Source organism: Oryza brachyantha, chromosome 4 (assembly GCF_000231095.2).
Source record: "Oryza brachyantha chromosome 4, ObraRS2, whole genome shotgun sequence".
Taxonomy (NCBI): Eukaryota; Viridiplantae; Streptophyta; class Magnoliopsida; order Poales; family Poaceae; genus Oryza; species Oryza brachyantha.
The window spans coordinates 17,943,593-18,423,130 of record NC_023166.2 but is presented as its reverse complement, the minus strand read 5'-3'; the positions used below and the strand labels follow the sequence as shown (position 1 = coordinate 18,423,130).

Below are 479,538 nucleotides of genomic sequence, written 5' to 3'. Positions count from 1 at the left end.
TGCTCTTGGTGTGTCGTGGTTTCCACTGAAAAATGAATGAAATCCGGTATAAGATAGATGGACAACAGATAACAGATTATATGTTTTATGTTTGGAAATTAATATAGTTTTATGCATTCAAATACGAGAAGTCTAGGCCCTCATTGTTTGGTTTGTATATATTTACGAATGAAAAATAATTTATGGATAAAAATTTATATACATGTTGTTGGTGATCTAAAAGCAAATGCTAAAAATAAACTGCAATGAAAAATTTAAAATCAACTCTAAATTTAAAATTTAAAATTTAAATTTTAACTTTTAAACATAAGAGAAAGGACTAGCGTGCTAGTGTCGTATTTGCATAAACAGAAACAACCTAAATCGTCTAGTCCCTTTCACGACTTTCTATTGTACTAACCTCGAAGAATGAATGCAAGGTTCCGAGATATAATTTGCTAGGCTAGGCATTCGCCACGACGGTTTAGATATATAATTTGGTTAAAATAATTACAAACAATGGGGAAAAAAAAAATCAAATTTGAACAAATTTTTTTGTTACATGATTCTAGAACTTTCCTAGGTCCATGTAAACCATGACACCCTCATTTGAAGGTGTTACTTTCATCTACAAATATGGGATTGCAGTCACTGTTGATTAGATATAGACAGCAACTTATCAATGAATAACAATAAGTTGCTTTTGGATAAGTTTCTTGTTTTGAGATTTTTGTGGTCCGCGAGTAACATAATATTTATATGTTGATTGAGATAGAAAGCAAACTGGAACATGTACTGCTCTTTCCATTCTTTCCTATTTTTTTTAATGATTATACGCGTGTGACGCCCTCTTAACCCAATTTTAAGAGATAAAGGGCAAAAAGATGAACAGTATATTTGTAAATAAAAATCAATTTATAAGTAATTTTGTGTGTGTGTATATATATATATATATATATATATATATATATATATATATGCATTCTTGGTGATCAAAAACAAAGGTGGATAAATAAACTGTAATTAAAAACTCTAAAGTCAACTCCAAATAATAAATTGAAAGTTAATGTTAACTTATAAGTATGAATGGAAGAAAAAAAAAGAGGTGGAATATTAAGGGGGGACGGTATGGCTTCTTTTGGTCTCCAATAGTTATCTAAATTTGTCTTACTTTGCCTATAAATTAGTTGTAGAATTCCATATTTTCATGTAAAGTTATACAATTATATATATGACGTTATATACATTTATATAATATAGCATATTTTAATGTATTTATAAACTTTTCTGCAAACAATACAAAGCCGCTGAAACTTAAAATTGACCGGCGCTAGTGTCAATTATTCGAGAACAGATTAAGTGCATCGTTTCTTTGTAGTTACCGCCAAAAGTTTAACAACCACGTATTTTTGCTTTATGATGTTTGCTTTTTTTCCTTACTAAGCCAAACAATCGCCCCCTCAAGTCCTTGATGCCACAGCAAGCTGTCCCATACTTCCCATACTAAACCTCTGCTTCCTGTCGATAGGTATTATAAATTTAGCTTATTTATAGTACCTATTTAATTATTACTAATTATTTCTACTAATATGTTTAAAAACATTTTATCTCAATTGGTTTAATCTGTACATGTTCCCTTAGCGATGCCATCCCCTTTTCTTTTCTTAAGAAAAAAAAGACACTCCAGGTCCCTCGATTTTTTTCGTTATTTTAGAAGAAAGTAATGCCTCCGTCCATAATAATTTTTTTTCCACGTCCAACGTTTAATTATTCGTCTTATTTAAAAATTTAAATAAGACTAATAATCAAAACATGATATAAAGAAACGGGAAAGACGGATATAGTAACTACAAAAAAGAGGTCAACCTGCTGCTAGAACAGCAAACACCATAACTAGCTAGTCCAAAATATGGCACAATACAAGGTAAGAAAAGTTGATGGCAGTATGGCTGTGATTCATTATTGGTGCCGTAGAACTGGTCTCGCTGAATGCTGATCTGATTCACCCTAATAAGTGGTCCTAATCCCCCGGCCAGCCGTGTACGTACTCACCGCTTGGCCAGTGAGAACGACACATATCAGCTGCCAAATTTAACTGCAGCCGACAATAGCACTGAATTAATCAGGCCATACACCATGGTACACATTTGGCAGAGTCTCAGACTTTTCTACCCCCCAACCCCACTGCAATGTATTCCTGAAAATCTTTAGGACCATCTGGTGAAAGTTCAGAGCAAATTCGTACGGGTGTTTCCTCTCTCGATGTTTTAGTTTTTGACTCACCAGCCAGCTGCTCCGTAGTTGGATCAAAAACATATCAAATCATATTTAAATTTTGATTTATATGGCTCAATAGATTCTTTATATTAAAATCTTGTAGCACGTAAAAATTTTCTATTTTTGAATATTTTTAAGTATTTGTTTGAGATTTTTAAAAATGATACATAACACTGTGGTTATTTTATTAATATTGCATAGTCACTTTTAAAAATCTCAAAGAAATACTTAAAAATCTTCAAAAATGATTTTTTTGCGTAATATAAGATTTTGATATGAAGTATTTATTGAGCTATATAAATTAAAATTCGAAGGTGATTTGATATGTTTTTGGACCCCGATTCCCCGTGAGTCACGACTAATTTTAGCAAAATTATATATATATATATATATATATATATGAATATAAGAACAACCAGAACATGATGGAACATGGTATTACTTCAAACGGAGGTAATATTAAAATTGTTAATGGTAGATCAAGGTGGTCTTCTCAGGTTTTTCGTCCAAACCAAACTCCAAAGGCCATGGATTCCGGTAGACAGCAACGGCCGGGTTGCTGTCGTCGGCGTGGCCCAGCGGGGTTGCGGCCACTATAAGGCCACGCGACGCCCTTTAGCATCAAGAATTACTACCAACAATCACCAAAAAGACCCAATGGACTACTTTGAATATCTCATGCTTCATTTAGAAAAAAAAATCAAGGGACATGGAGCTGTTTTTAGATGAATCTATACGTTTTTTTCCCCAAAAAGTTGAATCAAAATATTCGAACCTAAATTAATAATACTAGTTTAAATTGAACCATAATCTTAACCAAAGTTTCATAATAAATCAGGGCTAAGCCAACATTTCATCTTAGCACCACGTAACTTTGCACTCGGTTGGCAGCTTGGACTAAGGTTGGGTAAAAAAGAGCACGTGTGAGAGAAAAGCTAGTTCTAACCACCATCTTAAGTGTGTCTTTGTATTACTATAAATATGTTTTGAAGATCACGTGAAACATGTTTTCAGCTATAATCTCAGAACCATTCTTTCAGCAAATCACATAAATGTGAATATGTTCATAAAAAGGGTATAAGTTGATCTGCATCAAAGGGGAAAATAAGTGAAAGGAGAATACAAATAAAATTAGTTGGCTAGATAACTTTCACACTACAAAAGAATAAAGTAATCATACAGCTTTTACCTTTCTAAAATGCATCATTCTCAACCGAATTTCTTTCATATATTTCCTAGGTGTGTTGACCCCCTTGTCCAAATTGCAAACTTTTACAAAGACACGTGGTGTTAATTGAAAATAGTGGTTTATAGACCATGTCCATTGTAAAAGCTCTGGTTAAAATACGTGAATCAATATGAAATTTACTCAAATTTAAATACATGTTTCTACGAGGAAAAGTTTAAATATATCGATGATTGCACATATACTACAGCATCACTTATCTAGAGTGAGCACAGCAAGTAATGTGAGCGGTATATAAAAAATGTCACGCCATATTTATGTTTACATGAAGAAGAGAAAGAAATAAGAGAAGAAAAACATACTATAAATTTGCAGTCAGCTCCATCACAAGCTCTAAGATATTGACTACGTATTAGATGTATATCATATATTAATGATATAATATATGTTTACATACAATTATTGTATAAGTTGGCTCTATATTAACTTATATTAATATGGAAAGATTTTAGAGCAAATAGTTAGCTCTTTTACAATACTATAGAGATTAGGTACTCCTTCCGTCTTAAAATAAGTTTATTTTTTAGTTTTTTGATACAGTCCTTAACTCTTCGTTTTATTTGATTTTTTTGCAATTAATATTTTATTGTTATTATATCATAGAACTTGAATGGTATTTTCTACGTGATTAATTTTTAATTCGTTTAAATAAAATAAATGATCACATACTGCACATAGAAATAAAAAATAAAGTCTTTTGAGAACAGAGACATACGTATGATCAGATGGAAATAAAGATGGTGGGCTAGCCAGCATTGTCATATTGTCACCTGCAGCGTACCTTGGTGCTCCTCACATGGAGAGATCTCTGTAAAGAGGAGAGATTCAGGGCTTTCCGTCAGTGGTGGTACTGCTGCGGCTGCATTGGCATTGCTCGGCCGGTTGGCCCTTGCAGAGGCCGAGGGGAATCGCTTTGCCTTGAGACGAGCACGGACGGAGAGTGATATGGCAGAATTAATGGAATTTCTCTTCACCACTCTAGGTTATTTTTCAAGTCATTTTAACCTGTTTCGTTCTATTTCTATGCAAAGCCAAATTGTTCAATTTAAAATTTAGTTTTAAAAAACATAATACAGCTAAGGTCGTACCAAACAGGACGAGACAAAAAGAGGAGGAGGATGGATAGATTGGGGTGAGTACTGGTACAGTAGAGGTGGTCCGGGTAATGGCAGGTACGGCGCAGGGTAGAGACCACGCCTCTGCGTACGCATGGTGCAGTGCTACCTCTTCGTCTTCCTTTGACCGCATTGATGTCACGGCACGGCATGGCATTTGGCAGCAAGCTCAGGCCACAGCACCGTTGGCGCCATGCGCTGAGGGAGAGCATCATCTACAGTGCACGTGTGCCTCCCTCGCGTCTGTTTCGGGAGCTTGTTTGGTATCTGCAGCAGAAAGATTAGTAAAAAAATAGAATAATAGAATAATCAAAAATTTTAAAATATCTTGTATATATAACTTTTATAAAAATATATCATTTAGCAGTCTGAAATTTAGCAGTTTGATAAGTATGTGTATGAAAAAAAGAGAATATGAGTTAAGTCGTGTTCAGTTATCCAACGGAAAACGTAGTACTGAACGATTAATTAATTAGTAGTTATAAAGCAAAAAAATACAACATTACCTGGAGGGGGAGATATACGCGACCTTACGCTAAGTTCGGCAGGCCATTGCTTATCCGACATAGGAAACAGATATAATTAATTAATTATTAAGTATAAAAAATAGAAAATAGATTAATCTAAATTTTCTAAAATAACTTTTATATATACTATTTTTATAAAATATATACCATTTATCAGTTTAGGGAGCGTGGATAGAAAAACAAGAAATATGAGTTACTTATATGGTTTTCCGACCGTGGTCTCAGTAGTCTAGTGGTTGCTGAACACAGCCTGTGTATATCCTCGTCTTTTGGTTTTTTAATGAAGACGGTATATTTATAAAAAAATAATTTATGAATAAAACTTTTATACATAGTATTAATTATTTTTAAAAAGATTAAAAAATAAAGTCCGATTAAAAACTCTAAAATTAACTTTAAATTTAATTTAAGGTTAAAAATTTAAATTTTATCTAACAGAAGCGATAACACGAGACTAATAGAGTCTATCTGGCCTTTTGAAAGAAAATCAACATAATTTACTTATAAACTAAAGATAATTTATGTGTAATTTTTATATAGATGTTAACAATGATCTGAAAACAAACGATGTAAAATAAAACATAGCGGAAAAATTCTACTTTAAAATTAAGTTCTAAAATTTAAATTTTGGATTATAAGTGGTTGAAATAAATAAAGTTCCTCAGCTTTTGTGTTATTGGAGGAATAAACGAAACGACTTCTTTGCAAACGAAAAATAATTTATGGATAAAATTTTTATATATGTATTTATATAGATCTAAAGCCAATGCTATAAAATAAACTACAATTAGAAAAAAAATCTCAAAACCAACTTTAAATTTAATGTTAAAAATTTAAATTTTGATTTACGATCATAAATATAAGGAATAAATATAAGTGAAAAGATGTATCCCAGATCAGTATCGCTTGTGTTTGCCTTCGCTGCCTCGGCGATCGAGCCGCCGCCGCCGGACGTGGCTGTCTCCGGCGAGGAACTGTACTTTGGTATACGGCTCGCTGTAGCTGGCGTAGCGTAGGGGCCCGGCCTCGCGGCTAGTAATCTGTTGTTCTGTACGTATGTTGTACGTCGGCATCTCTTTTACTGTGTAACATACCACTAGAGTACAGGTAATAGCAGGTACGATAGCTTGAGCTAGATATAAACATATTTTAAGAAGATAAGAGAAGATAAAAGAACAATAGCTATAGTCAGCTATAACACGGACTTTAAGATACAATAACAATATCTATATGATAGGTGGAATAGTGTCGTTCTATAAATAACTAAGGTATAAATTGACTATTAGATTGATTACAAATAAATTAAAGTCAGTAATTAACTGTACTATTGAACTTGCTCTAATTAATGTTGGTAGTCTCTATAAGCCAAGTTTATCACCATCCTACGAAAATACGGTATTTCTGAATAATGTTAGACCCTACTAAATCAAACCATCACGCACAACTTTTGACTCTTTGATCTGTATGGGAAAAAAAAAAAAGAAAACCAGGTGATATTCTGTGCTTTAATTTGCCGTGCAGACGAATGCAGGTTGAATACTGTAGGAAAAAAAATTGCTTTGTGCATATTGAACGGTACACTGCACTTTCTCCGTTTTTTTTCAAAAAGTTTATTTTTAGTCTATATTACAAATACCTATACAAACCTTACGCAGCCTAGAATGCTCTTTATTTTTTTTAACCCAATCCCCCCCCCCCAGTTTACCCAATTTTAATATAATAATTGCTTAAAAATTAAAATCCTTGTGGAGACAAACAAGAGAATACAAATACGAAGTTAATAAATAAAGATAATATGACATGATTCCATGACCTTGTAATAATTGCTAGTAACATACATGTTGCGGCATATGCTTCTATGAGCCTATAATAATCGCTAATGGATCATGATGTACATATTTACATGTTGAGCTTTAGGAGGTCATGATTGGTAGTGAGTTATAACTATACAGAAAAGTATATATTTGGAAGATTCCAATCACATTGGAAAAAATAGCTATTTTTCCTTTGGAAAAAAGGGCTGAATTTTATCATTTATTTTGAAACTTATATAGAGTGGACAATATTTCAACTGCACATTAAAATATATGAATATTCTATTAGTTTGAGTACCCTAGCACAATATGCATGGTCTGAGTATTATTTTCCTACTATTAATTAGAAGAGATCTGTAGGGTATCACAACTCTGTCATGTGTATGCTAAAATACATTTTTCACTCATCAATGGTCAATCATCAGAATAATGGCCCCTTCTAATTTCCACTCACAGCATTTTCTTCATCACATCCTCAATCATCTGATCCTGAATGCAAGCTAGGTGTTTTGGAGGCTTCTGCCTTTCTTTAATTTTTTTATTTTGGAGGTTTCTTCTCTATACTATGCCATTTGCCAGTCTAATTCACATAGGGTGGCATGCCATGGCTTTATTACCTCATTGGTAGGCTTTAACATGGCATCTATCCTTGCCATTGCAATCTTTTCACCTTTCCCTTTTTTTCCTCTCCTAAAAAGCTCACTTTGGGATCTTGTGAAGGAGCATCATGCATGTAGGTGATGGTCTAGTGGAATATAAGAGTACTTTATTTAGTAGAAAATTCTTAGTTTTCTACCCGAGGGGTGTTTAGTTGGTGAAATGAAAATTTTTGGATGTTACATTCGACGTTTGACCGGATGTTGGAAGGGTTTTTGGACATGAATAAAAAAACGAATTTCATGGCTGGCCTGTAAACCGCGAGACGAATCTTTTGAGGCTAATTAATCTGTTATTAGTGTATGTGGGTTACTGTAGCACTTATGGCTAATCATGTACTAACTAGGCTTAAAAGATTCGTCTCACGATTTCTCACATAACCGTGCAATTAGTTTTTCATATTATCTATGTTTAATACTCTATTTAGATATCAAAAAATTCGATGTGATGTTTTTGGGTGAAAATTTGTATGAACTAAACAGCCCCAGAAAGTTGTAGTTTAATATGCTCCTTGAGGCCATCTACTGGGGTCAATTCATTCCCCTACCCAAATCGGGTGGATTTGTTTGGACTTATAGTGTCCATGAACAAAAGGAATGGTGATTAGTATACCTTCTAAATGATGGATGTCACTAGCATAGCCATTCATTTGATCCCTGGAAGGATGCCAGGTCTATGCGTTGCAATGCAAAGGCTGAAATCTCAGACAAAACACTGCTTGCAAATCAGAGCAAATTAATAATTTAACATGTGGTTTTGACCCCCATAATGTTCCCATCAGGATAAGGAAGAAAAAGTTAATGATCTTTATTAAGGCACCAGTAACCATGTCACATGGGCTGTGACCCGAGTCTCTGAAGATTTTTCTTTCAGACATGGGGATTTGTAGCCTGATGCTGTGGATGCCATTCCTTAATTAACAGTATCCTTGCAGTGTAGGGTCTTTAACTATCATCATAAACCTCAGCAACACTGGAAGTCTGGAATCCTATTGAGAGGCACTAGTCTGCCAGCAATAACAGGAAAAGTAGATTTAGGTGGTGTTTAGATTGAGAAAATTTTTAGAAGAAGTGTCACGTTAAATATTTGACCGGATGTTGGAAGGGGTTATCGGACACGAATGAAAAAACAAATTTCACGGCTAGTCTATAAACTGCGAGATGAATCTTTTGAGCCTAATTAATCCGTCATTAGCACATGTTGGTTACTGTAGCACTTATGGCTAATCATAGGTTAATTAGGCTCAAAAGATTCGTCTTAAGATTTCTTCCATAACTGTGTAATTAGTTTTTTGATTCATCTATATTTAATGCTTTATTTAGGTGTCCAAAAATTCGATGTGATGTTTTTGAAAAAATTTTGGGAACTAAACCTGGCCTCAGCAAATAATTCTACTACTAGCTACTAGAAAGAGAAGAACAAAAAAGCCAACTGAAAGATCAAGAATTGATCGATGGGACGCTTTGATAAACTGTGTGGTGCATTGTTGGCCGTCTGATCTAGTTCTGGCAATTGCAAAGAACTTTCCAGATTTGATACTAGCCGTCCGATGAACATCCAACCCACCTGCCATGGAGACTATTTCCCCTTTCTTATCATATTATCTGAACCAAAATATCCTAAATTATGCTATCATGACATCAGGTGGCATCATTCTTTTTTGTTAGCACATAGACTGTACCAAAAAAAAAAAAAGGTTCTCACGCATCATCCTGGTTGTGCTATCTTGGCATTCAGAGTTTCAGACTGTTCATCCCCCGATCTGCCAGAGGTGACACTGTTAGGTAAAGGGGGAGATGTGTTGAAAATTGAAGCTTCTGATCTCATTCAGAATTATGGTTCCCTTACCTATAAATCTATAATGCTACTGCATGAAACTCACGCATGATGCATGCACCTGCAAAGTGCATCACATGACCACCTAAAGAAAGTAGCACTGCCAGGTGAAAGTGGATGAAATCCAGAAGTATATCAGTTGATCATTGTGTGCAAGAATTATAGCTGAAAAAAGATCCATTGCCTCATGGTGCAGTACACTTATTTCCTAGTGCTGAATACTTTCTGATGATGGATAAGGGCTCTTCTTTCTGACCAGCAATTCAGACTATATTTTATAAGACAATGGAAGTAACTTTAGGCCTACCGACTGGAGATGCAAATGGAAAAACACTGGAGTTTGTACAGGACAATGCAACTTACACTAACTGGAAATATGAACAAATTTTCATAGACATATTTCTTGTCCCTGAACTGACGTTTTCTTTACAGAGAGATGTAAATACAAACTGACAACAAAACCAATTGCATGCAGCAGATGGCCTTCTGCATGCAAAAGGGTAGGAATGAACCAAAAATCATATTCCTAGCCCCCTAAACCAGAAAGAAAACTAAAGCAAATACTCAACAAGAGAAAAAGCTTCGAAGATTTCTGACTTCTCCCTGGAAGTCATTAAATCTGTTCCAGTGAAGCCCACCAAAATATTTCAAACTTTTGCAGAATATGCACAGTTCAACTAAGGCAACTGGGGTTCACCGAAAGCAGCATTGACAATGGGGTTTCCCATGGGCACTAGTATACATTCAGTCATTCACAAAAACAGCACTAGTATCTCTTTCCAAGAAATACACCGATGAGCACGGACAACAGGGCGACTCCCAGGATGAACTTGAAGGCCATGATGCCAGAAGGTTCTCGCAGTTCTTGCTGCGTAGTGTTTGGATGTGTCGTTTCAGGTGTCAGAGATCTGTCACGCTGTTTGTTTGGGAGTGTCGATGAGTCAAAGCTGAAGTCGCGGGATGTTGATTCCACAGAATCTTTTGCCTGCAAAACGAAGGTATGATTGATTACTTTACAGTAATATTCAGGGAATGTTGGTTCAGGCATTCCATAACATTTTGTTTTAATTCTTGCCTGTTCCTCAGATTTGGCATAAGCTAGCTGCAATTTCTGCTCAAGGTCTTCTATCTTCTTCTCCATTTCAGCACTCTTGCTAAGCTTTTGTGTCAACTTGTTGACTTCTGTGTTAACGACAGCAAGTTTCTCCCTCTCTTCTATAACCTGGAAATCCAAGAGAATTCAATAAGTAGGAAAAAAGTTGCAACTGCAAGATCACACCATGCATCGAATGAGTTTGTCTTCAGCTTTTGTACCAGTGATAATCTATGGAGACTATTACAGGGTAGTCCCTTGTGCTAGCCCAACAAGGATAAAGTTTACCTTTTGCTTATACTGTGTTTCCACTAATTGTAACTGTTGCGTGAGAGCTCCGATTTGTTTCTCTAGTTCTGCAGCATATTTACGCTGAGCTTTTAGCTCATTCACTGAATGTTCTTGATCTGCTTCCCATTGAACTTCCCTTAGAGAAACCTGTTCTTCCTGTAAAAGGAACGACTACTTATTATACGGCTACCATAAATATCGAAACATTGAACTAAAAGTTGATGTGAAAGACTGTAGATTAAAGAGGCAACTACTTCTGCTACTATAGTTCTTTCAGAATTGGGCAAACAATTTTTTGGTCATGACAGATGCATTTGAATGCGAAATAGAGCAATAGACTCAGAATATCACAATAAATCCTTGATAGGAACAGCCGATAAGCGTTACATGCAAAACCTGAACTAGTATATATATAGCACTCAGATAATAAACCCACCTTGTGCTTGTAATGAATCTCAGCTTCTTGCAGCTGTTGTTTAAGAGCTGATACTTGGACTTCCAGCTCTGCAACATGCTGCTGCTCAGCTTCAAGTTGATCCTCTGAATACTTCCTATATGCATCCCACTTTATCTCCCTCACTGAAACTTGCTCTTCCTGCAAAAACAAAGGCTTTTCATGTCAAGACAAGCTCAGATAAATGCCAGAATGTTCAAGTAATCCCTTTTACATGTAGCAGAGTGGCTTAGCAATAAGGAAAAAAAACATTGGTTTTTTAAAATATATTTAGAAAAGTGAGATCACCTGATTTGCTATGGTACGGTAAGCATCATTTAGTTCCTTCTTAACTTCCTGCAGTTTTTGCTCCAACACATCTTTTTCTTGAAGTAAGTTTGCATGCTCCTGCATCTTGGCTGTCAATGCATCACCTTTTTCGGTTGTTTCCACTTGCATGGTTTGGATCTGCAAAGATTGAATTCATTATACAGATAAAACATTCAAAGTTCAAATCCAAGTAATCTAGAGGGAAATGAATGAATATACCTCCTCCATGTATTTGAGTTCAGACAATGTAATCTGTCTCTCCAATTTTGAGATGTGCAATTCTTTTTCTGACTTGTCAACATTCATTTGCTCCTCTAATCTGGCTACTGCTTCACCAAGTTCTTTCTTTGCAGAATCATACCTCTCACTCAACAACTGCTTTTCCTCCAGTGCAACATTGTACTTACTCTTCAGTTCTTCATGCTCTTCGACAGTAGAAGATACCTGAAAGAGAGATAACTTTATTAAAGCTACAAATTATGCAATGGCAATAGAACTGCTGTTTGATGATATGGAAAAAGATAAAGCTACAGGAGATAAGTAGCAATACAAAAAGAAAAGAATAACTTGCTCACCTGGCTTTCCAGTTCCTCTTTACGTTGTATCATGCCATCTAGTGTTTTTCGCAATGAATGAATCTCTTCAGACAACCCCTCCTTTTCTGCTACCACTGCAGCAAGGGCTACTTGTAATTCATTCAGCTTGTTCTGATGTACTTCCAGCTCCTCATTCAATCTACTGTTTGCAATAACCAAATTTTCTTTCTCGGTATGGAAAAGATCAACCTTATTTTCTGTTAGTGCGAGTTGTTCTTCTAGGCTTTTTATTTTTTGCACAGCTTCATCAAATTTAACCTTATGCATCTCTTCAGTGGCAGCAGCTTCAGTTGCCTGCTCCTCATAATATCCCAACTCAATTTCAAGAGCATCCAGCTTCTTGCTTAGGTCTTTAACTTCAGCTTCTTTCTGTGCTACAATCTCAAGGGCTTCATTGAGTTTACCTTCAATTTCTTCGTTCTTTGATTCAGCTGCAGAGTGAAGTTCTAAGCTTCTCGTGTGCACTTCTGTCAGGTGACTAATTGTTCTCTCATGGACAGCAAGCTTCTCTGCAGTTTCTTCCTTCTCAGCATGCATAGAGCTGAACCGTTCCTGTAGCTCATCGAACATGGTCACCTTAGTATCTATTTCCCTTTTTAAGGCCTTATTTGTATCAACCAGATTTTCATTCTCAGTTTCAAGTGAAACTAGCTTTTCCTTCAAGTCTGTGACTTCAGCTTCTTTCTGCGCTACTGTTTCAAGAACTTCACGCAGTTCACTCTCAATTTCTGCAGTTCTTGATTCAGCAGAAGACTGGAGCTCCAAGCCCCTAGAGTTCTCTTCTTTCAAATGTTCTATTGTTTTTTCATGAACAGCCACTTTCTCAGCAACTTCTTCTTTCTCAGAACTTATGGAACTCAATTTCTCCTGTAGCTCATCAACCGTGACAAGCTTAGAATTGATTTCCTGTTTCATGGCTTCATTTACGTGCGTTAAACTTTCAATCTCAGACTCAAGAGCTGCCAGCCTCTCATTCAAGTCTTTCACTTCCGAGTCTTTCTTTTCTATTGTCTCAAGAGCTTCATGCATTTGAGCTTCAAGTTCTGAATTCCTTGATTCAGCTGTAGCGTGGAGTTCTAGGCCTCTACTATGCACCTCAGTCAAATGTTCTATTGTTCTTTCATGCGCAGATAGCTTCGTGACAACTTCTTCCTTTTCAGCATGAGTAGAATCAAACTGTTCCTGCAGTTCACGAAGCATGGCCAACTTAGCACCAAGGTCCTCTTTTAGGGCCTGGTTTGTCTCACTCATCATTGCACTCTCAGCTAAAGCCTGTTGAGCCCTTGACTCGGCATTGGAGGCCTTGGTCTTAAGTTCTTCAATGGTGGTCTCAAGAGTAGAGATCTCATTTTCAAAGGCTTCAAGCTCCACCTTCATGGATTCCACCTCTTCTGCAGCTGCAGTTGCTTTTGCTTGATAAGATGCTGCTTGTTCCTCGGCTGCCTTCAAATTTTCAGACAACTGCTGGCACTCTGTCTCCTTCTGGGTCAAGTTCTCCCCTGCTTGCTGAAGCTTCATCTCTGTATCTTCAAGCAAGGACTTATACAATGCTTCCAGATCAATTTTCTTGGAAGTGGCATGCTCTAGTGCCTTTCCTTTGTGCTCAAGCTGCTCCTCGGCAGATTTAAGCTTGTCAAGTACTGAGCTTTCTCTAACACCCAGGGCCTCAAGATCAGACTCCACCTCTTCCAATTTATGGCGGGCAGATTGTAGTTCACCTTGCAAGGTCTGGACCTGATTCTCTGCTTCCAAATGTTTTATGGTAGCTTTCTTGGACAGCTCTTCAATTTTCTCCTTTTCTTCATTAGCTTGATCCAACTTATCTGACAACTCAGCCTCCTTTTGTTTTGCTTCGAGCAATGAAGCCTCGAGATCAGTTCTTTTCTCTTTGTAATCTTCAAGCTCCCCAGAAAGTTCATCAACTTTCAAACGGGAACGGTTGCATTCCTCTGTAGCATCTTTAAGCTCTTGCTCAAGATCCATGCTCTTCTTCTCAGCAGATGCCAATTTTGACTCAAATTCAGTAAGTTGCGACTTCAAATTTTCTTCCGCAGCACTTAATTCCTGAACATGAGCTTCAAGCTCTGCAATTCTCTGTAATGCAGACTCTGCAGCTGTTTTGGATTCAGCGTGCAGGTCATTAAGAGACTTCAAATTTAACTCCAGTTCCTCTTTGTGCATGTGTGCTTCAGATAGAAGTGATCTTGTTTTGCTATGATCATCCCCAGCCTGACTTAACTGGGACTCCAATTGGATGTACATGTCATTCTTATTGGATAGTTGCAGGTTAAGATCAGCAATGGTGTTCTCGTGACTTTCCTTTTCTTCTCCCAATTTCACCAAGGATTCTTCTAAATCCAGCACCTTCGATTCTTGGCTCTGCAACCTCTCTTCCAAAGACTGTTTTTCCTTTAAGTGTTCTTCTGTTTTTTCTTCATACTCCACTATTAGTAGTTCAAGTTTCTTCTTTTCTTCAGTAATTTGACCCAAAGATTCCATAAGCTCTTTCTCCTTTCCACTTGCAGTTTCCATAACAGCTTCAAGACTAGCTGCTTTTGTCTGGTATGCTTCTAGTTCATCGGAAAGCTGAGAAACCTTGCTTCTGTAATGTTCTAGCTCTGCTTCAACCTCCTTGAACTTTGCATTTGTAGTGTTCAGCTCATTTTCAAGATCCTGTGTTCGGGAGTGTGCAACTTCAGCATCAGACTTAGATGTATGAAGCAAACTCTCCAGTTCAAGACTTCTTTGGTGAACTGAATGGACTTGTTCTTGATGCTCTGAAAACTTGTTGGACAGGTCCTTGACTTCTTGTTCAAGCAAATGATTTTTAGATAGCGTGGAATCCAGAGATGATTGCAACTCATTGATCTTTTCTTTGTATGCCTCCGCACCATTCGCTGCTTCTTCAAGTTGCTTTTCTTTTTCTGCTGATGAAGCAGCCTCTTGTTGAAGGCGCTCTTCCATCAACTTCAATTCTCCATTGGAAGCAACTAATTTATTCTCGGACTCACTGAGCAGTTGCTCAAGACCTGAACTCTTTTTCTCAGCAGCTTCAACCCTGGCCTCAGACTCTTCTAGCTGTAACTTCAAAGCCTCTTCACCAGCATGAAGTGTCTGTAGTTGTGCTTCAAGCTCGAGAATCTTCTGGTTTGCATTTTCTGCAGAAGCTTTGGACTCGTCATGCTGCTCATTGATAGATTTCAGATTTACCTCCAGTTCATCTTTATGTGACAAGGCTTCTGAGAGGAGCAGCTGTGCTTTAGAATGCTCATCTTCAGCTTGACGCAGAAGAGAGTCTGTCTCTGCAAGTTTTGAATTAAGATCAGCTATAGTCCCTTGGAGAGTTTCATTTCCACCCTTCGATTCATCAAGCTCAGCCTGCAGGTTGAGTATCTGTTCCTGTTGCTTCTCCAGTGTAGTTTCCCTTGTCTGTTTTTCCTTCGCCTGCTCTTCGAGTTTGACCTCCATTTCCTGCAAATTCAGAATCTTTGCTTGCAGCTCTTCCTGTGCAGAAGAAAGTTCATTCTCTAATTTAAGAGTTTTTTCCTTCAGAGATTCTTCAGATGAAAGATGGAGACTCAACTCTTCAGTGAGACTACTGATGTTAGCATCCTGAGAGGCAAGCTTCTGCTCCAAATCAGACACTTGTGATTTTGACAACTCCAGTGCCTCTTGTACCATCTTGAGTTCTGAGATTGTGCTTCTCAGTGATTCCTCTACTTGCTGATGATCAATGGCCTTATCTTGATGCCCCTTTATCTCTTCTTGAAGAGAACTGATCTGAGTTTCCATCTCTTTGATGTTCAACTGTGCCATTTCAAGCGTCTTATCAAGCTCCGAGGCCCTCTTCGCCTCCTGCGCGGCATGCAAGCTTCTTTCATCCTTCAGCTCTTCAAGTTTGTGGAGCTTGTCAGCGGACGCAGCTAATTCAGTTTCAATTTCTTGAATCCTCTTTTTGGAGCTCTCAAGCTCAGATCCCATCTCCTTCAGTGACTGAGTTGCATCAGCCAGCTCCTTATCTTTATCAGCTAAAGACCTCTGTGCTTCTTGTAAAGAACTGTAATGCAGGTTCTGATTGTTTTCTGCTTCTTCCATGCCCTTTACCAATTTCCCCTTTTCAAATTCAAGCTCTTCAATGCGCCTCGTTAGTTCTTCCAATCGTTTAGCTTCTTGTTTCAGCATCGCAGATTCCCCTGCGAGCGTTTGTTCTTCAAGTGCTGTAGCATTTCCTTGCTCTATGGGACTAGCCCTTTCTTCTTCCACCACTTTTGCAGAATCAAAGTTCTCTTTCACATCTATCAGCTCAAAACCATCTGATCCTGTGCCATCATCATCATCATTGTGTGTTTCCTTCACTGGCAGATTTGAATTACCATTCACTAGATTTTCCTTGTCACCATCATGTACCTGTAACAGCGGTACTATGAGAATTCAATGATCTCTTTGGAATTTCAAACCTAATGATAAGCAAGTTTTCACTCAAAGAAAAATCACCAAATTTGGTTTTGGTTACTTTGTAATCTCTACTGTCCATCCATCTAGAACCTTGCCCAATGTAATGGATGGAAATTAAGACCTTAAACTGAAGTGATTAACCAGTTGCAGGAACTGCATTGCAATGTTCAACATATAATAATGAAGAGATTAATGTTACTTATAGCCCCAATCACAATCTTGCATTGCAACTCCAGGTTTTCACAGACCACAGGCCAGTTTAATGAACCGAAAAATGATCAAACAAAAACATTCTATTTAGTCACCCATAAAGAATTTCAGAAACTGTGCTTTACTGTACCTGAAGAGAATGCTACTGGTGTGATAGTGTTGGAACCAGGACAACTAAACTAAATACTCCATGATGAACAGGCTATTGCAAAGGACATAAAATTAAACATCCTAAGAAAATCATGTACAATTCACAAGTCACAACTATGCTTATTTCTCAAAGTATGCTTGTCACTTGGTATATGATCTTACCTGCGCCTTGTCGGTTGCCTTATCAGGCAACTTCGGAGCAATCGCCTCTCCTACTTCTGCAGCCTGTTCGACTTCCATCTTTATCTTTGGAGGCTACGCTCTCTGCAAACTAAAGCAAGAACTATAAGCGCATCATCAATACATGCACCAAGCTAATGTTCAACCTACAGATTGAATCCTATCAACCCAGGCAAGATTGATCAAAAAAGTTGAACAAGATTTAATAGAAAACAAATGAATGCGTGTACAGACTGGATGATGAAGGACCCGATAATAATAAAAAGCTAACAGCTGGAGTCCAATTCTCCTGATAAAGTAAAACAGAATGGTATTAAGAATTACTCCATGATCTCTTCCTCCACCAAAGCCTACCAACTACACAGTTCACACAAAGCGATCAGGGAAAAGATCGCATCTTTACACTCACAGGACATGAACTAGGACAAGATCTGATCAATCAGCAAATGATCGATCGAAATTGAGGACCTCTGATCCGAGCTCACTGACCTTTTCAAGAATAAGCCTGAAGCTAGTACCAAACCCAGCAACCAACCAAAATAAAAGCCAGAGACAAAAAACGACGGTACGAGCTCACCAACTTTTTCCACGATCGCTGCCCACCCCGAGCAGAGACATGCCAGCTGCAGCACTCAAAAAGCCATAAAAAAAAGAAAAGGAACGATCTGATCGAGTTCACAAGAACAAATCCATCAACGGCAAGGCCATAAGCTCATACCAGAAATCCAAGAGCCGATCGATAAGGCCGAACCAGCAGAAAACAAAACAACTGGAAAGAAGCAAAAGCAACAAAACAAACTCACAAACAAACAAAAAAAGCAACTTGAACAGTACAACAATCTCTCGAACTACCACCCCCGGTAGAACGATTCAGACCGACGAACTCGGCCACTATGCAGATCGAAATAGCAGCCAGAAACAGTAACCATCCCGTATCAAAAAATAACCACTACCCCGCTCGCTCATCGATGATGCTGACCATGGACGAAATCGAGCTCACAACAAGAACTGAAAAATCTTAAAAGATAAAAAAAAATGATACAAACAGATTACTCACCAGCCACCCAGCCTTGGAACGATCCTGCTCGCTTCTGCTTCTGTATCTCTCCTTCCTGAATCCCGATGGGCTCCAAGCCCTCGAAGCGACCAGCAACGATCAAGAACGGAAGCCAGAAGAGAACACCCCGAGAAATCGATCGAGGCAGAGAGGAGGGGGAGAGAGAGAGAGAAAGAGAGAATCTTTTCTATTTCGTCGGGGGGTTTTGACGAATTTTTTTTCTTTCGCGCGGGGGTTTATAGGTAGCGCTGCGTATACGTGCTGCTGAGTTGGCCGAGTCATGAGGGCGGGCCCACGTTGTAAGTCACTGCCGTGTGGGGTCCGCGGACGGTGGGGCCTACCTGTCAGTGGGTTAGAGTGGGTGAGGAAAATTACGCTATTGCCCCCTCCGCATGACAGCCTGCAGTATGTTGGGGGCGGGGTCTGAGGCGGTTTCGTAGGAAATTTAATTTATTTTACAAATATGAATGCATAACTATACTATTTACTTACAATAATTATTTTAGATTTCTTTGTTAATATATTACCATGTTATGTTTTTTTCAAATATGTAGAGTAATGGTAAAAATAACGTCTTAATTTTATTAGGTATTTAGTAACTGTTAAAAACTCGTCTTAAATGTGATGGTCAATTCTGTTGATCACTGTGAAGGGAAAGATAATATATTGGGTTCATCAACAATATGAGTACAAGCGAGAAATATATTGTTTTGCCCTGCATATTCGTCTATGGAGTTTACTCATGAGGTGCTCTTTCAAACTTGTGATAATAAATAATGGCATCGTCGTCTAGCCGCCTACGGTCGCGTTCAGTACTGTTCATAAGATATTTTTTTTCGTATGCACGCTTCCTGAAATATTAAACGGTGTATTTATTACAAAAATTTTCTATAGAAAAATTGTTTTAAAAAATTATATTAGTCTATTTTATATTTCTAATAATTAATAATTAATTAATTATATACTAATCTATTACTATATTTTCCATGGTGGATAACTAACCCCTCCCCCTCCTACTGAACAAGGCTTAGGTAGACAAGGTACCATTTGATCTTTTCTTTTTCATGTCTCCACATGGGTCAACAAAATAAATCTAAAAACGATTTTGAACATCAAAATGACAACCAATTTTGTTTTCTCATCAGGTCATTTTCATATCCCACTTGAAAACCATTTTTTTCCTTTTTGTAGGACGAATTCTGGTTGATGATGGACTTTAATTATCTATTTGATTAGCATCACTTCGCTTGGGAGAAAATGGTACATGAGAAAGTGCACTCCTAAAGGAACTTCCATCGTGCACGTCTGTTGGTTTTGGATTACCTTGCAAGAAAATCTCTCTGTTCATCCACAAACAATGAACTCTAATCATTTTCATGTGTGACCTGATAACTTATAATTGTCGCTTGTTGCTTCTCTCTTCCTAACATAGATAGATAGCATCATCTTTTCGCTTCTGTTTATTTTTATAAGCCAAAATTTAAAATTTTAATCTTAAATTTGAAATAGATTTTAGGGTTTTGCATCGTAGTTTATTTGTCATACTTTAATGTTAGATAGCTAAGAACACATATATAAAGATTTTATTCATAAATTATTTTCATTTACAAATATACCATAGCCAAACAATCACTCCTTGAATTAGAAGCAATCGTGTCATGTTATTTTTGGATAGATGCGATAATCGAATGATCATATGATTTTGTGTAATAGCTATTTGAGGGTTAAAGTATAAACAATTGAATTAACTACTAGGCGATAACCTTGTTTTAACAATATTAGATAAGTAACTTTTATATAGAACATTTTTATGAACTTAAAAAGCATCTCCGTGAATATTCAGAATCTATAATTGGATTAGAATGCTGCAGATTCATGCATGGAACTTTTACTAAAGAAAAATTTCAAAATATCGAATGCAAAAATGAAAAGGCTACAAATCACATAAGATCCTTCATGGCTTCATCCACCAAAGAGACTAATCCAATACACACACACAAAAAAAATGTCCTTCATAGCAAACAATTCGATGTCATATATAGTACCTAATGCATGCTGGCTAACAAAATTGCATTGGCGACAAACCGATAACCTTTGAGTCTACATCAATCATACAAGATATAAAAGTCATTGCCGAATTTACCAAATACTTTTTGCGATATTTTAGGTTGATAAGGCAACCCACCTTAAATTTAATGTAAAAAACTACTTTGGAAAAATGGCATCATAGCACAGACCAAAGCTGGTCCAGTTGAGCCCAACCACAAACTACATGAAAAACAAGATTGAAAAATCCAATGAGAAGAATGGAGGAAACTTTTGGCTTTTGCTCATCTTTGGTTGGGTCTTGTTATTCCCATAGGCCCCACATTGCAGTGGACGGCCACTAATGATCAGCCGTCCAAACCGACCACACCAAACTCATCTTCTTCCTCTTCAATTTTCTGAGACAAATGGCAGCAACTGCTTTGGCATGCTGATGCTGTCACTGACATTAATTTGGAAGAAAAAGAAGGAAGTCTGCAGGTTAGTTTGGTTCAGATTCTTGCTGCCTGGCCAGCTTCTTAACCTTTTTGTTTGCGTCTTATAATGTTCAGATCGGGCAGTATTTCCATGTGAAAACTTACAGTCGGATCCACACTTACAGTAGATCAGGCAGGCAGTTTAGCAAGGTAAGAATGATTAACCATGAAGTGTAATCAATGTTCAGTAGGAAATTTTGCGTGTCAATAACCTAATTAGGTTATATTTTTAGACGCACACAAACCGCAGATTGAATTCAGCATGTTAGAACTAACTACGACTGATGAAACCAATGTTCTTTTTCCAGAATTTCTTAATCTAATCGACAGCCTCTCACATGCTGATTGGTACTCGTAGGATCAATCATTCCAACTCTCCACTTCCTTTTTGCAACATCAGAATCTCTGCAAAACTGCTATCCCCTTGTAATCTTGCGCGAGATTCAGAGTTCAGATCCAGCATCACGTGTGCTGACGTTTTTAATATGGAGCAGGATGTGTTGCAGCTGTTGCATCTTCGGATCTTGCAGGCCAATTGGAAAAATAGAATTTAATTCAGGTTTGGTCAAATCTTGGAGGGCTTGCAAAAGCTGCATGACTGCAAGTGACTCCTGTCCTGTGGAGCATGGGCTGCAGCAAACGCTGATTACTGCACATAAGAACACTTTTCTTCTTCATTTCGATGACACAAGAAACACTTTCTGACCGGTCAAATTGGGTTGTTTTATTGAGATGAACCAGGGCCCAGGAGTGTCATAATATATATATTTCTCGAGTCTTCAGAGAAATTCAGAGACAAGATGCAGCTGACAGATTGGTCTGAAGCTCCGGTTTGCCACCATTTCGTCAGACTTTTTAGCAAGCCATGCACATCAAACCTGTAGAATTTGACTACCTACAAAACAAAGCAAGGCCGGTAGCTAGCTAGCCGGCTGCTCGTTCCACGGTCCATGGTGTCACCAAACCCTGAACATTTCAACCGTTATTAACCTCGTCAACGACTGGTCAAGGTTTAACCTTTTGAATGATGAAAAGAAGAAAAAAAGACCTGGAACATTCAGCAATTCATTCACACATGGTCCCTTGTTCCCATCTGACCATGTTTGTAATCTCACCACCCATCATCCATCATCCATCACCATATCTATATGCTTTATCAAAAAAAAAAAAGAACTGTTGTATCTATTCTTTGTTAGTGCATAGACTGAAAGTTATACTTTTGTTGCAAAAGAAAAATGATATTCCCTCCGTTGTACTACTTTTGTTGCAAAAGAAAATAACAATTTCTAGTATTTAAATTTTATCGCAAAATACAACAACTCTACATTTATACTCTTTTCAAACAATCACAAAACCGCAAAACATTTTACCTACTTCCATTTCTTAATCAACCACGTTATTTCACAATTTAGCTCTAACATAATTTCCCGTTTAATCATATATCAACAATTCATAACACCTATGTTTAACTTTAAAATTAGAGCAATTTTATCATTCTTAAGGAGATTCTTAAGGAGGTACTACTATTTTCTATGTAAAATTTGGTACTTTCTAGTATGTAAGATACCCAGAGATACTAAATTTTACGTAGAAAACGATAGTACCTCCTCGAGAATGAAAAAAATGCTCTTAAAACTATTTATATTCTGGGAGATATTACATCAGAAATACGAGTAGGCATCGAGCCAATCCTTGATCATCTATGGTCGAATAAATGAACTGAATTTCGCTTTTGCGATATCTCTAACCACAAACAAAGGACGTGTTGCGAGAGGTCTCTTGTAGTTTTCAGATTACAGGACGGCAGAACAGACGGCGCCGAAAGGCTACGAACGAAATCGATCAAATAAATAGTCAAATGGTCAGGGGCATTTCCGTCAAATGAACTGTCGTGCTCGTGCCGTATCCCAACCCAAGCTGACGTGGACGCCACTGCCTTTTCCGGTGGGCCCTACCCACCGCCCACTCGGCTTTCCAGCTGTGACACGGCCCGGGCCGTGGGCCCGCTGCGTCGTGCTACTTGGCTGGCCCAGCGAAAGCAACCACGTTTGCTGTCGCTGGCATGTGGGGCCATGCTTACCAGTGGAGTGAGGTCACAGCTCGAAACAGGAAAAAAGCCATTTCATCATCGGTTTAGTTGTAACATTTTTTTTCCTAAATAAAATATTAAATATATATATGTACATTAAAACTAATTACAGAAAATTGTGAGATGAATCTTTTGAACCTAATTAGGACATAATTAGACATAAGTGCTCTTTTGAACCTAATTAGGACATGATTAGAGATAAGTGCTACAGTAACTAATGTGTGTTAATAACAGATTAATTAGACTCAAAAAATTCATCTCACGGTTTTCAGACGGAATCTAAAATTTGTTTTACAATTAGACTATGTTTAATATTTCATATACGTAACCATATATATTATATATATGTGACCTCACCCCCAAATATTTTGCCAACTGAACGTTTAATACTTGTTTTTGGTGAATATGGCTGGCGCCGGAAGGAGACCATCCTTCGTGTGGGGTCCCACTGACAGTGGGGCCCACTAAAAATAACCCAAAAGCAAACCTGTTCCTGAAGACTTTGCCTGCCCACCATTTCAACCACAGTTTGCCAGTTCCAGCTCAGCTATGACCCAGGCTGTGTGCAAATGCTCCATCTTCTCTCTCTCTTTTTTTTTCACTTTTATTGTGCAGCTTTTTGTTGGTTCTGAGCAGTCAATGCATCGATGTGCTGCTGCTTTCTCAATAGAAGTGTATATAAAGTTTTGATATACTCGAAGAAAAAATTATGAAAACTTGATTTATTCCTACCTACTAGTAGTAATTGGGTATACAAGATGACAGTCAGCATGGCATCTAATCCCATGTGTAAGACTGTAATCTGGTACAGATGCACAATTGCTATTTTGCACGCCAAGAACAGCGTTCGCTGTGGTGCATTATTTCCATTCTCTGAATAGGTTTCTGACAGCGAGGGATTATTGCTCTGTACATCCTCCAAGAACATCATAATCGTCGTCGTCGATGCCCAAGCCAGCATCATCATCATCATCTCGTTCTGTCACCTCGACTAATTCGTCTTCTTGGATTTCAGCTCTGCCACCCTCTCCTCGGTGGCCTTGAGTGCAGCTCCGTAGATGCTCACCAGCTGAAAACAATGGAGGAGACAGTTCAGATGTTCAGTTACTGTTGCTTCAGAGTTTCAATTCGTTTGTGATCCAATCGGGGGTGGTGCTACTGTGGTTTTTTGGTATGACTTACCTCCTCCACTTCATCAGGGGTCATTATCAATGGCGGTGACATCATGATATTGTCTCCGGCAACCCTAACCAGCATGCCGCGCTTCTGGCACTCCGCTCCAAAGATTGCACCGACGCCTGAAAATGTCATTTGGTATCATGAGAAATATGCTTTGCTTTGGGAAACAGTTTATTAAGGATACTTCCTGGTCCTGAGATGATGATATGTACCTTGGATAGTATTGGAATTTGACTAGTTACCCTAACTCTTCTAAAGTTGTATTTCCAATTTAGAAAGAACTCTAGTACTAGTATTATGATATACAATGCTATACCATAAAATTTCAGCTTAAGTGGTTCATAATTGAGAACTGACATTGTGAAAGATGGTACTGGACAAACAAGATTTGCATTGTAGTTGCTACTTTTACTTACCCCATTCAGCAGGGAATGGATCATTCGGTGATTTGTTGTCGGCAAATTCAGTTCCAAGTATCAACCCTACACCGCGTATCTGCATGTAGGAGTGCATTGATCATGTTTTGCATAAGGAATGTCTCCACCATAAGAATGCCAGCAGAAATAAGAGATGGATACCTCTCCAATAATTGGACTTCCCGCAAAGGCCTTGACTCCCTCCTGGAACCTTGGAGAAATTTGCTTCACATGATCAGGAATATTCCTTTCCCTGATACCATGTTTGTGATACATATATCAGTAACAAGAAACTCAGGAGATTCAATGGCAACATATGATGCTACAGAAAGTGCAGCGTACTGATAAATTTTCAGGGCTTCTAAAGCGACAGCACAAGCAACTGGATGGCCAGAGTATGTAAAGCCATGAGCAAATGAACCTGCAAGAAAAGGCTCAGCACAAGTCAATCCACAATCCACAGACAAGAGGATGGAGCTTATTATATGATGGCACTAACTTACCGAGCTTATTGCTCTGAGAATGAATAACATCTGATATTTCCGGGCTAACCAGAGTTGCTCCAATGGGCACATAGGCAGATGAAAGCGCCTGTCGTGATGATATTTTTGTTACTTGTACATCAGATATGCCGATAGGAGGACCATAACTCGTTGAACATGCAAAAAACAAGCAAAGGCAACAGTGTTCCTGTATGATGGTACTGGAATACTTACCTTGGCCACGGATACTAGATCTGGCTTGACGTTAAACATATCGCATCCAAACATGGTTCCCAACCTTCCAAATGCGGTAATGACCTAGAATGGATTATCACTCAATAATAGTCACATAAATTTCTTTATTTCACACATTTTCTTATGCTGTAGTAGTATCTGTAAAGTACCTCATCTGCTATGAAAAGGATGTCATACTTCTTAACGATCGCTTGGACCTGTTGGTAGACAAAAGGATGACATGAGATAATTTGGAAAAAAAAGAAAGATTTTCAGGTCTTTGATGCGGAGCTGGCTAAAATATACTAACTCCAGCAGTTCATGAAGCAATGTTTCTTGTTGGGAACGCTGCAGTCTAGAATGAAAAAACTATACTTCAAAAAAAGGTCATTAATCATGTATCTAAGGCTATATTCTAACTGATGGTTCAAATGATACAGGGAAGGGTTTACATTTTCATATAGAAGCTATAAGAAGATAGTAACTCATGTTGGAATGTCAGCACCTCTTATGTTTGGCAGGCTGAAGTTAACCAATGATAGGTGAGGTCCCAAGTATTTTCATAATCTTGGGAAAAGAGAAATAATTTCAGCTACTGAATTCAAGTATTTTACAACATGAGGCATGTACTTAACTTAGAATTACCTTTTCAAAATAGGTCTTTGGAGGAGGTATGACACCACCAGCACCCATCACAGGCTCTGCAATGAATGCAGCAATCTGGAAGGATAAAATTACTCCGCATTAGTAGAGTGGTAAACCTTGGACCTCAGCATAATACAAGTTTGGTTAAAAGAAGACTACTGTTTCTGGTCCTTCTTTGAGGATAAGGTTCTCTAAATTATTGGCAAGTCTAGTTGCAAATTCCTCTTCTGTTTCACCTGTCTCCCACCAAAAACATTTCATCAGCATAATATGCTTGGATGATGATCAATTGGATATAGTAAATTTGCAGTTAAAAATACCAGGAAGATGGAACCGCCAATAGTGAGGACAGTCTGTGTGCAGAACAAAAGGCGCTGGTAGATCAAACTTCTGGTGCAATGCAGGAAGACTGAAGTTGCAGAGAGAAATTAGCAAATATTTCCGTACCAATAAGTGATGGGCTAATGAGTTCATCAGGTATGGGAAGGTGAATTGATTTTATTTTTCTGTAGGACACTTCTTACCCGGATAGACTAGCTGATATTAGCGTTGATCCATGGTATCTGAAATAAGTGTACCAGCAGTAAGAATGAAAATCAAAATTCCTCTGCTTTTCATCATGAAACTTAACAGTGAGATGATAATGATATAGAAATGATGAGGTGGATGGAAATTGATGCAAATGCAAATTGTTCATTGATGAAATAAAGCATTTTTTAAAAAAAATGCACTTCTTGATTTCAGGAACAGAAGTCGGTAATTTGTTTCATTTACTTACGATTTTGATCGTGCAATAAATTTCTTCTTGTCTGGTCTTCCCAATGCATTGTTATAATACCACACCAGTTTTACCTATAATAAGAAATGGTGGAAACATTGTCAATGTGGGAAACAGTGCCATGAGAAGATTAAGAAAAAGGAGCAGAACAAATTACAAGATTGGCATACAAAAACTCCAGTGTTTATCATTCACTGACTACAGTACTCAATATGCACATACAGATATATTCAATGAAACAAATTGTATGCGCAACAAATTGTTAACGCAATGGATCTCTCAAAAAAGAACAACTAGCAACAAAAGAGTAATAGATTAGCCAGATAACAAAGAAAGAGCAAATCTTTTTTGAAGGAGACGTGGAGATGGTCCTAATTTAGTTATGCCATTTTTTTATATTTTACTCTTTTGAGTGTCTTTTAATTTCCAAAGATATGTTTTCAATACTTTACGGTAAAAACTCTTTTGTGGATAATATGAATCAGCTTGAATGATTAACTGCAGACTAGAATAATAATAATTATAATAGTTATACCACTGATAGTATGAGGAGCGTAGGAGACTGTCAGTACTTCAAGAAACCATACCTGAGAATCATTTGCTTCTGAACCACTATTTGTAAAGAACACTTTTCCCATTTCCCTTGCAGTGAATATGCTAAGCATTTCCTTTGCAAGATCCTGAAAGTAGCAGGTCCAAAATCATCAGTATTTTCAAGCTTAGTAAATGCTTTTGACAAAATTAATATATCCATAGCTGTCCATCTTCCATTTAATATCTACCTATAAATGATGAGAATCAGATTATGTACCAGAGATGGTTTTGTCGTACGATTCCAAAATGAGTGATAGAACGGCAACTTGTGTAATTGCTCAGTTGCAGCTTTGACTAATCGAGGTTCACTGCCACCTGAAGACATTTCGTACAGTTCATGAGACTAAACCGAATTAACTTATCATCCTGAAGAATAACAGAAATAGTTTTGTCTTCTGTTGTTTATGATTAAAAAAACACTTTAAATGCTATTCATACCTAAAGCTGTACACCATAGTCCTGCAAGAGAATCTAGATACTTCTTCCCCTCAATATCATAAACATACGAACCCTGCATATATAAGGTAAGTTGAGCATCTAACAGTTTCAGTTCTGTCAGGTATGTATGTATGCATACAGTCCTATAGGGTAAGTTGCCTCTATCTCTTTTTTCTTGTATTTTAGGTACAGCAATCAACATGCCAAGCTTCCTTTCCCAAAATCCTAGTCCACATGTCAAGAGAACTAAGCCAATAATACAATGCCAGGCTTGAGAGTCAGAACCTCGGATCTTTCAATAACCAACGGATGAACATCGGTGCTCTGCCAACCAGCTGTGAATGGCGCCAACATGCCATGCCCCTTAAACCTGGAAAGATCACCATGCATTCATGATTTAAATCCAACACTGCAGACATGACGGAGCATAACAGGGCCAAATTATGTGAAAATTCTGCAAAAGGAAAACATCATGTACCCATTCTCTTCAGTTGAGTTGGACTGAGGAGATGGTACTGAACTGAAATGTCTGGATGCATCCCCTAAATTTTGTGCATGCCCTTGGAGGCTTCCATTGCTAGTCACATACTTCAATAAGTTGATTGCCTGTAAACAAGGGCAACAAAATTTAAATAAAAGTCACATATGGGCAATGCCAAATATTCTCATAGCAGTTCCTTAATCCTTATAACTTAGGCTGTCAGTTTCAGATGACGATATAGCATAATAATACGAGAAAGTTACACTGAACTCGTACAAGAGTTAAAAGGGAAATCTAAGAAAGATTGCACACTTCAGACTAAAAATAGATTAAAAAATATCGCAATTGTCAGCCAAGGGAACAGATAAATTTCTGAAAATAAGCGGACGACTCGACTGATTGCTCCGTACCGTGACAAAATCAAGATCCAACCATAAACGGTGTAAACTACTTATCAATCTACCAAACCTGAGGCCGAGAACAATAAAATATCGCTGGCTTGAGTACTACTACGAATCAAGAACAAGGAAAAAAGATTCCCCTTTGGAATCTCTACAGTCCGTGGTCCCAAATTTCCCTCACCAACCAGGCGTACTCGTCTTCGTCTCCAACTCTCACCGATCGAAAAGCTCCCACTCCCATCCATGATGCAAACAACAACAACAACCGCCGGCGCCGCCACGGCGATCCTACGCCACTCCACCCGCTATCCTAACAAACCCGGGACATGGGAGAAAGAGAGCAAAGAAAAGGAGCCGCCTTTCTGCATCGAGGACGGGATAGGAGGATCAGGCAAGAACCATCATAACCTGTGAGGAAGGGGAGGCGTTCGATCGGAGCAGGCCGCGCGCGATCATCTTTTCCGCCGCGCCACCGCCACCGGGTTCCCGGAGAAACAGAACAGAGCGAGAAGTGAGGAGGAGGAGAAGAGGAGAGCTCCGGAGGTGGAGGGGGACGTGGCCAAATTTATCCAAGGCAGGCGGCGAAGAGGCCGCAGGCGACGGCGAGAGATGTGGGGACGTGTGCACAGCGCAGACTCTTCTCTAGCTGAAGTGTCAACAAAAAAATTAGGGAAAATTAACAGCACTAAACTTGGGTGATTATAAAATATAAAGAGTGATTATAAAAAACAGTTATAGTTTGGATTGTTTTAAGCAACTTTTCAATATAAAAAATGATCTTAAACATATAGGTCGCAGTGCACCGGGGAAGTTCTCACATGTCTATATATTTTAGTGAAAGGAGAGGGGCTGGACATGTATTAAAAAAAGAAATTTGTAATCGTATTATTATAGTTTTGTAAAGTTAGAGATATGTTATTGTTATTTATATGTCAGGTCCGCATAAACCAATGACATGGGGTAAAGATGACGTATCTTTAATTTTACAAATTACAATGATATCCTTATAATTTTTTTCTTGAAAAAAAAGATTTGCATGGTCTAAATCATAAAAATTGTTAAATTAATTTAGTCTAAAATGAAATAACTAGGTTTAAGAATAGAATAAAATAAAAAAAATGCGGTTCAAAGCGGAGCTTACCCTAAAATAAATTAATTACACTTTGCAAGTTGTCAAGAATGCAGCGTTGCGTGAAGGCCTGGGAATTCAAGTTCAAGGAAGCTTGTCTTCTGGATACGCATTGAGCACATGTCTGACGTGTCACTGGTTCTATCGTCTTCCATCTCCTACGTTACGTAGATCTTCTCTCGTAGGCAGTAGGCACTCGTTGGAAAGGTGAGCTCCCCTCACCGGTCCCCTGCTTTTTTTTTTTTCGTTAGGTAGATTTTGGATTTTCAGTCCCATTGTTAGGTTTTTTTTTTTTGAAAAAAGTGAAATGATATATTTTAAATAAAAAACATTTTATAAATAAAACTTTATATACGTGTTTTCAGTAATATAAAAAGAAAGGGTCAAAACTAAACAATGATGAAAAAACCTTAAATTTATAATTAAAATTTTAAATTTTGACTTATAAGCAGAAGTAGACGCGAAAAGATGATGCCCTTTATGTATTAATGGTTTTATGTAAAAAAATATCTTTCCGTCTCACTTGTTAGAATAAATTTTCAAATTTATGATAGTAAATTTATTCATTCATTAATGTTATCTTAAATAGCTATAAAATTTAGATAATAATAGAACAAAATCTTTTCAGGCTTTAAACGGAGCATGAGTTGGTACCTACAATTCAAAAGTTCACGCTTTATTTGGAACGTAGCAATGCTTTTGAGAAACTTCTTTTTTCTTTTTCACAAGAAATAGTATATCTCGGGATGTCCAAACTTCTCATATATTACCTTCATTTTATAACGTAAGATGTTTATTTTTTTATTACAATGTTTTACCATTCGTCTTATTTAAAAATTTAGTACAAATATAAAAATTGACAAGTCATGCTTAAAGTTTTTTATAACAAAGTAAGTCGCAAGCAAAATAAATAATATTTTTATAATTTTTAAATAAGACAAATGATCAAATATTGCAAGCAAAAAAATCAAACATATTATATTACAAAATAGAGGGTTACCTCTTACTGTGAGGGCATATTAGAGGGTGATTGTTTGGTTTTTTATGCAAAAGACATACTTGCAAACGAAAAATAACCTATAAATAAAATCTTATGTATTATTAACTATCGAAAAAATCAATGCTGAAAATAACTTCGATGAAAACACCGCAAAATCAACTTCAAAATTAAGATTGAAAATTTGAATTACAAGTATAAGAGGAGAAAAAAATAGGGTGTTAATTTCAGTGATCAGCTTGATGGTGGGAATCAAAATTATGCTCGCTCAGTCAGGTGTGACCGATTACTAGAGATGAAATGTAACCTACTCGTGACCCAAGAGAGAAATTTGAGATTTCGCCACTGCTTAACGTTGGTTTCGGTATTATGTCATCACACAAATGGGCTTCGATAAAGAGCCATGCTTAACTGGGTGGGCTTCGATGTTTTGCCATTTTAGCTCATTTATGCATTTTAGATGTATTTTCCATAAAATTAATTACAAACAGTACTATTTTGTCCCTGTCTTCCTCATTGAACCGGACCAAAAAAATCATAAACGAGAGGAGAGAGATCCAGAGCAGCAACCGATGGTGCCGCCCCCCGCGTCGAGACCCTCCCGCTGCCGGCGCCCTCCTTTGTCGTCGCGCCTCCCGCTGTCGGCGCTTGGGCCAGCCCGACTCCCCGCCCCTCCGGTCCAGACGACGTTGCCCGACGACGCCGAGACCCTCCCGCTGTCGGCGCCCTCCTCCGCCGTCACGCCTTCCGCTGGGCACTCGGGCCAGCCCGACTCGCCGCCCCTCCGGCCCAGCCGATGCCGCCCGCCCGCGCCGAGACCCTCCCGCTGTCGGCGCCCTCCTCCACCACCGCGCCTCCCGCTGCCGACGCTCGGGCGCCGATGCCGCCCGCCCGTGCCGAGACCCTCCCGCTGCCGGCACCCTCCTCCGCTGCCGCGCCTTCCGCTGCCGGCGCTTGGACTCCTCACTTGCCACGTGCGCCGACGTCGGCTCCTCGCTTACCACTCGCGCCGACGTCGCCATAGCTCCAACAAAATAGAGACAGGGGTAAATCGGTCACATAATCAATTAATTTCACCAAAAATAAATCTAAAATGCGTAAATAAGCTAAAATGACAAAATATCGAAGCCCACCCAATTAAACGTGGCTCTTTATCAAAGCCCATTTGTGAGATGGCATAAGATCGAAGCCAGCATTAAGCAATGGCAAAATCTCAAATTTATCTGACCAACAATAATGCATCTGGCATTCGCCAATCAAGTTGGCAAGTTGCTGATGGATGGCAAGCAGATAACGTTTCACATCATCATGTGCACTAGCTACTTTATTTTCTGTCAGATTATTCTTGGGTTTTATGTATGGTTTTAGGATAAATTCGCTGAAATACGCTTAATCCCTTCTATAGGAAATTTATCGATCACTTATACGACTAAAATTTTAATTTAATCCCTTTCATGCCCATATCGTTACATTTTCTTTTATTTCATTGTGGCAAGTGCCTTTAATGCTCGTGATGATTTATGTTTGAATATAAACTTGAAAAACAAATGAAAATTTTATTTGCGTGCACAGTTTGTGCATTTTATGTAACTGAGAGTAAATAATCAGTGCGAAAAATTTTAACATGAATTTTAAAAATAAAACAAATAAAATAAATTAAGTGAGACCTCGAGCCCCGAGCCCCCGACCCGACTTCGACCTCTACCCCGACCCTCTTGTAGTCTTGTTTTATTCTTCTTCTTTTGAAATTTGAAGAGAGATGGAGAATTAGAGAGAGAGAGAGAGTATGCATGCTGGGAGGGCGGGAGGGAAGATCGATGGAGTTCGCGGACTCGGAGGCGGAGGACGCCGGCGGCAACCGCAGGCCGGCGCGCTCCGTCGACCACTACTGCGTCATGCGCCTCCGCTACCGGCGCCTCCTCGCCTTCCTCATCAAGAACGACTACACCGGAGGCCTTCAATGCGTAAGAAAAACCTCGATCTCCTCTCTCCCTCCCCTCCCCTCCCCTCCCCTCCCATGGCCTAAGAAAGAGTGGTAATTGGTGCGTGCGTCGACGGACGGGCGATCGATTTCAGGATCAACGACGACCAGGGGCAGGGCCACCTCTACCCCTGCTACTTCGCCCTCGTCGGCCACTGCCTCGCCGACCGCCGCCACGAGGCCGCGGCCATGCTGGACGGCTGGTCAGATCCAGGGCGGCCAAGATCGCCGAAGAGATGGCCGTACGAGGCGCCGGAGATCAAGCTTGCGCTACATTTGCCGCGCGGCCGGGCCAGGTCCAGCAACATTTCCCCCCTCCCTACTTCTAGGTAGGTCCCTTCGCCTGCCTTCTTGATTGCATCTAAGAGCATCCAAACAGCTCATCTATCCCATTTTCCATTCTAAAAATAGAGGATAAAGAGTAAAAGTTCAGCGCCAGCAGAACATCTATCTCATCATCTATTGTTGGATGTCATCCATATTAGGATTGAGAAACTCTATATTTAGATGTTATCTAATCCTCCAAATAGATATAGATGAAGCTATATATAGATGATCTGCTGGAGTACAAGGGGATATGAAGGATAAAAGTATTTTAGATGATCATCCAAATGAAGATATGAATGACCAAATTTAGATAAGCTGTTGGGAATGCTCTAAGAGCAAGGCTAATAACGTAGCCAATAAGCTGGCTATAAGATTTCTTATAATCTTCTCTTAGCCCACCCATATACTAGTTAGCTCTTCATCATTAATGCAGGACCCACATGTCACTCTCACAGAGTTTCTTGGTTCCTGTGTCCAAGCTGGCTACAAACTAACAGTCTGCTTACACTCTCTTTCATCCCCTCTCTCCCCCACATAAGCATATAACCAGTTTATAGCCTACTATTATACTTGCTCTAATTCAGTTTTAGCAAAAGTCTACTGGCTCATCTTTTCGTTTATGTTTATGCTTATAAGACCAATCTCAATGTGAGTTTTATAGGCAATAAATAGGATGTCATGTAGACTTTTTTGATGATGTGACAAAGTATTAATGAAGAGAAAGATGAAATGAGTTTCATTGAGATAAAACCTTCTATGCACTGTTATCTAGACAGCTTGTGTCTTGCATATAACCTAGGAAACAATAATAAATGAAACCATGCATTGAGAGATGGGTGTTTTATCCTAGTTTCAAACTTTTTAGATGACATGTTCCTCTAGATAATCTTGTCCATAAAACTTATATTGAGGATGGCCTAAGCTAAAATTTGAATTTCTACCTTTAAATTTGAAATTAATTATGAGGTTTTTTTCACCCAAGTTTATTTTTCAGCCTTATCTTTTAGATCGCTAAGAATACATTTTATTTATAAATTTTTTTTTACAAATATGCCGCCGAACAATCGCCCCTAGTTACGTCAATTTTCTTAATTGTTCAGTTGAAGTTAATTACTACTAATCCTAAACGTACTCTTGTCGATTTCCCTTAATTGTCTGTTAACGTCAAAGCTTGATTGCTCCCAGCTTTGAGTACTTGATGTGTGTCTGACTTGACTACTATATATATGTCTATATATAGTATGTGATATCAATTAATTATTGCTGCCAGTTTTCGTCGGAGACGTCATGTGAAAGTAGGCCAGGCAGAAAGAGATGAACTTTCAGTTAAAAAAAGATGTTTTTGTTGGATTATCTAGTATTAATGGATCTGTTAGAACTACAAGGATGTTTTTGTTGCTACCATGCTTCTTAAGCCCTAGTCAATCTAGGCCTGGAATTATCTGTCAAGACATTTTAAACTAGCTCTCAAGTTCATCACATCAATAGTAATGTATTTCCCAGCACTAGGTTTGGAGACCGATCAATAGTAAGTGGAATCAGAGTCACCGATCGAGTAGCAGTGAAAAAACCAAATTAGCAAATTGGTTTTGCAATGGCTTTTTTTATTGTATCTATCTCGCTATATTTCCGTTTTGATAGTAATGAATGATTTTATAAGACTGTATAACCTCTCTACAGTCAAATTAATTGTTGATGAAGTTCCTTACATGCCTCTTAGTTTTTATTTTAGAAGTTATTTGGTTGGTTGTCTATGGACTTATAAGCTTGCATTTTAGAAGTTATTTGGTTGGTTGTCTAAGGATGTCTAAGCTTGAAAATTAAAGCCACACTTTAGCCTCATTGTCACAACTTAGAACCAATTTAAGGAAAATGTTAGCATAACAAACTTATGGCAAGAACCAAAACTTCACTAACGTAGTTAAACCTACTTGCCAAACTTGTGGCTGGCAACTAAACAACCCCTTGATCCGCAATATCCTCCGCTAGTTAATCAACTGTTTTTTTTCTTCTAAAAATGACTATGCCAGCTTACTAAAAAAACACATATTCTCAACATGCAAAAATATTTATTCATAGAACACTGTAGAATTGTTTGACCATAAATTATTAGAATTTAAAGCAACACAGAATTATCATGTTCACCAGCTTAGATAATTGCTGGTAATATTGCCATCATTATGCTTACAACAGATGCCTCTACCTAGTTTTCTTGGATCTCAGCTCTGCTACTCTTTCCTCTGTGGCCTTTAAAGCTTCCCCATATATGCTCACGAGCTGAAAGCAGTTGAGTATGACATATTAATAATGTTATTTTCATCTATGGCCAGTAATTGAAGAAAAGGTAACAATGTGAAATTTGATCTTACTCCATCAACTTCTCCATGGGTCATTATAAGTGGTGGGGACATGCCAATCACATCTCCAGCAACCTTAACTAGCATGCCACGCTTCTTACACTCTTCTCCAAAGATTTGTCCAACTCCTGAAAAACCACACCATAAACCTTTGCTTATTCCAGGCAAGTCACATTTTGGATAAAGTGTGATATATATACTATGATAACATATCGTAATGGTCCAGATTAGGTAGTAGTTTGCAACTTCCAGTGAGTAGATAACAGATAATGTGCAATCTATATACTAAATTCTATTGACTTATAATAAGAACATGTAATCATTATTATTGCTTACCCCACTCAATAGGGAATGGATCATTTGGCGATTTGTTGTTAGCGAATTCAGTCGCTAGCAACAACCCTACACCACGTGTCTGCATACAAGGGCTCAATAGTTAAGCTTGAACAAAATAAAAGTAATCTTTCTGACATACTTGTACCAGGAGGAGCTAGCTTCATTTGAGTGTTTTGGGCAGAGATATGATACCTCTCCAATAATTGGACTTCCTGCAAAGGCCTTGATTCCCTCCTGGAACCTTGGAGAAATTTGCTTGACATGATCAGGGATATTCCTTTCCCTAACACAAATTTCATGAAAGATTTATCAGGAACTGGAAACTCAATAGCCAGTAAGCACAAGTGCACTGTGTAATGCTAAAAGGGTTTTCAATATACCGGTAAATTTTCAGAGCTTCTAGGGCAACAGCACAAGAAACTGGATGGCCAGAGTATGTAAAGCCATGAGCAAAACCGCCTGTAAGAGGTAGCAGTTCAGCACATGCCAATGTACTGACAAATACTGAGTTCAGACTTCAGAAAGTGGCACTGACTAACCAATCTTATTGCTCTCAGAATGAATCACATCAGATATTTCTGGGCTAATGAGAGTTGCTCCGATTGGGACATAGGCAGATGAGAGAGCCTAACATGGTATGAAATTGGCATAAATCATCCTGCTTCAACTTAATTAACAGTTTTTTCAATGGTTTGAAGAACTCACTCACTCTGTCACTCACCTTGGCCAAGGAGACAAGATCTGGTTTGATGTTGTACATATCAGACCCAAACATGGTTCCCAGCCGTCCAAATCCAGTAACGACCTGGAGTTGATGGTAAGTGAAAAAAGTTTTGCACGAAATTAATTGTTAAGTTGTTTCACCATTTTATGTTGGGATCAGTAGGAGATTAACACACCTCATCTGCTATGAAAAGGACATCGTACTTCTTAAGTACCGCTTGAATCTGTTGGCCGACAACACAGCAGCACATGATGAATAGGTAGGAACAAGTTTAACAGTACATGATACAAATTACTGAACTTATAAATGGTTTTGTACTTTTATTTTCTACCCAGAAGGTACAAAATAGTTACTACTAATCTCAGCCATTGATTAAAATGGGTGTTTTTGTACTTTGTTAATTAAATGATTAGTAATATTTTGTAATTTTGATTTTTGGCAATAAAGATCACAATAAAAGGACAATATTACTCCTTCAAATTTTTACTATATATAATATTGTTGATAGTGTCATTTAATCCCAGTCGTCTGATAAAAATAGATCAACAGTATCGATTAAACTATAATGAAAAATGCGTCAGAGACAGACTATATGTATACCCACCTTCTCAAAATATGTCTTCGGAGGAGGGATGATACCTCCAGCAGCCATTACAGGTTCAGCAATGAAAGCAGCAACCTGAGAGGTGAAGAAGAATTATATCAGTAAAATTTGGGTATGCAGATAAAATGTAAGTTTTGGCATGCAGAGGACTTTACTGTTTCTGGTCCTTCTTTGAGAATAAGATTCTCTAAATTATCGGCAAGTCTGGTTGCAAACTCTTCTTCTGCCTCACCTGTTTACCAAACAAAATCATTTCATTAGCATAATATGCTGGCATGCTTATGTAACACATTTTCTGAACTATAATAGTACCAGGAAGATGGCAGCGCCAGTAGTGAGGACAGTCTGAGTGCAGAACAAGAGGTGCTGGTAGATCAAACTTTTGATGCATAATAGGAAGGCTAAGTGTGCAAAAGATGTTAGTATATTATTTCAAGTATCAATAAACAATGGACCAGAGAACTCAATATTTAGTTGAGAAAATTCTAGAGAGCCCTAGATAAATTTCATGGATAATGAAGGCAAAATATTTTTTTTTTCTGTAAGACATAACACTCACCCAGACAGACTAGCTGATATTAATGTTGATCCATGGTACCTGCAAAAAGGCTTACAGTGAAAATTTTTATATTGAATGTCATATCGGATATTTGACCGAGTGTCGAAAGACTATTTCAAAACTAATTACATAAGGTGGTAGAAAACCACGAGACGAATTTTCAAGTCTAGTTAATCCGTCATTAGCACATGTGAGTTATTGTAGCAGTCATGGCTAATTATAGACTAATTATGCTTAAAAGGTTTATTTAGCAAATTCCTTCAAACTATGTAATTGGTTATTTTTTAACTATATTCAATGCTCTATATATATATCAAAAGATCCAATGTGACAGATGAAAACGAAATTTTGGTGAAGTAAACAGGGCGTAAGAGTTACATCCATTCCAATAATATTGAAAACAATAAGATGGGACAAGCATTGATGGTAACTAGGAGGTAATCAGGATGAATAAAGAGGAGTATGTTATCTGCTTACGCCTTTGATCGCGCGATGATTTTTTTCTTGTTTGGTCTCCCCAATGCATTGTTATAGTACCATACTAGTTTGACCTGCAAAAGACAAACATTTTTGTGCATATTAATACCATGGGAAGATCAGATGAATACACCAAAAGGCCGTTGTATGAGAATTTTGTGGTTGCTGTGAAAACAATTATAGTCGTCTACCATAATATATAACCACTAAATCAAGTAATAAGAAGTTACTAATGAAATGTTGAAAATTTTGAACAATGTGCACAGCATGGAAAATTTCACAATACCAGTAAAAGCTATACCACCTATAATACCGTGTATCTGTGTGTAAAGCGTAAGCTAGCTGTATAAACTACAGGAAACGTTTCTTATAATGCAATGATGCACAGGCAGCACAAGTCTGCTACATGTTCTTGGAGAAGGCAACTATGGATTTTTTTACATTCTTAAAAAATACTTTGAGATAATTAAAATTTTAGTGTAAAATTTTGTTATTTTCAGGTACACTGTATTTCAAGGTACTAAATTTTTACATAAAAAATATGATACCTCGAGTTATTTTTTAATAAAAATGGTAAAAAAAACTCGTTGTTACAACCACAATCCTACCTGAGAGTCATTTGCTTCTGAACCGCTGTTTGTAAAGAACACTTTTCCCATTTCCCTGGCAGTGAACATGCCGATAAGCTCCTTTGCAAGATCCTGGAAAAAAATTAATCATCAATGCTTGCAATTTTAATAGCTGTTAGAAATAAAACCAAGAAATCCAACACAATCGTTTCCTCTTCCATTCTTGCTTGAAAAAAAAAGGAAAGAAAAAAGAAAGAGAATACAAATGAACTAATCATTTACGAAAAATGCAAAATGTATACCAATGGTGGCTTGGTTGTACTGTTCCAAAAAGAGTGGTAGAATGGCAACTTGTTTAATTGGTCGGTTGCTGCTTTAACTAACCGAGGCTCACTGCCACCTGAAAACATGGCAAATGGTATGTGAAATTTCCCCTAAATTAAATTGTGGTGCAGACATCACCATAAAAATTCACCAATCTTCTGGTACATGAACACAAAATCACACTCAAGAGCTTGCATGCACATACCTAAGGCTGTACACCACAATCCTGCAAGTGCATCCAAGTACTTGTTCCCCTTGCTGTCATAAACATAAGAACCCTGCATATACACGCCAATTAATACGTTATAGCGATTTTTCGATCCTCTGTCATTATATCAATGCTATTACGATCATTGGTATGCAGGTCTCATCCTCTTATAGACCCACATGTCAATGACGATAATGACATTGACATAATGACAGGGGACGCCAATCACCACATTACCGAAGGTTAGCTTGAGAGACATGGTACAAATTTAGTTCCCAAGACAAGTGAAAAAAATAAAAAAAACAATGCAATGCCAGAGTTTATAGTACGCAACCTCCGATCTCTCAATAATGAAGGGGTGGTCTTTGGCCTGCCATCCGGCAGTGAATGGTGACAACATGGAGTGCCCCTTAAACCTAACAAAAATATAGTTTGTAAACAACAAAAAAACTCTACATTTATTCGTTACACATAAAAGAATGTTTAGTATAAAATTATATATGTAGCAATATGATGAATCATAATATTTGTTTCCAGTGTACCCAGCTTCTTCAGGTGAATCTGGCAGAGGAGCAAGTCCTGTGCTGAACTGCCTAGCTGATGCATGTGAGGTACAACCTGTTTGTCCCTGAAAGCTTCCAGCAAAAGCAGCATGCCTTATTAAGTTCATTGCCTGTGGATTTCAAATGAGAGGACACATCATGAATTGGTGAAGAAAATCCAATTCTGATTTCTGAACAGGCACATCAAAAGAAAAGCTCATATACAATAATCAAAGAACGCTACTCCCAAAGAAGAAAGTCTATAATGATATGTCTTCTAAATATATTTTTGCCCACGATTTTTTATTAAAATTATATAATAAATAAGTAAATTTTATTTCTATTAGAGTAAACTTTATGACTCGTTTATGAGATTTGCTTCAGTCCAACAAAAAGTACGTTGCGGTATCAAATTATTTCTGATCGTTGAATCTAATACTGTACATTCTACCCAACGATATCCAATGGAGTTGATTCAATGGTAGAAAACGATTTGGTGCCTTGAGGTATCGGTGCATCGAGGTATTTTTTGTTGGACTGGTGCAAATCTCCTCGCTTATACATGTTATTTTAGTGATTTCAAACTATATATTTTAAAAGTTTGGTCAAAATTTTAAAAGTTTGAATACATATTTACCCAAAACAACAAGAAACATGCAAAAAATGCTATTACCTATGTTCCACGTTATAAGATTTTTTGTCGTCCCTATATTTATATGAATGCGAATGAATATATGCTAATGAATATAAACACATATCTAAAACATATAAATTGATCTATGAATAGGTCTTTAGTTAGACAAAAAATATTATAATATGAAACAGGGAGAGTATATGTAAGGACACGTGGAAGGGAGAGAAAAATGAAAAATAAGAATTGTTGGCTCTTGTACAACATTTAGCTTGATACCTGCTTCAAGATAAATACAATATTAAATATATATGAAAGAGAGAGAAACATATGAGAAAAATAGTAGAGCAACCTTATAACTAATCTATATTTTACATGTAGCTCTAATATAAACCTATAGCTAGTAGTTAGTTCTAGTATCAAGTTCGCTATAATAAAGAGATTTGCTTCGGTCCAACAAACAGTACCTCGAGGTACCGGTACTTCGTGGTACCAAATTATTTCTTATCATTGTATCTAGCTGAGTAGGATGTGCACGGGTAGATTCAACGATCAAAAACGATTTGATACCGCGTGTATCAGTACCTCGAGATACTTTTTATTACTTTTTGTTAGACTGAAGCAAATCTCCTGAGTAAAAGCATCTACAAAGCTCCCTCCCAATGATAAATATTGCTGACTAGAGATATTCAATACTTAGAGATAATATATTTTTATACTAGAAAATATGATACCTCAAATTAACATTTTAAAGATGGTAAAAAGCTTAGCAAGAGCTTTTCGCCTAAAAAATATAGTATCTCTAGTTACCTCTAAAAATGATTTTAAAACTCCTTTATATTCTTAAATAGCCATAAAAAAATAAGATAATCCTTCGACATTTCATGACTCGCAATAATCGTAGTGGAAAAAGAGCTGTATGTATACGTGCGTAATGATAAATTTTACGGTGATTAAAAAAGTACCGATAGATATCATTTTTTTATTCTAAAATTTTGGTATCTTGGTAATACGAATACCTTAATATACCATCTCAAGAGCGATAATAAAACTGATACATGACACATCACCTGGGCAGTGGAGCCGCTCGATCTGAGCAGGCCACGAGCAGCCATCGTCTCCAATTTCTTTTCCTTTCGCCCAAGATGAACTACTCTTCACCCTCTCGCTCGATCGTTCTCTTGAGTCCCTAGAGAAATCAGCACTTCTCTCTCTTTATATATAGGTATAAATATATTATTTTCTGTAATTACATATGTAGATATGCAATATTAATTTATGCAAGTGTACGGGCAGATATATATCAGCGGCTCTCGCCGTACAGTTGTTGATCCCATGCTACGTACGCACAACAGTGTGGCAGATGCATACATTTATTGTTGCATGTCTGTTAATATTTTTTTCATATAACTTTCAGCTGATAATATATATATATATATATATATATATATATATATATATATATATATATATATGCACTATTTAGCCCTACACATTACCTGGTATATTGTCTACTACTAAAATAATAATTAATTATAAATACGATCACTCGTGTTCAAATCTAGAATTTGAACCTAGGCGGGCTAGTTTTATTTTTACCACAAGAAACTGCTAAAACAACTTCCCACAGAAGGTAGGAATTAAGTTGGTGATGGCGACATTGCTAGTACCACTCACCCCTACCATACCATCTTGTCGGATTCAATTATGATATGGTCATATCTTTTCGCTTATGTTTACGAACCAAAATTTATATTTTAAAACTTAAATTTAGAGCTGATTTTAATATTTTTTATCATAGTTTATTTTGTAGCTTTTGTTTCTAGATCACTAAGAACGTGTATATAAGAAATTTTACCTATAAATTATTTTTTAACCATTAATAAGAGATTTCGCTTATGCATCTGAACAACCTAAGGGATGGAGCTACAGTAAACATGACGCATTCAATATATTGTGGTAAGAGTTGTTAGGTTCTATTTAGGGATAAGCTTGAAGAATACTTCAGTATGCCTAGCTCAATTTTCTCAGGTAGTCGTTTGTGATCAAGACATGTGATTGACGGTTGGGGGGCATGCGCAAATCATCGTCAATGCATGGTTGTTGTTACAAATTATTTCCTCCACGTTTTTTAAAAATGTGTTTCTTGCAAAAATGTTTAGATCACTTGCTCGATCTAAGCTATTTCTTTAGTTTGTAATATAATATCTAAGGACAAATATCAATTGCAACTACTATGAGTTTTGGGTCACTTAGCATTTCTTTTTTGAAAATCATTAGTACGTAGGTCACAATCTTGTTAGTTGGCATAACTTTGTTGCTCAAATTATGCATATTTAAATATTTTATCGTTAGCTGATAGCCGCTAACCTGAGTACTTAGCCATCGTGGAAACTTCGTCAAAGTGGTCAGTTTTGGTCTGATCAATGTATTTAACTTTAATTAACCATGGGAATATAGAGTAATAAGATTTCGTGGAAGCTGAAGAGCCTATTAAGTAAAGATTTTTATGAGGTATATGTCTAAGAGATAATCTTAACCAAAGATAATTTAGCGAGAAGAAATTAGAATGGTAGCAAAAGATAGACTACTTTTGCATGCATGCTAAATTAAACTATCCAAGATCTACTCTTTCATGGTTATTTGCTAAATTAATTTGGGGAGTTGTGTATCTCTTTTGATATCAAATCCCCGAATAGTATCTCTCATATATTGAGAATTAACTCATTTGGTATTGACTGGAAAACTAAAAAAAACTTATCCTAGTAAGAATATATGTTTTATATTGGCATATTCTGGTAGAAGCATCTGATTTATGTTTATGTGGCTTAGCGAGAATAATATAGTTTTTCTTATAAATCTCCAACTAAATCTTATATGTATCAACTTTTGGGGGCAACATACTAGCACAGTTTTATGCTTACACAGGTGTGACGAGGATACAAAACTAATATATACTACTTTAGAATAAGGAGGCCGGCTAGAGTGAACTGAATGGGCATTTTTCTAAAAACTTTTGGCTAAACCAAGTTTCGTAAATCATAACGGTTTTACACGATTTAAAACCCAAATCATATAATATTAACTAAGTGCACCAAGAAGCTAGCATGTGTTAAGGTTTGCAAACCTAGAATGATATAGGCATAAATTATTTGTAGTATGTAAACTTATTAAAAATACAACAAATAAATGAGATAATTGATAAATGATATTTCTCCCTTCTTGAGGCGAAAACCCCTCGGTAAGACCCCCAGTAGAACCAGGGGGTTAGTTTTCAAAATAACCTATGGTCAATAAATTTAGGAACAATTGCATAACTAGTCTTACTTTAGATTTTAAATACGGATTTAGTTCTGTTTTTTTACTTTACAGATTTAGCCGCGCTTTTTAAAATTAAAGCTCTCGTTTGACCCTACTCCATTAAGCTAGGTTAACGGTGTTAAGTGAGAAAAAATGGACGTCTTTATCCTTGCACATTTGACCATATTTTGTTGGTGTTATTTGCATATTTAGCCATGTTCTTATATGTGTACTTTTAAGAAATATTTGTAATATTTAATATGTATTTAATAAATTTGAGTCGGTTTTGATTGATATTTGACTGAAGTTTGATAAATTTGACTAAGATTTAAAACACATTTGATTAAAATTTGAACAAACTTAAATTTTTTGTGGTAAACAAAATTGACATACTTTTGTCTTTTTTATAAAATTTTGATAGCATATTGCCTGCAAAGCAATATCCACAGGCAGAATATGATTTTGACGGGAAGCGCAACCGAAATACAGATCGCAGCAAACCGGGGCAGCCGTGCGCCTTCTTGGCTGCTGCCCCGCGCGCATGCCCGCCACGCTCCCGGCCGCCGCGCCCTGGCCGCAGCAGCGTGCCAACCCGCCACGTGCCCGGCCGCTGCCCGCCAAGCCGACGCCGCGCGCGCCTGCCCGCCGGACGCCACACGCGCTGGCCGACGCTGCGCGCCTGCCCGACGCTGCACGCCGAGCCGCCTCCACCCCAAGCCTGGCCGACGCCGCCGCACGTCTGCCCATCGCCCCGCGCCTGCCTGCCGGACGCCGCGCCCCTAGCCGCTGGGCGCCCCGAGCCTGGCCGACGCCGCCGCGCGCCTGGCCCGCTCTTGGCAGCCAGCCACCGGAGCGCCGGACTGCCGCCGCCCATCGGCTCAGTTCCAACCGAGGTGGGGTGGGGAAAGTGCATATAGGGTTAGACAGCGGAGAGGGGCATTATTGTCATTTTGCGTTTTTATTTTATTTTTTTATTTACACTGCTAACGGTACATTAACAGGGCTAAATCTATAAAGTGAAAAAAATAGGGCTAAATCCTTAATTGGACTTTAAAGTAGAACCACTGTGAAATCGCCCCATAAATTTATGATATATCCTTGGTACATCAAGGTAGTTCTAAGTTGAGCTAACAACACTACCGTAAGTAGTTGTTTTTATTGAAGTAACCTCGGATTATTCATCAGCTAAAAAACCGTAACTGAATTAGCTAAAGTTCTCTCTTCTTTTTGTTTCGCGGGGGGTTTAACTAATTTTTTTGAGGAATATAAGCTATCTTTCATTTATTGCTTATTCTTAAGCCAAAATTTAAACTTTATACGTTAAACTTGAAATTAATTTTAGATTTTTTATTATAATTTATTTTTCAACATTTGCTTTTAGATAATTAAGAATATGTATATAAAAGTTTTATACATAAATTAGTTTTTAATCGTGGGTCTACTTCGCTTATACTTATTTTAAGTAAAAAGACTACAACTATATATCACTTCACCACCCACGGGCTATTGCGGGGTTGGTTGGTGGTGGAATAATTTCTCCACTGTGTAATGTGTCCTAAGTAGGAACATGCGTGCTTAGTACCAGAGTATTTACATTATATTTCCTGTTGTTATATTTTTTCCTCTCTTGTATGGGCTATGAATTATAAAATCCGCATCATCCGCACAATATTACCATGTGAATTGAAAAGGCAGTGCTCCCTTTTAAAAATGTTACCGGGTATAAGTGTGATGAATATACCCAAAATTTCTGATTTTTTTGATACATATGTCTAATACTTCATTCTCGGACTTTTTTACATGCATAAACAAATCCACTCCTGATATTCTTTGTGGTGAATTTCATTGGCAATTGTCGAGTGAATATCCAGCCTTGAAATCCGGACTCCGCTACTAATTACGTGAATGAGATTGACTATACATCATTTGACGGATTTTTTTCACTAAAATCACATGAATATAATTACAAATATAATTATAATACAATTGATATCTAATTATAAATATAACTAGTATATTACTAGTGTGTAGTCTCATTTACCAAACTCCATTACAATAATTACTCAAAAAATAAAACTTTTGTGGAACCAATAAAAGAGGCTAAAGATAAGTCCTTTTAGGATTAAAGGAGTATAATTTTATAGTTGGTCACTTCTTTTTCTAAAATTTTATAATATTAAATAGGTATAACTAGTTTTGCAACAGTAAACATATTCTTCAAATAAAATGTATTTACATTTAGGCCCTACGAAATTAATTATATGTATTTGACACTATATTACTTTGTATGAAAAAGCGATCAATTATAGAGGGGTAGATGTCATTTTGGATAGAACTTTTATAGTGTGTCTTCGTCGGAGGTTATTTGAAATATAGATCTGAGATTTTGTGAATATATATGTATGAGATTTTCTAATAAATAGTAGGACATCTAAATAATGTTAAATGAAAAGGTTGTTAATTAAAGTTGTAGATGTCATCAAGCTCTATAATTTTGATATAATGTTTGACTTTATCCAATTTCATATGATCTATTTTAAAGATACCATAGGGTAAACTATAAAACAAATTTGTATTTAGACCCTCCACATTAAAAAAACACCATCTCACCCCTTGCAGGGAGCGTTGGGAGTGTGGCTTTGTAAATTTTGTAAACAAAAATATACATTTTGCAAATATTTAAAAGATAAAGTATATAAATAAAAAAAATCCTCAGTTATTCGGCTCATCCATTTGCTTTCCTTCTTCCGTTCTCCTTTCTCCCTCAGCAATCAACATGCATTTTTGTTTTTTGAGATGAAACCATTAGACACCTTAATTACAAACATGCAAGTAGTTCTTTTTTCAGATAATATAAGTAGTCTTTGAAAACACACAAGAAAGCCACCCATACCATTAATTTACATCTAACATGAGAAAACAGTTCAATAACACATATCATTAAGTTCAATAACACAGATAATGTGAATTCAGTTTATTTTCAGCTGGTTAGTATTAGAGTTCTGTAGCAGATTCAGGCAGAGACGAAGCTCATTATCCTCAACCAGCTGCTCAGTTCCATTCCGGGCTCCATGGCGTCCCAAGGGTTCTGCAGATGACGAACTCAACTTGTCAGTGTATAAGTTGCTTACATATCATCATTCAGTTTCATGACTGATAAAAAATTCAAAATGTTCCAGGTACCCACAGTTCTCGTTTACAGTACATTTGAGTTTACAAGAGTTTAATTCTGTCCTTTAGCAACTGTAAAAGTGACAAGTTGAAACTACTGATACCGGAGGGTTTGTCCATGGATCAAACGAGTAGCCATAGACGAGGCAGAGAACTCACCACAGCCGGAGAACGTAGCCATGGAGGTTGGCCTCCTGCAGGTTGGGCTGCAGTGGCTGAAGCTTGTACTCGTGAAGCTGAGGTGAAAGCTGCAGTGCTGTCATGGAGGATTCAGCATCCTGATTGTACATCTGGCTTCCCACATCCCACCACGGAAATGGTTTCGGATTGACCATTGCAGCTGCCTGGGTCTGATCACTGGCCAGGTTCTTTTGACAGGCACAGACAAGTTGAAATATAGAGAAAATTTACAACACAATACCACCTGAGCTGAGCTTGTACAGGGTTTACCATGTGGCACAGATAGTTGCTCTGGTCTCCTGGAATTTGCATCTCCTATCGGAACAGAAAGAGCGCGATCAAGGCATGATTGTTATTTCAAAACAGTGTGATAAGGTAGGGAAGAATAATGAGTCAATGCATCCTCTCCTTACGTACCCTGTTGCGTATATCAAGAAGCTGCTGGTCAAGTAGTTGTTGCTGCTACAAGTAGGATGTTAGCAATGAGCAGTGATGAATCCAGGGTTTTGTCAGATAAGAGAATTACAAGTAGTGCATCATGCTTTTAGTTGTTACCTTTCTTAGACGAACTTTGTAGAGAGAGAACTCAATCTGCTGCTCAAGATTACTCACATCTTGCAAAGTCAGTGAAGCCAAGTCATCACCCATATACTGTTTCATAATGATCCTAAGTCTGTTGCTCTCATCCTTCATTCTTGTCATCTCATGGATGATTTTCTGTAACGCAAAAGAACAAGTTTAGGTTTAGGTAGTAAAAAACTAATGGCAATGGTTTATAAGAACTGCTGAACTGGTGTACCTGCTGGACATCCATCTCCTCAAAACGGGTGCTGGGGGCTTTGAGGTATCTATCAAAGATATTTGTAATCCTTCCAAAAGAAAAGGATGCATGTATTTGATTATTATCAGTTTGTCTCATAATTTTCAAGTAGCCTAAGCTAAGTTAAAATGATCATAGGTGGCAGAAACTTGTACAAACATCAGTTGAGGACTCGCTTGAGTTCTTTACTGAAAAATCAGTTCAAACATGATGAAACATTGAGGATTATCAGCAATTTCCAGCACAAGTTCTGAAAGAAGCATAGAAAAGATGCAAAAAAGACAGACAACTGATTGAACAAACCAAAGAGATATAAGTCACAAAGAGTAACTTCGAGATATCTGAATTTCTATTTCCCCACGAAAATAACATAATGCAAACAACAGACGATACTTGAAACAAGAAACAGTATGCACACCTCCATGGGGCGCTGGAGTACTCGTACATCTTGCCAGTGCCAGAGAATATAATCACCCCAATTTGTGCATCACAAAGAATGGCCAACTCATTTGCTTTCTTGAGCAGCCCCATCCTCCTCTTGGAGAAGGTAACTTGGCGGTTTGTCAGATTTTCGATCTTTTTAAGCTCTACTTTCCCACGCCCCATTGATCTGGTTGGTTCTTCTTTTCTCCTATTCAGCCTGCAAGAGAGTGTTCTTCAAATTGTAATAGCCATGGAAACAAAAGCTCAAGTAAGATGAGAATCAAAGTAAAGGGTTTCAGATACTACATGATACGAAATTTATCAAATTGCTTCATATTGTAAGCGTGTGTGTGTGTGAGTGACAGAGAGAAAGAGATCAGCCTTCTGTACCTGCTGGCTGCTTCAGACAATACAGAAGAAACCAAAGGGTCAGGCCATCTTTATATGCCACGAAGTTCTTATCTTGAGTAATAAAAGACCGCTACAAGTGATGATCTATTGTCAGGCTATCCCACTATATATTACAGCAAGGAACATACCAAACCACAATCAGATTGAACAAGCAAATTAAGCCATGTTGCTAAATTAACTTTCTGCAAATTTATGCCATTTATCAAAATGTATTCGCCCACAGACTTTTAAATTAGCATGTACACTCCGGATATCTTTCATGCAAACCAGTGAAAACAACAATATGTTCTTAAATTAGCACCAGCTTGGATAAATACCCAAATAATATACAGGTAATGCATGATGATGGAGTTTATGTGTGGGTTTGTGTGTCTTTTGAGATGATACCAAAAGGCTGGAAAATATAGTGTTGGAAGCTTGAAAGAGCCTTGCTGTGGACAGCTAACTGCCCCTGAGCATAGCAAGTGATGAGCTTGCAGGCAGGTTTCTCCTATAAGAAAGCTCAGCTAGAATTGACCAAGACAGAGAATAACTAGAAGCAATAATGTTTTCAGTAAGGCAGCTTCTGGTCCACCCTACACCTAACCTGCTGCATGTCAAAATCAATATATGACATATCCAATCTTCACTTTGTACCAACGTAAGTTCCTGAGCTTAGCAGTTCTAGTCTCAAAAGATGAACAATCATACTTCTCTCTGGAAACGTGTTTCAGACTTTCAATGCTCATCCGTTGCAAATGCACTATCCTAAAAGATGGGAGTGCATACTAAACTTACATTCAGAATAATTTAATACTGATTATCTTCCGATTCACAAGAGAAAACGTGTCAAATGCAGTTGTTTCTTCAGGTTCTTTACTTGTGAACTTGTTCAGATGCTCATTTGTAAGTCATGATGAAGAACAAGCAAAACAAGATGACAAGAGAACTTTTCTTAAATGGAGTACTCCAAGAGAGTTCAGGCACCATCATACTGACTTATAAGGTAAAGAAATTATGCGCTCCTTATCAGGAGTCAGTTGAGGCACAGGAGGCCAAGGCTCATACAATTTTGCCTGGTCTGTCAGTATCTGTTTTTGTTTTTCTAGGAGATCTTGGCCCTGTTCACACCTAGTAAGGCATATAGTTGTTACTGTTTTAAACATGCATATTCTGTCAAAACCAAATTTTGATTTTTCCTGAATGTTATAGTAGCAGATTACAACCAATTTGCTTAGGTTCTTGACTCTATGAAACATGGAGAATATGTAAGTATTCAGATCTTCAACATAACACTTTATACCATATATCAAAGGTATGAAATGGTGTTCAACTTGTTTAAGTGTACATTTTTCACATATCATGGGAATTTCACTAATGAACACCTTTTTGGCTGGGATTCAAAGTCAATTCAATACAACTAGAGATATGATTTGAATGAGAACCACTTCAGTAAATGTTTAACTCGATCAGCGAACAAAGTAAATGTGTTGAACATGTTACAGGTGATAGGCAGTAAAGCTTAATGACAAGATATAGCAACCTCCAAGGATTCTAGTACTCTACAGGACTTCCCCCTCCGAAAGGATTCTACATGACAAATAGGGGTGATCTAAACCATAAAGGACATCACAATTTGCTTGATGGCACACCAACACCAGAGGTCCTAACCTTCTTCTCAACAACCTTCGAGAGCTCCTTTACTTCCTCCTTTTGAATATGGCGAGGGCGACTTAACCAAAGACCTCCATCAACCACCACTGTAGTCCCATTTACATATTTTCCTGCAAATTGAATCGTAGAAACATGAAATGGTTGCAAACACCATAATAGCAGATAATTTTAGGATTACAACTTTCTGGAAAGTGGCTGCTCAGATGTTATGGAATTTCAGTTGGCAAACAGAACTTTTGGTTATTTCATTGGAAAACATAGAACACAACTGACCTGCATCAGAAGTAAGATAAAGTGCGGCCATTGCTATGTCCCATTTTTCGCCTAACTTAAATAAGGGCATTATTTCTCGACTCCCCTTGCCCATTTCCTCAGGTGCAAGCTTCCTCATTCCAGGAGTGCCTTCAATTGGCCCTGGTGCAATTCCATTGACCCTGATGTCGTAATCTGTTCCCCATTCCAGAGCCAATGATCTTGTTATACTATCAACGCCTGCCTGTAGAAGCCAATCTATCAGGATAAGTCTACTTATTTCAATTCCTTTCTCATCGTAGACAAGAGAAGATTCAAGTACCTTAGCAGCAGAGACATGAATTTGGTACCAGGCTGCAGTGTAATGCAAAGTAGCGCTTATGTTAATGATGATGCCACCAGTAGAGGGGCCTTTCCCTGGGCCACCCTTTTTCAGATACTTGAGAGCTTCATAGCACATAGTGTATGTGCCCACTGTGTCAATGTCAAGAACTGCAGAGAGCAAACTCAGCCAATAAATGAAACATCAAACACTCAAGTAGACTGCAGTATACATTACACAGGCTAATAGCACGAATGTGGCTAAAGAGATAACAGATCAGCACGACTGCACAAACTAGAAAAATCACATGACATCTAACTATCTAAGTGAAACAAAAGAAGATCTTAAGAAATACTACCAACGTACGAGGAGTGATTGAATCAAAGTACCTGTCTTGAATCCCTTGGGCGTCAAATCCTCCGGGGAAGCAAGGAAGTTGCCAGCCGCCCCATTGACAAGAATGTCAAGCCTGCCAAAATGCTGCACCGTGGCGGCGACCACTCTCGCAGCATCTTCCTGCTTGCGCACATCTCCCTCATAACCAACAGCCTGTGCACATGACACCAAGCCCGTTTTATTACGGAGTACAGATTAGGACTAGCTCTGCCTCAAAGATATAATTTTAAAAAAAAATTCACTAGTCAGACCCATGATCTCAGCATGAGATATAAACCACATCTTTTATCTGTATATTTGAGTCATGAGGCCTTATAATAAAACTTATCAGTAGAGAAATCCGACTAGTATGTATACGGTTTCTCCTAAGAAAACTCGATCTGTTCATGAACATAGATAAGAAAGCATCAAACTTTCTATCCAGATTCGAGGTTTTGACTCACCAACAGCACCAACGAAACTGATAGGGCAGAAAGAAACCAATTTCGAGCGGGAGAGGCCGTGGCCGCATAAGGAACCCTAGATAGAACGGTGCTAGGTAGTGGAGGGGTTGGGGATTGGGGGGCTTACCCTGAGGCCGTGGGAGCGGAGGGCGGCGACGGCCTTGTCGAGGACCTCCCGGCGGCGCCCCATGATGGCCACGTGCGCGCCGTGGCGGGCGAGCTGGGTGACGACCTCGAACCCGATGCCGGAGCCGCCGCCGGTGACCAGCGCCGCCTTGCCCTTCAGTATATCCGGCCGGAACGGCGACTCCGCGGCCATCTTGCTCCTCTCCCCCCGCAGCACCAACCACCGGACACCAAGAATCCCGGAAGAGAGGAGGCGGCGGCGGCTACTGCTTCTTGCTTGCTGGCTGGCCGGCCTTGCTTTTGACGGTGGCGCGTGACGCTGACCGATACGGCAGAGAGGGCGCGAGACACGAGGCGAGGGCACGGAGACGGAGATCCCGAGCCGGGGATTCGTGGACACACGCGGGGCCGCGAGGGCTGCGTGTTTTTCTGGTCGCCGTCGTCGTCGTCGTCGTCGTGTAGTGCGAGGTCGTTGTCGCCGGCGACGCCGGCGGTGGTGCGTACGTGGAGCAGGTGTTCTCGACGAGAAAACTGTTTATTTTATGCGAGTCTAACTAAAATTGGTCTGTTATTTGACGATAATTTGACACTTTATTTGTTATCTAATTATTTATGTGGCGTTAACATATGAAATCTTTTGAGTCAGGGTAGTATGTCAAATAATTGCAGCTTAATTTTATCGGTGTTAAAAAATTAAATCCCTTAAACTATTGTTTTTTTTGAAATTCCTTAAACTATTGGATGAGTTTCAATCCCATCACTCAGGTTGCAAAGTGGGAAAAAAAGTGTCGTTCCGATAATACTAAGAAACGGTCTTTGGCTGATTTGGTGCTTACATAGCTTATTTGACTTGATTTTGTCACGTTTGATGTTAACATAGATTCATAGAAGATGGACGAACGGGACATGTCATTCTACATGTGGGGTGTTTTTTTTATTGAGTAAACCTCATTTTGATCCGTGTAAAACACGTCTGTATGGTTGTTTGGCTTTTTCAGCATATTGATAAAAGAGAAGTAATTTGTAAATAAAAAAATTTTATACATATTATTAGCAATCTAGAAGTTAAAATTAGAAAATAAACGTTGCCAAAAAATATCAAAATCAACTAGAGTTAAGGTTAAAATTTAAAATTTAAATTATAAGTATAAGTAGAAACGATAAAAATGGAAATGGGTGATCATGTTTCAATTTACGCTAGATATTGGATATACTATTTCCCTCAAAAAAAAAAGATTTTGGATATACTACACTTTCACTTTGCATCAGGCGTAGTGAAACAAGATTCACTTTAACACCAAGATAATCATCAAACCTATAAAAATTGAATGAAATTTTATCTGAAACGGAACTACGTAAAACTTGGTGTTACTTCAAGAAATTTAGTTAAGTTCTACATGTATCTTACAAGATTTTTCTTCAATTATATAATATTTATCTAGTGTAAAGTGAAACTTTTTTTTGATATAACCTAGTGTAGAATAAAGATTATGCCAAAACCGGTGCAAAGTAAAAGAAAGTACAATCTATCCAAAGAGATCATTTTTAATTTTATTTTTGACCGAGATTTTATTTTGAGTAAAGTACGTGGTCGGTCCTTAAACTTGTGACACGGTACCACTTATGTTCATAAACTTAGAAAATACATATTTAGATCCATGAACTCGTTTTAACGTCTAAAATCATGGACCTGATTGGTACATTAAAACGAGTTCATGGACCTAGATGATGCATTAAAACAAATTCTGAATAATACATTAAAACAATTGATGGATCTAAACGTACATTTTACCCAAGTAAATTTTTGATGGCGAGGACCACGTGAATGGCCCAGAAGCAGAAATAAAGTTCTTGGCCCGTTACCCGACGAAGGCCCAGTAATAGGCTCCGGGCCTTTTGGGCCAGCCTATTGGTGGGCCTATGAGTCCAGTAGTCGCCGTTCGCCGTCGCCAACACAGATGGCCATTGGAGAACTAAACCCGGCCGCCGTCGCTCGCCGCAGAAGGGATATTCCGGCGCGAGAATTCAGATGCCACCTCGCTGCCTCGAGATGCCGACTACTCTAACCAGCGCATTACAGCACAGTACTCTACTTCGAATATTATTTTACTTTTTTTAGCTTATGCTTATAACATAGGTCAAAATTTAAATTTTTTACTTTAAATTTAAGTTGATTTTAATTTTTTTCTGAACCAAAAATTTTTGGATCGCTAAGAATATGTAACTAAAATTTTTATTTATAAAATATTTTTCGTTGTAAATATATCGGTTGGTCTTTTTCATGAAAACCAAAATTTGATGCACGGACAGTACGTCGTGTTCAGGCTAGATGATTCACCACTCGTTTCGTTTACTGGAGGTCGCGAGTGATCCAGCTGAGCTGGCTCGACTGACCCTCCAGCGATCTTGCAAGCTGTAAGTCTTAGGTGTCGTCTTTTTTTTGCTTTTAGAGCAAAGAAAGATGTATTTACAGATAAAGAATAATTTATAAATAAAAATTTTATATATATTCTTTTTATAACCTAAAACCAAGGTTAAAAAAGGTTAAAAAATAGACTAGTATTAAAAAAACCCTAAAATCTAAGATTAAAATTTTAAAGTTTGACTTAAACAAGAGCGAAAAGATTAGGGTGTCAAATTTGAATTTTTAACTATAAATTTAGAATTAATTTTAAGGTTTTTCTATTATAGTTAATTTCCAATCCTTACTTTTATATCGCCAAGAGTACATATATATATATAAGAGTTTTATTATAAATTATTTCTTTCAAATATATTGTTTGTCTTCCTCTCAAACACCCAAAAGATAACACCCCAAATTATTTTAGTTTTATAACTGAAGCTAGCTTACAGGTGTGAGGGAAACTTAGGATGAGCAAAACTGAAACTTGGACAGAATTCCAGACGTTCCTGCTGAAAAATCAATAATGATATTCTAAGTTTTTTTGTTTCATTGAAATTTGTAAAGTTTTATTGCGCATTAATTTTCGATGGCGTCATGCTTTTTTGTCTAGACAGATCAGTACTGACTTTTAGTTTTTCCCTTTTTTCCCCCCTCCCCTTTGCCCAGCACTTTACAAGCTATTTTGTCAACAAAGAACAGTGAAAACGACGTAAGATTAGTCCGGAAAAACATTGTCCGTTAGTAAACGTGGCAAGCATTGCTTGGCTCTGACCATCGTTAGCAGTGTCTGCAGCAATACAATTTGGCCATGATATCATACTGAATAAAAATATCTTAGCGTGACAGCTTCAGATGTGCCTCTTAAGCTGACCAAAAGTGCGAGCCCACATGCATGTTTCTTCATGATTCCCTGAGCTGACCAACGAGCTAATCACCATCTTAATCACGCACAAGATAGTCCGTTTTTTTAATTTGATTGGTAACAATCGTCGTATTGAACTACTATTGATTAGTGCTAACCTTCGTACTGAACTATGTTTGGTGATGATTGCTAGGGAAAACAAAACTACTTTGGGGATAGAATTTAAAAAAAATACAGCCAAGATCTAACTTGTGATAGAAGTCAATAGCTGACATGCGTGAGGGAAATAATGGCAAATTTGGCAATTTCATCTATTTGACCTTTTGTTCAAATTCTCTTGCTTAGCTTTTAATTTTAATTTGTGCCATACTGAAAGTCAAAGATGTAGTAGTATATACGAGAGAGTACAAGTAGGAAGACTTTGTGTCTCCATGGATACATTAGCTATTACTAACTAATACAGTGTATATTAATAGATTAATGCTTCTCTCTAACCATGAATCAGGTCAAATATAATGGATGGCCAATGAATGAATGAATGAATGAATTGGACATTAGCTCACCTGATCACTCGATGGCTCTCCCTGCTTGGGTCAGTGTATGCATAATGCCTGAATTAAAAGGCCTAACCACATCCGAAGAGCCGTATGATATTATTTATTTCTTCAGATATGAACTCCCCTGGTTGCTGATTCCATCATTAGTGACAAATAATATTATTGATGGTGTACTAGCATTATGTGACTGCAAATAATGCAGATCCTTATAATAAAGATGCTCTTGTTGATATTCCAGCCCTTTCTGTTTGGTTCTGTATACATATGCCCTTAGATGCTGATGCGTTTGGCCATGGCAAATATATTTTTTTTCTCTTTCAGAGAATTTGTACTTAGGGGATAAGGTTAATTCTGATAAAATGTACAAGAAGTTAAATCATAACAAGACACATGTACTAATCATCGTACACTGAACATTGTGATTGGGTAAAAGTAACACTAGCTAGCTAGTTGGTAAATTAGGTCGCTTCGATCATAAGCACAATTCGCTATCATTGCAAAAAAAGGTCCCTCTCCATTATTTGTGTGACATTAATTTTACTACAGCATAGTGCACTTGCAGATTTAATTTCTTGGTCCCAATCTTGTATAGTAAAAGAAAAAAAAAATATTACAGTTCAGTGTGAGTTATACCTAACAGCTCCTCTACAAAAGACAAGCATTACTGTCCTTCAGTTTGTCTCTACAGAAGAAGTAACTTTGTTTGATTGAAACAGGGAAAGAAGCTTTAGTGTCTGCACTACGAACAGTTAGTTCATCATCCATCAATCTTGATACCTAGATAGCTTATAACCCAACATGAACAAACGCACACAGAGCAAAGCTGAAAAGGATAAGGATCAGTGATCAGAGAACAATATCAGCAGGCTAGTTGTGAGAAGAATAACAATACCCTACCTCCTATCAGCACACCATGGAACAAGCATATATGGTGGTGGAGCATCACAAACCTAAATTCAGATATCAGAGAATGACACCCACTCACTAGCAAAGTAGCACTACCATGTTTCGCATGTTCAGAGAAGCCATCAGATTGTTCATGACTTATTTTTCAGACTTTCAGGTTGCCTTCATTGTACTATCCATGCCTCCTTCAGGAAGGGGAATAATTAATTTTTTGTCATTTTTATATTTAGTCATAACAGATTTACCACTAAAGACACATGAGAGTCCATGTGTCATAGACAGCGAGTGACAAATCTGTTATTGTTTATTTTTAAGAGTAGCAAAAAGTTAAATGCCCCTCAGGAAGGAGGACAGAAGCGTCATTTCTTGAGAAGTCGATGTGGAATTGTGGATAAGTGCAAACAATACCTGGTGATGTGCATTATTCAGTCCAGTACTTCAGTTTGAGCTGTGACATAACGTAGCCGTATCCTGTATTTATGCAATGGCTGGTTGTCTGCATGTGTTTCAATGTTTTTCAGGGTTTTAGTTGAGCATCTGGAGATTTTGGTTTGATGCACATCCCTGGCTGCTGCTTCAGATCTTTAGCCTAAACAAAAGTCACCAAGAATAAGTTCACTAAGCATGATTCCCATGCATTATTGTGCAGTTATAGTGTTGCATTCCATTCCAATTCCCTTGCATAATTGCAGCACTTTTCCTCTGAAGAATAATATATGGCTCTACACAAACACAACAAGATTCCTGCAATCCGCTGAGATGGGTTCAGGGCCGTACACAAACCTTTCATAGTTTCTCTGAAGAAGGCAACAGATGTGACTCTTTTGTTGATAATTCCTTCTCCTTGAATGCTCTAGAGAGAAAAAAACATTTTTTTCCTGGGCTTTTATGTGCTGCCTGAAATACTAATTTGGAAATTGGATCCAATTCAGGAGACAAGTTGACATGGATGGAGACGTGTAAATATAGGATACTGTTCATGTTTTTATCATTTAGGAAAACTACGCTAATCACATCAAAAACAAGGAACTATAGTTGCATCATGAACAGTCTTTACTTCACTGGGAGTAGCAACATGTGTATATATTATGAAAACAATAGCACCCTCGTCTTTTCGCTTTTGCTTATAAACCAAAATTTAAATTCTTAATTTTAAACTTAAAGTAGACTTAGGGATTTTTTAAATCATAGTTTATTTTTTAGACTTGGTTTAGATAGCTAAGAATACATATATAAAAAGATTTTTTTATAAATTATTTTTCATTTGCAAGTATATCGTTTGTCATTTTCTCTAAATAAGCTAAACGATCACCTCCATATGATTAAAACAATTTATTCAGTAAGCGTGTCTGCTTAAGCAAGTGTAAATTAAATAGGGACGATTCTGGTCGTAGATCACCAAATTAAATATTAAATGAAATTCCACGCACTGACTATGGGCCGATGTGGACAGACCAGTACTAAGAAAAAAAAAACCCAACACATAAACAAAGTCAAACAACAAGACTTGAATAATACCAAGTTGGCAAGTTAGCAACAACTACCTGGACACTACTAGTAACAGACAGGAAGCAACTCAAATTACTAGTAATTTACACAAAAGAGAAGCCTTTGAAGCTCCAAACCAAAAGGATCAGTAACTAATTACCAACCAATTAGCACCAGAGTCACTGAGCAAAAAAAGTAACTTGCCAGGTCAGCATCAACAGCTCTTTTTTACAGTTCAAGAGGGAGAGAGGCTTATATCAACCACCAGCAGCAGCAGCCAGCAAGAAGCCAAGAACCACCAAAGGAGAAGGAGAAGAAGACTGCTTTGCTCTTTCTCTTCCTCCTCCTCCTCTTCCCTTGTCTGCAATTGCAGCAGCGCAATCCATATCCAAACGCAGCAGCTGAAGCGGTTCAATCCGTATCCGCAGGGTGCAAGCAGAGGCGTATGCTGCTCCTGGAATCATTTCCTTCCTACTTTCTCTCTGTTTGGCTGGGCGCCGCTCTCTCTCTCTCTCTCTCTCTCCCCTGTCGCGGCGGCTGTTGTGTTTTGCCGGTTAGAGACCGACTGCCTCGGCGGCCGTGGCGTGTCCTGTCGCCGGCGGTGCCAAAATTTGATCTTGGCGAGGATTGGAAAGATTGGGTTTGTTGGTTGCCTGGTTGGGATTTTCGTGTTTATAGGAATCTGTGCGACGTATCAGCACAGTGGTTTTGGTTCCTGTAGGAGATTTCGAGTTCTGGTTTGAAGTCCCTGTGATGTGATTCTTGGCGGTTCGGAGATCCCTTTTTTTGGGTTTGTTGCAAGGCTTCGAAAAATTTCGCTATCAAAGCTGTGGAAGCGATTTTTTTTTCCAGTACAGAAGAACTGTTAGTAGTTAACTGTGGAGATTTTGTTGGTGCTTGTCTGATTAGTTAAAGCTCCAACCTTTATGTTGATGCAAGAATTGAAGGTGGAGGTGTTCTTGTGGATATTAGAGACCAGCCAATCGTGCTTGAATTGAATTTGCTGGAGGCTGAATGATGATTGGTAGGATAAATCTACATTTTGGTTGATGCAAAGACTGAAGTGGACGTGCTTGCTCCCTGCCTTCCTGGAGTGTGCTTGGTACTAGGATTTGAGGAGCTGTAGTTGAGGTGAAAAGAGATCAATGGCGTCGCTGTCAGAGAGCGAGGGGACAAATAGGGGGCGCATGTGGGAGCTAGATCAGAACCTTGATCAGCCCATGGATGAGGAGGCAAGCAGACTGAAGAATATGTACAGAGAAAAGGTCTGAGATTTCTCTTCTTGTTGTTCATATATATGAAATTTGATTAGTTTTGCAGAATTGAGGGCTTTCAGAATAGCTGCAGTAGATGTAAGATTGATGCCTGCATGTGACTAATTCATCTCATTGCCAGATTCACTACTCAGATGGATGGTACTGCATGAATAATGAACATATAGTTTGCCATTTGTAGGGCATGAAGAAACTGAATGCTTGCTTTTTATTGAAATAACTGGGTTAGTAATCAGAAACTTGTATTGGCTTTTTTCCCTTTTATGCAGAAGTTCTCTTCAGTTTTGCTACTGCGGCTTGCGTTTCAGAGCCTTGGAGTGGTCTTTGGTGACCTGGGTACATCACCGTTGTATGTGTTCTATAATGCCTTTCCTCATGGAGTCGACGATGACGAGGATGTTATTGGAGCTCTTTCCTTGATCATTTACACCCTTACCCTCATTCCTCTTCTGAAGTATGTTTTTGTTGTCTTGCGGGCAAATGACAATGGTCAAGGTGAGAATTTTGATCTTCCTGCAATCTAATTTGCAAAGTAGTAACATTCTAACCTGAACCATTTGAGTGTGCTCGATGTTGCAAAGAACTGTTGCTTGTGCAATTCTGCTTCTTCTTCACTTGATGCCTTTGTTTACATATTTTCAGAGAAGACCACTTACTGCTTTTTATTTCCTCACAGGTGGCACATTTGCTCTTTATTCCCTACTATGCCGTCATGCAAAGATTAGTACTATACCCAACCAACACAAGACTGATGAGGATCTAACAACATATAGTCGGCAAACATACGAGGAGAATTCAGTAGCAGCAAAAATAAAGAGATGGCTAGAAGCGCATGCATACAAAAGAAACTGTCTTCTTATTCTTGTTCTTATTGGTACTTGTACAGCTATTGGAGATGGAATCCTTACCCCTGCTATATCAGGTGCTCATTTCATTGTCTTTTTAATCAGTACTCAGCATCATATTCTTCTGAAAAAAAAAATCCAATGGATCCTGGAATCTGATTTATGATTTTTTTTTTCCAGTTCTTTCTGCATCAGGTGGAATAAAAGTTCAAAATCCGAATACGAGTACTGGTAATACTGTGTGCATTCTTGGATACTGCAATTTATTTTTTTATGTTCTTCATTAAAGGAATGAATTTAGTGCCATTTGTATCTGTTTTTTATGCATTATTATTGTCTGAAATGTGTGATCCTGCATGATCTTAACAAGGACTCTGAAATCCCAATCGAACAATCATTTATTTTTTTTTTTGCATTAAGTGATTATGTAAACTCGTTTGATCTTTGTTCTTTTTTTATTGGCAGATGTTGTTGTAATTGTTGCGGTGATCATCTTAATTGGATTATTCAGCATGCAACATTATGGTACAGACAAAGTTGGATGGCTCTTTGCACCTATAGTTCTCCTCTGGTTCATTCTTATTGGAAGTGTCGGAGCACTGAACATACACAAATATAATAGCTCTGTGTTAAAAGCATACAATCCAGTCTATATATACCGGTATTTCCAGCGACGAAATTCTGACAGCTGGGCCTCTCTTGGAGGAATCATGCTCAGCATCACAGGTGAGACCCTCTTTTCAGTAATAGAGTTTATCTCCATCAACTTATACGAAGCTCATTGTTATGCTACATTATGTTTTCCTCAGGAACTGAAGCACTATTTGCTGATCTATGCCATTTTCCTGTATTGGCCATTCAGGTAACATATTCTCAGCTAGGCATTTTCAGATCTCTATGCAACAGTGGGTTCACTAAAGTAAACATGTCTATTTGCAGATTGCTTTCACTTTAATTGTATTCCCGTGTCTTCTACTGGCATACACTGGGCAGGCTGCTTATATCATTTCCCACAAGGACCATGTCGCTGATGCTTTTTATCGTTCCATTCCAGGTTCTCTCAGCTCAACAGTTTTTCATCTCCCTTTTTGTAGAAAATCTCATCCATGCTTTCCACTTGTCTAGGTTGTCTTATGACAGAGATGCCAATGTGCCACCACATCATGTCTGCTAGGTGCACATTGGGATAGTGCACAGCCCAATATTGATAGCTTCTATTGCTTACGGCCCTATTTGTAATATGGTGCTCATATTGAGATGCTTAATGATTGCAGATTCCATATACTGGCCAGCATTTGTCATAGCAACTGCTGCAGCTATTGTTGCAAGTCAAGCCACCATATCTGCAACCTACTCGATAATAAAGCAAGCTCTTGCACTAGGCTGTTTTCCCCGTGTAAAGATAGTGCACACCTCAAAGAAATTCCTTGGGCAGATCTACATCCCTGACATCAATTGGGTCCTTCTAATTCTTTGCATTGCTGTTACAGCTGGATTCAAGAACCAAAGTCAGATAGGAAATGCATATGGTAAGCCTTTACCTTTCATATACAAAATTTTGAATCATTTGGCATGCCATGGAACTTCCATTTTAGCATCCTAGTGCAAAATTGATATGCAAAAGCATTTTAATACACAATGTGTTAAACAATAGAACTTTCATAAAGCCCTTTATATTTCATTTTGAATCTGGCCATGATCGGTGGCTACCTGGTGATGTAATTTGAAAAATGAATTTCATATTTCCATGGTGGTAAATATTTTGTAAAATTTGGATAAATACATAGGCTGTTCAAACACCAATTTATTTTTCTGAAATGAAAGGCCAATACCGATAATTTTCATGATATAATCTGCATTACATCATTAGGCAACTCTCAGTTTCCATTTTATGATGCATGAACAGGAACTGCGGTGGTTATAGTTATGCTAGTCACAACATTTCTCATGGTACCAATAATGCTGCTGGTGTGGAAGAGTCACTGGATTCTAGTTGTCACCTTTTTTGTGCTTTCTTTGATGGTGGAAATTCCATACTTCTCGGCCTGCTTATTAAAGATCGACCAAGGTGGTTGGGTCCCACTTGTCATTGCCACGGTCTTCTTCATCATCATGTATGTGTGGCATTTCTGCACAGTGAAGCGGTATGAATTTGAGATGCACAGCAAGGTCTCCATGGCCTGGATTCTTGGCCTCGGCCCCAGCCTTGGCTTGGTCAGGGTTCCAGGTATAGGCTTTGTGTACACTGAGCTGGCAAGCGGCGTCCCACATATCTTCTCGCACTTCATCACCAACCTCCCCGCAATACACTCGGTGGTCGTCTTCGTCTGCGTGAAGTATCTCCCGGTGTACACCGTCCCGATCGATGAGCGGTTCCTTGTGAGGAGGATTGGGCCGAAGAACTTCCACATATTCCGCTGCGTCGCGAGGTACGGGTACAAGGACCTCCACAAGAAAGATGAAGACTTTGAGAAGATGCTCTTCAACTGCATCTTGTCCTTCCTGAGGCTTGAGAGCATGATGGAGGGCTACTCTGATTCTGATGAGTTCAGTGTGCCTGAGCAGAGGACAGAGGGGTCCATCAGCAATGCATTCCTGATTGAGAAAACCAACAACAACAACACGATGTGCTCCAATGGTGAGCTGAGCTACTCATCACAGGATTCCATTGTGCCAGTGCAGTCACCTCTGATCAGGGAGAGCAGCCTGCTGAGATACTCGAGCCAGGCCAGCCACACTGTCAGTGATGAACTGGAGTTCCTGAACCGGTGCAGGGACGCCGGCGTCGTCCACATCCTCGGGAACACCATCGTCCTCGCGAGGAGAGATTCAGGGATCATCAAGAAGGTGGCCGTGAACTACATGTATGCCTTCATGAGGAAGATCTGCAGGGAGAACAGCGTGATCTTCAATGTTCCCCATGAGAGCTTGCTCAATGTTGGCCAGATATATTACATATGAATCCAGTTCTCCATTTGATTTTGTGTAGGAGCCACGTTTCCAAATAGAGCAGCTCAGTCAGTTGTACTCTTCTCCATGGAAGAAGGGCGTGAGGTAGTTGTACATTGGTTTTTTTTTTGTTTGTTTGTTTTCAGATAGTGAGAGAGTAGCAACTGTAAATTATTATTAATAAACGGTTATTGTCGATGGGGGTAATTAGTGATAGCTTCTCATGTTTTTGTTTGGGAGTACGGATCAAAAAGTTCAGGTTATATTCTTTTTTTTCACACTGAGTTCAACTAGGCTTGGCCCAACAAGCAGCTGCAATGTGCAGCGTCACAGATGGCAAAGAAAACTTAACCAATTACATCAACATCAAACGCTGCTTTGGCCGTGGCCTGGGTTATATATATGTTTAGCCTCCCATCGTTTTGCCTTTTTGAATCATGTTTATGGATAAAATTTTTATATACATACCCCTAACGGTTTAAAAGCAAAAGCCGTAAAATAAACCATGACGAGAAAACTGCAAGCGGCAGGCAGAGTAGGCTGGGCCGCCATTTGCATGGGCCGTGGCCCACAGGCTTCTTCAACAAAGGCCTCGAGAAGAGAAAGGAAGGTAAGCAGCAGCACTGCCGCATCGGAAGTTCCAAAGAATGTGGATTGAATCAACTCATCAATGGGGAGCCGCCGTCGATCTTCCTTCCCAGTGCCTACCCATTCATATGATTACCAGGGAGTAGCTAAATAATTCACGTATAGTTAGATTTAGTATGCAACTTTTTTTAGTATATAATTAATTAAATACTAACTATGAAAACTTACAAAAACTAATTTATGTCTAAAGCAAATTATATATACATTAAAAAAAATAAGTGTGTCTATGAAAACAGGGATCTAAAATTAGAAAAAAAGAGAAGAAAAAATGACTCGCTTCCTTCTCGCTCTGCAAAATTGCAACTAGTTGGGGGTTTGGAGTTTGGCAGCAGCAAGTAGACTAGTAGAGTACCAACAAGCAACAACGTGCGGTCCATCGCTTTCCACGTCGAACACGTGGCACAGGAAGAAGAAGAACAGGGTCCAGCACTCATCACTCCAGTGCTCTACTCTATGTTGATGTTCACATCTGAAAAAAAAAAACTCACTGACGATGATCATCGAGTCATCAACCTTATCGCTGTGCACGGCTACACAGAACTGGATTCCCCTTGTTCATCTCAGTGTGATTGCTCTCCTTTTTGATTGTTAGGACTTGTTTAGTTACCAAATTTTTTTTTTCAAAAACATCATATCGAATTTTTGGACACCTAAATAAAGCATTAAACATAGATGAACTAAAAAAACTAATTGTACAGTTATGGAAGAAATCTTAAGATGAATTTTTTGAGCCTAATTAACTCATGATTAGCCATAAGTGCTTCAGTAACCAACATATGCTAATGATGAATTAATTAGGCTCAAAAGATTCGTCTCGCGGTTTTTCGGCTAGCCGTGAAATTCGTTTTTTCATTCGTGTCCGAAAACCACTTCCGACATTCGATCAAATATTTGAGGTGATACTTCTCCCAAAAATTTTCTCAATCTAAACATCACCTTATTCACGCCTTCTCAGTAATCAGATCAGAGCATCTCATTCGTCTGGATTAGAGCTGTGCTTTGTCGATGTTTGCTTTGATATGCCTGCTTGTTTATTCTGGTTGTCTGTGTCTCTGCTGCCCATGACCTGCCTGTGAAACCTGCTTTCTTGCTTGCTCATGAAAGAACGCAGCTGTGATCTTTGTGAGGATTCAGACACGCCAATAATTGATGCCAAGAAGAGGAGGAGGATTGTGGTCTGAATTTTCCTGCAGAATCAAAGGCTATCTCATCCCGTACGACAAAGATTGATTGCAGCTGACCTGGAATTGGCAGGAAATATGGCGCCGTTCAGGGCTGCCATCGTTTTGCTTCCTAGAGGAATAACCAAAAACACGTTTTTACAAATAAAAAATTATTTGCAGGTAAAACTTTTATATACGTATCGATAGCGACTGAAAAGCGAAATGCGTAAAACAAACCATAATGAAAAAATCATAAAATCAAGTCCAAAATTAAGTTCTAAAATTTATATTTTGGCTTATAAGCAGTTACATCTGCGAAACGATAGAGCCCTAGATAGCAAAATTTTTTTGGGAAGAGGTCACATCGACCCGTACGGTTATAAAACAAATTTTAGATTTCGTCTGGAAGTCGTGAGACGGATTTTTTGAGTCTAATTAATCCGTCATTAGCACATATTGGTTACTGTAGCACTTATGACTAATCATATACTGATTATGTTCAAAAGATTTGTCTCGTGATTTTCTCCATAATTACGTAATTAATTTCAATGTTTATATATATTTAATGCTTCATTTAAGATGGTGTTTAGATTGAGAAATTTTTTGGAAAAGAAACGCCAAATGTTTAACCGGATGTCGAAAGGGGTTTTCGGACACGAATGAAAAAATGAATTTCACGGCTAGCCTAGAAACCGCGAGACAATCTTTTGAGCCTAATTAATCCGTCATTAGCACATGTTGGTTACTGTAGCACTTATGGCTAATCATGCACTAATTATGCATAAAAGATTTGTCTCAAGATTTCTTCCATAACTGTACAATTAGTATTTTTTCATCTATTTTTAATGTTTTATTTAGGTGTCCAAAAATTATATGTAATGTTTTTTTTAAAAAAATTTTGAACTAAACAAGGCCTATCTATGAAAGATTGGACGTGATTTTTAAAAAAAGTTTTGGGAACTTAAACATGGCCATAAAAAGTGGAGTGTGAGAGTGAATGCTAGTCCTACTACAGTACCAGCAGTGATGCAACAAAGCTGCCACTAGCAGCAAGCACGTTGACTAAGGTGGTGTTTTGGCGAAAATATCACATCAAACGTTTGACCGAATGTCGGAAGGGGTTTTTGGACACAAATGAAAAAACAAATTTCACAGCTAGCCTGGAAACCGCGAGACGACTCTTTTGAGTCTAATTAATCCGTTATTAACACATGTTGGTTACTGTAGCACTTATGACTAATCATAGACTAATTAGGCTCAAAAGATTCGTCTCAAGATTTTTTCCATAACTGTGTAATTAGTTTTTTGGTTCATCTATGCTTAATGCTTTATTTAGATGGCTAAAATTTTGATACGATGTTTTTGGAAAAAAATTTTGGGACTAAACAAGGCCAAAAGAATCCCTTTGAAATCACCAAAAGAAAACAATAAAAGAGCCGCTTGATTTGACACTCAAAAAGACTTTTTATCTTGCACAAATATCGGATTATTTGCCGGGCAGTATTAAAAATTCACCACCAACTCAGCAACTCTGTACTAGTGTACTGTACTTAGGTGGTGTTTATATTGAAAAAAATTTTGGAAGAAATATCACGTCAAATGTTTTGTCGGATGTCGGAAGGGGTTTCGGACACGAACGAAAAAACGAATTTCACGGCTAGCCTAGAAACCGCGAGACGAATTTTTTGAGCCTAATTAATCCGTCATTAGCATATGTTGGTTACTGTAGCACTTATGACTAATCATGGGCTAATTAGGCTCAAAAGATTCGTTTCGAGATTTTTCCATAAATGTGTAATTAGTTTTTCGGTTCATCTATGTTTAATGTTTTATTTAGATATCCAAAAATTCGATGTGATGTTTTTAGAAAAATATTTTGGGAACTAAACAAGCCCTTACAAGTCTTGCAATCCGACGAGCTAAAAGCAAAAGGAGAAAGAAAAACAATCACAGATTCAGAGAGGGGGAGAGAGAAGCAGAATTGAGAGAAAAAAAAGCAGAAGGGGAGCCTCTGCAGTAGCTGCTGCGACTGTCGCGGCCATGGCGTCCACCATTCATCAAGGCTCTTGCCAATCGGAAGGGCGAGAGGAAAATTTATTACTCCTGCAAGGACACCGGTCACAGTCCACGCATGAGTAGAGAGGAGTGGCCGCATCACGTTCGCGGGAGGAGCAAACAGAGGAGGAGACGCAACGAGACAAGCAAAGAAAGAGATAGAGATGGGGAGAGAGAGAGAGAAAAGCTTTCTCTCTCTTTCCTTGCTCCCTCTCCCTAGTGCGTGGAGTAGTATAGTAGAGCAGTAGAGCCACTGAACCACCTCGCTGCCTTCTTGCTGCTGCTGCTGCTGCTGTTCTTCGCGAGCCTCCTCGATCTGCTTGTTCCTCCCTCCCGGTTCCATGGACGCAGCGGCCGGGCCTTAGCGCCGGCGGTGGTGAGTTCTTTGCCTCCTCCGATTCTTGATCCGGTTTTTACTTGCTCCTGAGCTGCAAGTCAGTTTGAGTTGATTAGTGGGAAGTAGTAGTTGTGTTAAGCTGAAAACTTCTACTGTTAGAAGGGAGGTTCTTTGGGTTTCGTGGAGGTTAGCGTCTGGGTTTGTTAGTAAGAGCATGGGATTGTTTGGGTGGTGAGGTTATATGGTGCTTGGCTGCTTGCTTTTGGATCTAGAGTGTGATGCTGTGCAAAGTTAGTATTTTTATGACTGCATATGCGGTTGGGTTTAGTGAAATTGAGCAAGTTATTAGCTGAGGAGTCAAGATTATAGTTTGCTTTGCTGCACGCACTCCACGCTTGATGCTTATGTGATGTTTCACTCTTAGAAGGTTGAACGGATGAGGAAATTACCAAAAAATTCCCTGTGAAAATTGAGGACTTAGATATTTCCAAAACAACTTTCTAGGTGGTGTTAAATGTGTTTTTTTTGAGCGATTAGCTCCTTCCATGATTTTTTTTTTCTAAAAAAGAACTGCTTCCATGAAACTCGCTAGCTCACCTCAACTCAAACATGGGATTTCCTTTTGTTTCCAGACTCAAAACATGGGAATAATTAATCAAGTCTAAGTTTTCGTTTGTTAAAAAACATTTTTTGCATCTTACTAGCTAAATTGAGGCTGGATAAGTTTCCCTGGATTATTTTGAGCCCACTTGTTTGTTTGAACCATGATGTAGATGTTCTTCTGTGATGATTTTTTTTAGGTAGTACACCAGCAACCTTGTGTCTCTGGGTTTCTTTGCAAAAGACTCGAGGTATTCCAATAAAAATATTACATAAAGATGCTTGGTTGCTTCCACTTTTCCTGCAATAAACTCCATCTTTTCTTATAGTGGAAGAAACTTCACAAAACCACATATTTATTGTCAGTTACAAACTCACAACAATATAAGTACTTTATACATAATACCTGCATGGCTAAGGAAGTTTCATGCAAACAGGATTTTGTGGATTTCATTATCAGAACGGGAAATAAACTATGGATTCCAACGAGGACTCCCATCGTGTAACACGAAGTGGGATTGTTAGGGCAACACCTGCTGTCTCGGTATGGAAGATTTTGACAATTTTGTTTAAATTTATTTGCTTTTAGTTCGTTTCTGTAATATTTATATTTGACAACTTCCTTTACTTCCTACTGCTTTCTTCTTAGATCGATGGTAAGGTTGAACCTGCTGGAGAGGGATTACCTCCTGGGTGGTTGAAAGCATACAGACCTCGGAAGAGCCAATCGGGGTCTAAAATCAAGGGTGATACAGTTAAGTGTAGTTCCTTTTGATTAAGTCATGCAAAATGCAAACTTGATACGTTTCCTCGACTTTATGTTTTCAAAATTAGTCGTGCACATTTATGGTGTCCTTCTGAACTCTGATGCCTCTTCCACAAACAGACCAAGGATGGTCCCTGAAAGAGCTAGTGGTTGCTAATGATTTGGTGCAAAGCAAACTCTTGGCTTCTCATTTTCATTAGAATTTGTGCAGTTCATTTAGTGGACTCTAGACCACCTACCTTCCTTTCCCCGAAAGAAATTTATCAAATATTCTTTCCAAGAAGCAATTTATCAAATAATCCAATGATATATAGATTACATTGCTGTTTGCCAGTTGTCAACATCGGCAATATGATGGAGCTTGGTTAAAGAACGGCTATTCTGCAATACAACTCTAATATCAGGACACGCTCTAGTGAATTCCTGTGAAACCAAAGACTTGTCTATAACCCTTTTCAGTGAATTAGACATAGCAGTATTTTCTGTGATTCCCCTTCTGCCTTATGTTTAGTTAACAACTGCCTTACAAAACAGTGTTATGGAGAAATTAATTGTTAATGCAAACGTTCTATAAACCAAAGATCATTTGCTAAATTTTTGCATAAACAAGGAGAAATTTTTGCATAAACGTTCCTCTTGTTTATGCAAAAATTTAGCAAACGCTCTAGTAGCATGGTGGTTAGGCATCCAGATCCTGTGTCACGCCAAAAAAAAAAGGTTGGCCTTGCTGAGTAAAAGTTTCAGAGAGTTACATGCGATTCCGTCCTGGGCAGAATTCGGCACCTTTCTCAACTTATGGTGGCAATGCTCTGGAGGTGTCTCTCCCCTTAGAGTCGATTTTTTAATGCCAATATTTAACGACCGGAACATGAAGAGTTTGTGCATGTTAATGGTCAATTTACAGTTTACCATGTTTCGTTGCAAAAAAAGAGCTCATTTTATCACGGGATGAATATGAACAATGAGGGCTACTAACTTCACACAGAAGTAGAATTGTTTTACATTGGTCTCTACTGTTACTCTGTTAGTAGAAATCAATCTAGACTGTTCATCTTTTCTAGTTCAATGCATATATATTTGTACTAGTACCACATCAACTACTGATAGTAGAATATTTTTTTTCTATAAAAGCTTTTATGTGTTCTTTTTTAAAAAATGAATTTTGTGTTTTAATTAGTTGTTAGTAAATGTATTCCGTTGACAAAAAAATATTATAGCTTTTGTTGACTTGTTTTCTTACTATATCTTTTAAGCTCTTGTTTTTTTTTTATCTCAATCATGAGATTTGGAGTGTATGCACTCATGTAACCTTTGGCTGTGTATATCCACAAGTGGATATAGATGCTGGATTTCTATCCATTATCTAAAAAAAAACTTTTAAGCTCTTGTTCTTATGCCATTACCTATATTTGCTTGACATCATTTTGTTTACTACTTTATTTTATGTTTAACTTTTTGTTCTGTAGTTTTAACTGATACATTCATCTGATCACTGCAGTTCTATATTGATCCAACAAATATGTATGAATTTCGTTCTTTAAAGGATGTTCACCGATATCTTGAATCTGGAGATGTTAGTAATTGTGTAATGATTCCAAATAAGAAGATCAAAGATCTGCACACTGCAAGAAACCAATCTCATCATGTATGCTCCTTTTCTATTCTATTGGTATTTCTAATCTGTGACATGCCTATATATTTCCACAAAATCTTGTGCTCTATACTTTTAAAGAGATACGGTTGGAAAGATGCAAAGTAGCAAGAAATTTCAGTAGTTCAAAGTTTCGTTTATGGATCTAAATACGAACAGTGCTGTTCTTCATAAATAATGTAAATAACTATATCTGACAAACTCTTCAGTCAAGTGCTCTTGAGTGAAAATTGATGTATCACATATACATAGAATAATGCTAAATCAATGCCCTCTGATCTCTGCCCTATTAGTGTATTTGTACATCAGTGAATTGGATGAGGGGTTTTCTTGTTACATTTGTTTTCCCCCTTTTTCCTTATTTGGCTGTCACTGTCCCATCTTATAACCATTGTTTCATTGAATTCAGACACAGAGACCATCTGATCAAAGCCAACTGGATGTTGGTAAGGGGTCTGCTCAATCTAATTTACCAATAACAGGAGATGAAAATACTCACAGTGATGCTCTGGTAAATGCAAATGGTTCAGATAATTCTGAAGATATGTCATCGTCAGAGCCCAGGGGTGTGTCCAAAGGGAAACTTACAGGGTTGAAGCTTCAGAAGGAAAGGGTTCCAAATCAACCCGTAGAGCATGAATCTTCTACGAGAGAAGAAGCAGATATGGAGCAGAAGCCCAAGGAAAAGAAACAAAAAACTAAACCTGTCAAACAGATTGCTACACCTCTTCGTGCGTCACCTCGTTTAGCTGCTTTGAAGATTAACCAAGAAGCAAATAATGTGCCCAAAGATGAACCTCCCAGCATGCATGCAGACACTGCTAATCAGCTACAACCAAAGTGCTCCGAAAGACAGAAAGCAAAGGCTAATTCCTCTGTACTTCCTGAGAAGAAAGATGCATCACATACTTCAAATGCTTCTGGAAATGTGAAAAACAAGTATCCTTCGGCTACCGAGCAAATACAAGGATCATCTGTTTATCCACAACAGGTTGGAACAGCTGATGCTATGCCTGGGTCTGCTATTTCATCATTGTTGAGGAGTATCTGGTCAGATCCATGCCTTAAGTTTGCATTCAAGACTCTTACAGGTGACATCCCTGTTCTAGACTTCATCCCATCACAGGACTTGAACAAAGGATCGACACCCAATTGTTCCTCGTCTGCTTATGATGTTAGTAGGAACCATGCGCAAGTCGATCATGTCGGCCGGCCAATGCCAAGGCCATCAGATAAGTTCTACAGCAGTGGCTGGTTTCCTCCCCAGTGAGTTCCTCAACTGCCAAAGCAAATCAGAAGAAAGGCAAAGACTCCAGTCACAGCCTCGTAGGCTTCTTAGCACTCCTCGTTAGGTACCTTGACAAGGATGCATTTTGCAGGAAAGACTGTATCTTGTTGCAACTGCTGTAGATGATTCGTCACTAATAAGTAATAACCTAATAACATACCCATCGTATGCTAAACTCGACAATATTTTCTGTCGTCTGAATTTGTGTAGTAACCTGACTAATAATTCCTTTGTATCATTAGTGCAGACTAGAGATGCTGACAGTACTCAGATAGCCGAGCCAATTGTCATGCCAGGTTTCTGCTCTGTCAACAAAAGCCCCTTTCTGCGTATTACTACCTGTAATAACTTAGACATTTGTTATGGCAATGTGCATTGGACTAAGTTCTACTACCTAAACTGTGTTTCTGGTTAACCTGCCCTGGATTTCTTGTTCTATGGAGTAGCAAATGCTGTTACCGGGCATCCACTGCATCGATTCTTGGGGCTCCTCTGCAACACATGAATTTTACAGTGTTTTCACATGAACTAGTTCAATTTCTGAAAAAATTCCATGTTTCAAGAAGGCCTTCAAGTGCTCAAAATGTGGCTGGCATATTTTTGTATGTTCTGTTTTTGGCTCTCCATGCTGTGGTTGGGCACTAATTGTTGATGCCAACACCAGTTGTTGGGAGATGCATTGGATGCCATGGAAGTACAGATCATTGGTCTTATCTATGCTTTCTGGAGTTGTGGTCCTTGACAACCATGCTCAGAACAATGATCAGACAGGAAAAGGATTTGCTGTTCTGAGAGGGTCCACTCCCTAAACTGTAAGACTGCAAGTCAAAATTTCCTTGCAAAAAAAAATGATGTACTTAGCACTTTGTTAGGCTTTATTAGTGGTTGAAACCTTTGGAGATCATCTTGTAATGACCCTTGTGGCCCTAGATTTTATCATATTTACAAGTAGTGCCTTTAACTACATGAAAGTTCATAGCTAATGCAAGCAGCTGACAAAGGCCTTACCTCCAAATGGAGCATATAGATAGAAATTACTCTATTATTGCTAGTCTACTCCCTGAAGTTGCAGCTTCCATAATAGGCTAAAGATTCTTCTTGATACTATATATGATCCCAATATCCCATACTATCTCATGATAAGATGCAACTTTTAACAGAATAATGCCCTAATCCACATCTTTAAGCTACCTAGTTCTCTTTCTTAAGCTCACCAGCAAGCATATTCTCTGGACAAGTCTAATATAAACTTTTTGCTACTAGCAACTAGGCATTATTTGTTACTCTCTAGTTCAGATGTCATTTTTTTTAATGGTACATTTCTTCTTTGTTCTCTTTGTACATAATGTAGTAGCTATACAGTGTTTCTACGGCTTTCTGGTACACCGACAACGAAGTTTTCTTGACTTCGTTAGAGTAGAAAATTTTCTTGCCTTGGGACACTGCTGTTCTACAGTGCAGAATAGGCCTCAATTCACAACAGGCAGCCAGACAAGACAATGTACTGATCAACAGTAGCAAAGATCCAAAAAAAGCGGATGTTGACTCCTGTGATCCTGTCCAAAGTGGCGAAAAAGTTGTGTAGCATTAAAATTAAACCTAAGATTTCAACAAAATTCTGCAAGTTTGACCAACATTTACCTGCAGCTTATTATCTTAAGGTTCAGACAAAAAAAATCGTTTTTCAAAATATAAAAGAGAGAGAGAGAGATAGAGAGAAAGTTCAGACAAAAATTCAGTCTTGAAAAGGCTCCAAACGATATTATTCATGCCCATCACTCCATCTGAACATTATTCTCCCAATTTGGTCCTAGAAATACCTAAGCTCCAAAGAATATTTGGTGCTAGTTAATTAAAAAATGTCATCTAGTTCAGAGGTCAGGTTTGTTGCAACCATATGTTTAGCTTGCATGACAGTGACTTCAGACCTATGAGTGCAGTGTGGATGAGTCACTACAGCACCACTAGCTTACACTACGATGCAAACCTAAGCCAAAAGCTGGCCATCCATCCATAACACCAAAAGAAAACAACACACCAATGCATTGCTCTTTAAATTAATTAGCTCTGATTATGCCGACTAATTCGGTGTTTTGTGGCTCATGATTAACGAGATGATAGAGGTTGGAGACCGACTGGAAAGCTTCTTTGGAATTGTTTTCTTTTTCTCAGAAAATAGTGATTTGGCGACAGACATGTGTTTAAACCTCACTAATGAAAAACAGTTGAGCTATATTAATGTACTTGAGAAGTTACCATTTTTTTATCAGAAAATAGTGATTTGGCGACAGACATGTGTTTAAACCTCACTAATGAAAAACAGTTGAGCTATATTAATGTACTTGAGAAGTTACCATTTTTTTATGTAAATTTTGATACCTCTCGATACCTTAGATACTAGAAGACACCAAATTTTACACTAAAATTTTAGTATATCTCAATATCTACTCAAGGACTTGACCGTAAAATTGCTCCAAACAGTTTAGTTTCCGCTAGCATAGAGAAAATTCCAGCGTTCCAAACAGGATATTTTTTTTCCCGCGTTGTCTCTTTTAAGATAATAATGAATAAACCGGTCACTGCATCTAAGATGCACAAAGCCAGAACCAATTATTACAATAGTTCCAAAGTGTTTTTAAAAAGATAAATCTAACGGCATTTATGATTTTGTAACTCATGGCCATTCGTCATGTGATCTCTGTAATGATTGGCTATAGCTTCTCCAAAGCAAATACCACATAAATTTCATCCACCTCCATCATTTCGTTTATACTTATAAGTCAAAAATTAAATTTTTAATCTTAAATTTAAAGTTAATTGTGAGGTTTTCACCTAAGTTTATTTCAGCCTTGGCTTTTATATCGCTAAGAATATGTTTATAAAAATTTTCTTCACATACTATTTTTCATTCGCAAATATCTCAATCACCATTGTCTTGGAGTGAAAAAAAAAGTATGATTGCAGAGTTGCAATGGATCAAGCTTTGCTTCCTTTTTTCTTCCAAGAGATTATTGTTCCAGAGACTTCTGTGCATGTATGCTTGCGTGCCTGCAGAGCAAACGTGTGAAAGCCCCAATTAGGAGTACAGCTTTTCCTTTTTCCAGCCTGACCAGTGTCGGCTGATCTGCCCCAATCTGCAGCTGCAAGAACTAGTTGCAGTAGTGTGTATAGCCAATTAGCCATGCAGATGCATGGATGGTTTGGTTGTTGGTGGTGGTGCCTTCTACTGCCGGTGTGAGGTTTGCATCTGCCATCCGGTGACAGAAAACTCCTTTCCATCAGCAAATTCAGCAATGTCCAGTCCAGTTTGATTCATCTTCTTCTGCTCAAGCGACATATCACCAAACTATTGGTTGATGATGGTGTGGTGGTTGGTGTGCACACCTGATCTTCACAAGCCTGTTTCTTGCAGCAATGCATCCAACTAACAACATAGACAGGCAGTGTGTCTGCATTCTTTATGTGCGTCTGTTCATGTTTTCACATCAAGAATTTCAGGATTGGTGGTTTTCGTCTTGAGTGAGAGGCAAGCAAGTCTGGATGGAATGCACAGCATTTGCAGTGACAAAAGCTGGAGGCTGTAAAAGCTTACTGCTTGGCTACTTGTATCAACCAGTAGGAAGAAAAAGATTAAAAGCAGCTTTCATTTGGGGGTAGAGGAAGAACCAGACTTGGAATGCAAGCCTTTCATCCAGCATATATGCAGTGTAGATTGGGTGTCGGTGATCGATCGGCTTGCTTCCTGCATGATCTGCCGACTGAGGCCTTGCTCAGGTCCTAATTTTTTTTCAAAAACATCACATCGAATTTTTGTACATCTAAATAAAGCATTAAATATGGATGAAATCTTAAGACGAGTCTTTTGAGCCTAATTAGTCCATGATTAGCAGTTCATGGGACCTGTGGTTAGATTTTAATTTCTCCGTTCCAAACTAAATTCATTTTCAGTTTTTGGATTGTCTTATTTAAAATTTTCTATGATTAATATTTTTATTATTATTAGATGATAAAACATGAATATTATTTTACAGATGATTCATTTTTAAAGTTTTTTTTAAAATATGACAGATGTACATACGAGTAACACAGAAACCAATAATAAAGTTTTTTAAGGATAAATATAGTACAGGAGATCATGAATGCCACATTGATTTGATCAGAAACTGGGAGAGGTAGGTCTAGCCATGAAGAGAGTGCACAGTACAGTGACATGCACACCTGTGATCGTACCATCCGTGCATTTGTGCTGCACTGCTGCTCGCTGCTCGCTTTCAAAGCTTGGACAATCTGTGTGTGTGTCACTGCCATGTGGGCCCGATGCCGGGTTCTGGTGGGCCCCACGTGTGAGCTCTGAGGCTATGTATTAATACATGTGTGCTTACGTGCCTAAACAAGGAGTGTTATTTAATAACGAAATGGATAAACAGATAATAATATGCTTTCCTCTTTGCCGTCGTTGCTGCAGGGGCTCACGAGGTGTGTGTTGTCACTGTTTCGATGCGTCGTGCCTCATGAACCCGTATGGCCGACACTGGTATTTAACCCCCTTTTGCTGTACTCCTGCCATCTGCATTAAGCCATTTTAATGAGCAGGCTACTGAATACTCCTCGCTCCGTCCCAAAATAAACCAATTTTTCACATTTTACCTATAATAATTAACTCAATGTTTTACTTAATTTTTTTTATGATTAATATTTTTGTTTTTATCAGATGATAAATTATGAATAGTATTTTACATGTGACTAATTTGTTTTAATTTCTTTTTTTTTCAAATAAGACAGATAATCAAACGCTAGACATGAAAACCAAAAATTTGCTTTTTCTGTTTCTGGTACAGAGGGAGTACCTTCCTATTTTAATAGGTGACATCATTAATTTTATAATATAATGTTTGACCATTTGTTTTACGTAGAAATCATACGTAATTATTATTTATTTTATTGTAATCGAATTTATTATCAAATGTATGTTAATTACTTAAATTTTAATATATCTGTACATATTTTATAAATAATATGAATAGTCAAATATATGATAAAAGCCAGTAATGTCATCTAATAAAATACAACGAGAGTAGCTAGATGCACACGACTACAACTCTACAAAAAATTAGACACATTGTTAATAAATGTCATAGGTCAATGTATATGAGAGAGAAGTATGATTAAAAATATATTAATACGATCTTTTACTTGTTTACTGTGTAAACCGTCAACTGCTTTCTGCTCATCTACGTAATTAGTTTTAGATAATGTGACATATAGTAATTGGTTATACTATTAAATTTGCTCTTAAAAAACCCATGCTTTGATGTCTTTCACGATGACCCTGCTTTCTTCCGATCATGAATTTTGGATTTTCGTGCACACTTTTAATTTCTAGCTTCTAAACAAGAGTGTTTTATAAAAAAAAATCGTGTTTGTCATTTTCCAAGCAAAACCTTAGGCTCCCTCCGTTACATAACAAGTGTATTTTTACACTGGTTATGTTTAACATGTCTTTTTTTAAAAAAAATATGATTAATATTTTTATCGTTATTAGATGATAAAATATAAACAATTAACTATTTTTATTTTTTTATAAAATTTTTAAATAAGACGGATGATCAAATATTGGATATGAAAATTCTATAAGTACGGTAGCAGTGAACAATTTATTCGTTTACATTCTTGCATAACTACCAATCCACGACGAAATCAGATAAGATAATCTAGAAAATCTCGTACGAAAACACCACCCCAACTGATAAAGAGACAGGAGCCAAAAGCCATTAGCTGGGGGCATTTGCACGCAAGAGAGAGCAATCAGGCGGCCGTGGTTATATAAAGCGCGCGCACACGCACACGCCGGCGGCGATCCAACGAGGGAAGAAGAAACAATCAATCCGCCCCGTCCGTGCCATTGGCGCAATCACAGATCTCTCCTGCTGCTGCTGCTGCGGCATCGTCTCGAAGAGCAGCCATTTTCTTGGGGATGAAGGAGATAGTGGTTGGGTCGGTGGCGCCGGCGCCGGCGGGCAGGTGGGGGTCGGCGCCGCCGCAGGCGTTGCTGGAGAGGATGAAGGACTACGGGCAGGAGGGCGCCTTCGCGCTCTGGGACGAGCTCTCGCCCGAGGACCGGGAGCTGCTCGTCCGTGACATCGAGGTGAGCCCCCCTCCCCAGTGCAATGCGCTGCGCCATCCGCAGGAAGAGATGCTTGAAATTTAGCGTCAAAAATGTTTGCTTTGTTGCGTTTGGAATTGTTTTTCGAGTAGTTGGAAGTTTCGCGTTGTGTTTTTGTTTGCCAAGGACGAACTCTGCATAAAGGTTTGTTCTTTTTTGTTTTTGTTTTTTGCTGTTGTCCTGACTGAATTCTTCGTGTGGTTTGGTCCAAGTTAAGATTCTGCAAAAGGAGTTTGTTTATCACCTGAGAAGTTTTGCTAAGATTTGTGGGGGAAAAGAATTTAACAGTTTACATCAGAGTTCTGTGGCCAGTGTTCAGTGTACACCAATGATTTGTCTGTTCTCCATGGCTCTTAATCTCTACTGTTTAGTGTTCACCATGTATTTTTGTCGTTGTTGTTTGAGCTTACCATTTCGAGAGTGACTCATGGAGCTTACATATCCTTCATTTTCTTCAGAGCCTGGATCTTTCAAGGATTGATCGGATCATCCGGCGCTCCCTGGGATCACAAGGTGAGAAAGAGGTCTCTTGTGTGAAGGAAAAGAACATTTATACTTCCAATGCAGAACATTACGCTATCTGTATTTTGTATCATCACACTTTGTTTTATGGTGTGATTGTGCTCCTTCACAAGTGCAGGCTTCACTCTGCCCGCCGTTGAGCCGGTGCCGGAGTCCAGTGTGTCCAAGGTGGAGGAGAGGTCTCAGGAGGACAAAGAACGGTGGTGGAAGAAGGGGCTGAAGGCCATCTCGGAGGGGAAGCTAGCCGTTGTTCTTTTAGCTGGTGGTCAGGTGCTCTGATCTGATTGGAAAGATTACCCTCAGTTTGCTGTCTGAATTTGTCATTTCTGTAGTGTGTGCTGCCTTCGGGAAGCAGCCTACTTATGGTTTGCTTTCATGTGTGTTCAGGGAACTCGTCTTGGTAGCTCTGATCCTAAAGGGTGCTTCAGTAAGTTGATTCGCCTAAATCATTGCATATCATTTTGACTGCTTATGTGTAGCTGTTGTTTTGTTATTTTTTTCAGCCAAATAAAAAAGTAAGGTGTCTTGAATTGTTTCTGTTTTACATAATCTTTATTATTCATAGTGCTATATAACAGATTATCTACTGTAAAGGGCCGTGCTAATAATTATAATGAAAAATCTATTTACATCATTTTTTATGTTACCCCATTTAATCAAAGTATAAAAGGTGTATTGTAGTTCTATATCTTTGTGCATCCATATTAGTGTGGACTTGCTCAGTTGTTCTTTTCGAATAATGCCTGGTCCATTTCAGTCTATATAGACATCATAGCTGTTTTTCACCCTCATTTCTTCCGTTCAGGTATTGGGCTTCCATCTGGAAAGTCGCTTTTCCAACTCCAAGCTGAACGGATTTTATGTGTTCAAAAACTTGCTGCTCAGTCCAGTGATAGTAATGTCCTTTAATCACAAGTATCACCTTTTTTTAGTTCTTTGATTCACATATTCACCCTGAAATTTGAAATAACTTGTAGGTCCAAATAACATTGTACCCATCCATTGGTATATAATGACTAGTCCCTTCACTGATGGCATCACTCGCAAATTCTTCGAAAGCCGTAAATATTTTGGCTTAGAGGCGGACCAAGTAAGATCAAGTACTTTTTCTTCATTTGTGTTAATTATTGGATGGAATTTCAACAAAATATCCAGGATCCACCCCCCAACCCCCCCAACAAAAAAAAATCTCTAGTAAGAGTTCTCTTTAATAGGTAGGCTTAAATGGTTGAACATTTTCTTTGTAGGTGACATTTTTCCAACAAGGCACCCTTCCATGTGTTTCTGCTGATGGCAGATTTATTATGGACACACCATACAAGGTACCATATTCTATTACTTTTATAATATAGTACTGTCATTTGTTAAAATTTGTTTTCGTTCTACGGTGTGAAATCTCATGGTTCCAGTGCAGATGTTATACCTACAAATATTGTTTTAATGCTGTGTGTCTTCAAACGTTGAATGATGGCATTCTTTTCTTACATGTTCTATTCAAAACCAGGTAGCGAAGGCTCCTGATGGCAATGGTGGAGTCTATGCTGGTAATCCCCATGAAGATGTAACTAATATTTGTATTTCTCATTCTAATGCTGCATAATCATTTCTGATGTCTAGTTTTTACTGCAACATCCCACAGCTCTGAAGTCCAAAAGGTTGCTGGAAGACATGTCTGCACGGGGTGTAAAGTATGTAGATTGCTATGGAGTTGACAATGCATTGGTGAGGCCATGCGTTTTCCCGTAGGATAATCCATGCAACATTCTGCATTTCTCCCCTCCTCGTCTGCTCATCAATGCCATGTATTCAGGTCCGCGTTGCGGATCCAACATTCGTAGGGTACTTCATAGACAAAGCTGTATATTCTGCTGCAAAGGTTGTCAGGAAGGTACAGTCAAATATTTCTCATGCTTCATTGATCGGTGATTTTACCATTAACCCAAACTCTACACCTATTGATTGTCAAATTATATGCTGAACAGGCTTACCCTCAAGAGAATGTTGGAGTATTTGTTCGACGAGGACGTGGTGGACCTCTCTCTGTGGTTGAGTACAGTGAAATGGATGCGGCTATGACAACTGAAATTAATCAGTCAACAGGACGCCTTCGTTATTGTTGGAGCAATGTATGTCCTATCCTTTTGTTTCTCAACCCCTCCTGGTTGCACTTTCTCTTGAAGCGGATAGCAACCGCATGTTCTTCTCTCACTGCAGATTTGCTTGCATATGTTCACTTTGGATTTTCTGAATCAAGTAGCAAACAGCCTTGAGAAGGACAGCATGTGAGTGTTTCTGTAACTGCTTTTAAGTCTGAAGTAGTACAAATTCATTATGTTTACCTTCTTTGCAAATTACCGTAGTTATCTCTATTCTGAGTATGTCCCTCTTACTCTTCCTAAGAAAATGAGAGCTATGTTTAAAACTACAAGCTCCATCATTCATTCTATTGTATTGTAGCACCTGAAATTTACAAAACTCTGTGCCCAGTTATCATCTTGCTGAGAAGAAGATCCCTTCCATCCATGGGTACACAATGGGCCTGAAGCTAGAACAGTTTATATTCGATGCATTCACTTACTCCCCATCCACAGCACTTTTTGAGGTTCAACTTCTCAGTCACTTGTGCCCTTATAACATTTTAGATATCATATTATGTCTTTCTATTACGATCCGGAGAAACTCATTGGTACATATCTGCACATTCAGGTTTTGCGGGAAGAGGAATTTGCACCCGTAAAGAATGCGAATGGTGCAAATTATGATACCCCTGATAGCGCAAAACTGATGCTGCTTCGTCTCCATAGTAGATGGGTAGTCGCTGCTGGTGGCTTCTTAACCCATTCTGTGCCCTTGTATATGACTGGTAATTTTCTCCTGCCCAAAACATTCAGAAACTTGTCAAGAACATAACATAATATGAAAAATGGACTATCTCTTATGCTAACTGTCCAAATTCCAATATTAATGTCCTCATTGTGGTTGTGCTTGTAGGTGTGGAAGTTTCTCCACTCAGCTCCTATGCTGGAGAAAACTTGGAAGCCATCTGCCGTGGGAGGACATTCCATGCACCAAGTGAGATTTCCTTCTAGCTGCAGTAAACTGTGGAACAAACAGCTTCAGCCTTCAGATGGATGGAGAAGTGCCAGACAAGGATGACAGGATTTCATCTCAAACGCACACACACACACACATAAAAAGGAAGAAGGATTGCAGGATTTTGATTTTCCCTATGGCATGAGATGAATGATGTACAGTTCAGTGAGCTCTTCAGATATCTCATCGGAGTTTCAGATATTGGCCAGATTGTTTTGTGCTCTGTAAGTACTGTAATGTAGCACCAAAATTCTAAAGCCATCTTGATTTTTCACCCCCCATCTGTGTGGCATTGCCATTTTGATTTCTCCTGTGTTGCTCCCCTGTAACTTAGATGCTTAAAATGTTTTTACAAAACAATAGATCTTTGGGAATGCACATGGCTTCAGAGAACATGCATCTGCAAAGCATTATGCTATTCTCTGATATTCTGAATTTTGCCAGTACCGTGACGCATCTCTGAAATTGTAAAACCATTGATCATGCCGTTCGTCGAGGAGATCTCCTTCCCCGGCCTTGGCATTTTTGAGACTTGTTCTTTTCCAAAAAATATATATATATATATTTGGAACGCTCGTCAGCGCGTTCGCAACCGCTAATATGAGCTGATTTTTTTTCTTTAAACGGTGTGTTTTTTTGTAAAAATAATATATCAAACTTGTTTTAAAAAATAGATTAATCTATTTTTAAAATTTAATAGTTTTTCTCATTTTGCATGCGCTAATTTGTCTAATGCTCTTGTGAACGTTCCCCATGACTTAAGAGAGCATGTACGTTTTACTTATTAGCTAAAATTAAAATTTTACCTTAAAATTAGAGTTAATTTGTGTTTTTTTATTATAGTTTATTTTTAGTCTTGGCTTTTAGATCACCCAGAAAACATATATAAAAATTTTATTTATAAATTATTTTTATATGTAAATATGTTATTTGACTTTTTTTTTCTAATCAACCTCCCTAATCTTTTGAGAACCAGCGGGCTACCATTGTGGACTTGTGGTGAAGCCTTTGATCAGGGCAGGCTTGGCATGTTTACGATGTGGTGAAGCCTTTAGTCAGGCCAGGCTTGGCATGTTTACAAAACTGGCAAATAATGGAGCTAGCCGTGTTTGTCAGGTCAGACGACCTGACAACATTCCTAAAATCTCTACTAAAATGCTATTTCTCTATGTTTCTCTATGCTACAAAATGAAGATCTCTACTAATGATTTTTTCTAAAGCTATCTACAATCTTCATAAATTTTCTATTAACTTTTTATAACTTAGTAGATGTACAACCTTTTTCAGAGTTTCAGTTTCAACGGATCCATCGCAAATTTTTTATTCACGAATTCATCGCGAAAACCATGATTTCGCTCGATAACCACGACGCACTGGGGCACGGTAACGATCGGCCCCAAGGCAAGGGGAATCAGTGATATAAATTTTGGCATGAGCCAGGAACACATCACCAGGATGCAAGCATTCAACAGGGACCAGCAACAGGGCATACTACAGCGTCAATCTGAAGATCATGGAATGGATGGGTCGTATCTGTTGATACATGGTAGCATGGGCATGGTACGTCAGGCAAAGCAGGCACCGTAAGAAAATTTTGCACGAGTAGATTCCATAAAAACATGTTCAGATGACTGAGACTTCATTTTGCTGGAAATAATTATCCAAATCGAAAGGGTCAAAACACCAGCCCTGCCGGGAGTTCAAGCAAAAAGGCACCTGTCTATATAACTACCCATAGAATGAGAGTACAAGCTCAGGCTGCAGTGAAGGCCTTCTTCCCACCGCTGCCGCCAGTAGATCCAGCCGGGATGACTTTCAGGACGTTGAACCTCACGGTTTTCGACAACGGCCTGTTTGAAAAGAATGAAAGAAATGTACTTCAGCAACCAGGTTTTTTACGTAATAACAAAGTGAACTAAAACCAGCGTACAACAAAAGAATAAAAGCACATCTTGTTAGTAAACATCCCAAGGCTAATGCCTGCTTATTTATTTTGATCCAAGGAATTCAATAAAGATGATTCTCACGAATCAAAACACAGCTATGGAAGTAAAGCTTTACCTGCACTGGCCAATGATGACGTGGTCGCCTTCCTTGACACGGAAGCATGGGGAAATGTGAGCAGGAATGTTGGAATGCCTCTTCTCATACCTGCAAGGTAGGCAGTTTGTCTTCCAGGTTAGAAATGCAGAAGGCAAGAGCAAATATGAGCTTATAATTCCTCACAGCATACTACTACTTGCCTCTGGTATTTCTTGACAAAGTGGAGGTAGTTCCTGCGAACAATGATAGTCCGGTTCATCTTGGCACTGTGGCATGTTCCAGCAATGATTCTGCCTCTGATAGAAACAGTTCCAGTGAATGGGCACTTCTTGTCAATGTATGTCCCTGGAATGAATAGTATCAATCAACTGCTCAGCAATTCCAATACATTGTATCAATCTCATGCATGCGTTATTCAGCCAAATTACATTATTAGTCAAACATAATGATGGAAGCAGTGTGCTAGTAAAACCCTAGACAGGACTATCAATTCACAACACACAACAATTGTTTCAGTAACAATTTAGTGTGATACAGAACAAGTTCCTCAGTGGCAACAGTACAGTTTAAACACACAATTGAGTATAACAATCAACTGTTCTCAAAGCAAGGGTTACTGATGCTATGTTTTAGTCACCCTACCACTATCAAGATTAAATATAAAAACCTGGAATTCTGAACCTCAAAAACAAGCAAGAAACTATTGTACCTTCAATCGCTTCCCTGGGGGTCTTGAAGCCAAGGCCAATGCTCTTCCAGAAGCGGTTGCCACCCTTGCCTGGCTTCTTACCCTTGCCAGACTTCTTTGAGCTAAAATTAAGCATATAAGAGTCAGTTGAGATATGCACATTGCTAATAGAATGAATAAAACAAAGGAGATATGTGCATTGCTAATAGAATGAAGAAAACAAATTAGGGAGAAGCAGAATCCTCACCTTAGGAAAACCTTGGGCTGCTTCAGGAAAGCCTTCTCGGTCTGCACGGTGGAGATGGACGTAAGACACTTGTATGCAAGAACAAACGGGAAACGAGACAAGTCCTAATCCCAATGGGTCATCTCTAAGCTCCACATTAACAATAGGGCTGCCAAAACATTATGAACACTTTACTGCATCTGAATTTAAGCAGACGCATCATATGTTACCATGAACATAACATGCTAAGGATCCTAAATATCAGTATCAAAAGTATCGCCATAACATCTTATCACACGGTGGACTTAAAAACAGATCAGATAAATGTTAGGTGTGCCACTAATACAAACCACACCTCAACTAGTCCGCATCTAACAAGAAAAAACTTGCTAAAATCTTGAGACAAGAACTAGCGACATAGATGCGGGAAGCTAAACCAAAAGTTTGCCCACGATCCAGCCCAAATCACGCATACACATACGACTAGAGGTAGCCTCTCCACCAACAAAAAGGATCGAGCCTCACATGGATTATAGAGCTACCCTCTCCACCAACAAAAAGGATCGAGCCTCACATGGATTATAGAGCTACCCCTAGATTCTAGAACCGGCGCTAGCAAGCGACGACGGAGCTCTACGGTTTACCGGGAGGAGCCTTACCTGCTCAGCCATGGCTGCGCGGCGGTGTGTCAACCGGCGAGAAGAGGCGGCGGCGGCGGCGCGCGGGGTTCCGGAGAGGAGCGGCTAAGGGAGGTGGCGGCGCTGGAGCGAACCCTAAGAGAGGGAGCGTTCTTATAGGCCAGCGACCTGGGCCTAAAGCATTCGGGCCCATGAAAGGCCAAAGTCTGGGCCGTCTAAATGGGCCTAGGCCCATACACGCAGTTCCGTTTCGTCGCGACGGCGTGCCGCGGGGCCGTCCGATCGCCGCGGTCGGTCGATCCTGTCCGTCCGCGTGGAGCCATAGGGCGGAGAGTGGGGGAGCTCGCCGTCGCGCGTGGCGTCCCCACCCCACTTCCTCCCCCCCGTCGCGGTGAGCCCGTGCCCCGGCGGTCGGCGCGGCGGCCGCTCGCTCGCTGCTGCGCCGCCGGAGTTGCGGCGGAGCGGTGGGTGAGTGAGTGACGAGCCCGCCCGGAGCTCGGGTGGTTTCCCGCTTTGTTGGTGAGGTGGTTCAAGCTTGGTCGGTTTAACCTCCTCCCATTTGCCCTAATTCGCCCACCGTGCTGTGAGGGAATCGAGCCCGTCTGCTAGGTTTCGTGGAGCTGTGTTCGTCGTTTGCCCGGATTGATCGATCTCTTTATGGATTTTTGGGGAGAAATGGTGATGGTGATGATGTTTCGTTGCTCTTGTGTAGTTGCTGCGGGATATGGCGAATCTGCAGCCTTCGATTGCAATACCCCCCTCCTACGCCGGGGCATCGCCGCCTTCGCCTTCTCCGATCGGCGGCGGCGGCGGCGGCGTGGGTGCCGGTGTGGGACAGCCATCCAAGGACAGGAAGATGGCGTCGGCGGAACAGCTTGTGCTCGACCTCTGCGACCCCGAGCTTCGCGAGAACGCCCTCCTCGAGCTCTCGAAGGTCCAGCGCGTGTTCTTCTAGGGCTCTACATCCTACTCTATCTGGGAACCTGGTGGTAATTTGTGGAATTCTCTCTGTTCCTGTGGGGGAGGTTTCGCCTTACACATGCGATGATTCGGTGTTTTAGGGTTAGTGATCTGGTGTTAGGGTTAGCGTATGGTGTGCCTTCGTCATGCGATGATGATGGTATCATCTTTTCGACATTATTGTGGTCGTAGATACTTCCTGCTTCCTGCCAGGTTGTCATTATTATTGGGTAGCATAGTAGTATTGAATTAGACTCAGTTAATTATGCATAGTATTTGAGAGTTCCATTAACTCTTTAAGGCGTTTTTCTTTGCAAAGTATTTATTTATTGTAGATTGAGGTTCCAGGATATTTATCAATACTCCAGAATATATGTCTTCATTGTCAGCTGCATTGTTTTGCTAGAGAGAATTTTATAATTCTGTAACTAAATAATTTGAGACTACATGTTCCAGTCATTAACATGGTTGGGTAGTTTGTTAGGATGAAAAAAAATTATAATTCAATCCACCCTTTTTGTCAGAAAAGAGATATATTTCAAGATCTGGCCCCGCTTCTTTGGCACTCTTTTGGAACAGTTGGCGCACTTCTTCAGGTTTGCATGATTCCCCTGTCTCTCGATATTTATAATTTCCATGCTTGAAGATTAGACTCGCAAAGAACTTACAGTTTTGAGCCTACTATCAAGTCATCAATCTGCTTTTGTGGACTTGCGGTCAAACTTGTTTACTGTTTGAATTATCAGTTGTTGCTTAGAATGCAAACTTGCTCAAATTTCAGCAATCTTATTCACTTGATGTATCGATATTTGGTAACACATACAGGAGATTGTGTCAATTTACCCTGCACTTTCACCCCCAACATTGTCACCAGTTGCGTCGAACCGAATCTGCAATGCACTTGCGCTTCTGCAGGTACAGACTCTAACGAGATAGGGGGTAATGATGAAAGAATTGGCTTTGGGTTGCTTACATTTCATCATGTATTTTACAGTAGAAATTTCCTTATAAGTTACCCGGGTTGGATTTATGTCATAGCTTTGCTGATTAACTCTTTCTTTTTTGCCTTTCAGTGTGTCGCATCTCACCCTGAGACGAGGATCCTTTTCTTAAATGGTAATGAGCATGGCCATTTGCATCTATCTCTCATGTCCACATACAATCTTGCTTTTGTAATCTATATTTGACATATCCTAATTCCTAAATGTGCAGTAGACTAATAGTATTAAAGAACCTTTTAGCTTATATTTCTGTCAGCAACTCCATTTTCCTTTGTCATTTTCTTTTGTTCTTTTCAGCTCACATTCCACTGTACCTGTACCCATTCTTGAATACTACCAGCAAGACAAGACCTTTTGAATACCTGCGACTCACTAGCTTGGGTGTCATCGGTGCACTTGTTAAGGTAATTCATCTATGAAGTTACATGAGTTAATCCTTTAGACAGTGATAGGAATGTGATATATATTACACATGACACGTTTCATTGATTCCATACTGCCATCTCGGTGAAGAATCATGTTTTAATTATTCCTCTAGTATTTAGGAGTGTCATTCTTGTATTTGGTGGAACAGAAAACATAAAATGTAAGCAAAACACTTCAAAGATCCTCGTGGTAACCAGTCAGTCATTTCCATTTAGTGGTTTTCCTGGTACCAGTAGAACTGTAATTACCAAGATACTTATGTTCATTATTATATGCTATTTGGAATAAAGAATTAAGTTTGGATGCAAACCACTTTTATGTACAAACAGCTACATAGCTGAGTTATTGGAAACTGAACTTCCGAGGGATTCTGAGGAAAAAGCACAAAATAGTTTTTGTAACCTTGGTAATCTGTTGTATTACTTTCAAACAGGCAGATATGCTCTCTTATGTTTTCTACCTTCTTTTTTGTGTTGAACACTTGAACTAGTTTTAATATTTTCATGCAAATAGAATCAGAGCTTCTTTGACGTGTAATACATGCAGGTTGATGATACTGAAGTTATCAGTTTTCTGTTGCAAACTGAAATAATTCCTCTGTGCTTGCGTACTATGGAGATGGGAAGCGAGCTGTCAAAAACTGTATGTAGCTAACCATGTGCCCATGTCATGTTTATCTAAATATCATCATGTTTTTGTTGATGTCTGAAGTTTGTGTGTAACACTTATTTTTCCGTTACCATGAATTGATTGCCTGGCCAGGGTAAAATATAAAAGTATGCCACCTGTCATCTTTAGAATCTTTTTACAGGCACTGCTCATGTTTAGAATTTTCAATACCACCTTTCGGTCTATAAGCCTAAAAGGTGGACTATGCAGTCTTCAGAGGAGGTTGACAATTTGGCAACTATATGGTGCTACACTTTCAGTTCCAGATTTTTATGAACCAAACCTAACTGTTTAAACTTGGTAGGTTGTTGGAACAAAAGTATTAAGTATTACCAACTATTTTTGGAAACCTCTTCCGTATTAGCTCGTGAGGAGCTTAAGCTTTATCTGAAAATGGGAGTTCAAAGTCTGGAACTAATGAAGCAAGAAATGAATCTCATTTGCCAATTTCTAAGCTAGGCCTAACGAGCCATTATCCAGATAAATCTATAATTTTCAATTTGACTTCACTAATTTAGTTTTCACTTTGACTTCACTAATTTAGTCAAATATATATGCAGGTGGCCACCTTCATTGTTCAGAAGATTCTGCTTGATGATGTTGGACTGCGCTACATTTGTGCCACTGCTGAGCGTTTCTTTGCTGTAGGCAGTGTTTTAGCTAACATGGTGGTTTCACTTGCTGAGCAGCCTTCAACAAGGCTGCTGAAGCACATTATCCGATGTTACCTTAGGCTGTCAGACAATCCCAGGTCCGTGCTACTGCTGACATTTGTGTGCTATCAAATTATTTCGCATCAATCTTCCAAGTGGACTAATTTTTTTTCTACGCGGGCTTCTATGCAGGGCATGTGCTGCCCTACAAAGTTGCCTCCCTGACATGCTGAAGGATGGGACATTCAATAACTGTCTTAGGGTGAGTGATATTAACCCATCAGCTGCCACCAATTTATATTTTCTCCACTACATAAATTAATACTAAATTGAAGGTTTGAAATACCAACTTTGACAACCACAGGATGATCCTACAACAAGGCGCTGGCTCCAGCAATTGCTGCTTAACGTGACAGGCGGAAGCATGGGAGGAGCTCCTCAGCCAGGTCTGGATCACATGATGGGGATATAGATCAATCTGATTGCTGCAATTCACAACAATAATACATATCTACCTGTGAGTTGCAAGTAGGGAATATCTCCTAGGTGTGTACGTAGGGTAGAAAATTGTAGCACGGTTAGTCCAACCTCGAAAACAATAGGATCTGTTGTGTTTGACTGTCATTAGCTGTTAAGGTTCTGTGCTTATTCTGTAATGTTGTGGAAACAAGGACAGCAAGCAGCTCCTTTTATGTCCTTGCACCAGAACTGCTTTTGCTTTGACAGTTCAACATTTAAGAAAAGAAGATGAAGAGCCCCATTCTGTGCAAGCTTTCTAAAATACTTAATGTTTGATAGCATAAGGAGCATGCTCGAAAGAAGAGTATGTTGTATACTGCGTTTGTGTGATGATGTTGAAATTGAACTGTGGTATGCCAGTCATGTTGTAAAGCCTAGCCTATGTGTCTTGTATACAACTCGGGTGTACAGCACTATCCTAGTATTCTCTCAAAAAAGAAGTGCACATATACTTTCTGTACTATCGAATTAGATGTAGGGTCAGATTGGGGAGCTTCGTGAGCTTAAAATTCTGAGAAACAATAGATGAGAAGACAGCTTCTCATAATTTGGAAAAGTCAAGTTTTTTCAGTTTCTAGCTTCTAGTTTATTTTCTAGATTTTACAACTTTATATTCTTAAAATCTAAGTGTTGTTTGAGAGAGCTTCGAACTTTTACTTTTAGGATGGTGTTTTAGAAGTTGGTTCTGACATAATCTCCCAGATAGGCTGGTAGAGTATGGCATACTTATTCATCATGGAATATCCAGTGTTGTTAGAAGCTCCTCAAACAGTACTTACATTCTAAAAAATTGTAGTGGTAGAATATAGAAAATTAACTATGAGCTAAAAATTATTTTTTATATTATCACTGTCTACTTCTTAAAATCATTAATATCGTTTAAACATGGCTTTTGTTTGGTGAGCCAGAGATTCTGTGGAACAACTGGTGGGAATCTGAAAGGCTGGAAACCTCAGTTTCTTCCTGTTGCTACTGCTAACTTATTTCTGGACTCTATTGTTACTATCTTAATACTATATTCTAGATTGGATGGGATGCTATTGAGTAGATTATACATTGATTGATAGTGAATCTAGTTATAACAAAAATGTCATACAATATGAATCCAAGGGAGTAATTCGGTGATATTTACCCTAAAATTGTTATAACAAAAATCAAATCATTCAAAGATCCAACATTTTCATGACTTTCATAGGACCTAAGAAAAAGGGTCTTCCAAACATGGCCATAGTCAACACCTAAATGTGAGTAGAGTGTGCTCACAATGGATAGCCTAACAATAACCTGATATTATATTTTTTTCCACTACTACATTCATTTTAAAATATAAAAAATTTTGATTATTTATCAGAGATTAAAATTAAGAAGAAAAACTATAATATTCCTCAGTAAACGAGGAATGGATGAGATGGAATGGTACGTGAGAATAAAAATGATAAACATTTTAAATAGAAAGTAATTGTTGTAACAAATAATATTATTAATAGTGCTAAAAGCCCTTATATTATGATACAAAGTTTAAATCTTAGAAGTGTTTTTATTTTAAAGAGACTTTTATAAATTTGTCACTAGTTTTTTTCTATTCACTGAAAAATGACAGTTCTAATGGTATTTTTATAATTTTTTAGTGACGGTTACGAACTTACCTTTGTCTCTATTTTAAAAGGAAGTAATTGTCTAAAGAGAGTAGTAAATAATATACTCAAAAAATGTAGCAAAAAAGGGGGGCCTTTTTCCTCGCAAAGGACAAGGAAAACGAAGGATGAAAACCCAGATCACCTCCACGGCTGGCTCCACGTCGGACCACATCTCTCTCCCACACACACGCGCACGCTTGCATCTCGCTGCTGCCATTGGAGCCACTCAAAATCTCCCTCCCCCTTCCCCTTCCCCTTCTCGTCACACAAGCAGCTGCTCAGGAGCGCCCAATTGGAAGCTTCTACATGGAGCAGGAGCACCGCTGCTCGTAGGAGGAGGCCGGAGACGACGACGACGACGCTGAAGAAGGCGAAGGAGAATCAGCCCAAGAAAGATAGCCATGGCTTTCCTCCTCCCCAAGCTCACCACGCCGACCTGCAAGTCGCCGCCGAGCCCGCTCAAGTCGCAACTCGGCCTGCCGGGCGGCGGCGGCGGAGGCGGGAAGCTCCACGGCGTCGGCTCGGCGCAGGCCATGGCCCCGAGCCACCTCAACCTCCTTCTCCTCCTCGGCGCGTCGCAGCAAGAAACCGCCCGCGCGGCGGCCGCCGCCGCCTCCTCCTCCGTCCCGACGTCCAAGGCGACGGACACCAAGAGCCGGAGCAAGAACGGCGGCCGGAACGGCGGGGACCCGCAAAGGTCGGATTTTTACCTCAACCTTGGGACGGCGGTGCGCACGCTGCGCGACGATCTGCCGGCCGTGTTCGTCCGGGAACCCAACTATGATATCTACCGGTAAAGGATTAATCCAGGATTATTACTTTGCGTATTATCGTTTTCTCTACAGTAAGAATTTAAGTTAGCTAGTTCGTCAGTGAATAGATATGGCCATGGGGAACTGAAGTTGAAGCTTCCACTAAAACTGTGCAGAAATTCAGTGTTTGTGATGTTGGCTAATCATGGAAAATGATGTATCAGTCAACGATAGAATGTATTCTACAAAAGTAGAAATGAAGGATAGGATTGGTACCAGAATGATAATTTATCATAGTCAAGATTTTTGTTAAAAGAAAGTGTCATATTCAAGATTGATAATTGGATGATTAAATGATTTGATACACTTTGAGACTGAGAATTGAATTAATTGATAGGGTTACAGCTTTAGAGAGCAGTGAGCCAGTGGCAGGTAGTAGTCCATATATCAGAAGCAATTATGCCAGTTTATGTAACTAAGCAATTCTGATATGTCTGAAAAAACTCTAGTTCTGCACAAAATTGTACTTCTTTAGTTGTATACTTACATTATTTGTAGACGTATTCTACTGACGCTCTTGTAAAATGGGCACTGAGAATCTTCTTTACATCACACTGCAGTGAAGATATCACATTTGTCGATCCACTGAACACTTTCCATGGAATCGACAACTACAAGACAATCTTCTGGGCTCTCAGATTCCATGGACGTCTACTATTCCGTGAGATTGGGCTGGACATAACGCGAATTTGGCAACTGACAGAGAACTCGATAGTTGTCCGGTGGGAGCTGTGGGGAACCCCGCGTGTCCCGTGGGAATCGTATGGCTGCTTCAGTGGCACCTCAAGATACAAGGTTGACAGGAATGGGAAGATATACGAGCACAAAGTCGATAATTTGGCACTGGACTTTCCCCGGCCAGTAGCCAAAGTGGGCAGCATTGCTGACATAGTAGTTGCCACATACCCACCGAGCCCCAATCTGACATTCTGGGATATGGTTGGGAGTACTGGCGATGGGTGCTCATGGACAAAGCTCTACCAAGCAGTGGTGGAAACCGTGGAGTGGGAAGGCGACAATCCTGCTGGCATTGCCATTGAAGGTCTGCTTACTTGTTCATAGGATGGAATGAGCTCCAGGGCTAATTGCTTGGTAGTGAGTTTTCTTAGGGAAGATGTATAGAAGGTGGATACATAAATCATAATACTATTAATCTTCATAAACTGTAGCTCTAGAATAACAACTTTATACAATACATAGTACTAGATAACTATTTATCAGCATCTTTGCCACATTTTGGAATGTTCGTACCAGTTTCTTATGTCTCAAAGTTAATGGATGTCCTTAGCAGGTTTTGCCACATCCTAAATTATGAAAAATGAAGGTTGCCGATTTGCCGTTTGCCAAGAGCATTTGGTGATATCTTAGCCCTCCTTTTGGTTGGCAATTTATGAACTGCTTGCTGAGAGAAAGAGCAGATTCAGACAATCAGGTGTGAAATACTGTTGGCATTCATGAATTATCAAGGGAGAGCGATGTGAGATGCCTTTGATCTTAGCGAATATTCATCCACGTTTTGCTTCAGAGTGTATACAGTATTGGAACTTCGAATATAGCAGAATAATATTCTGGGACCATCTAAGGATATTCTACAGCACAAAAATCATGCTGGCTTGCTGTTTTGTTAGGGTTGGTGTGCGTTTTCAGCTACAGGAAAATAATCATATATGTGAACCGATAAGAACCTTAGCAGAAATACTACTTACTGCATCTTAATACTAATCTCTGCTAAATGCCATCATTTGAAAAATCTCGTGCCTTTGTATTTGGTTTGTGAAAAGTGAGCAATTTATTGTGGGGTTCTGAATGCCTGCATCTTCACAGTAATGCGTCCACTGAATTCTGCTACTGAAAAGCAACATATCACCTTTCATGGAAAAGAGAGAGAGAGCCTAAAATTCTTTTATCCTGGCTCTACCAGAGTTATAGGTTGAAAGCAAGTTAACTTTCATACGAAGAATTCATGAGTGGTAATCAAATTTACGGAGTGTGCTTTCTTTGATTAAAATACTGCTTACACAAAAGTGTACTTTTACCGTGTGCATCTTTGCTATGTAGACGCTGGAAAATTATATCAGTGAAATTAAATCACATTGGTGTAATTGCTTGAGTTTAATAGCAACTTCCATTATCTAAGAAAAAACTTTTATGTGAAGGATACATAATAAGACATCTTCCGGTATGCTACAGAGAAAATGAAAAAAATGTTGTTTCCCAAAGTTCAGAATTTTGCTGTTTGCAAACATTATTCTTTCAAGTACCGTACTATGCATTACTTCCCTTAACAAAAAAAAGGTTATTTCCATGACGATATGTTCGTACTTGTCGTATCATTTGTTGACCTCAAATTATCACTAGGTGCTTCACTTCGTCAGATTAGCTCGCCAACAACGATCAGCACGGTTCAGAGAGTCAAGTAGGTCCTTAACAAGGTTAGTTCTAACCACCCTATCAGACTAATCCTCACGCAATCACGGGTGCCAAGATAGGACGGCAATGCAATACATTTGATGGGCAATCACCAGTCGGATAATCTGGAATTCTGAACTGAATTCCACAGGTCAGATAAATGTTGTCAAAATCTCGGTTCCATAGTACGATTTCACGACTTTAAGTCTAATTAAGGCCGCGTTCGGCTTGAGACGAGTTATGTGGCTCGGAATACGTAATAATAAATTAGTATATGATTAATTAATTATAAAAATATAAAATAGATTTATGTGAGTTTTTAAAGTAAATTTTCTATAAAAAATTTTCAAAAAACACATCGTTTAGTAGTTTGGGAAACATGCGCACGAAAAAATAGGGAATCTGGTTTAGCAGTACTGACGGCTGAACACGGTCTAAGTGATTGTTTAGATGGGGCTAAACTTTTTAGCCCCATGTCACATCGGATATTTAGACACTAATTTAAAATATTAAACATAGACTAATAAAAAAACTAATTTCATAAATGAGTGCTAATCCGTTAGACGAATTTTTTCAGCCTAATTAATCCATAATTAGAGTATGTTTACTGTAGCATTACATAGGCTAATCATGGATTAATTAGGCTCATTAGATTTGTCTCGCAAATTAGTCCAAGATTATGCATGAGTTTTATTTATAGACTACGTTTACTATTTATAATAAGCGTCTAAACATTCGATGGGCCAAGTGACTAAAAATAAGTCCCTTGTCCCAAACACCACCTAAGTGTCCTGACTTTATGATTCATTATATGATTTTATACGATTCTATGGTTGTGATCCAACTTAGAATTTTCGATTGTGATTCAGGGTCGCGATTTTAACGACCTTGGGTCAGACCTTGACTTCAGTTGATTTGTCTAACTGATTCATGACCTTTTGCTTGAGCTGCTACCATGTTTCCTCTCTCCCTACTTATCTGTTTGACATTTTCTTAATGCTAAATGTTTGACTTGTTAAAAAAAGAGCAAACTAATTCCCCTTTTTGTCGTGTTTTGACAGCGATCAGTGAAATTTAAAAGGCAAATCATCACACGTACAGGATTACAGGATTGACGAATCCTCAAGTAAGCTCTTGGTGACAGTGAAATTGTGCAAGTCTAACTAACTCTCTTGAGAGACTCTTAAATAGCTATATAATATTGGATTAGTGGATTCTAGAAAAATAATAATGTTGGACCAGTGGCCCAAGAATCGTGCTGATATCAAGATTTCGATATTCTACGATTCGCATGGTTTGGGACCAAAGCATGATAGAGTTCCCTATCAGTGCTAGAAGGCAGAAGGACAGAAATCGGCACATGTATTGGTTTAGCTTTTTGTAGCATTTGGAAGAACATTTTAGTCAGAAAAATGCCCAATGACTAACTCAGAAAGAAGTGTAAAATTTGAGAACGTTATAACTCGGCAAGAAAAAAAAATGCCCAATGAACAACTCAGTAGAAGTGAAAACCTTGGCAAAATCAGCTTCCAGAATTATTTAGAGCTTCAGTTTTCAATGGCAGCTTAGCCTTGGTTGGTCTACAACTCAGAAGTTCTTGGTGTGTAAACGCACAAGATTCTGCAAGAGAAACAGTTGAGCTACTTTAGTACTAAAAAATCAACTTAAGTACTCCATTTGGAAGATTTCTGAACGCAAAGAGATCAAGAAACAAGAGGCATACTGACGTCTTACAAGAGAGAGCTGGTAAACTAACCCCATGAATAACTGCAAAAACAAGATATTTCCTTGACATTTCAGAAGAACTGGGAATGAAGGGAATAGTCCAATTTGGTACGGTGAAAGTGATTAGCTGCCTTTCACCTAAAAAATTCAGCAGCTGCTGATCGTTTTCCTTTTGGATGTTCTGAAACTACTTACTACTAATGTTGAAATGTCAACCAATTAAAGATGACAGACAACAAGGAGGAAACAGTATTTGTTGGTCATTTATGGCTTGTTTTTATGCCTTAATTACCGACGCTTAAATGAGAGAAGATTAGTGGCAAGTAGGAGAAACATGGATAGTAGGAGAAGAGATAAAGCTACCTACATCTTTGCAGTTGAATCATGCAAGAAGAAATCAAGAAATGGCCAGTGCCGACCGACAGATTGAATTAATAGCCAGGAAAAACAGGTGAGCTACTCGTTAAAAGTTGTTTTGCCATACAAAGTTTTGGGAAAAGCTTGCTACTTTTGGTCCCTGGAGCTTGGGCCCCTTCTGAATCAAAAAAAGATGTTAAATGATTAAGCGTGTACATGAATGAATTATAATTGCCTTTCGTTAGTACACTGAGACTGACAGGTGACCAAACGGGCCAAAGTACTTGTAGATACAGTACTCCTAAAACGTAGCAGTCGCAGGAAATAGTTTTTAGCACACGGGTATATATACACCAGTTGTTTGCATGTCATCTAAATAATTATAAAAAATATAAAAAAATTTAACAAGATAGTTTAATACGAGTTATATCACTCCACCCACATGTAAGTTTAAATTCATCTTCTTGTAGCAAAAATAACAAAAACAATTATAAATATGCGTACAGTTAGTTTTAGTTTTATTTGTTTATTTTGCTACAACTTGTATAAGTTGAATTTAAACTTGCATGTTTGTAGAGTGATATAACTTATATTAATCTATCTTATCAATTTTTTCATATTTTTGATGACTATTTAGATAGCATGCAAGCACACGGGTACACCCGTGTGCTAAAAAGTGTTTCCCAGCAGTTGCATCATTATTTTCAGTGGATTCAGTTAACTGAATGTCCAACTGTTTCTCTGTATCATAATTCTGATCTTGAGGCCATTATTGAAAGAAAATAAAAATACTTTTTTTTGAATGAAGAAAAATGAAATCTTGGCTGAATCTTGAGGCATTATGTAAACTGGAAGCAAGATGAACTGAACCGATGAAGCGATCCATTCTGAATCAACTTCTGAAGCAATCAATACAGCTATAGCTTTCTCAATCCGAGACTCTGACGAAGAGACGAATTTGCCGGACAAGTCGCAAGAACAAACGAATCAAACGACGCCTTGCTCGCGTGCAATCGCGGCAGGCAGCAGCAGCAGCGAAAACGCATTGCATTTTGATTTTTTGTTTTGGTTTTGATCAGTTGCTGTTCTGGTCGACGAGCACGTGGACGGTGGCGGACACGGCGGCGTCGGTGGCGATGACCACCTGGTTGCCGGAGATGTTGCGGAGCGCGTGCCCCGGGAAGGCGTCGCCGGCGACCAGCGAGTACTGCACGTGGCCGATCCGGTCCGGGAACAGCAGCACCGGCGAGAAGTCCACCGTCCACGAGCTGCCGTTGCCCTCCGCCGTGCCGCGCGCCGACGTCGAGCGCACCGTCATCCCCGTCGCCGCGTTCTGCTGCACGTAGACCTGCTCCACCGTCGCGAACTTGCCGTCGAGTTGCACGATGTCGACGCCCTTGTCCCTCCCGTTGAACAGGTTGCCGACGATCTGGACCCCCCTCGCCACGCCGTTGACGGCCTTGAGCACGACGTTGGCGTCGCCGAGGAAGAAGGAGCTCGAGACGTGGAGCAGCACGGGGTCCTCGGCGACGATGCCGGTGAAGTCCATGTAGCAGTTGGTGATCCACGTCTGCGTCAGCCCGGGCACCTTGAGGTAGATGCCCGTGCCGCCGAAGCCGGCGGCCTTGTTGTAGCAGTGCACGCCGGAGATGGCGTTGGCGCCGCCGGTGACCATGATCCCGGTCCCGGCCGAGAACACCACCACGTCGGACACCGAGTTGTCGTTGCCGTCGAGCCGGATGCCCGTCCCCGTGAACTCCCTCTCGCCGGAGTCGCCGCCGGCGGTCATGTGCTGGCCCAGGAACGTGTTCCGGACGAACGTCTCGTGGCCGCCGCTCACCGCGACGCCGTCCGTCGCGAAGTGGACGACGTAGCAGTTGTCCACGCCGACCCGCAGCGAGTCCACCACCGACACGCCGCCGCCGCGGTAGCTGCAGTCCAGCATCAGGTCGCGCAGCGTCACGTACTCGTAGTAGTAGCTCAGCGACGGCGAGCCGCCGCCGGCCGCCTTCGCCGACAGCTCGATCAGGTACCGGTCGGTCGGGAAGTCATCCGCCGCCCGCAGCGACCCGCTGTGAATCTGCCACGTGTACACGATCAAGGGGGGGCCACATCGGCACGGCGTGACGTGGGGCAGTGACGTGCTGTACTGACCTTGACGTTGCCGCCGCCGGAGGCGGGGAGGGTGAGGGGGCCCTTGAGGAGGTAGGAGCCGCCGTCGAGGTGGATCTCGGCGCCGCCGAGGTCGGGGATGCCGCCGGTCAGCGTGGCGTTGGACGGCCGCCGGAACGCGTCGGCGATGGCCCTGTTGATCGCCGCCGTCGCGTCCGCGCCGCCGGTCGGATCGGCGCCGTAGTCCGTCACGCGGTACACCCGCGAGCTCGCCGTGGACTGCACCAATGCACGAACACACAAACGCGCGCCATGTCAGACGTGACAGCACCGGTAAAAAGTTAAAAGCTTTTAAAATAATCTTTTATATTTATAATTCAAAATTTAAATTCTTATCGGAAGTTAAATTTAGGATCATTTTCCCATCGTTAAGAAGGTATCCTAAGGTACCACTGTTTTCTATATAAAATTACGTAGATATCAATTTTTACATAAAAACACAATGATACCTTCTCTAAATTTAGGGTTCCTTGCTCTAAATTCATAAATTCATTTTCAGCGATTGTTTTTATAGATCATTAAGATATATATATATAATTTTATTTATAAATTATTTTTTATTTATAAATATGTTATTTTGCAAAAAAAAGACAGACAGTCAGCCAACCGGTCACCATTCGAGCAGTAGTAACCGCGAAGCTTTTTGACATTTTTGCGTGCACCAGCTACTGCTGCTACTACCGAACATGGTGGAAAATGAGCATGATTTTCCGAGGCGAAAACTTTAGTTTCTTCGCTGCCGCGTAAGCATTTTTCCATGGTAACTATGGTACAATACCTAACGTTCTTGACGAAATTGAGTGAGAAATTTGGAAGTTTTTTTTTTTTGGTTTTCCAAAGTTGATGGCAAATGCAGTCAAAATCTGACGCTGTTGAAGTTCAGGAGATGAAATGACTCTTGGGTCCTGCGCATGCGGCATACCAGAAGAGTAAAAAAAACGTATCTTTTTTTTTTACTGATGCATGCACCTGCCTGTTGGGCGTGTTTATTCAGATTACGAAAGAAAGGCGTTTCTTTGAGAGAGACTAATCTCTTTGAGAGCGTGGAGACAGAGACTTTCGGCAGAGAAATGACGCAGACTGAGCATACGTATGCTTGGAAAAGCTCCTTTTTTTTGGCTAACAAAACTGAACATTTTATTGCAAAAAGCAAATGAAAACCTCCCGTTAGTGCAAAGCAAACCGACACAATAATCTCCCTCTCTCTCTCTCTGCATATTGTCCTTCGAAAATGATGGTTTTACTAGCCCTGCTCCCGTTTAATGCAGTAATTAATTGCAACAGTTACGCAGCACAACAAGCGCTTCCCAACAAAATGCTCATTAAAAAAGCTTCTTTTTTGCAGCAAAGAGCTGCAAGCCTGGAAGCAGCAGCGGCAGAGATGAAGAAGCTTGCAATTAACAACAACTGAAAACGACGTGTTAATTAACTTTACTGACCGTTGCTAAATCCCTCCTCGCGCCGAAGGAAGATCTGACGCTCTCCATCCTCCTCATCGCGAGATCCACGTACCGCCGCTCGCCGGCGCCGGCGCCGGGGACCAAGCCGGCACCCACGCCGCCGTGGCCGTGGCCGTGGCCATGAGCCCACGCGCTCGCGCCGCTCGCCAATGCAAGTAGCAGCAGAGCGGCAAGAGCCACCAGCACACCACCTCCTCTTCCTCTTGCAGCAGCCTCCATGCTCTCTCCCTTTCTTGGACCTTGGCCCCTCCTCTGCTACAGCATCAATGGCGTCCAACAACTCTCTCTCTCTCTCTCTCTCTCTCTCTAGGCTGAAATGGCAAAGGAGAGAGGAAGGTAGAGACTAGCTAGAGAGAGAGAGAGGGAGGTGTAGAGATGTGTATGTGTGGAAGAAATATATAGGTGTAAGTAAGCTTCGTATGGCGATGCCGCGAGCGATGGTTACAAGGCAAAAAGTTGGTGGCGGAAGGAAGACGAAGGAAGAGGTCTGGTCTCTCTCGGTGTCGCTGTGTGTGCGTCGCCTTTGCAACCGGAAGGATATCATCAGGAGAGGAGAGTGAGTAATGGCAAAAGTGCAAGCCTTTCGATCGTTGACGAGTCCATTCAATGAACGGGTCTTGCATCATCTGCAAAATTGCACGCCGGATTATTGCCAGTGAATAGGGAAACAAAATGTTTTTGTTTTCTGGTACTAGCTGGCACACATAAGAGATATGTTCGGTTGATATAATACGGAAGGATTATCTGATTTTTTATAGTAGATATTTAATGACATAAACAAATAAATTAACTTGTATAAAAGTTAAATTTTGATGACAAACTTTTATATGTGAAATTTTTACACGAAATATCATAATTTGACAAGCATGCCTATAATAATTGAAAGCTTATCAGAGCGGGCACTATGAGCCTCCATGCGCTTGCCCAAGATAAGATAGCATATAAGCCCAAGGTAGTATATAGGCTCAAATAATAAGGTTCGGAAGAGAAGAGAAGAGAAGAAAGAGGATGATCACCTCTTATGAAGGGTAACCTCCTTACAAAACCAAGATAGACAAATGGAAAAATAGATCTTTGAATTAATAGCAGACAATAAAGTAAAATTTCTATGGTGTATTAGGGGATGTATACTAGATGCAATTTGCTATATGTTACCTTCTAATCAATGAGTAAAAGATATGAACAAAATTTGACGTGATTGTTAAACTTTCTATTAAATTTGCTCTCATGACATTGGAATGGTGCCATAAGTACTGAAACAACACGTGCTTTGAAGCTGAAAAATTAGTGAAAAACTTTAGTAGAATACTAGTGCATAACTGATTAAGATCCTCTGCTTTTAAAGTTACGACATCTTTGAACCACATGTCAGTAACAAAAGACACGTAACTTTAAAGTCCCATGTAACTAAAGTATTTGCATTTGTTCAAGTAAAAATTGTTTGCATTTCAGGGATAAACTGGCCACTAAAACCATGTGCAAATTCAGATAGATCCGCTTGCCAGCGACAAACTGCTGGGCTGTAAGGGAGTGTCAGAGCTAATCGTACAATCGATCAGATCACCGGTCAATGGAGTACACCAAATTTCAGAGCGCTTCTTTTACCACGGGTAACTCCGGGATGATGGTCATTGGTCGGTTAATAAATTAGTCAAGGCAGAAGCTGATTTGATCATAGCAGGCTAGCTAGTGTGCTGCGTGCATCTAGAAGTGAAAGAAGAAATTCAGAATGCCATTGCTGAGATGGGTGGGCTGGGGTGGGTGCATCTTGGTGTGTGCAGGTTGCAGCGTTATTTAATCGAATCGAAGAGAGGTAGTAGCTGCAAAGTTGCTTTGGTGTGTGGGTATTCTTTTCTCACTCTTAATCCTCTCCTCTACTCATGCCTGCCCTTTTCTTGCATTCATGCATGCTGCTTTTGGTAACCTTTCTTCCTTTCCTTTCCCTGGGTGCTCTCCTTCTGATCTTTTCCCTGCCTCTGTTCTTGCATCCCTGCAAAAGATGCTCCAAGATTATTAGTTTTTTTTTGTTTATGCTAACTTGCTCTGTGTGTGTGGTCACTTGATGAGAGATATAATTAAGTACTACTCTATTGGTGCAACAGCGTTTTGATATATTCTGATACTCTCTACCTTTCCACAAAAGAAAAGGAGATGGAGAGAAAAAGAAGGGAAGCATTTACCCCTTTTTCTCTGAACTTTTCCCAACTAACCTGAATTACTTGATCTTTACACTTGGAAGGTGCTGTGTACAATGATATATCTAAGAAGAATATCATGAGAACAAGAAGTAAAGCTCGCTAGCTTGCAGGCACACACCGCGCATTGAATACACAACATATTTAAAAAATAATTTATAAATAAAAAAATTATATACGCGTTCTTAGCAATCTAAAAGCAAAAGCAATAAATAAACTATAATAAAAAACCTCTAAAATCAACTTTAAATTTAAAGTTTGAATTTCTAATTTTGGCTTATAAGCATAATTCTAAACGAAAAGATGAGGGGGTGGAGTGAGACCTGCAGATAAATTGGGATTTTTTGGGTAATCCTTCATGCCCACATGGAAATATTTGATGGAAGGCGCTCCTAAAAGTTCAGGAGAGAGAAATTTACATGAGAATGGCGAAGTCTTTACAAGAAGCTTCCTGCATCAAATTGCAATGTAGGAATAATGCTAAGCACGTGCAAACATTACCGTTCCAAAAAAGAAAGCACGTGCAAAGATAGATCAATGCGCACGCAAGAATTCCAGTAATTAAAAGAAAAACAGCAAGCAGCGCCATGCATGAGTAGACAGTAAAACTGGGTTAGTTGACCAGCCACAGGGCCAAGAGAGGTCCTTGAAACCAAACAAGAACACAAAAAGGGGACTATTATCGTAAATCTATATATTTAAGTTATTTAACCCAGAACCATATATTTTAGGCGACTATCGCAAAATTAAAATTTTAAATATTGAGTTATCGCAAAACTATATATTTTAGAGTTTAAATCTCTACCACTATTGTTTTTCTTAAGTTCTAAACATCATCGTAATTACGTAGTTTTGTAATAAATTAATTATAAAATCAGTAGTTTTATGATACTTAATCTTAAACATGTACTTTTTATAATAAAATTAATGTTAAATCTGTAGTTTTATAGTACAACACATTAAATTTATATTTATCATTTGTGACAATACAATCAGAATCAAAATATATGTAGTTTTATGAAATTTGCTTTTAGAAAAAGTTTTGAAATGAAGCTTAAATCTGTAGTTTTATAATATAAATTTATACTTTTACGATAGTTCAAAAATAGTTGTATGATAATACATCAAAATATACATAGTTTTATAAAATTTGCTTTAAAAAGTTTTGGAATCAAAGTAGAAGCTTAAATCTGTAGTTTTATAATATAAATTTATAGTTTTATGATTATAAAGCTAAAAAATATACGTAGTTTGTAAAAATTTACGTTTAAAAGTTTTGGAATCGGGGTAGAACTAGAAGGTTACAGACAAGTCACAAGCGTAGCTGTCCCCGAAGCCACTGCGATTTGTCCCCGAGGAAGCCCGTGGAGAGACCGGCTCCACGCTGAAGCCACCTGACACGGGCTCGGTCTTTAACGCCGGCGATGTACGAGCACTCTCCATCTTCTGTTGCCTCAGGTGATAACAATAGCCTGCTACTAGTATCTACACAGGTTAAAAGCGCAATTAGTCTCTTAATTATCCATTCAGAACTAATCGAAGCAAGTACAGCTACTACTTGTAACTAGAAAACAATATGCTGTCAGTCTGACTGAAAGGCAAGCAATCCCAGATTAATTAGGCGAGCAACCATGCAGGTAAGAAGTTTCCTGGTTTCAGGGGGAGTCCTTTTGGCAGGTGGCCTGACTGATTATTCTCATGTATGCAACACTGATAAATGAGACAGTACCATGTCAGTGTAATTCTTGCACGTCTGCTTGTTAACTGTCCCTCACCTTGTGAAAGCTAAGCAAAGCCAAATTTGACAGCGACTCAGATGCACGCTGAACTCTTTGAGGAATGGACAATCCCATCAATGGCCAATGCTAGCAACAGTACTCCCTCTATCGTTTAGCTGAAACTGGTGGCAGCTTCTGTCTGGGGAATTCAGCAGTATGGCCCCCATATGGTTTGTCGATATGCCTGATAGTACCAATGCGCTAGTTTCAGGCTGGCAACGAACAACTTTGAGCCCAGGAAAGCCGGGAGCATCCAGCAATGTAAGATGGCCCAGAGATGGATGGGCCGGATAACGCTTACTCAATTGAAGAGATGGAATTAGACGAAAGAAGAATAAAGAGCCGGAGAACACTGTGCAGAGCTGCAAATTGCAAACAAACCCTGTCTGGTTGCAAACAGAATCAAAGGAGAATATGGGCTACCCACTAGCCAGCTTAGGCTCCAGGAGCACATGGCCTCCGAGCGGCCATGATGCAAGTGTAGAAACGAGACGACCACCTCGGCCATTGGTGGCCAGTGGGCTTCATCGCAAGCACATCGCATTGTTGCCTGACTTGCAGCTGAGTGGAAAGTGCGCACTGTGCCACTGTCCTGAAAATGAGATGAGTGTGCCGTGAAGATCATTACACTGTGTCGATGTCCTGCAAATGAATTAAAGCGCAGATCCACCGGTCCCTCCAACTCAGCTCGCTCCTACAGCAAATGCCAGATGCAGCAGCAAACCCAGACGATGGCAACCTGAGCCAATGATTCACTTCAGATCGCTCTGAGCTTTTAGCTGTCTCATTGAATCATGATGAATGTAAGTATCCTCGGCAAGTCACACTCACACAGATTGGCTGATCTATTGCTGCAGGCCTGCAGCATCATGCAAAGCTGCACCAGCAAAATGGGGCATGAATTATGAACTGGGCAAAGCAAACTTGATTGACAAGATATTTTCTGAAGATATTCCACGAGGCAAAGCAAAATGTGAACTGTTATGGGGTCAAGTCAAAGTGCACAATCATATATATCGTTGTATCATTTAAATCTTGCGAACTAGCATTAGTGGCTCACCTCCACTCCGCCACGGTTGGCCAGTCGGCTCAGTGGTGCTTCTGCTGTTCTTGTACAAGAACATAGCTGCTTAGTCCACCCACTATGCTGTGTCGTGTAACTCGTGTTGCCTTCACCCTCTCTTTTCCTCTTCTCCCTTTCTCTTTTCCTTTCAACCAATCCAGAGTTTAGTGAAGAACAAGGAAACCTGCTAAAAATTTGAAAACTTGGATATAAATGAATTAATCCTTTATGAGATCGGATTAAAAAAAACAAGTGGAAAAAGGAAAACGGTAGTTTTGCATAGATTATTGTGAAGGAAAAATGCAGAATCCTGCATAGGTGAAGATAAGTGCAATAGTGCATACAGTAGGCTCTTTTCAACAGTAGAACCCATGAGTGTACATCTCAAGGCCCACCAGTATGGCAACATGTAGTTTTCAAGTATCTCCTTGCACGTACACATCAATTCTCAAGACACCATTGATGAAGTACAATTGCGCCAAAAGCTAATTAAAGGGATCAAACAGGATGTACATACCAGTCCAACATGTACAAGGTAAGTTCACCATGAGTGAGCCGTCTAATAAAAGCAGATTGCACATTCAGGACCCAGTGGCATGCTGGCAGCTGATTTGCTTGATTCAATGCGAATATGTTCAAACCGTCAGATTTAGACCTGAACATATTCCGATCTAATAATAATGTTAATTAGAAGCCTTAGCATGAAGCAGGATGAAAATAAAAGGCAAAAAATCGATCTGAACTAATTACAAATTAAAATATCAAGGACAGTTCAGTGGTAGGAGCAGGGGTGCCCATGCCTCTACCCACCATGGATTGAATCCCTGATACTATATATATGCATTTTGGACCACCAAATTTCTTAGTAGTGCGCATGATCAGCTGAACTCTAAAAAAAGAACGTTATTTCAAAGTAATTTGCATCGCTCTAATAGATAATACCCCATAATATCCTGCTAGAGCACCAAAGCTATGACAGTTGTATGTTCATAGCTTATAGCTCCCAGGTTCCTGTAAAGCCGTCCTTCTTAATAACCGAAATACTTGGACATGTACCTAAGTCATGTATTGGTTTTAGAATCTATGTGATTTCATTTCTTAGGAATATTGAGCAAGACACTAGCTAGCTCCCTTGCAAGGACGATAACATTGTCGAATATCCTTGTTCATGGGTCAATATGAACTATGGCAGCAACACCGACTAGCAAGCATATCCGAAGAACCTGGGAAAATTGATGAGGCAGAAGTGTCCATGTTGGGTGAGGATCCCTGGCACATCAACTTTCTTTGCCATTGGATTGGCTCATGTCATTTTATGTACAAATATTCCTCGAACTTCAGTCATGGCCCAAGGTTAGTGGAACTACGACTACCTCTAGAAAAGTATTAGTGGAACCATCTAACTGCATAATGATGTGATTCGGACTAGCCAATTGGCAGTTAAAGTACCAAATCACCATGCATTGCACTGGCTCATTGAGTCACTCCACTACTAAGGAAGGCTCCCCACATCAAGTTCCTCCTGGTCCAGGATTGATCAGCTGGAATTCATATGGTTTTGCTCGTTCAACTCAGGTTCAGCATTTGGAATAGGAAGGACATTATCCTGATCGTGTAGGACTTGTTTGGATAAGTGGTTACTGCCTAAGTACCTTTGGATGGGCACAGGTTTTAGTTCAATTTCCTTAAAACTTAAAAGAATTGTGCATGAGTGCATTGCATTCAAAGGCCAAACAAAGCCCTTGGCTAGTTTTCAAATGTAGCATCTGCCAAACTAGGTCCTCTTGTAAGGGTCATTCACTTTAGTAACTTATTTGAGTGCATATGTTGGAATTGCTATTTGATATTCCACTATGTGTCTTAAGATTATCATGAATGACAGGCCGAGCGACAGACATGAACTTCAACAGATGTTGACTGAAAAGCATTGTGATGCCTACCTAAGTCATTCAAATCACTAAATATACTAGTTGTGTTCAATATTATATGAACTGCAGGAACCTTATCTGTTTGTGTGACTCCTATTTGACGATAGAAATGTTATGTAAAATCCAGCAATAATCAGCTCAGGTTCATTGGGGTGTTCTGTGCTGTAACATGTACCATGGAGCATAAGCTATCATCGAATTTTTTTTCCTTATTCAGACTGATACTGTTTTAGGATAGAGAATAGAATGAGGAATAGATGTTGAACATGATTTTTATCTGTAGCTTTTCATGTCAACTTTAATACACAAGTCAAGAAGGAATATGATTCCAACAAGTTTTTTTTGTGTATTTTCACATGGTCTCTCTACAAACATATATGTTGCCACTAGATTACTGATATCCCACCTTACTATATCAGAATCCCAGGCAGATAACCAAAATGAAGCAAATCACCTTCTCTCAAATAAAAAAGAAGCAAATTACCTTGAACTGGTCCAGGGTGCCTTGGGACTCTTGTGACAAAGAACAATTAATCTGACTGATGACTAAAGACCGAGTTGCTCACCAGCCCACCCCCTAAGTTCATGACACACATGAACCACAATTAGAATCATTAGACACAACTCAAGATTGTCAGACCTTTCAGACTTCCACTGGCACTGGGTCAATCAACCGACTCCTGCAAAATCACCTATAAATTGCAAATCATCACTCACTTTTTTAAGTGCGGACCAGAAAAATAACACCCATCCTTCATTCTACATCCCCCAAGTTTTTTCAAAGTGAATATCATCAGATGATATCTGCTTCCGTCCATCCATATTCATGGCTAACCAGTAGATGAACCAACGTGCTGTGTGGACGCTAACACTAAACATGCAGATTCCTACTTCACACCACTAAGACTGGTGACCATGGATGAAAACAAGTTTCACGTAGGCCTAGGCTTGATCTACCTTTACCATGCTCCATGATAACCGGTGATTAAATAACATAATACAGTGATAACCTTTCACATTTATAGTGGGATTAGTCCTTCCACATCTTTGGGACAAGTGCAGCAAATCCATTGAACCCAATATTGCATCCATCTTCTGGCCAAAGGATGTCATCTCTTCCCATAAATGCTATCCCCTCCTATATTATTAAAAAACCCAACAGTATCTCCACTTCTAGCCAGAGGATGACATCAATGCCTACCATCTCATCCCCTCCTATATAAAGAACCCAACATTACTTCTCCAACTCATACTGCAAGATACATGCATCGTATCACATACAAAAACAATCACATAATCAGCAACAATGGGAGCCAAGAAGCATACCTTGCAAATGCTTCCATGGCTCCTGTTTTTTGCGCAGCAGGTTGCAGCCAGTGCCTGTGACTGTGCCAACACCACAGATGGAACTGACAGACAGGGCACAATGAAGTTGAAGCTGATTGCCATTGCGTCCATCCTCACAGCTGGGGCAGCTGGCGTCTTGGTGCCGGTGCTTGGCCGCTCCATGGCGGTGTTGCGCCCTGATGGTGGCATCTTCTTTGCGGTCAAGGCATTTGCAGCTGGTGTCATCCTTGCCACTGGCATGGTGCACATTCTTCCAGCAGCATTTGATGCGCTCGCATCCCCATGCCTCAACAAGAGTGTTGGGGATAGTAATCGTTTTCCCTTTGCAGGTTTTGTTTCAATGTCTGCAGCAGTGGCCACGATGGTGGTAGACTCATTGGCTGCTGGATACTATCACCAGTCTCAATTCAGCAAGGCACGGCCAGTTGACAACATCGACATACACAAGCATGCTGGAGACGAGAAGGCTGAGCATGCTCAGCACATAAATGCGCACACACACACACACACAACACATGCGCATTCACATGGTGATATAGTGGTCCATGGATCACCAGAGGAGGGTTCAGTAGCTGAATCAATCCGACATAGGGTTGTATCTCAGGTAACACCAGTCACTTAAGCTCATAGGCCTTCCTGTCAACAGTAACGAGAACAAGTTAGTTTATTGTAACCTTGAAACTACAGTACCACAGGATGATGTTGATTATCTAATATCTCTATTTTTACTTATTCCCATAATGCACACAAAAAAACAGAAATGGGTATGAGAAGATACCTATCCGATGGGTGTCCAATAATCTGCACTTCTGCACTCTGGGGCAAACTTTTCCTCACTAGACTCGGAATTATCTAATTTGCATCATTTGCAGACATCAATTGCCAACTAAAAGGACATCTCACAAAACCAGATAGGCCCTCTTGAAATAATCACATGAATTTTTGGCCATGCAGGTTCTTGAACTAGGAATCTTGGTGCATTCAGTTATCATTGGAGTATCCTTAGGTGCATCTGTGCGGCCATCCACAATTAGGCCACTGGTCGGTGCCCTTAGCTTTCACCAGTTCTTTGAAGGTGTAGGCTTGGGTGGTTGCATTGTTCAGGTAAATCCAACTACTGTAACCTAGATATTAAATATCTCATGATAAATATATAGTTTGTCATTTGCTTCGACTTTTGACAAATATTTGCTTTTAATTTTTAACAAAAGAGAGAAAAATGCTTGCTAGAAAAGGCATCAGCGTTAATATGCCAGAAGATGTAGACCAGTGGAACGGCCCTTCCGCAGAAGACGGAGAACATAAATAAGGCAGAGACAATAAAGCTGGAATTGAAAGAAAGTGCCCTGATAGCAATATGGCGCATATCAATCATGAAAAGTTATTAGTCATTTTTCCCAAGAACAAAGTAACAAAATGCAAAAGAAAAATAAAATTTAACTATTTCATATAGAGAACACAAGTTCACTAATTAGGTCATATGAAGGATTGTTTCATCATAAGTTAAAACAATAATAGATTTATCAAGAAATCAAATAACTGAACACAAAGAAGAAGAATAACTCTACATATAGCACATTAGGTTTTGCAGGAACAAAAAACTAACATGTTGCATTCATACTTCTTACTACAGGCTAATTTCAAGGTAAAGGCAACCGTCATTATGGCAATATTTTTCTCCCTGACTGCGCCTGTGGGCATCGTGCTAGGAATTGCAATTTCATCAAGCTACAACGAGCATAGCTCAACTGCCTTCATTGTCGAAGGAGTCTTCAACTCAGCCTCAGCAGGGATTTTGATCTACATGTCCCTAGTTGACCTTCTAGCAACGGATTTCAATAACCCTAAGTTACAGACTAATACAAAGCTTCAGCTGATGGCATATCTTGCACTATTCCTAGGTGCAGGACTGATGTCAATGCTTGCCATATGGGCATAGAACTTCAGAACAATAGAGGACCTTACTACCCAGACAAAGCTGAAGGCTTGATTTGTATGAACTAAGGAATTTTCCATTTCCCCAAAATAACATACTCTTTGGTGGAGTATTCATATTCGTCCTAGATTGTCTAAAACTGAAGCCAGTCTGGGGTGTGCTCTTTGTACTTTATGATATGGCAGTAATACATGATGAGTCAGCTTATTCTTAGCTGCTAAACCATATGAGCGACTAGGGTAAAGTTTCTCCCATTTAAGACCAACTATGTCCCCTTAAAAGATGTGCATTAACAAGTTTTTCGATTAACCAGAAGAACAAAAACAGGCCTCGTTTGGTCAGATCAGGAGCATTCTAGCACCGAGTATCCATAAGAGTGAGTGGCATAGGCACTGATAAATTATTATCCCTCTAAAGAATAATGGGCTTACTGCATGAAACCATCTATGCCTAAATAAAACTAAGTTCCAAACTAACTGCAAGTGCATATGCATGGGCAAACATTAGCCTCAGTTTGAGATGTAAATTTCTCCACTCCAAGTTTCTTCTCCTAACAAAGAAAAACAGGACCACACTGCAAACCCATAATTAAATAGATAGAGCATTAAATGTATGCTAAACACTATTTGACCACATTTGAGAAAAACGAGATGGACTAAAATACAGCCAAAGTAGCTCTCTGCAGCTGAACAAAAATAAATCAAACACCATATCTTGATAACGGTACAAAACATAAAACTCATGTTGGCTTCATAGTACCCAAGATTTACAGTAGATAATATTGAATTCAAATGCTAGGTATTGACGACATAAAACAAATGTTTCTGGATAACATGTGAAACATGTGCATGCTGCGATATGACCTACTCCACCTTTCCCTTTCCCTGGGAATCATCATTCAATTGAGAAGAAGTTGGTTGATTAATGCTTGCTTTAGCATTAGCCAAGAAGGTTGGATCAGGTTGTGGCTCTTGCTGGGGAGTCTCCTTCATCGCCATGCATATGTAAAACCCGATTACCAGATTAACAGATATAACAGCAAGGAATCCACTTGCCAGAGTTTGTGTTGAGGATGACAGTTGACTCACACCTGATCAAGGGGCAAGTGTAGGCTCTCTATGATTATTGTGTACATCACTTATAAAAGTGGAAACATAAATCATGTACATTAGATAGAATAGCCAAACCTGGAAACATCTGGTAGTAAAACCCATACACGATTGCAACTGGGACCATCCACATCACCATAGACGCAACAGCGAACTTTGTGATCACCCCTGACATTACTTCTCCTAAGTCCTAACGGGAATGCTGAAACAGAGGCAAGACAAAAGAAGCACCATCAATTAGACACATTCACACAACCGTCTGCAGGAACGTCGTATGCAATTGGAATTTGAAAATTACACAGAACAACACCCAATCCAAACAACCAGCAAAGTTGCAAAATCATAGCATATACTGTACATCTTACTTAAGCAGTTAATAGTACAAGGCTACAAGCACCCACTAGGGTTGCGTTCGACAACGCACTCTTCACACGCGCATATACCAGGGACCAATCGATCGATGGGGCAGAAGCTAAAGCTACTACGGTGTCAAACTACATCATCAAACCAAGCATTAAACACTGCGTTAGAGTGAATCAACAGGGACGCGCACACAGCAAAGTCAGTAGTAGCGGATACTACCATCGGAACATCTCGAACAACATGGGTGGCACTCAGGGGCTCACCGCTATTTAGTAACCAAATAATTAGGAAAATTCAGCAGGGTGGAGCGCTATCGCCCTTACCGGAGAGAGGAATTCAGCCGAATCGCGCGTACCCGTCGTCGCCGGCGCGAAGAGCTTGAAAAGGCGAATCAAAAGCGGGGATCGATAGGCGGGGCCGAGAGTAGATCGAGAGGACGAGACCCCGGAGTTGGGGAGGGGAGGACCGTAGCCCAAGGCGAGGGGGAGCTCGGGGGGTGCGCCGGCGCGCGAGGGAGGCGGGCGGCGGCGACGGCGAGGTGGAGACGTGAGGGCTTCGGCTTCGCGAGCAGGAGGAGAAGAGGAGAGAGGAAGACGACGACTCCGAAACGGCGTGCGATGGGCCATTGGGCCTTGCACGACGAGTGGAATGGGCCAGATTAAGGGCCCAAGAAAAGATGAGATGGGCCATTGGGCCTTGCACGATGAATATAATGGGCCAAATTACGGCCCAAGAGAAGATGAGCCACCCTAGTTGGGATACTTGCGGAGAGAGCCGCGTCGCAGCCACCGCGACGGCGAGAGATGCTCCTCCGCGGCGGCGTCGCGCGCCACCCGGTCCTCCGCCGCCGCCTCCAGGAGGCGGCGGCGCTGCCCATCTCGCTCGCGCGGCTGGGGCGTAGGCGCCTCACGACGGAGCCGCCGCCACCGGTGCACGGCACCGAGTGGACCGACACGGTGGACTACCTGGACGAGTCGGGGGAGGTCCTCTCGTCGGCTCCGGGGGCGCGGCCCGCGGTGCCGGGCGCCGACCCGACCATCCTCTCCGGCGCCTCGGCGCACCCGCTCCCGCGGCCCGCCGCGGCCGCGCGGCTGGCGGCGCTCGCGCTCCGCCTCCGCTCGGGGCCCACCCTCTCCGCGGCGCTCTCCGCGCTGCCCTCCCCGCCCGATCCGGCTCTCCTCCTCCTCGCCGCCTCATCCCTCCCCGCCTCCGACCCCACCCCGCTCCTCTCCCTCGTCTCCTGGGCACGCGTCCAGCCATGGTTCGTCCCCTCCGACGGCCTGTCCTCCCTCCTTGCCTCCCGCCTCGCCCCGGCCTCCCACTCCTCCGAGCTCCTCTCCATCTTCGACGATGCCCTCGCCCACCCCGTCCCCGCGGCATTTCCCAATACCCTCAACGCCGTCGTCTCCGCGCTTGCCACCCACGGCCTCCTCGAGCCTGCATTCTTCTGCTTCAAGCGCCTCCGCGACGCTGGCTTCAGGGTCCTGGAGACGCACAGCTACAACGCCCTCCTCTCGCTGCTGCTCACTCGGGGCCTCGCGTTCAAGGCCTTTGAAGTGCTCGACGAAATGGCCGCGTCGGAGTGCGCGCTCGACGAGGCAACCTACGAGCTCGCTGTGCCAGCCCTTGCTCGTGCTGGGAGGATCGATGCTGCACGCAAGATGTTCGATGAAATGAGGAAGAGGGAGGGGATTGGGCGGGCGTCGGCTGGGGTGTACGGCGTGCTGGTGGACGTGATGGCAAAGGCCGGGAGGCTCGACGCTGCTATGGGGATGTACAGAGAGATGGTGGCGGTGGGGCACCGTGCGAGCCCCGCGGTGAGCACGGCCTTGGTGGAGGGGCTGGTGAGGGCTGGGAAGCTGGATGCTGGGATGGAGCTTTGGGATGAGATGAGGAGGGGAGGACTCCGTCCGAGCTTTGGGCTGTACACCATGGTGGTTGAGGCAAATGCACGGTCCGGGAGGCTGGATGTCGCCACACAATTGTTTGGTGATATGGAGAAGTCTGGCTTCTTCCCTACACCGGCCACATACGCTTGCCTGGTGGAAATGCATGCTTCAGCAGGGCAGGTGGATGCTGCTATGCGGTTGTACCACTCAATGGCGAATGCCGGAACAAGGCCAGGGCTGAGCACATTTACAGCATTGCTGATGATGTTGGCGAACAAGAGGATGCTCGATTTGGCCGCGAAGGTATTGCTGGAGATGAAGGCATCAGGGTTCCCTATCGAGGTGACTGCAAGCGACCTCCTGATGATTTACATCAAGGATGGGTCGACGGAGCTTGCACTCCGGTGGCTACGGTTCATGGGCTCAGCTGGCATACGGACCAACAATTTCATTATAAGGCAGCTATTTGAGTCCTGTATGAAGACAGGGATGTATGACTCAGCACGGCCATTGCTTGAAACATATGTTGCTGGGTTAGCAAAGGTAGACTTGATACTCTATACTTCGATCCTCGCACATTTGGTGCGCTGCCAGGATGAAGGCAGTGAGCGGGCGATCATGGACATCCTGAGTGCAAGTAAGCACAAGGCACACGACTTCATGTGCGGGCTGTTCACCGGGCCTGAGCAGCGCAAGAAGCCAGTGCTCTCGTTTGTCCGAGAGTTCTTCCAGGGCATTGACTATGAGAATGAGGAGAGCGCGGCCAGGTACTTCGTGAATGTGCTCCTCAACTATCTGGTTCTCATGGGGCAGATGAACCGTGCCCGCTGTATCTGGAAGGTCGCCTACGAAAACAAGCTGTTTGCCAAGGCCATCGTCTTCGATCAGCACATCGCCTGGTCACTGGACGTCCGGAACCTGTCCGTGGGCGCGGCACTGGTGGCGACGGTGCACACGATGCACAGGTTCAGGAAGCGGATGCTCTACTACGGGGTGGTGCCACGGCGCATCAAGCTAGTGACTGGACCGACGCTCAAGATGGTGGTGGCGCAGGTGCTGGCGTCGCTGGAGTCGCCGTTCGAGGTGAGCAAGGTCGTGCTGCGGGCACCGGGCGACTCTGTGCTGGAGTGGTTCAAGAAACCAATCGTGCAGCAGTTCCTGCTCAATGAGATACCGTCCAAAGCTGATGTCCTGATGCACAGGCTCAACGTGATGTTCCCGAGCTCCGCCCCCGAGGTCCGGTCACTCTCTATCCCCAGGTCCCTTGGCATGTCAAGGTGATGCTGCTTATCTTTGTAGTAGTTTTCGCACAAGCTTCACCAAAAGCAGAATCCATATTGACATCTTTGTATACTAGTACAACTTTTTGTCAAAACCATCAGAGTGTACAAGTACAGTAGTGCTTTGCTGCAAAATGAAAATGGTTCATTATTGTCTTCGTTGCTTGGATAAGAGTCATTGATCCATTCCATTACACAATATACATGTGTGTCGCAACGCTATATTAAGGACAAATTAGTACAATAATATACCACTCTTGCTACAATATTTATTGGCACAAGTAGAGATGGGGTGTGTTGTAGCAAGATTTTTGCACCGTGGAGCTTTGCAGGATTTGCAGGTTCAGTGTGCTACAGGGCTGAGAGCAGCGACAGTGAGGCCCCTAGTCAGTCCGACCTGAGGGTGTTGCCGATGTCGATGACGAAGCGGTACCTGACGTCGCCCCTGGCGAGGCGCTCCATGGCCGTGTTCACCTCGTCGGCGCCGATCAGCTCGATGTCGGCAGCCACCCCGTGCTCGGCGGCGAAGTCGATCATCTCCTGCGTGTCACTGATGCTCCCCATGCAACTGCCGGCCAGTGTCTTCCCCCCTGTAAGTTTGATCAGATTGGCACAAACAAAACTGTCAAAATCTGCCATGAAATGGAAGGGATCAAACATGTGGAACTCTATATTATGCAGCGTCAGAAATGTGCAACTTACCGGCAACCAAAGCGAAGGGAGGGATCTGGAGAGGCTTCTCAGGCAGGCCAACCAAGATCATCTTGCCCTTGGGCTTCAGTAGCGCCAGGTAAGGGTTCATGGATGTGCTTGCGCAGGCCGTGTTTATGATGCCATGCATGGTGCCCATCACAGACTGCAAAAACACACAAGTCCAAAATGCAGATTCAGACACTCCAGCAAACAATCTTCAGACGCTCTCTAGGCAATGAATTGTGCTCAGAGATTAATTTCTGCTTGCATTGCCTTGCACTGTTGCACATCACCTTGCACTCAATGAACTGGTACTGTAGTAATAGTAACTGTATCAAGAGAACTTGTACTAGTATGTAATTAGTAATTTGTTAGTAACTGTATCAAGAGAACTTGTACTAGTATGTAATTAGTAATTTGTTCATTTAATCCATCTAATAAACAGAGGGGTGATTGTAGCCAAACGGTATATTTGTAAAGAGAGTTGCTATGCATACGATTTTCTTGTACGAAAATCGTACGACAATTAACGGCCTCAGCTTTGCGTCTGGCGAGCCCCTCTCACGCCGTCTGATTATCGAGCTGAAATCGACGTGAGGCGCCGTGTATCGTACGGCAATCATACGATACACCTCGTGCGCATAGCAGTTTTGTATTTATAAATAAAAAATAATTTATGAATAAAGAACTCTTATAGTGTTCTAAAAGCAAATGTTGGTAAATAAACTATGACAAAAAAATCAATTTTAAATTTTAAATTGAAATTTTAAATTTTGTCATATAAACAAAGCAGAGCAAAAAGGCGAGGGTGACGGCCTACTGCCTACGTGAGCTTGCCTCAAAAAAAATGCCTACGTGAGCTTGCTCATACCTTCATCTCACTAGCATTGGTGCTGACAACGAAGGCGTCGGCGCCGAGACCCTCCAGGGCCTCCTGCCTCTTCGCCGGCGACGTGCTGACCACCGTCACCTTCATCCCGAACGCCTTGGCGAACTTGACGGCGAGGTGGCCGAGGCCGCCGAGGCCAACCACGCCGACGTGCCTCCCGGGCTCGCACAGCCCGTGCTGCCGCATGGGCGCGTACACGGTCACGCCGGCGCACAGCAGCGGCGCGCCGCGGTCGGGCGGCAGCGCGGCGGGGAGCCGCACGACGAAGCGCTCGCCGACGACGACCATGCCGGAGTAGCCGCCGTGGGTGCGCGTGCCGTCCCGGTCGACGGAGTTGTAGGTGAAGACGACCCGGGAGCAGTAGTTCTCGCACCCGTCCCGGCAGCTCTCGCAGGAGCGGCAGGTGTTCACCATGCACCCGACGCCGACGCTGTCGCCGGCCTTGAACCTCTCCACGTTCTTGCCGACCTCGGTGACCACCCCGGCGATCTCGTGCCTGCATCGACCATACAGTTTCTTTTTCATGGAAGCTCAGGAGTGTTTCAGATGCTTTGTGTTTGTCAGATTTTACAGAGTTGTACGGACTCATCTTTTCACTTATATTCTTATACTTATAAGCTAAAATTTAAAATTTTAACCTTAAATTTGGAGTTAGTTTTTGAGGCGTTGGAGTTTATTTTTTAGACTTGGCTTTTAGATCGCCACATTTATAAAAGTTTTATTCGCAAACTTTTTTTTTCAATATGTTGTTTCACTTATTCATAGAGTAAGGTAAGAGATAGGCACCTTACAACGTGGCACGACAGTTCAGCTCTGGTAAGATAAATATTTTGACAAATTTTACAGTGGGCATTTCATCTTTTATCATAATTCGATGGACCATCTCCATTTATTCTGTCACTTCAACAATTGGAAGTATAAATAATTGGTGATGTTATAAGAAGAGGGATGTACCCTGCAACAACTGGGTAGACAGCGTTTCTCCACTCGTTCTTGATGGTGTGCAGGTCAGAGTGACATATCCCACAGTACAGTACCTTTATGGCGACGTCGTCGTCTCCAGTGTTCCTGAACAACGGCAAGATAGAAAATACAGGTCAGAAAAGAATATTAATATCTGTATACTGAAAACTGAACCCATTACCTTGGTGCAGGATTGCAATGGTTATCAATTCAGCATTGAGAGATCAGACTTCAGAACACAAGAAGAGATAGCTAAACAATGCAGGTCAGCACGTGGATTAAATTTAACTAGTCATTAATTGATATAGCTGATCAATTTTTTTTCTTTTCGCTTTTACTTTATCTGAAGCATTCGAGGGAATTAATTTGGTCTATCAAACCAACAACCTTGACATAAGCTTTTATGTGCTTATGGATTATGGCTATCGCAGCCGTACTTTTTAAGCTCCTAAATGATAGGATTCCTCTGAAAATTTTCTTCAATGCTGTTCCTTAAAAAATTTTAAAATCAACTATTCTGCTTTTCTAATATTTAATTCATTTGTTTGTGCTCTCAAATAATTGTCATTAACTTATTTTTGCCCATCAACACTTTCATGAAGTAACTAAATCTATTTATCATCACACAGATGGGCGTAAAACTTGTGAAAAATTACGAAGGCATGACAAAAACGGTAATAAAAACTGGCAATGTGCCAGCAAGCCGGCCGGGGCCTACTAATTGAAAGCCAAGACTGGCGGCTGGCGCTTGAATCGACAATTTTTACTGCTGACACTAGCCAGGAGGAGATCAGAGTCCAGAAGGATTAGTGGATTACGGATATAGGGGGTGATGATTGAATGATATATTTACAAAGTAGAAATAATTTATGAATATAATTTTTATACGCGTGTTCTTATGATCTAAAAGCCAACGCTGAAAATAAATAGCAATGAAAAAAAACGTTAAAATTAACTCCAAAATTAAGATTAAAAATTTAATTTTTGGCTTATAAATATAAATAAACACAAACGAGAAGATATGAGTGAAAGGTTAAAGTAAAAACTCCTCTTGCTACCTGTACAGCAACAACCAACCAGGCACATGAAGAGAAGATGGACGACGGGTAACAGCAAATGCAAGCTGGTGGCGAGCACAATAAATTCTTGCAGCAGAGGCATATGGCCAGCATGGCCACTGTTGTGTTAATTCACCACCAAAGCAATTTGAAGAAAGGTCGCCTTGCAGTTGAGATCTGACAGATCCCGTATTCTGGTACACAGAATACATGCTGCAAATGCTCATGGTTTTAAAGCTGGGAGTTGGCTGTAGGCCAGTGTCCCAGCGACACAAGGCTGGATTGTCAGGTTTTTTACTGTAGACGTCTGAGGAAATATTTTGCTCTCAATTGTTGATTTGGAACGGAAGGGCTGGATGCAAATTGGAGATACTCCATTGATCAAGATTCAAGAACAGTTTCAGATAGTAGCAGGTTTTTGGTCCATTTCCACATGGATTACCAAAAGTTCGATATGGAAACACTGAGCAGTGAGCACTGTTGCTCGCTGTCAAATGCAAAACTACAATTCCATGGCTGGAAGTGAAAATAAATAGGACTTCAAGTGAGGCTGATCAGAGCTTCAGATTCCGAGAACTATTGCTAGCAATCGAATTCAAATCCGCTCAGATTCCAGAGAGGAGGAGAAGACGACGACGCTAGCTGCGGTCGTTCATATATTTGTTTACCTTCGCGAGATGCGGATAGGCGTGAGGTGGCCGGAGGCGTCATGCGCCGCGAGCCCCAGCACCTTCCTCGTCGTATGCTGTTGCTGCTCCGCCGCCGCAGCCGCCGCCGCCGCCGTGGTCGTCGTCGGCGCCATTGCTGCTGCCGCTTCCGCCTTAATTCTGTGTCCCCCCGGAAGCTCACAGCTCGTGCTAATGGAGCGGTGGACCGCGCGCAGACGAGCCGGGTTTTTATAGGCGCGGCGCGCTTGCTGACCCGCGTGCGCGCGCCGCCCGTTTTTTATAAGCGCGACGCATATCTGCAAAGCGGCGGAAGCCGGCACGAGGATGGAGTGAGTAAGCGCTGACGGTGGCGGCGGAGGAGTGATTTGATTTTTTTTGACGCTCACTGAGGTTTCATTATTTGATATTCTGGTCTACTATCATCATTGATACATATGGTTTCATATATCTTACTTACGGGTTGGCATAAACAATCAGCTAACGAAAAAAGTATCAAATCATCAAATTCATCGGCGGAGGATGGAAAAAAAAGTTAAGGTGTGTGGCCGAGGCTCAATTTGAGAGTGAATGGTAATTGACAGTAAAGTAAAAACAAAGGGCTATTTGGGGAGCTTCTCTTAGTTGCAGCTTTTTCCAGAAGCTGTCTCAAACGGTCCATAGATTCTAAGAATCTGTAGTTACAGATTCTGAAAAATAAACTAAGAATCTAGAATTTAGAGAAGCTAGTTTTATGAGCTTTTCTAGATTTTCAGAAGCTGACTACCAAGCAGCTGCTTCTTAGAATCTAAAGCTCCCCAAACAAGCCCAAAGTTTATCTAACCACGGCAAGAACGAGGGGCCACTAAATAGACCACCAACTATGGTACATATGCAAACATGGAGTTAAAAGAAATTGCTCCATTCGAATTTTAAAGTTAAATATTAGTTTGAGCACTTATCTTATTTGAAAAAAATTAGTTTCTATCACTTAAAAGAAAGAAAGAGAGAAAAAAAAATATAACATATAGGCCCACTGCATGCCATGTCAATAAAACCGACTTCCCAGCAAAAAAAACAACAAAACCGGATAAAAAATGAGTCGATATTTATGAGGTTTTTTAATGGTTTATACGAGTTTAGAGGTATATATCCCTAATTTTAGTTTAAGGTATCTTAGACAAAATTGACATGAAATTAAGGGACTTGCGGTAAACTAATTCCTTCCATCACCAACATGGAAATGCAAATTTTCAATGGGCCCCATCGAAGCGGCCCACAAAATCTGGCCCAACTCGAGCCCAGTGATAAGTACGCCTCATTTCTCCACCCACTAAACTAAAGCTCCAAACCCATAGTAGAGCGACCTCTCCGCGAGATCTCTCTCCCACTCCTCGCCGCCGTCGAACCGCCGCCTCGCCGTCGCCGTCGCCGGCGCCGAGCACCACCACCCATATGGCGTCCCCCGACCTCCTCTTCAACTTGCGCAACCTCTTCTACCTCGGCGCCTACCAGGCCGCCATCAACAACAGCGACGTCCCGGGGCTCGACGCCGACGCGGCCGCCGAGCGCGACGCCATCGTCTTCCGCTCCTACGTCGCGCTCGGCTCCTACCAGGTGCGGCTCCCCCCCCCCTCCCACTTGTAGCTCCCGTCTTCTTCGTCGTCGGCGCGGCTCTGATCGGTGCGCGTCCCCCTTTTTGCTGCGCAGTTGGTGATCAGCGAGATCGACTCGTCCGCGGCGACGTCGCTGCAGGCAGTGAAGCTGCTCGCGCTGTACCTCTCCGGAGACAAGGTTAGCATGCTGGATCTGATCCCATCGCATCTGTAGCGTGATGTCTGAGTTTGGATCTGGGCTTGTCGAGGCGCCCTTTGATGCGCTAGATCTATAATGAGTCATGTGATCTGGAGTTAGATCCGGTGCACCGTTTGCATTGCCATAGGCTCAGGACTGATGAGTTCATTAGTATTTGACCATTGATTTCATTACAATTGGCTGAATATACTGTAATGGTGTTTAGATTAGAGGCTGAAGCTATCAGGTGCATCAGCTCAATTCAACATTGGTCAGTGGATGTTAGGACCTTCTGTTTGAAACTTTTAACTGTGCCCAGAGTTTAATTCACAGTCACTCTAAAGCGCAAAACATAGACTCACTTGCATATGTATAGAGAGAGATGCTATTAGCCCATTAGAGGTACTTTTTTTTAACTGCTGCTTCATAAAACTTAGCGGAAAACTTATATCCTGTCAACGATGCATCTAGGGGAGTAGGAGTACTGGCATTCAATGATATATTGGGTTGGTAGTCTGCTGGAGAATGTATTGTCAACATGGAAAACATAGACAATTCATTAGGACTACTATTGGGATGCATGTTTTTGCCAAATTCATCTGAGACCCCATGAAATAAACCTAATGGTATATACAGTTTCCCTTTCTTCATTTGGTTTTTAGTAGTGAGAAAGCTGTTACATGTGTTGGCATGATGTGTATGCATGTAATTGTCTTTGTTTTGCATATCAAAATGGGCCGAGATTTCAACTCTAATGCATATATTATGTTCCAATATACTATGGTTTGTTTTCCATATCAAAATAGGCCGTGATCTCACCTCTAATGCATGTATTAGGTTTCAATATATCATGGCTTGGTTTCTGGTGCATTTCAGATTCTATGTGCTTGTATTTTGGTACATGTTATGCATTATGTGAATACTTTACCAGTATAGCTAAGCCTTTTAAAAATGGCTGTTTCTTTGTTTTTCCAGAAGATTGTCTTGTTTTCTCTTCCCTCAGTTTTCTCCATTCACTGAAATGCTATGTCTTGTTCTTTCCTACAACTTTGAAGGAAGGTCCGATTTCCAGTCTGAAGGAATGGTTGAGTGATTCTGCAATTGCAAGCAATCCTGTTTTGCGATTGATTGCTGGAATTATATTTATGCATGAGCAAGACTACACTGAGGCTCTCAAGCACACACACTCTGGTGGAACCCTGGACCTGTGAGTTTCATTTTCTCCTCTTAACTTTAGATGGCTCATCCTTGCAGGAGTATATGTGTAGAACAACATTTTATTTGTGAATTTTGATCACCTTACAATAAAGTTCAAGCTTATTGGCATTCAAAGATAAGTTGCAACCTTGTTTCTAAAAAAAAGTTTCTGTACACATTGATTATCACTTGCATAACCTAATTAGACTCACTTTTCTTTCTTATGCTGCCAACCACATGCACTTAATGTTTATCCTGTTAAGAGTGTTGGAGAAAATGCATCATTATATCTTAAATATGTTTTCTGTTTTCAAGATCATTAGTGATGGTAATATTTTTAGTATGTTGTTCAACTCTGGTACAGATTGTTTCACTTCCTGTATTTGGATTTGACATTTTTGATCAATTAACTGCAAACCTTGGCGGTTGGAATCTTCTGCATTTGTTTGTCCTTCATTTATGGATTACTCATTGTTGATGATCCCGTCTACATGTGTTGCCTTTGGTTATAGGCATGCTTTGAATGTCCAGATCTTCATTAAGATGCACCGTTCAGACTATGCTGAGAAGCAACTGAAGATCATGCAACAAATTGATGAGGACCATACACTGACACAACTTGCAAACGCATGGCTGGACATTGCTGTTGTAAGTACTTTGATCCAACTTGGAGTACTGAAGATTCAACATTCCGGTGGTTATTGCTGGAAAAATGTGCTTATCAACTTTTAATCTATGTTGCTCATTAGCATTTCATCCATGATGCAGGGTGGTTCTAAGATCCGTGAAGCTTATCTTATATTCCAAGACTTTGCTGAAAAATACCCAATGACAGGAACGGTTCTAAATGGAAAGGCAGTTTGCTGTATGCACATGGGGAGCTTTGATGAGGCTGAGACTCTATTACTTGAAGCATTAAACAAGGTTAGCATTGATGCCACCTTGCTATTAAATTAAAGTTAGAAAAACTTGTGAAATTTTTTATTCTGTTTGACTTGCATAAAGATGCCATGTTCAACACAAGGTACTCATACCTTGTTTCTACTTATGTAGGATGCAAAAGATCCCGAAACTCTTGCCAATCTTATTGTATGTAATCTCCACCTTGGCAAACCATCATCACGGTACCTCAGGTATGAAGTGTAACATAATTTTACAGTTTCTACTTTCTGCTGCATTTAGCTGTTTAGTGTTCACATAGGAAGACAGCATGATCATGCTGGGCCAAGCAGGATTTCATTATATTATTCTAGCTTATTTCAAAGATGCATGCCAAAGTAAATAATACATGTTAATGAATCATGTGGTGTGCATATACATAATCTTAAATGTATGTGCAGAGGAACAACTGCCAAGCAAGCAATAAAAGCGAGACTCTTGAAATTTGTCTACACCTAATTGTTTTATGCTATAGAGGCCTTCAGGATCAGAAGTTAAACAGATAACATGAAAATGCAATAAGGTACCAGAAATTACCAGACTGGTGCAAATATCTTGTGCCTTTGTGCAAACTGTTACCTCAGAAATATTTATATTTGCTTCTCACCGTTCAGTCTACTTAAAACAGTAGCCACTCAATAATTCTAGTCAAGTCTCAGCAATTGTAGGACTGGGTCCCCACAGCTATTAAAGAAATATGGACTATAGCATTGGTTGATCTGGATGTTGAAGGATGTGTCACTAGTAGGACCACCAGCAAAATGTCATGGGATACTTTTCCTCTTTGAACTAGCGAATCATTCTCTTATTTCATTGAATGAATTTGTGTGTTCAAGCTTTGCGAAACACGTCCGTTTATTTTTAGCTATGATTTTGATTTTGTGTATCTGAGTTAACTTGTTATAGCCACTAGTTCCTGATCTGAAATATCATGACAAGGTCCCCAGCAACTTGAAGCTGACATATATTTGGCTGTGTTCAATATTCCAACTGTTCCACCCAGATTCCACAGAACTTCTCTACTTGTCTTAGATATTACTCGTCTAGTATGAAAAGAAGCAGCAGGGTATCGGCTTATCATACTATATGCATTTCTGTGTTCAAAAAAATGTTTGTGAGTTAGGACATTCAAAACTTTACTAACTGAGTTTATAAAACAAATGTAAATGGGGTGATATCTGAAGTATAGAGAGTGAAAATCAATGGCTTAACATATGAGCTTTTTAATTATTACTGGTAAAATGGACCAACAAAATTTATTCACAACTGAACTTTTTGATAATTACCTTTAGAATGGATCAATGGAATTTGCCATCTGTGTGTGTTGGGGGCGGTAGGGTTTCAACAATAAACCGTAGAACAATTTACGAGCTTTGCAAGTTCAGAAACTACTTGATTTATACAATGTTTGCTTTTAATGAGCAAAACAAATACTTAACTTATTTTTTTTCATCTGCAGCCAGCTGAAACTATCGCATCCCGATCATGTGCTAGTTAAGCGTGCCGCATCGGCGGAAGACACCTTCGAGAGAGCGCTCCAAGCCATTGCTTGAACTCGTCCGCGGAAACGCCCCTGCCAGATTGCAGATAACACATATTGATCCCTTGTTCCCTCCATTTTGAGTGTCTTAACAACGTGAAATTATGTTGCATTTGCTCAGTCCGTTTTACTCGAATGGTGATACCACCGGGGCCAATCTTGTACTCGGAACCCAAACCCTACTGTATAAACGAGTTATATATGTAGAATCTTGAATGGTGACATTGACATTTTGTTACATTCTGCTTGATGGATTGTTCCAATCGTCGATTCGTTGTATGCATTTGTGCATGTGCCTGTGACTGTGGTACACTGGAGCCCGACGTTTTTGCTGCGGCAGCTTTGCTTGTGCATGAGTGTACGCTCAAGCATGTCTGATGCACATGGGTGTGGCACGAAACACAAGGTGACTGTTTGATACTGACCATTTCTAGGTCCAAATAGTTACAAATAGGTTCTAGAAAAAATTGATAATATAGACGACAGTCGTGTTGCTCTACAAAATATGCAGGTTTAAATTTGACCACACTTGAAAACAATCGATTAAACCATGAGAAGTGCATACATATTGTTTTTTTTTCTTTGTCTGAGTATATATTTAATCTGGTCTCACATACTCCCTCCATCCCTAAATATTGCCCTCCATCCCTAAATATTTGACGCTGTTGACTTTTTTATACACGTTTGATGACTTGTCTTATTTAAAAAATTTACATAATTATTAATTATTTTTACATCATTTCATTTATTGTTAAATATACTTTAATGTATATATATAGTTTTACATATTTGATAAAAAAATTGAATAAGACGAATAGTCAAACGTATATAAAAAAGTCAACGACGTCAAACATTTAGGGACGAAGGTAGGATTAGTGAAGACATAAAACACAATAATATGTTCTTTCCCCCCCTAAATTTATTCATAACTAATTGAACATGCGTAAAGTCCAACAACCTTTGGCCATTTCGGAACATAAATATTTCTAATGAGCCTGCTGGCTGCTGCTACAACTCTTTCCAAGTGCTCCTTAGGCCATTTGGCAAGCAATGAGCAGAGTATCCCTGAAGATCAAGGCATGTGTTGCATGCAGTTCTTTGCTCTTAATACACTGTCTGAACTTCAAACATATTGCTATGTTAATTTCTGCTTTACAGTAATCCTCTCTCCCTCAAGGAAAAAAACTGTGCGCCAACAACCTGCCATCTTTTGACATGTTAATTGCTGATTTACAGTAACTTTTTCCTCAGGGAAAAAATTGCTTGCGCCAAAATTCAAAGCAACCCTTTTTCTACCAAGAGTGAAATTCTGAGTTTCTGACCAAAGGAACGAGTCAACGTAAGATGCCCTCTGACCAAGATTGAAATTTCCACTTGCACACAGAAATTGTAGCGCAGGAATTTACAGGAAAATCACATGAATCAGTTTAATTAGATCACATGGAATTCTGGCAAAATTTTCCATTCCAAAAGAGGCGTTGAAGAACTTGAAAGAAACCACAACTGCTTTTAATTATGCATGCATTTTGAACAATGGGTGAAACAAGAACATCAAAAATAGCAAAAAAAAACATTCATTTAAACACAGTAGAACACGCTTGATTCATATAGGAATTAAGAGTTGACAGGCTTCATCAACCTTACATGCATGGTACATACACATCAAACTTTGTAATTCCATAGTGTACATATTACACTCTTTATTTTATAAATACTCCAAATCAACTACGAAACAAAGACCACAACCCACATGTATGCATGGCACAATATATATATTCTACACAAATATTATTATACAACAATGCACAATCCAAGGGCTCATGTATATATATTTGTAAGGTGATATACTATAGTTATGCAGGTATATATACGATAGTTTGATAGTAGCTTAATTAATCGTTGCATGCAGAGACGCATTAGATGGTGTGATTAATTAGTTGGTTAATTAATTAAGAAGGGCACTGGAAGCTGGAGGGGACGTGCTTGCCGCACTCGTTGACGAGCACGGAAATGGCGACGGGCAGGACGAGGGAGACGCCGAGCGCCTTGGCCTTGATGGCGGTGCAGAGGCAGAGCGCGGCGTCGAGGTCGGCGACGCCGGACAGCAGCGGGCAGCAGGTGTCGCCGGCGTTGGCGCCGACCACCGCGTGTACCAGCCCGTTGAGCGCGTCCACGCACGCGAGCAGCTTCAGCGTGTTGATCGGGCACTTCCCCGTCGACGGCGAGGGCGTCGGCGGCGTCGGCGTCGGGGTGTAGGGCGGCGGCGGGCACGGCACGGACGACGGAGGGGGCTTCACCTTCGGCGGCGGCGGCGGCGGGGGCGGCTTGGGCGTCGGGCAGTAGGAGCACGCCGCGGCCGGCGCGAGCTGCGCCGACAGCGCCAGCGCGGCGAGCAGGAGGGCCACGGCAATGCGGCGGTTCCCGGCGACGGCCATGGCGTCCTACCTAGCTAGAGCTTTTCTTGGTGTCTTAGCTCTAGCTCTAGCCACGTAGCCAGCCGCTGGTGCGTGGGAAGAAGACGAGCTGGGGGAGCGTGGATTTATAGGCAGGCCGCGGCCATTGATGGAGTAGGCGAGGTAGCTAGCTAGAGGCCGTGACTGAAGCTTAGTGATGGTGTCACGTCTCGATGGCCAAGATTGTGGCTGCCGTCGACTCAGGTTTTGCTGCAGTTCAGTTCAATTCAACTCAATTCAATTCAACCAAGTGATGAAGTGATCTATCTCGCGCGTGTGAGCACGCGGGGCCTGCATGTCGCGGTTAAACAAAATCGATCGGCTACGGCTAGCTAGCCTGCCATGCCAACACCAAGCTTTTTTCATTTTTCTTTTTCTTTTTACCTGTCGTACGTAGTATCCGCGCTCTTACTGTCTTACTGATCCGTTGCTGTTTGTCAGCGACTCGCGTACCTTAAAACGGGCAGCGGTTAATTTACACCTCACTTTTCAATAGAGCATTTTCCCCGTCCCATGAGATATCACTATTTATTTTTTATGTAATATTTGGTACTCCCTTTATATTTTTTTATATGACGTCGTTGACTTTTAGGTCTACGTTTGACCATTAGTCTTATTCAAAAAAATTATATAATTATTAATTATTTTCTTATTATATGATTTATTATTATAGAAACTTTAATTATGCATTATAATTTTGCATATTTGGATATAAATTTTGAATAAGACGAATGGTCAAACATGATTATAAAAGTCGATGGTGTCACCTTCTAAATTTTATATAAAAATCAATGATATCCTGCTACCTTCTCAAGGATGGTAAAATTGCTCTATAAGGTACCAAATTTTATATAAAAAACAGTGATACCTCATGATACCTCAAAGATAGAAAAAAAATGCTCTTTTCAATATATAGTCTATCTGTATTTTAGCACTCATTCTTTTTTTTTTATTTGATATCGTTGTTTGACTATTCGTCTTATTCAAAAATCTACATAATTATTAATTATTTTATTATAATTTAAGTTATTTAAGATAGTCTAAGAACGGGCCTGACTTATATTAAGAACGGGTCTAAGCACCTTTTATTTTGTTGCGCTTAGTTTTATTACTAAAGATTTCAAGTCTGACTTACATGTTTTTACATGTTTTATGATTATCCTATGTTTTAAAATGGACGTGGTATATATATACCTGCAAAAGATATTCAGCATGGTCGGTCCGTATGCAAATAAGACCCTGTTTGGATCCAAAAAAAAGTCTCTGGGACTTTTTTCCCTTTCCTCACCCTACCCCTCTCTCTCTCCGTAGTAGCACGCCCGCCCGAAAAAAAATCCCCTCTCGGCGCTCGCCCGCCCGAAAAAAATCCCCTCTCGGTGCTCGCCCGCCCGCCGCTGAGCAGATCCGGCGCCGCTGGTCCCGCCGGCCCGCCGACGCCGGTCACCTCCTCCTCGCTCCAGCCTCTTCTCCCCACACTCGGCCTCCCCGTCGGCTGGTCCTCTTCGCTCGGCCGGCCAATCTGTCTGCTAGGCGGCCCGCCGGCGCCGCCCCCACTTTCTACCCGCCCGCCGGCGCCTCCCCCGCCCTTGTCATTCACCGCCCAGAGCACGCAGCAAGCAGCAGCAGCAAGCAGCGGCGGCAAGCCCAGGGTACCAACCCAGGGGTTAATTGTTACTTCTATCATTTGTTGACACCCTTTAAGTATCTCTTTTCAAACAAGAGGGACTTAAAAAAAAGTCCTAAGAACTATTACGGAAAAAGAAAAAAGTTCAGAGACTATTAAGATTCGCTAAATCCAAACAGACCCTAATTCACTACTATTATTGTTCGAATTAATCGAGAACTGTCTAGCTAGCTAGCTAATCAACGTGTCACAGAGTACTGACAGCATGCAGGTTAGCTGTTAAATCATTTTGCCATGCATGAAGGCAAATGAACCATCATTACTCGGTATGTACGCTGAATGCATGCATGGGCCCTCGCTCCCTTGGCACTGTCTCCAGATATTTAGAGGCCTAGGATAGGTGGCCAACGAGCTATCCTTCCTTTTAATTTCCTATTATACATTTCATTGTTTGAGCCATTTATATCTTGTTGTTTTGAAAAAAACATGAACACCAACAAATAACTTTGACTGCTCTTTCTATGGTAATATATATAGAAATATCAACAAATATGTGGTTTTATTGAAATATCTTTTAATTTTAATTTATACATATAGCCCACATGCTTCTAAGATAAATATTTCAAAAGTTAATTTAAGCCAAAGTTATAAGAAGTTTAACTTCAGAACTATCCAAAATAATAAATATTATTCTCACTTATTTTAGCTTTTGCACGGAGCTTTCCAAACTATTAAACAATCTAATTTTTTAAAAAAGTTTTTATATAAAATCTCATCATCTTACTTTTATAAAATAGATTTTAACTTTTACAAAATAGATTTTTAACTAGGTAGTAGCTAATTTTATCGTTTTGCATTATCCTAAAAATTAAATAATCTTTTATCTTTTATTTTCGGCTGGAAAAGAACACAGCTATATCTAATAGGAAATCTAGAGGCTGAGATCCAATCTTGTTCTTCCTCCTTCAGACGACAAAAAATGATCGAGAGAGAGACAGAGAGCGAGCTGTAGCGTGTGACCAGGGTTGAATTGTGCACATCTACACAACTGGATCCTAGCTAGCTAGCTGTTTGGACTTGCAATTCAGCTGCAAGTGGCCGGGCAGAGAGAGAGAGAGAGAGAGAGAGAGAGAGAGAGAGAGAGATGATCATCGGATCCATCGTGTTAATCCGAATCCGTACGAGCGAGCGAGCAGAAGATCGAACGCGTACGTAGACTTATTTTTCGCTGCTAATGACGATTACACTGACGGATCAGCTAGGAGACATTGAAGCGATGGCGAGACGAAGCTTTGGAAGCGCATGGCGCCCCCCCTCCCCCTCCCCTCCTCACAGCTTCACCTTTGGCGCCTTCCCGTGCCGACATCCAAGCCTCCATCCATCCATCCATATCCCAGCTCAATCTTCTTCCTCTCCATCTTCTTCTTCTTCTTCTTCTCTTCGATCGATCTACTTCTCTAGCTGCTCGCTCATACCGTTCACTGTCACCGTTGATCAAGATCTGTCTCTGTCTGTCGTCTCTCGGTTGTTTCTTACCTGGCCTAGCAGCTTGCAAACTTGGCCTGGTTTTCTTCTCCTTCCTCCGTGGCTGCGTTGGATGCCACAGGATCGGACCGGGCTACTCCTGTTTGCGTTTGATTCATCGCTGGCCTCATGCCACACATGCCATGGTTGGCTTTTTCGGCGAAAAAAATCAAACGGTATATTTATAAACGGAAGATAATTTGCAAATAAAACATTTATATATGTTCTCAGTGATCGAAAAGCCAAGAAAAAAAATAAATTAACATAAATACCCTAAAATCAACTTTAAATTTAAAGTTTACAATATTTAAACTTAGTTTATAAGAATAAGTAGAAATGAAAATAAGAGAATGCCTCTTTTTCCCTTTTTTTACTGTCACTTCTGTGGGTCGTTGCAGTTACGTTCTTTAGCTGTAGTTTGTTGCTTTCACAGCAGAAAGCAACGTTGGCCTATACATATGGTTGGTTTTTTACTGCTAGGAGAAATTAAACAGGTGTAGTGTGTGTCATGTCTGAATGGGATGGTCTTGCCCTAGCTAGCTAGTCCATCTAGAACTGCTAGAAGTTAATTTAGACTCACATTAATGAAAGAGGAAGGGGTCAAGAAAGCTCAGTTGTTTGGATCAATTAATAATATTGTTCTGTTACTATAAATTTTTGCAAAGATACACATATATACTTCAAAGAAACCACAAACTTATTAGTCATATAATAACATTTAGTATCGACTTAACTTCCAATTTAAGGATAATATCCTGAACTATTTGTCTCTAAATTAAAGTTGGCCTTATTGTCTCAATACGACATGTAGGTTTAGAATCCATGTGTAAGGAACTCGAGGGAAAAATAAAGGATTACACAATTTTTATAAAGGAAACCTATAGGAATCTTCCCAGTTTTTCTTTTACATCTAATACAAACCACATGTTTAGCTCATTATTTTTTTCAACACGGTTTATTTTTTGCTAGTGATAATGTCCGAGAGTTATCTCACCACACATATAATCACCACATGTATAAGATAGAGATGGCTACTATTAACTAATTACTACTTCCGTCCAAAAAAAAAATGTCTTCTATCCTACACATGCCAATATATATAACCAAAAGACTAAAAAATACCCTTCACATTTTCAATTTCCAATACATTTATTTCTATTTTCTCACTCTGATGGAATTCTTACTCTATAAATAAAATCTTTATGGGACAATTTTTTTAAGTAATGATGAAATATTTATAGGATGTGGAGGAAGTATTTTCTTGTGCTTCCATGATTGGTCAAACAAATCATGCAAACAACTGGTGAAACACCGAAATTGGCAGGGAACATGCGTGTTTTCAAAATCATAGATACGGTCGAATCTAGCTCTGTCCGAGTTAGTGGCTACAACAGTTTTGGAGCTCAGACACATGCGAGCCCCTTGGCTATCAACAGAGACTTTCGAACCGTAGGTTAACCACTTAGCCCACCCCTATCATTTTCGGTCTTTCAGACCTTGACCTGAAATTCTAGAAGATAAGCTTGCATCCATGGTCATGTCTAGTACCAATTGGTAACAGATCTAGCCAATAAAGTTAGAAGGGTCTGAATAAATTAGATAGAATTTTAGCTCCTATTTATATTGATCTTTGCCACAAAATTTTAGGAGATGTCTTTGTTGGGGCTCTAATAGTTTTAACGGGAGCTCCAGCCCCCATTATCCCCATGGTAGATCCGCCCTAGTACCAATTGTACATAGACAATGTTCTTTTTATTAATAAAAGATAAAAGATCATCTAATTTTTTGATAGTTATTTATTATAAATGATAAGATTAACTATTATAAAATTCAAAATTTACTTTATAAAGCTAAAATGACAAACTTCTATATAGAAACTTTTGTAAAAAGTACTCTGTTTAGTAGTTTGAAAGTATGTGTGCAACAACTGAGTAATAATATAGCCAAAAGAACACAGTCATAGTTGCGTGAAAGACATGCCCAGGATTGTACGTATGAAAAAAAAAACTATATACTTGGAAATGGTATGTAGCACGGTACACAACACATATCCGTGCAGTTATAAATGATATTTTGTATTTTAGATAAGGAAGATCAACATTCTTGGCCTTTTAATTTGTGCATAAGATGTACATAACCAGAGAGTTTGAGTTAAAAATAGGTCTCAATAGGGGGTGACCCCTAGAAGAAGAAATAAGCAAAGTAAAGCTCGATAAGGTTAACCTTATGAGATAAATAAGCAAAGCATATATCTTAGGAATGAAGCCTATTAATCAGTAACCCACCATCTAAAATAGGTAAAAAGAAGTTCTCCATGATCGACTCAAGAATTTGGTTCCCAAATGCATAATATCTTAATTAGGTCCTCCTGATAGTGCATAATTGTGATGCATCATACACCAGAAATGGAGCAATTAAAGTCAACTGATACACATAAACTATATATACATCATATTTTTATTATGTGCTAAGCTATTTTATACCATCCTTGTTTCACGATGTACGGCATTCTAATATTAGCTAGACTAGCATATTGCACTTGCGCTGTAACGATATTCTATTAAAAAATATTATAACATGATATTAAAGTAGAACTAATAAAACCGGTTTGATATTAGTATTAGTTATATTTCTTTTTAAAAAAATACGAGAGAGTTGGTGGTGACGTAGGTGTTAGATTCAACACCATTTACCACATCAGTGATTTTCTTTTTAAGAGTATAGGTTGATATATATATATATATAGACGAATCTATTAAATGTATTAAAGAATGAAGGGAGTAAGTTTTAATATATCGACACAAAAGTCTTTTACGTGTACGCGGAATAGAAAAAGAGCCACATTAGCCGTTCATTCCAGAATTAATGTGTGGACCCTTAATTAGCTGGGAGGGGTTACACTACTGTACGTATGTGCTAGCTGTGTTACTGTCCAATTGGCCATAAGTAGTACACGAGTACCCTACATGAAACGTTTCATGCATATATGCCCCTTTTTTTTTGTCAGACTTTGCCCTGCATCATTAGTTTCTGCTTATATTTATAAGCTAAATTTTAAAATATAATTTTTAAAATTGACTTTATGGTTTTTTAATTCATAGTTCATTTTATTATTCTATATCATCTGCTTTTGAATCATCATAGACATGCATATAAAACTTTCACCCATAAATTACTATTTTGGGGTTATAATAAGCCATATGGCGTATTATTTAACGATAGGAAACTACATCTTGTGGGAACATTTGATAATTTTTATTTTACTAAATCTATAAATTTGGCTAAAATTTGTTTTAAATTTGTTGCTAAATCTATAAAGTATATGCGGTTTCGTAAAATGTATGCTTACAAAAATATCATAACGTACCTCTGCATCTTTTTATTTCTGAAAGATCGATGATGACCTCTGGCGCCATCCCATCCGATCGACTTACTACATATCTATAATACTTTAAAAAAAGGCAATGGTGATGACAGTAAATCTGCCACCCCACCACTTATCTTGTTTTTTACTAACTATTTTATGTGTTAAAAAATAGTCTTTATACATCTTATTAATATCTCATTTCATCTATAAAATACAAGTTTACCCCTCTCAAAGAATCTAATATTTAATGTACAGTTGCAAGTACATATAATGAAAGCTCGATAACTTTGCGACCCTGCTGCCCTGGTTCGTTATTTAAACCACTAATTAATCAACTTGCATCCGATCGATCAGTACATGCACGATCACTATCAATGGAACTGCATGTATGATATGTACGCATCCCCTGGTAATCAGGGACTCTAACGTACGTACGTACGTACTTAGGCACGGATGAACGTAACCCCTATGGTCCAACATATCGCCTCCCATAATTTTGGGTTGCTGACAAAACCGGCCGATCGATCGAGACATATTACTGCCTTATTTTACCAGATTTTTCATGTATTTTTTATCGGTTTTTACATATACTTTGAACTATTAAATGGTATGTTTCTAAAAAATGTTTCTATGAATTCAATGCCTTACATTTCTATAGGGTGGTTGTTAAACTAAAAATAATTTATAAATAAAACTTTATATATATGTGCTTAGCGATCTAAAAAATAAGATTAGAAAAAAACTTTCATGAAGAAAAAATAACTTTAAATTTAAAGTTAAAATTTTATATTTTGGTTTATAAGTATAAACAGAAAGATTGACGTGCTAGTTATGTATAGGCCGCGTTCGGCGGAGCCAGTTAGATATCTTAGCCCCTTTATTTTCCACGCACACGTTTCCCGAACTACTAAATAGTGTATTTTTATAAAAAATTTATATGGAAAAATTATTTTAAAAAATCATATTAATTTATTTTATATTTTTTAACAATTAATTATTCATGTACTAATCTATTACTGCGTTTTCGCGCCGAATAACTATCCCACTCAACCTTCCAGCAGAACGCGGCCGTAGTATAGTGTGTACCGAGGTGTGGCCAGCTACCGCGTATATATAGTCAACAATTAAGCTAGACTAGCGAATGGATAGGACCAAACGTTAATCTCTCCGTTCCACCATAAGTATATTTATTAACCCAACACAAGTACATTTCCATCGCTCTAGAGGCAAATTAGTTGAAATAAACAAAATTAATTTAAATAACTCTATATTAAATAAGAAAATTATATAATGTGAGAGGTAAGTAACAGTAAATAGACCGAGATTTAAATATGAGATAATTGATAGACAAATAATACTCTATAATTAATACACTTTCCGTGGGATAAATTTGAATTCAGAAATGCAAGGATATGCATGATCCATGGATGTCGAACTGGTAGCTACATACAGCTCGTTTTTAGATGCACTGGTTGGTGGATTGCTGCAAAATGTCGCATGCGTGTTGACCGCTGATGTTGGCGTATGGCTACGATCGAACTTACGATAGATCGATGCGATATGATGGATTTGGACTGGCGATGCCCCCGTCCCAGGGGCATCTACAGTAGTCAGGCAAGCCAAGCCTCCCTCCCTCCGTGCACTGCATGCAGTTGCTCTTCCTCTTCACTTTTCGTTTCTCCGTTGATGTAACAGCGGCAGCAAAATTTACCGTAAAACAATCAAGCATGGGAAACACCGGTGCGAAGTTTTTTTTAAAAAAAAAAACGAAAGAAAACAAATCGGTTTATCTGTAAACGAAAAATAATTTATAAGTAAAACATATATATATATATATATACATAACGAAATAAAAGAAAATGCTATGAAATAGACTACGATGTAAAAAAACCTAAAAATTAACTGTAAAATTAAAATTTAATTTATAAACAGCTGCAACTGCGAAATGATAAGAGCCTATTACCCACATGCAATTGTGTTTTCGGCATAATCGTAGTGACAAAAAAGGAGACGCGGCACTAGTCTTGTCTATGTTAGCGTGTGTTAAAGCGATGTGCTTATGGTAAGTGTGTGTGGTTGCATTTGGTGCAGTGGTGTGTCATGTGCGTGTTATTAACCGCGCAAAAAGAAAAGCAGCCAAGCACGCTTTTTGCACGGGAGAACTGAAGCATACGGCCCATTTCACCGAAGCGGGACGCCGGCCAGCCCAGTTAACCCACCGGCCCATGTAGTTGGGAGTTGGACTTCGATGGGTCATGGGCTTCCCTACCTGGGCCAACGGCACGGCGAGTCTGCTGTGATTTCTAGGAGAGCCGCCTCTTTGTTCACGGCACCGTTTAAACGGACTTACCAGTCTTTGACTAATATTTATATGGATACTAGAAAATTCAGATAAATATGTAAACTATATATATTAATTATTGAATGAATCTAGCCAATATCACATGTGAGAGAAAAGAATGTGTCACATTAAAATGCACATATATCAAAGAAAAGACGTGGCCAAAGTGCCAAACCGTCCAACTTTGGTCAACCTAAGCTCAGGTGATCAAGGAACAATAAAAAGGATGAACCTACGTCTCTGATAAGCCAATCAGTAAACAAGAAAAACCACCCTGCCATGATCACGCACGTTGCCATCACTAGCTTTTCTTCCCAGTGTTCTAGCTTTCCACTGCCCTGCTAGCTAATACTCCATGGGTACCAAAATGTGAGGATTCCTAAGATTTAAATCTTTTATTAAAATATAAGTATTTAACTACTGTTTATGATACTATTTATACCATCAATTATTTTCTATTTAAATTTTTTTGTGTTTTACCCCATCTACCCTCTCATCCCATTCTTTTCTTATTTATTAAGAGTCAACATAATCATTTTTTCTTAACCATAATCCCTACTGAACAAATTTAAAATACTTATATCGTTTACACTTATATCATAATATACACGGATCATCTGCAGTACTGCCGATGCAGTCATAGGCACTAACATACGAATCCTTAGTTCCTTACCCGTATATCAGCACCTGCTGTTGCACTAGCAGTGACGCAGACAATCTTCTATCGATCGATCGATCAAGTTCAGTTCACTCCCAGACGATGCTACCAGCAGATGCTACGACAAAGCATCACTCAGCAGCGCTTTCCTTGAGCCGAAAGCAAGCTCATCAACTGAGGCCTTTCTAAAATTTTTTCTCAAAAACATTATATTGAATTTTTGAACATCTAAATAAAGCATTACATATATATAAACATTAAAACTAATTATACAGTTACGAAGGAAATAATTTAACGAATCTTTTGAGCCTAATTAGGACGTGATTAGCCATAAGTGCTACAGTAACCAACATATGTTAATGACGGGTTATTTAGACTCAAAAGATTCGTCCCGTGGTTTCTAGAAATTTGTTTTATAATTAGACTACGTTTAATACTTCAAATATGTGTTTAAAGTTTTGATGTGATGTTTTTGTAAATTTTTTTTTAACTAAACCAGGCCTAAATCCAAAGCCCAAACACGCCGTCGCCCACACATTCTCCTCCAGCCTCGATCGGTCTCTCGTTTTGCTCTAGTGGCAAGCAAGCATAGATACCAAGATTAAACAACAAGAAACTAAAGGCGATGTCCAAACCAACATCCCAAAAAAGAATCAAGAAAGAAAGAAAGAACAACACCGATAGCACAGCAGCACACTCAAGCTCGCTCTCCGAGTGAAGTGAAGTGGAGTGGAGTGAAGTAGTGAGATGAGAGTGATGGAGATAACCGAAAAGCTAGAAATTGCGCGACGTTTTTCTACGCAAAGCGATCGGTCGCCGAGAGGAACAAGATCATCATCACCTCCACTCCACTCCACTCCACTGCCACTTCGCCGATGCCGCGAGCTTCCCGCCTTTTTTCTCTTTCTGCTGCCGCCGACCTTTTCTCCTGGTATCTCCATTGCCTTTGAGATCATGGCCAATCCAGACACTTGTTTGTTCTTTCTTTCATGCCGTCGCGTCCTCTGCTATAACAACCTCCTCGTCCTGCCGCAGCTGGTGGTGGACAGAGTGGCAGTACAGGCGCAGCCGCCATGGCGACCAAGAACAGAGGTGATAGGGTGGTAGGGATGATGCTGCTCCTCCAGATGATGATGTTCTTGCTGCTTGCCTGCACATCTCAGTGTGGTAAGGTCTTAGCTATAGCACAATGTTAATTGGTTGCGCGAAATTTGGAGCTCAGAGTGTCAGTGATCAGTTTGCTTCTAATGTGCATTTTGATTGTATGGTTGGGGGATTGATGGATTGATTGATTGATGTGTTGTTCATGGAGCAGAGGCGAGAGCTCTGAGGCGGAGCAGGAAGAACTCGCTGCTGAACGCGCTGTACAAGCTCAATTTCATCAGGACGGTGGAGCCGATGCAGCTGCCGTCTGCTCCGCCTTCCAAGGCGCCGAGCAGAGACGGCGACGCGGCGAGCCTCGCCGCCGCCGATGGCTCGAGCTCGCCGTACTGCGTCAACCCTCCGAACGCGCCGTCAGCCTCCTCGACACCGCCCTTCACCTCGACGCCGTCCACGCCGCTCCTCCCCCCGGACGACCAGCCCCCGCCGCTGCCCCCGATCGGCGGCTCCGCGCCGCCGTCGTTCGAGCCGAGCCCACCGGCGGGGCCGTCCGCCCCCGGCTTCAGCCCGACCACGCCTGGGTCGGCCCCGCCGAGCCCGATCTTCGTCGTTCCCAGCCCGCCCGAGGCCGGACCGGGGGGAGGCGGCAGCGGCGGCGAGGGTGGTATCGGTGGCGGGAGCAGCGGCGGCGGCGGGGGCGGTGGAGGTGGCAGTGGTGGAGGCGGAGGTAGCACCGGTGGTGGTGGTGGCGGGAGCAGCAGTGGTGGCGCAGGTGGCATCGGCGGCGGCGGTGGCGGGAGCAGCGGAGGAGGCGGCGGCGGCGGAGGGGGTGGGTTCTTGCCGCCGATAGTGTACCCGCCGCCGCTGGCGCCGCCGACGGCGCCGGGGGCGGGGGCGGCGCTGTGGTGCGTGGCGAAGCCGACGGTGCCGGACCCGATCATCCAGGAGGCGATGGACTACGCGTGCGGCTCCGGCGCGGAGTGCGGGTCGATCCAGCCGAGCGGCGCGTGCTACCAGCCGGACACGGTGCTCGCCCACGCCTCCTTCGCCTTCAACAGCTACTGGCAGATGACCAAGGCCGCCGGCGGCACCTGCGACTTCGGCGGCACCGCCACCATCGTCACCCGAGACCCAAGTAAACCTTCTCCTCCTCCTCCTCCTCCTCCTCTTCTCATCATCTTCCCAATAATCAACTTTGGTAAAAAAAAAACTACAAAATCAATTCTAAATCTAAATTTGAAAATTTAAATTTTGATAAGCATGAACGTAAGCATAAGCAAAAAGAGGAGTGTCTCTTCCTGTTCTCACTTTTCATAATCTTCTCGTAATCACAAAAAAATCTTCTTTTTTTCTGATTAGAATTAGAAAACATCGTTTACAGGTCTGTTGTTTTAGTTAGTGCAATATGCTTTGCTAGAACTGAGTAGCTGAACATGAAAAAGACACTTGGCTTTGACAGGTTGCAGTGTTGCCCTGCATGTACCATGTGTTCTGAATTCGGATGAATTTTGGCCAACTTTGGATTTCTGAAAAATACTAGCTAGATGAATTCTTGTTGCAGCCATCTATAGCCAATGCTGAACCAAAATCCTTCTTGTTTGCAGAGATGAGTCACTGCACATCTGAAGTTTCTCCTAACTTCGTTTTTCTAATGAACTTTTTTTTTGAACTCTGCAGGTTATGAGAAGTGTCAATTTGACCTACTGTGAAGCGGTTGCAGAGATGCAGCAGAACAGGCTGCATGTGCAAGCTTCAGATCGATCGATGTGCAAAATTCTTTGCAAGTTTGTCGGGCAGTTATTCCAGTTGCCTCTACTAGGCCATAGCACTGCAGATTTTGTAACTAGCTGTTTAGCATGATTTTGATCATTATTTACAAGACTAATACTGTGCAAAAGGTGATTCCTTCGCATGTGTATTATACTAGCACTAGGATATGCCTTTTTTCCTCTTTAACTTTCTTCAGCTCTCTTTGCCCAATTATTTGAGACATAATATGCTAACTTGATATTCACGCCAACCCAAGGAATCTTTCTATTGTAGTAAGTTGCATGATAAGAACATAGTCAAACCAAAAGCATTTTACAGAAGATAAATAATGTGAATATGAGAAAAACAAACCTAGTTTGAGACTCCGTTCCATATTATAAGACTTTTCAGTTTTATCTAAATTTATTTCTGTGCTAATAAATCTACACATATATACGTTGGTATATAGATAAATTTAGACAAATTCAGAAAGTGTTATAGTATGTAACTGAAGGAGTAACATTTTACGTAAGACATATGATAGAAACAACATAAGCCCCATTTGAAACATATGAATTTTTACACGTTTTGCGATGAAATTAAACTGTTTCTTGAGAAATGAAATCTCCATGAAATTATTTTTTCTATACCAATATTACTTTTTTTCCGAATAACTGAAATGGATAATGGATTGCTCCCATTTCTGACCAACGAGCAAGACAAATTAATGGGGGCATCACACCACACTAGCACGTTGCTGCTTCGAGTCGCAGCGGCTCGTGGATCACGGCGTCCACCGCGCCGGCCTTCGCCGTCGGCGAGCTGAAGCCGTCGCCATGGGAGTAGAAGAAGTAGCAGACCTTGCACATCTTCCAGAACAGCTCCCTGCATGGCCTAGGAAGAGCGCCTCCTCTGCTGACAACCAGCCGCAGCAGCTCTCTCCTGCATCTCTCGATGGGTTTCTGAGTGTCCCTCGCAGCCTCTTCCAGGGAGACGGAGCCGCCGCTGTGAACGGCGAGCAGCGACACGCTGTTCATCTTGCCCTGGGCACCCTCTCTCTGCAACAAAAGAACATTCTGAAAATTCATCACTCAAACTTCAGAAAGACAGGTTTAGAAGTTCTAGTTCAGGCTTCAGAAACTGCAGAACTCTGAAACTTGACATAATAAACAGCTAAGGCCCTGTTTAGTTCCCAAAAAACTTTTTCTAAAAACATCAATCGAATTTTTGGACACCTAAATAAAACATTAAATATATATGAACATTAAAACTAATTACACAGTTATGGAGAAATCGCGAGACGAAGCTTTTGAGTCTAATTAATACATAATTAGTCATAAGTGCTACAGTAACCAATATATTTTAATAACGGATTAATTAGATTCAAAAGATTCGGCTCACGGTTTCCAAGCGAAAACTGAAATTTTTTCTGTAATTAAACTAAATTTAATACTTTAAATATATGTGAGCGTACACGTCGATGTGACATCTATCCCAAAAAATTTAAAGAATTTTAAGAACTGAACACAACCTAAGTAGCTCGTACTGTACCTCGTAGGATTGGACATCGTTCAGGAGACGACCACATTTGCTCATTAGCCTGAATAGCTCACTGCATTCTTGGCTTCTGACGACAGAGTCAGGGAGCTTTGGGCCAACAAGATACAATGCTGGGAGCACAATGGGCCCCAATGCAAATGTCACAACTGCATTCTCCATGTATTCCTCTGCTGTTGGCACATACTGGCTCTGCCTCCACTCTACCTCTGTCATCATGGACCTCAGCAGCTCTTGCCACTATATACAGAAACCATTATATTTAGCTTGTCAGTGCTCAATTCATACTGAAAAATCTCCAAAGAAAAAAAGATGTCAAGAATGGTGCTTACTATTTCTACAAGGTGTTTGGTGACGTCACGGCCTTGTACTGCAGAAGCCTTTGATCCAAGCTGGTTAGTTGAAGTATAAATTGCAGAGAACACAATCTCTACTTGTTCACAGTAGTACTCAGTTTTCTCATTCTTGTCCCACCTGGATATGAATATCACAAGCGTTAGCAGATCAAGCTGAAATTTTTGTTGGCTCAAAGCATTTGTGTGAATGATTTTTTTTTTACCTCTCAACTAATGCGACGAGGTTTTCCAATTCTTCCTTTGATCCCCCAACATCGAAGAAGTCATCGACGACAGTTGTGAGCACACCATTTTTGGCCCACAAAATGCGAACATCTGACAGTTCTGGAGGTAAAATGGTGGCAGCAGCAGAGAAATAGAAGTAGTCCAGCTTCTGCCGTGCAAATTGTAGTTGGTCCAACCTGTTTTCTTTCACCCAACTGCAGCAAATTTGTAGTTCACCGAAATTAGCTGAAAGTTTGTTCGTTTGCATAAGATAAAAAAAGAGAGAGAATGACTGTAAGATATACCTGTTGAGTTGCTGCAGCTCTTCTTGGTAAATAGATTGAGAGCAACTAAAATCTCTGACACCCAAGGCCATGATTTCTTCATTGGAATTACAAGGCCTGATTAAATTCAAAAGTACATTATGATACTTGCCATTAATTTCTAGTATTAACATATGTAAGATTTGATGGAATTGATCTATTTCATCAAAGAGAACTTACAAGTATGCTGATTCTAGCATCTGACAGCTTGTAATGTCAAAATGTTCGATATTTCTTTTATGATCTAGACGATCCAACATGGTATAGAAGGGAAAATCAAGAACATATTCAACCTGAAAATGCTAAATAATTATTAAAAAATATCACAAAAACAAACGATGGAGATGGCAATTTCATAATTAACAGCTTGCCTCTTCAAACAGTGGATTTCCTTTCGCCTCACTGGATAACAACTGTTCCTTCAGTAAGCAACCTGTCCAGGAGCCTATATTGTCCAGGGTTACCTCTTTTTCCAAGATAGTGACCTTTGAAGCCTTATGCAATTCTAGTAAAGATCTTGTATCATTCAGACATCCTTGAGGTGAATTGTGGAAACTTGAAGGTTCAGCAAAATGGGATAGCTCATCTACATCACATTTTTCAGGCAAACGGCATTAGCTTTGCTAAAATTCGAAATTAAAGATCATATATCTCTCTGTACCTTCTGAAGACCAATGAAATCTCTAGTAAACTAACATCTGCTTTTTACGGTTCTTCATAAGGTAGAGAAAGTACCAAGGTTTTTTTTATAGTTTTCAGTAGTATGAAATACCTGAAGAAACGTCATATCCGTTCAATCGCAGCATACGAAATGCCATCCCACATGTTTCCATGTCAAGCATAATTTCGTTGTCTCTCTGTAGCCAGCAACTGCAGCCAGAACTTCTGTCAGTTACATCAGCTTCTAACTTCAGACAACTGATCTTAAGGTTGGTTATTACCTGTAGGTCATGTCCAGTATGTTCCTTATCTCATCAACAAAATACCTAGATATTCCCATCTTTTCAAGCACATCCACCATGTGAAGCTGGCACTGAATATTTACAGGATAGGTTACTGGTACTGCAAAAATTTAACTGACACTAATTAGGCATTCAGCAAATGTTTGTATCTTTGATATTCTATCCAAGCCAGTGGCAAAGTGCAGTGTTACCTGCACTGCCAAATTTGTCCAGAAGCATGTCTAAGTACTGGAGAGCTTTAGCATCATAGTTGTGGATTAATGCAGCAGCAGTGGTGGAAGGGGAGTTGAACAATGATCCATTCTTCCTTTGGAATTTCATCACCTCATCCCAGTCAAGATTTCCTAGTCCTTCTGAGATATTTGCCGTATATGTTTTTCTTCCCCCGGAGCAAATCAGCCCAGCATCTCTTAATTAAATTGCACAGCAAGATTAGTCAAGTTGATATTTCTAGTTTACATTTGGCAATTGTTTTAACTTGATAGTAATAAACAATATAAATAGTACTCTCTCCTCCCCAAAATAACTTTAGAAAAGAAAATACAAACTATGAGCAGAGAAAAATTACCAAAATACTCATTACTACACGAGAGATTAATATGGGTGAGAGGGTGGTTGGGGTAAGTTAGGGTGAACTAAAAGTTATTTTACAACGCCCTTTACTGGCAATATATAGAATCAATTTAGATCATTCTTTTTAATTCAATGGATTATATCTATTTATATTATAATATCAACTATTGACATTGAATACATTTTTACGTTAGCTACAATACCATTAATACAAGTATACATTTTTATCTTAATGATCTAAAAGGCCATCTTCCGGAAGGATTAGACCGGAAACTCCTTTTGGCATTAGGGTGGATATCCATCCATTTGGTGCCTATTGTCTAAATAGTCACTAAAATTATAAAAAATTCAAGATAGATTATTATAAGGTATATCGCTCCATAAACATATAAGTTTAAATTTAACTTTATTAGTTATTAGAAATAATAAATATAACTGTGATTGTGCCTTACTAGTTTCAATTTAATGTGTTTTTATGCAACTTATGAAAATCGAATTTGAGTATATATATTTGTAAAGTGATAAATCTCATATTAATTTGTCTAGTTAGTTTTTACTGTATTTAATAACTATTTAAATTACATAAGAAACGGGCAGGTGTCACCCACGTGCTAAATATCCATCTCCAGGATTAGTAGACTCCATCTGTGGTAGTAGTAGGTAGCTAGCATTGTGTTTCTCCAGATCCGTACACCATCGTACCCAGAAAATATAAGAAACGGAACACGCTAATAAAATGTTCTCTCATCACGTCCAAATCTGTCGGTATCCTTGTCATGTAGCTGAAGGGAGATTAATAATAATAAAAAAAAGCAGCCTAATGCATCCTCTTGTGTTTCCAAACTAGAGGAACATGCAGGATCTATAGCAGTGAGAGTGTACTAGTCAACCACACTATTCTTCATAATTTTTCACGTGGAATTTAAAGGGTAAAACTTGCAAGAGGACATCCTCTCGAATAAAAGCATTAGAATATAGGTAACACTAGCTAATTAATTCCTTAATCAACTAAAGCTTGTGTTCCCGTTGTATCGATCGATCCCAAATTTTGTACCTCGTTGCCCATGCTTCCTGAGCTACAAGCATCTTCGTATTTTCGTTTATAAGTTAAGGTTTAAATTTTTAAACTTAAATTTAAAGTTGATTTTAAAGTTTTTTTTTCTGTAGTTTACTTTTAGCCTTTGCTTTTAGATAGTTTAGAACATGTATATAAAATTTTATTCATAAATTATTTCTTATTTGTAAATATGTTATTTGCTTTTTCATGGAAAAAGTCAAAAGATAAGGGCTCTGCTTTAAAAATTCATATTAATCTATTTTATTTTTTTATAGAAAATAATTAATTAATCACGCGCTAACATTTTTTGTGCACAGAGAACAAACACAGCCTAGCTAAGTTGTTTCTCGAGCTCAATCTGTACGTATTACGTACTCTCTTCGTCCCAAAATAATTATTATTAATTTTATGATTCATAATATACTAAAAACTCTTAAAGTAGTACTTAATTTTTTTTCTCCATCCGACCTCTAACTACCCTCGCACTCACTAATATTCAGCATTTAATATAGTACACGGATATTTTTTTTCCTTAAACATTAATCTCTGCTAAACAACCAATAACTAGTCTTTCATGTGCATGCAATGCAAACCTGGTGAGATCCTGCAGCCGAAGGATGGCGCGTAAGTCGGCTTGCCTGACCGGAACCTCCAAAGCCATGTCGATGGCCAGCCGGAGCATCGCCGGGAAACTAACGATGAAGCCTGCCGCCGCCGTCTGCTGCTCGTCCATGGCGACCCAGATGTTCCTCCCAATGAATTCCAGCCCTGCATACATTAATTCATCTTACCGCCATCATAATCGCATCGATCCATCGACTAATGCATGCATATGTATATACGATCCCAGCAGCTAGCAGCTCAGTCATTCACGACTGATCGATCATATGCAGCGCAATTTGTCATCTATATATCTGATCGAGAAGCTAGTACATACTCTAGTTGCGGCTGCTACCTCCGTTTCCGTTTTTATATTGTATCATTGTTGAATAAATATAATATATATATATATAGATTTATTAGTATTTATATGAATTTAGACAAGACTAGAAAGTCTTATATTCTGAAACGAAGAGTAGCTAGCTAGGGAGGAGGGTGATTGGAAAAGCCAAATGTCATATTTATAAATAAAAAATAATTTTAAAACAAAACTTGATCTAAAAGTAAAGATTGAAAATAAACTTTGATAAAAAAATCTAAAACTAATCAACTTTGAATTTATATAAATTTTAGCGTATAAGCAGAAAACTAAAAAGATATACCTCTCCGGACGTTCTCCCTGCCGGTGTCCCACCGTGCAAGCGCGATGACGCAGGCGAGCGTGGAGGAGAGGGCGGCGCGCGTGCTGCCGGTCGCCGGCGGGGAGCCGGGCTTGGCCGCCGCCGGCGCCGGCGGCGCTACCGAAGTGCGCCACGACCCGTCGCCGCGCTGGTTCTGCAGTATCCACGCGACGCACTGCGGGAAGCGAGGAGACGGCGGAGCGCCGCCGCCGTGCTGCTGCTGCTGCTGCTGGGGCACCATGGCCACCCACGCCGTGTCGTACGGCGACGCCGGCAGATCCACGGCCTCCTCTCGGGCTCGGAGGAGCTCCCGTAGCACCTCGCTGCTTCTCCCCCGCTGCATGGCGTGATCGATCGCCGTGTGTGCTAAATATTTTTGTGTAAATATGTAAAATTAAAAATCATATTTAGAGTGTCTCTCGAGTAATAAATCATATCATAACAAAATAGTTAATAATTATATAAAATTTTGAAATAAGATAAATTATTAAATATATACAAACTTAAAAGTTAATGGTGTCAAATACAGGAGAAGTGGAGAAAGTAGTATCTACGGTGCATGAAAACGTCCATACAAGTTTGAAGAAACACATAGTTTTCTCCTCGTCGCATATTCTAAGCTTTATTCTAAGTTATTTTTTAAAACTTTGATCAAGTTTATATATATACTAATATTAACATTTCACTACCAAATAAATAAACATGTTTCGTGGTCAAATTAACATTTTAGAAAAATCGTGGTAGATTTTACCGAAGCTACTGTGATGTTAGATATGCTAGTCCATTTTTAAAAAAAACTTGTCAAAGTAACAATGAAATTTGTTATAGACCAAGTTAGTTAAAAAATTTACAATATACAATATATAACATATGGATTATATATTTCATGATAAAAATTAAATATCCCAAGCTCTACCTAATTGCTCATTGCTCTTGTTTCTTGAAGATATTGCTCTGGAGAATGTTGTCGCATAATTCTTTTTAAGAGCAATATTACCATCATTGAGAAGATAGCAGGAGGTAACATTATTTTCTATGTAAAATTTGGTATCTAGACGGTATCCAATTTGACGTAGAAAGCAGTCGTACCTTATGGTACCTACTCAAGAATGGGAAAATGCTCTTCTTTTAAGGCTATGTTAGAGCAATATGTCGCAGGACGGGACGGTATATCCATGTCTGGTTCACGGCCACGGTTTTAATTGTCTGTTTTTTTTCCTCAATTTCTTTTGTTGGCTATGTAGTACGTGCATAGTTCAGATGTCGTACGGTTTGATTGATCAATAAATCCTACATTGTCTTAAAAAAAGGGATATATGCATGCATTTGTGTATAATTAACATAAAATGATGATCGAGAGAACCGACGTACCCAAGATGGCAGAATATATACAGACAACACAGTACATACCTTTACTGACCATAAGACGACGCCAGGTGATGCTGCTGGTTCGCATGGGCTGTGGCATCAACCTAAAACGAAGCCGATTAATCAGGGAAGAAGGTTTGCAGGCCACATTACCAGTGCCATATACTGTGAAGGAGCTTGAAAGCATTGTCACTCTGGACACTACTTAAATTTTTGATGAAATTAATCAAGGGGCTTTAGACGAAAAGGGTGATTAAACGAGTGATTGATGAGAGAAAAGTATAGTGTCAAACCGATAGGAATAGCTAGCTAGCTAGGACGGAATTGCATTGTGAAGGGGAGGATAGCATCATTAGAGAAATTTATAGTACTTCAAGAGTAGTATTCCTTAGCAATCAATATGCAGTGCTTAGTTGGTAGTACTATCTACTACTAATAATATATATAATGACGATGTGATTGGTACTTAAATATAATAATTGTTGGATCTAGATCCTATGGAATTTCTCTCCTTGTTGATGCCAAACCCTAGATGCCAGTCCATTGTGCTCATTTTGCTCGATTGCCACACCACCGTTACCTCATGTTGCCACCATTTGATAATAGTATATATGTGTTATAAGTTAAACAAGGGTACATTTGGAGTTTATAATAATATTAAAAATATTTTAATAATATAATGATTTAGCTTCAATCCAAAATTGGGAAATTGGTCCACAACAGTGTGACATCCAGCAGCATGATTACTCTGTGCCCTTGATGCTCTCGCCTCCTACCTAGACAGCCAATAATGCTAAAAGACTAATTTATCAGATTGCACCCACGAGATAAAATGAAAATATTAAGCTATTCATTTTATTTTATACGACGATATATTTCAGTGGATAAGCAAATAAATCTGCATTAGCCGATGATTTGTACTAGCTATACTATTGATTTATTGTGACATAAAAATTATCTAATATAAATTGCATTGTCAGTTGCTTCTCCTGGACCACACCATTGTCATCATAACACCATGGATGTTAGCTACTTTCTCCGATAATAAATACTCCCTTAGTTTCACAATATAAGATTTTCTAGCTTTGGCTAGATTCATATAGATGCTAATAAATCTAAACGTATATATGTATTATATACATTCATTAATTGATATATTTAGACAAGGTTAGAAAGTCTTACCATATGAAATATGAAACAGAGGTAGTATATGTTTGGTTTTCTTCGGACTTCTAAAATTAACTTTGAGCACCATCAATAAATCTCCAAATATTTATGGAAACATAAGAATGGTATGAGAAGATATTTTTCTTGCTTATTACTACCTCTATCTCATATTAAGTTTATTTTTCAGTTTTTAGATACGATGTTTTGACTCTTCGTCCTATTTGAAGTTTTTTTGTGATTAATATTTTTATTGTTACTGGATGGTAAAACATGAATAATACTTTATGCATGACTAATTTTTTAAAGTTTTTTTACAAATTTTTCAAATAAGACGAATGGTCAAACTTTGAACATAGAAATCGAAAAATGAAGTTATTATGAGACGGAAGTGGTATATTCTAACAAAAATTATGGTCATGGTCATACCCCAAAAGATTAAAAAATATGCAATTATTTCCACAAAAAAAGGTGTGTTTGGCTAATGGGATTGGGAAAAATACATCCCACCTTTCAAGGAATCTCATTTGACTCACATGATAGGGAGGTCACAGAAATAGAAAATTACAGACTAATTAAGTGATATGCTTTTGGGAATGGATTTTAATACATCAAGAAGATGTTGATCCCCTCGTATACATTTTTATCTTAAACTAAATGCAAATGGTAATGGGGAATCTTTTTTCTTTTTTGGCAACGTAGAATTACATTGACATCTGTCACTCCAGCAAAAAAGTCCACCAAAAAACACATTCAAAGCCAACCTATAAAGGGAGAAAGAGCAAATTCAATATCTTGTTTTATATCTTGACTCATGAGTTGTGTTTGGACTTGAAGATTATTTCCAGAGTGATGTATGTATGTCGCCAATTTTACTGAGAAAATTCCATAGTTGTTTGCACGATTGTTTGAACAAATGAGGCGTCCTCCCAAGGGATATTCTCTATATGGTTCTGTGATCCTAGGATATAAACATATAGAAAGAAAAGGGGCAACCAGAACGACGGTGCAATAGAGAAAACAAAGAAAGTTTACGATGAGGTCATAGTTTTTGATACTTTTTTTTTATGAAAATGAAGCATATTGGAATATAATTGTAGCCCTGACAATCTAACGCTGACCCCACTGCCGCTGTAGCAATACAGTATTTCTTTAATGTGGTATAATACCGTTTTCACACGCCCTAACTGTAAAATATTAAGAGCCGTCTAATATATTGTCTCTGTTCTCAAATATAAGGTAGTCTAATAAGTTGTTTTGGAGAAAATAAAGATAGAGTAAACGACTATAGTGTCATCATTAATACAAATAGCAGAGGGTGGTTCAGGTAGAATATAAAATAGATATAAATTTAAATGAGAGGTGTTTGTTGTGACAAGTAGGAGTGAATAATGATTCTTTATATTTAGAAACAAAATTCAAATATTTAATACAAGTATCGATGAAGTTTATATACGATACGTGCATATATGTATATGCAACATGTGTATTAGTATATACACACCCTCGGATCTAATTATCCATAATCTTTGTCATGGAGTACCAGCGTAGTAACCTAGTACGTACAGAGTACCAAACACATGCAAGCCCAATCGAATCTAGCATTATGACAAGTGATTAATCTACTTTCCACAGGTGTACTCTTTCGTGGTGCGTATTGGTCTACACATGTCGAACTCATGTTGCTTGGGTCTCGTTTGCTAGCTACTCCTGCCTCTCTCTTTGCTTGGGTCTCTGCATACTGTATGAGTATGCTGAGAGAATGCTATAAGAATTACCACATATATATATTAGTTAGCTGTTTATAATTAATATAAGATCTACTTGTCTCTTTTACAGACTTTCTTGCTTCTTATGTCAGCGCTGGCTATAAGTTTATAGCTCGCTTCTTCTCTTTCTTCTTCTACCTCTACTCCACATTAGCATTTAGCCGGTTTATAGCATACTATTATACTTGCTCAAATACCTCTCCTTAAACCTACTTGATAGTTTACTTCAGAATCTTTAGCTTATTGACCATTAATAATCAAGGTTCTTACCATGTTCTAAGAATTTATAGATCTAAATAAATTGATAAATAAACTAGAAGTTAGAATCTATAGATGTAAATAAATTCAAATAAATTAAAAACTAGAGACGGGGTTTTCCCCGGTTGCTCATCAAATCTTAAGAATATGAAATAGAACCTTTGTCAAATTCACACTATTTCTATAAATATTGGTTTTTAAAAAGGGTGATTGTTTAGTTTTTTCATAAAAAAAATCAAACCACATATTTGCAAATAAAAAATAATTTGTGAATAAAACTTTTATGTGCAATCTAAAAACTAAGACTGGAAAATAAAAGCTAAGGCTGGAAAATAAATTTCTGTGAAAAAGTCTCAAAATCATCTCTAAATTTAAGGTTAAAAATTCAAATTTTAGTTTATAAGCATAAACTGAAGTGAAAAGATGTATGAAAATAATTGCTACTTTCATGATTTCTGCTTCTGAGATCGATCATTTGCAAGTGTGCTCTTTTAGACTCTAGCACATGCTTAAGGCCGGAAGACAAGACTGGTAAATTTCAAAGTTCACTAAATTACCATGGAAAACATGTTAGAATAGGGTGTGCTTCTTTATGCGCACAATTAAAAACGAGGATAGTACCCGCTTGTGAAAAGCGATTTGCTTAGGCACATGGAAAGATGGAGCGAGGCGATTTTTACAGACACTTGGAGCGACGCGATTGGATTAGCCGATTGCAAAAATATGTTCTAGTCCTATGAAAAGATGGTTTGGGGAGCAGTGGTGGTAAATCTCTATTTTGAAAATTCTTATTGAAATTATGCCAATGATAAATTCTTGAATTTACTAAATTTCTATTAAAAATACACTTGCGCGTGCATAACTATAAATCGTTTTAGCTTTGTTTAAAGTCAAACTACTATAAATTGAACTAAGTTCATTAAAAAATATTTTCAACACAGGCAAATGTTCTATTAAAACTATATTCAATTATGAGTGTTATGGGACTAATTGGGTGTTATGGATGTTGATATATTTCTCTATAGATTTGGTTAAATTTAAATTAGTTTTATTTTGCAAACTCAAAATGACTTATGATCTGAATCTGACGGAGTATATTCCTAAACCGCTGCATCTATAATTGCTTCTACGCTAAATGGTTTTTTAGGTTAATTATTCCTTGTGTTTTGCTCGCATACTTCTCAAATTGTCCAGCGATGTATTTTTTGTAAAAAGTGTAGACATAGAATTTGATTATTATATATTTTTAAAGTAGATTTTTAACTTTTTAAAGTAGATTTTTAATTTTATACCAGGTAATTTTATTGTTTATACAAGTGGTAAAGCCAGCTAAGCCTTGAACGAAAGTCGGTATCATCGCTCGGGATGTTGGTGTGTGAGCACACTTCTATTAGCGGTTATAATAAAACCAATTAAGAAACATAGTACTCGCTAATCAAACCAAACCATATCTTATTCTACTAGTGTCTCAGTGTCAAGTCTTTTTCCTCTAGCAAGTAGTCTGACACATGACATGGGCTTGTTAATTTGATCGTCAGCCAGAGATAGTCATGCCGCCTCCAACAATGAGATAACATACTATCTTTAAGATAACTTTTCAATAATCTAACTCTTAGCAAATAACTCATAATACAAATGACCCTACAATTCATTCTCACTAGACATTAAAATATGTACAAGAGACTATCTTTTAATTAAGAGATAACTTTATCTCTTTTCTATTAAATTATATAGATATCTTATAGATAGCTTTTATATATATATATATATATATATATATATTCCATTGGAGGTGGCCTAGACTCATACTAAACGTTAGACGTGCTACAGATTATTACACTTGTTGCTGACCTATTGGTTCATACATCACACCTTTACTTTTAGCTAAATTTTGTTGCAGTTGTTAGCAACAATCTACTAGCCATGATTTATGTGGTTCGCCACAGCTTTGATAGAGATAAAATTATGTTAAAGCTAATCATGAACCAGCAGACGCTCATGTGTTAGGGCTGTTCAGGCCTTCAAGGCACTGTTCGGCTATGGCTGTATTATACACGGACCACCATTAATTAGTTTGAAACTTTGAACCGTGACCAGCATGTAGATCGGACAGACAGCTGCTGTCTTTATGCATGCATGCAAGCAGTCTATGCTGATGTGGATATAGTGTTTAACGAAGAGGGAGAAGAGAGCCTTCGTCTCGTGAGACGACAACGAAGGCCCATGCTCCGAGAAAAGTAGCAGATGGCCATCTCGTTGTACTTATCTTCTCCGGCTAACGAATACACATTTTATCCCCAACTATATGATAAATTGAATAGCTTACAGACAGTTAAATAGATGATTTATTGTACACATTGTCTTTTTACCTATCTACATCTAACATGTTATATCAAATAGACAGCAGTTGTCTAAAACTGTTGTATATGCCTGGTTTGAATCGTGATCACACTAAACTAGTATATTAAAAGAAACATCGTTGCAAAATAGCTACTATCTCCTACAAGACTTTAAATTCATCAATTAATGAATATATATAATTTATATATATATATATAGAATATGTCTAGATTCATTAGCATCCATATGAATCTATGTAAGTCTAAAAAGCCTTACATTCTGAGATGGAAGGAATACTAAAAATAGCATGTTCCTCATGCGACACATGACGTTGTGGTTCAGCAAATCACGCTGCCTGCCGTTTGTTTTAATATAAAACAAAAAAAAAACGTGGAGTGCGTTCGTTTTAACTGACAAGGACCTTTTGATTTTATTCGGTTACGATTTTCTTTTTGGTTTTTAAAAGTACAGAGGGTTTGTTCTGAACTTTGCATGTGCCAGCTAGTGCATGCATTAGAAAACATAATTTGTGATTAGAATGTTGAAACGACTACCCCCAAATTAATCAATCTCATTTTCAATCCTTTTTCTGAACAACTATAGTTGTTTAACCAACCATTATATATATATGCATCACATGCATGCTTATCTCATGTAGGGCTGGAATTAGGCTATAGAGGAAGGTATATTTAGCAAGCCAAAATCTTTCAAGCTTACTCAGACAACTTAGCAGGAAACTTGTCAAATGCTACCTACCTTACAAATATAAGAAATACCGAGTTTATCGTAAATCAAATTATCATAGGTCTAGTAAAGCACATTTTGTCATATTAAGCACACTATGTTAGGGGGTGTATTTGCGTGTGTGTGCTGAGTTTGTAGAGAAAAGCAATCCTACATCTGATTTTTTTTATATGGTTAACTGTACATTTTTGCCATATTTTATAACTTAAGTTATGGTTTGGACAAGGTAAATTTGCATTGTTACGGTTTTGACAAAGTATAATTCTTTAATACACATCAACGACTTCAAACCCATCGACGTACTCATATTTATATTTATATGTAATCCATATATTTGTTAAAAGAGAGTCCATATATTTGCTAAAAGAGAAACAAGATATGGCCACAAAAGGTATCAGGGGCGGTTTAAATCGTAGCAATGGAAAATTTGTCTAGTCCAAAGTGAAAGGATGGACTTAAGTGTAGTTAAAAGTTAAATTTGATAATAGAAGGTAGCCAAAGTAAAATTTACTCTTTTACATTTGATATCATTGCCATTTGGGTCCTTCCAGAATCACATTGATGCTGGCAATGCACGCCCGCAGGTGCCGATGCTGGTGTGGTGGCCTCTCGCTACTGGCTCGGTGGCGTTCCCATAGTGCTAGCAAGGAAAAAGTATGTCTTGACTCTCTCGACAATGGCTTGAGTTTGATTTGTATTTTCCAAGCACAAAAACTGGGTATAGTGTCTTCCTCAAATATTAATATCGGTGTAAATCAGACTCCCTAAACGGTTTCGATTGCTGTTTTGTCTACGTGGCGCATACGTGGACATTGAGTTGGTATTTATTCGACTCTTATGTTTACACGTCGATTACATGGCAGTATACTCAACCAAATAGATAAATTAAATAAATTTTAAAAGTGGGACCAACATGTGGCCCCTACCTGTCCCTCTAACTTCATGTCACCTCTTCCCTCGTATGCATGCTAGAGCAGGGTCTGCTTGGAGAAGTTTCTCCCGGCTATAGTTTTTTCCAAAAATTATTTCTGTCTAAAGCTGTCTCAAACGATCCACAGCTTAATTTCCCGTATAAAGCTCGTTTCTGATATCTCTGATACAACAACTGAACGGAGGTAGCACTTAATTTCCCGACAAAATAGATGCATATGGATCGGTAACTTTGATCTTAAGTGGCTCCTTGACGACTGCATTCACTGCGCTAACCATTTCCTTCGGCGAGCTGAATCCATCGGTCCGAAAGTAGAACATGTGAACAATTTTGCACATCTTCCAGAACAGCTGCTTGCATGGCCCAGGAACATCACCCTGTTCCCCAAGAACCAATCTTAACAAGCTCCTCCTAGAAGTGTCTATGGATTGCTGGGCTGTCCTTTTGGCCTCCTCTATGGACATAGAACCATCACTGTGATGAACAAGCAGTGAAATACTGTTCAGTTTTCCCTCCATGTCCTCCCTCTGTGCAGCAATAGAGCAATGATTTGTCAGAATATGTAGTCTATTACAAGCTTTGGATTCAACCATAGGTAGCCATGTTCGTTGTCACAATAATTAGTCCTCCAGATTTAGTATGATACCTCCTAGTTTCAATCTCACCAGTTTTTTTACATTTATATAGATTATTCAACAAATTGATGCGCAGAGATATGTTAAATCATAAAACATCCGACATACATGAAAATTTTGTTTATATTAAATCAGAATTTTATTTACGGCCAATTACCTCAAAGCCTTGACTGTCATTCAGGAGACGCCCGCATGTGCTCATCAGTCTAAATAATTCGTTGTACTCATGACTCTTGACAATATCCTCATGAAGCTTTGATCCTACAAAATACAGTGTGGGGAGCACAATAGGTCCCAGTGCAAATGAGACGACAGCATTTCCCATGTATTCTTCCATCGTTGGCACATATTTGATCCTCTGCCATTCAGCCTCGGTCATCATAGACCGCAACAGACAGAGCCACTGCAGATGATTTTAAAATTGTCAGGACTAAAGATTCTGCAACAGAGAATCAGATCACGCGTGCAATATGCACCACCAGAATCAGTAGGTCAGCCACGAGACTCACTATTTCTACTAGGTGTTTCGTGACATCACGGCCTTGTAATGCAGAAGCCTTTGCTCCAAGCTGGTTCACTGTAGTATAAAGAGCACAAAAGACTATTTTTACCTGTTCTGAGTAGAACTCCCCTTGATGATGTCCATCCCACCTAGGACAGTCATTTGCAAATCAGAGAGTATTAATTAGCTGTGCATAACCAGCTCCACTTAAAGAAGACTACCAGACAAATACCACATTTGATAAAAGGAATTAGGAGTGTACTTCTCAACTAAATCAACGAGGTTTTCTAATTCTTCTTTTGATCCCCCAAGATCAAAGAAGTCATCGACAACAGTTGTCAGTACACCATTTTTAGCCCATGCAATGCGAGCATCAGACAATTCAGGGGGGAATATGGTAGCAGCAGCAGAAAGATAGCAATATGTCAACTTCTGACGTGCAAATGGTAACTGATCAAGTTTTTCGTCTTTCACCCAACTGTAGCAAACAAAATTTAGCAATTAATCCAAAATAGTACAATAACGAAACATAACATGACAGATTGACAGCTGGCTGGATAACCTACCTATCAAGATAATTAAGTTCATCCTGGTATATAGATTGAGAGGTACTGAAATCTTTAATAGCGAAAGTTAGAATATCTTGATTGCCATGAGGAAGCCTGAGTAAGGAACATAGTGAAATTAGTGTCTAACATACATATTACTCAGATCAGCAGGCTTTTTTCAATGAAACCTTACAGGTATTCTGTCTTTAACATCTGGGAGTCCTTTGAATCAAAATGTTCAATGTTCCTCTTGTGATATAGACGGTCCAATATGGTGTAGAAGGGAAACTTAAGAGCGTACTCCATCTGAAATTAAAAAAGACATGTACTTAAACACAAAATGAGCTTCCAAACAGAACAGGAAATTCCAATTTTCAGGCAAGCACCTCTTCAAAGGTTGGAGTTTTTTGCACCCCATTAGAGCACAGCATTTCCTTCAATAAGCTACCTGACCAAGAGCCTATGCTATCTAAGATCAAATCATTTTCTGATAAACTGACTTTTGAAGCCTTGTATAATTCTAGTACTGATTTTCTATCATTTATATATCCTTGAAGTGATTCATGGAAACTGGAAGATTCAGCAATATGAAACAACTCGGCTGCACCACGTTTAAGTCAGCGTGTTAAATAAAAAGTAAATTGGCATGTTAAATAAAATTGAAAGCTAGATTATAGTTTAAAACCAACAAAAATGGATATTCCCTTCGAGCCTTAAAACATACCTGAGGAAACATGACACCCATTCATCCTTAAAATACGAAAAGACATTGCACATGTTGTTATGTCCAGCATTATTTCCTCATCTCTTTCTAACCATGAACTGCAAGGTAGTTAAATTAAGTTTGAGATATTAAATACAGATAAAATACTTACTGAGTCATTACCTGTATGTTGTGTCTAAGATGCTCTTTATCTCAGTGGCAAAATACTCTGAAATTCCCATCTTGTCAAGTGCATCCACCCATGAAAGTTGACAATATATATTTAGTGGATACACTGGTGGTACTGCAAAGGTCCAATGGTATTATGTATTTAGGACCCAGCCAAAAAAAAGTATTATGTATTTAGGAGCAGTCTACACCGTAGAGAAAAGAAAATGCATGAAGACTCACCTGCACTTCCAAATTTACTGACCAGCAAATTTAAGTATTCAAGGGCTTTATTGTCATAATGGTTGATTAATGTAGCAGCGGTTGTGGAAGGACAGTTGAAAAATGATCCATTCTTCCTCTGGAACATCATAATTTCATCCCAATCCAACAGGTTTCCTAATCCTTCTGAGACATAAGCCATATATGCCTTTCTTCCATAACATTGATCTCCAGACTCTCTGTATTAAATCAACTACAGGATTTTTAGTGTGTTATTCAGAGGCACTAGTTAAAATTGAGAATGATAATTTCTTCCAAATATAGGAACTTGGACTTTTTTTTTCTTGGAAAAGGTCATTTTATTCCGTCCTTCAAAAAGAATGCTGGGGGAACTGGGAATAAAATTAACGTGGCAGTAACTATTTTTTTCTTGGAAAAGGTCATTTTATTCCGTCCTTCAAAAAGAATGCTGGGGGAACTGGGAATAAAATTAACGTGGCAGTAACTATTAGATCGAATGGCAGTAAAAGTTCATTCACACAACAAACGCATGCATGCTAACTTTACAGACTAGCAGTCCTAGGCTGTGTTCGTTTTGAGGGAGGGTAAGTTAACTTACCCTGGCACGAAAAACATAGTAATGAATTAGTATATGATTAATTAATTAATAATTATTAAAAAAATAAAATGGATAAATATGATTTTTAAAACAACTTTTCTATAGAAATTTTTTTAAAAAAATATACCGTTTAGCAGTTTGGGAAGCGTGCGTGCGGAAAATGAGAAGATAAGTTATCTTATAGGGGAAAACGAACGCAGCCCTAGTAATACTAATACTACTGATATACAACATAGATGTTCGTGTAGGATTGACAAACCTTTTGAGTTCTGTCTCCCGGAGGCGAAGAAGTCTATCCATATCTGTCTGTCTGACAGGAATTTCCAAATCCATCTCCATGGCAAGGCTAAGCATACCAGGAAAAGTGATGTTGAAACCTACAGTAGCATCAAATTGCTCATCCATGGCAATCGAGAAATTCCTTCCAATGAAATTTAGTCCTGTCAATACCATTTTCATTGTTAAGACATTTCAGATCTTCAATGTGCAGATACAGAGAATTAAAACTAACATCGACAGGTAAATGTGAACTTGTTTTTATTTGTACCTCTCCTAATGTGATCCTCTCCAAGATTCCATCTCTTGAGTGCAAGAACACATGCCAATGTAGACGATAGAACATCTCTGGTGACCGCCGAGCCAAATCTGTTTGTACACCAAGATCCATTGTCCTGCTGGTTTTGTAATATCCACTCCACACATTGTGGGAAACACGGGTGCTGACGGGAACCCCGCAGTGGCACCATGGCCACCCATGCCGTGTCGTACGAAGACGTTGATAACTCTACTGTCTGGAGCTTTTCCCTTATCCTATCCTGGAGCTCCTTCCTGTGCTGCAATCCATCACAACAAGAATTAACTCAATCAAAGATTCAAAGACACTGTCTTGCAATATCACATTGTTGATGTTGGTTTTTTTTTCTTTTGAGAGGCACTGTTGATGCATCAACAATCACATTGGCTCATACTACCATGTCTTGCAGGATCGATGCATTGCCCCCTACTCCCAATCTCTTCTCAGCGTACACTGCTTAGGAAAGAAAAGGAAATTAGTGAGAGAGATCTGTTACATACAGATCAATCAATATGATAAGGAGACTAGAGAGACTGAATGTCTGAAATCTGAATAGCATTGACCATGACTGCAAGTCTGCAATTTGATGTCCCCTGATAACAAAAGACGACTGTACCTCTGGTGAGTAAAGGACGAGGCCCTCTCGTCGACCGATTTGCCGCCATCGCGCCGGATGAAGCTCCGTGGAACTGTCCGCCGCGGCAGCAGGAGGAGGAGGAGGAACTCGGCATCATTGTTGATGACGCGGCCCCAAGCGCGCGACGAGGAGGAGGGATTACACGGGACGATCTACGCACGATTGGCCGGCAGAATGGGGAAAAAAAGAAAAGAAAACCGCACCTTGACCTTGGGGGGCCGCCTGAGCAATCAAGCGCGGCGGCGACAGCGCCGAGGGAGTCAGAGTCACCCAATTGGCCGGCGGCAACGCCGACGCGAGATGCTCCCCCCCCCCCCCCCAATCTCGGCGCGCTTTAGACGGGCGGCGGTGATCGCCGGAGAGATGGCCCCCGCCGCGCCTCCCCTTTGGCCCTTCCCTGACGAGCGAGACCTCGCCACCGCGCTCGACGGACGGAGCGCGAGGCTGCCTCGCCGCCGTCCAAGGCCGCACGGTCCTCCGAACACGTGCCGCTGGAGCCTGGAGCAGAGACGTGCTCCCGGCGAGAGCCCGGGCGGGGCGGCGTGTCTCGCGCGCCGGGGACGGAGACGGAGACGAGGCAGTGCGTGCCGAGTGACGTGGTGTGAACGAGGAGGAAAGTGGCAGGCAGCGCGGCATGGCGAGGAGATGGCGGGCCCCGCGACCGGCGATGTGGATGGAACATTCGACGGGTGTCGGTTCGTTCAGAATCTTGAGATCCTTCGCGTCCGGCATTTGTCCTGCTCACAAGACGAACCAACCGGAAGACCTCCTCCCCTTGTCGCCATGAACCCCGGCGAGGAGGCGTCGCCGCCGGCGTCGTGAAGAACATACCGTGGTTGTTTGGTCCTTCGGTCATATTTTTACCACGGTGTGCCAATCAAAATCATTGAATTGAGATCAGGTGCATACACCACTGTGACGGTAACTGCACGCAGTTTTTGTCGTCTATTTTGATGATCATTGTTTCACGTATAACGTTACAGTGACACCATCAACAACAAAATACGCTAGTGCTTACTTCCCCTTTATTCCATTGTTATAAGATTTTCTATTCTTAACTAGATTCATATATGTGTTGATAAATCTTAACATGTATATTTATAAGATACAAGATAAATCTAAAAAAATCTAGAAAATCTTATAACATGTAATTGAGTAAGTATCTCTGTTTTGAGATGACGACAACAACTGTATATAACCTGTAATTACTATTGTGATTGCAGCTGATTTGGATTCAAAATTATCACATTTGACTAAGTTAAGATTAGTAAATCCTTAGTCTTTTAGAAAATGTTAGTCATATTTTTTAAGTCACTACCATGCGAGTCTTATTTCAATTTGTTATAGTTGTGACTGCAACTAGATAACTTTTAAAGTTATATAACCTTAAATGTGATAAAATATAGCTGATAACTAAAAGGTCTCTAAAAGATGTCTAAAATTGATCTCTAATATCAAATTTTAGAAATTGGACTAAAAAATATATTTTCAACAGGTTATCAAATATATTCCTAATATTTACTCATGCCTAAAATTACCTCAATTATATCCTAAATTTAGGACAAAAATATGGGTTCCTAATACAAATTATTTATTTTTATATTTATGTTGAAGGAGTGTGTAATTTTTATGCCCAATATTTTTTAGATAAACTCAATACAAGTTAGTAAAATATTAGCATTCTCTTGAAGATGCTCTAAATACCTCCATAAAAGAGGAGGTATTTGGTAAGGGTGTGACCGTGGTCTAACAAATAAACACTCTGTTCGTATTGGAATATAATTACTTTTAAATCTTGGTATGGTTTTTGATATTTTACTTTGATAAATCATATTTATAACAATAGATTATTTCTAATAAAACTATAAAAGTATGTTTAATGATAAATTTAGTAGTGGTATTCTTATCTCGTTTTTTTATGAACAAGTTGAAGTTATAAATGTTTGACTTAATAGTATTTTCAAATAGTAGTATTTCAAAAATAGTAGTATTTCGAATCGGAGATAGTAGTATCATTTTTTACTGGTGTACGTCGTGGTCACGCATCATTGGGGATAATCGTGTTTGTATAACAAGTTTTTATTCCAGTGTTCGTTTTTTTACGGGGGATTTAAGCATTCGTTATAAATCTCCTGACGTGAATAGTTAATCGGAAAATTCCTAATAAATCCTCGAATTACTGTATGTCAATTGAAGGATATGGCTACTTGTCGATCGATGGATTTCGTCACTGGAGATATGTACAACATCTCCGCTATCTTATTTCTTATTTTAACAAAATACTAGAGTTTCAAAAAAAATTCTGAATTTTTATTTATTTTATCTAAAATTTACGACCGTGACATTATAATTTTATAAAGTTAAAGGTATATAACAGAATGGCATATCTACCACAAAATTATAGTTACTGCTTTTTTTTTTTGCACCGCGGCCGGAGAGTCGTGGCGTCCGTCCTCCGATCAGCTGGCGAGGTCGAGCGGCTCGTGTACGACGGCGTTCACGGCCGCGACCTTCGACGTCGGCGAGCTGAACCCGTCGCCGCGGGAGTAGAAGAAGTAGCAGACCTTGCACATCTTCCAGAACAGCTCCCTGCATGGCGCGGCGATGGCGCTCCCTCTCCTGAGCACCATGCGCAGCAGCTCCCTCCTGCATCGCTCGATGGGCTTCCGGATCTCTCCTCGAGCCTCCTCGATGGACACAGAGCCGCCGCTCTCAAGTACGAGCAGCGAGACGCTGTTCACCTTGCCCTGGCCCTCCTCTCTCTGCAGCGACAACAGCAAAGAAGAGACAACTCACTGTCAATTAACCGAAATTTTACGCTAGAAAATATGTTATTGGACGGTATTGTAAAAGGTCTCATCAATTACACTCTAGCACTAGATCATCACATGCCATGTTCTTTGCTTATTATCGATCATGGATTATCATGTGTGTACTTTAGAAGCTCACGAACGATGTGTTTCTTGTAAAAGATTCTATATGAAAAATTCTCATATGATTTTTCTGAGACAATTTTCAAATTTATAATAGTTCAGTTAGTCGTTTATATAGGTATTATGAAATTACATAAAATCTAAAAATCTCGTGAGAAATAACAAGGGCTAATTATGTTGTTCATCTTCTTTCATTTGGAGCTAGCCAGATGGAAATATATGCTTACCTCGTATGTCTGAACATCATTCAGGAGACGACCACATGTGCTCATTAGTCTGAACAATTCGTTGTACTCTGAATCTCTGACAACAGATTCAGGGATCTTTGGTCCGACAAGATACAGTGCCGGGAGCACAATTGGACCAAGTGCAAATGTCACGGCCGCATTTGTCATGTACTCCTCTGATGTAGGGATGTAGTTGCTAATCCGCCATTCTACCTCGGTCATCATGGACCTGAGCAAATCTACCCACTGCAGAAGAAATTTGCATTGCTCCAATAGTCAAAAACTGAAAATTTGGTCAAAAACTGAATATTTGCGTAATACTTATTGTTTGTATCAAGTGTTTGGTGATCATTTAACTTGTCAATACTAGAAACTGGAAAATTGGCAAAAGAGATTGTAGGCAAAACTTACTATTTCCACTAGTGCTTGGTGAGCATTTACTTTGTCAAAAAATACTAGAATCTGAAATTTTAGCAAAAGAGATTGCAGGCAAAACTCACTGTTTCTATTAGGTGTCTGGTGATCGTTTTTGTTATCAATACAAGAAGTTGAAAATTTAGCTACAGAGATTGCAGGTAAAACTTACTATTTCTATTAGGTGTTTGGTCACTTCACGGCCTTGTACAGCAGAAGCTTTTGCTCCCAGCTGTTTAACTGAATTGTAGATTGCAAAAAATACAATCTCTACTTGTTCAGAGTAGAACTTCATTTTCTGATGCTCATCCCACCTGTGACAATCACTCGAAAAATGGGCAAAGTTAAATTAAGCCTTAGAAAATTGTATTTTTTTTAAAAAAAATAAAAAAACAGTAGGCTAAAATCATGGATGTGAAGGATTTTACATCTCTACTAATGATATGAGGTTTTCCAATTCTTCTCTTGATCCTCCAACATCGAAGAAGTCATCGACCACAGTTGTAAGCACACCGTTTATAGCCCACCAAATGCGAGGATCAGACATTTCTGGATCAAAAATTGTGCCAGCAGCAGAGAGGTAGAAATAAGCCGATTTCTGCCGTGCAAATTTCAGCTTATGAAGTCTGTTCTCTTTCACCCAACTGTTGCATCAAAATTTGAAATTTACTGAAATAAGCTGACTGTTATTGGCTTGTAAAATACAATCTTGATAAATCATAAATGTCAGAAATACCTGTCTATATGCTTGAGTTCGTCCTGGTAAATAGATTGAGTGGTACTGAAATTTCTGACACCCAAAGCTACAAGATCTCGAGCCGTTTGACAAGGCCTATTTCAGCAATATATTTTAGAATGATGTATAGAGTATCCTTTACCATTTTTTTTTGAAACAGGAAACTTACAGGTATGTTGTTTTGAGCATATGATAGCTCATCGTAACAAAATTTTCGATGTTCCTTTTGTGAACTAGACGATCCAATGTTGCGTAGAAAGGACAGTCAAGAGCATGTTCCACCTTGAAATTAAAAAAAAATCATAGTAGCAACATGTAAGAAGATGACCCTAGCAGAGACATTATCAGAGTATATTACAAAATGTTCATGAAACTACCTCTGCAAATATTGATTGAGTTCTTTCCAACGCACCAGAGCTAAGCTGTTCCTTCAGTAAGTGACCTGACCAAGCGCCTATTCTATCTAGGATAAACTCATTGTCTTCTACACTGATTTCTGAAGCCTTGTATAGTTCTAGTAATGTTCTTGTGTCACCCAAGTATCCTTGAGGTGAATTATGGAAATAAGAGGCTTCAGCAATATGACACAGATCATCTGCACCAAAATTTTCATATGGATCATTGTGTCGAAAGTGATCAAACATATACCAAGATTAGATAGGGATTACGGGATAAAATTTCTCAAAAAAAAATATCCAGGAAAAATACCAGAAGAAACATCATATCCATTCATCCGAAGAATACGAAATGCCATTGCACATGTTGTAATGTCCAGCATAATTTCCTCATCTCTCTGTAACCAACAACTGTAAACTGGCTGGCTGCTGTCAGTTGCATGATCCAAGCAAAACTGGCTGCTGTCAATTGCATCCTTACTCAAGTTTACATAGGTTGGTACCTGTATGTCATGTCCAGTATACTCTTAATCTCACCATCAAAATGCCGAGATATTCCAATATTTTCAAGCGCATCCACCATGGAAAGTTGGCAATGTATATTTTTCGGATACTCTGCTCTCATTTTCAGAAATATATAAGAAATTAAAAATTAGCATTAGCTTACTAATATATAGTATATATACTCTATGAAGAAATTATTAGAAAGTTGGAATGGAGAAGTGTTAAAACCTACCTGCCGTGCCGAATTTGTTCAGCAAATATAAGTATCGGTGAGCTTTAGCTTCGTAATTGTGGACTAATGCCGCAGCAGTTGTGGAAGGGGGGTTGAACAATGATCCATTTTTCCTCTGGAAATCCATAATCTCATTCCAGTCATGTGTATCCCCTAATCCTTCTGCCATATATGCCTTTCTCCCGCAAGAGTTCATCCCATATTCTCTTTAAATCAAATCAGGATTTTAAGTCAGTTACTCAGAGATGCTATTGAAAAATTTCAAAGTTTAATATTTTTAAACTAGTTTGGTGAAATAAGGTGGGCCACTCTACTGCTCACTCCATTATATATCCTAAGATTTTCTAGCATTGGATTCTTCCATTAATCAATGTGTATATTTGAACATATATGTCTAGATGCATTAACATATATGTGAATCTAAACAATGCTAGAAATTGTGAAACGGAGTGAGCAACAATTATGGTCTTGAAGAAAAAATGTCAATCTCCTCGCAAAAAATGTCAATCTCGTTTTAAATAAAGGAAAAATAAAACATAAATGCGTGTGGCCTTTATTTCCTGGTAATGCAGTATCATGTGGATGTCATTTTTGCCATATATTGGAACTTCCAAACCCATCACAATCACAAATAGAAAATCAAAGCAATTTAGCCCACTTTCCTGAATATTATGGCTCATGGGATATGACAACCTACGACAAGGAGACTACAAGAGCAATTTTATCATCCTTAAAAAATACCGGGAGATAATATATTTTCTAATGTAAAATTTTATATCTTTAGTTACTTTGTACCTCGAAGTACCAAATTAAATTTTAGTATCTATAGTTACTTTCTTAATAATGGTAAAATTGATCAAACTACAAACATTTGTACGCAAAAATCCAAAATGACAAAAACAAAGTATACTTTTCTGGACCTTTTCAATTCCATTTCCTGGAGATGAAGTATTCTTTCGACGTCGGTCTGTCTAATAGGAACCTCCAGGCCCATCTCAATTAGAGAGTTAAGCATATCAGGAGAAGTGATGTTGAAACCAACAGGAGCAGCCAGCTGTTCATCCATAAAAATGGAGAAATTCCTTCCAATAAAATGCAATCCTGTTATCATCACCAACTTTTGTCAAACATTTTCAGAAACTCATACAAAAACAAATTAAAATGCTAAACCAACACTGTCAACTTCCCTCTCTCACTCATTCACTCACTGAAACACACACACACACAGAATTTGTCGACAAATGCGTAAAAAATGCATCTAATTAAGTTTGTTACCTCTCCTGATGTGCTCCCAGACGATATTCCATCTTGGAAGCTGAGATGATCCTGGTTGAGATGGCCTCACTGCAGCCTCTCTTGCTTTCCTCTGATGCGTGCTGCTCACTAATTCCGGCTGAAACATTAGCTTGATCACATCAGCTTCAGAGTTTCAAACATTACCACCAAAAAAAAAAAGATCAACAGATAATTAACCAGGTAAGTTCATAGTTCCATACCATGTTGTCTGTCAAGCTTACTGCGTTTTCTCCTACCTCTAAACTCTTCTCGACATATGCTGTTGGAAGAAAGGAAACAAGAACAGAATTTAGAAAGAAGAAAAAGAACTGCAGATGGAACAAGAAGATGGCATTGTACGTACGAACTACGAACCTCCAGTGATGCTACGCTGGGGAGCTCTGGCCAACTGCGTCGCCGGTGCAATTCTGTGGGAGCGTTGCCCGGATGAGAAGAAGCGAGCATTTGGTGGGGGAGACGAGGCGAACACCTGCACTGCCCTGCCCATCGTGCCGGCATCCCACGCCATGAATGGTCTTGTTAGAGATTCAGCTGATCAGGCTGTGGTTTTGCAGTCTATTTGTAGAAGCAAGCAACTGAGGAGATAGGCCTAGCTGCCTAGGATTCGATAGTCTGTGTCTCTTGTTGGAACGTTGTTTGGGACACAACCACGAGATGGTTTTCGCCCTTATCTGCTTGCTTAGCCAAAATTTAATATTTTAAACTTAAATTTAGAATTAATTTTAGGTTTTTTTATCATAGTTTATTTTGTAGCCTTTACTTTTTTTCACTCGAGGCGATATCTCTTCATTACTTACGTGTTAATCAAATAGTTGTGAAAAATTAAAAATATAGATTAAAACTATATCTGTTCTAAGATATAAGTAAATCTATTATTTGCAGTTTGTAAGACAATATAATCATTTCTATGTTGATACCTATGACTCTTATGATTGAAAATTTGTGATTATTGCACAACCAGTCAACTGTTTGAAATGGAAATCTAAACAATCTAAAATTGACCATTCAACTGACTAGAAGTAATCATTTGCCTAAATCTTAGTATTTACTAAATAACCTAAAAATATTTATATTATGCAGAGATTTAAGTTATGTTAAAAGTATCTTTAATAATAAACTAAGTCACAATAAAACAAATAATAATCACGTACTACCTCCGGTCACTATTACATACTAATGTTCTGGCCAATCAAATAAGTTATGATTGCAATTTTTTATTGATTCATGTGACTCCAATGATTATCATTGTAAATCTTTGTTGACTCACGTGGCTCCTATGATTGCAAATTTGCTTTGAATTCAGCCAATCCGGTGTTTGAAACAGGAATGTAAACAATTTAAAAATTGTCTGTTTAAGTGATTAGCAGAAATCTTCTAACAAAATATTAGTATTTGCTAAACAACATAAAAATACTTATATTTTGCATAATTTTAAGTTACATTGAAAGCATCATTAATACTAAAATAAGTCATAACAAAACAAATAATAATCGAGTAGTTACATCCGGTCACTAATAAACAGTATTGTTTTGGACAATCAAGTGAGTCATCTTTTACATAAAATTGTTTGCCCTAACAACAAATATTAAAAACCAGAAGCAATAATTTTTAATAAAAAAACGAGTGGTCAGACGTATGTCAAAAAATCAACAACATTATAACACATAGGTGTGGCATACCGTTTGCAGTAGAAGAACGTGGCTCAAGCAGGATCGATGTACGTACCAGTCGTCAGCCATGGACCATCCATCAAGATCCAGCGTGGGTGGATCCTGTCTCTTCGACGACGACGACAACGCGTCTGGGTCTGGCATCGCAGAGCGAGATTCGGAGGCAGTCACCCTGTTCGTCTCCACGTTTCTCTCCTTTTTTTTTTCTGATCGCCTTCAGACGCAGGAGTTTGGCGTGCCGGCGGCGCGCGAGACGACGCCATGGCCACTTGTGTGGTCTTCAGCTAGCCGCCGGTCGTCGCCTCCCGCTGTGGCGCTGTCGCCGGGCGGTGCTGTCTGCTTGCCGGGCAGCGGCATTTTCGATCGGGGGCACCGGACGCACGCACCTCGCGTGCTCGCCGCCGGCCGCTGTCGGCGAGGGAGACGACCGGACGAGACAAAAACCGGAGGACGTGAATCGACGTTTTCTAGAACCATGGCATCTCGGTGAGCAGCAGCACATACATAGAAGATGACGGCCGCAGGACCAGAGGTCAGCCTTCATCGGCAAGCACCTCGAGACAAAATAGTCACGTAACATATAAAAATATGAGAAAACACTTTTAAAATACAAGAAATAGTAAAAATAGCAAACCGGCAGAGTGACGTCAATCGATGATAACACTGTGACAAAACACAAATCCAAAATGCCAAAACACCCAAAACCCATCGGAGAATATCAAATTTGTCTCTCGCACCGCGGCGTGCGTGCGTGCGTCCGTCCGTCTCTCCCTCCTCTCGCGGGCCGTGCGGGCCGCGGCGAGCAGTGAGGCCCAATGGTTCGGCCCATATAAGGCCCGGCCCATATATGCGCCGGAGCCCAGTATCCGCCGCCTCAACCCTTGCGGCGGATTTGGAAGCGGCTTCGGGCGCCGCCGCCATTGCGCTGAACTACTCCTCTCACCCGCCGCCGCCGCCGCCGCCGCCGCAGCCGCAGCCGGGGGGGACTTCGCCGGAGTCACCATGTAAGGGTTCCCCGCTGTGGAAGGAATCTTGATTGGCTTGCCAGTTGTTCCTCTCGGTGGCTGATTTTGGCGGTGGTGTGCAGGTCGTCGCGGCTGTGCGTGAAGAACCTGCCCAAGGGCGCCGACGAGAGGCGGCTGCGGGAGGTGTTCTCGCGGAAGGGGGAGGTCACCGACGCCAAGGTCATACGCACCAAGTAAGTAATCGAGAAGGAGCTGCTCGTTAGGGGTTGAGCCGTCGAGGTCGTTGCTGCCGCTTCCATGGCGGTTTGGCTGTGCGATGTGTTCGTGTAGATAACCGGCAAAAATACGTTCTTTTGTTCTTTTTTTTGCTTGATGCATATATTCGTACACAAAGATATCATGATCACTTGCTACAATAGGCTGTGTATTTGATGGGCAAGAGAATCAAGAGAGCTACACAAAGTTCCTGCATTGTTCAGCTGTGGTTTGGATGTTAAAATTGGACCTTGATCCTGAAAAGGGTTTACCCTTTAGTTCATGAGTCTTGGGTGTAATTCTCACCTCTGATTCTTAGGATTTTGAAGATAAGATGTGCCTGAATTACATCGTTCACACATGTAACATGTGCTATTGCTTGAATAAACTAGATGCAGTGCAAACGATGCATAAAATCCAATGGTTTTATTTTTGATAGGGATGGAAAGAGCAGGCAGTTTGCATTTGTAGGTTTCAGAACCAACGAGGAGGCAGAGGAAGCCCTCGAGTATTTCAACAACACATACATTGAAACTTGTAAGATCACCTGCGAGGTACTTTACTTCCTGTATTCATCAGATATTTTCAGCATTTTTCTCATCACGATGCTATCCATTTGATGAATATCCTATGGGAGAAAGGAGACTGAATATGACTATGGCGGGTTAAAGTATTCCAACTTACCATTCTTCTGGTGTGTGTTAGGTTGCTCGTAAGATTGGCGATCCTGATGCTCCTCGCCCTTGGAGCAGGCATTCTTTAAAGAAGCCTGAATATAATAGCAAAGACAAGACTAAGAGTGGAGATGTTATTGCACCGCTCAAAAGTTCCAAGGGACAAAAAATATCTGTTGATGTGGGAGGTTCTAAAGGCAGTGCATCTAGTGATCCCAAGTTCCAAGAGTTTCTTGAAGTTATGCAGCCCCGCTCAAAAGCGAAGATGTGGACAAATGATACAGTGGGTGCCCTTGATAATGCTGCCAAGGATAGCATGGTAGTTAGTGCCGAGTCTAAGAAATCTCAAAAGAATGTTGCAGTTTCTGATAATGATTCATCTTCTGGAGATTCTTCTGATGATGAAATGACAAATGATCCATCAGAATCTGATGATTCGTCCTCAGAAGATGCTCCGGAGGAGCTAAAAAAAGAAAGTAAACAAGGCGAGGATATGACAGATATGGACTTCTTTAAGAGTAAAATCAAGAAAAACTGGTCAGATTCAGAATCTGGTAGCGACGATTCTGGTGATCAATCAGACAACAGCACTAATGCTGAAGACTCATCTGATGAATCACATGATGCAGATGAAATAGCTCATCAGAAGGATAATGTGAGCTTGAAAAATAATATAGATAAGGAAACAACTCTGGAAGGTTCTACCATGCAAGAGGTGGGAAGCCCTGATAATGAAGAGGTTGAAGATCTTGACAGCCAACTGAAAGATGACAATCAAGAAAAGGAAGATGAAGTTGTTTTAATTACCGATGAGAAGAAGTTGGCACTGGAGACTGGTCGTTTATTTTTCTGCAATCTTCCATATGCAACTACGTATGTTATTGCTTGTCCTTGTTGAGATCATGATTTGTGTGTTATATGCAATAATCCAAGTTATGGCCATTTTTGTGTAAGATTTCAGTGAAGGTGATTTAGTGGAGCTCTGTAGCCAATATGGTGATGTTGATCAAGCACATATTGTTGTTGACAAAGTCACCAAGTTATCAACTGGAAGAGGCTATGTGCTCTTTAGCCTTCCAGACTCAGCTGTCAGGTAAATTTGGTCAGCGAGTTTATCATTTCAAATGTAGACGAACTTACTGGTGGAGGTTTAGCTTATTGCTGATGGTACCATCACTGTTGGCCACTCTTATACATCAGCCCATTAGCCCATATTGTTTGGTAGCACTTTGTTTCACAGTCTGTATTCTGCTACCCTCTATATACTTGTCTGTACAGAATTATTAGGAAGAAATCAAAATAGAATGAAAAAAAAAATGGGTAAACAATATCTCATATGTGTCGCCAACTGATGGCATTTATAATCCAATGCTTGATTGTGATGGACTAAATCTGGAACCTTGTGACACTGACTAGCTCACCAAAATTTACACTTCTGCAAGTTTCAGGAATCAGAACATAATTTAAATGATTGAATAGAAAAAAAAAACATCACAAACAATTGAGAATATCCTTGATCCTTATGTGTTTTGCCTGGTTAATACAATTTCTGTCTTGTAGGGCACTTGAATTGGATAACTCAAGTTTTCAGGGACGACTATTACGTGTTAAGGCTGCTAAACCAATAAATAATAAGAAGTTTGAGTAAGAAAAAGAAGTTCCCCTTGTGCCCTTTTCGTTCTTGAATTAATTATGCAATAATCAAATTTATTCGTACATTTTCCAGATCTAATCATGTTGAGGAGAAAATGAGTCTCAAGCAACAAAAATTGGATCAGAGGAAGGCTTCTGAAGTCAGTGGGGATACAAGAGCTTGGAACAGCTTTTATATGCGCCAAGATACTGTATGTTTATGTTTGAGCGTTCATGTGGATTTACTGCATGTTGTTTGTGTTGAACATTTATTCCACTGACATGATTATTAGTTAGGTACTAATTTTTCCCAATATTACTACCAAATATTTCCTTGGTGTCCTTAGATAGTTGTGCTGAATTTGGAAAAAATCATGTATCATTCTGACTGATTAAACTTATTGCTTACCTATTTAGGTTGTCGAAAACATTGCAAGGAAGAATGGAATTAGTAAGGGTGAATTACTTGATAGAGAAGCAGATGACCTTGCTGTTCGTATTGCTCTTGGTGAGACACATGTCATTGCGGAGACCAAGAAATATTTATCAAGGTCTGGAGTTAATGTTGCTGCATTGGAAGAACTTGCTTCCAAAAGAAATGAGAAGTTCAAAAGAAGCAATCATGTGATATTGGTGAAGAACTTGCCGTATAGTTCTTGTGAGGAAGATCTTGCCACAATGTTTCGCAAACATGGAAGTTTAGATAAAATCATTCTCCCTCCAACCAGAGTGTTTGCCTTGGTATGTAGCTATTATTCTACTTATTTGTTTGTTTCTTGGTCGTGCTAGTTATCATGACACTGTTGAGTTCTGTGTTAGGTGTCCTAGTAATCTGTTTGGAATGTTTCACTTTTGTACTTCGTTTGCTCTACAAATTACCAAATGAGATTTATTACCTGCATTGCGGATAATGTCACACCTTGAATTCATATCATACTTTTAATCTTTTTGGTATGTCAGGTGGTTTTTGTTGAAGCAACAGAAGCTCGGCACGCTTTCAAAAAGTTATTGTACACACGATACAAGTAAGTATCTGCAGTTGTGCTAGTCCATCCATCAATAGATATTACATGTAACAGATTTTTTGCTTTTGGAATCTTGATTCTTTAATCCTCTATGAAAGTGTACCACATCTCTCTTAGTGATTGTTTAAATAGAGTTAGTTATTTAATTGAGCTTTTAGGATAAATCGAGTTTAATTATAGGTAACTTCTCTGTTTGAGACAGAATAATGCATGGTAGTTAACATATTTTAGGCAGGCATCAATATTTACTTCTAAACTGGGTAGTTTTATTAATTTCTTTTATCCATTCTTAATCGGCCTTTCTTGTGTCTGTGCCTGGTAATTTTAGTTAAAGTTTGTCTAGATTTGGAAAAAATCCCTGATTCTGCCGGAAAACAGGGTCATCCATGTAGAATCAGAGATGCATATCTATACCTGATACTTGTATTTTAGTCCATTTGTTCTAAGGATGTTGTAGTGCTTTCTGGATATAAATCGACAAGCTCTACTGAATTATACCATCAATTTCTTTTTTTAACGTCTTCTTATCCTGGCACTCTTGTGTTTCATAAGTTGGTCTTACTATTTACTGCAGGGATACTCCACTGTATTTGGAGTGGGCACCTGAAGATATTTTATCTCCCACCTCAACACCTGTGGAAGATGATGAAAAGAATGTTGTTGGTGAGAGGATTGTTACTAAAGCAATTGTAGAGCAAACTGTGGAAGGAGTGAGTGCTGAGGAAATTGATCCTGACAGGGTGGAGGTTTGGAACTTAACTTATATCTGTTATACTGATGGCACTCTTTACTCTCCCATGTGGCCATGTCAAAGGTGGATTTTGGCTTCTGTGTTCATGTCCCGAATAACGCTTGATGTTTTCTTATGTACTTGGACCTTTCACCGTATTATGTTGGAGGCTATTTCGTGTTTTCTTGTGGTTGCACCTGCCTTTGAATTTGTGACTGCATGTGCAAACTCTTAAATATCATCTATTTGCTTTATGTTGGGAATGACTACAAATCTTAGTAATACATTGTTCATTGCAGTCACGATCTGTATTTGTGAAAAATTTGAATTTCAAGACATTGGATGAATCCTTGAAGCAGCATTTCAGAACAAAACTGAAAAGTGGAAGTCTTAAAAGTGCAATGGTATGGTTGTATCCTTATGGGCATTGAACAGACTCTTCCATATCTCGCTCTCATACATCTTCGTTGGATATCTCTATAGGTTAAGAAGCACATTAAGAATGGCAAGAATGTTTCGATGGGATTTGGCTTTGTTGAGTTTGACTCAGTTGAAACTGCAACCAATGTCTGCAAGGATCTGCAGGTATCCCTCCTGCCCTTCTTTTTCCTATATTCTCTTTTTCCCCACCTCGATCTTTATTGAAATTCAGCGTGCTGTATTGTTTCTGTTAATAGGGAACGGTTTTGGATGGACATGCTTTGATCTTGCAACTGTGTCATGGGAGAAAAGATGGTCAGGCTAAGAAGAAAAGTGAGAAGGATAAAAGTTCAACAAAACTCCTCGTGCGAAATGTAGCGTTTGAAGCAACTGAAAAGGACTTGCGTCAATTATTTAGTCCATTTGGTCAGGTGAGTGCCCTTCATTTTGTGTCAAGGACAGTATTCTATGGATTCAAATTCAATATCATGAAAATAGTAACGCTCTTATCATGTTCATATTCTCTGGTCTCTTCCAGAAAATACTGTTGCTTGATTTCAGGTTAGCTTGATGCTTATATTTTGTCATACTTACGTTATACATTGATGGAAAATAATTTCAGATCAAAAGCCTCAGATTGCCTATGAAGTTTGGGACTCACAGGGGTTTTGCCTTTGTTGAGTTTGTCACAAAGCAAGAGGCGCAAAACGCTCTGCAAGCACTTGCAAGCACACATCTTTATGGCCGACATTTGGTAATGGATCAACATTTCGCCCTTACACTAACACCAATATACTGCTGCACAATGCGATGAAGTTTGTATTGACTTTCCTGCTTTGTCTTCAGGTGATTGAGCGAGCCAAGGAGGGAGAGACTCTTGAAGAGTTGCGAGCAAGGACGGCCGCACAGTTTGTGGATGAACAGAGTGGTTTCCAGAGGCTATCCAAGAAAAGAAAGCAGGCCAGCCTTGTGGACGAAGGCTCTGTTAAATTTTCAAGGATTGTAGAATAGTGTTCTGTATGGAACGCGAAGTAACAAAATTTTGATCGTGTTTTATAATGATATCATTCGTTATAAGTCAATGCAAATGCGTCCATTCCACTTACAAGTTGAAATGGTTCATCTTATGACATGATGATGCCACAAATCGGGGATTGAAGATTCGAAGTTAGAAAGGTTGCTGATCTGTTATTCACATTATATATTCTAACAAATGTGTATTTACCAGCAGCTTATACTTGTCCAATCTGCACTTTGCAGTGCACAGCTTCACATGGACTTATCATGCTTCTAATCTGTATTTTCATGCTTGGTGTCAGAATTTCAGAACCCATATGGTTCGATTCTCTACAAAGCACCAAGCAGAAAATGCAAGAGCTCCTGTCAGGTATGATATCTGAACTTTCGCAATGTAGATCGTAGCAATTCGTCGCTGTCAAGTATTGGGGGTTTCAAAACGAGTCGACTGACAAAATGTTCAACCTCTCCAAGCATGGAAGATCACAAAAGAATCTGCAAGCATGGAACGTCACGAAAGAAGAATCACGCTTTGATTGTTTGGGTTTTTTATATAAAAAGTGAAACGATATATTTATAAATAAAAAATAATATATGAATAAAATTTTTATATATGTATTCTAGTGATCTAAAAACTAATGCTGAAAAATAAACTCCAGTAAAAAAATCTCAAAATAAACTCTAAATTTAAGTCTAAAAATTCAAATTTTGGTTTATAAGCATAGATATAAGTGAAAAGATGGGTGACTGACGAATGCAGTAAGAAAATCTATATAGTCAGTATAGATTATAATTTATAAACAATGAGACTAATAATATGATGCTGAATTAATTTGACTTCAGTAAAGAAGAATATTCAGAGTTTAGACAGTAAGGTGTTGGTACCTACCTAGCTATGGTTGCTCCTCCTGGGCCTCCTGCCTTAGTGGCATCCTCTCGCCGTTCTGGCCATCGAGAGGCATGTACTGCGACATGATCGCCATCACCTCCGAATCCATGTACCTCTGCAGATGGACGAACAAGTCAAGAACAACACTGAGCCATGTACATGTTTTGGAAGAAACACATTTTCTGACATAGTTGCAGATGAGACTGTCTGATCATCCATCCAGCATACCCTGAGCCTGTACTTGTAGAACACGTATCCCGCGACACCGGCGCCGACGAGGCACGACAGCACCAGCGTCGTCACCAGCCACCCAATAGCCGACATGTTCTTTGCTACAATTCAACCAAAAAAAAAATGCATTTTCAATCTCAATTTAGAGGCTGGATTGATCTCCGTTATCGGAAAAGGGAGGTCGAAAAATTATCAAAGCAATTGTCTAAAAGTCAACGACGTCATACGTTTAAAAACGTAGAAGGCTGGATTGATTTCTGTTATCGAAAATATTATTTTGTTGGAAAGAAGGAAAGAATTACCAATGCAGGTGTCTTCAGCCTTGATGTACATCAGGTTGCCACTGCAGCTGCAGTCGAACGCACCCCAAGTGTTCTTGCAGGAGCAGTGAGGGCAGGAGCACGCCAGCTTCTCGCTGCACTCGTCGACATCTGCAATGGCAAGAGCAGATCAAGAAGAAGATCGATGGCGACAATCCGATGCAAATCTCACCAAGAAAACTGCAGGAGAGTGAGTGATCAGTGATCAGTGATCACCTTCGCAGTGGATCCCGTCGCCCTTGAACCCAGGTGGGCACTTGCACCCACTCAAGTCTGAATCCTGCATAGCCAAGCAGCTCAAAACTTTCAGATGAATCTGCAGCTAGCAGGTGACAGGCATGGTCACACCCAATCTGGTGCAGGAGAAGCAGAGAAATGCCCATGTTTTGATCGAATTACCGAGCAGGCAGAGAATGTCTTGCCGTCTCTCGTCGCCGTCCAGCACCCGCCGTTGTTCATGGCGCACCGCCCGGGCCCGACGGCTGAAGATTGCAGTGGAGCAGAACAAAATCTTAAAATTCAGTCATGTTCAGGTAATCAGGTGCAACTGTGCAAGTTGGATTGAAATGATCATGGGGTGATTGTTTGATGACATATTTGCAAATAAAAAATAATTTGTTAATAAAACTGTTATATACGTATTTTTAGTGATTTAAAGCCAAGGCTGGAAAATAAACTTCGGTAAAAACCCCAAAAATTAACTTCAAATTTAGGGTTAAAAATTTAAATTTTAGTTTATAAGCATAAACATAAGCGAAAGATGAGATGCATCTACACAGCACTGACAGTAGTACGAGTACCTTTGCAGTGGGTGTAGCCATCTCCTTGGTACTGAACACCATCCACTACAGGGCATTGGCAAATTCTTCCCCTGTAAGTGTCCTGCCAATAATCAAGTGAATCAGTACAAGTGTCATGTGCTTAGATTGATTGGTATCACAGTAATTGTTGTGATCTTGAACGAGCTTTGGGAATAGGATACCTTGCAGGCAGTGATGTTCGTCTTCTCGTCTCGCCAGCAACCTCCATTGTTGTTCAGGCACTCGTCAGTCTCCATATCTGTCATAATTTGTGTGGATATATTGATCAGTGATTAGCAGTTAAACTCGGTTGATTGATCAGGTGTGACTTCAGCTGGTGAGGCTGCGAACCTGGTGTCAGGCACACATGAGGCTCAGTGGACTCCTTGAAGCCAGCACAGATCGCCTTAAGAACAGACTTCCTCTCCAATTTGCCTGTGAATCAGACAGAAAAACAATGTGTTTCAGAGAAAAAAAAAAACAACAGCAACTCTTTGATCGAACAGATGATCTCAGCCACAATGCAGAGTGGTTTTGATCTGAATTTGGATTTGTTCTTACCCCTGTACTGCACATTGTTGATCACCAGCGTCGGCAGGATCGTCACATCCCCTCGGGCGCCATGTCCAACCTGCAGCAAGAACAACAATGGCGAAGGTGTTCGATCGTCAGTCAGACACAAAAAAGAGCTTGCGATTTTGAAGTATCGATATGGTCATCGTCTTCAAAGAACCTGAACAATCTGCTCTGTCTTGAGCACGTCGTTCTCGGCGTTGGCGTCGGGATCCCCCATGCACTTGTCGATCAAATCCATCGGCAAACCTGACGCCACCATGAGCTCCACTATCGTCAGCGGCGGCGGCGGCGAGAAGACGGTGTTGGAATGGAAGGGGAGAAGGGTGAGCCGGCGACGGCGACGGCGGCGCACTCACCGAGCGAGTTGGCGACGTCCTCGGCGCAGCGGCGGGTGTAGTGGCTGCCCTTCATGGAGCAGCGGAGGTGGTAGTCGGCGACGTAGTCCCACCAGAGCCAGGAGGCGTTGCGCGCGTTGGCGACGCGGTGGACGCAGAGCTGCCTGAGGTTCTCGAGCACGACGTCGCGGCCGTCGTAGCCGGCGTCGAGGTCGCCCTCCGGGTCCGGCGCGCAGTAGCGGCCGCGGTTGATGCACTGCGCCTTGCACTGCTTCGTCTCCAGGAAGGCTTCGGGGCAGAACCAGGTGATGTAGTGCGGCGTGAAGAGCGCGTAGCCGGCCTTCTCCAGCAGCTGCGCGTGGCCGCGGAACGCGCCGACGAACGCCGCCTGCTCGTCGCACCGCGGCCCGCACTCGTCGTTGCTGTTCGTCCACAGCTCGTACTCCACCCGCTCGTCCGGGTGCGGCATCGACTCACGCCAGTCCAGCCGCACCACCACCTCGTCGTCGGCGCCGGATTTGGACGCGGCGGCGCGGAGGGCGTCGCCGAACGGCTTGCGCACGAGCGCCGACGGGATGGTGATGTTGGCGAGGAACGCCATGTCGGGGGTCTCCTCCTCGGGGCTGTCCATCGTCAGCAGCGGCTCGTCGGCGCTGTCCGCCACCAGCACGGCCGCCGCGCCGGCCAGCTGCGCGTGCCAAGTCTTGAGCGCGAAGTAGCACCCCCCGCGGTCGACGAGGAGGACGACGGGGCGGCGCGACCGCGACCTGAACGACGTCTTGCCTAACGGCTTGCACCCGTCGGCAAGCTTCGCGTCCGGCGGGTACACCACCACGCCGGTGAGCGTCCCGCCGTAGTCCGGCACGCCGTAGTTGGCGATCGCGGCCGCGTGCCGCCCCCGCAGCGACCGCGGCGACAGCACCTTGACGCTGTTCTTCTCCACCACGAACCTCGCCGTCGCCACGCTCGCCGCGGCCACCACGACCCACAGGGTGGCGAGGAGCCTCCTCCCCGCCATTGCCATGCTTCTTGCTGCTGCTCTCTCCTCCCCTGCAACCTCTGTGCTCTCACCCTCGTGATCTTTCTCGGTTAGTTAGAGCGGGAGACGTAGTGGAGAAGACATGGAAGGTAGAGAGGCCGGAGAGGAGGAGACTTAACGAAATTTTCAGGTCCACGAAAACGAAGACAAATTAATCTTTGTATAAATTTCCATTTAACCATCCCATCCTAATGGATTAAAAAAACAATCTTTTTGACAAATTGAGGGCATAGACTTGAAATCGAAGTCCCCCAATAAACAAAACTTCAAGTTTGAATCGTTCCACGCGATATGTCGCTGTTACATTATGCCCATCACTGATTTGTCCTGACCGATCTCCAAGTCTTATTTAGAAAATGTCCATCCGAATTGAAGGAACCAACAAGATTGTGCATTTGTGCATCGCTTCCTTTGCACAACCATGATATGATAATTATACCCCCTGAAGAACATCAACAAAAGGGAAAAAAAAGATTGTATGGCTGGCTTGCTGATGCAGCTTCAATTTTTTTCCCTGAACATTTCTTCAGTGATCTGAACCAACATGCAGGCTTGGGTCAGTCAGCGGTTGGGGATAATGATGGCAGCTGAGCGTGTGGGTTGGGGCCAATTCAACGCGAAAGTTCTTCGTGAATGACCATACAAGTCGTGCAATAGTTTACGGCTACTAAACTCGTAATAATAACGACCAAATGGCATTTTAGCGATCAAGGCAGATTTATTCATGCCGGTTAGTATTGCTCAAGAATCATCCATATTCCAGGTGCTAGTGTGCTACCAGACTTGATACATTAAACTTTGCTCTTGGAATGTGTTATACAAAAAATAAATACTATCAGCTAACGTTCTTCAGTTTGGAGAATTTTCTGAATTTCTGAATCGCGTTGGATGTTCGAGACCACGAGGTCAACTACTGTTATTGGTGTGCAGTGTGCACATGAGTGCATGACATTGGCAGGTTACTATGTGTTGACCTGATCATGTTGCAAACCTCATATGCACAGCAGCATCTGACAGTTCATATGCTACCTAACGGCTCAACATCCCACTGTCAAAGAACGGAACATGGGTTCTTGGAAAACTTGGAGTTCTTTAAAGATCTCATAGGAATGCTGCCACCGAAGTGCTGGATCAAGAAATTCTTAAGAACAGGTAGGAACAGATAGGTGCAAGTCCTGTAATACATATATATGAGATGCAAACCAGGCAACATCACCAGCTCCAGTGCATCAGATGCAAACCAGGCAACATCACCAGCTCCAGTGCATCAGAAACAGGTAGGTACATTAACGTTTGTACCGTCAAAATTATGCATCAGAAACAGGTAGGTACACTAACGTTTGTACCGTCAAAATTATCCTTTGTTATTACTCTCTCCCTTCCTTCCACCCTTCCTTCCATATTATAAGATGTTTAGCCGTATTCATCCATAGATCAAAGAATATGTTTTATATATGTGTCCAGATTCAACAGCATAGAACATAGCATATCCATAGCATATTATAACGTGAAACAGTTGTAATACTAGTTTGGAAAGACCGGCTTTCTCAGGCACACCTTATAACATAGCATATCCATAGCCAATATGCGAAGACTAAGAGATCGCCACAAATGAATGAAAAGAATTACTAGTAATATATGGATGAAACTGCTCAATGGGGACGTCACTGCTTTCGCTGGTTTCAATACGTATACATCCAGAGTGGATGATTAGCACTTAGGTGCACAACAACACACGAGATTGTCCATTACATGCATTGTTCAAACTAACCAAAATTGCATGGTTCATAACATAGAAGCTGTGGCACCTACTTTTTACTGAATCTCCCCTTCTTCCTAGCTTTTCTCTTGTCTTTCTTGATCTTCAAGTGGAGTTGTACTTTCTTCTTGCTAATGCTGCCAATCGGCTTCAACAAGGACTTGGATCTGTTATTTCCTTCGTCCGCCATCTCCACATCTGTTTGTTGATACAAAGAATGCAGGCCATCAGTTAAGAAACAAGGTGGAACTGAAACTATGCGAATATGAATCTCTTTAAACCTGGTCTGTTGATGACAAAAGAAAAATCACAATGCAGCATTCTAACAATCAAACTTATTTAGCAAGTAGATTATCATTGCTTAATGGTTACACATTCCAACAGGAAAACAGTAGAAATACTTGCCATTAAATGAATCAATGGGGATGTCTTATTTTATTATGCATATGGGTGAATGAGTCCAACTTGCATTTACAACTTAGGATTTGTGTCCATTGGCAGCGCAAATTTTATGCGAGGTAAAACCATGTTAGTTTGTTTATGTTTCCCTATTCCTCATTGAGATAATTAATGTTTATATCCTTTCACTACCATGTATTAACATAAAATTATGCCGTGAACCTAAATGGCAATATTGGATACTTCCCAGATACAAGTACCCAAGTTACATCAAATGCAAAACAAACCAAGAGGAAGCAACTACAAACAGACCTACATAAGCAAGTGAAAATTAAAAAAAACACATAGGTAGGAAGCAAAAGAAGCTTTCATTTACAAACAAACGGTTTGCCATTTTGACATAAGAATTTTCAAACATACACGACAGTTATCTATATCTACTCAAATTGGTACCCAGGCCGCCAAGCATGATTTGATCCAGGTTTCCAGACACGATACATCCCACGGACTCAATAAACAAACCAGTTGTTAATCAGAGCAGTAAATTTATATCGCTGCTGCTCCAACCTAGCCAGGATCATCGCGCGAGCAAGTCCACCACAATTTCTATCATACGAATTGACATTCTAACACTAATAGCAGACAAGGCTACGAAGTGATTTTTGTCGGCCTCCTACATGAAACCAGGCCCAGTTACCCCCCACGATGAACCCAGGATGACGAGAGGGCATACCCATGGCGACCGCCGAGCTCGCGGCGGCGCGGGAGCTGCCGGAATCCTGGGACGGAGGCGGCGCGCGGACCGGGACCTTGGGCGCCTCGAGCGCGGCGGCCTGCGCGGCGAGCTTGGCCGCCTCCTTCTTGTCGTAGAAGGGCTGCGAGATCTCCCGCCGCAGCGTGCGCAGCCGCTTCTCCCGCTTCGACCGCAGCGACTTCGCCATCGCGCTCACGCCACCCGCCGCCGCCGCCGCCGAGAAGGGGAGCGCTCGAGCTAGGGTTTGGGGGGTCCGCGAAGCGAAAGAGAAGAGGCCGAGCCAGCCAGCCTCGCGTTTGGCTTTGTAGCGGTCGCCGCCGTGTTTGCTTGGGCTGGGCCCAACTTGGGCCCTAGCCCAATAGAGGAAGACAATTGTTCAGGCCTTGCATTAGATGGGCTGGATTGAGGCCCATCCAAATAAGGCCTTCTACCAAATAATGGATGGGGAGGTATAATATTTTTTCTTAAGAATCTTGTAGTTCCTCTTTTCCAAAATTTGTAGTTTCTAGCGTTTGAAAGTTGTTTCAAAATAAAAGAAATAATAGTGTTACTTGTCACATCGATCAATAAGTATTTCTGTAGAATTGTAAAAGGTCTTTCTCACCTCAAAAGCTAGCCATTGAGGTGAGGGACTCCCCCACTTATATCCTAGATTCTTTGCTCATTCACAACAAATGTGGGACTATTCAACAATATTCCCCTTTACACGTTGGTGTCCCTCAGCCCTTCACCGTCCCTTCACCATATCCGGGCTACCACCAGCCCACGGTCCATCAGGTATACAGGACAGCCCCTTCACCATATCCGGGCTACCACCAGCCCGCCCACGGTCCATCAGGTATATAGGCCCCGCATCCCCACAGGTACCCTACGGTCCATCAGACCTTCACACACTATATCCATCGGGCCAGAGATGTTAAACTAGTCAGGCTCTGATACCAATTGTATGATCATAAAGAGTCTTTCTCATCTCAAAAACTAGCCATTGAGGTGAGGGGCTCCCCCACTTACATCCTAAATTCTTTGCCCCTCCACAACCAATGTGAGACTATTCAACATTCTTAACTAATCAATCATATAGAAATAATTATATTTTTGCAATAGAGTATCTGCTAGACATTCTACTCCTTAGAGCAACTCCAACAGTAGTTTTATCCAATTAGCTAAATTTAGTGTTTGTACTCCTTTCAAAAAAATAAAACCTCCTAAAAGTATGGGCCAAACCAACAGAATAGATAAATCTACACCCTCTATATTTTAAACTTCCTTCACGTCATTATTTCCTTTTCTTTTTTTTTAGCAATCAGTAAATAAAATTCGGCTTGGTGAGAGATAGCAGTCGCCGCCACCGCATACAAATTGCTCGATCACCTAGTTGATTGCTCGTTACCGAGATAGTGATCGTTGCATACAAAAGCTGCACGCCGGCGATCACCTTGCACTGCATTAACTCTGCCCGCCGGTGCTCGTCTTGCAGTGTATTCATGCCATATTGCCTGTCTGCCGGTGTGAGCGCGGGAACGAGGAAAAGCGGCGCCTGAACTGGCAAGGGAGGAGCGCAAGGTCGCGGGAATCAGTCGAAAAACCAGCGTAGGAGAGGGATGACAAACTCGCGCGGAATCGCCAAACTTGGCTAGCGCTGGGAGAAGAATAGCGACTGAGTTTTCCGGAGGAGGAAGATAACGATGCTGTTGGTTGCAATTTTATCTTTAACTCTTCCATATTTAACAAATTGATCAATTTAAAAGCACTGTTGGAGTGCTCTTAGAAGTTGGAACTGTCCAAATAGAATTCTTGCGTTACGGAGGAGCCGGTGTAGCAACGGATGGTTGCAGATGTTCACGACGGCAACACTGGCACGGGCGTCCTGGTCCGACCATCTGGCATGCATTGCATGGTTGCATGGCCATCTATGTCAGGTCAGTTACACTAGTACATGTTTCCTGCAGGCAATATTAATCACGTTGTACTCGACATTGATTTCGGTTCACCGACCCACAGCCGTGATTGAATCCTCGATCAGGACTAGCCATCAGAAATTCAGACAGATGGCCTGCATGATCAAACACTCTTTCTTGTTCTGCCAGATAAAAACTGTTTCTGTGCAGCAAATGCTTGATCTCTGAATGTGAATTCTGAAATCTGAATCACATGATAATGTTATTAATTCTGACAAGTGTAGCGCTGCATTTTCTTGCAATCTCGATACATTCTTGGACGAGGCTATTCGAGTATTCGACCAACTTAATTATTACGGCAAATCATACAATACAGGCTTCGTAGTGAAAATTTCAGTGAAAAACACGCGCCAAGATTGTTCTACTACTAGGTAGCGTACGCTCGTTCAGCTGTTCCATTTGAAATCACCAGAACGAATCGCCGGGTCGCCGGCGCCGTGGAAGACGCGCGGCGCAGGCGGCGCTGATCTTGGTTCAAGCGTCTTGCAGGAGCGTGCTCCCGAGCACGGCGCGGAGGCTCTCGACCTCGTCCTTGGGGAGCACCGCCGTGACGACGCGACCGCGACCGCCGGCATCAGGCTGCACCAGCACGGCGCCCTCCTCGCCGACGCCGTCCATGCCGTACTCCACGTGGACGGGCCTCTGCCCCTTCAGCTCCAGCTCGTAGGGCGCCACCTGCTCCATGTCGACGAACGTCAGGTTGGCGCCGTAGATGACGACGTCCCCCGGGAACGCGGCGACCGCGTCGGTCTCGTCGACCTGGCTCTTGGCCAGCATCGCCGCCAGCTCGGCGACGTCGGTCTTCGCCGGCGACGAGCCGGCATCCACGTACCCGACCCTCTGCTCGTTGGCCAGCGACTTGCCGCTCCTGGCGGACATGTCCGTCCTCACCACGGTCACCGTGGTCACCTCTTTGGAGACCCTGATCTTCGACACCGTCTGCCATAGGAGCGCGGAGATGAGCTCGAAGGTGCCCGCATGGCGTCCCTCCTCCTGCTGCTGCAGCCTCTTGAGCGCCGGTTCGGCGACGTGGAAGGAGTAGCACGCCATGGCGCAGCCGGCTGGGACGAGCCAGTTGTCCTCGATGGGCCCGACCGGCTTGACGCAGCGCGGCGGGGCGGCGCCGGCCGGGGCGCGTTCGTCCGGCCTGTTCGCCGGCTCGAGGGTGCTGCCCTCCGGCTTCTTGCCGCTCAGTATCTGCGCCCACGCGTTGAAGCAGCTCGTCGCCGACGCCACGTCGCCGATGAGGTGCGCCCAGCTGAAACCGAGCGACATGCCACCGCATTTGAAGCTCGTGACCTGCATTGGAGCCAATCCGATAAAAAAAAAGCATTTTTACCACTATTTTGCATCAATACTCCACGATTACAAGGTATTACATGAACATTTTGGTTGTTTTTTTCCTCAAAACATTTCAATCATCTTTCGAAAATGGTGTCTTTGTTCAGAGAAGGAAATTGGGGTTGCTGCTATTTGAGATCAAAACGAGACGATCGATCAGTTCAGAACTGTGAGCTGTGACGCAGCTCGACAGTGGTCCAGGAGAAATGGACATCGTAAAGCCGATAATAATACAGCAACGGCCTCTGGTGGATTGGTGATCCATATTCCATAATAAAACCTAATTCTGCTTGTAAACCCAACACTTTAAATGATCATTGTTTTTAGATCAACTCTTCAATTATCATTCCATTTTTCTGTTGCGTGATCTTCCATGCCGAAAACTGCTACCTATCTCAATAATTTCATTGAAACTCCGATGGGAGTGATTGCTCATAAACAAGACATCGCACCAAACATAGCTGGTCAACACATAAAACAGGAATAGAATTAATTCTTCTTAATAGAATCAATTCAGCTGCCTGCTTTCTTCTTTCTACTATTATTTATTTGATAATGTACTGTATGATGCTAGTACTACTACTGCGATGGTGGAATCTTGGAAATAATGGTGGTGGGGTTATAGTATTTACTTCAGAAAAGGGCTGGGTCTGTGAAGCTACTTTAATCCAGCAGAGAAGCCATGGTACGAGAACAGTGTTATTAATACGGTAGAGACATGTTGGCAGATTCACAGAGCACATTTCCATCTCAGGATTCGGAGAACTGGTGAAGGTGTGGAGCAATGAATGATTTTACCAAGCTGTATAATCTCTCTACAGCGGGGTAGGAGAAGAGGAGTAATTGTTTCTTACTTTTGTTTACAAGCCAATTAATTTATCCATGTTATAGCACCGGTTAATTAGTATCACTATCAGTAGTGTGTACTGTTAATCCACTCATTTCATAAGATTGTTTTGATACTAATTAACGATCATGTTCATGTGAACCCTCAGTTATCAATTGTGGTCATTTCCCAGGATATCTGAATAAACACTGCCCCATCTTCATATGAACAGTCCCCTATCCCCCCCTTTCTAAAACAGCAACGCTTGCTTTGTGTGAACCAGCATCTCTAAGAATTCAAGATTTCAAGAACAGCATCACGGGTTGACAGCACCATAACCGGTCACCCCCAAGAAAGAACTTCTAAAAATTTATGACTATTGATTACATACAAAGCAACATAAAGTGTGCTAGTACACATGAACTCGCATCCATGCCCAGCTGTGCGTACTGAACTGATGTGTGTTTTACTGCAAGATTGATTGCCTAACCACTAACTGTCACAATAATAGTACTAGGTGCCATGCATCTTGTGATTCATGGCTTCTCAAATCAACTGTTTACACTACTGCTGCTAGTAATGTCTAACATGAGTTTGCAGCTTGCTGGCAATGTCTGCCAAGTTGGTCAGCTACTGATGAGGTTGCCAGTTCAGCTAGTATAAATACTACTAGTAGTAAATGATGATTGATGGTTAACTGCTGCAACAGCAGCTGCGAACCATACGGAAAGCTACTGCAACCATGGTCAAACCAAGAATCAAATCATACCCACCTTACACCAATCCAAGACAGTGACCACAGTATCACACTAGCTACTCAGATTTGCACTAAGGTTTTTAGCAATAAATTCAAGAATCCCCGTAGAACCAGCAACTGATCCGATCGAGATGATGTGAAGCGTCTGATGGATGCGTGCGTGGTGGTTACCTGGACGTAGAGGAGCGGCGAGAAGAAGAGCTCCGGGCCGAGCACCTTGTCGTAGCAGAGCTGGCGGAGGCGGTCGGGGGCGTCGTCGCGGAGCCAGTCGTCGAGGTCGCGGTCGCACCTGACCTCGACGATGCGGACGCCGCAGTCGTTGCACTTGATGTAGGGGCGGCGGTCGTCGGCGTCCGCGCGGCGGATGCGGCCGGCGACGGGGAAGTAGGCGTCGAGCCAGGGGAACATGGGGTCCTTGAGCGCCTTGATGGTGAGCCCCCGGACGGCGTCGCCGGCGGGGTAGTAGTACACGCCGCGGAGGTAGTGCAGCTTGAAGGCGAGGTCGGCGTCGGCCAGGTCGTAGTTGGTCTCCCCCGTCACCGAGCTCGGCACCACCGTCGACAGCCGGTGGCCGTGCACCGCCGCCGCCGGCGTCTGCTCCCCCTCGAGCACCATGCCGCGCGCCGGTGATCTGCTCGCGTGCTTGGAACGACGAGCGCTTCTCTGTGTGTGTGGGTGTGTGTGTGGCAGCACGGTCTCGGGGGACGCGTGGAGAGGCGGGATATATAGCGAGGGAGGGAGGGAGTGAGGACAGCGAGAGCTAGCGAGTACAGGTTTGGGGGGGCTTAAATACGGAGGGAGTTGAGTTGGTTGGGAGGTAGAAACGCCGAAAACCGCTGGACGGGTCAGCTCCCGCCCAGCTGGGCCATGGATATAAAGTGGTGTTTCGACAAAGACTTCTGATATAAAATAATTATAAGATAGATTAATATAAAATATATTAATGTAAGTTTAAATTTGAATTTGTACCTATAACAAAAAAAATTGTGAATGGACTTATACTAGTTTCAATTTAATTTGTCTTTTTATGGCTGGTAGAAGTTGAATTAAAACTTGTATGTTCGTGGAGTGTAGAACTCATATTAATCTATCTTGTCAAAATTTTCATATTTTATAATAATTGTTTATATGAAATACAAGAAACAGGTGGATATTTATCTATGTGCTAAAAAGAGTCTCATATAGATGTGTGTCTAGCGTTTGCTTGTATTAGCAGTATTCTGTCGCATACTATGTCTGCACTGGCTTCTCTAGATAATGTATTTTTTTTAAAAAGATTTTATATCGAATTTTTATTATCTAATCTTTCAAAAGTATAATTTTAACTTTATAATATTTAACTTCACAATTTATAACATTAAGTATTTATCACCAAAATCAGATTATCTTTTTATCCTTTGTCCACAAAAGAACTTGCATATGTTTAAAGCATTTTTATTTCACACGGTTAACTTTTGGATACTTTTTGCCTCATTCAAAAACTTTGTGCAGACATATAAAATTAAAGTTATTCTTAAAATCCATTATTCAAAAACTTTGTGCAAATATATAAAATTAAAGTTAGACTTAAAATTTCTTTAGTAAAAAAATCAAATATAACAAAATAATTAGTAATCATATTATTTTTGAATAAGGCAAATGATCAAAGAAGACCTAAAATCTAAAAGTCAATAGTGTCAAGTAAAAAAAACCGATATCTATATTTTATTATCATATTATATATACATATACAATAGTTAGTTGTGTATACAACACCATTAATATATTGTTTACATTATTCTCTCACAAGTTTTTTTTAAGCATATGCTACCATTAGTATAAATTTATAGAATGCTTCTTCCCTCTTCTAACTCGTCATAAATATATATCATGCGGCTAACCTACTTAAACAACCTTTTTGTACTTGATGGCAACTTTAGATGTTATATTATACCATGTTTTTATTTTTGCTTATGCTTACAAGCCAAAGTTTTAATTTTCAACTTTAAATTTAGAGTGAATTTTGATAGGTTTTCACTAAAGTTTATTTTTTAGCTTTAACTTTTATATCACCAAAATACACATATAAAAGTTTTATTTACAAATATGTCATTTGATTTTTTTCCATGAAAAAACAAACAATCACCCCATATAGTTGTTGAATCAAATACCAGTGGTTTAGATGGGACTACCTATCCATCAGACGACAGTTTTTCTCTGAAGTTCACATGAATATTACTGGACTAGCATACGACTACAGTGCGATTTACATGTAATTGGCATATAATTTACAAGTAAATGAAGCCTCCCAGTGGGTTATGCATGTGAGGCATGATCCAGAGGTCGGGAGAGTGAATCTCCTCGCCTGCGTGTGTGGTTTGATTGATTTTGTTTTCATCCTTAGATTCCTTTCATGTACAAAACATAGAGCTAATATATAACGTTCCAAAATCTGATGGTTTTAATTAAGTATTTCACTGCATGAATTTCGGAGTAGGTCTAAATAGGATCGTTTTTCAGTTCTCGTACAAATCTTGGAGCGACGTAGAAAACCGAATTCGTGTTGGCCACAGCAACTTTGTAGCGTGATCGAACGAAAGTGTTGCCGGCCTGCAACGCGCATGCAGACAAAGCTAATTAAGCTATGAGCTGTACCGATCAGGTCAGAATATTTTGTTCATCACCCAGCTCGATCAAGCTATAGATTCAGGAAATCCCGACGCTGCATCATTCTTCGATCGAGGTCGCCCGCCGCGGTGTCGCGCGCCGAAATTGCGGTTGGATCGCGCGGTGGCGCCGTGCGCGCGTACGTGGCCGCGCCCACCGACGGAGAGGAAACGCCGCACCATGTAGTAGTACCAGTTTCAAGAATTCTTCCTTCTGGTCGGTCCCTCTCGTGCTGCATGCGCCGCGCCTGTGTGCGTGCAGGATGAGAAATTTAAGGTTCGTCCGAATGCATGAGGATGTCATATACAATAAATATAATGTCACATCAATAAAATTGTTGATTTGGTAGGGCATTAAATGATAGAGTTTTATGAGATGAGAGAGAAGTTTCATCCGCATAAAACTTATCTGGCTCAGTTATCTAGTTTAAGATTTTGATAACCATGTCATAAAACTATATATTAAGACTGGCGTAACTATCTCCATCTGCATAATCGGCGGCCCGCCGGCGTGTCCCCCCCCCCCCCCCCCCCCATCGATGCGTACGTACACGCGCTCCGTATACGTGACATTTACACAGTTAATCCCTTCGTCAACAGCGCAAATGAAGGCACGCATATGCAGCACACAAAAACAACTGGCGACGGATCGGGATCGGGCGGTTTTTAATGGCGGCAGTGTCAATGCGTGCCACTTGCCTGCCACAGCGCATACATTGAGGATATGATGGATTTGATCAGCCACACTACCCCTCCTGTTTCTTCACTCCATGGCGGCATGCACGTACCACTAATGACAATTCCTTCATGTAATTACGATCAATCAATCATATCTCGAGGCATTGCAGAATGCAACAAGTCCTAAAAAGGATTAGTGGTAGCTCAGATCTGTACCGATCCAGCCAGCTACTGCGTCGACGGCCGGCGAGGCATGCAGGCAAGAGACTTATGACCTGGCCCTACACGAGTGGGCCGGCGACGACCATGGCCAGGCAGGCAGGCTGGCGTCGCCGGCCGCGGCTTGTACATGCGCGACGGACGGAAATCCCACACCATTTGCTCTTCAGATAGATAGACAGAACGGAGCTAGCTGCGCTGCGATGCTATGCTACAGTGTGCGTGCGTACGATCCCGGATTCGATGGTCCAATCTGGGGGAGAATTTTGATCTACCGTGGTCCAGACCGAAATGCGCCAGCAATCGAGGATCATCTCGCGTACGTGAGGAATAAGGGGCGCCGGATCGATCGATCCAGGGCTACTGTATCTTAAATTGGGGCGAAAATATGGGTGCCTGTGTAAGATCTTATTGCGCTGGTCTTCGGGTTCGGTGCAATGGACGGTTAGGGATATTCTCATTTCATAGTCGGAACTCGGAAGTGTTTATCCCCCATGCCCTCACTCCGTAACGATCAATGGAGGCCTATGTGAAAAATGAAAAAAAAAAAAAGAAGCAGACCGCCAGTCCGTTGAAATTGATCCTACAATTAGACCCCGTTTAAGATTAGCTAAGGTGGTGTTTAGATTGAGAAAATTTTTGGGAGAAGTGTCACGTCAAATGTTTGACAGGATGTCGGAAGGGGTTTTCGGACACGAATGAAAAAACGAATTTTATGGCTAGCCTAAAAACCGCGAGACGAATCTTTTGAGCCTAATTAATCCGTCATTAGCACATGTTGGTTACTGTAGCACTTATGGCTAATCATGGGCTAATTAGGCTCAAAAGATTCATCTTAAGATTTCTTTCATAACTGTGCAATTAGTTTTTGGTTCATCTATGTTTAATATTTTATTTAGGTATCCAAAAATTCGATGTGATGTTTTTGGAAAAAAATTTGGGAACTAAACAAGGCCTAAGACTAATATTAAAGAATTAATTGATTTTATAATAGATGTTTGTAGTATAAATAAAATATTTCATTATAGATTTAAAATTTATGATTGACTTGCATAGTTGCATATATATTTTTTAGATAATGATATATTTTACCCGGTTTCTATATCCAACCAAATGTATACAGTCTAGCTTCTCAAATATCACAATACGAAGTAAATTTGATCTCGTGACTTTGTGGTGCTTCTCATTTCACTGTAATCAATAGTTGGGTCCACTTATTGATCAAATGTTTGAAAATTTTAATTCCATCATTCAAATCCGGTCATTGTATGATAATCTAAAGGCACACATACAAGTCAAAAAGTCCATGCACACCCTCCCCTATGCATTGCGCGCGTGTTTGACAAGAAAAATAAAAAATCAAACGTTTAATCAATTGTAAAAGTGCCAGTAGTTTATACGCTCACAGTATCTTGTATATGAGTTTTTTTAAACGAAATACACCGGTTACGTCCTTCCATCGCAGTCGCAGCAAGAAACAGAGAAGGATCTTAGAACACCAATCCGTCCAGCATGCACACACTTCACACTCGAGCGACAGAGCAGATCGATACACCAACTCCAACGACTGCAGAGAAACCAACACTCCAATGTGCACCGGCACCGGTCACCGTCTCCGCAGTTGCACGACGATGCAGCCACGTCTCATCGTCGATCGATCGAGACGGCTGGAGGCTGGCTGGTTCGACCATCTGTCTATCTATCTATCTATCTATCTTGCCTGCCGGGGAGTTAGGAGTTGGGAAATGGAGGCCAGCAGGCCAGCGAACCATCGCTGTTGCTAATTAATGCTACCTCCATATTTATTTATACGACGCTATTGGCTTTTAAGTCCATTTTTAACCATTCGTCTTATAAAAAAACTATATAATTATTAATTATTTTGTTATAATATGATTTATTATTATAGAAACTTTAAGTATGCATTATAATTTTATATATTTGAATATAAATTTTGAATAAGACGAATAGTCAAACATAATCCTAAAAGTTAACGGTGTCATACATATTTAATATGGAGGGAGTACTTGTATATCTCGACAAAGACACCATTAACGGTTAACCGGCCGGCTTTAAATCTGCACTAACATCGGTCAAGCGGTCGATCGCTCGATAATCGTACATGCGACGTGTGTCACGTCAGGCTAGTTGGGACAGATTAAAGTTAATTACGCATGCAAGTACTCCTGTGGCTTAGCTTTTCTATTGATATGATCGGCGAAAGTGTTTTTTTCCTCGCCAGCTTGATTATCCAGTTTTTTATGTCACACAAATAGTTAACAAAATATTGATAAAAAATTAATAAGATAAACTAATATAAAATTTATCACTCTATCGACATGCATGTTCAAGTTCATACAACTTTCACTATGTATTAATATGAGATATATCACTCAATGAAATAATGAATGCATATTCATAATTAAATTTGTTTTTTACAATCCACAGAAGTTAAACTTAATCTTGCATGTTTGTGAAACGATATATCTCATATTAAATTATCTTAATTTTTTTAGTAATTACTCTCTCCGTTTCATGATATAAGACTTTCTAGCTTTGTCTAGATTTATATGGATACTAATGAATCTAGACATATATAAATTATACGAGTTTTACCTTCATCCTTCCTTTTGTACCTTGAGGTAGCGGTACCTCAAGGTACTAAATCGTTTCTCACCATGAGACCTAACTAAGTAGGATGTGTACTGTTGGATCCAACGATGAGAAACGACTTGGTACCGTGAGGTACCGGTACCTCGAGGTAAAAAAGAAGGATGGAAGTAAAACTCAAATTATATACATTCATTAATTGATAAATTTATGCTAAGTTAGAAAGTCTTACTGTATGAAATGGATAATATGAAACGGAGGTTGTAACATGTACGAAAAAAAAACAGATGTTCTGCCAAAGGATAAAAATGCACCTCTATATGATCGCTCCAATACAAAGCATGACATGTGTACGTTACTACAAGTACATGTGATGTGTTCACTGTGCACGCATCTTTTTCATGCGCTGTGATGCTGGATATGCAGAGATCGATTGCAAATCAGGTGAGGTCGAAGTTGCAGTGATCAAGTCGTTGCCCTGTTCATGGTCTTAAGATGACGGTAGTACTTTGCGTGCATGTTATAGTACATCACCCTACCAGAGCGTACGTCTGAGAAGAGTACATCTACTTAAATCCACGCGTCTTTTTTTGGTGAAAAATTTAGCTGGCAGTACATTTTTTTTGGAAAAAAAAATAGTTGGATGCATGACAGTAAACACCCTGTACTTTGCATGCATGTTCTAGTGGATAACATAAAGGGCGTGCATATATATAACGCTGCTTTTCTGATGTGTACGTATTTCCATTTAATTAAATCTCGCCCAACTGTTTTAAGTCTTTAAGCCAACTGCCCAACTACCGAACGTGTACCAAGATTGAAAAAAAACACAGATTGGCCCGGCGAAAAAGAACAATATAATCAACCTCATAGTTAACCTATCGTACTTAATAGTTTCAGTATAAATAAATTAATAACTACTGCGTAATAGTTAGCTATACCACTATATTTTTATAGTGTGGTTGGCAGGGGGCGGGACTGTTATATGAGAATATTTACATTTTTAAGCAATGATGTGTTATCATGTAATCGTGGGGGGTGTAGCTCATATGGTAGAGCGCTCGCTTCGCATGCGAGAGGCACGGGGTTCGATTCCCCGCACCTCCACCAATAAAAATCCCTTTTTGCTCGCCATCTCATCGACTTTGAGCCTGAAAGCGCCATTAGCAAATCCGCCTTTAAACTCTGAAAACGTAATTCAATCACTCCCTGAAACATTTACCCATTAAGACTACGAAAAACGTATTTGTATTTTCACGAAACTCCCGTCACTCCATCTGAGCCGTCGATTCCCCATCCGGCGGCTGGGAGTACTCCGCAGCGACTCCCGTGCGGTAAGAAAAAAGCGAGGGCAGCAAGGAAGAGAGAGAGAGGGGGGGGGGGGGGGGGCCACTGCCATTGCCGGAGGCGGGAGGTGAGCAGCAAGCTGGCGGGGCTCGACTTCGCGTGCGCGAGGGGGGATCTCCACTCCTGCGCCGCCCTCCTCGCGGAGCTCAAGGTACACCGCACAGGCACCGCCTCATGTCCTTTTGCGGGGAATGGAAACCAGTAGGGTGGTCCGGAGACGCGATCTGGCTGCAATGGCAGGAGGGCCGGTGCTGTTTTCGTTGTTTTTTTTTTTCTTTTTATAGCGCTCGTTTTGGGGTTTTTTTTGTGCTTGGTTGGTGGACTGTAGCGCGAGTGATTGATGATGGCTGTGAGTTTGGTGCTTTTCGATCTCAGTCTGATCAGGATTACGGGGTTGACGGATTTTGATGAGCATTCTGTATATCTATGATTGCGCGGATGTTTTAGGTTTTATGGAAGTTAGGGTTGAGGGTTTATTGTGATTGCTCCCAAATTGTTCGTATGATCATTCTACATCATGTCGTCATCCAGATTGATTTATATGATGCCCATTGCTTCTATACTGTAGGCTTATCATGTGATCCTGTCTGATATCAAAATGATTTCCTTTTCTCCTGTGGGATAATTTCAAAAAGGACATTTTGTAGCAGATCGAGCCAATCATGACCATCTGAATTATGCACAACAATTTCAATTTGAATGCACTGTACAAGATGCACTCCAGAGAAACAGAGGAGCATTCCTCCGTGCAAGGCTTTTGCGCTTTCGAGAAAAAAAAACAGAGGAGCAGAAAAAACACAATTATTTTTATTGGATTCTCATGCGGAAAACGAAGAAAGAAAATGGTGACCTAACGAACTCGGTGCAGCATTGAGCTTGTGCTGCTTCAGCTAGCCTCTCCTTTCTGTTAGAGCACTCAGATGCCTGAAGGCAAACAGATGAACTGATTGTTTGCTGTAGACTAACACACAGAGCCAAAAAGCCAAAAAGGTGACCAACAATCTTCAGAAACATTCGTCATGAACCACCGAGCATCGATTTGAGCAACTTCTTCAGCGTGTCCACGATGCTCGAAAACGACGGCCGTTGCCTTGGATCACTGAGAAAAAGGAAAGCAAAATCACTCTCTAACAAAGGTGTTGATCTGAACATAGCATGAAATCAAGAGAGAGAAAAATTGTCTTGGAAAGAATTTCTTCAAAGCGACAGTGCTTACTCATCCCAACAGGATTCAACAAGAGCAGCCAGCTCAGGGACTGTATCTTGTGGAATTGGGAGCTTTCTGTTCTGGAATGCAACTGCTCCTACAACCTGCAAAGGTTGCTCTGCTGCATCACAAACCACACCCGCTGTACACAATGCAGGACCAGAGTAAAAGAGAAGGTTGAGGCAGCTACTTGTGCAGGGCTTAGGCCACTCCATGGTTGCTGCATTGTCATGAGCTCCCATAAGATCACTCCAAAGCTGTACACATCGCACTTCTCGTTTGATGGCTCGCCACGAAGAAATTCTGGTGCCATCCATTCTGGCTGCAGTTTAAGGAATATCAGATGATCAAAGCCAATAATTACAATGGCCGATTGCTATTTTAAAAGCTTGGGGATTCATATGAGAACTTACAGTTCCAGCGACTGATTTGGATGATATGAAGGTATTCGCCTTAAATCTGGACAAGCCAAAGTCACCTACCTGAAGTCCGTATACAATGACAGTAAAGAGACAAAAAGGTAGAATTTTTGTTTTCGATCTCGCTGTACTATATGGGAGTTGAATTTAGAACCAACCTTCACAGACCAGTTCTTATCCACCAGCATGTTTGGTGTCTTCAAATCCCAATGTACAATCGGAGGATTTAGGCAGTGGAGATAGTTGATGCCTTTCGCCTGCATTCCAAACAAAGCATGGTGAACATTATTGAGAGAAACCAGTAACATTTCAGGAGCATCCAATGTGTAGAAGAGAAGGAAAATTATTGTGATACATACGACGTCTAACGCCATGCGCAAACGACGCCTCAAATCGAGCATTTCTCCCGTAGATGCCTTGTTGATGAGACGGAAGAGGCTCCCTCTGTTTTGAGAGTTTATTTAATGGAGAGAAAGCTATCATAGGTGTGATAACTGAAATTTAGGGAGGTTTACCTGGGCAAGTACTCTGTTACTATCGACAAATGTGGGCATTTTGTCACTGCACCCATGAACAACACCACATTTGGATGGCGAACGCGCTTCATGATTGCAATCTGTAGTGGTAAGAAACAATTCCTGAGTTGAAGGGATGGAACTGACTGTGATTGATTCAAAGGAACAACCAATTCAAGTTTGAAAGAACCAAAAAAAAAAAACAGTGCAGTGACCTCTCTAAGGAATTCCTTCAGCTGTGCTTCGCCGACATCCTGATCTGTAAGCACCTTCACCGCAACATCCTACAGAAGTGCAGATTCAAATCTACCACCTCAAATTTATGATGTCCAAAGGTAACCGAGCTTACACAAATGAACCAAAAGTATAATGTACTTACCGAGCCATGCCAATCAGCACGATACACAGTCCCAAATGAACCTGCATTGCATTCAGCAGTGATCAGATTTCATCCCATCATGCAGCAAGTCAGTAAGAAACCCTGGAGGTAAAAGAAGTACCGGCGCCTACGCGTTCCTTGAGCTCGAGCTCGTCCCATGATATCTCGAGCCAATCCACGGCGAAAGACGGCTCAATGCTCAGCCGTTTCAGAGGCGTGGCACCGGTGATGTTCTCCTTATCTCCATTCTTGGAGCCCATCTCCATCGCCTTCAGCTGCTTCGACACATCGAATACTTCCATGTTGTTGCAGTTGCCGTTCAGCGTGATCTGACTGCGTTTTGGCAGCATGGCTTCCTTGCTGGTTACCTGAGCAGAGCTCTTCTCCTCGGCAACACAGTGCTTAGCAACTGTATGCAGCACACAGGATTAAATAAATGGCTAATCAGAATGTGCCAAGAACATATTTATTGGGGAGGAAGAATGATCTGCACCTGTATACTGAGGATTTGACAGTATCGAGCTGTGACTATCTTCAGCTATGGTGTGATTCCGTGAAGCAACCGGTGTTGCGTAGTTTGCAGAACCCATTGTACAGGAGGTCTTGAAAGGTGAAGGCACGTAGGAGAGCAACTGGCCGTTGATCGATGAGTCTGGACTGCTGAGCCTTCCTGGCTCAACGACGAGGTCGACGACGTACTCCCTGCAATCAGCCAGCGAGGTTCAATTATCTGCTACAACGATACATTTTTAATATTTGACATTCGTTGACTTCCGAATTTAACGTTCGTTGACTTTCGAATTTTTGTTTGACCATTTATCATATTAAAAATACATTTATTAATTATATTTGTTTCTGATGTGTGCTATTATTAAATGTAGTTTTAGCACGACAAACTCTTTAAACCCTCAACATCCCTTTATCTCTTGCATGTTATATATACGACTATAAAAATTAAAAACAAATTAATAGGATAAATTAATATATGATATAACTATACAAACATGCAGGGCCAAATTGACTTCTACAAATTGCAACAAATAAACAAATATAACTCTGAATATATGCATAGCAATCATAATTAAATTTGTCTTTTTTTGTTACAAGTTATAGAGATTGAATTAGGACACGTATGTTTGTAAAGGGTTATATCACATATTAATAAATATTGTCATTTTTTTCACAAGCAGTTGAATGACATGCAAAAAGAGGGATATCCGATTAGAATCATTTATGTTTTATTATAATATATTTTTATTTGCATAAATTTTTAAATAAGACAAATGATCAAATATAAATTCAAAATTCAATGATATTAAACATTAAAAATGGGAGGCAGTACATCGGAGGATGAACGTGAGAAAAAAAGAAGAATGTGGTTGCATTCTTTTGTTAGATGAAGATGAAATATTGTCTGATTTTGTGATTATTATTTCATAGTATAAACGATTGAATTAATTACTATAAAATTAATTTTAAAAAAGCACTATAAAATTAAAAATCTACTTTAGAAACATGAGATGATCAACTTCTATATAAATTTTTTTTAGTGTTTATTAGTTTAGAAAGTGAGCACGCAAAAGCTAGTAAATAATCTAATGAAAAAAGAACGCAACCTATATACGTGTGCGGATCGACCGACCTTACAAACCTTCTCTCGTTTTCGATCTTGACGAGGCAGGACGACCGGTGAGGCGCGGAGCAGAACTTGCAGCCCTGCGCGATCCGGCATGGCAGGCCGACGGAATCGGCGAGCAGCTTGAAGAGGATGGCGCGGTGGCGGCAGAAGCCGATGGAGAGGCTGCCGATGGGGACGACGACGCACCTGTTCCGCTTCCTCAGCTGCTTGCTCACCGCCTTCCACCGCATGAACAGGTCCCCGTCCTCCGACCGCAATGCTCCCCTGCACAATTGATATAATTAACACAATAAAAGTTTTTGAGGAAACATAATTTTTAGAGACGGGTGGATATAATCCACGATGATAACTTGGTAAAGTAATCGAGAAGAACGGGGATGTCAGGCGTGCCATTGTCGATGAACTAGAAGTGTTTGAATCTTTGTCGAACAAAACGCAAACTTAATTTCTATGTAAATAGATATTTTTTTTAGAAACATACCTTTAGAGCGCGGTGCAAATAATCCACGATAATATAATCTGATAAAATAACCGAAAAGAGTGGAGATGTCAAGCAAGCCATTATCCGAAGAATTTGAAGCTTTGTCGAACAAAACACAAACTTTATACTAAGTAACTACCCAGGCTCTAGATCCTCCGAGCAGTATTTCTCACTGACACGTGAGACTAGATATTAATGAGCAATATCACATAGGATCCTATTTGCGCTCCCCGACCAAGAGTCGCTAGATCAGTTGGTGCATGCTTATATTTTATGACGTAGGACCTATCATCATATATATTTATATAGATGCTAATAAATCTGAACTATTTACATATAACATACATTAATCAATATTTATTGTACGGATGAAATAGTAACTAATGATTTGAGCATTTGAGCATATGGTTCTTGACTTCCTTGTGTGTGCCTAGAGTGTAGATGCATGGTGAGACACTGTGCATTCCAGTACCAACTAAGAAGCAGATGCAACCAATTAAGTCGCGGCGTACTGCGTTTCATACGGGCCGTAGCGTACTATACCTAGGCCGCGTTCGCTAGTCATGATAAATTATCTTATCTCTCTCGTTTTCCGCGTACACGTTTCCCGAACTATTAAACGGTGTATTTTTTATAAAAAATTTCTATATAAAAGTTGTTTTAAAAAATCATATTAGTCTATTTCCGTGCCGAATAAGTTAACTTACCCCTCTCCCTAACGAACGCAGCCCTAGATTAATTAACTCACTCACTTTATTACTGAAAATGAAGCGGTGTTCACGTGTTCGTCGGTGCCAATGTTTTCACGGGGACGATCGATCGAGCTTGTTGACTTGCTGAGTTCTGTAAAATTAATCACATTCACGGTTGCATCCACAGCACTTCTCAGGGCTTGCAATTTCGTGCCGCATATTTACTCTCCAAACACCGAAAATTTAGAATTTTTTTTTCGAAAAGAACAAAATTTGACTGAAACTGACTAAATTCAAAAAAAAATATAGAGAGAAATAGTTTCATGTCAAGGGGCTCTGAAATATCGGACCAAAATTGCAAACACCGCGGCTTGATTTTTATTTGTTTTTGGATAAGGGAAGTGACGAACTCCTGACCCGTTCATGCTTATCATGATCACGTCAACCTTTTTCTAAAACAAATAAGTAAGCAGCATGCAAGGAATTAATTAATAGCAATAAGCGCGATTAATTAATTATTAATTACCCCATGTGGTCGGAGACGAGGACGGCGAGGCGGCGGACGAGGTCGAGCGACAGGCCGGCGTCGCGGCAGAGGTCGAGCGCCCGGCGCTCGAGGTCGGCGAGCGCCGCGTCGGCGCACTGGTCGACGAGCACCACCTCCAGCAGCGACGACTCGCCGCTGTCCACCGCCCGCAGCGCCGCCAGCGTCGGCAGCCGCCGGCCGTCCTCCGCCGCCGCGTTGCACATCGCCCACACGTGCGGGTCCACCCCGAGTATGTTGTAGAACCCGTGCCCGATCCTATCGCCCCACGATAAGCACCCATTCACCTGATCAATCCATCATCGAAGATCATTGATAACATCATTTCGTTATTGCTAAGTAATTAGTAATTACTCTCAATCAAACTCAGAAACAGTTATAAGCTACCAGTGCTGTTCTATTGATCACTACTTAGCTAGTTGTAGTTGTTGCTATCCTAAAGGATGGATTGATTAATTAAACAGTATTTTTCAGTGTGGTTAGAGGCATGATTAGGGAGGTGCTAGAAGGTTTACACGCCTCAATATGCTACCTGCAACTTGCAATATACAAACCCTAATTAAACTGTATAATATGATATATACAATGTGCAGTGAGCATCAGCATGAAGACTTCGTTGGAGAACAGATTGGAGTCAACAGACTGCACCGTTTGCGATTAGTACAGAACTTTTAGTTAATTAACATCGATCTAGAGGTTGCAAAACTGCACAGCTGAATTGGTGATTAAAACGAAAATTTCCAGAAAATTATGAATGCCCCGAATCAGTAAAACGAGCTGAAAAAAGAACTTTTTTCTTGCAGGGAGAATTTAAGAAGTAAGAAGTTTGAAATTTGCACAGAAGAGAAGGTTCAAAATGATTTTGTGCTTCTCTTTCTTGAGCTGCTAGGATGCGTGTCGTGTCATGGTGGTAAGACCAAAGGTTAGCTGTGTAGTACCCACCCAAAGCCGGTAGGAGACGGCGGCGGCATCGGCGGAGACGTCAGCGACGGCGCGGTGGTCGGCGTCGCCGGCGCCGCAGCGGAGGAGGAGCTCGGGCGGGACGCCGGCGAGGAAGGCCTCGGAGGTGAGGCGGATGGCGAGGGAGAGCTGGAGGTAATAGCTCTCCCTCGCGCGGCGGACCCACGTGTCCCTGCCTCCCCCCGCGGCGGCGTTCGACGAAGGCGCCCCGAGGGTCGACGTCGGCGCCGTGGCGGTGGAGGCCGTGGTGGTGGTGGCGGTGGCCGGGTCGTCGGTGCCGGTGAAGCCGCTCCCGGCGCTCCACTCCGCGGAGGCCGGCGGGGCAGCCGATGCTACTGCTACCGCCGCGGCGTCGACGGCCTGCAGCAGCGCGTAGTCGGTGAGCAGCGGCAGCCGCGTGTCGTCGGCGGCGAGGTGGTGGTGTACCGCAGGCGACGGCCCCGGGTTAGGCAAGCGGCGTCGGTGAGGCATGGCCGGAGGAGCTAGCGCCGATACATAGAGAGCCAAGCACCACTGCTCTTCCGAATTAGGGTTACTCGTGGAGCCAATCACACGCAAGAGGAAGACGCCGACGAGGTGGTGGTGGTGCTAGCTTGTCGACGATGCAAATGGAGGCGCCATGGCCATGAGACCATGAGAGGGAGAAGCAGAGATGAGTGGTTGTTTAATTCAACTTGCAAGGTGGGCCCATGCATGGGTGTAGTTTTGTTTATTTTATTGGGCTGCTCCAAACTTATTTGATCTTGTGCGTGCATTGTCTCGTCTAAGGGTGTTTCGTTGGAGAAATAAAAATTTATTGTACGTTACATTAAATCAGATGTTAGAAAGAGTTTTTCGATATGAATAAAAAAATAAATTTTACGGTTGAACTATAAACCGCAAGACGAATCTTTTGAGCTTAATTAATTCGTTATTAGCGCATGCGAGGTACTGTCGCACTTATGACTAATCACGTACTAATTAGGCTCAAAAGATTTGTCTCACGATTTCTCACGGTACAATTAGTTTTCTATTTTATCTACGTTTAATACTCTATTTAGATGTTCAAACATTTAATATGATATTTTTGGATGAAAATTTTAGGAACTGAACAACCCCTTATTTACTACTCATGAGTTTTATATGTTGCTGGTGGGCCATGTGTGTATTGTATAACTTGTATATGCCTGCGTGGAACCTTAGTACTCTTGTGTTTGTTTCTCTTTGGGCGGGGGATATTGTTGTTTAAGTATATACTTAGACGTTTTCTTCGAACTTTTTTCATATCACATCAAATATTTTTGAACACTAATTAGAAATATTAAATATAGACTATTAATAAAACCCACCACATACTCTGAACTATTTCGTGAGACGAATCTATTGAGCCTAATTAATCCATGATTAACGAATATGATGTTACAATAAACATTTAATAATTGTAGATTAATTAGGCTTAAAAATTTTGTCTAATAAAATAGCTTTTATTTATGTAATTAATTTTATTATCAATCTATATTTAATACTTCTAATTAACGACTAAACATCTGATGTGATAAGATCCACACACACAGCCACTGGCTATAATACGTAGTGCAGGTCAATATTATGTGTTTTGTGTTATGGTCTTTGTGGAGATGATGCTGTGATCGACCAAACATGTTCATTTGAAAGTTCTCGGTTGTGTAACGTATAACCATGTGGTAAAAAAAAATAAACTACGTAAAAAAAACTCAAAATTAATTTTAAATTTATATTTAAGAATTCAAACGTTACTTCTTCGTTGTTGACCGAACTGACGTCTCCGGGACCGGATCGGCAGCTCGACGAGGGGGAGGGGACGGGAGCGAAAAGCCACGGCGCCGGAAAGTCGCGGGCGGGAGGGAGGGCGCGTGTCGCGGAGGGCGGGACACCCGTCGCGCGCACGCGGGGGCGTCAGCTCGCCTCGTCCCCTCTTCCTTCAGCGATCGCAGATAGGATAGGCTCCCCGCGTGCGATCGCAGCGGCTTGCGCGCAAAGACGCTGCTCCACCCGCAAACGGGGCCCGAGGCCACGCACGCCTGCAGCAGCCACGGCAGCGTGCGCCGCCGACATGCCACCCAGGTAAATACTGATCCGTCAAAAAAAATAATTTCTGAAATTTCTGGGTTTTATAGGTTTAGCGTTTAACCATCCGTTTTTTTAAAAAAATTTATTAAAAATAAAAAATAATCATATGTAAATTACTATTTATACTTTATCATATAGTAACAATAAAAATATTAATTATAAAAATTTTTCAATAAGACGAAGAGTTAAAAATTCTATTCAAAAAATTCTTTTATTTTGGAACGGAGTTTATACGGTGCACACACACTCCCGGTCGTTTTATGGGTACTCGGCGCGTTTCAAAATATAAATATTTTTAATCTAAATTTTACATCAAATACAAAAATATGAATTTTATAATTTTAATCATTTTATAGTATTAGAACCAATCAGTTATTTAGAAAGATGGTTTAATTAATTTAATCGCTTAACGTGAATAAATAACGAGAATGGTTTGAGGTGCTAAAGTTATAAGATGATAGGTATTTGAAACGGGTGGAGACAGTGGTTATTTTTCGATATATACATCTAAACACACGACAAAACTAGCCAAAAATATTGCCTAGGTCAACTCTATTATACAATATGGGATCGAAACAATGTTTTACTTGAGTAATTCGGAATTTGTCAAAGTTGACCAACCTTAATGAACATGACCAGCTCCGTCCATTAAACATAAAAGCAATTCTAAAGTAACTGAGTAGATAAAAAAGGTACTTAAAATTTTAGTGTAAAATAAAACTAAGATCAGTTTACGTCCTTGAGTAGGTATGTATTAAACTTTATACTAAAATTTTAATATCTCCTGATATATTCTCAAAGACCGTAAAAAAACTTGTAAACATAAATAGCAACCGCCATAAAAATACAGTAACATATAATATATTCTAAAAACAAAGCAACCCTTAGTGTTTACAATACTATAGTAATTTCTTAACCTGTTGTTTTTATTGTCTCAACTAATTACAAGTTTACAGCCATAGCTCATTTAATCTCACCAATCTTTAATACCCAAAAGGCTCCGGGAATTCTTACGTCACGGGATAAAGGCGGTAGATTTCAGGACAAAAATGGTCTTGTCAGATCAACAACAAAAAAAAATAGTTTTGTCATAAATGTGCAAGGTTAAAACAACATTCAATTAATATTTTCTGGAACTTTGACAGTTTAATTCGTATTAGAATAAGTTTATGGCATTACTACTACAGTACGTCTTTGTCAACCACGCTGTGCCTACCGGACCTAATATACTAACTGAATAATCGACGAAAACCTGACAAATATTTATGAGAGTCGAATGAGGTTTACGTACTGCAGTGTACACACTGTCTACTTCTTCTAGTTCTCTTTGGAAACACAAAATATTCCCTTTTTTGCGCAGTCATCATTTTTTGTTTGTGTGTGTCTTCCAAAAGAGGGCTTATGATTCCAAAATGATGCTATTAGTCAAGTGCTAGATCATTCAAGTACAGCCTCACTCTTAAAAGCTCTGTGTAAAATATATTATCTTGCACCATCAGCTTCTGATTTAAGCAAAGCTAAATCCCACTTTAGAGCATTTCAGCATAATAAACTCAGGCCGTACAATAGTCTCTCCTTTTTTAGGCATAAGCACGCCTTACTGCTTGTGACCATGTACAGTAATTGTTAGGATCAGCACTGTGCAAAACTGCAAATTAAGAGTAAGTTCAATAGTATAGCCAACTATTAGCTCCAATTTATCTATAGTTAATCTAATAGCCAATTCATACAATAGTTACCTACAAAACATTAGTACATGGTCCCACATATCATACATACACTGTCTTGGAGTCAGTGTGCAGCTGATTACAAATTAGTAACTCATCTCTCTTCTTCTCTCCTCTTATCTCATTAAAATATGCTTATCACATGCTATTGTACCTGCTCTAGAAGGCTAATAGCCCAGGGACCATCGGTCTCACTAGATTTTGCTGTATGTGCACCGAGAAATGTGCCAATCTACTATTGCTCCAACGGAAAGGAATCCATTTTTTTTCTAGTTTTACTATTGATCAAACGTTTGATTTTTTATTTTTCTGTCAAACACGCACGTAATGCATGTGGGGTCGAGAGAATGGCGTGCATAAGATTTTTGACTTGCATGTATGTCTTCAAATTATCATCTAATAGAAGTGATCGGATTTGATCGATAAAATTAAAATTTTCAAACATTTGATCAATAGGTGGACTATTTTTTTCTCCTATCCAAAAACAGTTTCTGCAAATAAATAAAAAAAGAGAAGAAAAATCGCCGTTTAATAATGCGAAAAATGTTTGGTCTGTTAGGAGAGTCTCGTGATGACCCTTCTTTTTAGCAGAAGCAAGGCAAGATTCCTGCAAAGATGCCTAAATGGTTGTGTTGTAAACTTCAGACACCTTTTTGCAAAGTTTTTCTTTTTTCAGTTTCGGTTTTCCCGTGATAGTTTGATCCTAAATCTTTATTTATTTGGTTATCTGTAAAAGAGATGGCATTCACATGGATGGCGTGTTAAGAAAATACGCTATTCATCAAGTGCTAACAACATAGTTTATGGGGTCAAGAATGAGATTTTTCATCTGGGACTTGCTTGAGAAGGACGTGCATAATTTTTGGAAGCAACAAACTTGCCATGACCTAAGTGATGTTAACAACCATTCTCAAAAAAAAAAAAAAGGAAAAAAAGCCAGTGATCTCATCTGTACATGTTCTCACCAATCAAGAGACATCGAGGTTTTGTTTTAGTGACACGAGAAAGCACGCATTTTTAATACTATCACAACGATGGCTGCCATTGGCCGGAATTATCCCCTCCTAACTCCTGTAATTGTTCATGCTAATGAAAGCCATTAGGAATAGAACTTCAGACATGTGAAAGGTGGTTGGAGTTGGCGACTGGACACAAAAATATCAAGTCAGGAATGAGAGTGAATTTTAAACCTTCGAGAGCACATGTATGACCAGGTTTAGTTATGAAAAATTTTGAAAAAAATATATAGATAACTATTTCTGGCCTCTCTTTTAAACTTTAGGCATTGTACTTTTTTTATCATCCTTGAAAAGTATCACGAGATACCAAGAGTTTTAGTACAATTTTTTGGGTACCTCAAGGTACCAGTATCCTGAGGTATTTTTTTCAAGAATGATAAAAAAACTCTTAGGCAGGTATGACATCTATATCATCACCAAATGAATGAAACTGTTTGATCACTTTCTGGAGAACATTTTAGCTTGGTATAGCATGGCTTGCTTTGCTTGGAAGCCAAAAACCAGGATACATGCTTGATGGAGTTCATCTAGTTCTAGTTGGGAAGACAAGCAAAGGCTGCATATGGGGACTTCAAACCTTTTCACTTTTCTTGAGAAATTATATCTAAGCAATCATTATAAAGATAGGATGTTTGTGTATTGTCAGTAATGATTTTATCCCATCATTTTGCAATGCTGCAAGTTGCATTAAGTTTGTGAAGATCTATATCTCCTTTCTGTTTAGTATTCTGGTTTGATGACATGTACACTTCTAACAAATTTTCTGATTGCTTCCAGGAGATACCATCCATGACCACGACTCCATGCATTGAGTTCATTTTCAAATTTTCTTTCAGGTGAACCGGTAATAGGCGTATCTAGAAATATAAGTCAAATTTTAGCTGATATAAATTTATAGATTCCAGGGAATCTCCCACAAATGTGTATGAATTCTTTATATTATAAGTTCAGCGAAAGTGCTTTGTATCCTCCTTTCAGCTAACTAGTTATCCATAGGGCTAGAGCAATTTTAATATTGGGAGTGGCATAAAATTTCTTGCAAGCTGGAAGCACCATTGTTTGTTAATCCAACTAATACTGATTTGTATATTTCTGTTCACCCACTTTCTTGCTTAGTAGTATGGTAATTAAAACACAATATTCTGGACCAGCAAAAGTACCTCTAGCTTTGTTCCAAGAACTGTACTTTCTGCCAAGTTTTACTTCTATTTGATTTGCGTTATGTTGATATTCATATATATGAATCTAGTTCTTGCAGTTCAAAACAACATAATAAAATATACCTTACAAATATTAATAACAATATGTAAGCTTTAGAGTCAGATTATCTAAAACCAAGTGGATTTGTTCATTCCCAGCTCATATTATTGGCTAGCATGTCATACCTGACGTCAAGCAGCAACATTGCTCCAATTCAAATCTGAACAAAATCAATTTACAACGGTCTGGTTTGACAAAGAGAAAAAAAAAACTGAAAACTAGCCTTGATTCAGTCAAGGATCCCCATGCTTCAACGCCTCATCCCCCCATACATCAGTTCAATTTGTCTCCATTTCAACCTGCAACGGATGAAGTTTCAGATTCAATTTTTTTTTAAAAAAGAAGGGCCTATTTGGAGGAGCTTTACATTATAAGAAGTAGCTGTTTGGTAGGCAGCTTCTGAGAATTTAGAAAAGCTCCTAAACCCAGCTTCAGACTTCTTAGTTCATTTTTTAAAATATGTAACTACAAATTCTAAGAAGCCGTGAACCGTTTGGGGCAGCTTCTGACAGAAACAATTTTTAGGAAAAGCTACAGGTAAGAGAAGCTTCCCAAATAGGCCTGAAGTGTCAGCTAAGCAAACACATCGCATTGTGCGAGACTCGAAAGTTCAGACTTGTGCGAAGAAAACGGGCAGCTGCAAGCATGATCGTTGTACAGCCATGTCGGCCATGGTCAGTGAGCTCTTTCTTGGTCGTCAGAGAGGAAGAAGATGGCAGCGGCACATAGGCCTGAATATTTTCTCTTTTCTTTTCAGTAAGATGGAAAACCTGTTCTCTTTGGCTTCCCGGGTGTGAATTGGACAGGAGAATATCATGAAGTGCAGTTGGGAGAATTGCAAGCCTGCCTGCTTGATCATGCCATGCCTCCCCATGATTGCAACCTGCCCATGGCACGCAACTCGCCAAGGGTTAGGTCCTTTTCAGTAGGAGGCTCACAGAAACATACACTGGGATCCAGCTCTGCAGAAGGAAAGGCAAGATAAGAGTCTTCTCAATATGGTAACAGGCAGTCGTCTCTAAGTAGGAACTGGAAAGGTTTCTTTTTTCCAGGGCATGCCTGGATCTGGATGGCCTTGCAAACTCATTCACTTAAGATTTCATTGTCTGTTTTTCTTTAAGATAATGGAACTATTTTACATCATCGGCCTCTGTCATAAGCACACAAGGAATAATGAGTTTTAGCCAAAATTTGAATCTTGATACTGAATTTTGTAGTTGGATTTTGGGGTTTTCTCACCGTACTCTGTTTTCTAGCCTTGATTTTTAGAACACTAATAACATGATATAAGCATTTTACTCAAATCATCGCTTTGATCATTTTTTTTCCTACGGCACAACAGAAAACAGTTGAGACAGAGAGAGGGATGATGTGATATGAGCTCTGGGTATTTTGATCCACCTATGTTCACTATCATATAAGAAAATGGTCAGCTAGCCTAGCACTTGATATGAAAAGGCAAAATGAGCAATCTTTCCAATGATGCCACTCATGCATGCACCCATGCAGGCCCCAATCAGATCGTTTCCTTTTGCATCACCTTTGGCTCTGAACAACCATCCTTGCTATTCCTTCATGTGCAGAGGAGTTGTTTAATTAGGCTTGAACAGTTGCTAAACACAGGATTCGGTCTGTCTCTTCACTTTCTGCTCTAAACCGAAATGGTCTCACCAAATCCTTGTGCTCTTGGCGAATCACAGAAGAGAGGAGCAATTAGGTTAAGCAGCCCTATGCTATTAAAGAATTAGTCCTACTAATGAGCAAGATTTGGAAAGATCTAGCATGTCATTGGCCTAATGTGCTCTATGCCTCTTGTCCACTTAGGCATTAGTGAGCTCAAACCTTGAGGCCCAAATATCTTAAGAGGGGTAGGGCCATATGCAATTACTGAAATTGGATATTTGTCTCCAACCAGTGAGACATTGTGATGAGAGGATAAGTGTCTGATCAGAAATAAACAATCAAGTGGTAAGCATATGGTATAATGATAATAATAGCCATTCGGCTGGGTAGTGCTTGTGCCTTTTTTTCCCAGCACAAAACTGATTGTACTTATTGCAATGCTGCATGATAATTATGTAGAAAAATGGTGGTGTCCACTACCATCTCTCCCTCTCCTTTTAGGTCATTGAAATGTCAATTGAAGAGGGAAGTAAGCATATGAATTTGCTAGTTTTTTTTTTACCTTTCTTGGCATCCCTTGCCAGTTTTGGGAGTGGTCAGCAAACCGGTTCTGTATACGGACATGATTGCGACTCATTTCTCGTACTGTAAATGTACTCATGCTGGACACAACGTTTTCTTCCCTATTCATTCTTTTTAAGACTAGCACTCCCTCCATTTATCTAAATTTATATAGATACTAATGAATCTATATATATATATATATATATAAAAATTATATATATTTATCAATTAATGAATTTATATAAAGCTAAAAAGTCCTACCATATAAAACGGTTCTTTCATATTCCTTTTAAAACTAGTAACATGATCTACATTGCAACGAAACTATAGCGTGGATCGAGCATAAAGCACCTAGTCCTAACCAATCTTTCGATTTTTCTTTTTCAGCTTTTTCGGGGTAGGCGGTGGTTGCCTGTTCTGGACAATATAAAGAGCAATGAATGGATGACTCCGATTTTAAATAGCAGAAAATTTTCTTCCCTACTCTTTTTAGGGGGGAAAACAAGGCAGCTGCAATACTAATCAGCCCGGCCCATCCATCAGGCCATCACCTCCAAGCTTGTAGCCGGTGAGTGGGCCACTGTTTTCAGGCCAACCATAAGTTGCAGAAATAATACTATCTTCGTTCCGAAATAAGATTTTTTTTCCGTATCCGACCATTCGTCTTATTTAAAAAAAATTTACGATTAATATTTTTTTCTTACTAGATGATAAAACATGAATAGCACTTTATGCGTGACTAATTTTTTTAAGTTTTTATACAAATTTTTCAAATAAGACAAATGGTCAAACGTTGGATACGAAAAACGAAAAATGATCTTATTTTGGGATTTGGGACGGAGGTAGTATTTTATAAGGTCCGAAGCTAAGTTTTTTTTAAAAAAATGGATTTGAACCAATGACATGTATGGAGTATGAACATGAAGATAGTTTGGAGAAAATCTACCATTGACTTTGATCTAATTCTATAATTTGTCATTGATTCCGTTAAGTTCTATAATATGTCATTTACTTTTACTTAACTTTTATGATTTATCAATGCCGATGCCGTACTTTTAACCTCCATTAATACTATATAACTCTGCTCTAATGACTAAAACATCCCTATAATGAAAGCTTTAAAATTTTAGTCAAAAAATTCCAAAGTATTATAATCAATGCCGATGCCGTACTTTTAACCTCCATTAGTACTATATAACTCTGCTCTAATGACTAAAACATCCCTATAATGAAAGCTTTAAAATTTTAGTCAAAAAATTCCAAAGTATTATATTGTAAAAATCCACAAAAACTTATAATATCACTCCCTTCATATTTCAATAGATGGCATCATTAACTTTTTCAAACACGTTTGATAATTCATCATATTTAAAAAATTATACAAATATGCTAAAATGTATGTTATATAATTAAAAAGAATTTAGTAATAGATCCCATTACAATAAAGTAAATGATAATTATATATTTTTTAAATAAAATGAATGATCAAATGTATGCAAAAACAGTCAACGATGTTGTCTGTTAAAATACGGATACGGAGAGAGGGAGTATTTGTCCAAATTTGAAGAGTTATTATCTCAGGGGTGTTTTGATCATTAGGGCATAATTATACAGTACTAACAGAAACCTGTCCAAATTTGGGGAGTTATTATCTCAGGGTGTTTTGATCATTAGGGCATAATATATATAGTACTAACAGAAACCAATCGGACGCTGATGGTAAATCATAAAAGTTAGATAAAAGTCGATGGTGTATTATAGAACTGAACACATTAGACTATCTCGATAAATAAACAGGAAATTGTTGCCTCTAAGAAAAGGCTCACCGGCTACCTTTCATTCACTCACAAAAAGAAACAGATGCCACAGTTACAAAGCTCAATAACCTCGACCGATGAAATAAAGCACCCGCATTACATCATACAGTTATTCAGGACTCTACACGTGAAATAACTAGACATGTTTGGAGATCGTAAGACTACAGAGAGCGGGGAAAACTAACAAATGATTTGAACGCACGAAACTCAACTATTGAGATATTCAGAGCCACTCTTTGGGATTTATGCACGCGTCGAGAAGTTTCCATTCTTCAGTTCCCTCTTCAGGTGCCTGCAAGCAAATGGCACATCAGGAAACCTGCCTGACCCCGATTAAAGTGTGACATGCAACATGATCATTAACGAGTCAACGATAATTTATCAGATTCAATAGTCTGTGCTCACTATTTATACCAAACTTTGTCAATGTTTTAACGCTGGAGGCGTGAAATATTTTGTGATGTTTATCGAGCTGGCTAGGCAAGAGAGCATTTCAGCTTACATGATCGTATTGCCATCTTGCAGTCAGTGGAAGAGAAACCAGAATACTCTCGATCCTTCCCCCAGTCTTGAGGCCAAATGTGGTACCACGATCATATACCTTCAAAAGAAGCAGAACTTAAGTCAGAAAAAATAGGTACTACAGCAAGACTCTAGCTGTGCTCATCTAAGATCACTTACAAGATTGAACTCCACATAGCGACCTCTCCTCAATTGTTGCCATGCCTTGTGCTCCTCAGTAAATGGAGTGTCCTTCCGGCGTTCAATAATTGGTATGTATGCAGGAACTACAGAATCTGCACATTCTGTAGATAGACGAACTGATTGTCAACATAAAATAAAAGTACAAATAGTGTGTATTGAATAAAAAAACAAAACACTGGGTTTCACTAGGTCCATTTTGACCAGTGTTGTTCAAGTCATCCAACATGAAAACAGCAGTCACTTGGGTTCAAAAGGAATTAGTATAGTGCAGTCAGTGAGATAATAAAAGCACATTTAAAGAGCTCCGCATTCTGAACTAATTCCTGAAAACAAACTGATCGAATTATCGGTCATATATATTGACTAGTTCATCATTCACAAACAAAACAAGCTACTATACAGGACTAAGTTTGTGTGCTCATTCTAGTGAGTTTTACCAGTAGCAAAGCCAAGAAGCATTTCTTGATCATAGTCATTGAGATCATCAAAAAATATTCCACCAAGCCCCCGACGTTCATTACGGTGCTGCATTGAAGGACAAACCATGAGCATTTAACACAGGGTGAAAATGTAGGGAAAATGCTTTCTTCAGAATTAAACCAATTTACACTCAAAACCACAATGGCACAGGATCAGTAATCAATTACCAAAGGAATGAACATAAGATATAGGTAGAATTGCAGATATCTGAACCAAGGCAACATATATTCAGGCATAGAAAGTTCTCTTGACTGTACAATTCATTCATTTCCTAATTTTTATAGCCCTAAATAAGAAACTGAACATACCTTAATATAGAAATAATCATCACACCACTTTTTGAATCTTGGGTAAAAACTTGGATCAAACTTATCACAAGCTTGCTTCTGAACCTGAAACAACATGAATATTAAATGAGTTTCCATGTATTTGAAGTAGCAAATGACAGTCTACTGGATTTGTAAGGCATACGAATTGTTAACATACTGAATGGAAATGCTTCACATCCTCTTCAATGATATATGAAGGAGTCAAATCAGTACCACCCCCAAACCACCACTGCCTTGGTGCACCAGGAGCATCTGCAAACAGAACATTATGAATTTATAATCTACAAGACGAGATTCACTGTTCAAGATAATGAAGCCTGTTTAAGTGGCTGACTAAATGCAAAATAATTATAAACATTATGAAAGTGTCAAGAAGTTTATATTTGCTCATTAGAGTAAATAAGATTACTTCATTTCTCTTACATATATCAAGATTTCTTTTAATCTAGCTTCAATAATGTCTTTCTAGGGAAAAAAATTAAGTGGCTGGTATATAGCAAACAAATCAATGCAGGAGAAAATTCCAGCAATCATAAAACTGCTGAGATTGGCCAGCACTTGATGAAACTAAATTGTGCAGTACAGATCTGCTTGTAGAAATACCTTTAGGTGCATCTGTCTCAAAATAGCGGTAGTTAAAATGCAATGTTGGAGCAAATGGGTTCTTGGGATGAAGAACCTGAAAACAAAAACAATAATCCCATTAATGGAAAAGTGTGATGTCTCCGAACAAGAGCAAACTAGTTAAACGGGTTTTTAGCAGATTATTCTCAGCTTTCTCCTCGACTTTTGCGAGCACGCTTCTATATATAAGTTCATCACCTCACAGCTGTAAAGTAGATTTTTAACTCTATAGTAGTTAACTCCATTGTTTATACTATTAAATATCCATCACAAAAATCAGATAATTTTTCATCTTTCATCAACAAAAGAACACATCTTAGCTAAAGATCTAGCTACTTTATAGCTCTACTGGTCCAAATAGTGATTGAACCAATATGACAGGCATAAAAAAGCATGGCCACCTTTTCTTAAAATGATAAGTAAAACATCTAACGATTTGCAGCATGTTTCAAATTTCTGAAAAAAAAAACAGAATTTTATTATAAGCAAATACAGGAAGAGGAAAAAGAAGCAGGTTCATATAAATTTTATCATCTAAATGCTTAACTGAATACTCAAATGCAAAGTTATGCTATCACAATAAAAAAGAAATCACATTAGTAGATTCCAACAACTGCAGACTTTTGTCTAGCAGCATATGGCATTTAAAAAAATGTAAATTATGAACACAAAATGGTAATAATTCAGAGAGCTGCAATGTGAGGACTCCCCAACAATACATGACCAGCCAACAGTTTGCTCCAATTCTGATGCCAAAAAAGCTGAAGCATGGAATTGTGGTTTACCACCTCTGATGCTAAAAATTCCAGGTTTCCTGACGGGAATGCAATGGCTAGAGCTAAGATAGTAGCATGTCCGAATGCAAAAACACCTAGACTTTTCATGGCAATGCGTCTTACCGAGCTAATGCCAGCGGCGAAGAAGGGCACAGGCCCAGCCTTCTGGACATCCGGCGCCACCCCGTTCTTCTCAGCCTCCCCCTTGGCGGCGCGGTACGCGTCGGGGGGCATGACCCCGTACACGACGGAGACGTTGACCCCGGCCTTCTCGAACACGCGCCCGTCCTGGAGAACCCGGCTGATGCCCCCGCCCCCTCCAGGCCGCGACCACACGTCCTCCACGAACCGCGCCCCGCTGCCGTCGGCCTCCTCCAGCGCCGCGCACACCTCCCCCTGCACCCGGCGGATCATGGCCTCGAACCGCTCCCGCACCGACCCGGACCCGGCCCCGGAGCCGTCCTCCCGCAGGAACGTCGGCGGCGGCTCGCTCTCGGGCGTCTCCTTCTCGATCGCCACCGACGCGCGCACCCGCAGCCGGCGCTGGAGCTGGACGGGTGCCGACGGGAAGCACACCCGCGTCGAGCCGCCGCGGCGGCGGGCGGCGGGGGCCACCAGGGCCTGGGACGGGGTGGTGAGGAGGGAGGACGCCATTGGACGGGGGAGAGCGCTGACTTGTGCGGGTTGCTCGGGGCTCCGTCTGGGTGGGGGGGGGGGTCTATATAGCTGTCGCTCGCGCGGCGGTGGCTGCCGCCGGTGGGCGGCGCGGCGCGGCGCCGGGTTGCGGCCCGCGGTTTTGAGGAGGTCGGGAGGAGTCAAAGGCACGACGCGAGGTGGGTGAGGTGGGAGGGGATAAGGAAACGGATCATGCGCTTTGAGCTCCTGGGGCTTTTCAGATTTGCAGCGGTTAAGCCTCTGAATTCAAACAAATTTTGAAAATTATTTGAACTTTTGACAAATTTTATATGATTTCTCACGATTTAACTGTGGTTACCGTCAGAGGCAGATCTAGCCTAGGGACATTGGGGGCTCGAGCTTCTACTATCCTCGTTAAAGCTATGGAAGTCTCATAAATATCTCATAAATTTAATGTTAAAATCAATTAAAAAACAAAATCCTATATAATATGTTTAGAGCCCTCTGACATCATTGGCTAGATCCGTCACTGGTTAAAGTTAGAGGTGGGAAACCATGTCTTGATTGGATGGAAAAAACTGATGATCTTCGATTCGGATTTGGTAACGTTGCTCGTGACATTCTCGATGATATTAAGTCACTAACGTATAGGACTCATATGTGCTTGGACCCACGTGAGTTTCACATGTCAATGACTCAATGTCACTGAAAATGTCACGGACAATGTCACCGAATCTGCGTCCGATGATCCCATAGTTAGAACTTTTATATTGATATTATTCGTGGTTTATGAATAACTTACGATCAACCGTAAAAATATGATTCAAAGTTTAAACTTTGGCTGTTGCTAATAAACCTGCAAGCAAATGATGATATTGAGAGGTTGGTTTGCAATTTGTTGGCACTATTTATTGAAATGGATTGAATTGTATATAATTTTATTACTCTATTTGAGCAAAATGGCTAAGAAATTGTTGTGCAGTATGAACTGGACAGCATAGGATCCTGTACTATTGTTTGTTTGCATATTCTTCCTTGTCAGGGTACTATGTTTTACCTGATGCAACACTGTCATAATTCGATCCAAATAGATATTAATCATTCGGTGATGCTTTGTGCTTTTCAGAATTTATTTTGAAATATATTTTCAGAATCCATGGTGACTAGCAACACTCACTGGGCCTGTACCTGCAAGCAGTTCTTCAGAAGTTTCAGAACGAACTTAGTCAACTCATTCTCTCCTAAATTCTAATCACCAGGTCATTGGTTTTGGGTAATGGAATGAAACAGTGGTCGATGTCAAAGCTATGCTAGGCACGTTTGAGATGCTAAATTAATCAGAACATCTTGCTCCACTCTGCAATTGTATAATAACTGCATCAAGCTGGAACTGAAGACTTTTAAGCTAGTACTAGGATTTACTAAAAGATGGTCAATCTCCGTGTGCACATTTAAACGGCACACAGTTTCAGAGTTTCAGAGCTGCAGCTCCAGAAAAAAAAACACTCACACTTGTGTAACTATATCCAGCAGGCAAAAGCTCTCTCTTTTGCAACTGTTCTTGCTAGTTGCGAGGTTAAGACGAGGGCACGTACAAAAGTTGCTTATTAGTCGACTCTCTCACTCGTCACATAAGTAAATTTGGTGGCGTGGAGGAAAGAGAGAAGGAGAGAGAAAAGTTGTTGTCATGCATGGCAACGGGTTAGAGTTGACTGAAAGCATTTATTAAAAGAAATTTCCTTGTACGAGGGTGTATAAAAAGAAAACTAGAGTAATAAAAAATATTTTATTGCATTAATGAAGAAACCACACCCGACTCTATCTTTATACGTATCATTATAAGATAGACTCCTATTACTGATATGGCTTGAGATAGAGCCCATTGAACATGCCCTGATGATTTCTGATTCATAAACAAAAGGGGGACTACGGTGTTAATCATTTGGTTTTCTGGTAAGTTCATGGAACTTAAAAGAAGCCTTTTGAAAGTGAAAGGAAGGGGATCGTCTTTCACTTTTGTTTGCCTTTTTGACCATGTTTGCATGTCTCTCTCAAGTATCAATTCCAAAACAGATGAGATCATGAAAAACACTGAAGAAAATTTATTGGAGTCCAGGGATGTCTGGATTTCCAACCGTAGTGGGAGTTGACAGTGACTGAAACTTATCTGAAGCTAACAGGCTACCCTGTCTGATTTTAAACAGGAACTTGTATGAAAGGCCCTGTTTGGAAGTCATAAAGATTTTGATTTTTGAATTATTTGACTTTTACGATAGTAATTTGATGGTATAAACGATTGAATTAATTATTAAAAAAGTTAAAATTTTGTTTTAAAAAGGTTAGATGAAAACTTTATATATAAAAAATCCAAAATCCACGGAGATAAAAAGAACATGGCCTAAATCTTCAAATGAAATTCAGGTGCTAAATTTGTATCCATTTGGATAAAATTCATAAAAACTTCTAAATTCCAAATCTGGATAAAATTTTTTAAATGAGAAAAAAAAAAAGGGGGAACATGTCTGACTCACGTGGCCAGCACGCGTGCCACCTCAGCAGCGTCCCCGCGAACGAAACCGCTCGCGCTCTCCCACTTGGCCTCAACCCACTCGTCTCCCTCTCTTCTCCGGCTCGCGGTTTTGTCGCGCCCTCTCTCTCCTCTCTCCCTCTCCCGATCTCTCCTCCATCCTCGCCTCCACACGCAACACAGAAAAAAAATTCCCCCTCTTGCCTCCTCGATCCGATCGAGAGCGCGCGATGGCCGCGGAGTCGTCGGCGAGCGGCGGGATGCGGAAGGCGTCGTCGGTGGAGTGGGGAGCGAGCGGCGGGATGCGGAGGCCGCCATCGGTGGAGTGGGGGGCGAGCGGCGGGATGCGGAAGGCGCCATCGGTGGAGTGGGCGGGCGGCGGGATGCGGAAGGCGCCATCGGTGGAGTGGCGGTGGGTGTCCACGGAGACGGAGGGGGAGGAGGAGGAGGAGGACGTCGGGGGCGCTGCGGGTGTCGGGGCCGTGGGCAGGGGCGGGAGCTTCGAGTCGGAGGAGGAGGAGGCGGAGGAGGACGAGGAGGAGGGGGAGGAGGAGGGGAGGAAGCAGAAGCTGATCCGGACCGTGCCGTCCGTGGACTGGTTCGACGTCGAGGGTTACGAGGTCTCCGTCGCGCACCCGGTCGAGGACACCGAGGTGAGGGCCGTGGCTCGGTTGATTACTTCGTTTTTTTTTTTTTGCTTGTGCGTGTCATTTGGTGTGAGAGATTAGGAAATGATTTTTCTGTGATTAGACGATACGATTACAGCGGACTTGGTAGGCGCTTAGAATGTTGAGGAAATTGCAACGATTAGGTCCATACTAGTACCTTTTAGTCTGGGTGTAACTGTGTTGGACGAGTGGACGACAATGTTTGTTTGTAATTGATCAGATGCTAGAGAGAAGTTACATTACTGTTTGATACAATGAAATATTATACAATTTTATGTTTATGCTGAGATTAGTTCCTTGTTGCAAATTTGTGGACCTCTGATAAATATTAAGTGCTATCAAAATTAAGGACTAATGTGGGGGGAATTATGATAGGAGTTAATAATAATTTTATATGTGATTTCTTTTTTCTCTTGTGCATAGACGGGAGGTGACATCATTTGAAGATTGAATTTCAACTGATCAGCATGTTTTCTCGTTTAGAGAATTTTCTTGTATCACCCATTTGAGAGTAGAAGTGGATGGGGTTAACTAGCAAGACTTATGTATAGGCTGATGTGGTGTTGTAAATTTCAGCGTCACGTGTCTTATGCAATCAACAACACTGGTTGTTTGGCAAATCTCCTGCCTTTTCTTTCAAAAAGGAAAACACTGGTTTGAGCACAATATTCTATAAGCAAACGGTTTGAAGATTCATCCAGGTAATGACAAATTTTCAATAAAGGAAACATGTAGATCTGAAAATGTCACCAGAGTAATATTTTCAGATTTCCTTCCAAAATTGAAATATTTGAAAACACCTGACCAGTGGGATATTCTTATTGGCAAGTTCAGTAAAATTTACCTATAGCCTAGTACTAGTAAAACCCATTGTTTTTCTTTTTTAAAAAATAGTAACAGGACCCATGCATTGCAACGGCCCCCTATGATTAAGGATGGGCTATATGTGTGCTCTCTAGGGGATTCTTTAATCAGAGGATTATTTTCTTTTTCTGTTTTCTTTTTGAGTCGGTGGTTGTGCGTTGCGTGAGCTGAGAGGATGAGGTGGATGGACGATTGCACTTTTTAAGTAGTAGAGAAATGGCTGGCATTATTGATAATGTTTCCTTAATTATCTTCCATATGGTTTATTTACATGTGCAGGAGTTTGATTTTGGCAGGACAATGTTTCTTGCCCTTCAGACTCTTGCTGTGGTGTTTGGAGATATTGGAATAAGTCCACTATATACATTCGATGTCATGTTCAACAAGTATCCTGTTCTTGGAGAAGAGGATGTTCTTGGAGCACTGTCACTCGTCCTTTATACTCTAATTTTGGTGCCATTAGTGAAGTATGTCTTAGTTGTCCTTTGGGCCAATGATGATGGTGAAGGTATACCCGAGGTTGTGAATTGAGTTGGTCATATTCAGTCTTGTATATATGACTAAGTTAGAGGATTAACATCTTTGAATGATTGCATGACTCTACAGGTGGTATATTTGCCTTGTACTCTTTAATTTGCAGAAATGCGAAAGTGAGTCTCATTCCAAACCAAGCACACTCTGAGAAGAGGATGTCAAGTTTTCGACTCAAACTTCCTACGCCAGAGCTTGAGAGATCCATAAAAGTAAAGGAGAAGCTTGAATCTTCATTGTTATTGAAGAAGTTGCTTGTAGGCTTAGTGCTATTTGGGACTTCAATGTTCATATCAAATGGAGTTATCACACCAACAATGTCAGGTTATCCCATTTTCCTTTTCTGTATACTTCATGTTCAAGTAGCTATTACTGGGTACATCATGAAGAATGTACAATGTACAAGGGATCAAATGGGTACTTAATATTTTTGTACATAGGCAAACCTGTTCCTTTCCTGGGAATTATTTGTTAGTTAACATTTAGCCTTTTATCCTTGAACTCAGTGCTATCTGCTGTCAGTGGCTTGAAAGTTGGGATACCAAATGCCTCGCAAGGTGATACGTTAAACCCCTGTATGTGTTAGCACCTAAGCAAACTATCTATTTAACCCCATGAAATTTTATTTGCAGATATAGTGGTGATGATTTCAGTTGCGCTTCTTGTAATCTTGTATAGTGTACAGAAGTACGCCACTAGCAAAATGGGGTTTGCAATTGGCCCTTCTTTACTTATATGGTTTTGCTGTCTCGGAGGAATTGGTATATACAATCTCAGTACATATGGCCCAGCAGCTTTCAAAGCATTTAATCCTCTCTACATCATTTATTATTTTGGGAGGAATCCCTTTCAGGCTTGGGTGTCCCTTGCTGGTTGTCTTTTATGTGCAACAGGTAAAACCATCACTTCTTGAACTATAATCAATTACAATTGATTTCCATTAGTAGTATTCTGTTTTTAAGTAGGAATATTCGACTCTTTTGTTTGATTCTCTTGTTTACTTTCTAACACCCGTTAATTCTAGAAAGTAGTGTGTTGGTTACGAAGTTTTTTCTTAAATGTCTACTTGAAACCATACTGTTTCTCACTAAAAGAAACCTGGTTGATCTTATTCAAAACATATTGCAGGATCCGAGGCAATCTTTGCAAATCTTTGCTACTTCCCTGTAAGATATGTTCAGGTATCATCTGCTAGCATTTCTTCAGATACTCAATGTAACCTCTCTGTAGTTTTATCTAATTCCATCTTATTTCTCCTCTACAGTCAATGTTTGTGCTTCTTGTTCTTCCTTGCCTTGTCTTGGCCTATTTAGGACAAGCTGCTTTTCTCATTGCAAACCAAAATTCATCTGAGCAGATCTTCTTCTCATCCATCCCAAGTAAGTCAGATGTTGACATTTAGCTCAGTCTTGTTTAATGGATAAGCTCGATCCATTCTTTGCATTTTGAATTATTTTAATTCTTTATTTTTAGATCATGCTACATATCCCACAGTACTTACATACTTTGGGTTACTGTTTTCATTGCAGGGGGAGTTTTCTGGCCTGTTTTCTTAATAGCCAACTTAGCTGCATTGATTGCCAGCAGGACAATGACGACAGCTATATTCCAATGCCTAAAGCAGTCAATAGCTCTTGGTTGCTTTCCTCGGCTCAAAATCATCCATACTTCTCGGAAATTTATGGCTAAGATATACATTCCTGTTGTGAACTGGTTTTTATTGGCTTCCTGCTTGGGCTTTATTCTGTTGTTCAGAAGCATATATGACGTTGGCAATGCATATGGTAATAATAGCTTAATAATCTAGTTATACGTTTTAATGCCAACTGTTTACTTATCTGCTTATTCCTTTAATAAGGTGTAATGACTCAGTATTTTACCCTTCCTTTGTGCCATTTTGAACAGCCATAGCTGAGCTTGGGGTGATGATAATGGCCACGGTCTATGTTGCAATCATAATGCTTCTAATCTGGGAAACCAATATCGTCAAAGTTCTCTCTTTTGTTATCATGTTCCTCTCCTTAGAGTTGGTTTTCTTCTCATCAGCTCTGTGTAGTGTTGGAGATGGAGGTTGGGCTCTGATAATTTTTGCATCGGTCCTTCTCTTGATTATGTTCATCTGGAATTATGGAAGCAAATTGAAGTATGACAGTGAAGTTAAAAAGAAGCTTTCAAAGGATCTGATGAGAAAATTGGGGCCCAACCTTGGTACTATTAGAGCTCCTGGATTAGGCTTGGTCTACAGTGACATAGTGAAAGGAGTTCCGGCAATTTTCGGTCATTTTCTGACTGCGCTTCCAGCAATCCACTCGATAATCGTTTTTGTATGCATCAGGAATGTACCAGTGCCTGTGGTTCCCCAAAGTGAAAGGTTTCTTTTCCAACGAGTCTGCTCAAGGGGCTATCACATGTTCCGCTGTATTGCAAGGTATGTTGTATCGTACATGAACACTTCAGTTTAGCTGTTGTCGTCATAAGCATTTTGCAGTTAATTGTCATGCGAAATAGATACTGTGGTGCAGTTTCTCCTGAAGTTATTCGGCTCCAAGGATGTAATCATCACAAAAAGCTTATGATGGTATTGACTTGGATTTGTGTAGGTATGGGTACAAAGACAAGAAACAGGAGCACCATGGCATATTTGAGCGCCTTCTGATTGAAGGCCTCGAAAAGTTTATACAGCGGGAGGCAGTAGAGCTCTCCCTACAAAGTGAAGATGACATCGACTCTGATGAGGAGCCTCCAACCCCTGTGAGGACAATCGTAGCACCAAATGGTAGCCTCTACTCGCTTGACGTCCCTCTCCTGGTAGACTTTGTGCCTTCGGTAGAAGTTATTCCTGAGGCCAGTTGCTCAACGCCTCGGCTCGACCCCGTAGTGGATTACACACAGAACTTTGAGCTGGAGCTCGCATTCATCAGGCAGGCCAAAGAATCTGGAGCCGTCTATCTCATTGACAACCCCATCGTCAAAGCCAGGAAGAATTCTTGGTTCTTCAAGAAGCTGATCATAAACTACTTTTTCGCATTCTTGAGGAACAATTGCAGCAGGGCGATCATGTCGATGAGCATTCCGCATTCAAATGTGATGCAGGTGCGCTTGACCTCTTATGTTTGATTGTCGAAAGGTACCATTTCGACACCCGCTCGTTTTGTTCATGGCTTACCAAGTAGAGATAACACTAACCAGAGAGGAATGGCAGCGGCGAAAAGGATAGTTGCAGTCCTGGCATTATTCATAAAGGGATAACTTATCTTGTAGGAATCTACGTCTCCTGTAATTTTGTACAATTGCGAAATATAGCTGCAAATATTGTGTAGCAAGCACATCACAGTGTGGTGAGTTTTAACATATGTATTCCTGTGAAGAGGAGATTTTTTTGCCATATGTACTGGACAAGTACTCGTTCGAGTTTTTTGAGTAAAAAGTTTTGATACCTGCAAAGTGCTAACAGGGAAAAAAATGGATCATTTCTACATATTTTTAGCGTATTCCGATGAGGGAGTAGTTCAGTGTGGTCAAGGTTTCAGTCCATTTCCTGATAACTGGAGTTAAGAGAGTGATTCTTCCAGTAAAGGTTCCAGACAGCTATCAATCAGATTTTTCAGGTTAGAAAATCCTCTGTTTCTCCACTAATATATTCAGCTGAATCTACATAAATAGTGCTGTTTAGTACAGAAGTACCTAAAGCATGTAGTGCACATTAGAACAATAACAAGTGTGTACATTATTAGTACATTTGCATAGCTTCAATATGTTCCTTCCAATTACAGATATTAGATCTTCAAAGTTTGCCAACATTATTCAACCAAAAGAACTTAAACTGACTAAAATTCAGCTAAAAAGATGGCTCAGTACATGCATGCAACAGCAAAGTATGCAGCAGTTCATTCTTCGTTAGCATTTTCAGTTTAAGGCAAGCCTGCGCCTTTCTCCCTGGCCTGCCTCTTCTTCTCCTCCTGAGCTATCCTGTCCCGCTCCTTGGTGGCGGCGTCGACGTCGTCCCACGTCGAGTGCTCCTCCACCTTCGTCTCGCCGGCGACCGTGTCCTTGACGCCCTTCGCCGCCTCCTTGGTGGCACCCCACGCGTCCTGCGCCGTCTGCTTCGCCTTGTCGCCGATGGCCTGCGCCGTCTCCACCACCTTCCTCGCGCCTTCCTTGGTCATCTCCGCCACCTTCTCGCCGGTGTGCTTGGTCCCCTCCATGGTCCTGTCCTTGGCCTCGCCGGCGCTTTCCATGGCCCCCTCCGCCGCCTCTGCCGTCTCGTCCTTCGCCGCCCTCGCCGTGTCCTTCGCCTTGTCCGCCGCCTGCGCGGCCGCGTCCTCGGCACGGTCCTTCAAGTCCGCCGCCTTGTCGGCGGCCTCGCGCGCCATCTCCCGCGTCTCGTCCTTCGCCCGGTCCGTCACGTTCGCCGCCTTGTCGGCGGCGCGCGACGCCGTGTCCTTGGCCTCGTGCTTGGCACTGTCGGCCACCTCCGCCGCCCGGTCTGCCACGCGGCCGCCCTTCTCCAGCGCCGTGTCCTTGGCCTCCCCGGCCATCCCCTTGGCGCGCTCCTTGGCGTCGCCGGTGGCCTCCTTCGCCTCCTCAGCCGCGTCCCGGTACCTCTCCCCGACGTCCCTCCGGTCGTCCGCCGGCGCGTTTCCGTACGCCTGCTCGAACAAAGCGTCGACGACCATGCATGTCACTATGTCAGCCAAGAACGGGGACGGGACGTCGCCTAGCGAGTACGACGGCGAGTCGACGACGAACCGTACGTACCTGTGATGACCTCGGGGCGGCCTGCAGGCACAGGCGGCTCCACCCCGCCGGCCGCGGCCTGGGAGGGGCAAAGTACGACGGCCTCGGACGAAGCGCCACCGCGGCGGCGTTACCGGCCTGCACCGCGGCGGCGCCGGCGCGCGCGCCACCGAGCAGCACGGCGGCCATCAGCCTGGACATGGATCGACCGACCGACCGACGAAGAAGAGAGAGAAGCAAACGAAGCTAGCTAGACGAGCGTTCGTGCGTACGTGCGGTCGTATGGCTTTTGCTTTTGCGCGGTGAAGAAGCGGGGGTCTTTGTAAGGAGGGCTGGAGGAGGCAGTGGCGCGGGATGACACGTCGGGGAGGGAGACACGTCGCGGCGGGGAGGCCGAGGAAGTGACGCGTGGGGAGCCGGCGCGGCTCGCTGGTGTGCTGCTGGTGTGCCGTGTCGTTTGGGCGGGAGCTTGCCATGGCCATGGCGAATGCCGAATTGGCGAGTCGGGGCCGTTGGATCGAGCTCATGTTTGGGATCGGCATGCATGAACATTCTGGACAAGCGCCTCGTCGCGCTGACGTGTCCTCCCCTGCCAACCGTGTTTCTTTTCTCCCGAAATTATATAGAGTAAGTGGGAGTGGCTACGTGTAATCCGCGTGCAATATCTTCAATAATATCTCCTTTTCGCTTCTCTTTTTTATATATTTGACCACCTACTTTAAAATTGATAATTGGAAGCAGTTTGACCAATCGGATGACTTAACCATCTAATTGGCAAATTTGTTGAAGCTTAATTTTGTATTAAATTGCTAAAATTTATCTGAGAGACATGTGGTAAATCTGTTGAAGATGCTCTAACAGCGTACAAATTAATAATACCTATTGATTAGCTAGAGATATATTTAAGTTAGAACTTATGTTTTGATTATATAATAATTAAATTATAATTACACTTCATATTCAGATAATTTTAAGAAAAAATCACTTGATAATTCATCGCAAAAGCTATACAAGTAACCCCTTATGCGAGTACTGTATTTTGGTGCAGTGTCGCAACATAAAAGTGCGGTCAAAAGATTGATCGTCCATAAAAGCGTTCATTTGGGTATCATGATAACTTAACTACGACTCAACCATTCAACGATTACCGTGTCACTCATTTTATCTTCTTTTCTAATTAATTATTACAGTGTTTTAGTGTTTTAGTCGTGCGCATCTAATATAATTAGGTCGTAATTATAGCGGGTGTATTTTTTAACACATCCTTGCCCTCACCTAGGTTTACGATATTTCACGGTCCGACAAGAGGAGGCAAGAACGGTGTGTTCTGTAATTTTTTAGAAATGTTTCAATCAAATTAATTCAATGCTTCATGAGTTACATTAAAAATATTGCAGCCGGGATTATGGTGTTTTTCTTTTCTGGTTGGCGAAGATAATTGGGAACTATTGTTGCATTTGTGTCCGGCGGGCCGTGGGCCGCGGGCAGGTCTAATACGCGATCAGTCGCGGTCGGGCACAGCGAGCGAACGTTTTTTTGACTGCCCCGGGTGAAAACCAGCCCACCACATCCTCTCTATATACACACCACATACTCTAGAAATATAAGATTATACCTAGAAACTCTAGACATGTAAATTTATACATGTAAACTTTATACATATATGTATATATACATGTATTTATACACGTAAATTTTATACACATAAACTTTATACGTGCAAACTTTATATATATATATACACACACACGTAAACTTGATACACATACTTTATACATGCAAACTTTATATCCATAAAGTAAAAAAAACATATACACAGCAAATGGGCCGGCCCATATACCGTATATTAAAAAATGGGTCGTTTTCTCCATTGTGGACCGAAACTGGGCCAAATCATGGGCTAGAAACAGCATTTTCAGGGGTGTTCGCGCGCGCGCGAAATAGCCTTTTCGGTGGGCGGCGGCGGCGAGTAGTCGATTCGGGCGATGGAGAGAGAACTCGTACGCGCAATCATATAACGGGCCTGCCTGTACGGGCCGGGCCGCACGTGGGCGGGAATCCATTTCCGGCCCATACATAACGGGCCTCACGTGAGCGGCAATCCCGTTCCGGCCCAAGTGGTTAATTCCTAGAGAGAGAGAGAGAAAAAAAAAAATCTTCTGCCTTCCCGTGTTATCCTCTTCAACCTCCGGCTCTCTGCCCCCATTTCCCGCGGCTGCTCCGCCGCGAGAAGGCCTCGTCGCTCCCCCTCCTCGCCGCGCCGCCGCCGTTGCTTTGGCGAGATAGCTGCTCCGATGGCGGCGGTCAAGGTCCCCTCAATGGAGCTGCACCGCCCCCCGCCGTTCCGCTCCGGTGGCCGAGGTATCTATCATTCGTTTATCCCCGTTATTGTATTCGGATTTTGGCTCCGGCAAGGGGTGTGGGGGTGAGTTCCTGAAGCTTCTAGAAGCTTTATCTCCCCTTCATCTGATCTGAGTCCGCTGTTGCTGTCGGTCGGTTGTGATTTGGCCATTTGAGAGCCCGCTGTTGCTGCGTGTGAGCATCTCGCTGTGGCAAGCGGCAACGATTGGTTTAAACAGCAAGTGGTGTTGCTGAAACAAGCTATGAATGATGGAGAAGGAGAAGGGTGTTTACTTACGTGCGAGAAAGCCTGAAACGATGTTAGGAACTGGGATGGGTAGATAACGCTGTTTTTTTCCCTGCTGAAGTCTGAATAATAACTACGGCAGGTTGGATGTGTTGACGGAATGGGTATAGGAAATTGAATTTTGATGAGGAAGGGATAATTTAATGTGCTTAAACAACGATATAGCAAAGCTAAATTTGCATTTGAGCTGAAAAAAAAAACATCTGGTAACTCAGAATCAACGATTCTCTTCTTGCATAAAAGATTAAAAAAAATCAGTGATTCTCTTTATTAGTGGCATTTGCATAACTGCACGTCTGCAATGATACTATGGAAATATGTTCAGTAATATATTATTTCTTTCTGTTACTCAAACCAATTTATGTTTAATGTATTCTAATTTTTAAGGAAGAAGTTGCTTTCAGAAGCCTTTCCTTGTCCAAGCAAAGAGATTACAGGGATTGGAGAAGGCAAACACAAGGTATAAATCCACCTATACACATTAACCTTTTACTTTCTATAAGAAATGTGGCTCAGTGGCTGATCACCTAGGAATATGAATGCCACTGCATCTTGATGGTCATCTTCATACCATTCTAACGCTTACAAAAACTCAAGGCAAGGAAAGCAAAGTCCGGAACAACTAAAGAAAAGAGCGCCGCTGACCCCTGGGACAGTGAGTCCACCTCTACCAGTACCAGGGCACATACTTCGACCTCCTTACGTTGGTAAAAAAGATGCCCCAGAGATAGCAAGTGAGATACAAATGCATGACAAAGAGAGCATCGTTCACATGAAAGCTGCATGTGAGCTTGCTGCCCGCGTTCTTGAATACGCAGGAACATTAGTGAAAGTAAGTTTGCATTTAGACAGCATACATTTCTCTTGAAGTTGATTGTTCCATAATAAATTATAGCTTCAGTAAGAAATCTATTGCATCCTTTCTATCAGCCCTCTGTAACAACAGACGAAATTGATAAATCAGTGCACAAGATGATCATTGATGCTGGAGCCTATCCATCCCCGCTTGGATATGGGGGGTTTCCAAAAAGTGTGTGCACATCTGTGAACGAATGCATCTGCCATGGAATTCCTGATTCTCGCAAACTGCAGGTTCAGGGAGAAAGCCTACCTAGTCAATTGTTTGTTATCACTCCCATTGCTCCACTAACGATGTTGTTATTGTTTTATTATTTTGCTGTTTTGCAGGATGGAGACATAATTAATATCGATGTTACTGTCTACCTGAATGTATGTCGACTCTATTTTTGTGTAGTTCTCACTTCATACCGTTGTTGTATTTCACACAAGAATTTGTATACCACCATCTGAAGCAATATCCCTTTCCATTTCAGGGCTATCATGGGGACACCTCAAAGACTTTCCTATGTGGAGAAGTAGATGAAGGCAGTAAACGACTTGTGAAGGTACTTATATCTTTATCTGTGCAACACATGTAAATCGTATTATTAGAATTCATGATTTTACGGTCATTAGTACTGGCAGAGAACCAAACTGGCTAAACTGGGCTATGGTGCACCATGGTAGGCCCACCAAAATGAGGAATCCATTGATCATGTATTATTTCTATGAGGAGGTCTTTTGTGTTCATTTTTGCTTGTCATATTGCTTACATGTTGGTTTGCATTTACTTATCTAATCAGATCTAGTATCTAGCTTTGATGGCGACTCTTCCGTCAAAACCATCTCTTTACTAATGTAAATCAGGAACCATAATGGCACTATTATCAGGTTACTGAAGAGTGCATGCTCAGGGCTATATCAGCTTGCAAACATGGTACCAGCTTTAAGAAAATTGGCAGAAGAATAAGGTATAAATATCTCATTCCATATTTATGTCTTGGCCAGCAAGGCAAGGAATTTCACATCTATAATCCAATGGAAAACAGCCTTTTACCATATGTATTATTGTAGACAGAAGGCTTTTTTAGGAGAAACCTTTCAAACTTATACTCTATTACTAGTTAAGTTGCACCAAAATGATCACTCTCAGTTATTTGAACCCAAAGTCGCAAACATTCAATAAGTGTTTTTGTCAAATACAAACAGAACCGCCATTGCCCCTTTCTTGAGAACCCACTGGTTATTAGGTCTTCATTAAAAAATAACACTTTGAACTACAAAACATTGTCAATTCTGTTATTGCCATCTCATACGTTGTGTTTTAAGTCCCCTGCGTTTATACTTTATAACCTTTCACAGCTGTATCAATGTTGCAAAATGGCAAAATAGTTTATGAATTGATATCAATTGATGTGTTTTCATATTACCCATTGGTTAATTGCTAGGATCTATGATGCAACTTTTTCAAACTTTGGTTGATTTCAAGTACATCTCAAATAGTTCTTGCTCATTGGTTTGCTTTCACACTTCAGCGAGCACGCTGGGAGGCACGGATTTGGTGTCGTGGAGCAGTTTGTTGGGCACGGAGTTGGGAGAATATTTCATTCAGAACCAATCATATACCACCAGCGTAAGTCATTGTTACCAATCAAAGAGCTAGTGCATTTCCACATACCCATGTTACTAATGCATCTTTCTCAGAACCAACCTGTTAGTAATAGATTACCCGGGTCAGACAAATCACAATGCCAGTAGATTAGGGTATCTCTTGAAATGAAGAACAGTTTCTCACATCTTCGGAATAACTCCAAAATTGTAACATTAGACGGCCTTTTCTTTTGCAACAGGTAACAATATGCCAGGTCAGATGGTTGAAGGCCAGACATTCACAATAGGTACGCAAAACCCCCATGGTTTTCTTTCTGACCTGACCCAGCCGGCTTCGGTTCTTCTCTCAACACAACACCCCTGATCCTGATCTTGTCCAGAACCGGCCCTAACCATGGGAAGCATCGAATGCAACATGTGGGACGATGGCTGGACGGCCGTCACGACGGACGGCAGCCTAGCCGCGCAGTTCGAGCACACAATACTGATTACCAAGACCGGGGCAGAGATCCTCACGAAATGCTAGCAAGATGGCCGCATTCTCTTCAGCTGATGGTTTTAGCTAATTACTAAGTCGTAGGCAAAACAAGAAATATAATTAGCTTATGATTAATTAAATATCATTCATTGAAAACTTGTAAATTAAATTATTTGATTCTTTAAAGCACCTAATTTATATTAAAAAAATATACCGCTTAGCAGTTTAAAAGTGTGCTAATGAAAATCGAAGGGTGCCGCGACCTTACCATCCGGTTCGTTCGAGCTTATCTAACGGCTATTGTTTGGCTGGGTCAGACAATCACAAATGCCAGTAGGCGCGCAACATCCTGATGTAACCCCTGATCATGACTGAAATCAACGACTAACGTATGTCGTTCAAAACCGTTACTATAAGTGGGGAGCACGAAGAAATGATCGAATGCGACATGTGGGATGACGGGTCTGGCCGGGCAGCTCACCCCCGCAGTTCGAGCATACGACACTGATTAACGAGGAGGACCGCTGCCTACCAAGGCAATCAGGATTTGATCCGGTTGCTAGTGTTACCATGACTTAAATAGTTGCACTAGCACGATATAATAAGGAACTAATGGTGTAGATCGATAAACTACTGTAGCACTATTGTCCTGTAGCAAAGAATGTATTCGTGATAATTTATGTGGACCGTTGAATGACTCTATATTGCTTTCAATTCTAGTTTCAGCTACACCTGATCTCAATTCCTATCAAGGTAGGTGCCCCACAATGGACGCGGTTCCTCTAAATATTTTTCACTGTGACGTGGTAACCGACCTGTAAACCCCACGTTTTCTGGGACCATGTTAGAGAAAAGTAAGACCAGATGATCTCAATTGACCCCACCATTCCCCATTGGAGTACTACGAAGCGTGATCTACTAATCTCGGAGTTTGTTTAAGCACCTCTCTATGGTGGGTGGATTGAATGATTTATTGTCTGCTGTATATATAATATAGTGTTACATTTCTCTATCCTAAAATATAAGTATTTCTGAGATTTTTAATATTATAGTAAAGTGTTAGCATTTACGTTACTATTGCTTATCTCATTATCACTTCTCTTTCAATTTGTTTTCATTTTATCTCATTTTACCTTCTAACCATATTCATCCTTATTTATTAAATTATATTATTTTAATCCTAATCAATCTAAAATATTTATAGTTAGAAACGACGTTGCACATGAAACTGCATCGCGGTAATCGCCGGCCCATGGCGCTGCTAGTTCGCCACCACCATGGTTCATGGGCCGTATAGATCGATCTATCGATCGCCTTTCGTGGCTTCCGTGGTTCGACGCGTCCACGCTCTTCTCGTTCCGTCCAGCTCGCGGCGGTGCCAGTGCGCGTGAGCGCGGCACGTCGGCACGTCTTCGTGGGTGTGCGTGGGGGCGACGCGTGTAGGCCGGCGCGCGTTCTCAGCGCTCTGCGTGATCGCCAGTGGGTGGGACGGCGCCGGTAACCAACCCTAGCCAATGGTGGCTTCCGCGTGCGCTGCACCGCACCTTCGGTACCGTCCCGGGCCGGCTGGCTGGCTGTCTACGGCGCCGTGCGCGCGATCGAGGGAATCTCGGCGCGGCGCCGTGGCAGCAAGGATTTCATGGGCTCGTCTTGGTGCCACGGGAGGCCGAGCAGCTGGCCCGGACGTACGTGTCGCTCTTGCGCAGGGCAAGAGAGTGAGATCGATCGTTAAACCGGTTGCTTAGGCCTTGATCAGTTCCTAATTTTTTTTAAAAACATCACATCGAATTTTTAGACATCTAAATAAAGCATTAAATATAGATGAACCAAAAAACTAATTACACAGTTACGGAAGAAATCTTGAGACGAATCTTTTGAGCCTAATTAGTCCATGATTAGCCATAAGTGCTACAGTAACCAATATATGCTAATGACGGAATAATTAGGCTCAAAAGATTCGTCTCGCGGTTTCTAGGCTACCCGTAAAATTTATTTTTTTCATTCGTGTCCAAAAACCTCTTCTAACATCCGATTAAACATTAAATATGACACTCCTCCTAAAAATTTTAATAATATAAACACCACACCTTATGTAGCCGCGTCCGCGTGACGATCTGAGGGCCATCGACTTGCCTGGCGTACAACGTTAGCTTGCTGCCTCCGCCGGCAAAACAAATCAACTTTTCTAATCAACTTTTTTTAGTTTTTAGATGTAATGTTTAACTATTCGTTTTATTAAAAAAATATAATTAATAATTTTATTTTTGTTCGATAATAAACTATGAATAATATTATGTGTGACTAATTTTTTAAATTTTTTTAAATTTTTTTAATAAGATGGATGGTCAAATACTCGATATAAAAATCAAAAAGTTGATTTATTCGGGACCGGGAGTACTTGCGTGCATCGTTTCATAGCCGGCGCGCGCGGGAGAGCAGTACAGTACAGTACGTACTCTATTCGTCTCAAAAAAATCAACTTTTGTGTGTCAAATATTTAACCATTAGTTTTATTTGAAGAACTTTTAATAAATTTTTTTAAAAAAATTAGTCACATATAAAGTGTTTATCATTTAATAAAAATAAAATTATTAATCGTAAAAAAATTTAAATAAGACGAAGAGTTAAATATTATATTAAAAAACTGACATGTTAATTTCTCGACGGAGAGAATACGCACGCACGATGGTGGGCGGCCGAGGGGACACGGATCACACGACACGACACGACGGGATGCCTCGTTTTCTCGCGGTGGCCATCGAAAGCGTGGGGGCCGGGCTACGGTAGCTACTAGCAGGCGGGGCGCACGGCGCGCGGCGTGTCCACCCGTTTCGATCGGGTGGCTCGCGATCCGCGGCGCGCGCCGGCTATTTTTTCTTTATTCTGATCTGCCCGCCGGGGCGTGGCGTGGCGCCGCCAAAGATCCAAAGCAAGCCGCCGACGGCGCCTCCATCTCCAGGATGCGGGTCTCGTGCGTGCGTACACGTGACGCCTCCTGTGTGGATGGCCGGCTCGAGGCCGGAACAGAAAGGCGGGCTTCTGATCTGGAGATCTCTCTGATCTGCCGCCATCTTCGTCTTAGGGATGTTTAGTCGGTAAAATAAAAATTTTTACATATTACATAATACATTTAATCGGATATCGAAAAGGATTTTTGAACAAGAATGCAAAATTAAATTTCACGGCTGGCATGAAAACTACAAGACGAATCTTTGGAGGCTAATTAATCCGTCATTAGTGCATGTAGGTTACTGTAGCACCTATGGCTAATCATGTACTAATTAGGCTTAAAAGATTCGTCTCACGATTTCTCACATGACTATGTAATTAGTTTTTCAATTTATCTATGATTAATACTCTATTTAGGTGTTCAAAAATTTGATTTGATGTTTTCAGATGAAAATTTTTGAGAACTAAACGGGGCCTTAATTTATTACTCTTGCCAGGTGCCACTACCGCAAGTGGAGTTGATGACTTGACGGTGGAGACCTGATATGCGAGACTACTCTTGTTTTCCTCCTCTCCCTTCCAGCTCTTCGCATCCACGATAAACTTTTCGTTTTCTGGGTTACATATGGTTATTAGTTAACGATATGGATACGCAGAGATTATTAAAAAGAAGCATAGTCAAGTTCAGATAAGCATAGCCTTGCCACATCGGCATGTATATGAGATGGAGACGACAGGGAAAAGGGGACGGCATTATGGTAATTGGATTAACACAGGATGAAAGGTGGCCGGTTTTATCGAGTAACTCGATCAAACTAGTTTTGTCGGAAAAACAATTAGAGCGTTCTCATCTTTTCGCAAGCTCCTTATAATTATAAAGTTAAAATTTAAAGTTGATTTAGATATTTTTTGTCATAGTTTATTTTCTAGTATTGTTATTTAGATCACTAATAGAATGTATATAAATAATTTTATTCACAAATCATTTTTCATTTGTAAATATGCAGAACAATCACCGTCTCCCCCAACTCAAACTTATCGGCCCTTGTTGTAAATAGTGACGGTAATCTCACAACCAATATGCCTCTTAATACTAACCATTCTAAAATATAAGTATTTTTTAGTTTGTTTAGTATAGATTAGATAAAATATTAAACTATTCTCTTTTAGTCATTCTATAGGTTAATTTTTGAAATTTTAAATTAATTATATTCTTTTTAGAAGCATCTGTTATTAAAATAATTTAAATCATGAGAATCAGTAAAAATATATTATATTATATATAGAATTTGAATTATATAAAAACTTACATTTTAGAACCGAAACTAAAGTTTCTAACATACTCCCTTTGTCAAAAAAACCAATTTTGTGGTTTTTGTGTTCAGCGTTTGATCATCTGTTTTAATTTGAAAAAATTTTAAAAATTAGTATTATTCGTGATTTATCATATAATAAAAATAAAAATATTAATCATAATTTTTTAAATAAGATAAAGAGGCAAACATTATAGGTAAAAAGTAGAAAATTAATTTATTTTGGGATGGAGGGCGTAAGACACTACGCCAACCGCTACAGTGCAGCAGAATTCCCAGAAAGCTGAGATGGTTGCTTGTGGGAGCTTCCAACGCCACCACCTACGCGAAAACTATCGGCGGCGCGGCGGCGGGCTCGGCGCGGGTGGGCAGACCGACGGGCGCGGATCAACTAGCGCGCGCACTCGCACTCGCAGTCGCAGATCCAGACAAAAAACGATCCTTGCGCGAAACAAAAGGCGTGCGCTGACAACTACTGTAGCGGTGCAGCCAGCGGTGCCGGCCACCACATGACAACACGATCCGAGCCACACGGCTGGTCACGGGGCCCACCCAAAAAGCCTTTCCCCTCTCTCCAGGCAGGTCGCTGGCTCAGAGAGAGAGAGAGAGAGAGAGACAGGATTCGATCGTGCGTGCGTGACAGCGTGAGTCTGAGCTCAGGGAAGCGCAGCGAGCTTTGCCGCGGTCCGAAGCGAAGTGGTAGAGGCGAGAGAGAAGACAGGAAGGCGTCAAAGGCGCGTGGGGGCCCTTGCTAACGCTAGCTGCTATTCTACGTGGTTGTCGCGCCGTGGGAGCAAGTGTAAACTGTGTGTGTGAGCGTGACCACGACTTCCCCTCCCCTCGCCCTGGACGACGCCGACGCGGTGCGGTGCGGGTGCTCGTGGTACGCACCGCTCCGCTGCGCACGCCGCGTGCGCGGGGTGCACCACGGGTGGACTCGTTCTCCTCGGGCGCGCGCGTCGCGTCGCGTCGTCGTGGACGGTCGTTGTTGCCGCGGTTTTCTGCCCCGGGTCGTACGTACTCTGCTCTGCCCGCTCTCTCCGGCCTTTTCCCCCCGCGTGGGATCCCGACCGCGGGGGGTGCGGCCGCCTGTCGGTCGCCGGGGAGGAGGAGCGGCGTAGCGGCGGCGCTTTGTGTACTTGTTAATTTCTCGTTTCTTCGTCACACGCCCAGTAGATACTCTTACGTGGTTTTCTTTGAGCTGATTTGCACGTACATATTCACCTGTTTGATGTGAAAATCGAACAGGATCGGTTGAATGGAGTTAGAATTTAGTTTGGTTAATTTTTTGCCTCCATTTCATGATCCACGATCGGGAGACATCTAGTAGTAGTCATTTTTCCCAGAAAACAACAGATCTGGCTATGTAGCTGAAAACAAAGTTGGCTGTGTTGCTAGTACCTTGCAGGGATGAAGACAGATGGTTTTGAGAACAAAAATAACGTAAATTTCTCATTAATCAGAGATTGATGATCAATATGTTACATTGAACAACAAAATGTTTTCGTTTCTTTTTTTTCCTTCGTTTTTTTAAACGAACTGTAACACCGGGAGGAGTAGCTTTTCCTCGTGCCTATCTCCCCGTGCAAAAAGGACACAATCTATGTACACCTAGTTGATCAATCCTGGCAATTAAACGGACGATTAACCTCTTACTATTACACGTCGCTCTAGGCTTTTCTACGAGGGATTTGTGGGGTCGTGTCGTCGTCATCGGGTGCGTAACCTACGCCTCCTCGGCCGGCGGCGGCAGGTTCAGGTCGAACCCCACGCCGACGGCCGGTGAGCCGTCCACCACGGATGACGACGAGCCGGTGTCGCTCTGCTCGTCGAGACGAGCTACCTCTTTCTTGACGCTGACGACGGCTTGCCGGCGAGGCACCGGCGCCGCGACGGCCACGGTCACCGCGACCCTGGGGTCGAGGAACAGGAACGGCTGGGCGACCACCATGGCAGACATCCCGAGGCTCAAGTCGAGCGAAGGCTTCGCGGCGGACACCTGGGCCTCGGGCGCCACCGGCGCGGCGGCCGGCGTGTCACGGGAGGACGACTCGACCGTGCTGCTGGTCGGGCTGACGACGGGCGCCGCCGCAAGCAGCGCCTTGGGCGGCGGCGGCGGCGGCGGCAGCGCGTGGGCGGCAGCGAAGGCGACGGGGAAGTTGGTCTTGGCCTTGGGCCCGCGGAAGTGGAGCGCGGCGCTGTCGTAGGCCCGCGCGGCGGCCTCGGCGGTGTCAAAGGTGCCGAGCCACACCCGCGCCTTCCTGGCCGGGTCGCGGATCTCCGCCGCGTACCTGCCCCACGGGCGCTTCCTCACGCCGCGGAACCTGGGCTCCATGCCGCCGCCGTCCGCCGCCACGCCAACCACCTCAGCGGCGTTCCTGGGAGCCATATCCGAAGACCACGAGAGCCGAGCCGAGCGAGCTAGGGCGGGCGGCCGGAAGCGCCAAGTGTTCGACGGTGGTGGTGGTGGCGGTTGCTCGCCGCCGCGTTGGTGAGCAGGAGGAGGAGGCTGGTGGGTTGGATGGGTTGGGGGGAGGAAAGGGGAGGAGGTGGTGGTATTAATAGGGGAGGCGGGAGGTGCGGAGGGGCCAGCGGGAGGGGAGGTTTGACCACCCACAGAGGAGGCGGAGAGAGAGGCGCCGCCCCCGCCGTTTGTCCCGTCGTTAATCCACCTCTCTCTCTTTTTTTTCCTTTTCGTTTCTCCTCCTCCTCTTTGCGGCTTTGCCGGTGCGTTGGTAATGCTGATTTGGTAGCGTGTGTGTGGTTGCTTTGCTCCGCTTGCTTTGTATGAGTACACGAGTAGTCGAGTACTCTGGCCCTGTTTTAATCCAATCACGATGTGGGATGTGGGATTAACGTGGGCTTTTAAAATTTTAAATGGTACTCGCTCTAACTTTTTTAATTGACACTGTTAATTTGTGTGTTTAGCGTTTAATTGTTCGTCTTGTTCAAAAAATTTATCCAGATATTATACTTAAAATTATTTTAATAATAAATTAAATCATAACAAAACAAATAATTATATAAACTTTTTGAATTTCACAAAAACAAAAAAGTCAAACTTAAATCCAAAAGTCGATGACGTCAATTAAAAAACGGAGGTAGTATGTTTTGTACAGATCTATATAGAAAAGTTTTCTATCTGATTTTAATAAAACTAGAATTTTATTTTATATTCAGTAATTTAACTACTTACGTTTTTAAATAACTATCACAATAAAAAAAATAAACGGCTGATCTTAAAATATCATATATCTTGAGACAGTGCCTCAGCTGCCCCCGTCCTATTGTCCCTGTTCCGTTTGGACGCACGATGCAGGCAGGGTGAACTGGTGAAGCACCCCTCCAAACTTTTTCTTTCCTCCATCCGTATTCGGTTATTTGCAATCATGCATGCGTTAATATGTTTGCTCCTATTTTTTTATGTTTGCTTTTGCTAGTAGTAGAAGAATCGAACCGTGGCGCCTTTCCCATCCGTGGAATCAAGCGAGTTGAGGCCGGGTATTTTTTTTCGCGTCAGGCCCTGCAAAAAAATTTCTCTTAAAAGATTGCATCGAATCTTTATATACTTAAATAGAGTATTAAAGATAGATGAAACGATAAATTAATTACATAGTTATATGAGAAATCGCAAGAAAAATCTTTTGAACATAATTAGTTTATGGTTAAGCATAAGTGCTATGGTAACTCACATGCGCTAATGACAAATTAATTAGGCTCAAAAAATTCGTCTCGTGGTTTTAGGTGAGCAGTGTCATTCTTTTCTTATTCGTGTTAAAAGAAACTCATTTTAACGTTCGATCAAACGTATGCTGTAACATTTAAAAATTTTCATTTGCACCGGCTAAACATCCCCTCATGTACAGAGAGAGATCAAGCTTGTGGCGCCGAAGCGACAGGTGGTGTCGGGTGCGGCGCGGCGCTTAACGCGTGCCCGATTTTACGGTTAGCAGCGGGGGCAGTTGTGGGCCTCTTGGCCGTCGCGTCGCGCACTCGGCTGCCGCTGGTTGCCGATTGCTTCCCACGATTCCGTCCACCCAACGACGGCGCGCGCCGAAGGGGCACGCAAAGCCGTCGCAATTTCCAGCCACCGGGACCCGCCTGCTACTGCCCCCCGCACCTACGCAAAAAACCGAAACGCGACGCGACGCGAGCGAGAGCGAAGGCGCGCGCGCGGGGAGGGGGCGGGGGGGCCCCCTCGGGTCACGGCGCGAGCCGCGTGGCCCGCGGTGCGGTGCGCAGGCGCATGGTCAGGCGACGACGCGGCGCGTGATGTGACGGGGAGGAAGGCGACGCGAGCGAGCAGGGAGAGGGGAGGGTGGAGAAAAAACAAGTGTTTTCTCCGAGCTGCAGCGCGCCTTCCTTGGTTGGCACGGCGGCGGGCAAGAGGCGGCGGGCAGATTCGCGGGGGGGGATTTCGATGGATTATTGTATTGTTGCGCGTGCACGCTGCGCCCGAGCTGGACCTCAGACAAGTCACGCACGGCCGGCGCCTGGTTTGGACGGTGGAACGGGAAACCGCTAACCATTTTATAAGCTAGCTATTAAGCATATTTTAAAGAGAAAAAAAGATAAGAGAAAAGAGAAGTGAATTACTAATTTGTAGCCAGCTGCACACATGCTCCAAAATAAAATATATGTATGACATGTGGGACCATGTATTGATGTTCTATAGGTAACTATTGTATATTATATGAGTTGGCTATTAGATCGACTATAGATGAATTGGAGCTAGTAGTTAGCTATACTATTGAATTTGCTCTCACGTACTGTAATCATAGTATAATCTCACACGTATCCGCATGATTTCTACGTAGTACATGGTTTCCAAACGGTTAAAATATGTTTTTTCAAAAAAAATATCATTAGGAAAGTTATAATCTACTTTTAAAGTTTTTAGACAATAATAATTTAATCATATGTAATCCACTCGTATAGTTTACTAACCTCTGCCCCAAACGCAGTCCACCTCCATCCAAAAAAAGTTTTTTTTTTCAACTCATATTTATCTCGCAGATATTCTCTCTGTCCTAGAATAACTTTATTTTTCACCAAGCACAACCCTACCAAATACATAAGCTAAAATGTGAAAAATATACTTCCCTTTATCAAATCTCATAGGGTCATCTTTTGGGATTTTAAAAGAAAAGACCAAACGACATATTTACAAATAAAAAATAATCTGCAAACGTGTTTATAGCGATCTAAAAGTCATATGGAAAAAAACTACGATGAAAAATATTAAAATTAACTTTAAATTTAAGGTTAAAAATTCAAATTTTGGTTTATAAGAAAAATGCAAAAGATAAGGGTTAATACAATTATCTCTTACTTTATCTAATTGTTAATGCAGTATTCATTGCTTTTTACAAACTTCAGTGCAACTATTACTAAAAAGTTGGCTTATTTTATGATAAACTAGAATGACTAAAAATGATATTAGTTTGGTATGAAGGGAGAACTTTGTTTCTTAACAATTACTATATTGGAGTTTGGCAAATAAGTGAACAAATATAGTGCGATTTGATAAAGTATGATACAATGCATCGATGTTTGGAAAAAAAAAACAAAGGACATTTTAGTTAGTGTAGGTTTGCATGGATACATGTGTGATGGGTTACAAATGAAGTCTTTCTGTCCTACCTTTAATTATGCTTATAAGCCATAATTTGAGTTTAAATTTAGAGTTATTTTTGAGATTTTTTGTCATACTTTATTTTTGTTCCTTTTCATTTGTAAATAACACTTATGTAAAACTTTTAGGAACACATTATTTTTTTATCATTAATAACTGGTTTCGCTTATGCTTATAAAAATGATCGGTGGTATGAAAAATCACGTACTGAGCCCTCTGCTTCACAGATAGACTTTTCATTTCAAAATATAGTCATTTTTGCATTTTATATTATGACGCAATTTAAGATATAAACATATTCACATTTTGATATGGAGGGAGTACAATGGTCTCTGCTTTTTATACTCGCTTTTATGAATGCTGTGTTGTGCTGCATTATGCTTATTTTTACAAATCAAAATATGATTTGATAGAAATATGTTATTTACTCACTCTATCCTAACACTTTCACCTTTTCACTTATGCATATGTCTATACGCCAAAATTTGATTTTTTAACATTAAATGTGGAGTTAATTTTAGAAATTTTTAAGCAAAGTTTTTTTTCAACCTTAACTTTTGGACCACTAAGAATACGTATATAAAAATTTTATTAAAAAATATTTTTCTGTTTACGAATATCTAGTTTGGATTTTCCATGAATCACCCCCTAAAACAACTTCATTTTCACTAATCCCACGTATGCCAATACAAAAGAAAGAAAAAGACTGGAATAACAAATCCCCAAGCAATTCTTGCTTGAAGATAAACTTATTTTAAGATAAATAAGGGAGGTCTATGTAACAGGAGTGTTGTAGAAGAAAGTTTTTCACTAGAACTTACTATTCGCAAAGTGGTACAAATAAATCATGTTAATAATCAAATAAATAGGCTTAAAAGAACATGATCGCAGTGGAGGCGAATTTCGGCTTGTGATTTCATTACGACAAATTGCGCGCCTGTCTTCGAATTAAGAGACAATTAGGTTTAGCAGGATTTTAAACAAATTTTAGGTGATTAGAATTTTGAGTAGTTTTCCAAAAAAAAAATCTGTAAAGTTCCCCTTTTCTTTTGGCGGTGCCACTCAACGTATTTACAAATGAAAAATAATTTATAAATAAAAAATTTATATGTATTTTTAATGATCTAGAAGTCAATATGAAAAATAAGCTTTATTAAAAAAAGACTCTAAGATCAACTCTAAGCTTAAAATTTATATATTGGTTTATAAGCATAAGTAGGGGTGGTAATGGGCCCAACCATTTTGCCTAGAAAATTTAAGTGCCGGGTTCAAAACGGGTTAAAAATAAAATTGTATAAAGTTTTGAACTAAAAAAATTTTAAAAACTAAATAGAGTTGTAAAAGAACCCACGGGCCTTGGCCCATTCCCACCCCTAAGCATAAGCATAGAAAAAGATGGCTACTGAGGTGGTGTTTAGATTAAGAAAATTTTTGGGAGAAATATCACATCAAATGTTTGACCGGATATCATAAGGGGTTTTCGAACACGAATGGAAAAACGAATTTCACGGCTAGCCTAGAAACCGCGAAACGAATCTTTTGAGTCTAATTAATCCGTCATTAGCATATGTTGGTTACTGTAACATTTATGGCTAATCATGAGCTAATTAGGCTCAAATGATTCGTCTCAATATTTCTTCCTACTGTGTAATTAGTTTTTTTGTTTATCTATGTTTAATGCTTTAGTTAGATGTTAAAAAATTCGATGTGATATTTTTGGAAAAAAATTTAAAAAACTAAACAAGGCCTGAATAAATACTTTTTCTTTAAAAAAAAAGAGAACCGTAAACGCGGCGAGGAGCGGTAGAGCGGTAGTTGTCACGACAGAGGCGTAGTAAACCGCAGATTTCACACCAAGTCGTACGTCGCCGTCGTCGCAAAGGCAGAGCACCACCCGCTAGTATAGCTCGAGCGAGTCGCTCGTGACTGCCGCCACCGTCCGCTACGGCGCCCGCCCCCACCACTTGTCCGGGCACCAGAGGAGAGGAGACGACCCACGCATGGGGACGGACACGACACGACCGCGAGGGGGGGCGGCGGCGGCGTGGGCGGTGGGGCCCGCTGCGACGACGCGAGGTTTCTCTATTCCACACGCACACGCACACGCACGCACAGCACAGCTCACCGCACCAGTGGACGGGTGGTGGGTGGACGGATGGATACCCGCTCGCCTCGCTCGCTGGTCTCGGAATTTTTCTTTCTTTGTTTTGTCGCTCGGCGGCCGGCGCGGCGCGGGTCCCACTCTTATACTATTTGTCCTTTTTAGTTTTTTTTTCCTTGCCTTGTCGTTTTCGCTCCCGTTTGGCGTCGCGGTCGCTCGCGGCGGAGACTCCTCCATCGCCTTCTCCGCGCGCGGTTTTTCACCGGCGGGTCTACTCTCTCGCCCTGGCTTTTGTTCGTCTTACGTGTGTAAGAAAAAAATTAATTTTTAAATTTCAAATTTAGGGTTAGTTTTGATGTTTTTGGACCGTTAAATATATATTATTTTTTATTTATAATTATATCATCTAATATTTTCATTTTAAAAAAAATCCCCGATGTCTCTCTCTTTTTTTTCCCTTTCTTTTCTGGCCCTACAACTGCATCCCGCTGGCGAGTCATCCGTGATCCACATCACACGTATGAGTTACGGAATTAAACCTGTCAGTTGTTACCGTTCAGGGCTTCAGGCTAGACCAGCGACCGACCACAGCCTGCACTGTAGCAAAACACCACGGTCAATCCGTCACGTAAATTACAGCGGAAGAACGACCAGTCGGAAAATACGATCAGCAAAAACTTACGTCTCACGAATTTACCGTGCCCCTTGCTTTCCATGACTTGAGGTCCTGCAAAAGAAAGGAGTGGAACTTTGGCTGCACCGGGTCAACACTCAACCGCAGTTTAGTGGGTAATAGCCAATGGATTCGTTGACGAAGCTCCGCGTACAGCTGGAGCACAGCGATCCGTTCGCTACCTACGACGGAGTATATACGTATCGGTAAAATTAGTGCTCAACTAAAATGGTCTTGATGTCTCTATCTATCTGTCCTTTTTTTACAACAAAAATATTTGCAATAGTTGTATGTGTATGCATTTAATCTAGCTTTCCCTTTTTCTAGGTCCCGAAGTAATTACTTGGTGTCTCCATCCAAAAAAGACTTTAGTTTTAATTTTCCATGTTTGTCATACAAAGACATTATTTTGAGCGATTATTATGTTGGAATTTGGTACCCCTCCATCATAAAATAACTTCATTTTTCATTTATCACATATACACCGATAAAAAAACAAAAAGACTGATACTCATTATTTTATTATCAAGTCCCAACACAATTACTCCCTACTTTATTTGTTCATAAGCATTTATTCATTACTTCTACGTACTCTAATGCAATAATCACTTAGAAATAAACTTATTTTAGAACAAAGTAGAATGACCAAAAATGATCTTATTTTAAGACATAGTAGGTAATAAGTAAAGATAAATATGTTAGCTTTGTATAAGTATATGTGAAATAAGTTGAAAATAAAGTATTTTGTGATGGAAAGAGTATGTACCTAGGTTATATTTTTACATTAGATTATTCTCAACATTTTGCTCGGTTTGTTATGCATGCCTTCATTCCATAATATAAGGCATAACTATTTTATTCTTTATCCCATAATACAAGACACACATACAAATAAACTAGCATATTTTTCATCATCAAAAACTCAACCATGGTACACACATGCATACATGCACCTAGGTAATCCAAACGAGAAGAAAATTATTAATTTTTTTAATCTTTAGGTTAATGGTGGTTATGCCTTATATTATAAAACGGAGTAAGTACTAAATGGTATAATTCTACAAAAAGTTTCTTTATAAAGTTTTATCATGTTTTTTTTCTAACGTACAACTTTAACTTTATAATAATTAATTACGTTAATTATGTCACTATATAGCTATAAAAAATCAGATAACATGTACATTTTCTTCGTTTTGGAACTGTGGGAGTAGACAGCTGTTGGGAACAGCACCGAAGACGGCACCGCACCGCGTGCACCGAGCAGGGATGCGACGGGGAGGGCGACGGGGAGGAAGCGCCCCCAACGGTGGGCAGTCGGTGGTGGCGTCACGTTGCTCACGGGTGAAAACGCGTGGGCACGCGCAGGTGGCGTGCGCGCCGCGCCGCGGGGGGAAGGGAAGACAGCTTCCGCGTGACGGCAGGAAAGCGAGGATGCGCGCGAGGGCATCTCTTGCCTCCCACGGCGACGCATGAGCATGATTGATGATGGTGGTGGGAGCTGAGTGGATGTTTAGATCTAAGAATTTTTTGAGATAATTGTCACATCAAATATTGAGCGGACGTCGAAAATGGTTTTTAATATGAATAAAAAAACGAATTTCACGGCTAGCCTGAAAACCGCGAGACGAATCTTTTGAGCCTAATTAATCCATCATTAGCACATGTTGGTTACTGTAGCACTTATAGCTAATCATAGACTAATTAGGCTCAAAAGATTCGTCTCGAGATTTCTTTAATTAATTTTTTGGTTCATCTATGTTTAATACTTTATTTAGATGTCAAAAATTCAATGTGATATTTTTAGAAAAAAAATTTAGAAACTAAACAAGTCCTAAATATATATAGTACTCTCTCTGTAAAAAAAACAAATTCTCTGGTTTTCATGTCCAACGTTTGATTATCTGTCTTATTTGAAAATTTTTTAGAAAATTAAAAAAAAAATTGTCACACGTAAAGTAGTATTCATAATTTATCATATAATAAAAACAAAAATATCAATCGAAAAAAAATTAAATAAGACGAAGAAAAAAAATTAAATAAGATGAAGAATAAAAAATTACAGGTAAAAAGTAAAAAATTGGTTATTTTGGGATGAAGGGAGTACACTTCTACTCGCCTGCTCCTACTACTACTCCAGTATGCAGCTGTACAGGGGAAGCGACGACCGAACCATCCGAGACAGGCGCCGCTGAAAAACTGCACACAATTTACACGCCGGCCGGCCGGCCGGCCAACCGGAGAAGATGAGAATTTGGGCCAAAACAAGCTCACGTTTGGCTCAACTCCAGTGCTCATCCTCGTAATCCTGGCTCTCAGGGTCCTCCTCGCCGCCCCCCGCCGGATGCTTTTCACCGTCCACAGAATCTAATGAATCCTGCAAAGCATCAGCCAGCCGTGGACTGGGTTAGGTTTTGTGCCCCCAACAATCCAGCTAAAAAGCTGGATAGCCACATTGGCGAATTCAGCGAGATTGGCATACAGCATCCTCGATTGATGCTTCAAGAAATAGTGCGAGATAGGTTCCAAATTTGAATACAAAAGCAGCTATTTCACTATCAGGGACCAACAACCTCCGGTCCATCAAGGGTTTCACACACTATCAAATCACCAAAGTTTTCAGCTAGAGTATGCTTTTGCCCATATATAAGACATGACGGCTGCTATGATTTGTTTATGATTCAAAAGCAAAACAAGCCACATCAACACTAGAGTATTGTCATGCTAAACCATCAGGTCAACAGAATTGTTGTTTAGAAGTTCAATAGGTAGCATGCAAGGGAGAGGGGGAGAATATGAAACTTACATCTCGTTGAATATTGATTTTGGTCATTATTGAGTTTCAGTATAAGTCGGACCAACTTAAGGTATTATACCTCGTCGTCTCATGCAGCGATCGTAATGTAAGCAGTTCCACCATCTTTAGAAATGTAACTCTATAAGGCATCTAAAACTTGAAAGAACCATTTTTAATTACTAGTACATTGATTGTCATTTCATTTTGCTTATCACATTATCATTTCATTTTGTTTAAATTGTTTGCGCAAACTCAATTAGCACCTGGTTGTCAACAAGAGACCACTGTAAAATAAATTTAGTACCTCTCCTTTTTCAATGTGATTACTTTTAGAGTGAACTGCACCAGGCGGTTCTCAAACTTGTCGAGGTGTGTCATCTAGGTCCCTATACTCTCAAATTGCACTTTAACGTCCCTAAACGATTATGCACCCATTAGTGGTCCAAACCAGCCTCAGGATGACTTTTTAGTCAACGTGGCATCCAAATTTTTTTTACGGAGAATAGGATGCATGTATACACGTTCACACAGGTGAGTATGCGTGTGTTACCCGTGTCTGCACAGTGATTCGGAAAATATGATAGTTTGAGTTTAGAAGTCCAACATAATTATTCCATATGTATAATGAATTTGTAGATAATATTTCATATGTGGTTATAATTCTATGCAATGTATAAATCCAAAATTTAAAATTTCAGCAATATTTATTACTATCCCTCCCAAAATATAAGTTTTTTTTAGAGTGTTTAGTTTATACTGAGGAGATGTTTCTTTTAGTTTTAAAATTTTACTCTGGAATCATTATAATGATTGAGCTTTTTTTTGTTTTTTAAGATAAAAATGACAACCGATAAATTTACCAACAAAAATGATTTGTGAGAAAATTTTATATACAGATTCTTAGCGATCTGAAAAGTAAAGTCTGAAAAATAAATTAGAATGAAAACAAATCCTCAATTTAACTTGTAGTATAATAATAGTACACATGAGTTTGTAGGTTTTTTTTACCGGAAACAACTCCCTATAAAACTCGCAAGTCTTCAACCACTCTAAATTTTGACCAACACAATACACCAAATGAACATACGTCTCTTCTGCAACTCCTAGCCTCATTGTTTAACTGAAATTCTCATTGTTTAACTGAAATTAAGTATAAGCAAAATAATTTATTAATGATTAAAAAAATTCATGGTTAAAATTTTTATATACATGCTCTTAGCGATCTAAAAGAAAATGCTAGAAAACAAACTACGATAAAACCCCTAAAATCAACTCTAAATCATTTCACATTTTTGAAGAAAAAACAAAACAACTTATTTACAAACAAAAAAAATAATTTATAAGTAATTATTTATATACATGTGCATAGCGATTAGAAAAAGTGTTGTTAAATGAATTACAATGAAAGAATCAACTCTAAAAATAAGTACTATAATTTAAAATCTGGCTTATAAGTGGTTGAAAAAGTAAAACTCTAAAAAATAAGAGAGAAATATTATTTATTAACAAATGCAAAATTCACTTTTGATCAATTTTACATTTCTGTTATATATTATGTTATATTTGTGAAAGTTAAAAAAATATATAAGTTAGATCACCTAAAATAAAAAAAAATTGGATGTCACGTCGGTTAAAAAGTCATCCCGAGGCTGGTTTGGACCACTAATGGGTGCATAATCGAGTTTAGGGACATTAAAGTGCAATTTGAGAGTATAGGAACCTAGATGACACACTAAGTTTGAGGACCGCTGATGCACTTAACTCTTACTTTTAATTCCACCAAGCTAAAACAGAAAGAGGCTTCGCCATAGCTTCTCCCCAGAAAATACAGAGCTAGGGGTGGATAACGAGCCAGCTCGGCTCGGCTCGGTCTAGCTCGTTAGGATAACGAGAGCTCGTTATCCTAACGAGCTAAAACCCAGCTCGGCTCGGCTCGTTACAAAGCTCGAGCTGGCTCGTTAGGCTCGCGAGCCATGCATGAAAAGTGCATCTAAAGAATTTTTCAATAGATTATACAAGCAATTTTTTTGTTCAAACATGAAAATCATATGAAATTGTATCTAAATATTAAAGTTTCAACCAACATAAAACATGATGAACCTATTTAGTACTGAACACATGTATTCCGGGGTATTCCGGGGTAGAATCAACGAACGCCCGTGTCTTTGGTCTAGCTCGTTAGGCTCGCGAGCAGCTCACGAGCTAGTTCGAGCTGGCTCGTTATCTCTAACGAGCTAAAATGCTAGCTCAGCTCGTTAGAAAAATGAAGCGAGCCGAGCCGAGTTTGACACGAGTCGAGTGAGCTAACGAGTCACGAACTTTCTGTCCACCTCTATACACACAGAGCTCTGCTTTAAAGGTATATGCACAGTGCAAATTCTTATTACCTGGCGTGCCAACTGGCATTGCTTATCCCTTGCAACAGCAACCGACGATCCCTTCGGACCCTGTAAATGGATGTCACAAAACAAAATTAAATATCAATGCTAACTAGATGAGTTATATAACTGTCTTTTGCTTACTTCTGGAATAAAATGTGATTTGAACATGATGCGCATGTTTTGCTCCAAAGAGAGAAATTTCTTCTCCCACGTTTCATTTAACCCTTGTAGAGCTTGATTAATCATCTGTTGCACCTGTTCACGTGTGAACATCGGAAGTTGTTCCTGATTGCTGGAACAACCTAGAGAGGATTTTGGCAAAGAATCAGTCTGGACCTTCTTCCTAACACCAGAGTCAGAATAGTATCTCCCACGCTTGCAGCCTCCCGTCTGTGCCTGTACAGGATGGGGCCCTAGCTTAGCATCTCTGGCCCCTGCAGTATGTTCGTATGTGGTATCCTGAAAAATGAGAAAGAAGTAGAATACAGGTTAACACGTGAAGTGATACTATTCACAGATTCAAAACTTTCAGATATTATACATGTAACAGGAGTAGGTACCTCAGTTAGCAATGCCTTCTTATCAATAATGTGTCCTTTATCATTGTTAATTTTGGTGGATGGATCAATATCCAATAACAGCTTTCTGCCATTGTCCACACTCTACAAAATCGCATCTGATTCATTAACAAATGCAGAAAGATGTCAACAAATAGGATTTGCATCCCCAGCTCTTACCTTAAGCCGATGATGCATTGCTATGCTGCGTGAGCCAGAAGCATAACAGGGGGGGTTTCCTGCATTCCTGTTCTTCCTTTTTTGGTAAGAAACCTTCATAACTTCATCTTTTGCCCAATAGTCGCACAACTTCTCCCACCATTTTGGTTGCATCCATTCAGGGACGAATGGTTTCCAGTTCAGTGGATCATCAAGCGCCAGAACAGACTCATCCCCATGCTGCTCTTCTGAATCTTCCCCATCGCTCCCCTCTTCTAACGGCCTACTGCCCCTAACAACTGCCAAAGATCTTTTGGCCTTTTTTGCTATCAAATCTCTAGCCCTTTGCTTCTCATAGCAAAAGAGGTTAACCAATTGTCTAACTGCTTTGCGGTCGAAGATCTTTTGGCACTCCTCTTCCTGGCCAGGGGACCACCTGTAGCGTTTCTGCAGTGTTTTAAATAACAATCATTTATTATTTTTAAATCTCAGCGAAAATAGTATAAAACATGTCCATGCAAGTTACTCACAAGGAATTCATCCAATATAGTATCTCTTGTATCTGAAGGACACTGGTGCCAATGGTAAACCACGAGCTCACAGGGTTTGTCAGTACCATTGGTATCCACTGAAACATAGGTTCCAGGATAGTTCTCCTTGATAAGAAGGGATAGGGTTGTTGTCACCTTAGAACAGCACGGGTGCACAATCCAGTTTCTAGTTGCATAAATCAATTTGTCATACACGTGAAGATTACGAATGTGCAATTCAACCATTGATAAATCCATAGATATCAGATACTTACTCTGTACCATTGGGTGTCAGTACAGGCCTATCAGCTTCTTTGCGTGGTTCCAATAGTACTGCAGGGCCACGGCCCCTGCGTTTTTTTGATGATTTACTAACAGACGCCGACAGTATATCACCATTCCAGGCATCCTGAAATTGCTTGATGTCAAACAATACACAAATCATGCTGATGCACCCGAAACGCTGGAAATGTTACATTTTTAGGTCGTTCCAAAAGAAATCCATTTGAATAAAACAATAGAAAGCTTTCTGTTCGCAGTTCAATTTTAATCATATAGCATTACAATATTTGAGCTATACCAAATAATAATAATTGAACATGTAATATCTATGAACATTTTTTAACCAGAAAGCAAGTTTTCAGGTCAGCATCACAAGTTTGTAAACCTGCATTTACATTTATTAAGATGCGTCACTTTCAAAAACTAAAATGCAAACTATTTCATCAAATCATTACAAGACTTCCCTAAGAAACTAGGTTGTATGCTCTTCCCACTACGGGGAGAAAAGACCAGGGATTCAACAAAATATTACAAATCTAATAAAAGATCAAGTCATGTCAAGTCAAAATTTTGGTCAGGAAACAACAAAGATCTTAAAATTCTCCACTAATTTGTAAACTAAACACTTTTTAAGCATGCCGGTATTCAGACACTATTTCAGACCTCAAACGGAAACAAAATTCAGCATCTCCCCAAGAAAAAATAAAAAGGTTCAGCCAAAAGACAAAGGGGGAGGTACCTTAGAGTAGAGGTGGGATGGTTGTTGGTGTGGTGTTGTTGGACTGCTACAATTCACTGGTAGCTCTGCACAGGTGTGGCCGTGTGGGTGAACACGTTAGTGATAGAAAGGACTGAACAGAAACAATTGAGCATGCTAGAGAGTGGAAGAGACAGACTTTCAAATGAAGAATGTGCGCTGTTGGTGGGCAGTGGAGTATCAGCTGGAACTGGCAATAAAGCAGGCAAGTTTATCTGGTGGCGTGTTCCCATTCCAGAAGAAAAGTCTCCATGATGTTTTGCATCATCTGAAGAATCAATGAAGCCATTCTTTTGCCTGCCATGCTCTGCATAGTTGTCGCTATCCTGCTCCAGATGGTTCTTGCCAGCAGAAGTTTCTTCTGCCAGTTGCCCATCCATATCCTGGTTTTGATTCTCTAATGGAATTGAATGCACTTCATCATCACTGCATTTGAGTTGGACAATCCCATGAAAGCCTTCATCAGTCATCTCATGCTCATGCCATGACATAGAACTAGGATTTGGAAGTGCCAACCTACTTTCTGGAGAGTACATCTGGCTGTAGCATTGGGGAATCATCTCCTTTTGCGGCATCCTATGATTCAAAGCAGGAGTAGTTGCATCAACATTGTCCAACTTATTAGAGACTGATTGAGGATACCGGTGCTGATTTGGTGAAATAGGGTCTGTGCCATTTATGGTCCTCTCAAATCGTGCAGCTTCCGATTGACTTTGATTTGGGGAAGCATTTATCCTATGGATAGGCTCAACATCAATGGGTTCTGCCGGTCCCTTTGCTAAGCGCTTACTACGTCTGATATGAGGTAAGTCAGTTGAATAATTCAATGGACTCTTACTTTGTGTCATTTGATTTTCTTTTGTATACTTGGTACTCTTTTTATTGTTTTGTATTGCTTTGCATGCCACCTGTACCTGCTCTGCATGAATTGAATCACTGGAGTTGTCACCAGCCTGTTGCTCATTATAAACTTGATGCAGAGGATTTATTTGCTCATGTTCGATAACACTGGGGGCAACCATAAGTCCATTTTTCTGCTTGCTGTGCATTGTAACCATGTCATCAGGAAGTACTTCAGAGTTTGAAGGAATTCCTTGTGCCCTTGATGCATGGATTACCTTATTAATATGCTCTTCCTGCAACTTTCCTGCTGGATAAGATTTTGGACCAGCAGCAGATACAGATTTCTTCTTGCCAGGCCTAGCAATAGTCCCATTAAGTGGCTCCATGCATGACTCCTCTCGATCAGATGAACAATTGACACACTTGTGTCTCCCTACATCAGGAGTTTGTGTCCTAGAGTCAACTCTGAATGAACTAGATGACTCCTCTCTAAAAGAATGCTTGTGGCGTTGGACATGTGTATGCTCAGAAAAAATGGACTTCTGAACCTGTCCTGTGAGAATTGGCTGATTTGAATTTCCATTCAGCACCTGCTCGAGAAGAAGAAAAACCAAACCATGACACACTGTGTGACGAAATACTACTTCTGGTCATAAACAAAGTGTCATCATGGAAAGGGCAGCCAATTTTGATCAACACTACCGCATGGTTGTTTTAATACAAAAGTATTTATTTTGTAACAGATCTACTGTATATGTGATCAATTTGCACAGCTATAATTTTGATGTACCACAATCAACAGCGCAGATCCAACAAACATGCTAGCTCCTAGCCCGAGATGGTTAGAGGATATGGTGGCTTCAATTTTTACTTATTTGTAATATAATAGATTATTGCCCATTAAACTAGTGGTACCACAGATATTCAGAATTCCTAATGTAATTTAACCTCATTGCTTAGTACACAGGACATAGTCGGAAATGTGCAACACAAGCAGAGTTAAGCTACTAGTAACCTGTCAGAGGTAGTTTTACCTCACATATCACAAGTTTTCAGCAACAATCCAACAGATACCATAGCCACATTGTTCACATTCGAGCAAGCATAGATATTTAATGAAGCCAATAATACATTGGGAGGGAAATCCTGGGAGCAGGTGATTCCGAACAATACCTCGGAGGTTTTCGCCGGACCACTGGAGGTGATTGGGATTGCTGCCGGCGGGGCAACGACGGCAGCGAGGGGAGGAGGCGCGATCTCGGCGCCACAGAGCGGACAGGAAAAGCGCCCCGGGCCGGGCGGCACGCTGAGGGCGGCCCCGCATCCTCCGCACGAGACGCGCGAAGGAACGGCCGCGGCGGTGAAGGCTGGCACGGCGGAGGGGACGACGCCCCCACGCCCGGGCAGCGGGAGCGCGCGGCGGGGGCGCGGCGGCATGAGCTCCGGCGGTAGCGCCTGGGCCATGCCGCAGTCGGGGCAGGCGAACTCCGTCAGGCCTTGCTCCACCTCCAGGGTTCTCGCCGCACCCGGCGCAACGCACCTCGAGGATCCCAGGCGGCAGCGCCATGGATCGCGGGAGCGATAGGGTTTTGGGTTTTTTTTTTTCCCTTTCTCTTTGGCGCTTTTTTTCTTCCTTGTTCCCTCTTCCGCCCTCGGGAATTGGGGAATGGGGGAAGCTCAGGGCACTACTAATGCAGTACCCATGGTTTTCTATCCTTATTTATTTATTAAGTTGTCGGACAAGTAAATTAATAATGTGATAAGTTATTTATTGAATAGAGACATAGGAGTGAAGAAGCTGGTTTTAAATTAAGACTTAGTGTCTTTAAGTAAAACGAGACTACATGTGGGAGAAACAAGTGAACTATATAATAACAAGATACAAAAATTGTATTGTGAAAAATAGTTTTTTAACACGATATCCTAGAGCACAGAAACCAAGATAGTTTCTAGCATCATAAGTGCATTTAGAGTTTATAATAATTTAGTTAATTTTTTAAGATTTTGATACATAATTTGTATTAAAATAAAATAAATTTACAAACTCTAATAATCTTATTGGACAAAAATGTTTGTTGTTTGTGATAATATTTAATTGAACATTTAAAATTCCAACCATTAGATAATTCTTAAATGTTTAGTTTAAATATACGACAAATGATGCATACATATATATATATATATATGAAACATCTATCCTACTACCAGTTATAGCTACTCCCTTTACGTCTAAGGTGCAGAAACACATTTATACATATTTCTTCTCTCCTTCAACAAAAAGTACAAATTCTAGACATGTAGATGTATCATTCACATGAGATTTAATAAGATTTAATAGTGTCTATATTTTCTGTTAGGTAGGAACAGAAATAGTTATGAAAATGTTTTTCACAATGGATATGCAGAGAGTAGTTACACCTGGTGGCAGGATATATATAATATATATATCAAAAAGTAGTACCGTACTAACAAGTACTTTAGGCCATAGATCTAACATAATTCATTTTTCATTCTTTTTAATTTAAAAATATGGAATTTTACTACAAAACTACCTGTAATCCACTAGAACTATATTCTTTTCATTTTTTAATTAAATTATAAAATACAAAGTTATGATTTTAATACGGATATCTTCATAATTATAAATTATTCATTTTATCTCTCCTATTATTATTTCCTATTTTCGTATCATTGAGGTATGGTTAATATTTGTTGATTAACTTCTTTTCGATTATTGTTTTCAAGTAACTCCTGCATGAAACAAGATTGGTGTATGCTAACATTGGTTGACTCACCAATTTACTGTTACTTGCTTAAAAGAACAACGGAACTACAGGTCTCATCGGTTCACTCATGCATATGGTAATAAGACAAATGTAAAATTTAAAACTTTATTCTAGATTTGTTTTCATCTGTTTTTAATCACGATTTATTTTACTACGCTTACTTTTAAACCAAGCATGTACATAAAAATTTTACTCATAAACTATTTTATTTTTACTTGCAAACATACGGATAAATATAAGAATTAATTAGATTCATGTCATTATATATTTGTCAGTTTTAAAATATGCTATTACTATTTGACTATTCGAAATATGTCATTCATACCCTTTCAGTGCATTTTTTTTAAAAAACTTTGCACCATATTGCCCATATGCTATTCATTGCATCCTTTGTAGGTGCAAAGGCAATTTGGTAAAAAAAATTTATAATGACATATTTTAAATAGTTCTGAAATTATAATGACATCATTACAATTAGTTAAATAGTAATATCATATTTCAAAACAGGCAAAATCGTAATGACATGAATCCAATTAACCCTAAATATAAACATAATCGAAAGCGATGGGGGCTTAAATGTCTCTCTTCATATACCAAAATTTAGGCAATAAAAATAAAAAAGTCCAGCGGGAAAAATGTTGGCGCGAAGTTTTTCCCTTCAAAAAGAAAAAAGAGGAAAACTCCCCAACGAAACGGTGGAACGTTCTCTCTTTTCCCGACGGCCGCAGTGGTGCTTGGTTACGGGTACTAGGGGCATCCCGCACTCGCTCACGCCAGCTGCCCTGTTCCCCGAGGGCAGCACAGGAACGGAAGGAACCCTAGCCACCGCTCGTCCCCGAAGCCATGGCGGCGGCGGCGCAGCCGGAGTTCGTGGAGGTGCGGTGCGGGGGGTGCGGGGAGACGCTGGAGGTGGAGCCGGGCCTCACGGAGTTCGCCTGCCCCGACTGCGGGACCCAGCAGGCGCTCCCGCCGGAGCTCATGCCTCCGCCGCCGCCGCGCCCGCGCCGGGCTCTCCCCATCCCCGGGCGCGGGCCACCCCCCGCGGTGCCCGTGCCCGTGCATGTGCCCGTTCCGGCGCCCGCGCGCATGCCGTGCGGCGGATGCGGCGCGCTGCTGAGTGTGCCGGCGGGGCTCGGGCGCTTCGCCTGCCCGCTCTGCGGCGTCGAGCTCGTCGTCGACGGCGGGCGCCTTCGGCTCTGCTTCGCGTCCCCCGCTGCCCCCACGGTCTCCGTCGTGGCGCCACCCCCTGCTGGGGTCACGCTCGCGTCGTCATCCCTGCGCCATCGGCCGGAGGTGCGTACATGCGGTTTTGGACCTGTAATACTAATACACATTGCTGGCAGTTCATTTTAGTCAGAAGCCTGGAGCGCTGGTTTGAAAAATCTCGTCACATTGGCTCGATGATATCATCTCAAAGATCCTGGTGTTATGCAGCTAAAACATTACTGAATTGTATCGTGCACCGGAAAGCTGTAGATATCTGGAGATTGTCATTGGATTGGATTGGGTAAGTGGGGGTACTAATTTGTAACTGGACTTGAGAATTCAAGTCTTCCTGTCCTTCAACTAAGAAAAGGGGCAAGCACCTTGGTGCTGTCGAACATTCTTAGTTCGGTCACAGTTTGGTACTTTGGCTGTAAAACAGACACAGTTTGCATTTCGTATTCTGGGTAGTCTAGATGTGAGTCTTTTCCCTCTGAATAAACTGGCAAAACCAGTGCCAGTGATATAGCCAGTAACCGAATGGAGACTAACTTTCAACTTTCAATTGAGTCTAGGCCAAGTCTTGATTAACCAGAATGAAGAGAGGAGCAAGGAGGGTAAGAGGTAAAGAAAGGAGGATTATAATGACCAAAGTATGATACGATATGAAAGTCGAAATCTTGATATGATAAAATCAGTTATATTTCTGCAAAATTCGTTCGATTATTACCTCCTTTTCTCTACTTGGATATACTATTTCCAATGCTCTTTTGTTTCTTACTTGCTTGTCTTCTTTGTGGAGCCAGCTGCAAATGGAAAGATGCCATCCAATTCGTTCTGAGCAGACACCAGCACAATGCTCCATTCGTTCAGTTCCCAGAGAGGAGACATTCAGTTCTTTTAGAACAGATTCCCTGGCAGCAGTTCAACACAAGGCACAAAAAGAGTCTATTGACCATTCAACTCACATAGGGGAATCATGCATTGAGACACTTAATAAAACTATTGCAAGGTCTAGTTCAAGGAAAGCTAGGTTGCAGTCAAACAATGTCTCAAGTACTATGGGGCAGGAAAGAACAGAGCCTCTCAATCAAACTGTTGCCCTGGAAAAAACACAAGCTGACAAGACAACTGGATGGAATCAGAAGAAAAATATGAGCAGCAAGAATGTTGGTGAGAATAAGAAGAGGAAAAATAAGGACCTTCTGAATTCTCCAAATGGTGGACTCTATCTTAGGCGTAGTAAGCGCTTGACAAAACAGCCAGAACAACCAATAAACGATGATCCTGTCCAGCAGCCAGCTGCTTCTCCAAACCAATATAATTCTGATCCTCCAGACATTGACCGACTCATTGCCAATCTGTGTCCCAGTCCATCGCCTCGGTGCCAAATGCCTCAAGCATGCTCAAGTGAGTCGGGCAATGCCGATGCACCTGCTTTACCAGCATCTTCAAATCGTGATGTGCCTCAAGCTGAGAAATTCCCACACTGCTACAGTCAATTGTACCCTCCAGAGATCAAGGGTACAAACCAGCTTGATAAAAGTTGTGAGCAGGTGCAGCCACAGTCATCAGAGCAGGTTGTGCATGCGCAACAGGTATGAGCTTCAGAACTTCCATTAGATGCCACCTATCCAGAGCAAGATTGTAGGAGAAAGTTTGAGGAGTTGATAGTTTTGATTTTTGCATGAATTCTATATTTTCAATGTAATTGTGAGTCTTAATGCATAATCTGATACACATTCAGTTGTTCAGCAGGATGCATATAGCTATCATCCCCTATTAAGATCTCGTCGTAAATCATCAGCTAGGGGCAGGGGACGTCGTCCTACAAGACTGATTGAACCACGTAGGGAATATGACAGACCTGTATTGATACCAAATAATATCGAGTACGTGCATTTTATTTGAAGGCAATTTGTGCGGTGATAAATTTTCATGAGTGTTTCTAAATGCATTCTTTACCATTTACTTAATAAATAAACTTCCCCTGACAGTAACTGGGATGTCAACCCACTTTGTCCCAAGGTGGCCTCTACCCTCACTGCTATTTTGAAGCAGAACTACCCTGGGTCAACCTATTTACCAGTTGGTCAGCATGGTGATGGTCTAGCTAATGGGGAAGTGGTTTATCGCTGGAAACACTATCCCCCGGAGACAAGGGCTGCTATTTTGAATGAATTTCTTGTAAGGAACTTAAGGCATGTGCACTGTCATATATATTTTTTAGACTTCTGATCTTATATTCACTTACTGTAGCAAAGGTACAAGTGGGCCCCTGGCCATGAGGCTGAGTGCCTGAAGATATTTGAGCGCAGAGCAGTCAAACAGTTTACTGGACTCCTATGCGAAGAGAAGCGAAGGGTTAGAGCAGAGTTGGCTGCAGCAAAAAAAGCCAAAAAAGCTTCAGGTTCTTGCAGATCCAATAGTCATACAGAGTCAGAGGAGGAAGATGCTAGAGAAGAGCCAAAGGACAATCAGACGGATGAGGTAAACGAGGACGAGGACCCTATACAGTGGAAACCCTTCCCTCCTTCATGGATGTACCCGAATTGGTGGGAGAGATTGTGTGATTATTGGGCAAAAGAAGAAGTCTTGAAGATGTCTCTGCAGTATAGGAAGAATCGGTTTGTTGGAGGTCGTGCCCATCACACATCAGGTTCTCGGAGCTTTGCTATGCAACGACAGCTTATGGTAATATATAAATACAATTTTTTTCATAGAAAGAACTCATTTCAAATTTTAACACATATCCCTTGTTCTGGTTGAACTGAATAGATCATAGAGAATGGTGGGAAGCCAGTATCAGAAGTTGAGATTTTCAGCAAGACCCATAAGTTTAATGGTGGCACAGGAGAATTTGTCAGCGAGAAAGCAAAACGAATTGTGGTAGGTTCTAAAGGTGTTTGCATTGTTTAGAGAGTAGTCATGATGCAACATGCAAACTAGTTAGATGAGTGTATCCAATGGCTGCTGAGTCGTATTTGCATCGCTGATTTTTCCAGGAAGGTTTCAAGAAGCGTATGGAGGAGGCTGGTGATAAACCTGTGGATCCCGATGCTGCATGGGTACAGCAAGTGGGAGGCTGGAGCCGTGGGAGGTACTATGGACTCACTGGCACCATCGACAAGGCCAAAATTGATGAGTTAGCAAAGTCCCTCCCTGGTGGTTCTGGTAAGCGGGGTCAGCACAAGTTCTCACAGGAGCAGGTCCAGCAGATGATCAATCAGGCTCTGCAAGGTTTAAATGAAACTTGGGAGGAAAAATTTAAATCCCTGGAGCGAAATGTGCGTGGTGGTGGTGCGCCATTGTTAGGTGTTGATCATGAGGTACACAGAAAAAACTGAGTATTGAGCTCCACTTCTCTTTTTTCTCGAACGTGCAAAAGGTTTGTGCGTCAGTATATTAGAAGAAAAAGAATGTCGCTATACAACGCAACAAGGCCGGACCGGTCCACTTACTTTTCCAAATTAAGCCTTGAGAGATTGATTGACCATATATCTGCAGCATGCCCCTGGGTCTTCTGAAGCTGGAGGAGATGTTCAGCAGGACCAGTCAGGACATCAGGTAGACAATGAATTCCCACCTCCCCCCCCCCCCCCGCCCCCCCACAAAAGATATGGTAAATCTACTAGAGATACTGTAATTTATCAAACTTCCTATCCTATGTTGGTGCACATACGTTAGATCATTCTTACCAGCCATCTTTTTTGTAGATTATTCATTGGATCAACTACACGACGATCTTGTTTTGTGACGTTTTGCAGGATGGATCAGACTCGCACCATGGTGAAAGACGTCGAGGTGCGAGACACCACGATGAGGACGAAGACGAGGACTATGAGGAGGAAGAGGACATGGTGTCTACGATCGATTGATGTGCATTGCCACGTAAAATTTTGGCCTTGTAATGTGTAACCTGCACTGCATCTAACGCTGTTCCTGTGTCAGTCTTTTGGAGGAATGCTGAAACGCACTGGTATTCTCTGCTGCTATGCTAACGCCGTTGATTGAACTCTACCCAGACGGGGGCAAAAGAGTTTCTTCAGCTCCACAAAATTTCCTCGTGGAAATTCAGGTGGTCATTGTTTTGCTAAACAACATATTTATAAACAAAAAATAATTTATAAATAAAATATTTATATACGTATTTTTAGCGATCTAATCACAAAGGCTAAAAAATAAATTGCAGTAAAAACCTTAAAATAAATTCTAAATTTAAGGATGAAAATTCAAATTCTTGCATATATCCATAAGAGAAATCTAACTAATGTTATTGACATAAATGCTAATGATAAACACTTAATTCTAAGAAATGCCATCGATGAGTGTGAGTTCTACGAAATGTCATCGTACAAACGAATTTGGTCTAACAAATGTCATCGCTGTTAGGGTTTCGTCAACTTTTTTCGTTAAGTGTTATAGTATGAACAGTGTTTTTAACGGCGGAAATGGACGGAACCATGATGGCGATGGTATTTCTTAGACAAATTCGTTTGTACAATAACATTTCTTAGAACTCATATTCGTCAATGGCATTTCTTAGATTTGGATGTTTGTCAATGACTTTTTTTAGATTTTCTCAAAGCATAAGTATAGGTGAAAAATGCGGGTGGCAGAAAAAATGCAAACGATTAAAAAACATGGGAAGACCATCTTGATCCCGCTGAAATGAGCTAGAACGGAGGTTTTTGCACATAAGATTCCTATTGAATTATTCGAAAACTCAAATCCTATAGCATTTTCTAGGCTCTAAGAGTATACTAATAACAAGGTCAAATTGTATGGAAATCGATTGGTCAGTTTGTTACAATTTTGTCTAAATAACCAAAATACCCGGAGACAAAAACTTATAAAATTTGGACAAATACTAAGTTATAAACATAAAGACCGTAAGCATCCAAAATATGGTGGAAAACTTAAAATATGATATTTTAGGGGGTTTCCCCAAAATTTGGAAGTTTTTGTCATAGAGTATTTTGCTCATTTGGACAAATTGTACAATATCAACTAAGGTTAATCGGACAATAATGATAAATCGTAAAAGTTAAGCAAATGTCGATACATTGTAGAACATAACAAAATCAATGAAAAATTATATATCTATGCCGAACTCAGGGCATAAAATGGATTCTCTCTTAACATATTTATCCTGAAGCATGCACATAGCTAATTGTTATATGAGAGCCAATACGTTTTTTTATTTTCTGTGTGTGTGTTTAGTTGTCTATAGTAGCTTCTATTGTAGTACACATGCCATTTGTTTCCACTTGGATTATGTAATCTAGATTATTAGAAATAATCTGAAATAAACAAATAGATTATCACAATAGTTTGTTATAATTTATAATCCATATTACTAAAATATGATAAGCTTCTTCAAATGGTTTTTTAATCAAATTATTGGATGGCCAAGGATCACTTCATTGGAATACTTTAAAGTAACTGTATATATTGTCATCCATTACCTCAGAATAGTTAAGGTCACTTTAGACTTTAGCCTGGTAAATCTGGTAATCCTAGCTTCCAACAATAAAAAAATATCTCATAAATTATTCTGATTTAGGTTATAATAATTTAGGCTATAGTAGTAATCTTTCTGAATAATCTCTACCAAAGTAAAAACAAACCAAGCTTAACAGTGTCTAATAATAAAACAGTCCCACTATACGTACGAGTAATTGTATGTACTATCTATATATGACTGAAACACTGTAACTGTTGATTAGGCAAATAGGGTTAAGTGAGTAACGCTTAAGCCGTCGATCAAGTGGGTCGAAAGTCAGATGTGTGTCCTAAGCATAGCAATTTTCATAATAAAATTAACTTGCTGGCAGTAATGAAAGCGGCATCCCGAAGTCCGCAACGCTTCTGTAGTTTCCATCCCAACTCTTCCCACTTCTCCCGGGGGACTCATCGCGACCCGCCGACCCCTCTGTGCTCCGAAGGCAATGGCGCCTGGGCGCCATGCCGCGGCGGAAGGATCGACGGAGGCGCTGGAGGTGCGGTGCGCGGGGTGCGGCGAGACGCTGGAGGTGGAGCCTGGCCTGACGGAGTTCATCTGCCCGGGCTGCGCCATGCCGCAGTCGCTCCCGCCGGAGCTCATGCCGCCGCCGCCGCCCCGGAGGAAGGCGCTGCCCCTGCCCCGCGGCGCCGCGGACGTCCGAGGCGCCCGGCTCCCGTGCGGCGGCTGCGGGGCCCTGCTCAGCGTGCCCGTCGGGCTGGCGCTCTGCGCCTGCCCAATCTGCGGCGCCGAGCTAGCCGTCGACACCGCGCGGCTCCGGCACTACCTCCTGTCGTCCGCCGCGGTGGATGGCGCTGTACCCGTGGTGCCGATCGGTACCTCTCCGTCACCACCGATCCTCCAAGTCCGGGAAGTACGCCCCCATCTCCATCCCCATGCCCTTCGCTTCCGTTTTTACTTCAATTCAATGGCTAGTTGGCTACCGTACCATTTTTACTAGAAAAAGTGGAACGATGTTAGTAGAGCTTAGGTAATGTCGCGTTCAATCTGAAGATGGCAAAGCCTACTGGTGTCTGGTGGTGCGTGGTTTAACCAGATTTTTTTTTTTGTGGGGTGGGGGTGGTTTAACCAGATTGAAACATATGAAATCCAATTGCAAGATAAGCTGCTGGACTTGAATCTTTGAGGTCTGAGGTGCATTGTGCCATGAGTAAATGGTTGGTTCTATTTATTGGAAAAAATCCATGTTCAATTCATCTCGCTAGTTTCTTTTTCTTTTTTTTTTTTGCGTAGCATTGAGTGCGAAATTGAGTATATTACCTATTTGTAAGCTGTGTGCATCAAAGGATCAACCACACGTTGATTCAAATATTTTTATTGGCTTGGTTGCACTACTCTCTGTGTTAACGGGAGGGGTTTACAGTAAAAGGCATGCAGATAAAAATCGTATCTGAGGGATTAGTCTGAGTAGCCAGTTGGAAATATTGCAGCAAAGAACTTGCCCGACTCATAAAACAGTTTGACTACATATAGGTTTTATTTCATGATTCCTACTAGTTGAGTGAGGTCTTCTCAGTCTGAGGAACTATCATGAAGTTGGTGGAAAACATTCTCTCCATTGAACTGATATGCTCCGTTACTGTATCTAACAGTGCACTGGTGTGTGTTCCTATTGCAATGCAGTTGCGTGAAGAGCATCCTAATATTGTAAATCGCACGGGACTCATCTAAGCAGAACCTAACAATCAGCTAAATCGTATGGAACATGCACAAACCAAGCATCAAAATCATCTTATCCCGGAGCAGGGAGAACCATTTCATCCTGACTACATGATTGATGAAGAAGGGATACATGAGGCCAATCAGATTCTAACTAGGCGTCATAAGCAGAGAAACAGAGAATTAGTTGGCAATGGAATCAGAAGTGCAGAAAAGGGGCAAGAAAAGCCTCTGAACCAGTTCAGACATCAGGCACAGCTAGATCATATGAAGCAACAGCTAGATCAACATTCTGGCTATGCTTTTCATATGAAGCAAACGCATCTAGATCATAGAGATAGAGTTCATGAAGCACAGCTAGATGCTCTTGATCCCACTGATTTTAGCGAGTCAGGATGCATTGCGCTGATTAATGACACTACTTCAACGCATATAAATTGCACAGCTGTGCACTCTGTTGGATCCAAATCTATAAATGTAGACAAGAACCAGTCACAAGCTCCCAATCCCAAGCAGATCATACAGCAGGCACAAAAACAGCCTTCTTATATTGCAATTTCTCAAGAGAATGCTCAGGATAAGCATGCAGATGATGTGATTCATGTCCATGAAAAGCAACGGAGGACTGTGAACCAAGCAAACTATAGACAAGAGGCATGCCCTCGACTGGATAATCAGACTGTTGCAGGGGATAGCAGTAGGGGGAGAGTTAGATGCTCAGAAAAAGAACAGCCGGAACCTTTTAGCTGCACAATTCGCAAGAGGAAAACAAAGAGAGTGTTGGCTAATTCAAATTCAGGTCTTGAACTTAGGCGTAGTAAACGTTTGGCCAAAGATTCACCTGCTGCAAACAATAAAGAACACGATAACAATAAGTTTTTTGAGCAGCAGGTTTCTCAAAATGACCAAGTATCTGCTGCAGTCATGGATACTGAATCAATACATAGGGATCCTGTTGAGAGTCGAGCTGCATCCTCAACTGGCCACATGCCAGCTGCTATCGCAGACAGTGAACCATCGGAAAGTGAGCCTGATGTCTTTATATGCCTTCTCCGGATCAGAGTTTGTCTAACTCTCCAGATATTGACAGAATCATCAACAACATATGCCCTAGTTCACCCCATAGGCATGAGATCCCTGAAAAAGGCTCTAATGAGTCTGACAGCCTCCAGTTAATTACACCACCACCTTCTTCCCATATTGACATGTCTGATCCTGAGCAGTTTGCATGTAACTACATTCCAGAAGAAGTTAGAAAGGCCCTTGGAAAGCAAAAATATAATTCATTGTTTGAGCATGCGATGCCCCAGGAAAGTTCTGGTGACGTGCATGTATTAACTGATTCTGAAGAACACGATGAACCTTGGATAATGGCTCACCAGAATGTTGATAATTCACAGTTCTATTGTACTTCACTCTTATTATTATGTGTTCTGGAGATTAATCTTTCCTATAAAGTAATATTTTTGGGGGGATTATGAACCTTATTAAGCAACTTTACATATCCTTTTGAACTCAGTAAGCTTTTGCCCTTCATGTTTAATGTTGTGCCTTGCATTTCGGAGAATAAGCCTCCATACATAGATAAAATATTTTCAAGGATTATGTATCTTATTAAGCACTGGTACATAACTACATATCCTTCTGAACTCAGTAAGCCATTGTCCTCTGCTCTTATTATTATCTGTCAAACTGATTACCATAGTTGGCGTTAGTTTACATTTTATTTATGCTGAGTCCACAGAAGAACAGAGAGTCAAGGGTACTGTCTGAGAGGAACTTTTCACTCTAAAAGATTCCTTTTCCTATGTATTCCGCTAAATATAGAATAAATTGAATGTGCCTGAAACAATTCTATAGCCATTTATATACTCCCCTGTTTCATTATTAAATGTTCATTTCCTTATTCATACTCTGTCTAGTGTCTATAAAGAACACCACCATTGGGCAGCTGTTCTTGTTATATACATCTGATATTTTTTTCTTTCAAGTAGGCACCAAGAGGAATCAAGGGCGTGGTCGTGGTCTTACAGTCTGTCTCAAGGTGTGGAATTTGCCTAAGGGTGTCCGCATTCCAGTTTTATTGAACGCTTCGGGTGAGCCTGTTGGGAAAGAGGCAGGCACCTTATCTAGCTTTCTGGGTGCATTAGCACGTGATGGAATATTGGCACCTTTAACTCATCAAGATTGGAGGTGTGTTCCAGAGAAAAACAAAGATGTGATGTATCATATTGTCAAGGTACGCCTTTTACTATGGTTACTGCTGCTGTCTGTGCCTTTTGTTTCTTCTCTGACACCCCTTGTTTGTTGATGTAGCTCAAATTTGACATTGCTCCAGCTGCTAAATTCTGGATCATAAAGTGTATAGGAAGAAAGTGGAAGAGTTGGAAAGCTCTCTTAAAACAAAAACATTATGATACTCATGAAACAGTGGAGGAACGCCTTGCTGATCGAAATCCTCGCATTCTCAAGGAACAGTGGCAATATTTATTTGCATATTGGGGTACGGAAAAAGCGCAGGTAATGACAGCCATCTTTCCTTTAACATACTTGTGTTTTCATTTTATTTGAAATTTGGGAGGCTTGTTAAATGATCGGTAACTTTATCTTTGACCAGGCTGCAAGTAGTCGGAATAAAGCTTGTCGGGCGAATGTAACCGCTACACATACTGCAGGAACAAAAAGTTTTGCACGAATAATTGAGGAGGAGGTAATTTAAAGCTTGCTGATTTGCTTTCACTGTCACTGATGACACGCTAATTGTATTACTGCATGCAACAGAAGCAGAAACGGCCCAACAATGAGGAGCCTACTCCTGCGGATTTGTTCATATTGACTCATACACACAAAAATGGGAAGCCTATGAGGAAGGAAAAAGCTGATATCATTGTGAGAGAGAAAAAAATAATTTATACTGATGATTTTCTGGTTCGAGATCTGAATTTTATTTTTTTGCAGGCAAGAGTCCGTGAGCAATCTCATAAGCAAGCCGAATGCTCAGGAAGTGGCTCCACAGCACACAATGTTGGACTTGAGTCCTGCTCGATTGGCCTGCTGGCGAAAAGGGGTCGTCGGAAGGCAGTCTTGCAGGCATCCTTCAAGGAAGCCGAGGAGGCCAAAAGAAAGGCCGAAGACGAGGCAGCAATGCTGAGGAAGAAGATGATGGCAATGGAAGAAAGTCAGAAGAAACTGCAAGATGATTTGGCGAGTATGAAGAGCACAGTTAGCGCTATACGTCAACTGGTGACCTATCCGATGGACAAACGCAAAACCTTCCAAACGAGCCCACGGGCGAACGCGAACGGTTGACACTTCCAGGTTCTCCACAGGTAAATATCCAGCTATTACTAACTCTCCAATTTATACCTCCAGAAAATAGCCAGGCCATTGTTACAGCTTACTATAATCACTGTGATTGCAGCCATGTTTTGACTACTCTGCACTGTACGATCCTTCTGCCACCCCTTGTCAACGATTTCGATGACAGTCGCACCAATTGTGATGCCATACCACCTTGATCATCGCATGGTGTATGATACGAAGAAATGGGCTTAGCTTGTCGTTCATGTGTAATGTTGGCTCTTGTACTCTGCTCTGTTTACTGGCTACTGGAACAACATACATACTCGGAACATGAGGGCGTATTATGCCGGGACATGATTCATACGCCTTAGCAGGGGAGTATTTTGTGTGGTGAGTACTGCAACTGCACTTGCTTGTTTGTTGCCAAATGATTCTATAGGGTGTTCTGCTTGTACCTGCCCATGAGCCCATCGTGCTGGTGCCGGCGTTCAAAACAACGGTCTTTTTTGTGCGTAATATTACCTGCTTTCCGGAAAATTTTTGTAGATCATAGACAGCTGAAAATCTCTTCTTTCCTGTTCCAATTTATTGAAAAAAACAAAGTGCACCTTTTCTTTTCGTAAGGAAGAAGGTTAACATATGTGTCCCTTTAAAGTTCAAACGATGAATAGTAACTAAAATAATAGAAGAGAAGAACCAGAAAGGGCATGTGTCACTTTGTTACCCAAATAAACTCTACCATTTATTGGTAAAGTCAAATTTTAGTATTGCCAGAATTTTAGCACACATTTGTGACTGGAACTTTATAGAATTACAAAATATTGGTAATATTGTGATAGCAAGGTTTAGTTTAATTTGTTACCTACCAAAGTTTTGGCATTAATAACATTTAGAATAATTGATTTTGGTAACAGACTGAACAAATCCTACAGTTCTGAAACATGATAAAAACCGCTAAGCAAATATGTTAAATCAACCATCATAAAAATCAACTCTAAAATTAAATTTTGATTTATAAGCACACATAAGCCGGTGCAACAACGAACGATGAGACCCAAAAACAAATAAACAACAGTATAATAAAATTGAAGCACCAAAATCCCTGTAATTACTATTTTTCTTTCTCTGAAAAGAAAAAAAACTCTTGCCTTGTTTAGTCCCTAATTTTTTTCCTAAAAACATTACATCAAATCTTTAAACACATAATAAATCATTAAATATAGATGAAACAAAAAGTGATGCCATAGTTATGGGAGAAATCGTGTGACGAATCTTTTAAGCCTAATTAGGCGCGTTTGGCACTCCCGTCAGGATAACTAAACTCTCTCGTTTTTCACGCGCACGTTTCTCGAACGGTTAAATAGTGTATCATATCAATCTATTTTATATTTTTTAATAATTAATTAATTATGTTCTAATCTATTACTACGTTTTTTTGCGTCGGATAACTAACCCCTTCCCCATAATGCCAACCGTGGTCTTAGTCCATGATCGACCATAAGTACAGATATGTTAATAACAGATTGATTAGGCTAAAAATCTATAAAATTTGTTTTTTATTTAAATTAAAAATCTCTTCCGATACCTGGCCAAATATATACCTGGCCAAATATATAATGTGACAAACCAAATTTTCATTTAAGGGTAGTGAAAAGTTACAATCGGCAGCAGGAAATCTTAAATTCTCGGACCAGGCCGACCAACCGACCAACCCACTCGCTCCTCCGGGCTCTGCCGTTTCGGTTTCCTCCCTCCCCTCCCTCTGCTCCTGCTCCTCCAGAGCGAGCAAGGAAGGGGACCCCCCCCCCCCCCCCCCCGAAACCCTCGCCGCCGATGGCCGGCGGATCCTCTCCGCCCGTCCAGGTGCGCTGCGCGGGCTGCCGCGGCGTCCTCGCCGTCGCCCCTGGCATGACCGAGTTCATCTGCCCCAAGTGCGGGATGGCGCAGCGCCTCCCCCCGCAGCTCATGCCCAAGCCGTCCTCCTCGTCCTCGTCCTCCCCGGCGCCCGCCAAATCGTCCGCCGCCGCACCGCCTCCCCCCGCCCCGGCGCCGTCCCGGAGGGGGGCCGCCGCGCCGCAGCCTCCGCCTCCGCAGGCGCAGGGGGTGGACCCCACGAAGATCCAGCTCCCCTGCGCCAACTGCCAGGCCGTTCTCAACGTGCCCCACGGCCTCGCCCGCTTCCGCTGCCCTCAGTGCGCCGTGGAGCTCGCCGTCGACCTCACCAAGCTGCAGAACTTCCTGGCTTCCTCCAACAACGCCGCGGCCCCCGGCGCCGCGGCGACCCTCCCGGCCTCGGGGCCCGCGTCGCAGGCGCCTCCAGTGCTGCTTCCTCCGCCGATCCCTTTCCTCCCTGTGCCGACGCCAGGCACGACGCAGACGCCGCAGCTGCTGCCTGGCGCGTTGATACCGATGGTGCTTCCCGTCACTGATCCACCTGAGGAGATCAACGAGGTATGGTGTTGTGCACTAACGTGCTCTGCCATTTCGCTGGTTAGAGTATGTTACCGTATTCGTTAAGAATTGATGAATGGCTTTGAACGGTGTTAATTGAGGCACTTTTCGAGCAAATAGTTTATCATAGCGAGAAATTCTGTTTGCAAGGGAGAATATATGCACTGGGAAGACAGTTTTGGAATAGTTCCATTTATACTGTTATGCATGAAATTGTACATATTTTCTGCTTGAGATTATCAACATAGGCTTCTCTAGTCATAATTATGGACATCTGATTTCCTTTAGCTTCATTTTAATTTGTAGGGCAGTATTATTTTGTTTTTGGTGATTGCTTGGTTTCTCAGTTTCAGTTTTTGAATTCATCTGCTTGGTTCAAGTAAGGTTTCCAAAATATCTATGCACGCCCATATATTGTTGTCTACTCTTAGTTGGATGTGTACAATATTGGGATTTAAAAAGTTTCTGCTGATTAATTTACTAATTCTACAATGCTTTACACCCATAAACATTCAGTTTCTCTGATATTGTTGATGCCTGCTTCATATATTATAATAGTTGTCTGAGTTTGCAGCCTTTCACTTACTGGTGTTTTGTCACTCAGGTTGCAATTGATGTCGAGCGTGAAGAAGATGAAGGTGGCACTGTTGGAGAAACGTTCACTGACTATGTAAGAATTCTATGTGCTTTGATGGCTGATTCTTCACTGTGCAGAAATACCTCGTACACCTACTTATCATTTCTTCCACATATTTATCACCGTGCTTTATTTTGTTTAATTGCTTGAGAATTTTTCGCATGTTCACTTGTTTCCAGAGGCCTCCCAAGCTTTCTCTTGGTCTGCCCCACCCAGATCCAATTGTAGAAACTTCTTCTCTGTCAGCTGTACAGCCTCCTGAACCAACTTACAGCTTGAACATCATGGATGAATTGGATGTGACCAAGTCCTTGTCTTGCTTACAGATTGAAACATTAGTTTATGCTTGTCAGGTTAGTGCCATTCTATATTGTGCTATGAAGTTTTATATGTCACACCTCTTGTAAATCTTTATGTTGTTGTATGACAGCGGCACCTTTATCATCTCCCTACTGGTGATAGAGCAGGTTTTTTCATTGGTGATGGAGCTGGTGTTGGTAAGGGCCGGACAATTGCTGGATTAATCTGGGAAAATTGGCAACAGGGAAGGCATAAGGCAGTGTAAGATTTTTGCCAAGAAACAACATTTAGTGATATGATGAATTCCTGAAAAATATCTTATGTTTGCATTCTAAATTGCTTAATTCTAGCTGTACTATGGTTGCAATTTCCAGGTGGGTATCTATTGGCTCTGATTTGAAGTATGATGCTCGAAGAGATTTAGATGACGTTGGTGCAAAATGTATACAAGGTATGAAGCCAATTAAAGCTGAATTGGAATTTTCACCTTAAGTGATCAAAAGTATTTACAGTTGGTGTGTATATATGTATATATGATACTGGTAACTTTGTTATGCAGTGCACCCTTTAAATAAGCTACCATATTCTAAGCTAGACTCAAAGGCCATCGGGATCAAGAATGGAGTAATTTTTGTAACTTACAGCAGCTTGATAGCATCGTCTGAGAGAGGCCGTTCCCGTTTGCAGCAATTGGTTCAGTGGTGTGGACAAGAGTTTGATGGTCTTCTAGTATTTGATGAGGTAATATATTTATTTTGAACTTGTGCTAGGCAGAAGTACAGATGATTACCCACCTTCTTTTGGTGTAATACTTATTTTATAGCCAGATTTATATAGGTAAATGTGTTTATCTGTGCTGAATAACTGTAAATCCCTTGCAGTGCCACAAGGCCAAAAATCTCATTCCCGAAGCAGGGAGCCAGCCCACTCGCACTGGTAAAGCTGTTCTTGAAATCCAGGTTTGTACATGGATTGAGCATTTCAACTGTAATCTTTCTGGAATAGATTTTTTCTCTACCCATATACTGCCTTAATTGATGGGTGCAAGTAGGGAAGGGCGCATGTCACTCTTGGGACCCATTGACCCACTCCATTACCTAATATGCAATGGAAAAGGTGCATTTTAATGGATTTCATTGAGCTAGAGTAGGTCGCACGTATCCACCAACTGTTCCACATCCGTAGCTAGGTGCAATTTTATGATGATGTCCATCTATAAACCCTTGAAGTTGGGTTTCACAGATCAATAGCTGCAGATAATGAAATGGGTGAGTCCAACTTTGAGTTTGGACCTAGTCATCTTGCCTATTCGAAAAATAGGTAATAATTTAGGTGCTAGAAGTTCCACGTATATATTGTCTTATAATTGCTTTTATTTGGAGGCTTTAATTATATAATAGGGTATTAGGGCATGGTATATCAATAATGGCTCCAATTTGCTTGCCAGTTTCTTCGTGAAACATTAGTTTTGTTTGATATGCACCTTTTGAACTAATATGGTGACATTACCAAGCATCACAGGAAAAGCTACCTGAGGCCCGGGTTGTTTATTGCTCAGCAACTGGTGCATCAGAACCACGGAATTTGGGCTACATGGTTCGGCTTGGACTTTGGGGTGATGGAACATCATTTCAGAATTTTTCGCAATTTTTAGGTCTACTGCTTCAACCTGATTTTACTTGAATCCTTCTTCTCTTTTAATATTTTTATTTGCTATTATAGGTTTCATCAAGTATGATAGTCATACTAAACCCTACTAATGGGCTATAAATTGTGGCTGTACTAGCCTTTAAATTATAGAAATTGCAGCTGTAGCAGCAGAACACTTGACTGTTCTGATTATGAATTACTCCCGTCGTCCCAAAATATAAGATTTCTTGGATTCAAATTTTGTACCACAATATAAGCATCTCTGCACTGACTCATGATTTCAATCATTCCAATGATTCCAGAGCCAATCAGATACTTAGAAAGAGAACCTAATCAATTCAAAATTCAAAAATTGATCACTGAAGTGACTAAAAATGAATCTTTTGACATCCCCTTAAATCTATGCTAAACAACCTAGAAATGCTTATGTTTTGGCACGGAGGTAGTAGGACTTAAGACCTTGAGACCACCATAGATTATTGTTGAAGCACTGTATTTGGTTTCTGCTTCCGCAAGTAATTCATTATAAATTTGCATGTCTCAAGTGTGCCCAGCCTCCACTAATGGGTTTCCAGCACTTGTTTAGGACAATTAGTATACAAGTTTTTCGGGGTTGTACAATCCAGTTTTGGTTTTTCTTGGGAGTTTTTTAGTCTTGGTAGTTCAAGCATTGCTGGCACATCATACTACCATTCTACACTTCATTATTAGAAGTAAGCTCTGCAAATCCAGTAAATATATACTAAATGCTGTCATTACTCGCATTTTGTGGAAAAAAAAAATAGGCTCTCTTGAGAAAGGCGGTGTGGGTGCTCTTGAACTTGTTGCCATGGACATGAAAGCCAGGTTGGTGTTTTTTTCCCAAGATCTTATTTCCATGGCCAAGAAAGAATCTCTGCAATGGATACCTGTTGCCACTAATACAGTGTGTTAAATGTGTTTTATGGAAAACTCACTAGTAGGCATCATTTTTTTTTTCTGGTCCAAGTATTGGCCTATTCATGCTTTTTTTTCCCAGAATGATTTATTGAATACCATTACTATTAAACTTGTTTCAGGGGAATGTATGTTTGCCGCACACTAAGTTATAAAGGAGTTGATTTTGATATTGTGGAGGCTCCTCTTGAGGAAAGAATGATGGTAAAAACTGACTTCTGCTACATTACTTTATTTCAAGAATCAAGAGGCAACAGCTTTGCTCTTCTGTGTCTTCTTTGTAAACTGTAACAGTGTTTTCTTTTAGACTCTGATTGATTATTAAGAAAATATATCCTTCGAATTATTGTATGCATTGATCCTTGTTGGAAAAGTAACATTAAACTTAAGCTAGTTGGTTTTTCCTAGCATATATCTGTACATTGTTGAAAAAGTAACATTAAACTTAAGCTCATGTTAAAGTTTTCATCTTACTGGTAATGCAGAATATGTACAGAAAGGCAGCTGAATTTTGGGCCGAGTTCCGCCTTGAGCTCCTATCAGCAGGTGAATCATTTACAGAAGGCATTTCAAATCAAATTTGGCGGCTATATTGGGCTAGCCATCAGGTGTTGCCTCCTTACATATTCTGAAATAATTTCTATCAAACTTTTTTTTTTGTACTTTGCAATAGCTGCATCCTTCTCAGTCCCATGAATCCATGCTTTTCTAGTATGCTATTCCCCTTTTTTAGCATATTCAAAAGTTGACTAGTAAATTCTAATATCGCATAAAGAGATGGTCATTAATTATTCTTGCAAAATTGATGGCCTATGTTATACAGCGTTTCTTCAGGCATATTTGCATGTCTGCAAAAGTACCTGCTGTTGTGAAGTTGGCTAAGGAGGCCCTGGCAGAAAACAAGTGTGTGGTGGTTGGTCTTCAGAGCACTGGAGAGGCTCGGACAGAAGAAGCTATCACAAAATATGTGAGCTTTTATTTCCAAAAGGAACATTGTGTTTATCTCTAATTTTGTAGCTCCTTCCAAAGTGAACTAATACTCCGAATTATTTATTATGAATCAGGGTGTTGAAATGGAGGACTTTGTTTCTGGTCCTCGGGAGCTTCTTCTTAAGCTGGTAGAAGAAAATTACCCTTTACCTCCAAAGCCTGATTCTTTTCAACAAGGTTTGTGCGTGCTGTTTCAGCATGTTAATTTCAAGTTTTAGAAATCTTTAATGCAAGTTCCATGAGTAACACATAAAATGCTGCTACCTAGAAGCTAGCATCCAGTCAAATGGTTGTTCTCTCTCATCAACTATATATATCATCTTTTGTCAGCCTTTTCCACTTGCATAAACAAAAGCAAATTTATTTGGAATTTGGCCCTTTTCAATTTATGAAATCGGGCTTATTATCCTATAGAAAAATGTGTTCTTCATATTGCATATTCACTTAAATTCTCTCATTGTCTCATCTTGTTTGGTTATAACTCGTATAGTTCTAGTTGCCTTGTCTCTTACTATTAATATTTTTATGCATATTCTTTTAGGTGAAGAGAAAGTTACAGAAATTCCCTGTAAGCGGCATTCTGCCCCAGATGTATCATTTAAAGGACGTGTTAGAAAAGTAGCAAAAGTGGTAGAAGTGAGCGACGATGACACTGATGATTACTCTCCATGTAAGTTTCAGGAACTACTTGGTTTTAGTTTCAGGTGCCAACCATGTAGCTAATCTTTATGTAGTTTCTGAGTGTGCTACTTTTCTTTGAAACTAGGGGATTGGCCCCGCTCAGTTTTGTGTGGAGCTAGATAATTCACATATAGTCTGATTTAATATGCAACTCTGAAATTTTATTACATCTTTTAGCTTCTATTTCTAAAAGGTTTGGATTTCATGTACAACTGTTTGATTCTATTTATATAAGTTTAGATTTCATATACAACTCTTATACATTCTATTCCTATAGGTTTGGATTGGATTTCGTATATTCTATTTCTATAAATATAATTGTATTTTGTATACAACTATATCGATCAATCTATAACGTTATAATCTGGACCCATCACAACCTACAGTTAAGATCTTTTTATTTTTCTTATATTAATGTGGTAATTTCTAAGCCTCTCGAGGGAACGTGGTGGCTCCTTTTCGAGCTGTCTTTATAATATAATAGATAGATTGCTCATACATGTGTTGAAATATTAATTTAAACCAAGAAGTTCTAATTTATTTTTGACCAGATTTTTTTATAGTCTTTCCTGGTAATCTTATTTGCAAAGAGTGCGAAAGATTGTAAATTTTAGAATTTTATTATTGTTCTGGAAACACTGTTTATCTGTATCAATAATTATGGATACACCTGGCAGCCTGGCAATTTGATTGGTGGGAATATCATGGAACTTTTTGGAGCTAGCAAAAAAGTAGCATCATTAATGATGGCATTGGATACACCTATTATGGGATGTACAACTGTTTGATGTCAGCCATCTCTTGCTCCCTGCCGCTTAGAAGCACATCTAAGATATGGAAGGGAGAGAAAGGGCGAGGCAATCAAAGGAAGAAAGTATGGTGTGGTCTGGTAGAGTACTCAAGCAGAGCTATGAAAATGTAGGGAAAATGGGTTATTAATAGCCTTGTATTGAAGGGGACCAAATAGAACTTTACTACTAATTTTGTTTTATCATATAAACATCTGGCCAAAGGAGTCCATGGAGACTATGGGGGCCAAAACCCCCACTAGCCATCCTCATCTCCTTCCCTGTTAGGAATTGTGGGATAAGCGGCTTGTTGCAACTTGTTTTTTGGGGCTGGCCTACGAGATGACAACCTAGTTGTGTTGAATGTGGTTGCTGGCATGTCAGATCTGCCTCATCATACTTAGATCCACTGCATTGAGATCCAATGGCCATCCGTATGCACAATCACGATGCCTACATGTGTCACTGGTGGTGTTAGCAAAGGTGTCTTCGCAGATATTGCAAGCTATTTAAGAGTTGAGACACTAGATCACAAATTCAAGTCTTATAAACTGCTGATCATAAGAGTGCTATCTCACCATGCACTTTTTTTTTTCAGTTTTAGTTTCTTATTCAATGTTTTCAATCAGACTGTTGAGTGCATCAGCTAATTGTTTACTTATTGAATCTGGTACTCTAGTAATATATAACAATGATCTAGCAGGCATACCTTGCTGAGGTATATTTGCAGAGATGAACCTAATTCCTGTAGTAAACATCTTGAAAACAGAAAGTAATGAGTGGCGGTGTGAATAGGTGTGTCATGATATGATTGTCTATGTGAGAGAGAAGCATGGAACTTGCCTTGTATTTAGGAGCTTTATATGTCTTATCCCTTTTGGGTTTAGACTACTTAGTGCTTCATAGGCACAGATATGGAACACTCTATAGGGCATAAATGGAATGAGTTCCAACTCTATACATAATACATTCATTTTTTAGGGTCAACCTTTTACCTGCTAAGTCTGTTATAATGACTCACAGGATATTCTTGCCATGTGATCATGCCAAGTGGTAGTGGTTCAGGTCGAAGAATTTGCTCCAAATTATGGGGTTCCCTACCACACCCCGCCTAAAGATGGTTGGATGAGATTGCTAGTTGGCAGATGAAATGAATATGAAGTGTTTAATGCTATATTTATTATAGTAAGAACAAGAACTAGTCGAATTTTCTGCACAACTATGCAGGCTAGTCTGTAGTTTATTTGAAAGTAATAGTATTCTCTACACAGCTCTTTGGTTTCTTTCTGAAAATAAAATTTTATCTCTGGTGCAATTGTAGTGTTCTAACATATATCTGATTAGCATATACCCTTACAATCTGGATCCACCATAATGAATGAATGCATAGATTATTCTCTTCTTTCACCAATTAACATGGTAATTTCTAGCCCTTGGCAGCTTACGTGTCGGTTCCTTTTCTATGTGCTCTTAATAATACAACAGATGCCAAATAAAGCGTGCAAGAAAGTTCTTTTCGAAAGTAATAATATTTGCCAATGACTGCCCCAAAAGGCTGAAAATTCTTTTTCCCACGATAAGGGTTATGCATTATGTTATCACAAAATCACATAGTTGTGGCCTGCTATAGCTGTATAGCCTGGCACATACTTGTGGAGATAAAGCCTCAATCAGTGCTCCACTGCAGCATGATGTTTATAACACTAGTATTGTTTCATTAAATTTGTGATCAGCTAATCTGACTTCACTAATCATTTTAATCTACTGTATGATATATTACAGCTGAGTCGGATCATGGTTCGACGGAGTCTGATGAGGAGTTTCACATGTGTCAAATCTGTAACACAGAGGAGGTGACTCTTATTGCCTATTATTTAGTACAGTAATGTTATATACAGATCCGTAGTACCACCAATATCTTAAAACTCTCGATAATGTTAATTTACATTCAGTTCATTCCATGTTCTTTGACCTCGGTTCTATAGAATGAAAGGTCTTTTTGCTGCCTGGTTACGCTTCTGTATTCGGAGCTCTTTCTTTTGCATTTGCTGACACTATTTAGTATTTGGTTACAATTTCTATAATTGAAGATGGTAACTGTACCGCAATTGATTATTACTTGTAGAATGCTTACAGGAGAATATACCATATGTTAATGTTAATTCTCTTTGGAAGTACACTGTAATTTAATATTTTTTCTTCAATAATATCTTAATTTTCAGGAAAAGAGTCTGTTGCTTCATTGTTCTGGTTGTTCTCGACATGTTCACCCTGGTTGTCTGACACCACCTTGGACTGGGATATTAACTGATGATTGGTCATGCTACACATGCAAGAAGTTAGAGGGAGAGGAGAATGAACAAGATGCTCACGTAGCTGATTTTTCACATAGGTATGTGTGCATTTGACAAATCAAGAGTATCATAATGCCCATATACCCCATTATAAATGCTTGGCTTGTGCCTTGCTATCAGGTATGATGCTGCAGTAGAGAGAAAATTGAAAATTTTGGATATGATACGTTCCTTGGATCTCCCTAACAACCCTCTTGATGACATCATTGATCAGGTAATATAGATTGGTTTACACCATCTGGAAATGTTAATCATTGCATCTGTGGTTCTTTTTTCAACTCTTGAGTTTGCATTAACATCTATTATTTGCACAGTTAACCAATGTGAAAGGATCAGCCATGTACTCGAATTTAGGTTCACTTACTGTATGTCATGATTGTAACACCCGATTCTCGTTATTGGTGGCGCCCAGTTGTAATGGTGGTGGAATTATTTCTACACGGAGATTTCAAAGTTTAGAGTAGCGGTAATACTGTAGTGGCATATTATGTTGAGGACCAACCTTTAAAAGTTTGGCTAACCCTTTTTTGATGAAGTTGGGATGCAAACCCATGTGAACTGCTAGACTTTCGTAGATCTGCCCAGTAGGGCTGGGCTGTAGAGTAAATTTGGACATCAGGCTATTACGAAGAATCTCATTCAGCTAGATAGGCGCTGTTACACATTAATTGATTAATTCACATATATATCATCTCTTCCATTTTCTTATCTTCTGGATGTTTGCTAGATGATTATCACATTGAGGTGTAGGTTAATGCATAATGTTGCATTTTGGAGCAGGAGAAAGGGTGGTCAGATGTGCCAAATTATTCTTGCATAGATCCCCAATGCCTTTTTATTAAATCTAGAGCTCCCATTGTCAGACCCATTTCGGTTGAAGATTATGCAATTATCTCATAATCTTTTTTCCTGACATATGCTTATCAGTGTTTTGTTTCTGTTGAATCATTTTGAGCAACCTTTTGTCCTTATCTAAATTTAAGTCGTTCTTAGGATTATTGGACCATACATATATTTGATATTTTTCCATTCTATTTGGATTTTGCAGCTAGGGGGGCCTGATAATGTGGCAGAAATAACTGGACGGCGTGGTATGCTAATAAGAGCTTCTGATGGGAAAGGCGTTGTTTATCAGGCGCGGAATGCGTGAGATAGCTTACTTGTGATTTTGCATTACTTGTTTTCTGGTTCAACTAATCCCATATATGTGCATTTTCTGTATCTAGAAAAGAAGTATCGATGGAGATGATAAATATGCATGAAAAACAGCAGTTCATGGATGGCAAAAAACTAGTAGCAATTATATCTGAAGCAGGATCAGCCGGTGTTTCACTGCATGCTGATAGAAGGGCAAAAAACCAGGTTTATGATGCTCCATTTTGTCCACCTGTTTCAAGTATTGCCTGTTGTAATGTTGATGGAAACTCTGAACCAACTTTTCAGAGAAGAAGAGTGCACATAACACTTGAGCTCCCTTGGAGTGCAGATCGTGCAATACAACAGTTTGGGAGAACTCATCGTTCTAATCAAACTTCTGCACCACAATATAGGTCTGATTTTTATTTATTTATATGAGCAGTATCTGCCTTCTTTTAGGTCTGGGTTTTGATTGTCCCTATCACTTTTCAGTAAAAAAGACAGGAATTTGTATGTGAATTAAGAGCTACTCTAGGTCAGACTGGAATTTGTTAAGCCAGCGAAATAAGCACAAATCAAGCATAGGTAGACAAAATGCTCGTTTGATGTATTGTTGTTGTTATAATATGTGATGGCTATCTGCTGCAATCAGCAACAATTAATGACCTGACAGTGCATTATATGTTGGAACATATTTTCTGTGTTTGTTTTCCATAGATATGGGCTCCTCGGGAGATAATTTGTTTGTCATAAAAGATTGGTTGGTTTGAAGTTCATGAATTTATTCATGCAGTCTTAAAAATATCTAGCATGGAGGTGGGAATTCGTGACTAATGCTGTGTACTCAATTTTTTCATGTAATGTTGAGACAACAAAGCAAAATGGTTATTTGATATGAAAGGAAAATAAGTATTATTCTTCTACTTTAAATTGATTGTCTAGATTCACTATTTTGCAGGGTCATTGTTTGACCTTTTTTAGGGGAAAAAGGCAAACGACATATTTGCAAACGAAATAATTTGTGAATAAAACTTTTATATATGTGTTCTTAGCAATCTAAAAGCAAAGGCAGAAAATAAACTAGGATGAAAAAAACCCCAAAATCAACTCCAAATTTAAAGTTGAAAATTCAAATTGACTTTATAAGCATAAGAGAAGATGAGGCCCTTCATTTATTACTTTCACATGTTCACATGGCATGGATGCACGTTTTTCATATCAAATGTATGTCTTAAAAGTAAATTTGGAATCTCAATGCAGGCTACTTTTTACAAATCTTGGTGGTGAAAAGCGATTTGCATCAATTGTAGCAAAAAGACTAGAGTCTCTTGGAGCTTTAACACAAGGGGATCGCAGGTTTTTGCTGGTTTCAACCACCTTATATAGAGGTCAGGTTAACCATATCTGATCTATACTTCAACTTCTGCAGGGCTGGACCTTCTCTGAGTGCTTTTAACTACGACAGCAATTATGGGAAAAAAGCCCTGACCATCATGTATAGGGGAATAATGGAGCAGGTTTATATAATTACACTCTAGTTTTTGAATATGTTTGCTTTGTTCACCATTCTAAGAGTTACTTTCAAGATGACCAGGATTCTTTTCCAGTTGTTCCTCCGGGTTGTTCTGATGGCAATCAAAATAGCGTCCAAGAGTTCATTGCTGAAGCAAAAGCTGCTCTAGTGTCAGTTGGAATTATCAGGGACGCTGTAGTATGTAAGTTTATCCAGAAACAACTAGTCCATTCTTTTTGATATCTAAGTTTCTGTGGCTGTGTTTGGCTCATTTAATGCTTTTCCTCAGGCAATGGAAAAGTTGCAGGGAAGCTTTCTGGTCGGATTGTTGATTCAGATATGCATGACGTTGCTCGTTTTCTGAACCGCCTTTTGGGATTGGCTCCAAAAATCCAGAATAGGTGAGATGCTGTACCGGATCCTGTACCTTGAGCTGGTTGGTTAGAGACTGTACTGACACATCCTGTACGTAACAGGTTGTTTGATCTTTTTACAAGTATACTTGATGTTGTCCTGCACAACGCACGAATAGAAGGGCAGCTGGATTCCGGAATTGTTGATATCAAGGCTAAAAATGTTGAAATGAAAGAATCGCCCAAGGCAAATGCACTTTCACAAAATATTTTGCTTGTATGCTCGCTGCTTCTGTAAATTCTTAATGCTTTCTCTTCGTGCAGACCGTTCACATTGATAGCTTGTCTGGTGCTTCAACTGTATTTTTTACTTTCACTATTGATCGTGGAGTTACTTGGGAGGTAAGCTGTAAGCATACAAATTTTGGAGTCGAATTCTGTTTTTCCTTGAGAGCCATGGTTGTAGCTGTATAGCCCATGTTTCTTGTAAAACTGCAACTTCTATAGTTTTCGCTCAGTTGCTTTTGTGAACATGTGAATGTGTAGTTGGCAAAAGCAATGCTTGACGAGAGGCAAAAAGAAGGTGCTGGTTCTTCTAATGATGGATTTTATGAGTCCAAAAGGGAATGGATGGGAAGAAGGCATTTCACACTTGCTTTTGAAGGGTATGTTGGATAATCATCAAATGTATTTATTCTTTGGCTCTTGTAATCCATATGTTAGTGTTGCTAAAAACGGAAAATCCCTTGTGTAGATGGAGGAAAGTTAGAATGTAGAAATTTATCATGCAATTGATACTGTCTTGTATGGTATCCCTGAAAAAAAAACTGAACTGAAATGTTAATCGATCTAAACTGAAAAAGTAAATAAATAAAAAGAGAATGGCGGATCACTGTTTAGTTGAGAGCCACAAACTATGCTTATTAAATAAATGAGGAACAAATGCTTTATTTGTTAGCAACTGGGGAACTTTTTCATTTTTGTATAAAGCAGTTTAAACTGTACTTTTGTACAGTATGCTACTAGTTTTTCTGTCAGGAGTAGTTGATCTGATGTTATGATCTGAGTCTTTGTTCTTTTTTGTTTGTTAACCAGCTCAATTGAAAGGATGTATAAAATAATTCGTCCTGCTGTTGGTGAAGCATTAAGGTATCTGCAGTTCACTATAAGTATAATTTTTATGGTGCAACTTTTTGTGTGAATTTTATACTGCATAGAGTCATGGTTAATCATCATATCTAGTAGCGTAGCAGGTGCAATATGTTTATGTCAAAGATGCTATTTAATTTTTTTTTTGTTGCACTTCATGTTTCTATTGCAGAGAAATGCCTTTAACAGAACTGAAAAGCAAGTACAGGAAGGTGTCATCAATAGAAAAGGTTAACAAAGGTTGGCAAGATGAATATGATGCTTCGTCCAAGCAGGTAATAGATAAAGGACTGTCTCCTTGATCTATGACCATTTGAACACTTTTTGAATTTTTTTTTTAATATAGAAAGGGCATTTCCACTCATATATGGGTTGGGATTGTATGTAGGCCCTTACAGAATCTGGAGCCTGTCTTGTTATGGGCAAGAATTACTGTGCAGTGGTGTGAGTGTATATCGAGTGTTTGCTTTTGAATTGTACCATCTAAAAGAAGAATGTTAATTTGGGAACTGTTCCAAAGGCCCACATTGCTGATTAGGATGGCTCTCCTTCCCAGCCAGTTATCTTTTGACCCCGTTAATTTGGTTAATTTCCCTAGGATAAGATTTAATTGTCAAGTATCTAGTTATATGATAACTTTTTTTTAACTAAAACCTTACCTGCTGCTTGGATTATTGTCAGATAAATTTGATCCATGCCTGTGATCTTAGGGACATGACACATCCTGTTTTATGATGTGAACTTTTATATGCATGCAAACTCTGATTGTTGAATCATAAATATTTACTCTTAAATATGAATATTGTTATTGATTTATTTCATGGTTACGTCATCTGTTCATGGTGAATAACAATTTGTTTGCGAATCTGTCGCATTTTATTCCTCTGAGGATTAAATTTATTTTTCCATTTTGCACATACAACCCCTCTAATTTACTTCAGGATGATGAAACAGTCAAGCTGCTTCTGTACCTTTACCTTATTCTATGTCCCACTTATCCAGTATATTTTTGCCTCATTTCAGTGTATGCATGGATCCAAATGCAAATTGGGAAGCTACTGTACAGTGGGAAGAAGGTTGCAAGAGGTTAACATCTTGGGTGGCCTCATACTTCCAGTTTGGGGTACAATAGAGAAGGCCCTAGCAAACCAGGTTCACATCGATGCCACTTATTCAAGTCTTATGATTTTTTTTTTGTCTTAATTGAATGGTATCCTATATGTTCAGTTGGTTGATATGATTTTATCTCTTGGCATCGTGTCTACTTGTTTGTATTGGTTCATCTATGGTCCGCTTGTTCCATGTAGACATATGAACTCTTTAGTTCTTTAGCCTGTAGGAGGTAAAGGGATCCCCTTTAAGGTGCCCTAGAAATAATGTTATTTAATAAACAAAGCTAAGCTGCTGAAGGAAGTAGTGAAATGGTTTAAGTGTAATTGAGAGGATAGGACCAGTAGCAGCAGGGCTTCCCAGGGCATTAGCTAAAGTTGGAAAAGAGTTTGGTGGATTCAAAAGCAGGGGAAAAACTTTTATGTTAACTTGAATCTCAAGTACTAATCGGAAAGGTTCCTTTGATGATGAACATATTTCCCTAAAAGAGTGAAATGCCGGAGGTTCTGACCTTGCTAATACTCATTGAACCTGAGTTAGATGATCATTTCTGAGGGTAGAAGTCCAATATCTCGTAACAAATCAAAGTTGCAGAATAATTTACTCTGGATTTTTGTGCTGAATTGGTGCATGCTTGTTTAATGCTCCTTTGCTCTGGTGCCGTTATTGAGCAGGTACGTCAAAGTCACAAGAGAATACGTGTTGTCCGTTTAGAGACAACGAATGACAACCAGCGAATCGTTGGACTACTCATTCCAAATTCAGCTGTGGAGTCAGTATTAACAGGTTTGTTATGATTTCCCATATTTCCTGTCAGATGGAATTTATCGTGGACAGTGTCCAGTGGGGAGAATCAAGAATTGTTGTCAACTCTTCATCTAACTGCAGAGATAAAATCTTGCCACTGTAAAGTGAGCTACTTTTATGTCATGAGTCTTATTGGGCAGTTCATTTGTTTGTGGATTACATTTTCTAGTAAGATTTCAATTATTCCTTCAATCTGTGCAATGTGTGTAAATAGTGGGCTGTGCAAACATAAATAAATAAATGAAAAGGAAATCAAATTAAATGATTGTTGAGAAATCAGAAGGGCTATATGTAGATTCTTGTCACTTCCATCCCAACAATGCCATGTACTCTCCATTTCATATTGTAATACGTTTTAGCGATGCCTAAATTTATTTATACATCAATGTATATTAATTTATATATGTCTAGATTCATTAGCATCCATACGAATCTAAAACAATGCTAGAAAGTCTTACATTATGAAACGGATATAGTATCATCTAAATTCAAGACCATGCTTGTTTATGAGAATAGTAAATATTTTGTTGTCCTTTTGGCTTTTGCAGGTTTACAATGGGTCCAAGATATTGATGACTGACTTGGATAGACTTGATTTCTTTCGTTCAAATTCACATTGGTGGTGTCGATCACTTCTTTGATGTTAGATGCAGCAGCTAAGAGGTGCGGCACATTTAATTTTGTTTTACTGAGGCAGCAATCTAATATGACTAATGTGACGATGTCAGCTTAGAAAATAGGCAGGTAAATACACCCGCAACTTATGTATGTAAAAGCCTTCCCCTCACTTTTCCATCTTGTTCCACATTTGGCTGGTATGTTGTATATTGGGATGTAAAACAACTAAACCCAACATTATCTCAGAAAGAAAAAGAATGAGGGGGCGCACCCACCAAATATGGCGCCATATTCTTCAGAGGAATAAGCCATTGCCGCTTATTCCTTGCGTATCATCAGAATAAGCCAATGAAAGTGTTGCTTGTCAGGAAAAGATGTTTCAATTGCAACCCTTTCCCATGGTTGTATTGATGTTAAATCTGCCTTCCTGGCCCTGGTTGTTTGTTGTGCCTGTGTGGGGATCGTTAAGACTGTTTCAAGTCCGGCAGCGGCACTTTTGACTTTGCCAACTTGATTTTTGTTGGGTGGGGGGAGCTCGAATGCATGATTGCTGTGTTCTTATCTCTTTTGAGTTTAATAGATTCCACGTGACACTACATATTCAAAGTCAGGCGTTGTGGGGTTGTTGGTCTCGTTGACTAGGTGACACTGGATTTTGCAAAGCGACAGGCTCCAGGAAAAAAGGAGCTGAGCATATAGTATTATATACCTTCGTTTACGCTAGAAGCATCTCATCTGTTCTTGTCGAGTTCTTATTGATCGGATTGTGAAATGGTTGGAAAGAGTTCTTTGAACGGATTGCAAAATGATTATTTGGTCGGTCTAAAAATACAAGTACTTCATTGGTTTTTTCGGGTTAAGAAAAAGGGTAAAGGCAAATTAGGTATTGTTGTGATTGTTAAAATAGATAAACAGGTGAAAATTTTAATAAAAGAATGATTGAAATAATAGCTGCTATAGAAAAGAGTAGTTGTCATTTATCACTCGTCACTGACTACTCCCCGTCCCAAAATAAATTAAATTTTCAGTTTTTACTTATAATGTTTAACTCTTCGTTTTATTAAAAAAAATTATGATTAACAATTTTATTTTTATTAGACGATAAAACATGAATATCACTTTATATATGACTAATTTTTTTAAATAAGACGGATGATTAAATGCTCGAAAAAAATCGAAAGTTGTTTTTTGGACAGAGCACAAAAGATGTGAGTCCATTTCGGTCGCATCCGATGTGTACTACTGGTATGCACCCATATCTGCAACCTACTGGTCACCTGACTCATCACCTATGCAGCTATGCTGACCCATTCACACAACCAAAGACCTCACATCGTTTAGTATGATGTTTAGTCGGTGAAATAAAAAGTTTTAGATGCCACGTCAAACGTTTGATTAGATGTTGGAAGGAGTTTTTAGACACGAATAAAAAACGAATTTTATGGCTAGCCTGGAAACCGCGAGACGAATCTTTTGTCTAATTAATCCGTCATTAGCACCTGTAGCACTTATGGCTAATCACGTACTAATTATGCTTAAAAGATTCGTCTCAAGATTTCTCACATAACTGTGCAATTAGTTTTTCGTTTTATCTATGTTTAATACTTTATTTATATGTCTATAAAAATTAGATGTGATGTTTTTGAGTAAAAATTTTTGGGAACTAAACAGCCTAAACCAAAGACAAGTTAAGAGTGTTCTCAAGAGCTTATGTATATTTGGACATACATATGGCTATTTGGATAATTATGTAAAAAAGATTTTACATTCATATTCCTTTGTAATCTAAGAGATCATGTATAATCCATTATCTATATTTATTTTATTAATATTTTACAATCACACACTCTCATGTTGATATTACTCTCTCCTCATGATTGTATATTAAAATATGTATGGAGGAGAGAACATCTAAATTTGGATAACATCTCTTTAATTTGGATGGTCATCTATTATTGCATGATGGTTTGCATGATCTGTTGGAGCTAGTTTTTCTGTTCATATCGTCTATTTTCCATATGCATGATGGGATATATATGAACTCTTAGGAATGCTCTAAAGGCCATGTTTAGTTTTCAAAAGTTTTTTCCAAAAACATCACATCGAATCCTTGTACACCTAAATGGAATATTAAATATATATGAAAATTAAAACTAATTACATAGTTATGGGGAAAATCGTGAGACGTATCCTTTGAGCCTAATTGATGCATGATTAGCTATGAGTGCTATAGCAATTAATATGTGCTAATGACGGATTAATTAGACTTAAAAGATTCGTCTCGTTGTTTTCCGGTGAAATCTGAAATTTATTTTATAATTAGACTACGTTTAATATTTCAAATATATAACCATACGTGTCGATTTGACCCATCTCCTAAAATTTTTTGGAACTAAATGGGCCTAAGCTAAGCTTCGCGGCAAAGCTAACCAAAGACAACCATGACATATCTGACTAGAAATCTGCAAATATCTCCGTTTAGATTTATTGCACTAGTATATGTTACATTTAATAGGTTCTTTTTTTTAACGGAGCGAGTATTCTCAGTCGTTAAAGTATAAATATTTATAGAATTTAAGTTTTATATCACAATATATTTATATTTTTTTCTGATTCTTACGAGTTCAATCATTTTAATAATATTAGAGTTAATTAGATAAAGAATCTAATTAACTTAAAATTAAAAAAATAATTACTGACAGGATTAAAAATCTTTTAACATTTTTTAGAATATACTTAAATATTCTAAAAATATTTATATTTTGAAAAGTTCAGTAGTACTTGCTACTAGTGAGCAACATATCGTTATCCATAGCTAAGATTCCCTCAGGTGATGTGTCGTCACGCGACGACCTTGACATGCTGGCCGCTGGCTCCACCTCCGAGCAGCAGAGCAGCAGCGCAATCATGGAACGCACTCGCTCGCCGCAGTGCAACCCCACGTGGTCCGATCGATCGACCATCATCATCCGCGACGCATCAGCTGTGGCGACCGACCCCATCCGCTGCCCCAGGGTCAAAGCTGTGTTGCGTCGCTGGCCGGCCGGCCGGGAGCACTTGCCGACGATACGCTACGCACTGGGCCTTTGTCTCCTCGCCTCCTCTCCTGTCCCGTACCCGTACACCATCCAGGCACCCATTAAAAAACTTAACTAATACGGACCGAAGAGCAGGGACAAAACCAGAAAAAAAGTTTAAAGAGTATAACTAAGCTAAGCTAATGTATAGTATCAGCTGTTTTTAAAATTTATATAATAATTTTATTATTTTTAAAGGGATTATGTAACTATAGGCGTAGGTTCTTAGCCATAGTTATTCCAAGCCTGATTTCGCTCCTGCTGAAGATGAACATAGACAACTTATTATTCGAGCTTATTCTTCGATTTTCTTTTTCTGAGCCAGAGACTTGCAGTTCTGCGACGTATGGTATCCAGCTAATGCCGGAAGAGTTGGGAGATGATTTTTATTCATTGGTGGGACATCCACTCCTTTTACATGTCACATAAATATTTATTAAAAAAATAAAGAGATCAATATATGATATGTCACTAATAAACTTGAATGTTTAAATTCGACGTATGTATGTTGTAGCGAAAAATGTTAACTAAACTAAAATTAGCATGCACACATTATTCATAACTAAATTTAATATTTTTTATGAACATGCATTATGTTTATAGAGTGATATATTTCATATTAATCAATCTTATTAAATTATTTCTATGGCATGCAAGAGATGTGAATATCCAATCAAGTGATGAATCTTTTCCAGAATAATTGCGTCTTTGTTTTGAGATGGTCTAACAGGCAAACGCCCACCCTCTACCCTACTCTGCCCCCCCCCCCCCTCCTCTCTCTCTATATGAAATTTATACCTAGAAAAAATTTTAACATATAAAATATCTAGCATTAAATAATATCTACTGTGAATATCATCTTAAAAGGTTAATAAAGATTATACACTTAAAAATTGTATATAAAAAATTATATACCATAAACAGTTTGTACATTAAAGTTGTCCATGAAACTTGGGCTCCTTGTTAGCCTTTCGAGAAAATAAACAAAATATTATTAATGAGTACGAGTTGTACGAAATATTATCGTACAAACAAATTTATCTGAGAAATGTCCTCGTGGTTAGGTTCCGTTTATTTTTACGGTTAAAACATCGTTCATGCTATAGTACCTAACCAAAAAATGATAACGAAACTCTTGGGGCGATGATATTTAAAAGACAAATTCGTTTAGATAAATTCGTTTATACGATATTATTGAACTTGTACAAATTAAATGTTTGTCGTTAGATATTCTTTTGACCTTTTCGTCTTTGTTTCTCAGTTGTGACGCCAACGTCCGTGACTTTTGCTGGCCTTTACGGCCTGGGGCCTGGAAGAGACCACGGGTTGCGGTGGAAGAGACCACCTGTGGTTGCCTCTTGCCTGCTGTGCTGCTCCCACAGACGAGATGGGCCCGCCTGACAGGTCAGACGCTTCAAGCCAAAACCCAAACAGCAGACGGGGCGTGGACGCGAGCGCACGTGTCCCGCCTGCGTCGCCGCGGCCCCGCCGGCCAACCCCTGAGCCTGTCCGAAGGCGATCCTCGTATCCGTCCGAGCGGCTTGTGGTGGTGGAAGGGTTCGTGATAATGGCGAATCGGTCATGATTAATAAACTACGGTTTGGTTTAAAAACATATTGTGAAAATCTAAATATTTAGAGATAATTTGTAAGATTAATCTAAAAATTTACGTGGTGTATATTGTGATAATCCTTGGTCCATACATATATCGTTATAATCATTATGCGGTTATCATGTAAAATTTATTGATATTGTAAAACCGTCATGTTTATTATACAAGATATCGTGATTATAGTTTTCACTAAAACCGCAACAATTATATTCCTACCATATGATTTGATCCTAAAACCACTATTATTTCTAAAAATATGTACGGTATTCGAGTGGTTATCATGATTATTATGGATAACTTGGATATTGCTTGTATGGTTTTAGTAGCTAGCTAACCACTGGCTCTAATTTATTTATAGTCAATTTAATAGCCAATTCATATTGCATACAAAACATTAACACCTAGTTCCACGTGTCATACACAATGTGTTTTGGAGCCTGTGCTATAGCTGGCTACAAATCTATAGTCCATTGTTCTTTTCTCTCCTCTCTATCTCTTTAAAATATGTTTATAGCTGACTTATATTATGCTATTATACTTGCTCTTAGAACAAGTTCAATAGTATAGCCAACTACTATCTCCAATTCATCTATAGTCAATCTAACAGCCACTTTATACGATAGTTATCTATAAAACATATACTACCATGTCTCACATGTCGTACACATATGGTGTCTTGGAGTTTGTGCTATAGCTGGCTACAAATATATAGCTCACTGCTTTTCTTTCTTTATCTTCTTAAAATATATTTATAGCTGACGTATATTTTGCTATTGCACCTGCCCTAAAGCTATAAGATTTTATCTTACGAAACGACAAGCGTAACTTGGGTGGGTGGTGGTGGTGACGGTGGCGGTGGCGGAGACGGTAGGTGGCCGGCCGGCCAGGGCACAGTAGCCTCGCCTTCCGCCTCTGACCGGCAGGCTACCGTCCACCGCGCCGCGACGGTAGCCGACGACTGGTGTCTGTCTGGCGCGGGTCAACCGGCAACAGGGAACGGCCAATGCCATGCGTACCCAACGAGAGCTCCCCTTGGCACTCATCACTGTACAGCACCCCTGCCACTACGGTTTACGTACAGGAGAGACTAGTCCGTTGTTTGTACTGTACTACCCCTGTATGATTGTACATTAGGGTTACACGTCATGTTTTTCTTAACACGAAAGATGATTTGGTTTTTAAGAAGCTATTCAATAGTAAAAAATGATTGAATTAGCTATTATAAAGTTAAGAAATCTACTTTAAAAATAAGTGATAATGAACTTCTGTATAAAACATTTTTTTAAAAAAAATTGTGTCATTTAGTAGTTCGAGAAATATGTGCAAAAGTCAAGAAAAAAATTAAGAATAAGTTGGGCAAAAGAACACAAACTAAAGGCCTGTTTAAGATACTAAGGTTGTGTTCTTGTTAGTTTTTCCCCTTAGATTTTGATTCTCATACTACTAGACGGGCTTTTTCGACGAGTTTGAAGATAAGTTTATTATTTCATATTTTTAAGTAAACTTTTGGCATTATAGTACTTAATTTTATTGTTTATACCATTATATAGCTATCAACAAAATCAGAAAATATTTCATCTTCACCTCCTAACAAACGCAACCTAAAATTGATGGATAGTTGAATTATTGGATTTTTATAGCTATTTAGGGCATAGACAAATGGATTGACTCCTATAGAGTTAAAAATAACTTGTTCCACAAAATTATTTCTAGAATATTTATATATGATTTTTGCGTACAAATATAAATCCAAAATCTACATGAACAGAACCTAAGTAATATTTTAATTTCCTTTTTTACTATAAAAAGGATGTAACATATGCATCAGGGGTATAGCCAAGAAAATAATCAAGCCCCAGGCTAAACTAAGGGATTTGGTCAACCATCTTAATATCTCATAGTTTTTTTTGATAAAATATAAAAAAGATCAAGGAGAAAAACCTACAACAAACTCGAGCCCTAACTGGTTTAGACTGGTCTCTACCACTGTATGTACACACCATCAGAATTATGTATAAACTTAAGCCCATTAAAAACCTAATAAATGGAGCTAGAGAATAAATATGCAATTTACATATTTTTTACTGATAAATCATACCTATATCTTGTGTAATCATGGACATTGATTGTAATATTGTGCAAAAGTCATAATCTCTCTTTATTATTTTCTTTGAAGATTCAAAAAAGTTTGTGTACCTTTCATTACTTTGCTCCCCTTTCTAGAATGACTCAAGAAGGTTATCGAATAGAAGTGTTTTAAAATAAAATATATGATTATGGTGTCGCGGAGTATGGCGCTACAAGTGAAAAAAATATGGTATCTTTTGGTCCTTAGAAAAGTATACCTCAAAGAAAAAAAATATTGTATTTCTGAGTTTGTTGCATAAAGTATGCCCTGTTCATGACTACTTTGTTCTTTTAGGACAAGGTCTAATATGGATATCTTCTGACAGCCTTTTGAATTAGTTTTGAGAAGCAACCTAGCACTGCTAAGGAAGCGACACATGGAAATCATGCTGGGCTTTTGGTTGAAATGATATACAGATATAGAAACAAACGAAAAGACAGGCTATCACACCGTGTGTACTTAGCGTAATTCTCAGAGGCGGAGCTGGACGAAGCTTCCTGGAAGCTTCCGGGCACCGAAAAGAAAAACGATAGCCAAAGGAAATGAAAATTAAAAGCCAGCAAGCGTGTAAATAGCTAGATATAAATCATTTAGGTTGTAAATGAGCATAATTACCTTGTGAAAAATTATATCTTCTTTCATAACTCGCACAAGTAATCACTCATGCCGTGTGTTAAATAACCACATAAAAACTAGAACCATGAATTGTCAAGGTTTTAAATTTCCATATTTCAAATAGAGATTGAAATTGCAAAATGCCTTCGTGTCGTCAGATCATGTGATATATGAAAATTCTCGAAACTTAGTATTAGAGAATAAAAATAAAAGATATTATTGTTATATAACCGTGTTTCATAGACAGAAAAAATATACTCCTAGCAACTAATTAATATTAGCTAACAGTTTATCTGTGGTGGGGAAAACATATCACCTAATACTTTCTTCGTTATGAACAAACCGGTATATCTTATACGTGCAATAAGCATTTGAGTTGTATATATAATCACCATGAACAATAAAAAAATTTCGACCGATTGGCCGATTGAACAAAGCTTCTACTATTAAAAAAAATATCAATTATAGTTAAATGGTTTGGCTTTATACGTAGCATGCATAGAGTAACATCTTTGTAAGCAAACAAAACTGCTCATTCTCATGCCTGATCTTCTATGAAAACTAGGAGTAATAAATGATCTATAAATTCAAAACCCCCCAGTAGTGTTTTTATTACGCCATAATATGTCCATATCCACGCCGGCCTGTATTATGCGTTTTCCAGTTTTTCACAACTGGTATACTTGGTATACTGTGTGATTATATGTGAATATCTATAATAACACAATTATAATGAGATTTATATTTCCAGTAGCTATAGTTCCACGGTAAGATGGTAGAGGATGTGAACTTCTGCTGTCTCTGTCAGATTTTTGGAGAAATTTAACTTACTGTCACTCTTGCGAGTGATCAAAATGAATTTACTACTCATTATCTATAATATATGATCTCATCTATGGTATATGAATCTAGTCATAACTCTGTTACAACAGTTATAACAGTGATAAAAAGTTAAATGTCCTGTATTTTTGCCCTAACTCACTCCGGGGGTGGGGCCCACTTCCTGCGGCTCCTCCACAATCATCAAAGCCAACCTCTCCTCTCCTCTCTTGTTTCTTTTTGCTTCCTCCTCGCGTTGTCTATCTCAGAGCGTCCTCCTCTTCTTCTCCATTTCTCCTCACGCCACCGCGCCAACAGGTCAGGTGTCCGCGGCGGCCTGAGAAGCGGATCAAAAGAGGCAACCACGCGCGCGCGCGAGAGAGAGAGAGAGGACGCGACCGGACCGAGCCCTGAGGCGAGGCGAGGGCAAGAATAAAGGCCGAGAAGATCTCCTCTCTTCTACCCCGCGTGCGCTGCTGTGTCGTCGTCACGAGCTCTCAAGTCTTGTGTGGGGGTGTGATCGGTGTGGGCGTGGACATGGTCGGGCGGATGGAGCGGCAGACGGCGTCGTCGTCGGCGTCATGCTCCCCCGCCGCCGCCGGCACGTCCTCGGCCTGCGGGGGCAAGAAGCGGCCCGACATACTCAACATGATCCGGGTATGTATGCCATGCCTTCTTGCGCCTCTTCGTTCCTTTTTTTTTCCTTTTAAAATAAGAATTGAGTCGCCTGCGTGGGGTTCATTCTTGGCTGTGCAGCACAAAGTTTCGATTTTTTTTTTCTTTTGCTCTCTTGATGTACTGGCGTCTGTCTGATTGAATACTGCAGGGTTTGATTTTTTTAAGCATCAGTTTAATTATCGAAACATTCTCTGAAATTTCTGTCAGAAACTCAGAATCATTCGGTCCAGGGTGCAGTCGAGCGCTCGAGGTTATAGGCACTTTAGTGAGTATTAATTACCATTAGGAAAAAATAATATTTACCATTATGAGAAAAAAAATCTTTTGTTTTTACTGGTGGTGGTTAATTAATCGGTTGAAAGGTAGTAAAAACTAGCGCAAGTTGTTAACTTGGAGTCACAGGATCTCCAAGTATGGGGTTGCAACTTCCAAGCAAAGTCGGACTTGTGCAACCTGGCTCCCTTTTTGACTTAGTACGCGTGCGGGCATGTTATGCCATGCCCCCATGCTGCCAGCCGTAAGCAACTTGTTGCTTTCTTGGAGTCTTGCTGTGCACCTACTTCCTCAGTTTGTAACCTTCCTGCACCAAACCAGTTCATCATGCAAATCATTAGCCTTATCTGTAGTTCTCGGGAATGATGGTATCATGGTAGTAGTTGTCTTCAAGCAAACAGATTTGTGCTATTTTTGTTATGTTACGTTATCTGTCTATTGCTGAGACAAACAAATGAAAGAAAACTCACCATCTATTCTTGCCTGCCTTGGGGAAAGTTGCCTCTTTGGTGGGTGTAGTTGATTTCTTAGGATTTGATTACATTTTGGTTAATGACGTGCAAGAGTCAGTAACTTGTGGTGCTAGACACTTGTTTTATGCTTACGAGTGTTACGAGTTCAGACCTGGACCACCCAACAAAGTAGCTCTTGAAGTATTGCCGATATCGAACAGAGTTAGGGGGATTATCGGCATGATCCTCAGGATTTTATCATGTGCCTTGTCTGCTAACTTAGGGGATTACATCACCTTTGAAAACAAAAGGATGAATACTACTTGTCTCTCAACCCTTGGAGTCCAATCTTAATTGCAAATTGTTATCTAATCGTAGTTTCTTTTACAGCTCTATGCCGTGGACCCCCACTTGGACCTTGTAGAATGCCCTATTGTTCACCTAATAAATGTTTTGTAGCACATCGTTTCGGAATAACGTAGCTGTTCCTTGCATACAACCACTATACCTATAGTGATGCTCTCCGAATAGTTTGGCAGTAGTAAAGCTAGTACTCTACCATACGCTTTTATCTCAAAATGTTATTGGATATACCTGTCAATTTGTGCAAAACATTTTTCTGACAAAATACATTCCATGTTTTGAACTCCTCATCGATGAAAATGGAACTTTCCTGTTCATCTGAACAGTCTTAATATTTTAGGGGATGTGATCGTTCTTTTTTCTAACCAAGGTTTTTTTTTTACATTTTTCTATCAGCAGCCAAAATGTTACTTATCATATGGGTTATTGTTGATTTATAAAGGTTTAGAATTTTTTTACAAAAAAAAAGATTCCTAAATTTTCAAATGAAAGTTGAAATCTTAAGAAGGAAAATGACAAACCGCAAGACTAGTTTTTTCTGGCATTAGCTCCTACATTTACTTCAACAATAGTTTTTTTTTAACACAAACATACTGTGGATGCTGCTATATGCTATGATTGCAACCTTATCTGCATAGTAAAATATTTTTTTATGTGAGTTTCTGTGGACTTATGCATATTGATTTATGATGCCATTTTCATGGGATCCTCTCTCCTCCTTTCTTCCTTCATCCTGTTTTGGGTTAATCCTCAATTATTATTTATGTTTACTAAATCAAATATACTGACATCAATGTGACTTTCCTGATTTGTGTATGCCGTTAAAGAGTGCAACGTGCCTTAATTCATCATCTACTGATACCGGCAAGGGGAGGAGTAAACAATCAAGCAACAAAGTGACTCATGGATTCCACTTGGTGGAAGGGAAATCTGGGCATGACATGGAGGACTACCATGTAGCAGAGTACAAGTATGAAAAGAGCCATGAGCTTGGTCTCTTCGCCATTTTTGATGGTCACTTGGGAGACAGTGTACCGAGTTACTTGAAAGCTAACCTTTTCCGCAACATACTGAAAGAGGTAAGCATTACTTCATTTGGATTTCTATTATGTGCCTGCAAAACTGTGACTATGTGTTGTTGATGGTTGCTCCTTTCGTCTACCTTATAAATGTATCTTTTCCTCAACTTTTGCCTTTTCTGATGTTGCAGCCTGTCTTCTGGACTAACCCTCAGGAAGCAATTAAGAATGCATACCGCTCTACAAACAAATATATTTTAGAGAATGCCAAACAACTTGGACCTGGTGGTTCAACAGCAGTTACTGCCATTGTAGTTGATGGCAAGGATATGTTGGTAGCAAACGTAGGTGATTCAAGAGCTGTTATATGTGAAAGAGGTGCTGCTAATCAGCTCACTGTTGACCATGAACCTCATACAACTAATGAAAGAGAGAGGATTGAGAAACAGGGTGGCTTTGTAACAACATTTCCTGGTACACTCTTTTTTCTCTATTTGTATCATCATTTGTCTTAGTCATACAAGATAAAAAGTTCCTTTGACTTAATTTATTGTATGGCCTGTTTACAGGTGATGTTCCCCGGGTAAATGGTCAGCTTGCTGTTGCGAGGGCCTTTGGGGATCAAAGCCTGAAGGCACACTTGAGTTCAGAACCTGATGTTATGCATGTACCAATAAACTCAACCATTGAGTTTGTCATCCTTGCCAGTGATGGATTATGGAAGGTATTTACTATAATTCCCTATAAACTTTTGCGTACATTAATCTTGTCATTAATGAATTATGGAAGGTTTTTAAGCATCTGTTCTGAACGATGTCCTTGCACATTCACACCCCGAATGCTATCTCACTTTTCCATTTGCTTCTTCAGTCCTTGTAGATTGCTTGCTAACCATGCTCTCTCATGTGCATCTTCTAGTTTATTGTGTAGTACTTGGTATATGTATTATCTAACAAATGCATGATCTACATGCCTCGATGATTATGCATTATTCTGCATTTGACATTTCTACGCCTAGTAGTATAGTATGTCCACAAAATCAGTTGCTAAAATCTACAATCTTGCTGAATGAAGGTAATGAAGAACCAGGAAGCCGTAGATCTTGTGAAGTCGATCAAGGACCCCCAGGCAGCGGCGAAGCGACTGACGACCGAAGCACTTGCGAGGAAGAGCAAGGACGACATCTCCTGCATCGTCATCAGATTCCGCTGCTGAAACCCCCCCAAAACACCACAAATGCAGACACTGTCTCTGCGTTCTTCTTCGTTCCGATTAAATTTGTGTGTGGTGAAGGAAAAAAAAAAGATGGTTTACCTATAGTTTGTAGCTGCTGTGAACAGTCCTAGATGAACTATATAGCAGGACAGAAATTGGAGATATGTTCAGACTGCTGTTGGGTTCAGTAGCGAGTGTGTGTGTGTGTGCAGGGTGAGTGTGGTGGTGGTCGTGGTGGTCATTCGTCTGTGCATACATACACCAGCATAAAACTGTCCATCAATCGAACGGGACCTGCATTTCAGGTTGCCGTTGTGTATTTGGTTTGGCTGTGAGTTGCTTGTGATGGTATTAGCCCCGAATGGTAAAGTTGATTTGTACATTTCTTGCTGGCATCCGGTCGTAAACGTGTTGTCAAGAGTTACTGTCCTCTCAACGGCTAACAACTTCCTCGACCATCTTTTCATTTCTGATTATACTTATAAACCAAATTAAACTTTGAATCTTAAATTTAAAATTGGTTTTGGGGTTTACACCAAAGTTTATATTTCAGCTGTCTTTTAGATCAATACAAATACGTATATATAATTTTTATTCATAAATTATTTTTCGTTTACAACTTTATCATTTGGTCTTTTCCAATCACCTCTTTAAGTGAGGACTTTATTGATAGACTAATTGCTAATAATGTTATATAATTAGGAAAAAGTAATTTGCGATTAAAACTTATATAGAGACTCCGAAAAACCCAAATAAATTATGAATAAATGTTCCGTTAGATACAAGGTAATAAGCATCGTGAGAAGGGACAATTACTACTACCCGGTGTTTGTATCTTTGCTAGAATAAGCAAATAAAGTATATTATTATAATGTTTCTACTTATAGGGATTCAAGATTGATTTCTTTTCAATCGGGCCCCCATCATATTACCATCATATGCTTAACATATCGTGGAGTCTAGCGGTACTGTCTTTCCGTTTATATTTATATCTAAGATTTAAATTTTTAACATTAAACTTAGAGTTAATTTTAAAATTCTTTTAATCATCGTTTATTTTTTAGCTTTAGGTTTTAGATAGCTAAAACATATATATTTAAAAATATTCACAAATTATTTTTTATTTATAAAGACGGCATACTACTACCGATACGATTGTGAGACCCACGATGTTACTCTCTGTTCTATATTATAAGATTTTCTGATTATGTCTGAATTCATCTATATATTAATATATATGTTTTGTATATGTGTCTAGATTCATTAGCACACATATAAATATAGAAATTGTCAGAAAGTTTTATGATATGAAACGGAGGAAGTACCAATAATCTAGGCAAGATCATTGCTAATGCACTTGGGCCATATATAGGTTACCTTTGTTATGTCACAGGAGCCTCGTGCTTTTTGCCCAGTCGTACTCATACTTGATGCTTTGTGTTGCATTGATCACGTCGCAGAATAGTGCTACTAGTCGCCAACTAACGTTTCTATCCGCATCGCGCATTTATCAGAACAGTTAGGCAAAACTCTTTTAAACCTCGCGGATATTCTCTTCTTTCTTGAACATCATCCAAACAATCATGAAAAGATTTAAAAGGACATGACAAAATAGATGAGTACATGATATATCTCTTCATAAACATGTAAGAGAGCAAGAGACCAAATTTAACTTCTACAAATTGTAAAAACAGATAAATTTGACAACTTATAGATATTGAGTTTAGACATGCATGTTTGTCTCTCTTGTCAAATTTGTTTATAATTAATCATTTTGATAACGTGAAAAACAAGAAGACATCAAGGATTAAAATCCATTTAATTAATTTCGCACTTAGACCAACAACAAAAGATAAAAACAGATTTGGTTACATGAAATTAGAGCGACACGACACGCAGTATTATTTTTCTATACACGGAGTTACGTGCCAACGATGCAGCTAGCAGTACACAGTGCACGGAGCATTTTTTTCCCATCCTCGAGTAGATATGTTTTCTATATAGAATTTAATATCTTCTAGTATCTAAGTTACTAAAATGTATCAAATTTTATATAAAAAACAGTAATATCTTCCGGTAACTTCTGAAAGATGATAAAATTGCTCGCTGCTTACTCAACGCATACATACGGCGTTATTATGAATACAACATACGAAGCATGCACTTGCAAGAGACATGCATATACTACGTGTCAACCAAACACGTAGCTACTGTCCAGCGCCCTGAACACGGTGGGCTCCTCCTCCATCGCCTCGGCTAGCTCCGGCGACACGTGCACGTACACCACCCAGTCGCCGTCGCCGCGCGCGCTCGGCATCGGCATCACGTACCCGGCGCCGGCGGGCCACGGGAAGTGGTACGACGCGAACGCCGGCGGGCCCGTCCCGAGGTCGGCGTCGCCGACGGGGAAGCCCATCCCGGACGACACGATGCACACCGCCGCGTCGCCGCCGCCGGTGCCGCCCAGGTACGCCCTCGCCGCGGCGGGCTTGGGGCGGCGCGCCTCCACCCAGTCGACGAGCCCCCGGAAGTGGTCGCCGGTCGCCGCCTCCACCACCCACGCGTGCACGTCGTCGGCGACGTCGGCGAAAGCCATGCCGCGCAGCTCCTCGGAGCCCCTGACGCCGTACGGTATGGTCAGCACGTTGCCGAAGTAGGCCCTCATGGCGCCGTCCGGGAACAGGCGGCCGCGCCCGTCGACAACGACGCCCATGCAGCACGGGCGCTCGCGTGACGGCGGCGGGGAGGCCGCCGCCGCCGCCACCGCCCTGGCGCAGAGCTGCCACATGTGGGCCGTGAACGCCTCCAGCTTCGTCCGCCCGGGCCCCGCCGAGGCCTGGAGAGCGGCGACGTCACCGGCGGCTATGCGGTAAATGCGGTTGACGGCGGCGGCCGCGGCATTCGGAGGCGGCGGGGCGGAGCCCACAGGAGCGAACAGGCGGTCGATCAGCGCGTCGGTCGACGGCGAGCGCGGCGGCGGCGGGTCCCGCGGCGCGACGAGGGAACGACGGAAGGACGGGATCAACTGTGGCGGGGCGCCGCCGTGACCGTCTCGGGCGGCGGCGGCCCAGGCGACGAGGAACATGTTGAAGGAGTAGGCGTCGCAGACGCGGTGGTCGAACGTGCAGCCGACGACCGCGCCGCCGCACTTGAACTTGGTCACCTGCAAAGTACGTGCGCGCGGGTGAAACCCGGCCGCAACGGCGACGCGCGATATTAGCCAATGATAGTAGTTTGCTCTGCATGCATTAAGCTAATTAATCATATTAAAAAAAATTAATATGCGTACGACTTAACCTTTCGACCTATGTACTACCTAATTAATCAACGGTTGCAGTGTCACTTACTTAACCATATTTATCTAATTAATGGTTACTGTGTTTTAATCATATGTTGTTAATACAATTAGATCGTACGTGTTAAAAAAATTATACGGGGTGTCATTAATTTGGTCCCTTCACGCACTTTTCAATGACGTCAAAAGCGCATCCCTGTTGGTAACAAGTGCATGCTTGACGTAATTAACCTTTATTGTGAGTAAAATCATGAACACAATATATTTAAACGTTCTCGGAATAATGTTGTACTACTAGCTTAGTGTATCATGGACTATTACATTGCTCTCCGTTTTCAGAAAACATATCTTTTTCATTTTTATCTTATTAGTGATTAGAAGCATCTTGATTAATTAGTTTGTAACACAAATTAATTCTCTCTTGCAAAGTATTTTTTTGAAGGATCAAGGATGCCTTCCCGATGAAAAAAAAATGAAGACACATACCTGAACAGACATAACGCTGGCGGCGTTCTTGGCGGGAACCAGCTTCTCGACGCGCTCGTCCACCACGCCGAACCGCAGCTCGCGCATCTCCACGCCGGCGGCGGCGCTCGCCTCCGTGAAGTCGACGCCGCGGCCGCTGCACAGAAGCTCCGGCTCGCCGTCGCCGTTGGCCACGACCTCGCCGGCGAGCGGGTAGTACGGCACCAGCACCTTGGCCAGAGCCTCCTTGAGCGCCGCCGCGGACGGTGCCGGGTGGCGGTAGCAGAGGAGGACGCTGACGTCGAGCGGCGGCAGGAGGAGGTCCAGGTTGGACAGCCTGAGGCGGTGCTCCTGCGTCGGCAGCGCCGGCGCCACCGCCGTCGTGATCACCTCGCCGTGTCCGGCAGTGACGCCAGCGCCACCACCTTGTGCATCCTTCACCATGTTTTGGATGCCTACGTGCAGTGTAGCGAGGCAGTGGAGAGCTGAACTTAATTTTTTTTTTAAGTGGAGAGCTCAGCTTAATTAGGCCTGCATGTTCAGACACTGGGTGGCCTTGCTTATGATGGGGTATTTAAAAGCAGGGGTAGGTAAACTAGTGACCAACTTAGAATGCAATCCAGCTTAAAAACATTTGCAGTAAGTGTACTACTTATTATCTGATGATTTTTATATAGTCAGTTCATAATTTCACTAGTTGCTTGCCTGGGCAAAAAGTGGTGTAATTACTTTTGTGCACTTCACTTACTTTGCCAACAAAAACTGTAAGCCGGACCAGCCTATAAAGACTACCTATTTTTGGATGCTGGTGTTTTTTTGTTTTTGAAAACTTGGATGCTGGGTTTGGTGTATATATAACTTTGTGTCATGCATGCGTGTGGTTTGGTTGTAGCTCCCCTTTCGTTTTAGATGAGAAATCACCAAAGATTGTGTACGATTATAGATTATCATCGGTGCACTTTTAAAAATACGTACTAATGATGTGTTTTGTGTAAATTTTCTATGTAAAAGTTTGTCATCTAACCAAGCAAATTTTATAGTTTCTAGTATTCAATTTAGTCCTTTATATTTAAATAGCTATCAAATAAATAAGTAATCAAGAATATATGAAAGACTCGTAAGAAAATAACAGGGCCAAAGAAAAAGCAATAGGGAACAACAAATACGATCTTATATATTAGTTATTTAAATATAATCTGGACGTAATATCCCATATAGTTAAGGATAAAGGGAGTAGATCGATATTACTTCTCTGGCTCTTGTCACTTACTGCAGTTTCTCTTGCTAGCTTTCCTGCCAACAAATTAATACGTAGTATATCTAGGTTCACAGTGAAAGAGCTTGGGAGAATTATAGTAGTCATGCCAACCTGACCTATATTTCAACTCTTTAAGCTAAGCTATCTTTGGCCTTGTTGAAATTTGTTTGAAATTCGGTCAAGGGTGATGCTATTGAGGTTGGCTATTATCCAAAGCAGTTAAAAGGAGGTTGTCTTTTGGCTTTTTATTGAAAAAATAGATACGTACAAATGAAAAAAATAATTTGGGCATAAAATAAACTAAGACGAAATCTGCCCAAAACAACTCCAGATCAATTTAAGGTTGAACATTTAAATTTTGGCTTATAAGTATAAGTATGAATGAAAAGATGATGGTGAAATAATAATCTTTCTTGAAACGATAATGTGCCACGTCATAAAGAAATATGAATCGACTTCCACTCTGGACGTTGCATGCCATCGGATCTTTCGAATATCATAATATCTTTTCACCTTTCGGAAAACTTCTGCGTAGCATCTATCTGTAATATACATGATGTTTGTTTGTCACATTAATTATTAACACATTATAAACAAATGGAAAAAAATGTAAGTCAGTGTCCAATTATCATATGTTACATTTTTCAATAAATACTACACCCTCCATTCCAAAAATATAGCAAATAAATATTATTTTCATACTCATGTACCTCAATATGTTTTATTATATGACATAAAAATATAAACTTACTACCCATGGTTACACATATATCCATATAACCAACTATGTTGATCAGTCATCTGATTTTTTTTCTTTCCTTTTATCAATATAACTACCTATGTTGTATAATAAACATACTAGTAGGGTGTGTGCCAACTGCCAAGTGGTTCAACGAGAGGTGACTCCGGTGAGATGGTAACCAATGGCAAGATGGCACTTGGCAACCAAGGAGGAATGTCGGCATATAAGGACGATTCGAAACAGTATATTTATACATGAAAATAATTTATAAATAGAATTTTTTATACATATTTTTAGCGATAAAAACAAGATTAGAAAATAAATTACGGTTAAAAACCTCTAAAATAAATTTAAAGTTTAAGATTAGAAATTTAAATTGTGGCTTATAAGCAGTAACAGAAGCAAACAGATGGAGATATATACCGATTATTTTTGTTCAGAATATAAAAGACCGATCTAGCTAGGTGCTGCCTAACACCCCCATGAACGAACTACCTGAATGTCGTTTAGTACTCCAACCACAGATAAGAATTCAGAGAAGCTAGCTGCAAGCTTAATCCAGACCACCATGGACCGGCCAACCACCCAAAGACATGGCTCGATCGATCGAATGAATTGACTCTGCGGCAACACCTTCCCTTGTCACTCGCCGTGCCCACACGATAGTAGTGGCGCTGCTTTTCATTGTTGCAGATGCGATGTGATAGTCAGATGATTCGCAGGGTATAAGCGATTATCAGCTTTGTAATCATCCGTCCGTCTGACTCCCCAAAAGCAAATAAGCATGTTCTCGAAAATTAATAGATAAATAAATCGTGAGCATCATCCTAAGCTGACAACTTCGCTTGAGATGATGAGAACCTCACGAGGGATGAGAACCTAGCTATGATCTAGACTACTACATCAAGTTACATGGAGCTGATAGAATCAGTCTATGAGGCATCGATGGTCTTTTCAGAGCAATTTTATTATCATTAAGAAAATATCCAGAGTTTACTACGTTATTTAGTGCTAAAAATTTAGCATATCCAGTTATCTTGTATCTCGATTATTAAAATTTTTTAAGTGTAAATTTTGATATCTATATATATATACTTTCTTGAGGATGCTTAAGGATGGTAAAGTGTCCTCTTAAGAAATGTCTAGCAATTACAACGTGTTATAAAATAGTTGGCTCTTATAAATAGTTTAGAGTGTCACTAGACTGAGAATAAGTTGATATAGATGTAGATATATATGATTAGAGATAATAGAGACGAATAGAAACTCTAAATATAAAGAAAAATTCCTAGAGATATGAAATAGAATATTAGAGACATAGTAGGTTCAAATTATTTATAACTTATCTTATTCTCCAAGTCTCTATCAATATAGTGCAATATACAACATACTATGTGATTTCTCTCTCGTCAACACAGTTATCTACATAATCTAGAAAATATATAAAGTAGTAGAAAAAAATACTAGCTTTTCTTTCCATATTCTCACCCATTGACCAATTTATCTTGTTGCTTACCAGAATCATTGGTCGGTTTGTAAACAATACACACATATATATATATATGTGTGTGTGTGTCGGGAGTATCCGTAAAAATATTATATAGAAGTGATATTGTTTTTTTGGCTTCTAGCTATATATATATAATTTATTTATTAAATTATTGTCTTCATCATGTCATGGTCGTCACTAAATAAGGTAAATCCATGCATGAAAAATTCATGACCGTACCAAAACCATTCCCAATAAAATAAATATAAAATGGTATCGATCGCCTTCGACTATTTTACCCTAGCCGGCCTGTCCCAGGTGCATATATGATGCCGTGCCATACTGCCATAGTGCCATGTTGTGCTTCTGCATTGCCGTTTGGCCGGGCGGGAATGGATATATGCCTTATCATCATCTCTCCATCGTCGTCATAGCTACGTACGTACGTACGTACCCTGCTTGAAGAAGATCGAGAGAGAGAGAGAGAGAGAGTTGAACACTATCTGCAGTGCGTGCTTCACACACGTACGCCCGCATTGACAGCAACCGGCGAACCAACAAGACGGATGGTCATATATATTCGTCGTGGTGATCTTTTCCTTTTCGCTAGATCAAATTGTGGAAACCTTTGGTTAGGTTGGTCGATTTGGATCGCCATGGGGATGGGAGAGCGAGCGAGCTACATACAGTGGTCCCGGATAAAGGTGGTAATGGGTAGATACCTAATAAATACCACTACCTCATACGTACCCACCTTCACGAAATAAAATTTCGCCTATTGAGGATTATCCAATTCTATTCATGAGTACATTTTTTTCTCATACCCATATTCACGTGGGTATTTTTACCCACGGCTAATCCACACTCAATTATCATCCACAATGCTACTTTGCTTGTGCTAGGGTTTTGAGTCTGAGAAATGGAGAGTGGAGACTGTTGGGCGGCGGCAGCTGAGACGTTGAGTAATGTTCGGTGTGGACTGTGGAGAGAAAAGGGGTGGCCGCTAGGGTATTTTTAGTGGGCTGGATGTGCTATATTTTTTAATGTTGGGTCTAATTTTCGTGGGTGAATGGTGTAATTTATTTTTTATTTATTTATAATGGATACTCATTCGACGATGAGTATAGATACTACTGCTCGTACTCAAACCGAATTAACCCGTTACAACCCGACTGATCCGTTACCACCCGACTGATGCATGCATCAATCGATCTCATTCCTCTCACTGTCACGTCGCGTCCATTGAAACGTTCGCACAAAGCACGCGCGCACACCACCGTCGCACGCCCAAAAACAACGTTAGGTGCAGCAGGTATCACCACGACGCGACGCAACACGGCCGGCCGACCGGCTCCGAGGAACAGACCATGCGTCCATGCATGCTTGCCACTAGCGCGAATTAATAGCTCAGCTACTAAGCTCTTGCCTTCTTGGCCACTGCTCAGCTCAGCCGGCAGGCCACGACGCGTGCATGCATCTGTAGCCGAGTCCGAATTGGCCGTCACGTCGGAGTCCCGATCAGCTCAGGGCCGGGCACCTTGTTTACGCTGGCTGAATCGCCTCCCACTTGCTTCGTCTCCGGCCCGGCGCCCAACGAGAAAACGGGCGGAATCAGTCGAGGATTTGCTGTCTCGGGTCGCCCTCGCCGCCGGCGCGCGGCCGGGTTTGGGCTGCGGAGCGTACTGGTCCGGTGGTCTCCAGCTCTAGCCCAAGCGCATGAACCGCGGTATCAGGCGCTGCGTGAGCTTTGAGCCCAGTTCAGTCCACGGCCCAGCAGCTTGTAGGTAGCTACGCGTTGTCACGGGACTGGCTCAGGCCGGCCCAGGGCCTCGATGCACACGGTTCATGTAGGACTTTTTTTAAAAAAAATTTTAATAAAATTTTCAAAAATAGCAAATCTAGTCTCCCATTGCCAATATAGCTGGTGCAAAATATAAAACGCTAACTTGATGGACACGATAATCTATGTAGAAAATGACGAAAGTGGGAGAGGGATGGCTATTGAACAGAGAGTGTAAATTTTGCATGCAATCCCCTTGTCGCCCAAGAGCTTAGCGCTTTATCCCCTGACAGGGGGCGCTTGCAAAATAGCTGAGATGGACAGTGGAGGGGGCTTGGGGCCCCGGTCATTTTATAAGCGGCCCCCTTGTTGTCCTATAGTTGGGTATTTTAAGGTCGTATAAGGAGTTACATGCAAAACAACAGCCAATATGTCCTCCAAAGCTATAGGGCAGTAAGGGAGTTAACTGCAAATATGCCACCCTCCGTCTAAGGACCATTATCCTATTATCTATCGTCGACTGACATTTCAGATTCCACGTTCAACTAGTGAGTGTTTTATATCTCGCATCTGCTAGTTGGACATTGGGACTGGATTTTTGCAATATTTTGAAACAAAAAACTATTTTTTAAAAAAAATAGAAAAATCGTGTTGTAGTACATCGCCTTTCCATTATACGCATGCAATGAACAGGTACATAGTCTATGTACATATAACGTACAACTACATATAGACCAAGTATATAAATACTTGCAGGTTACACGATGCCCAATCAAATCAATGTAATTAGGCTAGAGATGTACACGCAAGATCAATGACACGCGGGTGCCATCTCGATCGGCCAGTTGTTAGTTGCCACGCGTGTATAGTATGTTGCATGTGCGTTGGACAACAATCTCCCCGGCGAGTGGCCGGGTAGTACTCGACCAACAAATTCGGCAGGGCGACTTTGAGCTGGGTCGCTGCGCTGGCCTGCTCGCCGGCGTCAACGGCTCCCTCATTGCTGGTGTCGTAGCAGAAGAAGACGCCGACGTCGATGGGTGGCAGGAGGAGGTCGAGATTGGAGAGAGTCACACCGTAGGGATGATAATATATTTACAAACAAAAATAATTTATAAATAAATTTTTTTATATACTATTCATAGTAATATAAAGATCTAAGGCTGAAAAGAAAGCTAAAATCAACTTTAAATTTAAAATTTGACTTACAAGTATAAGCTTAAACGGGAGATCGATAGGGATGTGTGCTCCGGCAGCGGAAGCTAGCGGCGCCGCCACCGTCGACGTGGACGTGAAGAGAGAGCAGTGTGTGATACGGACACGGGCATGTTTGCGATGTGGAGCGTGTGCTTCGCTGGGGCCTTGCTGCAGCCGGCCAGCCGCGCTCTATTCCTCTCTGCTGCATACATGTGCACAGTACAGTGTTATGTCACCAATCTTACCTACGTACTGCAAGCATCTCGATACATCGTTTTTCCTTAAATGCACAAAGTCATGCGACCGTAAGTAGTACCACATTACAATTTACAAACAAGCACAACATCGAGATGCTTGCAGTACGTACAGTATACATTACACGATGACGAAAGCAAATCGGTCGTGAACTAGACCTGCATGCTTAATTTGTACACACACAAGAGACACCGACACGATCTACATGGCACGTACGTCGACGCACGATGGCGCCATCGATCCCGACAACTTATTAACAACCCACGCGTACGTAGATTGCATGCATGTCTCTTGCCACGCTTACGTCACTACGCCTGCCCGAACACGTAGTCGGGCTCGATGGCCTGGAACACCGTGGCCGGCTCCGCCTCCATCGCCTTCACCACCTCCGGCGCCGCGTGCACGTACACCACCCAGTCGCCGTCCCCGCGCGCGCTCGGCATCGGCATCACGTACCCGGCGCTGCCCGGCCACGGGAAGTGGTACGACGCGAACGCCGGCCGCCCCCACCCGAAGTCCACCTCGCCGACCGGCATCCTCATCCCCGACGACACCACGCAGGCCGCCGCCTCCGCGCCGTCGTCGCCGCCCAGGTAGGCCCTCGCCACCGAGGGCTCGGGCCGCAGCGCCTCCACCCAGTCGACGAGGCCCCGGAAGTGCTCGCCCGTCGCCGCCTCCACCACCCACCGGTGCACGTCGTCCGCGACGTCGGCGAGGGCCATGTCACGCAGGTGGCCGGGGCTCGTGGCGCCGTACGGTATGGTCAGCACGTTGCCGAAGTAGGCCCTCATGGCGCCGTCGCGGCGGAGGCGCGTGCGCCCGTCGACGACGACGCCCATGCTGCACGAACGACGCCGGCGCGGGGACTCGGCCGCCGCCCTGGCGTGGAGCTGCCACAGGTGGGCCGTGAACGCCTCCAGCTTGGTGCGCCCGGGCCCCGCGGCGGCCTGCAGCGCCGCGACATCGGCGGCGGTCACGCGGAAGATGCGGTTGCTGGCGGCGGCCTCCGTGGGAGCAGGCGGGGCCGGCACACAGCTGACAGGGACAAAGAGCCTGTCCGCGAGCGCGTGGGGGCACGCCGGAGCCGGGACACTCGGCGCGAGCAAAGACCGGTCGAATGACGGCGCCGGCGACGGGGAGCTGCCCCGGGCGGCGGCGGCCCAGGCGACGAGGAACATGTTGAAGGAGTAGGCGTCGCAGACGCGGTGGTCGAACGTGCAGCCGACGACCGCGCCGCCGCACTTGAACTTGGTCACCTGCAGCTCACGTGCAGATAGATGATATGATTCGTGTAGTCTGCCACGTGTGCAATTTTTTTTTGCAATTGTACGTGCTTATTCGAACAGAGACACGAACATTTTGGTTGCTACGCTTAAAAAAGTTGTGGCGCGACGCGAACCTGCACGCACATGACGCCCGCCTTCTTCTTGGGCACGAGCTTCTCGGCGCTCTCGTCGACCACGCCAAGCCGGAGCTCACACAGCGCGGCGTCGCCTGCGCTGGCCTCGGCGAAGTCGACGCCGCGGCCGCTGCACAGCAGCTCCCCCTCGCCGGCGGCGTTAGCCACGACCTCCCCGGCGAGCGGGTAGTACGCCACGAGCACCTCCGCCAGGGCGGCCTTGAGGATCGCCGGCAGCGCGGCCGCGGCGCCGTCGCCGGCGTAGCAGAAGAAGACGCCGACGTCCATGGGCGGCAGGAGGAGGTCGAGGTTGGACAGCGCCAGGCGGTGCTCCTGCACCGGCAGCGCCGGCGCCACCGTCGTCATCGACGTGACGGTCACCTCGTGGCCATGCGCCTTCGTAGCCTCGCCCTCGCGCACCATGTCGTGTGCTCGATCGTTCTGTGGCTGTGTGCGAGTGTGTGAACAATTGGAGGTGATTTGGATTTGAGGATGAATGGGACATTTATAGAAGAGAGGCTGGAAATCAATTTTGTGAGGTAGACATTTTTTTACTGCACTAACTAGTCAGTTCTTTCAAATTGCACACTGTAACATATAATAAGTAGTCGTTTTTATATATGTAGTGCAGGTCAATATGTCATTATTAATTTGCACAAACAGATAAACTACTGTGTTTCATTTAAACTGTACTCCCTCCACAGTGCCATTGATATTTTTTACATGTTCAATCGTTTATTTTACTTAAAAATTTATGTAAAAAATTTATGTAGTTATAATTTATTTTATTGTGATTGAATTTGTAGCTAAATATATTCAAATTATGTCATATATTTTTTCATATTTACATATATTTTTTAATAACACAAATGGTCAAACATCAAATGAAAAATTAATAGCGTTATATATTAAAATACAGATATGTTGGTAGGGAAGACATAGCTCTCCACAGATTCGAAGATGGTGAGATTTAAGGACCAGTCTAGATGCGTGTGTTTTTTTTAAGGTATATGGGAAAAAAAAAACGTCACATTGACTAGTCCATAGTAGCTTGGTTGCTAGTTTTTGAAAGACCTTGAGTTAGTTTTTCCCCAAGACTCCAAAGACCGAGAGTCCGAGAATAACCTGGTTGCTTGTTTAGTTTTACTGACTGAAGAATCATCCAAAGATCAACGCGTGCAATAAGAGATCACAGCGGGTGCCCTTGACCACAGAGCACTCTCAGAGTCACGATGTAGTATGTAGGGTGGATTCTATAGCATTAAGCGGTGTTTTTTTTTCAAGATTTGTATAAAGTTAAAAGAATTATTTTAGATGTCATATGATGAATTTTAGAAAATTTGTTAAGTTAAACGTATCGTTTAGAAAATCAACTGTAAGAAAAAAAAAGGAGGGGGGGGGCTGATTGTTATGCCAAAAATGCCAACATGCACCTTGTGTCACATGTGAGAGTTATCTGGGGTACAAAATGCAAAATAATAAAGCCCCCTTTGAAACCTACGGATATACAGGATTTTTGGATTATCATATCTCTGTTATAGTTATTTGAGTGTATAAACGTTATATGGGAGTATCAATTTCTATATAAAAATTTTTACACGAAACACCACGCTACGCTTATGTTCTTGGGAAGCATGCCCGTAAAAATTCAAAAACTTGCAAAGGAAAAGAATATGACTGATCCAAACACAAAAAAATGCATTGGAGCATGATAACAGGGTCCTCGTTACGAACTTTTGTGCAAATATTATTGTCCCTAAATAGTCTTTTCTATATTTCATTTCAAGAACCATCTAAAGAACCTATGCACTGAAGAGGTTAAATCTAAACAGACATTTAAACTCTCTTTTCTTCTACACATTACCTCGAGAGACTATGCATCGGGACTGCTAAACACTGAAATATTCTCAACACGAGAGTAGCTTGCCAACAAATTTGCAGTAGAAAACTTTCAAGGCTAATCAATTCCAGCTTAAACCTGCCATGCATGTGTATGACCATTCACCAGCAAACGTGTCCTCACATGCATGTCCAAGCATGTCGTAGTCAGCCGTTTCTTGCCCAACACCTTCCAGCCTTTAAATGTAGCTTAACACCACCCTTGACTCGATCAACATGCATCATGATTCAATTCGAAAAGCAACAAAAAGAAAAAAAAACAAACAATCAACACATTGTCAAGCCTTCCTAAAAAGCATTAGCTCTAACGTGATCATTGATCAGCTGGGAGTGGTATGATCAGGCAGATGCATGCTAGCTAAGAATCTCGTTGATTCACTGCATAAACATGGCTGGCCAATTGCACCGGCGTCGAGCTGGATCCAACATGGGGCTGCAGGGGCTCGAGCCCCCGTTACCTCCGTTAAACCTATTGAAGCCCTCACAAAAACCTCACTAAAATTTTATGGTGAAGATCAGTAGAAACGGGGGCTGAAACTCCTAGTCAACGTTGACTAGACCCACCACTGCTGCCGTCAATCAGGTTTGGTAAAGTATTCAAGAAAAAGGGCAACGGCGGCGTCGCCGGCGCCGGATAGATGTCCCAGAGAATCAGAGCTGCCTCTGCTCTTCAACTGATGATTACTATATACTGTATCATCCTTCAACTCACTGAATAATCAGAGCTGCCTCTGTTCACTGATGCTTACTACTGTATCACCCTGAAGCTCAGTGGCCTGTCCATGAGTAGTCAAATTATTGACGAAAAGAATTACTAACCCAAGTAAAACTAATGTAATTAGTTTCCATTATCTGGCGATCAAGCCATGCATGTGTGAAAATGCCACACGAAAGGCATATGGGGAGGTATCTTTGCAGGAAGGTTTAGTGTTTGATGTCCCAGTTAACTGTATTTTTTTCCTCCCCTGAAGAACTTCGATCTGACAAATACGTGCATGGCTGATGTTTCACTCCATTATTCATGGACATCCTACCAACCACAGTGACACGATGCTTGAGCTAATCTTCACACCTACACAGGTTACATATTGCATGTACTCACATATGAAAGAACAAAGTAATTTGGTGACCAGGAAGGCAGGAAGTCAGGCTCTTTTCAACAAAGGTGAAGGAATGTGGTCAGAGCGAAGAGACCAGAAAGCCAGTGCCGAAGTAACAAGCAACCACACTCAACTAGTTAAGGAGTAATGTGTGGGCTAAAAATTAATCGTCAGCTAATAATCTCTCTAGTTGCAACAAAGGGTTATATACAACTAATAGTAATACATCATCATCACTTGAACCCCCCCTTCCTTTCTTGTCAATCAAAGCCTAGTGTTAAGATGTAACAGGAAAAATATATTAGGTTCAGTTGGAAGATCACCAAGAAAAGGGCTCCATGCCAACACACAAATTTTAAACCTGAAGTTGGTCAGAGCTGATCATAACATGCTGGTTAATATAACTGCTCACTAAACACATGTCACTTCCTTGCATGTAATAGCTAGCTAGATGTGTGCATATGCTGATCAAAAGCTAGGTAAGAAAGAAAGAGCATGCAGATGCAGGTGTGTCTGTGTTGATGCTAGTGTGATGCAAGCAACGCATTACCAAGATCGGTGCTGTCGGCAATGGTTAGGTAGTGAATTATATGTGCAAACTTTTCCTTGGTCTAGATATTTGGTTAATTAGTTGCCTGCCGAAGTGCAGAGAAGCTTGCTTGCAAGTCGTAACCAACAATTATTCAATTAAGCAGGCAATGCAGGTGCAGTACAGTTTCAGTAGGTGCACTTCGTTAAACTACAAATTACAATGCTATTATTGTATTGTGTACTTAATCTACATGCAGTTTAATTATTGTTTGGGATCGAGGTTGGTTGACCGGGTATATATACATATACTAGTATGTTGTTCCCATCGTTTTGGTTAATAACAGAGGCACCTGTTGGTTAATTAGCAGAACTACTTATATAGTACCTCCATTAATTGATCCGTATGCTGCATTATTAGCCAGTCAGTGAACCAGGGGAAATTTGTTGTATCTAGAATATATATCTCACAAAGCTTATGCATTCCTCGCAAAAAAACAGCTCGTATACTGGTATACACCATTAGTGGTACCAAAGTGTGTTTTGGTCTTATGTACTGCAAAAGGCCAGAAACACTCACTGAGCAAAATGCTCAGCACACACAAAACGAATAAATTTGCCGGAGTTCTCTCAACCTAACATCGAGTTTGCATGAGGTATCTAAACCCTAAATGTAACTCTTAAACACACAATCCATCAAAAAAAGTTTATCAACTCTATTTTGCCCAAATTTACTGACACGGCGAATGATGGACCCACGTAGCAGCACACGACACGACGACCTACGAGAGAAATAACTCGGTTCCCTCGCAAAAATACACACGAGGCGTCTGCTGCTGTTGGGCCTTAACCTTGGGCCGAAACATTCAAAAATCGCACTTTTGGTCCGTAAATAGGCCCAGGCACATAAAGCCCACAACATTTTTGACATGGATATGTGCCCCCACTTTTCCCAAAGGAATTCTCCTTCTCCACATCCACATGGATTACTGCACATGTCACATGAATGAACAGAAAAAAAAAAAAAGAACAGAGAAATGGTCTAACCACCGCGCTCTCATGGCAGAGAGAAAGATTAGCTTATCTCCGGAATCTTGGAGGATTAGGGCTTAATCCCATTGGTTGATCTATTACTCGGGAGAGAAACTTCGCCAGCTTTGACTTTTGCTTCGCCTAGCCCTCGATTTCTTCGTCCTCTACACCTGCTCTCCGATCTCCATGCCTTGAATAGTCAGGAGGCTCGAATCCGCGGGGAGGCTCGTCGTCGTCTTCCTGCACCACCATCTGCCGGGAGCGGGAGGGGCACATCTCGCCGCCGGTGGTGGAACTGGAATCACGGGGCGGTTGGGTTTGGTTCCTGGGATGGTGCGGATCTGAGGGAGCGCGCGCGCCGGTTGTTCGATCCCCGTCGCTCCCGATTTGTCCTTGTCGAAGAAAGTATGGTTTCCTTCTGCTTCCTGGGTTGGTTTGTGTGTTTGTGCTCTGACCACGCGCGGCGCGGATCTGGAGCGAGAGCCTACCCGGAGTTCCAAACTTCCAATTGTTTCGTCACTGTTGGTGGATCAGTAGATAGATAGCTTTGCTTGTACGCATTCTTAGGTTTGACGTGTACAGTGGTTTGAAGTGAGCTTGTAGTGCGTTTTGAATCTATCTAGCATCTGGGGTTCGTGATTCCTCGATGCTTTTAGCGATGTGCGTATGTAACAGTTCGGGATTAGTACATATGTGATTACGACTTATTTTGTAGGATGAGAGAAGGGATGTTCTCCTATTTGTCTGATCACTTTGGATGATTAACCGTGAACATATGCGGACTTAGTTTTTTGTTTGACTCTAGCTAGATTTGCAAAGCATAAGAAAATTGATGTGAGAATAGTAAACAAGCAGAATGTAGGAAGAATGTTGGCTTTGAGTTTCTGTCTTCATCCTTGGGCCACTGCAGTTAGATACAAGGAGATTAATCCGCAGGCTGCTGAAAGGATAACTATTTTGATCATTGCCTTGCAGATGGAGGAGGATCAATCAGCCACATACAGCGTCGATGACGCACTTCTGTCATCAGGTTTTGGGAGGTTCCAAATATTGATTCTTTCATATGCTGGGGTCGGCTTGATTGCAGAAGCAATGGAGATGATGCTGCTATCGTTCGTTGGTCCATCAGTACAGTTAGAATGGAAGCTTAGTGCACATCAGGAAAGCATGATCACAAGTATTGTATTTGTTGGAATGCTAATAGGAGCTTACTCTTGGGGTGTAGTTTCAGACAACTACGGAAGGAGGCAGGTCCATTTTTTCCTCCAATCACTGATTTACTTTTTTCTGGCACGTATTATGCATCATAAGCTGCTCTCTTTGTAATGCTTATTGCTTACCGACAGGTTACAAAAGATGGTTCATGACCTGGTTTTCATGTGTAGCTGGTTCCTATTGATAGTTTTAGCTAGTAACCAACATTATCCTGTTCAGAATTGTCGAAGATTTTGCATAATTGACAAGTTAGACATTTCTATGTTACTTTCAGAACAGCCTTGAAACCATTCTCAGATTTATGTTCCTGAAACAATGTTCTCTTTTTCACTCCAGATTCTAGAATACTTTTGGATGGAAAAAGTAGGTTATGCTTATTTTATGATAATGCAAACCATACCTTGGTTTTCCTCCTCTTATTTAGCATTCATACTCATGCATTCTGCTGCATTTGTACTCTACAGGAGAGGGTTCCTATTTACTGCCATTGTGACAAGTGGAGCTGGATTTCTCAGTGCTTTTGCGCCTAACTATGTGTCACTGATTTCTCTACGATTTCTAGTTGGTGTTGGTTTGGGAGGGGGACCTGTTCTTGGATCTTGGTTCTTGGAATTTGTTCCTGCTCCAACCAGAGGAACTTGGATGGTGGTATTTTCAGCATTTTGGACTGTTGGGACCATCTTTGAGGCCTCCCTTGCTTGGGTATGATATTTTCACTTGCATTTTTTACTGAAATATCTATGCTTTGACTTGGTGGATGATGCAAAGGTCTACAACAAAGATTCATGTTCTACATAGACATCTCTAGTCATACATTCTCATTGTGAATATATATTTGTGTTAGTTTCTTGATCCTGTCATTACTGTAACTATCTTTTCACCATGCTAATCGCAGACAGTAATGCCCAAGTTTGGCTGGAGATGGTTGCTAGCATTGTCTTCTGTTCCGTCATTTGTTCTGCTTTTATTTTATGTTATTACGCCAGAGTCACCAAGGTTCCTATGCATGAAAGGCAGAATAGCAGAAGCTATGGATGTATTGGAGAAAATGGCTAGACTAAACAATGTACAACTCCCTTCCGGAAATCTTGTTTCTGACAAAAACATTGAGCTAGATGAACTTTCAACATCTGAGTCTACAACACTTCTTGCTGATGCTGAAGAAAATGACACCATCGTTGAAGAGAAAGGTTCCAGTTTAGGAGGTCTGTCTATAGCGAAGCTGCTGTCGCCAAAATTGATAAGAGCAACCCTGCTCCTATGGATGGCTTTCTTTGGAAATGCCTTTTCCTATTATGGAATTGTTCTGCTCACATCAGAGTTAAGTAACGGAAATAGGATATGTGCAAAAGAGGAGGTTGAATCCATACGCTCAAATGACGCAAGCTTATACAAAAACGTTTTTATATCTAGCTTTGCAGGTTGGTTTTTGCTGGACATCATTAATGTTCTTCCAGTGCTTATGATCTCCATTTTAACAACAAATGCTGTCATGTTTTCTTGAAACAGAGATTCCAGGATCAATTTTGTCGGCCATGATTGTGGATAGAATTGGTAGGAAGCTGTCGATGGCATCTATGCTATTCACAAGCTGTGTTTTCTTATTCCCACTGGTTTTTTCCCGGACGGACATGCTAACGAGGATCTCTTTGTTTGGAGCCCGGCTTTGTATCTCTGCTAGCTTTACAATTGTATACATTTATGCTCCAGAGGTCAGTGAATCACATGCTTTTCCGTATCATCGTTATGACAACAGATCTTGCAATGGAAGATGAACTCAGTCAGATGATGCTAACTGTTTCCATTTTTTGCTTAAATTTTCAGATATACCCAACCTCTGTCAGAACAACCGGCATTGGCGTGGCGAGCTCCGTAGGTAGGATTGGAGGAATCCTCTGCCCACTCGTCGCTGTTGCTCTAGTACACAGCTGCCAGCAGACGACGGCGATCCTTCTCTTTGAGCTTGTAATCTTCCTCTCCGGGCTGGCCGTCTCATTTTTCCCTTTCGAGACAAAAGGCCGTAGACTTAACGACACCGAAGTCGTTATGAATTGATGAGGTGGTTGTGTTGTCTCACCATTTTTTGTACCCAACTTTGTACGCTGTGCTGCTGCTGCTGATAAGCCTGATATTGTTTGGTCATTGGAATCAATTATCGGTATACCATGATGTTATTTTCAGGTGCCCCAGATGGTCGCACAAGAGTTGGAAGTTGAGTTTTACTCGTGGAGAGTTGGGTCTTTAAGAACATAAAAGTCCCATTCACAATGCTAAAATTCTACTGGAATAAAAGCAATACAAACTCACAACAGCTAATACTTTCTTTAAAAAAAATTGATCGAATATTATCTTACACGTCTAATTTTTCTTATTATATGGAGCATCTCAAACTTCCGATGACTTCAATGGTTATGGGCCAGCCAATTTTCTAGTGCTATATTATAAACCAAATTCCCTTTTTCTAAGAGTAATTTTATAATTCATAAGAAACTACTAGCACGTGCTACGTTATTTGGTACTTGCAGATACTACGAGCTCTCAAATTTTTAGTATTTTCAATATACTTCATTGAGAAACGGAAATTACTTGTATAGTTATACATAATGTATAATCTCCTATCACTTGTATCTTAGTGCTGTCAAAATTTAAATTTTAAAACTTAATTATGGAGTTAGTTTGAGGATTTTCTCATTGTAGTCTAATTTTTATTGACTTAAACCATAATAAATATAAATTTCATAAAACCATATTTTGGTTCAAACTGCAAAAAATCACATGAGTTTTGCCGTGTTACACATAACCTGAATATTATAGTAGAAGAGTTTTAGAAAACCATACCATTAACCAATTCAACGTGATACTATAGCAAAATAAAAATGCTTGATGGCCCCTCCACTGTAACTTCATTGTCGCTTCCTCCACCATCGTCTCTTCTCGTGGAGTCGTCGCTCACCGATATGCTCCCTTTCTTCCATCCTAGGGTACAATGTTAACGGCTGATGGAGACAATGGGAGAGGGAAGGATGAAGGAGCGAAGGGATGAGAGGGAGGGAAAAATGAGATGAGAGGGAGGGAAAAATGAGATGTGGGTCTAGATTAGTTAAATCATCTACGTTCAGCGGTGAATTCACCTCTCGCACAACCAGGACGGATGTATGGGGTTTTCGGCGCTAAACCATAAGAGGATTACCAATCGTGATACAAAACACTGCTGATCAAGCAATTAAGAGTATAGATAATATATTTAATTATAGTTATGCTTGCCCGTCGCACAGGCTTTAAATAATTTCTGGCTCCGCCACTAGATGACATGTGGTTCCCATTGGACTTTTATATTTTTGCTAACCATGACATGACAGCATATAAGCGCCACATAGGCACCAACGTTGTATAAATATCGGGTGAATGTACCGAATATACATCATATAGGAAAGAACTATTGTCCAAACTGCTAAGGGATATAATTCAATCTGGCGTTGATAGTTGATGTAATATTTATACCCGGTTTTATATGGTCCGGGGACAACAATCGAACATGATGGAGTTAAAGTGGGCCTTTTTTTTTTCCTCGCCCCGATCAGAACCGGCTCAAACCCTCCGGCCCACAAGGGAACAACGCGGCGGCACGAATAATATCCCCCTCCTCCTCTCTCCCCCTCACGCTCATCCCGTCTCCGTCCCAAATTGGGGATCTCGCGAACCAAACCCCCCTCGACAAAAATCCCCGAGCCCAAACCGATCGAACCCTAGGGTTTCACCGGACGACCACCACCACCACCTCCTCCTCCCCGGCCAGCCGCTGCCGCCGTCACCGCCGACGCCGCCATGTACAACGGCATCGGTCTGCAGACGGCGCGGGGGTCGGGCACGAATGGGTACGTGCAGACGAACAAGTTCTTCATCAAGCCGCGGACCTCGTCGGCGGGAGGGCCCCCGAGGGCGCTGGCCCCGGGATTCGACGGCGACGCCGGCGGCGGCGGAGGGGGTCTCGGCGGGATGCGCAAGCCGAACAAGGAGATCCTGGAGCACGACCGGAAACGGCAGGTGGAGCTGCGGCTGCTCCTGCTGAGGGACGCGCTCGAGGAGCAGGGGTACACGGAGGGGGAGATCGAGGAGCGCGTCGAGGAGGCGCGCAAGGAGGCCGAGATCGAGGCCGCGGCCACTGCGGCCGCGGAGGAGGAAGGCCGTGGGGGCGGGCGGCAGCCACCTCGGGGCAAAGGGTACGTGTAGAGATCGAAGTGCTCGTCTTTTGGCTATGCTGTTTCACATGTATAGGAGAGGGAAGCTGGTGATGCATGCTTAGAAGTTTGTCTTGTCAGATAGTGTTTGGGATTGTTTTATTTCTGAAACTGAATAGTTGCTTGTACTAGTTTATTATGCCTGCTTCTGTTTGTTTTGTAACATACTATACGTGTACTATGGTTCCAACTTCCAACATATGCACGTGTTTCATTGTTTCAGTTTTTCACAATTTATATGTTTCATTTGTTTGTTCTGTTTATGGATGGTCAATTTAATTTCTGGCAAGAAGGTGAATTCTAGTCTACTACTGCATATGCATGTGTTTCACTATCTTTGCACGTTATATGTTCATTTGTTTGTTCTGTTTCTGTATTGTCATTTAATTTCTGACAAGAAGGTGAATTCTCTCAGGTTTACAGACACACAAAGCCACCACGTTGCTGCAAGGAAGGAGAAGCAGCTTGAGACGCTGAGGGCTGCTCTTGGTTTAAATGTTGATGATAAACCAGTGAAGAACATAGATTTAGAAAGTGACGTGGAGTCTGGGGAGCTTGTTCCTGGTAATGAGTATGAAGGTTTGCATATCAATGGGCCAAAAGATGGCAAGACTTCAAACGATGACAGAAGGCATGCAAAGAAGGGTAAGAAGGATAAAGGGGGTGATGCAAAGAGTCATGTAAAAAGTTCTAGGAAGGGTAAGCTTGGGCATGCTGCAGATTCAGATCATGATGATAACAAGAAGAATTTTCGCAATGGCTCAGAAGACGATCCTGAGTCCAAATATGACGAAAAGAGGCGCAGTAAACACATGAAGAACTCCCGTCATGATACAGATGATGATTCTGAGAGTGACCATAAGAATGCAAAGCGTGGAAAGAGCTCTTGCCATGATCCAGAGTCTGACTCTGAGAGTGATCATAAGAATGCAAAGCGTGGAAAGAGCTCTCGCCATGATTCAGTGTCTGATTCAGATAGTGATTATGGCAAGAAGACAACAAAACATGGGAAGAGCAATCGTGATGAGAGAAAGAAACCTGCCACGATCTCCCACCGCCATGACTCGGAAGATGAAAAGCCTAGAAAGGCCAAGCATGTTGATGATTCAGATAGTGACTCAGAGAGTGATGGTTCATATAGTGAGTCAGGGAGCGACTATGATAAGAAGAAGAAATCTACAAATAATTCTCGCCGTGAATCTAAAGATGATAAGCCCCGAAGAAAGGCTCCTAAAGGCAAGTATTCTGATGAGTCAGAAAGTGACTCAGACAGCGATAATGGTGAAAGATCAAAATATTCAAAGATTTCTCGCCGTGAATCTGAACATAAGTCCCGGAAGGATGCTGATAGACAGGACCAGTTCCGTGATAAATTGAAGAGTGAATTGGCTAGTGATGGCTATGGAGAGAAGAAATCTGTTAAGATCCCATACAATGATTCAAAAGATGGTAAACCACACAGCAAGGTCCTTCGGAAGGGCCAGTACAGTGATGAATCAGAGACTGATTCAGAAACTTATGTGAAGGAAAGGAAGAATATTCCCAAGTCCTATCACCATAGTGATAAACAAGCACAAAGAGGTAAAGAGAAGGAAGAGAGCTCTGGAAAGAATGTTGATAAGCGCAAGAGGCATGATACTGATTCTGATTCAGAGGGCCATGCTCGTGAAAGGAAAAGATACCTTGATGCACGGTCAAGCTTGGCTGCCCAAAAGAAAAGAAGTTTGCCTAGCTCAAGTGAGAGCTCAGAGAGTTCAGATTACAGCAGTAGCAGTGATAGTGAATCAGATGTGAGTTCTGACAGCCGTGAGGATAGGAAATCAGCAAGGCAGATAAAGCATGAGTTGGAGGAAAAGAAAAGGAGTCAGGATGAGAAGAGAAAGGAGCTAGAAAAGCAAAAGGTGCAGGAGGAGGAAGAGAGAAAAGAGCAGGAGAGGCAGAAGCAGAGGGAGGAAGAGAGAAAGGCTAAAGAGCTGGAGAAGCAGAGGGAGGAAGAGAGAAAGGTGTTGGAGAAACAGAAGCAGAGGGAGAGGGACGAAGATAGGCAAGAGCGTGAACCAGAGAGGAGGAAAGACGGAAGTGATATCGACAGAGACTACAAAAGAAAAGTTGAAGATAGGTATGAACCAAGTAGGAGGCAGGACGAGGACAGGTATGATCCAAATAGGAGACAGGGCGATGATAGGTATGATCCAAATAGGAGGCATGAAGAATATGGTCGACGCAAAAATAGAGATTCCGATAGCCGTGATCCAAAGAGGTCCAGACATGATGATTTTTACCACTATTCTCGGAGGGACTATGAACAGCGGTATTCTAGAGATGAATACAGAGACAGGAGGCATCGTTGAATGCAAGCCATATGTGTAAGTCTTATTTTTCTGTCGCATGTATATTTGGACCGTTTTAAACAAACACATTTTGTTACTTCTGGAACCGGACTTTGTTGTTTACTAGCGTTAAGTTGTGATTTCTGGACATGAGTTAACTTTCTCCATTATCAATGATCAACCACACCTTTACAGCTTTCAGCGTTCCTTAATCTTACGCAAGTGATATAATCTCACCATGCTTTATTACTCCCTTTGCAGCCGTCTCTGGTTTTGCCAAGAAGAGTGACGGGCCTTTACATGAGCCGTGCAGTACCAAGAAGAGTTACGGCCCTTTACATGAGCCGTGCAGTACAAATGATGAGATGAACGATGTGGTGCTCGCACTCAAGTTTTTCAGTCTCCTAGCAGACTTGAGGCAACAGTAAATTTCTCCTAGCAGAGAAAAATTTGCCTCAGCACTGTACGTTTGCGTATGTTTGTATGAACTTATTTGCTTTTTGTTCTTTTAATGCTCAATATGTATTCTGGAATTTTGGTGGATATATTACCTTCTCTGCAAGAAACATGCGTTTTAAAACTGTGCCTATGTGATTAATGCTGATGAACATCACAAGCATTTTGTTGGCCAAATTTTGTCCTCCTAACTTACCTGATTGGCTTTGACCTGGAAACCTGTTTGGATCAATAGTCGGTTCAGATTCCGATCAGCTTAAGCTTAATTCCGTTTCCGATTCCGATCAGCGTAAGCTGCGGTCTATATATGCTGTTCTGCACGGTTGGGAGGAGGAAGAGGTGGTCTCGGGAATCGTCGTGATTCGGACATGGCGAAGCGACCGCGGGCTTGCTGCTGCTCCGGTCGCGCGGCGAAGCGGCCGGCGCAGGCGCAGCGACGGCAGCATCTGTACGTGGTGCTGGAGGACTGGGAGAGGGGATACAGCATCCACAAGGTGGACGTTGAGGCGTTCGACCCCGACGCCGCCGATCACCCGGACTCCGACGAGGACGACGGCGTGCCCCCGGTGGTCCGCGTGGAGGCGAAGCACGGGTGCTCCAGTTATTTCGCCGCCTACGGCAGCAAGATCCTGGCCATGTTCCCCGTCTCCGGCAGCCCCGGCGTCGCCGTGTTGCATACCGAGTCATCGGGATTGTCCGTCTACCCGCTGCTGTCGATCTACAGCCGCGTGAGCCACCCCTTGTTCGCGTCCGTCCGCGGCATACTCTTCAAGATATCCCCGAGCTCCATGGAGATGCTCGGCGCGCAGCCGCCGGCCATGGACGACGGCGGCGACAAGCGGTGGGCCTGGGAGAACATCACGGCCTACTCCCAGCCGCCGTTCAACATCCACCGCGCCGTGTGCCACGCGCTGCACCCGGACGGCCGCACCCTCTTCGTCTCCGTGCGCATGGACGCCACGGAGCACACCTTCTCCTTCGAGGCCGACGAGCACCTGGAGTGGAGGCACCGCGGCGAGTGGATGCTGCCGTTCCAGGGGCAGGCCTACTACGTCGCCGAGCTGGACGCGTGGGTCGGGCTCTGCCGCCGCAGCGAGGGCCTTGGCCACGTCTGCTCCTGCGACCTCGCCCCTCCTCTCTCCGCCGCCTCCCCCTCCGGCGAGGCGGCGGCGGTGCCGATGCCACCGCGGTGGAAGCTGTGCGGGGAGAGGCTCTTCGACCCGGACGACAAGCGGCATCAAAACGCGAAGCTGGTGCGCATCGGAAGCCGCCGGTTTTGCCTCCTGGAGGCGGTGGGGCACAGGCACGGCCACAGGCCGATGCGCCCGGTCCGCCGCGTCCTGCGCATGACCACCTTCCGTCTCAGGTACGGCAAGAACGGGGAGCTGGAGATCGCAGCCTCGCAGGCCGCATGGCTCGCTCGTCCAGGCCGTACACGGTCGCCGACAAAAGTTTGATCGATCGGTCAATCGAACCCGTCGCATTCTGGATGTAGTTTATATGATATTATTATAAACTTTTAGATACACATCACTCTGTTTTTTAATATCGGTGGTTTTTGGTTTTCTTCTCCTACGCCCATCGGGACAAGGGATTCTTTTGTGAGTACATTGTGCTTGTATTTCAAAAACTTTGGCGCGGATGTATAATTTACTGTCTCCGTAACCTTCGCTCCAAGATATAAATATGTCTAAATCATATAGCTTTATTAAGATTAAGAAAAAGAATATATTCTCACTCGATGAATAAATAGATATAGGAGGGTAGTTGTGGATAAAATAAGAAGTTTTGAGTAAAAAATAATCGATGGAATAAGTATTGCTATGAATAGTGATATTAATGTTTACATTGTGGTACATTCAATATAAAATGCTTATACTTTACAACGTAGAGAGTAATATACTATAGTTAAAAACTTTTATCTGTACCAACATATGCCTATATTCATGAAATCTACTGGAAGAAAAACACATACCCGTTGCAATCAAAATGTCAACACACTTGTAAGAACAACGGTTGGGTAGACAGACGATTTATAGTACTTAGTTGATAGTATGTAAATTTAAATCGATTGTTATAAAATTAAAATATGGAATTTTAATAATATTATAATAGATGTAACTAGGCTTGTTACTTGGAAGATATTATGTAACCCGTACCGAATTACACATATTTCTAAAGATATTACTCATCTCAAAACTAGATGTGTACTATGTTGTGTTACTTTGGTGATAAAAGACTATCTGATTTTTAATAGGTATTTAATGGTATAAATGATGAAATAACTACTCTAAAGTTTAAAAAAATATACTATAGAAATACGGGTTTAGTAGTTATGAAAACATGCACGCAAAAGCCGACGAAAAATATGAGGATAATCTGCTGATAAAAACACAACCTATTTATTGGCAACCCAATGGGTAGGAAAATAAACACTTGCGGACCACATGTAGAAAGAATCAAAATTTGTACAAGAAACTCTTATGTATAATAAATCATATCTGATTATCTATTTGAGAAGGATTTATCTATGTTACGGACTCTCACTGTCTAAGGCACGAGAACTAGTAGTGGATCGAGCAAAGTGGTGCACCACCGTAGCTGTCGCAGGGTTGACATACATCTTTACTTACCAACTAGAAGGAATCCTCGTAGAAATCCCCAACCGTTCAAGGCGCGCATAATACAATAACAAAATTATCATGGGTTTATCCATCTATGTATTATAATGTGTGCTGGGTAGTTGGTACCGTTGTTTTCTCCTCACTATTGAAAATTATTAATCACTAACTCTCGCAGATTACACGTCATTGTGTCACATGGCATTTTTGCTGCCTTTGTGATATATATGGTGAGGCACCCAGGTCATTGATAATTCACCAGCCAGCCCTGAGCCACAAAAGAATGGAATAGGGAAAGACCAATAGGCTATTTAGTTCATTGCTAAATATTGCTTAGGATTGCCATATCTCATGTTAGACGAATTTAAATAGGTTAGAATTTTACATGTTACACCTTAGTTTTCATGGTTCCATGAATGGTTAACTCAAAAAAGGTACGACACTCTTTTTTTTACAAAAGTGTGGTTAACTTTTTTATTTTATTTTTTTTGAGAAAGTTAACTTTTTATATTGATTATTATAGCTCAGACAAGTACGATATAAAACCTAGACAATTTTGATATAGCATCCAAACAGCAAAGAGATTAGCTTTATTAACCACAAATTGCATGACTCCAGCAGTGAGTAATTAGATTCATCAAAGCCGTTTTCCATAATGTGGTTAGCTTCATTAACCCACCACCGTTAAGCTCACAGGCTCACAGTACGCAGAATTTTACCTCTGCTTAGTATCTAAAAAAATTAAAAAATAAAGAGAGAGACGTGGTTAATCTAGCTCGGCCATAGAAAAGCCAACGCCACCACCAGCAGCAGCAGCACAGCGGAATCGGCCTCTCCGACGACGCGTTGCTCCTCTTCCTCCTCCTCACCCTGACCTAGTCGATCTCCCCGTCTCCTCCGCGCCGCCTGCGCCGATCTCCATCCCGCCGGCGGCCGCCGTCCTGCTGCTTCCGCCGCATCCTCGCCGGTGAGCACGCACGCGTCCTCCTCTCCCCCCATTTCCGTCCGCCCTCACCATTTCTCTTTGCCTTGAGCTTAGCTTCTCTGGTAGATGTGGAAGCTAAGCTTTGGTCCTTTGAGTTAATCTGAACGCTAATGGCGGTTTGCTTCCAGGGAAATTTGGGGGGTTCAGCTTGAACCCTCCCATGCCCGAAGTTAGATCCGCCCCTGGTGCCCGCGCGCGGAGCGGGGAGGAGAGGTGAGCTGGTGAAGAGGGCGGAAGACGTCGGAGGCGTTGATTGGTTGGGAGGAGTTGAGTATGGTCGAGGGCCCCAAGTTCGCCGGCATGATGGGCGGGGGAGTCGTTGGCCGTGACGACATTGGTGGGAATTTCTGCGACATGGCGTACTACAGGAAGCTCGGCGAGAGCTCAAACATGTCGATCGACAGCCTCAATAGCCTGCAGACCAGCACGCATGGCGGCGGCTCCGTTGCAATGTCGGTGGACAATAGCAGCGTCGGCTCTAGTGATTCCCATACGAGGATGCTCAACCACCCGGGCCTTAGAGGGCATGTTGCGGCCAATTACTCGGTTGGGCACAGCATTTTCCGTCCTGGGCGGGTGTCGCATGCCTTGAGTGACGATGCACTGGCGCAGGCACTGATGGACCCGAGGTACCCGACCGAGACGCTCAAGGACTACGAGGAGTGGACTATCGATTTGGGTAAGCTCCACATGGGGATGCCCTTTGCGCAGGGAGCCTTTGGGAAGCTATACAAGGGCACCTACAATGGGGAGGATGTTGCCATTAAGCTTTTGGAGAGGCCAGAGGCAGATCCAGAGAGAGCCGGGTTAATGGAACAACAGTTTGTGCAGGAAGTTATGATGCTTGCAACTTTGAGGCATTCAAACATAGTTAAATTTATTGGAGCATGCAGGAAGCCAATGGTTTGGTGTATTGTGACAGAGTATGCAAAGGGTGGTTCAGTTAGGCAGTTTCTGATGAAGCGGCAGAATAGGTCAGTTCCACTAAAGCTTGCTGTGAAGCAAGCTTTGGATGTTGCAAGGGGCATGGCCTACGTCCATGGTCTTGGGTTCATTCACAGGGACCTTAAGTCAGATAATCTCTTGATTTCTGGTGATAAATCAATCAAGATAGCAGACTTTGGAGTTGCCCGGATTGAAGTAAAAACTGAGGGGATGACACCTGAAACAGGAACCTACCGTTGGATGGCCCCGTAAGTTGAACAAAGCAACAAGTTACTGCTGTTTTTAGCATGATGTTTGTTAGTTTTAGCCACTATCAACACTTTATTTTTGGTTAAGAGAAATTTGCTTGATCATTGAACATTAACATTATTTAGTAATGCATATGGTGTGAGAATTTGGTCTAGCATACAATGCTGGCGTTATCACCAAGTATGATAGTCTGTTGATTCTGAAAGATTGCAGGAGATATGTCTAGAATAGTGGATTGATTATTGAGCCTTGGGGGCTGGTGTATAAATAGAGTTACATGGCTTGAATCTCAAGCAACCTTATAGATGGAAACTAATCCTATCTACCATAGTGATCAGATCCTCTAGAGTCTACTCTTATCCATATTCTCTAGCAGATGCAATGCATTCTATAGAACATTTTCCTCGTTTTACTAATTGATGGCCTTTAGGCTGTATTTGCATAGATGGAATGAAATTAATGCTTTATTATTTGGGCAATTAAGAGAAGCTTTGATTAGAAGATATGTCAGCTTGCATATGCATAAGCAGAAAACTAAAGGATGCATTCAAGTTAGAGGCAACCACAATATGGACAAATAAGAGTGAGTCATAAGCATTTAGAACCTGACCTCTTAAATTGTGACAAAGTTCAGAGGGGGCCTTAAGCTCTGAAGCCGAGCAAGGTCATTGACTGATCTGTGTTCACTGCCCAACGGTTGCCAATGCTGGATCTGCTTGATGGGGATGCTACTCACTGGGCCTGGATCCATTGGGCTATGCCATCCCGTAAATCCAATGATTTCTGCCCTCTGGATCTACATGCCTGGCATCAAATTGGTGCCACTTCCCAGATCCTTGGGACCTGCCCGATGACTGATTCTCTGGACCTCTGAGGTCACAACCACTCACCACTTGTCCCTGGGCTCCGATCTTGCCAAGAGAGAAAGGGAAGGGAGGAAATGGGAACTTCTGGGAATGCATTTTATTAGCATGTAGGACCCACCTTAAGCTTCTCTTTGGTCATCAAGCAATGTAGCAAGTTCTTGTTGGGCCCTGCTTAAGACTGCACTTAGCTTTGAGCATTAAGGATTTTAGGTTGACATATCAGAGCAAGTACAATAGATTATAAGTTGGCTATAAGCTAATGTAGAGGAGAGAAGTAAGGTTGGCTCTCATGCAAGAGCTAGCTTTACACCCACTCCAAGAAAAATGCATTAAATGCAAAGGTAGGAGAAAGAGATAGGAGATAAAAATTATAGCCAACCTTATAGCCCATCTATTATATGTGTTGACTATAATATGAGGTTAGCTAGTAAATTGACTTTACTGTAAACTTGCTATCATAGAGCAAGTTTAATAGTAGAGCTAACTACTAGCTATAAGTCCATCTAGAAATACTGCTATAGTTAACATGTACAATAGATGAGCTATAAGGTGGCTATATTTTTACCCTACTGTTTCTTTCTATCATTTATCTATTTATCGCATCTCTCTTGTAGCATGTGTAGAGCTACCTCTTGCCTGAGAGCCAACACATTCTCTCTCTTCTCACTTTATCATGCAAGGTCAGAATTGCTGTGTATAATCTCATGTTGGAGTTGTCCTGAAGTCTATATCCTAGGCCACACTTTCTAGCTTCCATGTTGTGTCTACCAAGTGGAGTTTCTCTAGCGGCACATACATGAACATTGATGGTCTATAAAGTAATTGGATAGTTATTTCTACAAGAAATCCAACCACTTTAGGCATCAGGCCTTAATTTTGTCTCATGTAATTTCTATTTTCAAGTATTCAATTTTACCAAATTCAGCCACTTTTGTTTCTATTTAGTCTGGAAAAGAAGAAAACAGCATAGAAGCTAAAACTTGCCAATACTGACTGCATCATGTTTTACTTCATGTGGTAGTACAAATTTATATTTTTCAACAGGATTCTGACCAACAAACTGTTTTTTTACCGAGTTACTGTTTTAAATTGTAATATGTTCATTATATTCATTTTAACCTGATTGCTGATGTGCTGAGTGCTGACTGCTGACTCACCTTACTTTCATCCTTGCAGAGAAATGATTCAGCACAGGCCATATGACCAGAAAGTAGATGTCTATAGCTTTGGCATTGTTTTATGGGAGCTCATAACTGGCATGCTCCCTTTTGCTAACATGACAGCAGTACAAGCTGCATTTGCTGTGGTGAACAAGGGTGTCCGTCCAGCCATACCTCAGGACTGCTTGCCTGCTCTCAGTGAAATCATGACAAGGTGCTGGGATCCAAACCCTGACGTTCGTCCTCCATTCACTGAAGTTGTCAGGATGCTGGAGCATGCTGAGGTGGTGATCCTGAGCACAGTCCGCAAGGCCCGATTTCGGTGTTGCATCTCCCAACCGATGACAACTGATTAAATCAGACAACAGAGAGTTGAGAAGAACTTGATGGAAGGAAGTATAATCCAGTGTTCGCACGTTAGATTCTGCGTCGTTGAAGTAGAATTCCAACTTGAGTGTATGCTATGTAAGTCAGTTTTATCTTCGAAATATTTCTCTTAGGGTGCTGTTTTCAGACTGCTGTGGTGTGTTAGGCTTTACCCTTTTGTGGAAACATCATGCAGATTTCCTCTCGTTGTAACTGACGCATGTTCCTGTGCTTTATGCATGTGTTATAATCCTCTTGCTGGGACATGCACAAACTCTATTGCGTTGAGAGTATATAGAATGTATAATTTGGAATGACACGGCATGTCTTTGTTAAGGTGGCAGAGTTCTGATAATAGCAAGCTTTCAGTTAATTCTTCTGGCCCTTTCCTTAGGTACAGCACTACAGCTCTTAGTTATTGGGTGAGTTTTAGTGCCTGCCACTGATGAATTTACAAGTGTAAAATGTTCAGCGAGACTACTATATTTCCATATTTTCTTTCCATGTCTCTTTATTGATTGACAGTGATACAACAGAGATTACAGACAGTGCAAAACTGTCATTTCAACAGGAGAACTTTGGCACTTCCCTGCAGAAATTTTATCGTATGAAAAAATTAAGGCAACCTAATTTAACTGCAGGCTGTACAAAGCTCTGGCCTATATATGCAGTTTTCCTTTATGGCTAAACCACTGAGCACCATTTTTGGTGGCTCCTGTGGAGCAGGAGAAATGGACATGGAAGAAACTGGGACTGGCATTAATACATCATAACCTAACTGGAGGTGAACCAAAGCCTTCATCTCCAGCCTGCCTATTGGTGCCAGCACAGAAGCAGCAGTTCTTCCAGTTTTCACACATATCAACCACCTTTGATATACTTGCTTCCATGTTAACATCACATGACCCAGCTGCTGCTCCGTATTAGATGTGAAAGGAGAAATATCAGCCACCTTCCTTCAGAGGACTTGGCTCTGAATCTGCTAAGGATTCTTCAGTCTTAACAAGAGCAACAGGCTTGTCCTCAGCAACAGCAGCAGAAGAAGCATCATCAACCTTTGGTCTGTCTTCCCTGCTGCCCTTGGTTTCTCCCAGCTGGACAGCCCGTGCAAAGGTGGCTGAGATTTGGGTCACAAGGTCCACTGGTTCCTTGGCCTCCGTCGGCTTCTGGAGCTCAGAATCACCATACTGCTGCTTCTGCCGCTGTCTGATGTCCAGCATGGCTTTCTCCCATTCCTCGTAGAAGTCGAAATCCTCGAGGATAGTCGTCTCAGCCACGTGATTCTTGAAGATTTTTAGCATCTGGAGTCCTTGGTCCAGTCTCACCTGTGAGTTTGCCATGTTAGTAACTGCTAAAGAAAAGACTCATGGGTAGACAACCCGCCAAGACAAAGCAAAACTTAAATTTATGATCTGATCATTAGTTTGAACTATACAAAGGCCAGTATGTACATTGGTTTTACCTCCTGTGTATCTCTGCTGTTGGTCACAGGCTTGTTGTCATTGTTCTCAAGAATGATGTGCCGAAGAAGGTTGTTTGGGACATCCTTAACAATGTGCCATTTTACAGGAAACTGGCCACTCCACTTGTCCTGCTGCCAGTAATCAACACTCTTGTCGAAGTCCACAGGTCCAATCATCTCAGCCACACCGCAGAACTGACCACTGCCATTAACCTATGAGAAAGTCAAAGATGAAAACTCACTTTTGCATGAAAAACTGCATCATAGGCAAACCTCCCTAAATATGGTAAGTCAAGAGGATAGATACTTCCTTTCCTATTCATTTTTATCTTGACACAGAAATAGAAGAGAAAAGAACAGGCAATGATAGAAATAATCATACCGAGAAAAACAAGAAGATCGGACAATTGGCTTCTTTCTCTTTTGCTTCATGGTAAGCAGCATTCAACTTTCTGTTACCACTAGCAGTGCTGGCCCAAACACCATACTTTATGCTCTTGTGTACGTTATCTTCAGTATATGACTTTATTACAAAAAAATTGGCATGCTCATATTCAATGGTAAAGTCAGGTTGGTTGTACAAGCTAGAATCAATTGTTAATTGGGTTTTCCTATTTTTCTCCTCAGTTGAAGAGTTATTCACTTCTTTCTTGGGTTTGGTGGCCCGTGGACCACGGTTTTGCTCATTCATAAACTCAAGAGAGCCTTTATCATGCTTGAAGCCCCTGTCGAGGGGACTAAATCTACGACTGCCAGCACCCCAACTTGGTGTACTGCCACCAAAATTACCAATTTGCTGCCGTGCCTTGTATGATCCAGAGCCATACATAGATCCCTGATGCTGCAAGAGAATGTAAGCCATCAGTACTTGAAAACAAGCACAGTAGGCACAATAACCAATGGCAAACATCCCACAGAATCAACTATGGACCACAATCACTCATAATCAGTAGAAAGATCCCAAGATACAATTGCAACAGAGTATGACATACCATTCCAGAAGGTATGTTCCCTTGTCCATAAAATCCAGGAACACTTTGTTGCATTTGAGCTACAATAATTTCACACAATCATTAAAAGAGGAAATGCCATGTGCTAATACATTAGTCTCTCCGTTTCATATTATAAGATGTTTTGGCCATATCTAGATATATTTATGGATCAATGTATATGTTTTATATATGTGTCAAAATTCATTACATCCATATGAATCTAGGGAAAACCAAAACATCTTATCATGTGAACCAGAGGTAATAAAATATTTCGGCATTGCACACAAGTATCAAAATCTGTGTACATCATGAGAAGCCATAAAAAGATCAAAAATAAAAATCTTACTTCCATCAAAGGAACTGAAAGACCGGTGGAGCCCAGGAGTTGGTGAATACAAAAGTCCATCAGGAAGGCAATACTCATGCATAGGATCAAAATGCGACATTCCACTTGCAGAATTTGAATATCCCATGCTAGGAGAAGCAGGTGGCTGGTAGTAAGGACTTGACAGAGGGTAGTGCAAAGGGAAATACGGTTGGCTGTCTCCCATGGTTGGCACAGGGGAATAAGAACTGTACATCACCTGAAGGTTGCATGAAGGAGATTACATAAGTAATCAGCCCTTGATGTAAAATTACTGTGGCAAAACAAGATGGTGAAACATCAAGAAAAGATGGGAATTAATATAATCCAGTACTTACAGGAGATGCAGTGTCAGTTCCATCTGCACTGGCGACATGTGGATATTCTTCCCATTGACCCAGATGATTGAAGTATCCTGTCAAAAGAAAATTATTCAACCAAATTAAGGACTTGTCATTCATGAACAGGGTAATATGTTACCTTTTCAAAATAACAGAGCAAATCAGTTCTACAGAGTCAACAATGGGGAACAAAATGACTAGATTTTCCTGCCACTGTAGTGCCCAGACAGAAATTAATCCATTGATTTTCTCAAAGTGCATGAAGTTAAATGTACTCCATATAGAAACTACACAGCTAACTAAAATCTAAATCTATTTGGCAGTTTAATAACAAATGCAACTCTGTAGTGTCTTTAATGCATGGCTCTTGTGATGAAACAATGTGTTGGTGGGTGTAAGCATCAAGAGAGAGAAACAAAAAATGTGCTCTAACCTCCAGAAAAGACTGTATGTGGCTGAGGGGCATACACATTGGACTGGTAGACAAAATGTTGTTCTCCACCTTTACCCAAAAAGCTGCCCTTCTCTTGACCACTTTTTGTTGATTTTAAGGAACTTGCACCACGCAAATGAGTCGTTGATAAACTATGATCTTCGGTAGAGAGAATCTGACATAATCTCAATCATCTGTTAGTAATACTTCAACATTTGTGAAGAGAAAGAAAATAGCCACAAGGAGAATCACTGTAACAACCTGCTCTTTGACAATCACACTTGTAGAAGAATTTTTCTCAACCACAAGGTGTGACTCTGTAGGCCCCATGTGATCTGTTCAATATGAACATCCATGTATAAGTCAGTAAAGTAAATTAAGTTGCATCTGGGCAAAGTAGAGATGGAATCTAACAAAAGGGAACTATTGCGTATTGGCAAGCAAGCCAGGTAACCTACTCTCATGTACAACTGTACAGACGAAATAATAACAAAGTCGCTAACATGCTAAACAGACAAGAGTCACGGTAAAAATTCTTATAGTGAAAAATTATGTAGAGGCCCTTCCAACTAGCTTTTACTTAAAGTTGCATAAATTCTATAAGATCAGGACATCAACAACAAGTCCCATCATACACTGCACTGTAAATTATCCGTGTCTGTTTGTTCAGTGACGAACACTTCTATAAGATCAGGACATCAACAAGAAGTCACCTAGGAGCAATACATCACGAACTACCATATAAAAGGTCAATTACTTACTCAAACTGTGTAACTGATATTGGCAGTTCGCATACAACTAGGTACCCTACGAACTTACGGAGTAAATGGAGTATGTAAGAGATTTAGTAAAATTCTAACAAAGAAACCCAAGAAATCAATACTAGCAAAATCGATGTTGGAAAAAAAAAGTGGCATCAAAAACCGCGATTCTTGATCCAATTTTTCCTAAAAACAAAGGGAAAAATAGATGAAAGAATAAAACAAAAGAAAAGCTCGAGACTTTACAGCAACAGAGCGCTTCGCCAAAGAAATGCTACAGCTGTGGCAAACGATATATACATAATCAGAACAGCTGCGTAGTATAAATCGCAGCTCGGAGCTAATTTTGACCAGCAAAACATGAAATTGCGAACAGAGCAACGCCAAGATAGCAACTTCACACAAAAACTCCCACCCAACACCTCAAATCCAACAGGAAAACGAGCGAAGTCAGAAAGAATGAAAAGAACCCAAATCAAGATGAAAGAAAAGGGGGAAAAAGCAACGAACCAGCTGAATCTTGCGCCTGCTGAGCCGCCGCCATCTCCAAGATCAACAACTAGCAAGCAAACAAGCGCGGGGAATCTCGCGGCGAAATCTACCAGCGAGGGTTTAAGAACTTAACTGGGTAACAAAAAAAAAAGGAAGGAAATTCTGTAAATTTAGTGGGAAAATATCGAGCGAACTCTCGGCAACACTGTCCCCATTATATATGTGCTCCATGTAATATGCAACACGCCCCTCCACACTTATACGTATTACTCAATCGCCCCTCCCAAAATCTGTCACTCATTTTCTTTTATGTATGTGATTTTTTTTTTGTGTATGCAGTGATATAAATGGTAGAATTAAATACTATAAAATAGAAATATACTTTAAAAATATAAAACAATTTTAGCAAAATATATTATTTAATAGTTTAAGAAACATACGTGTAAAAAATCGAGAAATACCGTAGCGCTACAAAAGAACACAACCTAGACACCGGGATATTAGTCTAAGCAACAAGTCAAAGAACTAAAAGTGAACCCAATTGTTTATATTAGATGTTTTCTTATAATTCAGATCTGTTATTTTGGCAATTATTTCAAGGTGATATAATCATATAAAAAACATTTCAGTCTTCGCACAACTAAGATACATTTAGACAAAACCCTAAACTTATGTAGTTACATTTAAACGTTTATTATCTGTTTGCTATTAGCTGCGGTAGTGTCTCTTGTAGATTGTCCTTGTCACCTCTCCTTCCCCATGCCTCCAAAAGGAGAGGTTGTTAGATTGAACAAGGAGTACTAGAACTACAAACTCCATCTATAATCTTTTTTTAAGTTCCATTTGTCTCTCGCCTTTACTTTAGTTATAGGGCTACCCAACGTGGCTACTCAACTCAATCACTATTAAGTCAGTTATAAAAAAACTATTAAATCGCTGATAATAGAACTTGCAGTCAACAGGAAACGAACAGGCGTACACTATTGATAGGTTTAACGAGGTTACTGATTTAAGGTTAAAACGACATGCCGTACGTGCGCATACTGGTTTGTCCTTTCATTCGTTGGTAATGGGTTAAAGTTTATCTTTTGAATGAACTCAACAGTAATGCTTAACCATACTTTACAAAACCTATGAAGAGTTGTCGTTTTTTTTCAAAAAAAAGACTTTCTAGGCCGGCTCAAGAACACAAACCGCTTGATTTTTCGGTCAAATTTAAAAAGATCAAAAAAAAGTAATTTTTGACAAAATTTATTCAAATTTCACTAGTGGTCAACGGTTTCCTGCAAAACCGAAAAAAATCCATCTTTGTCCGGTTTTGTGAGTGGTTTGATTTTATGAACCCTGACATTGCCCATTCTGGATGGGTGCCATGCCTTTCACCCGTCCTTTTCTTCCTCTCTTTTATCCTGTCACACTGATGCCGACCTTATTCTTGGGAGGAAAGTTTGGACTAGCAACAAAACAAAAGAAACCAAAAGAAGAACAAAAGCTTAGGCCTTGTTTAGTTTTCAAAAATTTTTCTCAAAAACATCACATCGAATCTTTAGATAACTAAATAAAGCATTAAATATACATAAACATTAAAACTAATTACACAGTTATGGGAAAAATCGTGAGACGAATCTTTTGAGCCTAATTAGAACATGATTAGCCATAAGTGCTACAGTACCAACATGTGCTAATAACAGATTAATTAGACTCAAAAGATTTGTCTCGCAGTTTTCAGGCGGAATATAAAATTTGTTTTTCCATTCGTGTTGGAAAACCCCTTCCGAAATCCGATCAAACGTTCGATGTGACCCTTTTAGTAAAAATTTTTGCTAACTAAACAACCCCTCATTTGATCTGTAGTCCGAGTATGAAAGCCGTGAATGCTGAGTCGGAATGCAGTGTCTTTTCGTACATATGTTTATATAAGCTAAAATTTAAAATTTTTATTCTAAATTTATAGTTGATTTTGAAGGTTTTTTTATCATAGCTTATATTTATAAATTATTTTTCATTAATAAATATATTGTTACACTTATTTCCAAATAAGCCAAAAAGATGGGCACTATATCATCATCGTCAGCTCGCTTCTCGTCCTCGCATAGTGACAGTGTCGTCAAGGTCAAGGCCAAGACGAGGCAGCGTCTTCTGATTCGAGGCTAAGGTAAGGTAAAGCAGAAGAAATACCGTGAGGACTTTCTACGTGTGTCGTACCACCGTATATATGTGACTCGTTCGTTCTCTTCTCCCCTATCGGAAGCAAGCCAAGCCAACCTGCCGCGGTGCGGTGCGTGCGCGGCGGGGCGGGGAATGCCCTGCGCTGAAGCAAACCAAAAGCTAGTTAGAAAACAAGACATGCGCCGGTGCGTGCGTGCGTGCGTGCGTGTGAGGGAGATGGCCGTGAAAAACCAAGAACCATTCTCCTTGTCACACGTAGGAAACCAAGAACCATTCTCCTACTAGGTGGCAAGTCAGTCAACGCTGATCGGAAATAAAAAGGCTGAGGTTAACGGAATCACCTCCACGGTATCCTAAGTGAGTGTTTGAAGGATGCTAATACTACCTCCGTCTGTCCTATAATATATCAGATTCTAACTTATTTACTTATAATTTTTAACCATTCATCTTATTAAAAAATTAGTGTAAATATAAAAATTTATAAGTAATACTTAAACTACTTTTAATAATAAACAAAATAAATAATATTTCTAATTTTTTTAATAAGACAAGTAGTCAAACGAGTATATAAACGATTAAATTAGTTACCATAAAAATAGAAATATCACTTTAAAAACATCAGGCCAGGGACTTTTATATAAATTTCGTTTACACGTAAGGCGTTGTCTTTTTAGCTTGACCATCCATTGGATTTGAACGGGGCCCTACACCTCGGATTGCGATAATCTGGGTGACACCAGTTGTACCATCTGAATTCTGAAGCAATCTGGATCATGCATGAATAATGGGTCATTTCAAAAATGGGATATATCATTTGCAAAGTCGTTACCACAGCAGACCGCCGAGGACGTAATATCTTTGGTCAAAAATATTTATCATTTAAAATAAAATTTAGTTAAACTTCTAAAATTTCATTCATCAATAGTTTCTAAATGTGTAATTTAAATAAGACAAACAATACACGTACATTCACTTCGAAAATCACTTCAAAAAATACTATCATAATATCATAAATTCATTATATTTTATAAATTTATAAATTGTTTGTCGAAATTTTAAAAATTATTAAATCTTATCTCAACCAGCAAATATTTTGGACTTGGGATGACATTACACGGATGCAGTCTGCTCTGGCTTAGAATAGACAGAGTTGTGACTGTACTGAAACTCTGGTGAACTACAGTAGTATGTATCATGTAGCACCAGCCACCAGCTGCTTCAGAAGTCGTGTCGCAGTGGCTCGCAAACGAGGAAGACAACTTAGAACAGGTATAATAATAAACTATAAACTAGCCATAAAAATATTTTAAAAATATAAGAGTGAAGAGAGAAGAGAGGTGAGCTATTAATTTATAGTCAGCTGTACACAAGCTTTGTAACTAAATATTGTATAAATTGGCTATTAGATTGATTATAGATAAATTGGAGCTAGTAGTTGGCTATACTATTGAACTTGCTCTTCTAGCATCATGATCAGCTGGTATATATCTTGTTGGAACTTGGTAATAGAAATGCATGTTGCGATCTATACAACAAGTTTCTAAAATTTTTTTCCAAAAACATCACCGAATTTTTGGACACATAAATAAAGCATTAAATATAGATGAACCAAAAAACTAATTGCACAGTTATGAAAGAAATCTTGAGATGAATCTTTTGAGCCTAATTAGTCCGTGATTAGCTATAAGTGCTACAGTAATCAACATGTGCTAATGACGGATTAATTAGGCTCAAAAGATTCATCTCGCAGTTTATAGGCTAGCCGTGAAATTCGTTTTTTCATTCGTGTCCGCAAAACCCATTTCGACATCCGATCAAACATTTAACGTGACACTTCTCCTAAAAATTTTCTCAATCTAAACACCACCAAATTCAGGTCAGGTGGCACCCTGAAACCTGTGGGACAGCCAACCATGGCAGACAATCCAAACAAACCCCCGTTCCAGACAAGGCCTGTACATGGGAAAGCGTTCGTTCACCAAGCAAACAGTGCCTCATAATCCTAGTCAAATGAAGGATGATGATTCCTGGCAGCGACAAGTAATTAAAATTTCTAACTGTAAATAATTTCAGGTTGCAGACCACTTTTCTTTCTATTTATTGGAAAAGGTTATTCCATAATCTCCAAGGTCTTAAACTATGCCTCTGGGTGATTCTTTTCTTAATATGAAGCTAATGTTGAACCTCACTTTCCAAACCAAAATGACTCATGCAGTGAGATTATCAAGCATGCTTATAACACACGAGCCACGAGGAATAAAATACCACAGAGAAAGTACATACCTGGAGAGCGACCCTCATCGAGAAATCTCCTCCTGAGAGTAGCCAAAATACCTGGTGAAAAAGAAGTTCTCTAATGCCTCTTCATTTCTCGGAAAATGTTAAGTACATTAGGTGATAGCTTGGGGACGAATCTACATATCTGAAAAACATAAAAACAAAATAAGGATATTGATGTTTTTAAGAGCGCATCCTCTTCTTGTTATGAATTACATGAATGCTCTGGTCACATCTGTGTTTGTTTGATGTCGATTCTGAATAAAGGACTCATTGGAATGCATTTTTATCCATTGTGGTGGCAACAAAGAGCACAGTTACTTCAAAGCTGCAATTGCTTGGTAGAGAAAGCTACTGACAGTACAGTTTCATAATAAAAGGGTTAGTGCACTAGCACCAGAATAATTAATGGATCCAAATAACACTGAGAAAAGCACAGCATATAGTAAATGTAGATAGTGCAGGGATCTAAGTAATTAATGGACTACAAAGTATGATGTGTGGTGACCATGCAAAGTTAAGAAACACATACCGAGAGTTTGTAGAAGCATATTCGAAAACTCAGCCTTCAAACAGCATGTCATCATCGTCCTCATAAAATTAGACTCTCTGAAAGCCTCAATAAATCCCTTCTCCTTCATTATCTCCATTGGATCATCTGTTAAATATGTCATCCTTAGAAACAGAGCTCTTCTTCTCCATTGACGCCACTGAGAACATCATCTGAGCTCCAGTGAGGCCAACCCCATGCATCGGAGAACAAACTCTTGCACCAAGGTTGCCTCTTCGTACTCCTCCTCTTGGCAAATACCATCAAACTCCTCACCCTCCTTCTCTGGGAACCAACAACAAACACCTTGCATGCGCAAACCCTCTTTTGAAACCCCTCCTCCTCAACGGCGTTCCGGACAGTGCCGACACTTGGGCGCATCTCGTTAAGCTCATGAAGAAGATACCACCTCTTCGAGATGCCTAGAATAACCTGCATCATCGGCATCACCCGAGTACGGCCAATGGAGCCAAGAAACCTCCCAAAGAATCACGCACCATCAGAACTTCCTCGCTCTCCTCTCTTTCCAGCACACGCTGCTGAAATGACGCAAGCAACAGGAACGAAAAAACAACCAAGAGGAAGAAGAATCCGTCGCTCTGATTTCTGGCATATCAAGAAGACCGGAAGAATCATTTAGCTTTGACGTCTGGAACACCTCAAGAGGAGAGGAAGACGAACAGGTGCTCCTCCGTGTAGAAACCGGCTGCAAGGCTTGGCGTGCTATCTCCACCAACTGTCGAGCAATGCACGCAACTCGGCAATGGCATCCATCGTCTTCTTCCTCTGATCCACCAGAAATCCATTGGAGTGGATAGGAGAAGCACCCGACCGAGAGATTGTTGGGCATGGGCTACAGCCTACTATTTCCTGGGCCTGACCCAATCAAGTCCACATCACGTCCCCAGCTTCAAAGATTATTTCTTTTCGTCAGATTCCTCAAGATAAAGCAGCGAAATTTGTGACAATTCGTACCATTCAAGAACACATTTCTCTTGCACTCAACGTATATTCGGATCGTGCTTCACAAATGAGAAGCTATTCTACGGAAGAAAACAAGTTGGCAATTACGTCAGAAAAGAACTCACATAGCAAAAGAAGGCACCTTGCTGTCGACATCATCAGCATCGATCCATGCTGATTGGAGGATGATCACTCATTCTGTTTCACCTCTTCTGCTCTTGTTGATATCCATCTTTATCATTATCCAGCCTTCTTGTTGTTTTCACCCCCAGCTGCTGGATTCTGGGAGCATATTAGTAGAATATTACCTTTTACCATTTGCACAGACTAGATGCCAAAGATGCCATTCCTTGGAAGCCATGTTGGAACAGACCACTTGAAGCATCGATGCTCACACACACCAGAACCATAAAAACTTGAGCTGTTGTTTGGTTTCTTCTTGTCATTGCCACACATGGGAGAGATGGCAGAGGGTGTTGCTGAAGCAGGCAAGAAATGTATGAGCATTCCACAGTTGGCAGGTGCTGAAACTCTTCTGTCCAGTGGAGGAAAGGTGAGATTGATTGTAGTTTTTGACAGCTCTAAACTTCAGCTTAGTTTGTGTTGCGCTGTTCTGAAGAAAGATTTGCTCTAGTTTTCTTGAGCATATACTATTTGTCATCAAAGACAAACTCAAATGTAGAAAACAAACATCAGTCCATAGAACTGTACTAGTCTTTGGGAGATTGGCTGTTGTGTTCCGGGATCAAATCTGAACTCTCTGCTTAAGTATAAATTGCAAACACGGCATAGTTGTTTTTTTCTTCAAATTAGTACCATACTTATTTGAGTATTTTTTCCATCCTACCATAAGGTATCACTGTTTACTATATAAAATTTATATAAAATTGTAGTACCTATTGATACCTTAGATACTAAAAGGTACCAAATTTTATATAGAAAACAGTAGTATCTCATGATACCTCCTTAAGGATGGGAAAAATGCTATACTTATTTAATTCCAAAATAGAAACTCACGGTTTCACATCATGCAATACTGCAAAAGAAATTTGTTGCTCTTCCTTTCAGAAATAAAGAATTAGTTGTCTACTAAATGTGTTTTTGCATGTCAAAAACAGGAAGTACCTCTGTCATCCATTAACGGGAAGAGAACCTGCCTCTTCTTCTCAGCTCATTGGTGCAGGCCATGCAGGAACTTTACCCCAAAGTTACTCCAAATTTACAAGAAACTCAGGAATACTGGCAAGAATATAGAGATAATCTTCATATCACTTGACCACGATGAGATCAGCTTCTTGGACCACTTCAAATGCATGCCATGGCTTGCCTTACCATTTAACACTGGCCTAAGGCAAAAGTTATTCAAGCAATTTGACATTGAGCACATCCCAGCATTGATTCCTTTGTCAACAAAGATATATGATGGATTTGGAATTGAAGAGGACGCAGTAAAGCTGGTCGAGGAGTATGGAGTAGACGCCTACCCCTTCGGTGAAAAGAGGAGACACGAGCTGGAGGGTATGGATGATGCCAGGAGACAAGGAGGTAATCTTCAGGAACTTCTTGGCTGCAAGGAAAGAAATTATGTCATAAGTGCAGATGGCATAAAGGTAACCAAAATCATGACCTATATAAATTGGTGATGTACTAATATTCTTGTTTATGCATTGCGTATGTTTGTCAAACAACTAAAACATGTCTCAGGCAAAACATCAGGCTAGATGATACAGACTTGATAGATGGACCCAATATATAGGTACCTATTATGACGGTGAACAGAACAATCCTATAGCAAACGGTAATATCTAACAAGAACCCCAACAGAGTGAACTAATACAAGCTAATATATGAGCCCAAACAATAGAATATTAATGACTGTATAACCATTGAACTGGCAGTGCAAGATTACTAGATTAGTATGTAGTGTTCTTTTAACTATTGTTCATTTGCATGTCTGTTTGCCATACAGTTCTAGTCATAAAACAATGAAACAAATGGAATATAAAATAGGTAAAGCTTCTGAAGATACATGAGACAAAAATGATGGCATGTGGATGCAGCATAGCAGATTTCTGGATACTATACTGAAAGGAAGCATGGACCAACAAACTTCAATATGTAACTATGCACCGATAATTGCTTTGCTTTACCATTTCGCCTTCTATGTTATTTATTTCAGATTCCTATATCTGACCTTAATGGCAAGACAATTGGCCTGTACTTCGGGGCACACTGGTGCCCACCTTGCCGTACCTTCACTAAGCAGCTCAGGGAGGTGTACAATGAGCTGAAAACCTTGAGACCTGGAAATTTCCAGGTTATATTCATTTCCATGGACCGCAATGAGGAAGAATTCCAGGCAAGCCTGACTGAAATGCCATGGTTTTCTATCCCCTATTCTGACATAACTATGCAAGAACTCAGTAGGATTTTCACTATCAAAGGCATCCCAACACTCCTGATACTTGGACCAGATGGTAAAGCGTACAAGACAGATGGAAGGACAGTTATTTCAAAATATGGAGCAATGGCATTCCCTTTTACAGAATCAAGAACTTATGAGATGGAGGAATCTCTCAAAAAGGAAAGAGACAGCCTGCCTCACCGAGTGAGAGATCATCGTCACGAGCATGAGCTTGAGTTGGACATGACTAAGGCTTTTATATGTGATGAATGCCAACAGAAAGGGCAAAACTGGGTCTTCTCTTGCAAGCAATGCAACTTCGATCTCCACCCAACCTGTGTGCAAGAAAGTACTGACGTAAACATTTGAGACATATGCGTACTTGAAATATACTTGACAACAATGATGCGTGCATTTATTTATGCATATTGTGTTCAACAGATCTAGTGACGTGGTGATGAAAAAAACACACTATTACTATGGTCTCAACAGAACAGAAGAAACAACTAAGGTTCTGTTTATTTGTATGCAAGATGGACGGATGGAAATAAGCAGATAGATCTGAACATTCCAAGTTCCAAAAACAAAAAAATAACAGTTATGTGATGATTTTATTAAAAAGAATCTTCATAATATACAATCATGGCAAGGAAGTCTTGAAATATTTATGTAACTACTCAAAGCATTCATGTACCATCTGAGATGACTGTCCGTGCAGCCATTTCATCAAACACATAGCGTGCAGCCTCAACATCGAGAGAAGAATTTCATATACACTAAACTACAGCGTGACAGACCCTGAACGGAGTTTTTAGATTTCAAGAAACTAAACATCCAAAGCGTTATTGCAGAAATCACCTTAACATCAGCGCTTCAACCAATCAAATGTGGCCACAGCCGAGAACTCCGGGATTTCTCAACTCACAGCCTGAAAACAGCGAACTTTCTTCTATCAACGTAGCATTTGCCGATTTGGCACTTGGCAGGAAAGAGCAGTGAAGAGGATCCCTTTGTGCACCATTTGGCAAATGCTACGTGGATCGTTTAGCAAATGCCGAACGGGAGAACTGGACGGCGGCTCATTTAGCAAATGTTCCTTTGTGCATATTCAACGAAAAGGGCCTATGTTTGTTAAGGAGTACTTATTAAACTAAGATCCCTTTGTTATTTGTTATTTCCAATCAATTATTACTCCATAATTTGAATGACCATCTAAAATATATTATCTCTTAATATAAGTTATTAGTTAAACTGAATATCCATATTACATTCTTCATATATATATTTATTAATTTTTCAATCAACTTCTCTCATATTGTTATTATGAAGTGATATAAAGTTTCTTTTTTTAATATACATTATGCTTTATTTTTAGGGATCGAATATAGTATCTACCGAAATAAAGTTTTTCTTTTATATACCTATTTTTAAGAATGAACGATAAGACGAAGTATCTACTATAAATGTTGTGCATAGAATAAGTATAATAGCAACCTACAAACTGTTTAAATACTCATGTGAAGGAGGAGAAAGGAGAGAAGAAGAATGGGTGGTGGGCTGTAATATTATAATCAGCTTGTACAAAGAAAAAAAAAGTGGATCCTGCATTAACAATAAACAGCTAATTATTAAGAAAAAACTATAATGAGTTGTTGGCTATATTATTAGCCTTCTCTTGGACGGAAATCAGAAAATGACTATGACCATTTTTGCGTTTTGCCCCTTGCGCTATCGCTATATTTGCCTAGGATCCTCCGGCACTTGATTCCTTCTCGCATCGTCGTCGTCGTCTCGAAGCGAACTCAACCAAACCCAAACCCTCGCCACCTCCCACCTCTTCGGCGGCGGTGGCGGCTTTTCGGGCGGCCATGGCGGCGGCGGTGGCCACGGTGAGCTCCGCGAGCGGCATCCTCGCGATGCTGCAGGAGCCTGCGGAGGAACTCAAGCTGCACGCGCTCGCCAGCCTCAACTCCGTCGTGCACCTCTTCTACCCGGAGATCTCCACCAGCATCCCCACCATGTGAGCCCCCCCCCCATCCCACCGCTCCTGCGTCGTCTCGTCTCCCGTTCGGTTCCCCTGCTCTCTACCTAGTTTCCGCCGCCGCTGGCGTCGCGGCTATAGTTGCCCTGCCGTGTCTGCTCGATCCATTCCGGCGTCCTGGCTTTCACTAGCCGGGCCTGTTAGTGTGCTGATTCGATTTTCCGGTTGTATGGGTACTGTGAAGGAGAAGTTCCCCTAGATGCTTGGACTCGTTCGGCTCGATCTGTACTCTGGGAAACTAGGTTATGCTCTTGTTCTGATCTGTTAACTTTGGGAATCGGGGAGTTCAATGCGTTCTTTTGTGCTCTTCCTTACTAACCTACGAAGTTTGGAAGCAATTCACATGTTTTTGCTGGCAATTCACATTCTTAATTAGTACTCAGTCCAAAATTCTGGACATTTCGCCCTTAGGATAGGCTGCTAGAGTGAGTTGCAGTTGGGTTGAACTGATGAGGGGTTAACTAATCAAAGACTTTAAACGTTTAGTGTTCCAAATGTTTCCAATTCTGCAACTACTGCACTTGTTTTTTGACGCTAGTGTTTACCTACTACTAATTGTTTTGCCTGTAGTTCTTATCCCACTCCGTGGAGCTTTCCATACAATTATTCTCCCTCCTCGTTATATAGGGGATATCTTGTTGAGTCTTCAAAATCACCCTTTGGCCACTGATTTCTCACATAATATATTGTTAGTAGCTACAAATCAATATGGTGTGAAAGCACTTTGAAATATAAATCTAATGATATAGTTTTTATTTACAAAACTTACTAACTGTTGGGTCAAAAAATCTACAAAGTTTGAATATTTGAAAAGCATTCACTTTCTATGTAACTAGAAAGGAATACTTGGTATGAACTCTACATCATGGAGCTTTTATAATTTGTTTCTATTGCTATTTTCTTCCTTGCAGTGAGAGCCTGTATGAAGACGAGGATTTTGATCAAAGGCAGCTCGCTGCACTTGTTGTTTCTAAGGTAGTACCCTTCACATAATCTGTACACTTTTAAAATCATTTTATATCTTTTGTACTGATTTTTGCTATATATCACACAGGTATTTTACTACCTTGGTGAGCTAAATGATGCACTGTCCTATGCACTTGGTGCTGGTCCACTTTTTGATGTATCTGACGATTCAGATTATGCTCATGCTCTTTTAGGTGAGGAGTTGCATGACGGTTTCAGCCATTTGAATGTTGCTTTCATACTAATCTTTGTTTTAGTCATCTTCTCACTGCAATGAATTCCTGATTTTCCTCTCTTCAGCAAAAGCATTGGATGAGTATGCCAGTTTCAAGACGAAAGCTTCTAAAGGCATGGAGGAGGTAGAAAATGTGGACCCCAGATTAGAGGCCATAGTCGAGCGAATGCTGGAGAAGTATGATAACCTCCTTTTTTTTGTCGATTTGTCAGTTTTTTAGATGGATCATTGACATGTTATTTATATTATCTGATACTCTGGTGATTTTTCTTTATTGCAGGTGTATCCTTGATGGTAAATATCAACAGGCCATGGGAATGACCATTGAATGCCGGCGTCTGGATAAATTGGAGGAAGCAATTGTTCGATGTGATAATATTCATGGGGCTCTTTCATATTGTATCAACCTTTCCCACCAATATGTTAATCACCGTGAATATCGCTTTGAGGTAGGGGCATGGAGCATCAAAGTCGCAGCTCTTTGTTTATTATCTTAGAGTTGTGTCCCAGTTATTAGCATACATCAAGTACTACTACACATAACTTAGTAGTATGCCAACTGACCAGATCTCAATATACTGTCTGTACAGGTTCTCCGCTGTCTGGTTAAGATATACCAGACATTGCCACATCCAGATTACCTGAGCATTTGCCAGTGTCTTATGTTTTTGGGTGAGCCGGAAACTGTGGCAAACATATTGGACAAGCTGCTTTCTGGAAGCGAGGTATGGGTTATTCTTTAATCTTTACTCTGCTAAGATACATTACTTGAATGCTTTCTCAGTTTAATTAAGTCAGATGGCATGTTATTTATCCAGGATGATGCGCTCCTTGCATACCAAATTGCCTTCGATCTTGTTGAAAATGAAAATCAAGCTTTCCTTTTGAATGTGAGGAATCGTCTGGCTTCGCAAAGTCCTGAGTCTAACCCTGATAGTGGATCAGCTTTACCAGATGATCAAACTGGTAATGCGGGTACAGATAGCACAGAACCAGCTGGGGATGTTCAGATGAGAGATGATACAGCTACACCAAACGGTAGTGCTCACACAATAGATCCACATGAGGTAGCACGTGCTGATAGGCTTGCAAAAATGGTAGCACGTGCTGGTAGGCTTGCAAAAATAAAAGGAATACTGTCAGGGGAGACATCTATCCAGCTGACGCTGCAGTTTTTGTATAGCCACAACAGGTGAGCTGACTAACTTGCTTACCGTTGGTAACCAGACTCTTTCAGCTCTCCATGCCTGATGTTGATTGAGCCTTTTGTCCAAAAAATGCCTGATGTTGATTTGATGCTACTTGTCTTAACAGGTCGGATCTTTTAATTCTGAAAACAATAAAGCAGGCTGTGGAAATGAGGAACAGTGTTTGCCACAGTGCAACAATATGTGCCAATGCAATCATGCATGCTGGAACAACTGTAGACACTTTCCTAAGAGAGAACCTGGTATGTTTAGTTTTTATCTGTTTTGTTGTCATGCAACATTTTGGCCTTAGTCTCATGTTGGTTCTTGCAGGAGTGGTTAAGCAGGGCAACCAATTGGGCTAAATTCAGTGCAACTGCTGGCCTAGGTGTCATTCACAGAGGCCACCTTCAACAAGGCCGGGCTTTGATGGCCCCCTACCTACCTCAAAGTGGTGCTGTCGGTGGTGGTAGTCCATACTCAGAAGGTGGTGCCCTATATGCTCTGGGTTTGATTCATGCTAACCATGGTGAAGGGATCAAACAATTCCTCCGTGAGAGCCTTCGCAACACCAGTGCTGAGGTGTTTTTTGTTCCTTTCCTGTCATTTTAATCAGATGCCATTTATGAATTTCATATTTTGCTTACTTCTAAGCATACTATATAGGTGATCCAACATGGAGCCTGTTTGGGCCTTGGGCTTGCAGCTTTGGGGACAGCAGATGAGGAGATATATGAGGACATAAAGAATGTTCTTTACACAGACAGTGCTGTGGCCGGTGAAGCAGCCGGTATTGGAATGGGCTTGCTAATGGTTGGGACAGCCAGTGAGAAGGCCAGTGAGATGCTTGCCTATGCTCATGATACACAGCATGAAAAGATTATTAGGTCAGTGCTGTTTAATTACTATCGTGGTAATTTCTTATGTTGTGGTATTTTCTTGTTCTGACATCCGTCTCTTTATAGGGGGTTGTCACTTGGCATTGCATTGACGGTGTATGGCAGGGAAGAGGAAGCTGACACCTTGATTGAACAAATGACAAGAGATCAAGATCCCATACTACGTTACGGTGGCATGTATGCCTTGGCTCTAGCCTACAGGGGAACTGCAAATAATAAAGCCATACACCAACTGCTGCATTTTGCTGTATCCGATGTCAGTGACGATGTTCGGAGGACTGCAGTTATGGCTCTTGGATTTGTTCTATACAATGAACCCGAGCAGGTATGCAGACTCAAATGGTGGATCTCTTTTTTATGCCTTTATCCAATTTAAATTTCCACTTATCAACATGCCTTAATTTATGCTGTGTTAACAAGCATCAATAGCTTTGATCAATAACTCACTATTTTTTTGTGATTTTGCAGACTCCAAGAATTGTGTCCTTGCTCTCTGAATCATACAACCCACATGTCCGCTATGGTGCTGCTTTAGCTGTTGGGATATCCTGTGCTGGAAGTGGACTAAGTGATGCTATTTCTTTGTTAGAGCCTCTTACATCAGATGTTGTTGACTTTGTTCGCCAGGGAGCTCTCATTGCTATGGCGATGGTCATGATTCAGACTAATGAATCCTTTGATTCCCGTGTTGGAACATTCAGGCGTCAGTTGGAAAAGATCATTCTTGACAAACACGAGGACACCATGAGCAAAATGGGTGCCATACTGGCTTCTGGTATTCTAGATGCTGGTGGCAGGAATGTCACAATCAAACTTCTCTCAAGGAACAAGCATGACAAGCTTACCGCTGTGGTTGGCCTTGCCGTTTTCAGTCAGTTCTGGTACTGGTATCCTCTCCTATATTTTATCAGCTTGGCCTTCTCGCCAACAGCCTTCATTGGACTCAACAATGATCTTAATGTACCGAAGTTTGAGTTCTTGTCACATGCTAAACCATCCCTCTTTGAGTATCCCAAACCAACAACACAGCAGACTACAACTTCAACTGTCAAACTGCCAACGGCCATCTTGTCAACATATGCCAAGGCCAAATCTAGGGCAAAGAAGGATGCAGAAAGCAAAGCTAACCAGGAGAAAGCAACAGAAGAAGTTTCTGGGTCTACTTCAAGTAAGGCCGCCAAAACTCAGGAGAAGGATGCTGATGCAATGCAGGTAACAATAGCTAATGCGAATAATGGGTTTACTATAACTTTTTGGTTTAAATATTTACCCATTGTGTTTAAATCCAAAATCCAATTACAGTAAATCAGCACATAACCAGACCTAGCTGGTACATTGCTTGCAAGCCATTTAGTTAAATGACATAGACTCGGCTGCTCAGCACACTAGCTTCTAGCGGTTGTGGGATTTCTTCTCCACTGTTAACTCTTCTTTTTGACACATAACCAACTCTGTTTGTTCCCAGGTTGATAACACGGTGGAGAAGAAGGCTCCTGAACCTGAACCGACCTTCCAGATCCTCACAAACCCGGCTCGCGTCATCCCTACCCAAGAGAAGTTCATCAAGTTCATCGAGGACAGCCGATACGTCCCCGTGAAACCTGCTCCGTCTGGATTCATCCTCCTCCAGGACATGCGGCCGACCGAGGCAGAGGTGCTCGCACTCACCGATGCCCCCTCAACCGTGGCCACGAGCACAGGTGCCACCACCGCCGCCACAGGCCAACAGGCCTCGTCTGCAATGGCCGTCGACGACGAGCCGCAGCCGCCACAACCTTTCGAGTACACCTCGTAATGTTAGAAATATAGGAGGCTTGTAATAGCGGTCTGGAACCCACAAAAATCCTTTTCTTCCCTGCTATATATGGCTTATTCTTTTTTTGAGTATGTAATGCGCGGAAATTTGTTGTTTGTTGGAAAAAAGAATTTGGTAGAATATTGCGTAGAGAACTAAATGGAGATCATACGGTGGCTTTTGTTGGGTTGGGTATCGACTGGTAGCGCGAGCCCCCCTGGGATGCTGCGAACCTGCAATGCTTGTATTGTGCACCGTTTTCAGAACGACAAGGCGTTATCGAATACGTTTTTTTTTTTGGCTCTGTTGCAATTTGCATGCAAGGTTGGATGGATTTTTGCTACGCTGTTCCCAGGAAGTTGCTAATGCATAAGATTTGCAGGGAAAAATTGCATCTTAAGGGTTAATATGGCCATGAATCAAATATAACCAATTGGAAAATCATACCATGAGATGCATGCAAATTAGCGTACTAAACTCTAACTGGGTCATCAAAACAAGCAGGCAGGTAACATAGCTTCTGCCCTAAAACCGAATCGTCTCATGACTTTCCACATCAGCTCTACGGTCAGTTTGGACTTTGGATGCAGATCCGAAAAGGAGAGAGCAAGAGTTAAATAGTTAAATACGCCCATAATCCTTGGGAAGGAAAAAAAATACTGGGTGAAGTTATCAAATGGCTACTGAATACATACACAAGCTAGTGGTCATTGCAAGTAGTGTTGCATGTTTTTACATCACGCTGATACGCGCCCCGGGTTAACTGCTCGCCTGTTCATGATGCCGTCCCCTTGCAGAGTAGCACATGAAGTTGCATTCTGCATGTACTCAAAAAGAAGACTAATGATTTGATTGAAAAATGCGAGAACGGGCTTGAGTAATCACAGCCCGTGAGGGCATGTAATACACAGTTGTTCTAAAATACCTGCAAAAAGAAATGGAAAATTAAGTTGTCCATGCTGAGCGTAACAGCTGCAATCAGCCACACGATGGTATGAACACCGAGACACCACCTATTGCTCCTGGTTCTTGAGTTCATGCTCAATGAGCTGCAGCTTTAGATTGTTCTCCTCGTTGAGGAGAGAGAGCTTCCCAAGAGAAGATTTTAGTAATGACATCTGGGAGTCCGAAACATGGGTTCGTGGACCCTTCGGTGTCTGCCATGATGGCATTCCTGTACTAGCCGCACTGCCAATGGGTGGGTGAGCAAATCGTTTCATCCTTGCACTCAGAGCAGTAATTGAAGAGCGCAATGCATCCAGCTCCACATCTGCAAACCTATCTGCAAAATAAAAGACAGATGCAAATAATGTTAGCACATGAAACCGTTGGAAGGGTTTTAAGGTTACATTTCAACTACAGACCTAGCTGTGCTTTGAACTCCTGCTCTGCTCGTGATAATGGCTTCTTGTTTGCCGCAGGCAGTATCTTGAAGCCCTCGATGCGTTTTTCCAGCAGATCGTATACCTTAAAGGCCCGATTTATCCGGTTGTTGATATCTTGGTCTTTGGCTTCTATGGATAGAAGTGTTTGCTTCACTGATTGCAAGCGTTTTTGCTTGTCTTCAATTTCTGTCTTCAGGTAGTCCGCATGTTCCTTGAGCTCAATGAAAACCTAAGAATCATTGAAATAATCTCTTGATCATTATGTTTCTTTCTTGAAAATTCTGGTCTATTGCCTTCTTTGGAACACAGGGTACAAAAAATGAAGGAATAGAAAAAAATACAAGAATTGGGTAGGATTGCACATGCGAAACAGAGGATTGGAAAGCATAGGAATTTTATAGGATGTGGTGTTTGGAACACAGAAATCGAATAATAGAGGAATTTTTGAGTAAATAGTAATCTCATTTGGTTTTTAGAATAAATCCTACCATTAATTTCACATTCCCTTCGACTGACAATGGGTAATTTTCCAAGCATTGGAGATCATTTTCTTGCTCTTCGTGCACAGGATTTCTTTCAAAGAGGTTGGACTGGATTTTTTTTTCTGTGAAAATGTGGGTACTGAATACTGTTCCTATGGAATTCAGGGGAAAAAATCCTTTAAACCAAACGTGTGCACAGTGGCCAATCCTAAAGAATCCGAATCCTCTATTTTTTTCTTCATTTAGCGTCCGTTCCAAAGGACCCATTATCTAATTAGCAAAGATACATTTATATTTATTATTAGGTTTGTCCTGTCTATTTTAGTTGACTATTAACAAGCCACCAACAATGGCACATGGTATGTTCTAAGGTCTGAAAATACGTGAATATCATAAGTCACATGCAAAGTATCATGATGATAGTTTATTACCTTGTGCCCATACTCCACATAGTGCTCATGGAAAACCTTAATATAGTGATGGAGAGTGGATTTTCCTTCAATAGAGTCAGGTGCTAACGACCTCAAGCTCGATGAAGATGAAACTATGGGTGGATCAGGACCTGTGACGAGCTCTTTACTGATCATCCCAGTTGTGAAAGATTCCACGTCCTTGATGAACTTGCTGTCTATGTCAAGCTGAAGAGGCGTTGGTTCCTTCCAACCCTTCATCTCCACCACAAAGCACTCACCTGGGCATGTAATGCTGACTAACTGCACATGGCCATATGCATCTGCTATGGTAACAAAACCAGAAAGGAAGGGATAATTTGTCTCACTATCTCCTGTAGTGAGAATAGGATGCACAGAGGGTGGAGTGGATGCCATTTCAGGGTATGAAAATGGCAGGAAGTGCAGTGTGACCATGTCAAGTCCCCCACCATGAGCACAATAAAATCGCTCTGGAACAAGGGGATCTAGAAACAATGATAAAGAGCTATCATTGGAAGTTTTTGGCAGTGCTAAATCAACAATGGCAAGTCTTAGCAAAGGAGGAGAGTGCCCCATCCAAACAGCATCTGTATTGCTCTTCACATTTGATCCTGTACTGGATGGGCGATATGATCGCATGGCCCAAGAATCTTCTGAATTAGAGTCACATATCATAGCGACACTCTTTATTTGTCCATGTGAATCGACATTAAGACGGGTAGGAATTCCTATGCTCCACTGTGGTTGAATTTCATCAGCAAGAGCATCAATTTGGAGGTGTCCACTACCCCAGGCAGTTACAAGAACGGAATCTTTACCAACAGAACTGTACACAAAACCCACAGCTTTGCCTTCACAAGAGTTGCTCTTGCTTTCAGGTTCACTGTTTTCTTCGCAAACTCTACAAAGAGGTCCCTGCATGGAGTATCAATCAAATCATATTTATTAATAACACAAAGTAGAACGATAGTTACATGCAATTTTATAATAGGCGGCTATAATTTGGATTATCATATCCACGTATCAAGAATAGCTGTCCTGTTCTACAAGCATTTCCCAAGTCGGCTAGTCTAGTACTTTGATAGCTTCTCTTTCACTATAAACTACATCAATTATTACAAAAAAAGGGAACAAACAAATGGTAATAAAAAATAATATCTGGAGTACCAATTTTTTTCTTGTTTATATAATTCAAGAAATTTCATATTTAGTACTAGGAATCGGTTTACAGAATATTTTAGGTCTGTAGTAATAAAATCAAATACAATCTCTTACATGATTTTCTAAGGCAAAAGTTTTAGTGTTGTCTCTCCTTTTCCTTTCTGCTGCCATAGTCATTGTGAACTGGCTCAGAAAGAGTGGGAATTATGTAGACAGCTTAATCCATGACTTCGTTTATGACCAAAAATGTTAGTAACATGGTAATTATGACCATTCTTGAGCAAATGAAGTACACATATGGGCGGATTCAGCATGTAACGAACAGGGGCCCGGGACCCCAGTCAAAATTTAATCTTTAGGTATATGCATAGTAGTATGACCTATGGGTCCCCATTTTAATAGAAAAAAGGGAATATCTTAGAGTTGTTTTAAGTTGCAATAAGTTAAGTTTTACTTGACTTTCTAACGGTTCTATGAGTTATATATACAGGCCCCTAGTCAATTTTTATCCTAGGTCCACCCCTGAGCACACATGTTGTGTGAACAGCCAAACTAAGGCAGCGAACTGGACCAGCACGATGCCATGTAGACATCTGAGTCTAGCAGACAGCACAACATGCAAGTTGTGGAAGTGTCTGGTCACAAAGAAATCAGCTCCTAAGGCCGCGTTCGGCCCATGACCATAAGTTAACAAAGCCCCCCTCGTTTTCCGCGCGCATGTCCTGAACTACTAAACGGTGTATTTTTTGTAAGAATTTTTTATATGAAAGTTGTTTTAAAAAATCATATTAATCTATTTTATTTTTTTAACAATTAATAATTAATTAATCATGTACTAATCTATTACTACGTTTTCTATGCCAGGTATAAGTTAACTTATGCCCCCCATGCCGAACGGGACCAAAGTCCTACAAATCAATATATCTGATATACTAAAAAACAATGGGGACTATGATCAGTTGCATGAGCAATTAATTCATTTACTTGGTTGAAAAACTGCAGTGTTCGTTTAATGAAACTCAATTTCTCTCGGTCATTGCTTTAGCATAAGCCACCAGCTTTGTGGTTCAAACGATATTTCACCAAGTCAAATAGAAGCAGACCTGTAAAGTTAGAGAATCATCGAGTGATGCGTATGGATGAGCTCTAGACATCAATCCACTGGAATCTGCTGGCAGATGTAGCAAGTCAGGAAAAGTTGCTTCCAACCAAGCAATCGCCAAACGTGAGTTGGTGACAACATTTTGATTTGAGGATTTCAGTCCAAATGCATTAACATCTTCATATATTTCTAGAATATGTTTCTTATTGTAATCGCTGCATAACAGAAAAAAGGAAATCGTCAAAAACCAATATGCAGATAAAGGAAGGGCACCACATCATAATTAAGGTCACATTTATGTAGAAGTGAAAATGTGAACTCACAGGACAAAAATATATATGAAATCTCACATACACCATAATTTATTTACTTTGTACAAGTTAGGATCATAAAAATCATGCTATCAAATTGTTGTAGGCCTCCTTTAAAGAAAGAGGAGTGGGGGAGGACAGAAAGAAATGCAATATTTACCTTCCAAATGGAACAATGGGACAGAGCACAAAAATTGAACCATCACTGAATAAGATGAAAACCTGCAAACAGACAGGCTTACATGTGAATTGAAGCATAACAATAAGCTATTCAAGATACACAGTACACCCATGCACCCCAATAAGGGATAACTACTATATAAACTATTGCATGTGTCAAAACAACCAATTAAGGAGGTAACCTCGAAGAAAATTATGCACAAAACATCAAAAGTATTCTAGTAGCTTTTTTCATGAATAGTGGGGACAGTCATTACTAGATGTTCCAACAAAAGAGGGCTTGGACATAAAAACCATGTAATCAGCATGGCCTTGCCAAAGTCATTGCATATAAACTTTCAGTAGTGCAGACTGCGTGCTATAACTTGTGACAGTCTAAACCTTGCTAAAAATATAAGTAACTCCATTAAAAGATTAACCCCATATATAACAAACAAGTTGATTGCTATAAGGCTAGTTTGAGCAGGGCTCTAATTTCCACTTTTGTGGATTAGCTTTAACTATGTTATGATATTTCTTCCTAATTTACAAAACAACCCTGATGAATGAGAAATCACTCTGGTTTTATTTTGAATTAATAAAGACTATGAATCATGTATTACATTTTTTTCAGATGGCTTGTACAATATTTAGGGGATCTATATTCAAAAGAAATACCGAAAATCTATCCCACAGATGATCACTCCCATATGAGAATGCCACAGGACAAATTGATGAAGCATTCTGACATTTGCCAGGTAGAATTGGCTGCAAAAAGAACTCCTGCTCTGGTTGCTCTAAACTGAATGACAGATCAAATAACCTGCAGAAATAATTAAAAAAATCCATAAAAGGATCATGCAAGAATAATTACAGAAAGTAAGTGTTGTCTTCAGTTAATTTAAGTGTGGGGTAAAAGACATATTTCCATTCTCATCAATTACAATAAATTGCAAAAATACCATAGATGAAGTGGAATTCCTCCATCTAGCGTTGATATTCATTTGTCATACCTGAAAACAGCATCTGATGTCAAGACTCCAAAGTGACTGCTGCTAAAAGGGTGCCACGATGTCTGCAGTACTTTTATGCCATCATTGTTGCTGGGTAAGATTTGAGAAGCAACTGGCACAGTCCTGTTGTAAGGCCATTATGTAGAAGTCAAATACAATTAAACAAAGAAAATATGAGTAATGCTGTTTAAAAAAGCAAAGGCACAATCCTGTTGTAAGACCATTATGTACAAATCAAATAAAATTAAAGAAAGAAGATACGAGTAATGATGTTTAAAAAAGCAAAAGAAATAATAATTCAGTTCATAAATCTAAAGAGCATGGTGAACGAAAATTTTGGAGTTGTGTTCTTCAATAGCCTTGATGATAAGAGTACTCAGATAAACTCATTATTACTGTTCATGGCTATGAATATGCTGGATAAAATATACGCAACAACCTTTTGCAGCTTAAATAGTTGCAAAATGGTCAGAAAACCAACCAGTACAGCACAATTAACATAAGATAAAGTTATAGTGAACCTATGTACCTGCATATGATTGTATCACCATCTTTAGAAACTCTCTCATGTACATACAGCACACTTATGTTATGTGATCCAGCAAGTAGAAGCGATGAACCATCAGTGTTAAGTGATACATGCATGGCATTGTAACCAAGATCAGTCTCCGGCATCAACATCTGGACAGCATAGGCAACATTAGCCACTACTCTATCCGTTCCATATTGTAAGACGTTTTGGCTATGCCTATTGTTTATATAAATATATAATTATATATTCATTAGCATCCATAAATCTAGGTAATGTTAGAATGTCTTGCATTTTAAAACAGAGGTAATACTTACTAACTCCAGTTTATAAAATGGCATTAGGCAACATGTGTATTTCCTGCAACATATTTTAAACTACAAAAGCCTAGGGAAGATATTCTAATAGCACTCACAACACCACAATTTCCATTTCGACACTCACTAGCAAAACACTTCACCCACAGAAGTCTGTCCCAAAATGTAGCTACCTACAATAGGATTGGACACATCCTGGTACTTGTAGTACATACTAGGTAACTACATTTTGAGATATAGGGAACAACAGTAAATTTGGTACAACAGTAGCGAATTGCAAATTAACCTAATATCAAACGTAAAAGTTCAAACAATATCTCCAGTTAAGTGACTTCAAAGAAATTAGCGTACAGACACAGTTAGAAGTGACACGATGCCTAGCATTTCCCCAAGGTCTTACAAGGAAACGCGACCCCAAGGGCAAGGTAGCTCACCTCCGAAGGCACGGCAGCTTCCACGGCGACGTCCTCCCCGTCCTTCCCCGCCTCCGCATCGCGAACCCGCAAGCATATCCGGTGGACGCCGCGCGCCGAAGGGTCCCACACGTACAGCCGCGACGCCGCGGCATCCCACGCGGCTCCACCGCCCTCCCCGCCATCACCACGGGAGAACGATGGATGAGACGGGAGCGGAACCCACTGAGCCGGCGTGTAGCCCCTCCTCGGCGACGGCCGCACCTTGGGCCTCGAGGTGGCGGCGGCGGAGGTGGAGGCGGAGGAGGGGGTGAGCGCGAGGGACGGGGAAGGCGAGTGGCGGCGGCGGGAGCGCGGGGTCCCCGAGGCGGGGGAGTGGCGGAGTGGGGGTGGAGACGAGGGCGGCGAGGGCGGCGGCGGGGGCGCGGTGATGCGAGTCATCGCCGACGAGGTCGAACGCCCGCCGGAGAAATGGAAGGGTTCGGGGGGTTTGCGAGGGGAAAATTAACTATTTGCCACTCTTATAAATAACAATTAACCCATATGTTTATAACATGTGGGCCCGGACCCACATGTCATGGACATATGACTGTGACAAATAGTTAAAGCCACCTACGAGTGGCAAATAGTGGTGTTGAGCCTTTTTTTTTTCTTTTCACTGTCGAGATGGTGTTGGGCCTGAGGGATGGGCTTGTCGGGCCCACCTGTCTGTCGGCTTCGAGAAACATTTGAAATTTGAATGGGCTTTTGACTGTTTGAGCGAAGGTAAGCTGATTAGAGAAACATTTGAATAGGGTAAAAATGAACTCTCAACGGCTAAAAATGGACTTAACAAAAAAAACAAGTTTGAAGGAGAAAGATTGTGTTTTAGTCACATCAGTGGTAAAATTTTGGAATGCTTATGTTTTCTTTCCAATGTTGACTGGATTTGAATCATCGGAAGCAGAACAATAGAGTATTATTTACATGCACCTCGACAAATTTGAAAGATATGTCGGGTGTTCGTAGGGGTACGGTGTGCATGCGTGTTTATATTGGTAATTGTATGATCGCTTACGTTTGGAATATGTTTTGAAAATAGATTCAAGCGACCATTCGTTGTTGTTATTATTATTACTACTATTATTATTGTGCTAAATTTATATGGAGAGCAGTCCAAATTGCTTTGGGTTTAAACCTGACTAACAGTGCTTCTCGTATGTTTGGAAATTGGTTGGTGGGGTGGATTTTAGGCTCAAAAAACTTTAGTTAGTAGGAACATCTGTAAAGCTCTTTGGAGCAGTGGAAATGATTTGGTGTATGATAATTCTCCAATTAAATCTTATATGCAGGCACTCTTTAGGACCACATACCGAATTCAGTTTTGGGCCCAGTTGCAAATGTGTGAAGATGAGAAGAACAGCATTCAATTGATTATGCCAGAATTTGGAGAAGGCGGTCATGTAAATATTTGTTAATCATGTATGAAGATTTAGCAATAGGATTACATCTTTTCAGCTGGACTCCCTTTTTATATGTTCTTGTGTTCGGTTCTATCATTTTGGACGGCTGGTTACGGCAAACGTTGTAATAATCGGTTCCAGCTTTAGCGGGAAAAAAAAGCAAATGGTATATTTATAAATAAAATTGTTATGCACGTGTTTTCAATAATGTAAAACTCGATATAAAAAAATCGGTAAAAAAATCTCGAAATCAACTTCAAATTTAAAATTAAAAATTTAAATTCTGACTTAAAAGTATAAGTAAAAGCGAAAAAAATAGGGCGAAGCAAAGACCGTGTTTTCCCATCATCTTCAGAAAAGAAAGAACGCTGCCCATCCGCCATGGGTGATCCGACATGTCAACAAGAGCAACGCCCGCCCATCCACTGGCACGAGGAAAGTCCAGGAAACTCTTCGAGTTAATTGGCTTGCAGTTGCAGAGCGTCGCAGTCATGGCCCGGCCGCCCCTGTCGCCGGGAGACGATGTCTCCGGCTCCTCTGATCCGCGTATGCACGACGACGCAACGCACTGGCCGTGACAGCAGAGCAATCTTAATCCATGTCTCTTCTGCATGCAGACGTCGTATCGATCAGCAGCACTGAGACGCATCATTATCTAGTTGCATGTGCCACACTAGCTTGTTCATCATCAGCACTTTTAGGAGGCTGTTAGAACATCCCAACAGCTCATCTATTTCATCCTCCATCCTAGAAATAGAGAATGAAGAGTAAAAGCTAAGCTCCAGCAGAACATTTATCTCATCATCTATTTTTGGATATCATCTATATTAGGAGAGAGAAACTATATATTTAAATGTTCTCTCCATACAAAGGATGTTATATATAGATGATTTGCTGAAGTACAAAGAGATATGAAGAATGAAAGTGTTTTAGATGATCATCCAAATAAAGATATGGATGACTAAATTTAGATTAGCCGTTGGGATGCTCTTAGCTAGGCTTCCTTATGACAGCATGATCGCACAACATATGAGAAACGATCTGGTCGGATGAATGGTATCACTATATAAGCATTTAATTAGTTTCTTAAAGACCATGCAAAAGCATTTTGTCAGAGAGCTAATCTTGCAGAGAGAGCATATCAACCATGGCATAGTTGCCCTTATGATCTGTTCATCTGCCATTTTCAGAAAAACGCGGCAGCATATATATGTTGCCAAACATAATATGAAAACTCGATATCTTCTCACATGACTCCTAGTTTGCTGCTATAATTAAGCCCTCGTTTGGTCGTTAAACACACATGAAACATCAGCAAGGTGCGCATCAGATTAAGTCATGTGCTCCCGTATCTTTCTTCAGTAAAAAAAAAACATGTGTATTTCTCTGTCTGTAACATTTCTCTGAATTTTTCTCGTTGGGATGCAGCAACCCAGGCACACACACATTGATCCGACACAAGTTAGAAAGAAAACACGAGCAGAAATCTTCCTGATATCTCATCACATGCACTGAACGGCGACCACTACTGCTTGCATAAGCAGCTTCTCATGCTTCTGTGTTCTTGGCAGTTGCAAACAGCTCCACATGTACAAGGTTTCCTGTGACCGGGCATCCATGCTTAGATCAGAACAAATAATGCGAGTGGCCTTTAACTTTAAAATCAAGGTGCCTTCTCACATGCACCGTGCATGGCAGCAACCTTCAGTTCATGCTTTCGTGTTCGTGAAACATGAAAACATGTCCCAGCTTATCGATCCAGGCCTATTACTGTTATCTGACCAGGAGGGCTGAACAATGGTCAGTTAATTTGCACTGTTCAAGTTTAGGTGAGTTGAATTTTTCCGCTGCATTAACCCTAATATTAAGCATTTTTCGCATGCGTCATTATCTATGGAATAAAAGAAACCAGCAGGCGTTTCCAAGAAAACCAAAAGTTTTTCCTAGTTCAAGGAAAAATCATTATCTAAAGGAAAAAAAAGCAGTTCAAACAAAACTGCAAGCACATGCGTAAAGGTCTTTTTCTTCTTGATTATGTCTTGGACTTTGTAATGATACGGTTATCCGATCTGACTTCAGGACATCAGGTCAAAACTGATATGTGAGTTTAGGTAGAATGTACACCTCTATATTTTTGCTTCTGTTTATGTTTATAAGCTAAATTTTTTAATTTTTAATCTTAAATTTGAAGTTAATTTTGGGGTTTTTTTACCGATGTTTATTTTCGAGCCTTGGCTTTTATGTCACTAGAATACGTATATAAATTTTGTTCCCAAGTTGTTTTTCGTTTACAAATACGTCATTTGGCATGAAAAAAAAACAAAGAATCACCCCTAGAAAATAATGAGGCATTAGAGCCTGTAGCACTGTTGATTAAACCATTTGATGATAAGATCAATAGGAAGATCGAGTGCAGTGTGCAGAGCATCTGGTACTAGAACTTCGTTTTCAGCAAGAATTATCATTACAATGTGCATTCCTCAGTTCTCATTATAAAAAAAAACGATCATGTCGAATGAGCAACCGCTTGGTCTCTAGATGGTCAGAAAATTTGAATATAAATTTCTCATTGCTTGTGTCAGAACGAGCTCTTCTCGTAAGAAAGGGAGGACTCAAAGCCAACTTGCATGAGCATTATAATGCTGTGCCAAAAGAATCTGTTGTGAGTGCATATAAAATAAGACAATTTCAATAGCAACATACAGTCTTCTTGTAACTATCTTGTCATTTTAACTTTTGTTAGTAATGATAATCAATTAATCATTGGCTTCTGAAAACAACTATGATGTCTTGTAACATTAAAGTCATACTATCTTGCACGACTCAGCATTTCAAACTTCTAGACGGAGAGGTTAAGGTGAAAAGTCAGCTCAAATTAGGCTTGGTTTAGTATTCTACTGACAGTATTATCGTCATAAAAGAATATTGACCGTGATTTAGAGTTTTTGATATGATAATATAAATAGTCTGACTCATTAAATTAGAAAAAAAATGGTCTAGTTTCTACTAGTAGAGAAGAGTACTGTAAACACATGAATCTCCATTGAGGTTGCATGAAAAGATATGTGATCTCAGAGAATTGTTTTCTTTGTTTAACTTATCAAGTGTTCTTTTTAACAAACTATACCAGACAATGAGATGTTCTATTGATATAGCAAGAAAAAAAGTACAAGATTATAACCCTAACGGCTATAATCAGGGAAAAGAAACAAAAAAGGCCACCACCACTTGCCAACACGCCTGTGCAGTGTCCACACAAACTTATCAGGTGTTGCAATCTCCTGCAACTTGGTGGTTGCAGATCAATCATTTCTTCTGACAATTCAGCCTGGTTTCACATTTCTGATTCCCTTCCTAGAAACAAAGAGAATCAACTTGTATTTGACAGAAAAAACAACAATGTTTTCTTCACCAATTTCTCATGCTAAGTATTCAGGGCAATTCAATTTCCTGCTGGCCTTGGAATGTGGATGCAGAGGAGGCCGGTTTCATTCCCCCTAAAGCAGGTACAATAGCATATAAGTCAGTTATAAGCATATTTTAAGGAGATGGGAGAGAAAAACAACGGACAACAGATTTGTAACCAGTTATAGCACGGACTCCAAAAACATATACGTGTATGACAGATGGGACCAAATATTAATTGTGTAGTATATGTTAATAAATAGCTATTATATAAACTGGCTATTAAGTTGGCTATAGATAATTTTGGAGCTAGTAGTTGGTTATACTATTAAATTTGCTCTCACTAGTGACTCACGTGCCCCACGCATGCGGCGACTCGTTTGCCCAAAAAACAAGCAGTAGCAGCAGCAACTACGGGTAGTTCGTCACTGCAACCCTGTTTAATGCATCGCAACAAATTGATCTACGGATCCAATGCAATTATGCAGTGCAAATGCAGTCGTTGCAGGCAAAGTACAGAAGTATATTGTAGCTATAGCTAGCTACTACCATCTGAAGGTACGCTGCGTCCGTCCTGGCAGGTACTTGAGCAATGGCTGGCTGGCCATGGCCATGGCCACCCCAACCCCCCCATCAATGGCCATAAAACTATTCATCTAAGCCTAGCCTAGCCCAACCCACGGGCATGCTCCATTACTTGCTTGGCACTTCGCCAACGTGCAGAGCACATGCTTACTCGGCCGTTCACTTGCCTTTCACATGGATCATGGACGGACGGACGGATGGATGGACGAATGGCCCTTGCTGATGGATCATGGACGAATGGATGGACGGTGCAATGTCATTGGATCCGGATCCTGCTGATGAATGGCTCTTGCAGGCTGCAGGAGGCTCCTTCATTGGGATCTGTATAAGAACCTGAAAAACAAGTTCAGATGTTCAGTGGTTGACGTTGAGCTTGCACTCCAATGCTCATTATTGGAGGCTAATAAGCTGTCAATTACAATGATCTTGAAACTGAGCATAGAATTTGGTGTAGTCTTGGTGATGTGTTGAGTCAGTAATCAGTGGCTTTTATTCTGGTTTGTCAGCTTGTCACACTCTTGATCTTTGACCAGCACAGGCGATGAGAGCGTGTAGACGAGCTGAGGTTATGTTCTTGACAAGTAGCGTGAGTTGTTCATCGCACTGTCATTTTGGGTCTTCAGTAATCGAGGTGGACTTCAGGGGATCGGTGTCTAAGTTAAAAATGTCATTGGGTTGAGCAATCTTGTGTTTCCTAACCAGAGTTTCAACCTGTGCCTGGTAGGCATTGGAATTCGAGGCAACATTTGATCAAGATACATACTGAATTAGAGAAAAGTTCAGAGAAACATGAATATATAAGGTCGGTGAGTGAGTGATCAGATGCGTGCAGTGCATCTGCTTTTCTTGGAGTAATATGGGGCATCACTTGGCACCTTTAAAGAGATCTCTCCCCACATTTCTTGGACCAAACTACCCAAGTTGGACAATAGCAACAAAGGGACAAAGGGGGTGCAAATTTGGAATCAGTTGGTTGCTCCTTTTTGTTCATAAAAGCGAGTCAAGTGTTCTTTTTTGCGCCTTGCAAAAATAAAAAAAAGTTCTCCCTTTTATTCAGACTCCCAAGAAAGAAAGGAGGCAAGCAAACAACACAGACGCCGGAAAGGAGATCTCTCAAGCATTACGATTACGCAGTGGATAAGTAGGATTCATGAGTTAATCCTACTAGATAAAAACTATCAATGCATCTCACATTGCCTGACGAAAATGACAACAGAAAGGAGGAAACCGAACATTATACAAACATCAGAAAACTGAAGATATTGTGCCAACCTTTTTCTCCAGAAGGAAATCCTGAAAATTGAACGTGCAGTGGAGCGACAATGGGAATGTGATTCGGTTACATTGTCCCGTGATATTTTCGATGACATTTAGTCACTGATGTGTCTGGACCTACGTGGGTCCCACATGTTAGTGACTCAATGTCACCGAGGATGTCGTGGGGCAATGTCACCGAATCCGTGTCCACAACAATGGCTCTGAGAGGGAATCTAGGAGCAGCTGAAACCTCTAGCAATTTAGGTAAACTTTAGCCCCTTATCCTATCGGATGTTTGGACACGTATTATAAATAGTAAACGTATACTATCAATAAAACATATTCATAATCTTGGACTAATTTGCGAGACGAATCTAATGAACATAATTAATCCATAATTAGCCTATGTAATGCTACAGTAAACATGCTCTAATTATAGATTAATTAGGCTTAAAAAATTCGTCCCGCGGATTACCACTCATTTATAAAATTAATTTTTTTATTAGTCTATGTTTAATACTTCAAATTAATATCAAACATCCGATGTAACATACGGCTAAACAACCCCTTACGTTTTGGAGTTAATAGGGTATACACTCCAAAGGCCACAGGTACAGTGCTATAGCCTAAAGGTACAGTACCTTGCTGTTGTTTGTTGCTAGTACTACAACTAAATTTCTTTGCATTTAGGTGCTGAACAGTGTCGCAGTGCTTGGCAGAAAAAAAATGTCACTGTGATATTTTTCAAACTAGTTTTTCAAATGTTGAAACTATCAAACTACACCAAATGACCAAAAGTAAGCATTGATTTCATTAGACAGTACAGCCTAAAAGAAATAGTACATAGACGTGCACAGGCGTCATATAGTCAAGATTGATATAAACAATGGCCAGTGAGACGTACAGTACTGTCAATATTGAAGAACAACGACTGCAAAACAACTGAAAACTAAAATCTTTCAGGCAGAAGTAGAAATTCTTACTGATGGAAGATTTTCAACAAATCAATATTAAGATACTTCATTTCCACATTTTTTTCTCCATAATAATTTCATCATTCATGAGGGCTGCATTACCCAATTCAGATCATCTCAATGAAGCAGTAAATTCTAAGATTAGGGGGGAGATACTATCGAATCATCCCTCACCATCACACAACACATAAAACACAAAGAAAAGAGGAAAAATATGCTTTTTTTTTTTTGGAGGGATAGCCATTGCTAATTAAAAATCAGTAGCTACTACGTTCTTCTCGACCTCCGTTCCCGGCGACCCGTCGTTTTCGCTCATCTGCACAGCGGGTTGTTGGGCGTGCCGAGGGCGACCTCGTCGGCGGCGTACTCGTAGCTGCAGTAGCAGAGGGCGGCGGCGTCCTTCTTGTTCTTCTCGACGGCCTTGAGGATGGCCTCGAAGGCGGGCACCTCGCAGGGGATGCGGAGCACGCCCTCCTGCTGGAACCCGAACTCCTCCTCGGCCTCCCGGAGCAGCGCCGCGAAAGCCCGGTGCTTGAGGTACTCCGTCGGGATCACGAACCGCTGCATCGACGGGCCCACGCACACCGCCAGGTGCCCCCTCGGCGGCGTCCCCGACGACGGCGACCCGCCGCACCCCGACGACGGCCCGCTGTCCGTGAACGACAGCGTCCGCTTCAGGAACTTCTTCGCCTTGCTCTCGCCCGCGTTGCCTCCTCCTCCGGCGCCGCCCCCGCCGCCGCCATTGCCGCCGGCGCCGGCGGCCGCGTCTTTCGGCGCGACGGAGAGCTTGCGCCACTTCTTGAGCATCTGCTGCAGCCGCACGATCTCGGTGATCTTGTTCGACTTCTTGCCTCCGGGATGCTGCTCCATTTCCGTTTCTTTTGCTCACTAAATCTTTTGGAAAAAAAATCGTGTGGTTTTTTTTTTTCTGGGCGTTTTGGCTTCGCCTTCGTTGTTGCGTTGTGTAGTGAAGCTTTGGAGGCGTTCATGGAGGGGCAATTTATAGGGAGGAGCTGAGTGGGCCCCACCTTAGGATTATTTTTTTCGTAGACACAGTCTATTCAAATTTAATTTTTTTCTATGCATTTTTTTCTGATCTAATTAATGGAGTTAACCGAATAATTAATTGAGCAGAGGTTTCTGCAGGTAGGTTAGTAAAGAAAAGGAGTTGCCAGTTCGGGGAATCTGAATAGATTTCTCCTTGCTAATGCCATCTTGGGGAAAATGCTGTGGCTTGCAGGCCTAAACTGCACTCAACAAATTTTATTTTGTTTAATATCATCATATAGCTACAGTTTGACTTCATATGTTTATTAGAGCATTATGATGAATTAATTTGGCACATATGAGATGATTGAACAAGTTAGTGGCAAAAATACAAAAAAACTTGTTAATTGAAACGGTCAGCATTCAGCTTTAAATGGTTCAAGCAGTGAGCTTTTTATCTTTATGTTCATCAACTTAGGTAGATCATGATTTTTAATAGTTGTAAAAAGTTAAAGATGATTCAGTCAATGAGACGATTCTGATATCCCTTTTTCTGTTTGAGATAACTGAAAATCTGTTATGGCATGGTTGGAGGTTTCGGATCCTAAGAAATTGGATCTAAAACATACACCGTCTTCACCTGAAAAATTATTCAGTCAAACAAAGCTCTGTTAATCTCCACTGCCAATCCATCATTGCTTCAAATCAATGGCCACTTAGCAGTTGACAATTTCTTCTTGCTTCTGAAACAGATCTACAGCAGTTCATATTTTCAGATCCTCTGCAGTTTTGGACGGCCAGGAATCCAGCATGTCAATGGATGGTAGCAGTCTAGCAGAGGATAGGTTTCACAATCAGAACATGGCTGGTGAGGCTTCTACATGTGAGCACGCACTAAATAATAATGCTGTACCGGCTAATTACATTATAAACTATTCGATCTCTTCTCTGCATCAATCCAGTTCTGCTTAACCAGCTTGTGTGATTGCTGCTCTAATCATTTTGCCTCTGGCGGTTGGCAATGGCAATGGCAATGGCAGCAGCAGCAGCATTGACTTGATTTGTTTTGTCAGGGTTCTTTCAGATTTGGGGATCTACGGCATCGTCCTTTCCATCTCACCGAATGCACGCACCGATCGGTGATACCGTTCGTCTTGTCGCCTAATTAACACATGGATTCATTCAACGTGGTGGTTAAAGGGGGCCAAAGCCGGTTGAGCTATGTCTAATAAGTTATAGAAAAAATGAACGAAATGACAAAAAAAATCATAGGTAAACCCGTTTTTATCTTTATTATTACCGGTTCAAACGATAAGACTAAAAAAAAGCATAATATGATCATAAAAATCATAAATTAACTCTAAAATTAATTTTAAAATCGAAATTTTATACATGGCTGATAAGCCAACGAACATTGTCTCTTGATATGCTTCACGGCAAAGGAGCCTTTTTTTTTGGTTAGTGAGAGCTGATCATTTGGTTGGTAAGATTACTTGCGATCACGCCAAAGAACCAAACCGGTAGCAACTATTTCTTTTTTCTTCTGAAAGATCAGACCGGTAGCAAATCATTTGCGCAGTAGCGGCAGATTCTCTGAACTTTTAACTTGTTCCCTTTTCCCCATTGAAATTATTTTGGTCTCTCTTGTTCATCACTAAATAAAGCTATCCTTGACTTCGTAGAGCAGTACAATAGCAAATAGCAGACTATAAGTCAGCTATAATCCTATTTTAAGATGATAAAAGAGAAGAGAAAAGAACAACGGACTAAAGATTTATAGTCAGCTACAGTCCAGACTCCAAGACACATGTGTATATGACATGTAGGGCTAAATATTAGTTGCATAGTATATAACTATTGTATGAATTGACTATTAAGTTAGTTATGGATAATTTATAGCCAACAGTTGGCTATACTATGAACTTGCTCTTATAATTAAGATCAATCGAGGTGAAACTAATTAACTAAAGCATCTATCTCCCTTGGCCTTAAACAACAGGTTTCATGACAAGTGGCTCTTTATGTGAGCCTCAGCGTCTCAGGCATGTCATGGAGCACTGAAGCTCTGTCGAATGTGTTTTTCACCTGTATAATACTCGCAATTTGCCCTGGTATACACGTGACATACTTGAAGGCTCCAGTATAATCGGCACTAATTAATGAGAGCATCTCCTGTCCCTTAAGCCACAATTAACGAACACGATTGGTACTGTTGGACAAAGTACAAGTTGTTGTACCTTCATCATAAACATAAACTAGTCTGTAAAAAAACCATAAATAATTTGCAATGCCCATCTAGCTAGCATCTCTCGGTTTCTAGAAATTGCAAGTTGTAGTAACATGACACTTGTGGCACATACTAGTCCACTAGGTAGAAAGAATCTACTTAAGATTAGCATGGATGTAATTAAAGAAAAGAGATTTGTTCCGGTCCAACGAAAAGTAACTCGAGGTACCAGTACCTCACGGTACCAAATCATTTCTGACCGTTGGATCTAACCGTGCACATCCTACTCAGCTAGATCCAATGGTAAGAAACGATTTGGTATCTTGAGATATTTTTTGTTGAACAGAGCAAATCTCTAAAGAAAAACATTTCCTGCTATCAAGCTCTACTTGGATCAGATCATCAGAATGAACATGACTAATCACAGGCTATATTTTGGGGCGTTTCTCACAAACTGTGTACAGGTTGCAGGCTATGTCATGTGAAATCCTCTTGCAGTATGGTTTTAGTACAGTGTCATGCGAGTCATGCTACTGATTATTTATTTTGTTCACATCTTCGATCAAAACAGTCTGAAATTCTTTTAGAGTAAATTGGAGATGACCTGTAAGAGCATCTCCAACAGCTCATCTAAATTTGGTCATCCATATCTTCATTTGGATGATCATCTAAAACACTTTCATCCTTCATATCCCTTTGTACTCCAGCAGATCATCTATATATGACATCATCTATATCTATTTGGAGAATTGGAGAGAACATCTAAATATAGAGTTTCTCTCTCCTAATATGGATGACATCCAAAAATAGATGATGAGATAGATGATCTGCTGGAGCTCAACTTTTACTCTTTATTCTCTATTTCTAGGATGGAGGATGAGATGGATGAGTTGTTGGGATGCTCTAACATGGTACTGCAATTTACAGAGAATACTGAGCTGCAACACCCAGCCAAAATAATAATAATAATAATACTGAACTGCAACTCTAGCTTGAGATTAAATCTTGAGATGGAGTATAGTAGTATACCATTGTGAATGCAGATATGTTTCTGAATTCCAAATTTAGCTTAGACACTCCCTTTACCACAAGTCTGTTAAGATTTTTTGCAAGAAATTTTCTGTCAAATTCTTGGCTAGTAATCCACATTACCAGTTTACCACACCAGCTGAATGAAACCACCAGCTAGTATCCGGTCTCTGCCGCTCACAGGATCAAATGCTAAAACTGCCAACGGTCAAGTCCTAATAGCTTAGGTTAATCACTTCGCGTGTACTATCACTAACTGCCCCATAAACATTAGTTAATCTTAACTACTCCATCATTTCAGTAATTTAAATTTGGTACGAACATACAAGCATTGCTAATATTCACCCCGTATCTGTGTTTCTGCTTACGTATAAATCAAAATTTTTAAATTTTTAGTCTTAAATTTAAAGTTAACTTTAGTCTTTTTTTCATCATAGCTTATTTTTCAACATTATCTTTTAGATCACTATGAATATATATATATATATTAATTATTTATAAGTTATTTTTGTTTATAAATATGTCGTCTATCTTTTTTTTCATGAAACAGACACAATCGCCCCATCATTCACAATATTTCTTGTTTCATTGATCAAAATATTTTCTTTTTATCCTAACTTATATTAAATAATTAATGTTGGCTAAATAAAATATAAAGAAGGTACTGCCTCTGTCCTATAATAATCTTATTTTTCGTTTTTTCGTGTTCAACGTTTGACCATTCGTCTTATTTAAAAATTTTGTGCAAAAATCAAAAAAAATTAATCACGTATAAAGTACTATTCATATTTTATCATCTAGTAATAATAAAAATATTAATAAAAAAATTTCAAATAAGACGAATGATCTAAAATTGAACACGGAAAAATGAAAAATAAGATTATTATGGGAGGATATAATCCTAGTAGGACGTTTCTGTAAAATACACCTAAACCGTACGGTTACCTCCTCTGCAATCATGGACAGAAGAACAGTGAGGGGGTGTCTAGATTGAAAAAATTTTTGGAAATATGTCATGTCAAATGTTTAACCGAATGTCGGAAGGGGTTTTCAGTCACGAATGAAAAAACGAATTTCACGACCCTAGAAACCGTGAGACGAATCTTTTGAGCTTAATTAAACCGTCATTAACACATGTTAGTTACTGTAGTACTTATGTCTAATCATAGACTAATTAGGCTGAAAAGATTCGTCTCAACATTTCTTTCGTAACCGTGTAATTAGTTTTTTGGTTCATCTATGTTAATTGATTTATTTAGATGTTTAAAAATTCGATGTAATGTTTTTTTAAAATATTTTGGGAAATAAACAAGTCCCGAACCGAAGAGATTCGCGAGCGGTCGAAGACTGACCGAACCGGCAATGGGCGGTGGATGGAGGGCAGACCTGCAGGAACAGCGCTAGTCGTATCGGGAGCTGCGACCTGCGCCGCATGCAGCAAGCAATCTATTGACGGTTAAATTAGTTAGGACGAATGCATGCACGGTTAAACTCTACAAAGATAGGCAGGTAGGCTTAAGTCGTTTGACCAATTTTAAGTGTCACGTTAGATTTAACCAAATATCGAAAGGAGATTTAAGATTCGAATGAAAAAACGAATTCTATAGCTCATACGAAAATCACGAGACAAATCTTTTAAGCCTAATTAATTCATAATTAACGGCGCAGGTTACTGTAACACTTATGACTAATCAGGTACTAATTGGGCTCAAAAGATCCGTCTCACTATTTTCTCCCTGACTATATTATTAGTTTTATTATTCATCTACGTTTAATGTCCCATCTAAATATCCAAAGATTCGATGGGATGTCTTTAGAAATTTGTTTTTAGAAACTAAACTAGCCCTGGAACGGGTCAATTTACCGATGATCAGGCTTTGAAATGTTCATTTTTATCTTTTGTCAGTTGTCATGGCTAGGTTGGACACTTCTTTCTGGAGTACTACTGTTTCTTGAAACGGATTCTCTTGTTTCAAGAGAGTTTATCGGAAGGAAATGTTTGAAGAGAATGTGCTTATCACTCTTCATATTGCAGAGTACTACTAGTAGTGTAGTTTGTTCCAGAATAAGTTGACGGAAGAATTGGAGGAGGGTGACAGTTTGTATCTTCCAGTTCTCGCTCTAGGAAAATAGCTACACTGAAGTTAGCCGAATTTTCAGAACACATCTCCTGTCTCCGGGAGCTGATCGATAACCACAACCAAGACTCCAAAGAGCAATCGGCACAGTCGTAACAGACAGAAACAAGGAACTGTGCTCATGTCAAAGAGAGACATCTTTACACAGGAGTTCTGATCTCTGAATCTGCAAGATGTGATCCACTGAAATATGGCGCGACAAAAAGTGAATTTGATCGTCCGATGCTGTGCCGCCCCTTTTGGGGGCACCACAATATCGAATTCCGCTGAGCTTTTCTGCAGAGTCCAACAAAGCAGTACTACTTGTCTATTGCAGGGGCTCGCAGGAGCAGCATTCAGCATGCACGCTTCATAGGCATTCGCGTCCATCGTCTTCTCGCGACTTGTGAGCTGTGGGAGTGAAGGGTCAACTCATCAGCGGTGGCCACTCAAATCAAAAAGGCTAATTACATGCGATGATGCATTGGTCCACTTTCTCTGAGGCCAGGGTAATGTCCTGGAATCATGCCACTGATCCATACGGTTGATTAGCCTTATCTAAAAATCCAGTACTAGTACTGCACTTTGCCGATCAGTCAACAGATCACCATGGAGCTAGCATGCACTAATTAAATCCTTGACAATTTGAAATAGCGCCAGGAAAAACAGTCCAGGCAACCAAACCCAGTTGGCAAATTGGGAGACTTTATACGTGCATGCATATGATTACTCATCTCATCTTGGAAAAACGATGGTGCATGTGCAGCGACTAACATCTGCGCCGGCGTGTCCTGTGGCCATCAGTTTCTCGCCTTATTTAGCTCGGATCAGCACGGCTGCGCCGGCGACTCGGATGATCTTAGCTAGAGCCCTCGATCCACCCGCGCGCGACCGCGAGCGAAGTCGTGCTGTGCCGTGCGTCGCGGCCGCGGCTGCTGTCGCAGGCAGTGCCTGCCATCCAATGTTCCGGCGGGCCGGTAGCATCTGCGGCAGCTACTGAGAGCTACTGGCACAGGTGTTATTTTGGCCCAAAGAGCCCCGCTACTGAAGCTCGTACATTTTGATGGGCCGGAAGCTTGGAAGTCCACAGGTGCTTCAAATGACATGACAAAGTTAAATAAGTAGTCTCACAATTTTATACAAAAAATTTTCTTCAAGAGACTACATATTTGTCTTGTCATGCTATTTAAATAGCTAAACATAGCTCCTCAATGACTAAATCTGGCAAATCATTCTTTCACAAGCAAGATTGTTATTGGATCCCACCCTCGACCCACCAATCACCCCCTTACCAAATTTAGAGAGTGAATATGAAGAGTCTGTTAAAGTGCACATCAAATTTGGAGTTGTAAAACCTGATATGAATGATTAAATTTAATTTTGGAGTCAAATTTAGTCATTCACTTGAAGATGCTTTAAAGGGTGGGAAAAAAACCCAAAACTATCTGCATTTGGTGAGTTTTGTATATTATTAAGTTATACAATAACTTAATAAACTATTAAATTAGAAAGGTGAAATGAATCAGATGAAGCCAGTATGATACCAATAACTTAATACTCTCTCCATCCCACTTTGAACCAATTCCTAGAATCCCTAAAAAAATTTAGTACTAGAAAAAAAATACAAAAATACCCTTGTTAACTACTACTAAACATGCATTCACATCGAAAGTAATATTATATTTTGTGATCAGACATTACATCTCTAATCATGAATGAACGATGTTTCTCGATATTTAGAGTTCAGATCGATTTTTTTTGGGACAACACCTCCGCTCTAGAAATTGTATTTTTTTGCGGGACGGATGGAGTAGAAGGGTGTCGGCTTTATCATCGATATTTATAAGGTTTAAAGGCTTATAGTGTTCGGAAAAAAGGAAGCACATATATATCCTCATATGTGGCTTTAAAATCTTTAGGCAGCAGAGCTGAAAATAATTAAGGTTTAGAAGTGTCGGTCATTAGATGTTATTATATGTAGCAATGATGTAAGGTTAATTAGATCGTGGTGCACTACGAATGGCCTAATATACGCGAGCCTGGCTGGCCCTGGCCGTGGACCTGATGACGGTGAAAGAGCGGTCCAAGGTCCAGAGCACACGGTCGAAATATGCAACCGGAGGGACGCACGCTCCGTTTGGGCCGCTCTAGGCGGAAAGAAAGCCCCGAACCAACCGCGTACCGGCACCGCGGACGGAAGGAATGACGAGGCATTGCTGCGTTGCAACAACGGCTAATCTGCCTCCTGGTCCTGGCCCCTCCTCCCTGCCCTCGTAGCTGCAGCTGCAAGCAGCCAAGCACCGACACGCATTCTCTCAATCGAGGCGGTAGCTTTTACAAGTACATACAGGTGCAGTGGAGTGGAGTGGAGCGACCCGTGATTTTTTTTTTGGGTGGTGGAGCCTCGAATCGCCGCCGTTGGGGGGAGTTTGGGATATTGGCACCAACCCAGCCCCACTCGCTATGTGTGGACCGTGGTGGTAGGCTGATGAGTGAGTGGATCGGTCCAAAGTTTGATGCGGTTGCGATGTACGTACATGCAACTTGTGAGTGCTCTGGTACTGACCGATCTACAGATAAGATCAAAACACAACTTTATAAACAGTGTGTATATCATTTGCGAGTAAAATATTTATTCATTACGCTAGCAGGATAAAGGTGACAAAAAATGTGTACTTTTGTAATACTCCCTCCAAACTTTCTTGTTTAACTTTGGCTAGTTCCACTAAATATTTGTATATGTAGGGAGTATAACGCAAGGAAAATTTATGTATTGTTATACTAGATATGTGAATAGGGTGTAGTTTAGCTGGTTAGATTTCTTTCTGATAATATACCCACCTAGATTTAAGTTTTAAACTTATATGTGTGCTTGTATTTGTAAATTTTTTTTTTAATTGGTAGACGACTACCCATTAGCAACAACACATCCATGATAATTTTACTAATAAGTAAAATATGCCAATTAAGTCAATCGGATGCGTTCAGATATTTTGATGTATCCTCGTTTATAGCCTTATAGGAGTAAGAGTATGCACGTGTGTATTAATATTTATATTTATATATTTAAGAAAAACTTATAAAAATAGATAGCACTACAGCAGTAATACGATATATACCAGTAAAATATGGAAAAGAACTGTATAATAAATATGTGCCTGACATGTCCAAGCAAAAGCAGTTTTGCAAGGGCCGCATGCCACGTCACGCCTGATAAATAGAGATGCAAGCGGCACGCGGTGGTGGGCACATGCCGCAGTCTCGCGCACGCATAGCACAGCACAGCGGCGGCGCGGGGTCACCGACGACGAGCCGGAGCAATGGTCGCGCCCGGAGGAGGAGGAGGAGAAGTAGGGGCGTCGTGGCCATCGGAGGTGGAGGTAAAGGCCGACCCGGCGGCATTGCTGTGGTTTCGATCCCGCGGCCCCGTAGATTTCTGCTTGTTTACCGGAGGGGGGATTAATTTCGGGGTGAATGTTTTCGGATTGGGGATCGCGGCTGCTCCGGCGAGATATTGCGCTGTACGTGCGCGTGGATGGTTAGCCGGGGGTGCAACGTAGGTGCTGCGCGCGCCGGCGGCATCACCGGCGCGGCGGTGCACCGCCGTGGCCATCAACGAATGAAGTGTCAAATCATCAAATTTATCATGACGGATTGGCTGCGTTCAGTGTGTTCTAATTACCTGCTTTAGCACTGCTTGGTTGGTGACCCATCGACATCTAAATAATATACTACCATGTTTGCAGAAATTGCAAATGCATCTCTTTAGTTTATCATTTTGGCTGCAAGTGGTGCATATTAGAAGGAGAGGAAAGTTTGGATTGGCAATAAACATGAGAGTAGTCTTAGCCCGAATTGATGCGGCAACCATGGATGGTACTTATTGAGAATCGATGTAATTTTGGGTTAAGATAGTATGGTGCCTTGCTTGTACTCTCTGATGATGTGTCGAAGAGGGAAAGGATGGATGTGCACTATGCTTTTGGACTAAGCGTTGATGTGGATGGCTTCAGTGATACGATATAATGTGCTGTTGTTTTCAAACAGCTGTATTTTTCTTTTGAGTGATTCATCAACCCCCAACAAAATCTGATTCTTTCTGGTGTTGTAGACTTATAGTGGCATTAGGCCCTGTTTAGCTCAATGATGCTTCAAGAGAATTGCAGTGAAGAAGCAATATGTTCTTTTGCTAACAGTTCAAGGTTTATGTTTCGATGTAGCCAACCCGATATGAAATTTAAATTGTTCTAGTGACAGTTGCATGTCCTTCTAAGATGTTTCATTTTTTTTCTAACTACATTGTTGAACTTACATTTTACTACGATAGTTTATGTGCTGATTATGGCCATCTTGTTATGTATGATCATATTGTAATTTTCAATTGTTTCTGATAATGCAGCTCGATATTGTTCGGAAGAAGTTAGTTGAGATTAGTGGAAGGGACGCAAGAGAGGTTAGAGTGGTTGCTTGTCCCTACAGGATTTGCCCTCTGGGGGCTCATGTTGATCATCAGGTAACTTCGTGGTTCGTACCATGTCATTCAGAAGATTAAGCAATTGTTTGGACTGTTGTATGTACCATATGTTTGCAAACTATTTTAGTGTGTGGTTATATTAAATTTAGTGCAAGTGTATAATCAGGCATCATAGATTGTGTGTGTGTGTGCTTTGTTGGAGAAAATCGGAATTTTTTTATTCCATTCCAAAAATCCAAAATAAGAAATTGATTTTATTACGACATGCTATTTTTCCATTCATTACCCTTGAAGATCAGTTGTGGAAACCATATTGTTGCTAAATATGGGGGAAAAATGGATTGTTCATACCATGTTTGGATTGAGTTGATGAGACCTTGCTGATTTTCAGATGGAGTATTAAAGCTGTTACTTGGAATAAACCCAGTTTTTATTTATTAGAATCCTTTTCTGTGCAAATGTTTATTTGGGTTATAAATGAGATCCTTTTATATTGGTGTACTTCAGTTTTTCTTTGTTTCTAAGTGCCCTCAGTATTTTTAAAAAGTGTGGAAATTGTTATTTTTTTTTCCGGGATGGCCAAGTAGACCATCCAAATTTCATTAAGATCAGAATTCACAAAGTACAGGGGTGTCCTTGCGGACAAAATAAAGGAAAAAAGCCGTTTAAGAACAGCTAGATTGGCCCTCTCTAGAGGCGGTACAACAACAAACGGAACATAACAATTATCAGCCTATCCCTTCTGGCACTCTGAAGAAATCCGCCGCCTTCCAGATCGCTACCTCCTCTTTGATGTCAGCGAACAACTGCAAAAACGCTCTGCTGCCTTGATTAAACACACAAGCATTTCGTTCCTTCCACACCATCCAGCAGACAAGGAGAAGTATTGTGTCAAAATTTTTCCTGTAGCATTTCCGATAAACCTTTCTTGTCATCAACCACCATTCGCCTAAGGCCAGGCCCGTTTCTGCTGGCAGATGGAATTGAATCCCCGTCCATTCTCTGACTGCTTCCTAAACCCAGTTTGTGTCAGTGCAGCCGAAAAGAGTGGAAATTGCATAAATTCACCTAGTTCGGCGGGGACAAAATTTTAGGTTTTAACTTATTAAATTTACTTTGTTTCTGAGTCAGCAGTAAGAGCATAAGTTCTGTATATTGGATCATTGCCATCTCTAATTGACTGAAAACGAACTTCCGTGAAGTAACTGTCTTTTACCGGTTTTTAGAACCTGACAACGGCGGTGTCTAGCTAAGGCTATACTCTACTGAAGAGACAACAACAGTGTAATGATTAGTCTTATCATTTTAAAAATTGTTGGATACTCTGTACTGTAAAGAATTCAAGGAAAGCTAATAGTTATATATTAGTTATTAACAGTTGGTGATATATTTCTTGAAATTTGTTCCCGAAAAGACCTAATGGTTACAAATATAATTAGTTAACTTCAATTCAAAAGATTGTGGAGGATATGGTTGTTGACTAACTATTCTATTCTGCACTGTGGCAGGGCGGAACTGTCACAGCTATGACCATTAATTATGGTGTACTTCTCGGTTTTGTAGCCTCTGATGATGCTGAGGTGCGTAAACATGCTTAAACATTTTTATCTGTATGCTCCCTTAAATTCCAAGTCTGAGGTCATATGCCCATGGTCCCTTGGTTGTTTTTTTTCCTTTTTCTTTCGTTCTCATAGGATTTCTGAATATACAGCAATTAGAATGTATTGTCTCATTGAAAAGGAAATTTCTGCATAATCACTCACATTATCCATCTTATCATAAAAATGATTTTTTGCATATCTATAGCAATGGTAATTATCTTTTTTACCCTACAGATTTCACTCCAATCTGGTCAATTTGAAGGGGTTATACAATTCAGGTATGTTTTGCAGTTTGCACCATGTTTTAGTGTACTTGATTAACATCAAATAGCATGGACACCTGGTTCATCCATGCCACAACTTTGACAATATGCAATTTACTCTGAATCTTGTTTATTGTCGATAGACATGCTGCCTCACCCGTCACTTGTTCTTCTATTGTACAACCACTATTGTCTTTCTTTGATTAGCACGTTAACTAGGAAAGGTAGCTCTAATCCTTTTGTTGTAATTGTGTTTCCATCATTGAATCCTTACTTTGTTAAATTTAGGTGACACTAAGCTATAAACTGATGTGTTTCACAATTTTCAACAGAGTTGATGACTTGCAAAAACCTATTGAAAACCCAGAAAACATAAACTGGGAGAGCTATGCAAGAGGTGCTGTTTATGCCTTGCAAAATTTTGGTTATGATCTCAAGAAGGTAACTTTTATTTTTAAAAATGAGAAGTCCAGAACATCCTGTGCTTTAATTAATATTGACGAGTAACTTCTTGTAGGGTATTATAGGATATATTTCTGGTGTGAAAGGACTTGACAGTTCAGGGCTCAGTTCATCTGCAGCAGTAAGCTAACTGATATATCATGCACATATTTGAGTTAAAATTGCTGGTGGAACCATTTATCATGTGTACAAAATTGGTACTTTCAGTTAAATTAGTGCCAACTTAGCCGTGAATCACAATAAGCAGTACTTCATAATCATGACATATAACTTGGCTCGCATTTTACTGGGAGTTCATAGCAAATCTGTGAAGCTATTTGTACCAGTACCTTCTAGTTCTTTCACTAGGTTCTCAAAAGAATAATTAATAACATCAATACTTTGGTTAGTTACATGATCATAAGGTACTTGTTTCTTTATTCTCCTCATCAGGTTGGGATTGCCTATTTGATGGCTTTGGAAAATGTAAATGATCTGATTGTATCACCAGTGGACAACATTCAATTGGACAAGTAAGTTTGTTTTCTTGGCATCAATATTCCATATGGACTAACATTACATATTCATACAAGTTCTAGATCAGTTTAACTGCAAGTATCTTTGTTGAACTCCCTGCAACGATGTGCCACTGCAATGTTCTAAGCAACTCACTAACATTGCTACTTCAGACCTATTGGGCTCATGTTCATTAGCATCGTTCTCTTACTTTTTTTTTGCCGGATCAGTCTGGAAGTTCTCTTACTTCCATATCCCTATTTGTCAGGTCAATTGAAAATAAATATTTGGGTCTTGAAAATGGTATTCTGGATCCATCAGCGATCTTACTTTCACGGTACGGCTATCTCACTTTCATGGATTGCAAGGTAATACTTTGCTTGTATTTTTATGAAATTCATTCTGACTACATATGCAGTATGACTTTTGACATTTCAAAATAATAAGAAAAATATGGGATTTCTTTATTTACAAAAGTACAATTTTTTTATGAACTTCTGCACCAGGCCCATATAATTATTTCAACTTTTCTGAACAACTCTTTCATTTGTGGTTTCATTACCCATATGTTAGTAAATCTTCATTCAATGTTCTCTGTTAGCATTTGTAGTGACTGAAACTCTCTTGCTTGAGTAGACTGCCTCACATTCCTACGTCTACTTTTCGGAACTGAGTAAAAGCCAGCAATGTCAAGGACAGCTACCATTCAAGATTTTGTTAGCCTTTTCAGGGCTGCAACATAACCTACCGAAGAAGCGTGGATACAATACACGGGTTTTTGAGTGCAAAGAGGCTGCCCGTGCTCTTTTATGGTGAGCTTTGTTTGAGTATAGTATCTAACTTTATCATGCAAACATGCGTCCTTTTCAATTCTGAAGAGGTGTATTTGCGATTCATCTGTGGTGTATGTTGATAGCTCTTTGTTCAAAGCATACTCAATTTTAATGATCATTTTGTTGTTTGGATTGCCAGTGCTTCAGGCTGTGAAGATGCATCGAATCTTCTTCGTAATGGTAAATTATTTATTATTTTTTTCGTCATGACCCATTCTACAATTTAAGATTGGTAACGTATTTATTTCTGTTAACACAGTTGATCCAGCCGTGTATGAGGCTCAGAAGGTAATCATTTGAGTTCCATTTCTTGAAATATTTTCTTTGAACTAGACTTCGAACCTGAATACATTTCATCACACATGGTTCTTGCAGTGTATATTAGAAGAAAATCTTGCCAGGAGAGCTGAGCACTACTTCTCTGAAATGAAGCGAGTTGTCAAGGGTGAGCTCAAGAAATATTCGTTGTCCGCTCTTCTAGTATTTATCCACCCATTTAAACATGCTCACTCACATGGATACCAAATTAACTACTTGCTGTAACCTTTTATTATGAAGAGCTAGATTTGTGCACTTATGCTACCTCTTTTGTCTCCATAGATACTACTAGTGTCTTGCATTCTTCATGACTAGATATTATTGCCATGCATACAAAGAAAGAGGCAAGATTATGTTATTTCTTGCGCTGAAGGAATCAAGCATATTGTGTTGTAATTCTAGGAACTTATTATTCTTTTTTTCTTTTACATTGTTCTCATGCACTTTGACTGAACCTAGTGACTTGAGTTTTGACCTGAGTCTTCACTAGTTTCAACTGAAAGGGCAATGACAACATGACATACATAACAGTATCTGGATGCTCTGTCTTCAGGAAGAGACGCGTGGGCTCGTGGAGATCTTCATGAGTTGGGCCAGCTGATCTCTGCATCCGGTCGCAGCTCCATATTGAACTATGAGTGCGGTATGTCGATCACATCTGGCATTCTTTCATGTCACAGACTCTTGTCTTCTCCCTATCCCAGGTTTGTTTGTGCACACCGTGAGCTGACAACGGCTGCTTGCTCTCGAACTGCAGGGAGCAAAGAGATGATCCAGCTGTACGAGATCCTCCTCAAGGCCCCCGGCGTCCTCGGCGCGCGGTTCAGCGGCGCCGGCTTCAGAGGCTGCTGCCTCGCCATCGTGGAGGGCGACCGCGCGGAGGAGGCCGCGGCGTACGTCCGGGCCGAGTACGAGGAGGCGCAGCCGGAGCTGGTGAGCAAGATCCCACCGGACCGCCGCGTGCTGGTCTGCGAGCCCGGTGACGGCGCCCGCGTCATATAGGCCGGCCCACTCACCAGACCGGCCACCTCGCCACCACCGCCGTCCCTCACCCAGCCGTCGTCGTTTCTGCCGGTCGCCGGAGCTCAGCTTTTCCGTGCCCGGCGTGCCGCGAAAGCGGTGGCGACGCCGCCGTGGAAGGACGAGCCATGAGCACCGGCGAGCTTCCCCGGTTCCAGTCGAGTGTGTGGTATACTGGTATAGCTACGTATCGTCCGTGTGTATCAGTGTGTACCAGTATATATAGAGTTGAGTGATATACTAGTAGCGCCAGTTTGTCCCTACATGTTTGTGTAGAACCATTCGATGATCAATTAATTATTCATGGATATATCTCAGCAATAAGCAGCAATTTACAAATCAGGCGCCCGATTTTTTTTTTTAAAAAAAGCTGGATGGTGTTTCGTCATATAAGATAGATGTTTCTTACTCATTAAATTTTTTTTCAACTATTACAATAATAAAACACAGCTAAATCATACTTGAAATATTTTTATTTAAGAGAGTGAAACTTTTAGTTTTTACAGATGAAACACTGATATTCAATGTTTACTGTTAGTAGAAAAAGAATTCACCACTAGCCAAAATTTGTTTCAGTATATTAAAATGTCGAAACATATCTAAATCATCGATTCAAACATTTAGATTTCACGTGTGAAACATTAAATTTTAATCGGTTGAAGCATATCTATTTCTTTACTAGAATATACTTATATGATGCCCTCGTTGTAAAGATTCGATGACAATGGTAATGGAGCATTCAGATCTTATATCTGATAGGTAATTTATGATAAAAAAATGGTTTGAAGTTGATAACAACCGGAGTTCTATCCTTACTAGGAAAAAATACATGCTCTTGGCGTGTTGAGCCAAAGTCCAGAATCTATGGACACCATGATCGTTCGTGGATATAATAGTAGAAACATGGATTTAACAATTACTTGTACCAACCTCCAATTATGTTTGCTATAGGTACATATTTACCGTTTATTGTGTACTTGATCCATATATGTTGCATCTAATGGTTTAGACAACATCATAGAGTGTTAGTGATAAGTAGCAGAGCAGTGACCCCACCACTCCACCAGCTAATGTGTCCTCTGCTCGTGTCCTCTATCCCGTGTCATGTCCTCTACTGTACTCTGCTCTATGTGTCATGCTAAGTTTTTTCATTGGCACAACCGCCCCTCACACCTCACCAAATATCCATAAATACAACACTTTTCCTCAATCCAGCAATCCTCAACCCTAACAAAGCCATCATCGAGCAACGAGGTGGGTGTGCGATGCAACACGACCGAAGGCCCATTGCCCTTGCGTGTGGCGAGCCGGCGAGTACACGCTGCAGCGCGCAGCCGACTGTCGAGTGGCTGGCAGCGCCGCGACAAGCTATGAATTGGATTTGGAAAGCCATGTTGTTTTATGAAAAAAATTCTGATTTTAACCTCGTGATCAGAGAGACTTGATTATATCGGATATCCATTGATATTTTTAATTAGATTTAAGGGACTTGTTCAGATTGAAAAGCTATCAACCGGATAGAGACATATGGCACTATGATTGTGTGAGAAAATACAATAAATTTATTCTTTCTGATGGGAGGGAAGTGGCTCGGATCGAAAAACTTTTTATCGGGAAGAGCCATGTGGTCAAATCACGGTGTGAGAAAATGGCCAAGATTTATATATATGGAGATTCCATCTTGTACGAGAGAAAGATGCGTGAGAGCGTAGTAACGGCACACGGTAGAAAAAGAGAGGCAGGGAGGGCGGTGCATAAGAGGGAGGTAGCGTTCGATATGAACCAATATGTTGTTACAGATGATGCTAATTAACGAATTTAGTTGAACTTGAATAAGTTTGATGTAAGTAAAGAATTTAAATGTTTTACGGTACACGAAACAGAAATAGTAGTTGGCATTTCTTTTGTGAGGATTCCGCTTATCTAACATTTTATGTTCCATACTTAGAAAGAATATTGTGAGCTTGAAAGAGCTAACTGCTCTAAAAATCTGTTCTCCTAAATTTTTTTTAGATAATGGATAAAAGAATGTTCTCCTAAATAGGAAATGTCTTATTTGGGGAACACACCTAGAATCTTCTGCTTCGCTGATTATCTATATTTGTGTTTAGTTGGGATAGTTAATACCTAAAAAATCAGAAAAATAAAAAAGTTTGAAGCTGGGAAAACAGACCTTTTCAGATTCTCGTCAATTAGTTAGCTACTCACTCTATTTTATTTTATACTATAAGATAAGATTTTCTAAGATTGATTATATTTATCTATTGATCAATTTTATTTTATAATATAAGATTTTCTAAGATTAATTATATTTATCTATTGATCAATGTATATAATTTTTATATATATCTAAATATATTATTATCCCTATAAATCTAAACAAAACTAGAAACTCTTACGAGGTAGAACAGAAGGAGCACTCTCTAGTTGAGAACTTGCCGATTCTAAGAATCTCCGCACCTCGAAAATTTATTTGTTAACTTTGATCACTGGTATTTTCTAGAAAAATATTATGTACATCTAAAAATATATTATATTAATAATATGTGACGTATAAATATATAAGACTATGTCGATGGTATGGTCAACCGGGACAAGTAAATAAAAATGGAAGGACTGAAAATGGATCGGCCCATCATATATTCATGTGCATCGGCCCAAGTGGTATGACAGCCCAGGAACTTAGCCCACTAAAGTTTACGACCCAAGAGCACCAAACCCTTGCGGTAACCGGCGGTCTCTGCTCCTGCGGCCGCGCCGCCGTCCCAAAGACCCAAACGCGGCGAAACGGCCGCCGGCGCGGGACTCGGCTGTAGCAACGCGCGCTCACTGCTCCCAGCGTTCGCCGCTCGGTGCTCTGCCCTTGGCGTTCCTCCACTGCTCCACGCACCCCTACCAGTAGCGGTAATTGAGTTATGGAATAAGGTGAGGTATATGGCTGAAACATAGTACTACAGTTAGTATGGTATTATGCAGGTATACTGGTAGATGTACATTTGCTTAGCAAGATATTATAAAAAGGTTTCAAGACATAAGAATCTACTAGATGAAGCCCCTCAGAGCATTCCTAACAACTCATCTAAATTTGATCATCCATATCTTCATTTGGATGATCATCTAAAACACTTTCATCCTTTATATCCCTTTGTACTACAGCAGATCATCTATATATGACATCCTCTGTATCTATTTAGAGGATTGGAGAGAGAACATCTAAATATAAAGTTTCTCTCTCCCAATATGGATGACATCCAAAAATAGATGATGAGATAGATGTTCTGTTAGAGCTTAATTTTTACTTTTCATCCTCTATTTCTAAGATGGAGGATGAGCTGTTGGGATGCTCTTAGGATTAATTTCTTATTCTGACATTTGATTAATTAGGACGAACTTAGCTTTTCTGTCAATGTCTTTAATGTGTGATTTAATGATTCTTTTTCATATATTCAAGACCTAGAATTACTGTCGACTGTCTTAAAAGTCTTTACTTTTGGTCAATGCCTTTATCATATGTAAGTATATATCATTTGTCACCTAGTACTAGGGACGGATCCAACGGGGCCTAGTGGGGCTGTAGCCCTCATACACGCTAGATCTCCCATGAAAATTATGGGAGAGAGGAGGGAAAGAAAGAGAAAAAAGAAGAGAAGGGCCGAAAAAAGAATAAGATAACCAGTCCTTCGGTCTTAGGATCCTAGATCCGTTACTATCAGTACAGTCATTAGGCTGCGCCGAGTCTTGGCGAAATCTGGTGTCCACATGAGCTGATAGTCTCTGAAGTGGTTTTAAGACAAATCTACTCTTAATTTCTATTCATCCGATCTAAATATTTAAAAAGATATTAATATTTAAAGTATTACAAGCTTGATTTAGGAGTATATTATGCCGAAGCAACCATGAATACTTGCTTCAGATGCTTCTTCTTTAAACGAAACTGATGCTGACCAAAAGAGTAGAAAAAAAATGCAATCATTGCAAACCCATTAACGAAGCTAAAGTCTATGGATGAGGCAGGTTACAAGTGCTGACCGGTTGTTTAGCACAAATTAGCCGTGTGAAGTGACCATGTGAGTGGTTCCTGGGATCGATAACCCTCTGCTGACAGGCAGCATTTGGATCAGTCAACAAACCGCATCATTATTGCACTAGGATAATGCTGTATTATTAGATGCAAAACTGCTGAGAGGAACCAATCAGTTGCCCGGATTTGTCCCATAAATTTGTCTGTCATTGAAAGAATCATAGAACGTCCATTTTATAGGATTCTCTAAACAGGGCGATCGCACAACAAATTGAAGTCAGCAAAGCAAAAGGTTTGTGTTTAGTCCCTACTCTTTGTGTGGTTTAATTTTCGGCTCTATTATCAGGCAAAACTCAGGCTTTGTGTATCAAAACCATCTGAACAGTAGTTTGCCAGGAGGCTCTGGATCATACAAAACTCTATCCTGTTCGATGAAATAGTAAAGACAACACACGCTTATGGCTTTGCTTAGAAGAGCTAGAGATTATCATCCAATCTTTTCGCTTCTGCCTATGATACAAGCCAAAATTTAAATTTTTAACCTTAGATTTATGGTTGATTTTATGGTTTTTTTCATCGAAATTTATTTTCTAGCTTTAACTTTTAGGATGCTATGAATATGCACATAAAATTTTTATTCACAAATTATTTTTCTTTTACAATCACCCCCTCTACGTGAAAATCTAAACTGTTTAGAAGTTAAATATTCTGAAAGAAGATGCTTCTATCAAAGCTGTCAATGAGGACCTGCATGTGGCCAGTTTGGAGTAAAACGTTCTGAAATAGAGCAGTAATGCAGGAAACTGGACTGAGCACGATATAGTTGCAGCAGTTAAATCAGCTGGAGCCAGCAGCTAAAGTTAAGGAGAAAATGATTAGTATGGATGTGTGATTATCGTTCTTAGAGCAAGAACATGATCGTGATGGGGTTGGGATGTGCCAAATCAATGGTGCATATTATCCAAGTTGCTAATCTTTTCACCACATAATATAAGGTATTTTCTTATTTAAATTTGTTCCACAGTATCTCCAACAGAATATTTTATTTCTTATCAATCAACTTTATACTATTTTATTGTTCCCCACTAACTTTCATACTCTTCCTTAAATCACATCATTGAACATTTGTACAGACATTTTTTACCATGATTTGCATTATTGATATTTCTTTAATTTTAGCAAAATACTCCCACTATCTCCAAAATGTAAGAGTTTCTAGTATTTAAATTGTCACAAAATATAAGCATTTTTTAGCACTATTCATGGTACTTTTCTACTCTTATTCATTCTTCGTAATTAAATGACACTATAGTATTTTCTTCTTAATTTTAATTTCTGCTAAATAACTTATTAATAATTATATTTTAGGACAGGTACAAAAGTACATTAAATTCTTATCAACGGTCCATGTACTACAGATCTACAATTACAGCGGGCACGTACTGCTTACTATATGCGTCCTTTCAAGTTCAGAAAGGCGGTCCGTGTATTCCGGCAAACGTGATCATGTTCTTGCTCTAAGTACGATAATCAGACTAATCATCTTCAAAATATCTTTTTTAAAAGAAAAAACCGAGGTAAGAGCAGCAGCAACTTGTTGATTAATTGCAAGTGCCCGGCCCAGAAGGGTAGAATAATCGTCAGAATCTTCAGATAGCTGATCATAATTCAGGCCTTATTCACAATAGAATAAGATGTACTAGAAGAAACAGTGGCTGAATCGAGGGACACCGCCGTGTCTTACGGACTACGGTGAAGCTTGGCTAAATTATGTCACTATTGCAACCAGATCAGTAGTAGTATTAGTAGAGATTAGAGACGCAGCAGCACAGTTGCGACATTTGTCAGGCATACTTGGTGTACGGATTAAATTATTAGGCAATCATTAGCTGTGGTCAAGCCAGAAAACTGAAAAAAAAATGTTCATCAGAGGCGTACGTAGTTCATTAACTATGTTTATAATGCTCATTATTGGTAGTAATTAAATCACTCGAGGTACGAGGTGCGCGTATTCTAAGATGAATGGAGTAAATTTCACGACAGCTCTAATCAAATTATTAAAAATATATATATTTAAAGTAGTATAGATTTAAGTTCAACAGATTCAGTGATGAAACTATTAAAGAACTGTAGATTTAGAGTTTCACTGCTATCTTTCTTAAGTTACACAAATTATAGTGAAGTGATAAAATTAATGTTTAATTTCTAGTTCTGTAACACAATAACTTAAATATATATTTCTGTGAAACTCTATATTAAATTTATAGTTTTGTAATATATAATCTTAAATCTATAGTTTTTTTTGATAGTTTGATCAAATTATATGTACTACATCCTTTTTACAATGTAATTTTTTAAGTATCGACTAGATTCATATTAATAAATCTAGACATATATATAAACAATATATATCGATCAAAATATATGAATCTAGATATAGTCAAAATATCTTATAATATAGAACAAATAGAATAGTTCTATAAAATTTACTCACCTGGAAATAAAGTTTATCATGTGGTTGATCCGAATGTACCCCTACTGGTTTACGTGCGAAGATGCTACTTTTTTGTATTTATTTATTTATGGTTTTTAATTCATAGGGTATACGGTAGATAAAAATAATTTTTAAATAAGACAAATGTTTAAACATATGCCAAAAATTTAACACCGTCATCTTTTAAAATATGGATGAAATAAAATACAATTGATTTTCTGGACTAATTGTTTTTTTTTCTAATAACCCTGCATTTTAATCATGGCTGATTCACCCTATTCTCACAATCTCAAAATTACTTATATTACTAAACTCTAGATACCTCTCCAAGCGTTGTACAGCTGTAGGGCTTTGTTGCAAGTTGCAACATAGAGCTTTCATAGCATTTAGTTCAAATCCTCAAAATCCTTTTTCGAAATCACTCTGTTCCAAAGGAGACCGTAGTATGCATACTATGGCCCGGTGGCTGCAATTCCTCGCCAATTGAAATTACTGTTGACTTTACTGGCCACTTATTTAGCGCCCATTAGATTCGACCAAATACAAGAAGATGCTGTCTACATATACCTTAAACGCCTCTGTTATTCATGGTATACTTTATCCAATTATTGGAGCTACTAGCACATCACTACTAGTATCAGTCGTCGTCTCAACAAGACAACAAATCAGCTAGCAAGCGTCGATCAAAACTGAATTATTTGCAGTAATAATTGGTGGTGGTATTGCATCCTTATTGGTGAGACAGATTTATTGTCTTTAGTCTAAGCACAATTTTAGTAGTAGATGGAATGGTATTGTGGACAGATCCACATCGAAAGATCTAATCCCACACGTAAAGAAGAAGTGAAGGCGCTCTACCAGCCTACCAGCTGCTTAATTTGTGCCTTCTGAAAGCAGAAAAAAAAAAGGTTTCTTTGGTGCAATAATGCGCACTGATTGATCGTATTTTAGCTAGATCCCATTGTGTGCAAGCGTTTTTCTGCAGCTCTGACCTTCAGTTCCTGACATGATCTGATGAGAGCATCTGACTGATAATGAGGTGATCAAATGGAGAGGAAGTCTTTTTTATCCCTGGATGGACACACCAACACGATGTTTCAGCCACCCGATAGACTATGAATGCACACACGGCCCTTCCGAAACTCATAGAAAATAAATTCCACATCTGGAGATAGATCATACGTTTAGAAGAAGGAGAGCATGTGGATGTCCACACCCGGAAATGAAAACTGCAACTGTTTTACTTATCGATGAGACCGGCACCCATCTTTTTCGTTTCTATTATACTTATAAGCCAAATTTTAAATTTTAAATTTTAAATTTAGAGTCGATTTAAGAGTTTTTTCGCGAAATTTTATTTTCTAGTCTTGTCTTTTAAATCGTTAGAATATATATATATATATATTTCGTAAATTATCTTTTGTTTGTATTTTTATTTTTTTATAAAAAATCAAATAATCACTCCAGATGTCCTACGTATTCTAAGCGACCAGCCTGATATATTATTGGGTGGGATACTGGGATCTCAGATTGAGACCGGAAGTGATTCGCGCGGAAAGTTTTCCGAAGAACACTCTACCGGCCGTGTCCTTCCCATGCACGCACTCTGCGCATGCAGCGCCGCTTCAATTCACCAGGGAAATTAGCGAGCCGAGCACGAGCAGTGCATACGTAGCCGGCCGCCACTACGCGCGCGCCGCTCCGGCCGCTGGCCGGGGACGTGGAGCTGGCCGGGCGCGTACGGATGTGCGCGAGCGAGGGTGGCGATCGGAAACCGTGCGTGTCCTCCTGTCGATCTGCGTCCGACGGGGGACGCCGGGTAATCTCCCCCTCGATCGGACGAACGAAACACGTACGCGCACGGCCGGCTCCGCACTGGCTCTCGCTCGATCGGCCCGCGCGCGAACCACCACCACGAGGCGGCGGCTAATTTTTTTAACCGATGCAACAGAGAAAAAGAAAACGGTACGTACGTGAGGCTCGAACGAAGCGTTCAGTCCAGTCCAGGCCCAGCCATCGATCGTTCGTGCGCGCGCCGTGGGATCGATTTTCGACAGGCAGCATGCGTAAGGGTGTTTGTTTACCGGGACTTTATATCGGATGTTTGGATATTAATTTAAAGTATTAAATATAGACTAATAAAGAAATTAATTTCATACATGAGAGCTAATCCACGAGACGAATTTTTTAAGCCTAATTAATCTATAATTAGCAAACGTTTACTGTAGCATCACATAGGCTAATTATGAATTAATTAGGTTCATTAGATTCGTCCCACGAATTAGTCCAAGATTATGGATGAGTTTTATTAATAATCTATGTTTAATACTTTAAATTAATATCCAAACATCCGATATGAGAGGCTAGTCTAAACAAACCCCTAAAGCGTGTGCAGCGCGCGCGAGCGATCGCAAAATTCTAGCTAGCGACAGAAAGATCATATTTCTGCCGTCGGACTCCTCGACCGACCGAGTACACGACTCTACTCCTCGTGTGTTGTCTTTAGTTTCTGCAGCGTGTGCGCTTTTCTCACATGGGTAATGGTAGAGCAATAAAATTCTATTTTATAATAATACGTATAAAGATAGAGTCAGATATAATTTCTTTATTAATATAATAAAATATTTTTATTACGTTAGTTTTTTTTATATAAACTCATGCAACAAAGTTTACTTTAATAAATGCTAAGAGTCGACTCTAAGTCGCTGTCATGACAACATTTTTTCTCTCTCCTTCCATCTTTTTCCTCCACGTCATTAAATTTGCTTATTTGATGATTGAGAGAGTAGATAATAAGTATCTTTGTATGTGCTCTTAGGCCGTAGATCCTGTGTTTGTGTTTGCATGAGGGTACTCTTTAATTAATTGAAATTTTGCAAAGCATGTGTTAAGAGGAAGCACTCATAAGCAAAGCATGCATTCTTTTTGTGTAACCCAAATAAAGAAAGAACAATAGATCCAAAATATGGTCATATTATGGCAATTTTCAAACGTTCCCTTTTTTTACCACGTAATGATATGGTATGTTCTTGATTGTCCTTGTGATATGTTATTATCAAGACTCTATTTTCATGATTCCGTTTTCAATATTTTTTTAATGTTTAGGTAGTATCAATAACGTTATTATTTATATCTCTATTGTGTTTGATTCCGTTTTCAAAGGAAAATGGCAACGGAAACGGTTTGAGCATCTTTCTGACTGGCTTGATCCCTTATTACCTTCTTATATTTTCAGTTTCTTTAGTCTTGTGTTCCAAAGAAAACCTAAATATACCTTCAAGGCTTCAACAGTGGAGATATTTGTGTGAACTAAGAAACTTTTCGCATTTATACTAGTTAGCTGTAAGTACGAAGTAAAAGAATTCACAACGAGTAGAAACTGTTCTTTAATAATTATTTTACGGAAGCAATAATATTCTGATAAGTATTTATCTCTTTTAAGGCAAGTTTTTGGGGAGGGGATTTTGAGGGGCTATGGGGCATAAAAAAAATACGGATATTGACCCCAACTTTTTTCAATATAGAATAAGGCTTTGGAATATATGCAATCAACCAATCATATACTATATTCTATGCCTCCCTAAAATGAAACTCAGGGCTTTGGCAATTTTCATGTGTTTCTTTTCCTAAGATCAGTATTATAATTAGTCTGCAATTTTGTGATGCGCCTAATTCCAAATGAAAATTTTACACAATGGTGGTTGTTCTCATCCAACATACTGTGAGATATTCTCTTATTGGCCGCCCTATCTTTTGCTTATGTATAAACCAAACACCTCAAAAACCCAGATGTTTATTTCCCAACGAACACCATTTATCAACCAAACACACTTGTCATGCCCAAAAATTCACACCAATTTCTGAACAATAGTATGTATTAAATCTCGGTCCAAGAATCAGCCCGAGTACACACTATGACAAATCAATACACAATTCCATGACTTAAAAACAAATAAAAACAATTATCTATCAAAATATAGCGGAAAAAGAAACAAAGCTAAACCATCTAATCTTTAGCTTCAGCTGGCGATGACGGCTCCACACCACAGGTATTCTTGATGGCGGACTGAACCTCACTTCAACATTCGGAACAACCTTCTGACTCAAGCTCTAGCACTTGCTCTGGTGGAAAAAAAATTAAGCAAGGCTGAGTACAAACCACCGTACTCAACAAGTAGCACTCAAGAGAGGAGAATAATGAATGCAATAGGATATCAAGGATAGGCTAAGGTTAACTTACATAAAAGCTACAGTAATTTAGCAAAACAGCAAATAAAATAGACTTAACAAAAAGTAAAGAGTTAAAATAACCATCCATTGTTCAACATTACACCACGTTGCAACAGGCCCAAACCACTGTCCAGCATTACACTACACTGCAACAGGGTCAACCCTCTGCCCAACGTTAAACCACGTTGCGACAGACCCAAACCACTGCCAATCTTACACCACATTGCGCAGGGTCCAACCAATTCCAAGATTAATCAAATTATTAAAAGTTTCCCTAATCCCAGTGAATCTGTCAGTTCGCCCAATAACCGCGGACACGGTTATTCGAATAGTTTTACTCTGCAGAGGTGTAAAACTTTACCTACAAGACATGCCTCCCAAGCATGTTACCATGCTCTAACGTATCACCACGATACCTTAGTACGGAAACCATGAAAAGACCTTTCACCTAACCCTCCCTAGACAATCGCACCACACTTCAGGTTTCGCCCCTCCTTTACACCAAGTCGGGCAGCCCCTCTTGTGCCTAGGTGAATCCGGAAGCAGCATAGGACCATCGTTACACCACGATTCCCATCCATACTCCATCACACCCACCTTTGCCTGGGTACGTCGAATAGGGACAAGCTAGACTACAAGTCTCAGCGTTGCCCACTCTAGCTTGTGGTTAGTACGTGTAAGACTTTCAGGGTTTCCTGAGAACCGGTCCTTAATTGCTATGAACACGACTCTTAAAACCATGCACCCACAGCCCACCATAAGCAATGTTTTAGTTGAATTAATCCACATTGGGAAATTAATCATGATCTCAATCATTAAAGGTGTATCAAAGTGTAACAGTTAATTAAATGATAATTGGTGAGCTAGTTGAACTAAGCATGGCTAAGCATTGCCTAACCCTAAGTCTAGTCAAATTGACCCTAGGATGACAATAATAATAAATGGGAATCAACGGGTATATAAAGGTAAATGCCCAATAGATAAATAAAGTAAATAGATTTGCATAAAACAATGCATGTTTGAATGTAAAGCAGGGAATTTTATAAACATGGGATCAATATGATTAAAGAAGGGTGCCACTTGCCTTGCTTAGAACCACGAGTAACTTCAGCGACGACTTCGGGAACGGACGGCGCTGCGACGGGGGAAAACTTATGACAAACAAGGCAAAACATGCTATAAAACTACTGAAACAGAGAAAGAAACTATTTTTAATGGATTCTTGGTATTTTTCTTGATTTAATGAAACATGACTGGACCTAAACGGAGACTAGATGAATTAGTTATGAATTTTAGAAAGTTAACTGTGTTTTTAAACTAAACAGAAAACCTTAATGATTTAATTGCGCAAATAATTAAAGGCATGACATCAGCACAGGGGAGAGAGGGTGTGCTGACGCACTGGGCCCACTGGTCAGTGAGGCCCAGAGGCTGACAAAGGGGGCCTGAGGGAGAGAGAGGGGAGGCCGATCGGCTGACCGGTGGGCCTGGGAAAAGGGAGAGAGGGAGAGAGGGGACAGCGGCTGACGCGTGGGGCCCACGGGGTGAGAGAGAAAGGGAGAGCTGACAGAGCAGGCCCACAACACAGTGAGAGAGGAAAGAGGGGCCGCTGACGTGTGGACCCCATGGGTCAGAGAGAGGAGGGGACGAGGAGTTCTACTCCGGTCGAATGGCGGTGGGGAGCGAGCGAACGGGCGGCGGCGGTGCAGCGACCAGTGGCGGTAGCGGAGAGGATGGAGGAAGTGTGGTGGGGCAATTGACGACGTCCCGAGGCGGCGACGTCAGTGCTCGAGCGGCGGCGGCGAGCGACGCACGGGAAGGCGAAAGAAGGCGGCGGTGCGAAGCAGCTACCGGCGACGACAGCTTGCAGCGGCTCGCGCAGCAACGACGACGGTGGCCGAGGCAGAGGCGGCGTGGAGGTGGCGCTAGCGGCGACGCGAGACGTCAGCCACGCGACACGACGGCGCGACTTCAGCGTGTGCGGTGAGCGACGGCTCGACACGCGCACAGCGGTGCAGTGGCGGCGCGCGGCGAGCGGCGCAAGGCAGCGGTGCGCGACGCGGTGGCAACAGCCACGGCGAGGCGGCACAGCGAGACGGATGCGGGGAGGATGCGAAGGGCGGCAGTCGAGCGGCACACGGCCACGGCGGCGGCGAGATCGACGCGCGGCGCGGCTGTCGCGCGCGCGAGCGGGCGGACAGAGGAGGGAGACGCCTCCGACAGGTGGGGCCCATCTGTCGGTGTTCCGAGGAGGAAGGAGGTGGCCTGGACTACAAGGCGCCAACGGGCTGCGGCCGTGGGCTGGCCCAGCGGGAGAGAAGGAAAAGAAAGAGGAGAGCGAGCGACTGGGTCGAGTTGGGCCGGTCCAGCGCGGAAGAGGGAAAGAGGCTGAAGGGAAGAGGGGGGGGGAGGAAGGAGTGAGCCGTGCTGGCTTGGCTCGGCCCGAGTGGGAGGAAGGAAGGGAGAGAGGCGGAGGCGATCTGAGCGGGGCGGCGCGACAGTCTGGCCCAGTGGAGGGGAAGGAGAGAGGAGTGGACCAAGGGAGGCGCTGGGAACTTTGCGCGCGTTGGTGGTTGCGGCTCGGGAATTCGCGAACAGATAACATATTTGCATAACAGAACTAAAACGTGCACGAATTAGATCTGAAACACGAAACTGGGAACTGTTAGCGAAAGCACGACATGGGGTAAGGACCCGTTAAATCAAGATTTAACGACTCGCTAATAGGAAAATAAACGACTTTAACGTAAAACCAATCTACGTACGAAATTAGACTTCGCACTGTAGATCAATCTCACGCTAGCTAATTAGATTAGAAAATCTAAGTAATTACATGGTAGATTAAAGATAGGTTGATTCGCATGAGTAAAACATATGCGAACCTGAGATTTGATGGAGAGATCAGCGACGGATTGCTGCTGTTCCTCGCTGTTTGGCTAGGAAACCTAAACAATTAAACGGTAGATTAATTTAGATTGATTCGCAAGAATTAAATATATGCGAACCTGAAATTTGGTGGAGAGAGACCAGTCGGCGACGTGCTGCGAACAGGGATGCAGCAGGGCTGCTAGCGGCTTGCTGCGCAGCTGCTGGATAGGGGGCGGCACAGCTGTAGCGAAGGCGCAAGAGGCGACTGGAGATGCACGGAAGAGGGAGACGAGGGAAAGAGGCCAGGTTGTGGGGGGTATTTATAGGGGAGAGCTAAAGATAAATCTAATTATCCATCTCCTATAAAAAAGGAAAAGATAAAGTTTTAAAGGGATAAGGAATAGAGTCCTAATTGCTTGTAAATTAGTTTTATTGTGAGGGGGAGGTTGGTTGCTGCTCACGGCCGTGGTGGGGGGATGGGGTGGAGTACGATGGGGGGAAGGGGGAGATCGTCGGGGAGAGGGAGTTGGGTTCGGCCAGGAGGGAAAGCAGGGAGGACGGTGGTGCGACCAGGGAGGGAAAAAAAAGGAAAGAGAAAAAAAAAAGGGAAAAAGGAAGGAGGAGAAAAAAAAAGAAATTGTCTCTAATTTTTTCGATTTTTATTAAGTTTGTTTGGGCAAATTTTATTGATTGCAATTCAAGTTTAAATCCTGTTAATAATTTAAAATACTTTCGGGACATTTTAGAATATCCGAAAAGCTTCAAATTAAATTAATTAATTTATACACAGGGTTTTCCTCCTGAACTTTAATTAAACAAATTATTTTTAGTGTATTATTTAATTATTTCTTGACTAGGGTAAAACTCAGGGCGTGACAACACTCTAATACAAGACTATAGCTAAAACCTAGGCTGTTATGCAAAGTCCATTTTTGAACTTTGCTCAAAAGTCCATTTTTATACAGAAATACAAAACATGTTTTTACCATTGATTTTCAAAACACCCTAGATATATTTTATCTTAGTAGCTCTGTTTGAAATGGAAGTGGTTTCCCTAAGTTAATTATCTTATAGACATATTTTGTTGATGTAGAAAGAACTAAATTAAAACAGTTGATGTTGTTGGAAGCATCAGGATCAAGGGGCATTAATAAGCCTAACATCAAATATTATTGATCGAATAGACTATCCTATTGATAAAACCAATGAGACGAGGTATGACGTGTGCTGTTATGTGTTTGGATTTAGAAGTTTGTCTGAAAAGAGCAATTTTACCATCCTCGAGAAGGTATTAAGAGATACCACTATTTTCTATGTAAAATTTGATACCTTCTAGTATCATAAAACAGTGGTACCTCATGATACCTCCTAAGGATAAAAAAAAACTCATCTGAAAATCATCCTGTCTGTGGTTTAAAAGTAAAAAAATTGAACTTCGAGCAACAAAAAACATGAACTCTATGCTCCTTTTAATGAATGAAATTTTTTCGTAAATCACCTAGGCCACGCTCGCCAGGGTGACCAAGTTAACTTAACCCCTCGTTTTTCACGCGTACACATTTTAAGTTTAGTAAACTTACACCTCGTTCCGAACACGGCCATAGTCATGGCCCATGGGAACGTTAACAGGTCAGTTCGATGCGTGGCCTATTTCCGCTTGCTCCGCTGTATGTTTTTCCTATATAAAGCTGTTACTTCTCAACTCCCACGCAGAAGAGCACAGCACATAGAGAGACATAGCTCCTATGGATCGGGCTAGCCGGCTAGCTATCGGCAGCCTGCCCAATGGCCGCGGCTCATGAGAAGCTCGGCGTCGTCGAGCTCCTGCACCGTCTTCGCCGGAGCACCGCGGCCATGCTCCACGGTGCAATGTCCCTCCTGTGCTCGCTCTCCAGGGCGTACGCGCATCACCAGGTCAGGGAGCGCGTGGCGAGGTCGCGGCGTGCGCTCCGGTGCGGCGCCGGGCAGGCGTGGCGGAGCGCGGTCACCGCCCTCCCGCTGGCCGGCCCGCTCGCCGTGCACGTCGCCTACTTCCTTGCTATATCCTGCCTCGGGTACGGCCTCCTCGGGAAGCTCAAGGTGCGCGACCCCGGCAGGGCGCCCCGCGGCGTCGACCGCTTCTTCACCGCCGTGTCGGCCGCCACGGTGTCGAGCATGTCCACCGTCGAGATGGAGGTGTTCTCCAACGGACAGCTCGTCGTGCTCACCGTCCTGATGTTCATCGGCGGAGAGGTGTTCATATCGCTCGTAGAGCTTGCGTCCAAGTGGTCCAAGATGAGGAGACAGCGCATATACAAATCCCGGCGCGTCGAGAGCCACGGCGAGATCGCGCTTCAGGCGCCGGCGATCGCCGACGTCGAGAACCCAGCGTCGATGATCACGTCGACGACGACGACAGAGGACGCAACCGGCACTACGGACGCGAACACGCTGCGGCACAATGCAGTGCGCGCGCTGTTCTACATCGTGCTCGCCATCCTCGTGGTGGTGCACGTGCTCGGCGCCGTCGCCGTCGCGGCCTACGTGTACGCGTCGCCGGGCGCGAGGCGGACACTGAGGGGCAAGTCACTGAACCTGTGGACCTTCGCGGTGTTCACGACGGTGTCGACGTTCTCGAACTGCGGGTTCATGCCGACGAACGAGAACATGGCGGTGTTCAAGCGCGACGCGCCGCTGCAGCTGCTGCTGGTGCCGCAGGCGCTGGTGGGCAACACGCTGTTCCCGCCGCTGCTGGCCGCGTGCGTGCGGGCGGCGGCGGCGGCGACGCGGCGGGAGGAGCTCCTGGAGCTGATCAGGAAGGGCAGTGTGGTGGTGGCGGGTTACTACCACCTGCTGCCGGCGCGCCGGTGCTGGATGCTGGCGGCGACGGTGACCGCGTTCCTCGCCGCGCAGGTGGCGCTGGTGTGCGGCATGGAGTGGGGCGGCACGCTTCAGGGGATGAGCCCGTGGGAGAAGGTGGTGAACGCGCTGTTCCTCGCCGTGAACTCCCGGCACACCGGCGAGTCCACCGTCGATCTCTCCACCCTCGCGCCGGCCATCCTCGTGCTCTTCGTGCTCATGATGTAAGTGATATCGCGTGTCTTTTCTTGTCTCCTTATGCTTATATACCAATATTTTAATTTTTAATTTAAATTTAATTTTAAGGTTTTCTTATCGAAGTTATTTTTTAGACTTGTTTTTTAAATTGCTAAGAATACATATATAAAATAAATTATTTACAAATTATTTTTATATACAGATATGTCGTTTGAAAGAAAACAAAAATCACCCAATATCTCCCTTATTCGAACCTTTCTGCATTGCACTATAATATTATAATATTCTAGAACCTAGTTTTAATCAAACATGTTATAATTATATTTTCTTCTTATGCAATGAACAGTGATATGAATTTGGTACATCTCGTGACCGTTGGATTAAAATGGTTGGATAAGATTTTATGCTACAGTACTTGCTACAATAGTAAACAGTGTTTCAAGGTATTATTATTGTAGTGTTTTGGTACTGTTTATGACATTAAATTACTTAAATTACTGTGACACTTATATGAACAATGTCCCTTTACATTAATGCAGAGGAACCGGATCCTAACTAGATACGCTTTATCATGTACCCCATAACAATAACTTTAACACCAATAAATTTGTCCCAGAACGCATTATTGCTTAATAGACCGTGCAGATGTCTACCTCGTACAATACATATTGTCCACGCACATCGTTTCCAGTACTCTACAGTGCCTATTCTGGCTTCTAGTGGATCTAGCGTTGATTTTTTGGTCTGTTTAAGTTGTCTGAGGTGGAAACAGAATAATGCACTTGAATCATTGACTAAAATATAAGATAGTCATATCATAATGATAAATTAAACTAAGTACTCATTCTGTTAAAAAATATAAACATTTCTGATATCTAAATCTTCTACCAAAATATAAATAATTCTGACATTATCCAAAGTAATAATTGTTCATCAATTACTTCCTATCAAATATTTTTTTCTATTTTATCCGCACATATCTTTCCATCGACATCTATTTCTCATTTAATAGGAAACAACTTAGTATTTTCCTCTTAATCTTAATCCGCGCTAAAGTGTTTACATATTGGGACAGAGGTAGACCATTTTTTATAGGTTAGTTAGTAATATCTCCTATTTTAATAGATGATATCATTTACTTTTATTACATGTTTGATTATTTGTTTTATTTAAAAATTTTATGTAAATATTAAAAAAGCAAGATATAAAAATATAATAGTTATAAATCCAATTACAACCAAATAAATCATAATTATATAGATTTTTTAATAAGATAAACAGTTAAAACGTAAAAAAAAGTCAACTGTGATTTATATTAAAATATAAAGGGAGCAGTAGTGACGTTGTTGCTAGGAGTTGCACCAGTCAGTGGTAGGTGTTATCCTCTGATTTTTGTTTTGTTTTTCGAAACTAAACCTTCTCAAAAGATATTTAGAGATTTGAATATTCTAGTCACATCATTTCACCTAGCATGATCAAATAATACTTTCGTACCAGATCATACCATGAGATGTTAACGTGACATTATTCTTCTACCATGCTAGTAATATCATGCCAGTGTTACTGGTATAGCCAAATTACACTGTCACACCATTCTTTCTAGCATAAGAGTGTTATTTGATCATGTCAAGAGTGTTTGCTTTTAAAATTAAAAATAAAAAAGGTTCAAAAAAAAAGTTCCTCTTCTAGCTTTTGCGATGGAATCTTCCTCGGTTCTCCGTATGTAACTGAGTCACGAGTCTTCCTCAGTTCTTCGTACGTAACAGTCACGGACAAACACGGGACAATACACTTATCAATCTCGTCATTTTGTAACTTTATTTTCTAATCTTGAATTTTAGATCCTTAGAATACATATATAAAATTTTTATTCATAAATTACTTTCATTACAAATATATCGTCACCCCCGTCAATCGTTGAGGGCCTCTTCAGTTTGTGAAAATCAGTCCGAACTGTTTACTAGTATAAAAATCCCACAACATAAAATTTCTATGTTCCGAATAGATCCTTTCATTCCTTTTGCTATAAACACAAGAAGATAGTAGTAACAAGTTTCTTAGGTAGGTAGAAGTTAGAACGTAGAAGAATATCATGGAGAGAATTTTCTTGGTTTCAGTCGTCAAAGCACCATCACTCGTGCTCATTCACAGTACGATCACGGTGAGAGTTGACCGTGCCTTGACCCTTCCTCCCAGTCTCCCAGATGTTTGACGGACAAATAAAGAAGAGGGCAACAGCTCCCTCTAGATTCACAGAAACCACAAGGCACCATTCCACTTCAACCTGCAAGGTCATCATAATCAAATTGCTAAAAAGTAAGAGCATTCCTGTTCCAAGTCTCCGTTCAGAAGCTTGCCATCCGTGAACGATGATGACTTGCCATCCGTGAACGATGATGACTATTACCTTCTCATTTCGCTTATGCGAAAATGGGAGACGCGTCGTTGCAGGAATTTGTTCCAACCTTGGATCTTTCAAGGTGAATATGGCTCAAACTTTCACATGCGATAATTCCATAACACACGCTGACAGTTTAAGCCAGGTCTAGAACGAGCCATCTTTCCCCATTTGATGCATGCAAAATAGCGGTGATAGTAGTCAACTTGTGCAGCCTTTAAAAATAACCTGCATGGCTAAAGCAACTCCTAAATTGTGCCATCTCCCGCCGACATGGCGAGCGCGTGCAAGTGAATTTCTTCACCGGCCAGTATTTGTTCCCATGTTGTTTTGTCAAGGCCATGCTGTGAATCAAAGCTTCCAGTCAGTTGAACCATTGTTTTCATCTTCTTGTCGTGTTATAGGCAAGCAGAGCTGCAACTCCTTCCCTGAACTATCATTCACTTTTGAACATCCACGCAAGGGTGGATTTCTGATCATATGTATATGCAGTTGAGTGGACATACCTGCATTTTCAATGCACTAAATAAGCAATCAAGTACTTAGACTTCAACTGGAAAAGATGCTGCAAATAAACTGATATGTCTGTTTGGATTCGGTATAGTTTGTTGTCTCATATTATGCTTCATCTCGCTTCTAGGTATCTACCTCCATACACGACGTGGTTTCCGTTTGAAGAGAATTCCAATGCTAAGGATAATACTGCAGAGAACCAGGGAATCAGATTGCTCAAGAGTACAGTTTTGTCACAACTCTCCTACCTGACCATCTTTGTCATTGCTATCTGCATCACCGAGAGGAGAAAGCTCAAAGAAGACCCACTCAATTTCAACGTGCTAAGCATTATTGTCGAAGTCGTCAGGCAAGTCAGACTAACTGGTTTTGTATCTGAAAAAATGCAGACCAAGTAAATTAACAATTTATTTGATGAAAAACAGCAAAATGCAAAATAACACCTGTCAGGCAAATTTAGAATTTGTCATAATATTTCTGAATCTTCTGAATAGTGGCACATCCGCACATGCTTGACAATAATACACAACAAAAATAGTCATATCTTCGTGTAACCTGACGGATCTGTCCACGTTTGCAGTGCATATGGAAATGTGGGGTTCTCAATGGGCTACAGTTGCAGTAGACAGATCAATCCGGACCATCTCTGCACAGATAGATGGACCGGCTTTGTTGGGAGGTGGAGTGACTCTGGCAAACTCATATTCATTTTTGTAATGTTCTTTGGGAGGCTCAAGAAGTTCAGCATGGAAGGAGGCAAAGCCTGGAAACTTAGTTAGATGCAATGCCAGTTGTACATTTGCAGGAACCTTCTACTGCAATACTTGAACAAGCTCACCAAGTATTGACATAAGTATTGAAAGATAGGAAATTGTAATCTGCTATAAAAACATAAATGCTCAATTAAGTGAACGCAAAGGAAATCACAATTAGCCATAACATTGATTACTGGAATCATCAACAGGCACTATAAACAGCAATATGCAGTAGTAAATTCAAAATAATGGTTACTGTGAGTAAATTTTATCATCATGATACACTGGTGAAACTAAGCCAGAAAAATCCAAAACTATCTGTATACTTTTACCTGTAACTTACTGATTCAGGTAAGCAGTACGAGTGAACAACAAAATTGTTTTTTTACAATACCATATGATAATAATAGATTCAAAAATAACGAATTATTGAGGCAGAATAGGTTTGCATGTGAAGACCAAGAGCTAATCTAAATTGAAGATATTCTCAGATTCAAAAAATGCTAATTGCTGACAATCTATTCACTCAGGAACATATAGTAGTTGGGAATTATAATACTCTATGCACATGCTTGTGCATACACCAATCATGCCTGGGTTGGGCCCTGTACACACCATCAGCATCATGATTATGCAAAATGAGCACATCTGCCTTACACTATCCTACATATTAAGATTCAGAACTTGGTTCCCGTGAGCAGTAGTGGCAAAGATAGGATTCTTCAAACCGAAGAAACACCTTCCAGTTGCAACTACAGCATACTGAACTCTATGCCCACAAACTTCCAATGCTGCATCCATTTACTTCAATTCTAGTTACGTCACAGCATCTTCCATTACCATGAAGCTCCCAAAGTCCAATTTCGAAGTGGTTAGGAAAATTACAGGGAAAGTTAAGCACCTCCATGTGTTTATCTCCGTGAGGCTTTGTTCCATCTCCAAATGTGCAATGTGTTTCTTCAGACGCTGTTTCTGGTATTTCATGTTCCAAAGCAAGCCATTAATAGTTCAACTTTTGTACTTCATGACATTATCCTTTGTTGGTTTCCTTGATCTGAAGATCCACAAGCCACGACACAAGCCAACTCCAAGGACCCTGGATTTGATGTTCACTTCTGTGTCCACAGTGACAGTCTCAAGGATGGCAACAGTAGAGATGGAAGACTTTTCTGACCAGCAGCTCTGGGTGTTAATACTTCTGACGCTACTGGGAGGAGAAGTGTTCATTTCAATGCTGGCGCTGCACTTCAGCAATGCTGGGATCAACACAAATGAAATCCTCCCAAAAAGATTATCTTCAACAAGCAGGGACATTGAATCCTTTGATGCTGTAAACAACAGCACTCAAAATAATTCAGAAGACTGCCAATCAGAAGCAACCACATCACCTAACTGGGTACAGGAAAGCAAAACCATGAAACAAAAGTGCCGCAATATTTTGGCTCATATAGTGACAGGCTACTTCATAGCAGCTGTTTTTTGCAGCTTCTTAGTCACTATTATTTTTGTTCAGATTGACTCATATACAAGACTTCCCCTGAAGAGTAAAGATATCAAAATATGGACGTTTTCCATCTTCCCAGCAGTGTCCTCATTTGCAAACTGTGGCTTCACCCCGGTAAATGATAACATGGCAATATTCAGAAAGAATACCAGTCTTCTACTTCTGGTTATCCCACAGGTTCTAGCAGGCAACACTATGTTATCACCACTATTGAGGTTAAGCATATGGGCCTTGGGGAAGGTTAGCAGAAGACAAGAATATGCCTACATGCTTCAGCATCCAAAGGATACTGGCTACAGGTATTTGCAACCACAGAAGAATTCTGTCGACACGGTCTTCACTGTTGGGGGGCTAATTCTATTGCAAGTGATGTTTCTTTCCTTTTTTGAGTGGAACACAAGTGCCTTTGATGGACTGAACTGGTTACAGAAGCTGGTGTGCTCACTGTTCCAGAGCGCAAATACAAGGCATGCTGGTGAAGCTATTGTTGACATATCAACCCTTTCTCCTCCAATATTACTTCTATTTGCACTTGTCATGTAAGTGTCTCCTCTAAACATTTCATGACATTTACTATTTTGAAGCATTTATCAGGCTTTCAGAACTTTAACATAAATATGGCACAATCACCATCACTAAAATGCAGACAATAACTTATGCACATAGTTTCTGAATGGAAGCAACATAAACAGCTGAGCTTCAAATAACATATATTTCTTGGTTAAAGTTGTTCAGCTCTCTTGATGAAAGAAAGAAAAACTATTCACTTGCAGAAGGCAAACCTTATGCTCTTGCGAGGGTTTCAATTTTAATGAAGTTCTAGGTAATAATATGGAAGTATAAACACCATCCAGGTGGGAAATTGTAAATGCTTGTTTAGTAAAGCTAAGCCAACAAATTGTACACTTGAAAAGAAAAAAATACATATATAGACCAAAATCAAAACCACCCCAAAATCCTGTACTATAACAGAGGTCACAAGAAGCAGGAGAAGAACATGCTCCACAATCAAGATAATCAATTCATAGGCACTCGTATAAAAATCAGAAAACCACCACCAAGTTCACATGAAGCTACAATTATGACTCAACAAGGAAGTTTTAATGTTTCTGGTTAACTCAAAAAAGACCTCTATCAGTGTGCTACCTGTGTAAACTTCGATGATAACATACCATTAGCTTAATTGCAGGTACCATCCTTCTGATGATGCAGTTTGCCCTATCAATTTTTATAACCAGCCTTTGACAGAAAGAGAGAGAAATTCAAATGATCAGGCAATATGGATGAATTATATCCTTTCCAAGTCTTGCTTAGCAATGTTCACAATTCTAGCATGTATAACAGAAAGGAAGTCAATATCTGCTGATCCACTAAATTTCATCTTCCGCATAGCATTTGAAATTATCAGGTAAGTTCACACCAATATTTCGAGGAAACCCTCATCTATGGGCTTGGATTGATTTTCAACCCCCAACTTTGAAACCGTTACTACCATCAACTGTTGCCTTTAAATTAACTATGTGCCCTATTCCTAACCGCCCGTAAAAGAATCAATGAAATATGAAGTGAGTCAACATAAAATGCTGAACTAAATTTTATATGTAATCAGTACAATCAAGGAACGTATCAGCAATCATGCTAACAAAGATCAATTGATCAATCTATCTATTTTAGGCATTATCAAGTACATATTTGTCATTTTTACTAAGAATAAAAAAAATATATTTGCTCCTTCCAAGCAATGATACAAAATTTTCTTTCGCAGTGCATATGCCAATGTAGGATACTCACTAGGCTATAGCTGCGAGAAGTTGTTGAAACCTGATGCTACCTGCAAAGCTACTTCATATGGGTTTGTTGGCAAGTGGACTGATGAAGGTAAGCTGATCATAATCTTGGTGATGTTCCTAGGGAGGTTCAAAAAGTTCACGCTCACTGGAAGAAATTTTTGAACGCCCATGTAATTAATCATTAATCAGAGGGGATGAAACTGTACTGTCACGAGCCTTATAAGCATAAATTTTTGAAGGTGTATATAAAATCAATCAGTGACCTAATAATGGTAAATGAAATTTGTGTCGACATTCACTTCTCAGTAGGAATTCAACCCACATCACATGAGCTCGATAGCCGAGCCTCAAACGGATTAAATCACAACTCATCACAGAAGGGGAAAGTATCAGGAATGTCTCCCTATCACATCGCATAGGAATTTAGCTAGACATTAAACTGGGTGAGAGCAAAACGCAGGTGAGATAAGGGAAATGCAGAGTACGCCAGGAGAGGAACTACCAGGAGAAGTAAGGTTAGGGTGGCGGCGACGCCGCCATGGTATGGGCATGTCCGGATGTCCCCGTCATCGAACGCACGGCAGGCAGAGAGGAGGTCGTTGGCGGCGGGGAAACCCAACCCTCCCGCTCTGCGACAGGATCGCATCCAGAGCGACGAGCATCGCACCGGCAGCTACACCGCCTCCCCGCCGCCGTTGTCGACGGTCGCGGCGGACCGCGTGCGTGCTCGGTGCCGGGGACGATGAGGAGGTTTTTAGACCAAACGGCATTCGCATAGCTGGGCCTTAACATGGGCCCAAAAAGACAGGTCCGTAAACCCGTTGTTTGGACCTCTAAATGGGCCTAATAACTGTGGTTCATAAACTCGGCCCAGCACATTCGGGGCTCCTTTATCTATACTATTATAAAAAAGAATAATGATTCTGCCTATACCTTTCGTCCGTCGTTTCGGCGTCTGACTAAGACCGAGTCGGTCACCGATCTTTCGTCCGTCGTTTCGGCGTCTAACTAAGACCGAGTCGGTCACCGATCGCCGCGGCGTCTGTTTCCGCTGTTTTGTCGTCCGTGTTTTATCGTGTTGTATTAATCTATAAATAAATATCGCGCTCAACTAGGGCTCTGTGTCCTAGTGGAAGAGGTGTTGGTCTCATACGAGAGATTGTGGGTTTGATCCCCCGTTGAGATGTTTTGTATTTTAACTTCTTTTTCCAGCGGTAGCCATCCGTTTCTCCGTGTGCGTGCACATCGTCAATCAGTAAAGTGAGTCAATTTACCTTTATTTATTTTTTAGAAAAACTGGAATTGCAAATTTGATTTTTTGCAATAGCTTCAGGGTTCTGCTTTTTTTAAAAACAAACCAAACAGATGTATCGCCTAAACCGAACTTAAAAATCCACATTCAATTCATATCCGTTTTGATTTTACCGTTATAGAATTGCATAATTTATTTTTGAAACTTATTTTCAAAGTTTATTTTAGTGCGCACAATTAAAATCAACTTCACGCAATGTAATACATGGACATTTTTGTTTTATATATATAACTATTATAAAAAATTAAAAGTGATTCTACGTGACTTCTGTTGCAGTTGTCAAAAATAAGCAAATAAAGCTTGTTAGCTCATATGGTTAGAGTGATGTCCGTTATATAAAAAAAAACATCGGTTTTATGTTCTTTATCTACATAAGTATTTTTTTATGTTTCTTTACACATTCTCATTTTTTTGTATTTTGTATTTTTTTAATTTTCTCATTTTTATGCGTTTTTCTACCCAATCTCTTTTTTTTGTGTTTTTCTACATATAATTATTTATGTAGAAACTTTTCATATGTTTTCTACTCATTCTCATTTTTATGTGTTTTTCTATATAATTTGAATTTTTTTTTGTGTTTTCTCTACTCAAATTTTAATTTGGTTGCATCAAATAAAAATTTAAAGGGAGTAGTAATTAGAGGAATTGGTTGAAAATCATATAACAGGGTTCAATGTAGCATCTCAAACCAACTATATATGGATTACAATTTACTATTCATAGCTTGATATGCAATTATTTTTAAAATTTATTTAATTTAAATAATTAAAATTAACTTGACTTGGTGCAACGCACTGGCATTTTTTCTAGTAATCTATAAAAATAATAATGCACGAACTTTACAGAAAATTTGTGATTTTTAGTGATTTAGTTAAGGATAACCTAGAAATTCTTCAGAATTTATCCATTCCAACGAAAGATCGGCAAACTCCTAAAGTCCAAAACTGGGTATCATTTGACATACTCAATCAGGAGGAAAGACAAAGGACGTGATCATGTGGCTTATTCAGTGAAAAACTCAAACGACATATTTGCAAATAAAAAATAATTTATGAATAAACTCTTATATACGTGGTCTTAGCAATATAAAAGCCAAGTCTGGAAAAAAATTATGATAAAAAAACCCTAAAGTATACTTCAAACTTGAAAATTCAAATTTTGGGTTATAAGAATGAGCAGAAGCGAAAAGACGAGATTGAAATATCCGTCACCGGTTTATTGCAACTCACCATAATCAAATAATCAATCATTGCGCTGGCTCACATGGTGTTTCTGCACCCACATGTCGTGGGTAGGGGTGGTAATGGGTCATTTTGCCAATAAAATTTAAGGGCCGGATTTAAAACAGGTTGAAAATAAAATTTATAGAGTTTTGAGCTAAATTTTTTAATAATTAAATAGGGTTGTGAAAGAACCCACGGGTCTTGTCTCATTTCCACCCCTAATCGTGGGCTTTTCTTTATGTAAGTTGAACTAACTATGATATTTAACCCTATCTCTACACACACACCAACTATACGACTAGGAAGATGATGTGCCTACCCTTAATCCATATATACATAGTGCCCCTAGGTCATATATAGTCATGTGGATTTTATCCCATATATTCTTAACCAACATGGAGAAATTTATGTTGCTTTAAAGATGTTTCATGATTGCTCTCCATCTTGGCATCATGAATTCATGACGTGAGGCTTGGAGGAACCCACGTATAAAAACATAGGTGCATCGAATAGATGCAACTGCTATTTGTAACCTCTAACTCTATGCTTAGATGGAGAAGACCAAACATATTATTCGAAGAATATCCAAATATGAGGTGCGCCAGATAGGCAATCGTAATAGGTGCAACCTCTGATTGTATGCTTAGGTTGTGTTCGATTCTAACAACTAGACTGAAGCTTTTGTTGATACACAAAACAAGAAACATAATTAGCACATATTTAATCAAGTATTAATTATTAAAAACTTAAAAATGGATTTATTTTATTACTTTATAAAAACTTTTTGCACTTCCGATAAGATATTAAGCTCCAAAGGCTGAAAAAACTGCAGAATTAAATGAAAACAACCAAACATGTAATCTAAAAGATACTTCACGTCATTCATGTGGACGGAAGGATATTTGTGAGTTATGGTACCTCTCTCCGTCCTAAAGAAATTAATACTAAATATTATTATTACCCTGTTCATTATATCATGTTCATATATAGATTTATATAAATGTTGACAAATTTGGATATATGTAAAACATAGTTATTGATTTATAGATAAATCTAGATATATAACTAATATATCTTATATTATGTAGCGGTGGGAGTACCAAATACATGCCAATTGCAGCGGTGGGAGTACCAAATACATGCCAATTGCAACCGAACTCTTAAGGCATGTACACGTGAACGCGTGGCTCCCAACAAAATTCACGAGAATACCATGAAATGTATACAAGTTTCAAATGGGACGCCATCACGCCATGACGATTAAGAAACCAGCAAATGGAAAAATGGATGAAGAGTGTACTTTTGGATGCGCGCGGCCAACATTACAATGTGAAGAGAACTTAATCAAAAGCCACGCCTCCAGATTCCCTATGCTCGGTTTATTAGAATTCTTACAACTATAGAACCTCTCCATCTCTAAAACTCAAACTCGACGTAGGTGCTCTCATTTTTTTCAAAGATTACTTCTGAAAGATGTACATGGGATAGTCAAAAACGTCATTTGTGCCTCATGAGATTAAGCCAATATCATTAGGGTTAATTTAGGCATGTACTAGAACGCACCTATCTACGTAGGTGTGTACTCCCTTTGTTCAGATATATATAAGGGATTTTTTCCATTAGAAAGATTATGAATATAAAGAAATGACTAACATATCCTTTATCAAGTGAGTGATGATTGAGATGAGACGGTAGTTAAGGGGTATGATAGAAAGAAATTAAAATGAAAAATAATAGATGTGATAACTAGTAACAAGGAATACCTTATATTTAAAAATAAGATAAAAACTTAAAATATCTTGTATATTTAAACTGAGGAGTATGCTTTAACACCGTGGGCGTATGCTTGCTTGTCCAATTTGTAGAAAAAAAATAACAAATGGGCAACACTAAGTCCAATGAACCGACAACATCACCTTTAGACTAGTAAATCACGCACACAGGAGATACGGCGAGGCACCAGCACTGAAACCTGCAGCACACATGTTAGTGCCGCAGCGCGATCCCTCGCAAAACGAGAAGACACCTAGCTAGAGAAACAGATTTGAATTGGACTGCAAGTCGCAGCAATCTAATCGCAAGCCGACCTCTGATCACCGTTTTTTTTTCTAGTACTTTCACTAGAAAAGCAGATATAATAATAAACATATAACGGGGTACAAAGATAATCACATCAGATGTACGGTAAAGTGGACGAAAGAGATTACTAATGGCATGTTCAGCTGTAAAGTTTATTACGGGCTCTATGACTCTATCTCAAACCACGTAAAAAAAACAAATAGTCTCTTAAGCTGACTCTTCGTAATAATAGACTAATTAATTTCTTGTTCACATTTTATTTGGTCAATGTCTCTGATTAGAGTCAGTACACATAAAGCAGATTTTCTTGTTGTCTCTTCGTTTTATGCGCCAAGAATCAATATTTTGCTGACTCCTTGCAAAATAACTCATTTTCTTTCTTCCATCGTCTTTCTTTCACGTCAGCGAGCATGCAGCGATAGAGACAACAATAAGAACCCTTTAAACGTGCCCTAAGAGAACAAAACTGGTTACTTTTATAGACAGACTACACCCAACCTAAGATAAACATATGGTCTCAATTATGTGTTATAACCTTATTTATAAGGTGTAAAGATACTTCTTCCATTCTAAAGTAGAGCTATCTAATATACGATTTGGTCATTTCTGGTACTACAAATATAGATACTAAACCCGTTTAGATTTATAGTGACAGCTATACTTAGGAGGACAGAGTAATATGAATTTTAGAGCTAAATATTATCATTGATCGCCCTAAATCTATAATGTTACATAGCCTCTCCAAAGTGTCTACCCTAAGCTCGAAAGGATGCCGTCGGTGGGAGCCACAGGAGGACACGTACGTAGGCTACTGGACGAAGTACCTTTTGCTCACCCTTTTTATTTTTTTATTTTTTTGTCGTGCCATGATACCACTCTGCCGGTCGACGTGTCAAGGTCTCGTAGAAAGGCCACCGGAAAGGCACCGGGGAAAAGCCTTCTAACGCCGAACCGCTTTAGCTAGCTCACCATAGACGAGAATGTCGAGCAGCGTCGCATCCACCAATTTGGATGGACTGGATGGCCTGTACGTCCGCCTATGAGAGAATCCAATTCCCAAGTCGCGACGATCAAAGGAGCGAAGAACATGAACTTGCCGGCCGTAGTGACGCAGAACCCGACCCTGTGCACATCATAGAAAGGAGCCAAGGATATAGGGTATATAGTAAGATGTTTGTATCTCACAAGCATAATCCCAATTGAAATTGGCTGATCCCTTTGTTCCTAATCCAACAAATCATTTCTGAGAAAAATAAGTTAAACATAAGGAATGATTGTTTGACTATTTCAAAAAGAAATAAACGGTTTGAAAAATAATTTTTAAATAAAGCTTTATATATATATATATATATATGCTCTCTTAGCGATATAAAAATCAAGACTAAAAATAAATTGCGGTGAAGAAAATCTCAAAATATACTTCAAGCTATAGGGAACATGGCTCTCAGGGCTCTTGCAACCTAGCTACGCCATCCATATCAAAATATAAATATTTATGGACTGTTATAAAAGATGATAACTAAGAAGAAAATATTTTAATATTCTTCATTAGACGTGGAATGAACGAAGATGTAAGAGAGTCGGTGAGGATAAATATCAGAGGAAATTAAATGGAAAATGATTGAGGTGATAAATATTACTTAAAAATATAAAAAAAATCTTGTTATTATAAATAATTTGAATCCATGTATGGAGTAGTAGAATTCAGGATATGGCAGAAATAGCCAGCAAATGGTGTTTTGCAGGTAGCGAATAAATTACCTGGTGCTTAGCTCAAGCCTCACAAACTCACCAGCATTCAATCTTCAGGAGCAGATCGACTTCACCGATTTTGGTTTTGCTATGCATGGAGTTGAGCAGCTTTCCTCGTCAACTCGTAAGTACTACGTCGTTTGACTCTGAAGAAGCAAGTTATGTCTTTTAATTGTATATGAAAGCAACTCATAAACATATAATGTGGATATGATATCTATATTGAACAGAAATATGAAATAAAGGCAGAGAGCCAGAGATCGAGAGTGGGGGTAGACCTACTACTGTGGTTAAAATATGCCAGACTGCCTTTCCATAACACTCACTCGTCGTCAGTAACATTATATCTGTGTCTTTTGATATGCTCATTAATTTGCAGTTGGAAACTAACCATCACAATTGTAGCAATGCATTATCTGAGTAAAGCTACCAAGAGAAGAAAAGTAAACCATTTTTCTTCTGTATTGTTGTTGGGTCATGTAGCCTCCTATTTTGCATAACCACTTGTAAACTCACTTTCCTACTTAATACAATTAAGCGCAAACTTTGAGTTTTCCCGAACAAAGAAGAACAATAAACTATCAATCACTTGCTGTCCAAAAGCATCATATATAATGCTTAATACAATAATTTTGTGCGGTCAACTGAATAAATACTTGCAAGATATATGCTAGCTGAAAGCGAATGTTTGGACCACTGAGATCTATCTATCAAGGTCTGGCTCTTCTCCTTTTTCCTATTTCCATCAGATCCACCTCATGCCACCCACCCACTAGTTATCATCATCCTTATCACCTCCACCCACTGCCAACTCTCTGTCACTTTAAAAGACACTACTCTGATAAAAACCCTAGAGAGGCCCGGTGCAGAATTTTTGGAAGCCAGTGAGGACGTTATCGGTTCGTGCAACTGGAGCAAATCCCTAGTCATTAACTAATTAAGGTATTTGCCTCCGACGATTGTGTGTGAGAAACATGAACAAACCCAGCAACTCATACATCACATCATCCATATTGAAAATAGATGATATGAAGAGAAAACAGGCTCCAGTAAATCACGCAGCTCATCATGCAAAAATAGATGACTATCCAAATTAGAGAGAGATCATCTAAAATTGGATATTCTCTTCTCCATCCATATTTCAGCATCCAATTAGAAGAGAAGAGAGCAATATTAGCATGAGTAGATTGTTGCAAAATATTAATGAAATATATATAGATGATGCAAAATAGATATTCTGTTGAAGTGATACATGATATGAATAGAGCATCTATTTTGGATGACCATTCAAATGATAATATGGATGATAGATGATGAAATTTGGATGAGTTGTTAGGTTTGATCTTAACTCTACAACTCTACATATACCAGCACTGAAATGACCTATATCCTGTCATATTAAGGCCACTTATCCTACGAGGTTGCCCACCAATCACTTTAGGACAATAGCATACAAAGGATAAAAGTGTACATGTACAGATTGCACCGTGTGTGTGAGAGAGAGGGAGACCACGCAATCCAATTGAGATACGCAGGGTATCAAATCGGATTGGCCCCATTAAAAAGAAGATCGATAATGCCAAAATCTCCAATCGCCAGATGCTCCAAATGAAGCACCAGTGGTGCACTGGTGTCTCAATCCGTATATGGTAAGAATAAATGGTAAGAAAACATTGGCCACGGTGTACTGTCACCAATTCACCACCATGCCCCTCTTGATATTATATATATATATATATATATATATATATATATATATATATATATATATATATATATATATATATGGATGGCCTTTCAAGAATTTAAGTTTTCTACGAGTTCAGAACATGTAATATTTACGATCGTAGCTAGCTTGGTGCAGTTTATTCTCATAGATGCAGACATTAGAGCAGAAATTGCTATATTTTATCTGTTTAAGAATTCACTTGTATATTTAGCCCTGTCAAAGTACAAAGCTTAAATACATCCAGGGTGTAGTATAGCTCAAACACACACCTCGACCATTCCCGACATTATAAATTACTCAGGAATAATTTAGTCACCAAAGAAGGTTGCATCATTTGTTTACTAGAAGAGGGAAAAAACGAGAGAAAGGGAGCAACCACATGTGCGGGAGCAAATTTTTGTTCTAGATTAAATACTTCATGATTTATTTATTTACACTACATGTGCAGGAGTAATTAAATTTGTGTGTCTAGATCAAACACTTGAGTTATTTATTTACCTAAAGTGTAGATTAATTTATTTACTAATAGAAGGGAAAAGAGGCAGTGGGAATGGAATAAGCGGGGTGGACGCACTTTTAAGGCGCATAAAAATAAGTCCAGGGTGTGCTTTAGTGCATATCTCTGTAATACATCAGCATAGCTGAAGTGAGTTACAGAGGCTACATATAATCATAAGGGGGTAAAAGTAAAACAAAACAAAATTGGGGAAGCTTACATCTATGGTGCCGGCGTAACATAAAAAAAAACAAAACATTTCCACTGTACTGCTACGAGTCTGTGCAACACTGACTATGAACTAGCAGAAAAAAAACTAATCAAAGAATCGATTGAAGTGCATAACAAGTATAATTTCATGGTGTATTGCATGTAAATGAATGTCATAATTCTCCTACTAAAGTTGGAGACAAAAAAAGTTTAGATATGGGAGTGCCACATCTTCCCCAGATTCTACATGCCGCCTTTGGATAGAAATCCAATTGTGTGCAGTGCTTTTTAGGACATCTTTTTAAGAAAACTCTACTAGGCACAAGAGAATTTCTGGTTAAGTGGGCAAAGGATTACATGTGTGTGCACATATTTATCCTCGATATTTCATTTCATCTCTTGTGCAAGTGCAATAATTTTGCCATTGTGGACCTCTGGAAATAGACTAAATCCTTTAGGACCCCTTAATCTCTTAACCCCTTGTTTGGCCCTGATATTACAAAAGTGGGCAAAAGGAATACCCGTATATATATGGTATGCTAACATTTTCAAGCAGCACTACGCTACACTACCGAAGGTTTCAAGCTCTCTATATTACAAAAGTCCATATGACAGCACAATTTAAAAGTCCATGAATGACCTCTTGGAAATGACATACATGTCTTTTCCACCAAATCTACTGACTGAAATCTATGATATTGAGCATAATAGTAATACTTCCTTTTAAAATGTTTGGTAGCTGTTGATTTTTGAAATGACATTTGATCATTCATTTTATCCAAAAATACAATGCAAATATGCAAAAATATAAGTCACGTCTAAAGTACATTCCATGAAAAAAAGACACCAAAATATATAAATATATATAAGACAAATAATCAAACGTCATGTTCAAAAATCAATATTATCGTACATTGGAAGAGCAAAGGTAGTAAGAACTATTCAAACATGAGTTTAATTATCCATAACCATTCACAGCTACACTTTATAAGATAGTCATTTGGATATTAAACAGTTAAATGAATATAAATACAATAATTTATTATAAAAACAAGACAATTAACATAACCATGCATGTCATGGCGATGTACGACAAATTTGTTGATGTAACTATTAGATTCTTATGCAGGATGAACCAAGTGCTCCAATCCATTTTCAGGCCAAGGAGGCACATGCGTGCCTGAAAAAGTAGCTTGCGCCCATCGTTACATAACAAAAGCTATCTAGGTCTTTTTGTCAAATGCAGATGATTGAAGATCAATGCCTTTATCATTTGTACTGAGGTTTTTTTTTTGAAAGTTACTGAGTTAGGTTGAAGATACACTGCGTACAATTCATGGATCTCGAAAGATCAGTGTGTGTAAAGATCCAATTTATTAGTACCGAGTTATTTGCTAGGAACACTGGGCTACAAAAGGTTGTGTTCTTTGATTAATAAAAGATGAAAGATTATCTAATTTTTATAGCTATTTAATAGTATAAACGATAAAATTAATTACTATAAAATTAATAATCTACTTTACAAGTGTGAGATGACGAACTTCTATATAGAAATTTTTTGCCAAAAAATACACCACTCTACAAAAGGTAAGGCAGTGAACTTTTATATAGAATTTTTTTAAAAAAATATATCGTTTAGCAGTTAAAAAAACATGCGCATAAAAGCCGATGAATAATCTAGTGGAAAGATCATTGATGAAAGATAAAATATTATCTGATTTTGTGGTAGCTATTAAATAATACAAATGACGGAATTAACCGCTGCAAAGTTAAAAATCTATTTTAGAGATGTGAGATGATAAACTTTTCTATAGAAAATTTTTATAAAAAATACACCAAGCAGTTAGGAAAACGTACGTGCATAAACCAAAAAAAATTCTAAGAAAGATCTGACCAAAAGAACACAGCCTAATCCAGAAAAGAAAATCGCTAGATGAAGAGATACAAGGCAAGCCCACGTGCGAACTGCCATGGGAATAGCTCAAACCCCAGTCCCAACCAATCAATGAAGCTCCCCAGTAACGCCCGAGAGGGACCATGCCAGCCTAAAAGCCCATATCGAGAATACTCCACATCCTGAGGGCCCACTATATCAATTTAAAAATGGAAATCAGGCCAACCAATCGTGACTCATCATCACATCCCAAAAATGGAAAACTTTATGGCGGAATATTTATAATAAAGAAACCATTGGACAGTGATCTCAACTTCCCCGTGCCGTGCCTATAAATTAATGCACACCATACCACCAGGCTCTTGCATATCAAACCACACGATAGGGAAAGCAGCCATGGTAGGGGAAGGAAGGAAGGAGAGGAGGGGGTAGGCAGCAAGGAGTACCTATGTTAGAACCTGTATATGCAGTAGTAGTGAGGAAGCTTCTGCTGGGTTGCCATGCGCTGTGAAGCGGAGAACGGGATGCAGCCAAGGATGACTTGCCGGCTCCTGGTATTGGGAGAATCTCAGCTTTGCTGAACCTTGGAGTTAGCCGGCAAGTCTGTCCTTGGCTACACCTAGCTCTCTTCTTCTGGCGTTTGGCTCTTGAGCATCGTCGAGGTCTGCTATCCGTACTTTGGTTGTGTCGACAATTTCCACCGAGGAAATATATGAACGAGTAAGTATCCAATGCTCAAGGATCGATTGACCTCAGCATCAAGCCTCTTCGGCTCTACATGTGCATTAGTGCATACATTATAGTAAGCTCTATAACATCTTGCTGTTCCTTCTGCAACAGAAATGCATGAACCTGTAAACACGAAAGAAAATTAAATTGGAGCCATAGATACAGGCCCAATCTCCAAATTCATAACAGACTAACAAATATGTGTGCAGATCTATATGCTCATATATCGTAGTATCTTGCCATTTACTAGCCAGTATCGTATGCTAACACTTGGTTTTTGAAGAAAATGAAGATATCTCTTGCGTTGCCCTCATGATCATATGAAAAAAGCCAAGAGAAATCATGGCCAGCATTGCCAGTCTGCCAGGCTCCTGATTTAAGATGCTGTCCTTTAATTTAAGATTTTATAGCACATAGATTGTGGATATAAAAGAAAATCTTAAAACATGTACGTACAGAAGCAGAAAGGTACATCAGAGATTGATGTAGCCATGAATTGAAATGCCAGAATTGATCAGTCTTTTATCCCCCAAAAAGAGAACTGATCAATGTGGGTGGTCCTGCCTCATTTCCTCTGGACAAAGCAGTTTACTTTATTATTACTAACTGGTTGGATGGCTAAATTAAAAGCTTAAAAGAGATATATGTGTTCACAATTGCATTGAGTAGATCTTTCACACTAGCTATACTAATAACCTAGTTAATTTTCCCAATGGGTGTCATTGGACAATGCTCAACATAAGGATCCAACTACAAATCGGGCGCCCTGTTGTTTGGAAAAGATCGGGGGGTGTTTCATTATATATAAAATAGATGTTTCATTGCTCACTCAATAATGTTTCAACTATAAATGATGAGACGCAATTAAATCACACTTTGAAACATTTTTACTTAGGTTATGAAACATTTAGTGTTCAGAGATGAAACATCAATCTTCAATGTTTCACTGCTAATAGAAAGATGCTTCACCACTATGTCAAAAAGTGTTACAATATATTATAATATTGAAACATAATTAAATCATGGATTGAAACTTTTAACTTTTATATATGAAACATCATTCCTCGGCTAATGGAACATCAATATATTTGAAAAAAAAATCAAAGAGTGGTGTGAAACTACACCAAAAGAACTCAATAAAATAATTCGAAATAACATAGTGAAACATCAGAAAATATTTATTGAAACATTCAAACAACACTGTATGAACACTAAAATGATCTATTGCAAAAAAAATAGAAAATTATATTTTTATAGGAATATAACCATATGAGATCTTGTTATAAAGAATTAATTATAACAAACACAATGATATAATCGGATCGTAGATCAGACATCTGGTTTAAAAGAAAAAAATGTTTAAAAGATTTGCTAATATATTATGCGTGGTTGTTAGAGATGAGTGAAAGGGTACAACATATGCATGAAAAATCTGAAGTAGTGTATGGTGCATGGAGAGAGAAATGAGGCGTGAATCGGGTGTCAGGCACTCGTGTATTATCGTCAACATAATGAGATGAATCCTGATGATCATTACCCCCTAGCTCTCTAGAGATAAATGAGGGGGCAAGGATCCTGCTATTGACTCTTGTTGCAGTAGGACATAATGATGATATTAAATGAGTTAAACCTTTCTGCAATGTGTGTCTGGCAGTATCAGACAGTGTATTTAAAGTTTTTTATGATCCCCACAGCCCCAATGACACCACACACACAGAAATTACTAAAGAAAAATGGTTAACTGGTATATGGATGCAGGCCCATGTTTTATCAGATTATGCAGAGAAACTATCAACGGTAATAGTTGGCAATTAAAAATGTAAGGCATAACACTACATGGCACTACTTATATAGAAATAATGAACCATATATGTACTGAAACAAATGGTGAATATTGCTGATGCACCTTTTCTGCAGCAATACACAACCAGCTTTGGAAATAAAAGCCGCTCAGGTTTGGTGGAAAGTGCTGAATGAAATTCAATTACCTCGATGCTTCCCCTCTAATAATCAGAAGAAATTTGACTCCTGTTGGATTTCATGCCGAGAGCAGGTGTGCTTCACAACCTAAAAAGAAAAAGAAAAGAGGTAAGAGGTTAATGTAAAGAAGTAATTAGTTTTTTAAGCCAGGAAAACAAACAAATGCCACAGAAGGTGGAGGAGGTTTCTGAAGAAGATAGGCTCGGGAGGTCACTAGGTCAGCAAGTGCACTGTTGCTTGACTCGAGAAGCTGATTGTCAGCAGCACGATATATAAGTCACATTAATTGCTGTGAGGTTATCTAATGTATATTTGTAATATCTCTAGTAAGCTATTTTCTTTTCGCCAGGCCGGTGATCTCTAGTAAGCTATTGCTGATGTGCAGTTAGATCATTTTACCTAAACTTAATGCAAAGATACTCAAAGTTTTTGTGTATATTCCCGTAATCCAGCTGTGCAGATCTCTAGTCTTCTTTTGCTAAAAAAATGGAGATCTCCAGTACCACCCTTTCCAGTCCTAATCAAATGTAACCCTAGATAATAGTATCCTTTTTTGCCGATACATATACTCTAATACTCTTGAGGATGTTCTCATGTGCCATGTATGTGAACAGCAGATAATAAGGGGCATCTCACCATTTGACAGCACAATACTCCAGCTAAGATTGGAATTTAACAACCTTACAAACAATCCCACTGCAGTGATGCTTGCATATGCCACGACAGCACGGCAGTACTAAACCACATCAAATATGATACTGTAAGATGTTATATAAAATAAAAGTGATACTGGCAATTGCTGCTAAAGGTATATATGTAAAAATATTATTGCTGCAAGTGATGATTCTTTTAAGAGAATGATGTTAATTACAGCTACTGCTGAAGACTAGTGAAAATCTGGCCAGCCACTCTTCGGCCGACCCGGCAAAAAAAACTGCTGAAGACTAGTTACATACGCAAGTGAACAATAAAAATTTCTGTGGCAATACACACTAGTTATTGCACTAAGACTCTGCTAAGTAGGCAATGATAATGAGCTCTGAAAGAAGAAGTTTATATTGAAAATAAGAGTAATTATGGCTATCCATAGAAAGGTAAAGAAAATAAAGCATAAAGCATGAATTTAAGCATCATAAGCAGATGCCCCGAAACAAAGGAACCTTTCTTTTTCAAAGTTGACCATATAAGATTCCATTCACCTAAAATCCATCATTAAATTCCTGGAATTTGAATCCTGAAATTTCATTATCCACCTCAGGTTTTGTACCTTGCATGCTTGTTGAAGGAAAACTAAGGGCTGGTGCAATCCAGTTCCTCATATTCTGTTGGCATCCAATTTAATAATAATAACTGAAGGATGGCTCACGTATCTACCTTACAGTCTTGCAGAGCTTTCTCAATATGGAACGAACTTCTGCTATATATTGAAACAGGTGAGTAAATCTGGGATCAAGTGGATGGTCAGTCAAATTTGCCAACCACAGATAAAACTATCAACAGGCATCCAGGAATCTCTACGCAAAAAAAAAAATGCATAAGAGAAACTATGGATTTTCTCCACTAAGAAAAAAGGAACTTAAGCTCAAAGCACCCAGGTGTAATTGGCTGAGTTCAATAAAGCTTCCATTTTCCAAAAAAAAAAAAAAAAGGAACCCAGGTGTGGTGGGGGGGTGGAGATGTAGACCTCCACCAGCTGAGCTAGGGTCAGTTACACATAGGATAGTTAAATTACTGAAGTCTGCTCATGATAGTCACACAATTGATGAAGCAACAAAACAGCCTTTCTGTGTCAGCTATTGAACCTAACCAAGACAATTTACATAATTAGCTGCTCCAGCTTTTGAAATTAAATAAGAATGAACATGTATTGGAGAACATTGGTTGCAATAACAACCGAAACATCTCCGGCAAACCTTCGATGCGGGAGTAATCCTAATAACTTGGTTGGTGTGGAAAGAACGCAATGCTCGAGTTTTTGAAGGAAGGGCTGCCTCCCCACAGCAACTTGGTGCAACCATTCAGGGGGAATGGAGAACCTGGGAAGTGGTGGGACTCCTACTGCAGCCAGGGAGTAATCAGAATGTGAGGCTCTAATTTTTGTGTTTTTCTGACCCCCGCCTTGCTCTTGCCTCATGGCGGAGGGACTGCAATCTTGCCCTTCGGGCTGGTTTTGTGTAATTCTGTTAAGTCTCCATTTTTCCCCTCAATCTTAATAAAATTGGTCAGCTTATGCTGCCCCTGGCAAAAAAAAAAATAACAACCGAAACGATAAACATATGTGTCCTGGGCTGCTACTATTTCCCCATTGTGACATTATGTTAAATCCAACATTTCGAATAATTCAAAATTCATGAGTGAAGTATATAATAAAGTAGTACAAACATGCAAAAGCAAAAGAGTGCCAAATTCATTGTACACGTCAAGATCCAACAAACATATGTTGTACTACTGGCCATGATGAATTATTCACATTGATTCTTGTCTCTTTTCCTTTCTTTACATCTTGAATGGACTTGACATTGAAGTGCAGGTGTGTGGAACTTTGTGTACTACAGTCATGATTTCAATTGCAATTTTCAAATCAGTGCAGCTCAGTGTGTTCATACTGGGACTGTGAATACCCATGAAGCAGAAACTTTCTTTGTAAAAGCACCAATCACATTTGATTGTAATAGATTGGAAATTTACATCAAGGATATAAAAACTGCATTCAAATTGAAATGGCACGTATATTTTGTTTTGAGTAAAGTAAACCTATATATGTATATATATCTTTTGTATTAGTTGCGAGTCATTTTCATTAAGGAGGAAAATGAAGTACAAGATCAGGATGCATAATCCAGACACCGAAACACAATCACACACATGACACATGTCAAACATATAAAACATTGCACAAAGGCACCAGCACCACACAAGGTGGAACATTCAACTTACAAGCGGTCAAGCAGAATAAACTAGCAAGAAGAGCTTTCAACAGGAGTACAGGACTGCAAAAAACCATAGAGAGATTAGATCTAAATGGCAATGCAACTGAAAACGAAATCTTATGCTGAGAAGACAGTGATGAGGTGATGTTTCATTGACAATGACAACAGGAATTAGTATGTGTCAAATGAATTCTAGTACATACAGAATAATAAGAGGGTGGCACAAAGTTCTTCTGGGACAGCTCAGCTATAGCTAATTGCTGTGGTGTTTTTGTGCGATCACCAACTCACCGTGCCCATCATACTACTTTTAGAGAATATACAGGAAGTGTGTATCTTTGCTTTAAGACAGAAAGTGAGCTAGGCCAATCTTCTTACATCATTATTCCACTATAAGTCAAAAAAACTGCAGGAATCGAACAAAAGAACTTTGATTCTAATATGTATAGAGAACTGTAAATACCACTCAAAACAGCAACTCCGTATTATGAAATCTAGCTTTCCATGAAAATAAAGATGGCTGCATTCTCAATTGAAAGAATTGTTGGTTTATCTGTGTTGGCTAACAACAGAGACAAAAACAGGAAGAGATAATTCTGCCATTTCCTTCTCATGCAATAAAGAAAACATATGTCATGATTGGTGGCATAGCAAACTAATCTTATCTGGATTGCCCCTGCAAGCCCCACCAGTGCAAAAAATACAAAGGAGAGGAGGTGCTAGGCAAGGTCATAACTGAAACTATCGCTTCACAAAAACAAAGAAATCCACATCCATGGCTTCACAAAAGGTCAGTAGATCGATTCAATTCCACAGTTAGCACAGAAGGTGATAATGCTGGCTAAAAAAATTCATGAATTAGCTAGATTGCAAGAATATATATGGATAAATGCATACAGTGTTAGTATCCTCATGTTTTTACAACTTGGGGGATCTTACTTACGAAGAATATAGTGAACATCAAGTGTGTAATATGGATAAGTTTATCTTCCATACCAAAATGTACAGTAGTGTCTGTTAAGGGGTATTGTGGACTTTTCACATATATTGCATTCCCTTCGTTCCATATTATAAAACTTTCTAGGGTTGCCTAGATTTATTTATGTATCAATGTATATGTTTTGTATATGTGTCTAGATTAATTAGCACAAATATGAATCTAGGTAAGATCAGAAAATCTTATAATGTAGAACGGAGAGAATACACATTTTAAATAGGCTCAATGCCTAATCCAATGTACACTGTTGAATCCCCCAAATTCCTCTCCCAAATCACATGATATCACCATATCAGAGCCAATGGCTTGAAACCCTGGCCTCCGATCCCCTTAGTCCGCCGGTATGCGGGACAAGCCGTTGGCGGCTCAACAAACGCAAGGATTGGCGCCTGCACTCCTCGCCTATCCACGAGAATGTGAGATCATCAGTAAGCAACACAGACCCATGCATCGCATCAGCTACGGTTAGAAGTAGAGGCAATGCAAGAAGCTGCCATATCCTGCCGAACTCCGCACGCTCGTCCACCAACCACCAGCTGCGCAAGTGACGTGTGATGCCCCATGCACACACAACCAACTGCGCACGAGTCTCCTGTTCCCTGACAGGCAGGACCCACTGCCAAACCGGCCAAGCAGGTTGTCTCCAAGCAGCTGATTTTCAGAGGAAAAATTCAGTTCTTTTGATCTGGTTTCTCCTTTTCTGATCAATTTCCTATTTGCTGCATCAAAATGGCAAAGTCAGATGGTTTAGTTGGAAGAGTACTCTTCTACAGACATCAAGCTCACTGGTGAAAACTATCATGATTGGGAATTCTCAGCTTGAATGCTCATGCTTTCAATTGGTCTTGCATCTAGGCCTGCTAATGGGTTGGATGCAAATGGATTAGATGGGTTGGTTTTAATTTGGATTGTTTTTGGTTGGGTGCAAATGGATTGTTACTTCAAATGGTTTGGATTGGATTGGGTTATAGAGACAAATGGATTGGTATGGACTGGATTTGGTAAGATGATTTCAGGTTCTATATGGATTTGACCTGTGAAGGGCAAATGGATCCTTTAATAGGGTAACTAATGGATAAGAGAATAGACATATGTGGGATCCACATGTAGAAATTGATTAAAATTTGCACAAAGTTGCTTTTGTACATAATAAATCATCCTACAAAATTTCAGTCAAATTTGATAAATTTTTGTAGTGTAAACGCGAGTTTTAAAATTTTAGGTCCGAATTTATACATGCCAAATGGGTACATCCATTCTGCAAGAGTGGATTGGATCCATTTTAACCAAATGGTTTGGTGCGGGTTGGGCTAAAATCGAAGTTGGATTAGTTTGGATTGAATCCTAGTAAAAAATAATTGGTGCGGGTTGGTTTAGTAGACTAATTGACAAAGAGATGAATTGGGGTGGATTTGGATTGGATTGCAATCCATTAGCAGGCTTACTTGCATCTCATCGACTGATAATCCTCTTGACGATGCAAATAATGCCAAGAAATGGAGAATAAGGATGATCAAGTGCTGAGCATAATTTTTATGACTCTATATGTGTCACTTTGGATTAGTTTCAGGAATCATACTACTGCGAAGGAGATGTGGGACTACCTAAATAAAAGATATACACAAGATAGTAGGGCCCTTGGGTGCTCTTTACTTCAAAACTTGAGCAACCTACAACAGAAAGAAGAGACATTGGAGGAGTTCTACACTATTTTTACTCTCTTGATGGGACAACTTAAAGCTCACTTTCCAAAGGCTGCTTCTGGGTGTGAGCGATGCAAGGAAAAAGAAAAAACATGACTAGGAGGACATGGTGTATCAGTTTATTATGTGTCTTCATACGGAATTTGAGCTCGGCGAGCTCAGCTGCTGGGGCATCCTTCTCTAACTTCTATGCCCGAAGCTATTTCATCAATAATTGCAGAAGAAACACATATCAATGTGTTGAAACCTACCTCCACTACTATTGCCATAGTGCCATGACATCTCGTAATGTTTCCCTCAATATCACATCTAGCACAAAAGATGATGCTGGTTGCTCTCATTGCAAGAAGGTGGATCATACCAACTACGATTGCTTCCATCTTCACCAGGTGAAGTTGGCCGGCTATCGAGCGAGGTGTGCAGTAGCCTCCCATCCCTGTATGTGTGCTAGTACTCCTAAATCCTAATTCCTCAGGCTACACAACTGCTGGACCCTCTAATATCAGTGCAGGCTCTAGTACCATTGCTGGTGTTTCTCAGTTCTCAGTGGTAGGACAGTCTCACCCAAGCAATGATTGGATATGGCCATCAGGCCACTCTGGTTTGGAAAGTTTTATTTTCTACTCAAGTATTTTCATGATGACTGCTTCTACTTCTGTTGCCCTCTACTACTAGGTTATCACCATTTCTTTTGCTAGTGTGTCTTGCTATTAGTTCAATACAACTGTTAACTATCAAGTCTATCCAAGTCCATTGCATATCAGCAATTCATTGAAGCAATGCTACTCTGTCATCATCATCATCATCATCATCAACTCCCCATCGGAGCTTGGATTGTCTTAAAGTCCCCGAATCTAAGAAGAGCCGAAGAACGGTTCGTGAAGTCTTCAAGGTATCAAAGCCGAAGAACAATTTGTGAAGGCTACCAGGACCACTTCATCAAGGAGGAGATGACTCTTCTTTTCTTTTCAAGCTTCACACGCTTCAACAACATGATGTTAAGCATTGACTTTGGATGTAGTTATTTATTTAGCTATACTTTCCAAATGCATTATTATTAATTCTTTTGCCGAGCCCAAATGCATTATTATTGCATGCATATTGCATTTGAGTGGGGGTTAAGGGGTATTGTGGAAATTTCACATATATTGTACACATTTTATATAGTCTAATGCCCAATCCAACGTACACTGTTGAATCCCCAAATTCCCCTTCCAAATCAGAGTGTCAACATCTGGAAGATATATCTAGCACCCTCTGCTCTGTGCATTAAACTGCGTCTAAAAAAAGAAACAATTCGTTCTAAGCCACTAACTATCCCGTGAGACCAATCTCCCCACGAGCGTAAATGCTGTTCATAACCTCACATTCATCAACCTGAATCCTCAGATCAATTGATTGACGCGTCCTCATATCCTCACTGATAACGTGGAAGGCGTACGAATCAGGCACTCGACAAACGCGTATGCGTAGTGTTCGATCGCTTGCTCCTGTGATGTGCTCGCCCGTACGGACTTAACAGATCAACCCAACATGCATGCGGACAATCGCTGTGACTTCGACGATTAAACCCACAAAAGAAGTCCAACTCACAACTCGAGTAAGCACTAAGCACCACGATCGCGTCCACGCGATCACTCACGACTTGACCGCTGATTTGACATTCACGCGTCCGGAAACGGAGCGCCAGTTACTCCGATTCAGCCCAACCGGCGAGGCACGCGCGCGTCCGCGCGTGCTCAGTCCGAGAGGATCGATGCGGCTACGGGAGGGAGGGTGGGAGACACACCTGAACCTGTAGGATCGATCCACCGGCCGGCGGCCGCCCATCCGCTTGCTCCTACTCCTTCACGCGCGCCGGCGGCGGCGCGCTTGGGGAATGTGGTTCGCAGTTCGCCCACCGCCTCCGCCCTCGCCAATCCGGCCCCGTCCAACGCGGCCGCAGAACTGACCTCCCCCAACCAAAATGACTGTACGTCTTGCACCTCCAGCCCGCGGCCGCGCCGGGCTCGCCATCCGCGCGCGCGCGGGCACCGGCGCAGATCCGGGAGGAGAGAGGGGCCGCGTGGCGGAGGGAGGAGGCGGGGCGGCGCGGGCAGTGGGATTTCGCCGCCTCGGAAAGGTTCGAGAGGAGTGGAGAGGTTTTCGGTGGCGGATGGCGCGAGGGGCACAGTGGCTTGGGGCTCGAGACGTGCGTAATTAAGAGAGGAGAGAGATGGGGGATTCCGTTTCAATCGTAACCGTTAGTAAGACGATCCCCGGCTGATATTGCATGGACAGCGCGCTCTGCCTTGTAATGCACGCGGCAGAGGATGCAGTTCATAAACAGAAAATCTACCCTACTACGTTCCGTATGACCAAAAGATGACGTCGTCGTTAAAGCTCCAAAATCTTACTAATATATTTGTTTTCATAAGTTATAAGGCTAAAACATAAGTCTCTTTTAAGCCTGCCCGGTTTATTCGGAGGGATAAAAAGGACTAAAACATCATTAAATAACATACTCAATAGTATACAGCACACACATAGCTAGAAGCTTAGAGTAGTAAAGTAGGTGTACTATATGTCTTTAGTCCCTTTTAACACCTCCTCTAGGGACTTATGGACCTAGATAATTTTAGTCTTTTTGATCCTTATGTTTGGTATTTTAGGGGCTAAAAGAAATTAAAATAGAGGGACTTATGGATTAGTCACTCAAAAAACAGCCACACAGTCGGCTCATACAATAGTTATCCACAAATATATTATACATCATCCATGTATGGTATATCTATCATACATATAATATTTTAGAGTTCGTGCTGCCGCTGACTATAAATATGTAGTCCGTTTTTTCTCTCTTATTTACAACTCCTCCACATAAGCATAAATAGTATTGCATATTCAAAGGTAGAGTTCAGTATTAACTTTTAACTTGTCTAGGTAAGCAATACTAACTTACTTTATACGCTATAAAGATAGAGTCGAATATGATTTCTTCATTAATACAATAAATTATTTTTATTTCATTTCTTTCCTTTTAATCTACCTCATGGAACAATTTTTTTAAAATAAATACTAAGAGTCAACTCTAAATCGTCGCCATGCATAACAACCTTTTTCTCTTTAATCACTTATTTTTCATCGATATTATCATATTTGCTTATGTGACAATGAAAAAAGTCAGTTAATAATCGTCATTATACATGTTCTTATATAGCAATTTTTAGAATTTACTTACCTCACTTATTATACTCGCTCTTAGCTGAGCCTCCTCCACCCATAGTGTTTCCTCCTGTCGCACCCGTATCGTGTGCTCCTTCACATACTGATAGTGTCTTGCCGCGCGTGTCGATAATATCAGAAGATATCACTTTATATCATCGGTAAATAATATTAATTAAATAATACCAATCAATATCATCAATATAAATTAGTATTACATGCTTCAGCAGGCTATAAGCTAGCTGTAAATATATTTTAAAGAGATAAGAGAGGAGCGAGAAGAGTAGTAAGCTGCTAATTTGTAGCCAGCTATAGCACGGACTTTAAGACACAGTGTGTATATGATACGTGAGACCAAGTACTAATACTTTATAGGTAACTATTATATAAATTGGCTATTAGATTGACTATAAATTAATTAGAGCTAGTAATTAGATTAGATAGATTTAGGCAAATTTCTATCTCCTACTCTTTAGGGATCATCTAGAAAAGCAGTGAGCCTTGATTCCATTCGGTCAAAAAAGCTGACTTAGATGTTAAGTGAGGAGAAACCTATAAAGGAGTCGAACGAAATCATGTTCGGTTTTGAATTAGAGACTATTGAACTTGCTCTAACCTATCCCATCCAAACATGATATCATCCTCAAGCTCGACTAGTTCATAAAAGGTCAACTATGTTTTTTTTTCTTTTTTGGGCTATGAGAAATTTGCGTAAAGGACCATGAACAAAGTTGTTGCCTCTCTGGCCCGGAATCAAAAGTCCCGTGACAAGATAATTTATTGCAAAATTTTATAATTTCCATCCAAATTTCGTTTCAACCATTTGTAATTTAGAAAGCTGCTGGCAAGTTTCGATTTGGAGCAGTAGTCGTCCTCCAACCCAAGCCACAGTATTCGGCAGTTGCGGTGATGCTCCCAAAGCTCTACCATGTGGTAGAAGCTATCACATCGTGCTCTGACGCGTTGTCACCTCTGCACGTCGCGAAGGCCACGTGTGCGCGGCGGCCCTGACACGTTTACAGCCAGGCACCTGGCCATCTCGAACCCCCGCCGGCTCTCACAGCTTCCCGCAAAACGCAGCCACGGGCGAAACCAAAACCCGAATTCTTCGATTCGCGACGAAGATCCTGCGTAGATCCGTATGACTATGACTTTTTTAAGTTTCTGTCGTCGAATGCTTAAATACTAGTTAGCCTATTTCATACTCTGAACTATTTTACGAGACGAATATATTGAGCTTAATTAGTTTATGATTAGCGAATGTGATGCTACAGTAAACATTTGCTAATCATAGATTAATTAGGCTTAAAAATTTTGTCTGGTGAAATAGCTTTTATTTATACAATTAATTTTATTATCGATCTATATTTAATACTTTTAATTAACATCAAACATTCGATGTGACAACTAACTAAAAAAATTCGTTGGATCCCAACAGCCTCGAATTCAACCTGTCAATGGAAACACAACGTCTCGTGTTGAACGCAGCAAGAACTTCTGATCGACAGACCGAGGGCACCTGCATGCGTACAAAAAAACGGGAGATTTCCTCGAGTGCAACTATAAATTCGACAATCATACGAGGATCTGTTTCGTAGGAGAGGAGCGGCGCCGGGCTTGAGCAAGCCGACCGGCCGGCGGCGAGCGGGCCATGGCGAACGGCAGGGCTCTGGTCGCGGCCATCATCTTTCTTCTCTTCTTGTGCTTCGTTCGGGCCCGGTGCGATGTGGCCTCCGCTTCTCCGTCGTCGCCGGAGCAGGGACAAGAACTTCAGATGCTTAGATCCAAAGTTGCGTCATTAGGTGAGTCTGATCTTCTTCTTGTTTATATACTAGCATGAGCATTTTTTGGTCATGGTGTTTCTTTAGTTTTGAAAATTTGTCAGTTTGCGTTGTTACATAGGACGGCCGCTCCTATCATTTTTGTCTTTTTCTTGATAGGAATTTGCACTCTCAAGTTAGCGTCGAATATTGCGGAAGACATTCACTGTTTCTGTATGATTGATAACCATGGTTTTGTTGCTTTGATATCCTAAATTAGAAGCTTTCAAAAAGTTTAACTCATTATAGGACGACATGATTAACTGCTAACCTGCTAGGTAGTATTTGGTTGGTTGGTTGGTTAGGATCATATTATCGGTTATCTGTTGTTCCATTAATCAGATTAACACCCTGTAGTGGAAACTTGCCTGATTCATTGTTGTTTACTGGGTGAAAGAATTACTGTTCTTTGGGTTTAGAGGATGAGATCAATGCGAGGAAGGAGGAGACCTTGCATCTGGAGAATGTTGTCAGGGAGAAGTCGGCACAGATTGCAGCATTGGTCAGCGAGCTGGAAGTTCTGCAGGTGATTTTTGTTTCTTTACCGTGTGAATTGCCCTCTTGGAGTTTAACTCCGTGTGCTATGTTAATTTTTTTTGGTTTGGTAAACTAGCATAATTAACTAACCAATAATGACTTACCTGGTTGCTAGTTTAAATAACTCGCCAGTTTATAAATTGTTAGGTCGACTCTGCTGTACAACATTGCTTACTTTTTTTTTTTGAGAACACATAACTACTAAGCTATAGACCCTTTCGCCAACATTACTTACTTGACCATATTTTGAACAGGACGGTCAATTATCAGTGACTAATTAAAGCGGAAAAACTGTCTCAGTTGTCATTATCATGTATATAAACTCCAATTTAGTACTAAGTACTAACTAATCCTTTTTGTAAAAACACCTTCCTATCTATATTATAATGACTTTCTTTTTTATGCCGTTGAATCAGGTGCCTAATGTCATCGATGATGAATCCGTGCTTAAGGCAAACGCTCACAATGAGATGCTTGAGAAACAGGTAAGAGAATCAAGATTTTAAAGAGATGATACTAAATAAGTCAGACAAAAATATTAACAAAACTGGCACAAAATGTGATTAGATTGTGAGGCTGGGTAGAGATTTAGAAGACCAAGTTAAGAAAGGGGAATCATTAGAAGCCCATGCCAGTGAAGCGAAGAAAAGTTTGATTGAACTTACTGGGAAGTTGGACAGTGTAAGTACTGCGTACATATTTGGGATATATAATGTAGCGTTCAGCTATTCACAAGTTTGTAGCGTATTTCGTATGATCCAGGCTGAAAAGGTAAATCTGGAGCAGAAGCAGAAAATTGAGGAGCTTAACCATAGTCTTCAGCAAGCTAAGGTTGGTACAGAAGGAAAACAAATGAAAATAACCCTAACAATATCTAATGTGCTTATTGTGTTTTGTGTGATTTGCTCAGGATAGACTTGTTGAAATGGAGAGAGAAGCAAAGTTGAAGGGCGAAGAGTTGACAAAGGTATGCAATTCTTTTAGTCATTTATTTCATGTACCCTGATAAAAAAATACCCTTTAGTATATCTTTGGCGAAGATACTGAAGCACTAGAATTTGCTCTCAGGTTCATGGCATGTGGCTTCCACATTGGGTTATGGTGCGTTTTTTCTCTTATCAGATATACATGGATCCGATGAAAATGTGAAAGAAATTTATGTACTTTTCAAATTCAAGTTGGGTTTATTTTGAGCACTTGCAGGAGTTATCTGACAAATGGCAGCTCCGCGGGAAGTCTGTGCTTGATGTTCTGTTGCTGAAGGTTTGTTTCATTTTATTAATAATAAATAGTTATCTATCAAACGCTTCTAAATGTAATTATTGACTTTTGTTTCAACCGGACAGGTTTCTGAGAACCTTGCACATGTTCACAGATTAGTGCAGCCGCACATGAAAACAGCACAGAATGTAGGTTTCTGGATCCTCTTCTACATATCTAACAGTAGAGATGTACAGACTATATACACTTGTTAAAAAATGCGCATGCTATATATTGATGGTCTGCAAACAACTTTTTTTATTGCCATGCGTGACACGTTAATTTGCTATTGATCAAACGTTTGATTTTTTTTGTTTTTCTGTCAAACACACGCGCAATGCATGCAGGGGTTGAGGGAAGGGCGTGTATGAGATTTTTGATTTGTATGAAATTATGAAGTGACCGGATTTGATTGATGAAATTAAAAATTTTAAACATTTGATACCCTTATTTTTCAGTGAGCATAGTCGGTAATCAAATCATAGGGAAAATCCATATGCTTCGTTGAACTGATGCACATAAATTCACTTTTGAACCATTCTAAGTCGCATTTGTTTTTCTAATGCTGAAGAAACTGGTTCCTACTGCCAAAGCACATCTCAACTCTCTGAAAAACAGCGCCGATGCATATGCATCGGCAATAGCTACCAGGAGCACCAAACTCTACAAAGTTTGCAGAGACACCATCCATCCTTCGATGGCCAAGGTACAGGACTTTGCAGATCACTATTGGCAGGTAGGGACGCACACACAAAGCAGCCTTTTCATCTCAGTCTATGGTTTAACCTGCCGATGTCTCACTCAAATCACTCTGCATCTGAATGATTTTATTCTTTTTAGGAATCCAAGAAGCTGTCCACGCCATACATCACCCAGATTGTTGCAGCATCTGAACCGCATATTACGAGAGCAGGTGCCGTCCTGGAACCTTACACGAGGCCTGCCGTATCTGCTTGGAGAAGGGTTTTTATGTCAGCGAGTCTAAGCCATCGTCAGGTAAAAGCCTCCTCCACAAGTAATCGTCTCTCAAGTCCTTCGCTCACAGTACAGTATAACTTGGGGACTTATCACTTATGCTACACAGGTTCAGAAAGGAATTAAGCACTTCGTCAACGATAACGGGTTACTGAAACCTGATTCAGCTGATAAACTGGCATGGTTCACGGTAAAATTCTTAAAATCTCCTCCCTCCCTAAATCATTTTGCCACGATGCGCAGCTCTTCCACACATTATTGAAAGAAAAGTAAATTTCACAAAACCACAAATATTATAATCACTAGGTATTATGGTCATAGAGATATAAACCCATGTTCTTTTTATCGGTTACGAGTTACAAAATTACATATAAAATTATATCGGTTAGACACATTATATACAAGTTATAACCAGATAAGATTATTTTTATTTTACTATAGTACCAGGAGAAACTCTTGCACCACCATAACCAGGTTACATGACATACACCGAAATCTCTTCAGTTTTATACATTTTGGACCATAATACACGTGGTTTTGTGAAATTACTCAAAAAAAAAATGCTTGCCAGGCTCTCCCAGAGCTTACCGTTTTGTGTGCTGCGTTGCACTCTGCAGGCATCGGCTTTGGTTGCGCTACCGATGTTCTACACCTACAAGATGCTCTCTGCTGCTATGTGGTGATACCTCTCGAAAGCCAACGCCTTCCTATTAACTGAAACTTCGCACTCCGGAGCGGCAATCAGTGTAGTAAATTACCACTAAACTGGTTGCCGGTTTGGCTAATTGCTGCTGCTTTTCTGCAGGAGGAGAGCTGTGGCGGCACAGGGCGGCGGCAGCAGCGGCAGCACGAAAGCGTCCTCCAACCGCAGGCGCACGCGGAGAGCAGACAGCTAGGAGGGTTAATTATTATTATTATTGTTAGTGCGGCTCACAAGTTCAGGCACCAGCGACCGTGCATTTTGTGAAATCATATTATGGAAACTAGATATGCGGGCTAAAACGCACGTATGATTCCTGTATATATATTATGTACATGTTGGACATACTGTTAAAGTATTGATATGTTTTCACAGTTTGACACGATATGTACGTGGATCTGGACTTTGATCTGTCCTCCATCCTAAAAACTAACTCCATCCAATAATAACTTTATTTTTCAATACCTCCATCCCATAATAACTTTATTTTTTAATTTCTGTATAATAATTTTATTTTTTAATACCTTCATCCCATAATAACTTTATTTTTCAATTTCTATATTCAACGCTATGACCATTCATTTTATTTGAAAAATTTGCATCACGCATGAAAATAAAGTTATTATACAGAAATTGAAAAATAAAGTTATTATACAGAAATTGAAAAATAAAGTTATACATAAAAATAATGTTTTATTCATGTTTTTACCATCTATTAACAATAAAAAAATAAAATTATTAATAAGACGAAAAGTTAAACCATTATATAAAAATAAAAAATGACTTTAATATAGGACGGGGTAGTATAAAAAATTATTTGTATTAAAATATACAATTTATTATTGGTCTTTTTAATCAATAAAAATTTTTATGACCTAAAATTAATACTATTTTCTGTCACATATTATGAGGTACTTGAGTCTGTCCTAAATTAAGCCTCTCCAAGTTCACCTAAGTCTATACTTTATACTTTATAGAACTTTGGAATATTCTTAGAAAAGAATATAATATAAAGATATATTTAATATTAATTAATTCGATTAAACTAATTTTATAACATATATGTCGAAATATTTTTTATTTAAAATAACTTGTAATATGAGGATAGATTATCAACTTTGTATTGAAAATAACTTTCTTAAGGATATTTTAATATTATATCATCTTAACTTTCTTAAGGATATTTTTATATTATACCGATGATATATTAGTAAAGTAATCACTGATCTAATATTTATTCCAGTAAGATAAATACATTTTATATATTTAAATTGGGTGAGGTAAAAAGTAAGAAATAACTTATTGTTCTTCACTTTAATATATCAAATTACTCTAAAGATAAAATGTTGTGAGATAAATAAAATATCAAAGAGCGGGGTAATATGCTTTTGGTTTGTTCCAAGTTGACGATACCATTAGAATCGATCAATCCAAGAGCCGGCCTCACACACAGGGTACCAATATCTACGTATAGAAATGGCTGCAATGACGACGGGGTCAAGTCATCGAGTGCAGTTCTAATTGACCATTTTTTTAAAAATGAAATCAATAGAATAATTTATTAATAATTAAAAATAGTTTATCAATAAAAATTTTATATGTGTTCAACCATGTAAAAGCTTCGAAAATAAACTATCATGAATTCTAACAATCAGCTCTAAATTTAATAAATTTAAGTTTTAAAATTTAGGATTTATAAACTTAAGAATAAATAAAAATACGAGTGATTAATTTGGTGAAAAAGCAAAGGTCGGTTGACAGACAAACATGGATTTTTTGGATTTTTTGGGTAGGGATACGTGACATGATATTAGAGGAACACTTATATTGTTAGTTGGAAGGTCATTTGCTTATTTTTTTCTTTTCCTAATCATGGGTCATCTTTCTATTTCTATTATCTAGCTCATTGTAAAATACCGGAGGCGGTTTTTTATTTTTCTTTTACTCCCCCGTCTGTTTACTCGTCGTCTCGGTCGCAGGGTGGCGTTGCCGCGTTGGCCGCGAATCGATATAAACCCCCCACGGATTCGCAGCGGCTGCCGCGATCGGTTTCCGACTCCTCCCTCCATTTCAGCTTCAAGGCGAGGAGGAGCGAATTGGCGCCGCCGCCGCCGCGGCGGCTTTGATCTCGCGCGGATTCACCGAGGAGCGCGCGCGAGCGGGCGAGCGATTCGCCCTTTTCGGTTTGATTCGATTCGGTTCGGCCCCCGGTGGTGTTTGATCCTCTCTTTTTTTTTGGAGTTCCCATCGAATCCTGCGCGTTGCCTCCACCTGGCCTTCTGCCTCCCTCCCGGCGACGAGCCTCACCCATCTACCGCATATCCTGTTCGAATTCCTTCCTGTCACCTGACCCTCCCCTCCCCGCCTTTCTGCCTCGACGGCGGGCGAGCAGGTTTTGGAGCAGGGGCGTCGCGGCCGGCCGGCCGGCATCCAGCTCCGCTCGAATCGAATCGGACCTAAGGTATCCATCCATTCTTCTTGGTTTGTGTGTGGTGCGTGGCGTGTATTATGGTATCCATCTCGACTTGGTTTGAGATTGATATTTTTCTTCCCCCCTTCCAATAAACCCTATTCGATTCGTGCGTGGTGCTGCAATAATAGCAGTCTGTTTTCCGCAATTGGGGTTCTGCGTCAGGTCCTCCCTAGTCCCCATGGATGTTTTGATATGCTTCTTGTTATGATCTAGTAGCAGTGCTCATGCCTTCCGTGTTGGATCGGAAAGATCGATTTTTTTGTTTGCTGTTTAGGTGATACATTCGTCATGGCTAATTGTTTTTGTTCATGCTTATTATTATGATCTAGTGCTCATGCGATCATGCCTTACATCCCCTTACATGTCTGATCATAAATTGGATCAGAAATAATATCGATTTTTTATGTTTTTGTGGTGTTTATGTGAATTTCGTCTAACAGATGCCATATACCATTCTGTAGCGGGCCAAATAAACGAGGCTATTGTCTATTAGCTATTGCAATACCAAAACTCATGTAATCTGAATATCTGATACACTTTACTGCTGCGACAACAATTCTGGACCAAATTGCAACTAGCTCCTGTTGGTGAATAATATTAAATTAGACAAAAAAAAGACAATATAATATCTCATGTAACTTGTTAATTTGCTAATGACACATCGACAATTTTACAACTATACTATAATTTTGCAGAACACATAGGAGCAGGAGGTGATTGTCTCAATTTTAGTTCTGGTAATTACCTGCAGCAAGCTGCTGAAATCTCAGGGTAATGGGAGTTAGGTCTTCACAGTGAAGATTCCTTAGATGAAGGCACACCAACTGTGGCAGTTAGGTGCCAAGGATATGAAGGCTGTCCCTCTGCCTCGCGCACGTACTTCTCGGAAAAAACATGTGTGCATACTTATTGCAGCTTTTGTCTCTGTTGCAACACTCTGGACTTATCTCTATCCACCCCAGCATTACACATCTCCTATGAGAGACTGGCTACCTGCAGAGCCTGTCAGGGAATTGACGGATCAAGAGAGAGCCTCACAGGTTGTTTTCAAACAGATTTTATCAACACCTCCTGTTAAGTCGAGGAGATCAAAAATTGCTTTCATGTTCTTAACTCCTGGTACATTGCCATTTGAAAGATTATGGGAGAAATTTTTTGAGGTTCGTTGTCACTTCTCTTCTGCTATATCTATGGTTGGGTTCTGCGTCTGGCATACTGCATTCAGTACTACATCAAAGACTGAAGGATAATAGATAATTGAACTTTCTACAGTGAAGCTGTAATTAGTATTATGAACATGATCATTTCCAGCTGCTAATAAGCAAGATTTAGAAAATGGGCTTTTCATCTTAATTTAGTAGCTTATGTAGAACTGCATTCATTTTGTTAACATGTATACTGTCACTTTCTCTGACATTTTTTTTGTATAAACTTATAGCCCAGACAGGGTATCCTAATTCTTGTACCACCTCTTTTTGCTTAGTGTTAGTTTACCATGTCCTTTCGTGTCGTTTTCACAGGGTCACGAGGGAAGATATACTATATATGTTCATGCCTCAAGGGAGAAACCAGAACATAGCAGTCCCTTATTTATTGGTCGGGATATACACAGTGAAAAGGTATTATACATTTACGGCTGGCATATGCTTTTCATGATCATAAAAGCTTGCAATCTGAAAGTGAAGATTACTTTCAGCTTATTGTAGTGATTTGAAGCTATAGGTGATGGTGCCATGCTTTTATCTCTTGTTGCAGGTAGTATGGGGTAAGATTTCCATGGTTGATGCAGAGAGGAGATTGTTGGCGAATGCACTAGAAGACATTGATAATCAGCATTTTGTGTTGCTCTCTGACAGGTCTAAATGTCATGTTTTGAATTCATCCTGTTATCTTTCATGGAGAAAAAAAAAATCTGATATCAGTTTTTGTGTGTTTACAGCTGTGTACCTTTGCACAATTTTGATTATATGTATGATTACCTGATAGGAACAAATATCAGTTTTATTGACTCGTAAGTCAGTTTCTTTATCCAGTTATTTTGAGGATTAATTTCAGCTACAGTTTATGTATTCACATGTTAACTCTTACACTGACGTAAACATGGGATGGCATTGTTGAGCTTTCAGCAAAGTTATATTCCATTTCCATATATGCTGTCAGTGACGAGTAACTTTATAGTCATGATTTCTACTGCTTACACACTCATTTATTTCCTTGGTCAGCTTTTATGATCCTGGACCACATGGAAATTTTAGATATTCGAAAAACATGTTACCGGAAGTTAAAGAGAGTGACTTCAGGAAGGGTTCACAGGTAAGCTTAAAATTTCCTTTGCGCATTCAAAAACTACGAAACGGCTATTTATTGTTCATTTGCAATTACAATCTAAATTTGTCAAGTTGATGTTCTCACATTCTAGATCGTATCCTTTTACTTAAATAGACTCTTCAAGGCACCAGTTTTTTTTAACTTCAAACTCTTATGAATTGTTCCTCAAATATGCCTTTTCTAGGGAAGTTCCTTGGATATCTAATGTAAGACTTTATAGTATTGTCTAAATTTATATGAATGCTAATGAATCTAGACATATGAACAATATGCATTGATCAATAGATAAATCTAGGCATAGCAAGGAAATCTTACAATATGAAACAAAGGGGGTATCTTTGTATCCAATGCCTTTTCAACTCGAGTAAAACAGTTACTGTTTTGATGTTTGCTCCCCCCCTCCCCTTCCAGGCCACCCAAAAAAAGGTGGTCCGTGCTTATATTTTATTTCATGTTGTTTTGCCAATAGTTTTTGTCACATGGAAGAATGAATTTCAACAACTGTTCTTAATATTTCAGTGGTTCTCAGTCAAGCGGCAGCATGCATTGATGATAATCGCAGACAACCTTTACTATACTAAATTCAAGCTTTACTGTAAGGTAAGATATCTTTGTCATATTGTCACATAAGCCAATTAATATGGCAATATAGGCACTATATACTAGACTTGATTTATATCATTCAATTTTGTTAAACTTCAGGACCATGTACCTCAAAATCTCTGTATTTATGTCCCCGTAATTTGACTGATGTTTGCCGTTATATGTTGTAGTGTGTCATTGAATATCTAATACCCTGAGGTTGCACTTTGTGCATCTGTGTTTATCTTTTATGGACTAAGAAATATTGTACTATGAATATGATAAAGCAGATTGATTGGATCTGTTTCCCCATAGTAACTTAGTGACCCTGTGTTGTCTGCTTCAACATGTATTGGCGCCGTTCTGCAACATATTTGATGAATGGTGATCTGTTCCTTTCTCTTTTGCAGCCTGGGATGGAAGATGGTCGCAATTGCTATGCTGATGAGCATTATTTGCCAACACTATTCCATGTCGGTACACAAATTACCTTTGTATGATGAAAATTCTGTTCATTTTACTTGTGGGAAATTTTTATTTGAAAGGAATGAAAAATTGTATCATCCCTTAATATCCACTGCAGCCTTTGATATTGTGTACTTGTATTTATGTTGTCCAGATGATGGATCCAAATGGAATTGCCAATTGGTCTGTGACTCATGTCGACTGGTCTGAAGGGAAGTGGCATCCAAAAGCTTATCGAGCAAATGATGTTACATACGAGCTTTTGAAGAATATAACAGTATGTTCTTCATGTTGTTGTTTATCATGAATATAAGTATAATAGCATTATTCTTAATCTGACTTTAATTCTGTGATCTTTTTACAGTCAATTGACATGAGCTACCATATCACCAGCGATAGCAAGGTTCCTCCTCTTCTCTCTCTCTCTCTCAACATGAGTGTTTCCTTTACTTTTTATCTACCAAACCTTTTCGTTGATACTTTGTGTATGACTTATGATCCACATGAATTAAGTGTATTTTAAATATCGACAGGTGTTATTTCTGGATATGGCTCTGCAAAATTTATTACGCTGCTGAGCAGCTGAGGTCATGTTAGTTACATTGTTAACCTAGTGTAAATGTGTTTGCTATGCGATATTAGCAGTTTCCAGGAAAAGGGTGCTATACCGCTGGTTCTCTACAACTAAAGCCAGCAAGCAACCAGATAAATAAAATTGGTCCTGTAACTTTGTTTTGAGTAATACCGGCCCACTGTGTTCTGGTCTTTCCTTCCATACGTCGCCATTTTCTCTATGTGAAATGCATTTCTAGTTTTTTACCCAACGTACCTTTTGTGGTGGATAAAAAGCACTGATGCGCTTTTCATGCTATACAGAAAGTGGTTACCCAGAAACCTTGCTTATGGAATGGAGTGAAGAGACCGTGCTATTTGTTTGCGAGGAAGTTCTACCCTGAATCCATAAACAATCTCATGAACTTATTCTCAAATTACACCCTTTTTTGAGTTCTGCAGAGCGCCTGGGCATCCTACACTCAAAAGCTTGCGTGCTAGGGATTTATATAGGAGATATTTTGTTATAGGGATCTTTGTAAATTGGAAGAGATTAGCAGATTTATTAACAATATCTGGTATAGAAATAGGTAGGGGAGAAGGCATATGCTGAAGCATTAGGGTGGTTCAGATCTCCACGTCAGGCCATTGCCACTCCTGAATACAATTTCTTTTAGGCTCACCTTATTTTTTTACTAGCATATTTCTCTTGGTTTCTAGCTGCAGATTCCGTCATGTATATCAAGCTTATTGTAACTCTGAGAAGACATTATTAGAGGAGGCCATTTTTATTGATTTATTCATAAAGCTTTCAAACCTCTGTCTTGTCTGTTCATTTATCCCTATTGGCCATGTTTTGAAGTGACTCGTATTTCCTGCAGTGCATTGCAATACCCAAACGGCGAGATAGTCGAATAAAACCGTTCAAGATGCATAGGGGACATCTTTTTTTCCTTATTTTAGAGAAAAGGTTAAACAAAAAATAATTTATAAATAACATTTTTCATATATGTTTTCTCAGCGATTTAAAAGCAAAGAATGATTAAAAAATATCAAATTTAACTTTAAAGTTAAAATTAGAAATTTAAATTTTGACTTAAAAGCATAAGAAGCATTCATATTTTGAGATGATCGAAGTTCGCGAAATTCTTTCAAAATTTGTCGTGAATCCTCAGCCTCCGGTAGGGAATGAAGGAAGATTTCAAATTATTCACACACAAAAAAAACGCACATGAAGATTCCTTTTTATTATTTTTTTTACAAAAGAAATAGGCATTGCAGGCTTCAGCTATCAGCTTATCACCACAGAAAGAAATGTCGGCTTCTGCAGCGCCCACGCACGTCCGCTTCTCCTCCGCCGCACTTGCACTCGCCGCTCTCCGCCGGCCCCGCCGCCGGTGCGCTCCGTCCGTCCGATGCTCCCTCGCCGCAGCTCCCGGTCTCCGGGCGCCGCCGGAGCTCATCGACTCCATCCTCGCCAAGGTGATGCTAAAAACCATCTCTTTTTTCCTCTTCTTGGGTGCACTCCCGGATTCCTAGCTGCTGCTCGGATTACGCAACCTTCTTCAACATTAGAACACATTTCTTGGCCTAAATTATCAACTGCTAGCGGTTCATACTAGTTTTAGCCTCACTTGGTTTGTATGCTTCTTAAAAAAATCTTTTTTTTTTGTGATAAATCATGGACGCATTTCTTTATGTTTTTGTGATGTCTTGGCATGATACCTTCCAACAGGTGAATGGAACTGACCGTGGAGTTCTGCTGCCCAAAGATGGGCATCAGGAAGTTGCTGATGTCGCACTGCAGTTGGGGAAGTATTGCATAGATGATCCTGTCAAATCTCCACTAATATTTGGAGGTACTGAAACAGTGAAACTCCCTGCTTGATTCTCCAAATAATATCTCTGAAACTGGTTGTGTCACTTACTGACAAACTGCAAAACTAATTATCAATACATTGAGGCATTGCAACACAATGAAAACACCCATGCCATAACAGTTGATTGCATGTTTGTAACTTAAGTCGAATTTGAACCTGCATGGTTATAAAGTAATATATAGCATATTAACCTATCTTAATATTTTTTTATTGTTTTTTATAACTAGTGATGACACGTAAGTAATAGGAACATCCACTCGAGAATTTAAAATCCATTCTCTTCTAAGTTGACCGTTTATTGCACCTGATCTGGCCTACCAGAGTGGGAGGTTGTGTACTGCTCGGTACCGACATCACCGGGAGGGCTTTACCGGACTCCTCTGGGCCGCCTGATATTCAAAACCGATGAGATGGTTCAGGTGGTGGAGGCTCCTGATGTTATCAGGAACAAGGTGTCCTTCTCCGTCTTAGGTTTCGATGGCGCGGTATCTCTGAAAGGTAAACCGGACAGCATCCTTCAAGTGTGTCACTCGTTTTCTATTCAGGCAGCGATCAAATTGATACATAATCTTGAATCTGTAACTCATGAAGTTCTTGTTGTTTCGGGCATGCATGCAGGCAAGCTGAATGTGCTGGATGGTAAGTGGATTCAGGTCATATTTGAGCCGCCGGAAGTGAAGGTAGGTTCCCTGGGGTTCCAGTATGGCGGCGAGAGCGAAGTTAAGCTGGAGATCACCTATGTCGACGAGAAGATCAGGCTAGGGAAAGGATCCAGGGGCTCGCTCTTCGTCTTCCTCAGACGAGAGTAGGAAGGCAGCAGGCATGTCTGTGTACGTACCATCATGTGCTTGAGACCACAAGAGGGCAGCATCATAGCACTGGTGATCCAACGACATGTTTGTATGTACAATACTGTATTCTGTTGTAAAATTCAGAGGTCGACTTGGCTAGCAATGTTCTTCAGACGATCAGATTAGAGTTTGTCGTTGTCAATGTAATGAAAATGCTTGTAGTTTCATTGCCATAAACACCCCCTTATACTGAACTATCTGTTACTGTTTGTCCTTCTCCTTAACGTAGTGATTGACCATCTTCACCCAAGTATTAGAATGCTAATTTGCTACCAACGGTAGCAATTCTAATAGATTAATTGTAACCGAGTGGCAGGAATGTTTCACTAGAAGATCGGATTGATTTGCACCCTGCTTATGCCTACAAGCCAAGATTTGAATTTTCAATATTAAATTTAGAGTTGGTTTTGAGAGTTTTTTATTGTAATTTATTTTTCAGCTTTATTTTATATCACGAAGAACACGTATATAAAAGTTTTTTTCATAAATTATTTTTTATTTGCAAATAAGTCATTTGACTCTTTTCTCAAAAAGCGAGACATAACCCCCATGGTTTAAGGTGAAGATTTTACCATAATGTCCCTATATAAAATTTTGTCATTGCCAAAAATATTAGGTAAGACAGTTATATTTGGTTTGAGGCTAAAATTAACCAAATTTAACTTGATAGAGCCTTATTTGACTTGTACCGAAAGACCTTACCAAAATTTTACACCAAACCCAATCTATATAAAAAAACACTGTTAAGATGACCAAATTTTAGTAAAGCTGATTGGCTTCAAACCAAATTTGCCTATCGTCTCCATTACCTGAAGCTGGAGTTATCAACTAGACCTCCGGGTATCGATCGCAACCATCGTTAGCGGTTCATTTCGATACGGGACCACCGTCGGATCGCAATTAACGGCCAAGATTGATCCAGGTGCAGCCGTGTAGAGATGGATGTCAGGTCGCTGCCCTTCCGCCTTGCGGAGTCCAGATTATCTGCAGTCTAAAAGGCGCCTTTCGAGGGAGAAAACGCCTTTTGAGAAAAGCCGTCTTGTTCTTCTCCTCCCAATCATCCACGGCGGGGGTGCGTCTCCTGGAGCTCGCGGTCGCGGGCTTCCCGTCCGTCCCCTCGATGGCGGTCTTGCCATGGAGCTGCCGCTGTGGGCTCAGCCGCTCCCCCGGAAAGAGCGGAGGTGCACCGGCGCCTTCTCCTCCTGGTACGGTCTGTCAAAGCCCACCATTTTGCTACTACCTCTCAGTCGCGCGTCTACCTGTCCTAGAATTCCTATTTATTGATTGTTTTATGATTTTATCTGTGCTTAGTTTTTCCTGGATTATATGATGGTGATGACAATCCTGAGTTCAAATTCCTGTTTTTCCTTTGGGTATGCAGACAGGAGATCCAAGTACACGGGACAGTCAGTGGTAAGGAGGTCAAACATTTCCCCTTCTTGATGTTCGTTTCTTCTCAAGGAAAAGTATCCAGTTTTCGCTTTTAGAGCAATCCTCTAATGCAAGACACTATCATGATTTCTGTATCATCCACTTCACAAAAAAAAAAAAATGTAGACACCATTATTTCAATGCAAACACTACTAATTCATATTTAAATTTAATACTACTTATCTCTCATTATGACATAAGTGTTGTGTAGGAACATTGTCTTATGCAATATATGACTTTCTTCTCTTTTTTCATTTACCCACTTGCATCGATTGATTGCTGGATGGTTCCTCGAAACTTGGAGTCTGGTGACTGATTGCAGCGCACATATATATAGCTTCGTAGGATTTTACTGAACAAGGCGAGGGCAATAGCAATAGTAAAGTGCTTTCGGGAACTTGGATTTTGTATCAGTAGATTCAGTACTTGCAAGGTCTAGTAGAGAAATCTGAAGTGGAACTAAATTTGGGAAATCTTCGACCTAAATGAATAGCTGTCAATCTACGTCCACAAATTTTGAATATTGTGCAAGCAGCGGCCAAATGTGTCTTATCTTGCTATTTGATGTTTATTTCGTTGCCTATGTTTGAAGAGGGCAATGCCTATGCGTGTTCTAACAGTTGGAAAGAAGAGGTCTCGAGGGACACAGCTCATTGTTGAAGAATACAAGGAGAAGCTTGGTTACTATTGCGATATTGAGGATACACTTATCAGATCCAACCCAAAGCTAACAAGGTAGGGGTGCCATTACAGTCATTCGTCCTTAGAGACTATCTTGCACTGCGGTTATACTGTGTTGCAAGGTTATTCTTGAATGCTGATAGTAATAGAAAGGGTTTTTGTTTGGTGAATAAGCACATATTGCAAGCTGAGAAGTAGTTATTTTTCTGTTCCGAAGTTTATTGAAGACCCTGACCCCTGTTCCTTTTCCAGTGATGTTAAGGTGCAAATTGAGGCAGAAGACATGGCTATGATGCTGCAGCTGAAGACCGAAGATTTTGTATGTTTCAGTACCGCCTTCTCTTGGGCTCATATATAGTTCATCTAGAAGTTGTAAACTCTTATATATAGATTAGTCTTTAGAGGTTTGAGATCAGTCTGCATGTTTAGGTGGTTGTGCTGGATGAACACGGGAAGGATGTCACTTCAGAACAGATAGCTGATCTGCTTGGGGATGCTGGCAACATGGTACGCTCTGTGGTCTGTACTTACATCATTGGGTTCAAAGTTTATGCTTGTTGGAAATTTGAAGTGATAATATGTGTGCGCTAATGAGTTTTTCAAACGTTTTAGGGATCATTAAGGCTCACATTTTGTATTGGTGGGCCATATGGTCTTGGTGCTCAAGTGCGAGAGCGTGCAGATGCAACAATTAGGCTATCATCAATGGTTTTGAATCATCAAGTTGCTTTAATAGTCCTAATGGAGCAGCTCTACAGGTGAGCAACGAGGCTCTCCAATCTATCAACTGAATACGCTTTCATAATTCCAACAGGACCAGTTTTTAGCATTGTGAGTTGTGACATACTTAAATCTATGTACCAAATGGCGTTCGGCAGGTATAACCATGAACCATTTCAAGGAAGATAGATCATGTACCACATGGTCTCTGTGCATAATCATGTATCTGCATATCTGTCAGCAAATAGTAAAGTTTGATATCAACCATTCACTAGGGATCACATTTTTGGCAGGGCATGGACTATAATCAAAGGACAGAAGTATCACCATTAGTCATTAGGCACTAGAATTGAGTTGCCTGAGCATTATGTGGCGCACCTGAACAGATCAAAATGCAGGACATGGAGATCATAATTCACAAACACATTGGTTTTCAGGTATAGCGCTCATGAGGTTATAATTGTATTAGCTTTCACCTTAAAATCACTACATGCCCAAAACAAGTTACTTATCTGTTATCTGCTTGATAATCAGGTTGGGAACATACCATGGAAACTTAACGGATGCGATACATTTTCTCTTGGTGATTTGCTGGATTGGTATGCAGCGTAATGGAAATCGATACTGTGTAGTGCAGAGATATTTCGTCCATCAGTTTTTCGGTAGTTTGATGTACCCTTTTTATACGTGATTGCTATTCACGTACTGTATTTTCACTTGCACTCTTAAACTGAGGACAAGGCAAGGGAAACGCTTTTAAAAGAATATCAATGGAGGAACAATTTACAGCATTTTCACTCTGCCGCCCCCACAGTGCTACAAGGTGGTTTTTGTCAGTCCAGAATACGAAGAAAGCGTTATAAAATGGAGCTATCATGTTTCAAGGAATTCACAACAGATGGTAAATTCTTTTGGCTAATTAATAGCACGGCAAACCTCATACGATCATACTTGCAACATGAGTCATGACCTTAATGACAACAATCTTAACAAAAACAACTCATTTATTTTAGTAGAGCTGTCTCACTTTTTACATACGACTGTCTGTTGCAGAATATACAGTCGCTTCTTACTGAAGAAGTGAAAACCCCAAATTCAAGTCATATACTTATCGTAAATGGTAAATCCCCGCAAGTCATATGCTAGTACAACGCATGAAAAACGATTAAATATAACAATGGCACTCGGAACAGAATTATAATAACAGCATTGTATTTAGTTCTGTAACAAACTCTTCTCTGCTGTTTTATATCATTTTTCTGTTCACGCCTATGTCACAATAAACAGCTACATTGCCAATGAAAGATTAGGCAGCGATAGGATTAGCTCTAGTCATTGTGCTGAAAGCCAGGGAGAAGCGATGCAACAAACCCTACAACAACCAACTGGACCTCTTTCAAGATGCCCCCAAGCCAGTTGCGCCTGTTCCCTTCTCCCTCGACCTCTTGCTGATTCTCATTACCACCTGCTGCCCCTGGTTCCTGGTTCTCTGCAGCTTGGCCATTGTTTGCAGGGTCTGCAAGATTTCCCCCTGAGACGCAAAATAAGACTATATAAGAACATACATTGATATCTAAAATACAAACAATTTTGCTAAATGTGAAATGTCACTAGACACTGCTTGTTAAAACTTAAATTACATAAAACTTCTAGATACTGCCTGACAATTAGATAACAGACTGGTATGATAGAGCAGGAGGCGCCATACCCAAACTAAGGGATCAACAAAACGGGTAGACTAAACATCCATCCATTTTAAGTATTTGTTGGTGTTAGTAATATCATTTTTGCAATATCTGTATGTTCTTACCATCCAAGTTTTTGGAAATGCTTTCAACTAAAAGTATGAGCCTCCTTTGAGGATTTGACAGAAGTAGAAAGGAAATTGCAATGTCATGATGATGTATTATGTACACATGTTGAAATGGTGAATCTGGCGATTGCAATAATGAAATGAGACAGATTAAATGAATAATGGATATACGATATAAAGTGTAGTTTAAGATATCTACCAGGTGGTTGGATATTGCCATCATTCTGGGGAGCTACTGGAGCACGGTTCTCTGGGCGAGCCGGAGCCTGTGGAGGCCGAGCAGCAGCACCTCCTGCTCGCTGCAGCCATCTTAGTAAAGGTGTAATCGCACCAGTTTGATATCTGCAAGAGATGGAACAACCCAGTAATGTAACGACATACAATAAGCCACACAAAATAAGAAAAAGATGGCGAGCAATCGGGTAAAGAAGCAAGCAGAGTACTCACAAGTAAATCACTGAAGCAAACAGTATGAGAAGAAACAGCCTTTGTTTTGATCCTTCCTGACTAAACAGAAATACAACAGCTGCTAACTTGATGATCAGGGCCAAGTCAAGCTGAAAAGCAAAGTGGAACCTCCTCACAACAACTTGTCTCTGAGGGCCATTTTGTTGCCTAGCATCCTGTGCTTGCTCTTCGCCGGCCATGGCACCGACACTTTCCCTATTAATACAGAGGATAGAATAAACAAGGAGAGAACAAACTCATCTACTTACTTTGTGGAACACACCACAATGTTTTGCACCATTTCTAGGTACCCGCAAATCAGGATGAGAAGGCAATAAACATATTACAGACAGCAAAGGTTTTTGTTGTGCTCTCAAAAGGTAGATTTTAGGGTTCGCTTATGTGGGCAATAATTTTTCAACTTTTGAGCTGTCATTCATTATTAATCAAATCAGATGGTTATATAAAGTTCATGCCATTGTATAGAAGGCAAGAATGCATCTACATTTGACGAAAAGGTTAAACATCAAGATCTCAGTATATGCTAGTATGGTAAGGCTCATGTACTTAATTCTGGCATCAGCATATCTTAACATAAGGCCGATGAATGGAGTTTGTGGTTCATAACCCCAGTTACATGAGATTTGTATGTGTAGTTGCTGACTTGGGTACTAATCAAAGTAAATTCATAGACAAAGCAGCACAACATATAAGGAGCCCACGGATATATTTGTGAATTCATGGATGGCCAATAGGGCAATGGGGTAGACATAATTTACAGAAGATCTTAAGATATTGTGTTTTTAGTAGTTATTATTAGTCACTGCTCTTGTTTTACCAACAAAATCTCTACCCCAAGAATAAAAACTAGGCATCCAGAACTCAATACTCTTTGTAACTTCGTTCCACGTTTCCTCCCTACTATTATGTTGGTCACCGTAAAGGATATAAAGGTATGTGAAATAAGTGCACAAGAGTCTAGACAGCAAATTCATACGCATAACAGATTCCTCAGGATCAGAAGGAAAAAACTTACGTTGGAATCCTGTAAGTGAGCGGTATGAGTGTACTACCCATGAATTGATTCTGCTGTATGGCATAGATCCCTGGACCTTGAGCCTGATCATCCAGGCTACGCTGAGCATGCATTCCGGTCATAATCATAGGATACATGACCGGAAACATGAGAGGAGCACCATTTGTAGCGCCATTCTGCATTACCATCAGCAGCAGCTTCAGGAATATCATCATACGGTCAATAACTACAACTAATTTTTTTCCCGACACAGTAGTCTTTACCAATCACATCAAAACCATCCGATCCGAGTTGCACGAACCAGACACAACCGAAAACTAAAAAAGGGGTCAACTTTTGGACCAAACGGCGTCAAAACCTCGACCAAATTCCACCTTGGACGAGCCAAAACACCCGCGGAAGTTCCAAACAAGCCACCTTCTCCACAAATCCTATCAAATTACAGCTCACAAATCCAAACTCTCACCACCAGCACCCCGAATTTGCACTAAATCTAGGCGCCATGAAACAAGGGACGGTCCCTCGCGGCAGCTTCATGCGGTGGCCTCAGACAACTATTCAAGTGGCACAGAAAAAGGATCACTGACCTGGGGAAACCCGACCGGTTCGCCGGCTGTCCCCGCCGCAGCCGGCGGCGCCGTCGAAGGGTGGGCGCGGCTCTGGGTTTGGGCGTCGGGGTCCGCCATGGGAGACACGAGGGGAGAGCTCGGTGTCTCTCTCTGCGGGCACGATCTGATCCACCCAAAGGATCCACTTCTTGCGTGGATCGACGGTCCAGATTCCTCGATGCGCGTCACCGGAGCAAACCAAGCCGTCCGATCAGGATGGAGGGGTAGACTTCCGCGTAGCTGACGATTTCTTCCACAGCAGCCACTGACAGGTGGGCCATACGGACTCACCCGATCCTGTGTCACTGACGTGTGGGCCCATCTCCCCCGGTATCTTCGGAGGGTTCATCTTCTCTGCGCCGACTCGCCGTGTCGCGTCTCGACGCTTCCATCCGCGGCGGCGATCCGAAGCAAAACCTTTCTCCCTCTCTCCGCCATGGCGCGCCTCCTCCCGCGAGCCCTCGCCTTGGCCCGTGCCCACCCCCGCCCCCGCCCCGCCGATTTGCCCTCCTCCCACCGCCTCGTGCGTGGTCTCTCGTCCAAGGTGGAGTTCATCGAGATCGACCTGTCGGAGGACGCCGCTTCCCCCTCGTCGTCGTCCTCGTCCTCCTCGTCGTCAGGCTTCGAGGGCGACGGCCTCGCACCATCGGAGATGGGGATGCGGCGCCTACAGGACGCCATACACAGGGTTCTCGTGCGACGGGCGGCGCCGGAGTGGCTCCCCTTCGTGCCGGGGGGCTCCTACTGGGTTCCAGAGATGCGGCGCGGGGTCGCCAGTCTCGTGGGCACGGCCGTCCACAGCGCGATGGGCGCCTGGAACGCGGAGCCGATGACGGAGGAGGAGATGATGTGCCTGACCACCATCCGGGGGTGGCCTTCAGCGGCGTACTTCGTCGATGGTGAGCTCGATGAGACTTGGCTATCCGTGAAACTTTTGGTTATCATTTCTGGACCGCAAAATTGTGTTGCATAAGTTAGATGGATTGCTAAATGGAAGTTGTTGCGGTGTTTTTTGTGAGTAGAATTGGTAAGGAGCCAACTGCTTGTTTGTTTGGTCGATGAAGCTTGTGAAATCGTTATTGTTTGTGTTGAGTCTACAGTGAAGTATGAAATGGCTATACATGAACTACCACCTTCCACAGTTCCACCCATCTGCAGGTTGATGTTAAGAGTATTAATTAGTTCATTTTGGTTTTGAGAGGTGGCCATGAATTGTATGTATAATGTATGACACCATAGTTCTAATAATTTTATATTCACCTCATTATTATGCAGTTTTAGGCCACCTTTGCCTTCATGAGTTTGATCAAAATAAATTTAGAACTATTTTAGTTCATTCAAATAAAGTTAAAATAGAAAGTCCAGTTAATCCCCATCTTTGACTGCATAATTCATGCAAATGTAAAACCTGGATTCCCTCCACCTGAATTTTTGAAAACAATGTTGTAGCTGTTCTTTTTGATAAGAAGGGATTGTATGCGACAATTGCTCTGATTTAATCTCAATGTCGACTTTGCATAATGATAGCATATGACACCAGAATTTCTGCTATCACATGTAGATTATGTAATTACCTGAATAACATGAGCACCCAGCGTCTTGTTTTGGCAAAAAGCTGAATTTGTAACTGGTGTGTTTAATAGTACTGTTGGTCCAGCTGAAGGATTTTCTAATAGCTTGCATGTGATGACTGATGAGATAAACGAACCTAAAGAACAGTACGTCAGTAAGTTTAGGTTAAAGTGGTTTAAAATTTATGCATGGGTTGCTCCATAGCTAGTTTGGGTTCAATTGTTCGTGCACAATTTGATTATTTTCTTTCAAATAATATTATTGTGCATGGTCTAGAATAGATTAAAACACTGAGTTGCTCACTATAGTTGTTTCAGATTATCTTGAACCAGAAAGGGTTGGGTGGGTCTCATGATTGGGGAGCTTTGTGAACATGGACTGAGTTTGTCTATGGGATAGAGTTCAGGTTTTCAGATAAAGTCTCTCATCATTTGCTTACTGCCTCATCAGCTGCAGCCAAAATTTGAATTTTAAAACTTAACTTTAGAGTTGATTTTGAGGTTTTTTAATTGTAGTTTAATTTTTAGAATTGGTTTTTAAATCACTAAGAACACATATATAAAATTTTTGCTGATAAATTATTTCTGGTTGCTTAGTTTATTTTCCACAGCCTATCAGCCCATAGTTCAAACAATGAGTGATTTGCTGAACACTTGTATGTGTGCACATTATGCACCATGACGATTGGAGCCTAACTGATTTTGCTTTACACTTGCATTATTTCTAACCAGATTAATTACTTATGTTCAAAGGGAAATTTCCTGACCCAGTGAAGAGGCCAAGGAAAGGTGCTACTCAAACTGATGATGATGAAAGCTAATTTGTTTGCATCACTTCCACAGGGTAAGTTGTTTCACATTCCTCAAGTTGATATTTACCACCATTGGCAATCACAATGTTGCTATCTCCATTTTTATTTCTAAAAAGAAATGTATTTTGGATCTCCATTTCCTTTAAGTGGTAGCTCTTGTCCTATACGCCTATTTTTGTGCGTTTGTGAAGTGACTTAAGTTGCTATATGCACACGACATCACAACATTGCTGTTAAAAAATGTTAAACAATGAAAAATGCTTTGTTGGGCAGACATGAACATGATAGTATAGAAATTATAGTTTCAACTATGTGGGTACATAGCACGATACTGTGTAATGCATTTACAACAACAAAAAAAGGAGTAGATAATCTGATCAATATCATTTATTCTTGTGTGACTACTGTTACATGTAGAGTGTGTGTGGCAAGGACACTTGCTGATCCAGCCTACAAATACATACTTCCTCCGTTTAATATTATAAGTCGTTTTAGTTTTGTCCCAAGTCAATTTCCTCTAACTTTAGCCTAGTTTATAAAAAAATGCACCAACATCTACAACATCAAACTAGTTCCATTAAACCCACCATGAAATATGTTTTGATATTAGATTGATTTGTAGATGCTGCATTTTTCTATACTCTCTGTCAAAGTTAGGGAATTTGACTGACTTAGGACAAAACTAAAATTACATATAATATGGAATGGAGGGTTTTATAGTGTACAACTGGTTTTTCATAGTTGAATGTACATGCATATTTAGCTTAATATGAGTACTTATTGACACCGAATCTGGACTGAACTACACTATAACAAATCTGAGCCTGTAGTGGTTATATTGTGCAGACGCCCTCAGAATGAGGAAGCTTGGAGCTGTCAAATTATGCTGATGGTTGTACATATGGACAGGCAGATAACTGTGGACATGAACCACAGCGAGTCACCCCATCGGTCACTTCAGAAGATGTTCGCCTACTACTATCGAAACGCCCTGAATATGAATCCATGTGGCCAGTGCCTTGCACGCTGGACTATCTCACAACTTGTACCTGTAGTGTATGTATCAACTGGTATTGGTTCCATGCTGCTGCAATGTCTTTTTTTTAAAAAAAAAATCATATATATATCATATTTTGTGGGTTGGGTTGAATGCCTGTGGCCCATGAGTAAGCTGGGTGTGCTGTGGGCCTCCATAATCATGCCGAAAATCATCCCTGAATATCTACCAACGACGACGGTAATCTACTAATCTCGAATTGTTTGTCTTGTGCTCCTCTTGTGGGCATACGGTGAACTAATGATGCTTTGCTTCTTCTGGCACAACTCGGTTCTGGAAACGCTTGTATTGCAAGAAATGGCACATATATTTTCTTGAAGAAATGCCATATAGTACTTGGTCTGGTAATGGTAGAGCTTAGTAGTGGCACAACTTGTTAATGTCGTCAAAAGGAAGTACCATCACCTTAATGAATGAAAGAGCAGATCGTATTCAGAGCTCTGACGCCACGCTCCACCGAAGAAACTGACGCATTCTGCATTTTCTGGTCGCTAGCTCCAAAGCTCGCAACACCAGCTGCTCCACTCTGAACTTCTGAAGACTTGCTCGTACTGAAACTTGCCGAACTCACTGGGATTGTGATTCCTCAACTAATCGAATGTGGGTTTGTTCGTCAGGTGTAAACGTCGCGGTTGGTGCAATGCCGGTCGGCGATGAAATATGACATTGCCGTATGAACAAAAATACATTAGGTGCGTGTGTGTATGTGTTTTTTTTTTTCCTGGATGGCCGAAAACCGACCACCCAAATTTCATTAAGGTAGAGAATATACATGTATACAGAACCTTTAAATTCAAGTTACAACAAGGAAGAAACAGCTGCGATGAACAGCTGACAGAGCACTAGACGTACCACTGGGAAGAGTATTGGCTAACCCATATGTATATCCAATTTTACACATATATTTTTAAGAAAATTTAAACTAAATGAGTATTACTCAATGGTACGGGTAACCCCGTGGCCATGGGTGAGAGAAGAGCCATATGTGGATCTTATATATAGAAATTGATCAAAATTTGCAAATATTCTCTTATACATAATAAATCATCACACTGAATTTTAGTCAAATTTAATATTTTTGCAGTGTAAACGCTAGTTTAAAAATTGATGTCCAAAATTCATACATATTAAGCATGTATGGATAAAGTGGTAAAAAGGGAAATACCCTCACCATACCCAAAATTTCAGTGATAATTATTCTTTTTACCCATACCTTATCTAAATGACATGTGTATGGATCTAAGGGCAGGTAATGAATAGCCAGTTGCAGCTCTACAGAGCACCCCTAGGATCAGCACTGCAGCTGCTCCATAGCCACCTCCCACACTGCAATTTCCTCCTTGATATCGTAAAACAATCTCCCCGTCGCGCCACTGACTTGGTTGAAGATCTTTGCATTTCTTTCTTTCCAAATCATCCAAGAGACCAGTAGCACCAAAGTCAATATGTCCCCTGTAGCATTTCCGAAAAGATTCCATGTAACATTAGGTGTTTTTGACAATCATATGCTGGATGAGGTTACATCCATATCATTGTTGTCTGAATTTTCAATTTGATCTTGTGCACCATTGTGACATGTCACGAGATTATGAGAAAAGGTAGTGCCATCCATCTCTAAAGATGGTAGCAAAGAGTTCACATATCAACCATCCTACATCAACTCTCTAATTTGTATAGAAAAGAAAAAAGATACTTTGCAAACAATATATATCATCAATTAATATATATATATATATATATATATATATATATATGATAGTAATAATAGGTTAATGATTATTGTCTTTAATTAAAATCACGTTGCAACATGCCAGCAACAATATGCTATATGTATGTGTTATACCCATAAATCATTTTATGTTGCTTCGTCTATTTACCCACGGTTTACCATGCGTAGCTCAAGCGATCAGAGCCCAAGTCTCCCACATTTCTCCCTAGAACAGTGCATGCATTATGCATATCATTGGGTTTACCATAAGAGCTCTAGGAAACTGGTGCCATGTTCTCTCACAGTACCGATGCCTCGCCCTTTTTCTCTTTAGTGGTTGATTCCAATCATGGATCCCTTCCGTTTTTATTCGAACCGTTTAGGAAATGTGAAATGACAAAAGATTTCAAAAGAAGTTCAGGCTACGCGAAAGAGACAGTCATATGTGTATACTTGTATCCATGGGCCCTACGATTGAGCGTCTCGCACTAACGATTTGCTCAACGTTCTCACTGTGTTCTTTGGGTTTTTTCTTCAGTTTTCACAACTTCACATCAATAGATCGATGCATGGTTGGCACTGTTACAGCTCAACAAGTACTACCAAGTTTTCTATGAACTTCACAGAGCTGGCAACCTGGCATATCCAATGGGCTGTCTTTCTCTACAAAATTGAGCATTTGGATATGTGTTTTTATGTGTGCATATTTGGTGAAAAGTCCCTGTTCCCAATGCATAACACTCATAATACATAATGAATTCATCACCAGTCAACTAACTCGTGTGTCTTATCTGTCTCTTTTTTTTCACACCTCCTTTGGGTCGCATGTGCCGGAGGGAGAGACTGTTCGTTCGTAGGGATAGCGAAGCAGATTGAATATTGCACCTGGCAGCTGTATCCGTAGAGCTATCGTTTTCTCACTACCAACCCTCCGACAGTTTAGTCTAATCTAGTTTAGTTTTATTTCTTCAGCCAGTTTATTGTCACAAAATTCATGGATTCTGTAGAGCTTGGTTTAAAATTTCTGTAGCAGAAATTATATACTTGAAATGAAACGTTGGTCGGATCATGTAAAAAAAAGTAATTTTACAGTCTTTGGGAAAGTACCAGGAGGTACTAAAATTTTAGTACATTTCAGTACATACTCAAAGACTATAAAATTACTAAAAAAAACATTGGTCGGGCTAGAATTTTTTGTTTGAAATCTGAACATGTCTGAACATGGTTATGATCTCTCCATTATATATACCCAACTTTGAGAATCATCTGCCATGCTCTTGCTCTCATCTGTGATCTGTCTTTTTGTGGAGGTAACCATCATAATATTTGACACCAACACCAGATCATCGCATCATGCTCTCATGTTAGGGCTTTGGTCTCCTCCCCTGTTCCATTGCAAGCTTCAGAAAAATAACTGCACTGAACTTATCTCAACAGCTGCACACATGCAGCTCTCTAGAGAGAGGATTCCTTCTTGAGTTTCCCCTCGTTTGATCTTTCAAGATTATGGCACAGTTAGACGGCTGCGTTTGGTCTTTTCTTCCTTGAACTTTCTTCTTGTCTGTTGGTGGCCTGATCCTTTGGCCTTCATGCCTAGTGTCTTTGCGTAGCCTTGCCATTATCTTTCAAATTTTCATAAAGATTAAATTGTAATTGGAAACCTTTTGCTTTCCATTTGACAGGTTCACATGCTCAAAATTTTAGAAAAAAAAGCTGCACATTCATTGATGCAATATGTACTGGATGAAGAGATAAGCAGTAACCATGGTGGTTTTGTTTAGGTAAAATTTTGGCTTTACCATGTGTCACACACTAGGTGACTAGTTCCTGGGGAAGAAGACCTATCATTAAACTGATGTTTTGGCCGGTCATAGACTAAATGTATATTGTAGTCCATTGCTTGTCGGTGCATGATTCAATATTGCTCGATGATGAAAAACGTGTGATCCGGTGATTCCTCTCGCACAACTGTCGGCTTAAGCCAATATGTACTAATTGTGATGTAGTTTTAAGAGAAATATTTATCTGTCGGTTCTTACATTATTTCTTTCCAGTTTGACTGCAGCATCTGGTTGTTCCATTGTTTTCTCAACTTAAAGAAAATATGCCATTACCAATGGCATGCCTAGAGTAGAGACTTTTCAGCCAGGTTTTTATCTCAATTTTTGACAAATGCTTCAACACACTGCATTTTGGTGATAAAGTATCTAATCTTCTTTGTAGTACGCCATAACCTGACAAACTCTTTTAAACCCTCGAAGAGATATCACCTTGCTTCTTGCATATTATTTAAATGGTTTTGATTTTTCTTAAAAAGAATTATCAAGATAAATAAAGGTATTGTACTCCACCAATATGTAAAATAAAATTTGACTTCTATAAGTTGTTGATAAACAAATATGATTATGGATATGTGTACAGTAATCAGAACTCAATTTAATCTTTATGTTTGTAACTTACATGGGTCGAATTTGGATTTATATGTTTGTGAGTGTTATGTCACATGACACATATTAATATATCTTGTCAACTTTTTTCTTTAAAAATCATATATATTTAGATGACTGGCAAAAATAAGGAAACATATACTCTGAGAGATTAGAATCTATATTTCAATAAGCTTACCAAGGACCCCATAATTTGATATACATTTGCATCAATTCTGCATATGCTTATCTAGATCCACCAGAAAAGGAACATACATGCAATTGGTCACATTTCAGTGGATGAAATTATGAGAATTAGTAAATTCAGATAGACAATGCAGATACAGTACTGTAGCCATATCAGTGCTAGCTGCTGTGCATGTACACTGTTAGGATATTTGGATTAACCAAAATACAAGCCCATGATACGATGACCCACCCACAGTGCCCACGTGGTATGTCTTGTCAGAGCAATATAACTAGAACAACCTTATGGCTACCAAGCGGATTTGCCTACATTCATTTATCTCAGGTTGAAAAATTCGTATAAATTAGTCTGAATGCCAAACTAGCCTTGACAGCAAACTGAGCCCTAACTCGGTGCGAGATATCGGTACATACATACACTCTCAGCACACAAGATCATTTCTTGTTGGGGCAAGTTCTAATCTTCGTCTTAAAAATCTTTATTTTTAAGTAATTTTACACTTATCATATAAAATTAAAAATACGATAATGCATTTCATTTTCTCAAACTCCAATGTTTTTATCCTCCGTTTTCTCAAACTACCATGGAAATGTTTTTCCTTTTCTTAAACTCTAATACATTAATTGTTATATGGTAGAATCTTTATAATACAAACGAAACAATATAATAAAATCTTTGTATGTCAGATAAAATATTAGATAAATGTCTTATATAATACTAATTTTTTTTGTTTGCTGGGCTAGCCAGAAGGAACTGGCAGCCAAATTTCATTAAGGTTGAGAGAACGTACAACCTCGAAATTTTATCTGTTATTATCACTTATTTCTCTCAATGGCGTCAATGACAAACAGAATTGTGTACAAAATTATCGGTGGTAAATAAAGATCTATCCCACGACTCATTTCTTATACTGATTTTTTCTATCAAGCAACAAAATTACACCCTGCCTCTGCATCCACAGCCCCAGGACTCTCCATTCTGTGGAATGTCGTTGTTCTAAAATGACCCCCCAAAGAGTTGGATGTGCAGCAGTGCGGATTGTGGACGCAGCACAAACCAAGCAAAGCTAATGAATCTGAAAAACTTTGGCACGTTGGCTGCTAGCATATTCCGAGGTTCCAGTCCAGCTGCAACAGCCAAATCTGAAGATCATTCAGATGTGTTGTCAGACACAAGGAAAGTTAACACAAGATCTCCTGAGGGCCACAGAAGCGAAAAAAGTGCCGGCAATACTCTACCTGCAGTGGATTAATTTGATCATAAGAACAACTACATTCATGCGGCTTTGAGTCCTAGCATACATTTTTATACAACAATATTTATATATCTGCTTTCTCAAAAAAGAGCTGTGTAATATAGGCCATGAACTTAGGTAGGTAAGACAAGTACCATGGAGTATATATATTACTTCCTCCCGTTCTATAGTGATTAACCGTTTTGAGCAATGTTGAGGTCAAACTTTAGAACTGTAACAAAGTTTTAAAATATTTACTTTTAGAAGAATAGTGACCATATGCATAAATTAATCTTGAAAGAGTTTAATAGAATAATGTATTGATATCTCCATATATATTGTAATAGAAATAATGCTCAAAGTTGTTTATCAAAGACTAAGGCCGTGCTCTTCACCCATTATCACAACCCATATTCACTCATTTTTATGAGCATGCTTACCAAACTGCTAAATGAGGTATTTTTTTACAAAAAGTTTCTATAGAAAAGTTGCTTTAAAAATCACATGAATCCATTTTATAAGTTTTTGTATCTTAATTAATTAATCATATGCTGATATGCTAATATTTTACGACAAGTTACTTAACCATTAAAAGAACACGGCCTAACTTATCTAAAACGATAAGTATTGTGATTTGTGAACCCATGAGTATGAGACGGGTAGTTCTTTTGTATAAAATTCAATTTTGTAGTAATCCCTGTATATCCCGCTGGATCACCACACGTTGTCATGATTCATGATAAGGAGTTAAGGATCATTGCTTATGAAAACCTTATGCTTTATTGGAGCGGCTCTAAACAAGCTAGTTACCTAGCTATTATGAGAGATCCTAATAAAGAACACAAGCGCACCGGCCGTTTGATGATTGGCTCCACCACCTTACCTGTTAAGAAAGCCTAACCTTGTGTAAACCCTCGCTCCTTCAAAGTTCAGACAACTCACTTGTCTTAACCCAGAAGCCAAAGATAAACTTTTCCAAATCTCTCTCTCTCTCTCTCTCTCTCCCCAAGATATACTGCATTACTACATGACATGCATGTATGTACATCTTTGTGGTGATCTTTTGATGCATGAGACATAATATCCCATCAAGCATGCAGTGATCTAGCCAGTGTCAGAGTATGTGTCGTATGGGGGGCTTAAGCTAAGCTTAGCTACGGCTTCCAGTTAATTAATTAGTTGATGAGAGATGAACAAATGATGCCAAATTAGGTGGCACCAACCATTGCATGCATGAGACACTGGCCCTACTGTCTACTACACTAGCAGCTCAGCTCAGCTCCCCTAACCATGTGGGCTCTGAGCTCACTAATCGCCATGAATCATGACCGTTTGGGATGAAGAACAGCAACCACTATCTGTAGCATCACGTGTACGTACGTATTTTGGGGTCGACAAGAGCCGACCGTTGGTTACCAGCAACGCATAATTTCTCTCCTCTACTATGCTGATCATCTCCCTCTTAATTAATCATCAGCTGCAACTTGTGCTGTCCTGAAATACTTGATCATGTCGCTGGCACCGTAAATTGGTTCGTTCGTTCGATGACATGATAGTCGTCAGAGATCTGCAGGATCAGGCTCTGATAATTCATTCATCTGCGACGATCCATAGAAGTTCAGTACAGCACAGTACAGATACACACACCTGAACGATAAGCTATAAGCTTTCAGGTTAAAATTAAAAGAGGTGTGATGTTTTTTTCAGAGACTTTCAGTGCAATCTACTCAAAGATGACAGTGTGATTAAGCAGGTTTTTTTGTACGTACACCGGAGGATCGGAGTTATGATGCATTTGGTCGCTTGCAAGCGATTATCGATCGATCAGTTGGAGGGCATGGTACACGCCTGCGTGCTCTTAACTCCGGTCGCTTTCTGAAGCATGGAGATCTGAAGGCTGGAGCTAAGTTTTTTTTTTTGTCAGCTGGGAGTTGCTTTCTGAATCTGTTTAATGGCCTCCTCTTTGGGGTTAAAAGAGAAAAGAAACAAAGAGTAGTTGAGACAAGTTGGGTTGCTGTTAGGAGTTGTGGCAGGCACTTTGTGCTCTGTGGGCTTCCTCTTGTAGTTTTGCCCTTTGGAAACCCATATATTGGAATCTGAACAGAGCACAAGTCCAGGGGCATTACAGTCATTCGTCAATGCAGTAAGTTGAGTGTTAGATTATTGGAAATTTACAACCGTGTTATTATAATTTTGTAAAGTTAAAATATATCACTGGTATCTCAATGATATGTAGGACCCATATGAGTCAATGACACATGGGCCAGGATGACATATCTACGATTTCGCAAAATTATAATAGCATCTTTGCCATTTTTCCTAGATTATTATATGCCATCAATTATATCGGTATACTACAAGTTATCATTATTGCCGAATTCATTGTCTAAAAGAAAATGGGAAGCTAATTAATAGTTTGACAAACTATTTGATTGTGCAGGTTATAAATGTGCTACTTATGCATCGTTTAACCAGTCTCTCGTCAGGGACAGTGAGAGAGGCAAAGGCCGGAATGGAGAATTCTATTATCTAAAAGAAAAATCAGGGATAGTGAAAGGCAAAACGGATGACAAAATGGCAAGCAGTAGTGGACCTCACGGTTTTTTTTTTCCGTAACCACGGTGGTCTTCTTCTACTCTTATGTATTTGCCTTCTCATTTGTCACTGCCACCTTGCATCATATTGATAATTATGATAGAACAAATACAATCATGTGAAATTTACTAATTTCTATCTTAAAAAATAAAAATATGTGACCAAAATACTGGTCCACACATCCTCTTGCGTCCTCTGTCCCTCTCATTTTCTTCTGAATGTTGGCCAACCCATATCAGCTATCTTGTCATTCTGCTACTAGTTATAGTACCGACTTTTGCTCCGCCATATTTTCGGTAGTTGCAATCACCTGTTTTTCATGTCTTCCCCACATTTTCTTTTAATGTGTAGGATTGTTTGGGAAAAAACCCATATCGTGCCCACCAGGGAGTAACAATATATTTTATCCATTCATTCCTTTTATTTTTATCCTAACTCTTCATTTGTTTTCATATCTCAATCCCATTCTTGTAACGAGTACATCAAACATGTCTTATTAGACATGCACTTCCCATATCTAAAAACAAATTTATCAATCAAGTTTAAATTTTAATTAAAAAATAAACTTGTTATAGATGAAAGGAGTACCTATCCTCTCCTTGAGCGTCCTCGGCCATAAACAATCCTCCCTTGAACGGAAGAAAGGAGAAAATAACCCAAGGAAAAGGAGGGGCAATTTAGTTATTTCACAGGTACTTGTATTAGAAAATTAAAAAAATACCGAAATATAAGTACTACCGTTCACTTCATATTTTAATCCTTCTAACTAACACCGTTGTTATACATTTTTGATCATTTATTTTATTCAAAGCTTCTATATAAATATACGAAATATAAGTTACATTTTACATATGACCCAATTACAATAAAATAAATAATAACTATATATTTTTGTAAAATAAGAGAAATGATTAAAAAATTTACAATGTCATCTATCAAGATATAGAGAGTGTACTTATACAACCATCGTTTATTTTTTTTATGAATCAGAACGAATTATGAATTCGAACTAATAATACCAAATGATTCGCGAAAACCAGCGCGTATAGTTAAATTCCCCCACACTCACCTGCCACCCTCTAGTCCTCCCTCGCTCCCCTCCTCTCTCTCCTCCTCCTCTCTGTTTCCAGCGCACGCACGCACGCACGACCACCTGCCTTCTCCTCTCCCCACCTCGCCTCGCCTCGCCTCTCCTCCTCGCGCGCGCGCGGCCGGCGAGAACCGCAGCCAGGGCACATCCTCCTCCTCCTCGACCTCCCCTCCCCGGTGCGGCGGCCTCCTCGCGGGCGCGCGCGCGGGGCGGCGCCGGGCCTCCTCATTCCACCGCCGGCATCCGTCTGTCTCGGGTGGAGTCATGCTGAACTGAAGGTATCCGTGCCATTCCTCTCTCTCCTGTAGCCCTCCCCTCCCCTCCCCTCCCCTCCCTTGCCAGTGGTGGCGCTCGGGGACCGGCGGTGGAGTGCTGTGTGCTTAGGCCTCGCTGTGTCGGTGGAGCAAGATTCCAGTGAGATTTTGGCATCCTTCGCTGTAACTTGTGAGGGCTAGCTTGGAGGGGGGTAAATATTTGATTTTTTTTTATTGGACGCGGTTTCATTTTTTTTGTAAATGTTTTTTTTCAATGGTTTTACTGTCTGTCTCAAGTTTGTTCAGGATTTCATGTAGATTCTTGGCATAGCCAGTTTTTTCGGGGGAGGCGTCTCCATGAAATCTGCATGTTTTAGGGGATTTATCTGTAGCCTCATTAGGGGGAGTGGGAAAAAGGATACTCCTATTTCAACAAATCATTTCATATCAAGTTTTTTTTTATGCTACTGATGAAACATGTGATAGGCCTACCAAGGCAGGAAAATTTTCCCAGCATGCATTTTTCGTTGCCAGCACTGCCATATTGAGGTTTTGGTACTCAAACCTACATTATAGCCGGGTTTAGCAGTTCCCACCTCCCCACGCCATCGTCTTTGTTTTGCTAATGTTTAACCTGTTGACAGAAATAGAAGTACTGAAGGATCTTAGGTGCTTAGCAGTAGTTGTTAGGACTCCACCATGCTACAATTCAAAGCATAAAAAGAAATACATGGTATGCGAAGTATCAAAATTAAGATCTATACACTTTATTTATGAAAAAAAGACTCTTAATTTACTCTTTTACTTTATTTAGTCGTTTCTGAAATCTTCTTGATTCATAGTCAGTATGTGTGGTTCTTACAATCATTTTGTCTGTTTCTATCAGCGTACTATTTGTTCTAAGATGAACACGCAATATACCAAAATGTATATGATGTTCATTAGCATTTTCGTTTGATGTCTTTTTCAGGTGCTGATGCAATATGTTGATTGTTCTATGAGAACGATAGCCCTGCGCATCAAGACTAGTACTACAGAGGTCGTTGAGCACTAAGATATAGCCTATTCTGTTGTTTCAAAATATGGGTTCGAGGTTCCCATCACATCAGCTTAGCAATGGCCTGTATGTCTCTGGCCGACCTGAGCAACCAAAAGAGAAGGCGCCAACCATTTGTTCTGCTGCGATGCCATACACTGGTGGTGATATCAAAAAATCTGGAGAGCTTGGGAAGATGTTTGAGCTCCACGCTGTCAAGTCAAGAAAATCTGGACCACTTAGCAATGCACCTTCGAGGAATGCATCATTTGGAGGCGCTGCATCAAATTCTGGACCTGTCTCTAATGCTGGGGATCGTTCCAACTACTCTGGTTCCCTTCCATCTTCAGTTCCTGGTGCCAGTGTATCAGCAAGAGCAAAATCTAGTTCTGGACCTCTCAATAAGCATGGAGAACCAGTAAAGAGGACATCAGGTCCTCAGTCTGGAGGAGTGACCCCAATGGCGCGGCAGCATTCTGGCCCTCTCCCTCCTATACTTCCTACAACTGGACTTATCACATCTGGGCCTATCACATCCGGACCACTGAATTCGTCTGGTGCTCAAAGAAAAGTATCTGGACCTCTTGATTCGGCTGCATCCAAGAAGTTGCGGGCCACATCCTTTTCTCATAACCAGGCTGTTACTAAAATCACCACAGAAGACAGTTACTCGATTACAGGAAGCCTTTCAAAGCTAATACTAGGGGCAGTGGGTGTGCTCTTTGTGTTGGGGCTCATAGCAGGTGTCTTGATTCTTGGTGCTGTTCACAATGCAATTCTACTGATAGTTGTTCTGGTACTATTTGGTTTTGTTGCTGCACTTCTTATTTGGAATGCATGCTGGGCAAGGAGAGGTGTGATTGGATTTGTTGATCGCTATTCTGATGCTGATCTCAGAACTGCTAAAGATGGACAGTATATCAAGGTTACAGGGGTACGTAAAATACTGTTAATTTATTATATCATCCTACCAGTCAGTTCTCCTGTTTTGTTTTCACACGAGCTTCTTCCACTTTAGAAGATTACAGATGTTGGTAGCTTGGTATTATAGATCAGTAGATAATCTTTTCTTCTGGAATAATATGTCATACACTTACCTCTGCTATTATGCCAAACTTCACAGGTTGTTACTTGTGGAAATTTCCCTCTCGAGTCCTCGTATCAAAGGGTTCCTAGATGTGTGTACACTTCAACTACCTTACATGAATATAGGGGTTGGGGCTCAAAAGCTGCCAACACCCAGCATCGCCCATTTACTTGGGGACTACGTTCAATGGAGGTGAGTTATTTTTCATCATGAATGATAAATATTCATATTGATGTGGGTATTGAGAACAAATTGATGCAGTCGATTAAATCATGGTGTAAAGGCTTTGTTATCGAACTTTCAGTATTTGTTGCTCTGATTTTAATGGAGCTTAACATCTGACAATCCCCATGCAACCATGACAGCAACACGCAGTTGATTTCTACATCTCAGATTTTCAATCTGGGCTCCGGGCATTGGTGAAAGCAGGATATGGTGCCCGAGTGACCCCATTCGTGGATGAATCTGTTGTTATTGACATCGATCCTGACAACAAAGACATGCCTGAATTTCGAAGATGGCTGCGGGAAAGGAACCTCTCGAGCGATGATCGGATAATGCGCCTAAAAGAAGGGTATTATTTTCTTTTCTTTTTTCTGTCGATCTGCACCTAGAATGAATAAGCCAAAATTGTACCTTTGTCTTCAATGACCTGATAAAAATCACTACATTTACTTCTCCTGCAGATACATTAAGGAAGGAAGCACCGTGAGTGTGATGGGGGTTGTTCAAAAGAATGAGAGCGTGCTGATGATTGTTCCTCCACCAGAGCCCATCTCAACTGGTTGCCAGTGGGCCAAGTGTGTCCTCCCAAGAGATCTTAATGGACTGGTCTTGAGATGTGAGGATACCTCAAATGTCGATGTCATAGCGGTCTAGCAAGCTGTTTGGACTTTGGAACTTAGAAGAGCTGCTGGTGAAGAAGTGCTTTTTAAATGTTTTGATTTGGGTTTGTTTCACGGAATGTTAGAATTGAGAAAAATGTACAAATGTTGGGTATGATCAAGGCGTAGTAGTAGAGGCTGGCTGGTTAAGCTGTGGTTTGGCTGTATAGTCTTATCTTGTATTTTGTCCTTTCTTGTTCGTTCACTTATATACCTGGGTTATGACCTCTGAATGCTTGTGAAAAATGATGGCTTGATTACTACGATTCAGCTGTTTGATGAGTTAGTGAAATTGAGTAAATAACTATATATGTTTTTCAACTACATGTATAGCTGCTTCTAAAGCCCATCAATGTCCCAATTATTTATCTATGCTTTGTATGTATTCCGCAGTTTTCTTTTTGGCATGTCAATGCACCATGCACCATTTCTGCACCTTATATCATGCCTGCATTTAATCTCAAATGTCACTAATTATTGTTCAAGATACATCATTCCTCTAGGATAACCTCTGAAATATGTATATCCATGGAAATAAACTGAAAAAAAAACCCATGCATGCACATGCACATGCACCATCCATTCATCCTCCTCTCCTCTCTTGATTGCCCTACCTGCAGGCAACACTTTGGCCCCATGAATAGCTACATTGTGACGTAATGAATATGCATTTCAGTATGAGCTGGGATGCTGGGTAATGGAGTTGCTCAAAATGGGTGGCGCATGCCACCGAAGCAGTTCGCCCAAGTCACTGCTCAGGGTACAGGGGCTCTGCGCAGATGCAGCCATGCAGGCCACTCCAGGCTGCCATCCGTGGGGTTCATTGAGATTTTTCAATCCTGGACAATTTCACTTGTCGCCACAAAGGATCAAGGAGTGAAGCTTGCGCTCAAATTGACCCAAGTTCTTTGAGATATGATGCACCATTTAACCATAGCTGCACCTGCAAATGCTGAACTCTGAAGGATCGAGGATTGGTTGCTCCTCTCTGTGGTTAGGATAGGTCTGTTGAAAAACTTCGAAATTTCACCACCTCTCTACACACAACATATGATGTTACTCCTACATATTAAAAATTCCTCCTTTTCACATCCATGCAATCTTTCAGAAGAAGAAAATGTTACAAGAAAAGCAAATCTAAGGTATGTTCAGTTTTTCTCCCTTTGTTTTTTGGCGAATTTTCATCATGAAAACTACGGAATAGCTAATAGGAATATACCATTAAGGAACAAGAGGGACATGGATGCAATCTATAGCAATCGACAAGAAGTACAGACCTCCGCAAGCAAAAATCATGGGGGCAAAACCTTCAAAGCATCCCTTCATTGGTGAATGACTGAAAGGTGATCTTGGTGCCGAGGGGATATCTTGCAGGGCCCTAGCTGCCACACAACAGATCAAGAATTCAGAACAGTCTCCCCCCTTCTACCCCATCTTTCTCCTCCAATTATTTTTTTTCTCTTTGAATTCATCCATGATCTGACAATCATTGCTGAAACAGTCCAAACGGCAAATGATCCGAACGAACAGTTTTGGTCCCGTCAGCGGAACAGCAGGATAACATGCTTGTGTATCAATGATAAACTGTATACTGTACATCGCAAGAGAAGCCTAATGGAAGCCATGGACCAGGTGGATCTTCAACGTTCTCTTACTCCACAAATTTCAAGGGTTTTGACACTGTCATTCAGACATCATCATGAGACTGATCCAGTAATCTCTACATGGTGACATGGTGTCTCTGCTGCATGTGTTAATGCAAAATCTGCACACATAAACTGTCTTATGCTGAACCAGATTATGACCTTGGAATGCAGAGACCATGAGCAATGGCAGATTGTCTCCCCGAGCCGTAACGCTTCTGCAATAGTATCCCCTCTTTTCATGGGCATCTGAAGATCCATGGTGTTAAACAAAACTACAAAAGAAAACAACTCTCTTGTGATTATTGTGTGGGCGGACAGACATTCTTTGAAGGACATATGTATCTGATAAAGGAACGGCAACCTGAATTGGTGAACAAATAAATACACATCAATAATCGAATCGCAAAAGGAATCAATGTTATACATGATCTCTCCCCGACATCGCAGATCGGTGACAGATGTGCACAGTACGGTTGTGGAGGAAGAAGACAAGCAACACTGACGGATGATTACATAGGGAGGCCAAATTCGTGTAGGAAAAATGTGCAGCGTTTCAGGAATTCAGGGTGCTGAAAAGTCAGAAAATGCGAGCACTTCTCATCACTTCCATGGACAGCTTCAGGTTTATAATCACTTCCCATCACTTTCACGATTCACGAAATGACTCGTAGTCTAGTGATTATAACGAGTCAATGACCTGATTAGCACTATAAGATTCTAAGTTTAAATCTTGATAGAAGCAAATTTTAGATTGAATTGTTTAATGAGTTCCCAGTTTAAAAATGTTAAGTATATTCGGTTAGATATAGAGGCTTGGATTCCGTAGGAGATGCAGCAGAAGCTCCACTCCTAGTTGAGGGACGTCAATTGGACCTTGTTTCGCACGGATATGGGATTCGCTTTCCGGCCCAATAAGCGTTTGCGGGCCGCTGCAGAGAAGGGTTTCACATAGATCGTTCGATCAGATTCGTACGGATCAGATCGAGAAGGCGGAAAGGTCAGCGGAATTTTGTAGAAACGACCCTCAAATTTCTTTATTTCGCTCGATAGTTCCTTCCCTTTCCGGCCACCTCGGTCGCCGGCGGCGATGGCGGCGACGGTGCGGTTCGGGCTGCTGGTGGCGATGCTCCAGGCCATGTCGCGGGACCGCACGGCGGCGAAGAAGCGGGGCCGGCTCCGCGCGCTCCTCGACCGCGCCTACGGGCCCAGCGGCAGGGACGACTACTTCAGCGCGCTCCGCCTCGTGCTCCCGGGGCTCGACCGGGAGCGCGGCTCGTACGGGCTCAAGGAGGCCGCTCTGGCGTCAGTCCTCGTCGACGCCCTCGGGATAGCGAAGGACTCGCCCGACGCCGTCCGCCTCACCAACTGGCGGCGCGGGGGCAGCTTCCGCAACGCCGGCAACTTCGCACTCGTCGCCGCCGAGGTATACCATCACATTCACCAGCTACTATCTCAAAACATAGCCGGCAGCCATTGATGTGTTTCCGAATTGCTGCCTTCGGGGGTTCCATGAGCTGTGCTGATTGGGTGGATTCGAGAAGGTTGAAGAGCGTTCTCTTTTTATAGTTTCATCATTGGTTGAATGGATGCAGCTTGTGGTAATAGAATCTGCTTGGGTTGAAATGTACTATTCTGAATTCTTATATATAGCTTGATTGTTTGATCAAGACACGCTTTAGCTGCGGTGGTTGTGGGACCTTATGGCAGCTTCGTTTGTTTGTGCTCAGGTGCTGCAGCGGAGACAAGGAATGACTTCTGGAGGATTGACGATAAAAGAGGTGAATGACGCACTTGATCGCCTTGCTGCAACTGAGAATAGGTAGCTTATACATCTATTTGCATCTGTATCGTGTATCGTTCTATGCCTTGAAAGTGAGAAGTGCTTCCTTGTTCTTGACAGGTCTGAGAAGGCTTCGATTATTTCTAGTCTGATCAAGAAAACCAATGCCCTTGAAATGAAGTGGCTCTTGATGATTATTCTGAAAGGTTAGGTTGCTCTAACACTTGCATTTCTGGTGGTGTTTTTGCTAACACTTGCATTTCTGGTGGTGTTTTTGCATTGCTGTTGATGCTTTCCATACATCATCATAGATTTGAAATTGGGGATCAGTGAGAAGAGTGTGTTCCATGAGTTTCATCCTGATGCTGAAGACTTGTTCAATGTCACTTGTGATCTGAGGTTGGTCTGTGAAAAGCTTAACGATCGAAGTCAGAGGCATAAACGTCAGGTGATGATATATAAGATTGTAATAGTGTCTGTTTTTCTTTTCTTGCATGTTGCCATTCTGATGCATACACTTTTTACATGGAAGAAAGTTTATCATTGCATGATATCTCTATGCTGTATGACCAGGATATAGAAGTGGGGAAGGCTGTCAGGCCTCAGCTAGCTATGAGAGTCAGTAATGCCTCATCTGCTTGGAAGAAGGTCTTTCTATTTATTTTTTAGCTTCTAATGTATCACTGTAAGATTTAGCCATTTCTAAGGACACAACTTTCTTTTCGATAGTTATCTTAGGATTTGCTCGGTTATATTCCCCCTCCCTCTCCAGCTTCACGGAAAACAAGTGGTTGCTGAGTGCAAATTTGATGGTGACCGTATTCAAATTCACAAGAATGGGGAGGAGATTCATTTCTTCTCAAGGTAATGTCTCCTTGCATATTATTCTGAAACTTATTGGTCTCTGCTTCTGTTTCTGTCTGTAATATTTTTCTCATTGTAGATAGGCTAATCCTTGTCAAACTAATGTGTTATGTTTATCAGGAGCTTTCTTGATCACTCGGAATATGCACCTGGAATGTCCAAAGTTATCAAGGAACATGTCTTGGTTGATAGGTAAGGTTTATTATTGTGAGTGGAGGTCATTTTGGGAACAAGCGTATTGCCTGTGCGTTGCATCATGATTTTAATTAAAGGAAATCATCACTAACCCATCATTACTATCACTTTTTGTATTGATCCCCCAGGTGTATTTTGGATGGAGAAATGCTTGTTTGGGATACTGTGCTTAACCGGTTTGCAGAATTTGGTTCAAATCAGGAGATAGGTTTCTGGAATCTCATTGGAAATTGTAGAAGTTTGCTTTTTATGCTCATATAGTGGACTCAACTTTTTTATTTTTTATGTTTGCAGCAAAGGCTGCAAGGGAGGGGCTGGAGATGGATAGACAGGTATTTGTCATGAACTTTTATCTCCTGCATGTTTTGTTTTTTAGTTTCAGAGCGATCCTTACAGAATTTGCTTCTGATTGATTCTTTTTGTTTGTTTTTTTGCTTGCAGTTGTGCTGTATCCTTTGGTTTGAATTGCCCCTTATGTTCTTGCTCTCTGTCTTGACATTCTTAGTTGCCAGGATGGCAATGTGAAATATATTCTTTTCAATTTGCTGAAAAGTCCTGTGTATATTTTAATATATTCTGGAGATTATTTTCTTCTTTTTGCTTTGGTACTTCATGATAACACTGCCCTGTTTTTTTATATCCCCTTACTCTTTTCATGAATGCCCTGTTTTGCTTGACACAAATGTATAGATGTTGCTTTTGACATTCTTTATGCTGGAGACACCAGTGTTATCCACCAAAGTTTGACAGAGCGGCATGAAATTCTGCGTAAAGTCATCAGTCCTTTGAAGGGCCATCTCGAAATATTAGTTCCAACAGGTGGTCTGAACATGCATCGTCCACCAGGTAAATTTACTTATAGTTTTTATAACACATTTGTGAGTTTGCCCACTGTACTGGTTCTTATAAATTGATCTAAGTTGCCTTCCTTTTTTCCCCAGACTATTAACAGAAGTTCTTGTGTTCATTTTGCAAGCCCTTTATTTTGTTTGCAGGAGTTACTTTCTTCTAATGTGTAACTATCTTGAGTGTGTTTTAGTTACACTTTGCCCCTCCTGTAGTGTCCAACAGTAAACATGTTTTCATCTTGCAGATGAACCATGCTGGTCCATCTTTGTGCGCAATCTTGATGATGTGGAGAAATTCTTCAAGGACACTGTTGATAACAGGTTTTTTCCTACCTCCCTGAAAAATTGACGAACTTAGCGAGTAGCAAACTTTCCATAGCACTAACCATTCAGTTCGGATTTTCTGATTATTCAATATGCCGTGCTTAGAGAAGAGGGAATTGTATTAAAGGACCTTGAGTCCAAGTGGGAACCCAGTGACCGGAGTGGAAAGTGGCTTAAATTAAAGCCTGATTATATACATGCTGGTGCTGATCTGGATGTTATTATTATAGGTAAGCATATTTCCACCCTACTTCCAGATAAACAAACATTTTTGCACGGCACCTGTTGATTGAATGCATTGAGCCATTGAGTGCTTTGTTTCTAGGTGGATATTATGGCTCAGGACGTCGCGGAGGAGAGGTGTGTACATGTTCTTACCTTGAAGTACACAGTTTGTCTACTAAACCACTTTCAACATTAGGTCTACGCAGCATGGATGCTATCTATCCTACAATGTTCCCTAAGACCTTTTGCATGTATCTGTCCCTAACCATTCAAGGACTTAAAACTGCATTTTTCTTGTTATACTGAGCATTTATTGGCCGATGTTCTTGTTTTCAAGATGAATGTTATGAAAAACATGCTAATCATTCTTAACCGGTTTTTAGGTTGCCCAGTTTTTAGTCGGTCTTGCAGTGCCTTCAGATGACAATAGCTATCCCAAAAGGTAACGAAACCCTTTTCTCCTACCAGCTCCTTTTATTTTGGCAGTTTCTGTGTTAAAAACTGTGCCTTGGAGATCTTCATTAGAGAGGAGGTGGGGTTTTCCTAATGTTATTCTTAATAGTTATGCTCTGTCAGGTCAAGAGTCATGCCTCTTGTTTCATGTATTCTTTTTGCCCTTGCAAGGTTTCTTTCCTTTTGTCGAGTTGGTACTGGTCTTTCTGATGAAGAGCTTGATGCTCTTATCACCAAATTGAAGCCTCATTTCAGGTACTTTTTTGTTTGTTTCTTCTGTTACATTCTATCTAAATCAAACATGCTTAGTTGCTTACTGAGTGCTAGGTACTTTATCCCCGCATATTTGGCTATTTCTGAATCAGGAAAAATGAGTACCCCAAAAAACCACCCAGATTTTACGAAGTGACAAACCATTCAAAGGAAAGGCCAGATGTTTGGATAGAAAGCCCTGATAAGTAAGTTTTATATGGGAGTTCTTGGTTTCCTGCTAGACGATCTCTCAGGTTCAGGAAGCATCTCTGATATGCTGCATCACTAAATGCAGGTCAGTCATAATATCCATAACAAGTGATATTCGAACAATCAAATCTGAGGTAATCAAATTATGGATAAACATTGATGTTTTGCAATCTTTAGTCTTATGCTCAGGAAATATTTGTTCTTGTACAAACTGCTGATTTGCTCTCTACTGCTTTTAATCTATTAAAGGTATTTGCTGCCCCATACAACTTAAGGTTCCCGCGCATTCAAAGGGTGAGATATGATAAGCCATGGAATGAGTGCCTTGATATTCAGGGTAATTCTTTCGGGTACTTTGGTAGTCGATATGTAAATTATTGCCTTTCATATTAAATTATCTTATGATTATGTACATTTATTTTGATGCCTTGTAAGTATTTTGGTTATACCTCAACCTTCTGTAAAATGTTGATTGTCGCAGCATTTGTGGACATAGTACATTCAAGTAATGAGACAACTCACAGGGCAGCAGATGATGATAGTGGTCTGAAAAATGTTAAGTTAAAACAGCCGAGAACAAACAAAAAGGGGGAGAAAAAGAATGTGTCAATTATCCCTTCACGTCTTATGAAGACTGACATTTCAGGCCTAAAGGGAGAAACACTAATATTTGCAAACACAATGTTCTGTATCCTTTCTTGGCATATTGATTGTGGACTATACTTTGTATGCACACTGTAAATTTGAATTGATTCAATCCTTATCATACTTAGATTTTGTCAACATTCCTCCATCATATAATCTTGACTATTTTCATAAACTGGTTGTGGAGAATGGCGGATCTTTCTCGATGAATCTTAATGACTCAGTTACTCATTGCATAGCAGCAGAGAAGAAAGGTGTTAACTCTATCCTGACTAGAACTTATCCCTTTTCTTATTCTAAATGCTGAGTAATTTAGTTCAAATTATTCTCTTATGTTTTCCCAGGTATCAAATATCAGGCAGCCACACGGCAGGGAAGGATCATTCATTATTCCTGGATCTTAGACTGTTGCAAAGAAAAATGTCTTCTTCATTTGCAGCCTAAGTTTGCCCCTTGCAAGTCCATGTCTCTTTTATTACCTTTTATTTTCAAAATTTTTGAACTGATTTCATTGTGCAGGTATATTCTCTTTCTCGTGGATTTTGCGAGGCACAAATTTCCTGAAGAGATCGACTCATATGCTGACTATTTCTACTGGGACATTGACATTTCTGACCTCAAGCAGGTAAGTCTGTTTCCTGTATTCAGCAAATACTTTATCTTGTACATGCATTTGGCCATAATTTGTAACTGGGGGTTAAATTAGCATTCCTGTAGTTATGAGTCACTAGTAATCTAATATGACAGATCCCTGCTTTCAATCTCCCTAATTTTAATCTACTCAAACATACCAAAACTCGTCCAATGGTCCCTGTTGGGGTTTGTATGATAACAGCGAAGGATAAATTAGCATTAATTTCCCAATGCCCATAAGCTACTTATTCTTTGCTACTGCTGATCTGCCAAGTTTACTACTTAGAAATTTTGTCACAAAACTACTTTAATGCTTGGTAATGTATTATCCAACTAGAGAACATTGTTCATTTTGATGTTTCTTCTTTCTTTGCTACATCCTTCAGATTTTCAGCAACATGGACAGAGCCGTTGTTGATTCAAACATGGTACATCACTACAAAAAGAAGTACTACACAGATGAGAGATTCTTCTTCTTCCAGGGTTGCTGTGTCTACTTCTACCATGCACCCTTGGTGTAAGTCTTATTTATGGTCAATATCATCTTTCATGTAATTTATCTTTATTCATTACTGCTCTTCTTTTCTGGAGGAATGCGGACTACAATGTAATATCTGATCTTGCACTGAAGAGGGTGAAGCAGGATCTTACCATGCATGGTGGTGAAGTTTGTAGCATTCTTGCTCCTGCTACTCATTTAATTATAGTTTCAGTTCTAGAAGCCTACAATTTTGACATGTTGTACAAGAGGTAGTGATTTATTAATTTGTTTTGGTGTTATTATGAGGAAGTTTTTTTATTCTTCAAACTTTGAGAGATGGAAATTTGAACATTGATGAGAAAAAACTGATTTGTGTAGCTTCCTTCCTTCTGAGAGGCGTTATCTACATGACAAAAGGTTGCATGTTGTCAGTAACAAGTGGTTGGAAGATTCAGTGGAAAAACAAAGAAAGCTGCCTGAAACCACTTACAGCCTTAAACCAGATACATTAGAGGAAATAGAAGTTGAAAGAAGGTAGCTGCTTGATGTCACATTTTCGTATTTACAATATTTACATTTGGTGTTATCAGTTTTCTATTCTTACTGAAAACTTTATTTTGTTTTCAGTGAGGAAACTGTTCAGCCTTCTAATCACAAGCATGAGGAAAATGAGGAGATTGATAGATCCCATGTTAATCATGTACCGAAGAAAAGGGGAAGGCCATCTAGTAGTACCTCCAGAGCCGCAAAGCTTGCTCCTAGACCAGTCCGAAGAACACGACCTAGAAAAGGAAATCAACATGCAAAAATAGATGATGTTGAACCTGAAGAAAGCGGGCATGGTGAAACAGGCCAAGATGATCAAATACCGGACACTGATAACATCTCTAAAATGGAACAAGATGGCTTTGACAAAGACCAAGTTTCTCCTAGACCAGTCCAAAGATCAAGGGCTAGGAGAGGAAAGCGGCATGCCAAAATCGATTATGGTGGATCTGAAGAAAATGATCCTGGTGCAACAGGACAGGATGATCAAAAGTTCGATGCAGATTACATCTCTAAGATAGAAGAAGATAGCAATGACAGAGACCAGGGATCCCATCCGGCTGCTCCTAGGGTGCTCCGAAGATCAATGCCTCAAAGAGGAAAGCGGCATGCAAAAATAGATTATGGTGAATCTGAAGAAAGCAGTCCTGGTGAAACAGCTCAAGATGATAAGTTGGACGCAGATTCCATCTATAGAATGGAAGAACATAACCGTGACAAATATCAAGAACCACCTCCAGGTGCCCAGTTTATCACATTGGATGAGCAAGAGGCCAAAGGAATCAAAATAAGTACCATGGAGACACCAAGCGACCGGCAGCATGAAATCAACGACGCAGTTGTTAGAACAGGGACTTCTGAGGCAACCAGTAGCGCAACATGTGCGAAGATGGAACAAATGGTTGATCCACTGCACGCAATGCTTCTGGACATGATTCCATCGCTTAGGCAGACGAAGACAGAAGATAGTAACAGGGTTCCCGAAGCCAAAGCTGAGAAGAATCCACCTTGGGCAGGAAGTTCTACACCTAACTATGAGTTTCCAGTACCAGAGGCAACGAGTTCTGGGCCTAATTCTAGCGTTCCAGCACCACATGCAGGAAGTTCCACACAGAGTAACGGGGTTCCGGCCCCAGACCCTACTGCTGGTGCTCCAAAGAAGAAAAAGGTCAGCTACAAAGATGTCGCCGGTGAACTTCTGAAGGATTGGTGAGAAATACTGAATACTCTGCACTGTTCTGTAGGCTGGCCAATGTTTGTGAATATCCTTAGTCTTAGCTATGAGCCTGTGAACATGACGGTTATGACAAGAACTGCGCTGTTTAGTCGAAAATGTGACATATCCTGTGTCGGTGTTGCCTCGTATTTTTCTTTGCGTTCTCAGTGTTGAATCAGATTTCTTTGCTGCTGCTGCTTCTTCGTTGGTGTGAGAGTAGTTAGGCCCGTGCAACTGAGATGGCAATGGGTAAATACTCATCGGGTATTGGTACCCCATATCTATATCCACCAGTAAAATTTTATACCATCAAAATACCCATACTCGTCACGGGTAGAAAAATTTTTCCATACACATACTCGCTTGGGTAAATCTTACTCGTCGGGTCATCCATATGCCCGTAACAGTTTAAAACAATCTAAATTGCATAGTTTTCATATAGTATATTACACTAGATACGAGATATTTAAGACATCACATATTCATATAGTGTAGTGGAAAATGTATGTATGGTTTAAATACCTAGGGTTTTGGTTAATTGGTCTGGGCTAATTTGATACTGGGCTATGACATACATTTAAACTTGCGGGTATTTATTACCCATGGGTAAACGGGTATGGCGATCATAAAAACATTTCCGTACCCGCGTATCCATCGGATGAAGGTATTTATCTGATTACATACCTACGGGTGATACATTTAGTTCATACCCGTATCCTAATGAAGTAAATACTTATCGGGTTTCGAGTCGCGGATCGTGGGTCCCCGTTGCGTACAAGTGCAAAGCTGCGATCGCTGTCGCGCATGCTGCCACCAGACGACGAGGATGCATAGCACTTCAGCCGGAAAGTTAACCGTGGCGAGACCCAACAACGTCAATGTGTTCCATGCAACCAACTCGCTGTACCTGACCCTCCTACCACATGGCGTGCTTCGTGGGAGCAAGGCGTGCTATAAATTTATATTAGAGGCCCTCATCTTTTTTATAAATTAAAATTTAAATTTTCTACATTAAATTTAAAATTGATTTTGAATTTTTTTTATCGAAGTTTATTTTCTAGTCTTGTCTTTTGGATCGCTAAGGATACATGCATAAAAAATTTATCCATAAATTATTTTTTGTTTGTAAATATGTTGTTTGGTTTTTTCCCTATCATCCTAGGGTTATGTATAATAAATTATTTATATAGTTGACTCTACTACTTTTCTATTATCTCTTTTTCTCGTACCATTTCAAGTATTTACCTTTTTTTATAAAAAAATCAAACAACCACCATAGAACTAAGAATACATATATAAAAATTTATTCACAATTTATTCTTTGTTTATAAATATGTTGTTTGTCATTTTCCATTACCACCTCTCACATATAAAGTGATAAAATTGTTTCATATTATTTTAGCCGCTAATATGACAATGGTTCACATGTCATACATTTTTTGAGAGAAGACACGAGAAACACATGATATGCGGAACAACATTACATGGCAATGAATTTGACATTAGAAACAAATATTCCCTTTATTTCATGTTGTAAGATTTTTTAGTTTTACCTGGATTTATGTGTATGTGTGTTAATAAATCTAGATACATATATAAAATATATGTATTAATTGTATGAAATTAGCCAAATTCATAAAGTCTTATATTATAAAGAGCGTAACTCTTGATTGGACTAAAACCCCCACTAAAAACAATCACAAAGTAAATGTTTGTTTAGCTTTGAAAGTTTATTTATAGTGAAGAGTATCTGATTAATTAGTTTAAGGTGAAAATTAGACTTGATTAAAATCGAAAGATTTAAGAACTGACTTTACTATAGAACAGATGACATCAATATTTGTTTTGAGAACAAGATCATATATACTTTCTAAAGAAGTACAAGTACTCCTAAATAATAAGTGAAGAAAAATATCATACTGTAGTGATGGTCAAGTGGTTATTTACCTGCAGTAGGCCCCGTTCAACGACGACCGAGCCACCGAGGTCCGAAACCCAAACACAGACACGCACACGCGAAGCGAAACACATCCATACGAACGCACGCGCGAATCGCCGGTGACCTCGACGGAGGCGGCGGCGACGGGCTCGGGTGCCGGCGATCTCCTCCCCGGAGGCGGCGTCCATGGCCCGCCGCTCCTCCTCCTCCTCCTCCTCGTCGGGGGCGTGGCGGTACCTGAACCCTGCGTATTACCTCAAGCGGCCGAAGCGCCTCGCCCTCCTCTTCTTCGTCTTCGTCGCCGCCACCTTCGCCTTCTGGGATCGGCAGTCGCTCGTCCGGGAGTACGAGGTTTGTTGCTCCTCCATCCCGCCGCGGAAATTCCCCTGATCCGGGCTGAGGCGGATGGGATCTGACCGGTCGCTGCCGCCTAGCTTCGGATTTCGCTTTTGTTAGTGGCGATGATTAGTCGCTGGATCTGACAGTCGAGAGTTCGTGCAGTAGTTTCGGGATATGTTCGCTTAGGGGAGCAGAGTGTGGTGTTTCTAGGATTCAGGATTCAGTCTCCTTTTTTTGTGTTCTGTTCTGTGGATTACTGGTGAGATCAGAATCTGAAATCTGTAAATTTCCCATATGGAGGGCATTTTGGTTAGCTCAGCTGTGATGATAATTTGGCTAAGAAGTTTGAACTCTTTCAGTGCTAGTTTTTGGATTAGTGGAGTGCTCAGGCTCAGCCACTCGGGTACAGTGAGATTCTTGTATTCTCGTTTTCTCTCTCGTTGTAGGGTAAACTGGAAAGGTCTGAACTATTCCTCTTCAATTCAGGCGAAAGTAAAGTTTGAGTATGTTTCCATGCTTTAGGACTAATTGATGTGATGTGTCGGTTTACAGCATACCTACTGAGGCCGTGTAATCTGAAAATTCTATAAAAATATGTTTTGTGGCTATTTTAGAGAAGATAGTTGCAACTTCCTGTGGTGTTATGTATTTGAAGGAGAAAACATATCTCAGAGATGTAGTTGGTGACTTATCAATTTAAGTTTAACAAGACAAGATTAAGGTTAGTTTGTTTCCCCACTTGTTCATGGAGTGATGGAGGCTTGTTGCAAGTGATCAGTTAATTTGAAGGATGTCAGTATGTCACACATGAATCATCCCTGTATATTTTCAACAATCTTTCATCCTTTGGATTTATCAAGTTAATCCAACTCTGCTGTAATCTGTAAGAAAACTATGGATTGAACTTAACACATAAAATTAGTTGGCCTGTTTGAGAGTCGCATGCGTGTGTTTGCATATTTTGTTTCTGTGTGAGTCGATTCATATCTTATTTCCTGGAGTATGCATATAATTTTGATATTACTTTGTTGACTCTTATCCTTTGAGTTCCTTGTAGAATTTAGAACTTAAAATATGAACATAAGGTATGTTTAGTGCTATCCAAAACTAGCCTCATGACCTCATCACCAGCTTGAATTGTTCGTTCTGAAGTGCTACAGGTGAATGGTTTTAAATTATACTGGTGAACCTGTAAGGTAGCCTCTTTTGCGAGGTTGTCTTAAATGTTGCTGAATAGCTCAGTCTATTGCTAGTAGATGCGATTGAATATGTCTCACTACCTTTCTTTAATCATGATCAATATCACCTCAATTCTGGAATCTTGCAGTTCAGCTTCAGCAATCTTCTGTTGAAGAAAGATATAACAATTATGATTTTATTTCTCCACTATTGATGGCTTCAAAGCTCCTGGAATATTGCCTTGCTTCCTACATTGACTTTGTTCTGTTTTCTTCAATTTCAGTCAGAGATTACCCGATTAGATGACGAAATAAATCGGTTGCATGACCAGGTAAAGTTTGCTCCAAAGTGCCATCTGATTTACTTAACTCTTCTAATCCAGTTTAAGAAGAAAAATCTTTGATTGTTTCTGTATAGTTAAGAAAGGCTGGAGTTCATCTGGATGAAAATCCAATAAGTGCAAAAATACCCAGAGAAAAATTTGTAGAAATTGATCCTATTAATAATCAAAGGAGAGAAAAGGTTAAGGAGGCTATGGCCCATGCGTGGAATTCCTACGTGAAGTATGCCTGGGGAATGGATGAACTTCAGGTTCGTTTAGTCATTGTTCTGTCATTTTTGTTGCCTCTTTAATTTATCTGAGCAAGCGCTAAAGTGTCTTTTGTCCTTTTGTTTGCTTACATTACTTTCCAGCCACAATCAAGGAATGGTATCAATAGCTTTGGTGGTCTTGGAGCGACCCTTGTGGACTCACTTGATACACTATATATAATGGGCCTAAAAGATGAATTTCAGAGGGCTAGAGAGTGAGTTTAATTTCTTTCCGCCATGCGGAGTGTACAGAATGCTTGCTCATGCACTTTAATTTGGTCCATCAATGAGATAAACTTATTATTAAGTCTTAGTTTGCTCATATTAACATTCAATACCTTAGATTAAACATGTGTGTGAATCATCCTTTAATATTATGTGATGTTCCAATATGACATCCCTAATTTAGAATGTAAAAGTAAAAGTAAAGTAAATTTGTCATTTAGGTATTTTAGGCTTTTAACAATGAATGTGTTTCTTTCCCCTCGTGTTAGAAGAAAATCAGAATTTTTTGTTTACTTCTTTAGGCATTCTATTTGCTTCATCTGTTTCATGTGATAAATGACCTTTATGAAATTACTGATTATTTAGCATCTTTTTGTTATTTATATCTTGTTAAGTTCTCTAGTCTTCTTGTGTATAGCTACCATTACAGAGTGGAGTATTCCTTTAACAATTTGAATATATTTTTTGTGATTTATGTCATACTCCTAATTCAAAATTGTCTATTTTATGATGCCAGCTGGGTGGCCGAGTCACTAAGCTTTGACAAGGATTACGACGCAAGTGTTTTTGAAACGACCATAAGGTTGCCTTATAAGGTTTACTATTGTTGTAGCATTTTTTATCATTAAAATATTTGACTTCATAGATCAATGCTATGCAGCCACACCACATTTTTTAGAACATAAAACTATATAGCTTTTCTAAATTTCTATTTTATTTTTATATTCAGGGTTGTTGGAGGCCTCCTCAGTGCATATGATTTGTCTGGAGACCAAGTATTTCTCGAGAAGGCAAAAGATATTACTGACCGTCTACTACCTGCTTGGGATACAACATCTGGTATCCCTTATAACAGAATCAACTTAGCTCACGGACGAGCCCATAATCCTGGATGGACCAATGTGAGCAATTGATTTGTATTTTGGCCAATTACATGGAGTGTTCCTTCTAACCACACTGAAGCTTACAGCTAACTGTATTAACCATATTCACAGCATCCCATTCTTCTTCGTAGTGATGCAAAATTTATTGTTCCTTTGGAGCTCTGTTTTCATTTTGAGGGATTGAATCAAATCTTGTCACAGACATCTTGATGATATTTTTATAATTTGTTCTGCCCCTTCTCTCAGTGATGATACTTACCATTGATCTTTCTAAAACCACTTAACATCATGAATTTCTCAATTGGTTGTTTATAAGTGCATGTGACCTGAAACTATTTTTTTGCTCTCTATGGATGATGAACCACATAAATTGTGTGTTTCTGCAGGGTGATAGTATCCTTGCTGATTCTGGCACGGAGCAACTTGAATTTATAGCTTTGTCACAGAGGACCGGTGACCCCAAGTATCAACAAAAGGTTTTGCAGATTACACATATTTCATACATCCTATCAGTTTTATGTAATTATTTGGGTAAATTAAGTTAACCAGTTATGTACAAAACATGGTCTTCATTCACATATTATACTTTGATTGTTTACTTTGTTGTTGATGACTTGATGTGCATGCATGCATCCCATTTTCACTTGATTCTATGGTCATAACCAATCTCCTTGATGCCTCTTTTTCTTACACACAAGTATCCAAACCATGACTGCAGGAATGATGACCCTTTCTCATGTTCATAAGTCATATTTTAAGATTTCTTTTCTGGATGGCCTTCTAGATCATAGCCATCCTTGTAAATGTTTATTTTCCTTTTTTTTAATATAGCTTTACCCCAGTCTTGTGGGTTAAGTGCACTGACTTCTTTCTATCAGATGATGCCAGGTTTTCTTTAGACATCTTTTCTAGATTAAAAAAAAATTGTCTCAAAGAAATTTCTGTTACTAGATGGAAAAAGAAAAACAATCCAAATCATAACCAACTTGATTATATTAGTCCTACTTGGTTCCTAAATAGTCGACTTGTTCCTTGCCCTATTTATTTGATATGCTAAATGCTAATGATGGATCAAAACCAAATCAATCTGATGTGAGTTCCATCTATATCTTTGATCCCTAATGTAAATTCATCCTATATCATTGGTTTATGTTGGCCCATAGCCCCATACTTATTTATTACTACCTTTTCTTTTTAAGATATATAATCTTTTGCAACTAGTGTGCTTAAGCAAATCCCTACAAAAAATGGCATGTCAGTGGAGAACATATATAACTTAAACTTTCTTAAAATATCCTTTGGCTCTTTAAATTAAACTCACAATTTGACGTACTACAATGCAATTTTAGGCGGAGAATGTCATCAGACAGCTTCAGAAGATATATCCAAGCGATGGATTACTTCCTATATACATAAACCCTCATTCAGGAACTGCATCGTACTCAACAATTACATTTGGTGCTATGGGAGATAGGTGATACCTCTATCCTCAAGTATTCAAGCAAGCTATTTCCTTCTTGAAATTATAGTGGGCCTTCTATGATGTAACATTAGTTTTTTCCATGTTAATTTGTGCAAAACTTTAAGCAACTTGGTCAGTTGGATCGTTGATAAATTTTCTGTTGCACACCCTACTTCCAATGATTGTATAATTATTGAAAAATGGAGCTAACAATATTTGTGGTTCAGCTTCTATGAGTACTTGCTCAAGGTTTGGATCCAGGGGAATAAAACTGAGCATGTAAAGCATTACAGGTTCGAGCCTATAAGCCTCACTTTTCAATTTTTCAAATTTCCTTCATTGATTTTTGCTGGAAAATCTATATAGTTTGTGTGTTCATTCCAGCATGTCGATAACTGTATTTATGGTTTTTAACTAGACAAATGTGGGAGACATCAATGGAAGGCCTAATAAGCTTGACCAAGAAAACTACACCCTCTAATTACTACTACATCTGTGAGAAGAATGGTGGCTCATTGTCTGACAAGGTAAATAATCCCCGGTTAGCTGTAATCAACAAGAGGATTGTTGAGATTTAGCTTTTACTCTCAGGATTTCTCACTGGTTCGGCTTGTGACTCACAGATGGATGAGCTTGCATGCTTTGCCCCAGGTATGCTGGCACTGGGAGCCTCTGGCTATGAGGATACTGAAAAGGCTGAAGAAATTATGAATCTTGCAAAAGAGGTAAACCCATAGGAATTCTCACTTTTGTATATCACAAATCCTTATTTGTTACATGAGATATTCTTAGCTGATATAAATTGTTAAAGTAGATAATTTAAAATATTATGTTTATATTTAATATTCTTTATGAATTATGATTTGCACTATATCCAAATTGATCAATTACAGGCATGATTTTGTTCTGTTTGTTGATTTTTTTTGTCACTCTTTTCTTAGCTTGCTCGAACCTGTTATAACTTCTACCAAACAACTCCCACAAAGTTGGCTGGAGAGAACTATTTTTTCCACACTGGACAGGTAGCAAGGCGGCTCTTGTTTTCTTCTTTATAATAACTACGTACTATTTCATTATTTATCTCAACATGATAGCTTCTTCCTTTAGGATATGAACGTGGGCACATCATGGAATATCCTGAGACCTGAGACTGTTGAATCACTTATGTACTTGTGGCGCCTTACTGGGAACAAAACATACCAAGACTGGGGGTGGGACATATTCCAGGCATTTGAAAAGAACTCCCGCATAGAATCGGGATACGTTGGGCTGAGAGATGTAAGCCTTCTTCCCCTTTTATGATGGCATCCATACTTGAATTCCCGCCAGGAGCACTAGTCTTACACAAGTTGTCAAATATTTTTGTCTCCAGGTGAATACTGGTGAGAAGGATAACATGATGCAAAGCTTCTTCCTAGCAGAGACACTCAAGTACCTATACCTCCTGTTCTCCCCTCCATCAGTCATATCCTTTGATGAGTGGGTCTTCAATACCGAAGCCCACCCACTGAGAATTGTTCCTTCAAATGATATTAGCAAAGCTCACTCAGTTGACTTTGCACCACCGGTGGTACGACCGTTCGGGAGGAAGCAGGGAAAACAAGAGTAGATTTGAACCATATAGCACAGGAATTTTTCGGCTGCCCTCTGATTTTTGACCTGCCTGATGCAAGGCTTTGACACAAGCAGAGATTCTGCCTGTAGCAGTAAGGGCTGAAATTCATGGCAATAGGATGTTTAGGCAACGGAATTATAGGTAGAGCACGATGAGATATTCTGGGGGCACATTGAACTTCAGAGTATAAATCGAAGATCAATAACCCCTGAAAGTTTATATTTCTGAACTTGTTTGCACTCCCTTCATTATTGATGTGTAACACGTAAATCTAACAGTGTCCATATGTTGTTTGTTGCGCGGGGGCTTCTGTGGAGTTGTATTTTTCATTACGTAGCCTGACTTGTGACATTTTGAAACACGGTCTATAAAGAAGGCTTGCATTTTACTTCTCCACCGGACTATTGGTTTGGGAAAAAGAATGATGCTCCATAACTATCAGTAGCATATACCATTTGGCAGCCATTGAATTTAAATTTTTAACCTTAAATTAGGTATTTTGGAGGGTTTTTTAATTAAGTTTATTTTTTAGGCTTGACTTTTAGAGTGCTAAGAATATGTATAGAAGAGATATATTTATAAAGTATTTTTTATTTGCAATTATATCGTTTGACTTACTTTATTAAAAAAACCCAAACAATAACCTCCATGAACTTTGTATATTAAACTTTAATGGTACAAACACTATACGTATAAAATTTAAATAAAAAGGAGCCAAGACATATGCCAAAAAGAAAATAACGATCGTTCACACGTACTAGGATGCACGAAAGTTCGCTAAATAGTGCTTTTGTTATAATGATGTTAACGCTTTGGATGATTAATCATATGCCGATGATTTGTCGTGTTTTCCGGGCCGTGATCAGCTCGGTCGGAACAGCACCATCGAACGTACTTCTCACGCTGTTGCCGAATCTAAGCTATCAACACCAGCTCGTCCCGAGTTCCAATTTCCAGACGCGAGGTCGTCACGATCGCTCTGGATGCTGCCCGTTCATTGACCAGTTTGCCGGCCGTCGAGTCGCGTCGTCGCCGCGCTCCGGTCTGCCCAAACGTGGGAGATATCGTCGAGACAGTGAAAGCTACAAAAGCTGTAGAAGGGGAGCCGTGTGAGCTGCTTCAACCGCGCCAACCATACAACTCCAGCATGCAGCAACCGTTCCCTCTCCAACTGCCCTTGCAGATATAATGCAGATTTGCAGAAATC

The 479,538-nt window shown here is 40.4% G+C and overlaps 59 protein-coding genes, 3 long non-coding RNA genes, 1 other non-coding gene and 2 pseudogenes across 81 annotated transcripts; 35 read left to right on the top strand and 30 right to left on the bottom strand.

The window, feature by feature from the left end:
• Window positions 1-9,821: 9,821 nt before the first annotated feature.
• LOC102702279 (myosin heavy chain, non-muscle-like) lies at window positions 9,822-18,431 on the bottom strand. 2 transcript variants are annotated; one of them, XM_006652756.3, is made up of 9 exons: window positions 18,247-18,431; window positions 17,172-17,280; window positions 12,174-16,601; window positions 11,818-12,042; window positions 11,578-11,736; window positions 11,272-11,430; window positions 10,833-10,991; window positions 10,527-10,673; window positions 9,822-10,436 (listed from the first exon to the last, which is right to left on the bottom strand). In XM_006652756.3, exons 2-9 carry the CDS (start codon window positions 17,247-17,249, stop codon window positions 10,218-10,220), a joined length of 5,574 nt encoding a protein of 1,857 aa, XP_006652819.1. In that variant the 5' UTR covers window positions 17,250-17,280; window positions 18,247-18,431; the 3' UTR covers window positions 9,822-10,217. The 2 variants fall into 2 exon arrangements, with proteins under 2 accessions (XP_006652819.1, XP_006652820.1); XM_006652757.3 differs by having other exon boundaries at window positions 17,172-17,273.
• Window positions 18,432-23,419: 4,988 nt separating this feature from the next.
• LOC102701536 (gamma-aminobutyrate transaminase 1, mitochondrial) lies at window positions 23,420-29,046 on the bottom strand. Its single transcript, XM_006652754.3, has 19 exons — window positions 28,914-29,046; window positions 28,102-28,229; window positions 27,909-27,993; window positions 27,624-27,696; window positions 27,403-27,500; window positions 27,179-27,271; window positions 26,592-26,665; window positions 26,338-26,376; window positions 26,134-26,222; window positions 25,973-26,049; window positions 25,814-25,888; window positions 25,339-25,386; window positions 25,169-25,252; window positions 24,956-25,043; window positions 24,795-24,873; window positions 24,615-24,705; window positions 24,453-24,531; window positions 24,040-24,155; window positions 23,420-23,926 (listed from the first exon to the last, which is right to left on the bottom strand). The coding sequence occupies exons 1-19, from the start codon at window positions 28,959-28,961 to the stop codon at window positions 23,849-23,851; spliced, it is 1,542 nt and encodes a 513-aa protein (XP_006652817.1). The 5' UTR covers window positions 28,962-29,046; the 3' UTR covers window positions 23,420-23,848.
• Window positions 29,047-34,997: 5,951 nt separating this feature from the next.
• On the bottom strand, window positions 34,998-39,767 carry LOC102702002 (probable gamma-aminobutyrate transaminase 2, mitochondrial). Its single transcript, XM_006652755.3, has 18 exons — window positions 39,640-39,767; window positions 39,432-39,513; window positions 39,095-39,167; window positions 38,868-38,965; window positions 38,605-38,697; window positions 37,997-38,070; window positions 37,520-37,558; window positions 37,273-37,361; window positions 37,116-37,192; window positions 36,961-37,035; window positions 36,532-36,579; window positions 36,354-36,437; window positions 36,172-36,259; window positions 36,013-36,091; window positions 35,825-35,915; window positions 35,633-35,711; window positions 35,309-35,424; window positions 34,998-35,216 (listed from the first exon to the last, which is right to left on the bottom strand). The coding sequence occupies exons 1-18, from the start codon at window positions 39,765-39,767 to the stop codon at window positions 35,139-35,141; spliced, it is 1,491 nt and encodes a 496-aa protein (XP_006652818.1). The 3' UTR covers window positions 34,998-35,138.
• LOC102701812 lies at window positions 35,893-37,130 on the top strand. The gene is made up of 4 exons (XR_423444.3): window positions 35,893-36,100; window positions 36,190-36,267; window positions 36,364-36,449; window positions 36,550-37,130. It is a non-coding gene; the product is annotated as an uncharacterized LOC102701812 (long non-coding RNA).
• A 6,572-nt stretch (window positions 39,768-46,339) lies between the features above and the next one.
• On the bottom strand, window positions 46,340-48,964 carry LOC102714733 (MADS-box transcription factor 31-like). Of its 3 annotated transcripts, none has more exons than XM_015836212.2 (8): window positions 48,893-48,964; window positions 48,160-48,381; window positions 47,721-47,790; window positions 47,477-47,638; window positions 47,339-47,383; window positions 47,192-47,236; window positions 46,901-47,109; window positions 46,340-46,658 (listed from the first exon to the last, which is right to left on the bottom strand). In XM_015836212.2, coding segments are annotated over exons 2-8 (720 nt in total). In that variant the 5' UTR covers window positions 48,348-48,381; window positions 48,893-48,964; the 3' UTR covers window positions 46,340-46,657. The 3 variants fall into 3 exon arrangements, with proteins under 3 accessions (XP_015691698.1, XP_015691695.1, XP_015691696.1); XM_015836209.2 differs by lacking the exon at window positions 48,893-48,964 and adding an exon at window positions 48,555-48,884; XM_015836210.2 differs by lacking the exons at window positions 46,340-46,658; window positions 48,893-48,964 and adding an exon at window positions 48,555-48,884 and having other exon boundaries at window positions 46,897-47,109; window positions 47,339-47,380.
• An 897-nt stretch (window positions 48,965-49,861) lies between these two features.
• Window positions 49,862-52,311, bottom strand: LOC102701258 (peroxisomal 2,4-dienoyl-CoA reductase [(3E)-enoyl-CoA-producing]). The gene is made up of 5 exons (XM_006652753.3): window positions 51,769-52,311; window positions 51,192-51,351; window positions 50,803-50,972; window positions 50,502-50,724; window positions 49,862-50,338 (listed from the first exon to the last, which is right to left on the bottom strand). The coding sequence occupies exons 1-5, from the start codon at window positions 51,958-51,960 to the stop codon at window positions 50,184-50,186; spliced, it is 900 nt and encodes a 299-aa protein (XP_006652816.1). The 5' UTR covers window positions 51,961-52,311; the 3' UTR covers window positions 49,862-50,183.
• A 5,957-nt stretch (window positions 52,312-58,268) lies between these two features.
• On the top strand, window positions 58,269-63,401 carry LOC102700984 (probable potassium transporter 11). The gene is made up of 9 exons (XM_006652752.3): window positions 58,269-59,249; window positions 59,528-59,753; window positions 59,935-60,180; window positions 60,284-60,334; window positions 60,569-60,829; window positions 60,913-60,965; window positions 61,043-61,157; window positions 61,378-61,632; window positions 62,010-63,401. The coding sequence occupies exons 1-9, from the start codon at window positions 59,130-59,132 to the stop codon at window positions 63,062-63,064; spliced, it is 2,382 nt and encodes a 793-aa protein (XP_006652815.1). The 5' UTR covers window positions 58,269-59,129; the 3' UTR covers window positions 63,065-63,401.
• Window positions 63,402-66,838: 3,437 nt separating this feature from the next.
• Window positions 66,839-72,524, top strand: LOC102700232 (methyl-CpG-binding domain-containing protein 13-like). 5 transcript variants are annotated; one of them, XM_006652751.3, is made up of 6 exons: window positions 66,839-67,294; window positions 68,293-68,399; window positions 68,505-68,609; window positions 70,120-70,266; window positions 70,682-70,718; window positions 70,803-72,524. In XM_006652751.3, the coding sequence occupies exons 2-6, from the start codon at window positions 68,331-68,333 to the stop codon at window positions 71,540-71,542; spliced, it is 1,098 nt and encodes a 365-aa protein (XP_006652814.1). In that variant the 5' UTR covers window positions 66,839-67,294; window positions 68,293-68,330; the 3' UTR covers window positions 71,543-72,524. The 5 variants fall into 5 exon arrangements, 3 of the variants coding, with proteins under 3 accessions (XP_006652814.1, XP_040378928.1, XP_006652812.1); XM_040522994.1 differs by adding an exon at window positions 68,056-68,106 and having other exon boundaries at window positions 66,840-67,294; window positions 70,682-72,524; XR_423443.3 differs by having other exon boundaries at window positions 66,841-67,294; window positions 70,682-71,700; window positions 71,808-72,524.
• A 4,870-nt stretch (window positions 72,525-77,394) lies between these two features.
• LOC102714456 (UDP-N-acetylglucosamine diphosphorylase 2-like) lies at window positions 77,395-81,733 on the top strand. The gene is made up of 15 exons (XM_006653699.3): window positions 77,395-77,705; window positions 78,182-78,236; window positions 78,364-78,515; window positions 78,633-78,672; window positions 79,051-79,140; window positions 79,223-79,335; window positions 79,493-79,567; window positions 79,750-79,789; window positions 79,885-79,967; window positions 80,056-80,133; window positions 80,228-80,371; window positions 80,460-80,527; window positions 80,733-80,847; window positions 80,952-81,108; window positions 81,237-81,733. The coding sequence occupies exons 1-15, from the start codon at window positions 77,535-77,537 to the stop codon at window positions 81,332-81,334; spliced, it is 1,479 nt and encodes a 492-aa protein (XP_006653762.2). The 5' UTR covers window positions 77,395-77,534; the 3' UTR covers window positions 81,335-81,733.
• Window positions 81,734-82,913: 1,180 nt separating this feature from the next.
• LOC102699953 (40S ribosomal protein S11) lies at window positions 82,914-85,056 on the bottom strand. The gene is made up of 6 exons (XM_006652748.1): window positions 84,955-85,056; window positions 84,317-84,357; window positions 84,091-84,191; window positions 83,582-83,726; window positions 83,400-83,489; window positions 82,914-83,188 (listed from the first exon to the last, which is right to left on the bottom strand). The coding sequence occupies exons 1-6, from the start codon at window positions 84,964-84,966 to the stop codon at window positions 83,092-83,094; spliced, it is 486 nt and encodes a 161-aa protein (XP_006652811.1). The 5' UTR covers window positions 84,967-85,056; the 3' UTR covers window positions 82,914-83,091.
• Window positions 85,057-85,283: 227 nt separating this feature from the next.
• On the top strand, window positions 85,284-89,533 carry LOC102699679 (CCR4-NOT transcription complex subunit 9-like). 3 transcript variants are annotated; one of them, XM_015836843.2, is made up of 10 exons: window positions 85,284-85,452; window positions 85,646-85,867; window positions 86,418-86,489; window positions 86,719-86,808; window positions 86,967-87,009; window positions 87,192-87,298; window positions 87,867-87,962; window positions 88,550-88,740; window positions 88,835-88,904; window positions 89,007-89,533. In XM_015836843.2, exons 2-10 carry the CDS (start codon window positions 85,658-85,660, stop codon window positions 89,112-89,114), a joined length of 987 nt encoding a protein of 328 aa, XP_015692329.1. In that variant the 5' UTR covers window positions 85,284-85,452; window positions 85,646-85,657; the 3' UTR covers window positions 89,115-89,533. The 3 variants fall into 3 exon arrangements, with proteins under 3 accessions (XP_015692329.1, XP_015692328.1, XP_006652810.1); XM_015836842.2 differs by having other exon boundaries at window positions 85,284-85,542; XM_006652747.3 differs by having other exon boundaries at window positions 85,284-85,557.
• A 1,440-nt stretch (window positions 89,534-90,973) lies between these two features.
• LOC102699397 lies at window positions 90,974-92,940 on the top strand. The gene is made up of 2 exons (XM_006652746.3): window positions 90,974-91,591; window positions 92,171-92,940. Exons 1-2 carry the CDS (start codon window positions 91,200-91,202, stop codon window positions 92,670-92,672), a joined length of 894 nt encoding a protein of 297 aa, XP_006652809.2. The 5' UTR covers window positions 90,974-91,199; the 3' UTR covers window positions 92,673-92,940.
• Window positions 92,941-96,768: 3,828 nt separating this feature from the next.
• Window positions 96,769-100,273, bottom strand: LOC102722953 (polygalacturonase QRT3-like). The gene is made up of 3 exons (XM_006652745.3): window positions 99,713-100,273; window positions 98,256-98,492; window positions 96,769-98,181 (listed from the first exon to the last, which is right to left on the bottom strand). Exons 1-3 carry the CDS (start codon window positions 99,950-99,952, stop codon window positions 97,177-97,179), a joined length of 1,482 nt encoding a protein of 493 aa, XP_006652808.1. The 5' UTR covers window positions 99,953-100,273; the 3' UTR covers window positions 96,769-97,176.
• Window positions 100,274-101,016: 743 nt separating this feature from the next.
• On the bottom strand, window positions 101,017-103,940 carry LOC121054278. Its single transcript, XM_040523631.1, has 4 exons — window positions 103,704-103,940; window positions 103,238-103,413; window positions 102,252-102,320; window positions 101,017-101,723 (listed from the first exon to the last, which is right to left on the bottom strand). The coding sequence occupies exons 1-4, from the start codon at window positions 103,779-103,781 to the stop codon at window positions 101,612-101,614; spliced, it is 435 nt and encodes a 144-aa protein (XP_040379565.1). The 5' UTR covers window positions 103,782-103,940; the 3' UTR covers window positions 101,017-101,611.
• Window positions 103,941-107,794: 3,854 nt separating this feature from the next.
• On the top strand, window positions 107,795-110,193 carry LOC102722670 (zinc transporter 3). The gene is made up of 3 exons (XM_006652744.3): window positions 107,795-108,648; window positions 108,999-109,148; window positions 109,678-110,193. The coding sequence occupies exons 1-3, from the start codon at window positions 108,004-108,006 to the stop codon at window positions 109,981-109,983; spliced, it is 1,101 nt and encodes a 366-aa protein (XP_006652807.1). The 5' UTR covers window positions 107,795-108,003; the 3' UTR covers window positions 109,984-110,193.
• A 483-nt stretch (window positions 110,194-110,676) lies between these two features.
• Window positions 110,677-112,006, bottom strand: LOC102722391. The gene is made up of 3 exons (XM_006652743.3): window positions 111,776-112,006; window positions 111,168-111,291; window positions 110,677-111,070 (listed from the first exon to the last, which is right to left on the bottom strand). Exons 2-3 carry the CDS (start codon window positions 111,262-111,264, stop codon window positions 110,844-110,846), a joined length of 324 nt encoding a protein of 107 aa, XP_006652806.1. The 5' UTR covers window positions 111,265-111,291; window positions 111,776-112,006; the 3' UTR covers window positions 110,677-110,843.
• Window positions 112,007-112,216: 210 nt separating this feature from the next.
• Window positions 112,217-114,859, top strand: LOC102722111 (pentatricopeptide repeat-containing protein At1g79490, mitochondrial). Its single transcript, XM_006652742.2, has one exon. The coding sequence runs from the start codon at window positions 112,256-112,258 to the stop codon at window positions 114,620-114,622; it is 2,367 nt and encodes a 788-aa protein (XP_006652805.2). The 5' UTR covers window positions 112,217-112,255; the 3' UTR covers window positions 114,623-114,859.
• On the bottom strand, window positions 114,750-119,122 carry LOC102721830 (cinnamyl alcohol dehydrogenase 7-like). Its single transcript, XM_015836565.2, has 5 exons — window positions 118,893-119,122; window positions 117,158-117,271; window positions 116,186-116,699; window positions 115,324-115,477; window positions 114,750-115,211 (listed from the first exon to the last, which is right to left on the bottom strand). Exons 1-5 carry the CDS (start codon window positions 119,024-119,026, stop codon window positions 115,009-115,011), a joined length of 1,119 nt encoding a protein of 372 aa, XP_015692051.1. The 5' UTR covers window positions 119,027-119,122; the 3' UTR covers window positions 114,750-115,008.
• Window positions 119,123-120,217: 1,095 nt separating this feature from the next.
• Window positions 120,218-124,617, top strand: LOC102714180 (coatomer subunit epsilon-1). The gene is made up of 7 exons (XM_040523333.1): window positions 120,218-120,485; window positions 120,579-120,662; window positions 121,718-121,869; window positions 122,372-122,507; window positions 122,628-122,783; window positions 122,913-122,992; window positions 124,258-124,617. Exons 1-7 carry the CDS (start codon window positions 120,324-120,326, stop codon window positions 124,349-124,351), a joined length of 864 nt encoding a protein of 287 aa, XP_040379267.1. The 5' UTR covers window positions 120,218-120,323; the 3' UTR covers window positions 124,352-124,617.
• A 1,298-nt stretch (window positions 124,618-125,915) lies between these two features.
• On the bottom strand, window positions 125,916-126,960 carry LOC102713903 (36.4 kDa proline-rich protein-like). Its single transcript, XM_006653697.3, has one exon. The coding sequence runs from the start codon at window positions 126,771-126,773 to the stop codon at window positions 126,288-126,290; it is 486 nt and encodes a 161-aa protein (XP_006653760.2). The 5' UTR covers window positions 126,774-126,960; the 3' UTR covers window positions 125,916-126,287.
• Window positions 126,961-136,898: 9,938 nt separating this feature from the next.
• LOC121054207 (dual specificity protein phosphatase 8-like) lies at window positions 136,899-139,115 on the top strand. Its single transcript, XM_040523245.1, is given in 6 exon segments — window positions 136,899-137,236; window positions 137,341-137,472; window positions 137,621-138,150; window positions 138,152-138,196; window positions 138,352-138,541; window positions 139,084-139,115. Coding segments are annotated over 6 exon segments (1,113 nt in total). The 5' UTR covers window positions 136,899-137,052.
• Window positions 139,116-139,901: 786 nt separating this feature from the next.
• LOC102713627 (ent-kaurene synthase-like 2) lies at window positions 139,902-145,810 on the bottom strand. The gene is made up of 13 exons (XM_040523244.1): window positions 145,450-145,810; window positions 144,781-144,955; window positions 143,567-143,581; window positions 142,749-142,966; window positions 142,537-142,657; window positions 142,368-142,465; window positions 141,967-142,181; window positions 141,776-141,888; window positions 141,578-141,673; window positions 141,272-141,487; window positions 141,045-141,186; window positions 140,707-140,952; window positions 139,902-140,213 (listed from the first exon to the last, which is right to left on the bottom strand). Exons 1-13 carry the CDS (start codon window positions 145,808-145,810, stop codon window positions 139,902-139,904), a joined length of 2,328 nt encoding a protein of 775 aa, XP_040379178.1.
• A 7,752-nt stretch (window positions 145,811-153,562) lies between these two features.
• On the bottom strand, window positions 153,563-158,944 carry LOC102721543 (ent-kaur-16-ene synthase, chloroplastic). Of its 3 annotated transcripts, none has more exons than XM_015836733.2 (14): window positions 158,629-158,944; window positions 158,410-158,465; window positions 157,986-158,271; window positions 157,698-157,878; window positions 156,841-157,058; window positions 156,613-156,733; window positions 156,451-156,548; window positions 156,113-156,327; window positions 155,920-156,032; window positions 155,745-155,840; window positions 155,441-155,656; window positions 155,288-155,327; window positions 154,834-155,079; window positions 153,563-154,568 (listed from the first exon to the last, which is right to left on the bottom strand). In XM_015836733.2, exons 1-14 carry the CDS (start codon window positions 158,744-158,746, stop codon window positions 154,233-154,235), a joined length of 2,340 nt encoding a protein of 779 aa, XP_015692219.1. In that variant the 5' UTR covers window positions 158,747-158,944; the 3' UTR covers window positions 153,563-154,232. The 3 variants fall into 3 exon arrangements, with proteins under 3 accessions (XP_015692219.1, XP_006652803.2, XP_040379084.1); XM_006652740.3 differs by having other exon boundaries at window positions 153,564-154,568; window positions 155,186-155,327; window positions 158,629-158,943; XM_040523150.1 differs by having other exon boundaries at window positions 153,565-154,568; window positions 155,186-155,327; window positions 156,113-156,174; window positions 158,629-158,943.
• Window positions 158,945-160,992: 2,048 nt separating this feature from the next.
• Window positions 160,993-165,894, bottom strand: LOC102713355 (ent-kaurene synthase-like 3). The gene is made up of 14 exons (XM_040523243.1): window positions 165,741-165,894; window positions 165,587-165,645; window positions 165,366-165,483; window positions 165,011-165,191; window positions 164,091-164,296; window positions 163,858-163,969; window positions 163,668-163,765; window positions 163,337-163,554; window positions 163,129-163,241; window positions 162,960-163,055; window positions 162,652-162,867; window positions 162,396-162,537; window positions 161,810-162,055; window positions 160,993-161,411 (listed from the first exon to the last, which is right to left on the bottom strand). The coding sequence occupies exons 1-14, from the start codon at window positions 165,892-165,894 to the stop codon at window positions 161,109-161,111; spliced, it is 2,262 nt and encodes a 753-aa protein (XP_040379177.1). The 3' UTR covers window positions 160,993-161,108.
• A 2,042-nt stretch (window positions 165,895-167,936) lies between these two features.
• On the top strand, window positions 167,937-174,039 carry LOC102713077 (probable RNA-binding protein 19). Its single transcript, XM_040522967.1, has 15 exons — window positions 167,937-168,060; window positions 168,144-168,254; window positions 168,716-168,830; window positions 168,982-169,823; window positions 169,912-170,043; window positions 170,511-170,594; window positions 170,677-170,794; window positions 171,000-171,323; window positions 171,543-171,607; window positions 172,182-172,353; window positions 172,637-172,741; window positions 172,821-172,922; window positions 173,015-173,188; window positions 173,380-173,511; window positions 173,604-174,039. Coding segments are annotated over exons 1-15 (2,643 nt in total). The 5' UTR covers window positions 167,937-168,058; the 3' UTR covers window positions 173,769-174,039.
• A 28-nt stretch (window positions 174,040-174,067) lies between these two features.
• On the bottom strand, window positions 174,068-177,991 carry LOC102712806 (vacuolar-sorting receptor 7-like). The gene is made up of 12 exons (XM_040522968.1): window positions 176,947-177,991; window positions 176,748-176,836; window positions 176,576-176,645; window positions 176,366-176,449; window positions 176,197-176,273; window positions 176,015-176,096; window positions 175,614-175,696; window positions 175,431-175,494; window positions 175,197-175,325; window positions 174,892-174,995; window positions 174,664-174,778; window positions 174,068-174,269 (listed from the first exon to the last, which is right to left on the bottom strand). Exons 1-11 carry the CDS (start codon window positions 177,947-177,949, stop codon window positions 174,668-174,670), a joined length of 1,896 nt encoding a protein of 631 aa, XP_040378902.1. The 5' UTR covers window positions 177,950-177,991; the 3' UTR covers window positions 174,068-174,269; window positions 174,664-174,667.
• A 1,585-nt stretch (window positions 177,992-179,576) lies between these two features.
• On the bottom strand, window positions 179,577-181,164 carry LOC102721266. Its single transcript, XM_006652739.3, has 2 exons — window positions 180,856-181,164; window positions 179,577-179,921 (listed from the first exon to the last, which is right to left on the bottom strand). The coding sequence occupies exons 1-2, from the start codon at window positions 181,061-181,063 to the stop codon at window positions 179,773-179,775; spliced, it is 357 nt and encodes a 118-aa protein (XP_006652802.2). The 5' UTR covers window positions 181,064-181,164; the 3' UTR covers window positions 179,577-179,772.
• Window positions 181,165-182,991: 1,827 nt separating this feature from the next.
• Window positions 182,992-186,498, bottom strand: LOC102712533 (protein ECERIFERUM 26-like). Its single transcript, XM_040523488.1, has 2 exons — window positions 185,930-186,498; window positions 182,992-184,133 (listed from the first exon to the last, which is right to left on the bottom strand). Exons 1-2 carry the CDS (start codon window positions 186,371-186,373, stop codon window positions 183,309-183,311), a joined length of 1,269 nt encoding a protein of 422 aa, XP_040379422.1. The 5' UTR covers window positions 186,374-186,498; the 3' UTR covers window positions 182,992-183,308.
• A 6,446-nt stretch (window positions 186,499-192,944) lies between these two features.
• On the top strand, window positions 192,945-193,017 carry TRNAA-CGC. The gene has a single exon. It is a non-coding gene; the product is annotated as a tRNA-Ala (tRNA).
• Window positions 193,018-193,869: 852 nt separating this feature from the next.
• Window positions 193,870-200,754, bottom strand: LOC102712254 (serine/threonine-protein kinase CTR1). The gene is made up of 14 exons (XM_006653691.3): window positions 200,076-200,754; window positions 199,116-199,420; window positions 197,420-197,680; window positions 196,271-196,479; window positions 195,899-196,186; window positions 195,778-195,818; window positions 195,614-195,682; window positions 195,399-195,499; window positions 195,243-195,327; window positions 195,042-195,140; window positions 194,878-194,946; window positions 194,655-194,786; window positions 194,474-194,568; window positions 193,870-194,356 (listed from the first exon to the last, which is right to left on the bottom strand). The coding sequence occupies exons 1-14, from the start codon at window positions 200,562-200,564 to the stop codon at window positions 194,275-194,277; spliced, it is 2,325 nt and encodes a 774-aa protein (XP_006653754.2). The 5' UTR covers window positions 200,565-200,754; the 3' UTR covers window positions 193,870-194,274.
• Window positions 200,755-210,127: 9,373 nt separating this feature from the next.
• On the bottom strand, window positions 210,128-213,921 carry LOC102720978 (oxygen-dependent coproporphyrinogen-III oxidase, chloroplastic). Its single transcript, XM_015836086.2, has 8 exons — window positions 213,229-213,921; window positions 212,309-212,384; window positions 211,863-211,957; window positions 211,685-211,768; window positions 211,334-211,421; window positions 210,873-210,997; window positions 210,694-210,792; window positions 210,128-210,483 (listed from the first exon to the last, which is right to left on the bottom strand). The coding sequence occupies exons 1-8, from the start codon at window positions 213,757-213,759 to the stop codon at window positions 210,415-210,417; spliced, it is 1,167 nt and encodes a 388-aa protein (XP_015691572.2). The 5' UTR covers window positions 213,760-213,921; the 3' UTR covers window positions 210,128-210,414.
• Window positions 213,922-216,398: 2,477 nt separating this feature from the next.
• Window positions 216,399-221,724, top strand: LOC102711973 (probable potassium transporter 15). Its single transcript, XM_006653690.3, has 10 exons — window positions 216,399-216,921; window positions 218,080-218,308; window positions 218,407-218,655; window positions 218,838-218,888; window positions 218,964-219,224; window positions 219,460-219,512; window positions 219,596-219,710; window positions 219,861-220,115; window positions 220,237-220,759; window positions 220,932-221,724. The coding sequence occupies exons 1-10, from the start codon at window positions 216,499-216,501 to the stop codon at window positions 221,446-221,448; spliced, it is 2,676 nt and encodes an 891-aa protein (XP_006653753.3). The 5' UTR covers window positions 216,399-216,498; the 3' UTR covers window positions 221,449-221,724.
• A 311-nt stretch (window positions 221,725-222,035) lies between these two features.
• On the bottom strand, window positions 222,036-223,269 carry LOC102711698 (late embryogenesis abundant protein 76-like). The gene is made up of 2 exons (XM_040523269.1): window positions 223,090-223,269; window positions 222,036-222,980 (listed from the first exon to the last, which is right to left on the bottom strand). Exons 1-2 carry the CDS (start codon window positions 223,267-223,269, stop codon window positions 222,243-222,245), a joined length of 918 nt encoding a protein of 305 aa, XP_040379203.1. The 3' UTR covers window positions 222,036-222,242.
• A 1,971-nt stretch (window positions 223,270-225,240) lies between these two features.
• Window positions 225,241-228,821, top strand: LOC102711429 (methionine aminopeptidase 1B, chloroplastic-like). Its single transcript, XM_015836085.2, has 10 exons — window positions 225,241-225,429; window positions 226,103-226,175; window positions 226,313-226,547; window positions 226,646-226,807; window positions 226,904-226,945; window positions 227,050-227,121; window positions 227,447-227,526; window positions 228,091-228,188; window positions 228,406-228,453; window positions 228,547-228,821. Exons 1-10 carry the CDS (start codon window positions 225,363-225,365, stop codon window positions 228,690-228,692), a joined length of 1,023 nt encoding a protein of 340 aa, XP_015691571.2. The 5' UTR covers window positions 225,241-225,362; the 3' UTR covers window positions 228,693-228,821.
• A 5,509-nt stretch (window positions 228,822-234,330) lies between these two features.
• LOC121054229 (ethylene-responsive transcription factor 4-like) lies at window positions 234,331-235,384 on the bottom strand. Its single transcript, XM_040523372.1, has one exon. It carries the CDS (start codon window positions 235,293-235,295, stop codon window positions 234,633-234,635), a length of 663 nt encoding a protein of 220 aa, XP_040379306.1. The 5' UTR covers window positions 235,296-235,384; the 3' UTR covers window positions 234,331-234,632.
• Window positions 235,385-243,375: 7,991 nt separating this feature from the next.
• LOC102711153 lies at window positions 243,376-251,282 on the bottom strand (annotated as a pseudogene).
• Window positions 251,283-253,204: 1,922 nt separating this feature from the next.
• On the top strand, window positions 253,205-257,644 carry LOC102720699. 3 transcript variants are annotated; one of them, XM_040523400.1, is made up of 9 exons: window positions 253,205-253,697; window positions 254,414-255,205; window positions 255,366-255,499; window positions 255,605-255,794; window positions 255,867-256,301; window positions 256,386-256,496; window positions 256,613-256,936; window positions 257,115-257,174; window positions 257,375-257,644. In XM_040523400.1, exons 1-9 carry the CDS (start codon window positions 253,248-253,250, stop codon window positions 257,483-257,485), a joined length of 2,607 nt encoding a protein of 868 aa, XP_040379334.1. In that variant the 5' UTR covers window positions 253,205-253,247; the 3' UTR covers window positions 257,486-257,644. The 3 variants fall into 3 exon arrangements, with proteins under 3 accessions (XP_040379334.1, XP_040379333.1, XP_015692339.1); XM_040523399.1 differs by having other exon boundaries at window positions 255,363-255,499; XM_015836853.1 differs by lacking the exon at window positions 253,205-253,697 and adding an exon at window positions 253,714-254,260 and having other exon boundaries at window positions 255,363-255,499.
• Window positions 257,645-259,527: 1,883 nt separating this feature from the next.
• LOC102710872 lies at window positions 259,528-264,496 on the top strand (annotated as a pseudogene).
• Window positions 264,497-265,915: 1,419 nt separating this feature from the next.
• LOC102720422 (protein FORGETTER 1-like) lies at window positions 265,916-282,109 on the top strand. Its single transcript, XM_006652736.3, has 32 exons — window positions 265,916-266,544; window positions 267,149-267,214; window positions 267,361-267,534; window positions 267,612-267,742; window positions 267,856-267,932; window positions 268,041-268,222; window positions 268,363-268,440; window positions 269,003-269,135; window positions 269,917-269,977; window positions 270,190-270,271; window positions 270,553-270,675; window positions 270,891-271,034; window positions 271,132-271,234; window positions 271,599-271,727; window positions 274,309-274,379; window positions 274,749-274,918; window positions 275,001-275,094; window positions 275,929-276,026; window positions 276,107-276,242; window positions 276,324-276,430; window positions 277,278-277,373; window positions 277,447-277,534; window positions 277,612-277,732; window positions 277,820-277,931; window positions 278,007-278,130; window positions 278,208-278,285; window positions 278,430-278,548; window positions 278,979-279,032; window positions 279,205-279,307; window positions 280,056-280,184; window positions 280,817-280,928; window positions 281,498-282,109. The coding sequence occupies exons 1-32, from the start codon at window positions 265,927-265,929 to the stop codon at window positions 281,527-281,529; spliced, it is 3,945 nt and encodes a 1,314-aa protein (XP_006652799.2). The 5' UTR covers window positions 265,916-265,926; the 3' UTR covers window positions 281,530-282,109.
• A 7,968-nt stretch (window positions 282,110-290,077) lies between these two features.
• On the top strand, window positions 290,078-294,200 carry LOC102720138 (probable protein phosphatase 2C 44). The gene is made up of 5 exons (XM_006652735.3): window positions 290,078-290,475; window positions 292,412-292,663; window positions 292,795-293,077; window positions 293,173-293,327; window positions 293,678-294,200. Exons 1-5 carry the CDS (start codon window positions 290,356-290,358, stop codon window positions 293,816-293,818), a joined length of 951 nt encoding a protein of 316 aa, XP_006652798.1. The 5' UTR covers window positions 290,078-290,355; the 3' UTR covers window positions 293,819-294,200.
• Window positions 294,201-295,645: 1,445 nt separating this feature from the next.
• LOC102710587 (coniferyl alcohol acyltransferase-like) lies at window positions 295,646-298,108 on the bottom strand. Its single transcript, XM_015836083.2, has 2 exons — window positions 297,600-298,108; window positions 295,646-296,981 (listed from the first exon to the last, which is right to left on the bottom strand). The coding sequence occupies exons 1-2, from the start codon at window positions 298,020-298,022 to the stop codon at window positions 296,010-296,012; spliced, it is 1,395 nt and encodes a 464-aa protein (XP_015691569.2). The 5' UTR covers window positions 298,023-298,108; the 3' UTR covers window positions 295,646-296,009.
• Window positions 298,109-304,244: 6,136 nt separating this feature from the next.
• LOC121054281 (coniferyl alcohol acyltransferase-like) lies at window positions 304,245-306,182 on the bottom strand. Its single transcript, XM_040523637.1, has 2 exons — window positions 305,699-306,182; window positions 304,245-305,555 (listed from the first exon to the last, which is right to left on the bottom strand). The coding sequence occupies exons 1-2, from the start codon at window positions 306,119-306,121 to the stop codon at window positions 304,608-304,610; spliced, it is 1,371 nt and encodes a 456-aa protein (XP_040379571.1). The 5' UTR covers window positions 306,122-306,182; the 3' UTR covers window positions 304,245-304,607.
• A 4,030-nt stretch (window positions 306,183-310,212) lies between these two features.
• On the top strand, window positions 310,213-313,655 carry LOC102719857 (organic cation/carnitine transporter 7). Its single transcript, XM_006652734.3, has 6 exons — window positions 310,213-310,662; window positions 311,233-311,504; window positions 311,937-312,174; window positions 312,368-312,893; window positions 312,982-313,184; window positions 313,297-313,655. The coding sequence occupies exons 2-6, from the start codon at window positions 311,233-311,235 to the stop codon at window positions 313,525-313,527; spliced, it is 1,470 nt and encodes a 489-aa protein (XP_006652797.1). The 5' UTR covers window positions 310,213-310,662; the 3' UTR covers window positions 313,528-313,655.
• Window positions 313,656-315,134: 1,479 nt separating this feature from the next.
• LOC102710301 (zinc finger CCCH domain-containing protein 13) lies at window positions 315,135-318,702 on the top strand. Its single transcript, XM_040523121.1, has 3 exons — window positions 315,135-315,692; window positions 316,126-318,076; window positions 318,302-318,702. The coding sequence occupies exons 1-2, from the start codon at window positions 315,298-315,300 to the stop codon at window positions 318,059-318,061; spliced, it is 2,331 nt and encodes a 776-aa protein (XP_040379055.1). The 5' UTR covers window positions 315,135-315,297; the 3' UTR covers window positions 318,062-318,076; window positions 318,302-318,702.
• An 82-nt stretch (window positions 318,703-318,784) lies between these two features.
• LOC121054173 lies at window positions 318,785-320,162 on the top strand. Its single transcript, XM_040523122.1, has one exon. It carries the CDS (start codon window positions 318,865-318,867, stop codon window positions 319,951-319,953), a length of 1,089 nt encoding a protein of 362 aa, XP_040379056.1. The 5' UTR covers window positions 318,785-318,864; the 3' UTR covers window positions 319,954-320,162.
• A 1,758-nt stretch (window positions 320,163-321,920) lies between these two features.
• On the top strand, window positions 321,921-326,175 carry LOC102719578 (serine/threonine-protein kinase STY13-like). The gene is made up of 3 exons (XM_006652733.3): window positions 321,921-322,084; window positions 322,231-323,295; window positions 325,339-326,175. Exons 2-3 carry the CDS (start codon window positions 322,376-322,378, stop codon window positions 325,676-325,678), a joined length of 1,260 nt encoding a protein of 419 aa, XP_006652796.1. The 5' UTR covers window positions 321,921-322,084; window positions 322,231-322,375; the 3' UTR covers window positions 325,679-326,175.
• An 83-nt stretch (window positions 326,176-326,258) lies between these two features.
• On the bottom strand, window positions 326,259-336,247 carry LOC102719102 (YTH domain-containing protein ECT1-like). 2 transcript variants are annotated; one of them, XM_015836517.2, is made up of 10 exons: window positions 335,512-336,247; window positions 334,986-335,124; window positions 329,542-329,615; window positions 329,281-329,455; window positions 328,845-328,921; window positions 328,489-328,726; window positions 328,143-328,201; window positions 327,533-327,991; window positions 327,151-327,363; window positions 326,259-327,013 (listed from the first exon to the last, which is right to left on the bottom strand). In XM_015836517.2, exons 3-10 carry the CDS (start codon window positions 329,608-329,610, stop codon window positions 326,633-326,635), a joined length of 1,671 nt encoding a protein of 556 aa, XP_015692003.1. In that variant the 5' UTR covers window positions 329,611-329,615; window positions 334,986-335,124; window positions 335,512-336,247; the 3' UTR covers window positions 326,259-326,632. The 2 variants fall into 2 exon arrangements, with proteins under 2 accessions (XP_015692003.1, XP_006652794.1); XM_006652731.3 differs by lacking the exons at window positions 334,986-335,124; window positions 335,512-336,247 and adding an exon at window positions 330,552-330,701.
• Window positions 336,248-336,880: 633 nt separating this feature from the next.
• LOC102718825 (probable nucleoredoxin 3) lies at window positions 336,881-340,095 on the top strand. The gene is made up of 3 exons (XM_006652730.3): window positions 336,881-337,045; window positions 337,611-338,102; window positions 338,672-340,095. Exons 1-3 carry the CDS (start codon window positions 336,947-336,949, stop codon window positions 339,263-339,265), a joined length of 1,185 nt encoding a protein of 394 aa, XP_006652793.3. The 5' UTR covers window positions 336,881-336,946; the 3' UTR covers window positions 339,266-340,095.
• A 574-nt stretch (window positions 340,096-340,669) lies between these two features.
• LOC102718541 (26S proteasome non-ATPase regulatory subunit 1 homolog A-like) lies at window positions 340,670-346,214 on the top strand. Its single transcript, XM_006652729.3, has 13 exons — window positions 340,670-340,916; window positions 341,849-341,912; window positions 341,992-342,097; window positions 342,204-342,315; window positions 342,419-342,587; window positions 342,729-342,863; window positions 342,957-343,330; window positions 343,453-343,588; window positions 343,659-343,907; window positions 343,992-344,212; window positions 344,291-344,549; window positions 344,693-345,436; window positions 345,690-346,214. The coding sequence occupies exons 1-13, from the start codon at window positions 340,765-340,767 to the stop codon at window positions 346,017-346,019; spliced, it is 3,051 nt and encodes a 1,016-aa protein (XP_006652792.1). The 5' UTR covers window positions 340,670-340,764; the 3' UTR covers window positions 346,020-346,214.
• A 107-nt stretch (window positions 346,215-346,321) lies between these two features.
• LOC102709738 (nuclear pore complex protein NUP88) lies at window positions 346,322-353,825 on the bottom strand. 2 transcript variants are annotated; one of them, XR_001550150.2, is made up of 10 exons: window positions 353,344-353,825; window positions 352,593-352,744; window positions 352,064-352,186; window positions 351,729-351,873; window positions 351,052-351,113; window positions 350,582-350,795; window positions 348,318-349,232; window positions 347,384-347,633; window positions 346,945-347,301; window positions 346,322-346,837 (listed from the first exon to the last, which is right to left on the bottom strand). XR_001550150.2 is itself a non-coding variant. In XM_006653683.3 (9 exons), the coding sequence occupies exons 1-9, from the start codon at window positions 353,761-353,763 to the stop codon at window positions 347,033-347,035; spliced, it is 2,550 nt and encodes an 849-aa protein (XP_006653746.2). In that variant the 5' UTR covers window positions 353,764-353,825; the 3' UTR covers window positions 346,324-347,032. The 2 variants fall into 2 exon arrangements, 1 of the variants encoding a protein (XP_006653746.2); XM_006653683.3 differs by having other exon boundaries at window positions 346,324-347,301.
• Window positions 353,826-361,203: 7,378 nt separating this feature from the next.
• On the bottom strand, window positions 361,204-361,942 carry LOC102718261. The gene has a single exon (XM_006652728.2). The coding sequence runs from the start codon at window positions 361,853-361,855 to the stop codon at window positions 361,298-361,300; it is 558 nt and encodes a 185-aa protein (XP_006652791.1). The 5' UTR covers window positions 361,856-361,942; the 3' UTR covers window positions 361,204-361,297.
• An 8,611-nt stretch (window positions 361,943-370,553) lies between these two features.
• LOC102717980 (galacturonokinase) lies at window positions 370,554-377,128 on the top strand. Of its 2 annotated transcripts, none has more exons than XM_006652727.3 (14): window positions 370,554-370,725; window positions 371,745-371,858; window positions 373,328-373,399; window positions 373,655-373,698; window positions 374,016-374,124; window positions 374,201-374,266; window positions 374,578-374,657; window positions 374,909-375,008; window positions 375,277-375,452; window positions 375,613-375,653; window positions 375,733-375,761; window positions 375,849-375,918; window positions 376,345-376,434; window positions 376,549-377,128. In XM_006652727.3, exons 1-14 carry the CDS (start codon window positions 370,666-370,668, stop codon window positions 376,791-376,793), a joined length of 1,296 nt encoding a protein of 431 aa, XP_006652790.1. In that variant the 5' UTR covers window positions 370,554-370,665; the 3' UTR covers window positions 376,794-377,128. The 2 variants fall into 2 exon arrangements, with proteins under 2 accessions (XP_006652790.1, XP_015692363.1); XM_015836877.2 differs by lacking the exon at window positions 370,554-370,725 and adding an exon at window positions 370,744-371,547.
• Window positions 377,129-392,174: 15,046 nt separating this feature from the next.
• Window positions 392,175-397,182, top strand: LOC102709461 (probable cation transporter HKT7). The gene is made up of 3 exons (XM_040523561.1): window positions 392,175-393,486; window positions 396,499-396,720; window positions 396,952-397,182. The coding sequence occupies exons 1-3, from the start codon at window positions 392,210-392,212 to the stop codon at window positions 397,148-397,150; spliced, it is 1,698 nt and encodes a 565-aa protein (XP_040379495.1). The 5' UTR covers window positions 392,175-392,209; the 3' UTR covers window positions 397,151-397,182.
• On the bottom strand, window positions 395,311-396,710 carry LOC121054265. The gene is made up of 3 exons (XR_005811683.1): window positions 396,620-396,710; window positions 395,868-396,364; window positions 395,311-395,744 (listed from the first exon to the last, which is right to left on the bottom strand). It is a non-coding gene; the product is annotated as an uncharacterized LOC121054265 (long non-coding RNA).
• Window positions 397,183-397,914: 732 nt separating the features above from the next.
• On the top strand, window positions 397,915-400,629 carry LOC102709174 (cation transporter HKT4-like). The gene is given in 4 exon segments (XM_006653681.3): window positions 397,915-397,960; window positions 397,963-399,169; window positions 399,820-400,038; window positions 400,396-400,629. Coding segments are annotated over 4 exon segments (1,659 nt in total). The 3' UTR covers window positions 400,583-400,629.
• Window positions 400,630-405,452: 4,823 nt separating this feature from the next.
• LOC107303968 lies at window positions 405,453-421,613 on the bottom strand. The gene is made up of 5 exons (XR_001549991.2): window positions 421,244-421,613; window positions 413,833-413,911; window positions 411,562-411,967; window positions 406,796-406,932; window positions 405,453-406,157 (listed from the first exon to the last, which is right to left on the bottom strand). It is a non-coding gene; the product is annotated as an uncharacterized LOC107303968 (long non-coding RNA).
• A 2,592-nt stretch (window positions 421,614-424,205) lies between these two features.
• On the top strand, window positions 424,206-428,381 carry LOC102708894 (kinesin-like protein KIF7). Of its 2 annotated transcripts, none has more exons than XM_015836447.1 (14): window positions 424,206-424,460; window positions 424,898-425,004; window positions 425,432-425,500; window positions 425,583-425,696; window positions 425,778-425,846; window positions 425,926-425,982; window positions 426,084-426,116; window positions 426,219-426,278; window positions 426,362-426,424; window positions 426,847-427,011; window positions 427,116-427,271; window positions 427,360-427,440; window positions 427,868-427,926; window positions 428,056-428,381. In XM_015836447.1, exons 1-14 carry the CDS (start codon window positions 424,310-424,312, stop codon window positions 428,144-428,146), a joined length of 1,275 nt encoding a protein of 424 aa, XP_015691933.1. In that variant the 5' UTR covers window positions 424,206-424,309; the 3' UTR covers window positions 428,147-428,381. The 2 variants fall into 2 exon arrangements, with proteins under 2 accessions (XP_015691933.1, XP_015691932.1); XM_015836446.1 differs by having other exon boundaries at window positions 427,868-427,929.
• Window positions 428,382-429,971: 1,590 nt separating this feature from the next.
• LOC102717240 (glycosyltransferase BC10-like) lies at window positions 429,972-435,176 on the top strand. 2 transcript variants are annotated; one of them, XM_006652726.3, is made up of 11 exons: window positions 429,972-430,411; window positions 431,119-431,583; window positions 431,944-432,042; window positions 432,179-432,279; window positions 432,363-432,434; window positions 432,646-432,736; window positions 433,271-433,351; window positions 433,744-433,806; window positions 433,953-434,075; window positions 434,163-434,201; window positions 434,332-434,767. In XM_006652726.3, the coding sequence occupies exons 2-11, from the start codon at window positions 431,233-431,235 to the stop codon at window positions 434,374-434,376; spliced, it is 1,065 nt and encodes a 354-aa protein (XP_006652789.1). In that variant the 5' UTR covers window positions 429,972-430,411; window positions 431,119-431,232; the 3' UTR covers window positions 434,377-434,767. The 2 variants fall into 2 exon arrangements, with proteins under 2 accessions (XP_006652789.1, XP_006652788.1); XM_006652725.3 differs by having other exon boundaries at window positions 429,978-430,411; window positions 434,675-435,176.
• A 465-nt stretch (window positions 435,177-435,641) lies between these two features.
• LOC102716960 (probable plastid-lipid-associated protein 8, chloroplastic) lies at window positions 435,642-437,401 on the top strand. The gene is made up of 4 exons (XM_006652724.3): window positions 435,642-435,832; window positions 436,086-436,209; window positions 436,552-436,728; window positions 436,849-437,401. The coding sequence occupies exons 1-4, from the start codon at window positions 435,665-435,667 to the stop codon at window positions 437,037-437,039; spliced, it is 660 nt and encodes a 219-aa protein (XP_006652787.1). The 5' UTR covers window positions 435,642-435,664; the 3' UTR covers window positions 437,040-437,401.
• A 719-nt stretch (window positions 437,402-438,120) lies between these two features.
• On the top strand, window positions 438,121-440,737 carry LOC102716680 (putative RNA methyltransferase At5g10620). Its single transcript, XM_006652723.3, has 8 exons — window positions 438,121-438,286; window positions 438,463-438,494; window positions 439,105-439,247; window positions 439,446-439,512; window positions 439,623-439,700; window positions 439,806-439,951; window positions 440,207-440,350; window positions 440,448-440,737. Exons 1-7 carry the CDS (start codon window positions 438,202-438,204, stop codon window positions 440,244-440,246), a joined length of 591 nt encoding a protein of 196 aa, XP_006652786.1. The 5' UTR covers window positions 438,121-438,201; the 3' UTR covers window positions 440,247-440,350; window positions 440,448-440,737.
• A 164-nt stretch (window positions 440,738-440,901) lies between these two features.
• On the bottom strand, window positions 440,902-443,957 carry LOC102708616. Its single transcript, XM_040523109.1, has 5 exons — window positions 443,797-443,957; window positions 443,210-443,385; window positions 442,174-442,389; window positions 441,926-442,068; window positions 440,902-441,444 (listed from the first exon to the last, which is right to left on the bottom strand). Exons 1-5 carry the CDS (start codon window positions 443,893-443,895, stop codon window positions 441,242-441,244), a joined length of 837 nt encoding a protein of 278 aa, XP_040379043.1. The 5' UTR covers window positions 443,896-443,957; the 3' UTR covers window positions 440,902-441,241.
• A 212-nt stretch (window positions 443,958-444,169) lies between these two features.
• Window positions 444,170-447,595, top strand: LOC102716404. Its single transcript, XM_015836081.2, has 3 exons — window positions 444,170-444,716; window positions 446,142-446,232; window positions 447,047-447,595. The coding sequence occupies exons 1-2, from the start codon at window positions 444,254-444,256 to the stop codon at window positions 446,207-446,209; spliced, it is 531 nt and encodes a 176-aa protein (XP_015691567.2). The 5' UTR covers window positions 444,170-444,253; the 3' UTR covers window positions 446,210-446,232; window positions 447,047-447,595.
• Window positions 447,596-456,719: 9,124 nt separating this feature from the next.
• LOC102716123 (uncharacterized membrane protein At1g16860-like) lies at window positions 456,720-460,086 on the top strand. The gene is made up of 5 exons (XM_006652721.3): window positions 456,720-456,796; window positions 457,743-458,742; window positions 458,932-459,087; window positions 459,261-459,469; window positions 459,582-460,086. Exons 2-5 carry the CDS (start codon window positions 457,855-457,857, stop codon window positions 459,772-459,774), a joined length of 1,446 nt encoding a protein of 481 aa, XP_006652784.1. The 5' UTR covers window positions 456,720-456,796; window positions 457,743-457,854; the 3' UTR covers window positions 459,775-460,086.
• A 2,426-nt stretch (window positions 460,087-462,512) lies between these two features.
• On the top strand, window positions 462,513-470,394 carry LOC102708334 (putative DNA ligase 4). The gene is made up of 27 exons (XM_040523165.1): window positions 462,513-462,848; window positions 463,153-463,244; window positions 463,326-463,411; window positions 463,517-463,653; window positions 463,779-463,853; window positions 463,978-464,069; window positions 464,190-464,261; window positions 464,393-464,472; window positions 464,559-464,596; window positions 464,706-464,712; window positions 464,955-465,110; window positions 465,358-465,433; window positions 465,542-465,666; window positions 465,762-465,796; window positions 466,045-466,103; window positions 466,286-466,369; window positions 466,480-466,572; window positions 466,662-466,710; window positions 466,826-466,913; window positions 467,058-467,264; window positions 467,350-467,475; window positions 467,566-467,665; window positions 467,741-467,846; window positions 468,241-468,371; window positions 468,446-468,604; window positions 468,714-468,869; window positions 468,963-470,394. The coding sequence occupies exons 1-27, from the start codon at window positions 462,513-462,515 to the stop codon at window positions 470,092-470,094; spliced, it is 3,897 nt and encodes a 1,298-aa protein (XP_040379099.1). The 3' UTR covers window positions 470,095-470,394.
• A 1,674-nt stretch (window positions 470,395-472,068) lies between these two features.
• Window positions 472,069-478,723, top strand: LOC102715848 (mannosyl-oligosaccharide 1,2-alpha-mannosidase MNS1-like). Its single transcript, XM_006652720.1, has 14 exons — window positions 472,069-472,387; window positions 473,838-473,885; window positions 473,972-474,145; window positions 474,248-474,360; window positions 474,888-474,953; window positions 475,101-475,272; window positions 475,641-475,730; window positions 476,604-476,728; window positions 476,944-477,009; window positions 477,135-477,243; window positions 477,340-477,441; window positions 477,658-477,738; window positions 477,824-477,994; window positions 478,089-478,723. Exons 1-14 carry the CDS (start codon window positions 472,223-472,225, stop codon window positions 478,323-478,325), a joined length of 1,719 nt encoding a protein of 572 aa, XP_006652783.1. The 5' UTR covers window positions 472,069-472,222; the 3' UTR covers window positions 478,326-478,723.
• Window positions 478,724-479,538: the final 815 nt, after the last annotated feature.

Coding starts and splice junctions, on each gene's coding strand:
- LOC102702279 (XM_006652756.3), bottom strand. CDS start 17,249: ATGGAAGTCGAACAGGCTGCAGAAGTAGGAGAGGCGATTGCTCCGAAG. Junction 16,602..17,171: donor AGGCAACCGACAAGGCGCAG/GTAAGATCATAT, acceptor CCGCTGTTACAG/GTACATGATGGTGACAAGGA. Junction 11,737..11,817: donor AACTCAAATACATGGAGGAG/GTATATTCATTC, acceptor CAATCTTTGCAG/ATCCAAACCATGCAAGTGGA.
- LOC102701536 (XM_006652754.3), bottom strand. CDS start 28,961: ATGATCGCGCGCGGCCTGCTCCGATCGAACGCCTCCCCTTCCTCACAG. Junction 27,994..28,101: donor AACTCAACTGAAGAGAATGG/GTACATGATGTT, acceptor TGATCTTTCCAG/GTTTAAGGGGCATGGCATGT. Junction 26,666..27,178: donor CAGAAGCAAATGATTCTCAG/GTATGGTTTCTT, acceptor TTCTTATTATAG/GTAAAACTGGTGTGGTATTA.
- LOC102702002 (XM_006652755.3), bottom strand. CDS start 39,767: ATGAACTTAATAAGGCATGCTGCTTTTGCTGGAAGCTTTCAGGGACAA. Junction 39,168..39,431: donor TCATTATTGAGAGATCGGAG/GTTGCGTACTAT, acceptor GTGTATATGCAG/GGTTCTTATGTTTATGACAG. Junction 37,036..37,115: donor TCAAAGAAGGACCAGAAACA/GTAAAGTCCTCT, acceptor TTCACCTCTCAG/GTTGCTGCTTTCATTGCTGA.
- LOC102714733 (XM_015836212.2), bottom strand. CDS start 48,347: ATGGGGCGTGGGAAAGTAGAGCTTAAAAAGATCGAAAATCTGACAAAC. Junction 47,639..47,720: donor AGGAGATGGATGTCCAGCAG/GTACACCAGTTC, acceptor TTTGCGTTACAG/AAAATCATCCATGAGATGAC. Junction 47,110..47,191: donor GCAACTATCTGTGCCACATG/GTAAACCCTGTA, acceptor GCCTGTCAAAAG/AACCTGGCCAGTGATCAGAC.
- LOC102701258 (XM_006652753.3), bottom strand. CDS start 51,960: ATGGCCGCGGAGTCGCCGTTCCGGCCGGATATACTGAAGGGCAAGGCG. Junction 50,973..51,191: donor GCCCAAGGGATTCAAGACAG/GTACTTTGATTC, acceptor TGCTCTCTGCAG/TTCTTGACATTGACACAGTG. Junction 50,725..50,802: donor TTCATGTCTCTGCTGCTAAG/GTACTTGAATCT, acceptor TGGCTTCTACAG/GCAGGCGTTGATAGTATAAC.
- LOC102700984 (XM_006652752.3), top strand. CDS start 59,130: ATGGCGTCGCTGTCAGAGAGCGAGGGGACAAATAGGGGGCGCATGTGG. Junction 59,754..59,934: donor GGCAAATGACAATGGTCAAG/GTGAGAATTTTG, acceptor ATTTCCTCACAG/GTGGCACATTTGCTCTTTAT. Junction 61,633..62,009: donor TCAGATAGGAAATGCATATG/GTAAGCCTTTAC, acceptor ATGCATGAACAG/GAACTGCGGTGGTTATAGTT.
- LOC102700232 (XM_040522994.1), top strand. CDS start 68,331: ATGGATTCCAACGAGGACTCCCATCGTGTAACACGAAGTGGGATTGTT. Junction 68,400..68,504: donor GGGCAACACCTGCTGTCTCG/GTATGGAAGATT, acceptor CTTTCTTCTTAG/ATCGATGGTAAGGTTGAACC. Junction 68,610..70,119: donor CTAAAATCAAGGGTGATACA/GTTAAGTGTAGT, acceptor TGATCACTGCAG/TTCTATATTGATCCAACAAA.
- LOC102714456 (XM_006653699.3), top strand. CDS start 77,535: ATGAAGGAGATAGTGGTTGGGTCGGTGGCGCCGGCGCCGGCGGGCAGG. Junction 77,706..78,181: donor TGCTCGTCCGTGACATCGAG/GTGAGCCCCCCT, acceptor CATTTTCTTCAG/AGCCTGGATCTTTCAAGGAT. Junction 79,568..79,749: donor TTATGGACACACCATACAAG/GTACCATATTCT, acceptor ATTCAAAACCAG/GTAGCGAAGGCTCCTGATGG.
- LOC102699953 (XM_006652748.1), bottom strand. Junction 84,192..84,316: donor CAGCCCAAGGTTTTCCTAAG/GTGAGGATTCTG, acceptor GCTTAATTTTAG/CTCAAAGAAGTCTGGCAAGG. Junction 83,727..84,090: donor CCCCAGGGAAGCGATTGAAG/GTACAATAGTTT, acceptor TATTCATTCCAG/GGACATACATTGACAAGAAG.
- LOC102699679 (XM_015836843.2), top strand. CDS start 85,658: ATGGCGAATCTGCAGCCTTCGATTGCAATACCCCCCTCCTACGCCGGG. Junction 87,299..87,866: donor TCATCGGTGCACTTGTTAAG/GTAATTCATCTA, acceptor TAATACATGCAG/GTTGATGATACTGAAGTTAT. Junction 88,741..88,834: donor AGGCTGTCAGACAATCCCAG/GTCCGTGCTACT, acceptor GCTTCTATGCAG/GGCATGTGCTGCCCTACAAA.
- LOC102699397 (XM_006652746.3), top strand. CDS start 91,200: ATGGCTTTCCTCCTCCCCAAGCTCACCACGCCGACCTGCAAGTCGCCG. Junction 91,592..92,170: donor CCCAACTATGATATCTACCG/GTAAAGGATTAA, acceptor ATCACACTGCAG/TGAAGATATCACATTTGTCG.
- LOC102722953 (XM_006652745.3), bottom strand. CDS start 99,952: ATGGAGGCTGCTGCAAGAGGAAGAGGAGGTGGTGTGCTGGTGGCTCTT. Junction 98,493..99,712: donor CGAGGAGGGATTTAGCAACG/GTCAGTAAAGTT, acceptor GCATTGGTGCAG/TCCACGGCGAGCTCGCGGGT. Junction 98,182..98,255: donor CCGGCGGCGGCAACGTCAAG/GTCAGTACAGCA, acceptor TACACGTGGCAG/ATTCACAGCGGGTCGCTGCG.
- LOC121054278 (XM_040523631.1), bottom strand. CDS start 103,781: ATGGGATTGTCCATTCCTCAAAGAGTTCAGCGTGCATCTGAGTCGCTG. Junction 103,414..103,703: donor CTTTGCTTAGCTTTCACAAG/GTGAGGGACAGT, acceptor TAACCTGTGTAG/ATACTAGTAGCAGGCTATTG. Junction 102,321..103,237: donor GACAGCTACGCTTGTGACTT/GTCTGTAACCTT, acceptor CTGAACTTTTAG/GAGCGCCTTCCATCAAATAT.
- LOC102722670 (XM_006652744.3), top strand. CDS start 108,004: ATGGGAGCCAAGAAGCATACCTTGCAAATGCTTCCATGGCTCCTGTTT. Junction 108,649..108,998: donor GACATAGGGTTGTATCTCAG/GTAACACCAGTC, acceptor TTGGCCATGCAG/GTTCTTGAACTAGGAATCTT. Junction 109,149..109,677: donor TGGGTGGTTGCATTGTTCAG/GTAAATCCAACT, acceptor TTCTTACTACAG/GCTAATTTCAAGGTAAAGGC.
- LOC102722391 (XM_006652743.3), bottom strand. CDS start 111,264: ATGTCAGGGGTGATCACAAAGTTCGCTGTTGCGTCTATGGTGATGTGG. Junction 111,071..111,167: donor TTACTACCAGATGTTTCCAG/GTTTGGCTATTC, acceptor CCCCTTGATCAG/GTGTGAGTCAACTGTCATCC.
- LOC102722111 (XM_006652742.2), top strand. CDS start 112,256: ATGCTCCTCCGCGGCGGCGTCGCGCGCCACCCGGTCCTCCGCCGCCGC.
- LOC102721830 (XM_015836565.2), bottom strand. CDS start 119,026: ATGGCGCCGACGACGACCACGGCGGCGGCGGCGGCTGCGGCGGCGGAG. Junction 116,700..117,157: donor GTCTACCCAGTTGTTGCAGG/GTACATCCCTCT, acceptor TGGTCGATGCAG/GCACGAGATCGCCGGGGTGG. Junction 115,478..116,185: donor CCAATGCTAGTGAGATGAAG/GTATGAGCAAGC, acceptor GTGTTTTTGCAG/TCTGTGATGGGCACCATGCA.
- LOC102714180 (XM_040523333.1), top strand. CDS start 120,324: ATGGCGTCCCCCGACCTCCTCTTCAACTTGCGCAACCTCTTCTACCTC. Junction 122,508..122,627: donor CATGGCTGGACATTGCTGTT/GTAAGTACTTTG, acceptor TCCATGATGCAG/GGTGGTTCTAAGATCCGTGA. Junction 122,784..122,912: donor TACTTGAAGCATTAAACAAG/GTTAGCATTGAT, acceptor CTACTTATGTAG/GATGCAAAAGATCCCGAAAC.
- LOC102713903 (XM_006653697.3), bottom strand. CDS start 126,773: ATGGCCGTCGCCGGGAACCGCCGCATTGCCGTGGCCCTCCTGCTCGCC.
- LOC102713627 (XM_040523244.1), bottom strand. CDS start 145,810: ATGCAGCGGGGGAGAAGCAGCGAGGTGCTACGGGAGCTCCTCCGAGCC. Junction 141,488..141,577: donor GAGCTGCAGCAACTCAACAG/GTATATCTTACA, acceptor AATTTGCTGCAG/TTGGGTGAAAGAAAACAGGT. Junction 140,214..140,706: donor ACGATGTCCAATCCTACGAG/GTACAGTACGAG, acceptor CTTTTGTTGCAG/AGAGAGGGTGCCCAGGGCAA.
- LOC102721543 (XM_006652740.3), bottom strand. CDS start 158,746: ATGATGCCGAGTTCCTCCTCCTCCTCCTGCTGCCGCGGCGGACAGTTC. Junction 156,734..156,840: donor CAGTAAATTTGGAAGTGCAG/GTGAGTCTTCAT, acceptor GGACCTTTGCAG/TACCACCAGTGTATCCACTA. Junction 156,033..156,112: donor AAACTCCAACCTTTGAAGAG/GTGCTTGCCTGA, acceptor TTTTAATTTCAG/ATGGAGTACGCTCTTAAGTT.
- LOC102713355 (XM_040523243.1), bottom strand. CDS start 165,894: ATGGCGTGGGATGCCGGCACGATGGGCAGGGCAGTGCAGGTGTTCGCC. Junction 163,555..163,667: donor TGGATATGATGTTTCTTCTG/GTATTTTTCCTG, acceptor ATTTTGGTGCAG/ATGATCTGTGTCATATTGCT. Junction 162,868..162,959: donor GAACTCAAGCATATAGACAG/GTATTTCTGACA, acceptor TTGATGCAACAG/TTGGGTGAAAGAGAACAGAC.
- LOC102713077 (XM_040522967.1), top strand. Junction 168,831..168,981: donor CTTGTAAGATCACCTGCGAG/GTACTTTACTTC, acceptor GGTGTGTGTTAG/GTTGCTCGTAAGATTGGCGA. Junction 171,324..171,542: donor CAACCAGAGTGTTTGCCTTG/GTATGTAGCTAT, acceptor TTGGTATGTCAG/GTGGTTTTTGTTGAAGCAAC.
- LOC102712806 (XM_040522968.1), bottom strand. CDS start 177,949: ATGGCAATGGCGGGGAGGAGGCTCCTCGCCACCCTGTGGGTCGTGGTG. Junction 176,274..176,365: donor TCATGTGTGCCTGACACCAG/GTTCGCAGCCTC, acceptor AAATTATGACAG/ATATGGAGACTGACGAGTGC. Junction 174,779..174,891: donor TCTACAAGTACAGGCTCAGG/GTATGCTGGATG, acceptor GTCCATCTGCAG/AGGTACATGGATTCGGAGGT.
- LOC102721266 (XM_006652739.3), bottom strand. CDS start 181,063: ATGGCGAAGTCGCTGCGGTCGAAGCGGGAGAAGCGGCTGCGCACGCTG. Junction 179,922..180,855: donor GAGCTCGGCGGTCGCCATGG/GTATGCCCTCTC, acceptor ATCAACAAACAG/ATGTGGAGATGGCGGACGAA.
- LOC102712533 (XM_040523488.1), bottom strand. CDS start 186,373: ATGGTGCTCGAGGGGGAGCAGACGCCGGCGGCGGCGGTGCACGGCCAC. Junction 184,134..185,929: donor CGCCGCTCCTCTACGTCCAG/GTAACCACCACG, acceptor GCTCCAATGCAG/GTCACGAGCTTCAAATGCGG.
- LOC102712254 (XM_006653691.3), bottom strand. CDS start 200,564: ATGCCTCACCGACGCCGCTTGCCTAACCCGGGGCCGTCGCCTGCGGTA. Junction 196,187..196,270: donor GTCAAATCCTCAGTATACAG/GTGCAGATCATT, acceptor TGCTGCATACAG/TTGCTAAGCACTGTGTTGCC. Junction 195,328..195,398: donor GTAACAGAGTACTTGCCCAG/GTAAACCTCCCT, acceptor CTCTCAAAACAG/AGGGAGCCTCTTCCGTCTCA.
- LOC102720978 (XM_015836086.2), bottom strand. CDS start 213,759: ATGGCGTCCTCCCTCCTCACCACCCCGTCCCAGGCCCTGGTGGCCCCC. Junction 212,385..213,228: donor TCGCCGCTGGCATTAGCTCG/GTAAGACGCATT, acceptor TTTTGTTTTCAG/GTTCTTCATCCCAAGAACCC. Junction 211,769..211,862: donor ATGTGAAGCATTTCCATTCA/GTATGTTAACAA, acceptor ATGTTGTTTCAG/GTTCAGAAGCAAGCTTGTGA.
- LOC102711973 (XM_006653690.3), top strand. CDS start 216,499: ATGGCCGCGGAGTCGTCGGCGAGCGGCGGGATGCGGAAGGCGTCGTCG. Junction 218,889..218,963: donor GATACCAAATGCCTCGCAAG/GTGATACGTTAA, acceptor TTTTATTTGCAG/ATATAGTGGTGATGATTTCA. Junction 219,225..219,459: donor TTGTCTTTTATGTGCAACAG/GTAAAACCATCA, acceptor AACATATTGCAG/GATCCGAGGCAATCTTTGCA.
- LOC102711698 (XM_040523269.1), bottom strand. CDS start 223,269: ATGTCCAGGCTGATGGCCGCCGTGCTGCTCGGTGGCGCGCGCGCCGGC. Junction 222,981..223,089: donor CCGCCCCGAGGTCATCACAG/GTACGTACGGTT, acceptor TTGTTCGAGCAG/GCGTACGGAAACGCGCCGGC.
- LOC102711429 (XM_015836085.2), top strand. CDS start 225,363: ATGGCGGCGGTCAAGGTCCCCTCAATGGAGCTGCACCGCCCCCCGCCG. Junction 226,176..226,312: donor TTGGAGAAGGCAAACACAAG/GTATAAATCCAC, acceptor CAAAAACTCAAG/GCAAGGAAAGCAAAGTCCGG. Junction 226,548..226,645: donor ACGCAGGAACATTAGTGAAA/GTAAGTTTGCAT, acceptor CCTTTCTATCAG/CCCTCTGTAACAACAGACGA.
- LOC121054229 (XM_040523372.1), bottom strand. CDS start 235,295: ATGGCTCCCAGGAACGCCGCTGAGGTGGTTGGCGTGGCGGCGGACGGC.
- LOC102720699 (XM_040523399.1), top strand. CDS start 253,248: ATGGCGGCGGCGGCGCAGCCGGAGTTCGTGGAGGTGCGGTGCGGGGGG. Junction 255,795..255,866: donor CTATTTTGAATGAATTTCTT/GTAAGGAACTTA, acceptor CACTTACTGTAG/CAAAGGTACAAGTGGGCCCC. Junction 257,175..257,374: donor AGGACCAGTCAGGACATCAG/GTAGACAATGAA, acceptor GACGTTTTGCAG/GATGGATCAGACTCGCACCA.
- LOC102720422 (XM_006652736.3), top strand. CDS start 265,927: ATGGCCGGCGGATCCTCTCCGCCCGTCCAGGTGCGCTGCGCGGGCTGC. Junction 270,676..270,890: donor TATATTGGGCTAGCCATCAG/GTGTTGCCTCCT, acceptor TATGTTATACAG/CGTTTCTTCAGGCATATTTG. Junction 277,535..277,611: donor ATAGGGGAATAATGGAGCAG/GTTTATATAATT, acceptor CAAGATGACCAG/GATTCTTTTCCAGTTGTTCC.
- LOC102720138 (XM_006652735.3), top strand. CDS start 290,356: ATGGTCGGGCGGATGGAGCGGCAGACGGCGTCGTCGTCGGCGTCATGC. Junction 292,664..292,794: donor TCCGCAACATACTGAAAGAG/GTAAGCATTACT, acceptor CTGATGTTGCAG/CCTGTCTTCTGGACTAACCC. Junction 293,078..293,172: donor CTTTGTAACAACATTTCCTG/GTACACTCTTTT, acceptor GCCTGTTTACAG/GTGATGTTCCCCGGGTAAAT.
- LOC102710587 (XM_015836083.2), bottom strand. CDS start 298,022: ATGGTGAAGGATGCACAAGGTGGTGGCGCTGGCGTCACTGCCGGACAC. Junction 296,982..297,599: donor CCAGCGTTATGTCTGTTCAG/GTATGTGTCTTC, acceptor CGTACTTTGCAG/GTGACCAAGTTCAAGTGCGG.
- LOC121054281 (XM_040523637.1), bottom strand. CDS start 306,121: ATGGTGCGCGAGGGCGAGGCTACGAAGGCGCATGGCCACGAGGTGACC. Junction 305,556..305,698: donor CGGGCGTCATGTGCGTGCAG/GTTCGCGTCGCG, acceptor CGTGAGCTGCAG/GTGACCAAGTTCAAGTGCGG.
- LOC102719857 (XM_006652734.3), top strand. CDS start 311,233: ATGGAGGAGGATCAATCAGCCACATACAGCGTCGATGACGCACTTCTG. Junction 311,505..311,936: donor TCAGACAACTACGGAAGGAG/GCAGGTCCATTT, acceptor TGTACTCTACAG/GAGAGGGTTCCTATTTACTG. Junction 312,175..312,367: donor TTGAGGCCTCCCTTGCTTGG/GTATGATATTTT, acceptor TGCTAATCGCAG/ACAGTAATGCCCAAGTTTGG.
- LOC102710301 (XM_040523121.1), top strand. CDS start 315,298: ATGTACAACGGCATCGGTCTGCAGACGGCGCGGGGGTCGGGCACGAAT. Junction 315,693..316,125: donor CAGCCACCTCGGGGCAAAGG/GTACGTGTAGAG, acceptor GAATTCTCTCAG/GTTTACAGACACACAAAGCC.
- LOC121054173 (XM_040523122.1), top strand. CDS start 318,865: ATGGCGAAGCGACCGCGGGCTTGCTGCTGCTCCGGTCGCGCGGCGAAG.
- LOC102719578 (XM_006652733.3), top strand. CDS start 322,376: ATGGTCGAGGGCCCCAAGTTCGCCGGCATGATGGGCGGGGGAGTCGTT. Junction 323,296..325,338: donor ACCTACCGTTGGATGGCCCC/GTAAGTTGAACA, acceptor TCATCCTTGCAG/AGAAATGATTCAGCACAGGC.
- LOC102719102 (XM_006652731.3), bottom strand. CDS start 330,585: ATGGCGGCGGCTCAGCAGGCGCAAGATTCAGCTG. Junction 329,456..329,541: donor GTGTGATTGTCAAAGAGCAG/GTTGTTACAGTG, acceptor AGATTATGTCAG/ATTCTCTCTACCGAAGATCA. Junction 327,992..328,142: donor GGAACATACCTTCTGGAATG/GTATGTCATACT, acceptor ATTCTCTTGCAG/CATCAGGGATCTATGTATGG.
- LOC102718825 (XM_006652730.3), top strand. CDS start 336,947: ATGGGAGAGATGGCAGAGGGTGTTGCTGAAGCAGGCAAGAAATGTATG. Junction 337,046..337,610: donor TTCTGTCCAGTGGAGGAAAG/GTGAGATTGATT, acceptor TGTCAAAAACAG/GAAGTACCTCTGTCATCCAT. Junction 338,103..338,671: donor TAAGTGCAGATGGCATAAAG/GTAACCAAAATC, acceptor TATTTATTTCAG/ATTCCTATATCTGACCTTAA.
- LOC102718541 (XM_006652729.3), top strand. CDS start 340,765: ATGGCGGCGGCGGTGGCCACGGTGAGCTCCGCGAGCGGCATCCTCGCG. Junction 342,588..342,728: donor ACCGTGAATATCGCTTTGAG/GTAGGGGCATGG, acceptor CTGTCTGTACAG/GTTCTCCGCTGTCTGGTTAA. Junction 343,908..343,991: donor TTCGCAACACCAGTGCTGAG/GTGTTTTTTGTT, acceptor CATACTATATAG/GTGATCCAACATGGAGCCTG.
- LOC102709738 (XM_006653683.3), bottom strand. CDS start 353,763: ATGACTCGCATCACCGCGCCCCCGCCGCCGCCCTCGCCGCCCTCGTCT. Junction 351,874..352,063: donor ACATCAGATGCTGTTTTCAG/GTATGACAAATG, acceptor TTATTTCTGCAG/GTTATTTGATCTGTCATTCA. Junction 347,634..348,317: donor ATGTGGAGTATGGGCACAAG/GTAATAAACTAT, acceptor AATGATTCTTAG/GTTTTCATTGAGCTCAAGGA.
- LOC102718261 (XM_006652728.2), bottom strand. CDS start 361,855: ATGGAGCAGCATCCCGGAGGCAAGAAGTCGAACAAGATCACCGAGATC.
- LOC102717980 (XM_006652727.3), top strand. CDS start 370,666: ATGGTCGCGCCCGGAGGAGGAGGAGGAGAAGTAGGGGCGTCGTGGCCA. Junction 373,699..374,015: donor GAAGGGGTTATACAATTCAG/GTATGTTTTGCA, acceptor AATTTTCAACAG/AGTTGATGACTTGCAAAAAC. Junction 375,654..375,732: donor ATCGAATCTTCTTCGTAATG/GTAAATTATTTA, acceptor CTGTTAACACAG/TTGATCCAGCCGTGTATGAG.
- LOC102709461 (XM_040523561.1), top strand. CDS start 392,210: ATGGCCGCGGCTCATGAGAAGCTCGGCGTCGTCGAGCTCCTGCACCGT. Junction 393,487..396,498: donor GTGCTCTTCGTGCTCATGAT/GTAAGTGATATC, acceptor TCTCGCTTCTAG/GTATCTACCTCCATACACGA. Junction 396,721..396,951: donor ATTATTGTCGAAGTCGTCAG/GCAAGTCAGACT, acceptor CCACGTTTGCAG/TGCATATGGAAATGTGGGGT.
- LOC102708894 (XM_015836446.1), top strand. CDS start 424,310: ATGGCGAACGGCAGGGCTCTGGTCGCGGCCATCATCTTTCTTCTCTTC. Junction 425,501..425,582: donor ATGAGATGCTTGAGAAACAG/GTAAGAGAATCA, acceptor AAATGTGATTAG/ATTGTGAGGCTGGGTAGAGA. Junction 425,983..426,083: donor AGGGCGAAGAGTTGACAAAG/GTATGCAATTCT, acceptor ATTTGCTCTCAG/GTTCATGGCATGTGGCTTCC.
- LOC102717240 (XM_006652725.3), top strand. CDS start 431,233: ATGAAGGCACACCAACTGTGGCAGTTAGGTGCCAAGGATATGAAGGCT. Junction 434,076..434,162: donor AGCTTTTGAAGAATATAACA/GTATGTTCTTCA, acceptor ATCTTTTTACAG/TCAATTGACATGAGCTACCA. Junction 434,202..434,674: donor ATATCACCAGCGATAGCAAG/GTTCCTCCTCTT, acceptor CATGCTATACAG/AAAGTGGTTACCCAGAAACC.
- LOC102716960 (XM_006652724.3), top strand. CDS start 435,665: ATGTCGGCTTCTGCAGCGCCCACGCACGTCCGCTTCTCCTCCGCCGCA. Junction 436,210..436,551: donor ATCTCCACTAATATTTGGAG/GTACTGAAACAG, acceptor CTGGCCTACCAG/AGTGGGAGGTTGTGTACTGC. Junction 436,729..436,848: donor TGGCGCGGTATCTCTGAAAG/GTAAACCGGACA, acceptor GCATGCATGCAG/GCAAGCTGAATGTGCTGGAT.
- LOC102716680 (XM_006652723.3), top strand. CDS start 438,202: ATGGCGGTCTTGCCATGGAGCTGCCGCTGTGGGCTCAGCCGCTCCCCC. Junction 438,495..439,104: donor AGTACACGGGACAGTCAGTG/GTAAGGAGGTCA, acceptor CTATGTTTGAAG/AGGGCAATGCCTATGCGTGT. Junction 439,952..440,206: donor CTAATGGAGCAGCTCTACAG/GTGAGCAACGAG, acceptor CATTTTTGGCAG/GGCATGGACTATAATCAAAG.
- LOC102708616 (XM_040523109.1), bottom strand. CDS start 443,895: ATGGCGGACCCCGACGCCCAAACCCAGAGCCGCGCCCACCCTTCGACG. Junction 442,390..443,209: donor CTCACTTACAGGATTCCAAC/GTAAGTTTTTTC, acceptor CTGTATTAATAG/GGAAAGTGTCGGTGCCATGG. Junction 442,069..442,173: donor TTTGCTTCAGTGATTTACTT/GTGAGTACTCTG, acceptor CATCTCTTGCAG/ATATCAAACTGGTGCGATTA.
- LOC102716404 (XM_015836081.2), top strand. CDS start 444,254: ATGGCGCGCCTCCTCCCGCGAGCCCTCGCCTTGGCCCGTGCCCACCCC. Junction 444,717..446,141: donor AGCGGCGTACTTCGTCGATG/GTGAGCTCGATG, acceptor TTATGTTCAAAG/GGAAATTTCCTGACCCAGTG.
- LOC102716123 (XM_006652721.3), top strand. CDS start 457,855: ATGGGTTCGAGGTTCCCATCACATCAGCTTAGCAATGGCCTGTATGTC. Junction 458,743..458,931: donor AGTATATCAAGGTTACAGGG/GTACGTAAAATA, acceptor CAAACTTCACAG/GTTGTTACTTGTGGAAATTT. Junction 459,470..459,581: donor ATAATGCGCCTAAAAGAAGG/GTATTATTTTCT, acceptor CTTCTCCTGCAG/ATACATTAAGGAAGGAAGCA.
- LOC102708334 (XM_040523165.1), top strand. CDS start 462,513: ATGGCGGCGACGGTGCGGTTCGGGCTGCTGGTGGCGATGCTCCAGGCC. Junction 466,711..466,825: donor TTCGAACAATCAAATCTGAG/GTAATCAAATTA, acceptor AATCTATTAAAG/GTATTTGCTGCCCCATACAA. Junction 467,666..467,740: donor CTTCTTCATTTGCAGCCTAA/GTTTGCCCCTTG, acceptor TTCATTGTGCAG/GTATATTCTCTTTCTCGTGG.
- LOC102715848 (XM_006652720.1), top strand. CDS start 472,223: ATGGCCCGCCGCTCCTCCTCCTCCTCCTCCTCGTCGGGGGCGTGGCGG. Junction 474,954..475,100: donor GTTTTTGAAACGACCATAAG/GTTGCCTTATAA, acceptor TTTTATATTCAG/GGTTGTTGGAGGCCTCCTCA. Junction 477,442..477,657: donor TTATGAATCTTGCAAAAGAG/GTAAACCCATAG, acceptor CTCTTTTCTTAG/CTTGCTCGAACCTGTTATAA.